Source organism: Plecotus auritus (assembly GCF_963455305.1).
Source record: "Plecotus auritus genome assembly, chromosome: 9".
Taxonomy (NCBI): domain Eukaryota; kingdom Metazoa; phylum Chordata; class Mammalia; order Chiroptera; family Vespertilionidae; genus Plecotus; species Plecotus auritus.
This window is the reverse complement of record NC_137783.1, coordinates 120,813,798-121,390,513: the sequence shown is the minus strand read 5'-3', so window position 1 is coordinate 121,390,513 and position 576,716 is coordinate 120,813,798. Positions and strand designations below refer to the sequence as shown.

Below are 576,716 nucleotides of genomic sequence, written 5' to 3'. Positions count from 1 at the left end.
CATTAGAAATAAAAAGGGGTCATAACTGTTATAGCAGATATTAAAAAGATATACAAGCAATAAATATTTTCTCATGTAATTTTTTTAAAAAGATATTCTTTACAAAAGCAACTCAATTTTATGTATCTAGAGGTAAATCTCACAAAAAGTGTGGGCTTGGTCTTTATCAAGAAAATTGTAAAACTTTAATGAAAAACATAAAATAAAACCTAAACAAATGAAAAGACGTAGCATGGGTAGGAAGAAGACACAAGTATAAAAGTATCTCCCAAATTGTTCTAGAAATGTATGCAATCCCAATCTACATACTAGCTGTGCGTGCACGTGAGTGGATTTTTTTTCTAGCTGATTCCAAAATGTATTTGGAAGAGCAAAGAGGGCTGCTATTTTATATAAGGTGGTCAAGAAAGACCTTCCTGAGATTAGACTCTGAGGACTGAAGCATTCCAGGTAGGCTGAGCCCAGGTTCTGAGCAACAGCTGGTTTGGAATGTCTGAGGAATATGAGGAGGTCAGTGTGGCAGGAGCAGACTGAATAAGTGGCAGAAATGAGGTCACAGAATTACCCAGGGGCCAGATTAGATGGGCTTTGAAGACTATGATAAGAGCTCTGGATCATCTCTGGGTGGAAAGCATGATCCAATCTGATGTACACATTCTTAAAGATTTTGCAAGAGTTGGAAATATTAAGGAAACATGTTTCCAGGTGGTATGGAAATGCAGTAAAAACTGCAAAGGGAGTATAGGAATGATTGCAATTTTGGAAATTCTGCCTTCAGGAACTCCTTGGGTCAGAGATGTGATTTGAATTCTGCTCAGCCCAACAGACTGGGGAAGGAATCTATGCTCTCCGAGCCAACACTGACAAACATGCAGGATGGCCAGGCCCTGACCAAGACTTTCTCCTGCTCCTTTGGCTCAGGGATGATGTCCCAGGGAATCTCTTCCATGGCTAGGCCTCCAATTATAGCCTTCCAGAGAGCGGGTCCAAAAGGCAGCAACTCTGTCCGGCTCCTGAAAAACATCACTGCCTTCCAGACTAATGAAGTTTAAAGAAGGCTGAAGGTGAAAGAGACTCCAGAGAGAGTCATAAAAGAATAAATGATAATGCAACTAGCATGTCCCTGAGGGAACTCATGTCTTCCCTAAAAAGCTGTTCCTTCTCTGGCATTCTCCAGTCAACACCATTTTTTATTCAGTCAATAAATACTAGTTAAGCGTGTGCTGTCAGCATTGGAGTCACAGTGATGAGCAAGACAGACATAGCTTCTGCCCTCATGGAACTTATAGTCTAATGTGGGGAGAAAGACAATAAAAATGCAGAAATCAAAATGCTTAGTATTGTGAAAGGACAAATAGGATGATGTGGTAGATTAGGGGTACAATAGATGTGGCCTACTGCCTTTTCTTTGTAAATCAAGTTTTATTGGAACACAGCCATGGTCATTTGTTTATGCATTACCTAGGCTTGCTCTCATGCTTTCAAAGTCTCTGGATCTGTCTAATCCTTTCCAGGAAAAGTTTGCCTGCCATTGTGATAGAAAATGATAGAGGAGCCAGTGTCCTCTCAATGCCTGATAGAACTTTCTGCAGGGATGGGAATGTTCAATGCTGTGCTGTCCAATATGGTAGCCACCCACCACACGTGGCTATTGAATACTTGAAATGTGGTTAGTAACTTACATTTCACCTTATTTAATTTTAATTATTTTATATTTAAATAGCCACATGTGGCTAGTGCCGCCGTGGGCAAACTACACGGCCCACGGGCCGGATCCGGCCCGTTCGGCTGTTCTATCCGGCCTGTGGAGTTGAAAGAGCGGAGGGTTCTCTTGCTCTCCCCTCCGCTCCTTTACTTTGAATTTATATTAGTTCACACAAACACTCCATCCATGCTTTTGTTCTGGCCCTCCGGTCCAGTTTAAGAACCCATTGTGGCCCTCGAGTCAAAAAGTTTGCCCACCCCTGGGCTAGTGGCTACCATGTTGGAAAGCATAGTTCTATGCATTGACTTAGGTCTTCCCTGAATCCTCATTTCTTCCTCACACATCTGAATATCTCTTAAAGTCCCAATAAGTCAATCAAAGCCAAAATCAAAATATGTGTTCACTATAATTTCAGTTGTATACAAATGTGTACAAGGATACACAGAAGTATGTATCTAATACTTGGAAGCTACTACAATTATCATTAGTTATTTTTATTAAGTGGGAAAGCATGGTGGATGATTTTATCTTGCTCTTTCAACATTGTCATTGGTACTATTGAATCATTTGTTGATTAAAAATCTGACATTAGGTTGTGCTTTGTTCTTTTGGTTCTCAGGAACAAATAGTCATTCAATTTACCTCAAGTAATATATATGTGAGAGAGATAAGGATGAAAAAAGTGATAAAACGGGTCAATGGGGGAAAAGGGGGAACATATGTAATATTTTCAACAATAAAGATTTAAAAAGAAAAAAGAGATAAACTTCTCATTGAAGCTAATGAGAGGACCCTTATGGTAGTGTGGCTGGGACCACAAGGTTGCTCCATATCTAAAGAAGCTCAAGGAACCTTAACAACAGGGTTTTCATAGCCCTTGGCCACACTGGTCTATTATTGTGACTCAGTTACTCTGCACATCTATATGTCTGCTCTATTTTCTCAATACTATCTCCACTCATAGTTTCTGATTCCTCATAATTTCTGTGTCCTTACAGCTTTTGTCTGCTCATCATGGTTGCCTCTGGTTCTCTCTAAATCATAACCCTTCAACGTCTACTCCTGCTGCTAAGTGCCTCCTTCTCTCCATATTTCTCTGTTTAAATTCCCAAATAAGAAAATACGGTTATCCCAGTTCCTCTTTCTGTGCCATTCCGTAGAGAAGGTCATTGGCCAGCCTGTGGGTTTGTTACACTTGGGTTCAGGTTCTACTTCCACCTGCCCAGTCAGTTGTAGCCAAAGGGAAGTGGGGTCACATGATAAAAGCAGGGCTATCCTTGGCTGCAGGGACGATGAGTGGAAGGACTGTGGATATAAAGTTGAGTTCATTGACATGATGAATACCATCCTTTATGCTTGTACTAGCTGTGATCATCTCTAAGTGCCCAAATCGGTGACACTGTGACTCTTTATGAGGCTTTGGCCCCTGAAGAGCTGGGTCTGTGACACAAGTTGACTCTCTTTACAGCTAGAAGTTCCCAAATGGTTGGTTGTTTGGTGGGAGCAAACTTATCCCTCTCTCTCCTTCTCCCAATTTGGAATTCCCCTATCCCTTCCCCAATTAAGAACTCCTTCAGCAGGAGAGGGAAAGACAGCACTTCCCACATGTGGGTCTCAGAGATACAGAGAAACACTGCTGTCCCTTGGGAGGAAGTCTGCTGAAGAGGCTACTGGGGAATTTCGGATTTTCTGCTTTGGGCCTTAGTAATTCAGGGATGATGTGTTCATCAGAGCCTAAAGGGGTACATTTACAATCTCACCCCTAACAGCATTGGCTTGGGCTCTGAAGCTTTGGCCACCGCTGACTCAGAGCTGAGTTAAGGGATTAAGTCTGCTGCCTCCCAAATTTGGCAAGGATGGCAATGGGTGGTGGCCACAGGGCCCCTGGGAATCTCCTGGGCTGGCAGAGTGGGCTTCACTTGGCCATATGGGGGGAGGGGGAAGAGGGTCTGGGAATTCTCCATTCCCAGCACACCTTCCCCAGCTGCTCTGAATGCCTAAAATAAGCCAGCAGACACTTTCCTTTACCTGGCAGCTTTGGTCCCAATTAAAACGCAATTCCCTTTACTGCCAAGGCCATCCTGAGAGTTGACTCCAGTCCCATGGGCTCTATGGAAGACTGAGTTTCATATCCTTTCCACTGCTCTGGTTTGGAGAGGAATATAGCGGAGCAGTGGGAGCTGGAGGGTGTGTGTGTGTGTGTGTGTGTGTGTGTGTGTGTTGGAGGTTGATGTGGGAGGTGGAATTGAAAGAAAACACATGTTCAGAATTGGGGCTTGGGCCCTACTAAATGCAGATTACAACAGAGCTGTAGCTCTATTAGAGACTTGGTTTAATCTTGACTGTGCGAACAACTCTATAGGTCCTTAAGCAAGTTGCTTAACCTCTCTGGGCCTCAGTTTCCTCTTCCGTGAAATGAAGAGGTCGGATGAGGCAGTTCCTTGGGGCTTTTCCAGTTTTGAATCATTGGGCCTGAAACAAATGCTTTCTGGAGGAGAGCCAGTGAGAGGAGGAAGTGTCCACTGGAATCCCTTCTGTTAGGCTTACTAACAGAAATAGTAAGAGCAGCAGCAGTGGCTCACCCCAGAAAGCTGGACAGTAAGGAAGGTCTTACAGCTAAATTCAGCCGCTCCCGCTCCCAACCCAAATTCCAGCCCCTGCCAATTTCACCTCCATCCAATTAGAAAAATGTGTCCCTCTTCAAGAGACAACACTTTACCTCTGTCTTCCAGAAACTTATTTGTGTGACACTGAATAATGTCTGTGTGTTTCATCATATTGGGAGGCCAATGAGGGCAGGGCAGCATCTGTTTTGCTCACTAATGTATCCCTAGCACTTAGCAATGTGCCTATTGCATAGCATATGCTCAATAAATATTATAAAAGGAAGGAAGGGATTGTCCACTCTGTGGCAGGCCCTTGCTTAGCCCTCCTCCTAAGTCCTTGTGTAAATAGGCAGATTACATAGAAACAAATCATTTGGCTTAGACATTAAGGGTAATACTCCAAGAACCTATTTCCAAAAAATATTGAATGGATGTTAGGAAAAAAGCTAAGCTGCTATAACAAAGGTGCCCAAAATACAACGACTTAAAGAAAGTAGAAGTTTATTTTTCTCTCACAAAACAATCCCACGCTAAAGAAGCCAGTGTAACTGGACCCTTTTGGTCCACACAGTTATTAAGGGTCCCAAGTTTCTTCCATTGTATTATCTTACCACCCTCAATGCCATTATCTTCATCTGCACAATCAAAGATGGGTCATGCATGACCCATACGTGTGTCAGTCTATTAGAAGGGGATAGAGTAAAAATCCCGGGCTAGTGATTTTTTTTAAAAAAACAAATGAGGCAAATTTACACCCTTCACTTCCATTCACAGTCCATTGGTGATAACTCAGTCATGATACACCGATACACTGAGCTACATACTGGCCAGAAAATGGGTAGCCATTTGCCTAGATTACCCTCTATTTCTACAAAAGAATGGGAGAATGGATTTGGGGAGATACCTGACAGTCTTTTGTTTGTTTGTTTGTTTGTTTTTGTTTCCTGGAAGTCTTTATCATGATAAATAACCATTACTCAGGAGATATAATTTTAACCCAAATTACAGGCTCAAGCCACTAAATCCCACCAATAAGTTACCAGAAAAACATTTTCTTTATGGATTCTCCCAGGTATTTCTGAGAATTTTCAGGGTGTTCCATTGTGTTAAAAAATAGATCCCCCCTCAATTTGGCAATATACATCAAAATTATAAATACTTATACCCTTTTATACAACAAGTTCACTTCCAAGAATTTCTCCAATAGATATATTTACACACATGGGAAATAAATATGAACTATTGGTGAAAGGAAAAGATTAATTAAAATATTATGTTCCCATACAATGGAATATCATCTAGCTAATTTTTTTTTAATGAGGAAGCTCGTTTTGCACTGCTATGTAACGATATCCAAGGTATACTGTTAAATGAATAAAAAATGTGCAGAATAGTGAGTAGAGTATCCTAATCTTTATAGATGAGAGTAAAAAGGAATATGTGTATTGTACATATTTATATTTGCTTTTGTAGTCATACGTTATCCCTGGAAGAATTAAAAAGAAACTAGTAACAAGGGTGGGAGGGGATTGGTTGACTGAATGTCTGGGGCATGTACTTTTCGTACTTTTGATTTAGGACCATGTGAATATATTGCCTTTTTTTTTTTTTTAAGGAAATGGAAGGAAAGGAAAGGGAAAGAGGAGAGAAGGAGAAACAGAAAGAGGAAAGTAGAAGAGAGGAAGGAGAGAAAGAAAGGGAATAAGGAAGAAAAGGCACGCTGCTGACCCTAAGGTTGCTGCCCCACAGGCCTAGCTGTCCTCTGTGGACAATATTTGGGCTTCACATAAGGCACTGCTCTCCTCTGGGCTTCTTTGGCCCATGTCCCAGCAAAGACCAGCCTATGTTTAAAGAAAAGTGACTGATGATTCCAGAATAAAGTAAGGGAAGAATAACAAACAACTTCCTATAACTACACAAACTCAGATCCTTCCTCAGGAATGCCCTATTGGTTCATCTTCCTGCTGCATTCCAAGCCTGGCCTCACTATGCAGGGGTCACTGTTCACCACCACCAATTCTCTAGGAATGTCCCCACTTCAGAGACCAAGCCAAACTAGCCCAAGGCCCCAGAAAGAGAAGGAAGTTTTCCCCCTACACCAGTTCATGAGGTGGCTTCCCAGACCGTATTTTCAGCCAAAGGATTGAACTCTTTCCAGGATGATTAACAATGGCAATATCCATTTCCTTCAGGAAGTATCTCCTGCAGGCCCACAATGGTATTGTTTGGCTTTATGGTTCTCAAAGACAATCATAAGACTCTGACTTGAATACATTTCCAATATTTCCTCAGTGGAAATATCAAATTAAAATCAAATTAAGATATGTAGTCTAGAATTTCAATTGCTGACCCAGGGGGAAATCTGCCAAACTTAGTTTGTTTTAATTTGCTTCTCCCCTCAGGGCTCAAAAATTGTGGGGCTTAGACTTTCCCAAAATTAACTTATTACATAAAGAAACAACAGCAACTACCCAATCTTAGACACAATATTAGAAAAAGGGGAAACAGAATGGCATAAAGAGCCTGGGATGAGATCATTATGGCTATTGAGCCCTACACATAGCTCTAAGTTTCACTGCTGTAAGAAAGAATGACTATGGATTGTGTCATTGTCCTTGTTTGGTGAGAGGGTATTTGTCCATAGACACAAACGTGTAATTCATTACAGATTCTTATATAAAGGATAGTGAACAAGAACATAAAGTGTCTTCCATGGGAGCTCAGAAAAACCTTAAGGGAAATGCAAGCTGTGCCTGAGGCTGATTCCAGAACTCAAGTGTGGAGGTGGTTAGCAAGACAGGCAAATAATGTTTTGGGGAGGAGTCTACCTTAGAAGGGAGGGTAGTGAAGACAGCTGATATCTCTTACAGAGATTGTTAGCTGGTCTCAGCGAGCAGATTTGAATTGCAGTATGCTCTGCAGAGAGTTAGATGCTGTGTGAACCCACCGTGAACACTCCAGCTTCCATTTTAATAGAACCATTGTTTTGTTCTGCTACCCACTCCTCCCTCATGCAGCCTTATGCATCAGGGGAAGTGGACCTTGCTCCAAGCTCCAAGTGATAGGTCTGACTGACTGGAATAAAGGCAATCTTATCCCCTTGCTCATGATTAGTCTAGGACAGTGGTCGGCAAACTGCAGCTCGCGAGCCACATACGGCTCTTTGGCCCCTTGAGTGTGGCTCTTCCACAAAATACCACGGCCTGGGCGAATCTATTTTGAAGAAGTGGCGTTAGAAGAAGTTTAAGTTTAAAAAATTTGGCTCTCAAAAGAAATTTCAATCGTTGTACTGTTGATATTTGGCTCTGTTGACTAATGAGTTTGCCGACCGCTGGATTATGCATATGACCCAGTTCCAGCCAATGAGAGCTGAGAAGTCTGCTGAAGGATTCTGGGAAAAGTTTATTTGTTTCAAAGAAAGAGCCATAGAGATGTTCTCTCTTCTGGATTTTGTGTGATGCCTGGAGCTCTTACAGTTATCTTGCAGTTTGAGGTTGAAGTAAAAAAATGACATACAGAGCCCTGGCCAGTGTGGCTCAGTTGGTTGGAGCATCATCCGGTACACCAAAAGTGGTGGGTTCAATTCCCAGTCAAGGCACATACCCAGGTTATGGGTTCCATCCCCAGTCAGGGTGCATACAGAAGCCAATTGATTGAGGTTTCTCTCACACATCGATGTTTCTTTCTCTCTATTTCCCTCCCTCTCTTAAAATCAATAATAATAATATAAAAAGATGACATATAGAGAGCTAGAAAGGAGCAGGATTTTTAATGGAATCATTGAATTTCCAACCTGGGAAGCTATCCTAACTCTATCTTCTTACGTATGGTAACATATTTTCTTCTTTTAAAGCAAATTTCAGTTGGGGGTTTAGTCACCGCAACTAAAGCATGTATTCCACAAATATTTATTGGAATCTAACTACTTATTAGGTTCTGAGGAAGCAGTTTTAACTGATAACACATCTCAACTCCAGTAGAGCTTATTTTACAGAGCAGAAGGCCAGATATTAGATAATTCATTGTGCAATTGATGACTTAATCATGATAGTGTAAAGTGCTTTTAAAGAGGATCTGATCTTGTCTGAGGGAAGCTCATTTCTTTCTCCAGAAGTCCCTCCCTTCAATGGGCTTTTTATTTTTATTTTATTGTTTTTAATATATTTTTATTGATTTCAGAGAGGAAGGAAGAGGGAGAGAGAGAGAGAGAAATGAGAGAATCATTAATTGGCTGTCTACTGCATGCCCCACACTGGGGATTGAGCCTGCAACCGGGGCATGTGGCCTGACTGGGAATCGAACCTGCGACCTCCTGGTTCATAGGTCGATGTTCAACTACTGAGCCACTCCGGCTGGGCTCAACTGGACTTTTTAAATCTCAACTGTGCTTCTTATGAGAAGGTAGTTTGCACTCAGTTCTAAGTTTTGCTTCTTTTATTAAAAAAAAAATAATTCTTTATTGTTGAAAGTATTACGTATGTCCCCTTTTTTCTGCATTGACACCATCTGGCTCTCCTCCACCCTCTCCACCCCAGGCCTTCAGCACCCTATTGTTTGTGTCCATGGGTTATGCTAAGTTTGGCTTCTTGGCAAGGGTTTGTGACATCCATTTGATGACCAAAGGGATATCCATAGAGTTTAAATATAAGACCAACAGGACCAAAGCTGACATGCTTCTGTGAAAATTGTGGAGCCTAAATTACATTCCTTCTTGGATGGAAGGAATCCAACCTGTGATTTGCTGAGGATGAGCAAATCCCACTCACTAGCCAACAATGCCAAAGAAATCCTGGGAAATGAGATAACCAGAAGGGCTGGGGACAGCACTTGGGAATCACTTACAGCAGTGCAAGTATTGAATAAATTACAAACAAATGTTATGTTAGTCATCAATTAGTGAACTTTTGGTTACAAATGAGCAAAATCAGGTCTTTTTTTTCTCTCCTTCTTTATTCAGAATAAGCCCACATAAACAATGAGACCAATAAAAACTCCAAATTTGATGATATGATCTGAACTAGAGAAAGCAGGTGGGGAAAATGTCTTGAGAAAGTATTGTGATAACTGTGTATGGATACTATGGGCCAGGTGGGTACTTGAAGGAGTGGGAGGGACCATTCTGTAGAGTACATAATTTTCTAACCACTTTGCCGTACATCTTAAACCAATACAGAGTAATATTGAATGTAAACTATAACTGAAAAATTAATAGAAGAAAGTGGAGGAAGATAAAGCTGCTACAGCAGGTACCTGGGGTGCCTCACTCACATGTCCTCAACCCACCTCTCATTTCAGCCCAGCTCAGCCTCGCCTGTGCTGATAGCATTGTGCCTCAAGCATGTGACTCCCATCTTTTCTCTTTTTGCCTTGGAGGTTCTCTGATATTGTGAAAACTACTTGACTCACATACAAGTAAAAGTGTGTTTTGGGGGAGAGTACATTTAATGCTACTGGGGCAGTCCTCAGCCAAAGAGGGATCAGAGGGAGAGTGGATGAGTGCTCCAGTATCCAGCGCTTCAGGCAGACAATTCCGAGAGGCTGTACACTTCCCCAGGCCCTATTGCCCACAGTCACAACCTCAATAACACACCTTTATAGTGGCTTTTCCTTCCTCCCTTGATTTGCTTTTCCCTATGTCCTTATTCCTGCTTTTTGGGATCGTCTCCTAGATAAACTACTTGCACCCAAGTTCTTGTTTAAGGCTCTACTTTTGGAAGAAACCAAACTAAGACAGACAGTACTTGCAGGGAAGGACTCTGACAAAAAACAAATCAATTTTCTTCTTCAGCACCTTAGAAAGGCTCAGGAACTGGAGGGGTACCAAATGTTCTGGAAAGTGATGAGATCCTCCAATGAAAAAGGAGCTCTCTGCCTATGGGAAAGCTACAGGGAAGCTCTCTAGACAACAATTTCTGCCCATAGACAGATTCCAATTCACATTTTAGTGCCCCACTATCTTCTTCCTTTAGAAGAATATGTTTTTAAAACAATCTCAAATCTGCAGAAAGGTTGCCAGTATAACACCTACAGAGGTATTGGTGGAAACTGATGAATTCAATATGTGTGGAATAACTTTTATCCCCTCAAACTACTTGAGAATAAGGACTGACATGATGATTCATCTCTGAGTACTTTAGTGTGTATTTCCTAAAAACAGGGACATTCTCAAAAACAACAACAACAACAATAAAAAACAAGGACATTCTCCTACTTAACCACAACACAACTATCAAAATCAAGAAATCAACACTGACACATTACCACAATCTAATCTTCAGACTCCATCAAGTTTCACCAGTTATTCCAATTAAATCTTTTACAGAAAAGTGAGCCAGTTCAGAATCACATGTTTCATTTTGTTGTCATATTTCTTTAGTCTCCTTTAATCTGATGCAGTTCTTTGGTCTTTCCTTGACATTCATGACCTTGACACATTTGAAGATTACAGCCCATTATTTTGTAGGATGTTCATCAGTTTAGGTTTGCCTTACATTTCCTCAAGATGAGATTCAGGTTCTGAATCTTCGGCAGGGATAATACAGGAACGATGTTGTGTGGAATTGTTTCAAGTTGTCCCATTACTAATGATGTTCACTTGGATCATTTGATTAAGGTGGTGTCTTCAAGTCTTCTTCATTGAAAAATTACTCTTTCCTTTTGTAACAAATAAGTATTGTTTTCATAGTGGTAAAAAACACACAACATAAAATATACTATCTTAGCCATTTTTACGTATACTGTAGTGTTCACTATATGCATATTGTTGTGCAACAGATCACTACAACTTATCCATCTTGCAAAACTAAAACTATATTCATTGAGCAACAAGTCTCCATTTATAACTGAGTATTTTGTGGGACTGTGTTTTGAAACTACGGACGTATACTGTTCTTCTTCAAGTTCTTAGTTTATTCATTTATTTATAAGAGTATGCATTCATGGTTTCCTAATTTATGTAGTGAATTATAATCCCTTATTATCATTATTTCTTTTGATGTGCAAATTATTCTAGATTTGGCCAGTGGGGATCCCCTCAAGCTTGTTTCTATGTCCTTTTGACCCAATTGATTTTTTAACATTTCCTTACTTTCTGGCACCAAGAGATGCTCCAGATTCATCTTGTACTTTCCCTGACTGCGCCCTGGAATCAACCATTTCTTCAAAAGTTTTGTTACTTTTTAGTGGAGAATGGATTTTAGAAACCACAACCTAAGTGCTAGGTCTACCCAATGTGTTTGCTTCCAGACCCTAAGAATGGGCAGCTAGCAAATACATCTATGTGTATCCACGTTGTGTGTGTATGTGTGTGTATTCTCATATTAACATTTATATTTATATTTATTTCTACATCTATCCATACATATTGAAATTTATCAGTTTTTACCAATACCTCAATTTCTAATTCAACACTGCATTCTGGTTTTCTCCCTTTCTATATTTTTAACTTCATACTTTGACAGATGTCAAGGATATTCTGTTGAGTGAAAAAAGGAAGTCACAAAACAGTATGTATACTATGAGGTCCTCTTTTTAAAGTTAATCAAGTTAATATTCATTGCAAAAAAAGACTATAAGAATATGTATCAAACTGCTAACGCTGTTCTTTTTTTCAGAGAAGTGGGATAATGAGAACTTTGTACTTTCAATATTACATCTCTGTTTATGCTATTTAAAAATATCTTTGCCAAGAGCAGGAACTATTGTTTAATAGGATGTTGGAGGCTCTTTTTTCTCTTGCCCTGCAGTCACATCAAAGCCTATGGCTGAAAACAAACACAAGCAAACAAACCAAACACCTGTATACCTCACCTTCTAACCCAGTGGTCGGCAAACTCATTAGTCAACAGAGCCAAATATCAACAGTACAACGATTGAAATTACTTTTGAGAGCCAAATTTTTTAAACTTAAACTTCTTCTAACGCCACTTCTTCAAAACAGACTCGCCCAGGCCATGGTATTTTGTGGAAGAGCCACACTCAAGGGGTCAAAGAGCCGCATGTGGCTCGCGAGCCACGGTTTGCCGACCACTGTTCTAAAGAGAACAACATACATTTGGGGGTTTACCCCTCTACCCTTCAATCTTCTCCCGGGCTTACAAACAGAGTGCACGATTTGTCCTGCTGTCATCATCCACCTCCTCTCCCCAACTATACCCCATTTCCAAAATATATTAAAAGATAGAGTAGGGAAGACAGGGCAAATTTCTTGAGGGTGCCAACATGTGGAGGGGGAAACTCTAAGAGAATGGTTTGTAGCAATTAGAGTTGCCTGCAAGACAAAGAGAGCAGATTCTATTCCCCAGTTGGACATCTGCTTAGGCAGTAGATTACTGAACTATCTCTAGTGTCCAACAGAGCAAGCAAGCAAGCAAAAAAAAAAAAAAAAAAAAATATGGAGGGTGATAGATGGCAGGCCAGAGAGAGGAAGTGGGGGCAGTGGAATAGTCTACACACCCACTACTTGGAACTGAAAGTTTTGATGTGCTCCCCAAAGGTCAAGTGGGGATCACTGACAGTAGGAAAGTTTGAGCCTTCTTAGTTCATTGTTGTTCTAGCCAAGAAGGCTACCTGCCAGGCAGGAGACTCCAACATTAATAAACTGTAAAGTGTGCTCTGGGTTGACACTCAAAATAAATATTGAACAGCTGGACAGCATGGATACTGCTTAATCAGAATGCGCACTAGTCATAAACAACCTTGGCAGCAGGACTGCTGAATATCACGCTGATAGTGGTTGCTGAGGGGTGTGGAAGAGCGGAGCCAGAGCCCTGTCTCTTACAGCAGATGTGCAGGGCTTTATCCACTTGCCCCGCCAACTCCATTCTCTACCCTACCCTGCCCTGCTCTGTGCCCTGGGATGTTTACTCTTAGGGGCCTCATCACCGGGCTCCCTCCCTCTCCAGGCTTCCAACTGGGCCTGGGCAATAGGAGACACCAACAGGAGATCAGAGGATGGGAGGAAAGAAAGACATTTATTATCCTCCAACCCACCATCCTCAATCCCTCCCTGCTAGGCCATAGTTTTACAATAGCTTTACTCATCTTTCTACGACCACAGCTTTCCGGTGGCTCCTCTCCCATGGTTAACCATTTTTTCCCCAAACTCCTTCCAGCCCAGTAATAGCGCCACTGACTATCCCTGGGCGCTTTAGCCATCTTAGTTGGTTCCCCTAACCTTGTCTACTCCTCTGTCAACATTCCAACATTAGAGTCTCTTCAGTTATTCTTTTGAATGTGGAGTCTGTTTCCTGCCTGGACTCTGACTGATCGTGAGACAACTCTGTAGTGGGGAAGGAGGTACCTGCAATTCCCTCCCAAAGAACTCCCACATGCTCTCCACGAGAGAGCCTACTTTTGGAAATCTGCCTCAGAGAGGTCATCAGTGGTCACTCACTGACAGCCAAAGAAGCAACAATAACCAACAGAAGGATTCCAATCAGAGCCAGTCAAATTAAGACACTTGTCCCATTCCTTCTTGCCCACTCCAATATGCTAGAGGCTAAAAGAAGGATAAGAGTATCAGAGTCTCTGATATTACCCAATCAGAGTATTTCTCTCACTGCCTGATTCTAAACAAATTGAGAGGAGGAACCAAGATGGCGGCATAGGTAAACACCTAAACTGCTGCCTCGCACAACAATTTCAAAACTACAACTAAAAGACAAAACATCTATCACCCAGAACCACAGGAAAGCTGGCTAAGTGCAAGTTCTACAACTAGAAGGAAAGAGAAAAGAACATTGAGACATGCACAAGCACTGAAAAGCTGAGGTACGGAGGCGAGTGAATCAGGCTTGGCGGGCGACTGGGTGCTCAGCTTTTTTCAACCCGAAGGGAGACAAGCTCCTGATTACTCTGAACTCCAGTCTTTGGGGACACGCTGGGGACCCAAACTCCTATGGGGAGAAGCTGGACTGTCTGCCATCAGGTCGGAAAGTGAGGGTGGCTTTCTTGCAGAGGTGCGCACAGCAATCATTGTTTACTGCGCTGGGGCGCAGGGCGCGGGGACTTGGAAATGCGGAGATGCAGAGAGATGGCTGACTGGCAGCCATCGCTGTTTGCCACGCCCTAGCCTAGTGACTCCCTGAGACCCCACCCGCACAATCTATAAACCCACCCAAGCTCCACGCAGCGGCTTTTGCATATAAATGGCCTGCCCTATCGCAGCTTAACCTAACAAACTGAAGCTCTGGTCAGACAGCTCCAAAACCTCCAAACCCCAAGCAAAGAGGAGAAAACTGTAGTTCTTGCTGTAGCTCCTGCTGGGTGGCCTCAGACAGTAGCTGACTTGCACCCCATTGGAGATCCAGAAGCTAGTGTATCTAGTGGTCAGTGTGAGATGACACCAGATTTCAACTCCTCACATCCATAAGTGACACATTCAAGAGGCAGACTCAGTGAGCACCAAAGCCCCACTGAAGCAAGTCCTGCCCCATAAGTGTGTCTCCAGCACAGCAGTTCTTCCATTATAGACCAGCAGGTCCTCATAGCCAATTGGCCTGGAGGTCAGTTCCTCCCAGTGTACCAACAGCAATCAAGGCTTAACTACACCAAGACTTTGCACTCAGCCCACAAAGGGGTGCACCAAGAGTGTCCACCTCAGGTGATAGGCTGAACCACTGGTCACCTACCACAGAAAACCACTCCATCAACACAGGGAAGCAACAAAATGCGGAGACAAAGAAACATGTCACGAATGAAAGAAATGGAGGAAAGCAAACTACTGGATGACAGAGAGTTCAGAACCACATTTATAAGGTTACTTAAGAATCTTCTAAAAACTGCCGAGAAACTTGATGAGACCTCTGAGGAGCTTAGTGAGACCTTCAAGGACCTTAATGAGAATGCCAAAAAAATGGAAAAGGACCAGTCAGAAATTAAGCATACACTGTCTGAAATAAAGAATATACAGAAATTCAACTGTAGATCAAAGGACCCCGAGAATCAAACCAAAGATCTGAAATATGAGGAAACAAAAAACACCCAACCAGATAAACAAAAAGAAAAAAGAATCCAAAAATATGAAGATAGTGTAAGGACCCCCTGGGACAACTTTAAGCATACCAACATCTGAATTATTGGGGTGCCAGAAGAAGAGAGAGAGCAAAATATTGAAAACCTATTAGAAGAAATAATGACAGAAAACTTTCCCTACCTGGTGAAAGAAATAGACTTACAAGTCTAGGAAGCGCAGAGAACCCCAAACAAGAGGAATCCAAAGAGGACCACACCAAGACACATCATAATTAAAATGCCAAGGACAAAAGACAAAGAGAGAATCTTGAAAGCAGCAAGAGAAAAACAGTTAGTTACCTACAAGGGAGTACCCATACGATTGTCAGCTGATTTCTCAACAGAAACTATGCAGGCCAGAAAGGAGTGGCAAGAAATATTCAAAGTGATGAACAGCTAGAACCTACAACCAAGATTACTCTACCCAGCAAAGTTATCATTCAGAATTGAAGAACAGATAAAGAGCTTCACAGACAAGAAAAAGCTAAAGGAGTTCATCACCACCAAACCAGGATTATATGAAATGCTGAGGGGTATTCTTTAAGAATAGGAGGAAGAAGAAAAAGGTAAAGATAAAAATTATGAACAACAAAATGACAACAAATACATACCTACCAACAAGTGAATCTAAAAATCAAGTGAATAAAAAATCTGATGAACAGAATGGACTGATGAATATAATAGAATCAGGGACATAGAAAGGGAGTGGACTGACAATTCTCAGAGGGAAGGGGGTGCGAGGGGTGCGGGAAGAGATTGGACAAAAATCTTACACCTATGGCCGAAACCGGTGTGGCTCAGTGGATAGAGCGTCGGCCTGCGGACTGAAGGGTCCCGGGTTCGATTCCGGTCAAGGGCATGTACCTTGGTTGAGGGCACGTCCCCAGAAGGGGGCGTGCAGGAGGCAGATGATCGATGTTTCTCTCTCATCGATGTTTCTAACTGTCTATCCGTCTCCCTTCCTCTCTGTAAAATATCAATAAAATATATTTTTAAAAAAAAATCTTACACCTATGGATGAAGACAGTGGTGGGGGGTAAGGGCATGGGGTGGGGAATCAGGTGGAGGGGAGCTATGGGGGAAAAAAGAGGAACACCTGTAATAATCTGAACAATAAAGATTTATTTAAAATTTAATAAACAAATTGGGAAATTATACAAAGAATAAGGTTGATGGATGGTGGCCAATATATAACCTTTTTTTTTTTGGTGATAAAGGCTAAGTTGGGGCATAGAGGTCACAGCAAGAGCCAATAATGAACTGAACTCCAGAATTAGGCAGACCCATCATGAAGAGAAGGTAGTACCAGACCCCAGCAGCCTGCAGACAGGGGGTCCTGGCCAAGTAAGACTTAAAACGAGGAGCAGAGGGGAACTCCTGCTTCCTATAGGCAGTTGCTCTCCTAAGAAAAGTAAGAAGAGGAAAAATAATCACTAAGTCAAACATATCCAGCTTATTCCCAAATTTACAAATCAAATAATTTACTTTCAGTGGACAGAGTAAATAAATGGAGACTGTCATAGTAATTGAGCTCTCTCATTTTGAAACAAAATGTGGATGGTGGAAAAGCTTCCCCCCTAGCAAGGAAGAGAGCTATTTTTGTGCTAGATTTCACCCCCTACTTCCACTCTAAGTAATCAAGTTTTCAACATAAGCCTGGAGTGAGGGAGGGAGGAGATGAAATTTATACTGAATTTAAGATTACACTTTTTAAACTGCAAATAGATCGTAGACCTAAATGTAAGAGCTAAAACTATAAAACTTTTAGAGGTAAACAGGAATAAATCTTCATGACCGTGGGTTAGGTAAACTCTTCTTAGATGCGACATCAATAGCATAAGAAACCAAAAGAAAAAAATAGATAAATTAGACTTCAGCAAAATGTAAAACTTTTGTGCTTCAAAGAACATCAATAAGAGAGTAGAAAGACAACCCACAGAATGGGAGAAAATATTTGCAAATAATATATCTGATAAGAGACTGTATTCAGATTATATAAAGAACAGTTACAGATCAATAATTAAAAGACAACCCAATTAATATAATGATAAAAGACTTCAACAGACATTTCTTCAAAGAAGATATACACATGACCAATAAGCACATGAAAAATGCTCAACATCACTAATCAACAGGGAAATGCAAATCAAAACCACAATAAGATGCCACTTCATATCTGCTAGGATGACTATAATAAAAAAGACAAATAATTAGTGTTGCCAAGAATATGGAGAAACTGGAATGCTCATACACTGCTGATGGAAATGTAACATGGTAAGCTGCTTTGGAAAACAGTTCTACTGTTCATCAAAAGGTTAAACATAGAGGCACCACATGACCCAGCATTTCTAAGAGGCATGGAAATGTACATCTACTCAAAAACTTGTACATAAATTTTCACAGCAACATTATTTATAATAGTCAAAAAGTAGAAACAAACAAAATGTCCATCAACTGGGAAATGGATAAATAAAATATGATATATTATTTGGCAAGGAAAAGGAATGAATCTCAAATGCATTAGGATATCTATCTATCTAACCATCTATCAAAGGAGAGGCCGATATAGCAGGTGAACAAGAAAATATTTACAATACAGAGTGCAAAGTTCTACCTCAGAGGTAAGCTCTGAATGGTGCAGAACAGACCAGAGGTGGAGCATCAGTGAAGGCTTCATGGAGTTGATATTTTGGGTGAGCTTGGAAGGATGAGTAGGTAATAGCTAAATGATGAGGAAGGAGAAAGAGCCTTTCTGGTAAAGCAAACAGCATGTGGTGAATGAAAAGGTAAAAAAGGGATTTGAGAAATATTTACCAAGTGCCTGCTTTGTACTAGATACAGTGGAAGTACTGGGATTCTGCAGTACAAAAGATTATGGAAAAAGCTCTTAGGCTTAATGTCCACACTGGCCCAATTAGCCAATGATGAGGATGAGAAATAGGGTAGTGAAGCAGTAACATGACTCTTGAGAGTAAACTCCTGGGGTTAGGCAGGTGAATTCTCTAGGGAAGCCAAAACCTTACTATGTGTCCCACTGGGGCTGTGAGGGTAATAGTTTCATGTCCCAGGTTCTGTTGGGAACTGCGTAGTCTTGACAGCTTTTCCTGGATCTCTTTCAGGTCACATACTCCTAACCTTACCAAGCTGCATCCCTAATCTTTGCTCAGAGTCCAGATGGAGCCACCAAGGAATGGACAGTGAGATGCTGGCCAGGGCGAAGGTCGTTCACAATCTGAAGGAAGCAGGGAGTCTGAGAGTGCAGTCCCCAGAGTTTGGCTTAAAGACAACTGGGCTGGCCCCAAAGGAGGGAAAGAAGATATACTAGCAGAAGACAAATGCCTGGTATAAAAGGCTCCCTGCTAGGCAGCTTAACTCCGCCTGAGTCATTTCTATGAAATTATCAGCCTAAGGCTCTAATAAGGTGATCTGGGAGACAGCTGGTATTTTGCATAATTCCTAGTAAGCTTGTAGTAATTCGAGATCATAATTGATTTCCTTGAATCTTCCAAGAACAATAAAGATATGGATGAATGTCATCAAAGGAGCAGAAGCTGAAGGACACCTGGAGGCCCCCTGTGAAGGAGCCATCCCTAGGGGCCCTCTGGAATGGCCCTGGGGGAGGAGAGACTCTAGCTTTCCCGGAGTTTGCTCCAAAATTGGCCTATATCTGGGAAAGGCAGGTTGACGATAGCATCTCCCTGGCTCCTTCCTTTACCCTACGGACATGCTCAAGCTTCATTCCACATTTATGAAGTCCTCCTTCACCCCTCACCTACCTCTGATGTCACATTTATCTCTTTACTCCCTTTCACAGTCAGACTTCTAGAAAGTTTGCTGTGACCACATTCGTTCACTGTTCTCATCAAAGTCATTCAAGCTGAAACCAATCCCTTATATTCCTAGATCTTCTGTAGGATTTAACACTCTCTTTTGAAATCCTCTTCCCTTGGCCTCTGTAACACCACCCACCCTTGGTTCTTTTTCTATAGCTCTGGTTTCTCTGAATCCATCTTTTCCACTGAATTCTCAGCCATGGCCCATTCCTTAAGTGCCTCTCACCCAGAGTTTTGTCCTTGGCACACTTCCCTTTTGCTCTGGGTGAGCTCATCCATTCCTTTGGTTTTCGCCAATCCCGCCCATGCTGATGACTCCCGGCTCCTTGCTGTTACTGAGCTTCCTAGCCTCTACATTGCCCTGCTACCTGGATATACCATGGTCCCTCAACTCAATATTTACATAATTGAGCTAACCATCAGTTCCTTTAAATTTGCTCCTGTGATGTTCTTCAGCTCAGGTGGTATCAAAACCCTTTTATTCATATATAAAAATAAGAAATCTAAGTAGCGCTCTAGCCAATCCATCTGTGTGTTTAACGTCAATGACAATTTAACATCTCCAATTCCCTTTATATACCTCCTTAACTCCCACACCAATCCCTATCATCACTAACTTAGTTCAGACTTCATCATCTCTTCTATGGATTTTGCAATAGTTTGCTAACAGGTCTCTATGCTTTCTCTTCCTCTATTTAGTAAAATAAAGGCTTCTATGACCTTCCTATGACCCTTTTGGGAAAAATTAGATCTGTATCTTTATTTTGTTCCTATACTAATAGACTGTCCTCTATTGTGGCATTTTTCATTTTGGATTTAGATTTCTTTTAGCTCATGACAGCTAAAGCAGTTATTCCTGCAATGGATAGCCAAATGCATTCTTAAATCCAGTCTCTTACTTATGTAAACAGAAACTTGCCCACCCCTAAGAGTCATGTCTAGTCTACTTTAGCCCTTAGGTCAATGCAAAAAATATAACAATAGCTAGTCAGCTACATCCTGTGGAGAGCTGGGCGTCACAGCTCATCCCTGCTGAAACATCTAGTTATGTTGGACTGGTTGTCATGGAAACATAGCTGATGATGTGAGCATATGGCCTAGAGCCTCTGTCTCTTATATTCTCAGTGAGGGAGGGGAACTGGTACTTGAGAACAATGTGACAATGTCCTATATTATCTGTCATGCTTGTTAATGAAGGGGGAGAAGAGATTGCTGTAGAGAGGGCTGAATTGGGGGTGCTGTGAGGAATTAGAGAGCTCTGATTCTTCTGTGAACAGACCAATGTCTGAGCACCTAAAATGAGTGCAGATGGACCTGTGGAGGGTGGAGGAGTGATGAGGAGGATGTAGGGGAAAAATGTAATGAATAATCACTGTGTGCCAGACACTTTATGTTGGACAATAGCAATACCTAGCATTTTTTGAGCACATGATAAGTGCAAGATACTTTACATCATTATTTCATTTAATCCATATAACAATCATATGAGGATGATTCTATTATTTTCCCAATTTTTCAGAAAAGGGAGCTTTAAATAATTGCCCAAAGTTATGCAGCTAGAAAGTGTTAAGCCCAGGCTTGAACCCAGGGTTGTCTATGTGTAAAAATGTATTCTATACTATCTCTCTGCTATGACGAGTGCTTTGGATATATTCTTTGGTTCAAATAAATTGTATTGGGCCCTAACCGGTTAGGCCTGCGGACTGAAGGGTCCCAGGTTTGATTCTGGTCAAGGGCATGTACCTTGTTGGCGGGCACATCCCCAGTAGGGGGTATGCAGGAGGCAGCTGACCTATGTTTCTAACTCTCTATCCCTCTCCCTTCCTCTCTGTAAAAAATCAATAAAATATATTAAAAAAATAAATTGTATTGGTATTAAACTTCACACCAAGCCTGTAAGATATAATAACACGTGCTTGTCTGAAATATGCTCATATACAGTAGATGAGAGACTTTTGAACTTGAAATTGTACTGTAGCATAAATCTCATGATAATTTGGAGAGGTAGGTAAAATCTTTTCCATTTTTAAAATGAGGAGTCTTATGCTCAGGGAGATAAAGAAATTTGCCCAAGGTCACATGGCTGGTGGTAAAGAGGGAAGAGAAACCAGTAGGTGTCATTCAAAGCCTGTGCTCAATCTACTATCTACTCTCTTTAGGGCCTGGCAAGCTACCGCTCCCTGTCCACTGTGGCTTCAGTTGCCACATTGCGTTGACTCCAAAGCCCACTCCTCAATTTGACCGAGAGGCTCATGTATCCAACCAACTGTTTTCTCAAAGTCACAAGCAAATGTAGTCTGCCCAGACCAAAACAACCACCCCCACAACTAGAAAACCCAAAATGGTCAAAGTCAAAATAAGATATTTTCCTCCAAAAGCTACTCTTCCTCTCATACTCACTCTCAGTAAATGGCACCATTATTCAGCCTATTGCTCATTCCAGGAGCACAGAGGTCAGCCTTAACATTGTCCTCTCCCTTCCCTCTTTCACATCTAACCCATCACCGAGTCCTGGTAGTTCTGCCCCATTGGTCTAATCTTACATTACCCTGACCCATGCCATTGCCATCATTAACAGGCCTTCGTGCTTTTTTGCTCTTATGTCTTCCAATCCAGTTTTTACTGCAGCAAACTCTTACTATTACTCTTTTTGCTTAATGGAGAAAGTCCAAAATCTTTAACATGGCTTATATGTTGTGTTATGATCTGTTGTGCAGTCTCATAACCTCCTCTACTTTTCCTTCACAACATCTGTCACTTTTATGATTAACCATTGCATTAATTATTTGTGCAGTTATTGATTTGATATGTCTCTATGTTAGAGTCCAGTCCCTGCATTCTAGTCCTCACTCTGCCACTCACTGTCTGTGCTGGCTTGAGCAAGAAGCAAGATTATTGCTTTTGTGCCAGTCTCTATTGTATATCTTTGTTTGTGTGTCTGTGTCCTCCACTGAACTCTGAGTTCCTTTGGGAAGAACTTGACTATAAACCAAGTCTGTCTGACCTCAGAACCTAAATTTCCCAATTCTTGCAGCAGGACAAAAATGAGGAAAATAATTGCGTAGATGGAGAAACTGAAGCCCAGAGTAGCAAGGTGATTTGCCCAATATCACACAGAGCCAGAGCAAGAACTATAGCCTTCTGGCTCTTAATCCAGGACTTGTTCCTTCAGCCCACAGCCTCTCAAGCAGCAGCACCTGACAGAGGCTATGGGAGACAAAAAGGCATTTCCCTTTTCTCCCTTGAGGGTTGGAAGCATGACTACTAGACTTTGTGGGGTCTCTGCACCCCTCTTCCCAACTCAAATCTGTGTTAGAGCTTTGCTTTGAATGAGTCCTGCAGGTTGTCCTTACTAGTCCAAGCAGCTCTATTCATGGCTCAGCAGGGGCCCTGCAGGGGTGGAGTTCTGGGTGAAGGAAATACATCTCTACCTGGCCCAAAGGGACCACTTGAGTTTCAGGTTATCACTTTGAAGTCCTTGATATAACTTTCTTTGGGGCCCATAATGAGGCCCTGCTACCACATATACCAACTTAGGGTATACTACAAGCAGGTTTCCCTTCAAGTGGACAAATTGTGAAAGGGAGCTGTTCTAGGAGCCCATTTAAATAGCTTCCCCTCTTCTGCTGGCTCAGCCTCAGCTGGGGACCCTGGGCAACCTCCTCTGCAGGGTCCCTGCCTTCAGGGCACAAACTGCCCCACCAGAAGCTGCAGCCTGCCAGTAGTTCTTTCCCTCCTCTGGCCACTTCTCATTATCCTGTGCAATTTGTCCAAAGCTTATTTACCACCTAACTACTTGTTACGGTGAGGTCTAGAAGACTCCACCTCTATACCTGTGGTCCCACACCAACCTCCTAAATCACAGCTCTTTCCATCTGGAGTTCATAATCTAGGGAAAGAGAAAGGGAGAAAAATCTGAGGTGGTTCTGGGGAGTCACCCAAATTGCATCAATTCCGCTCCTCATAGAACCAGTCATGGGCAAATTAATGTATTACTGCAAGAGCCTCCTAATAGGCCTTCATGCCTCTACTCTGTGTCCTTCCACTCCAATGGTCACTGTAGCAAACGCTTGCTATCACTCTTTTTGCTTAAATGATTTCTTATGACTCTTTAGAGAATGTCCAAAATCTTCAACAGGAGTCAACCAGGATGATGGGGAAGGGGTCCCAAGGAGAGACAGCGGGTAAAGGGGAGCCTGTGGTACTGTATTCAAGGTCAGGAGGCCTTAGCCTGTTCCTTCCCTGATGTGTGATCTTGGACAGATCTTGTCCCTTTGTGGTGCCTCACTCTCCTTGGAGGTGGTCCAGGAAGTTGGCCCCAGTGATAACTAGGATCTCAGTCAATGTGGACCTGCCATGATGGGCTCTATAGGGTGTGCATTAAACAAGGAGAGTTGTTTCTCCAGTGTGGTACACACAGCTCACAGGTACTGGGCACATGTACATCTTAGGTGGCCTCTTAGATGATCTTAGGTGGTTAGAGGAGGAATACTTTCAACTTTAGTGGTTATGTATTTTTAAATAGAGTATAACCCAGCCAGCATGGCTCAATGGTTGGGCGTCAACCTATGAACCAGGAAGTAACGGTTTGATTCCTGGTCAGGGCACATGCCCGGGTTGTGGGCTCGATCCATTCTCCCTCATCATTGACTTTTCGATCTCTCTTCCTTTCTCTCCCTGAAATCAATAAAAATATATTTAAAAAATAAAATACAGTATATTAGGGGAAATATATTTTATGTAGGAAATAATTTTTCTTAGGCTTTTAAAAAAAGTATTCATTAACCAAAGTACATGTGGCCTAGAGATACAGCAAAACACACATGAGGTTGTTATGGAAACGGCCAATACTTGGGCAATGTGGATTTAGAGAACATTCTATTTTCTCTGAAGACACTTAACCTGCTTAACCTTCTCCTCTGTACTAATCTTCTTTTCCAATAATGAAAACAACATATTTCATCATGACTCCTTTTATAGCTTTTCTGTTGTGAAATTCAGAACATTTTATTGATCTTTATATTGGCAGGTACGTGTTCTCCTTTGCTTTGGATCTCATTTCCTTCTTACGTCTAAATGATCATTTCTCTGTGTAGTCTTCCATTGTGAGCTGTGGGAAGTGGAAAGTGGTGAGTTACCCTTAAATACAAATAACACTCAAAATGATGATGAAACGGGAGTGATGTTAGCTTAGTCCTGCATAATTGATGAAGCAGTTTTGACATATCCTTTCTTATATCATTTTTGTTTTCCTTAATAGGATTCATAGCTACCTATTGGGGAAAATACTGTAATTATCCCAAGTCACAGATGGGAAAACTGAGGCATGAAGCAGAAAGAGGACCTGCTCATGGTCACGACAGTTGCGAGTCAACTCTAAGTCCTCTGACTCCTATTTACATATTTTTCTGTGTCACTGTAATTTCTTCGTTTTTGTCTTTTTAAAATAAGATCCACAGCCCTCTGGATGGAAATGGGGGGAGAACTAAAGCAGGTGAGGAAGGCCTGGGCTCCTGGGCTTGAAGCACTGGCTGTGAGCCCGGCCTGCCCCATGACTGTTTCTCTCTGGCCAGTGGTTCTGGCTGCTGGCGGCCTGGCCAGAGCCCCACTTCGTTTATGGCTCCCAGTGCTCAGGCAGCTTTCAGCAGGCCCAGGCCGGGCCCGTGGCTTGCAGAGCCGCTTCCGCCTAGTTGGCTTGGCTTTTCACAGGCTTAAAGCTTCATACCTCTGTGAGCACAGCCTGTTAGCACCCTTGTCAGCAGGGCCCATGGCACCGGGGTGGCGGCTCCCTGCCCCCACGCGCGCCCCAGCTCAGGGCCCTTCCAGAGTCACGAGTCTCCGGGCCAGCCTGGCAGGGGTGGGGGCGATTGTTCTGCAAACGGAGGCTAGCTGCTGGCCCCATGCTGCCCGCCGGCCCCATGCTGCCCGCTGTCCTGGGCTTCTTCAGATCTCCCCAACCCCTGCTCCTGTCCTCTGGTGTTACTGTTACCTGCGCACTGGGCTCTGAGAGCGAAAGTCTTTGATTTAGTCAGTTGTCTAGGTTTCCCCAAGCTCGGGGGCTGTGGGAGATGTTGGGAATTGTGGCCATGGATGGCTCCCTAGGCACAGACACTCAGCAGATTTCTCTTTAAAAAAGCGGGGGAGGGGAAAGCCTCCCCTCGCCTTCTTAATTACATAAATAAGGTAGCCAACACAGAAAAACATGAAAAAAGGAGAAGAGCATAAAGGAAAAGTACAAAAACATATTCTAATCATCCCAGCCTCCCAATCCAAGGACAACCACTGTTAACACGTTAGTGCCTGTCCTTTCCTCGTAGTATTTTTTTTAAAAATATATTTTATTGATATTTTACAGAGAGGAAGGGAGAGGGATAGAGAGCTAGAAACATCGATGAGAGAGAAACATCGATCAGCTGCCTCCTGCACACCTCCCACTGGAGATGTGCCCGCAACCAAGGTACATGCCCTTGACCGGAATCGAACCCGGGACCCTTCAGTCCGCAGGCCGACGCTCTATCCACTGAGCCAAACCGGTTTTGGCCCTCGTAGTATTTGTTAGGCCTATAATAGCATTTATTGTGTTCTCTACCCAGAAAAGGCACCAAAAATAGTTACTATTTTGCAGGGTTTTTTGTTTGTTTGTTTGGTTGGTTGGTTGGATTTTATTTTTCTTCTTAGCAGTAAATCATAAACATTTTCTGTGCCTAACAGCTTTCTTCCACAATGTGATTTTTAATGGTTCTACAGCATCCCATTGTGGATATATTGTCATTTACTTAACCGATAATCTTGTTTGGCATTTTACTAGTAGTGACTTCCATTTTTTTTTTCTACTATGACAATATTGCGATGAGTATTCAAGAATTTACATGGTCCTGCCCTAGCTGGTTTGGCTCAGTGGATAGAGCATCGGCCTGCAGACTGAAGGGTCCTGGGTTTGATTCTGGTCAAGGGCATATGCTCGGGTTGCAGGCTTGATCCCCAGTGTGCGGCGTGCAGGAGGCAGCCGATCACTGATTCTCTCTCATCATTGGTGTTTCTCTCTCTCTCTCTCCCTCTCCTTCCTCTCTGAAATCAATAAAAATACATTTAAAAAAAGAATTTACATGTTCTAGCATTACCTCTAATATAGAATATCTTAAATTCTTGAAAGTAGTATTATAGAGTCAAATAGTATGCACACACTTAAAGCTTTCCTCCAGCAGTTCTATAGTGGTTTTAAAACATAATTTTATTTAATGTAAAAACAACATTAGAGTAATAATAATGAATTCCTGAAAAGATAAAGCACCCATAAACTCCCTTCCCTAACAAAAACAGTTGTTTTTATTTGCTCATATTCCTGTCCATATGTAAAGAGAATTTTTCATGATTGCATTTAGACACTTGCTAGGCTGTTATAATTCCCAGGAATGCATACTCATATAGGCCACAGAGTCTAGCTAAAAGGGAAAAGTGTCACACCGAAACTCAGCAAAAGGGGCCGCAGTTCAGCAAGGCCTATTGTACTGGAGCTGGACAATTGTTCTGGCTTTAAGGTAGTTTTCCAGACTCAGTGGATTACTTGATCTTCACTGTAACACTCTGCCATTTATCTAAGTCAGCTACTCTTTGTGCTTTTGCTTCTTCACCGTGTCTACCTCTTTTCTCTCCATTTACCTGGCTGACTTCCTCACACTCTACTCTGCATCTTTTCTCAGCCAAATATTTTCCGGTTCCTGATAACACATGTGTTCATAGCCTCTCATTCCTGTCCTTGACGTCATGGTCTAAGTATCTTTTAAGCTTCAGCCCCCGATGTCCTGATGTGGTTTGCCTGGGTCTCTTGGTATTTGCCAGTTCCGATTGCAAAGAATGAAAAACCTAATGGCCCAGTTCATCCTCTTTGAGCAGAGTTTTGTAGCAAAGCATCTCAAAAGATGTTGGCTAGTATGGATCAGTTGTTCATCCCAGAGCCAATCAACTGTGTGGAGAGGAGGGTCAAAGAACGTGGTTGTTTAGGGCTACTCTGCTCAAGTAGGTGCTTGGTGTTAGGGTCGCCGAAGGAGGAATTCATGAGACCAAAAGTGGTAAGGACTTATAAATTTACTAGGTCATCTGGAGACCAGATGGGCTGAGTCCCAAAATGGCTCCAGCACCCAGGGATGGGAAGTCAGAGGTTTTAAAGGACTCTAGGAGGGCTTTCTCAGTGGGGAACTCTCTGGGCAGATCCAGATCCTGGGAAAGTCTGGAGGGGAAAGATAATGGTATCAGCAAGTGGAATGTGGTCTTAGCAAGTGGAATGTTGGTTGTGAAGTGACCTAACACTTTGGTGATTCAGTTTCTTAAAAAGGGATAGTGGCTATTGTAAGGTAACTGGGCTGTTATATTCTATATAATAAAAGGCTAATATGCAAATAGACTGAATGGCGGAACAACCAGTTGCTATGAAGTGTGCTGACAACCAGGGGGCAGGTGCGGAACATGGTGGGTGTCAGCTGTGGCGGGATGGTGGAGCAGTGAATGGGGGCGCCAGACCAAGGCGAGGCACCAGTCACTGTCATCGGGGCGAGCCTCTGGTGGTTACTGAAAATTCTTTGCTCCTGCACACCATGGTCCCTCCCAGCACTTGCACCTGCTGCCGGCACTGATCCCACTCACACCCGCTGCAGGAGCCACTACTCGCACCCACTGCTGGCGCCCAGTGCTGGCCCCAATCACCCCTAAGAGCTTCTTCACCTCCCCCTGCTCCTGAGGGGTGATTGGGGCAGCAGCCGCCGCTCACACCCACTGATGGCGCTGGCCCCCCTCTCACCCGCTGCTGATGCTGGCCCCAATCGCTCCGCGCTGTCAGTGGGTGCGAGTGGGGCCGGCGCCGTCAGCGTGTGGGAGCAGTGGCGGCGGGAGGAGGGCTGCTGGCAGACAAGGGACCAGGGTCTGCAGCAGGAGGGGCCAGGCGGGAGCACGGAGGATGGGCTGAGACCTGCCCCTGTGCCCACTGCAGCCTTGCATCCCACAGTTCCTTTCAAGGTGCACGAATTCATGCACTGGGCCCCTAGTATAGTAATAATAACATTGATAAAATTATGTATTCCAGTGTTTGAATTATTGTTATGTCATATGCATATAAAGACTTCATACTTACCCAGTTTCATATAGGCATAACAGTTCATCCAGGGGATAGACTGTAATTTATTTAAGTAATCTCCTATAGTTAGACATTGAAAATATTTAATTAGTTTGTTTGTTTTTACCAAATTGGAAAATTCTGTAATAAACAACATATCAATACACATTTATACTTTTAAAAAGTTTTTCTCTTAGGGGATTATCAATTAGTAATGTTTTTAGCTGCAAGGAACAGAAAGCTTCTCATATAACAAGTCATTCTGAAGTGGGTGACTGCTGGCTTTGGTTCCCATGGCCTTTTTCTCATGTTCATGTTCGCAAAATGGCTGCAGAATCTCTCTCTGGTCATAACATCAGCATTCAAGGAAGAAAAGATGAAGAGATAACACCAGTCTGGTCTGCCTTTTTGTGTTTATCATCCCAGAATCATCCCTCGCAGGCATAAACTTCTGTCTCTTTGGCTAGAATTGTGTTACGCGGCCACCCCCTCCCGTAAGGGAGACTACACAAGCAAATGTCCTCCCAACCTCTTTATTTGGAGGCAGCAAGGAAAAAGAGAACTGCTAATGTGTATTAAACTAGCCTTCCTGCTGCTGTCACAGGGCTTCTCAGATGTGTTGGAGCTGCAGAAAATTTCCTTCAAATAAAATATTGCCTGGGAGCCTATTTGGAAAAGCTGAGGAAGGTGAAGTGCTTTGGTTGAGGTGAGGAGCTTAGAGCTTTATGTGGTCAGCACCTTTTCACCCAGCAGAAGATATTTCCTGCTTTCCAGCTGTTTAGCACCCATGTCATCTTGCAATTAGTTCTCTAAGGCTTCCATTTTGGGGGACTCCCCATATGTGTGTAGACTTGGGAGATAATTCCCATGTCCCATTAAGAAGTCAAACCCCCAGATTTCTTTACCCTCCCCTCTCCTGCTTCCTTGCAAAATCTGAGGCATATGATTTAGGTCCAGTCAATCAGGCATTCTCTCCTAGGTTTTTGAATCCTGAGTATGTGACTGTGTCAGGTAATCAGGGGTCATTTTCCTCTCAGCAGCAGTGCCATATGCACCTGATTGTTCTGGCTCTGTGACCTGTGGTGTGGTTCCAGCTGCTTAGTCCTCTGGAATTCTCTTGTTTCCTGCCAGTTTTCAGAACCTGGTTGTACGGCTAATTCTGTGAGCCTCTGAATTTTTTGTTTTGTTTTTTCCAGTGCATTGACTTTTTGCTTATAATAGGGTTAATTTCTCTTGCTCATAGCCACAAACCCTGACTAATGCGTATCCTTCCTAGCAGTCCTACAGACAATTCTGCAGAACTTGTGAGGTTGCAAGTAGCATAGTTTAAAATCTGCTGCCTTAGGACAAATCCCTTGGAATGGAATTAAGGGACAAAGGTACAAATAGTTTAAAGTTTCTTGATAATTATTGCCAAAGAGTGTTCCAAAGTATTGTGTAAATTTACTTAACCACAAGCACTGGGTATTATCATTGTTTTAATTTTTGCTAGTATAATGACCGGAAAATGGTTTCTTTTAGTATTTTAATGTGTATGTACTTGAGAATATTAAACTAAGCATTTTTCCTTATGTTGATTTATGGTTATATTTCTATTTATGGGAGATGGCTGTTTATTCAAGCTTTAATTTTTCTTTTTATGAAATGAACTTTATATAATTTAGTAATTTTTTGAATGTTATTGCAAACGTTTTTCTTCATCTTTTTTTTTCTTTTTTGTCTTTTTATTTTTTGTACAGAAGCTTCACATTTTTATGTAGTAAAATCTGTTCATCTTTTCCTTTGTGATTTCTTCTTTTGCTTACTGCTTTAAAAGTTACAGATCCCTCCAAAGATCTGATAGTCAATTCAATTTCCTGCCAGTTTTTCTGTGATTTGGCTTTTGTATGTTTAACTCTTTAATCTTGTGAGATATATTTTTGGGTATTGTATAAAAGTATGAATCTAAATGATTACACTGGCTTTTAGATCAATATGCTTTTGTTAATAAGCCAAGCTTTTGGGTTTTTGTTTTGCTTTGTTTTGGATTCCAGTAATGCAAGCAATATTGGGGCTTGTTATTGAGAGAAATGTGAGTAAAATGAAGAAAGAACATGAGACAATTGACAGAGAAGCAGAGACAGGGAACGATTGAAATGGAGACAAAAAAGCTGAAATAGAGACTGAAATAGAAACAAAGAGAAGACTCAAAGATCAAGAAGCCAAGGGAGAGAACAAAGACCCCGTTAGAGGAGGGGCTTTGGAGGTCTCAGGCCTGCAGCCTGAATCAGTGACCACTGAGGCTGTGGGAGTGACTGACAGAGGCTGAGATGATGTCAGGGGCTGCAATTGGAGATCTCCCTCCACATGGCCATCCCATCCAACTTTAGCCTATCCCATGCATCTGGTGAGGCCTCCCATTCCATTTGGGGACCCCAGTTTGCCCATGATTCTCCATTTGGCTCTAGGTTTGGAGGATCTCAGGGGCATAAAGAAAAATCTATCATCTTTCCTGCCCATAGTCTTCCTTCTCTCTGGTCTGACTTTAGACAAGGGTTCACAAAAGGACGAGATTCTGAAGACCAAGAATCCAAAATGTCCCCCAGTGGAGGCTGTAGAGTGCAAATATCTCAGTCTGGTTCTGGAGCCCCAGCATTATCCTCATCAGAGGGGTTAAGTAACTGTGCTCATCGAGAGGTAGATATGGGATTCAAACCTGGTTCTATCCAATTTCAAATCCTGTAGTTCTCTCACGTGCCTCAAGATATTGGGCTTGCCCTGGCTGGTAGGCTAAGTGGTTAGAATGTAGGCCCAAGCACCAAAGGGTCTCAGGTTCAGTTCCCAGTCAGGGCATGTACTTTAATTGCAGGTTCAAACTCCCCGCCCCCCGCCAATCAGAGCATGTGGGAGGTAAGCAGTTGATGTGTCTCTCTCACATTGATGTTTCTCTCTCTCTCTCTCTTTCTCTCCCCCCTGCCCACCCCCCCCCCTGCCCCACCATCCCTCTTTTCCATTTTCTCTGAAAAGCAATGGGAAAAAATATCCTCAGGTGAGAATTAACAACAACAAAAATATATTGGGCTTATTCTATATCTCCACTAGAAACTCTCTTCCCCAGAATGCCTTTTATTTCTGCTTTTCCATATGTCATCTTTCCATCACTTCAGCCTACGGGCTATTTCTCACCTCTGATTTTCTGTAGCTCAGGCTTCATTTGGCACTGAGGCCTTACTTATAGTCCTGGCTTCTCCTCTTAGCTAAACATTGTGGTATTTTTGTCTTGTTTTCTCAAGTGAGTTATAACTTGGGACTGTATTTTACCCCTTTGGACTTCCAGCATTACTTCAAACTATGCTGCCCAATCACTAGTTCATTCATTCTCTCAGTAAATATTTTCTGAGAACTTCAATGTACCAGGCACTGAGTAAGCAACTGCAAAGGCAAAACTAAATGTTTGTCAAAAAATATTTTCCAAATCAGTTTTAATACATTCCTGCCCTGCAGCATGGCCAGGTGCTGGCATGCTCCAGTCACAGAAAGATATGAATGATGAACTCCATTGCCGGTCCCTGTGCTTTGCCTCTGGCATGAAAATCTGTGCAGAGAGGCCAAAGAGGAAATGGCTTTCCCTCCTGCTCACTAGTGTACTTTCAGGCATGGACCTTGGTGATTGTGACTCTAAAATGTGATCACTTTTTTCAAAGCTCTAATCAAGGTCTGCATCTTTAATAGGTAGCACTGAGGGGATGTTGGCATATATTTTGCCTTGGGTTCAAGCAGACCTGGGATGAGATTCAGGTTCTACTTTAGCTCTTCTCTTCAGCTTCCCAAGCCTTAGTCTTCTTACCTGTGAAATTGGGATGATAGCTGCAGGGCACACACGAGAATGTACATATAAAGCTCCCACCTTTATAGGGAGATTTCACAGGACAGGAGAGAGTCCCCAAGTGTGACTTCGGGTTCTTCAACAACCTTCCCTGTCTTTTGTTTTTTTCTATTTCCCAGGCTAATTACTGCATTGTCTATACTTTTTAAAGCTCTAGTTGGCCGCCAAGCTGGCATGGCTCAGTCATTGAGCATTGATCTATGAACCAGGAGATCACAGTTCAATTCCCAGTCAGGGCACATGCCTGGGTTGCAGGCTAGATCCCCAGTGGGAGACGTGCAGGAGGCAGCTGATCAATGATTCTTTCTCATCATTGATGTTTCTCTCTCTCTCTCTCCCTTCTTCTCTGAAATCAATAAAAATATATTAAAAAAAGAAAAGAAAGATAACTCTTGGTGGCCATTAATATACATTTTTTGGACATGTTGCAATTTGTAGCTTTGTAGTTTGTAGTGTTTGTAGTTACTCATAATGATAGCTAATGTTATAAAAATAAAAGTGTTTCTGAAAAGACTAACTCTTAAATAACTTACTGAGTGTAAAAATACTTTTTTTTCACATTCATATTAAAGTTTTTAATTAATTAATTTGTTTTTCTGAATAGATAATACATTTTTTTAAACAAGAAGTTTATTTAAACAAGACACTTGACTTGAAGGGAAAACTATCTAGGATTCATTTTTTTTAGAGTAATTTACTCAAAGACAGATTGCCCTACATGTAACAGCTGCGTACAAAAAAGTTATAAAATTGTCCTTGGTTTTACAATGATAAATGAAAAACATTAAAATTCTCCAATCAAACAAGGTATGCAAGAATTTTTATGTTGTTCTATTTTTGTTAAACAGTGAGAGCAAAATAACTTACTGGAATATAAAGATAAGAGCTGAATGAGCATGCCACTAATGGAGAAAGGGGGTGTTTTCACAGAATCAGTATTTTTTTTCCATCCCTTCTCTATTTGATGTAGATCAAAACATACCATTGACCATTTAGTTAAAAAAATGCAAATGCTTATGCACATACATCAGTTACTTTATGTACAATAAAGGAATGGGGATGGGGGAAATGAAAGAATAGAGAAAACTATACTGTAGCAGTCAGATGTGTTGAAACCAAATTGCAGTTTTCTAACTGAGAATGTCTTCTTGGTCTGGAGGAACAGGGTTCTGGAGTCAAGTAGCAGGTTCCCTTCTTAGTAGACACCTCCTGTCTGCTGCTGGAACACATCAATTGTATCTTCATCCTCCATTTCCAACTGTGCAGGTGTGTCTGTTTCATTGATTGGCTGCCCATCAAATCGGAATCTGATCTGCCTCATGACAAACCCTTGGGCTTTTTGTGGACCATGGCGAGCGCCACTTCACAAAAGAGGTACCAGGTCCGCACCACACGAGCATACACGCAGCACCAGGAGCGGCAGAGGAAGCAATAGATAATACATTTGTATGGTTCAAAATTCAAAAGGCGCCAGAGTGTATACAAGAATAGTCTCCCAGTTTTTTGTTTATCTTTTTTTAAAATATATTTTTATTGATTTCAGACAGGAAGGGAGAGGGAGAGAGAGCTAGAAACATTAATGATGAGAGAGAATCATTGATCGGCTGCCTCTTGCACGCCCCCTACTGGGGACCGAGTCCACAACCCGGGCATGTGCCCTTGTCCGGAATCGAACTCAGGACCCTTGAGTCCACAGGCTGACGCTCTATCCACTGAGCCAAGGCAGCTAGGGCAGTCTTTTGTTTATCTTCTAGAAATAATATATTTATTACAATCAAATACACATTTATATGCTTGCCCTTTTACACAAATGGTAGTATTTTATACATTCTTGTTGGTATCTTGTTTTTCTTATTTAAATAAATCTTGAAGATTGTTCCAAGTTAGTAGGAATTCCTCTTTTAAAAAATGTTTGTGCTGCAGAGTGTCTCATTCTCTGAATGTACTTTGATTTATTTGACCATTCCCAAATTAATAACATTTAAATTGTGTCAATCTCTTGTTCTCACAAATAGTGCTTCAGTAAATAGTCCCATAATATATGTTATTTGGCACATATGTGAATATACCTGTTAAATAAATTATTAGAATCAGATTTGCTAGGTTAAGGGCATATAAATTTGTAATTTTGCTAGATAGTACCCACTCCCAAAGATGTTTATATCTTGGCTGGGGTTCCCCCATAAAAGCATATCTCTGTGACAACGATTCTAGTGCAAGTAGTATAATTGGTAGGTGCATGGAACACCAGGAAGCTGAGGAGTGGGGGAATGATACAAGGAAGGGAAGGCACCCTGGAAAGGATGTGTTATGAAGCCAGCTACTACGTGGGTGACCGGAGCTTAATCCCACTAGGAAATTATGAGCAAAGGTGCAGAATAATCACTTCTGGACTCTGCTTTTTCTTTAAAAAAATATATATTTTTATTAATTTCAGAGAGGAAGGGAGAGAGAGATAGAAACTTCAATGTTGAGAGAGAATCATTGATTGGCTGCCTCATGCATGCCCCACACTGGGGATCAAGCCTACAACCCCCGGGCATGTGCCCTGACTGGGAATCAAACCTTGACCTCCTGGTTCATAGGTCAATGCTCAACCATTGAGCCACGCTGGCCAGGCACTTCTGGACTTTTCTAAACAAGGCGAGGAAGCTGCATTTCCCAAGAGTCATTAGCTGAAGCCTGCTCTGGGAGCATGGAGTGTGAAATGGGAGTAGGGGCAGTAGGTGTTAACTCTCTGGCCTGGCCTAGCCTGCTGGTGGCCAGAATGGACTTCCACAGTTCAGAAAAATCTCTCCGGCAAAGAGATGAATTTCTCGGGGTACTGGGTCCCTGAATACATTGATAGGGCCTAGGATATGGGCTGCACCCCACTGGCAATGAACCAAGGTATTTGTTTCCCTGGATTTTTGTTTCATAGTGTTCTCACATATTTGATCTTGCCAATTGTCTAGGTGAAAAATAGTACTCGTAAAATAAAAAAATAGTAACTGTATAGTTTTAATTTTATGTATATAATAATTCACATTGACTTTTAAAATAATTTAAAGCTCCCATCTATTTAATTCTTCTCTAACCCTACCATGTTCCAGTAAGTCCTCACAGCCTCATCCCACCCTGAGAGTAGGTGCTGCAGTGATTCTCATTTTAAAACACTAAAGGGAGGAGCAAAGAGGTTTAGTGATCTGCCCTAAACCACTCAGTTTGCCGCTGGTGGGAATGGGATTTGACCTCAGATTCTCTTTAAAACCGATGCTCTTTCTATTGTGTCAACATGCCCTTTGGAAACATTTTTATCTTGTAAATGGTATAAAACAGACCAGCCACTCAATTCTTCAGTTCCTTGATCTACAAAAGTAAGAATAGTGAACATCTGTTGTTTGTGTCTTCCCAGCATCCATTCTTCACTCTTTTGCTATCACCTGGGAATTTGTTAGAATTCTCAATTCTTGAGTTTTACCCCAAACCTACTGAATCAGAAACTCCTGGGTTGAGGCCCAGCAGTCTGTGTTTTAACAAACCCTCTCTGTGATTCTGATTCATCCTGAAGTTTGAGAAATACTGGGTTAGGGGAAAGAATGTAAGTGGAGCTATCTTGCCAACAAAAACCAGGGGAAACCCAGGTTAAGACTAAAGTCATATAGAACAAACACATCTGAGAGATACAGAGAGTGAAAGAGTTCTGAAGATACCATCTGAGTCTCGTCCTGCTTGAAGTTAGACCAACAGCGGTATCATTTAGTTACATGAACCAATACATTCTTTTCATTTCAGTTTGAGTTGAATTTCTGCCACTGGCAACCAAGCTATTCCTTACTGTCAAGGAGAACATTTATTCCTCCTTATGTTTCCAAGGGAAGAGATTCTTTTTGACCATTAGTTCTCAAAGTGTGGTCCCAGGATAACATCAGCAGCAACATCAACATCACTAGAGAATTTGTTAAAAATCACAATTTATCAGACTGCAGTCCATACCTACTGAATCAGGATTCTGGAGTGGAAACCAACAATCTGTGTTGCAATAAGCCTTCCAGGTGATTCATGTCCTTTCATTTCACTAAAATGTGAAAATCACTAGCATAAGACTCCTAGCCTCTCTCCCAACTCCTTATTCATTCTTCTCTATGGAGAATGTATGAGTTATCTAATTAATGAGTATGGAAGGATGATCTGGGCAGGCTCAGTTTAGCTCCCCGCTCTGTGTGTTTTTTTGGGTGTGTGTGTGTGTGGAGAGGTAGGAGGGGGAGCCCGTGTGACCCAAAGGGGCAGTTATTTTGTGTTCCACTATGTGCTATAAGTTTTATGGAGACAGATCCCCATAAGATGAGGCCTGCAGTTTTTCCAGCCCTGCCTGTAACTCAGTGGTAAATGTATTCTGGGAACAGTGTAAGCAAGACCATTTGACCTCAGATCTAAGTCATATCCTCCAGACTAGCTCTTATCAGTAACATAGCTGACATTTTGATCTGCATCTGCTGGTTTTCTATGTCTGATTTCTCAGTTGGTTCAGACTTGGGTGAGGAAGAGGGCTATCTATGGAATCCCCTAATGCCCCAACATTGACTAATTTAGGGGGGTGGGGAGGAAGGTTTCTCAGGCCCCTTCGCCATCTAACATTTAGGACACCATGTCTCAAACTTTCTCTGCAGGGCTCCCAGTGGCCGGTGAAGAAAACCTTGTTTGTTCTCACCAGACCACTGATGTTGCACCTGCGAGAGAAAGAGGTATCCCGTGCCCCTTGGGGCACAGGAGGGAAGACTGTAATCACAGAGCATTTCCTTTCAGTTCTTTCCTGAAACAGTGCAATTCTGTGGGGGCAGGAATGGGACCTAGAAACCACGACATTCTAAAAGCTTCCATGCCTTATTATCGGGTTCTACCAGCTGTCTACCCTAAATCCATATGGCTGCGTTTGAAGTTCCCTTCTGTTTTGTAGGCTTATCATTTGAAAGAAAAAAAAAAGGACTTCTCTCTTCTCTATTCCACTCTTTTGGTCTTTTCTGAGTTATTCACAGCCAGACGGGTTTGAAGCTCTGCAAACCAGGCCCGGGTGCGACAGGAAGCTCAACGTTCAGGGCTTAGTCCCTTTAGAGCAGCAGGCGTGCCTCTTTCTGGAAAGCTGCCGCAGGGAAGAAAGAGACAAAGCAGCCGTTACTAAGTTCAACCTGAGTGACAGAGGACAGCATAGTTATTCTCTCTGTATTGACCTGTTTCTCAGTCTTCCTGGAATGCTTAATCCTCCCAGATTGTCTAACTACCACTTATTTTTACATAGATCATATGTGTACAACTGCTTTATATAGCTACAACATATATGTATAGTTTTGGCTTCTGTTATACCCATATCATTAAAAATTGTTCATAAACATAATTTTTTATTTTTCCGATATAAAATAAATAAAAATTGGACTTCATTAAAATTAAAACTTTGTGCCCTAACCGGTTTGGCTCAGTGGATGGAGCGTCGGCCTGCGGACTCAAGGGTCCCAGGTTCGATTCTGGTCAAGGGCATGTACCTTGGTTGCAGGCACATACCCAGTGGGGAGTGTGCAGGAGGTAGCTGATCAATGTTTCTCTCTCATCGATGTTTCTGACTCTCTATCCCTCTCCCTTCTTCTCTGTAAAAAATCAATAAAATATATTTTTTAAAAAAATTAAAACTTTGTGCATCAAAGAACACTATCAAGAGAGTGAAGCAGAATGGGAGAATATATTTGCAAATCATATATCTGATAAGGGCTTAATATCCAAAATATATGCAGAACTCCTACAACTCAACAACAAAAAGATAAGCAACCCAAACAAAAACATAGCCAAAGGACTTGAATAGACATTTCTCCAAAGAAGATATATGAATTGAAAATAAGCATATAAAAATATGCTCTACATTATTAGTCATTAGGAAAATGCAAATCAAAACAATAATGACACACCACTTCACACCTAGGATAACTATAATAAAAAAAGGAAAATTACAAGTGTTTATGAAGATGTGGAGAAATTAGAACTCTTGTACATTGTGATGGGAATATAAAATGGTGTAGCTGTTATGACAAACAGTTTGGTAGTTCCTCAAAATGTTAAACATAGAATTATCATTTGACCCAGCAATTCTACTCCTAGGCATTTAACCAAAAGATTTGAAAACAGGAACTCGGGTACTTGTACACAAATATTCATAACAGCATTATTCACAATAGCCAAAGGGTGGAGATAAGCCAAATTATCATCAATAGATGAATGGGTAAATAAATCATAGTATATCCTTACAATGGAATACAATTCCATGTGAATATGTGCAACAACATCGAGGAACCTTAAAACATTATGCTAAGTGAAATAAACCAGACATGAAAGGACAAATATTGTATGATTCCACTTATATAAAATGTCCAGAATGGGAAAGTACATAGAGATAGAAAGTAGATTAGAGATTATCAGGGATTGGAGGTAGGAGAAAATGGAGATTAAAAAAAAAAAAAAGTAAGATGGAGGAATATGTACAGAAAAACTGAAAAAACTCTCACCTGTAATCTCACGACCTAGGATACCTAAATATCCTGCCAGTCATTTTTATTTTTAATGTATACAAGGTGGTCAAGTACAAAACCTTAGACCTTCTGGATTCAAATAGGCACTCTGCCATTAACTAGCTATGACATCTCTGTGCTGCAGTGTTTTTGTAAAATACAAATCATAACAGAACCCACTTCAGATGGTTGATTTGCGGATTAAATTGGATAATATGTTTTAAGTGATTATCACAGTGCCAGGCTCATGGTAAATGCTCATGTGTTGTATCCCACTCTTCTCGTTTTCTGGTAGAAATAAACATCATTTTTAATGGCCACATATTTTTCACATCATGGCTATAGCATCATTTACTTAATCAAGTCCCTATTATTGAGCGTTTAGGTAGTTTTAAAATTTTCATTATTTTACAAAACGCTCTCTGGTGGACATCCTTGCTTGAGTCTTCTTGGCAGACATGCCTGAGAAGGGTTGTGTAGCTTTGGCCCTGCTCAGCCTTCTGGGCTCTTGGGCTTCCAAGACAGTGCACCATGTTGAGGCCCAAGCTAGGAGATAGGATCTGAGTTCCAGTCATTCTTCTGCTCTATCTCTAGGCCATGCTGGGACTGCTCTTGTCTATCTGGGCCTTTGCTTCCTCATCAGTAAAATGAGCGTTATAGTGGCAAAGATCTTAGGGAGGTTCTTCTGCTCTGTGACTCTCAGATGATCCTCTGCTAAGCTGTGGATTTCTCCAGCCCTTCAGTGGCCTTCCTCAGGGGGGTGTGTGCACACGCTTGAGTGTGTGTTTCAATTTCTATTCTTAGCAGCATGATCTTTAAACAAGGAATAGATTTGTGCGTCTATCTCATCTCAGATGCATGCAGCTCCTGCTAGGCTCTTTCATTCTCCACCAGCCATTCATTCACATTAGAAACAGTGGCCCTTTAAGGAAATAAGCAGATGGTGCTCTTCCATCAACCATGATAAGGATCGAATGCTCTCTGATTTGGGGGTTTGGCCCTTTTTTGTCACCAGGCCTGGGCTCTGTCTGACTCAGCTAAAGATGAGGTCAGGGGAATCTTGGTTTCAGCACCTCCCTTCCCATTCCACTCCCAGATCCTTTCTCTGGGATGGGCCAAGGATGGTATTTGGGCAATGGTGATTTTTAGAGATGATGAGTAACCAACATTCCAAAAGAGAAGGTCATTGTTTGTCCTGAAAGAAAGAGTGGGCATGAATAAGTCTACTCTTCTCCACGAATTCTGGATTGTGGAGGTGTCTCAGAGTAACTTCAGATATTTAAATATACAAATTCAAAAAAAAAATAAATATACAAATTCAGATTTTTTGTCTGCAACCTCAAAGATTCTTATTTATGAACTGTGGGATGGAGCTCAGGTCCTTCATTTTAGGACACTACAGGGAATTTAGACGGGCATCCTAGGTGGAAAACATTGGCATATAGTAATAGAATTTGCAAATTCTTAAAGCTCACAAAAGCCAGGCAGGCAACGTCAAATGGATGGGGTGTGATGCAAGAGTGCTGGTGACTCTGAAGAATAGGAGCATCTACACCTTTTTTCAAGGGCACCCTGTACTTACCTTCAGCCAGTTATCATAGATAATGCTGGACCAGTGTTGCTAGATGTTTCACTTAATTTTTTTTTTTTTTTTTTAGGAAGAGTAAGAAATCCAGATTTGTTTATAAAATATCCCACTTTTTTTTGTTGCTGTTGTTAATCCTCTCTGGAGGATATTTTTTCCATTGATTTTTAAAGAGAGTATAAGGGAAGGAGGGAGGAGTAGAAAGAGAGGGAGACACATTGATGTGAGACACATTGGTTGGTACCTCCCGCAGGCGCCCAGACTGGGCTGGGGATCCAACCTACAACCCAGGTATATGCCCTTAACTGATTATTGGATCTGTGAACCTTCAGTCCACAGGCTGATGCTCTAACCACTGAGCACACCGGCCAGGGCAAAATATCCTACTTTTAAATATTGGCAACCAATTCCATTTTTTTTTTTTTTTTACAAATTGAATTGTGGGCCAAAACATATCTGTTGGTCAAATCTGGCCCTAAATCTGCCTGTTGAAATCTCTTGACAACTCCTTAGCCAGACAATTGTTCAACTTAAGTAAAAATGATGCATTCAACAGCCTCTTGATTGACAGCATTGCACTGTCTCTGTGCTGTGATTCTCTGAGGGGTTCTGGACAATACCTGGCTTGGTATGAGGAAAAGTGCTCATAGCAGGCAGTCAGAAGACCTATATCCTGCTAACAACCTGTTAGGTAACATTGGGAAAGAAATGCCTTCCCTAGTCACAGTATTTCTTTTGGTAAAGTAAGGGGGATGGTCTCTATTGTTCTTTCCAAGTTTCTAGGTCATTCTTCTCATGAAGATTTATGTACTCACCTATTATCCCTCTACTTGAGAATGAAACTTTTCAGATTAAGATAAAAGTTAATCTTTAATGGTCTTGAATGACAACTAGTTGTTTCTCTCCCATATTCTTCTATGTCTTTGTGATTCATTTTTGCAGGGGAATTTCTTTTTGCTATAGGCTTTTGGGCTATTTTATAAGGAGAAGACAGCATTTTGGAATAGCATGCTTAGGTGGAATTGAGCATATGGGCAATTTGCTTGCTGAACAGTTGACTTTGAGTAAAAAAAAAAACCAACAACAATAAAGAAATAGAATTGATATGAGGGACATCTTGAAGTAAAAAGACATTTTTGTGATAGCTCAAATAAAACCTTGCAATTGAATATTTTCTCCTCATAGCTTTATTGAGATTTAATTCCTATACCATAGAATTCACTTTAAAAGCGTATAAGTCAATGCAATTAGATAGTTGCAACCATCATAACTATCTAATTTCAGAACATTTTCATATCTCCAAAAAGAAACCCCATACCTGTTATCAGTTACTCAGCATTTCCCCCTTAGCCCTGGCAACCACTAATCTATTTTCTGTCTCTATAGATTTTCTTACCCTAGACCTTTTATATAAATAAAATCACACAATATTTGGTCTTTTGTGACTGGCTTTTTCATTTAGCTTATTTTTAAGGTTCACCCATATTGTAGTATGTATCATACTTCTATATCGTACTTCTTCCCTTTTTATTGCCAAATAATATTCAATTATATGAATATGCCACATTTTGTTTATCCATTCATCAGTTCATAAATAATTGATTTCCCCCCTTTTTGGCTATTATGAATAATGCTGTTATAAGTTTGCATGTACATTTTTATTTGGACATATATTTTCATTTATCTTGAGTATATACCTAGGGGTAAAATTTCTGGGTTGTATGGTAACTCTATGTTTAACTTTTGAGGAAATCCCAGACTGTTTCCCAAAGCAGCAGCAACATTTATATTTCTGTCAACAGTGTATGAGGGTTCCAGTTTCTCCACATCCTCTTTAACACTTGTTATTATCTATCTGACTTTTTTATTATAGTCATCCTAGTGGGTGTGAAGTGGTATTTCATTGTAGTTGATTCTGCAGTTGAATCTGCTCTGATTGACCTGACTTAGTCACATGCCCATTCTTTAGCTAATTACTCTGGCTAGTGGAGACTGGTAATCTTAAATGAATCTGAGTGAACTCCTGGAGCTAGGGGTGGGTGTCATTCACTCCCAAACTACAGAGGAGAAATTGGAGATACCATTTGAAAGCAAGGAGAAATGGATTCCTGGGAGTGAACAAAGGCATGTTTTCTACAGGATGGGTTTATTTGCTTGGTTTTAGTGTTGGAATTGTCCTGTATACAAGGATCGCAGTGGTGCAGAGTAGGAAGGAAAGAACATCTTGGTGAGGACTCAGGCAGAGAAGGAACCCTGGAAATAGGTTACTGAAATAGAGTCTACTTAAAATAGGTTTCTCCCTGAAAACTCTAGTCATCAACACATAGTGCTTGCCAGCTTGTATTTATTACTGTACTAGAGGCCCGGTGCACGGATTTGTGCACTCGTTTGGTCTCTCGGCCTGGCCTGCACCCTCTCGCAATCTGGGACCTCTTGGGGGATGTTGGACTGCCGGTTTTGGCCTGATCCCTGCAGGCCAGGCCGAGGGACCCCACTGATGCACGATTCCGTGCATTGAGCGTCTGCCCCCTGCTGGTCAGTGCGCATCATAGCTACCAGTTGAACGATCACTTAGGCCAGTGGTCAGCAAACCGCGACTGGCGAGCCATATCGGTTTGCTGCTCTGTTGACTAATGAGTTTGCTGACCACTGACACATACTACCCTTTACTTCTTTGCACACAATATGCCACAATTGCCTAATCCTCACAGCTTCCAACTACACGGTAACATTTAGTCTAGTCCAGTGGTCGGCAAACTCATTAGTCAACAGAGCGGCAAACCGTGGCTCACGAGCCGCATGTGGCTCGCGAGCCGTGGTTTGCCGACCACTGGCTTAGGCTTTTATATATATAGATGCTCCTCATTTTCTTTTCCTGGTCAAACTATCATCAGGCTCAGTACCCCTAAGTGCTCCTCTGCCACATGCTGAGTCACAGAATGCTGAGGACCTCATTACAATTGTTTTATCTCCTATGCTTGATTCCCCCAGTCTAAATAGCTGTGCTACTATCGCTATTTCCCAACCCCCTTCAGGGAATAACTTTCTTTTGGATATTTTTGAGATTTGGTAAGCTTTTCTGATTACCATAGCTTTTTGAAAGGAGACAAAGATTTTGATTGTACTTTAGAAGGGAAGGAGTGTAAGGACAACTCTTTGGTTATCTTCTTGGTCCTGAAAAATAATGGGGAATTTCAGGCCTAGGAAGACACTAAGAGGCATTTGTGGGAAGCATAACTGGGCCTTTCTCAGCTCTTCTTTGACATGGGTTCCTCTTTCTTTTCTTTCTCCCTTTCCTCCTTTTCACATTGATAGTAATATCTGTCATTGACGTTTTTCTGGCTACAGCTGCTGTGTAACAAATATCCTCCCACTTCTTCAAAAAATAGATCTTAAAACAACCATTTTGTGCCACACTTAAAAAAGCTAAAGAAATTTGACAACTGGGAGAAACCAAGATGGCAGCATAGGAAAACACCTAAACTGCTGCCTCGCACAACAATTTCAAAACTACAACTAAAGGACAAAACGGACATCATCCAGAACCACAGGAAGGCTGGCTGAGTAGAAATTCTACAACTAGAAGGAAAGAGAAAAGCACACTGAGACTCACAGGAGCTGCGGAAGGCAGAGGTACAGAGGCGCGCACGCGGAGAGGGCTGGCAACTGAGTATGTGGCTGGCTTTCTCGATTGGGAGGGAGACAAAAGCTCCCGACTGCTCTGAACTCCAGTTCCGGGCGAGAGTCTGGGGACCCAGACTCATACGGGGAGAAACTGGATTGTCTGGCAGCGGGTGAAACTTAAGGGCGGCTTTCTCTCAGAGGTGCTTGCAGCGATTACCCTGGGACACTGAGACCCAGGGGCCTCTTAGGGCAGGGCTGACGGGAAGCCATTGCTGTATGCTCTGCCCTGAGATCCCACCCTATGAAGCCATAGCTGTTTGCTCCGCCCTGAGACTCCGCCCCGAGACTCCGCCCCATCCAAGCTGAGTGCAGAGGCTTTGCATATGAATGGCCTGGTCCTTTGAATTCTAAACTTACCTAACAAACTGCAACTGAGTCAGTGAGACCCAGAACATCCAAAAGAAGGCCCAAGGCCCTGCAGCAGCTTGCATTGCTTCTCAGCTGGGCCTCATCTGGGCACCTCCAAAACCCAAACAAAGAAGAGAAATCTGCAGATCTCTCCATAGCTCCTGCTGGGTGGCCTCGGGCAGAGGCTAAATTAGCACCTCCTTGGAGATCCAAGAGCCAGTGTACCCAGGGGTCAGAGTGGGACCATCCAGATTACAACTCCTCAGATCCATAACTCAGGGGGCAGACTCAGTGAGCACCAAAGCCCCACTGAAGCAAATCTTGCCTCATAAGGGTGTCTCTAGCACAGAACTTCTCCCAGCGTAGACACAACTGATCTTCACAGCCAATTGGCCTGGAGGTCAATTCCTCCCAGTGATACCAACAACAATCAAGGCTTGACTAAAACAAGACTGTGCACACAGCCCACAAAGGGGTGCACCAAGAGTGTCCACCTCAGGTAACTGGGGAGGCTGAGCCACTGGGCCCTATAGGACACCTTGCACACAAAGCCACTCTATCAACTCAGAGAAGCAGCCAAAATGTGGAGACAAAGAAACAGGTCACAAATGAAAGAAATGGAGGAAAGCAAACGACTAGATATAGAGTTCAAAACCACAGTTATAAGGTTTTTCAATAATTTTCTAGAAACTGCTGATAAATTTAGCGAGACCCTCGAGGATGTGAAAATGGACCAACTAGAAATTAAGCATACACTGACTAAAATAAAAAATAATATACAAAGATCCAACAGCAGACTAGAGGATTGCAAGAATCAAGTCAAAGATTTGAAATACAAAGAAGCAAAAAACACCCAATCGGAAAAGCAAAAAGAAAAAAGAATCCAAAAATATGAAAATAGGGTAAGGAGCCTCTGGGACAACTTCAAGCGTACCAACATCCGTATTATGGGGGTGCCAGAAGAAGAGAGAGAGCAAGATACTGAAAACCTATTTGAAGAAATAATGACTGAAAACTTCCCCCACCTGGTGAAAGAAATAGACTTACAAGTCCAGGAAGTGCAGAGAACCCCAAACAAAAGGAATCCAAAGAGAACCACACCAAGATACATTATAATTAAAATGCCAAGAGCAAAAGACAAAGAGAGAATATTAAAAGCAGCAAGAAAAAAACAGTTACCTACAAGGGAGCACCCATACAATTGTCAGCTGATTTCTCAACAGAAATTATGCAGGCCAAATGGGAGTGGCAAGAAATATTCAAAGTGATGAATAGCAAGAACATACAACCAAGATTACTCTACCCAGCAAAGCTATCATTCAGAATTGAAGGTCAGATAAAGAGCTTCACAGATAAGAAAAAGCTAAAGGAGTTCATCACTGCTAAACCAGTATTATATGAAATGCTGAAAGGTTTCTTTAAGAAGAGGAAGAAGAAGGAAAAGGTAAAGATAAAAATTATGAACAACAAATACATATCTATCAACAAGTGAATCTAAAAATCAAGTGAATAAAAAATCTGATGAACAGAATAAACTGGTGAATATAACAGAATCAGGGGCATAGAATGGGAGTGGACTCACAATTCTCGGCGGGGCGAGGTGGGGGGTGCGAGAAGAGACTGGACCAAAATCATACACCTATGGATGAGGACAGTGTGTGTGTGGGGGTAAGGGCAGAGGGTGGGGTGGGGACCGGGTGGAGGGGAGCTATGAGGGGAAAAAAGAGGAACAACTGTAATAATCTGAACAATATTTATTAAAAAAGAAAAAAAAGAAAAAAAAAGAATAATAAAAAAAAGAAATTTGACAACCAATGCAAGGTCTGATTCTAGACTGGATCCTGTTCTAAAGCATGTTATTGAGTCAACTGACAAAATTGGAATATAAGGGTTAGATTATACAAATGTTTTCATATGAATGTTAAATGTATTAAAGTTGATAAATGTACTGTGGTTGTGTGAAATAATATCCCTATTCTTTGGATATACGCACTGAAGCACTTAGGGGTAAAGGGCCATAATGTCTGTAACTTACCCTTAAGTAGCTACAAAATTCATTTTATGAGTTATACATATCTATAAAGAGAGGGAGAAAAAGAGAAAAATCGATAGAGGGGGAGAATAATAGAGGTAAAATGCTCACAATAGTTGAATTTAGGTAAAGGTGTATGGGTGTTCTTCATTCTTTATATATAGAAATTATTCCACAGTAAAAAGTTTTAAAAAGTACAACAGTTTACTATTTTATTTTGCTCATGATTTTGTAGGTCAGGAATGAATAGCCTGGGTGGCTCTTGCTTGGAATCTGTCATGCAGTTGCAGTCAGTCAAATGCCAGCAGGGGCTGCAGTCAAAAGGTTGGGCAGAGCTGGGTGTCCAAGATGTCTCACATGGCTGGCAGTTGATGCTGGCCATCAGCTAGGAGCTCAGCTGGCCCTTTGACTGACATGTTTACATGTGGCGTCTCTAGCATGGCAGTCTCAGGGTAGCCAAACTTCTGACTGTGTTTCTCCTAGAGCAAGAATTCCAAGGGAACAGGTGGAAGCTGCATGGCCTCTTTTGACCTAGTCTTGGAAGTGATAACAGCATCTCTTCTGCTGCATTCTACTGGTTCCAAGAGAGTCACTAGGTTATGTCCAATGAACTTGCAGTCATGTTCCAAAACTGCCATAAATGCCAAAATGTCAGACGCTGTTGTATTAACTCATTTGATTTTTATTAAAAAAAAAAAACAACACAAAAAAACAACACCTCAAGGTAGGTAGTCTTAGCCTTCTTATTTACACAGGTTAAATAAGTTCCCAGTATCACACCATTATTGAAAGAGCTAGGATTCGAATCCAGTCTGGCCCCAGAACCCATCTCTACTAACTTACACCACCTCTACATAGAGCTGTGATTCCTGCTACATTCTGATAAGCTGCCATACACATAGATAATCCCTTTTCATTCACAATCAGTGGTATGCAAACTCCCAATACATTTACAATCATGTGACACAATTCTTACCTTCCGAGCTCTGACTTTTGCATATGTGGTTTCCTTTCCCTGGAATACTTTTATTCCAATTATCTGTTTGCCTATATGCCCTATATCATTTAGTATTCAGGTCTTTCAGGGCGCTTTCCCTGATTACCCAGCGCTGGGGTGAGTGCTTTTCCTATGGGTGCACATGCCACCAGGGCAGTTACTTTGCCTGTTGTCCTGGCTGTCTCTCCCATTGGACTCTAAGTTCCCCGAGGGCAGGGACATTGTTTTATTCACGAAAAGGATCTCCAACACAGTGCCTGGTATGTAGTGTGCAAATAAGTACACACTATCTCTCACACCCATACTCCTCAGCTACATTACTATACATTTCCCACACATAAACACAGACACTAAGACACTCTCCTGACACACACAAAATCTGTCATATTCACTCTTGCCCAAGCACGCTCAATCACTGTGACTTATTATCCCCCATGCTCAGTCTCGGTCACAGTCCTCACCCACTGTCACCACCACAAGTTCATCACACACAATTACTGCGACACAGCTCTGATCCTCAATCACTGACACATACTGTTCTTCAATCATGTCACCGTCTGTACTCTTAAAAAGGCTATTTACTCTCCTGCAAATTGAGTTAAGATCACAACAGCTCTATTTTTCACACATGCCTTCACATACTGTATTTTTTTTCATCCATATAACCCCTGACATACGGAATTATGGTCACATACTATCTATTGTCTTCTTCCCATTCCCACTTGACACCCTCTCTCACTCACACTCACGCGCGCACGCACACACTCAACAAGGGCAGCCCTGGAGGTCTCAGCTCTGGGGCAGCTCCGGAATCTCGCGCGGCGCCGCCCCGCCCCCTCATGCATATGCAGCACCAGCCCAGCAGCCCGGCCCCCAGACGGCCATTTGTAGCGGCGCTGGAGGCTGGTTCGGCAGGCGCTGCGGAGACGTGTGGACTCGCGCGCCCCTCGGTCGCTGGTGCCCCTAGCCTCTGCGGTCACCCCGCTTCTCCGCGCCTCGGGCGGGACTCGGCCAGCCGGGGCGCCGCGCTGCCGCCCGCACCGGCCTTCCCAGCAGCTCCGGGCGTCCGGGACCCCCGCCCGCCCGCTCGCCCGCAGCCCGCCGGCCGCACACGTCTCCGGAGCCGGGCCTAGGGCGGGCGGCGGCTCGGCGTGGCCGGGCTGGGCTCGGCGGTGTCCCCATGGCCGCGGCCGGCTGGCGGGACGGCTCCGGCCAGGAGAAGTACCGGCTCGTAGTGGTCGGCGGGGGCGGCGTGGGCAAGTCGGCGCTCACCATCCAGTTCATCCAGGTGCCTGGAGCGGGCCCGCCGGGGGCGGCCGGGGGGCGGCGGGCAGGGGCTCTCGTACCTGTGGCGGGGCGGCCGCCGCGACCCCGCCCCGGAGGCGCCGCGCGGGCGGGGGACGCGGGGCCGGTCCCGTCCTCCTACCCTGCGGCCGCCGCGCTGCGCTCCTGTTTGCCCGGCGCCCTGCTCGCGTCCCGGGAGTCGTGCTTCTCAGGAATGTGGCCGGGAGGGCGGAGCTGGGAGGGTAGGAAGCGCCGATCCACCTTATCGCTCCGGCAGGGGCCCGAGCCCTGCGGGGAGGCAGCGCCGCCACGCCGGGCTTCCTGCCCGGAGAACCGGGGCGTCGGGCGCGCGGCTGGATGGAGCCCGGCCCGTTGCGTTTCCAGCTGCCCGGCCGTCTCCTGCCCCGTCGGTGCGATCGCAGTGGCAACTTGGCCGCGGTTCCGCGTGGTCTCCGGGCTTCTCTGCGCCCGCCGAGCCGGAGCTGCCCGCTTCAAGCAGTGTGCTTCTCTTTGTGTGTGCGTGTGCTTTCCTTTTTAAGTATTCTGGTAGGTAATATGCCCGGGTGGGAGTGTGGGATAATGCCCCAGGGAAATGGTGGCTTCGAGGAAGTTAAGAATGTTCTTCGATACGGGTGAGACCATTTCCTAGGAATTCCTGATGCCTTCCTCCTCCTGGCCGTGCCAAGGTGAAGTTTGGGATGGGCCAGACTAGGAGGTGACCGACCGAGTGGAGCGGAGCGTTCTGTGTCTGTTCAACCACCGTCTCCCCCACCCCCAACCCTCTGGTAGCTGAAGGCGGAGAGTAAGGGATGGAAAAGAAAAGGGAGGTGGAATTCTTCATTCTTGAGATTTGCTCTGGTGAGAGGTTCGACTGATCTTTTTTGGGATTTAAAAAAGAGAGAGAGAAATCCAGTTATCTCTCTGCTTTTGTCAACCTAAAAGGTGTGGCTTAAGCTGGGAGAGAACGAAGGTACCCCGTTATAACAAGTAACAAAGATATTGGTATATCAATGAGTACTCTTAAGATTCTTTGGTGAAATATTTTTTTCTGGCTTACGTTTCACCCGTTTGTTATCAATAGTGGCATTAGAATACAGAGTACTGAAACATAAATGAGATTATTACCTTTCACCTTGACTAAATGAGCAGTAATTGACGTTATGCTACTTCAAGGTATTAAAGACTGCTGCTTAAACCTTTGTATCCAGGAAGAGAAGATGTTTATGTAATGAGCATTTGCAGTATGCTCATTAGTGGGTTAAAAAATTACACTTACGAGGTGAGATTGGTTTAAGTTTTAGCAGGCTGCAGAATCAGGGACGCCGTCATGTTGCTGTTTCCCTAGGCGCAGTGGTCGGCAAACTCATTAGTCAACAGAGCCAAATATCAACAGTACAACGATTGAAATTTCTTTTGAGAGCCAAATTTTTTAAACTTAAACGTCTTCTAACGCCACTTCTTCAAAATAGACTCGCCCAGGCCGTGGTATTTTGTGGAAGAGCCACACTCAAGGGGCCAAAGAGCCGCATGTGGCTCGCGAGCCGCAGTTTGCCGACCATGGCCCTAGGGCTAAGAGAGACTTGCAGTAACTGGTGGCAAAGCAGAACAATTTATAGCTAACCCTTTCTTTGGGGGCTGCAGTTAATGGGGCAGGAGGGGAGTTGTCCTGGAGTGAGAGTAATCTTGGGTTCTGAATGTATTTGAATCTGAATGTAAGTGAATTATTTAATTAAGGAATTGGACCTTTTGTTTTTGGAAATAATATTAGAAGCCATTAGGAAAGTGGAATTGCTGGCTTTCTAATGATTTTCTAGAATTCATTTGTTAAAGAAATGTCTCCTTTATGAATAGGAATATACCTAGGTGCTCTAGATGATATAGAAGAAATAGAGGAGCCATGTATGCTTGAGGAAGACATGCATTTATACATAGAGAAATAGTGTGAGCTTTGAGTCATAGACTTGAATGCCTGGTCTTGCTATGTTACTTATTCACTGTGAGAACATGGCCAAAATATGTATATAGCTTCTCCTAGCCTCAGTTTTATCTTCAGTAAAACGGGTCTGATCACATTCTTTAAGTTATGGGAACCTTCTTAGCATTGTCTTGTGTGAGTATGGGAAGTCATGCTAGCTTTGAGTGAGGAGGCAGTCAGGGAGGGTAGTGTGATAGGTGACATGGGGCCAGTGAAAGGGAGAAACATGGGTTCTGATTTTGAGGAGACTTTCTGGAGAGTCAGGAGCCAAACCACCTGGATAGAGTGTTTCATTTTGACTTGCGTATGTGCCTTACCAGAATTAAACCTGTCACCTTTTGGTATACAGGATGATGCTCTAACCAACTCCAGCCAGGGCCACCTGGATAGAGTGTTAGCTCTGTGTAATCTTAGGCAAATTTTACTTAACCTGTCTGTATCTCAGTTTCCCCATCTGTAAACTGGGGAAATAGGAAGTATGAAGTACCACTCTTACGAAAATTAAATGAATTACTATATGTCAAGAGACGAGAACACTGTCTAGTACACAGTAAAGCTACAGGCATAAGATTATTGATAGATTATGGAGCTAACATGACTATCATCTTTACTTAATAGAGCTACTATTTATTGTCTGACTCCTGGGAAATTAAAATTCTGCTGTGATTGTCTAGCAGTAGTAATTGGAGGGAGAAGAGACGGCTGAAGGATAATAATCTTAACAAGTTGAAGTCAGTTCTCTTTGGAGGAGATCAGGATGGCATAAATTGGTTTTATTTATTTTTTAAGACTCCTGAGATTAAAAAACTGTTTTTTATAAGGTTCAATATATATTTTTTTCTTTTATAATCTTGAGCAGAAAAAATATAATAAATTTGGGAGTGGAGAAGTTAAAAACAACTTTGCCTTTAGCCCTGACTTTAACTTTAGATTTACTTGTTGCCTTATAGGCATATGAAGAGGTGCAAAATTAGGAAATTAAAGCAATAATTACTTAATTGAGGTGCATTTGAAAATGAATATAAATGTGGTAAAAATGTAAAATTTTATGTTAAGAATATATGTGTTTATGTGACCTTTCTGTTGTTCATAGTTGTGTGTGTTTTTTTAAAATATATTCTTATTGATTTCAGAGAGGAAGGGAAAGGGAGGGAGAGAGAATCATTGACCTGATGCCTCCTGCACGCCCTCTACTGGGGATGGAGCCTGCAACCCCAGCATGTGCCTTGACCAGAATCAACCTGGTATTCTTCAGTCCTCGGGCCAACTCTCTATCCACTGACCCAAACCAGCTAGGGCTGCTGTTTATAGTTTTTTGGAAAAAGTTTTAGGTTCTGTTGGTCAATAGAATACCCAAATGGTTAGTAAACTCCAGCCAAAAAATGATCTTAACATTGTACAAAGTGAAGTAGAGAGAGCATTTAATATCTGGGTTCTAAGCCTCCCTACTCAGGTAGAACTGGGGGATATCTTAATCTCCCTAATCTTTTCAAGCTTCAGTTTCTTCATTAAATATCGAGTTTGGTCGAACAAATCTCTGCATCTTTCAAATTCAAGGTCCTTTCTTACTCAGTTAACTAGCTGTGTGTTTTGGGTCAAGATCCTTAGGTTCTCCAAGCCTGATTCTCTATATGAAAAGGGAACTAGTAGTAGTACCTGTAGGACTTCTGGGAGAAAATGATATAAAGCATGCAAATCATTTAGCACAGTGCCATCTACAGAGTAAGTAAATAATTGTTACCTGGTTTCATTTGCTGTTACTTCTGTATCTTGTTCCTCCAAAACAAAATTTGTAATTTGTTCATTTTTCCTTAACACATGATCTGGTTTTTTAAGTCTTCAACCCTCTCCTCCCCCTTCCCACCCAACCTCCTAATTCCCTCCTCACTTTTTGTGGTTATTTAGGTGATAAATGTTGATCCCATTTTGAGTTGGGGAAATTCTTTTTATTACTTGGGGGTTAATTTTGGGAAGTAATGGAGGAATCATTGGGGTTTTGAGTTAATGCTAATCTAGCAACTTTGAGAAGAGACCAAACATTTTTTACAGAATTAGAGAGGAATTTCCCAGTTTCTGGTCTTCGTTTAGCAACCTTTTATTCAGCAGTTTGTCAGATTTTGAGCTATGTTGGGGGTAGCTGATTTCTCACATACTGAGTTTTAGTCTTACAATCTGTTAGTCTGGACCTGACTCAGACATTGCTTTTTCCTCAAGTTTGTCTTTTACTGAGTGCTTTTTCATGGCTCTTTCCTGGGACAGATCCTGAAAGAGACTTCAAGACTCATGTGTTTGTGTTCTCAATTAATTGATCCATGTGTGAAGGTGTAGATTCCCAAATTGCTGTTTCCTTGCTACATCTTGAAGACATCCTGCAATTATAAATCACTTAAAGTTATTTTTATCTGAATTTGAAACCATACTGTAGACTTATTTTTAGAGTGCAATTACTGTTTTACATTTTCAGAGTAATTTACAAACGAATTCTTAGCATTGAAAAATAAGACATCTCTCCCCATGGTGGTGGATACTAGAGATTTCCTTATTTTGGTAACAGTTGAAGTGATTCTGCTGACAATTACTAGATACAAATGCTAGGTACTCAAGGAAGAACACTGTCTTCTTCCTTTTTTTTTTTTTTTTTTTAAAAAAAAACAATGTTTTTATTGATTTTAGGGAAAGCAAGGGAGAGGAGAGAGAAACATCAATTGGCAGCCTTCTCTCCCCTCCCTCAACACACACACACACACACACACACACACACACACACACACACACGAGTTTGCAACCCTTGTGCCCTGACCTGGAATCAAATTGGCAACCTCAAACAGGCAACCTCTCTGGGCACACCAAGTGAGCTACACCGGCCAGGGCAACACTGTCGTCTTATTATTATTTTTTTTAACAACTTAGTTTTTGTTTTTTTTTTTAAAAAATGTATTTTATTGATTTTTTATAGAGAGGAAGGGAGAGGGATAGAGAGTTAGAAACATCGATGAGAGAGAAACATCGATCAGCTGCCTCCTGCACACTCCCCACTGGGTATGTGCCCGCAACCAAGGTACATGCCCTTGACCGGAATCGAACCTGGGACCCTTGAGTCTGCAGGCCGACACTATCCACTGAGCCAAACCGGTTAGGGTGCAACACTGTCTTCTTAATAGAGGTTGACTACTTTTGTCAGAGGAGAAACAAGGAAATTCTAACCTACGATTTTTCTTATTCTCATCTCTGTTTTTTTTTGTGTGTGTGTGTCCTCCTGTGATGGAGAAGTTGCAGGAGTGTAGTGGGGACATGTCTGCTGAGTAGTTCAAGAACCTGCTTTTGACAGGCAGCTAACTACTGGGAAGGTGTTTTTAATCCATCTGTGTTGTTGAAGTGTCCTGGGTCTTTCCCAAGTTTTGAAATGAAAGTAGTCTGTTTAATTCACCTAGGAAAATACATGCTAACTTTAAAAGTGGGGAAGGGTAGAGAAAGACTTTTTTAAAACCAGTACTGTTTTCTTTTTAATTTATTAAAGGTTCCTTTTTCAAAATAAAATTGATCTCTTAAAATTGAAACAGACTTTGTGATGATGCTACATTTCTTTCTTTTTTTTTTGTATGGAAAAATAGAAGTACCTGTACGGTATTCTACTGTGCCCTCCTTACTGAAAAGTGCTAAAGAGTAAAGGACTTTCTCTCTATTCGTAGACAGTGTGGAGTTAATAGTCATTGAATCTTCTTGAAAGGCCTTGATCTTGAATTACTTTGGGTAGAGCCACTGAGTCTGTGTTTGGGATTGAATTTTAGTTTAAAGTAATGTCCTTGGTAGGCCTCTGATTTCTGTTTTGCAAAGAGAAATGTCTCTCAGGCTTTTATGAGAAAGACAAAGATTTATATATTTATTCACATATTTTTGGTATGGTTCTGAAAGAAGCAAAGAAATATAAGTTGTTAAATTGTGCTAATGGGGATATAATTAGACTGAGTTTCTTGTTACCTTGTAAATTTTGTTTTATTTTTAGTGATTTATGAAAGCAATGTGATTGTTTATTGGTTACATAGCAGTAAATAGCATTGTCTTACTTTAATTAAAACTTTTATAGTCACAGAATTTGTTGTTTGTATATATTAGCTTAATATTGCAAACCAACTTATCTTGTCTCCTCATATGGTGATTTTTTTTCCCCTAGGTAGAGCTTTGTTTACAAGTAACAAATGTTCAGTACTAGAAATAGGTATACAACTGTCAAAATCACACCCAGTGTTGCTTAAAAAAACACAAAAAACTTTACCTAGATTTTCTCAAAGCTAACATTTTACCATATCTGTTTCATCCTTCCCTCCCTATATATACACAGCTTTTATTATGAATTAGTAGAGTGTAAGTTGAAGACATGCCGTTATTTTTAAATACCTCCATGCAGATTTCCTAAAAATAGGGACATTTACTTATGTAAACATAGTATATAACCAAAATCAGAAACTAGATTATATATTGCTAATCAAATATGCAGAACTTTTTTCAAATTTTGCAAAATGTCCCCCAAATGACCTTCATAGCAAAAGAAAATCTCAGATTATACGGTACATTGTTTCCATGTCTTTAAATTTGGAACAGTTCTTTAGTCTTCGTGTTTTATAACAATGACATTTTTGAAGAATACAGGTTAGTTGTTTGCAGAGTTCCCTCAGTTTGAGGTTGCTTCTTTATGGTTCGATTCAGGTTATGCATTTTGGAGGCACGAATAACACAGAAATGATGGTTTCTACTCAGTGCATTGTATCAGGAGACATAAGGTACATTTTGACTACATGTGTGGTTACCTTTTGACTCAATTATCCCAAATTTAGGAATTTCATGAAGATACACTTCCAACAGTATTAAAATACACATGCATGAGGTCACAGTGTTGTTTGTATTAAAAAATAATTATAAGCAACCTACAGGATAGGAGAGGGGCTGAATAAGATATGATACATTCACCCAGTGGAACATTATATGCTGCTATATAAAGAATTGGAAAGGTCTCTATGAACTGATGTGGAGTACTTTCCAGGATATATTGTTCATTGAAAAAAAGGATCTACTGTATGTATAGTATAATACCTTTTGTGTAAAAAAGAGGGGAAATAAAATACATATATATTTGTTTATTGGGACAAAAACAGTGTAGGAAGGAGAAATTACTGAGATTGGTTACCCATAGGGGGTAGGTGGGAATGGGAGTGGCAGCCCTCCTGAGGATACCTTTCTGACTTTTGGAACCATGTTTACATATTCAGTATGTAAGTAGCAAACACCAATAAAATCAAGTGATGAAGAAAAACACACCCTAAGGTAGACTACATACAGAAACAAGTGAACCAAACCTTTTTTCAAAGAACAACATAACCACACTGAAGTGTGTGTGTCAGGGGGACAACTCAGTAACTTTGAACCTGGATTTGGACTATGTCCTTAGGATGAGGACCAAAAAAAAAAAAAAAAAACCAACAACAACAAAAAAAAAAACAAAAAGAAAAAAACCCTAAAAACCCTCCTTCAAACAAACATTGAACCCTATCTAGTTAAAGGCTTTTCTTTTTTTGGTCACAGAAGCATGGGTTTGCAATTTTGAAACAGTTTTCTGTACTTGGATTAAGCAAATAAATAAATATAATTCTGGAAAACGGAAGCCACATTTTTTCACTGTTGGAGAAAGATAAATGTGGGAAGGGGGAGGCCTAGAATGAACTCTGATGTTTGATTGGAATTGAAGATGTTAGCATGAACTCATGGCTGAAAATGTATATGGATAGATAGATATAGAAATAGATGTGTGTGGATATACATACACACATCTATATATCTTTTTGCCAACTCTGTCTGCTGAGAGGGCTTAGAAACAATGGGCACTCCATTAGCAGGGAAAACAGATAGAGCCAGACCTTGGTTTCTGAGTACCAATCTTTACTAAGAGGAAACTTGGTGAAATGACTGATCCCAGGGCTGAGGCAGGGAAAAACAGAAGATGAGCTTGGAGCATCTTGTAGTGCCATAAAGTAAGTGCTTAAAAAAGGAAATGATGGTGGAATGTCAAAGACATACAGCCAATCTGTAAGAACTCCCATTGGTTAACTCTGGGACAATATATCAGCATCAAAATAAATAATGATAGTAATTGATTATTGCCCATAAATAAAGTAAGGATCTATGACTCCATAGTGATAAATAAATGAAGGAGGAAGGGAATTTAAGGTAGAATTCTGACTAGTGAGCATAGAGGAAATGGAATTAGAAAGTCATTTGGCAATCATAACAGTATGCATCATATATGGACGTTAAAACTAGTGGCGGAGACTAGTTGGCCTGGCTCGGTGGTTGAGCGTAGACCTATGAACCAGGAGGTCATGGTTTGATTCCCTGTCAGGGCATATGCCCAGGTTGTGGGCTCGATCCCCAGGAGGGTGCAGGAGGCAGCGGATCAATGATTATCTCTCATCATTGATGTTTCTATTTCTCCCTTCCTCTCTGAAATCAATAAAAATGTATGAAAAAACAAAAACCCTAGTGGCTGAAAGTTTGAGTAGCTAGAGTATCTATCTGCCCATAAAATATTACTAGTTACTAAGGGGAAATCATAACCACAGGAGAGAAACCTGGCTGATATCACCTTGAATGAGTGATCAAAGATCTCTGATGCTGCTTTGAGTAATAGTAGTAATAAGCAGGGTTTGTTTTACTCAGTTATGCTAATAAGATCTGGTCTTCATAAATTATTAAAACTATTCATAGTCTTAAACACTTAATTAGAAAATCAGAATAATAGTGTTTCCAGCTACAGAAAATGAGGAATTTAGCAGTTATGTTTGCTCTTTCATAAATTTTGTGTCCTTATTTAAAGTAACCAAAAGTGTGTGATTGAATTATTTTTAAAAGATTGCTTTTTTTGTCTTTTGTAGTTTATTTTGTTATTATAATAGTAAAAAAAAACCAAAACACAACAACTCAGTGGTATGAATCCCTTCCTCATTTAGGGTTATTGCTTTTGCCAATTCTATCATTCTAACTGGTTTCATGCTTTCAAGCAGTCCTCATCAACAGCTAGTTTTTATAATGAATTGTGATTCAGAGAACACTTTCAAGTATGTTTTACTGAGAAGATTTCTAAGACTATATTTACTTTTACATGCTAACTAATTATTTGGCTGGATATGAAATTATTGGGTCCCAACATTATTGTATTAAAACAGTGGAGGTACTACTTTATGTACCTTTCGTGGCTTTACCTTTATCTGGCTGGTCTCAAGTTTCTATTCTGCAGGAATAACTGGTTTTCTACTTGTATACTTATAACCTTCTCTTATCATTGGAAATGGAAACATTAATAAGGAACGAGAAGTTTTTCTCTGTTCACTAACTTTCCCTGGGAAACAATGAAACACTCTCAGGGAAAGTTTTCCTCTCCATTTCTGTATTCATTTTCTTAATTATCTTGTGAAATACCTGTTACTTGTGCATTGATTCTCTGAAGTATTTATACCATACTAGAGGCCCGGTGCACAAATTTGTGCACAGGTGGGGTCCCTCTGGGTGGCCTGCAGGATTGGGCTGAAACTGGCTTTCTGACATCCCCCGAGTGGTCCCAGATTGTGAGAGGGTGCAGGCCAGGCTGAGGGACCCCACTGGTACACAGTCAGGCCTGGGAGAGACTGCAGGAGGGCTCCAGGGCGTGTCTGGCCCCTCTCTCTCAGTCCCAATCAGCTGGACCCCAACAGTAAGCTAACCTACCGGTCGGAGCATCTGCCCCCTGGTGGTCAGTGCATGTCATAATTACTGGTCAACCAGTCGACTGTCTGCCCTCTGGTGGTCAGTGCACGTCATCGTGAGCAGTTGAGAGGCCTTAGCATAGCATATTATGCTTTGATTGGTTGAATAGTCAACCAGTCACCTGATGACTGGACACTTAGCATATTAGGCTTTTATTATATAGGATTGGCTTAAACTAACTAATGAAAAAGACAGTATCCATTTTAGGAGAATTTGTCAAATTTGCTTTCTGTATTATTGATCTTTTTTTTCTTGTGTGTCAGAATATGTTTTTTTAATTTAGCTGTTCCTTTTTTAAAATATATTTTTATTGGTTTCAGAGAGGAAAGGAGAGGGAGGGAGAGAGAAACATCAATGATGAAAGAGAATCATTGATCAGCTTTCTCCTGCATGCCCTCTACTGGGGATCGAGCCTGCAACCTGGGCATGTGCCCTGACCAGGAATCAAACTGTGACCTCCTGGTTCATAGATCAGTGCTCAACCACTGAGCCACACTGGCCGGTAATCTTAGTTGTTCTTGGTGTTGAAAGTAAAGAACTGGTCATCCCTTAGAATTATTGCAGGCCACTGAGATTTCTATTCTTTTTGATGCCAAACGGCAAGTTGATATAGGAAGCTTCAATTTTTGGAGTAGCAGGATTTCAGCAGATGTAAAATTCTGTTAAATCTGCTAAGACATTCAGCCACATTTGGGTTTTTGGCTGAGAGATATAAATTTGAGATGGTTAAAAGGGATAGTTTTCGAGTTTATTAATCCTTCAAGTCTAAGCTTTCTGCACTGAGACAAGTGGGAGAGTCATGGGCGAGAGGAGATCGAGATCGAGATAGAGAATGTTAAGCTGTAAAATGCAGATCAAGGCAAAGGCTTTTCTTGCTGTAGGTGTAAAAATTGGAATGGTCTAGAAGCAAAAGGAATCCTTCAGAGTGTGTGTGTGTGTATAAGTGTAATTTAAGTATGGTTATTTTATATTGCATAGTGTGTGGAAGTATTTCATGATTTCTATATAAACTTTTATTGTTGCTTTCTCCTTTTCTAAAAAAATGAGATTGATTGCCATCTATCTCTTACTGTAGTGCTATAGATATATGCTATAATTTATATTTTTAAATATATTTTAAAGGAATTGTAGAGAGGACAGAATGTTTTTATTCTTTTACCATCATCACAAAGTCTGGTATCCTTCATGACTTTCAGAAAGGCATGGCAAAACTGATTTTGCATTGTATTCTTTGATAAGAAGTCTTGTGCTTTTTATCAATTTTTAGATAATTTTAATTTGAGTTTGAATATTTTCTTAATTTGAGTAATTTAAACTTGGTGAAGGATTGAATTGATTCTTTTAAAGATTTCTGGCTTTACACAAAAGAATATGACCTGTAAATTTTCTATGTTTTGGATAATTAAGAATTTTTAATTGATTTTTGTAAATATTCCAAGAACATGAGAGAAGAATGAATATTTATTTATGTCATATAAGGTGCAAAGTTTGACAGAAATCTATTGAAATGGAAGTTGTTGATTGTATTATTCAAATATTTTATTATTATTTTTAAATGTATACATATATTTTTTATTGATTTCAGATAGGAAGGGAGAGAGAGAGAGAAACATCAGTGATGAGAATCATTGATCGGCTGTCTCCTGCACACCCCCTACTGGGGATCGAGCCCGTAACCTGGGCATGTGTCCCTGACAGGGAATTGAACTGTGACCTCCTGGTTCATAGGCTGATGCTCAACCACTGAGCCACGCCAGCCCGGCAAGTGTTAGGTCTTGAACAAGACATAGTAAATAAAAAAAGAAAAAAAAAAAGAAAAGGAAATAAAAAAAGGTCTTCGGAATGAGGAGTTGTATTTGTTATGGTTCCATAGCAGCTAGTTACTAAAGAGGACAAAGAACTGGATTTTATAGTTTCTCTGTAATTAAAAGGTTATGTGTATGTGGCATGTGCACATTTGAATGTTGAGTTTTCAAAGTTTTAGCAGTTGGATCCATAGCATTCAGTTTTATTTAAAATAGTCTTTAGAGAAGATAGTCCCATTTTAATCTCTCTCTGAAAATCCTGATTTAGGAAATGTAAAACAGCCTAAAATAGTAAGGTCTAATGATAATATTACTTTTGTTTTATTTCCTAGTGGGTTCTCTCTTAATGTCTTGTTTTTTGTTAAATGATGACATGTGGTTGATCACAACAGTAATTTGTTAGCTGAAAGGGAAAGAGCAGTAAGCAAGTAATGGAGTCAAACTGCAAAGGAAGATTTGTGATAAATGCAACATTAAGTTTCAGAATTCTTGTAAAAAAGATATGTGACTTAAATTTGTAATTGGGTCCCTTTTGCCTATGGAGATGTGTCAATTAAAGTAAGGTAGGGAAATTCACCTTATGCAGGTACTTTAAACTGAGGAAGGAGTGAACTTAAGGTTAGAAAGGACTTGTGGGTTTGGGGAATAAAGAAATGGAAATAAAAATGTAAAATAAAGGTGTAGATCTGATAATTTAATGATATGTAGACATTTACATGAATGGTCATAGTAGTTTAATTGAGTACTATATGAATTTATTATTTTCAGATATTAGCATGGAATTTCCATGCCAACCACTTGGTTTGAATTAGTTACTTTTAAATGATCAAGTTACTTAATGTTAAAATTTTCTTAACCACTGCAGTATTTTATGGTAAAGTGCTTTTCATTCAGTTGAAAGTTAAGAATGGAGTAGGAATTGGTGAAGTTGCAAATTAATAATTCAGACTTCATCAAATGTTGGGTTTGGGGGTTATTTCTTTAGTTCCATGGTCATAATTTTAGCAAGTGTTAAAATGGTGTGGAAAACTTTTACTTCTGTTATAGACTTGTGATTCTCAGTTTTAATTTTACATTTAAAGACACAGGCGTGTATTGTTTAGTTTTCCTCCTTTTTCATATCATTGCAAATTATGTAGTTGGTTAGATTTCTTTGTAGCAGTTTCAGGAAGGAGCCATTCACTCTGCTGGTTAGTCAAATGAAGTTGTCTGACATGGGTTACTTTAGTTTGTGGTTTTAGACAAACAGTACATAGTACACAGCTGTTGCCCCAACAGCTTTGTTCCAGCTGTCTTAGTGGCCTGTCACAAAATACCCCACATTCCTTTTTTTTTTTTCTTTAATGGAAACCCTTGTAATATTCTATTAAAGTGGATCCTAGTAATTACTTTAATGATTTTACTTTTATCCCCATCAATAGCTATTTATTCAGAATGATGCTAAAATGGATTATGTTAATAGATTTAAACTTTGTAATATTTATACTTTTTTGTTGTTGTGAATTAAAGTTGTTGCAGTTTTGAAATATTTATACAAGTTAACATTGAAAAAGGCACCAAACTTAATATCCCCAGGTAACTAGTTGGTATCTGGGTAGAAACTGGCATATTCTAATTTCTTATTTAACCTAGAGTTTGTATTAATTGATTTCAATAGAATTGTAAGGTGAAAAGCTATAATAGTGTGATTATAGAGCTTGTATAGGTAGACTTTAGTTTGTGCTTTTTAAAAATCCGCCCCTGATAATATGTTTTTATTGATTTTTAGGGAGGGAGAGAGGGAGGGAGGATAGGGAGGATAGGACTATGCTCCAACCAACTGAGCCACCTGGCCAGGGCTTTAGTTTGTGTTTTGATAAGGTGGTTGGACTTCAATTCATTTTCCTATCATTCATTCATATATATATATATATATATATATATATATATATATATATACACACACATATATATATATATATCCTATCTAATAAAAGAATAATATGCAAATTAACCATCATTCTGCTACACCCACAAGCCACACCCGCCAGCCAATCAGGAGCGAATATGCAAATAAACCCAACCAAGATGGCTACGGCCACAGAGAGCAGGAGGGAGGCTTGGGTTTCCCCGGCAATGGAGGAAGCCAAGCTTTCCGCCTGCCCTTGCCGGCCTAGGCCTCCACTCAAGGCTACAAAGTTTCAATGATAGAAGATACATAAATCCAAACAGAAATGGCAGCAGCCACAGAACTGGAAAGAGCAGGAGGCTAGGGTTGCCCGCGGCGATGGAGGAAGCCAAGCTTTCCGCACACCCTGGCCTGCCCAGGCCTCCGCTTAAGGCTACAAAGTTTCAATTATAGAAGATAAATAAATCCCAACAGAAATGGCTGCCGCCACGGAGCGAGCAGGAGGCTTGGCTCCGCTCCAGGCTACAAAGTTTCAATTGTAGAAGATAAATAAACCCCAGATACCAGGGCCTCCACTTGGGTCGCCAGGGGGCGTGGCCGGCCTGCAAACCACTACAGGCCCCTCGCCCAGGCCGCCCCACACCCCAAGGGAACCCCCACCCTGATCCGGGACACCCTTCAGGGCAAACCAGCTGGCCCCCACCCGTGCACCAGGCCTCTATCCTATCTAATAAAAGTAATATGCAGATTGACCATCACTCCAACACACAAGATGGCTGTTCCCATGTGGTCAAAGATCCTGCCCCCATGTGGACACAAGATGGCCACCACAAGATGGCCAGCAATGGAGGGCAGTTGGGAGGAACCAGGCCTGCAAGGGAGGGCAGTTGTGGGCGATCAGGCCAGCAGGGGAGGGCAGTTGGGAGGGCCCAGGCCTGTAGGGGAGAGCAGTTGGGGGTGACCAGGCCTGCAAGGGAGGGCAGTTAGGGGTGACCAGGCCTGCAGGTGAGGGCAGTTAGGGGCAAACAGGCTGGCAGGGGAGCAGTTAGGCATCAATCAGGCTGGCAGAGGAGTGGTTAGGGGGTGATCAGGCTGGCAGGCAGAAGCGGTTAGGGGCAATCAGGAAGGCAGGCAGGCGAGCAGTTGGGAGCCAGCAGTCCTGGATTGTGAGAGGGATGTCCGAGTGCCCGTTTAGGCCCAATCCTGGTTGGACATCCCTCGAGGGGTCCCAAATTGGAGAGGGTGCAGGCTGGGCTGAGGGACACCCCCCTCCCCATATATATATATATATATATATATATATATATATATATACTAGAGGCCCGGTGCATGAAATTCGTGCACTTCAGGGGGGGTGTCCCTCAGCCCATCCTGTGCCCTCTCGCAGTCTGGAGCCCTCAGGGGATGTCTGAGTGATGGTGTGGGGAGCGGGCCTAAGCCGTGAGTTGGACATCCTTGGTGCTGCTGCGGAGGTGCGAGATGCTCCTGCCACCACCGCTGCACTCGCCAGCCATGAGCCTGGCTTCTGGCTGAGCAGCACTCCCCCTATGGGAGCACACTGACCACCAGGGGGCAGCTCCTGCATTGAGCATCTGCTTCCTGGTGGTCATTGTGCGTCATAGCGAGCGATCGTTCAGCCTTTGGTCAATTTGCATATTAGCCTTTTATTATACAAGATATATACTGAATTATAATACTAAGAGTTTCAAGTTCTGTTATTTTACTAAGGAACATAGACCTCTGAAGAATATTTTGAATCAGTAATGACTAATGTATATTGAGCATTTTCTTAGACACCATGGTAAAATCTTTATGAGCATTGCCTTATTTAATCTTTACAATTATATCTTTTTTACAGATAGGGAGAGTGAGGCTGAGAGTTTAAATAAATTGCTCAAGATCCCACAATATGACTCAGATGGGACTTGAGTCCCTATTTTCTGATTATAAAATGCCAGAGAAATATATTACCGTGCCCCCCCAAACATATTTTATTTTGAAAACTTATTAATATATTTATCTACCTACCTTAATAATGAAGTCTTTGCCTAAATTTTTCTTTTGAAAGCATTTAAAAAAAATTGATTTTAGAGAGAGAGAGGCAGGGAGAAAGAGAGAGAAACATCGTTTTGTTGTTCCACTTGTTTACACATTTATGGGTTGATTTTTGTATGTGCCCTGACCCTGCAACCTTGGCATAGCAGGAAGGTGACACTCTAACCACTGGACATCTGGCCAGGGCCACGTTTTTCTTTCTTTTTAAAAAATGGTTAGGTTCATGGAACATTTTCCAATTAATTGAAAAATTAGGAGAGCTGGAATTGAAGAGGGAATGAAGTTTCCTTGAAAGTGTCCCTTTGCCTCCCTTTTTCCTCCCTCCTGCCTCCCTGTGACCCATTTCTCAGCACTCCTGTTGTGATGGCTGCTTCTCTTCCCCCATCTGGCAGCCCCCAGAATCCTGCCCCATACCTATTAGTAATTCTGTCTCTCACGCAGTGTACTGGAGAAAGGCAGTGTGATCACACTTAGTCACAGTCTGTGTGAAATACACACTGGTGACTCTTCTGAAGCTGTGTCATCCTTTAGCCAGTACGCCCTTTTAGCTGACTAATTCTTACTCTTCTTTCTAGATGTAAATAAGGCTTTTTATTTCCAACAAGCCTTTCTGAGGGAATATCCAGATTGGACTAGGTGCCCCTCCCATGTGCTTCCATAGTATGCTATGCATGTTTTTCCCTGAACCTTTTGAGAGTAAGCTGTGGAAGTGATGCTGCTTTAGTGTTTAATTCTTAAAGATCAAAAAAGAGTTTTTTATATAACCTTAGTACATTTTTCAACTATTATCTAACTTAATCCAAACTTTACCAATTCTTACAATAATGTCCTTTGTAACAAAAGAAAAAAATATTTTTGGTCCAGAATCCATTCCACAATTGCGTGTTGCAATAATTTTTTTGTCTTTTTAGTCTTAAAGTTATTTGTAAAAATATCCCACAACTTGGGTTGTCTGAATTTTGTTGTTGTTGTTAATCCTCACTGGAGGACATTCTTTTCGTTGATTTTTAGAGAATGGAAGAAGGGGGGTGAGAGGTGGGGAGAGAAAGAGACAGAGACAGAGACAGAGACGTGGACATGGATTAGTTGCTTCCTGCATGCGCCCCAACTGGGCTGGGAACGAACCTACTACCCAGGTATATGCCCTTGACCAGGAAGCGGGCTGACACTCTAGCCACTGAGCCACAGTGGCCAGGCCACCTGATGTTTTCTTTCCATTTGAATCAAATTGTGTAGTTTTGGCAAAAATAGCACAAAAGAAAAGTCTCCAGTACATCATGTTACGGAGGGGCATGTACATTTTTCCTATTGCTGATAATGTAAAATCTGATAACTTAGTTAACCACTGAACAATTAGTAATTGTTCCCTTTGTAATTAATATATATCTTGTGGGTAGAGATACTAAAACCAGATTAATAACTAGTTATTTTCCAGCCTTTGGGGTTGGATATCTTTCTCTTCCTTTAACTCCTCTCTATTCTCCCTTCCTTGTTTCTTAGTTTCCTTCTTTATTGTTACATTTGCTGTCTCCAGTTAACATTGTCCAAAGTGTTTTTTAATGCCCTCAAAGAATGCTTGCATCATACTAATATTTTCTTTAGGGGCAAAAGCCCCCAGTTACTACATTTTCTCTATTTAGTAAAGGGTCTATGTTTTCTTGACTTTGGTTTCTTCATCTATAAAATGAAGGGGCTGAAATAGATTTTATCTAAGGTCCTTTCAGATTCTAAAGTCCTATGGCAAATGAGTTTGTGTTTTAAAAAATGATTTAGATTGTTATATTTTATTTAACCTTTTTTTCATAAGGTTTTTAAAAGGCTGTCTTTATACTTGGTTTTGTACAACATATAAATGTTTCATTGCTTTGGCTTGTAAGAGAACTATCCTTACTTTGACTTGGGCCAAGATATTTTTCACATCTAGATAAGCCTCTTCTCAAGCTGGAAGACAAAGTGGTATTCTTCCCTTTTGATGGGGTAGGGCTGGGAGTGGGGCACTCATCCCCTCAACAGTCTTTAAATAAATCCTGTAATTCCTTAGAGTTTTCTAAATTGTTTAAAACAAAGAAGAGAAGAAAAAAACAATTCAGTCCAATAGTGTTTATTACCTTGAATAACATGATTTATGTATATTTTCTTTTGGAGGGTTTTTCAGAGTTTCTAAAGTGAGAATCTTGAATCAGTGTAGAATTTAGAGCACATTATTTAATTGTAGAATTTTTTCATTATAAACAGACAGAGTAAAGTGTTATTTCAACATTGTTAATAATTTTAAGTTTTGTAGTAGAAGCATTAGGTTAAAATGAATTATAAAAAATTAATTTGGGCACATTTTAACTTTTAAAAAGTATTTTTATAATAACTAGCATTTACTTCTATGATTTACATTTGTCTATACTTTAGTTTTCAGGGACCTTTTGTGTACATGATTTCCTTCCGTACCAGCAACGACCCTTTATGATTGAAAGGCAGTATGACATTGTCATGGTCATCGTTATTTCCATTCTATACATGAGGAAATGGAGGCTTGGAAAGAAGGGATTTACCCAAGGTCCTATGGCAAGTAAACAGTGAAGTAGGATTTATGTTGGTTTTCTGACTCTTAAAATAGAGTTTCTTTTTACTACAGAATTATGAATGTTAGAATGGGACAAAAATGTCAACACTTAAGTAGAGGGAGACTGAAAAAGAGATACATACTCATTTAATGAATAAAATTCTGGAGCACTGAATAGGGGAGAGGGGAAGAGAGGGAAGAGTAAAGGAGGTTTCATCAGAAACACTTGCTGACCTGATATGTTTCTATGAAAATAGTTAATTATGGTGATTGATGAAGATTAGTATGGGGCCAAAGATTAATAATGGCATCTTTCTCTCTAAAATGTACCTAAGAAGACTGAAGTATCCATTCTACAAATATCACTTTTATATAAATGCCTGAGAATGACAAACACCAAATTTAGGTATTGATTACCTCTTGGGGTGGGGAGGTGGAATATATGGTTGAGGGACATATAAGGGCCAATCATATTGTTAATGTTTTATTTCCTAAATTGGGAGGGAGGTATACATACTCTTAATTTTTTTCTTCATAACATTTCCTGAGATATAGTTAACAAGAATGTACTCTGAATTGACTGGAAACTTTTAGCTCTCATTTAGTGTTCAAGGTGTCTTGACTTAGCTGATGCGATACAAGTGTATTCTTTAGGGGTTTTCCTCCAGGGTGGGAAACTGTTTTTTTTCTCGGTGTATTCAAACAACAAATAAAACTTGAGTACAATACTTATTACAGTAATAAGTTCATATTTGAGTTTGTGAGTAAAACTGTCTTGTGTGAATGTGTGTATATAAGTGTGTGCATTGTGATTTGCTTTAAAATCACTATACAGTTTCTAAAGATTTCTCCAGAGCACAGTATCTGATTTCATCTTGGTGGTTACAGGAACTGATGATTAATTTTGCCTTACATTTCCTGTATGAAGAAGTGATACCTTTAACTTTTCCCAGCACAAAATTCTTAATACTATTTGTAGGCATACAAAATGAATGCTCACATAATGTGGTTTTAGGTAGGTATGAGTAAGGATTAAAAGAAAATCTGGAATATCATATATCAGACCCATGATCTGTGCTATACTGTTGACATTTTTTTGGTCATAAAATTTACTCATTTGTAATGTAAATTTGGACTGAGAACATTTTCATCAAGAGTTGATTTGTGTGTGGGGGGGAGGGTGGGGTTAGGATTATTTAGTTATTTAAAAATGTGCTACCTTTTTGGTTGCCTTATGAATGAAAGGAATTTTATTTACAAGTTTGGATGGTCAGAGTATTAGAAAAAATGTTGTTTATCTCAAAGCTTTGCCTTTATTTGGGTACTTCTGATTTTTGGAGAGGTTAGATGGGAAAGCGAAAAGGAATTCTGTGTTCCTTAATGTGAATGTACACTTAGATGTTGCTAATTTCCCCAGTAAAGAAATTTATTGAAAACATGGTTTATACTTTTAAAAAACTTTTTTTGTATACAGGACTCTTTTTGGCAGTTCGGTGAAGCCTATGGATTTTAGAATGCTGCCTTTTAAGTGTATAAAATAAAATAAAATACATAGGATTATAAAAGTAGACCAATTACTTTAAATACAGTTACCAAAATTCTAAAAACGACAGTCTTCCTATTTAACTTGTGTTGAGTGTAAATACCATTTTGAATTATCTGCAACCACTGTTACATGAAGTATCTGTGATTTCTATTGGAAACAGTCCCAGGTATTGCTACAGTGGTTTATTGAAGAAAATGCTAAATTTCAGTTAGAGGTTAGTCAGAAAATATTTTTCTCTGTCCACATTTTTGAAGTTTTAATTCCAAAAACCACTTTTTAAATGCAGTAAAAAACAAACAGGGTTTGGAGCCAGATGACTATGGGGTTGAGTCTCATATTCACTACTTACTATTATATTTTTGCAACTCTGAGCCTTAATTTCCTCACCAGTATAGTTTCCTACCAAACTGTGAAGGTAGATAGAGATGGCAATAGTACTTGTGGGTTTTTAGCATATTATACCTAGAGCACCCACAAAAAAAGCTAGAATCTCACAAGTACTATACCATCTCTATCTACCATCACAGTTTACTGGTATTGTCATTTTACTAGTTTGAGTGAAGTATGAATTTGTTACCTCCTGTTACGCTCCTTTACTCTCCGTTTATAATAGAATTATTTTAAGTATTTCCTCTACAGAAATATAGAACCACATCAGACGTTATTATAATTTTTGCTCCAATTGTCAAGCATACTTTAGACCAGTGGTCAGCAAACTCATTAGTCAACAGAGCGGCAAACCACAGCTCGCAAGTCGCAATTTGCCGACCACTACTTTAGACAATTGGAAAAAAGGAAAGCCCGTCATATTTATCCATATTTTTGCTGTCTTCCTTCCTTCCTTCACAGGGTTTCTTCTTTTATTATTTTCTTTCTGTTTGGAGAACTTCTTTAGCCATTCTTCTACAGTATATTCACTGGTGACAAATTCTCTTATATTTCCTTTATCTTCATTTCTGAAGGCTATTTTTTGGGGTGGGGTGGGGTATAGGATTCTAGGTTGATAGTTCTTTTTGCTCAGCACCTGAAAAATTATGCCACTTCTGGTCTCCATGGCTTCTAATAAGAAATCTGCTGTCATTCTCATTGCTTTTCCTCTAGAAGTAAGGTGTTTTTCTCTGTCTGCCTTCAAGATTTTTTTCTTTGTCTTTAATTTTTAGAAGTTTAATTATGATGTGTCTTGGTGTGGATTTCTTTGTTTTTTTTTTCCTTGTTAGTTTTGTTCAGCTTCTTGAATGTGTAGGCTTCTGTCTTGCCAACTCTGGGAAATTTTTTAGCTATTATGTCTTCAAGTACTTTTTCAGCCCCACTGTACTCTGATATTATGAATGTTAGATCTTCTGTTAGAGTCCCACAGGGCCTTGCATCTCTGTTCATTTTTTTACAGTCTGTTTCTGTTTTTACAGATTGGGTAGTTTTTGTTGTTTTATATTGCAGTCCATTGATTATTTCTTCTTCCCTTCCATTCTGCTATTGAGATCATTTTCTGAGCTTTTTGTTTCGCTTATTCTGTTTTTCAGTTTTTTAAAAAGAATAGTTTATTGGTTTTTAGAGAGAGAGGAAGGGAGAAGAGAGAAACATAGATTAGAAGCATAACATCAATCAGCTGCCTCTGGCACTCCCCCCACTGGGGTTCAAGCCTGTAACCTGAGCATGTGCCCTGATTGGGAATCAAACCAGCAACCCTGGGTGCATAGGACAATGCCCAACCAACTGAGCCACACCAGCCAGGGCTCTTATTTTTTGGTTTTAAGTTTCAGTTTGCTTCTTTATAAGCATATTTGTTTGTTGAAACTTTGATATTTTTGCTGAGTTTTTCCTGCCATTTATTTCAAGTGTGCATGTAAATTGCTGAAACATTTTACAAGACTGCTTTAATGTCTTCATCAGATGATTCTGACATCTCTGTCATCTCTATGTTGGTGTCTGTGCATCATGGTTTTTGTTGTTGTTGTTTTGTCATTTGGTTTGAGATCTTCCTGGTTCTTGGATTTTCTATTGGAACTTGCATGTTTTCGTATTTTATTCTGAGGCTCTGGACCTTACTCAAACCATCTGTTTTAACTGACTCTTTGGTAATGCTCTGGCAAGAGAAGGGAGGTAGAGGTGCTGCCTCATTACTGCCAGGGGAGGTTTATGTCCAGATTCCCCACTCGGCCTTCATTGAAATCTGAGGTGGGAGGACACTCCTTATAACTATTGGGTTGGGAGCAGAAGTCCAGGCTCCCTTCATGATCTGCATTGATGCTGTTGGGAGAGAGAGGTTCATTACTGGCTGGTGGGGGTTAAAGTCCTTGGGTTTTTCTGACACCATCCCAATGGGGTATTGGGGGTGCCTCTTTATAGCCTTGAGTGTGGAATTCTCTAGGCTTCCTGGGCCTTTGCTGGTGGAGGTGGAGGTGGTTATTGTCTACGTTTTCCGTCTTTCTGGGCTGCCCTTTTCCTGGTCCCTTGGCCAGAGAGAGCACACTTTGGCTGGAGTTCTTTTTGTTTGTGCCTGTTAGCATTTCCAGGTCGCAGGCGTTTTTAGCTCCAATTATGGGATTTAAAAAATATATATACGTATATTATTGATTTCAGAGAGGAAGGGACAGGGAGAGAGAGAGAGAGAAACATCAATGAGAGAGAATCATTGATTGGCTGCCTCCTGCACGCCCTTTACTTGGGATGGAGCCTGCAACCTGGGCATGTGCTGTTGACTGGAATCGAACCCGGGACCCTTCAGTCCACAGGCCAACGCTCTACCCACTGAGCCAAACCAGCTAGGGCCAATTCGGGGATTTTTAAGGTAAAAAGAAAACCTGGGGAACTTACCAGGGTATTGTTCCTTGAGTTCCAGAGCATTAGCCTGACTGCATTCTCTCCAACACTCAGATTCTTCTTATGTTTGTTTTACATGCCGTTGACCCTTGAACAACATAGGGGTTGTGGCACCAACAACCATGCAGTAGAAATTCTGCATATAACTTTTGATTCTTCAAAAACTTAACTACTAATAATCTACTGTTGACTGGAAGCCTCATTGATAACCTAAACCAGTGGTCGGCAAACTCAACAGAGCCGCGGTTTGCCGACCACTGACCTAAACAGTCGATTGACACATATTTTGTATGTTATATATATTATATACTGTATTCTTACAATAAAGTAAGCTAGAGAAATGTTATTAACAATGATAAGGAAGAGAAACTACATTTACAATAATACACATATTTATTGAAAAACTCCATGTATAAGTGGATCTGTGCAATTTAATCCTGTGTTGTTCAAGGGTCAACTGTATAATGAGTATCAAGGAGGTTTTTGCTTAGCAGGAGGAATAGGGAAAGTGTGTATACTCCATCTTCCCAGAAGGAAAAGTCCTTTTGAAGTTTTCTTTTTTGGTTATATTAAATAATGTTGTAATTAATATTTTTTCTCTAAAGTTTTTTTGTTTTCTTGTTTCTCTTGACTTTAGATTATTAGCTAAAAAATGAATTCATATTTTTATGCTTCTTGATTCACATTGCCAGTCATAATGTCATTGAACTTAATGAGTTTAGTTCTGTACCTATTGAGTTTGAGCTGCTTCAGGGGCAGCTATGTGAAGGCAGGTATTATCTCTATTTGTAACTAGAAGAGTAGAGTAGGAAAGAAATCATGGTGGAGAGATAGATTTGGGAGTCTAAAGTAATACTAGATTCTTGAAGATTGTTTGCGTAGATGAGGCTTACCCATTTGACTCGGGATGTAACTTGGAAAGGCTGCCATTGAAAAGAAAGAGGGAAGAAGAAAAGGATCAAGATGACTGAAGAGAAGCCACTGGAGAACTGGAGATGAAAACCATGTTAGCTATTGCAGAAACCAAGAGAAGAGAGTTTTGATAATGGTTGAGGGTGTTCAGCAGGACACATGTCTCAGATGGGTATGTAATTTAAGGGTGAAAAGTTAAGATTGGATTAGGCAATGGATAGATTACAGAGAGCAGTGTCAGTAGAATGGTGTGAAAAGAAGCCAGATTACACTGAATGGGAGGGCAAGAAAAATATTGATGGGTGAGAAAGAAGGAAGGCAAAAGCTTGAGGGTGCATGTGAATGTTTTCAAATTTAAAAAAGGAAGTTTCTTGTTTATATGCTGAGGATAAAGATCTGGCACAATAGGAAAAATACTAGAGAAGGGACCTTTAATAGCAGGGACCTTTGAGAAGATGGGAGGAAATTGAATCTAGAGCACAACTGAAGGATTAAAAAAAAGCTGGGTAGGTATAATACCTCCCCTTCCCTCCCCCCCCCACCCTCCTTACAGTGGTAGAAAGGATATTTATATGCATATGATTATGGATGTAGGAGACTTTTTTAGAAACAAGTAAGAACTTGATGGGAATCTCAGCTAGAAATAGGAGGCAAAATAATCTAAATGTACATAGATGCTTTTAAAAAAAGTTTTACCGAAGCCCTGGGCAGGTGGCTCAGTTGGTTAGAGTGTTGGTCAAGGTTGAGGGTTAGATCCCCAGTCATGGCACATATAAAAAGCAACCAATGAATGCATAAATAAGTGGAATAGCAAATCGATGTTTCTTTCTGTCTCTCTTTTCCTAAAATCGGTTTAAAAAAAGTTTTACCCATTAGTAATTTCATAGATTACATTACAGGCTTATGAGAATTGCATATATTTTTTAAAATTTGCTGATACAAGCAATTCTTATATCTTAAAAGAAAAATGGAAACAGGGTGAGCAGACAGTTAAAACACAAAATACTATAAATATTTTAAATTGTTACCCCTCACTGAGTAGCAAAAAATAAAAAATAAAAAGCAAAATAAAACAAAAAACCATAAAAAATTATCAATTGACAAAGGTTGTAAAGGTATGGAGATATGGGTACACTCACACTGCTACTGAAATTGTAAACCAACAAGCTGAATTAAGCCTTACATTTCATATTCTCAGACCCAGTAGTTATTTTTCAAGGAATTTTTTCTGATGAAGTAATTTGCTATATGTGCAAAGATTTACATATAAAGATTTGTGACAGTTTTACTTACAATACAATTTTGGAAATAGCCTATATGGTCAATAATAAAAAACAAGTAATAGTCCATTTCATTAAAATTAATCTTAAGAGACTATTGGGTAAGAAGGAAATGCTCATTAAGTGGTATGGGAGAAAGCAGATTATAAAACTGAATATATAATACAGATTTACTTATATGTGCATGGGGGAAAAGGTAAGAGTAAACATCTGTGGATGGTTTTAATTAATTTTGTCTCTGGATTTGTCAGTGAACGTGTAATATATTCTAAAAGCAATTTAATGTGCCAGTGCTGCCAAGATCACTCTTAAAATTTTTTAAAATATATGTTTTTATTGCTTTCAGAGAAGAAGGAAGAGGGAGAGAAAGATAGAAACATCAATGATGAGAGAGATTCTGATTGGCTGCCTCCTGTACTCCCCATGTGCTCCAACCCTGAATCCAACCCTGGTGACAATGGATCATGGGTTGACGCTCAACCACTGAGGCACACCGGCCGGGCTGAGGTCACTCTTAAGGAAATACAACTGATACAGCTTTTTACAGTACAGTTTTGTATTTATCAATGGCGTAGCTTTATCCTTGGACTTCATAAGTACACCTCCAGGGATTTTACTAAGGAAATGAGTAAGAACCATAAAGCTCTTTACATGAAGATATTTGTCATGGCATGATTTATAATAGTGACATGCTCTAATTGTGCTAGAGGCCAGTGATTAAAATATAGGTCATTGTTCTAGTGGACTTAACAGAGATCGATGCAGTCTATAAAAAATGATTTTAGAAATATATTAGAGTCCCAGTGCATGAATTCATGCACGGGTGGGGTCCTTCAGCCTGGCCGGTGATCTGGGCTGAATGGGGGAGGAGGGCCGCGGCTGGCTGGGGGGAGGGACCGAGGTAGGTTGGTGACAGGGGGAGGGGCTGTGGGAAGTTGGCTGGTGGGGGGAGGGACCACGGGAGGTTGGCTGTGGGAGCACACTGACCACCAGGGGACAGCTCCTGCATTGAGCGCCTGCCCCGTGATGGTCCGTGTGCATTATAACAACCGGTCCTTCGGTCACTTAGGCTTTTATGTATATAGATAAATTTTCTACAATGGCCATTGTTTTATAATTAGAAAACAGTTGTAAATAAATTTGTTAGTTGATATAAAATACTCCATAAAGTTGTTTGGTTTGCATTGTTATGATATACAGGGAAGTTTGAGTTCTTATTTTTCTTGTTGCAATTTTTCTTGTATGATTTATTTGTGTTTTTGTCCATTTACCTATTAGCCTCTTTTTAAAAAAGTCTCTATATGTCTTTTATATTTACTTCAGTTAGTTTCTCTATTTTGTGGTGAAACACATTATACACTACAAAGTAATATTTATTCTATCACTTAAAGCTTAGAAAAAGATGTTTTCTCTTAAGATCTGATTTGGAGTTCTTTTATTTCCTATGATCAGAATTTTTACATTGTTAATTTCTTTGAATACTATTAATTTAATTGAATACTATTAGCAATGTAATTTTATCAGATGCCATTGCATTATTGTGTGTGTGATTTCTTTTTTAATTGATTGAAACACTGAGTGAAATATGTGAACATTTCATTAAAAGTACAAAATTTTTACCTTATGTGCAAAGATAAAAGCAATGCAAAATTATAAAATGAAAAGTAAAATTTTCCCACTCTGCCTCTGTTTTATTCCTGTTTAGGTTCTTGTTCTCTAGTAGTAACCAGATACAATAAAATTTATTTTACGTGTATTGTTAGATGAGTTTAGATAAATGTATATGTGAAAACTATGTAACCATTACCAAAAGCAAGATATAGAACATTTCCATCACCTGAAGAAGGTTCCTTGTGCCCTTCCCATTCAGTAATCTCCAGAGGTAAACACTATATTGATTTTGGTCACCATAGTGTAGTTTTGCCTGATTCAGACTTTATATCTTGGAATAATACAGGTATATATTTTTTGTCTGGGATGTTTTTGCCCAGCATAATGTTCTTGGTGGGGATTCATCCATGATATTCCTTGTTTCTCAGACTGATGATGTTGAATATCTTTCTGCATGCATATCAGATATTTGTATACTTTCTTTAGTGTTTGTTCAAATGTTTTGTCTGTTTTAAAAATTGGGGTGTTTGTGTTACTGAAGGGTAAGGGTTCTTATATTTGGAACACAAGTTCTTTGTCACCTATGTGCATTGTTAATATTTACTCTTTGCCTTTTTGTTTGTTTCTTATTTATTTGTTTGTATATTTATATTGAGGTATAATTGACATATAACATTGTATTAGTTTCAGGTGTACAACATAACAATTTGATACTTGTATATATTGTGAAATGATCACAGTAATCCAGTTAACATGTGTCATCATACACGTTTCTTCCCTTTTAATATTTATATCCTATTTTTATAGTTGTATTGCTTTGCCAAAACTTTGGAACTTTTAAAATAACAAGAGTTAAATCAAAACGAACACAGTAGATATTTTGCTACTGATTTTTTCCATATAACGTAAAATACTTGAAAGTTTTATGGATAACTTAGGTAAAATAAGTATCCTTTAGTATTTAATTGAATACTATTAGCAATGTAATTTTATCAGATGCCATTTGGCATCTATAGAAATGGATCCTGTTATTTTTATTAAACAAGTAGAGGCCGGGTGCACGAAATTCGTGTACTGGGGGGGTGGTGTCTTCAGCTGGGCCTGTACCCTCTCACAGTCTGGGAACCCTCAGGGGATGTCCGACTGACGGCATGGGGAGCAGGCCTAAGCTGTCAGTCGGACATTTTTAACACTGCCGCAGAGGCGGGAGAGGCTCCTGCCACCACTGCTGCATTCGCCAGCTGTGAGCCTGCTTCTGGCTGAGCGACGCTACCCCTGTGGGAGCGCACTGACCACCAAGGGGCAGCTCCTGTGTTGAATGGTCTTTCCACCATTCTGCATATTAGCCTTTTATTATATAGGATTTTTATAGTATTTCTTAATGCTGAATTCTTCTTCCGCACCTAGGACATGAATATGCTAACACTTTACCTGATAACTTTCTTTTTTGTTTTATTAAGTTGTATTGTATGGGTGTTGTGCTTCTTGTTCCCATTTTCTGGGTATATAAAACCTGTGATCAAAACTATATTTGTCTTGTAGGTAATGTGTTTGTTCATCTTTACATTCTTGAAGAATTTTCAATTTTATATTATTTAAAAATCAGAATTTACTATTGTTGTCATTAATTCAGATACGAATGTTGATAGTTTTTAGACAATTTTGTCCATTTTATCTTCTGTTGATTTAGTTTTCTATTTCTTGAGATTTCAGCTTTGTGTATAATCATACGTTTTTCCTTTATAAATTTTAGTGTAAAAACATTGCTTCTATTAAACTTCCCAACTTAACTATATAGCTGTGTATGATTATCTTATTTTTGTTATAGACTTTTCCCTTTGGATAAATAACTAAATATCATCTGAACATCTTTTTGAGTGTTACTACATGTCAATAGCATACTTTTCAAGGAATCTAAGATGATCAAAGCCTCCCTCTCCCCGGTGTGTGTTACTCACTTAGATTTTCTAGAAGGCCCTGCCACCCACTCCCAGTACAGTACCAGCTCTTAAATTGTGAATGCTGCTACCAGTTAGTATGTTCTGTTTTCCTTTAGATTTAATAGTTTTCCAAAATTTTATAATTTATTGCTTTGTTTTTCTCTTTTGATGAGCACAAAGTTATGATTTCACCTGTGAATATTGCACTACTCATTTTGATATTTGTTAAATTCCTGTTTTAATTTTCTATATAAAAGATTTTTTCTCATTGGAGTGGTTTAGTATAATATATATTTGAAATTTAACTGTTGATTTCTGCTTTTTTGTTTTGTTTTTGGCATTATAGCCAGAGATCTGGAATTTTTAGACATTAGGAAGATACATTTGTTGTCTTCAGTGCATGGACATATCCAAGTGTTAAGGGGACCTAGCGTTTATGTAATATTGGGGACCCTCTTTAAAAAAAAAGAAAACAGAATTATGTACACAGATGAATGTTTAGAATGAGAAAAGAAGGCATCTATGTAAATGAAGGCTCTCAAAGTCCAATCTTTATTTTTTTTAAATAGCTTTTTTATTAGTTTTTTTTTTTTTTTTTTTTTTTTTTTAAGACATAGAGGGAGAGTGATAGAAACATGATGAGGGAGAAACATCATTTGGCTGCCTCCTGTGCGCCACCTACTGGGAGTCAACCCCACAACCTGGGCATGTGTACTAACTGGAATCAAACCAGTGACTTCTTGGTTCATGGGCCGATACTCAACCTCTGAGCCACACTGGCCAGACCCAGAAATCTTCATTTTGTTGTGAATCTGCCTCAGTTGAAACATAAAATTTGATATGTGAACTTTGAATCTTGATTAATTTTATTTATAGCCTTTCTATGGTATATTTTTTACTACCTGCATGTTTTACTTACAATATTTCTAATAGTTTTTGCATTGATTTATCCTTTTGTTGCCTAAATAATGTTTCCATTTATTGCATAATGGCATTTTAAATGATCACTATAGCTCTTGCCAAGTAAACTTTACCATATTTGGTAATGATGTTTTCATACTTGCTTTTCTTTGTTGACTAAATTTGATGCATTTTTTGGCTCACCCTCATATTGTTAGCTGTGTTTTTTAAGCACCACATTGTTGGATTTTACTTAAAAAGAAATCTTGTTGAGCCTTTTTTCTAATGAAGCTACTAAATTTTTAGCATGATTATTTTGTTTTAGTTTATTTTACAATGAGTTTTAAGAAGCTACATCTATTTTTTCATTATCTGTAGTGTGTGGGAGAGTAAATAAAGTTTTCATCTATGAAATTTTTTCTCTGATGAGTTGTGGTTGTGGGTAAGAAGCATATCTAAATATATGAAGAGTTGATTGGAAGAGATTAAAATTATATACTGCACATTTTCTTTTTCCCTATAGCATTTAGAAACTTGTTAAGTAGAAAGGAATTTATGTTGTGTGGGTTATGTTGTATGAATTTGTATTGTCAAAATTCTAGCAGCAATTTTACTGATAACTTGACTTTCAAATGAAATCAAGTGAGAATTAATAAGATAACCAGTTATTCTCCTGGAGTGAAATTTTAATTCCTTTAAATTCCCACATCCTTCTGGGGTCTTTTAGATCAGCGGTTGCCAACCGTTCAGACCACTGGTTGACGACCACTGCTTTAGATTGTGTGTGTGTGTGTGTGTGTGTGTGTGTGTGTGTGTGTGTGTGTGTATGTATACACATTTGTATACTGAAGCAATGCAAACTTAGTTTGCTTAGTTCAGTGGTCGGCAAACCGCGGCTCGCGAGCCACATGCGGCTCTTTGTTCCCTTGAGTGTGGCTCTTCCACAAAATACCACATGCGGGCGCGCACATACAGTGCGATTGAAACTTCGTGGCCCATGCGCAGAAGTCGGTTTTCGGCTCTCAAAAGAAATTTCAATCATTGTACTGTTGATGTTTGGCTCTGTTGACTAATGAGTTTACCGACCACTGGCTTAGTTGATTAGTGCAAATTAAAAGGCAGTTTTGCTAGTACAAATAAACATGCTTCTGAAGCTAACGTAACACTACTTGCCTTTTTTACTGTTAGTAATGACACATTGTATTTGTTCTTTAAACACTTAGGAAGGCAGTAGCAGTGATTTTCAACCGGTGTGCCACAAGAATTTTTAAAGCATGCAATACCTTTTTCCCTTAGATTATATAAAAAAAAGACAATGGCCAACACAACAACAGGTGATCGGTGTGAATGCCCGTCTTGAACCATAAATATGTAGATTATATAATATAGTTGTATCTTACTTGTCACATTGCATATAAGGTTGTGTCTGATTGGTAAATTCTTTATACAGAAAATCTTATATACAAGTATAGGCACCTGATTTTTTAAAAAGTCACATTGGAGCAAAAAGAGTAGGTAAATACTATGACTCTTTTGTAAATCAAATTATACCTATTTATTTTGTCAGATCAGCGAAATATTTTTTGGTGTGTCTATGAATTTCAGTAATTAGTTTATGTGTGACATGAGATGAAAAAGGTTGAAAATTGCTGGACCCTGGAACTGATTCCCACCTCAGGGACTTCCCACCTAGTAGATAGAATGAAACTTTTTTTTCCCTCTTCACTCTGAAGACAACTTCCTTTATTTTGCATTTTTGGTGGTGATTATAGCACTTGTTTTGAGGTTTCACCACCCTCTACTCAGCTATTTTATTTTTACATGTCACTTTGAGTATACTCAGTGGTATTTTAACTATAATATCTTCTGTAATGAAATTTGTTAAAAAGATGTTAGCATAAAAAATAAATTTGTGCATGTGTATTATGTCTTAAAACACCCCTGTTGTTTTGACTTAATTTGGTTTAATTAGTTTATGCTCTTTCTGTTTCATTTGAGTTGTTTTTTAACAAGTGAATGCCTACTTAAACAGCAGTACCGAATAGCAAAATCATACCCTTAATAGACTTGCAATGTTTGTCTTTTTTCTGTTTAACGTGTAAATGATTTAAGAAATGGCATGAGTTTCATCTGCTTGGCTGCTTGAAGTGTCTTCATCTTCTCACCACTAACATTCCAATAGAGGGTGTTTTGCTCTTACTGGAAACTATGTCCTAAATTGAATTGGACTTCTGATAGTGTCATGTCAGTTAAAATAAAGGTATAGGAGAACTTTTATCCATTATTATTAACTAGAGGCCCGATGCACGAAGATTTGTGAAAGAATGGGCCTTCCTTCCCCTGGCTGTCGGCACTGCCTTTGCTCCAGCCCGGAGCCGCCTTTCCGCCTTCCCACGCTGCCCAGAGGCCCAGAGTGGCTGGGGTGGTGTGGAATGCCTGCGTCATTGCCATGGCGATGACACAAGTGTCCCGCCCGTGACTGACTGGCGCCTGCATGTGCAAATTCACCCGCCATCTTTGTTGGGTTAATTTGCATACTCACTCCTGATTGGCTGGTGAGTGTCATGAAGGTACGGTTAATTAGCATGTTACTCTTTTATTAGGTAGATTTTTTTTTTAATCATTGGTAAGCTTTAAAAATGTCAGAATCAGTGAAACTTCATAATTTCATGTTGAATATATATATATATATATATATACACATACATACATACATACACAAGCTTTTCCAAAATTTTATTAGCAATGGAAAGCATATGTTCCCTGAAATAGTTTTAATATCACAACAATTGGTGTGGTTGAATTTAATCTAATATGTGCTGTAACTTTTTATTTAAAAGAAAACTTAATCATCATGTAAAATAGTTAACAATATCATACTGGCACAGTCATTTAATATATGGAATGTTAGAAATTATATAGTAGCAGCAGCATTTTAGAAGCTACATAACATTTTAGTGAATGTAGTTTTAAGCTGTCATTTATTTCTGTTTTTATGAAAAATATTCAGATTTTCAGATAGGTACATATTCTGTTGAAGCCTTCACTACTTTTTTTGGGTTTATGCCATGGGAGAATGAGGTCATTGTTAGTGCTATTCAAGGAAAGAAAATTGTTTCTCTACTAATATGTCATTGTTTTGCTGAATGCTTTTCTATAATATTCCCAGACAGAAAGTCTTAAATTTGAGGAAGTAGATGAGAGAAGCCTAGTGAGATTCTAAACTTAATCTTCCCTCAAAATGGGATCAATTGTTGCTCCTTCCCCAACTCCCACTCCATTCTGTAATTGGACATTTAACATTTATTAAAAAGTATTTTATGCAAAAATTAGCATTTTATAAACCAAATAGAAGATACAGTGGAAGAAGAGACCCCTTGTACAAACAGCACAGGAAACCTAAAAATGCTATCATGTTTCACAGCATATTTTAAATAAACAGAAAAGCATACTATATAGTCTTGAAGATTCAAGTTCTTAACTCAAAAAATTAATCTACAAACTTAATGGCATTATAAAACAAAACTAAAAGGATTAAAAACCCCCACCAGACAATTACTCTGTTGAGGCAGTAAGTCTTAGTGTAGGCTCATTTTGTAGGTGAGTAAAGTGAAGCTCAGAGAAGTCAAGTAACCTCTCTAAGGTCACAGGGTTAGGAAGTGGTTGAAACAAGGCTTCCCAACAAGGTGAGTTTGACAGTTCACATGTAATAATAGCTAATATTTAGTAAGTATTTGTATTATTAAGCATTGCTGTTCCATGAAGGTACTATATATTGTCTCAATTAGAATAGCATCTAAATATTAAGAAAATCAAAATTTGTCAGACTTCTCTAGGGAGGTTTTAGAGATAATGAATTCTGTATTTATAGATTTATATAGGTCCTTTATAATTCCCTCCTCCCAATTTCACATTTTCCTACATGCATAAGCAGTTGTTCCAGCATCATTTATTGACGAGTCTATTCTTCCCCTATTCTGCTTCTTTGTATATCAGATTTCATATATGTGGACCAGAGGCCCGGTGCACAAAATTCGTGCACGGGGGGCGGGGGAGGTGTGTCCCTCAGCCCAGCCTGCACCCTCTCCAATCTGGGACCCCTCAAGGGATGTCTGACTGCCCGTTTAGGCCTGATCCCGGTAGGATTGGGTCTAAACAGGCAGTCGGACATCCCTCTCACAATCCAGGACTGTTGGCTCCCAAATGCTCACTTGCCTGCCTTCCTTATTGCCCCTAACCGCTTTTGCCTGTCAGCCTGACCACCCCCTAACCACTCCCCTGCCAGCCTGTTTGCCCCTAACTGCCCTCCCCTGCAGGCCTGATCACCCCCAACTGCTCTCCCCTGCAGGCTTGGGTCCCCTCCAACTGCTCTTCCCTGCAGGCCTGGTCACCTCCAACTTACCTCCTCTGCCGGCCTGGTCACCCATAACTGCCCTTCCCTGCAGGCTTGATCGTCCCCAACTGCCCTCCTTTGCAGGCCTGGTCCCTCCCAACTGCTCTTCCCTGCTGGCCATCTTGTGGCGACCATCTTGTGTCCACATGGGGGCAGCCATCTTGTGTGTTGGAGTGATGGTCAATTTGCATATTACTCTTTTATTAGATAGGATTTGTTTTTCTAGGCTTTCTGTTCCCATTAATCTTGTTGCCTATTTCTGTGTCAGTTCCACTCTATTAATTTAATAAATAGTTAGGATAGCTTTACTGATACATTCAACAAAAATTTTATTAAATAAATATTTATTTTATAACTACTATTATATGCCAGGACCTGTGTAGGTGCTAGGAAAATAGCACTGAACGATATAAAAAATTCTCATGGGGCTTACTCTTGTAAAGAATTTCTTGGGTATTTATCTTGCTCATAAATTTTAGAATCAGCTTGTCAAATTCTGTGAAAAACCCAATAGCTTTTTTATTTTAAGTTGTATCAAATAAGGGGAAATGACATTTTGTTAGTGTTATCCATGAACATTGAATGCTTTTTCATAAATATATATCTCTCCCCCTTTTCCCTTTGGCCTTTGTTTACAGTCTTATAGTTTCTTTCCATATAGGTATAAAATATATTTTATTAGATATGTTCCTAGTTACCATATATTTGCTGTTGCTGTTGTAAATGGTATCTTCTATTTGATACCATTTGACTTAATTTTTTTAATGGCTTTTTTTTTGGGCGGGGGGGAGTTATGTAGATTTTTTTTTTATCCAGACACCTTGCAAAACTCCCCCAGTAATTTATTCTGTATATTCAGTAGGGCTTTCTGTATAGATAACTATATCATCAAATAATTTATTTTCAGTTCTTATATAATTTTGTTTTCTCATCTTATTGCATTGGTTAGGATCTCCATTACAATGTTGAATAAACATAGTAATAAAGGCTGTTCTTTCTGTTCTTTATTTTATTTTATTAATCCTCACTCAAGGATATTTTTTCCCTTTGATCTTTTTTAGAGAGTGAGTAGAAGGGAAGGAGGTGGGAGGGAGGGAGGAAGGGAAGGGGGGAGAGAGAGAAAGAGAAAGAGAGAGAGACATCAGTGTGAGAGAGACATATTGACTGGGTTACCTCCTGCATGTGCCCAGTCTAGGGCTGGGGATTGAAACTGCAAGCGAGGTAGGTGCCCTTGACTGGGAATCGAACCAGAGACCCTTTGGTCTGCAGGCTGACACACTAACCACTTAGCAAACTGGCCAGAGCTCTTGTTTGCTATTTTAAAGAGTTTCACTGTTAAAAAAATGTTGTTTGCTATAGGTTTTTGGTTCCCTTTTAGTCCCACTGCTATTAATTTTTGAAGTAAATGTGATTTTCTCATGTTTTTCCTGTATCTTGGGATCATATTGTTTTCCCTTTAATCTGTTCATATGGTGAGTTATATTTAATTTTTCAAAAAGATTTATGTATCTTTGTATTTCTGAATTCCTGGAATACACTGGTCAAAATGTATATTCTTGTTTATGTATTGTTGAATTCTGTTTGATAATATTTATTTATGGACTTTTGATTTTTTTTGCATCTATGTTATTTAAGTTGGCCTATGATTTTCATTTTTCATAATGTTCTTGTTTAGTTTTGGTATCTAGGTTATACTGGTTCTGAGTTCAGGGGTATTTCCTCCTTTTCTGTTCTTTGCAAGAATTTGTGTAATAGTGGAACTACCTGCCCCTGAAACTGTAGTAGAACTGGTTTTTACAGCTCTGGACCTGGTTTTTATGTATGTGTGACAAGGTTCTTTTGTTTCTTAATTTTTCCTCTTTTATTGGTCCTAGGACTATGCAGGCTTTCTAATTATTCTATCCCTAAATAAGGGTGAACTCAAATGAGACTAGGGAGTTACTTATACATAAGAAAATACAGAAAAGGCAGAAGTTCAGGAATGAGTCAGAATTTCAATTTGAGACTGAACTTTGGGCCAGCAGCAAACTGAGGGGTTGTTGGTGGAAAGGGAGCTAAATCTGAGACTTTCCTCATTAAGAAGGATCCCTCCAAACAGGCTGAAGTGGTCGCAGGTGGGTTAATGTAGTCTTAGTGGAGAGAGAGTCCCTTGCTTGCCCTACTCCCACTCACTCTTGAATGATCAAACAAATGTGCACGTAAGACAGGGCGGAAATAACACACAACAGATTGTGGCTCCACCCCACCGTGTGCAGGTTTTTCAGCTATTCTGACACTTTTTGATCATTTTAAAGAGTAAACAAGAATGAGGGACTTTAATGCCATCCTTGTAGAATTCCCTGCACCATCCTGCCACCCTTCCATGAAGGGAAATTTATTTAGAAAACCTAAAATTTGCTGCCAACAGGCAGGCTAATAGAAGGAGAAATAGTATGGACATTCTCAAAGGTTTTAAAAGATTGACTCATTTACAGTCCATTTATCTTTTATCATTATGTTGCTTACGTTACTATGAAGGTTAATTCCCATTTCCAAAGTTTTCCCATCTGTTACATCATACTTCTTTTTACAACTGGTTGTCAGGGTCTTGAAAAATGAATTTTAAAATACATTTAAATTATTTGGTATTTTTATTATTGCCAATTTATTTTATTTTATATAAACTGACAGTATTTTTAATACCTTTCATAAAAGTTCCTTCCCTGTGCTTTTTTATCTTAAGCCATAGCTAATGTTTTTACATACCTTTCTGAAAGCAGCAAAAAATTGATTAAGGGGAGTCTCTGGGCCAACCTGAGGTTTAACTGTGAAATACTCATGAGTTGCTATAGGAAAAACTTCCTACTGCTTTTATTTTGTTTATAGATTAAAATTAGCTAAATGATGGAGTAGTAAATGGGAGTTGCTTAAAGAAGTCTACTTAACATTTTTGACTTGATTAATTTACAGTCTCAGTGTCAACTGACCTTTTACTTTTTGGTAGAGAGCATGTGACTCTAGAGCACTGGTTCTCAACCTTTCTAATGCCGCGACCCTTTAATACAGTTCCTCATGTTGTGGTGACCCCCAACCATAAAATTATTTTCATTGCTACTTCATAACTGTAATTTTACTACTGTTATGAATCGTAATGTAAATATCTGTGTTTTCCGATGGTCTTAGGCTCTACAGCAGCGGTTCTGAATTGTTTTGTACTTAGAACCGCTAGCAGGGTCGCCTAAGACTATCGGAAAACACAGATATTTACATTACGATTCATAACAGTAGCAAAATTAGTTATGAAGTAGCAACGAAAATAATTTTATGGTTGGGGGTCACCACAACATGAGGAACTGTATTAATGGGTCACGGCATTAGAAAGGTTGAGAACCACTGCTCTAGACAAACATGCAGTCACTCTAGGTGTATTGCTGCTTAAGAAAACTGCTGTAAAATAATCTGTTAGGACATGGGAAAAAAGATCTTGTTCTCATGTGGTTTTCAGGGTCCCAGAGGTTTGGTTGCTTGTGTTTCACTCAATTGCTTTCTGTCCAATGAATAGGATCATACCATGCATCACAACTTTGCAGACTCACTGCAAAGGAAATAGCAAGAGGTAAAATGACCTCAAATGAATGTGGCTCTTTGTGGGTGGGCAGTGTTACAACTAAATAAACAAATTGTGTAGGAAGATCTTTAATGAACTCATCTTTATATTCTTCTCACACTGACTTTTTTGGTGAACCACTCCTTATTCTTTAAACATTTTTATAGTGATTAAGTTCATTGTAAATAAGTAGCATATTTAGAATTAGTTATTTAGTTTTTTTGTAACCTTATTTTATCATTTTTCTGATAAGTTCTGTTTTTCTTTTAGGCTGAAAGTTTACTTGTGAGTACCTTTATAAGAGAGATCTGTGGGAAGAATGGCATTAACCCCCTTTTATCTTGTCATGTTAAATTCTTTTACATCTGCTTTTGCTAGTTTATCATGCAAGTTTCTGTTGTTTTGATCACACAATTGTTTTGTACTCAGAAAAATAAAAGTAATATTTATATCTCTCTACCATAAATCTTTTGAGTGGGTAGAATCATGGCCTTTTTTTCAGTTGAGCATTGAGTATGAGATATTATGATGATACTTTAAAGAAGTCCTTCATTATGTGTGGTAATCTTGAAGTTATCTGTAATCTTAGAAGACAGTAGGGAGTCTGGATAGTTTTTGTCTATGTTCATTGTAATACAGGCCATATTCACATACCTAGGAAACCACCTGCTTGCCAGCATATAGTCAGTGTCCGGATTGACTGAGTGGGGAGAGGATTTGAGGTCTGGACATTTTAGAGACAATACATTTATTTTGTTTTCTGAAGGTAACTCACAGTGTAATGATTTAGTGGTTTGGGACACAGAATCTAACCAGACTGCTTGGAATCAGTCTCCATTCCACCCCTGATTGCCGTGTAGCTTTGGGCAAATTACTTAACCTGCGATGTCTCCATTCCCTCAACTATGAAATGGAGACAATAATAAAAGTATCTGCCTACTTCATGGACTAATTGAGAAGTTTCAATGAATTGATATGTGTAAAGCACTTATTGCCTGGCACAAAAACTATGGAGATATTGTTGTCAAGTCAATAAGCGTGACTCAAGTTGGGCCGATACATGTTTCTCTGAAGGCGTTTTGAAAGAATAAATAAAATGTCTGTGTTTGGGTGATCTTCACTGTATACTGTCTGTCTTCCTTGGGAAACATTTCTTCTGTCTTGGCTGCTCCACGGCCCAGCTAAGCTGGGCTTCCTGCTGGAGTGACCACAGCAGGAAAGCTTGTCCTAGGAGAGACCACATGAGCACCCCACCTGACTGGGTACAGGAGTTCTGCTGTAAAAGAAGGGTTTTGCGCCCTAGCTGGTTTGGCTCAGTGGATAGAGCGTTGGCCTGTGGACTAAAGGGTCCCAGGTTCAATTCCGGTTAAGGGCACATGCCCAGCTTGCAGTCTCAACCACTAGGAGGGTGCATGCAGGAGGCAGCCGATCAATGATTCTCTCTCATTGTTGATGTTTCTATCTTTCTCTTCCTCTCCCTTCCTTTCCGAAATCAATAAAAATATATTAAAAAGCCCTAACCGGTTTGGCTCGGTGGAAGAGCATCAGCCTGTGGACTAAAAGGTCCCAGGTTCGATTCCGGTCAAGGGCATGTACCTTGTTGCAGGCACATCCCCAGTAAGGAGTGTGCAGGAGGCGGCTGAATTGATGTTTCTCTCATTGATGTTTCTAACTCTCTTTCCCTCTCCCTCTCTGTAAAAAATCAATAAAATATATTTAAATATATATATATATATATTTTAAAAAAGAAGGGTTTTGCTTTTAAGGGCACCTAATCGAACAGGTGCCACCTCATCCTTGGGTACTCTAGTGTTAAAAGAAGTGAATGTCCAAATAAAATTTGTTGGGGTAGTGATTCATTCGTTTAACAAATCATTCTCTAAGTTTTATGTGTGTGGCCTTAAGTTTGCAAAGACAAGGCTTTCCTGTGCTAAAAGTAGAGCTTTCATACTAACCGAAGGGAAAAAACATGAAAATGATTGCTTTGTTCTTCCTGCTATCTCTGAAAATGACGTAAATGTAGTTTATTTTATGATTGTCCCTTTTGTACACTTAAAAGTTTTGCTCTGATTTGTTTTGTAGAGGAAGATCAAGAGGAAAAACTGATAAGTCCTCTAATCTTCTAAGTTTCTTGTTGATTAAAAGCTACATTTCTTAGAAGTAAAGAAATTACCTGTGAATTTTGTTTCCCAAAGGAGTTAGTGAAATGCCACTATGAATTTATGTTGGCTTAAAATTTTTTTTATTAATAAAGATATTCCACATCTTACAGATCTGTCTTACATTTTGTAAATAAATTTGTTCCTGGCAAGATATGTAAATTTTGAATTTTATTTCTGATTGATGTAAAGGATTAAGAACCTGTGGAATTGCTTCGCCCTCTTACCCCCTTAAATACACCTATTGAGAGAGCAAAGTCAAACAGTAGAACCTTCACATCTGTGCTCCCATAGTCACTTATGCTAAACCTACTCTAGTACTTAGCCACTTGGTAACTGTAGTATCTTATCTAATCTAAGACATCTTGAAAATTTTTTTCTTATTTTAATATTTTTGTAATTAGAATCATCTTCCAATTGATGACATCCTAGAGTCAACAGAAGATGGTATTCCTTTTTTTCTCTGGCCTCCTACATGACAGTGAGTAGACTCCTTGAGAGCAAGAACTGATACTCATTTATTTTTGTTATCTCCAGGGTAACAAAAATAAATGAATATTTATTTAGAGCCCTGCTTTTGCTGAATTACAGTGTAACAGTTTTTAGGATCATCTCAGTAAGTATAAGTTGAAATGAGAGTTTCATCAAGACACTTTTGCAGGATTAGGCATAGAAAAACAGGGCTTGGTAAATGCTGATAGGTAGTTAAATGCTACTTCTACTTCCCCTTCTTTGTACCCTTTCTTTCTTTCTTTCTTTCTTTCTCTTTTGATTGATTCTCTTACTCTTTTGATTGATGCATCCCTCACAGACAAAGCATTACTTTACCTGAATTTGTTGCATTTAGCAGATGCCATAGAAGTGAAAGGGAGGAATGCTGTATTCTCATTTATGATATGCTATTATGTTTTGAGCATCCTTTGTTGTTTTTTTTTTTTTAATATATTTTATTGATTTTTTACAGAGAGAGGAAGCAAGAGGGATAGAGAGTTAGAAACATCGATGAGAGAGAAACATCAATCAGCTGCCTCCTGCACACCTCCTACTGGGGATGTGCCCGCAACCAAGGTACATGCCCTTGACCGGAATCGAACCTGGGACCCTTCAGTCCACAGGCCGACGCTCTATCCACTGAGCCAAACAGGTTTTGGCTTGAGCATCCTTTGGATATTGCACTGTACCATAGTCACTTACATTATGTAAATGAGGAACAGGTGTAAATGTGTTTAGGGACATAGTGTTTAGTCTATAGTGATGGAAGAAAGGCCAGACTTCCTGCTCAAGGCTTCTGCTTTATAAGAATTTTCTTCTGAATTACTATTTGTTGTTATTTTTATTAGTTTAAAATTATAAATTTTATTTATAAACTAGTGGCCTGGTGCATGAATTCGTGCACATTGAAAGGAAATTAGAAGAAGTATTTTAATATCGCTATTCACCCTTTCTCTGTAATAAAAGTGTCAACCAAATTCATAATCGACAATGACAGATCGAAATACACGTATGCAATTGGTGCCACGAGAGATTTATGTGTATTGTGCACGTGTGAGTCAACTTAGCCTTTTATATATTTAGAATAAACTTGCTTAATTAGAGCTGCTTTCTGATTTAGCTAAACTTTTTCCAGCCCAGTGAAACACCTCAACTTCTCTTTCAGGTAATTGTCAGCAACATAGCAGTAAATATCAACACGAAGCAGATTATTATTGTAGATCACGAAGGGAGAACAAAGGGTAAAATATTTCACTGCAGTAGTGTTTGACTATACTCTGCGCAGTGAGAAAACCTGAAATCATTTTCAAGGTCCACCATTTCTTACTTCTTTTCAGTCAGGTAAAGTTTCTAAGCTTTCTAAATCTCCGTTTTCCGGCTAACAAAAAGAAAATAGGATGCCACCAAGCCTTCTCCAGGACTTCTGTGAGGATCAAATGAGATGAGGCATGGGAAAATTCTTCACAGACATTTGGTTAAAGTGTAAAATGTTTCCAGCTGGCTATAAAGCAAATTGTGTTTGTGAGCGGAAGAAACTTCAAGGAGGCTAGTCGCTAGGGAGAGGAAGCCAGGCATTGCTACGTGACGTCATTAGCCAGATGGACAGTTAGCATATTAGCCTTTTATATATATACACAGACTAGAGGTCGATGCATGAAATTCGTGCAAGGGTAGGCCTTTGTAGCCCCAGCTGCCTCCCAGCCCTGGCTCTGGGGCCCTTGTGGCCCCAGCTGCCTTGCAGCCCTGCAGCCCCATGGCCCCGCCCCCTGCCTGCACCCACCTTGCCCTGGTGCTGCCCGTGTCCATCACCACACAACCTTGGTTCACCGGTTCCGTGGTGCCCCCTGACTGATTGGTGGCCTGGGCCTCCCTCTGCGGGGCGATTGTGGGGTGATGGCAGGTCCCCCCACCAATCGCATCGCAGCCGCCTTGGCTGGCCTGGAGCCAATGTGTGTCATAGCGTGGTCGTCCAGATGGTCATTCTGCGCTTTGGCCGTTCGGTCAATTTGCATATTACACTTTTATTGTTATAGATAGCTCTGTGATTATGAGACTTGGGGTTTGCACAACCTTATCACAATAAGTCAAATGTTTGCTTGAAAAGGTGGAGTAGATCTAGTCTCCCTTTATCTTGCTCCTGCGTACCATAATTATCATTCTTGTGAATCTAGATGTAATCTTAGTGCTAGAAGAAACTGCTTAGTGGCTGTAGTTGTTTTCCTTAAGTTATAGGTGGGTGGTTAGAAAAGTCTTATCTAAGACACCTTAATTAGAAATGACTGCCATGTAAGTTGCTTTTGTTTGTTTAATCCTCACCTGAGGATATGTTTTTATTGATTTTTTTAAAGAGAGGAAGAGAGGGAGAGAGAGAGAGAGGAGAGAGAGGAGAGAGGGAGAGAAACATTGATGTAAGAGAGAAAAATTGATCAGGAGTACATGCTCTGACCGGGGATCGAACCTGCAACCTAGGTATGTGTCCTGACCGGGAATTGAATCCACAATCTTCTTGATGTACAAGACGATGCTCCAACCATCTGAGTCACCCTGCCGGGTCATGTAAATTGTTTTAATACACTTTATGTTGTGAGTTTTAGATATATAGATAAAACAGTTTCCATATACTTGGTACCCAGTTTCCTTATTAACATGTGACATTGTATGGTACATTTGTTCTAATTAATGAACCATTAACTATAATATTGGTGCATTATTATTTACTAAAGTCCGTACTTATTCAGGTTTCCATAATTTTTACCTAGTATTCTTTTGTTCTGGGATCTCATCATGATACCACATTATGTTTAGTTGTCTTGTCTCCGTAGGCTCCTCTTGGCTGACTTTCTTGTTTTTGGTGGCCCTGACCATTTTAAGGAATACTTGTCAGGTATTCGTAGAATGCCCCTCTATTGGACTTGGTCTGTTTTTCTCATGACTGGACTGGGATTATGGATTTTAGGAGGAAGACCACAGAGGTCAAGTGCCATTTTCATCACATCACATCAAGAGCACAAAACTATCGTGATATGACTGTGGATGTTGACCTTGATCATCTGAGTGAGGTAGTGTTTGGTTTCTCCACTGTGAAGTTACTACTTTCTTTGCCGCCTCCTCCCCATATGGTATTCTTTGAAAGGAAGTCATTATGTGCAGTAGAGATGCTATGTAATTTTGAATAAATATTTAAATGGCAGAACAATTTAAATATGTACCCAGAGTTAGTGAAATATTTGCTTTTAACAAACTATCACTGTTTAAAACGTTAAGAAATGTGCCTACATTTAGAGATTTGTTTTGGCAAAATTTTTCAAGTTTTTAAAATTTCTTAGTGCTTCAACCTTTTTTATTATGGGGCAGCTGTTAGCTGTTAGATGTTCCTCTTTACCTTATTCTTGTTCTGTCTATTTGATACTTATTTTTTGAGAACATAAAATGAAAGGGAAATGTAGGAGATCATTAGTCTAAAACTTGAATAATTTAAAAAAATATTTTGATCATCATCTGTTGCTTTTCTGCACTTAAAAATATTTTTAAAAGTGAGGGCTTAGTTGATATGTAAATTATGATTAGAGACCAGAACAGTTTAGGACCCAGAATGATCAAGGGAAAGCACCTTGTTGGAAACCCCCATGACAATAAACCTCTCCTTGTAGTTCCCATTTGTGTGTTTCAATTATAAGGCTTATGTTAAAATTAGATCATAATTTCCATTGTAGACTCTCAATTTTATGGTTGTGTAACTGCCATATATAAACTTGATTGTAAACAGAGGACTTTAATGATGGGCTTTATTCAAGCAATTTAAGAAAGGGTTATTCAGCTCCAAGGGTAGAAAATACATGCGTAATTTTACATTTTAAGTTAAATTGTGAAGAGAGGCTTTGATTTTAAAGGTGAGCTTGAGCCTGGCTGATGTGGCTTAGTGGTTGAGTGGAGACCTATGAACCAGGAGGTCACAGTTCGATTCTCGGTCAGGGCACATGCCTGGGTTGTGGGCTCGAGCCCCTGTAGGGGGTGTGCAGGAGGCAGCCCATCAACGATTCTCTCTCATCATTGATGTTTCTAACTTTCTCCCTCTCCCTTCCTCTCTGAAATCAATAAAAAAAATATTTTTAAAGGTGGGCTTGAAAATATTTTTCTTACAATTTTCTATTTTCTGTGATGAGTAGTATTATTTTATGATAAGAAAAAAAAACTAAAAAATAAAATTAACTTGTTAAAGCCTTGAGACTTGTTATATTTTAAAACAAATAATGATTTTGACTTCTTTCCAAAAACTACTAGAATCTTAGAACCAATTTAAATCCATTTACCCTTTTTCACTTTTTGTTTTGTTGACTAACTGAATCTCTCTAGTCCAAAGAATGAAACTCATTTCATGTATCTATGAATTACCTTTGCAATAAATTGTAGTGCTGGTATTGTGAAGACTGGTCAGTATTTGAGTTCCAATAGCTTGTGAGAAGAACAAAAATTCTGTTTTGTCATACACTCTTTTTGGGCTTAACTGCAGAAAATAATTATAAGAATGAGAAGTTTAAATTTTATAGGTGAGCGTATTCATTTCCTAGGTCTGCTGTAACAAATTACCACAAACTTCAGAGCTTTAAACAACAGCATTTTTTTCTCCCACAATTCTGGAGGCCAGAACCCCAGAATCGAGTTGTTGAGAGGGTTGGTTCTCTCTGGAGGCTCTGAGGGAGAATCGGTTCCATGTGTCTCTCAGTTTCTGATGATTGTTGGCAGCCCATGCATTCATTGATTTGTTGGCTTTCACTCCCATCCCTGCCTCCGGCTTCATATGGCCTCCCCCCCACCCCCCCAGTCTTCTCTATCTGTGTCTCAAATCTCCCACTCTTTTCTCATATAACATAGTCATTGGATTTAAGTCCAGGCCAGGATGATCTCATCTGGAGATCCTTAAATTAACTGCATTCACAAGGATCCTCTTTTTAAATAAGGTCACGTTCGTGGGTAGCAGCGGTTAAGGGTTAGACATATCTTTTTGGGTGCCATAGTTCAACCCACTAAAGTTAGTAAACTGCTTTCTGAATTTGCTAATAAGCACTGTAAAAGTACTTTTACTAAACGGAATAATAGTTATAGACTCTGACAATATGCATATAAATGTGATTCAGAATTTAGTTGCATGTTTACTTTCTCTTCATGTGGTTTGCAATTGATGTGGCATTCTTTTACTGTGAAATTAGTCTGTACTCATATAGACAAGCTATAATTTGTGACTTTAAATGGTGTGAGCAACGTCTTAAACTCTATGAATATATGCCACTTAGTTCTTGAATTTTTAAACCTACATACATGGGTATTTTTCTAAGATGAATATTTATATGGTTCCCTTTGATATGAATCATGTTTGTCTCTACTTGAAAGAGTTTAAATTTCAGACTGTCAAACTACAGCGGGAAGGCAGAGGAGGTTTTGGAGTGGGGGAGCTGTAAGAGATCAACTGAAGGACTTGTACGCATGCATATAAGCATAACCAATGGATAAAAGACACTGGGGGGGGCAGGTAAAGGCATGTACTGGGGGGAAGGGGAGGCTGAGGGGAGGTCAATGGGGGGGGAAAAAGAGACATATGTACTACTATTTGTAATACTTCAAACAATTAAAAAAATAAAGAAAGAAAGAAAGAAAAAAAAAGAAAGAGTTTAAATTTATCCAGTGATCTAGTGTCTGATTTTCATTTATATGCCACAAGGAGAGATTTTATGGGAACCACTGAGAATTGCTGGGTAGATAAATGAAGTTAAATAATTAGAAGAAAGAAGGTTGGACCTTGGTGTGAATAGACAGAGCCACTTTCTGAGAAGTTCCAGCCTGGCCTTCTGGCATGTGGTTGGGAGAGAAGCTCTGGTGAGAGCATTTCTCTCCTTTTCTCCAATTTTGAGATGAAGGTCAGGAGGAATTTAGTTCTTATTATTACTAGGATAAAATAACATTGATATAGGCTAAGTAAAATTGGATTGTTTTTTAAAATTTAGTTGTGCTTTAGACCCATAACTATAATTTGGGTCTAAATAATATAATTTTCTAAATAATGTAATTTTCTAAAACAAGAAGCCCCTTACCTCTACTCATTCTCCACCCACACTAGTCTGTTTTGGGTTTTTGGTAGTGCTTATTTCAAACATTATCATCTTTATTCTGCTTGTGTAGGTATTGTCTCCTCTGCTAAAATATAAGTTCCAGAAGTGCTAGAACTATTTCAGTTTTATTCTCATTCAGGACTATATTCCAGCTCCTAAGTAGTAAGCACTTAAAATATATTTGTTGAATGAATGAGCTTAATATAGGGTGAGGCAAAAGTAGGTTTATAGTTGTATGTGAAACAGTTTATTCTTGTATTATTATTTAGTAACTAGTAGCCCTGCGCACATAGCTCTCGTGCGCCAGTAGCTCTCTGCGGGGCCTGGCTGCTCCCCGCCCACTGCCCAGAGGCTCTCCACGGCCCAGAGGCCTGTCCACGGCCGAGTGCGGAACGCTTGCCTCGTTGCTGGGGCGACGACGCAAGCGTTCCCCCCCCACCTCCACATCCGCTCAGTGCCTGCTGCCCAGAGGCCCTCCACGGCCGGGGTGGAATGCTTGCCTTGTTGCCGCAGTGACGAAGCAAGCATTCCGCCAGGCCGCTCACGCTGCCCGCTCTCAGCGGCCGTCCCCCCAGGACTGGGAGACTCCAGCGGGGCTGAGAAGACTGGGTGCCGCCGTATTGTGGCTATGGGCACCACCATATTTGTGATGGAGTGATGGTTAAGTTGCATATTACCTGTTTCTTAGATAGGATTATTGTATTTTCCATACGAACAACTGTACACCTACTTTTGCCCCACCCTGTATGTCACAGATACTCTTGAAATCCATACATAGAAACTTATTTCATCTCTTCAATGGTTGTTTACTAATCTTTTATGCATATAGCATATTCATTTAATCATTATCTGTTACGGACATTTAGGTTATTAATAGTTTTTCACAGTAACGAACAAAGCTGCCTGAACAGCTTGATGTGTGTGTGTACATATGTGTATATTAACTTTGGTAGTTAACAATGTTAATTTCCTTAATTTATAGTTACATTCTTACAAAACAAGCACATTTCAAAATGTATTATTGAAATAATTTTAAGTATAATTAACCTACATTTTCCTAAGTACAGTTTAAAATACTTTAATTTTTTTCCTCCTTGAATCAATGGAAATCTCTTGCCACAATATCTTAAGGGGGATTGAAAGCAGTGGTGAGCAATGTGTATTTATACATTGCTTCGATTGCCTCTGTGGGAAGGATCTTGGCTAATCTCTTTGAAAGGAAGTATCAGAACCCTTTCTGTCCATCGCATGGCAAGACTGGGAAAGGAAAGCAACAGCCTATGTAGAAGGTTAGAATATTAAACTCCAGTGGTTTTCATTTCATGTTATCCGAAGTCCTTCCATGGCCTAGAAGGCACTCTGCCTGCCTCCCTGATAACATGTTACTGCTCGTTCTGCCTCCTTGCCGTTCCTCAGTGTGTCACCCACACTCTAGCCTTGCTGTCTTTAACTTCATGTTCACTTTGCCCAGAATGATCTTCCTTTACATAACAACATGGCTCACTCCCTCAGTTGACCTTGGATTCTCTCCTCAAATGCCACATTGTCAGTGGAGCCTTCTGTGGCCATTGTTCGCCTATCTTCCCCTCTAGCTCCTGTGCTGACAATCTCCTTTATTTTTCTTCAGAATTCGCATCACCTCTGATATATTATGTTTATTTGTTGGTGGTCAATCCTCCAAAAAGCCGCAAGCCCAGTGAGAGGTGGGATTCCATCCTCAGCTCCTGACTGAACATAACATAGGTGCTCAGTTGCATTTATAGGTTGAGTGCGTGAGTGAGTGAACCTAAGGAAGGAGATTCATGTGGAAGAATGTGGGCTATTTCCTTCACTTCTAGTTTTGCTTCTACGGACCATCTTTGCTCTAGAAGAGGTGAGAAGTGAAAATGGGGTTTAGGATATTCATAGGTAGCGGTGTATAGAGGGAAAGAAAACGAAAAAGGGAGTATCCAGGCTTGGGGGAGCAAAAATTACAGCTGGAAGTGAGTTGGTCAGCTACCTGCTTATGGGGCAGCCTTTGTTTCTAAGTTTGGAAAGGATGGGAACCAATTTGCAAATGCCCATTTTGAGCTAAACAGTGTACTGGGTACTTTACAATGTCACTTAATCTTCACAATAGTCTTTAAATAAGAATCATTATGGCCATCTTATAGGTCAGGAAATTGATATTTAAGAGGTTAAATAATCTTCCTAAGATCACATAGCAATTAAGTGAGATATCTAGGTTTGACTGACTCCAAAATCCATGCTTTTTCTTACACTTCATAATACTTGAAGGGGAATCTACGTATATTAATAATTTACATTTTATATGATGGTGTAAAAATTTCAGAAAATTTTCATGTATCTTATTTGCTCCCTGTGACAAACTTGTGAAAGTGGCTACCAACTCTATTTTACAGGTAATAGAACTTGCTATCAGTGATGTGATTTGCTGCAAATTCTATAGCTAGGAAGTAGGAACTAGGGCTTTCATCAACCCTTCCTGTCTTAAAATCTGATATTCTTTTCTTTATACCACAAACTTAAAGAAATTCTTGAGAGTGCCTATACATTATGTTTGACACACTGTAGGAGCTAAATATGTCACAATAAAATTAGAGAGCTAGAATCTTTTAAGAGATCTTAAAGATGGTAGTTGGCACCAATTCAAATGCCATTAGGAGCTGGCTTATAGCAACAGAAGTCCCGCCCCTGGTCCCTGATTGGTCAGCTTAGAGCCACTCTGATTGGTCAGAGCTGTGCAGAAAACTTCAGTCCTATTGGTTGTAATAGGACTCCTGGAACTCCTTTATAAGGGCTAGCTCAGGTGGCAGAAACACAGTGCAGACAGGCAGTTCAGCAGCATTGAGCCAGGTAGCCTAGCAGTCCAAAGGCAGGCAGTTCAGCACAGAGGCATCCTCTGTGAAGTGCAGTTTGTGTTAGAGGCCACTGTGCAGAAGTGGCTGCTAGGCTCTGCTTTTTAAAAAAATTATTTGAGTCCAGATGGCCACCAAGAGCCCCTTTTTAGTCCTTGAGTATCATTTTTTTCCTCTCAGGGTTCATAGGAGAAAATTCCTCTGTACAGCCAAAGCCAAGAAAGAGGGTGACTCACCCAGGAGCACTCATTTAGTTGTAGAGCTGGGACTAACCTACATTTCCTCGTGCTGTTCTCTGCTTTTATTACTGAAGAGTTTATATTTAATCTGTGTAGGTCTTTCCCCTCGGTTCCCTCTTTCATTCACATGTTTCAGCTTTCAAAACCTACAAAAATATTTTCCTCCCACTCAGGTCTCCCAGCAACCAGTTCTTTCCACAGGTAATTGAGGTTAGTTTCTTGTATGTCTTTCCAGAGATATTTTATACACATAAAGGAAATACGCAAACTGTGTGTATTTATTTAACAACGTATCTTGTAGATTACTCTGTATTAGTACAGGAAGTCTTTTTTTTTTTTAATGGCTTCATTCATATTGAATGAATGTTTCATAATTTAACCACTCATTTACTGAAGGATAGTTAACATTGTTTCCAGTCTTTTAAATTAAAAACAGTTGCATAATGAATTACACATATCATTTCTTATAGGCACAGATGTATTGGTAGGATAAATTTCTAGAAATAATTGTTAGGTTAAAGAGAATATTTCTGTACATATTTTCATATTTTTTATAATGCCATGCTTAGACCTTTATTTATTTATTTATTTTCTCCTTTCCACTTACTTTCTGAATGGAAGTCAGAGGGAGAGGCAGAGGCAGAGAGAAGGAGAGAGAGAGAGAGAGAGAAACATCAACACGAGAGTGAAACATTGATCAGCTTCCTCTTGCATGCTCCCCACTAGGGATTGAGCCCGCACCCCGGCATGTGCCTGGACTGAAATTGAACTGAAACACTGGCCAGGGTAGACCTTTATTCACAATGTAGAAATGGAGTGTTTTCACTTGGAATGAAATTGCTTTTGTCTTTTTATTTGGCAGTGGCAGTTAATAATTTTAAAAATAACTTACTTTAAGAGTAACAGGATTTCTCTTTTAAACTGGTGTATACTATATGCTTTTATGTTAATACTAGTGGCCCGGTGCATGAAATTCTTGCACATTAAAAGGGAATTAGAGGAAATAATTTAATATTGCTATTTGCCCTTTCTCTATAATAGAAGTGTCAGAGATGAAAGAAAATTAGTAAAATGTATATGAAAATCTTCCTCCTGTCAGAGTCTGGGGCACACCGCGGGACCCAGAGTCAAGTCCCCGCCCACACATGCACGCCTCAAAATTGCGCGAGACCCAGACCCGGCTGGCGCCACCCTCATTGGGCGAGATCCAGCCCCGGCCAGCCCCATCCCCATCAAACCCTGCTGGGCGGGGGGGGGGGGGCGGGGTGGGCGCGCAGCCTCATGTCCCCCAGCCCGGTGCCAGGGCGGGGGGCATGGCCTGAGGTCCCCTGTCTAGCCCTGCTGGGCGGGGGGGGTGGGTGCGGCCTGAGGTCACCCAGCCTGGTGCTGGGGTGGGGGACGCACCTTTTTTTTTTTTTTTTAAATATATTTTATTGATTTTTTACAGAGAGGAAGGGAGAGGGATAGAGAGCTAGAAACATCGATGAGAGAGAAACATCGATCAGCTGCCTCCTGCACACCCCCCACCGGGGATGTGCCCGCAACCAAGGCACATGCCCTTGACTGGAATCGAACCCGGGACACTTCAGTTCGCAGGCCGACGCTCTATCCACTGAGCCAAACCAGCCAGGGCAGGGGGACGCACCTTGAGGTCCCTTGTCAAACCCTGCCGGGCGGGGGGCACGACCTGAGGTCTTCCGTCAAGCCCCGCTGGGCGGGGTGCGTGGTCTCAGGTTCCCCAGCCTAGTGCCGGGTACAGCCTCAGGTCCCTGCTGATCGCTCGTTACGGCTCGTTACGGGAACCCTGCCTCCGCTGTGGGCGCAGCCATCTTGTGACGGTGTTATGGCATGAGGGTTAATTTGTATATTACCTCTTTGTTATATAGGATGGAAGCTTAAAGAAAGTATAATGGAAGCAGTGTTGCTTTGGAGTCAGACCTGAATTTGGATTCCAGTTCCACCAACCTACTGACTTTTGACCTTTGGTAGGTCATTTAAACACTGAGCTTCAATAATCTCATTGTAAAATAGGAATAGTAATACCAACCTGACAAAGTGAGTTGTTTGGAACTACTGTATGTCATTGCTTCTAAGAAACACATTTCCCCCCCTACATTTTAGTATCTCTGACATTGAAATGCTTCATAATTGAAGACAAGTCCTAATTGTTTTGGCGTTTTTTCTTTCTTGGCACATAAAATAATAATGGTCTGACAATTGATGGCATTTTTTAGATTTGATGAAGTAGGGTGATTCCAGATACTGGCACAAGTGAACTGTGCTAGGGCATGATATGGGTGGAGGAGTGAAGTGTGATGGGGAAAGTTCAGGGTTGAGGTAGGGGTGGATGGGTGTTACAGGAGTGGGTGTAGCAGTGGTGTTTTGTTTTAGGCAAGTGGTCAGAATAGCAGATCCACCACATGGTGGGTGGATAGCACAACTGCTTGGTGAAGTACAGGAACAAACGTTACCCACAGATTTGGGTCTGTGGAAGTTGGAATTATGGCAGATTGTTTGTGGGCAACAGGACTTTGGCTCAGGGCTGAGATTTAGGAACTGTGTACTAATTTGTGTCGGGAAGGCTTTAAAATAATGACTGTGGAGAAGATACTTGCAAGTCCTGTATCTGAAGGGATTTGTATATAGGATGTATGAAGAACTTTCACACTCAACAATAAAAAGACAACCCAACTTAAAAGTGGGCAAAGATTTGAACAGACATTTCTCCAAAGAAGATGTAAAATGGCCAATAAGCATGTGAAAAGATGACCAACAACCCATTAGGGAAATGCCAATCAAAACTGCAAAGAGATATTACTTTACACACAGTAGGATGGCTAGGGTAAAAAAGACAGATATTAGTAACAAGTTTTGGTGAGGATATTGAGAAATCCTCAAACACTGCTGATGGGGATGTAAAATGGTACAGCCCCTTTGGAAAACTCTGGAAGTCCCCCAGAAAGTTAAACATGGTCTTACCATGTGATCCAGCAATTCCACTTCTAGGTATATACCCAAAGAATATGAAAACATGTTTACACAAAGGGGTGTACATGAATCTTCATAACAGCACTGTTAATAGCCAAAATGAAAAATAAATAAAACCACCCTCAAATGTCCATCACCCAGTGAATGGATAAATATAGTATAGTATATCCATATGGTAGCATCTCATAGAAAGGAATGAGAATTGAAATATTGATACATGTTACAACATGAATGAGCATACAAACAAAAACAATGAGGCCCTGGTTCTAGGAATGACATGTTTGTAGATTATCAGCATAAGGGTTCAGAGTCAAAGAAGCCAAATTATGAGCTGGAACACATGTTGATTGGAAAAATCCTTGAGAAGAGGGAGGAGAAGTGGTGATATTGAGGTTTGGGAATAAAATAGAAGCAGTTATCAGCATTGCCAAGGTCAGATGAAAAACAAAGCTAACAATGGTGAGGCTCTGAATGTTGGCTTGTAATGATTGAAATTGCTTCCTGCCTGAAGTAGGTATTGGCCCTGAGGTCTGTGTGGTTGAGCTGAGCCTGCAGAGAGGACCTAGGGGACTCCAGTGTGGAAGCACCCTGATATGGAGAGGAAGGATACACAGATAGGACCCAGGTTAAGCCTGGACATTGTGTACCCATAGAGGTCAGGGTCTATGTTTTCATCTAAAGGGTCCCACAGAGGCCAGTATTATATTGTTGAAGCATTTGTGGCCCACGTGAGGTGGAGGTAAGGAAGGTTAACTTAACTAAGGTAATGGAACTGAATGGGAAGGATGGGTTGGATATGGAAATTCCCTAGGAGTGCAAAGTTCAAGTCAAGGCAAGAGCTGAAAGACACAAAACAAAAAAGAATTGTGCCTTGGTGTGAAAAAAGGAATGTTATGGGATTTACTCAAATTTCCCATGGGAACGCCATGAGATGTTTATTGAATGTCTACATATCAAACGTAGACTCTGTCTGTTTATATATTACTCTGTGCCAGTTATCATTATGCTTTGAAAAAATTCTTTTCTTATCCTTAAAACAAATAGGCTTTGTGTTACATGTAATAAGACTAATAATTGGGAGATGAAAGCAAACTAATAACTATTGAGGTCAAGCAAGGAAAATAAACTTCATGCTGCATGATGGAGGCCACTGGCTTATTGTTGCTTAATGGTTTCTAAATACCACCTCGGAAGGATGAATATGCAGTGATGTATTTTCTTACCTACAAATGGCTTGTATATAGGAATAGTGGCTGCAGTCATGGCAGGTTCTGTTTCCTATGTTGACAGTTTTCAAAATCACTCTGCTGGTATTATGAACTAAACATTTTTGTAGTATTGTGGAGGGAGGGGAAAGAGGAAAACCTTTCTTTTCTTCTTTTCTTTTGAAAGAACAAAAGCTTTGAAGAATAAGCTGAAGCTCCCTTTGGGGAGCTGACATGAAATGGTGGTTGAGTCCTCTGAATAATTTTCCCTTCACAGTCTGAAGTGTTTCTTTCATTTCTTACCTGTGCTGAAAATGTTACTAAAGATTCATTTTGGTTTTGAATGTTGCTTTTTAGAATAACAAGTGTCGCATGGAGGGCTGGGTGAGCTTTCTCAGACTGCAGCGCGCTCTAATTTGGACTGATAATTTTCCACCTTGTGTCTCTGGTGAGATGAGCTCTCTTGAGGGAACTGTTAGTTTTAATTTCAGAGTGGAACAGTAAGGAGAAAGGTAAGTGGTTTCGTACCTAGAATGTTTTCAGAATAGGCTAATGGTCGAGTAAGAGTGTAGTGGACAGTGGGACATATGAGGAAGCTGGGGTGCACAAGGGATGCCCCAAAGACAAGCTTTTCATCCTTATCAGTGTAGCTTAGGGCTGGCTCTGTACTCTGGGAAAGGAGATGAAATCCTCTTCCCATTTCTTTTTAGGGCCAAATGACGCTGCTTCAGAGGTTTGGACTCAGGGTTAATACTGGCTCAGCACCATATTTCAGTGGTAGTTATTGTGGTCTGACTTATGGACCTAAACACAGATGATTCTCTGGGGAAATGAGTACGAAATAACTGACTTAGAAACAAACTTTTGTACCAGGACTAGTTTGTAAGTTGATTTTGTACTGTACTTTTGCTTGCTGCATACCAGACCCATTGATTTGCAACCAAATACTTTCTACATGAGGTGTACATATCATTGAGGTTGCCCAGAAGTTACACGAAGGCCTGAGTTTTGCTAAAAAGAAACTAAAAGGGTTACTGGGCTTAGTGTAGCTTTTATTATTCTGCATTTGAGTTCTGGAGGATACATTATGGAGATCTCTATACATTTTAGATTAAATGAAATACTAATTTCAGTCAGGAAAAAAAGTATTTGAGTGAAGGAATATTAAGCACATTGGAAACATTTGACATAAAAATAAGAGAGGGTATTGCAGGGAACAAAGGTTCTCTGTGACTTGACAGCTGCTGTTAGAAGTGACACCAGGAAGAGCCGGGCTCTGGCTCCCAGCTGCCTGAGGTTGCTGCAGTCTTCTCGAGTGTTACCAGAGGAATTTGTGCTGCTCTTGTTTTAGCAAATAGAGGCCACTGATGGCTAACCAGGTCCTTCCTGTGCTCTGGGAAATTAATCCTTAACTCCCTGTTGCGAGCTTTATAATACTGGGTTTTCCAACAGTCAGTATTCTGAGGGTCTGGGTACAAGGTACATTGCTTAACTCCCTTGCAAGGAAGTTCCAAGAAGTATGAGATAGCCCTAACCGGTTTGGCTCAGTGGATAGAGTATCGGCCTATGGATTGAAGGGTCCCAGGTTCGATTCTGGTCAAGGGCATGTACCTTGGTTGCAGGCACATACCCAGTAGGGAGTTTGCAGGAGGCAGCTGATCGATGTTTCTAACTCTCTATCCGTCTCCCTTCCTCTCTGTAAAAAATCAATAAAATATATTAAAAAAAAGAAGAAGTATGAGATAGACCTTGGATACATCAAATCTACTTGGACGTATATAACTGGATTTTCACTAGAACTCTAACCTTTTTCAGTTTCTCTTGAAGCCCCAAAGGCTGAGAATAAAGTAATAGTTGCCAAGTCACCCTCATATTCCAAGGACATGTGTGGAATATGACCTTAAATTGGTTTTACACATTTAGCCCATACCTTATCTCAAGGAAATAAAAGTGTGGAGAGCTAAGGGGTCTGAGATGAAGATTTTAGGAAAGAGCTGTTAGTATGTGGTGTGCTTTTTGTCCTTTCCCACCATCGCACATAGTGGAGAGGAGATGATGCTTTTCTTATATCCTCTTCATTGAAGCCAGATGATGGGGAAGGCACTCACAGAATTATTCTGAGAACTTGACATGTATCCCCTTGTTTGGGTAGAATAAGTATTCAAATGTGAATCAATAGCAGAGCAGAGAGAAAAAAAGAGGTTTGTGCAGGGTGGGGCAAGAGTAGGTTTACAGTTGTGAACACATAAAAATTTATTCTTGTATTATTATTTATTAACTAGAGGCCTGGTGCACGGATTTGTGCACCAGTGCGGTCCCTCGGCCTGGCCTGCACCCTCTCTCAATCTGGGACCCCTCTGGGGATCTCAGACTGCTGGTTTTGGCCCGATTCCCCCAGGCCAGGCCAAGGAATATAAGATCTTTGGTTAATCTCTTCCCGTCCTCCCCCTCCCTCTTCCCTCTGAGATTCATCAGTCTATTCCATGTTTCCATGCCTGTGCGTTCAGTGTCTGCCCCCTGGTGGTCGGTGTGCATCATAGTTACTGGTCGAACGGTCGCTTAGGCTTTTATATATAGATTATTGCAGGAGAAAGTGGGTTGTCCCTCTTGCCCACTGAATGCAGAAGTATCATTCTTATTCCTTCCCTTTCTTCTTCTTTTCTTCCCTAAGGCAGAATGGGAAGATAGAGTTGGCCAAGCAATCTAGTGGCATATAATCGAATATTCCTGCCATCGCATTAACACTTAGGGCTGCCCCAGATTTTATCAGGGGAAATAGATCTCCCTGTCTGAATGGGCTAGCTTCCCTAATCCTCACTTTGCTCCACACCTCCTAACATCCTTAAAGAGACTTAGATCCATTTGCCCTTCTTACTACCTGGAAGGCATCCTGCCCTTTCTTTCTGGCTAGGACCCTTCTCCATGCATCCTTTCCTGTGATACCAAGAAAACACATATTTCCTCCCTCCCCCCTCCTTTCTTCCCCATTCACTGTGTTCTTCTGAACTCTTTAGTCCAGTTCTTTCCTGACCTTGCCTGAACCTCTACTGACTTTCACAGTGCAATACCATACTTGGGTTTTCCTTGCTTTCTGCTACAGAATATCCTTTCTGGACTGTGGTAGGTAACATTTCAACTTCAGTAGACAGACTGTTTTCTTTTCTGGCAAATTGCAGGGGCTCTGTGTTTATAGGTGAATGTATACATACTTCCTGTGCATTAGGCACTGGAGTATTAACCCCTTACATTTTGTTGCCTTCTGAACAAGCATGGTATTGGCATTTCATGCTGTTTCTGTTCTTTGGCCAATACATTTAACACTCCTTATTCTCCTCTTCTCTAATCACAGCACAATTACTGTATCTTGTGCAAAAAGCAGTGGGCTCTGAAAGTAGGGACTTTGTCCCTGTGATGCTCCATAAATAATTGTTGCACAAATGAATGAGAGCAAGAGCAATTGGCTGAAGGATTTCAAGTAGTGAAAAATAAGTCAATGGTGAACAGCACAGATCAAACTAGAAGGCTTTGCATGCTGTGTAAACAAAGTACTGAATCATATAAGCAACAAAGGCACCATTTAATCCAACCATTAATTTATGTAATTTAGAAAGGTATAATTTGTATCGTGCAAAAAAGTACACATACCTTAAATGTACAGCTTGATGAATATTTACATAAGTATATATTTGCACAGTTACAGCTCAGATCCAGAAGATATTTCCAGAATCCCAGATGGGGTGGGGGTAGCTTTTATTTTTGATTTACAACATTTTGAATACCAAGTCCTATGGTTGGTCTGTGGTATAACTAGGATTGGAATTATTACAGCTGTTCTTAAGATTAGCAAGTCTTTAGACTGGAATAAAAACAGTAGTTCATACCATCTAACCATGTGACAAAAATAATACAATGATTATTATGGTTAATGTTTATAAACCATCAGCATTCCTTGGCACTTTATATGCATTATTTCATTTTACCTGTTCCACCAGGTTTTGTTGCTGTCCTATTTTATAGATGCTAAAGGTTAGAAAGCAAAGTCATTTGCCTCAGGTTCCACAGCTAGCAAATAGAGTTAGACTTCAATCCAGGACTGGCCCTCACCAGAGCCTGATTTCTTGTTGGTGATCAAATATCTGGTACCCACGTTTAAACAACAAAAATGTTATGTCTTTATGGTAGGAGGTAATGATTATGTTTGCTACCTGCACATGATGAATGCCCATTTTAGGCATATTCTGAGCTGTGGCTTATTAGAATTATGAAAGGGAAAGAGGGTCTTTGATTTTGTGACAGCCATGTCCAGAGTGATGTTGTTACTGAACTCAAGGGGCTCGCACTTGGGGTGTTCTATTCAAGAATGAGGCATAGTTGTCACAAGGTAGTTTGATTTACTTGCAGCAAGGAAAGGAAACAGGATTTATATCCAAAGCTCTGTCTTGCCCAGATCTTGAGACCTTGACCTAACAGTGTTCCTTAGGGTGGATCTCTATGAGGCAAGAAGATGCTTTTCAGTAAGGATGACTCTTTAAAATCTACATATAGTAAGAAGATGATGGGCTCTACAGACAACTTTTGTTTTTTTTGTTTTTTTTGTTTTTTTCAAATTTTTATTAAGGTATTATATGTGTACATATCTTACCATTGCCCCCCACCCCCACCCCACTCCCATACATGCCCTCACCCCCCAATGTTTTGCATCCGTTGGTTACTCTTATATACATGCATATAAGTCCTTCAGTTGATCTCTTATTTCCCCCACCTCTCCCTAACCTTACCACTGTAATTTGACAGTCTGTTTGATGCTTTACTGCCTCTGTAACTATCTTTTTGTTCATCAGTTTATAATGTTTTTCATTATCCCCAAATGAGTGGGATCATGTGGTATTTTTCTTTCATTGACTGGCTTATTTCACTTAGCATAATGTTCTCTAATTCCATCCAAGTGCCTACAAATGGTAGTAATTCCTTCTTTTTTACGGCAGCATAGTATTCCATTGTGTAGATGTACCATAGTTTTCTGATCCAGTCATCTGCTGATGGGCACCTAGGCTGTTTCCAAATCTTAGCTATTGTAAATTGTGCTGCTATGAACATAGGGGTGCATATATCCTTTCTGATTGGTGTTTCTGGTTTCTTAGGATATATTCCTAGGAGTGGGATTACTGGGTCAAATGGGAGTTCCATTTTCAGTTTTTTGAGGAAACTCCATACTGTTCTCCACAGTGGCTGCACCAGTCTGCATTCCCACCAGCAGTGCACAAGGGTTCCTTTTTCTCCGCATCCTCGCCAACACTTGTCGTTTGTTGATTTGTTGATGATAGCCATTCTGACAGGTGTGAGATGGTATCGCATTGTTGTTTTGATTTGCATCTCTCGGATAATTAGTGACTTTGAGCATGTTTTCATGTGTCTCTTGGCCTTCCTTCTGTCTTCTTTCGAAAAGCTTCTATTTAGGTCCGTTGCCCATTTTTTTATTGGATCATTTATCTTCCTTTTATTAAGTTGTATAAGCTGCCTGTAGATGTTGGAAATTAAACCTTTATCAGTGATACCATTTGCAAATATGTTCTCCCATACAGTGGGGTTTCTTGTTGTTTTGTTGATGGTTTCTTTTGCTGTGCAAAAGCTTTTTATTTTGATGTAGTCCCATTTGTTTATTTTCTGTTTGGCTTCCATTGCCCTAGGGGCAGTATCACTGAAAAAGTTCTTTTGGCAAATGTCTGAGATTTTGCTGCCTGTGGATTCCTCTAGGATTTTTATGGTTTCCCGTCTTATATTTAAGTCCTGTACCCATTTTGAGTTTATTTTTGTGTATGGTGTAAGTTGGTGATCTAGTTTCATTTTTTTGCATGTATCTGTCCAATTTTCCCAACACCATTTATTAAAGAGACTGTCTTGACTCCATTGTATGCTCATGCCTCCTTTGTCAAATATTAAATGCGCATATTGGTTTGGGTCGATATCTGGATTCTCTATTCTGTTCCATTGATCTATATGTCTGTTCTTGTGCCAGTACCAGGCTGTTTTGATGACAGTGGCTTTGTAATACAGCTTGAAATCTGGTATTGAGATCCCTCCTACTTTATTCTTCTTTCTCAGGATTGCTGTGGCTATTCGGGGTCTTTTTTTATTCCAGATGAATTTTTGGAGAGTTCTTTCTAGGTCTGTGAAATACGCCGTTGGTATTTTAATGGGGAGTGCATTGAATCTATAGATTGCTTTGGGTAGTATGGACATTTTAATGATGTTGATTCTACCAATCCATGAACATGGTATGTTCTTCCATCTGTTTACATCTTCCTCTATCTCTTTTTTCAGTGTCCTGTAGTTTTCCGCATATAGGTCTTTTACCTCCTTGGTTAGGTTTATTCCTAAGTATCTTAATTTTTTTGGTGCGATGGAAAATGGGATTGCTTTTTTAGTCTCTCTTTCTGTAAGTTCATTGTTGGTGTATAGAAATGCCATAGATTTCTTGGTGTTAATTTTGTATCCTGCTACATTGCCGAATTCATTTATTAAGTCTGTTAGTTTTTTGATGGAGTCTTTCGGGTTTTTTATGTACAATATCATGTCATCTGCAAATAAGGACAGCTTTACTTCTTCTTTTCCAATTTGGATGCCTTTTATTTCTTCTTCTTGTCTAATTGCAGTGGCTAATACTTCCAGTACTATGTCAAACAGGAGTGGTGAGAGTGGGCATCCCTGTCTTGTTCCTGTTCTTAGAGGAAATGGTTTTAGTTTTTGCCCATTGAGTATGATGTTAGCTGTGGGTTTATCATATATAGCTTTTATGATGTTGAGGTATGATCCTTCTATTCCCACCTTGTTGAGAGTTTTTATCAAGAAAGGGTGTTGGATTTTGTCAAATGCTTTTTCTGCATCAATTGATATGACTATGTGATTTTTATCTCTCAATTTGTTTATGTGATGTATCACATTTATTGATTTGCGGATATTGAACCATCCTTGCATTCCTGGGATAAACCCTACTTGGTCATGGTGTATGATCTTTCTGATGTACTGCTGTATCCGATTTGCTAGAATTTTGTTGAGGATTTTGGCATCTACATTCATGAGGGATATTGGCCTGTAATTCTCTTTCATTGTGTTGTCTTTATCTGGTTTTGGTATTAGGGTGATGCTGGCTTCATAGAAGGAGGTTGGAAGTGTTCCTTCCTCTTGAATTTTTTGGAATAGTCTGAGGAGGATAGGTTTTAGTTCTTCCTTGAATGTTTGGTAGAACTCTCCTGTGAAGCCATCTGGCCCCGGGCTTTTGTTTGCCGGAAGCTCTTTGATGACTGCTTCAATTTCTTCCATAGTTACTGGCATGTTGAGCTGTTTAGATTCTTCCTGATTGAGTTTTGGAAGGTTATATTTTTCTAGGAATATGTCCATTTCCTCCAGGTTGTCCAGTTTGTTGGAATAGAGTTGTTCGTAGTATTTTTTAACAATCCTTTGTATTTCGGCGGGATCTGTTGTTATTTCACCTCTTTCATTTCTGATCTTGTTTATTTGGGTCCTCTCCCTTTGCTTCTTGGTGAGCCTGGCTAGAGGTTCATCAATCTTGTTTATCCTTTCAAAGAACCAGCTCTTGGTTTTGTTGATCTTTTGTATTGTTTCTTTGGTCTCTATGTCGTTTATCTGTGCTCTGATCTTTATTATTTCCTTCCTTCTGCTTACACTGGGCTTTTCTTGTTGCTCTTTTTCTAACTCTTTGAGTTGTTGGGTTAGGTAATTTATTACCCCTGTTTCTTGTTTTTTGCAGTAGGCTTGTAGAGCTATGAACTTCCCTCTCAAGACTGCTTTCGCTGTGTCCCATAGATTTTGGATTGTAGTGTTTTCATTGTCATTTGTTGTCATGATGTTTTTTATTTCTTCTTTGATCTCTCTGGTAACCCAGTCATGGTTTAATAGCATGCTGTTTAGTCTCCATGTGTTTGATTTCTTTGGGTTGTTTTTATTGTAGTTGATTTCCAGTTTTATGCCACTGTGGTCTGAGAAGATGCTTGATATGATTTCTATCTTCTTGAATTTGAAGAGACTTTGCCTATGTCCCAACATATGGTCTATCTTTGAAAATGACCCATGTGCGCTTGAGAAGAATGTATATTCTGTGGCTTTGGGGTGAAATGTTCTGAAGATGTCAATTAATTCCATCTGGTCTAGTGAGTCATTTAGGATTGATGTTTCTTTGCTGATGTTTTGTTTAGAGGATTTGTCCAATGGTGATAGTGGGGTATTAAAGTCTCCTACTATGATTGTATTGCTGTCAATGTCTCCCTTGATATCCTCCAGGAGTTTTTTTATGTATTTGGGTGCTCCTGTATTGGGTGCATATATGTTTACCAGAGTTATTTCTTCTTGTTGGATTGCTCCCTTTAGTATTATGAAGTGGCCTTCCTTATCTCTTGTTATGTCCTTCAGTTTGAGATCTAATTTGTCAGAAATAAGTATTGCTACCCCAGCTTTTTTTTCAGTTCCATTTGCCTGGAAAACCTTTTTCCATCCCTTCACCCTCAGTCTGTGTGCGTCTTTTTTTCTGAGGTGGGTTTCTTGTAGACAGCAGATATATGGGTCATGTTTTCTTATCCAATCTGTTACCCTATGTCTTTTGATTGGGGCATTTAATCCATTTACATTTAAAGTTATTATTGATAGGTACTTATTTGTCGCCATTCCTATTCTTTACCCCTGTGTTACTTCTTCGCTTCCTGTTTCTTTCTTTCTTTCTTTCTTTTTTTTTTTTTTACAGTAGACCCTTTAGCATTTCTTGCATTGCTGGTTTGGTGGTAATAAATTCCCTTAGTCCTTTTTTGTCTGTGAAGCTCCTGATTTCACCTTCAATTTTGATTGACAGCCTTGCTGGGTACAGTATTCTTGGATTCAGCCCCTTCCTTTGCATGACTTTGTATATTTCATTCCATTCCCTTCTGGCCTGATGAGTTTCTGTTGAGAAATCAGTTGCTAGTCTGATGGGGGTTCCTTTGTATGTAACTTTCTGTCTCTCTCTTGCTGCTTTTAAGATTCTTACTTTGTCGTTGGTGTTTGCCAATTTAATTATAATGTGCCTTGGCGTCGGTCTTTTGGGGTTCATTTTGCTTGGGACTCTGTGAGCTTCTTGGATTTGTGTGGGTTTTTTCTTCCCTATATCTGGGAAATTTTCTGTCATTATTTCTTCAAAGAGGTTTTCTATTCCTTGCTCAGCTTCCTTTCCTTCTGGAACCCCTATTATGCGGATGTTGTTTTGTTTCGTGTTGTCCCAAAGTTCCCTTAGACTCTCCTCCTGCCTTTTAATTTTTTTTTCTAGAAGTTGCTTTTCTTGGGTATTTTTTTCCATCTTGTCTTCTAGCTCACTGATGCGGTCCTCTGCTTCTTCTAGTCTACTCTTGATGCTTTCTATTGAGTTCTTTACAGCAGCGATGTCATTTTTCATTTCTTCTTGGTTCTTCTTCATTTCCTCTTGGTTCTTGCTCATATTGTCGAATTTGTCTTCCATTCTTTTCAGCCACCTTATGACCATTTCTCTGAATTCTTTTTCTGGAAGGTTGCTTGCCTCCATTTCGTTTACTTCCTTTTCTGGTGATGCCTGCTTTTCTTTCATATGCGGGCTGTGTCTTTGTCTCCCCATGGTCTCTCTTCTCTGGGTGTCTGGTTATGTAGTTCTCTCTCTCCTGGGTTGATTTAAAGGCACAAAATACAGCACTACCAGGTACAACTCACAAGGCACTGAACAGGAATGTATTCACGATATTAATAACCTCCGATAAAGGTGACCACCAGAGAAAGGCAAATTAGGTGATAGGAGAGAAAGAAGAAGAGGAAAAAAGAAAGAAAGAAAGAAAAAAAAGAAAAAAGGAGTGTGAAAATGAAATTGGGAAAAGGGAAAGTAAAGAGAAAAAAAAAAGTAAGAGACAAGAAATTGACTAAGAGAGAAAGGGGAACAGACTATATATATTGGGGATAAAACTCCAATAGAACAATCACTAATCCCAGCAAATGCCAGCAACAAGTGCCTGGGGATTAGTACAAACTACAACACCAACTAATATGGAGTGAGGCAAGGGAAAGCTGAAGCACAAAACAAACAAAAGAATAAACAAAAGAAGAATAAGCAAAACAATCTCACAAAAAAAGCATAAAAATTGGATATAATCTACATTCAAGCAAACAACAACAAAAGGACAGAGATAAGGACAAGTTTATGGATAACTCAGACAGCGAAGGGAGAGGTGTATGTGGACTTGGAGCAGGGGATTGGAGATTAGATATGTAAGTAGGGTGAAATGTTAACAAGGGGTAAACAGAAAGAATAGGGAAAATCTAAAGCAGTAAAAGGGTAAGACAAACAGGACACTGAAAAGGGGGAGGTTAGGAAGAGAGTGATGGCCTAAAGGTAGAGTTGAGATAGAGTAAAACGATGCTAAAGGAAAGATAAAAAATAGAATGTAGAACCCTAATCCCAAAATAAAATGAAGAGAAAATAAAATGACACTTTAAAAAAAAAAAAAAAAGATAAAATAGCAGTAGTAATAATACGGATTGAAAATAAAAATGTAATCATTAAAAAGGCAAAATCAAGTGATGAAAAAAGAAAAAAAAAGTTTCTTGATTAAAAGATGCAAAAAATGAAAATTAAAAAAAAAATAAAAAAATAAAAAAAAAAAAGGTAAAAATAAAATGTGGAGTAGTGAAGGTCATTCACTTCCTCTGTTTTTCTGTTTGGCACGCCTGTTTCTCAGTCCAGACAGTATTGCAGTTCCCTGCGGTCCACTGCTCTTCGGTGTTGTAAGCCAGTCCTGATTTTAAGCAGGCGGTGTGTCTTAATTTCTCGTATTCCTTTATTTTTGATTACACAAGAGTCAATTTGTGATTCAGCCCCTGGGTGGCAGTGTTTCTGGATTGACTTCCGGGTCTATCTATGGCCTCTCTAGGGAGTGTTAGAGCCTTCTTTCCCTGTGGCACTCGGGCCTGTGGGAGTGGTCTGCCTCAGAGCTGACTCTCTGATGGTCACTCCCCGCTCCGATCCCCAGGTTCCAGAAAAACAACCTTCCCCTGCAGTCTCCCAGGGTGTCCCCAACTGGGTGATCCTATGTATTGGGCTTAGTAATCAGAAGCAAGGATTTGAAGAGGAAAAAGCCCAAGTGTGCGAACTCTGGGACTGCGAGTAAGCCCAGGCACCCAGGGAGCGCACGGGCTGCGCGTAAGTCTGGACTGCCTGAAATTCTTAGGGTGTCCCTGCACTTCAGATCAAAATGGGTTGCTTTTTAGAGTGCCCTTCTCTTAGCAGCTCTGAGGACCCCTTTCCACAGTCACAGATCACGCCAGCCCCTACAGCCACGGATTTTTCTAGGCACAGACTTCCCTGGTCCTCCAGCTCCCGCAAAACGCGCGTTCCTCTCTCCCGCCGGGACCAGAGACCTCACCTTATCCCAGGCGAAATCTGACCTTTCCGTGGTGGAGTGTAGAGCTTCTCTGAACCCGTGTGCTTGCGCCAGTTGGGGAGCGTTGTTCTGGGGCTCGCAGCTGTTCCTGGGGTGCCGCAGTTGTGGATTCTCAGGCTTCAGATAAGCTCCACTTTCCGGATCAAGATGGCGCAGACTCCGCGTCCAACCCCGCAGCTCCGGGAGGGGACCCAGCCGCAGTTCTTGCTGCCAGGTCAGGGGAACCCCGTTCAGCAGTCCCCCACCTCCTTCTGGAATTCAGCTGTCTCCCAACCAGCCAACAAACACTCCTTGTGCGACCCTCAGCTGTTCTTTCTTTCTGCTCCGGGACAAGGCTCGGAACACGTCTGTCTATTCCACCGCCATTATCTGCTCCCCTACAGACAACTTTTGAAAACAGAACACAATGTAGATGAAATGTGGACCTAAATATCCAGAAATTCCAAAATTAATTTGTCTTAAAAATTAATATGAATGGAATAAGTGCTTGCCAGTGTTAGTAAAGTGGCAAACTTTTTACAACATTAAGATTGTTACAAGAACTAAGACATCCAAAGAAAACATGAAACTTCCACAGCCACTAAATTTATTTTAATGGCCCTCAAAGTTGCTTAAACTACAAGTCTTCTAAAAGTGTTAATGTTTTAATTTGGTTTCACAATGCAAAAAGAACCCATCGCATTGAAAGAACTCTAGCTATTATGCATGACCTGGACATTTGAAAAGTATCCTATATAATAAAAGGCTAATATGCAAATAGACTGAACAGTGGAACGACCAGTCGCTATGATGTGCACTGACCACCAGGGGGCAGACGCTTAACGCAGGAGCTGCCCCCTGGTGGTCAGTGCGCTCCCACAGGGAAAGTGCTGCTCAGCCAGAAGCCGGGCTCATGACTGACCAGCACAGTGGCAGTGGCGGGAACCTCTCCCGTCTCTGCAGCAGTGCTAAGGACCCCTGGGGGGATGTCCACCTGCCGGCTTAGGCCCGTTCAGCGTCTGCCTCCTGGTGGTCAGTGTGCATCATAGTGACCGGTCGTTCCACTGCTGGCAGGCGGGCATCCCCAGAGGGGTCTCAAACTGTGAGAAGGTGCAGGCTAGGCTGAGGGACCACCCCCCCAAGTGTACGAATGTCGTGTACCGGGCCTCTAGTAGTTACTATTTGTCCATTATGTTTTCAGACAAAGTGGGGAGGACAGTGGGCACATTTTAGCACATTTAGGCATAAACTGGGAATACTCAATGAAATTCAGGTTTATGAGATGAAAGCAAGGCAAGAGGTATCAGATTGCTGTGGAGAAACATGTTTTAGGAAACTAATCTTAAAAATATATAAACAGCGTGCTTTATCCAACTTGCTTGGCGAAAGACTGCACTTTTAAGTTGTTTAGAGTAGTCGGTACAAAGAAGATTGTTGCCAGTTGTATTTACTTTCTGAAGAGGTGTGGGTGCCAAGAAGTGAGTTCAGGATTGTTTTTGATATCTGTTTATTTTTAAATGGGGAATGGGGTAGTGATGGAAATGGCTTTCTACTCCAAGCTGCTCCTGTTGGTAAATGTTTCTTTTACAGACTTTGTTTAATAAATTATGCATTTAAGTGAAACCATCAGATGGGGAGTAGGGTTATGGATACTGAATTCTGTGATTAAAGTTAATCCTAAAATATAACTCTGGAAAATATCCCTCAAAAATGAAATAAATACGTGAAGTCATGGTAGCAAGCAGATCATTGTTCTCACCCTTTCTACCCCGCCCTCCTCTAACCAGGGTTTCTTTATTGTCCTGTGCAGAGTGCCTGTGTCTGCGTAGCTTTTTGGAGTTTGCATAGGTCACCATGCCCAGGGCTGTCACTTAAGAACGTGGTGTCCCTGGAGCCAAGCAGGTCGGGCTGCCAAGAACCTTTGCCTGAACAATGGCTGAACACCACTGGCATTGGTTCTTAGCATTAAACTGCCTTCCTCCAAGTCATTCCCTCAGATTTTGTAATGAGCCAGTGGGAGGGGAGTGAAGGAGATAGCAGAACAGGGTGATGTCAGTGTCCTAGTTAGTGCTCTTCTGTAAGAATGGGGAACTAAGTCTCTCTCAGATTCTTGTGGTTGCTGTTGTTTCCTTGTTAAAAACATTTTTTTAAAAAACTGTGAAATATAATACACAGACACTTAATTGGTTCACTAAGATGCTTCCCTTCTGAATGCTAACTGTGCTTTCTGCTGGTGATGATTTCAGAGGATAACAATTGGGAGGCTTTGCTAATGGAAGAGGGAAGTTGAAATTAAGATAACAACAAGAATATCGGTAAAAGAATAAGTTGAGATCCCTATAAATGAAAGAATCCTGAAGTCATGTTTCTTATGATAATACTAGTGGCCCGGTGCATGAAATTCATGCATGGAGGGGGGTTCCCTCAGCCCAGCCTGCACCCTCTCCAATTGGGGATCCCTTGGGGGGATGTCCGACTGCCGGGGATCGGGCCTAAACCATCAGTTGGACATCCCTCTCGCAATCTGGGACCGCTCGCTCCTAACTGCTCACCTGCCTGCCTGCTTGCCTGATTGCCACTAACTGCCTCTGCCTCCCTGCCTGATTGCCCCTAATCCCTCTGTCTGCCTGCCTGATCGCCCCTAACCTCTCTGCCTGCCTGATCACCCCTAACTGCTTCTGCCTGCCTGCTTGATCACCCCTAACTGCCCTCTCCTGCTGGCCTGATCTCACCCCCAACACCCTCCCTGCCGGCCTGATCTCGCCCCCAACTGCCCTCCCCTGCTGGCCTGGTTGCCCCCAACTGCCTTCCCCTGCCAGCCTGATCTCGCCCCCAACGGCTCTCCCCTGCTGGCCTGATCTCGCCCCCAACTGCCTCTGCCTGCCTGATCATCCCTAACTGCCCTCCCCTGCTGGCCTGATCTTGCCCCCAACTGCCCTCCCCTGCTGGCCTGATCTCGCCCCCAACGGCTCTCCCCTGCCGGCCTGATCTCGCCCCCAACTGCCCTCCCCTCCTGGCCTGGTTGCCCCCAACTGCCTTCCCCTGCCAGCCTGATATCGCCCCCAACGGCTCTCCCCTGCTGGCCTGATCTTGCCCCCAACTGCCTCTGCCTGCCTGATCATCCCTAACTGCCCTCCCCTGCTGGCCTGATCTTGCCCCCATCTGCCCTCCCCTGCAGGCCTGGTCTTGCCCCCAACGCTCCTCCTCTGCTGGCCAATTTGGTTCTGATTGGTCGGATTCCATGCCAGTCAGCATCAAAAGCTCTGCCTCGCCTTGACCCGTTTGGCTCAGTGAATAGAGCATCGGCCTGCGGACTGAAGGCTCCCAGGTTCGATTCCAGTCAAGGGCATGTACCTTGGTTTTGGGCACATCCCTAGTAGGGGGTGAGCAGGAGGCAGCTGATTGATGTTTCTAACTCTCTATCCCTCTCCCTTCCTCTTTGTAAAAAATGAATAAAATATATATTTAAAAAAAAACACCTCTGCCTCTGAGGCAGCCATTGGCTCCTCACAGCAACCAGATTTGGTTCTGATTGGTCAGTTTCTATGCCAGTCCGCATCAAAAACTCCGCCTCCTAGATAGCCATTGGTTCTTCACAGCACCCACATTTGGTTCTGATTGATTGGTTCCTATGCTAGTCAATGTCAAAAGCTCCGCCTCCTAGGCAGCCATTGGTTCTTCACAGCACCCACATTTGGTTCTGATTGGTCAGTTCCTATGCCAGTCAGTGTCAGAAACTCTGCCTCCTAGAAAGCCATTGGTTCTTCACAGCACTCACATTTGGTTCTGATTGGTCGGTTCCTATGTCAATCAATGTCAAAATCCCTGCCTCCTAGGCAGCCATTCGCTCCTCATAGCACCCAGATTCTGTTCTGGTTGGTCAGTTCCTATGCCAGTCAGCATCTCTGGGCCTATCTACAGGGCCTGATCAGAAAGGCGGGGCTGATCAGCAGCCCGGGTGGAGGCCTGGAGAGAAATGGAGGCCTGACTGCTGGCCGGACTGGGAGAGAAAGAGAGAGGCAAGCGCTGATCAAAAGCTACCACAGAGGCAACAGATCAGTCCCTGCTTCTCTCTTCAGGCCTCTCTCTGGTCCTGATTCGCAGCCCCCTCAGCAGTCAGTGCTGGAGCACTGCGCCTGCAGCGGAAGCAATTGCAACCCAGGGTTTTTATATATTAGGATACAAGGCTGGTGAAAAGACAAAGACAAGGCATGAGAAAAGAAGCGGGACATGCAATCTTCCAGGCCTCTCTCTTTGTTGTTGCCGTTTGTGTCAAACTACTTTGTTCTTAGGACTGATGCTTACCATCGGGTTGCAAATAGACCTGAATTTTAATTTATTGTGTTTTCTTAGTTTTTCTTGATAGCTAGATTCTTAGGTGTATATAAGTTAATTATGAAAACAGCTTGCAGATGTTTTATAGTCTTCTTGCATATTTCAGATATGAAAATTCAGATACTTAATTTTTTTTCTCCATTTGAAAGCTGCTTCGTTTAATGGGGAATTGACGTAGTAGAGATAAGCCTTAATACAATGAAAATATTTTGATTAATTCTGGATATGTGGGATTTGATAAAGTTACGTTGGAACTTGCTTAGGCAGACATGAATTTTAAAACAAGGTAATTTTTCTTACAGTCCTATTTTGTGACGGATTATGATCCAACCATCGAGGATTCCTACACAAAGCAGTGTGTGATAGATGACAGAGCGGCCCGGCTAGATAGTAAGTAATCTTCCTTTATTTGATAGTTCACATATCCTATTTTTAAAAACTAAGCTCTGATGTTTTTCTAGGTTAAATACAATAGGAATATTAGATAATCTTACACATAAGCCTGTCTTTTTAAAGTTTTACTTGATAAATCTGCACATTGGGTAATTTAAATATTCCTCAGTAAATGTAAGGTAAAACAGCACCTGGATTTATCTTGTTCTGGGGAAACTAGTCCTATAGCATTGTAACTTGAAGTTGTGTTTATTGGGCTATTTGGGAAAAACATGTGAGGTTTCAGCTCTTCCTAGTTTTAGTAAAAAAATTTTAGCTTCCATGGCCTAAAAAGGCTTTATTAGGCCATTGCTAGAAGAGAAGAAAAAAAAAAAAAAAAAGGCCAGTCTTGGGGCTTGGAGCCTACGCTACCAACAGCATGGCTGTGGGGGAAAGATAGCACGTCATCCGGAGTTTTGCAGGCGGTTAATACGTTAAGTGTGGGGGAAAAGGATGTAAGTCATTCTGAAAAGGATTTCCATTACCTATAGACCAAGGGAATGGGAGAAAGTGAAGCGGGCTAGTTCTGGGATAGGCCCAAAGAGTCCAAGGAACAGGCGTCGGCTCCCGTGGATTAGCGGTGGAAAGCAGATTCGAAAATTCATGTGTAAATAAGAAGTGGGGGCTCCTGGCGTTCTGTGGCGCACAGCTATTCTCTCTTTTGGATAATCGTGGAAATAGCCACCTGGAAATTAACCCTATATCCCAGCAGATACACGGGAATATGAGCAGTCTTCTGTCAGTCCTGGTCCACAGCTATTAGCAGATGTCTGTCTCTCTCACTCGCTGGCTGCTATAATTTTAATTTAGAACATCCAAGGATTTTCTTTTTCTTGTATTACCTTTTGGTGAAGCTTAAACTAGGTGAAGTAAATAAAGAAGAGCTTTAGTAATTGTTAACTTGCTTAGAATTTACAGCACAAAGGCTTTAGCAAATACTGTTTTTTTGCTTGGCTAACACTTCACCTCTGCACAAAAGAAAGCCCTGTCCCTTTGACTAGTACAGTCCTTTCACAGAGCTGAAGAAAAGCATTAGCACCTGCACTTGAAGTATGGTATTTGGGGTGTAAAACAGAGTTTCCTTTTGAATTTATAGGTATCTTTCCCAGTTCTTTCCATGGAGGAGATAAACATTCAAATGAATTCAGAGGTTATCTGACTCCAAATGCCTAGATGTATTTGATATTTTTAACCTTGTATAATTGGTATGCTAATATATTCTAACTACAAAATCAACCTGTGCTGATGAAGGTAATTCTGAAACTGGCTGCCGTTAGAATATATTTGTCTTTCGTATTGAGAATAAAGTACGAAGAGGAGAAGAGTTCCCTTTCTTTATCACACTAAGTATGACGTGCTCTGAAGGACTCATATTAATTGGAGCTGCCTTTGTGGGAGGCAATTAATACATTGAAAACATGGACACAGTTACAGTTGTTGCTTTTTCTTTAGTTCTAGATACAGCAGGACAAGAAGAGTTTGGAGCTATGAGAGAACAGTATATGCGAACTGGCGAGGGTTTCCTGTTGGTCTTTTCAGTCACAGATAGAGGCAGGTTTGTACCAATATTAAAATGGAGATCTCTCTTCAGTCTAGAACAGCGGTCGCCAACCGGTGGTTTGCGGACCACTGGTGGGTGGTCCGTGAGGTCCAAAAGGTTGGCGACCGCTGGTCTAGACCACTGTTTTATTGGATTTGGATTTTCTGGTTTTTAGAAAGAAAAAGAAATAGAGTGTTAAATGGGACATGGGACATATGCTGCTCCTTGGCCAAATTGATTAATTGTTTTTCTTTTTTTAGTTTTGAAGAAATCTATAAGTTTCAAAGACAGATTCTCAGAGTAAAGGATCGTGATGAGTTTCCAATGATTTTAATCGGTAACAAAGCAGATCTGGATCATCAGAGACAGGTGAGAAGGAATTTTGCATTTGGAAAACCAGTTGTTTCTATGTAAGTGAGTGGATGTATTTAATGTAAGTGCCATGATAAAAAAAACTGTGCTATTTGAAACAGCACACTGTTTATAGTAGTAGAAGTCACAATAGGTAAGAAATTAAAAGGTAGTAGATTTGGGGAAATTAAATTTCCACATTTTTTTGCACAGTACTTCCGTGGACTGTGTAAACCTGCAAGTATTTGTACCAGCTCCAGTTCACATGTTATAATTTCTTGGGTAACATCCAAAACTCTAATTTAGTTAGACAATCTTAAAGTTACCCCCAAAGGCCTAATTTACCCATTATTAGCGGTAAATTACTTTCATGTAGAGAATGGATTTGATTTAAATGACAAGATTTGATTTTTTTTCTAAGTCGCATTAATGACCGAATTTTCTGTTAATTTTTCACATTGGCTAGCTCCACCACCAGTAACCAGCAAGAAAAGAATATTTTCAGTATTTAGTTGAAGGCTGGTTTATACTAACTTAATTCTTTTTTTTTAAATTGTCTTTATTGATTAAGGTATTACATATGTGTTCTTATCCCCCCTTGGTCCCCCAAGTCCCCTCCATGCCCTCACCCCCCTGGTGTCTGTGTCCATTGGTTATGCTTATATGCATGCATACACGTCCTTTGGTTGATCTCTCCCCCTTACCCCCACCCTCCCATGCCTTCCCTCTGAGGTTTGATGGTCCGATTGATGCTTCTCTGTCTCTGGGTCTATTTTTGTTCATCAGTTTATGTTGTTAATTATATTCCACAAATGAGTGAGATCATGTGATATTTATCTTTCTCCAACCGACTTATTTCACTTAGCATAATGCTCTCCAGGTCCATCCATACTGTTGCAAATGGTAGGAGTTCCTTCCTTTTTTACAGCAGCGTAGTATTCCACTGTGTAGACATATCAGTTTTTTAATCCACTCATCTGCTGATGGGCACTTAGGCGGTCTCTAAATCTTAGCTATGGTAAATTGTGCTGCTATGAACATAGGGGTGCATATATCCTTTCTGATTGGTGTTTCTAGTTTCTTGGGATATATTCCTAGAAGTGGGATCACTGGGTCAAATGGGAGTTTCATTTTTAGTTTTTTGAGGAAACATACTGTTCTCCACAGTGGCTGCACCAGTCTACATCCCCACCAGCAATGCACGAAGGTTTCCTTTTTTCTGCATCCTCTCCAGCACTTGTCATTTGTTGATTTGTTGATGATAGCCATTCTGACAGGTGTGAGATGGTACCTCATTGTTGTTTTGATTTGCATTTCTCAGATGATTAGTGACTTTGAGCATGTTTTCATATATCTCTTGGCCTTCTCTATGTCCTCTTTAAAAAGTATCTATTTAGACCCCTAGCTGGTTTGGCTCAGTGGATAGAGCGTCGGCCTGCGGACTGAAGGGTCCAGGTTCGATTCTGGCCAAAGGCACATGCCTGGGGTTGCGGGCTCGATCCTCAGTAGGGGGTGTGCAGGAGGCAGCCAATCAATGATTCTCTCTCATCATTGATGTTTCTAACTCTCTCTCCCTCTCCCTTTCTCTCTAAAATCAATAAAAATATATTTTTCAAAAAAAGTATCTATTTAGGTCCGTTGTCTATTTTTTGATTGGATTGTTTATCTTCCTTTTGTTAAGTTGTATGAGTTCTCTATAAATGTTAGAGATTAAACCCTTATCGGAGATACCATTGGCAAATATGTTCTCCCATGTAGTGAGCTTTTTTGTTGTTTTGTTGATCATTTCTTTTGCTGTGCAAAAGCTTTTTATTTTGATGTAGTCCCATTTGATTATTTTCTCATTAGTTTCCATTGCCCTAGGAGCTATATTGGTAAAGATATTGCTTCGGCATATGTCTGAGATTTTGCTGCCTGTGGATTCCTCTTAAGATTTTTATGGTTTCCTGTCTTACGTTTAAGTCCTTGATCCATTTTGAGTTTATTTTTGTGTATGGTGTAAGTTGGTGGTCTAGTTTCATTTTTTTGCATGTATCTGTCCAATTTTCCCAACACCATTTATTGAAGAGACTGTTTTGACTCCATTGTATACTCTTGCCTCCATTGTCAAATATTAATTGAGCATAATGGCTTGGGTCGATTTCTGGGTTCTCTGTTCTGTTCCATTGGTCTATATGTCTGTTCTTGTGCCAGTACCAGGCAGTTTTGAGAATCGTGGCTTGGTAATATAGTTTGATATCTACTTCCTCATTCTTAACAACACTTTCTTCCCCTTCCTGTCAGTTTGTATGAGTGATATTTTTCTGTTTCACTGAGAAGTTTCTACATGTTCTGCCCTCCACATGAACTAACCTCGGTGCACATGTATCCCATCAATTCTCCCTTCCCCCACTTACATGGATAAACTCTTCACCTCTGTATGACCAGCCCCTTCCGTAGCACTGGGTCCCTTTCCTTCTCACCAGCTCATGAGCACCGCTCCAGTAATTGTTTCATTCGAGTTGCCCCATTTCTCTCCTACGTGGTCATTCCCATTAGCATACAGCATGCTACAATCTTTAAAACAAAAAGGAATTATAGCAAATACTTGTTCGTAATCTGACATTTTTCTCCAAGTACTTGTTTGCTTCTCCCTCAATAGCAAAACTCCTTAAAAGCATTGTACACTTGCTCCCTCTGCTTTCTTTCCTGCCATTCTTGCTGGCGCTGACTTCTGGCATGCAGTCCTCCCGTCAAGGTCACCATTTGCATAGATGTCAGTGACATTTGACCCAATTGCTCACATTCTCCTTTTTGAAACACTGTTTACTTAGCTCTGGGACACCATTCCCTCCCCTTCCCCTCTCCTCTGCAGTGGCCTTTGTTGGCTCCTGCCCATCTTACCTTTCTAGGGTGTCTTAGGACCCAGGATGTGCAAGGACAAACATGCCTCCCAGCCTTGAGGGCCATACTCAACTATATTTGAAATTGAAATGTTATATTTTTAAAGTCTCTTCACAATTAAAGGTGATGTTCTGTAATGTCTTGGCAACCTTAATTGCTCTACCAACTGAGCCTGGACAGGCCCTAGAAAATGCTCCCACCCCACCCCCCGTTTAGAAATGCTTACATTTTGGTCATCTCCAGGTTCTTAGTCAGTAACCAGTCAGACTTGCTCATAGTTGTTGACCTAGCTCATTCATTTTTGCCTTTGTCTTAGACACGATCCTTTGGACTTTCTCTAGCTTCTAGCCTATATTCTCTTTGATAGCAAATGCCAGTTCCCCATGTTCTCTGAGTGTGTGCTCAGCTTTGGGCTTCCTGCCACTGGCCCCTGAGCTAAACCCATCAGGGAGGGGAGATTAGCTAGAAGAAGCTTCGCCTGCTTCCTTTGGCTTCTGTATCTTCGTAGACTTGTTCTTTCATCTATTCAAAATTTATTGAACTCTTTTTCCAGACACTGACAACAGAGCAGTAGGAAAAAAACAAAATCACTGAAGTTTATAAAAAGAGATTTATAGAATTTGAATGGTTATTTAGCATTACCACATACCTGGTCCCTTAGAGATTCATTGATCATTTTGTTTATCTTGTCAAAAGTGCAGGGAGAACACATAGGTAACTGATTGGCTTGCTCTTGCTAAAATGTAAGAGTAGGTAAATATGACAGCACATTGATCCTGAAACTTAATACAGCAGTATGTGGTCTCGGGCTGTGGACTTTATGAACCTACGATTTCAAGTTCCTTGTTCTTCAAGACAGCTCTGTCTAGGATGCACTGTTGTGAGCCCCTTTTTTCCTCCCTGACTTGCCTTATCTTGTCCCTTTCCTTGCCACTTTGTTAAGTGTTTAATTGCTAATGGCCTACATCAATTCCCAATGAGGGGCATGCAGGAGGCTGCTGATAATTTCTCTCTCTCCCCCTCACCCTTCCTCTCTCTAAAAAAGTAAATAAATAACAAAATTTTTAAAATATTTATAAAAACACACACAAAGGAACTCATTACACTTATAATGATAGATACCTAAATGTGCTGACTCCTCCTATTTGTCAGTACCCGGCCACCTCCCAGGAAAAAGAACCCATTCCCCTCTAACAATAGAGCAAGGGTCTTCTACCTTACCTGTTTGTGCCTTGACTGCATCTCAAAGGTTTGTCAACTATTGACTTGAAGTACGTGCATTGAGGGCCTCTCAATTTCCACCTGTTGGTTTTGTTCATGCTTTATCCTTAGCACATAGAACAAAGATGCACTCAGTAAATATTTGCTGAATGAATGAATCAGCATCAACGAATCAAGATGTGGTATTAATGTAATGACTCTTTCTACATAATAGGCTTGAAAAACAAGTTTTGCTTCTGTAAACTTAGGTTATTCATTAACTACACACATCCCTAAATAAGTATTACAAGTGCTATGGTCTGTTCCATTTAAACCCAGTTTGTTTTAATGAAGTTGCTCTCATCATTCCCATTTTACTCTTCTCTATTTGGAAATATACAATATTACATAAGTTCATATTATTGTGGATTTCTGCTACTATACATTGTGCCTTGGAATAATCTCCCTGAAGGTTGCATCAGATTCACTTCAGTTGTTTAGAACAAAACATTTCTAGATAGAGCTCAGACCTACAAATTCAGAATATCCAGGGGATAAGGCTGGGTATTTGGCATCTTTATAAAACTCTCTGAGGAACCTCTAAGAAAGCCTTGTTTGTGAGCCTTCAAGCTTCTGTCGATTTCTGGCTTCACAGTGCTGTGGCTTCGCTTTGTTTCATGTGATGTTCATTTTCTTTGTGTTGGTGGTAGCAATGCCGTTTCCACTTAGTTAAAATTAGGCTACACCAGTGACCTTGACAGCAACTTTATATGTGGTTAGAGCGTTCTTGACCAGAAATGTGGTTGTACAAACTTAGCTGACCTTAATTCCTGGAAGATAGTGTTGTGAGACCATGCTTTAAAAATAAACAAATTAAGCACATACAAGTCTTAGCAGTAGGATTGTTTTGTCATCTAGACCATTAATTTGTTAATTTTCTTACTGTCTATAAAGACAGGTCATTTGCTGTTCCCCTCTAGCTGAATTACATTATGCAGGGGGGATAGGGCAAACTACCTTTTTGAAGAATAATTGAGCAGAAAGACAAATAAAAAATTCTTAAGGACATATATTTTCCTTCCCCAGTCAAATTTATATTAATAAAGTAAGTTGTTGAGATGAACTTGTCTCATATATTTATTTTTATTTTTCTCCCTATACCATCCTGTCTTTTATTTCCAGGTGTACTTACTTGATTGGTCATATTCATTAACATATGTGTATTTAGTTAACTACTTTGCACTCTTCTAGCCTCTAGATTTACAAAGACAAGTATTCCTTATTCCCTAGCTACAGAGAACACAATGTCAGGAGAGGAGATAATGGCAGGAGAACAACAAACCTAAACCAAAAATTATAGTGTAGTGTAGTGTGTTAACACTTATCACAGCCACGGCAGGGTGTGATGGGAGTTCTGGCAGGCTATTCTAAAACAACATCAACACTAAGGAGAAATTGCTGATTGCTTCAGTCTTAAAGTATTAGTAAGAAACAAATTAAGGGTATAGAGTTGGGAGGTCTCTCCCAGAGAGAAGGAACAGAATTTGTGACAACATGGGGGTATTTTTATAGGAAGGAATTTACCATGTCAGTTTTTTTCTTAAAGGACATTTAAAAAAAGATTCTTTCTAAATTCTTGGCTTCATAAAACTTTCTTACTTGGTTTCCTTACTTGTTAATTGATTGCTTGATTTGATTGGTTTATATTTCAAAACCATATGTCTTATGGTACATATGCTATTTTGAAGAGAGGAAGGGTAAATTTAAGAATTACATAAACTTGAAACCAGCCTGCTACCCTTTTGGAACACAGCAGGGTATAAAGTGTTATGAAGTACTTGTTAGATGTATATGCATTAATGTAATAACCTAATGGTATTTCATTAAGGTTGCTGAATTTTGGGAATGGAATTTATTAAATTGGGAGAACAAACTACCTGACAAGATTAGAGAGAACAATACCTTGAGCTCAGATAGGGTCAGAAATAATTCATAATGTGATCGGCCCGAGTGGAAAACCTTATAATTCTTGGAATATTGAATGGTGTTTTGTTTCACTTGTGGGGCAGAATTAGCCGTAGACTAAATGCTGTTCTGGCACTGTATAACAAAAAGGATCAAACTTCCCAAATAACTGAATCTCAAAAGAAGGCTCAAAACATTTGTAGGAATACAGACTATCCAGAACTTAGTAGGTCAAAGTCCAATACCCAACCATTCACTCAAAAATTACTAGGCATGTAAAGAAGCAGGAAAATATGACTCATAATAGGAAAAAAAAAATAGTGTATAGAAACAGATCCAAAAATGACACAGAATTAGTGAACACAGATATTAAAACATATTCCTATGTTAAAGAAGCTAGAGAAAAGACTGAATATGTTAACAACTATAGAAATGGAAGATGTATAAAGATCAAAATAGAACTTTGAGAAATTAGATCTACAATGTCTGTGATTAACAGTAGAAATAAAGGATGAAAAATTTCTAAATTGGATGAAAACCATAAACTTGTATATCAAAGAAGCTCAGCAAACGGTGAGCACAAGAAGTGTGAAGAAAATGACAACAAGGCATATTATCATGAAATTGTTTAAAACTCGTGATAAAGAGAGAATCTGAAAAATGACAAGAGGAGTAAAGATAAAGATGTGACCAGTCGTCATAGTTTCTCCTGGGAAACAATGCAAACCAGACTGGAGTGGCCCAACATCTTTGAAGTACTAAAAGAAAAAACCATTGCCTAGAATTCAATACCCATTAAACCTTCATTTCAAAAATTAAGGTGAAAAAAAGACTTTGCCCAGGTATACAAAAGGTGAAAGAATTCATTACCAGCAGACCTGCATTATAAGAAATGTAAAAGGAGAAATTATACCAAATGGAAATCTGGATCTATACAAAGAAATGAAGAGTACCAAAAATGGTAATTATGTGGGCAAATGTAAATTACTTTTATTGTTATTTAAATCTCTTTAAAACATAATTGGATGTTTAAAGCAAGAATAATAACAATGTATTGTGAAGTAAAAAATAATAAAAAAAGGCAGAAGGGAGAAACATATTCATTTTGTAATACGGTTCTTAAAACTACACATGAAGTGGTATAATGTCATTTGAATTAGATTGCGATGAGTGAAAGAAAATGTGTATTATAGACTCTAAAACAATCATTAAAATACCATAATAAGTATACAGTTCATTAATCAACATAGGAAATAATATGGAATCACTAAAGAAATATAGTTATACCACAACAAGGCAGAAAAAGGAAAAGTAGGACAAAGAACAGATAGGATGGACAGGAAACAAATTTCAAGGTGACTCAACTATATCAACAGTAACATTAAATGTAACTAGTGTGAACACCTCAATTGAAAGGCAGATATTGTCAGATTGGATAAACAAAGCAAGACACTACCAGAAATCTACTTTAAATGTGAAGACACAAATAGGTTGACAATAAAAGGTTGGGCTACAATACACCATGGTAGCACTAAGGAAAAAACAGGTGGCCCTGGTCTGTGTGGCTCAGTTGGTTGAGCATCATCCTGTGCACCAAAAAGTCGCCAGTTCAATTCCTGGTCAGGGCATACGTACGAGTTGCAGGTTCGTTCCTCGATTGGGGTGCCTGTAGGAAGTAGCTGATCGATGTTTCTTTCTCACATTGATGTTTCTCTCTCTCTCTCTCTTTCTCTGTCACTCTCTCCCTCTCCCTTCTTTCTAAAAAATCAATAAAAACATTCAAAAAAAATTAGTTGAAATGGCTCTATAAATATCAAAGTAGATTTCATAGCAAAGAATATTACCAGGAATAAAGAGGATTGTGTCATAATGATAAAGAGGTTAATCATCAAGAGAACATAACAATCCTAAATATTCATGTACCTAATAGCAGCTTCAAAATTCTTGAAGCAAAAATTGAAAGAACTACAAAGAGAAGTGGACATATTTATACTAATAGTCAGAAATTTCAGCACCCCTCTCTCAATAATTGACCGAGGATGCAGAAAGAAAATCAATAGTGATATATATAGATGGCTTGAACACCACTATCAAACAACTTATCCTAATTGACATTTAATGAACACTTCACCTAACAGTAGCAGAATGCACATTTTTTTGAAATGAGAGTGGATCATAGAACAAATCTCAATAAATTTAAAGGGTTTCTAATGAGACAACATATGTTTTGTTTTAATTCCATAGTGAAATTAAATTGGAAATCAATAAAAAAGAAATCTATGTAATATCTAAATATGGGGAAACTACATACTTCTAATCCTTGATACAAAAAAAAAAACAACAAAAAAAACACCCAAAGGGAAATTACAAAGCATTATAAACTGTAGGAAAATTAAAACAACATATCAAAATTTGTGGGAGCTACTGAAGAAGTATATAAAGAAGTTTATAGGACTAAATGCTTTTATCAGGAAAGAAAGGTCTCAATGCAATGACTTCTACCTTAAAAACTAAAAGAAAAAGAGTAAGTTAATGCCATACTAATCAGAAGAATGGAAACAATAAAACTAAGAATGGAAAGCAATGAAATAAAAAATAGAAAACACAGGAAGACAACAAACCCCAAACTGATTTTTAGAAGGTCAGTGACAAATCTGGCTAGAATGGTGAAAAGGAGAGAAGACACAAATTATCAACATCAGTAATGGGAAAGATACCATCACTTCAGATCTTATAAATATATAAATATTTAAGAAATAATGAAGAAATACTATAAATAATTTTATACTAATAAACTAATAGCTTTATACATGTTAGATAAAATAGACATATTCCTTGGAAGGCACAAATTACCAAAGCTCACTCAAGAAAAAATAATCTGAACAGTACTGTATTGATAAAATAAATTTAATTTGTTGTAAGAACCTTCCCTCAAACAAAACAACAAACCTAGATGGGATCTTTAGTGAATTATATAGAACCAATTTTGCTGAAACTGTTCCAGAAAATTGAAGAAGAGAGAATTCTGTCCCACTCATCATATAAAGTAGCATTGTTCTGATACTAAAACCAGACAAAGATGTAAGAAAACTACAATCCAACATCTTTCATGAACATAGATGTAAAATGGAGATTTTTAACAAATAGAATTCAACAATATATGGAAAGGACAATGCATCATCCCTTAGGTGGGGGATGCAGTATTGGTTTGACATGTGGAAATGAATTAATATAATTTACCGTATCAACAAATTAAAAAAGAAAAAAATCGTATGATCTCAATAGACACAGAAAAAAACATTTGACAAAATCCAACATCCATTCCTGATGAAAACACTTTGCAAATGGAATTAGTGAGGACCTTGGTTAGCCTGATGACAAGGACATCTCATGTCAGTTAGCATAAGGTGTTTTGATAGTGTGGTTCAGGCCATCTATGTCACTACTGATTTTCTTTCTCCTTGCTCAATCAGTTATTGAGAGAGGGATGCTGAAATCTCTGCTGTTATCTATACTAATAAAAGCCTGGGTGGCCCTCGCGCGATGCCCTCACATCATTAGAAGATGGCCGCCCCCCACATTGTCACAAGATGGCCGGCATGGGAGGGCAGTTGGGGGCAAACAGGCCAACAGGGGAGGGCAGTTGGGGATGACTGGGCTGGCAGGGGAGGGCAGTTGGGGGCCATCAGGCTGGCAGGGGAGGGCAGTTGGGGGCGACCAGGCTGGCAGGGGAGGGCAGTTGGGGGCAATCGGGCCGGCAGGGGAGCAGTTGGGCGTTAATCAGGCTGGCAGGGGAGTGGTTAGGGGGTGATCAGGCTGTCAGGCAGAAGCAGTTAAGGGCAATCAGGCAGGCAGGTGAGTGGTTAGGAGCCAGCAGTCCCGGATTGTGAGAGGGATGTCCCAAATTGGAGAGGGTCCAGACTGGGCTGAGGAACACCCTCCTAGTACACGAGTTCCATGCACCAGGCCTCTAGTAGGTACATAAAACCTTACCTGCAACAAACAGCACACGTAATGGTGAAAGACCAAATGCTTTGTCACTATGATCAGAAACAAGTCAGAAGTACCCCTCACACCACTGATGTCATTGTACTGGCGGTTCTAGGCAGTGAGCTAAGGCCAGAAAAAAAAAAAAGGCATCCACGTCAGAAAGGAAGCAATAAAACTTTTTATTAGCAAATGACATAAACTGTTTATGTAGAAAGGCTATTACCAAAGAACACCTGGATAAATGAGGTTAGCGTGTTTCCAGGGTGTAACACAAATACATAGAAGTTATGATCTTATTTTTGTAGAGAAAAAGGTATATCATTGAAAAACGAGAAGAATGTGGTTCTCTATGGGTGACAGGCTCCTAATCTTTCTTTTCTTTTTTCCCATATCTTTTTTCTAACTTTTCTACAAGTATTTACTTTTGTGATAGTGACAGCAATAAAGTCTTCTTTCAGAAACATACCTTTTCAGCCCCACTATTTAAATGTAAATGTAAGATGGTTTAATAATTTTAGGCAAATATCACTAGTCTGACCTTTGACATTTAAAATATATAAGGTATTTACTTAGTTCAGTCAATGTTTTCTTATTCTGGCCTACTGTTTTCTGTCATCAGCTCTGGCACCCTTCCTTGCCTGCCTTCCTTTGCCTCCTACTGCAAGAAAGGCATTGTAAAGGCTCGTGGTCCTATTCATTGTTCATTTTTCCACATATTTGTGGAGCATCTCCCATGGACCGGTACCGGGAAGTGCAGAAGTGAGGCTTGTCCTCCTCCCCGTCACTCACCCCTTGTCGTTTTCTTTCTTGGTTTGCTGTATCCAGCCATTCTGGGCTTCTTTCAGTTCCTGGAACTTGGAAAGCACATTCCCCACTGTGGCCCTTGCTCAAGGGTGCTCTTTCCTTTGTCAGGGATGCCTCCTCACCCCACCTCCAGCTAGCTCCGTATTTTTTATTTAGTTCTTAAATATCACTTCCTCAGGGAAGCTTTCCCTGACCAGCCGGGCAGGGTTACAGATTCTCATAGCATCTTGGCCTTTACCTTCCCAGATGTATCACTGTTGTGTTTAATACTTTTTGAGTAACTAGACTGAAGTCATGCTCCTCCTGAGTTCTGCAGAGCTGGGCTTCAGTGTGTGCTGAGCTGTTAAGTCCTTTTGTGACAGACCAGCTTGGCCTCTGGGTGGATTAGCAAAGCAGCCGTGACTGAAGGTTAGATGGAGCGGATCTCACTGTTAATACAGTACTTCATACACTACTCTTGGAATTTCAGGTAACACAGGAAGAAGGACAGCAGTTAGCACGACAGCTGAAGGTTACTTATATGGAGGCATCTGCAAAGATTAGGATGAATGTAGATCAAGCTTTCCATGAACTTGTCCGGGTTATAAGGTAAGCAAGATACATTCTAGAAATTTGTTTTAATTTATTGAATTTGATAGGTAATCACACCGTGCTTTTCAAAACCATTAATGGGGGACCATTAAATGTCTTTTAGTAAGAAAGGAAATTGTATGTAGAAATGATTCTGATTTGGGGATTAATACACATGTGCTAAAAATTATAATTAAATCCATTTTATATTCTAGGTACTTCCTACATATAAACCCTAATTTAATTAAATTGAAGTAGAGAGTCCACATAGGAATTTTGAAAAGAATCTCTGCAATTTCCCAAGGTGGTGGTGTGAGGATAGCGATGACGGCAGCTGACATTTAAGGGTAGTGTCTGGTAGATGCTGGGTTAAGTGCTTTACGTGTATTATTACATTTAATCCTTACCACAACCCAGTAAGTCAAATACTTTTATTTATCCCCACTTTCAGATGGGGAGACAGGTAGAGAGAGGTTAACTAACTTGTTCAAAGCTTGGGCATATTAAATGGCAGAACTGGGACTTGAATCCACAGCTCTGAGTGCAGACTGTGCTCTTAGCTTTGCTTCTTACCCAGCTCCTCCCAGCAAAGAGTAATAAGCAAGTGATAGATATGGAATGTCCCCATGGGTCACGGAGTGTAATCCAGACTACAAAAAGTCTTTTCTGTTAGCGGGCCTAGGAGGCCCCTGTGGTTCAGAAAGTGTTAATGGGTTCCAGGAAGCTTGAGGTGATGGGTGAAGTCCACTGGAGTTTCTGTATATGTTTGTGTGTGAGAAGAGATTGAGGTGCTTTCTTGAGCAGGGTTTGATTTGGTTATTTTGAGTCTATGGCTGGCCCCTACCACACCCCCTGCTCTCTAGATCTACAGGGTTCTCTGCTAATTAGATAGTTTGACAGGTCTGTGGAGTGGGCTCATGTTAATTGTGTATCTACTAGTAAGCTGACTTGATATCTGAACTTCCTGTAATTTTTAGCCCTTGCCTGAGCGTTCTCTGTGTAGGGCAGGCGGTGAGGTAAAGATTTTATTTTTTTTACTAGTTTGTTAAAAATCTGAGGCCTGTTATTTTTTTAATGAATACAGAGTCTAGATTTGCGAGAGGAAAGAGTTCTGGAGATGGATGGTGGTGATGGTTATATAACATGAATATTTTTAAATGCCATTGAACTGGGCACTTAAAAATGGATAAGATGGTAAATTTTATGTCATGTGTATTGTAACATACACAGAGATGAACTAGTCCTTAAAATCATTTTTACTGCCTTTTTGAAATATTTTGTCTTTGGATTAGATCCTCAGAATCTGTCTATATCCATCCATCCCTCAGGAGTGAGGAGAGGGTAGGGCAGGCTTTCTAATGCTAGGTACTGTTAGGCATATAAACACTACACAGCCCTAACTGGTTTTGCTCAGTGGTTAGAGTGTCAGCCCTCGGACTGAAAGGTCTTGGGTTCAATTCTGGTCAAGGACACATACTTCAGTTGCAGGCTCAATCCGTGGCCCCAGTTGGGGTGCATGCAGGAGGCAGCCAATCGATGTATCGATCTCACATTGATGTCTCTCTCTCTCTCTTCCCCACCCTTCCACTCATTAAAAATCAATAAAAAAATATCCTCGGTGAGGAGTAAAACAGTAAGTAAGCATAACACGATCTTCTTTAATCCTCATAGCAACTGTAAAAGGTGGGTTTTTATTATTCCCTTCTAAAACATGGAGGTTCAGAGAGGTCAACTAACTTGTCTAATACTGGCTTGTAGCTAGTAGGTGGTAGGACATGGATAAGAACATGGATAAATACCTCATAAAGGTACTTTTATATTGTGCTGTAGTGATGCATGCTTATTTTTAAGTATACCTTAGGGTCATGGAACTTTAATTTGGGAAGAGAATTTAGAGGCACTGAGTTCAGCATCTCACCCATTAATGAAGAAGCTTAGACAGCCTGTTATGCTGGTGCTAAAGCATTTGTGGGCACTCCAAGTTTCGCTTTGCTTCCCTAGGTGAAATTTAGCATTGAAAAGCATATGCACATATGCTAGATTTATCCAAAAATAACCTGCATTTGTAATAATATATTACCAAGAAGGCATATGTAGATTTTGTAGATTTATATGCAGATTTTTCTGTCTTACAGGAAATTTCAAGAGCAGGAATGTCCTCCTTCACCAGAACCAACGCGGAAAGAAAAAGACAAGAAAGGCTGCCATTGTGTCATTTTCTAAGAATCCCTTGAGTTATAGCTACCAACTGCCAGGAAAGCCCTCACCTTCTCCTTACGGTGACGTCACGGTGGTACCTTTCTAGCCTTAGACAAGTGGTCAAGGTGGTGGCCTCTGACCAAGAAGCTGGCTGACTACTTCTGTGAGGCTGACCCCATGGTCGTTTCAAGACAGATGGAAAGGAAACACTAAGGCTGCTTCAAAAGTTTTCTGATTATTTCAAAAGATATAACTGTGTAAACAGACACATTCTTTTTTAAGGGCTTACATTTTAATAGGGATGAATCAGATTTGGAACCTGAGCTGTTTGCCAAGCTGAAATCATAGGTTTTGAAATAACTTTTAACGTCTGGAATCATATTGCCTACTGTTAATCTAAATAGACACATAGGGAGTTTGGTTTTTTTTTAATGTGAATTTTTGCCTATCTCTAAAACTTTTTATGTCACCTTTAGTTACCTTAAATACACTGAATCGAATCCTCAAAAGTGAGACATCTCAGACCTTTACTGATGCTACAGCCTTTGTTTTCCAGTGGCCAAAATACCAAAATGCCTGTTATATTTATAAATTAAAAACTGTTTTAAAAGCCTTTATTATTACTCCTGCTCTTAAAGATGATAATATTCTGTGTGGCCAAATATTTGGACTCATTCTGGACTTAGGCATTTCAATGGTCTTGGTTTTCTAATTTCACTCTTTTCACAGCCATGTTCAGAGTAAAAATAAAGAATTTATGTGTGTCTTCCTTTGTAAGTATTTCTGGATAAGGGGGTTCAAAAAAAACTAAAACTGTTTTTGTTGTAATATAAAATAAGGAATTGATCTTTCCAGGGTCAGAGGTGATTAATGTTTTTGCTATATACTTTTATACATTATTTTCTTATCAAACTAGTTAACAAGTATTTTTATATGTTTGTAAGCAACTGTGCTTTCACAGCATACCTTGTGTATATGTAAAGATAAGTATTTAATTCTCACTGTTCACTTTTAACTGACAAAGAAAAAAAGTGAAAACTACAGCAACTGTGGTGGAACTCGACTTGCTCTTCTGGTCCTGGTTGTGGCAATCTTTGGCCCGTCACGTAGCTACCCAGGAAACCTGCCCAGCAGAGTACAGCAGGAGGAGGATCTGAAATCCCCCTCACCGCCCGCTAGATATTGACTGTGTGTCCGGTAGTACCTGTAAACCTTTAAGTGGACAATTACTGTGACTGTGGGTGGCTTCTGATTTCGTTTTTAATTCTGTGGATTGTGTTTAAACAATTCAAAAGTCTGTTCCTGATTTTGAGATACTAAGTGGTATTGCACAGTTGTCACTTTATTGAATGTGTACAACAGTCCCAGGAGGTTTATAAAGCGTACCCTTGTATAGATTCAGGTGCTGGAATTAAAATTGATCTGTTATCACAAGATGCCTCTTGATGACTTGTTATTTCAGTGGTTTCTTGAAGTGAATGTTGGAGGAAACTTACTTTAGTAGCTCGAAGCCTTTTCCCAACAGTGCCTTTAGGGTTTGAATCTAAAAGTCAATATTGGTCATTTAGTAGGTGAACTTGAAGTGAAATGGCTTGTTCTTAGGATTTCTTGAGTAGTTCCTTAAGTCGGTGTTTTTTAAACTTTTTCTGTGATGTGCCCCTGACAGGGACCTCAACTGTACGGGAGAGAGGATTACATCTGAGGATGAAGCTTCAAACATTGAAGCGAAAGCACATGCATTTATTTGAATGTTAATTAAAATTATTGCCCAGTAAGATACCAATATTTTTACTCTTGTCAGCACTTTCAGTTGGGAAAGTTTTTTTACTTATCATGGGTAACTTCAGATAGCAAGGGACTGTTTACGTAATATGCAGACTTAATGGAAATCCTTGCATTTTATTCTGAATAGATGATTTGTAGCAAAGCAGCCTGGAAATTAAGTTTTGTTATCTCAGTTTACTACTTTTTTCCTTTGTGTTTCACTTGGGATAAATTTTATTGCTACATCTTGAAGTTCCCTAACCCTTTCTTCTGCAAATGTTTAGTCTGCTATTAATCCCATCCCATGAATTTTTCATTTTATTCTTTTTTTTCTTATCTAGAAGTTCTGTTTGGTGCTTTAAAAAAAATGTATATTTTTATTGATTTCAGAGAGGAAGGGAGAGGGAGAGACAGAAACATCAATGATGAGAGAGAATCATTGATTGTCTGCCTCCTGCATGCCCCCTACTGGGGATCGAGCCCGAAACCCCAGGTATGTGCCCTGACCAGGGATTGAATCATGACCTCCTGGTTCATAGTTCAGATGCTTAACCACTGAGCAACACTTGCCAGGCTTTTTTTTAAAAGAGTAGATTATTGATTTTTTAATAGAGGGAGGGAGATATATATATCTCCCTCCCTCTATTAAAGCTTATAAAAACCATCTGTACAATATATATATTGATGCAAGAGCACAACATTAATCGGCTGCCTCCTGCACACCCCCTACCAGGTCCAAGTCTGCAATCCGGGCATGTGTCTTTTACTGGAATCAAACCACAGCAACCTCTGGTGCATGGGGTGATGCCCAACCCATTGAGCCATACCAGCCAGGGCTGTTTGGTTCTTTTTTCTATCTTCTGTTTCTTTCCTCCTTATGTTTATGTATTTCTCTTACCCACCTCTCTCAATTTGGTTCCCAGAATTGAGTCTAATGCCTTAACTGTTGCATGTAATACATTCACTTCTGTGCATCTAGAATGGTACTAGCTGTGTATCCTCCTTGAAAGATATGAGAAAACAGTCACTAAAATAACTTTCTCTTGCTGCTTTGAATATTTGAACATAGTTATAAATAGCTGATCCTATCTATCATCTCTATAATTTTTGCATCTGTTCTATTGACTGATTTTTCTCTAGTTATGGGTCACATTTCTGTGCTTTTTTGCATGTCTCCTGTTTTGATTGAATACTGGACATTGTGTATTTTATGTTGTTGGATGCCTAGATTTTGTTGGGTCTTTTTTTCTGGCAATCGGTTAATTGACTTGCAGTTTAGTTTGATTCTTTTAAGGCTTGTTTTTAAGCTTCAAGCTGTCTCAAGTAGCTTTTTCCCAGGATAGTTTAGTTCCACTAATAGGTGTGGCCCATTTGGGATCTCTACTGAATGCACTGAGTAATTAGTGTGGACTCTCCAATATGGCCAGTGGGAACTGAAACAATTTTCAGCCCCAAGTGAACTGAGGACCATTCTATTCACAGTTCCTGGGCCATTCTTAGTCCAGCTAACTGGAGTTTCACTCTATACTAGTACATGTATATCTTAATATTCAGTGAAGACTCATTGACTCTATGAATTTCTGTGTAGCTCTCTCCTTTCCAGAACTTGGTCCTGCAACTTTCAGCTTCCTCAAACTCCCTGATCTCCAGTGCCTGTCCTTTCAGCTCAGGGACACATTTGTGCCCTGCTTAGAATTCCCATCCCTCTGTAGTCTGGAGTGTGCCTTTAGGCAGAGTCAGGGCAATTATAAGGCTTATCTATTTGTTGCTCTTCCATCAGGGATTGTAGTCCTTTGCTGCTTGGTATGTAATGCCTGAAAACAATTGTTTCACATTTTTTACACCAGCTTTCTGATTGTCTAAGGTAGGAGGGTAAAGCCTGTTCCTGATTATTCTGTAGTTGGAAGCTGAAGTCTCTGCTATTTGATTTCCCTCATATAGTCAGAGGTACCTTGCAGCTCTCTTACTCTGACTTGAAATCTTTTCTCTATAGCTGAGGGGTTGGCAAACTTTTTTGGTAAAGGGCCAGATAGTAAATATCATCTTGGGCATTGTGGGCCATATAGTCTCTACCATTGTATCACTCAGGCAGCCATAAACAATAAATGAATGAATGTGGCGACGTTCCAATAAAACTTTATTTGTGAACACTGAAATTCGTATTTCCATATTCATGAAGTATTAATCTTTTGAATTTTTAAAATTCATTTAAGCTTATAAAAACCATCTGTACAAAAAGCAGGTGGCAGACTGGATTTGGTCTGCAGGCCATGGTTTGCCAAACCTGCTCCCTTGAGCACACTTAGCATTTGAGGTTACATTTCTAACTTTAGAATCTTTTATGTTTCTTTATATATTTGTAAATTCTTTCAAACAGGATTTCCTGAATTGACAGTCATGAATTTCTGTCTTAGGAATTTGCTCCCTATATTGTTTAAGGATTTACAATATTTTAGAGTTGGACATTATGCCTTATTGACATACATCTTCAATGGATGATTCTTTAAATTTGGGGCTTTCAAGTTTTATAATATAAATTCGTTCATTTATCATTTGACTTTTAAAATTTGATGTGACAAGTTTGTATATACTAAAGTCTTGCTTGTTCCTCTTCTAACTTAGATTACCACTTTACTTCTTTTTCCATTCCTATCCATAATGTTCCCATTGAACAGGTGACTGTCAGGTAAATAGGAGTTGAAGGTAAAGTATTCGCTCTCAATATCACTTCACCACTTATGAATATTTAACCAGTGACTGTTTATAAAGTTTCAAAGTACTTTTTAGAAAAAGGGTATTTCAGTGTAAACAGATTTCTTTATACAAGACTTTACTAGGTGTTTTTAGGGAAATGGATGCATTGGAGCTTTTTCTTCTTACAAACTATTCAATATCTAGTGGAGAAGATTAAGAGGGACAAAAATAGAAAAGAAAAAAAAAGTAGTTGGTCCCTAACCGGTTTGGCTCAGTGAATAAAGCATTGGCCTGCGGACTGAAGGGTCCTAGGTTCGATTTCAGTCAAGGGCATGTACCTTGGTTGTGGGCACATCCCCAGTAGGGGTCTGCAGGAGGCAGCTGATTGATGTTTCTCTCTCATTGATGTTTCTAACTCTCTCTCCCTCTCCCATCCTCTCTGTAAAAAAATCAATAAAATATATTTTAAAAAGGGTGGGTGCTGTAGAGATAAGACAGATTATAAGAAGAGTGCAAAAAGTTGTCAAGTTCAGAAGTGATGCTTCCTGGAAAATCTGGGGGAGCTTCTTAATTAGAAGTGGTGTTTTAGCTGGAGCTTTGTGGACTGGTAGGATTTGAGGTGGGGAAAGGAGGTGGAAAGACTGGGGGCAAGCCTGGGCCAAGGCACAGAGTTGGCAGAATGGCAAGGTGTATTCTGGGATTGGAACCTTAACCTAAAAGGATTTTAAGTGTAGTGAGAAAACGTAATGATAAAGTAGACTCAGCGTGGGTTGTGGAGGACTTCAAATAGGATGGTCCTTCTGTCTGTAATGGAAAATAGCCAAGGGTTCTGAACAAGGGGTGCCTAGATCTAATCTGGTGGAGGTGTGAACAACAGAGAAGTGTGGACTGAAGGAAGGGTTGCCAGGTAAAGCTATTGGAATCATGGAATCTGTCCTCTTTCATTTGTTCTGCCACTTTTGTCTAAGCCCCTTATCTCACAGCCAGGTTACTACAATGGACTCTGAAGTAGTTTATTTCCGTTTTGTCATCATCTCAATGCTCTTGGCCTAATATCTAAATTTCTTACCATAGGCTTCAAGGAACTGTCATCTTCCTGCTTCTCACTTATATTCAGGTTGATTAACTTTGTTGCCCTCTGGAACACATCGTGTATTGTCCAAATTATTTGCTTCACTCAACCACTTCAATGAGCTGTTTTTATCCTTTTGCTTTTGGCTTAGATGCCACATCCTCAAAGAGCCCTCTTGACCACCTGTTCTAGTTCTAGTATCACACTGCCTTGTGTTTACTTAATGATACCATCTGTGGTTATTTTGTGTGTCTTGCCTGACCTGCACCATAGGGTCACAAGCTCTGTGAGGGCAGAACCATGTCTACTGTGTTTACTGCTATGTTCAGGTTTCCTGGTCTTAGGCGACGCTGCTAGCGGTTCTCAATCTGTGGGTTGCGACCCACAGGTTGAGAACCGCTGCTGTAGAGCCTAAGACCATCGGAAAACACAGATATTTACATTACAATTCATAACAGTAGCAAAATTACAGTTATGAAGTAGCAACGAAAATAATTTTATGGTTGGGGGTCACCACAACATGAGGAACTGTATTAAAGGGTCGCGGCATTAGAAAGGTTGAGAACCACTGCTCTAGTGATAGGAATATATGGTGATTGTGCCCATTACACACAAGGTTAGTCCAGGAGGCATTTGAGAATGGGGAGTGGAACTCAAAAGAAGAGGCTAGTACTAGAAGTGCAGATTTGGAATTTATCTAGTATAAACTAATGATCGAAGAGGTGGGAGTTGGAAATAGAGTTTGTCTGAGGGAAGTTCCAAGGGTAGAAATTTTGTGGAGAAATGAACATTGGGAGTAGAAGATTAAGAGGCAACCAAAAGCCATGAGGAAGCATCAGACCTGGAGAAATAGCCAGGAGACATATTTTTGAAGATGACAAGGGGGTGGTGAAAGGTGTTCAAGGACCAGCGAGGAAGAGGCAGCGGTGAGCGTCAGAGGTTGCTGAGGACTTTGAGAGATTTGTTTCCGTCACTGGTTGTGGGAACCAGGTTACAGAAGGATGAGGTGTGATTGGAGGACAAGGAAGTGGAGGAAGTAAGTGTGAGTTCCTCTTCTCAGAAATTCTGTGGGCAATGGGGCAGGTATCTTGCTCCATAGGGTAGGATGTTAGAAGAGTAAGAAACAGAGCCGGTGCAGCATGCTTAACTATAGGTAATGTAGGCATACAAGCCTGCAGGTGGATATCACTGTGTAGATGCTTAAGCATTTGAAAGATTGAAAAGCCCAGGGTTTGCATCCTGGCGTCCTCTTCCGACTGGCGAGTGAGGATGGCATTGCGCAGCCCTTTCCTGACTGTCTGCGGCAAAGAGCCAGTTTTTGAAATTTTTAATTTTTACTCCTGTGGACTGATACTTTTGCTAAATGTAATAAAATGAATTACTATAAAATAATCATCTCTTGGAAATCGTGCAATGTCAAATTGTTATAAAACCTAAGTGCTTGCTTTCAGTTTCTGCATCTCATAGGATGCTAGTGAACAGCTGTGGGTGTCCTCAGGCTGCAGATCTCGCTGTGAGCAGCACTGACGTGGTAGGTAAGGGAGCTGGAGAGTCAGGTGTTTTTCACAAGTGGCCCTCTGGCTTCCCAGACAGGCTAGTAAATTCCAGGTTAGGATTGCGCAGTGGGCGTGACATGCCAATACTAGGAAAAAATAGGGACGCTACTATGATAACAGAGTCAGTAGTCTTGAATATGTTTGCCCTTTCCCTTCTGCTAATACTTAAAGTTATCCTATCTAATAAAAGAGTAATATGCAAATTGACCATCACTCCAACACATAAGATGGCTGCCCCCATGTGGACACAAGATGGCCAGCAGGGGAGGGCAGTTGGGAGGGACCAGGCCTGCAAGGGAGGGCAGTTGGGAGCAAACAGGCTGGCAGGGGAGCAGTTAGGCATCAATCAGGCTGTCAAGGGAGTGGTTAGGGGTGATCAGGCTGGCAGGCAGAAGTGGTTAGGGGCAATCAGGAAGGCAGGCAGGCGAGCAGTTGGGAGCCAGCAGTCCTGGATTGTGAGAAGGATATCTGACTGCAGTCGGACATCCCTCGAGGGGTCCCAGATTGGAGAGGGTGCAGGTTGGGCCGAGGGACACCCCCCCCGCCCCCCGTGCATAAATTTCGTGCACCAGGCCTCTAGTTTGAAATAAAAGAGAACTCTTTAAACATACACAACTGCTTAAAATAAAACTTACCAATCAATTCTAAAGCCAGGAAGTAGTTAAGAACATAATCTGAGTATTTAGAGTGCACTGAGTAAATGTTAATGAATGCTAGCTTACATTATGACATGAATGTTAAGTGGAAAGTCTGAAATTGCATTTCCCTCTGATGATAACCTGGGTCAAAGTATTGCGTGTGTACTTTATTTGTGAGGATATTTTCAGTTATAAGTGACAGGCATGGAACTCAAGCCAGCTTCAACACAAAGTGGGCATTTACTGGTTTATAAAGAAGTGAGGACTGGCGGGTAAAACTGGCTTTCCATGGCTCCTATGTCAGGATACCATCAGGACTTGCTCTCAAGATGAGAATTGGCTACATCATGGAGGTGGGATAGAATCCTTTAATGTAAGAAAGCTTGTATGAAAGCCTGAGACCAGAAAAGGTCAAATAACTAGCCCCACCTCTTGCGGCTTCTCAGGGGCACAGGGGTAATTGAACGCAGGTTGCTCTTGCTCAACCATCATGCGACTTCTGCCTCTCTGCCCTGCAGAGTGCATAAAACCTGAGCCGACAGGGTATCTAAAGCAGGATGTCATTATTTAAATCTGACATTTTAGTACAGATCTTGCGCTCACAGATTTTAAAAGATTTAAAATGAAGACTTAGTTTCATGCTCATTTGCATTCAGCTGCTATTTATAGTTTGTTAGAGCATCTCACTCATTTTCCAAAGGACTATTTTATTTTCATTCGTTCTCGACTTTGGGCAATGTAAAGAACAAAACACATCATTCTGTTATTAAAGTTAGTGGTACCAAATAATTAATAGTGGGATGTCTGTGTCTTCCTTGATTCTGTGTTGTAATTAGGGATTACATATGTATAGTCAGTCTTGTTTGGACAATGATACCCATTCCTTTAAGATATAACCATTTAACTCTGGGACAAAAGGAACTGACTGTATGTCCCAGTACACTTTATATTGAACTCCTTTAAACTTGCCTGAAAAGTGTGGACTATTTGTTAGGTCACAGGAACAGCTTGACATGGAGAATTTTGGTGTGTTGACATTTTGGCCACGGACTTGACCTGGTCTAAGTTTCATGTGAGAATGTGTAATGTGCCCTTACTTCCTGGAAGAAGTACACAGACTGGAGTATGCCTGAAACATGTTTAATACACAAAGTTCACATTAAAAACAGCACAAAATCTTTAATTTTTTTCAATGTTGGGTCTGAAGAAGCCCAGGCTTTTTTTTTCTCATTTGCTACAACAGTTTTCCTTCAGATAATGCATTGGCAAGGTGACAGGTGGGTGACCCAGTGTCTGGCTAGGGACTGACTATCTGAGCGTATTGTAATCTGAAAATGTGGGTGTAAGTTCGATTGCAGCTGGTTTGGCATTGATAAAACTACATATACAACAATTACAGCTTCTCTTTATATGGCAAGGTTTGCTGGATGTCTTATGACCTGTTTACTATCTCAAGTGCAAGTCCAAACAAATTTCATTTTTGTAGTAAAAAGTCTTTATTTCCAAAATGACTGATTAGCCAGAAAAACTATAAATCACCTAACAGGACTTTGGTAAAAAAGAGAGTTGGCGCTTCTTATAAATTTCCCCTTGTAAGCAAAAGAAAAAACACTTATGTAACAAGGAAGATGTTACCCATTCTCAGCCATTAACCAGGTACCTGGTTTTAATGCTCCAAAATTAGGATTAAAAGTGTACCCAATAGGGATGAAATAACATGAGATACTGGGGTGGCTTGTCCTTTGAGTTACTTAGGAATCACCACCTTAAGGAACTTTGACTTTCATGGGTTGAGAGTAAGCATGCCTCTATATAGCTAAGAGTAATAGTGCCAAAGTGAGCAGATGCTGTATCTACTTTTATTTTTGTTCAAATGAAAATTAAACCCCTTTCTCCCTCCTTCCTTCCTTCCTTCCTTCCTTCCTTCCTTCCTTCCTTCCTTCCTTCCTTCCTTCCTTCCTTCCCTCCCTCCTTCCTTCCTTCCTTCCCTCCCTCCCTCCCTCCCTCCCTCCCTCCCTCTCCTTCCTTCCCTCCCTCCCTCCCTCCCTCCCTCCCTCCCTCCCTCCCTCCCTCCCTCCCTCCCTCCCTCCCTCCCTCCCTCCCTCCCTCCCTCCCTTCCTTCCTTCCTTCCTTCCTTCCTTCCTTCCTTTCTTGTTAATCCTAAGGATATTTTTCCATTTTTAGAGATAGTGGAAGGGAGGGGGGGAGAGATAGAGAGAGAAACATCGATGTGAGAGACGCATCGATTGGTTGCCTCCTGCATGTGCCCCGACCAGGGCCAGGGATCGAGCCTGCAACTGAGGTATATGTCCTTGGGCAGAATTAAACCCAGACCCTTCAGTCAGTGGGCCGACACTCTATCTACTGAGCCAAACCAGCTAGGGCTAAGCCTCTTATTTATCTTACCTTCCTTTGTAGGGGGAGAAAGCAGTTCATTAAAGGGCTACAACAGTGATGTTGGAAACAAAGCTTCAGGAACTCAAAGATGGGACAATAATGGCGCCTCCAGAATGAGGTAACAAAATCGCATCCTCAGCTGAATAGGATTGAGGTGGATAACAACTGTAAACAGACCCAACCGAACACTTCATTAGTGTAAAAACACAAAAGACAGACCCAAATGAGTTTTTTTATTGAACAGTCCCTCTTGGGTTAAAGAAAATAATACAGACTCAGGGCAATAGCATATATATGTTGTGTTTGAAAATATCCTGATGTGTTTAATGTAAATTCTTAAAAAGTGTATTCAAAGCATTGTATGCATCTCATCCATGATACATATTTGGATAAAGCATAATGAAAAAGACCAACAGAAACGAAATGAATTTTAATAAATGAATAAGAACTGCCAATGGACTCAACAAAATGTCCTTTTACACTAATCCTTGGTAGTCAAGTCTCCCTGATTTTGGTGCTGATGAGTGCTGGGGAGGGGATGGAGAACCACGGCCTTCCCTACGGGTGTGTCTAGAACCAGAGTCCCAGGGTGGAGTGCTGATCTAGGCTTGACTTCCCAGCAGATTTTCTTGCCCAGCTTGATTCTGTCATATTCTCTTCTCCCTAGATTTCTATCTTCTAAATGTCTTAGCAACACCTTTTCTGTCTACAGAAGAAAGAAAAACTCTACATATAAAAATTTATGATTTAAAAAAACCCCTTTAAAATACAGAGATAGTATTTTTATTGAAGAATGGCGTGGTGGGTTGTGGGGAAACGTAGCAAAATGTTTTGCATAAGTAAAATATGTTAAAATTGGTTTGAAGACAAAGGTCTAGATGCATGTTGGGAGATTTTTTAAAACCCAGGTTTGGGAATGCTAGTGAGGCTTCTTTTGCTGCCTGGGCCTTGGTTCTGGTGAGGATTTAGTATTGGAAACGTCATAAGGCTGGCTTCCTAGGAGAATCATGGCAAAAACACAAAACAAGGCAAAAATTCTTTCTAGACTCAGTGACCCTGTGCATCAGGTATAAGAACCAGCAACCTTACATTCATATGAATCTGCCATCATTTCCTTTGTAGTATCAGGAACCAGTATTAGGAAAGAAAAATGTATTAAGAATTTCTCAGTGAAAGAAGAAAGCCATCCAACTTCAATGCTCCTCTTCCTGTCTACCGTCTCCGTCTCCCCCAAGAACTATTGATGACGGAGGAGACTCAACAAGGGACCTAACGCTCTACCAAGGGAGAAGAGATGAGCAAACCATAGCTTCTTGCAAGAGAGGGCGGGCCAGAGAGAATGAGGGGATCTGTTCTCTTTATCTGAGGGGTGTGTTTCCTGCTGCACCCTGGGACTGAGTCACAGAGTCATTTCCAGACACAGTTGCCTCTTCCTGGAGGCCAGGTCTCTGCCCTGCTCCCGGGTGGATGCTCCAGGGGGACACATTTCTGTTGGGTACAGGGTGGCCGACACATTCGTGCTGGAGGAGGACTGGCTGAGGGTGAGGGAGCCCTACTCAGCCTGTGCCCACCAAGTATACAGAAAGGATGTCCCTGGCATCCACAAGACCACTGGGCGAATGACACTGCGGAAATGACAACTAGCATACACGATTTAAATTGCCTTAAACAAACAAGCAAACAAACAATCCAGCCACCGGTGACTCTGGCATCTAGAGTGGGGGCCCTGGATACTTGGACCCTTGTTAACAAGGGTGAACGTTGCAGGCTCTGATCTCCTTCTTGTCTTTGCAGCTGGTAAACTGGGAGCTTTTGAACCTCTTCTTGACAGTCATGTAGCGTTCCTGAATCCCCCCTCCGCACAGTTTGGTGCATTCCGACCAGGCTGTCCACGGGCGCATCCTACAGCCTGAAAGCATGAGAAGCCTGGTTAGGCCCGCAGACATTGGGGCAGAACAGGGGTGCTGAATTCTAGCAAACAGCTGTCACCTCTAGTTGTCTGGACTTCTCCTCTGCTCTTGTATGTAATGCATTGTTGAATTAAATAATGGTTAGAGTCCCTATTAGGGATTGATAGTTCATAGGTGGTAGACTGCAAATACTTTGCAGCTCCTCCCATCACGGGGCTGTCTGCTTTTCCACCTCTTGAATCGGAGCTTGATTATATGACTTGCCAGTGGCTTGAAAAAAAGCTGCTGGGGACCCTTCCACTGCCACATAAGAAAGCCTGGTGAGACTGATGGAGAGATCGTGTGGAGAGGCCCCAGCCACCCTATCTGAGGCCCCAGAAATAGGGGCGAGGCCGGTGTAGACCTTCCAGCCCCAGCTGAGCCAGCCACTGACAGTAACCACATGAAGGAGCTGAAGCTGGACCACAGAAGGTGCACCCAGCTGAGCCAGCCCAAGTCTCTGAGCACAGAAACATGTTAATACATGACTTCGAAGTAGCTACTGTTTGGGGTGGCTTGTGAATGCAGCAACGATGCAGGTTGCAATTAATCACTTCTTTCTCTTATGCTTTGCTCCCCAAGTATTTAACCTCCTCCCCAAATATTAAGTAAACGCAAATGTAATTTATTATTCTTCCTACATAAATGTGCCTTTCCCAAAGAAAATTTCCCTGAACCCCGGGTATAAGGTTAGATCTTTTTTTTTTTTTTTTTTTTTTTTTTAAGTTCCCTTGGCTTTCTCCATATGACTGCTTTGTAGAACCAGTCACGTTTATGATCCTTCAACACTATGCTAAGTTTCATGGAGGAGAAGAACATGGCATAGTGTCTGCCTGGCACGTGGTCGGGTTTAAATGAGTGTTGACTAGCCAGCCGACTACCATGTGCAACAGACGGCATTTTGGTATGTAAACAGCTTCCTATCAGAAAGATCATGAACTGTCAGGTAGCTCCTTGTATGTGCATTTCTCATCGCCCTAGATGGAATGCCTTAAGGAAGAGAGAAGAAAAGGGTAATGTGAGCTGTGCTTTTAAAAACAGTGTAACGACATACCCTTAACTTCACGTTTATGCAGGCACCGTCCTCACTCTAGGGAATCCAAAGACCATCCATTGGCCTGTACCCAAGACTGAACCATGGATCTTCCCATCTCATTGTTTCATGAACTTACTGATGGTTTTGCAGTCTTGGCTGGGATCAGTTTATTCAGCAATATAGCCTCAGATGGGGAGATTTTTTAAGTCCTAAAACTCCCTCAAGTTATGCTGGAGGAGGGGGCACATGATCTCTCTCCCAGGCTACAAACGAAACTTAACAACCGGCCTTTGTGCCTCCTCCAAACCACTCAAGGTGTCTGTGAAAGTCACTCTGGCTTAAAACCTTCACCTACAGAACCAAGTCTCCAGTCCTCAGCGGGCCCCTAGACCTCTCCTGATCTGGTCCCCACCACTCCAGCCGGGTTTCTTGCCGCTCCCCTTGTACTCTGCTCCACCTGCATCCCGTTTTTTGCTTGAACATACCATGCTCTTTGGTATCTCTGTGCCTTTGCAGTTACTATTCCTGCTCTAACTGGCAAACGTCTACAAGCTCTTCAAGACCCCCTTGCATTTCCCCCGCTTCATCTCCCTGAACTCCAGCCTCACACGTGGGAGCAGTACCTGGGAACTGCTCCCCATCAGACTCTTCCCTCAGCTGCTCACTCCGCCGGCTCTCTCGGGCCTCTCTCCAGCGCAGCTTCTGGAAGGATGGATTTCGGCATTTCCGGAGGCGGCACTTTTTTCGCTGCACAGTCTCTGGGCAAGGTGCACCTCCAAACTGAGGTTCCATTTGGATCATCCGGGTTCGAATCATGTGGCCTTTCCCGCATGACTTGTTACATTCCGACCACTGGGACCACTCGGTGAGCTCACAATCAATGGCTGGCAAGACACAGAAGGGCATGAGTGCATCTCATGTCTGAAACAAGATACGGTCACTTATACCCTCCTTTGAACATCTCAAATCAAGCCTATAAGCCATGCAGAGCAGGTGCTGTTATCCCATTTCACAGAAGAGGAAACTGAGGCTCCAAGAGGCAGACTAACTTCATCCAGCCCATATGGTTGGTAAGCAGGAGGGCCAGGATTGGTGCCCAGGTCATAACCTACATTTTATGGCCTCTCTGTGACTCAAGAAGGCTTTGGGGGCGGGGGGAGGGTAGGGGGAAGACTTTGTAAATGTGTACAGAGCCTCTTGCCTTGCTCTGTGAGCTTCTGGCATAGATCTGAATCTGGGCAAGCAGCCTGAGTAATAAGGGAGCGGGAGCATAAAAGACGACTGCAAGTGCATTTCAGAGGAAGCCAAAAATCAGATCACAGCCAAGTGTGTCTGACTTTCCAACACCTAAAAGAGAAGCTCTCCTGGAAAAGTAGCCAGAAAAACAGGCTCTCTCTCCTCAGGATAGTCCCTGAGTAATGCATACAGCTGATCGCAGATTTGGGAGGAGATGGGGTGGGCACTGAGCTTTTGAGAGCTTGACTTGTTTTTCTTATCAAGGCTGCAAGGGTACAGGAGTCACTGACTCCATGTCCACCCTCTGGTCATGGACAAATAAATGGTCAGAGGGACGAGGAATAAAGTTAAAAAGCTTGACTATCCATTGGTTAGACAGCTGCTAATTAGGGATGGGGGTGGGGAGGGAAAGAACTAAGAAGTAAGGTTTACCGAGCCTTGTGCAAAGCGTTTTTCATCTGTGTCTCCCATTTAGACGGCACAGCAACTTGCAGTTTGTGTGCTTTGTAGATGGATGTGGGATCCTCATTACCAATAAGGAGACTGACTGAGAGTTTAACCAGTTAACTGCCACGCTTCCAAAACGGAAACCATCCTTGGGTCTATAGACGCTTATTTAAATTACTTTGCTAACACAGAGCCCTGGCCGGTTCGGCTCAGTGGATAGTGTTGGCCCACAAACTGAAGGGTCCAGGGTTCAATTCCAGTCAAGGGCATATACCTGGGTTGCAGGCTCCATCCCTGGCCTAGAGGAGGCAACTAATCGATGTGTTTCTCTCACTTCGATGTTTCTCTCTTTCTCCCTCTCCTTTCCACTCTAAAAATCAATGGAAAAATATCCTTGGGTTTAGGATTAACAACAAAAACCACTTTGCTAACACAGAGGTCCAAATCCAAGCTCTTTCTCTCTCCCCAGCAAACGGTTGGACATTTCGACCTAGCAGTGTGATCCGGCACAGGGCTGGTTAACGGCGGGCGTGCGGGAGCGCCAGGACTTACGGCATTCGGGCAGCATGCACTTCTCCACTTGCTCCAGCTCCTCATTACAGTCCCCGAGCTCGGCCAGAGACTTGAGCATCCGCTGGCGGGTCCGCATGCCCTTCCCACAGGTCACGCTGCAGTCGCTCCACTCGGACCATGGGGACAGCAAGCATGGGATGGTGTCTAGGCGGAGAGCCAGGTTTGCCTCTGAGAATAAGCCCCCTTTGCTTTCTTTGATCCCTGTGCCCCCCACTCCCTGTCCCCACTCTTGTCCATGAAATAAGGTGAAACTGACTGATAGATTCAGACACTCAAGTGAACCCCAGGGGCAAGAAGTGGCTCAGCAGATTCTTGCTGTTCTTGTCACTCTCCTGCAACTCCTCTGGCCCTGCTGGAGGCTGACATGACGTCACATGATAATGAGTAAACAAGTTATTTGAATATACAAGTCCCCACTTGAAACACCACTGAGGGTCTGAGTAGCGTTTTATTAGAGACAGAAACATCCCACACACCCCAGGATCCACACACTAAGAGTTAGATGCAAGGTTGCATTTTTAGACATGTGCTGAAACCCCTAGAATGTGTATGTACTCTGTGCATGTGTACATATGTGTGAGCCTCTGTGCATCTGTGCACAGAGCAGGGGTGTAGTGTTTTATGGGGCCAGGCAAATCCAATGCACAGGAGTGGGGAGGCCTAGGATGACCTGGGGAATGCACATGCCACCTGAATGTATAGTTACCCTCACAAAGGTACTCTGGGCCCCTATAAACATGCTGCAGGTGAATTCTATCCAAAAGTCACCAATTGGGGGGGTGAGGGCATGTATGGGAGTGGGGGGGGGGCAATGGTAAGATATGTACAATATAATACCTTAATAAAAAAATTTAAAAAAATTAAAAAAAAACATAAAAAAACAACAACAGAAGTCACCAATTGGCCACCCCAGCATTGCTCAGAGTGTCCCTCAAAGGAGGCCACTCTCTCTGGGTCTGGTTGATGTCCACACAACTATGGCCTTCATCTTGATCCTAGCAGTGCCCTGCAAGGACAGTGGAATGGAACCTACCCAACCTCCGACCTTGATGGAGGTGATAGTAGGGGGTGCTGTGGTCCCCCATCCTGTCCCTCTCTCCCTCCCCTGCCCCACCTCCCACGCCCACTCACGGCACTCGGGCATCATGCACTTCTCTGCCTGAGAGGTCTCGGCTTTGCACATGGAGCCGTCTGCTGGGCTCATCTTGACCATGCGGTGCCGCTTCTTCATGCCCATCCCGCAGGTGGCGCTGCACTCGTCCCACTCGCCCCACTCGGTCATCAGGCAGCTGCTGGAAGCTGGGGAGTCCAGTGGCCTCAGAGTCAGCAGTTGCCTCGGGAGCCGGGCCGCCGCCCCGCCCCGCCCGCCCAGTGTCCCTGCACTCACAGCACTCCTCGTTGACCGTGCACTTCTCGGTCTCTTCCGTGGGCAGCGTGCACACGGAGCCATCCTCCGGGAACTGCTTCACGTACCGCTCCCGGGACCGCACGCCCATGCCACAGGAGATGCTGCAGGGCGACCAGGTGATCCACTCGGACATGGTGCAGGTGGACCCATCTGCAACACACAGAGCAGACGCTGCAGCCCCAGAAATATCTCTAAGAGTAAATGAAATGCCCTTTTCCAGGGGCACTCAGTGAGGATTACTCCTTACTCCATGATAATGCATATGAAAGACACTTGGATGACAGAAGGATGACCATATATATATATATATATATATATAGAGAGAGAGAGAGAGAGAGAGAGAGAGAGATCCTATATAATAAAAGTCCAGCAACCAAAACAGCAGAATGACCAGAATGACCAGAGACCAGAACAACTGCTGCCTCTTGCCCTGGCCAGCCCCGCCCCCCCCAGCGGGGACCCCCACCCCGATCGTGGTCGAGGCTGGCCTGCAAACTACTCATGGCCCCTTGCCCTGGCTGTCCCCATCCCCCAGTGGGGACCCCCCCACCCCAATTGGGGGCATGGCCAGCCTGCAAACTGCCTGTGGCCCCTCGCCCCGGCCAGCCCCACCCCCCAATGGGGACCCCCACTCCAATCCGGGGCCCCCATCAGGGCAGGTGGGCCAGCCCCCACCCATGCACTGGGCCTCTATCTTATATAATAAAAGGGTAATATGCAAATTGACCCTAACGGCAGAATGACCAGAACACCGCTCAACCAGTCACTATGAGGCACACTGACTGCCTCTTGGTCCCTTTCCCCAACCGGCAGGTTCTGATTGCCCAATGGCAAACAGGGAACCGGGGATAGGAGGCGGGGGATACAGGTGGTTCCAGGCCAAGGTCCCTGACCCACCAGTTGCCCCACACACAGAGGGCAACCCGCAGCGGGGGCAGTGCCAGCAAGGGTGTGGAACAGCCGACCTCTTGGTTCCTCCCCCGGCCAGCTGACTCCACTCACCCGATGGCAAATGGGGAACTTGGGGTGGGTGGCAGTGGGGGTGAGCCAGCAGCGGGCAGCTGGGGAAGATGGCCCTGATCGCAAGCCAGGCCTAGGGACCATACCTGCATATGAATTTTGTGCGCTGGGCCTCTAGTGTGTGTGTGTGTATGTATATAATGCATGTGTGGTAAAATATAATTTAATCTACATGTAATTTAATGTAAGTCATAATCCACTTGTATGGTCCAGGATATATCATACATTTAAGACCATTAAATAAAAATTTTTAAAATATATGTTTTTATTGATTTCAGAGTGGAAGGGAGAGGGAGGGAGGGATAGAAACATTGATGATGAGAGAGAATAATCCATGTGCTGCCTTCTGCACATCCCCTACCGGGGTTCAAGCGTGTGCCTGGACTGTGACCTCCTGGTTCATGGGTCAACACTCAACCACTGAGCCACACTGGCCGGACAAGACCATTAAATAGAATTTAAAATTCACTTCCTCAGTCACTGACCACATTTTTAGTGCTGACTAGGCAGGCATGCCTAGTGGCTACCATATTGGATAGTGCAGATATAGAATATTTTCATTGTGACAGAAAGTTCCATTGGACAGCACTGTAAAGCAATTATATATACACTAGAGGCCCGGTGCACAAAATTCGTGCATGGGGGAGGTCCCCTTAGCCCAGCCTGCACCCTCTTCAATCCAGGACCCCTCGGGGGATGTCTAGACCGGCAGTCGGACATCCCTCTCACAATCCTGGACCACTGGCTCCTAATCGCTCACCTGCCTGGTTGCCCCTAACTGCCACCCCCGCCCCCGCTGGCCTAATCACCCCTCACTGCCCCCCCGCCAGCCTAATCACCCCCAACTGTCCCCACTGCTGGCCTGGTTGCTCCCAACTGCACCCCTCCCGCCAGCCTGGTCACTCCCAACTGCCCCCCCTTGACGTCCTGGTCACCCCCAACAGCCCCCCTGCTGGCATGGTCACCCCCAACTGCCCCCACCTGCCAGCCTGGACACCCCTCACGGCCCCCCTGATGGCCTGGTTGCCCATGCAGCCTGCTGTTCAGTCGTTTAGTGGTCTCTCAGGCTGGCTCTGGGTGGCTTGGCAGCCGCCATCCAAGGCTTGCCTGGGCCTTGGGCTGGCCCTGGGTGGCTGGGGGGCTGAGGGGACTGGAGGACTCTGGAGGCAGGTACGCAGAGCAGCCAGACCCACCTGGGGGCGGGTCCGGCTGTGCCGTGTGCCTGACGCCCTGGCCGGGCTGAGGGGACTGGGCACCGCCAACTTGTGGCTGTGGGCGCCACCATCTTTGAGGGTGTGGCAGTCAATTAGCATATTTCCTCCTTATTGGCTGTGGGCACTTCCATCTTTGTGAGGGCGTGATGGGCAATTAGCATATTCCTTCTTTATTAGATAGGATATTCTGAGATACTATGTAAGCTGTCAGTTCCCAGTCTAGAAAAACAGATGAGAGAATTTTGTTATTGAAGGAGTGAGCGTGACTGGCCTTGAGACATAGGACCTGAGGGCTGATTTGTACCCAAAGAGCAGATTATACTAAGTGACCACAGGCACCTCAAAGCCTCAGTTGAGGTTGGTAACAAAGAAGAGAAGACCTCAGCTACTAATGGGGAGCAAATGGCTGGGTGGGGAATTGAGAGAGAATATCTGTGTGTGTCAGGAGAGGGGGACACAGAGGAAGAATGAGGAAGGCAATGTAGCCAGCCTCGTTGATATCCTGGACTACATATAGCTTTGCTCCCAAGAATGGGTGTTAGCAAAGATCATGGTCCTGTAGGAGACACTCAGGATGTTGGTGAAAAAGATATCCAACCTCTCAGCATGGCTTGTGGTCCTGTTTCCAAGGTGGTGGTATGCTGCTCCAGTTGAAAACACAGGTGTGTGTGTGTGTGTGTGTGTGTATGTGTGCATGTGTGCTTATTTAAAAAAGGGGAAGATGAAGTCATCCCTCTATCATCTATCCGTTTATTCATGTCACTGAAGACACTGAATGATTAGGTGAATACTCTGAGGTTAAAAAGATGTGTAAGATATGGATCTCATTCTACTTGGGAGAGAGAAAAAAAGAGCGGGGGGGGGTGGGGGGAGAGAGAGAGAGAGAGAGAGAGAGAGAGAGAGAGAGAGAGAGAGAGAGAGAGAGAGACTAACAATAATTCCGGGCATTGAAAATATGATGACAGAGGTAAGCCCAGGGAATTGGGAGCATAAAAGAGGGGGAAAGTCACCCCTTCTGGGAGTTCTGGTCCCCTAGCTTGGTGCTGGGGCAGGGTGCCTTCACACAAGAGGGCACATCTGAGTGAACTTGGATGGGAAATGGATATTTGCATTTCAGGCACGGGGAAGAGCTAATGCAAACACCCTGCAGAGAGTGTATATGTGTGTGGTACTGGGAGATGAAGCTGGAAAGGAAGACTGAAGTCAGAGTGTGAAGCCAGCCTGCACATGGCCACAGGCTGCCACCTGCACATGTGTGGTGCCCACACATTGTCATTTAATCTTTGGACAGTGTAGCTACACGATACTGGTGGTGCAGCAAGAAATCATAGCTGGAACCCACGTTAGACCCAGGGACAAAGCTAACTAGGGGTGCATGTACAACCAAATAAGATCATTATGTTCCAGTGTGATATGGGTGGAGGTTCAGGGCTTGGCAAGCCCCAATTCAGGTTGCCCATAACCTGGCAAGACGTTACCCTGAGCAGGAAGAATACCCTCACCACCAACCCGAGCGTCTTGTGAGAAGAAGAGGTTGGAGTTGAGAGGCATCCCCCAGACGTCCTCGGGTGCCTTAACTAACGTGTTTTCAGTATTGCAGTACAATGTTCACTGCATTGGGTGAGTGTCTGAGTGCTCATTTTCACCAGGCCTCCACCTTGGTTCTGCAGAACTATTTTGCCAGTAAATTATGTGGAAGAGTTTGCACATTGGGCAATGAGGAGCCACAGAGTTTTCAGCTAAGGAGTGACATGACCAGATCTTTGGTTGCAAAGGACCCTTCTAGTGCTGCCTGGACGTGGCAGAGATGATAAGGCCTAGGATAAAGGGCTGGCTCAGATAATTAGGAAGAAACTCTAACTAAGACTATTTTATCGTGGTTGCACAATAAAATGTACACTCATGGGGTCATAAAATGACTCCCAAATGTCCAAAGGGGTCCTTGCTTCCTTCCTATTCTAAATGCTCCCTATATAACCAGTGCAGAGGGGAGCCTGATGTGGGCACAAGAGAACCTTATTTGACTTTGGGTCAAGTAGCCTCTGGGGAACATGGACCCCAGGTACAAAGAGCAGGCATACTTGCAGAAATAGAAAAGCATATCCTAAAATTCACTCCCCTCTGAAGAGTCTTATCATGGGCACAGTTAACAAGAAACCACCATGGAAGTGCAGCCAGGAGAGGTGCTTAAGACTGTCCCCCAGGAAGAGCCAGCTAGTGGGGTAAGCTTTCTTCAACCATCCTCAGCTTGGAAGTAGTTTTCTTCCTGCCATAAACCAGCTCAGTCTTATCCCTTCCCATTGCCTCACTGCCCCTCTGGGATGGTTAAAATCACAGAGCACCAAGTATAGATGTGCCCAGACAGAGAGAGGAATCGTATTCTGGAAAGGAGGCAGCTGACCTTTGCACAGCAATCAGTTTAGTGCCATCTGGAAGCCTGAGCCATCCTGGCATAGGGGGCGCAAGCTCATAGACCTTTGAGCAGTTAGAGAGAGAGAGAGAGAGAGAGAGAGAGAGAGAGAGAATTCCTGCAATCACCCCCCTCCCCTGCCCCCAGGCCCTGACATAAGGAAGCCAGTGCTCTGCCTCAGGCTCAGGCAGGACAGAGAGCCAGAGGGTCCTGACCCAGAATCAGGGCCATGGATCTAGATGCAATCTTGCCCAACCTGTTCATCTGCTTCTTTAAAATAGGCTGGAGTTAAGGCCCAGAGCAGGCTGCTTGTTATATGTAATTGGTCATGAGATATTTGCTAGCTCTTCAGTAACTTGTGTATATTTTCTTCAGTGGCTGGGGAAGGAGGCAGGTGGTCAGTCAATCTCAATAATTCATTTGATGTCATAAAACTTGTTCGGTGTTCAGAGGCCTGGAGACACTGTTGGAGATGGGGGACTGCCCTAGGTGGACCCCACTAACAACTGCAGCCAGGGTCCTGGTGCCCCACTATGGACCTGGCCTGAGCAGATATGAGGGGCCGGCATCACCAGGCATAATTGTTCCCTCCTGAGCTTCAGCCCGCTACCTGCTGGCCTGGGTTGCCTCCTCACCTTCATCACTGCAGCCTGGGCCCATGCAGGGCTGGAAGTCCTGGGTGTCGGGGCAGGGGACACTGAGGTCCAGCTGTGCCTTCAGCATGCGCTGCCGCATCCTCTTGCCTTTGTCGCAGGTGGAGGAGCTGCAGGCGGACCACGGGGACCAGTTGGAGTAGATGCAGGTTTCCGGGGTGTCATCTGGCAAGAGTAGGTGACAGGTTTTCCCTGGGAGCCTGTGGCTGCTGAGACTGTCTCTCTCCCCAGACAAGCTCATTGGGAGACAAGAAAATTCCTGCTGCCTGGCTGGCCTCTGTGAGCCTGGTACTCCTGGGATGGGAGCAAGTCAGTCCCTTCCCTTTAAAACCTTTATTGTAGCACTAGTGGCCTGGTGGACGAAATTTGTGCAGGGGGGGTCCCTCAGCCCAGCCTGCACCCTCTCCAATCAGGGACCCCTTGGGGGATGTCCGACATCCCTCTCACAATCTGGGACCGCTGGCTCCTAACCACTCACCTGCCTGCCTGCCTGATCACTCCTAACTGCCTCTGCCTGCCTGCCTGATTGCCCCTAACCCCTCTGCCTGCCTGCCTGATTGTCTCTAACCTCTCTGCCTGCCTGCCTGATCGTCCCTAACTGCCCTCCCCTGCTGGCCTGATTGCCCCTAACTGCCTCTGCCTTGGCCCCCACCACCATGGCTTTGTCTGGAAGCAAGTCGGACATCCAGAAGATGGCCGGTCGACCCGGTCTAATCAACATATTACCCTTTTATTAGTATCCTATCTAATAAAGAGGGAATATGCTAATTAACCATCACTCTGTCACAAAGATGGCTGCACCCACAGCTGAGGCCAAGTTCCCATAAGGAGCCTTAACAAGCAATCAGCAGGGACCTGAGGCTACGCCCTCCCCGCCCCAGTGCCAGGCCAGGGGACCTCAGGCTGCGCCCCCCACCAGGTGGGGCTTGACAGGGGACTTCAGGCCACACCCCCTACCCGGCAGGACTTGATGGGGGACCTCAAGGTGCACTTCCTGTCCTGGTGTTGGGCTAGGGGACCTCAGGCTGCTCCTCCTGCCCCAGTGCCAGGCTGGGGGACCTCAGGCCAGGCCCCCCACCAGGTGGGGCTTGACAGGGGACTTCAGGCTGCACCCCCAACCCCGGCACTGGGCTGGGGGACCTCAGGCCTCACTCCCTGCCCCAGCACCAAGCCAGGGGACCTGAGGCTGCACCCCCCTGCCTGGCGGGGCTTGACAGGGGATCTCAGGCCATGTCCCACACTTGGTGGGGCTTGACGGGGGACCTCAAGGCACGCCCCCCCCCACCCCAGTCTGGGCTGGGGGACCTCAGGCCATGCCCCCTGTCCTGGCACCGGGCCAGGGGACCTGAGGCTACATTCCCTGCCCGGCGGGGCTTGACAAGGGTGGGACTAGCCAGGTCTGGATCTATCCCAATGAGGGGGGGAGGCCAGCCAGGTCTGGGTCTCATGTGATTTTGAGGCGCATGTGGGTGGGCAGGGACTTGACTCTGGGTCCCGTGGTGTGCCCCAGACTCTGACAGGGGGAAGGTTTTCATATACATTTTACTAATTTTCTTTAATCTCTGACACTTCTATTATAGAGAAAGGGCAAATAGCAATATTAAATTATTTCCTCTAATTAATCCCCTTTTAATGTGCATGAATTTCGTGCACCGGGCCACTAGTAGATAGATAAAAGAATAGGATTGCTTAAATGGGAAGGAAAAGCCTTTTTCAGCAGGAGGAGATGCTCTTGGCAGACAAAAATACTATAATCCCTATATCTGGACTGATAGCCAGCCATATGCACTATACTGCCAAATCCGTCATTAAAAAATTGAACCTCCTTCTTACACCTTACACCAAACAGCTGTTGCCCTTAAAACCCCTCCTCAGCCCCTATCTTAGGTTCTGCCTCCACAGTTCAACCAGATTCGGTTCTGATTGGTTGGTTTCTATGCCAGTCAGCGTCAAAAGCTCTGTCTCCTAGGCAGTCATTGACGCCTCGCACTTCACCCAGATTTGGTTCTGATTGGTCAGTTTCTATGCCAGTCAGCATCAAAAGCTCCACCTCCTAGGAAGCCATTGGCTCCTCACAGTTCACCCAGATATGGTTCTGATTGGTTGGTTTCTATGCCAATCAGCATCTCTGGGCCTATCTCCAGGCCTGATCAGAGAGGTGGAGGCCCAGAGAGAAAGAGAGAGGCAAGGGCTGATCAACAGCTGCCATGGAGGCTATGGATCAGACCCTGCTTCTCTCTCCAGGCCTCTCTCTGGGCCTGATCCGCAGCCCCCTTGGCAGTCAGTGCTGGGTCACCGCGCCTGCAGCGGCAGCAGTCAGTGCTGGGTCTCCACGGCAACCCAGCACTGACTACAGGACTGACTTCCAGTTGGTCGAATCTTTGGTTGTTTTGGATGTTATGTATCCTGAGTTTTTAATATTAGGATTCCATGGGTAGCTAAATAACCTAATAACAAGTAAAGATTCTCCTACTATCCCTTCCCCTCAACAAATGAATGTCTTTTCATTTCCCTCACCATGGCAGACATTGTTTCCACATAGGTGTGGGCTTCTCACAGGCAATGTGGGAAAGCACAGGTTTTTTTGTGTTGCTTCATCTTCCCAGCGATCATGATACATACACGGGTGTCATGATAAGAATAAGAGCAGCCGATGTTCACTGAGCACTTATTATGAGCCAACGTCATTCTAAGAACCAAACATGTTTTATCCCATTGGAGACTTAACAACTCTCTCTGAGGCAGGTTCTGTTATTATCCCCATTTTACAGGTGAGGAAACCGTGGCAGAAAGGTGAGTGAGATCCCGTGAGAAAACTTGATCTGCGGCCCCGGCTCTGCCACTCCCTCCTGACTGTGGGAACTGGGCCTCACTCTTCTTGCTGGGGGAGTGGAATCACCCACATCTGCCTCACAGGCCAGTAGGAGAATCAAAGCAGAGAGTGACCTGAGTACTGTGAAGCCTATGCAAATGCCATTTACACGGTCATTTTAAAGGCCTGATGCTGTTGAGTGCATATTCCAGTATCACACCTTCACCAATTCGCTGAATCTTTGTGCCTAGTCTTGGCCTTGCTTTGGATTATATCTCTCAAGCAGAAATTCTCAAAGATGAGATGACCAAATCAAAGGATACAATTATTTGTGGCTTTTAAAGCATGTTAGCAAATTGCTTTCCCAAAAGATGGTGCCAGTTTATGTTGCCACTGGCAACAAAGGGAAACAACGTACCTTCATCTTTCTCTTCCGGAGCCAGGTCTGCTACTATATCATCCACGTTGTCCGGTACGATATTGCATTGTTCCCCCTGCAAGAGAGCTTTACTCAGAGGGCTCACATTAAAGAATGGAATGGGTGGCGTGAAGATGAAGGAGGATGTAAAATATAATGCCCACCCTGTGTATACAAGGCGGAGCTCTGGGCCAACATTTACAGTCTGACTGGAAAAAAAAATGGCAATAAAGTCACAGCTTCCAATTCCTGACCCGGGGCAGATATTACTAATTGATTGTGGGACTCATCATGAAACCTGAATAATTTGTATACTAGAAACTTTGGGAGGCCCAGGAATCCTACATCCCGGAATATGCCAGGGACCCCATGATTCTAGAGCAGAAAGGGCGACTGTCTACTAGAACCCTTGGTGGGAAAGGTCTATGCCAGGGTGAGCTCTAACCCAGTACCTTCCGGGCGATTCTCTCGATGACAACTCTGGCTACTTGAGTGATGGACCCGCCCTCTGGATCGTAAAAAGGACTCTGAGGATGGTCCAGACTGGTCAGGGGCCGGATTTTCTCCTGGGGAATTGTGGGCCTGTTGGGTGACTGCAACGGGGAAAACAACAACAACAACAACAACAACAACGAAAACAGATACAGAGTGGGATATAGAATTGGTTAAGTAACACAAAAGCAAATTTTTTTTTATTTGCTCGCAAAGCAATTTGATTGTAATATGATCAGAACAAAAACCTTGATAGGAATTTAACAAGTTTAACTACTATTTATATTATGGAATTCTATTCACGCCATGTGTCGTGCATGGAAATTTGTAGGTCTGTACTTTCAGATCCTCCCACGTACACAGTGGGATTATGCACAGATGAAGAAGCCAGATTTCAGAGAGGTCACCACAGTTCGGAAATGGCTGAGCTGGGCTGGCCTGAATCCAGAGCTCTTCCTACTAGCCCAAGCGTTGGCAAACCTTTGTCTGCAGAGGGTCAGATGGTAGATATTTTAGGCTTTGTGGGCCAAACCGTGTCTGTCGCAAGGACTGAACTCAGCTGTTATAGTGAGAAAACAGCCCCAGACAACATGTAACTGAATATGTGAGGCTAGGTGCAAATATTTTATTTTCAAATGAGGTGGTAGGCCGGATTTATCCTGTAAACCATAGTCACCATCACCTGTTCTCGATTGTTCTACCACTGGTTTTCTGATGGCTCCATTTTGATGTTGTTGGTGTATTAACCATATCTGAGAAATATTGGCATTCAGGGAGAGATTCCAAACTCCTTAGCCTGGCTGTCCAGAAACCTTTGGCATATGGTCCAGTCCCCACTTTCTTCCCTCTCTCCCCCCTCCCCCCTTCCTCCATGTAGTACCTTTCACCTGCTCTTCCCTTGCTCACCCATGAGCAGCTTTTTAGCAGATCTCCTCTCTGTGCCCTCCTGACCGGCTGCACGGGCACTGTCCAGAGTCCAAATTAGACTATGTGTGAGGATATGGTGATGAGACCACGCTGGCCTCCCTGCCACACTGTGAGTTTGTCTAGGACCCCGCCTAGGTTAGATTCACCTCTGTGTCCAGGACGCCGGGACAGAGGTGGGCAAGGTTTGTCACTCACCACTCCAGGCACACACCTACCTCATAGGTCACCCCGCTGTCAGTGCCCGCGTCCCAAGGAATCAGGTCCTGCACCACCTTCTGCACCCAGCCGCACTCCTTGGTGCACAGGTCCTCGGCAGACAGACCCACGTTCCAGTCAGGGCTGGGGCCCATCATGGTCAGGAAGGACATTAAGTGGCGTGTCCTGTCCACGGAAAATTCAGCCGAGGGTGCTGCTCTCCTGGAAAGCAAACACAGAGACCATTACATTAGGGGGGCCAGGGGTGCACACTCTGAGGGACATCTGGCCAGGCCATGTAAAGCAAGCGTGTCAAACTCCTGCATGTGGCCCACAGCGAATATTTTTGCGGCCCAGCCAGTATAATGGTATGTAAGAAACGTTTTAATAAAAATTTTGTAACTTAATTTTTACAATATCCTGTTATACATAATTATTAATAACAAACCTCAACATTCACTAATGACTGATTATTATAATCGGGTTGCATTCATTTCCCTTACATGCCTTATGTGCAGGCGCACCATTTCTCTCCACTAATACTAGCAGTGAATATTTTAGCAGCCGATTGCCACATCATTAGTCTTGTACTGACTTGTTTGGTGTGTGCAACAGGAAATATTTTGCTTTTGGAGGACAAGAAAAATAGGTTTATTTGCGTTATGCTTATTAATTTGTGCAGTTATTCAGTGTCTGATAAGTTAATGTTCAAGAAAAAATATTAATTTTTATTAAAATGTTTTATTCTTTTATGTTAATGATTACTCATTTATTTCAGCCCTTTGTATTTGGCATGTCTCTATGGAAATAAACCTACGTTTCTATGAAAATTGAAGCTTTTGTGTTTTTGTGGCCCACAAAAACTTAAACCTTGTTTATCTGGCCCGTGTTAGCCTTTGAGTTTGACATGCTCGGTGTAAAGGAGGAAGGCGGATTCTCGGTCTCCCGGTGCCTTTGGCCATGAGTGGTTTATACCCTTCTCTCTCCTGACTTTATCCTTTGGCCACACTTAGAGAGAACCATATGCTGCCATCTTATCTCCTTTTTTTTTTTTTTTAATCCTCACTCGAGGATATTTTTCCATTGATTTTTAGAGAGAGGGAAAGACAGAGAGAAATATTGATATGAGAGAAACACATCAATTGGTTGCCTCCTGCATGCGCCCTGGCCAGAGCCGGTGCCCTTGACCAGAATGGAACCTGGGACCCTTCCGTCCGCAGGCCAGTCCTCTATCCACTGAGCCGATCCAGCTAGGGCCTATCCACTTTTAGTGTGTACACAGCACTTACTATTTATTTATTTGTTTTGCTGTTTATTGACCGGGAAAGGAGGGCTTTTGTCTGCCTTCTTCATGGCCTTAATTCCAGTTCCTGTAAACAGTGCCTGGCACGGAGTAGATGCTCTGTAAATGTTTCTGAATAAACGAATGAATAAATACTTTGCGCTACATGTGAGCCCAGCTGTGTTGGATGTGAGATGAGCTTTACAAATAAAAACTGGCTAACAATGCCCGAAGCCCTTTCTTATACATTCTCATCGAATCCCCAGAACAGGATACCCGACTCCAATTTATGGACGTGGAAACCTAGGCTCAGAAGGGTTATGCAATTTGTCCAAGTGAAGTGGTAGAACGGAGACGGCAGCCCAAGTCCATACAAGGTAGGTATCCTTTTCATTATCCATTTCTGAACCCTCCACCCTGCGCCTTCCTCACTGTACGGAGATCTACATCAGATCCTGCTGCGGCCAAGGCCCCGCCCCGGGCACCGACTCGCAGCCGTGTTCTCCAGTCGGCCAGCCGGGACCCCCGGCTGCGGAGCCAGGGCCTCTGGCTGACAAGCCCTGAGCTGCAGGAGGCAGTTCTTCAACCCGTCTCCTCGTGCTCCAAGGAGCCTTAGGAGTGGCCAGGGCTGTAGAGATCAGGAGGCGGCCCGCCGAGGGGCCTGGCGGAGGATTGGAGTCAGTCGGCACACCCTGCGTGGCAGACCTGCGTTACTTTATTTCCCTACCCCCAGGACAATCCTGCGGGGTTAGAATGATTATATTGCTTTGTAGAGAAGAAAGCAAAGTGTATAGAGGTTCATGAACTTAGCGACAACAGCGGCCGAGGTTGGAAGGCAGCTCTGCCGCACCCCCAATGGGTCTGAGCAAGTGCTACGGGGAGCAGCGGGGAATCCTCCGCTGGGGACCGGCTCGCCTGTCCAGTCCAGCTGGCAGCTGGGCCACCTCAGCTGTTTGGGAGTCCCTGTGTCCCCCTGTTGGGACCAGCTGCTTCTGGCTGCCCTCACCTGTCCCCGGAAAGCATGGACTCCAGCCTGGTTAGGCGCCCTGGAACTGGACGCCTTGGGCCCTGGCAGGCCAGATGGGATCAAACAATGGGCATCGCAGAGAGGGAAGCCCGGGTGCATCCTGGCACGGCCTCTCATAGCTGCGTATCCTTGGACAAATTTCCAAACCTTTCTGTGCCTCAGTGTTCAAGTCTATAACATGGGGATCCCCACGTGGGTTACTACGAGTGTTCAGGGAGATAACGTGCTCACAGTACTCAGCCCAGGGGATGGCGCCGGAGCTGTTTTCACAATGCCATTTCCTTCCCCGTGCCCGCGTGTCCTGGCAGGCAGGTTAGTGGTTTTAGCAGCTTCCTTAAAGACCTGGTTTCTGGAAGACCTGCAGTCTGGGGAGCTGCAGCATTGCTCACCTAAGGACTAAGAGGACACAGTCTGGGGCCTGCCTTCCTTGAAGTGCCCGACAGAGAACACTGGCATCTTGTGGGGGGGTTCTGTACACCCCAGCCCTTCTTGGCCCTTGGCCCCTGGAGTCCAGCAGTGCCTTGGAGAGCAGCCTTCCTCTTCCATTGCCAGAGAGACCAACCTCTCCACCTATTACCTTCCCGTCTCCCTAAGCAGGTGGCTTTGGGTCAGGTTAGTGGCTCATGTCTCATACCCCACTGGTCACACTATTCGCCATGATAACCCTGATAACCCAAGGGGACAAAAGCAGCTCTACTGAGGAATCCAGAGCTGGAGAAACCAAACCAAACCAACCCCATCCAACACCCACTGGCTACACTTCCCAGTGATGGGTGCCACCCTCTGAGAACCTTGGGTTTTTATGCAAACTGTTCTCTGCAAATGTGTTTTGGCCAAATCTGCAATCTGAGTGAGGGATCCTATAATCCTTGGTATGCATTTCAGGAGGCAGGAAACGGGCAGCAACCAATCCCTGCACACACACCTGACCTAAGGTTGGGTAATATGGTACATTTGAATCTATAAGGGCCTAGGAGAGATTTTCTAATCTTTGCTTACGCCCTGCCTTTCTTGCACCCTTGACTGGGAAATTCACCCCCTGACCGACCGCTAGCTTACATAATGTGTCCTGCAGGAAGTGCTTCCTGACTTCCCCTCAATTGCTTAGGACCCCGTGCACCTTCTCAGAGCATGTTGAACTCAGTGTTTCCATGGAGTGTCTTGTTTAATTTCTACCTTCCCTCCTGGGCTCCTAGAGAGGAGGGGCCATTTTTGTCTTGGGCAATGCTATAGCCCAGTGCCTGGCTTGGGACTTGCCGTGCAGTGGATTCTCCTCAAATAGTTGTTGAAATAAATGGATTAATCTAAGAAATGAATGTGAAGCTCTTGTACTTCCTTTGACCTTCAAATTTAATTTAAAAATCACCTCAACATATTTGTTACTTCGATAATAAAAATGCTATTTAAAATAATGAAATGAATAAGAATATATGTAAATTTTCCTTAGGAAATGCTAGATATGATCGGAGTTCTTTAATTTGTCCAAACCATAATTAAAATTCTTACTCATGCTTTCTTATATGCCACATTTCCCCATATTGCTTTCAGTTTTCTATGTGGAATTTAAATTTTAATCAGCTTTCTAGCAAAGATGTGGTCATATCATATACTGAATATGTTCTAAAGCATGATAATTAAAATGATGTAATATTCAGGATAAGAAATAAATATAAATTAGTGGCACAGACTGGAGTTCCCATGAACTTTAGAGAAGATTTATTCAAAATTAGGGGACAAGAAAAGATTGCACAACAAGTGGGGTTCGGCTAACTTAATTGCAATTAAAAAATATCATAGTCACATCTAATATCACACACACACAAATATCCAGTGTTAAATAGAAAACAACCACAGCAAAGAAAAAAATGTCAAGTTTTCTGATCTGTTAGACTCTGTTAGAGAAAAGTTAATTTTTCAGCTTTGCAACAGTAAAAGCAATCACAGAGGTAACTAATTGAATTAGACACCAATTAAAAACATCTGTGTCATGAAAACAGCAGTATTGAATTAGAGATAAATAATTACATGTTGGCCAAAAGGTCTCCCCAGTGTGACTGACAAATGTTAATATCTATTGCATCTCCAGAGCTAATCCAAATCCGTAAGAAAATAGCAGAATCTCAAAAGATAAGAGGAAACATTTCTAAACAGAACTTCCAAAAACACCACAAAAGAGGCAATAAAGAATTTTATGGGATTCAGGTCACTGGTGACTCAGATCACTCATATGATGGGTTCTGTCTCCTCATCATGTATTTCAAATAATCCCCAATAAAGAGCTTTTGGTGTTGCAGAAACTCAATAATACCACTAGAGGGCGCTCTATCCATGCGCTAGGCTGAAATCCTGGGTGCGTGGAGGAAGGTTTCCTGACTTGGAAAACTGTATATAACCTGGAGGCATCCAGGGCTCCAGGTCCATCTGGCTGATTAGATCCTCTAGTTCAGTCTTCCTTTACAATCCTGAGGCCATCAATGGGTCTGAGCAAGTGCTACAGGGAGCAGGGAGGATGCTGTGCCTTCAGCCCTGGAGAAAGATGCCCCTGACCTTATGGCTTGGGTGACTATGGGGCACAGACCTCCAGAGGCGGGATTTCTGGTGAGGGTGACCGTGTCTCCAATACACTAGCCTCACCATCTGTCTTTAAAACACGGATGTTGTCTAATCAAATGTTAATTAAAACAGGGTGGCCGGAATAATTAAGGGGACTCATTATGTGAAAAGGAATATAAATTCTTTAAAATAAAATCTCCACTATTTTATTTTTTAAAGAACTAAAATTTCTTTTTAAAAGTTTCAGTAATTCCTAGCATCCAGACTAGACCAGAGGAACTGGGTGGTGGACACTCAGAATTGATTTGCAGGAACCTTGGGCATTTTCTATTCCGGTGCCAGAGGAACTAGTGACGGATGTGGGTTTCGTTGAGAATTTGTCTTTCCTGTCTCTACCTGCACTCTGGGCTGTGGGAGCCACAGCTTGATTTATTGAGCTAAACAAGTCAGCAGCTAATTTGTTCATTCGTGGCTGTCCTTTGAGAAGTGGTCCTGTGGATAAAGATGAAGATCATTGAAAAACAAGTCAGTTTCCACGGGCAGGACCTGGCAAAGTAGGTCACCCTGGCTTTCCACTGGCCCGAGGGAGGCTGGAATCCCATTAACCTCAATCGAGCGGGCTCAGTGAGAAGGGGCAGGGCTGTGTCTGCAAAACAAAACTTGGCTGCGTGGAGGCTTCTAATTTGACTTCCTAATGAGATTTGGAAGGGGGAAGGGGACCATGGGTATATGTTGGGTAATATCAAAGGAAAATAGCTGTCCCTTCACAAGCTGATAGCCCAGAGTGGAGAGGGTTTGGGTGTTTGGCAGATCTGAGTGTTTGCCATTAATTAATTCTGTTTCACTGCAGTCTTAGGACATCTGAGGGATGGGTAAAGGGTCCACAAATATTTTTTTCCAATTTTTCAGAAAGTCTCTCCAATCTTAAAAAAGAAAGAAAAGCAAAGAAGAAAAAAGGTCCATTGATTCTTTCATCCCCTTGGAGCTCTTGCCCAGCCTCTTCTTTCACAGCAAGCGTCACTGACTGTCTGTACTCACTGACTCCATAACCTCGTTTCCTGTGCACATTGCACCCTGTTCCCGGCTGTTTACCTCTCCCCTCTTCACTCTGCAGAAAGGAGTCTCAGTGAGGTCACCAATGGATCTTTATGTGGATAAATCCAATGGGCATTTTGCAGCTCTAATCTCACTTGATTTCTCATCTGCACTGGACACAGGCTGACTACCCTTTCCTCAAATGCTTTCTTCACATGGCTTCCCTGACACCAAGCTTCCTTCCCCAATTTCTTGCCTATTCCTTTCCTGTTTCCTTTGCAGGCGAGTCCTCCTCAGCATTAAATGTTGGAGCTCCTTGGGTCTCACTCTGAAGTCCTTGACTTAGTCTCAAGCTCTCTCTCATCCAAACCATGTTGCTGTCTCCCATTCCTTGTTGACTCAGTGTATAATTCTCCCCAGGACCTTCAGAGCTCCACAGTTAACTGGGTACGGATCGCCTCCAACTGGATATCTTGAAGCCATTTCCAACACATCCCATCCACAACCGAACTCATGATCTCCCCATTGAACGTCATCTGATGTTCCACATCTTATGAGAGGCCCCACCAACTCATTAATTATGCATCTTGACCTGTCTGCCTCTCTCATTCTCCTTACCTAACTGATCACCATGGCCTGTCAATCTCTCAGGTCTCTGCGTCTCTCCATCTCCACTACCATCACCCTAGTCAAAGTCACAATTCTCCCCAAACCTCTGCAACAGCCTCCTCACTGGTGTCCCCTCATCTACTCTTACCCTTTTCATATTGGAGCCAGAGTGTTGTTGCTGCTTTCACCTAAATCTGATCATGTCATTCTGCTCAAAACCCTTCAATGATTTCCCATTACTCATAATGTAAAAATCAAAATCCCTAATGTTGCGTGGGTTGGCCCCACACCAAACTCATCTTTGATTTCTAGATATAGTCACACCATACCCTGTTAGTACTTTATGCTCTGCTCCCTTCTCAGGGCTTTTGCACATAATGGTCTCTCTAGACCTTCTAGAATGTTCTCCCCTTGCTTTGCTTCTTTACCTAGTTAACTCCTATTGATTCCTGAACTCTTAGCTCAATTCTCATTTCCCTAAGGAAGATTCCTTTGACCCTCCCCTCCCCCCAGGCTGGGTTGAGGCTCCAATCACACACTCCGATGGCAGCTTATGTCTTTATTTCACAGACAGGTCACATCTGTCATCATTGGTGAATGTCTCTCCCCCATTAAACTGTAAGCTCCATGAGAACCTCTGCTCTGCTCACCCCTGGGTCCCTAAGGACCTTTCACAGTACTTTCCTTTGGAGACCCCTCCATAAAATGTTTGCTGAGGTAACTAAATGTTTCAGTCATCCTTTCCTTTTTAAGTTTTTTTTTTTTTTTAAATTGATTTCAGACAGAGGTAGAGAGAGATAGAAATATTGATGAGAGAGAAACATTGATCGGCTGCCTCCTGCATGCTTCCTACCGGGGATGGAGCCTGTGACCCGGCGTGTGCCCTGACCAGGAATTGAACTGAGACCTCCTGGCGCACGGGATGGTGCTCAACTGAGCTACACCTGCCAGGCTCAGTCATCTTTGATAGGACACAGGGTAAGTGTAAGTTCAGACTGCTTTTTGTTTGTTTTTGGTGCGAGTAAGACAGTTTGGTGGTCACACTGCTGTTTCATGCTGCTCAGAAGTCCAATTGACATATGTGCTTTGATTGATTAAGAAATGGATAATGAATGGTTACTTAATTGTAGTGAAGAGCATAGGCACTGGAGTCAGCTGGATACTGTTTGAATTCCAGTTCCTCCACTGATGGAGCTGGATGCTGAGATTGGACCTGTCATACCACCTCCGAGCCTCAGTCCCATCATCGTAAAGTGAGGGTCATAATCCTTATGGGGTTTATTATGGGGGTTAGTCCAAGGATTTTTTAAAAATATATTTTATTGGTTTTTTACAGAGAGGAAGGGAGAGGGATAAAGAGTTAGAAACATCGATGAGAGAGAAACATTGATCAGCTGCCTCCTGCACACCTCCTACTGGGGATGTGCCCGCAACCCAGGTACATGCCCTTGACCGGAATCGAACCTGAGACCTCTCAGTCCGCAGGCCAATGCTCTATTCACTGAGCCAAAACGGTAGGGCAGTGCAAGGATTAAGTAGGATAGGAAGGTAAGTGCCTCGTAGGGTATCTGGCAAATAGTAGGTGCTCAGGGTAAAAGGATTTCTCTCTGCTTCCTTTCTATTCTCCCTTCCACTTTCCTTCCTGAAGCATCTTGCTTTACAGTGTACGTCTTTCTAAACCCAGGCTCCTTAAGGGAAAATGGTGTAAGGTTTCCTACCTGGTGTAATTTGTCATCCACAAATTCTGTGGCCCAGATGTCCCCAACCCCTTCCTGGCTGTGAGCCCTGCCTGTTCAGAGAACCAGAGGTGAGGAACTCTTCACATCTAGGTTCTGGGAGCCTGGGGGCTGGGAGAAGCTGAGGAGAGAGCCTGAGCAAACCGGATTCAGAGTGGACATTTTTTCTGATTGATGTGACTTATGCAAAGAGGGCTGAGGGCTTTAGTGAATTCACATCAGTGTTGTTTGGTAGGACTAGCGTGAGACAGGCAAATAAATGCCTGCCCACTAGTAGAGAGCACTGGGCAGCAGCCACTGCAGCTATTGCTTCTTGACGGAAAGGCACTTCCAAGCCTGGGCAGGTTTTCAACTACAGTCGACCCTTGAACAACAAGTGCCCGGGTCCACTGAACAGAGTGGGGCAAAGTAGGTTTACCATTGTTCCTATGGGAAATAACACAATAATCAATAATAATACAGGAATAAACTTAGTTTTTCATGTACTCACCACTGTAAGCCGACTTTTACCCTGTAAATGGGGAATTTTTTTCAGTAAATACATACAGTCCTATACTATATGTATTTTCTCTTCCTGATGATTTTCTTCACAACAGTTTCTTTTTTCTAGCTTACTTTATTGTAAGAATACGGTGTATAATAAATAAAGCATGTTAACTATGTGGCAATCGACTGTTACGTTAATGGTAAGGCTTCTGGTCAACAGAAGGCTATTAGTAGGTAAGTTTTGGGGGAGTCAAAGTTATATGTGGACTATCAGCTGTGTGAGGGGTTGGCACTCCTAACCAGTGTTGTTTAAAGGGCTAGCTTACTCTGGTCTCAACTTCCTCAGAGGAGATCCAGAGCAAGGCTTGGAGGTCACAGCAAACTAGAAGAAGCCTCCACTGCAGCCAGCTGGGCTGCCCGTGGTTAGCTGGCTTCAGGCCCCACTCAGGGCCTCAGTCCCACCAGACCGGGGCCACTCCAGGGCAAGGAGCAGCCTTCCAGACTCAGCCCCGTGGTGCCTCCGGCACAAAGACTTCATGACCTCTCTCCGACCTGGGCTGGTATGTGCTCCTTTTCTGGGTTCCCAGAGCCACTCATATCCTCACCATGACACTTACCCCTGGAGCGCACAGGGCTACCACAGTGCCATTATAGTATTCATATTCTGTGTATATGGTGCCACTTGGACTTGCGCAGAGCAGACCTGGAATGGCAGAACTCTGTGTATTGTCTGTCTCCCTCTTGGCTGGCCATTCCAAAAGGTGGGGACTGTGTATAGGGCTGGCACATAGTAGGGGATGAGCCATGAGTTTCCTGAATGGTTAAACAGGTGGGCACAAGCGCCTGGCAACAGCTTCCCTGCCACCAGCTGGTCATGTGTGAGTGCTCCTCCTCCCTCTGCTCCTGCTGGAGTCTTTCTTGTACTTCCTTTCCTACCATTTTGTGTTTGCCTTTTCTCCCACTGAGTATCTCACACACTCCCCACCCCCCCACGTTGTTGCCGTCTTCATCAATGTCATCATCAGCGGAAGCAGACTGCCCCACAGAGGGGCTAGCCAAGCCATTCTCATAAACCATTTTCTGTTGCTTGACTGGGAACTTTGTCTGCTCCAGGCCTTGCACCCATAAAGGATAAATGAAATCAAGCTTTGTTCAAAGAATTTCATGGGATTCATGGGATTCAGAGTGGCCGCAGTGAGGTGCAGAGTAGGGAGCAATAAGATATGGGCCCCGAAAAAAAAAAAAAGGAGGCAGAGTCTGAAGCCTGTGATGCTCCCTGTGTCTCACAGATGAACTGAGGAGTGCAGACTTGATCCTGGAGGTCACGGAGGGATTCTAAGCCAGGAAATCAGATTTGAATTCTTCAAGATCACTCTGGTAACTGTGTGGATGAGGGATCAGATGGGGGAGGCCATAGAAGAGGGGAGAATTGGAGCAGATAGGTGAGAAACTAACGGTGGGAGAATGGCCGGGTAAGGACTGATTTGTGAGATACTCATAAGGAAGCATCAATAGGAATCAGTGATGGGTTCCATTTGTTTTTTTGTAAAAAATATTTTTATTGACTTCAGAAAGGAAGGTAGAGGGAGAGAGAGATAGAAACATCACTGATGAGAGAGAATCCTTGATCAGCTGCCTCCTGCACGCCCCCAACTAGAGATTGAGCCCATAACGCAGGCATGTGCTTTGACATCCTGATTCATAGGTCGATGCTCGACCACTGAGCCACACCGTCCAGGCTCACTTTTGGATATGATGAATTCAAGGTCCATGTGGGCCATCCACAGAGAAGTGTCCAAGAAATTGATGGATGGATTTAGCTTCCCACCTACATACCTACCTGGGGGAGTGGTAGTTTTGGGAGCCATCAGCACACCGGTAGTCACCAAATGCATGGGAGAATGAAATCTCCAAGAGACAGAATAGACAGAAAAGATGGAGACTGAGAGTGGAACCTGGGGTAAACCTGGCTTTCAATGAGGCAGATTTGCTTAGAGTGAGCACACGTATTTGCGGCTGAGAACATAAGTGAATACCTACTGGTTAACCCTTATTCTGAGTTGTGTCCTCTGTGGTGTTAGAGCCATTGTAGGAAACAGAGGCCAAGCCTGCATTCCTGAGAAGATAGGGGCACCTGTGATACTCCACCCATGGGCAGTGCACCTCACCTGCTTGTCCATCTAAGAGGTATTGCTGACTTTAATGACCCAGTTGGCATGGGGTGGCTGTTAGGTGGGTGGCTCCGAGGACAAGGCCAGGACAGGAGCAGGACAGAGCCAGGGTCTGTCTGTTACTTACACGTTGAGAGGCTGCCAGGCTGGCCACTGAGCTTTGGCTTTGATGACGGTGAGGACCTCATCGCTCTGCAAAAAAGGACCACAGACACTTAGTGAGGAGAGCTGGGCTCATGGGAACAAAGGGCTTTGACATGGTCACACTGCCTACTGCCCCTCACTTACCTGCTATTGAGGCTATACCTGCCCAGGTGTGGGAGCCATCCAGCCCCAGGGTGGGCAAGCCCTGGGGCCCCAGTAATCCCAGGAGGTGGGGCTGAGTGTCCAGTGTGCCTGGTGTGTCCTAGGCACCAATAGGTCCACTGAGCCACACCTTTGGTTTGCAGCTCAGCCCATCTCTTCCCCCCTGAAGCCAGGCTCTGACCTGGACTCCTCCTTGGATGGTCAGACTTCCATATTGTGTCTAGCCTGGAGGGAAGACTGTGTGCTCTGTTCAGATACTGACTGGGACCTGGACTGTAGCAGGAGCTGCAATGCAGCCAACAACCAGCCCCAATGATTGTCACACCCAAGGCCTTTCCTGCTGTTGAGACTCAGGCACCGGATTAGACTCCTTGGGTTGAGGCGGCCAGAATAAAGCTGGGGGCCCACACCCCTGTGCCACTCATGTTATTATGCCCCATTTTGCTTTGGACAGTGTGTAGAGCACCCTTAAAGTGTAGGAACCTAAAATATTTTTTGAGGAAGAACCTAACAGTTAACATTTTGAAGGCAAGCATTAAGTCATCATTGTGGGGGGGGGGGGGGGAAATCAGAACTTTGCTGATCTTGCTAAACTCTAAGGTTTATTTCAGTTTTTATTTTCAATTATACACTGGGAGTGAGGGTGTATCACACTCTTTTCAAGGCTTAATACTTCCATAGTCCAAATTTGGCTCTGGCTGGGGACGTTCCCCAGAATGGATTTAGCTGGTTCTGGATCTACCTCCCCTTCCTTTGGCCTGGGCTCAGCAGTGATTAGACACCACTGCCCATCACACACCGAAAAGCCCAGAATGTCATCAGCTGGGGAAGCAAGAGTTTTGTTGTTGACTGAACAGGTCCCTGAGCTTCAGGAGGGCAGAGACTTGCTTGGTTGGCTCACAGCTCTGCCCCAGTATTTTTTGTTGTTGTTGTTGCTAATATATTTTTATTGATTTCAGAGAGGAAGGAAGAGGGAGAGAGATAGAAACATCAATGATGAGAGGGAATCATTGATTGGCTGCCTCCTGCACACCTCCTACTGGGGATAGAGCCCACAACCTGGGCATGTGCCCTTACTGGGAATCAAACCATGACCTCCTGGTTCATAGGTTGACACTCAACCACTGAGCCACACCAGCTGGGCTGCCTAGAACATATTTGGAATGAGTTGGTGGATTTCTTCTTAGTTGGGTACCTTGCCCAGAAAATCCCACAGCCCTGAGGAAACTGGGAAGAGGTCAGAGGTGTCTCCAGGGTCAGGCCCAAAGATTAGAAAAGGCCTTTGGTCTGGAAGCCTTGCCTGCAGCCCAGGAAGGAGTAGATGGGTGGTGGGCCTGAGAGGAAGGAGATCAGCCAGATCCAGGTTGGCCTGGGTGCTACAGGGACAAGCCACAGAGGCACCCCACCCACGGCCACCCCGGGGAACCTTGCAGCCTCTCCTGAGTTCAGGCCTCCCTGGGGTTCCCTCTTTTAATCAGAGGAAAGATTCACTGGGTGCATAAACACCCCACATTCACACATCTTCAGGGAGAGCATGTCTAAATCCTGAGAGGTTTACACTTCTCATGAGAGACATTCTTATTTGTTGAGAATGTCTCCCTGATTCATTCCTAATAAATATCTGTTGAATAACCGAGAGAAACTGCTTATCATGAAGTCACTTGTGAGACCTAACCTATCTCCCGAATGCCATATCTCCCATGACCTGGGTTTCCTGTGGTCATCATATATTCCACGTCCCACACTGAACTCTTCATCTGACCCCGGAGCCCTGCATCTCCTCCAGCTGGCGCCATCTGGGCTAAAGGCACATCCACCCGCTGCCTGAACCAGACACCAGGCATTGCCAGCATTCTTCTGTCTCCCATCCCTTCACGGTGGTCAGGCCCCCAAACCCATGGTGTTTACCGCTTGTGAACCCCTCCACAGTCTCCTCACTGGTCTCTTAGTCTCCTGTACCTTCTTGCTTTCCCCCCAGCCCACCCTCCCCCAACCTATCCCTTCCTTGCCTAAACCCTGCAGCAGCTCCCCACAAATTCCATGATAATTTTTAAATTCCTGGTATAGGTTTTTGATTTTTAATTCCAGAATAATCCATGCTTATTGTAGACAAAATTAGCACCACAGAAGCACACAATGTAAATGTTGAGCTCTTTCCACTTTAGCATCTACCCTGCCTTCTGCCTCCTTCTCCAGAAAGTTACAGCTTGGTGTGTGTCATTCCAGGCCTTCTACTACGCATATGCAACTATGTGTGTGTGTGTGTGTGTGTGTGTGTGTGTGTGTGTGCATACATTAGATACAGCTTTCGTACTGGATATCTTATTCTGCACCATGATTTTTACATTTTCCCCTTAAATATTATATCATGGGAACCTTCTAAGAAGCTACAGCATCTTAGAAGATCTTCAAATTATGGTAAGCTTGGTCAAGACTAATAAGAAAGAAATCCAGGAGACGAGATACTGTCTGATAATGATCATTTTGCCCTCAAAGAAATGCTTTACTAAAAAGAAAAAAATAAATCAGTGTGGGTGGAGTTACAGTGGCTTTGCATTGCAATTCAATCTTGGTTTTTGAGTCCTAACTAATGACATATTGATTTTGTTTTTTTTTTTGCAGAATAACTCAACAAAAATTGTTTGGACCCATCATTAGTGTTTATTTATGGTGATGAAATTCTGTCTAGTTTTCAGAGCTATGGAGGCCCAAAGGATGATGGGTCCGCGCGCGTGTGGGCATTAGAACAGCTTGCTGCTGGAATTTGTTTCATCTGGTGGTGCCACACCATCTGCAGGATCAACTGCTTATTGTTCCATTTTTGCGATCATCCGTGTCACCCAATGAAACAAGAATGCATGAGCATTCTGCAACATTCACTTTAAAAGCGAAATATTTTTATTGCTGCATCAAAATTCTCTGGCAGCACCTAAGTCCTACAGGATTGGAGAGTGCCTGGCGTGTTCATGGCCATATCTAAATGCTATGGACGGGTGATGAGTAAATTTCTGAAAAAGCAAAGCCACATCATGTTTTTTATATATGTGCAGAATTCCATAGCATGGATGTTCTTGCATGTTTTTTAACCAACATTATTGGCAGATATTTAACTGTTGCCATAAATGATACTACGATGAACATTTGTGCATGTATTTCTGTATTTACAAATCCGAGGGTTCCTGTGTCATAGATTCCCAGGAATGATTACTAGTAAGAGATGAAGCACATGGAAAATTTTGGCAGAGTCTACCAATTTGTCCTCAAATGTCTGTATCATTTTATACTCCAGCAAGAATGTGTATGTGCCCATGTCGTCACAACCTTGGACACGCCAGATACTATAATTCTCGTTAGTATTGACTCATCCAGAAGGCAGGCATGTAGTATGGCTGAGAGCCCAAGCTCAGGAGTCATACCCAAGTTCAAATCCTGGTTTCACCATTTACTAGTTCTATGTCCTTTGACAAGTCTCTTGACCTCTCTTAGTTTTCTCATCTGTGAAATGGGGTTAATAAGAGTATCTACTGCATTGGATTGTTAGGGGGATTAAATAACACAGTTCATATAATGTGCTAATCCAGTGCCTCTATCAGCACAAATATTAGCTGCTGTTCTCATTCTTATTTACATTCTGGCCACGCTGGTATTAGAATTGATGTGCACTGCCTGAGCACAGAAAGTGGGGCATGTAGTTGCATCTCCAAACCAACAAAGCCTCAGGAGAACCAGGAAACTCAGGGAGCAAATGATGGGAGGTTTCCGTGACTTGGTGCGCCCTGGATGGGGCCACTGGGGCACTAGGCATTTTACATTTTAAAGAATGGAGGATTTAACATTCAGAGCAAGCAATCCAAACTTCAGATTTAAATGAAAAGCCATTTCACAAGTCTCTAAGGCACAGAAAGGATCTTTCAATGATCCTTAGAGCCCTCACACATCTCTCCTAGGACCCCTTTCAAACAAAGTGTTTCAAGGCATTCACATTTCATGCCTCATTTGCATGATGTTAGCAGTTTTCTAGAGATACGCCAATTAAAAAAAAAAAAACACCCCCAAACTACAGGTCACTCGTGTCCATCTTCACAGGGGCGAGTGCTTTCATTTTGCTTTTGATAAACATACCAGAGACCCGGTGCACGAAATTCATGCATGGGGGAGGGGTGTCCCTCAGCCCAGCCTGCACCCTCTCCAATTTGGGACCCCTCGAGGGATGTCTGACTGCCCGTTTAGGCCCAATCCCGGTAGGATTGGGCCTAAACGGGCAGTCGGATATCCTTCTCACAATCCAGGACTGCTGGCTCCCACTCACCTGCCTGCCTGCCTTCCTAATTGCCCCTAACTGCTTCTGCCTGCCAGCCTGATCACCCCCTAACCTCTCCCTTGACAGCCTGATTGATGCCTAACTGCTCCCCTGCCAGCCTGTTTGCCCCTAACTGCCCTCTCCTGCAGGCCTGTTTGCCCCCAACTTCCCTCCTCTGCTGGCCTGGTCACCTCTAACTGCCCTCCCCTGAAGGCTTGATCGTCCCCAACTGCCCTCACTTGCAGGCCTGGTCCCCCCCAACTGCCCTCCCCTGCTGGCCGGATCACCCACAACTGCCCTCCCTTGCAGGCCTGGTCACTCCCAACTACGCTCCCCTGCTGGCCATCTTGTGGTGGCCATCTTGTGTCCACATGGGGGCAGCCATCTTGTGTGTTGGAGTGATGGTCAATTTGCATATTACTCTTTTATTAGATAGGATAGAGGCCTGGTGCATAGGTGGGGGCCGGCTGGTTTGCCCTGAAGGGTGTCCCAGATCAGGGTGGGGGTTCCCTTGGGGCATGGGGCTGCCTGGGCGAGGGGCCTGTGGTGGTTTGCAGGCCAGCCATGCCCCCTGGCGACCCAAGTGGAGGCCCTGGTATCTGGGATTTATTTATCTTCTATAATTAAAACTTTGTAGCCTTGAGCAGAGCCAAGACTCCTGCTTGCTCTGTGGCTGCAGCCATTTTTGTTGGGATTTATTTATCTTCTATAATTGAAACTTTGTAGCCTTGAGTGGAGGCCTGGGCCTGCCAGAGTGTGTGGAAAGCTTGGCTTCCTCCATTGTCTGGGAAACCCAAGCCTCCTGCTCTCTCCGTGGTCGCATCCATCTTGGTTGGGTTAATTTGCATACTCGCACCTAATTGGCTGGTGGGCATGGCTTGTGGGTGTAGTGGAGTGATGTTTAATTTGCATATTACTCTTTTATTATATAGGATTGGGAAGATGTGACAGCTGTACTCAGACTTCTTAGTTACTGGGACCAAGTGGGAATTGCACAGCCCCACACAGGCCAGGGGCTGAGGTCAGATCCAGAGGAGGGAGGGTTTGTGTGGAGTGAAGACAGGCTGGGACTGGTTGGAGGCAGAAATCACATCGATATCAGGAGATGCCAAGACTGAGCAGAGCAGACAGCAAGAATGTGAGTCTAAGGGGGTCAGGGCAGGGGCTGGTGTTTGAACCAACCTTACCCCACAGAGACCCTCCCATGCTTTCCCTGCCTTGCTCCTCACCTCCTCCTCTGCAGGCATTGTCCTGGGTCCTGCCCTTCTGCCTTCACCTTCTAGTCCTGAACCACACCTGTTCCTAATCCAGGGCCCCTTTGCTCTGGGACGCACTGAGGCCAAGCTCTCCTCCCATTGCAGGTCCTGCCCCACACTTGCAGTCTGAGCTCCCCATCCAACCTGCCTCCTCCCCCCAGCAAGAGAAATGGATGCAATCCATAATTAGACAGGGAAAGCAATTGAAACAGGGAGAAGCAACAATAATAGTGATCTATTGTTTTTCTGTGCTAGGCACCTTGCTAATTACCTTCATATAGTATCTTATTTAATCTTTACAACACATTTCAAGGTAGGCATATACTTTTTAATGTTCAGAAACGCATTTATTTGGTCAAATTAGTTACACAGTCAGTGGCAGAGTTTAGACCTCAGCCGGGGTTCCCAGGGAGACCACATCCATGGCCCTGGGAACCCAGGCAGAGGGCAGCGAGGAGTGGGGAAGCTGCGGTGCAGGGTCCAGGTGAAAGGTCAGCCCAGCACTGGCCCATGCCTCTGCGCCTGTGAGAGCATATCTGAGAGCTGAACATTGCAGCCACACTCGGAGGCTTGTCAGTGTTCACAATACCGTCACAGTAGTGCTGCCTGCCCTGGGTTTGAAGAAGAGGGGGAGGCACAGGGGCCTTGAGTTGGGGAGAAACTGTCGGCTACCAAAGACGGGGAAACCCAATGACACCAAATGCACACGCAGTGATACCCGGCATGCGCACAGACAGCCCTGCCCCATCGTGCGTCTTTGTGCACTTATCAGCTTGTTTCCTATGAAAACCTTTGGGGAATAGCTATGATCCCATTTTGCAGATGAGGAAACTGAGGTTCAGAGAAGTCACATGACTTGTTGAAAATCATCGGGAATCAACTCATGCTCTTCCCACCTCCCCTGACTATTCTTCTCTATCTCCCTCTCATTCCTTCCCCATTTTGCTCGCTGTGTGTGTGTGTGTGTGTGTGTGTGTGTGTGTGTTTTCCCCAGCAAGAGTGTGGCTGCCCCAGCTGACAGTTTTCTTCCAGGAGGCGCAGGGTCACCAGGTTTCCTCTGGGAGGGCAGCGTCCATCATTCTGCGTGAAGACCCGAATGAGCAGTGTTTGGCCCCATTTTTTTTTTTTTTTTTTTTGCTTCTACCTTTTCCCAGAATCCCCACTTACCACCCATAACATTTATTCTGATGGCTTCCACCTCTGAAGGGAAGTGGAAAGTCATCCCTCTGTGAGTGTCCTGGGGATGAGCAGCAGGAAATGAGCCATTTTATGAGGTGATAATGGAGCTATAAGCATCTTTAAAGTCAATTGTGCCCAACGGTCCCTCCCATCATTTCAACAGCCTCTGGGTTTATGAGGTCATAAATACAAACAGACACCTCATATTTCTTGGTGCTTTATAGTTTGCCCCTGGTCTCATTGGTTTCCACTGTCACCCTCTGAGGTAAGCAGGCGAATGGTCCCATTTCTCAGATGAAGTAACTGAGACTCACTTCTCTCCTCTAAAACTGCTCTGGTCAAGGGCACCAATGAGGTCTCCACGGCCCAGCTCTTAGCTTCTATGATGCCTCTGTAGCACTTGACACAGCTGGCCACCCCCTCTGCCCGAAGCTCGGTCTGCCTGGCTCTGGCACTTGCTGTCTCCTCATTCGCCTCACTGGCCTTCCCTTCCCAGTCTCCTTTGCTGGCCCTTCTTTGCCTTCCTCCAAACACTGAAGTGCCCGGGGTACAAGCCTTTGGTCTTCTTCTCTTTTCTGTCCACACTGCCTTGGGGATGTCATCTTGTCCCATGCCCTGAAATACTAGCTAAATGTACACTGATGCCCACTGAAGTAAATCGTCTACCTCCGCCTGGCCTCTGAACTCCGGGCTTGTATCAACAGTCAAACATTTTCATCTGATGTCCAATTGGCATCTCAAATTCAATGTGTCTGAAATCGTAGTCCTGATCGTCCCCTCCCCAAACCTGGCCTCCCTCCTTCCCCTCCATGAAAAGGCAAAGCCATCCTTCCAGTTTCTCATCCTTGATGCTTCTTTCTCCCATGTTATACATCTGACCCGTCAGCACATCCTGTCAACTCCACTTCTAAAACGTCTTTATGAGCTAATGGCTTTTCGTCACCTGCTCTGCCACCATCCTGGTCTAACCTACCATCATCACTCACTGCAGCTGCCACCTGGCTGATCTCTCTGCCTCTTTACTCACCTTCCTCTGCGCTTCACAGTGGCCATGTCATTCCTCTGGTCAAAATCTTCCAATGGCTTCACATCTCACAGCAAGTGGGGGCCTTGCCGTGGCCCGCAGGGCCCTTCATGATCTCCCTGTTCCCTGTTACCTCACTAACCCCATCGCTTATGACTCTTCCCTTCGCTCACCCTGTTTCCAGCCATCCTGGATGTGTTGCTTTTCCTCAACATGCCAGGCAGTTCCCCGTGTCAGGAATGTGTCCTCCAGCTGTCAGAACACTCATTCCTCTGCCTCGTCCAGTTTGCTCACATGTCACCTCTCAGTGAAGTCTCTGCTGACCACACTATTCACAACAGCAATTCCCAGTCCCTCCTGACGCCCCAGCACGGCCCCCCGCCCCCATCACTTTACTGCCTTCTCTCTATAACACTTGTCACTGTCCTAGGTACTATGTATTTTGCTTATTTACTTTTTAAAAATATTTTTTGTTGGTTTCAGAGAGGAAAGGAGAGGGAGAGATAGAAACATCAATGATGAGAGAGAATCATTGATCTGCTGCCTCCTGCACACCCCACACTGGGTATCGAGCCCGCCACCGGGGCATGTGCCCTGACCAGGAATCGAACCTTGACCTCCTGGTTCATAGGTCGACGCTCAACCGCTGAGCCATGCCGGCCAGGCCACTTATTTACTTTTTGTCATCTGTCTCCCCTGCTGAATAAAGGCTCCATGAAGACAGGGTCTGTTTTGCTCACTGCTGTACTATCAGTTCAGAACCATGCTCTGAGCATGCTCAGTGAATGTGTGCTGAGTGAATGAGAGGCTGTGATGAGGAAGGGGCCGGTGTCCTCTGAGTCCCATTCCACCAGCACCCCCTCAGCCTAGGGTGGAGCTGGAGCTGTGTGAGGTGACACGGGAGACCTGGGTGTGGGGGTGATGGCACTGGACGAGCAGGAGGAGAGTGCCAGCCCGAACACTCTGCTGGGACTGCAGGTGGGAGAGGGAGGGATGAGGGACAGGACACAGAGGTCGCTTTAGGAGCCGTGGTTGGAGCTCCCAGGTCCTGAGTCGGCCCCCGGAAACCGGGGTTGGCTGTTTGGAAGTGCCCATAGCTCGCCTTGTCCCCTGGGAAGCGGCTGCCGTCACAAGCCGCTGTCTCATCAGCTGTTTCAAAGCCAGAGAAGGTATCTGAAACCCATTCACAGATCCACAAGAAGGTGATGCGGTTGCACAGAAGCATTTCAAATTCAATTTCTTTCCAAACACAGCCTGTAATTCTGATGGGAAAATTGCATAATGCTTGTAGATAACAATTCTCCCGAGAGACGGTTTTGTGAAAGCAGCTTGGCATTTCCGAAGCACGAGGGAAAGGGCCCATCAGAGCGCCCCACTGCCCTCCACCCGGCTGTCTGTCTGTGGCAGGAGGAGAGCTCTGAGCACGGGCATCACTCCATGACCTGAGCGAGTGGGCTGTCCTTCCATGCACCTCTATTAGCCACAGGCATCGATTTAGCTCAGCCTTCGGTGATCAAACTGCCAATCCCGGGCTTAACCTCATTTTCTGGATTTTCACTGTGTCCTTCCTAATGCTCACGGAAGCCCACCTCTTGTCTGAGTTACGCACGGAGCTGAACAGGTCAGTGGGGCATGTCCGTCTCTCCCGTCCTGCCAGCCCCTCAGGACTGACTTCCCAGGCCCTTCTCCCCACCTCCTTCTCTATGTCCAGCAATTAGAAAAGCATTAGTGCCAGGGCCAGGCAGAGAAGTAGGAAAGGGGCCAGGACAGGCGAGACTCTGCCATCACCCAGGAGAGAGCGGGCGAAGCGGGGCTGTCTGCTTTCAAACAGGCCTGGCTGCAAAGGAGCCCCCGGAGCCTGGAGGGGCTCTGGCTGAAGGTGCCTGAGGCAGCGCTCCAACCCCGCCTGTCTCTGGTGGTCTTAAAGGCACAGCCTTCCACACCCCTCACTCCTCTTCCTTGTCTCCCCTCCCCACCTTCCTCTGAGGACAGCTCCAGTCCAGTCCCGGAAGCCAGTGTTAGAGCAGGGCCTGGGCTGTGTCCTCCCTGTGCCCACAGCACTGGCCTGGCTTGGGGGAGGTATGCAGGGAATGATTAAGGGATGAATAATGGATTAGTTAATTAAAAAATTAATTAATGACAAGCTAGAGGAAGCCTCCGGCCTTGGCTGCCCTCCCAGGGGGCCTTAGTGGCACTTTTTCCGAGTGCTCTGGGATGGGGATGCTGCTGAAAGGTTGGTGAGCAGGAGTGCTGTGGCCTGACTCACGCGTTCAGCGGATTCTGCTGACTTCGGGGGAAAGTACGCTGTCACAGGGCAAGGGGGAGCAGGGAGGTCAGTCAGGTAGAGACTGGACCAGGAGAGAGCAATGGAGAGGGTGAGGTGATGTTGGGTACAAGACATTATTATTATTTCTTCCCCTCCCCCGAAGATATGTTTATTTATTTCAGTGACAGGGAGGGAGGAACGGAGGGAGGGATGAAGAGAGACAGAGAGAGAGATATCAGCTGGCTGCCTCCTGCATGTGCCCCAACTGGGGATTGAACCCACAACCTGGGCATGTGCCCTGACTGGGAATGGAACCTGAGATCTTCCAATATATTACCAGATGCCACTGTGACCAACTGAGCCACACTGGCCAGGGTCAAGACATTATTTTAAAGGGAGAGGCAACAAGATTGTTAATGGATTGGATGTGGGGTGTCAAACAAAACAGGGTCCAGGCTGACTCCAAGGGGAGGTATCATGTAAGCAGTTGGATATCTGAGGCTGGAGTTTGAGAGAGAGGTCAGGCTAGAGGTATGCATTTGAAAGTCATCAGCATATATGTGGTAGTTAAAGCCACAGGACCTGGGAGTGAGTGGAGACAGAGAAGAGAGTAGGGAAGGCTTTATTATCTTTAAAATAAAAGCAATTTCAAAAGGAAATGAGAACTTATTTGTACACTAAGATCTCCCTCTCCTTCTCTCTTAAGAAGCTTCTGGCCCAGGTATCATACTGTCAGCCTGTATTGCTGGGTCCTTAAATATAATATTTCACTTCATCATCTCCCTTCATCCACTGATTTTCAGAAAAAGCTTTCAAATTATTAAGTAATGAAGCTCTAAATGACCTGGATGGGGGAGAAATAAGCAGACCTTACGGTGTGCAGCACGGCAGCTTCAAAAAGGTTCCAGAAATGCTGCTTTCTTAAATGGTGCTATTTAAATGCAAAGGAACAACTTGATAAGCTTTAAAAGCTTAACCCTTCTCATTCCTGAGACCCCATATACTCAGATTATCATCAAGGTAATAGGAGAAACTGTGTTGCTGGCTGTCACTAAAGGGATGTCCCTACCAGGGATTTAAGATCACACAAACACGGCTGGCCTCTGCTGGGCTTCCCATGGTAACAGTAGGTTCCCTGATGTGAAAACCCCCTTCTAGTTATTATTGTGGCACCACGGAGCAGGAGTTAAAGAGCAGTGTGGTGGAGTAAGGCAGACTGAAGTTCAAATCTTGGCTCAGCCACTTATGTGCTATGTAAATTTGAGGAAGTCACTCATCCTCGCTGAAAGGATTCCTCATGTGTAAAACATTTTTATTGAGCTCCTTTTTTGGAGGGGTACAGTCAGAGACTGTACTGGGCATGGGGCATAGGGCAGTGGACAAGGTGACAGTCCCTGCTCTTGTGGGATATGTCCTCTGGTGGGTTAATAATAACACATGAAGATTGAATGAGATAATGTAATGTAAGGTGAACGCTAGTGAAAAGATAACTATGATCACTAAGATGTATTTATAACATTCCACTCTGCCTTCTCTCACTGTGATCTCCCACTTCTGTCGACCTACCTTTCAGCCCAAATCTCCTACATTACCTGTCATGTCTAGGTTGGCTCAAGGCTGTGAGTTCCTTTGCCTGGAATGTCCTTATCTCTTTCTTCTTAAGCAACTCCTCCTCTAAAAAGCTGGCTTCTTCTTCTTCTTCTTCTTCTTCTTCTTCTTCTTCTTCTTCTTCTTTTTAAATAAAAATTTATATATAGTTGTCCGTTATTTTCTGGGGATATGTTCCAAGACACCCAGTGGATGTCTGAAACCATGGATACTTTTGAACCCTATGTACACTATGTTTTTTCCTATACATATATACCTATGATAATGCTTAATTTATAAATGAGGCACAGTAAGAGGTTAGCTAATAATTAACAATAAAAAGAACAATTATAATAATATCTATACTAATAATACAGGAATATGCAAATTGTCCAGGACACCATCACAATAACAAATGAACCGCAGGCTGCGTGGGGCAACAAGGCTGGCAGCGGGGTTAATGAGGGATGACCAAATTACTGAATAGCAGACTGTGTGGGGCATCCAGGCAGGTGGGGGTGGGAGGGACAGTTGGGGGCCACCAGGATGGCAGGGGGGCAGTTAGGGGTGATTAGGCCGGCAGGTAGAGGCGGTTAGGGGTGATCAGGCTGGCAGGGGGGCAGTTAGGGGTGATCAGGCAGGCAGGTGAGCAGTTAGGAGCCAGCATTCCTGGATTGTGAGAGGGATGTCCGACTGCCGGTTTAGGCCCGATCCCTGGGATTGGGCCTAAACCAGCAGTCGGACATCCCCCGAGGGGTCCTGGATTGGAGAGGGTGCAGGCTGGGCTGAGGGGACCCCCACCCCCCATGCACAAATTTGTGCACCGGGTCTCTAGTACTATAATAAAAGTTATGTGAATGTGCTCTCTCTCAAAATATCTTATTGTATATACTCAACTTTTCACTTAAAGGAAGCACTTTACGGCGTCTCTTTGGCATAGCAGAACTGCCAACATCACTACTCTAGTAGTTTGGGGCCTGTATTAGGTAAAATAAGGGTTATTTGGACACAGTACTGAGATACCACAACAGTGGATCTGATAACCTATATGGTTACTAAGCGACTAGCTGGTGGGGAGTGTATAGAGTGGATATACTTGGCAATGAGATAATTCACATCTCAGGTGGGATGGAGTGGTATGGCACTAGATTTCATCATACTACTCAGAACTGCATGCAATAGAAAACTTATGAATTGTTTATTTCTGGAATTTTCTATTTAACATTTTTGGATGATAGTTGACATGGGTAATTGAAACTGTGGAAAGTGAAACAAGGATAAGGGGGGGACTACTATATTTAAGGTATACAACATGTTTTTTTTGATATACACACATATATAGTAAAATGATACGATAGCCAAGCTAATTAACGTATTGAGATCCCCACATAATTGATGTTTTTATGTGTGTGGTGAAATCTACTCTCCTAGCAAATTTCTCATATACAATCAGTATTATTAACTATACTCACCCATGCTGTACATCAGATCTCCAGACTTACTCATCCTGCATAACTGAAACTTTGTACCCTCTGTCCAATATCTTCCCATTTTCCCCACCTCCTGCATCTGGTAATACCTTCTTGATGCCCCCTACTCTCAAACCATCCTTTCCTATGACCTCAATCATGTTGCATTATTATTTGTTCACTTAACATTTCTTTCCTACCAGACTGTTTCATAGTAGGTGCTTGACCAAATATATTGAATGAATTTTCAATAAATGGAAGTTCTATTTCCAAATGTTACATGTGAATTAAGAGAGGATTTGGAAATTATTATTACTGTCATCCAAAAAAGCATTTGTAAAACTTTGCGATTTTCACACCATGGAGACATCACAGGATTTTTATAGTAATTCACAGAAGAGCTAACCAGATGCCTCCTAATGTTCTTCTTTCTCAGAGTAAGGTCTGAGGAACTCCAGGGGTCTGTGAATTCATGGTTAGTGTCTCTTAGTTCTCTTTGGAATTTAAACAGTTTATATTTTACTAGTGGCCTGGTGCATGGATTTGTGCACATTGAAAGGAATTAATTAGAAGGTGGTGGGCAGGGTGGGACTGGGTGAGATGGGCCAAACATGCCCTGGAGCCAACCTCCCACATCCCCTCCCTGGCCAGCTGCACCTGGGGCAGTGCCGTGGCTCGAAGGGCATCTGTGGAATGAGTGGGGTCACCCTGGCAGATGGGGTCCCTTGGCCTGGCCTATGGGGATTGGGCCGAAACTGGCTCTCCGACATCCCCCAAGGGGTCCCGGATTGTGAGAGGGCAGTTCTCAGGTGATGCACCCTGGAATCAGGCTACCTCCTCTCTGGTTCTGGGGTGCATCACCCGAGAACTGCCGCTGCCAAGTCACTGCAGCTCAGCAGCTCCTGCATTGAGCATCTGCCCTGTGATGGTCAGTATGCATCACACCTACCAGCCGGTTGAATGGTTGGATGGTTGCTTAGCCCAATGGTCGGCAAACTGCGGCTCGCGAGCTGCAGCTGTGGTTTGCCACTCTGTTGACTAATGAGTTTGCCGACCACTGGGATAGGGGCTTAATCACAAGGAACAACGACACCCTGTAATTATTGGAATCGAGAGTCTAGGTCAGTGGTCGGCAAACTCATTAGTCAACAGAGCCGCAGTTTGCCGACCACTGGTTTAGCCTTTTATATAGATGATAATTAAAAAATAAATCAATTAAAAGTATAATATGGATCATCTCAAAGATCATATAGGCAAGCACCACCAGGAAGTTTCAGCAGCCAGGATACATTTGTGTTTACATCCTATTGCTGCTCTGCACAATTTTATTGTGGGCTAGTGGAATGGATCCATTGGATAGGCAGAGACTTTCTTTGGGCCTGCAACCCAGCTCAACTTCTCCATCTGTCTGTTTCTGCTTCCACCCCACCTTTTCACAGGTGTGGTTCCCAAGAGCCTTCATTCCCTGATAGCTTCCCGCAGTTAATGTGGGCTCAGTCTGCTGCCCAGAGAACCCGGCTGCTACAGTGAGTGGAAGAAGAGAGGCAGAGTTAACAAATCAACGGCATTCTTACTACGCCAGGTAAAGCCTGAATGACATGTGTGATGTCCACGGCTGGGAGAGGAGTGGGAGAAGTGACTTGGGGACTCTGGGGTACAGGTGTGCCAAACTCCAAAGGACCTGGGTCCAGGCAGTCAGTGTTGCATGTAGGTTGTGAGCAGTCACTTATTTCAGTGACCCGGCATCACCCACCACATTAAAACAATGCTACTAGTGAGCATTTTAAAGGCTTTTAGTTTTGTTTGTGTTGTTATTATTGCTATTTTGCTTTTATAGTCATACTAGTGGCCCGGTGCATGAAATTCATGCACATTAAATATTTTAATATTGCTATTTGCCCTTTCTCTGTAATAGAAGTGTCCGGCCAGCTCCACCCCCATTTGGCGACACCAAGACCTGGCCGGCCCCACCCCCGTCAAGCTCCGCCAGGCTGCGGGGGGCGTGGGGGGGGGGGGAGCGCAGCCTCAGGTTCCCCGGCCATGGCCCGAGCCACACAGCCTCACCCAGACCCGCCCTGCCGTGAGACCCATCAATGCACCTCCTGGTGACCAGTCGTTTGGTTGTTATGGATGAAAATAAAGTCATGCACTTAAACATGCACATTCATTTTCAATGCCTGATTTGTCTACGTTCTCTAAATTGCAAAATAAATAAGATCTTCAGCCAGATAGCATCATAATGCCAAGTTCTTTATATAATGACACATACCATTCTCTCCACTCAGTATGCTCCATTTGAATGGATTAAATGTATGTGACTCATATGAAAGGCACTGCTGCTTGCTCTTAATAGAGGAAGCATTAGCTCATTACCTAACACCATAAAGTGGTTTAAATGGCATATACTGACTTGAAGAACAGAAGAAAAAATAACAAAAAAGAACAAAACAAAAAACAACGTTCAGTGCTGTGGACAGCAGAATCCTCTCCCTTTCCCTTTGTTTTTTTTCTGCTTTTCCCATGAACCTACTTGTGCTCTGCCTCAAAATCAACACAGAAGACAAAATCAGATGCTGTAATCTGCATTTTATAGTGCCATTTGAGTACAAAGAGGTGTGTTTTTCAATCTTTACCTTTTTTTTTTTTTAAATCAATGCAGCTCAAACTTGCTCCTAACGTTCCAGGAGCCAGGCCAACATGGCTGTGCGGACACACCTTGCTAGGTGCTGTCAGGCTTCAGGGCTGGGGCAGGGAACATGCCAGATGTTGCAGGAAACAAATCAGCTCTCCTCTCTACATAGCAGGAGTCTTTTCATTATAAAATGCAAAGCAGCAGAGGTTTTTCATTACCCCCATCCCCAGCCCTCCTCGCCCGGGGGCATAGGAAGGGGCTGGGAGGATATTTACTCTCGGCTCTTTGATTTCTCTTATTTAACTGAGCCCAGTGACAGCTGCTTCTCTGAGCGCAATGCCAGCCGGCTCAGGGCTAGCCATACCTGAAAGGCAAGCGGCAGAGCTGACCAGGGGCTTTGACCAAGCCTGGGGGGTGTCACTGCAACCTTGGCAGGTGGGCTGCTCCCGAAGACTCTAGGCCCCTCCCAGCTCCGAACCCCAGCTCCCTGCTCTCCCCCTTTCACCCACAGGCGCCACCGGTGTGGTGTGCCCCAAGGCTTGGTGTGCAGACACCAGGGTTGCAGGTTCAAGATGCTCCACCTCTTCCTGGCACTTTGAGCCATAAGCGCCGGCAGGGACCTTTCCACTCAGTCTTGGTCTTTGGTCACTGCTGAGGTTTTCTGGATTCTCTAGGCCAGGGACAGCCAGGACCTTTGTCTCTGACCAACGCTGTGCCTGCAGCCTGCCTGGGGTACCCCAAGCCTTGGGAAAGTGTGGGGGCGTGGCCAGCCTGGGAGAGGGGCTGTGGGGGGTGGGGGGTTGGCTAGCCACCCCACCCTCAATTGGGGTGGGAGAGGCTGATCAGGGGTGGGACCAGGGGAGGGGCAGGGCAGGGCAGCCATCTTGTGATAGCATTACGGCTTGAGGGTCAATTTGCATATTAACTCTTTATTATATAGGATGAGAGCTATAAGCATAAAGAGTTAATATCTGGTTATCTTTGCACATATTTGAATAATAATATGGTAAAAATACAACTCAACCCTGGGGGTTTGTGAGCTTCTACATGCCCTTTAAAAGAAGTCCATACCTTACTCAGGTCTGGGAATTATCCCGTGCAATAGCATAGTATTAAGAACTTGGGTTTGAGAGGCTCTGTGGCTTAATTGTGAAACCTTGGACATGTTACTTAACTCTGAACCTTGATGTTCTCATCAGTGAAGTGGGGATAATGATATCCATAGTACAGGCTTGTGGCAAAACGTAAACGAGCTATGAATGAATGTAGAATGCTTGAACAGTTGCTGACACATAGTAAGTGATCAATACATCGCCACAGGCAGGAGAGGCCTAACAGTAAAACATGCACCTCTCTGCATGCTCTTTCCTAACCTGGAAAAACTCTTCGGTCTGCCTCCATCACTGAAGACAGTAGAAGGATCAAGTTTTAGGTAAGTTACTTCCAACAGGAGTTACCAGTCAAATTGGCTTAAAAGCTAGCAGCAATAAAGCCTCAAGGCTCTCAAAAGTGAAAGGTTAAAAATAGAAAACTAGGAAGATCTGTGGCCTAAATTTAAATTCAGAGAATTTTACATTTAAGGACTACTCAATACATGAGATAAATATTCCTGTGGCAGGCTGAATAGCAGCCCACAAGTTATCCATATTCTAATTTCTGGAATCTGTGAATGGAACCTTTTATGTCCAAAAGGACTTTGCAGATGTGATAAGTTAAGGATCTTGAGATGGGGAGATTATCCTGGGTTATCTGGGTGGGCCTTAAATGTAGGTGTCTTTAGTATAGGGATGCACAGGGAGATTTGACTACAGAAGATAAGAAGGCAACTGAGGATGAAAGCAGAGATTGGAGTGATGTGGGCACAAGCCAAAGAATGCCAGCAGCCACATTCTGGAAGAGGCAGAAAGCATGCTGGAACTCCCTGAGGGATTCAGCCTGGCCAACATCTTGATTTTAGCCTGCAAAACTCATTTGGAAACGCTGACCTCCAGAACTGTGAGAAAATTAATTTGTGTTTCCTTAAGCCACTCAATTTGTGATAACAGTAACAGGAACTAATACAATTCCTATGGGCCCTATTTGCCCTTTCAATTAGTGTGTTTAGTGAAAATACAGAGTGGAGCAAAGGAGGGTTTCAGCTGTGAGTACGCAAAATGCAGTTTATTCTTGTATCATCTATTAATTATTGTATTATTTGCAATACAAACAACTGTAAACCTACTTTCGCCTCATCCTGTAAAATAACAAAGAACAATTGTGAGAAGGGAGAGTGAAAGATCTTGGTTGTTAGAGTTTGAAGAGCTGGTCTGAATCCTGATCTCTCCACTCTCCAGCTGTGTGATCTCAGGCCTGTCAGTCAGCTTTTCTGAGCCTCACTTTCTTCCTCTCTAAAATGGGACTAAAGTTCACTCATGGGGTTGTTGTGAGGATTAAATGTTGGAACATCTTATGAACCATAAAATTATGTGAACTATTCTCATCATTATTATTATTACTGTGTTTTGTTTTTTTTAAAATTAAAAATTTTAATCAAGATCCCACCTCATAGGAAAATGGCCTAATGAAGCATAAATGTGTATGTAATGAGAATTCAGAACGCTGGATTTGGGCATGCTGACTCAATGTTTTGGGGCATGGTACTGAAAAATCTCAGTTCTTAGACTCCTATCTAGTTCCTGTTGAACTTCACTAAACTGACCGCAGGGCTCTCCTGCAATTTCTTACTTTTACAACCCAGGCTGAGGGTGACGATGTTGTTGTCACTCGGGCTTCTCTCTGATGAGATATTTTATTTTCCTGAAGAAGAGAATATCAGCAATCCAATCATCTCTAACTATTGGGCAATTTTCCTGCACTTGAAGATTCCTGAAGTATAAATCATGGAAACAATCCATGCTTGAAGCTATAACAATAAAGACGACTATGATTTTTCAAACGCAAGGCTGTTCATATGTCTCCAGTCTGTCTTCGCTGGCACAGCACCATCTCCCAAAGCAAAAGGGAGAAATAAATAGCTTAGAAGTTTGAAGCTGGAGCCTATCAACAATTTTCCCCCCCAATTTTGTAATTCAATTGAGCATTTCCTTACTCTGGTAGTAAGAAAAGAATTGCTGTTTTGATTCAAACTACGTGTAGTTTTTTTTTTTTTTTACAAAACATTTTTGCAGTAGATTTTTCCTTATTACAAAAATGTGTTCACTGTAGAACATTCAGATAATAGAGATAGGCCAAAAAGAATAATATATCGACAACCTGTATATCACCCGCCGATAATCACTGTAACTTTTTACATTTTAAGCTGCAAAACACACCCTTCAGTGTGCCTGAGTGTGACATTTACGGAGTCACCAATGCAGCTTAATTCCAATGATAACAGGAGCCAGGATTCTCTCTATTCCTTTGTGTATGTAGGTGGGCCCTGCTGTGAGTGAGTGGCTTGGCCTAGGGAAAGTCACGACTGAAGTTGGAAAAATCATACGAATGGCTTCCAGCTTCCGACTTCTATCAGCTGCACTCTGGAGAGGCTGCCCCACCCTGCCTTCTGTGAGTGCAAGAAGCCGCCTAACTCCGTTCTTGCCTCCTCTATCACTCTCCCACTCCCCAGTCCAAACCTTCATGGGGATCTTTCTATAGCATGCATTTGTCAAGGCCACTCCACTTCTTAAAATTCTTCCTTTGGCTTTAGGGATAAAGTCCAAAGTTTTTAGCATGGAACATGAAGGATCCATCCTTTGGCCTCCATATCTGCCTCCATGTAGATGTACTCTTTATTCTAGTCACCACCATCCTGAACTTCCTCCTCCTCACCAAACCAGCTACCAAGTAGCTGGTATGGTCTATGTGCCAGGTACCTACAGTCCTATAAGGAGGAATTTATGGATGAGGAAATTGAGGCTCAGAGAAACCCAACTGTTCATTCCCCTCACTCATCTAAAAGCCCAAGTGTCAGAATCTGAGCCCAGGGTCCTTGATGTCCAAGCACAACCATTAAGGGGCCTGCCTTCCTGCTGAACTGCTTGCAGTTCTTGAGCCAGATATGCTTTCTTTAAGCTTCTGTACATTTGCATAAACCACCATCTCCCTGAGGTGCCTTTTAACAATTTCTCACCCAAATAATGCCCCCTGGTCCTTCAGAATGCAGCTCGAGCCTTCAGTTTAGTGTATCCCCTCCCCTGTGCTTCCATGGTACCCTGTGCTGACCTGAGTCATGAACGGCGGTTACATATCAAGTATCCCCTCCCTCCCCTCCCCCACTGTAAGTGCCTCAAGGTGGGCAACTATGTCATATTCATCTCTATATCCCTCCTCCCCACTGTTCAGCCCAGGATTTGGCACAAGAAAGATAATGAATAAATGTTTGCTTAATAACTGAATGAATGAGCAGCATTTCCTAGAGCCCTCAAATAGACTTCAACTAATCAAAACTTGATTTGCTTATAATGTTCTTGCCAGAAGTGGCTCAGAGAAATAAGGAAAATGAAACTCAGAATTCTTTTCCACCAGATTCCTTGCCAGGCTGGAGCCAGATGAAAGAGCCCATCATTTGTAACTAACTGTTGATCCTCAGTGGTGGACTCTCTGATTTTTTTTTAATTCGTTAGAGGATATGCTTTTATTGATTTCTAGAGAGGAGAGGAAGGGAGAGAGAGAGAGAGAGAGAGAGAGAGAGAGAGAGAGAGAGAGAGAGAGAGAGAGAGAACAGAGAAACAATGATTGGTTGCTCCCTGTATGTGCCCCCACTGGGGGTTGAACCCACAACCTAGGCATGTGCTCTGACTGGGAATCAAACCCAAAATCTTTTGGTGGATGGATGATGTTCCAACCGACTGAGCCACCCAGCCAGGGACCTGATTTTTTTTTAAACTTTAACTCTTGTTATTGGCTATTTTGTGATCCATAAAAGGTCCAGTGGCAGGTGAAGGGTAACAGAATATGCCACCCCAAAATATGCAAGTGAAGACTGGGAGTGACCAGAAGGTTGGTAGGTGGCAGAGACCAGGACAGAGACTGGTTTGGCTGGTGTGAGGAATCTCAAAGGAGCATGGTCCTTTCCATAAGAAGATGTGTGAGGACATAATAGAAATGAAGGGAACCTCATCCCATCTCTTGTCTTGACTTATGTGAAATGTGGGGGGAAAATTCAAGTGAAAATTCTCTTCACTTGAGAGATTGGGGGCATACAAACTGGGTTTTTGATAAGGAGGAGATGGAGACAACTGTGTTATGGGGTTAGGGGTGTAGAGATTTGGAGGACGCTTGAGGACCACCCAACCATTTCCAAATGCCCCCAAATGCCAATGAGTCCCCAGAGTGGGGATGTAGCTTCCCCAGTGTGGTTGTCCTGCTCCATATTACTGTATATCCTTTATCACACTGCATTATATTTTAAAAATGTGTTTATGTCCTGAGTCCAAATTCTAGATATAGTGCAAAAGCTTAGACCTTGAAATGAGACAAACCTAAATTTGAATTCTCATTCTTCTTTTTTTAAACCAGCTAAGAAGCCGGAGGCAAATCATTTCACCTGTCTGACCTTTAGTTTCTTCATGTTTCAAAAGGGTATAGTAACTCTACCTACCATATGGGTTGCAGTGACGAATAAACCAGATAATGACTGGAAGCTCCCACAATATTGTCTGAGAGATAGTAGGTTCTCAATAAGCCTTGCCTTTCCCTCTGTGACTAAATTACCTCTGTTTCTCCATGGTCTGACACCATTTATGATTTCATGAAGGTGTACAAAATATGTTGGTTGAATGAATAAATGAGTTGATGAAGGAATGAATGGGTAAGTGAATGAATGGATGAATGCTAATTTTCAGAAGGATATATTGTTGGGAAACCCAAAGCACTCTGCCATAACTGAAAGCACTTTCTTTGAAATTCTTTTAAGCATTTAGCCCAGGCTAGGTCAAGGTCGGGGCCATTCTTCTGTCCTGACCTTGGCATAATGAGGCATGAAAAGTTTGCATCTTTTTTTATATTTTAATCCTTCCATCCATTTAATGGGCTATATTTTCTCTGGAAATAGGGGGGTGAAATCACCAAGTTAATAGGTAATAACATTAACTACTGGCATTATCCAGATATTATTCAATTAAGATAATAACTCCTAATGCAGGATGAATTGCTTTTATCTTAGAACCCAATTCAGCCATCAGCTCACCATCATATTCAAATGACAGAAATTACCTTTAAGTCATAGATCTTTAATGTGATGTTGGAATGGATTTCTAATTATATTTTATGATGCGATGTTATAGACGTGTTTAAGGTTGGCGTGTATAGCTTGTATGTTTTCATTTTCTATCACTAGGCAATTTGAAATCCCTTTCAAATATATAATGAACAAAAATTAGAAAAATTTAGAATAAAATCACTTCAAAGGAGTGCTTCAAAAACCCCAACAATTTACCTTAGGTTAAGAATTAAAAAGAAAAAGACACTGAGATTGTTATGTAACACTGGCCCTCTGAAGACAGACATAGGGCAGATAAATCACCCTCCCGAAGCTGCATTCAAAAACTTTGTCATCTAGGATGTTGGCTGGACCAGTACAGTCCTCTCCTTTCCTGACCCAGCACCTGGTGGTGTGTACATACAGAGGGGGTCAACCAGAGGAACTGAGATGTGCTCACCAGTGAGAAATAGGAAAGTCAAGTGGATTTTACATAAATCCAGGAATGCTGGGCAGCACAGCCTACACATGTAGGAACATCTTTTTTAAAAATATATTTTTATTTATTTCAGAGAGGAAGGGAAAGAGAGAGAGAGAGATAGAACCATCAATGATGAGAGAGAATCATTGATCGGCTGCCTCCTGCACCCTGGCATGTGCCCTGACTGGGAATTGAACCATGACCTCCTGGTTCATAGGTTGACGCTCAACCATGAGCCATGCTAGCTGGGCAGGAAAATCTTTTTGAGAAGTCATAATATTGCATGGGAAGCACAGAGTTGAAGCCAAGGGGTATAGCTGAATAGTTTATCTTAGTCAAATGAATTTACTTCTATTATGGGGATAGACCTGCCTTATAGATTAAAACATCATGTCTGCTGGCCATGGTATCCTCTCTCTTGGACTGCACAGAAAACCTTCACAAACTCTTTCTCTCTGACCAGCCTCCCTCTTTCTAGAGGCCATGCTGACTACTCCATTCCATCTGCATTTCCTTCCTTCATCCAAAACAAATAGGTGGCAGTTTTACAACAAATAGGCTTCAGAGGGGACACCCTAGTTGGGTGATTGGAATTTAGCAATCATCACTTGTAACTAGAACTTGGGGTCACTTCTGTGCACAGTTTAACTCAGACCTGCACCAATTCTCCCTCCTTCGACGTCTAGAGGGTGCCTGCTCACCTCACTATGGGGGCCCCTCACCATCTCCCACTACATACTGACGACATTTGCATTTAGAGAGAGAGGCTAGTGGAACTAGAATAGATGTTCCCTCGTAGTCTAAATTTAACTGACAAAGTTTTCTAGCGAAGGATGATTTCCCTGCTGCTTCTCAACAAAGTTGAATGTGACCGCAGCAGGTAGGAGCACTGCAATGAGAAAGGAATAGGAAGGTTCCATAAATTGATGTTTTTGGAAGAAGAAATCTATATTTATTCTGGTTCTTTTAAGTGAGCTAGATGAATGACTTCCAGCATCAGTGGCAGTGGGTGGGGGCCAGGCTGGGGAGCAGGATGGCCTTCAGCTCCCATCCAGCATGAAAAGAGCTGACAGGCAGAAACGATTCAGGGGAAGCTCAAAGCAGGGCCAAATTCTTCCTTGGCTAAGACAGCGCCCAGTTCCCACCTGTCCCACTGAGCGCTTTGTTCATTATCCATGGCCCAGAGCAAAATTCACTCCTCCACTGCTCAGAATTCATGAAACAAAAAAGTTATTCTATCCAAATTGTCAACAGACAAAGCTCATTTCAGCTTTGCCTGTGACTGGGAAAACAGAGGAAAGAAATGGATGTTTTCAGTTTGCTTTTCTAGGCTGTTCCTAATGTGGTTCTGATCTGCCCTGAGACCCTCATACAGCTTTGCTTGTGGTACTGAACCCATCCAAGGATGGAGGAGGCGTGGCTCAGGTAACATTTCACAGTTTCCTAGGCAACCCTGTTGCCTACTTGTCACCAGGGCCAGATATATTGGCTGTGAGGGCACGCCTACCACCTGAATGTTCCTGGAACAAATGCTCCTCTGATTTAGGGTTGACACTTCACTCATTCACCACCCATTTATTAGGTGTCTACTACGGGTACCAGGCACTGGGAACACAGAGATGATTAAGACATGGTTCCTGCCCTCAAGGAGCTCGTATTTTATCCCGGGGCGGGGGGTGGGGGGGGGGGCGGCGGAGGGACAGATGGAACACATAATGACAGGTTGGGTAGATAGCGGCCCCAGGTGGTGAGGCTGCACTAAGGAGGAACTATTCTCACTTTTTGGCTGAGTTCTCAGTAGGCATTTCACAAAGTTTTGACATAGACAGAGTGCAGACCCTCTGCGGGGGTAGGAGAGGACCTGGGAGGGCGGAGGAGGTGAGATACTTGGTTTTCCCAGGTCTCCTACCTTCCATCTGCTTGTAAGAAACGGTTCTGGGAATCACAAATATCACAGGTGTGGCTAGGTCTGTAAGACTCTGTGGTTATCATCAAAGAAAACAGAAGAGGGCCTGTCTGCATTTTTCCCCCAGCACAGATTATTAGCTGTGGTGTAATGTGCATGTGAAAATCATATTTTCTATTTCTTAAACACCTAGGCTGATGGGTTTGCAGACTTTAGTGTGTATCGGAGTCACCAGGAGGGCTTGTTAAAACAGATTGCTTCACCCCCACCCCCAGAGTTTCTGATTCAGTGAGTCTGGGATGAGGCCTGAGGAGATTTTTTATTTTTAATAAGTTCCCAAGGGACAACCACTGGCCTAGACCAAATCTGTCACATAGTAAGGGATCAATAAATGATAGTTATTAATAGTATTAGGCACTATGCTTAGTGCTTTACATAAACTAGCTAACTTAACCCTCACCATGGCACTCTATTGTAGGAATGATCACTGTCATCCTTATTTTATACACGAGAAAGTGGAGACTCGATGATCTCAATATTTTCCCCAGGGTTACAGAGCTAATAAGTAGCAGAGATAGGATATTGAAACCTAAGTTTTTTGAGTAGAAAAATCCATGTGTTTTTTTTTTCCTGTCATCCTTTTCAGTAAAAGAGTGTACATGTATTTTCTTTCCTCTTCTTTTTAAACACAGAAGATAAAGAGATTTAACTATAAATAAATGAAGGCTAGAGTCACAATACCCTTATTCCATTTCAAATATGTCTCCGAATATATTACTAAAGTTATCCCCCACGAGCCAATTGAAAGACCATTTACTTCTTGAAAATAGTTGTGAAAATATATGAGAGCAAGAGTTGGCTGTGCCTTGAGCCCAAGGAGCCTCTTAAGCCAATAGACATCAATCCTTTTCTATTTTTTTAGTAACGAAGCACTTTTTGTTAAGTAAAAGTATAGCCAGACCCGGATATATAAAGCAGACATGATTAAGGTTATTGCTAGAGGTGAGAAACAAGTGTTGGTGCCTTTAAAGGACTGAACTGTGAACAGACAAAACTGTGTGCAGAAACTGGGAGCTCTCCCCATGGGAACATTAGCTCTGCTACAAGCAAGAGAACCTTCTGATCTGCTTTGGAGACGATGTAAAAGTGGATCTTTTAATTCTGGTTCTTTTAAGTGAGCTAGATGAATGACTTCCAGCATCGGTGGCAGTGGGTGAGTTCCTCAGAACTAGGAAGAAGGCAGAAGAAATCCTAGCGAACACCCATGACACATGCTACCTTCTCCCAGGAAGGGCTTCACCAACACCCTAGTGAAGTGGGATTGGTTGGTTAGCTCAGGCGAATGCTGTTGTTAGGCCTTCCTCATATAAATGGTTTTAACACAAATTAGATCTATGTTACATTTACAGTTGATAAACCATTTAGTAAACGGTTTAGCTTATTTTTTTTATTAGCTAATTCATAGTGGTCTTTGTGAAGGTCAGAGTAAGATACCACATCAATGCTGCTAAGGAAAGGACCCCACCAAGTGAACCCAACTGCTAATTATCATTCCTAATGAATGAGAGATTCAAGAATGCAACCACTCTTAATAAGGGGTATCTGCACATTATTTGCTTCTGTTTGGGTGAGTAGATCAATATTTACAAGTGTGTTTAGAATTCCAATGACTTGCTACCCAGCCCTAGGTGTGAAGACCCTCTCTCTGTACTTACAGGCTGATGCAGTTGAAGCTCATCCACCACCTATTTCTTTTTGGGCTGTCAAGAGAGACCAAGAAGATATTATCTCCCAATACCCGTTCTCCCTGTCTTTCATTAGTAATAGCCTGCAGACGGGTGATCAATATTTAGCCAATGTGATGCAAACAGAAAGGGTGTGTATAACTTTTTGATCACTTTGTATAAGAAAGCTATTTGCCCTCCATTTCCAATTCTCCCTTCCCACTGTTTGGGAAGGAGTAACAGCTAGAACACCCATCTTGGACACAAATATGGACGCCATGTGCAGAGTCTGGCAGAAACAGACCTCCAGCCTTGTGATGCTCCCCCTTGCAGTGTTGTATACGAGGGAAATAAATTCTGTCTGATTTAAATCACCATATTTTTGGTTTCTTAATTGCATCACCTTTGTTAATAACTTATGTGTGGGTCAAAGATGACCATACATTCTGATACTCCTCCCATTAAGAGGTGGCGGGGCGGGGGGGGGGTGGTCTACGGCCCTTTCTCTTGAATATGAGAAGGTTTGTGACTGCTCTGGCCAATTTCTGAGCCCAAGCCTTAAGAAACTGGCAGCTTATACTCTCTGTCTTTATGAATACTATATTTGAGAACCCTGAGCTGTCATGAAAGAAGTCTGACTCCTTGAGACCACCATGCAGAGAGGCTGTGTGTGGACACTCTAGTTGACAGTCCCAGCTTTCCAGATACCCCTTCAAGGTTCCAGATGTATGAATGATGCCATCTCAGACCCATTAGACCATCCCATTTGTCAGCTGGATATCACGAGTAACCTGGTCAGCAGTACTCTGAGCAGAAAAAATCACCCAGGTTGTCATATGGGGAGGCCAAGTATGGAATTGCTGTACTGATCTGATGGCTGTAAAGGAGTCACATTGAAAATGGTACAGTGGGAATGCAGACTGATGCAGCCATTGTGGAAAATAGTATGGAGTTTCTTAAAAAAATTAAAAATGAAACTTCCTTTTGACCCAGCAGTCCCACTTCTGGGCATATATTTTAAGAATCCTGAAACACCAAACAGAAAGACTATATGCACCCTTATGTTCGTAGCAGCATTATTTTCAATTGCTAAAATCTGAAAACAGCCCAAGTGCACATTAGTAGATGAAGGTATAAAAATATCTGTGGTACATTTATACAATGTAATACTATGGGCTACAAAAAAGAAGGACCTCTTACCTTTTGCAATAGCATGAATAGGCCTGGAGATTATTATGCTAAGCAAAATAAGCCAGTCAGAGAAAGACAAATGCCATGTGATCTCACTAATATGTGGAATCTAATGAACAAAATAAACTGATGAACAAAATAGAACCAAAGGCATGGATACATGAAACAAATGTCAGAGGCATGGGGAACTGGATAAAAGAAGGCGAAGAGATTAGCCAGATAATATATATACATAGCCCATGGACACAGACAACAGTGTGGTGAAGGCCAGAGGAAGTGGGGGTGAGGGCTGGGTACAGTAGGGCAAAGGAGGGGAAATGGAGGCCATCTGTAATAGTGTCAACAATAAAAAATAATAAATAAATAACAAACAAAAAAATATGGCAGAGTGGAAAGATGGAAGTGTCTTAGTCCCTGATTGCATCAATGAACCATGGTCCTAACCTTAGAATCAGCTGTCCCCAAACTTCTCATTTAGTGAGATAGAAAAATCTATATTATTTAAGCCACTCTTTTTTTTCTTTATTGATTAAGGTATTACATATGTGTCCTTATCCCCCCATTGCATCCCCTTCTTAAGCCACTTTTGATTAACTTTTCTGTTACTTGTGGCTGACTGTTATGGGGACCAGAGGATTTGGCTGGGCTTGAAATCAGACTCTGACTTATTTAATAACTAGAGGCCCGGTGCACGAAATTCGTGCACGGGGGGGGGGTTGTTCCTCAGCCCAGCCTGCACCCTCTCCAATCTGGGACCCCTCGAGGGATGTCCGACTGCCCGTTTAGGCCCGATCCCAGTGGGACATCCCTCTCACAATCCAGGACTGCTGGCTCCCAACTGCTCACCTGCTTGCCTTCCTGATTGCCCTTAACCGCTTTTGCTTGCCAGCCTGATCACCCCCTAACCACTCCCCTGCCAGCCTGATTGATGCCTAACTGCTCCCCTGCCAGCCTGCTTGCCCCTAACTGCCTTCCCCTGCAGGCCTGGTCACCCCTAACTGCCCTCCCCTGCAGGCCTGGTACCCCCCAACTGCTCTCCCCTGCAGGCCTGGGTCCCCCCAACTGCCCTTCTCTGCAGACCCAGTCACCCCCAACTTCTCTCCTCTGCTGGCCTGGTCACCCCTAACTGCCCTCCCTTGCAGGCCTGGTCCCTCCCCTGCTGGCCTGATGGCCCACAACTGCCCTCCCTTGAAGGACTGTTTCCTCTCAACTGCCCTCCCCTGCTGGCCATCTTGTGGTGGCCATCTTGTGTCCACATGGGGGCAGGATCATTGACCACATGGGGGCAGCCATCTTGTGTGTTGGAGTGATGGTCAATCTGCATATTACTCTTTTATTAGATAGGATAGAGGCCTGGTGAACGGGTGGGGGCCAGCTGGTTTGACCTGAAGGGTGTCCCGGATCAGGTTGGGGGTTCCCTTGGGGTGTGGGGCAGCCTGGGCGAGGGGCCTGTGGTGGTTTGCTGGCCGGCCACACCCCCCCGGCGACCCAAGCAGAGGCCCTGGTATCTGGGATTTATTTATCTTCTACAATTGAAACTTTGTAGCCTCGAGCAGAGCCAAGCCTCCTGCTCGCTCCGTGGCAGCAGCCATTTCTATTGGGATTTATGTATCTTCTATAATTGAAACTTTGTAGCCTTAAGCGGAGGCGAAAGCACACCAGGGCTGCAGAAGTTTGGCTTTCTCCATCACCCCGGGCAACCCTAGCCTCCTGCTCTCTCCAGCTCCGTGGCTGCTGCCATTTCTGTTGGGATTTATTTATCTTCTATAATTGAAACTTTGTAGCACTGAGTGGAGGCCTGGGCTGGCAAGGGCAGGCAGAAAGCTTGGCTTCCTCTATTGCCAGGGAAACCCAAGCCTCCCTTCTGCTCTCTGTTGCTACAGCCATCTTGGTTGGGTTTATTTGCATATTCCCTCCTGATTGGCTGGTGGGCATGACTAGTGGGTGTAGCGGAGGTATGGTCAATTTGCATATTACTCTTTTATTAGATAGGATTTTACCAGTTGGGAAAGGCTGATTTATCCTGAGGCAGCCCTCTGAGGTTCTCTTAGAAGTTGATGCATAACCTCCAGTTATTCTGGCCTGGTGGTGGACAATAGAGGTGGAATTCCATTGCACATCATCTCATCTGCCTTCCCTTCACCTTACCTAGGGACAGGGGCTAGAGGAGAACCTGATTACCTTCATGTCTCCTAGGTGGATAATGAAGGGAACTCTTCCAGCAGCTTCCTCAATACAGCCTGTCTGGTTGGGGATGAGGGCTCTATGGGCAGAGGAATGGATCCAAGAGTTTCTCCCCCAAGACAACACGGGGAAAGGCAGAACCAAAAACCACACAGAAAAGACTAGATCTAAGAAGCCAAACTTTGGAGGTCACCAAACTGAAGAGGGCCAAGGTCATCTGGGAGTGAGGATTTGGGGCTGGACAAGTGTGGTGAGGGATAGGACAACAAACACATGTGATTTAGGAATGTATTTGTGTGCTTGTGTGCACACATGGGGCTGGTGGAATAGCTCAAAATAGCTGCTGGTGTTTGTGGACATCTGGGGCATAGTGCACAGATGCTTTGGCTGGCTCGCCTAAAAGAATCTGAGAGAACACACACCCAGGAAGCCTATTTACGTTCCAAGATGCAACCTAAATGCAACTTGCTCATGAAGTCCTTACTGATCTATTCAATTGCTCTGTGGATCAACCAATTGACTTGTAGATCCAATTGATCTATAGGGTGTGGCTTATGACCTAATTATAGCATTTATTTCAATTTCTTCTGTGTTACAGCCAGCAATTGTTTAGCCATTTTCCCAACTGGATTAAATTACTTTTGAGGGTAGGAACTATTTCTTAACTCTTCCCTTATAGCATATACCACAGAGTTTTGTAGATAGAAAGTGCTCAATAAATATCTTTTGATTAATTACTATTGTCAACCTTTTGGCTTATTTTTCTGTTGACATTTAGAAACAGATTAGAAATGTTTTTAATAGTGCATTTTTTCCCTAAATGACAGAATAAACACAGAAATCCATCATCAAGTAGGCAAAATAAATCTTATGCAGAATAGGTAAACATATTTAAGAAAAAAAAAGTGGAATAGGGACACAAGAGAAGGATTTGAAGGCTGAATATTTCTCTGTCTTAGACCCCCCCTCCCAGGCAAATGAATGCTCTCTGAAAACTTCATCAACTCTTTTCTACACAAAGTACTTTCTGACCATTGCTCTAGAGTCTCCCCTATTTGGACACAGAGTTTCATTTATTAATCAAACATAATTGGGCCCCCTTTTAAAAGGATGAACAAAGCCCATTTTGTTGTCCCATTCAAAAGCTGGGCTTAGTCTGGGTCATGCTGTTTGTTAGCATCTGTTTCCAGGCTCTGAAGGGTTGGATATTAGAAAAGGACAATTGGGGGCCAGTTGGGCAATTTCCCACTCCTGGGGTCCTTGAAAGAGCCTCTTCCAAGGTCATGAGGCTGTGTTCTCTGACTATGAATGTGGAGTCTACTCCTCCACATCTTACTCAGCAAGAACAGTCTAGCTGGCCCTTTGTCAACTGGGTCATTTCTCACAGCATAAGCCCATCTTCTGATGATCTGTCCACAAACTCAGCTCACACTTGATTCCCAGAGCTGCTGTTCTTTCTTCAAAAAACTTTCAGTGGCTCCTCATTCTTATAGGTTGCTACTGAAAAGACTATGAAATATCGATAGTCCACACAAATACTGTACAATTAAGAACAAAAGAGGAGGAGACAAACAGTATTAGAAAAAGGGAATGCTGTAATATCTTCTATTTATTGAGGATAGGTACTGTGCTAAGAACTTCACATACATTCTCTGTGATCTTCACAGTAACCCTGGGATGTAAGTAACATGACCTCTATTTACAGAGAAAGTAGTGTCAGAAGTCAAGTTACTTGGTCTATGTCATACAAATAATTAGTGGTGGAAGTTGGGTGAGAATTCAGAACTAATTCCTTATGTTATATATATAAAGGAAACCAACTACTTACGTAGGAAAACTATAACTAATTACATGCTACTTGACTAACAGCCTCAATGAATGATATTTTTTAATAAAAATATAAAACACCCCAAAATGAAACAATGAAATCCTATTAAACTAGTAATGGAAAAAGACATTTAACAATTTTTCAGAATATTCCAAAAAGCAATACTCACAGACTTAATGAATTCCTCCAGACTCCCAAGCAATAGCTAATTTTCAAGCTGTGCTAACTGTATCAACACACAGACAAGGCAGGACTTCATCTAATTTATTCTATGTGACAAATTTGATTTTAATGAAGGCTACTCCAGGAATGCAGAAAAGAAATCAATAAAGGAAAATATGTGAACCTTGGATGATACAATGCATTTCAATATATATCAAAAGAGGAACTTTTTTTTGAGCAAAAGTATTACCTTAACTTGATAAAAATACCTATTTTAAATCATAAACTAATAATGGAACAACACTGAAAGCTTTTCTTTAAAAAAACTAGGCCCAAAACGAGAATGTCACTACCATTATAACTTAATATTGCTTTAGGCAAATCACAAAAGGTATGAAGAACAATAACTGTTGGAGAGAGGAAAATATTTACAAAGACTTTACACTTGAAACTAAATCAACAAGTTTAGAAAGAAGGCAGATTTGCTATTCAAATTCAAAGACCTGTAGCATGACTGTACACGATATATTACTATGTACTATATATACTGTATTATAAGCAGTAAACAGCTAGAACTCATATATGTATAATAATATAAAAACATGAGATGCATGCAATGACTTGAGAAATTCAGTATAAAGACTTGATTAATTCTAAATCAAAATCTTTTTATTCTTAGAATTTGACAAAATGATTCTAACATTTATTAGGCAAACAACATATTAACAGCATAAAAGGATATTTTGAAAAAGAAGACCTCTAGTTGAATAAGACTAGAATTGTAAATTGTATACATATTAAAAAGCAAGAATATTTAAAGCAATATAGTACTGGGTGAAAAACCAGACATATTGAACAGTAGAGGAGAATTAGAAGCACTGAGACAAACCTATTTATATATGATAATCTGACACATGATGAAATGTGATAAATAATGGGGAAAGGAGAAGTTATTAAACAAACAATGTTATCAATTTAAATATTTATATCTAAACATGTGCCAAATATATTCAAATGAATTAAACAGTTAAATATAGTTTTTTAAATCATAGAATAACCAAAAGAACAGAGAACCCAGATTGCATCAGATCTTGGGACCTATAAACAATGAATTTGAACAACTTGTAAAGGCTTGGAGTGATAGAAGAAATAATAATAGCAGAGATAAAATGATTCAACTAGTTAATACTTAACATAGTTTAATCTTATATATATAAAAGCCTAAGCGACTGTTCAACCGTTTGACTGGGAGCTATGATGCATACTGACCACCAGGGGGCAGATGCTCAATGCACAGACATGGAAACATGGAACAGATTGATGAATCTCAGAGGGAAAGGGGGAGAGGGGAGGGTGGGAAGAGATTAACCAAAGATCTTATATGAATACTAGAGGCCCAGCGCACAGATTCATGCACCAGCAGGGTCCCTCGGCCTGGCCTGCGGGGATAGGGCTGAAACCGGGTCTCTGACATCCCCCAAGGGGTCTCAGATTGTCAGAGGGTGCAGGCCAGGCTGAGGGACCCCACCGGTGCACGAATCCACAGTAAAAATATAAAAATGAAAAAAGGAAGTACTGAGAAATATTTGCTTCAAAATAGTATTATCCATAACATCTACAGAACTTTTTTCTTATCCTCAGCAAAAGATATGTTTATTGATTTTTTTTTAGAGAGGAAGGGGTGGGGGGAGGGAGAGAGAGTGGGAGAGAGGGAGAGAGAGAGAAGAGAGAGAGAGAGAGAGAGAGAGAGAGAGAGAGAGAGAGAGAGAAAGAGAGAGAAACATTGATGTGAGAGAAAAACATCAATCAGTTGCCTCCTGTACACACTCCGCCACGGATTGAGTCACAACTTAGGTATGTGCCATGACTGGGAATCAAACCCACACCTTTTGGTGTTCAGGACAATACTCTAAACAATTGAGCCACCTGGCCAGTGCTATATAAAGTGTTAAAATCAATAAGAACATGTTTACTTCTAGAAATTCACATGTATGGGGATATTCACCATAGCATTATTTCTAAGAGCATAAAATAAAAATATTATTCCTCTCTTTAGTTAAGTTTATTGGGGTGACACTGGTTAATAAAATTATATAGGTTTCAGATGTACAATTTTATACGCCTGGATAAGGGGGCATAAATGGTGATGGAAGGAGACTTGACCTGGGGCAGTGAGCACACAGTACAATATACAAATGACTCATTAGATTCATTAAATTCCACATATAAGTGAAATTATATGGTACTTGTCTTTCTCTGACTGGCTTATTTTACTAAGCATAAAGAAGAACAAAGTTGGAGGAATCATGCTACCTGTTATGAAACTGTATTACAAAGGTACAGTAATCAAAACAGCATGGTCCTGGCATAAAAACAGACACATAGATCAGTGGAACAGAACAGAAAGCCCAAAAATAAACCCATGCATTTATGGCCAATTAATATTTGACAAAAGAGGCATGAACATACAATGGGGTAAAGATAGTCTATTCAATAAATGGTGTTGGGGAAACTGGATAGATATGTGCAAAAAAATGAAACTATACCACCTTCTTACACCACAAGAATAAACTCAAAATGGATTAAATACTTAAATATTAGACTCAAAACCATAAAAATCCTAGAAGAAAATATATGTCGTAAAATCTCGGACATTTCTCCTAACAATATTTTTTTCTGATATATATCTCCTTGGGAAAGGGAAACAAAAGAAAAAAATAAACAAATGGGACTACATCAAACTAAAAAGCTTTTGCACAGCAAAGGAAACCATCAACAAAATGAGAAGACAACTCACTGAGTGAGAGAACATATTCATCAATGATATATCTGATAAGCTGTTAATACTCAAAATTTATAAAGAACTTATAAAACTGAACACCAAAATAACAAACAATCCAATTAAAAAATGGGCAAAGGGTCCTGGCCGGGTAGCTCAGTTGGTTAGAGCATCATCCTGATATGCCAAGATTGAGGTTCCATGTCTGGTCAGGGCACATATAAGAATCAACTAATGAATACATAAATCTCTCTCTCTCTCTCTCTCTCTCTCTCTCTCTCTCTCTCTCTCTCTCTCCCCCCCTCCCTCTCTCATCAATTTAAAAAAAAGGGGGCAAAGGACCTGAACTTTGGACTGGAAAAGGACTTCTCCAAAGAACATATAGATGGTCAATAGACAAATGAAAAGATGCTCAACACCACTATTTATCAGAGAAATGAAGATTAAAACCACAATGAGATATTGCCTCACACCTGTCAGAATAGCTATCATCAATAAATCAACAAACAACAAGTGTTGGTAAGAATGTGGAGAAAAGGGAACCCTTGTGCCTTGTTGGTGGAAACACAGATTGTTGCAGCCATGTGGAATGCAGTATGGAGTTACCTCAAACAATGTAAAATGGAACTGCCTTATGACCCAACGATTCCACTTCTGGGAATATATCTGAAGAAACCCGAAACACTAATCCAAAAGAATATGTGCACCCCTATGTTCACTGCAGCATTATTTACAATAGCCAAGATTTGGAATCAGCCCAAGTGACCTGGAAAGTAAAAAGCTGTTTTAACAGTAATGGAAGACCTAATAAATTAGAGCCAACCAACTTAAAAATTCATCATTGAAAAAGTAACCATGAAAGATGTGTCTCACGTAATGGAAAAATGTTTATGACACAGTGTTAAGTGAAGAAAGAAAACATAAAACGGTACGTGCAACATGACTACAACTTTATAAAAACCAGAAAGTGTGTGCTCTGGACCTGGACGGCAGTTCATAAAAATGAAAACAGCTGTTAGAGAGCTGGATTTGGAGTGAGTTTTGAGCTGTAAACTCATATGCTATCAGGGATCAGGCAGGTGAGGATGGATAGAAAAAAAAAGTGGTGAGGCCTAAGGTGAACTGGAGATTCAGGCTCAGACAAAGACATTCAAGTAAAAAAAAATAATAATAAAATTAAACACAAAACACTTAGGTTTTGTGGAACCCTCTTGGAGCAAAGGGCATGAGGCCAGAGCCACGTCCCTCCCAGTCAGATCTCCATGGAGACCTGACTCTGAGAGGTGTCCATGGAGCACCTGAAGTTCCTAGAAGAGTTAGAAAGCCATGGGCAGTAGGGAGCTGCGCATGGATTCTCAGTGGAGAAGCAATTCAATGAGATTAGCAGGGCCAAACTATGCCAGTTCAAGAGACTATTATTGTTCATGGCTTTCAGAGTGTGACCTCTGTACAACATTTCTTTTACTGCTGTTGTAATCATTACTTTTACAAAACTAAAATTCAGATCCAAACAGAACTAGTTAAAAGAATTTTATGCTCTTTGCTAACCCAGAGCTGCTTGAGTTGATTATGGGACTGTGGCCCTGTGTATTTGAATTCTTTCTAAATCAGGCTGTTTGGGAAAATGCCAACTTGCTATCTGATGATAAGTTAAATAGCCAAACATATCCATCCACCAAATATTTATTGAGTGCGCACCGCATGCCAGGCCTGGAGGAAGATGGCAGAGAAAAGAAATAAGACGTGGACTCTATCTTCTATGTATGTGCAGACTGGTCCAAGATTCAGACACATAAAACAATTCCATGTATGTGAACACAGGCACAGACGCTATGGGAATATGGCTAATTGCTGCTAAGGCAGGAAGAGTAGCCCTCAAAAGGTAAAATTTGAACCACATCTCAAAAAAGGATACAGATCTACCTGATAGAGAGGAAGAGAGAACATTCCAGGCAAAGGGAACAGAAGGAAGATTTGACCCATAAGAGAAACGAAAGCCATTACACGGTGTGCTGGGGGCTATCTGAGAGGCAGAGAGGATAAAGAACAGGCAGGACTTGTCTAGATTTTTATCCTTGTAGGCAGGTCATTTTCAAACTTTGTTTCTAAGTCACAAAACTCTTTGTTGGTAATCCTACTTGGAAGCCCAACTTTTAGAACAGACGAAAGGAGACCGTCTCTGAATGGAGCAGGGGGTTTGTGCTGAGAGCCACACCCCTTCCCTTCAGATCCCACAGAAGTCTTACCCTGAGGCCCCACAGAACAATTTTTTTTTTTTTGGTATTCATTGTTATTATATACTTTATTCAAACCAAAATATGATAATACAAAGCAAAGACCAGAGGTGGCAGCTGCCCAGAATCTTAGTGGGTTACAGATGCAAACTGGCTGGAGACCATTCCTTGGCCCCACACTATAGTAAAAGACAAGTCTATTACATAAATACAGAGAACATCAGACACAAGACGTTTCACATCTTTTGCATTGCATTTCCATTTTAATTTTTTTAAAATATGTTTTTATTGGTTTCAGAGAGGAAGGGAGAGGGAGAGAGAGAGAGAAATATCAATGACGAGAGAGAATTATTGATTGGCTGCCTCCTGCATGCCCCACACTGGGGATCAAGCTGGCAACTCGGGCATGTGCCCTGACTAGAAATCGAACCCTGACCTCTAGGTTCATAGGTCGATGCTCAATCACTGAGCCACACTGGCTGGGCTGCATTTCCCATTTTAAACATATATATGTTACAATTTTACATTTTAAATTACTACTCCACATATTTTGTGAGACCTCAAGATACTATACATTTAAAGCATCCTCAGTGTCTCATTTTTCCACTTCCCCTTTCTTCTTGCTCATATAACATAAAGAGCTTTGTATTAATCTGAATTTTTAGGATCTTTTGGATGTTATGTGTTAAGGGTTTGTTTGATATCTCACCGAAACATTACATGTTGCAGACCAAAGTCTGCTTATGTCAGGGGGATGGGATCATTGCATCCTTAGCCCTTGTCACAAAATATGTGGAGTAATAATTTTAAGTGTAAAATCGTAACCGCCCCCAGAACAATTCAAAAGCTACAGTTGGGGGCAGTGGGACACACACAAGGATTTTCAACAGGGAATGACTCAATCCGATTTGCAGGAGTCAAACCATGGGAAATATAAAAGATTGCTGTTATGCTGAAGATAGGCTCTTGGCAGTAATAGCACAACACCCTGGATTTCTGATTTTATTTTCTTTGTACCTGAGCTGCTAAGCATTATGGATTTACTCCCTGCTCCCACTGCTGGAATGATTGTTTCAATTTTTGAAATGTGGAGAGGAAAAGTTTTTTACGTTAATGTCTCCCGTGATGCCAGGGAACCAAAACTAATGTGTCAATCAACAGTGCTCACTCAATCCTTTATTTTAACTCAGTGCAGAAAACTCACTGGACTGAGGTCTTGTGTTCCGAAAGTATCTATTCATAGCCTTCTGGCCAAGAAGGGATCTGAATGTTATCTTCTTCCCCAGCCGTCTCTGAGGTGTGAAACTCTTCCTCCAGCCAGTGGGCGCTACTCAAAGTACCTGGGTATGTGTTGACCAGAAGCATGCAGACACTTAAAAGCTTATGAATTTGTTTTCTCTGAAAGCTCAAATTCTCCATCTGCCACCTCCATTCTGGGTGACTCTGTGATTGGGCGTCTGGTACCATGCTTGTTGGAAGGGACATCTTGATGTATGATAATCATCTCTTAAGGACATTTACATGGCACATTTCTCTTTCAGAGGATAAAGCGTGAAGCTGCCTTTCAATAAAGCAGGTGCTGCTTCCTCTTGCCAAATCCTGCCTTGGGTATTTAGAGCAGCCCACCTAACGACGAGACCCAGTCAGTGGCAGCCGCAATGTCTGCATGTGGGGCTGATGGAGCCAAAGCAAATATCTTGTTGGAGAGGTGATTAGGTGATATTAAATGTCAAGATCTCAATGAATTACTCTCAGAGGTTTCATAAAAGAGAAACATGGTCTTGTTTCTGTTGCTGCTGCGTCAAACAAAAACATTTTTTGTCTGCTTCTTTGCCGAGAAGTGTAACTATTGGCTTTTGAATTTGCAATACATTCTAAGGATGAATTAGAGGAGAGACCAACCTCCTAAATCAGGAATTCTTGGGCCCTGGCAGGGTGGATGAGATTTTCTGGGCCTCGAGGGCGGCCTTTAGTTTGTTTTCTGTCGCCTGGCATTTATCTTTTCGGCATGGTGAAGGGTAGATCGAGGTTGCTTATAGACAGGCACTATTAGCACAGACAGCGTGGAGATGGACAGCACCAGCACTTCCAGAGGATCTGTAAAGAGCAGTGCCAACAGCTCTGCTGGACTCTGCCCGGTGTAATCAGCACTATGCAGGAGCCCACAGTGAGACGGCCTTAAAACTTGGATTAAAGAAAAGATTACCCTCTGAGAGCTGAATGAGTCAAATAATTGATGACATTAGCCACCTGCAGAAATCGTGGGAAGGGATGGGATGTTTCCCTAAGTGTTGAGCAGGAAGAATGGGATCTGGCATGATTGAAAGTGAAAGAAACCGAAAGCTAATCAGTGAGTTTGGCTCAAAGGAAGTGTAGGTTAGCTGAGGGCATGGGGCAGGGGGGCTGAGTACACTTGGAAAACAGTCTGGGAGAGAGACTTTGGTCCAGTGTGACCTGGTCTGGGCAAGCAAGCACAGGCCCTTGCGGATATGAGAATCCTTACCATTGGAGGGTGTCCCCGCCCCTGCCCACCTTCCTTCCTTATGTGCATTCAACACATACTCATTGAGCATCAATCTGGGCCATATACTGTCCTAGGCATGGGGGTGGGATGCAGTGGATAAGACAGAAATGAAAGGTTCTTGTGTTCATGGAAGCTTCAGGATGCTAAAAAATAAAGGTGCAAGATCACTTCAGAAAGCAATAAGCACCATGAAGAAAATATTAGAGGATGGCTGGGAAGGGAGAGAAGGGATATGAGGCAAATACCTTTCCAAGTCTCACTGTAGTCTGGATGACAGAGCCTTGGGGAGTTCCTCCTTCCCTGTGCTGGGATCCATGCTGATCACAGAGGCTGCTGGGTAGGTCCCCAGATCCAGAGGAAAGGATGCTCCAAAGAGCAGATAAAAGTGCTCTGCTCACTAGCCAGAGGCTTCCCTCACTGAAAATGGATATTCAGCATCTGCTGTAGGCACGAGCCTTTGCTCAGGTTGGGTAGCCCGACCAGGGCTGCCTGATGCACAGCAAGCATTCCATCGATATCACTTCTTGTTGATGTTGTGAGATCCCTCCAACACATAGATGAATGTTTCCTCAGTGACTGACATTTGTAAAAGGGACGATGTCTTGGATTCATGCTTGTTCCCTGCAGTGTTCATTTAGAACTTTCAATTTAGGATATTAATCCATATTGAAAACTAATCTTGCTAGAAAATCATATTAAAGGGAAATTCATTCCATTTAAACTAGAATATCTTTTCAAACAAGTCAATACAATGAGGAATTTATTTGTAGGTGAAGGAAGAATCTTGTAGCTTAATTATAAGAAAACTAGAGGCCCGGTGCATGAAATTCGTGCACGGGGGTGTGTGTCCCTCAGCCCAGCTTGCACCCTCTCCAATCTGGGACCACTCAAGGGATGTCCGACTGCCCGTTTAAGCCCGATCCCAGTAGGATCGGGCCTAAATGGGCAGTCGGACATCCCTCTCACAATCCAGGACTGCTGGCTCCCAACTGCTTGCCTGCCTGCCTTCCTGATTGCCCCTAACCGCTTCTGCCTGCCAGCCTGATCACCCCCTAACCATTCCCCTGCCAACCTGATTGATGCCTAACTGCTCCCCTGTCAGCCTGTTTTCCCCTAACTGCCCTCCCCTGCAGTCCTGGTCACCCCTAACTGCCCTCCCCTGCAGGCCTGGTCCCCTCCAACTGCTCTCCCCTGCAGGCCTGGGTGACCCCCAACTGCCCTCCCCTGCAGGCCTGGTCACCTCTAACTGCCCTCCCCTGCAGGCCTGCCCCCCCCCCCCCAACTGCTATTCCCTTCAGGCCTGGGTTTCCCCCAACTGCCCTTCCCTGCAGGTCTGGTTGCCCCCAAGTTCCCTCCTCTGCCGGCTTGGTCATCACTAACTGCCCTCCCTGCAGGCTTGATTGCTCCCAACTGCCCTCCCCTGCAGGTTTGGTCGCCCACAACTGCCCTCCCTTGCTGGCCTGGTCCCTCCCAACTGCCCTCCCCTGCTGGCCATCTTGTGGTGGCCATCTTGTGTCCACATGGGGGCAGGATCTTTGACCACATGGGAACAGCCATCTTGTGTGTTGGAGTGATGGTCAATCTGCATATTACTCTTTTATTAGATAGGATAGAGGCTGATGCATGGGTGGGGGCCAGCTGGTTTGACCTGAAGGGTGTCCCGGATCAGGGTGGGGGTTCCCTTGGGGCGTGGGGCGGCCTGGGCGAGGGGCCTGTGGTGGTTTGCAGGCCGGCCTCACCCCCTGGCGACCCAAGTGGAGGCCCTGGTATCTGGGATTTATTTATCTTCTACAATTGAAACTTTGTAGCCTGGAGCGAGCCAAGCCTTCTGCTTGCTCTGTGGTGGCAGCCATTTCTATTGGGATTTATGTACCTTCTATAATTGAAACTTTGTAGCCTTAAGCGAGGCCTGGGCCGGCCAGGGTGTGCGGAAAGCTTGGCTTCCTCCATCGCCGGGGGCAACCCTAGCCTCCTGCTCTTTCCAGCTCTGTGGCTGCCGCCATTTCTGCTTGGATTTATGTATCTTCTATCATTGAAACTTTGTAGCCTTGAGTGGAGGCCTAGGCCAGCAAGGGCAGGCAGATAGCTTGGATTCCTCCATTGCCGGGGAAACCCAAGCCTCCCTCCTGCTCTCTGTGGCCGTAGCCATCTTGGTTGGGTTTATTTGCATATTTGCTCCTTATTGGCTGGTGGGCGTGGCTGGTGGGCGTGGCTGGTGGGTGTAGCAGAGTGATGGTTAATTTGCATATTACTCTTTTATTAGATAGGATGAGCTAGCTATATTAGAAAAAGATGGTTTCTCCATCATCTCATTATCTAAGTTCTAAGTGAATTTTTTTGTTTCTCCTTTATTAGAATCCACTAGTTAATAGTTATCTGCTAATGAAGCCATGACTTAAGAGTGGATATATTAGATTTTGTCCTTAGACATGGAGGGTGAGGAGTAGACAAAATGGCTGCAGAATAGACAGACGTGTCCCGAGCCTTCACGGGGAGCAGATAGAAAGAACAGCCGAGGGTCTCACGGGGAGTGTTTCTTGGTCAGTCGAGGGACAGCTATACTCCAGGAAACGGTGGGGGACTGCTGGACGGAGCTCCCCTGACCAGGCAGCCCCCACTGCTGCTGGGTTCCCTCCTAGAGCGACCGGATCGGACACGGAGAATGCACCATCTTGCAGGGGAAAGTGAATGTTATCTGACGCCTGAAAAGCCCAGGGACTCTACAACTATGGCACCCACCAAACAGCTGCGAACCCGAGAACATCAGTCCCCTAGTGGCGCAAGCATGCGGATTCAGAGGAGCTCTACACTCCCTCACGGAAAGGTCAGATTTCACCTGGGATAAGGTGAGGTCTCTGGTCCTGGCAGGAGAGAGAAACGCATACACTGAGGGAGCTGGAGACCTGGGGAAGTCTGCGCCTAGGAAAATCTGTGGCTGTTGGGGCTGGCATGATCCATGAATGTGGAAGAGGGTCTGCAGAGCTGCTAACAGAAGGGAACTCTAAAAAGCAACCCATTTTGATCTGGGCACAAAAGGACAGCCTAAACATTTTTAAAAGTGTCCTGGCTGCTTAGACCCAAGGGAAAAAAAGACTGCACAGACTTGCGCGCAGCCCTGGAGTTTGCACACTTACTCTGGCTCTTTTTTTTTTTCCTCGTTAAATCCTTCCTTCTGATTACTAAGCCCGATATGTAGGATCACCCAATTGGGGTCACTCTAAGAGACTTCAGGGGAAAGTTGTTTTTCTGGAACCTGGGGATCAGAGCGGGGAATAACCATCAGAGAACCAGCTCTGGGGCAACCCACTCCACCAAACCAGTATTAAGTGCCACAGAGAAAACAAAACCTAAACACTAGCTAGAGAGGACCTATACACCTGGAGGTCAATCCAGAAACACTACCACCCAGGGGTTGAATCACAAATTGACTCCTGTGTAAAAACAAATAAAGGAAAATAAGAAATAGAGACATATTTAGTGCCTGCTTAAAAATCAGGACTAGCTTACAACACTGAGGAGCAGCGGAATGCAGGGAACTTCCAAACTGTCCTGACTAGGAAACAGGCGTGCCAAACAGAACAGTAGAGGAAGTGAATGACCTTCACTACTGCACATTTTTATTTTTTTCATCTTTTACTTAAGAAACTAAATTTTTTTCTTTTTTTCTCACTTGATTTTACCTTTTTAATTATTACATTTTTATTTTCAATCAGTATTATTATTACTACTATTTTACCTTTTTTTTTTTTAAAAAAGTGTCATTTTATTTTTTTTTATTTTACTTTGGGATTAGTGTTCTACATTCTATTTTTATCTTCCCTTTAGCATCATTTTACTCTATCTCAGCTTTACCTTTATGCCAACACTCTCTTGCTCACTTTCCCCCTTTTGTTGTCCTGTTTCTTTTACCCTATTCCTGCTTTAGATTTTCCCTATTCCTTCTTTTTACCCCTTGTTAAAATTTCACCCTACTTGTATATCTAATTTCCAATCCCCTGCTCTAATCCATACACACCTCTCTCTTCTCTTTCTTCACTATCCAAAAATTTTTTTCTCTCTGTCCTTTTGTTGTTGTTTGCTTGATTGTTGATTATATTGATTTTTTATGCTTGTTTGCGAGATTGTTTTGCTTTTTCTTTTTGTTTTGTGTTTGTTTTTTGCTTCTGTTTTCCCTTGCCTTGCTTGATATTAGTTGTTGTTTGTAGTATGCATTCACCTCCAGGTACTTGTTGCTGTCATTTGTTGGGATTAGTGGCTGTTCTATTGGAGTTTTCTCCCCATATATATATAGTTTTTTTCCCCCTTCTTTCTTATTCTCTCTCTTACTTTTTTTCTTTTTCCCAATTTCATCTTTGCACTCCTTTTCTTTTCTTTTCTTTTCTTTTCTTTTCTTTTCTTTTCTTCTCTTCTCTTCTTCTTTCTATCCTCTCCTCTAATTTACCTTTCTCTGGTGGTCACCTTTATTTGGGGTTATTAATATCGTGAATACATTTGTGTTCAGTGCCTTGTGCATTGTACCTTGTTGTGTTGTATTTTGTGCCTTTAAATCAACACAGGAGAGAGAGAACTACATAACCAGACACCCGGAGAAGAGAGACCATGGGGAGACAAAGAAACAGCCCGCATATGAAAGAAAAGCAGGCATCATCAGAAAAGGAAGTAAATGAAATGGAGGCAAGCAACCTATCAGAGGAAGAATTCAGAGAAATGGACATAAGGTGGCTGAAAGAATGGAAAACAAATTTCACAATATGTGTAAGAATCAAGAGGAAATGAAGAAGAACCAAGAAGAAATGAAAAATGACATAGCTGCTGTAAAGAACTCAATAGAAAGCATCAAGAGTAGACTAGAAGAAGCAGAGGACCGCATTAGTGAGCTAGAAGACAAGGTAGGAAAAAATACCCAAATAGAACAGTTTCTAGGAAAAAAAATTAAAAAGCAGGAGGAGAGCCTAAGGGAACTTTGGGACAACACAAAACAAAACAACATCTGCATAATAGGGGTTCCTGAGGGAGAGGAAACTGAGCAAGAAATAGAAAACCTGTTTGAAGAAATAATGACAGAAAACTTTCCTGATATAGCGAAGAAAAAACCCACACAAATCCAAGAAGGTCACAGAGTCCAAAGCAAAATGAACCCCAAAAGACAGACGCCAAGGCACATTATAATTAAGTTGGCAAACACCAACGACAAAGTAAGAATTTTAAAGGTGGCCAGAGAGAGACAGAAAGTTACCTACAAAGGATTCCCCATCAGGCTAGCGACTGATTTCTCAACAGAAACACATCAGGCCAGAAGGGAATGGAATGAAATATACAAAGTCATGCAAAGGAAGGGTCTGAATCTAAGAATACTGTACCCAGCAAGGCTATCAATCAAAATTGAAGGTGAAATAAGGAGCTTCACAGACAAAAAAGGACTAAGGGAGTTTATTACCACCAAACCAGCAATGTAAGAAATGCTAAAGGATCTGCTGTAAAAAAAACAACAACACAGAAATAGGAAGCGAAGTAGGAACACAGGGGTAAAGAATAAAAATGGTGACAAATAAGTACCTATCAATAATAACTTTAAATGTAAATGGATTAAATGTCCCAATCAAAAGAAATAGGGTAGTGGTTGGCAAACTGTGGCTCACAAGCCACAGTTTGCTGCTCTGTTGACTAATGAGTTTGACGACCACTGTCATATACTACCTTTTACCACTCTGCACACAATATGCCACAATTGTCTAATCCTCACACCACAGTTTGCCGACCACTGACATAGGGTAACAGATTGGAAAAGAAAACATACCCATATATCTGCTGTCTACAAGAAACCCACCTCAGAAAAAAAGATGCACACAGACTGAGGGTGAAGGGATGGAAAAAGATTTTTCAGGCAAATGGAAATGAAAAAAAAGCTGGGGTAGCAATACTTCTATCTGACAAATTAGATCTCAAAGTGAAGGACATAAAAAGAGATAAAGAAGGCCACTTCATAATACTAAAGGGAGCAATCCAACAAGAAGAAATAACTCTGGTAAACATATACTCACCCAATACAGGAGCACCCAAATACATAAAAACCTCCTGGAAGATATCAAGGGAGAGATTGACAGCAATACAATCATAGTAGGAGACTTTAATACCTCACTATCACCAATGGACAAATCCTCTAAAAAAAAATCAGCAAAGAAACATCCATCTTAAATGACTCACTAGACCAGATGGAATTAATTGACATCTTCAAAACATTTCACCCCAATGCCACAGAATATACATTCTTCTCAAGTGCACATGGGTCATTTTCAAAGATAGACCATATATTCGGTCACATGCAAAGTCTCTTCAAATTCAAGAAGATAGAAATCATATCAAGCATCTTCTCAGACCACAGTGGCATAAAACTGGAAATCCACTACAGAAAAAACAATCCAAAAAAATCAAACACATGGAGACTAAATAGCATGCCATTAAACAATGACTGGGTTACCAGAGAGATCAAAGAAGAAATAAAAAAACATCATGGCAACAAATGACAATGAAAACACAACAATCCAAAATCTATGGGACACAGCAAAAGCAGTCTTGAGAGGAAAGTTCAAAGCTCTACAAGCCTACTGCAAAAAACAAGAAACAATGGTAATAAATTACCTAACCCCACAACTCAAAGAGTTAGAAAGAGAGCAACAAGAAAAGCCCAGTGTAAGCAAAAGGAAGGAAATAATAAAGATCAGAGCGGAGATAAACAACATAGAGACCAAAAAGACAATACAAAAGATCAACAAAACCAAGAGCTGTTTCTTTGAAATGATAAACAAGATTTATGAACCTCTAGCCAGGCTCACCAAGAAGCAAAGAGAGAGGACCCAAATAAAGAAAATCAGAAATGAAAGAGAAGAAATAACAACAGACCCCACAGAAATACAAAGGATTGTTAAAAAATACTATGAACAACTCTGTTCCAACAAACTGGACAACCTGGAGGAAATGGACATATTCCTAGAAATATACAACCTTCCAAAACTCAATCAGGAAGAATCTAAACACCTCAATAGGCCAAAAACTATGGAAGAAATTGAAGCAGTCATCAAAAAGCTTCCAGCAAACAAAAGCCTGGGACCAGACGGCTTCACATGGGAGTTTTACCAAACATTCAAGGAAGAATTAAAACTTATCCTCCTCAGACTATTCCAAACAATTCAAGAGGAAGGAACACTTCCATGCTCATTCTATGAAGCCAGCATCATCCTAATACCAAAACCAGATAAAAACAACACAATGAAAGAGAATTACAGGCCAATATCCCCCATGAACATAGATGCCAAAATCCTCAACAAAATTCTAGCAAATCAGATCCAGCAGTACCTCAGAAAGATCATATACCATGACCAAGTAGTATTTATCCCAGGGATGCAAGGATGGTACAATATCTGCAAATCAATAACCGTGATACATCACATAAACAAATTGAGACATAAAAATCACATAGTCATATCAATTGATGCAGAAAAAGCATTTGACAAAATCCAACACCCTTTTTTGATAAAAACTCTCAGCAAGGTGGGAATAGAAGGATCATACCTCAACATCATAAAAGCCATATATGATAAACCCACAGCCAACATCATACTCAATGGGCAAAAACTAAAATCATTTCCCCTAAGAATAGGAACAAGACAAGGATGCCCACTCTCACCACTCCTGTTCGACATAGTACTGGAAGTATTAGCCATTGCAATTAGACAAGAAGAAGAAATAAAAGGCATCCAAATTAGAAAAGAAGAAATAAAGCTCTCCTTATTTGCAGATGACATGATATTGTACATAAAAATCCTGAAAGACTCCATCAAAAAACTATTAGACTTAATAATAGCAGGATATAAAATTAACACCAAGAAATCTATGGCATTTCTATACACCAATAGTGAACTTACAGAAGGAGAGACTAAAAAAGCAATCCCATTTACCATCGCACCAAAAAAATTAAGATATTTAGGTATAAACTTAACTAAGGAGGTAAAAGACCTATATACGGAAAACTACAGGACACTGAAAAAAGAGAGAGAGGAAGACATAAACAGATGGAAGAACATACCATGTTCATGGATTGGTAGAATCAACATCATTAAAATGTCCATACTACCCAAAGCAATCTATAGATTCAATGCACTCCCCATTAAAATACCAATGGCATATTTCACAGACCTAGAACAAACTCTCCAAAAATTCATCTGGAATAAAAATGACCCCGAATAGCCACAGCAATCCTGAGAAAGAAGAACAAAGTAGGTGGGATCTCAATACCAGATTTCAAGCTGTGTTACAAAGCCACTGTTTTCAAAACAGCCTTGTACTGGCACAAGAACAGATATATAGACCAATGGAATAGAATAGAGAACCCAGATATCGACCCAAACCACTATGCGCAATTAATATTTGACAAAGGAGGCATGAACATACAATGGAGTCAAGACAGTCTCTTCAATAAATGGTGTTTGGAAAATTGGACAGATACATGCAAAAAAATTAAACTAGACCATCAACTTACACCATACACAAAAATAAACTCAAAATGGATAAAGGACTTAAACATAAGATGGGAAACCATAAAAATACTAGAGGAATCCACAGGCAGAGACATCTCAGACATATGCCGAAGCAATTTCTTCACCGATACCACTCCTAGGCAATGGAAACTAAAGAGAAAATAAACAAATGGGACTACACCAAAATAAAAAGCTTTTTCACAGCAAAAGAAACCATCAACAAAACAACAAGAAAGCCCACTGTATGGGGAACATATTTGCAAATGTTATCACTGATAAAGGTTTAATCTCCAACATCTGCAGGAAACTTATACAACTTAATAGAAGGAAGATAAATGATCCAATAAAAAAATGGGCAACGGACCTAAATGGAATCTTTTCAAAAGAAGACAGAAGGAAGACCAAGAGATATATGAAAACATGCTCAAAGTCACTAATTATCCGAGGGTTGCAAATCAAAACGACAATGTGGTACCATCTCACACCTGTCAGAATGGCAATCATCAACAAATCAACAAATGACAAGTGCTGGCGAGGATGCGGAGAAAAAGGAACCCTCGTGCACTGCTGGTGGGAATGCACACTGGTGCAGCCACTGTGGAGAACAGTATGGAGTTTCCTCAAAAACTAAAAATGGAACTCCCATTTGACCCAGTAATCCCACTTCTAGCATTATATCCCAAGAAACTAGAAACACCAATCAAAAAGGATATATGCACCCCTATGTTCATAGCAGCACAATTCACCATAGCTAAGATTTGGAAACAGCCTAAATGCCCATCAGCAGATGAGTGGATTAGAAAACTATGGTACATCTACACAATGGAATACTATGCTGCTATAAAAAAGAAGGAATTATTACCATTTGCAGCAGCATGATGGACCTGGAGAGCATTATGTTAAGTGAAATAAGCCAGGCAATGAAAGAAAAATACCACATGATCTCACTCATTTATGGAAAATAAAGAACATTTTAACCTGATGAATAAAAAGATAGATATGGAGGCAGTAAAGCACTGAACAGACTGTCAAATTACAGTGGGAAGGCTGGGGAGTGTTGGGGAGGAAGGGAAATAGATCAACCAAAGGACTTGTATGCATGCATGTAAGCACACCAAAGGACACAAGACACTGGGGGCGGGGGTGGGATGAGGGCATGGGACAGGGGGTAGGGGAGGCTGGGGAAAGGTTAATAGGGAAAAAATAAGGAGATATATGTACTACTATATGTAATACTTTAAACAATAAAAAATATTTAAAAACAAAAACCAAAAAATAGATTTTGTCCTTAAAATAATAACTGTTTATTGGCAGATGTATATCTACTCTATTGTATGTATTTTCCTACTTAAATTTCAAATTAATGCTATGGAGTTGGTAGTTTTATTATCCCCATTCTATAGCTAAGGAAATTGAGGTTCACAGACTGGAGATAACTGCCAAAGCCACACAGATGGTAAGTGGCCAAGCTTACCATCTTCAAACACTGGTCTGTTTCACTTCAGAACCCAAGGTCTCAGCCATCATCCTGTAGAGACCCTCTTGGAATCTGGGAGCATTGCAGGTTCCTATGAATCCTTCATATAACTTAGAAACAATCACCAAAAGTGGGAATAAAGAAATCATAAAGATCTTTTATATAAAGGCCGAAAATGCATGAAGTCAGCAATAAAACTTTATAGAAGTTAATTAAATGGATGTTTAAAATGTTTTATTTTCCATGGCTTTGATGCAAAGGAAATGATTATAGCTCCAATTTCCCACCTTTTCTTTCTTCTTCCCTTCCTTCCACAAATATCAAATATTCTCAAATTTCTAGCATGCAAAGCACTATGCAGGGCATTGAAGCCTTACAAATTAATAATGCAACATCCCTGATCTCAAGGAGTTTATACTCCAGTGCAGAAGACAAGCCACAAACTTGAGTTCTCTCTTAATTAGAGATACCATGGAGCCATGTATGAGCTTGGGGGAGGAACATGTAATGAAGAAACTAGGGGTGTGTATGGAACATGGAAGGCTTCCCCAGCCAGGGAAGAAGCAGATGAGAAAGAAGAAGTCATGGATTCAAGGAATATTTTAAAATTTAGAGTTATTGTCCCTTGGTGGTCAGCTGTTGTGGGGGTGAAGGAGAGGAGTGATTTGGGGGACTACCTGGTGTCTGGATTGAACACCTGGGTGGAAGGATATTTCTCTTTAGAGCAGTGTAACTATGAAGACACTGGAGGAATGGACTTAATTCTATGCTCCTGGAAGGTATATTGAAAGCTAGCACTTGTATATCTCCTTTAAGTATCTAGGGGACCAAATATTTCCAGACAATTGTGACCTTCAGGTCAAGGTGTGCACTGTTCATTTCTGGACCCCGCATGCCCAGCACAGGACTGTTACTTAGGTTCTCAGTAAATTCGTACCAAAAGGACCCTCTGTTTTTCCCCCCAAAGTAGATAGTGCTATGAGATTGCATACTGGGCAAGTTATTACTGATATCATTGAGTTATTGCATTAAGTATGAAGGCAGGAACAAGGTTCACTCAAGTCTTGAGACCAATTTTAGCTAGGTTCCTGGTTGCCTTTTGGAAATCTCTTCATTGCCTTACTTGAGTCAGTTTTAAAAATACAAACAAAACAGAAGCCCTTTTTCTCCTTTAAGTTCCAGCCTTTGAAAGAAATAAAAATGCAAATGTAGCAAAAAAAAGACTAAATAAATAATTTCATTCCCAAACAGCTGTTGTATATACAAAGTTAGACAAAGCAGCTGTAATGAAGAAATGTTTTTAAATGGAGACTTGGGACCACTCCATCTGGTCCAAGGAATACCACACCCAGCCTGAGATGCTGGGCCCAGGGCCCAGGGGCCTGAGAGTGATGTCTTAGAGTGGGAGCCACAGCAGAAACACCAGCTCAGAAGACACCATGTTTAAACACAGCAGTGTGCATGGGGACCCGATCAAATGAGAGTGAGATTTAAATCCAGCAGACATTTACAGAGCACCGGTTATGCCAGGTCCTGGTCCATTAGCTTTCATATGTCTCACCTTTTAAAATTCCATAACAACAAACAAATCTGTTAACATGTATTCAGCTTCTAAAGGCTTGGCATTAAAACAGGATGGAGTAAACACCCTAGGGGAGCACCCACCTCCTGTTCCAACTAGAGAACGGGAAAGAGGTTTGTTAAGTCCTGCCACTGCCAGTTACACTTCCCTACTGTCGACCTGGCTTAGTGGCCTTCAGACTTGAGTGCACACGAGAACTCAAGGTCGTGCACATAAGAACCCTACGTTCTATTGAACAGGCAACTTCAGGGACTTTAAGGACAATGATACGTAATTTTCACATTATGGAACGATTTTAGAGACCCACCCTCACCCAAGATGGGAAGCTCCCGTCACCATTCTAGTTACCTGCACGTTGATGGTGGGAGTTAATTCAATAATTGCTTGAACTCTACGCTTAAGAAGCATTAGAAGGTGAGGAGGCTCATAATGCTAACCTGCTTGTAACAATGGACATTTAAATACCAAAAGAAAATAAAATGCACCTAGAAGGAGCAGAGAAACGAACATGGCCAGAGGCTAAGGAAGCTCTACCTTCAGAGCCCGCCAGGCACAAGCTTCTCAGGTCTTATACTTAATTTGCATCCATAATTTTGTAGTCTTTTTTTTTTTTTCTCTTAAAAAACAACCCTCTCCCAAAGAGAGTAGCTTTAAGCCCCATGGATTCTGGCTTTGTCCCTAAATGTAGCAGTCATCATGCTTGAATCTAAATTGAGTCCTGTGCTTTCCAGCACTGAGGGCAAAATGGGACCCATGGCTACTCAGTATGTGCAGCAAGACATCAGGAGGGAAATCAGAATGTCCAAAATACCGAACTGAATAACTGTCAACCCAAGTTATAGAGCCTGAGCTGACAGCTGCAGAAAACGAAGCACCAATGTTAGAAAATAGTACTATGTCACTGCCTTGTTAGTTAATATTTAATTTACTCACTGTTCACCAGTAATTCAGTAAACAGACATTTATCAAGTTCCTATTTTGTAAGCAGCCCTGAGCTAGAGTCTCTGGGGAATATGAAAGGATGAAGAGCGGGTTCTTTTTTATTTTTTACTCATACGTTCTGAGAAGAGGCAGATGGGTGTGTACTGAAAAGAGGGAAACACCTTCCCAGAGGAAACCCTGAACCCTGGGATGAATTACAGACCTGCTCCACTTCTGTAAGTGGAGAAAGGGAACCGACCAAAGGGTTGGAAATCAAGGAACAGGGACGTTTGATTTCCTTTCCTCCCTTCTTCTTTCCACAGATGTTTACTAAGCACCTGTTCTTATTTTAAATAGCAGCTTTATGGAGATATATTTCACACACTATACAACCTACCTAATTAAAGTATGCGATTCAGTGGTTTTCAGGGTATTCACAGTGTTGGGCAACCATGACTACATCAATTTAGGATATTTTCATTGCCCCTCATGCAACCCCCATACCCATGAGCAGTCACTCCCCCTAGGCAACCACTAATATACTTCCTGTTCCTAAAGATTTGTCTGTGTTGGACATTTCCAAGGGCTTGTTATAGATCAGGTCTCAGGCTGGGAAGGGGGGCTATAGACACCAGTGTCTCCCCCACCCCACCAGCTCTGCTATTAGCTTGGAGGACTCATCACCTAACTGCCCCCAGACTTTAGTTTTTTTCCCTCCTACAAGTAAAAAGAATGGGTTTCAGGTTCCCTTCTACTTTAAAACGTGTTCCCGGAGAAAAGCATGGATCCAACGTGATTGGGTAGGAAATGGGAACTTTCAAGTGCTCGTGTTAGGAGCAGAGACTGTACAACCTTCCTAGAGACCCGTTTGATAAGATGCACTAGGATTACTAGAAATGTCTACACCCCTAAACCCAGAAATCCCACTCTCAGGGTTGTCCTAAGGCATTCATTAGGATGGGTTGCAAAGATATATGGTCAAGGATGATCATGACAGTATTGGACTTTACTAGCCATGAAAACCTGCAAGATATATTTATGCCCAATACAGTTCTCTGCTCTTGTCATTGTGCTGCTGTCCGGGGCCCACATGTGGGGCCTGACATTTACCCTCCCCCATAAAGCATTATGAGCATAGGACCTGATTTGACCTGCACTATAAAGACATCCATGATATCACAAGGGTTTTGATTGTGGGATTTTGCTTTATTATCTCTAATGATTCCAGCTTTTGTCCTTTGACTCCACTCGTTTTTGTCTTCACCATTAATATCCCACACTCATTCAACTCATAAATAACTTTCATCTTGTTAGAGAGCTTGAAAGCCTGACACTTTTATCACATGGAATCTTCAGACTTATTTGTGATCAAATAGAAATGACTTCATGAAGGACTCCGCAACATCAATTGATCAGAGACAGCCGTATTTTTGAACTTTGGCATCTAGTAGAAGTGTAATTTAGGACTTGAAAATAACTTTCTATATTTTCATAATTTTAAGAGGGCAGAGTACTCACTTTTGAAAAAGGCATTATTTCTAGCTACTTAGTAATGACATGTGGTGAGGCAGCTAAATCAGGTGATAATACCTTCAGCAAGCACCATTAATTTCCACACCACTTATTCACCACTGAAGACATTTCAATATCTCAGCGACCTCGGCTGACAAGGACCATCGTGTAAATATTTCACATAGGCTGTCCTCTCTCTTGTTGGCAAGAATTCAAACATGCTGTCTTTTATTTGTCATTCACTAAAGGTAGAATAAGTATTTAGGTATGCCTTTAAATGTAGGAGTTCCTTTTAAAATAATAAATACATTAGTAAAAGAAAGAAACTATTTCTCCATCTGGAATTATCATTCAAGCCAGCGTTTTACTCTAAATAATTTTTAGAAGAATGCCTTTGCTTTTAGTTTGATAACAACTAATTTATTCTTAGCTAATTACTTTGTAATTAGCTTACCAGAGCAGGAAAGAAGACAAATATCTTTGTGATTGGTGCTTTGTAATGAACTAGATGAGTGAGTAAACACACACATTTACTGTGTCAGCCAGGGCAGACCCTATTTTTTTGTGGAGTGGTTCTGGATTCTCAATTCTTTCCCATTGCTCTCTAGCATTCTTTCACTTGAGGTTTTGCTGTGGGTATTTCACTGCTGAAATCTACCCTTAAGCATTAAGCTGACCCAGTGGCTGACATTTGTCATTCTAGTCAGAGTCACTAATGAAGTTTCTTTTGCATTTATTGCTTAAGAAGCTGAAGGCTACTTAGGACTGTCATTATTCAATTACATGCCCAGAGGCATATACTTTACTAGAGCTTTTGCCAGATACCCTTGTGATTAAATCTCAGCCACCAGTGGGATGGTTTCATAGGAATATTCTGCCTCACCAGTGAGAAATGGGCGGGAAGACAAAAACTTGGGGGCGGTGAAGTTCATCCTTAACCAAAAGGGCTGGAACCACTGAGCTATGCTGGGCACTGGAAGAAGGGCCTCTGGGGTAGCTCCCAGTGCAAGTTGGTTTTCTAAAAACAATCTCAGTGGGCCTGAGGAAGTTTCTAAAGAAAGATGTTCCTTGGGCAACTGTGCAGCAACTCAGCTTCAATAGGGGCTCAACAGGGTCCTTTTCTAAATTGTGCCTTTATTTTATATATATATATATATATATATATATATATATATATATATATATATATTTAATTTCTTTATCGATTAAGGTATTACATATGTGTCCTTATTCCCCCATTACCCCCCACCTCCCATTCATGCCCCCACCCCCCTGTTGTCTGTGTCCATTGGTTAGGCTTATATGCATGCATATAAGTCCTTTGGTTGATCTCTCCCCCTTACCCCCACCCTCCCCTACCTTCCCTGAGGTTTGATGTTCTGATTGATGTTTCTCTGTCTCTGGATCTATTTTTTTTCACCAGTTTATGTTGTTCATTATATTCCACAAATGAGTGAGATCATGTGATATTTATCTTTCTCTGCCTGGCTTATTTCACTTAGCATAACGCTCTCCATCTCCATCCATGTTGTTGCAAATGGTAAGAACTCCTTTTTTACCGCAGCGTAGTATTCCATTGTGTAGATGTACCACAGGTTTTTAATCCACTCATCTGCTGATGGGCATTTAGGCTGTTTCCAAATCTTAGCTATGGTGAATTGTGCTGCTATGAACATAGGGGTGCATATATACTTTTTGATTGGTGTTTCTAGTTTCTTGGGATATAATGCTAGAAGTGGGATTACTGGGTCAAATGGGAGTTCCATTTTTAGTTTTTTGAGGAAACTCCATACTGTTCTCCACAGTGGCTGCACCAGTGTGCATTCCCACCAGCAGTGCACGAGGGTTCCTTTTTCTCCGCATCCTCGCCAGCACTTGTCATTTGTTGATTTGTTGATGATTGCCATTCTGACAGGTGTGAGATGGTACTGCATTGTTGTTTTGATTTGCATCTCTCTGAAGATTAGTGACTTTGAGCAGGTTTTCATATGTCTCTTTGCCTTTCTTCTGTCTTCTTTCGAAAAGTGTCTATTTAGATCAGTTGCCCATTTTTTTTTTGATTGGGTTGTTTATCTTCTTTTTGTTAAGCTGCATGAGTTCCCTGTAAATGTTGGAGATTAAACCCTTATCATTGATATCATTGGCAAATATGTTCTCCCATGCAGTGGGCTAAATTGTTGCCTTTAGAAGCACTGCTGAGTCTTACAGCCACCAAAGAGCTACACTGGTGAGCAGGAAACCCTGAAAGCTACTAATGGCCATTGCTGTCAAAAGACTTTGTGGCAATTCTCTTCAAGAGTCCCCTGCGGGCCTCCCTGGTTAGCAGAGGGGAGAGTACTAACCGATGGTATATTTCAATGTCTCCTCACCAGGAAGAGAGAATAACACTTTCCATCAGGACATGACTGTGGTTGGAAGCCCAGGTGGGGTTCGAGTTCAATACAGAATTATAACTCAGCTTGCAGATTTCCACTTGAGGGCATTGTCTGAGAAGCAAGCAACGGTGAGATTCTGGACATGTGTTCCCTCCTATTTACCTCCTTCCCATACAGACACTGACGAATATTCTGCCTCCAGTACTTACCCTTTTCTAGGATTTGAAATAACACATGACTTATTCTTAGAAAAAAAATTTGTACACTGTGACCTGATTAGTGGTCTTAGCTGGTCAGATCCCCTAGCCACCATTCCTTTGGGACTCCCAGGCAATACCTGTGCTGTGGGGACAGTGTCCCAGCTTTGTTTGTCTGAGGAAGACCAACGGGGGGAATGCAAAGCTAAGGCAGGCTTAGCAATGAAAAACCCGCCTCTCCAAGCATCACTATAGCAACTTTTTGAAGACAAGACACATTGAATGTGAATTCACTTAAAGTAAACCTTAAGGTCACATCAAGTGAAATGAATAACCACCTTGTTTATCTTTGGGATAAGCAGGGTTAGCATCCTCAAAAACCCTTGAACAGAATGATAAATATGCAGTATGTATATATGTATGTCTGCATACATGCATGTATTTTTACCACAATGCCTCCTGGGCCTTCAACATGTTCACAAGCCAACACAGATGAAGTTCAGAGTGTGATGTCTTTAAGATTGGGGTGGTGTGGCAATGGGGGTGAGGCTAGGGGCTAGGGCCTTCGAAGGAGGCTTTATCTTTGCAGAACCATCTGACTATCTCTTAGGTATTCCTGCCAACCCTTCTGTTTCCAATCTTGGAATCTCAGGCTCGCCCTGCTCTTACCTTGCTCTCGACCTCACCTATTGCTGAAACTGCTTTTCTTCTATGCTTGTGGCATTGGCACTACTGAAATACTTCTCCAGTGTCTGACCTCAACTGTGTCCAATTTTTGGCTTCACTATTTTATTCTTTGTTTTCGATTATTGGCTTTGATCTTGATTTTGAGTCTCCTTCTGGGCACAGCTTCCAGTCCTACATGCCCTCCAAACACTGCATCCTCTAATGAGAGACACCTCACTCCAAAGCTCCGCCTGTCTTTGGGACACATGAACTGGCAGGGTGTTTTGCCTGCCTTCGGTCAGGTGTGTGTGTGTGTGTGTGTGTGTGTGAATTGGAAGAAGGGGTGCAGTGCTATAGAAGAGCATTTGGACAACAGTCTTACAAAAAGGCCTTATTGTCACTCTTTCTACTCAAATTTGCTCTGTGCCCTTGTGAGACACTGATCCATCTTAAGGCACAGTAACAGAGCAGACTTAGGAATCCTTTCTTTCCTGCTTTTCCTATATTTAAGGGCAGGAAAACATACCTTTACTTTTGTGCACAATGAAGTCCTTAACAATGTTGCAACTGACCTATTTATGGACCATCTGTTAAGTGCCAGGAAGAACTGGGACATAATAGTGAATAAGAGAGACCCTGCCCTAGGGTAAGAGAAGGTTCTATTTTCAGTAAACTAAAAAAAAAAAAAGAAAAAAATTTTTTTTACACTCCCTAATGACACTTTGTCTTTTACCCACAATTTGCTACCAACATTTTCAACACATGTTCTTTAATTTCGTTGTTTTCCTTCAGAACTGAACACATGGTTGACTGGCTTAAGCCCAATTACTCTCTGAGGCTAATGCTATCCTGTTTTCAGCACGCCTCACAATTTCTTCTATTTTCTCAGATACATTGTGAGCTTGCTTACAGGACCTACGCTTCTTATCACTTTTATTCTTTTGGTTTACCACCCTTTTTACAAAGTCAATAAGGGCAAAACACAGTAAAATCTTCAAGTAGTTATACAAACACTGCTGTACAAGCTGTGCGGCTGGCTGGCATTCGGTGTTCACAGCAGCTGAGAGAGGTAGGTTCTTAATGTATGAAAGTGAAGGTTATTCAGAAGTTGAATGTACGAAAAAATACAGGACTGCTTGGATCTTGAACGCCTCTTCCTTATGGCTTTCGTAATCATCACAATTTTGGCAATAAGTAGATTTCCAGCTGTTTCAAGTCACAGATGTATTCTTTTCTGAGTTGTTCTAAAAATATGTACAGGCTGTTTTCTTAGGTTTTAAATCAGAATTCTCTTGATAGATTTTTGCTTTGATTTGGAATCTTTTGGCTCAGGACTGTTTGCTAGAGTGAACTGGATGCTAACTTGCCCTGGAAGAAAATTGCTGGAGCCAGAAAGTCACGCAGCCCTGGCTGTTTCTTCCCTTCCCTTTATTATTTCATAATGTGTGCCCAGTCCTGCAAGTTCACGGAGAACAAAATGTGCCCTACTTGTTTTAAGTGTGTGGGGAGGGAAGAAAGAAGTGACTCAACATTAAAGGAGTTCTACATCAGGGGAGGTTGGAGTGGGAAAGTCTGTGGGAGAATCAGAAAGCTCAAGCACAAGTTTATAAATTAAGGAGGAAATTTAAACTGTCAATGCACTGTTTATAACCTTAATTTATGCGCTCTTCCCAAACAGAGACTGGTCCTTATTCGTGTAAGTTCTGTTGATTCGGGGACCAGTTGGTACAGGTATTGGGTTCCCATCCCAAGACTATTGTGGGCCATCAAGGCAGATGAGAGATGAACAGAATAATCTATAGAAGAGAGTAAAGACGCAGAAATCTGGGAGAGCGTGCAAGAGGGCAGATTTATAAGAGGTGGCCTGGAATAGTGGAATGAACAAAAGCTTTGGAGCCAGCGGACCTGCGTTCAAATCCCAGCTATGCCTTTTGGACAAATAAGTTGCTTATCTGCCCTGAGTCTCACGTGTCTCTCACTTGTGAAATGGGGATAATAATATTATCTGTTTCATTCTGGAATTATAGAGTTAAACACAACAATGCACGTCAAGTGTTTAGGGAAGCTGGCTTCCTAGCTGGCATTCAATACATCAGAGTTAATAGTGACAACAATATTAAAGCACATGAAGGTGTGATTAAAAATTAAGTGTTAATGGCCAATAAACATACAAAAGTTTGACATATAACCGTTAGACAAGTCAGGGGAATATGAATTAAAACAGTAATAGCTTTGCCTACAAGATTTGCAAAAACTAAAATAAGGATTCTCCAGTGCTTGTGAGTGGCAGGAAAATGGGCACTGTCACATGTGGCTGGTTGGAGTACAAATGGGTGCAAAGTATTTGGAAAGCAAATTGGTAATAACTATTTTAGTTGAAAAAGACAAAGTTCTTTGAGTCACTAATACCACTTCTGGGAATCTATTGTAAATAAATAACCCACATTTGTATATATAATGTTCACTATACAATTGTTTATAATAGCAATAGCACAAAAATTAAAAACAATCTAAATATCCACCAATAAGGGAATGTTTAAATAAATTATGGACCATCCATATAATGAGATACTAATTAGCCATTAAAATAATTAGGTAAAATCCATACTATGCTGAGTAAAGTAATCAAGTTGTGGGAACTACTAAGGATAATGTCATTCTGTTTCTCCAAGAATGTCTGGGTAAGCAGATACATACATATATAGAACTTCATTTATATAAATTGAAGAAGTTGGGAAGGACATACACCAATCTGTTGAGGAGAGTTACCTCCTCTGGGGTTTAGAAGGTAGGATGGAAAAGGAGAGACATTTTTCCCCCTCACTTTATGTTCAAATGATGGGACTGTAAGTAATTTGTTTTCCTTTTTGTTTTTCAGTATTATCTAAACAATACCTAAGAATAGAAAAAAAAGGAAGAAAGAAAAGAAGGAAGGAAGGAAGGAAGGAAGGAAGGAAGAAAAGAAGGAAGGAGGGAGAGATAGAGGGAAGGAAGGGCCACAGTGGATCAACATAAGCTATCTTCACATTTCTAGTGATCAGCACAGGACTCCTGGAATGCAGTAGGTGCTGAGTGAATATGGAACTGAAATACTGGTTATTGTGCAACCAGCAAGCAACATTAAAAAAGATTATTTACTTTTTAAAAATGCCCATAACTTACACAGCAATTGTGGGCAGCCTGCACTGAGGCTCCTGGGAGTGAGGGAAGGACAGGGCCCTGTACAGCTTGTTCTGTGCTCTGCTGAGGAGGATCACAGGGGTTTCACCACAAGGTGAGCCTGGGCCACTCAGGGTCCAGATGTTCGAGTTCTCCAGAAAAGCCCAGTTATGAAATTGTCCTTAAAGTTGAAATCACTGAGGCCAAATGTTACCCAGTGTCTGCCAAAGCTACGAAATTACAAAATGCATATAATTATGCAAACTCAAGAGGAAGCAAATGCTTTTCCTCTTAAGTGTTATCAATAGAAATTCCAATAGGTCCAAGCTGTGTGGCTTGGATTTTTTTTAAACCTAAATGTCTGTGGTTCTAAGTTCATGGATTCCAGCTTTGAAATGAGGTGGTTGAATAAGATTTCAGTCTTCTTCTGAAGGATTTTGCAAAGCATTCAAGGCTCCAAGACTCAGAGTCTAAGTCTAAGAGTAAAAGTATAAATAACACTTAACACCCAAGTCAATCCTTTTTCTCCTTTACATTTAATCAGATGAAAAAATCTTGGGCACTTGAGAAAATACTGTCTATTGCTTAGAAGGACACAACAAACGGTGTTGAAATCAATGGTAAAGAAGTTGGAAGTGGGAAGACTGCAGGGATGTGAGGTGGGGGCAGGGCTGAGGAAGATGCACTGGTAAAGCAGCCTTGGAGACATAAAGAGAGCTGAGCCAAAGGGTACCCGTCTTGGAGAGAATTTTTTTCTCAGTGTCTGCAGAAGGGAGGTGGGGGAGGAGAGAGATGATGTTTGCCTCGGAGGGATGAGAAGCCTAAGGCTGTGCAGTGGGCTCTGGCATGAACCCAACATCTGTGCCCAGATGGCAGACAATGGGAAAAAGGGGACTGAATTGCTGGTCTGTGGGCCCTTTGGGGAATCCCTTCAGAGGACGGGGGTTGGTTAATGAATTGAAGAAAAGAATATGGATTGAAAAGATCCAGGATTGACTTTATCCATTTTAAAACATTGTTCTGAACTCTGTATTTAATACTGACTTAAGGCATTTTTAGAGCACCAACAGACTACACAAGGACTCCTCAATCATCTGCTCCTGGACGTTCAGTTTGCTTCTAATTTTTCACTCTTAGTCATCTGTGCAGTGAACCTCTGTGTACATTATGCTCTTCCTGTATTGAGGACAATTTCCTAAGAATAGATTCCGAGAAGTGGAACAACTGGGTCAAAGGATATGAAATGAACATTTTTATGTGTCTTAATACACAGTGGAAAGCATTTTGAAAGCCAAATTGCTTCCCAAAGGGTTGGTTGAACCCAATCACTTTTATTTCAAACAAGATTTTATGGGTGATTATGCAGGGATTTTAATGAGATGTTTGGCTAAGAAATGATAGTACAAAATGTGACATTTATACTGTGCTAATCATAGCCTTTCCATCCACTGTCTTATTTCATCCTCACCAACAACCATGTTAGACAGACATTTTATCCCCATTTGACAGATTAAATACTTTCCCATGGTCATATGCTTAGTTGAGTGGCCAAACCACTGCTTGAACCAGACCTGTCTGACTTCTGGGTATGAATCCCTTGTACACCTCCCCCACCCACTCCCGCCCCAAGCCATTTGCTTCCAGCATTTTCAAGAACACAATCCAAGGAAAAGCGATACACCTGAGATGCAGCTGAACTCCAGGAGCTATGAAGCTAGAAGCTGATTCTTTACAGATAACACTGTGCTGTTGGTGAGAAAGTTGATTTCATTAAAAATACATTTTATTTCACAGTGAAATGAGTGATTCTTTATTAGCATATTCTGTCTAGTTCCACCACCAGTACCTTAATTCAGACACTACTAACTTGCCTTGAACCACAAAATAGGCTAGACATTGTTGCCTCTTTCTGCAACCTCTCCACAATCCAGGGTGGAACAGTGCCAAACTGGGTATCCTGGTTCATCTTCTGAAAACACGGGTTTTGAGAATATTATTCTTCATGATTACAATCATTATGAAACCTTAATATAAATGTGGGTGTTGAAAGTTTTCTAGGATCCTAGACGAACTGCCCCACTAATGATTCCTATCTGTTTCATGTCCTTGGTACCCAGGAGTTTGCAATAGGATGGAAGCATGAGACAGCATCTAAGTTTCCAAGGGTTGACCAAGAGTAAGCCATCCTATCAAAGGGTGAACAGAGAGGAAAGGACCAATAGGGTAGGTTTAGGCAATTAGAGGCTTTATTATCTGTCTAGTGGTTTGGAATCATTCCATGGGGTCAGACAGCTGTGGTTCAAATCCTGACTCTACCATTTGTGGGTGATGTGACCTTGGACCTTAACATCTCAAGCATCAGCAAAAGCGGGCGGGGGGTGGGAGGGTAAAAACAGTATCATCTCACAGATTATTTTGAGAATAAAAGGAGAATTAAAGAAGCTAGCTAAGTGTTAGCTTCAATTATATAGGTTTGAGCTAGAATTGAGCAGTAAAATTCTGAGGTCAAACATTAAAATCAAATTCTCAGGGCCTGAGCAGGGTTATAAATAGAAATGTAGGCAAGTTATGAGTTTAGCTGAGCCGGATTGGCAAAGGATGGGCAGGGAGCAAGAAAGAGGGCGTGCTGGGCAAAAGACATAGCTAAGCTTGGAGCTTATTTTTCATTTGGTTAGAGCATATGGAATAGGTGTGTTTAAGTTGTTGAAAGGTATAGAATCAGAGCAAACATCATTCACAATTTCTCACTACATCCATGCCCTACTCTGCACACTGTCCCCCACCCCCAACTTTCCCCTGCACACCCCATTGCCTATCTGTTCCCCCATCTCTATATAACTTATCTTCCCTGGAATGCCTTCCCCTCACCAACCAAAATTTCCATCAGTTCTACAAGACCCGGAACAAATCTCTATTAGTCTATACAGCCTCTCCGGAGCCTCATTCTATCCCTCCCCCACCAGCTCCAGTGAGCCCTCCCTTGTTCATATTCCTCTGGCAATTATTCTTTTCACAATTCTGTTGGCAATTAATCACATACTGTCTTATGATGCATTTATTGTTGTTGGCTTAAACAGATAAAAATATCTTCTATGCCTGTTTAACTTGTCACATGTGTCTGGCTTGCCTTTCTGAAGGGGAGTCCAACAGGGCAAGCCAGGAATCATTAATAGGGAATAGCTCCTTTCAAAAAGAGATAATAACAACCAGGCCTGTGTGCTCTTCAGACTCATTTTGCATGTCTTATTTCATTTGTTCCTCATACAACCCAGGGAGGTGCCTATTATTAGGATTTACTCCTTAGCTTAACACTCTTTATTGACTCTAAGCGCTAATGCAAAATCTGGCATTGAAAGGCCCCCTAGTCATATTAGATCAGTTGGACCGCCATAAAAAAATAAGAACTCTTCACAGTGTGAGCATCAGCTCTGATGCATGGACGTGGCTGGTTTGATGAGAAAGTGTGCCGATCAGCCTGGATAGAGATGCAGGTCAGCAGAACCACCATAAGACAGAGGTGGATTGGGGAGGTCCAGGGCAGATCTACTCAGCGGGCCTTGGCCTAGGGCTTGCCCAATGCCATTTTGGAGAAACTGACTTTTAATTCAACTTCACTCTGTAATGATGTTTATATGCTATTTATGGGGGTTCTGTATATATTTTACTCTCTTTATTAAACAGTATAGAATTCATTCTGCCATGTAGGTTCAGGTTTCATTGAGTCTTGCTGGTGTTACCCTCTCTATTGTGAAGAATCTCTCCAGTTGAGAAAGAGTGTCAACTCCCTCACTGATGTCTGTGATGCGCAGGCCACAGAATACATCTCCTAACAGATGCATCTGTGCAGAACATGACTCCTGTTTATAGGGCCCACCACTGAACATACACAGACTTCACAGACAGTGTCCTAGGAAGGCAGCTCCCACTAGCCTGACACCATCTCAGTGAGAATTCCATTCAAGGAAGAATAAGTGGAATTCATGAAAACCAAAGTCTAAGTGCTATGGAAAGTTAAATTAAAAGCAGTGAAATGCTAGATTCAAACCCAGAGCTGAATCCGGGAACAAAGCCCCTGGTCTGTTTCCATCATTTTTTTTCAGGAAACAGTTATAAGATTCCATGGATGAGTTATGATATCAACCAAGTCTGACTGAGAAAGGCTCTTTAGGAGAAAAGTGTGGGAGGCACAGGAGTTGAACAACAGTCAGGGCCCATAGTAAAGGAAGGGAAAACAGTTCATATAGATCTTGGATGGTAAAGGGCGGGGTATATGCCATGGGCAAAACTGCCAACTAAACTGCAGCCAAAAGCCAGGGCCAATGACTACAAGATTGAAGAGAAAATAATTGGCTTTGCTGATGGTAGACCCTGTGATAAGGAGAATGTGTGATACTATATTTGCTTGATCAGAATAATTCAGAAAAAGCCACCTGCTTTGCATTGGCATTCCTCTGGTGTCTAAGCAGAAATGCCTCAGGGCTAAGAGAATTGCAGGAGAGATTTGTGTGACTACAAGGATTACTTCCCCACATAGGAGAGCTGGGTGTGAATGGGGATGGAGTGGAATGGGCTCACCCTGGTGTTCTGCTGACTTGAGTATCTGGAGTTTTTGTCTTCCAGGGACTCTGAGTGCTAGAGGATGAATCTCTCAAAGATGAGGTAACAAGATTGTAGCCACATGCTGCATTGATCAGATCTTGTAGGGACCCTGGAGGCTGGTAGGACCAACAATCCATTGTTATTTTATCTTGCCAGACTGACTCTCAGGAATTCCTGGGTGAAGAGTGGTCCTGGGGTGAGGGATATACCAGCAGCCCAGGGCTGGGTGTGTAATGTTGAGAGAATCATGGTAGTTTTGGGGAAAGCCAGGGGACACAAAGGACTGGGTTGGTGCAGCTGTGGTTTGTGCCATGACAGCCTTCACACATTTGGACTCTCAAGGTGACGTTCACATTCCTGGCTGGTGACATCTCTCATCTTTTTCATGAGAGGAAGAAGCATTCTTTTAGCCCAGCTCTCAACCTCCTCAACCATTTGATGCTTCAAAGGTAACAACAATTAATGATGATTGTAACAGTTATGAGTCATTAATCCATCAATTAATAAATTAATCTTTCCTCATTCCACAAAGAATCTGAGGCAGGAGTTATTAGTAACATTTATCATGAGAGAAAACGAAGATGGCATTGCAAGAAGTCTGGACAAATGGTAATTGCGATCATGATTGTACTAGCTGTAAGTTAGTAGATCGATGCCAAGTACAATGACTCTTTGGAGAAAGAATTTATGTTAATTGATCAATGAGGAAAGAGCCAATCTGTAAGTGAGCAGGGATGACATAGGTGGAAGTTTGCCAGGGACTAAGACGGGCTGAAATGATTGTGAAATGAGATTATTATTTTGTTGAGTGCTTCAGTTCTGGGCAATGTGCTGTTTGCTATAGTATATAACACCAGTTCATCTAATCCACAGATCAACCCCTATTTACAGATGGGGAAGCAGAGGCACCCCAAGAGTTGTAAATCCATCAAATCACCTTCGGAACTGTGAGCAAATCCTTCTCATGGTGCTATCTTCTTTTTCTTTTGGATCTGTCTTACCAAAGTCCCAAGTATGTGGTTTGACTGGTTCTCTCTCCTACTTTTTTGTAGACTTAAATGTGGGGTTTCAACCCCACAGAAAGAAGGCAGATTCCACCCAAGACCTCATGTGGCAACATCAAGGGATATACCTATCATATCTATAACTATACGACACTTCATCTTTTGCAAGAACCATCTACATTTATGACTGTATTTGATCCACACAATGAACTGTGAAGGGGTGAGTACTGCTATCATCCCCGTTTTATAGATCATAAGTGGACATTTATTAGGCACCTACCATCTCCTAAGTCCTGGATAAGAGGCTTACTGTCTATAACAGTCCTGTGAACTATGGCTTATTTCCACTTACAGATGGAGAAACTTTGCCTCAGAGAGGGTAAGTAAAGTACCAAAGGCACCCCATTGGCAAGTTGTGGTGTTGGGATTTAAACTGTCAGCCTTTCTTATCTAGAATTTAGGAGATAGTAAGTGCCCAATAAATGTTCATTCCTTTTTCCTGCTTTCTTTCCACTCTAATGCTAGAGGGCTGAGCAGGAACAAACACTAACTATGATACTAAGACTAACAGGAGAGAAAACTTACCAGTTCTAATTAGATCTTAAAAACATTTTAATAGTGGTGTCATATTAACCAGACGCTGTGTCTGCTAGCAATACTTACCCGGTTCAAGTGAGATTTTGTGCAGCAAAGGGTCTATACCTCTAATTGCTCAGAAAATTGTGTTCTACCAACATTACTAAGCAAAAGAGGGGGAAAAGGAGGTCTTCTTTGTCTTTTTCTTCAAGGAACACTGAGATGGTCTAATTAGCATGCCTGGTGTCTCCGAAATTGAATTCAACCTAAGAGTATGCTATTAAAGGCTCCCACATTAGACAGGAAAGTAATTTGAAATGACTTAGCTATCTGCACAAACACCTTAATGTTACTCTAATGGGCTCAGAGAAAGGATGACATCAAATACAGTTAAAAGGAATTTAAGTTTAATTGCTGCCTAATAAAATTATTAGTACATTTTCCTAACCATAAAGCCATTTCACAGTCATGGATAAGATTTGACAATTTTGATAAATGATCAAGCAGAGCTTGCTGCCACAGGTCCTATTTATTTTGTTAGAGTCTTTCCTCGAGAAAACGTTCACTGGGATGCCCACTAATTGCTGGTCTTTCCACATCTGGACTCATCTGGGGACTTGGTCTTTACCAAGAGGAGCCAAAGGAAGCGAAGCTTTGCTGCTTACTTGGTAGGTGAAATGACACATTCGTGATGGAGACAGAAGTCCCTTCCACTTTTTGGGGAGCAGAATCTCTCTTAAGAGCCCTGGAGTGTGCTGACCTGACAAGGTCACTGCTAGCCCATATGATGCCTTTGGAAAAACTAGAAAAAGTAGCCCCTGTGGATGGTCAAATTAGAAAAAGGCATCCCTTTAGGGTCACCCAGCTTGACAGTCGGGAAGGAAACTAGGTTTCAGCTCCCATTTGCCTCCTCAGCTGAGTGCTTTCATGCAGTGCACAAGGTGCACGACTGTGTATGGCCGTTGTGAAAAAGGAGGACCCTGTTACTGAAGGCACTCAAGCAGAGGCAGGGTGACTGTCTGCTGGGAATGTGATGGAGTGGTTTCTAGCTCTGGGTGAGAACTTGGACTAAGTGACAGGTGTTTGGAGATTTTACCTAATGGCTGATAGACAAAAGATTGGTCTTGCGCAAAGATGAAGTAGCCAGAATTAGAATTTAGCCTCGGACTCTGAAATCCTTGCTCATTGAATCTTGGTGGGCTGTCTTCTACAGATCCCTATGAAATCTTAGCTTGAAAGTGAGTAAGTTTCCTTCATACATGCCTATTGAATTGTAATTAGAAAAGATTAGAGAACTTGGAAGGTGAGTGAATAACTGTCAGAAACAATCTTGTATGTAAATAAGGACAGACACCAAGGGTATATAAGAGAGTTTAAGGCTGTTAGAGACTTACGAGCAGAAGTATGAGAGTTAAAGAAGAGCATAGATGTTTCCAGACCTTTCCAGAGATTCACAGTAACTTATAACCACCATTTTTTAGCTTTCGTGGTTGGCACATTGTTGTGGAGCACACAAGACTTGGTTGGAAAGTTTGTAAGGAGGACAGTCTGAGAAAAGGGAAGTGTGTGGAAGGCCACCTGCTCTGTTTATCGGAATTCTGATTGAGGGGAATGCCGAAGGCGGTTCCCCTAATTCTTTCTTGACCTTTCCAAACAAGTTTGTGCATGAGCAGACCCCCGGGTGTTTACTGGAATTCTTATGCTTAATCTTTTCAGTGTCCTTGCTTAAAAGACACTACAAACACATGTGTCCTCCTAATATTACTTACCCTACTAATTGTATCTAAAGATAAACTTTATCTCAAACAGCTGTTACAGTAAAAGCCTCATGAGACAGGCAATCGAGGCTGTCTGGTTCCTTTAGCCAGGCAGCCCCTTAGCCCTCTCTTTCACAACAAACAGTTGTGTCAGAGTAATCCATTCATCTGTTGCTCAGGGGCTGCTGGTCAGCCCCAGCAGCACATGGCTAGAATTATTGTATTTCCCAGACACCTCTTAACTGTTCTAATTTTTTCCTGTTCAACATACTATTTATTGTCCTTCTATTCAAAAGTGAGTGATTTAAAAAAACAACAACAAACCCATACATTTACATTTGATTTCATTGAAAACAGTCTCTATGAGAATCCTATATAATAAAGAGGTAATATGCAAATTGACCATCACACCCTCGCACAAGATGTCCGCCCCCATGTGGTCAAAGATGGCCACCCCCATGTGGTCACAAGATGGCCACCACAAGATGGCTGGCAGGGAAGGGCAGTTGTGGGTGATCAGGCCAGCAGGGGAGGGCAGTTAGGGGCAACCAGGTTGGCAGGGGAGAGCAGTTAGGGGCAGGATAGGGCCTAAACCGGCAGTCAGACATCCCCTGAGGGGTTCCAGATTGGAGAGGGTGCAGGCTGGTCTGAGGGACAGCCCCCTCCCCCCAAAGTGCATGAATTTTGTGCACCGGGCCTCTAGTTATCATTATAAAGAAACTTACAAATGAGGGGGAAAATATCCGTTCTCAGACCAAAAGTATAATTTTAGCAAATATAATAAGAGTCAAGAGTGGGAAGAGAGCTAACATGTACTGAACATGCCCTGTGCCAAGTGGGTTTTGTTATTCTTCTCATTGTAGAAATTAGAAAACAGAGGTCACCCAGCATGTGCACAGAAGGGCGAGGTCTTGATCCCAGGTTCATGTGACCTCAGGCCCTTGGTCCTCTCTGTTCTCTGCATTTACTTCTAAGAACAATCACTCATGTTCCAATCTGCTCTCATTTTCTTTATGCTGCCAAACCCCTTGAGGTCTTATTCCCTGCTAAGCTCTCTACTCAACTTGCCATTAAACTTTCAGAGGGGAAAAAGTTATCAATTACTGTCTGGGAAGGTGGTTGGAGGAAATGGATGGGACCTGACTACTGCCTGATTCCTGCCATCAGCAGTGGAATCTGCATTGTCAAAAGAGGCTCCCAGCTGTTTAATGCTGAGCTCCAAAAAGACTAAACCACTACAGAAGTGGAAATGACACATATTTCATCTCTTTGTAGTGGGAAATCCATCTGGTGTAGCTTTCTTCCCCATGTGCTCTTGGCCTTTACACTCAATTGTGTAGGGAGTCTAGTTGAGAATTTTCTCAGATATGAAATCAGCCTTTGAACAGAAACCCTTTTTCTTCTGGAGTTTGTGTCTATAGAAGAGGTCATGACCCCAGTGATTTACTGCTGAGACCTACCTTGGGGCAAGCATGGGGCCAGCATGGATACCATGTATGACAACTGATACCTTGCCCAGGGCATATGGCTAGGGGAAGGGGACAAACTGAAGGGAAGTTTATTTCACTATGAAAGTTCATCGTCTGGCTCATAACTAAAGAAACATTTCATTCATTCATTCATTCATTCATTCATAGATTGATTTTACATATTATTTGAACCCTGTTTGGTACCAGGTTGCTGGGGGAGAAAAAAAAATCAAATAATATCAAGACTTGTCCTTTCTGCCTTTGCAAAGTTCACACAGTCTGGGTGGGGAGGCAAATGTGAACAGCTCATTTGTTCCTTCAGCACTGAGCACTTACAATGTGACAGTGCCTGGAGTTACAAAGAGAGGACACAGTCCCTATTCTCAGGACCTCTCAGTCTGTTAGGGCATACAGACCATAGATGTCAGGTCCAAGCAAAACCAGGGTACTATGGGAACACAGTGGAGGAGCATTATATACGGCAGCTGCAATGGGGAGACCTCTTAGTCCAGATGATGTGTTAGGATCTGAAGGAGTTACCAGATGAAATGAGTAGGGGAATGGACAGTACAAGTAAGAAGAACTGCTGGGGAAAAGACAGAAAAGTGTTGGGAAAGAGTGTAAAACATCTGTTTTAAGATGTTTCAGTATTGCTGAAGCAAAGGGTGTGTGTGTTTGTGTGTTGAAGGAGGGTGTGGTGAAGATGAAGGTAGAGGGGAAGGTGGGACTGGATTACACTGATTAATGTGGTAAGTGTATTTTGGAATCTTTGTGAAGCCACTGAAAGATTTTAAGCAGGAAATGTAGGGTAAACAACTCCTCCTGGTTTGCCCAGGACAGTCCTGATTTTAAAACTCAAAGTCCCACATCCAGGGAACCTCTTCAGTCCTGGACAAACTGGGATGGTTAATTACCTTACAGGGAGAGACAGGAAAGCTCACTGTGGAAGCCTCATGGAGATGCAATGGAGGGGATCAGATGGAAGGCAGGCAGATCTGTAAAGAGACTATGGCATTAATTGAGGCGAGGGATGAAAAAACCATGTATTAATCAAGGCAGTAGTGAGGACCAAGAGGAGTGAATAGATCTAAAACAGGAGATAGCCCAACTGCTGTGGCTCAGTGTTTGAGCATTGACCTATGAATCAGGAGATCACAGTTTGATTCCCTGTCAGGGCACATGCCCAGGTTGAGTGCTTGATCCCCAATAGGGGGTATGCAGGAGGCAGCTGATGGATAATTCTCTCTCATCATTGATGTTTCTATCTCTTACTCCCTCTCCCTCCATCTCTGAAATCAATAAAAATACATTTTAAAAAATAAATAAAACAGGAGGTAGAGACAACTAAACTTGATCATGCTTTTTACTTGGGTAGGGGGAGGAGAAAAGAACAAAGAATAATTTGAATCCTTGTTTTCTGACTTGTTTATCAATTAGCATCATAAAGAAGATTTTAAAAAATGCTACTGTTGGAAGTGCCAAAAGACAAAGTAAATTATACCCACAATGCCCCTTCTATGAGCGGGCATCATCTCGAGTGCTTTATATAAAGTATCTCATTTACTATGCATAACAACTATTACCTAGGAGACTGCTAATTCTCTTCCCATGTACTAGTACACGTGAGGACGCTGGGCCTCAGAGACCAAAGTAACTTGCCCAAGGCCAACACAGCACTGGCATTTCCAGTCAGATATGTCTCATCTAAGGTCTTCTGCTCTTTCAACCCCTACCCCTACACCACCCTGACTGCAGGGCAGGGCAGAGGAAGCAGCAATTGAGGTGGGCTTTGCAGAAAGATGCTATTTATCCAAAAGGAAAAGGAGAGGGAAGGGAACAGCGTGTGCCAGCATCCAAGGGCACGAATGAATATGGAGTGTTCTGGAAACCCCCAAAAATGTCTTTGGCTCTGCCTCTGTGGGACAATAAATAAGTACATCTGCATGTCAGAGTTAATTATATTCTTGACCTTTTTATGCAAAACATCTGCAAATCTCATCTTAACCACTCAATGCATTTTAATTGTCCAAGTAAAATAAACAAAAATAAGCTGAATAATGCTTTCTTCATAGGTTCCAATCTGCTTGCAAATCCCAGTGGCTTTCCAGTATTTCCCAATATGGAGCTGACAGTTCCATATTGGGAAATACTGGAAAGCCACTGGGATTTGCAAGCAGATTGGAACCTGCAATAAACTGTGAAAAGGAGATCTGCACAAGTAGAGACCACCACACCCTGGATTTTATTTTCCTTTCAGGAGGTCTTTTCTTTCAGGACAATGAGCTGGAGTCAAAGTGTTGCCCTCTTGCAGATGTAATTAAAATGGAAGTGGCCCTCCTCTTCCACAGTGAATCAAATCATTGAAATTACTCATCATTGGGCCAGTCTAGCAGGCTGCCATGGTCTCTATAGGAAATGCATCTCAAGGTGTCTGCTGCAGCAGCTACAATTGAAATCTATTGAGTGGTGGGATAAAATGAACCAGACACTTGCCACAATAGTAGAGGCACTGGATAAAAGAGGGCTGTGTAATTCACTTAACTTAAAATGGGGCTGGGGCATCATGTGGATTGACACGTTAGTGCTTCTTTACAGGAATTATATGAATGGTTACCAACTCTAGCCGTGATTTATTTAGGCATTTATTGTATTTATTACTGAGTTCTTGTGTATGATGATACAGTCTTGGAAATATCAATTCTCATTTCCTTGAAGGGTATGTAACCATTGAATCCAAAGAATAATAAAAATAAAACAGGCTGATTTCATTTCTTTACCCACCAGTGGGGTGGAGGTAGGGATTGGTTGTAAGATCAGAGCAAGTTTGTGTAAGATTCTGTGTTGTTTCTGACTTCTAAATTCTCATTTAATTGAAGAAGTGCACGTAGAACGTAACCTATGAGAACAAATGACTCTTCCTCGGTCATTTGAGACCAAAATATGTGTGTTTTAAGACAGTATAGAAAAGAAAAAGACAGAGAATCCTTGAGGTAAATATACTTCACATGACAATGACCTTGAAAAGGAACAAGAAACAAGTCTTTCAGTTTCTGAAATATGGTTGAAATTCTTACCTATGTCCATTAGGAATAGGTATGTAACTTAGGATGTATGTTACACTGCATGTAACGTAGGATGTTGGAACCCTGTACTTTGCCAGGTTTGGGGGGTCAGGGAGAATTTGGAGAATGAGAGAGAGGAAAGGCATAAATTCCCAAAGAAAAGGAAAGTGGGCAGAGTTAATAGATGCTGACCAGAGGAAAAAAAAAAAAGAAAAAAGAAAAGGAAAAATGGCAACGTGGGGAGTAGACCCCAGTCTGAGAAACAGGAAGAACTCACCACCAACTTCCAAGTTCCATGACGAGGGATGCAGTTAAGTGTGTTGGTGAAAATGTGAGTTCTGAATTCTGATGACCTGGTCTTAAATTCTGAATCTACCATTACTCTCTATAAACCTTTGTGCAAATCATTCCACTCTTCAGAGTCTCAATTTCCTCAAGTATAAAACAAAGATAATAATAGTATTACTTCATAGGGTTCTAAAGATTCAATGAGATGATTCATGTAAAGTGTTTAGCAGTCTGGCACTTGGTAACACACACAAAAGTTCACTGTTATTATCAGTAAACTTAGGTAATATTACAGATTTGGGAAGGAGCTGTTTTCAGTCATTCTGAAATCATGCCAGTGAATGAATATAAAGGATAAGAGGAATGGTGGCAAGGAAGGTGACTTCAAATAGACAAGATTTAACCCAGCCTGAGCAAGATGTACTGTACTCATCAGTAGCACTGTAGAAGCATTCTTGACTATCTGCCACTTAACCTCCTTGCAGGTCTGACCAATGCTTGTCATTCCTCTCTAGTAAATGTTGACAGAGCCCACTCCATGCTGAATGCTCCAGCTGTGTGCCATTCTTGGCTACAGCAGCACATGAATGCTCTTACAGGAGAGTTGTGTGTTTGCTAAGAATTAGTTGTGTATGTCCCCAAATTTCTTGATGTCAGCAATTCTTATACTGTCTTTACGCAATTTAATTTTTTAAAAAATATGTTTTTACTAATTTTAGAGAGAGGAAGGGAGAGGGAGAGAGATAGAAACATCAGTGCTAAGAGAAAATCATTGATTGGCTGCCTCTTGCATGTCCCCTACTGGGGATCGAGCCCACAGCCCGGGCATGTGCCCTTGACCAGAATCGAACCTGGGACCCTTCAGTCTGCTGGTTGACACTCTATCCACTGAGCCAAACCGGCTAGGGCTAATTTTTTAAATGAATGAGTGATGAGTGAGAAAAAGGAGGTGACGGCTTTGAAAGGACCCAATAAGGACAAGCTGGTAAACGTATTGCATATAGGCAAGCACAGGATAACTGTCAAGGATTGGGGAAAGTTGTAAAAATCAGTGTTTCTGCACCCAGACTGCTTTGCAAGTATCTTGAAGTACTAGATCCACTTTCAAGAAGCCTAAAGTAGAAATCAGGGATGGTGAATTTTTGGAGTGTTTTATATTTGACATACGTATTACTTTTTATGATTCCCTGCTTTAACAATTCTGTTTTAGGTTACTGTGTTCAGTGCTGCTCCCAGTTGAGTTGGATTTGAGCTCATCTACCAGATTAAACAGTTCTATCTACACACTGATTCATGCTCAATATATAACCAATATAGTTCATTTCATATATTTAGCAAACTATTTACTATTTTAATTTAATTCATTTTCAAAGGCATCAAGAAATTCTTTTATAATCTCTGATTCATCTCTAATGCCTCAAACACTGAAAAAAAGTGGCACAATTTCATGATATCTTAGAATCAATCAGAGTCTTACTAGTTGACTACTGTTAATTCCTTATTTTTAATTAGTTAATTTTAATATTGTTTACTTTAAATCCATTGAGGTTAAAATTTTTTAAAGGGTTTGAGTATTTGGAAAAATCAAAACCCAATTTTATTAGCATTTATTATGACATATCCAGCAAATTTGTCATTCACATGCACTAGCCATTAATAAGTCAGAAAGCAAAGTTCCAATATAGGTTGAGTTCAAACTCAGGGGCAGGTGGTTCCTTTGCAGTGGGCTCATGTGAAGAAGCAGGACACAGAAAAAGAGTGCTTTGATTAGCAGGAGAGAGACTTCCATGCAGAGGAAAGCCTGCAAGGAAAAGTCCCAGAGCATTATAAGCCCCTTCTCCACTGCAGAATTTTGCCAAGGCACTCACATTGAAGAAAGTCACACCTGGTGTAATGCTGTATCTTCCCATATAAATTTGAAATGGAAACAAACAGCAAATATGAACACAACAAATATAACTTCAGGGGGAAGCTTTGAACAATTGCAGATAGAAAGACAGAGTTCTCCATATGATTAGTACTGATACCAGAAAATAGAGTTGGGTTTTAAGACAAAGGATCAGAATGATGTTGGAGACACAGCTGTATGTCGGGAGAAGAACCCAAATGCTTATGTAAGAGATCCTGGTTTCACCTCCAACAATGATGAACTAGCTTGTGTCAGACCAACAACCTACCAAGAACTGCTGTAAAAGATGGAAAAAACAAAAGAAAACAACTTGGTTCAAAGCATTGGAGAACTCTCAATGCAGCCAGAACTTGAAGGCCAAGATCCTGGAGAGATGGGAAATGCATAGAAGTGAGTCAGATATTCTGAGCTCCGTTCCCCTTTAGGCATTGGATTTTTCATCAGCCATACATAAGAAACTAGAAGCTGAGCATAGCTTTTGGCAGTCTCACAGGACTCGGGAGAGCAAATGACTTGGGCTAAGATCCTGAAGAGAAAGGAAGGACAGAGAAGTGAGTCCGACACTTGGCATTGCTTTTCCTCTTGAGGCAATTGCTGATTTGTAAGAGTCACAGGATAGAGAGTTCGCAAATTTGAGTAGAAATTAGTAGCTAAGAGGCCAAAGAGAGCTTTCAGCAGCCTCAAAGTTTGAGAAGATTAATTGGAAGTCAGAAACCATGAGGAGGGGAGACACTGGTAAGCTCCCCAGGCTTTCAGTTAGGACCCAGAATAGCTGCACCTTTGGTGTAAGGGTGAACCATAAATAAAACAGCTCTCACAAAGCCTGACATTCAGCTTCAAAACAGCCCAACCCAACATTTAATTAAAGTGATCTTCCCACCTCTCACTGCCTGCGAGAAGTAGATGCTCTGTGAACGAAGATAGGGTCATCCAGAGCTTTCACAATTTTTCATATCCAATGTCTGGCACTCAATACAAAATTATCAGACATACCAGAAAACTGGCCTAAGGGAAAAATATACTAGAAACACAACCCACAGATGGTCCAGATATAGGTCTCAAACCTGGACTTAAACAAAAACTGTGATTAATATGTTCAAAAAAATAGGATCAAAATGTAGACTTTTAGCAACCAACTGGAATTTGTAGAAAAAAATCAAATGGAAATTCTAGAACTGATAAATATAACTGGAATTAAGAACTAAGACCAGCAGAAGAGAGAATTAGGAAATATCCAGACTAAAGCCTAGAGGGGAAAATGATGAAAAATATAGAAAAGAAAGCATGAAAAACATGAGAAATGACGATAAAATTTATTATATGTGTAATTGGAGTCCCAGAAGGAGAGGAGAGAGAAAACTGAGGCAGAACCAATCTTTGAAGAAATAATGGCCCAAATTGTCCAAAATTGACAAAGGTATCAGGCTGTGCTACAAGCCCCACAGTGAATAAAGAAATAAAAACAAAACCACAGCTAAGCACGTAATGAAACTGCTAAAAACCAAAGACAAAGACTGAATCTTAAAAGCAGCTCTAGAAAAAGACATGTTATCTTCAAAAGAGCAAGTTAGGTTGACATGTGACTTCTCCAGAAAATGATGAAAGCCAGAGACAGAGGCATGATGAGGTCTGTAAAATACTGAGAGAAAATCATTGCCAGCTTATTTTTTAAAAAAATCCTTCAAGAGTGAAGGCAAAAATAAAGACATTTTCAGACAAATAAAGACAGTGAATTTTTGCCTGAAAATTCTCACTAGGAGCAATGCTAAAGGAGTTCTTCAGGTAGAAGGAGATGGTCCCTGAAGGAAAATAGAAATGAATAAGAAGGAAGAGCAACAGAAAGACTACATATATGGGTAACGCTAAAGGAATATTGCACAAAACGATACTAATAATGGCCTGTAGGCTAAAATTTGTAAAAGTTAATGATTTGGCAACAATAAGACTTAAGGTGTTAGTGAGGTGAGGAAAATTAAAGTGTTCTAAGGCCCGTGCATTGTCCTGATGTAGTAAAAGTATCTTAGATGTTAGTATATTAGACTCTAGTATGTCAGGATGCATGTTGAAAAAGAATGCATGTAGTGGAGACTATAAAACTTATAAGCCAATGGAGATTGAAATAATAAAATAAAGCCCTACCCCAGGCCAGACACCTCCCCTGCAACAAACACTGCTGTTGTCTTATGCCCTAACCTGGAGGGCTTCAGAGTAACCTTTGACTCCCTTCTTTGTGGTAGGTTTGGATATTATATGTACTTGGTATATATATTTGGGGTCACTAGTCTTAATGTAGATAATCCAGAAGGATGAGTTTTAAATGATCACCAAATCTATTTCAGAAAGAAAACATTTTGGGCATCAGTAGAGAGAAAAACCTCATATTAAAAGACCCAACCATGTTTGCAGTCATGACCCCAGTTCAGCAGCTAGATGAGTACACCTTCTATATTTGCACTGATTCTTGAATACATTCTGCAAGGAGTTCATTAAATGTTAAAGACTAAATTAATTTTGCTCCAGATAACACATACATACCTGTGAGTGCTTCTTGGTTAAATGCATGCATAAATCCTAGGAAATACTTGATACTGACAAGCAAATAGTCTCCCCGCAAAAAAAAAAAAATCCCAATAAGGATCTGACATGCTTCTATGCACTTAAAGGCTATTTCGAAAAAGATTCCAGTTCCCCCACTGATACCCTAGAGAACTGCTCTCAGGAACTGCAGCTATCAATGAACATGCTACCCTTAACACAGATGGATCAATGCCCTGGGAATACCATTGGCTTACCAGTTAATAGGCTTTTGATTTTCTTTACCCATTGATTAATGAAGCAGTCATTTTGCTTTTGAATGGGAAGATAAATTAAGAAATACTGTAACTGGAGCCTACTGGGAAACAGACTGTATTTTGGAGAAATGATGGTAGGTATGGTCACAAAGGAGGTGCAACAGTTGACTTGGCTAAAGCAGTCCTCTGTCAAGGAACTGAGGGCTAAAGTGTTCAACTGAACTCAACCGACACTTACCCACTGGGGAGAGGAAGGGATGGGTTCAGGGCACAGTCCGGCTCAGACTGACATGTTATGTGCTTTCTTCCAGAGGCAGATGCAGACATTCATAATACAGGGCGGGAAATGAGCCAATAGGGATACAAGATGCTCTTGAAGATCCAAGAAGGCAGAAACAGTATGCATTTGGAGAACCAGGAAAGGCATCATGACAGGGTGGGCTATGGGAGGCTGGGTGGAATTTGGATAGTTATAGACGTGGGGAGGAAAGCTCTTCTAGGGATGGAGAGCCAGCACGGAGGAAAAGTAAAGAGCCAAAGAAAAAGAAAGAACTCAAATTCCAGTGCTACTGAAATTATTAGCTGTGCGACCTTGGGCTAGTTACCTAACTTTTCTGGACTTTGGTTTTCTTGCCAGGTAAATGAAATCAATAATAACCACCTTTACAGGGTTGTTGTTAAGATTCTTTGTAACCTGTAAGTCTGCAAGGAATCTATCCTAGTGCCTGGAACAGGGCAGACAATAGTGGAAGCTATAAAAAGGATAGCAAGACTTTGAAAGAACTATTGGCCTTCCTTTCCTGAAGCAAAGGCATTTTACTGCTTTCTGGGTTTTCTGTCTACCTGAACTCTGGATAACTGAGCTCTTTCAAGGTAAGATCTGTCTTAATGCACCTTTATATGCCTTCTGGCTTATCTCAGGGCAAGGCCTATAATAGGAGCACAGGAAACACTGATGGGAAGAATGAGTGAATGAGTATGTCCTGCCCTACTCCATCTTCTAGCACTCTCCCACCCCTTACAGTTTCATGAGGGTATTTCCCACCTCCATGCCGGCCCCCCCCCCCCACCCCGGCATGCCTTTCCCTTTTGTCTACCTACAAACTCTCTTCATCCTTTAAAATTCAGCTCATGACTTGGTGAGGTCCTTCATTCAAGATAGTTAGACAGCACTGATACTCTCTCGTTAGTACTCCTGTGTAACCTTATACAAAACTCTATCATCATGCACAGCTCAGCAGCTTGAAATTTCTTGCTGTTCCATTTTCCTTAGTCCTCAAAGCCAGGCCTTCTAAGCTTTATTGCCCACATGGCATCAAGGGGAGATGTTATAACGTGGGGGCAGAACTTGAAAAGGCAGCAGAATCTCTCTCCATGAGGCGGGGTTCTTATTTCTTCGGTTTGTTTATATATTTCTATCCTAAAAAAAAATTGCTATGTTTACACAGTTATAGAACCATTGGAAGTGTGACTTATGGCTTTATAATTTCTGTAGCTAATTTCATATACTATGAAATTTCAGAGACAGTTTAATTTCTTTCCTCCTCTGAGACAAGAATTTTAAGTTGTTGCAGGGGAGTAAAGAGTGCATTATAATTTGGGGGGATGGCGTCATGTGTCTCCCACACTGGATCCTATTCAATACATGTCAATAATTATCTGTTGACTGAACCAATGCCCTGGTCTCTGGTCACTCCCCTGCTCAGGGCTGTCCTGTTCCTACCGGTCTATCTGTAATCTTTGCAGCCTGATATTCAAGGTCATTGATGAGATGACCCCAAACTCCCTTTACCCGTCCATCCTTTTCCCCCTTTATGCCGTGCATCTCTCACTGATGGCAAGCTGGACCACCGGTGGGTGGTTCTTGGCTCCATGGAGGGTATCTTCCATGGGCTGGAAGAACTTGTTTGCATGGGGAATGTCAGGGTTACCTTTAGGAGAGTTTCAGGATGAGACAGCTAAGGAACTGCATAGATAGGAGGGACATTCCAGAGACACTCTGACACAAGGTACGATATGAACAACCCATCCTCAAAATAGATCTGAAGACCAAATGTAGTGGTGCCGAGAGATACAGCTCTTGAGACAGATACCCCATGCAGCCAAAGCGCATGTACTGGCTGCAATCTAACATGCTCCGTTTGGGAGTCCATCCTCACATGAGGAAGGTGACAACAAAAACTGCTACCCTGGTCCTGATGGTCCAGCAAGACAAGAAAGGAGCTAATATTTTTTGAGCATCAAAATATTGAGTTTAATATGCAGCTCATGAAACCTCAGCTTCCCAAGGCAGGGGAAAGTTCTGTCTGTGCTCAGTCAGCCCTGTTGCACTTGACTCCCCTTGTCCAGGTTGCTCTGTGTTGTAATCACCTATTTCTATGACAAATTTTCCCAAGAAATCAATAGCCCCTTAAGGACAAGTGATTTCCCAAATGTGGTGTTTGACACATGAATGAATGAATGAATGAATGAATGAATGAATGAATGAAATCTATACTAGGTGCATACACCTTTTTACCACTAGATGGCAAATATTCATTGGAAAGTCTGGCTCTAACCGGTCTCAGAAACAGCCCAGTGAAAACTACGTAAGTTTTTCAGTAAACGAGGTAGTCCATACCGGGTGAGATTTTTCAGGGCTGCCTATCCCTCTTCTCTTTCAGCAGAGAGGAAACCAAGCGCTGGAAGTCAGGAGTTCAGGCTGCAGATCTGTGCTGCCATTAGCATTTGGGCAAGTCACATATATTTCCTGAGCCCCCATTTTCTCATATAAAACAAACAAACAAACAAACAAGCAAAACAACAGCAGACTGTGGTGACTTTAGATAAACACGTATTAATACCTATGGTACCTTAGACCCTGACTCAGGTACTTCTTAACTCTGAGGTGAAAGACCAGTGTGTTGCTGTCATTTAAAAATTATCTAATCTGTTGCAGACTGTATTTTGGTAAAATATAATTAAAGTGTAATAGTGAAAACAATAAACGAAAAAGTAAAATTCAGGTTCTGACATTTTTATTATTAGATTCAGGGACATTGTTAAATTGCCATTTCTAAGTGTCTATTCCTAACTTCTGGACTTGGCGCATTGCGGACTAGCTGCAAATGGCCTGTGGGCAGGCACCAGCCCACAGACCACACTCTGTGTAACACTCCCAAGGGCAGCTCGCACTAGAGTCCCGTGAATATGGGACAATCCACAGACGAGGTTCTCTCTTCTGCAGGGTATTAAACACTGAAAGCGTGTAGGTAGACACAATGTCTGGTCATTTTGAAGGTGGAGAGTGGTTGTGATCACTCCTGGGGCCTTTCTGGAGAACGTTCTGGCCAGTCCTTTCTGCTCCTTTAAGACAGTGGTTCTCAACCTTTCTAATGCTGCGACCCTTTAATACAGTTCCTCATGTTGTGGTGACCCCGACCATAAAATTATTTTCGTTGCTACTTCATAACTGTAATTTTGCTACTGTTAATGAATCATAATGTAAATACCTGTGTTTTCCGATGGTCTTAGGCGACCCTGCTAGTGGTTCTCAGGTCGCGAGCCACACGTTGAGAACCGCTGCTGTAGAGCCTAAGACCATCAGGTACCAACTTTACCTTTGCTTTCCTCCTTGGCCACAATTCATACACCTTCCCTGAGCAAACTGCTTTGGACCACCTGGATTATAAATCCCTACCTCTGACCAGCCTGGCCCCTGGGACCAGGTAGGTCCTAACTCGGGGTTTTCAGGCACACTGGCACCATGTTGGCCTGACTCCATGAGCAGAGTAGACAGCTTTGTTGGTCACTGGGATGAGAACATTCCACCAAGAACACGTAACGCATTTCATCATGTGGTGTCTTTTAAAGATTCCCAAGCTTGGGTGTTTAGCTTACTTCAACTATGAAATAATCAGTTTTTGAATAGATACTGCAAAAACATGGAACAACATTCGAAGGGCACCAAAGGCAATACAATGGAAGCCCTCCCCCCTCCCCCCACCCCCGCAATTCCTATTCCACAGTCTCTCAGTCACCTTCCCAGAGGCAACCCCCATTCGTATTCTTTTTTTTTCAGTTTTTAAATAAATCTTTATTCAGATTATTACAATTATTTCTCCTTTCCCCCCCCATAGCTCCCCTCCACCCATTTCCCACCCCACCTTCTGCCCTTACCTCCCCCCCACTGTCCTCATCCATAGGTGTATGATTTTTGTCCTGTCTCTTCATGAACCTCCCGTACCCCTTTCCCCCTGAGGATTATCAGTCCACTCCCTTTCTATGCCCCTGATCCTATTATATTCACCAGATTATTCTGTTCCTCAGGTTTTTAATTCACTTGATTTTTAGGTTCACTTGTTGATAGATATGTATTTGTTGTTCATAATGTTTATCTTTACTTTTTTCTTCTTCCTCTTCTTTAAGAATACCTTTCAGCATTTCATATAATACTGGTTTGGTGGTGATGAACTCCTTTAGCTTTTTCTTGTCTGTGAAACTCTTTATCTGCCCTTCAATTCTGAATGATAGCTTTGCTGGGTAGAGTAATCTTGGTTGTAGGTTCTTGCTATTCATCACATTGAAAATTTCTTGCCACTCTTGTCTGGCCTGCATAGTTTCTGTTGAGAAGTCAGCTGACAGTCGTATGGGTGCTCCCTTGTAGGTAACTAACTGTTTTTCTCTTGCTGCTTTTAATATTCTCTCTTTGTCTTTTGCTCTTGGCATTTTAATTATGATGTGTCTTGGTGTAGTCCTCTTTGGATTCCTTTTGTTTGGGGTTCTGTGGGCTTCCTGGACTTGTAAGTCTATTTCTTTCACCAGGTGGGGGAAGTTTTCGGTCATTATTTCTTCAAATAGGTTTTCAGTATCTTGCTCTCTCTCTTCTTCTGGCACCCCCATAATTCTGATGTTGGTACGCTTGAAGTTGTCCCAGAGTCTTCTTACATTATCTTCAACTTTTTGGATTTTTTTTTTTGCTTTTTGCTTTTTCGGTTGAGTGTTTTTTGCTTCTTTGTATTTCAATTCTTTGACTTGATTTTTGTGTTCCTCTTGTCTGTTTTTGGGTCTCTGTCTAATATTTTTTATTTCAGTCAGTGTATGTTTAATTTCTAGTTGGTCCTTTTTCATATCTTCGAGGGTCTCGTTATATTTATCGGCCTTTTCTAGGATATTCTTAAAAAGCCTTATAACCGTGGTTTTGAATTCTATATCCAGTCGTTTGTTTTCCTCCATTTCTTTCGTTTGTGATCTGATTCTTTGACGCCGCATTTTCACTGCTTCCCTGAGTTGGTAAGGTAGATTTGTGTGCTAGGTTTCCAATATGGCCCAGTGGGTCTGCCTCCCCAGTTAACCTGAGGTGGACACTCTTGGTGCACCCCTTTGTGGACTGTGTGTACAGCCTTGTTGTAATTAAGTCTTTATTGTTGTTGGTATCACTGGGAAGAATTGACTTCCAGGCCAGTTGGCTGTAAGGATCAGCTGTGTCTATGCTGGGAGAAGTTCGGTGCTGGAGACAGCCTTATAGTATTAGACTTGCCAAATTGCAATAGCCTCTGTGCTCAGCTTGGATGGGGTGGAGTCTCAGTCTTGGCTTCCCGTCAGCCTTGCCCTTGCGCGCATGTGCGTGCCTTCAGACCTCTGCCTTCCCAGCTCCCGAGTCTCCGCCCGAGAGTCCAGACTCCCCCCACAAGAGCGTGGGTCCCCAGGGGCTCGCCTGGAACTGGGGTTCAGTGCAGTCAGAACTGGGGCTCAGTGCAGGCAGGAGCCTCTGACTCTCTTCCACTAGGGAAAGCCTGTGGCAACCTCCGCAGCCTTTGTGCGCACTGGCGCGCGGCGCTTTCAGTCCTCCGCCTTCCCCGGCTCCCGAGTCTCCGCCCGAGAGTCCAGACTCCCCCCCCCCACCCCCCCCCCCGTAAGAGCGTGGGTCCCCAGGGGCTCGCCCGGAACTGGGGTTCAGTGCAGTCAGAACTGGGGTTCAGTGCAGTCGGGGGCTTCCTTCCCCCTTCCACCAGAGAAAGTCAGCCAGGCTCTCAGCCGCCCTTCCTCTCTGCATGCACAAAGACCCTTTGCTGTACCTCCAATTCTCTGTGAGCTTTTCTCTTTCCTTCTAGTTGTAGAATTTTCACTCAGCCAGCTTTCCTGTGGTTCTGGATGGTGTCCGTTCTGTCTTTTAGTTGTAGTTTTGAAATTGTTGTGCGAGGCAGCAGTTTAGGTGTTTACCTATGCCGCCATCTTGGTTTCTCCCCCCATTCGTATTCTTATGCACCCTTCAGGAGATGTATGCATACGTCTTCAAAAAGATAACACAAATGAAACACGCTATAAATACTCTGCTCACTTTCTTTTTCATTTTTAAAAATATGTTCTTATTGATTTCAGAGAGGAAGGGAGAGGGAGAGATAGAAATATCAAAGATGAGAGAATCATTGATTGGCTGCTCCTGTATGCCCCCTACTGGGGATCTAACAGGAAACCTGGGCATGTGGCCTGAGCAGGAATCGAACCATGATTCATGGGTCAACACTCAAAGACTGAATCAGAGAAATGTGCCATCCACAAAGTTGTATCCATCTGTGCTGCCACAATTGGCATACTGAAGTATCTGTTTTCCTACATCTGTCAACTGTAGCTCTGTGAATGAATTTGCATTTCTGTAATTGTAAATAAAGTTGAACATCTTTTAAGCCATCTAAAAGCCATCTAATTTTTTTGAGAACTTCCCATGTATTTTGATCATTTCTTTTCCTATTGGTTTATTGGTCTTTTAAAATTGACACCTAAGTGTTCTTTATATACAAAAGAACTTAGCCCTTTGGTGATTGTAAGAGCTACAAATATTTTCTCCCACTTTGTCTTTAAAAACTTTGAAGAATCTTTCCCACAATTAAAAACTGTTTTTAGTTTACTTTTATCAGTCTTTTCTTTTAGGGCCTCTGGATTGTGTAACATGCTTAGAAGGGACTTTGTTCTAGATTATAAAAATGATTCTCTCATGTTTTCTTCTAATGCTTTTACATCTTCATTTTCAAATATTTAAATCTTTTATATATTTGGAGTATATTTTGGTTTAAGAATTGAGGTATGAAGCAAACTGGTTTTCCCTTGGCTTCCAGTTGTGTCATTATAATTTATTAAAGAATCCATTTTCCCCCAACTAACTGAAATTATACTTTTTTCATCTACTTAATTTAATATGAATTTGGAGCTATTACTCTATTCATGTTCTAGTTTCACACAGTTTTATTGAATGTAGTTTTAAAATCTGGTTTAGGTAGTCTCTTCCCTACTCCCCCCAAATCATTATTCTCTTTAAGGCATTTTCTGACTATTCTTGACTATATAGCTCTTCCATAGAATTAGTCTATAATTAAAAACTTATTTGGTATTTTGGGGGATAGCACTTAAAGTTTACAAATTAAGTTTGGGGTATTGGTCTTTTTTGTTGTATTCCATTTCTTATCAAAGTTTTCTTTGTTTATTTAAATAACATTCTTGTACATGTACAAATAGTACAAAAAAGCAGATGGTGAAATGTGGACACACATTTCAGTTCTAACCCCTGGTCTAGAGACAATTTCATAGAAACATTCTCTGCATATAAAATTTTATGTGTGCACATAATCATTTGACTTTCACCCACCTACCTTTTTTCCTTCTACATGGCAGAAAGCTAGGGGCACTGTTTTGCTTTTCAGTATATAGAGATCTGCCTTATTTCTCTTAATAGTTGCATGGCATTTAACTATATAAAAGCAGCCAATCCACTATTGATAAAATTTCTTCTTTCCATCTCTTATTTTTATAAGCAATTCTATATAATAAAACCCTAATAAGCAAATTGACCAAACAGCGGAACCACTGGTCGCTATGATGTGCACTGACCACCAAGGGGCAGACGCTCAATGCAGGAGCTGCCCCCTTGTGGTCAGTACTCTCCCACAGGGGGAGCACTTCTTATCCAGAAGCCAGGTTCACGGCTGACAAGTGCAGCAGCGGTGGTGGGAGCCTCTCCTGCCTCCGCAGCAGCAGTTGGACATCCCCTGAGGGGTCCTGTACTGCGAGAGGGTGCAGGCTGGGCTGAGGGACATCTCTCCCCCCCGCACCCCCCCCCTACCGTGCACAAATGTTGTGCACCAGGCCTCTAGTGTTATAATAAATCTCCTTCCTCATACACCTTTGTGTGAGAATATTTCCAGAAGACAAATTCCTAAATAGAGAATTATTATGTTGAGGTATAAATAAAATGTACAAACAGTAATGTAAATATACTCAACACTACATAAATGTACACTTACAAACAATTACGATGATAAATATTGTGTTACATGTTTTGCTACAATAAAACAAGAAAATATACTATTTTGATAGATATTGCCAAACTGCCCTCTACATCTTAAGGCAATTTATTAATTATTCCCCATTTACATTTGCCTTCAGTTTGCAATATTTCGGCTCAGTTGCTATAAAAATAGATTTTTGTGTGAGTTAAGTAATCTATAAGTTTTGAATAAAATTGACCCACATTTCCCTCATACAGAGATTCTCAGAAAAATTCCCAGGACTTGGTGATGCTCCGGTGCAGAACTGGGGAGGCCAGAAACTGCTGGGAAGAGGCAGACCAGTTTTATGAAAGAACAGGCATCACTGAATCACTTTGGCTGCTTGTCCTACTGTGATTTTGATTTGTTTGAAGACTCAACTGAAAGCAAACAAGAGGTTTCATGTGACTCAAATCACACCTTTCAAATGATGTTCTAATTTCTGTATCATGTCTGTGACTGAGAATCTTTAACTCCTTTCCTACCCCACTCTTAGTATCATGTTGTTTCTGTCACTTATCCGCACTCCATGGAGTGAAACCTTGAATGAGATTGGGGAAGGACAAAGGAGGATGGACAATGATGTTAATGTAACACAGATAAAACTGGGCACTCCTGGGGGCTGTGTGCAGCAGGGTGACAATCCTAAAAAAAAATTATACCCAATCTGACTCCAAGAAGCCTTGGAAAGTATTGTAGGTTTTTTTTATTATTAATTTTTAAAAATTAATTCTAGAGAGGGAGGAAGGGGAGTGGGAAAAAGACAGAGAGAGAGAGAGAGAGAGAGAGAGAGAGAGAGAGATTGTTGTCTCCGCATGTGCCCTGACCAGGGATTGAACCCACAATCCAGGTATGTGCCCCAACTGGGAATCTAACCCACAACCTTCAGGTGCACAGGTGATGCTTAACCACTGAGCAATACTGGCCAGGCTGGAATTTTATTTTAATAAGTAAGAGCTGGTGTGTGTGTGTGTGTGTGTGTGTGTGTGTGTGTGTGTGACTTTCTCAACTAGACAGGGCAGCATGTTATAGTCCATGGAAAACATCAGAAATAAGGCAGTGGTTTTCATTAGAGAAAAGTGATCAAAAGTATGAACAGGATACAAGAAAGCTCTCCATCATTCACCGGGGAAGGTGTCAAGGAAGCTTGCTCTCTCTCCAGACCCTTGAGTAAAATTGACTTTCAGAAAATGGAAGGTCTAGTCCAGCTGTGGGCAAACTACGGCCCGCGGGCGGGATCTGGCTGTTCTATCCGGCCCGTGGAGCCGAAAGAGCAGAGGGTTCTCTTGCTCTCCCCTCCGCTCCTTTACTTTGAATTTATATTAGTTCACACAAACACTCCATCCATGCTTTTGTTCCGGCCCTCCGGTCCAGTTTAAGAACCCATTGTGGCCCTCGAGTCAAAAAGTTTGCCCACCCCTGGTCTAGTCTCTCCCATGTATGCATGCAGAATCCATATTTATACTGGCCATGCAGTAGGACATTCCCCACTGATAAATGAAATAAAAACTCAGGTGGACAAGACAAAGATACAATGTCACCCCAAGGAGACACAGAGGACTCCCACTGGAAAAAAAGAAAAACACCACTAGAAATGATCAAACAACCCAAAACCAAATGAGGAAACTAGTGATGGGCAGAGAGAGAGCAAGTTCGATTCAAAGGAACATTAGTCCTAAAGACCCCAAGATAACAGAATAATCCAAAGGAGGCAATTAGACATGTTTAAAATTGAAGAGGTAAAAGTAACCGTAATGAAACAGTAGGATGAGTATGAATAGAGGCAGTGAGGAAGGCCAACAGGTGCCTGCCTTCAGGGGACACCTAGCCTGCTTGGGAGAGGGGAGGAAACAGCAGTGCAGCCTGGGGGGTTCAGAAAATGGCACGTTCAAGAGCGTCCCAGTCCAGTGTCTGCAGTTCCCCATCCGATGCGGAGATGCCCCTCAAGAAACCATAATTTTTAATAGTTACTATGTATCTGCCTCTCCACTCAGTCTGTGAATATTTCATGCTGTGCCACACTCCCCGTCACTCCTCTTGCCACACCAGCCTTCGCTTAGTTCTTCAAGCACAATAAGCCCGTTTCTGCTGCAGGGCCTTTGCACATGCTGTTGTCACCATCTAGGGCAGTGGTTCTCAACCTTCCTAATGCCACGACCCTTTAATACAGTTCCTCATGTTGTGGTGACCCCCAACCATAAAATTATTTTCGTTGCTACTTCATAACTGTAATTTTGCTACTGTTATGAATCGTAATGTAAATATCTGTGTTTGCTGATGGTCTTAGGCGAACCACAGGTTGAGAACCGCTAGCAGGGTCGCCTAAGACCATCGGAAAACACAGGTATTTACATTACGATTCATTAACAGTAGCAAAATTACAGTTATGAAGTAGCAACAAAAATAATTTTATGGTTGGGGTCACCACAACCTGAGGAACTGTATTAAAGGGTCGTGGCATTAGGAAGGTTGAGGACCACTGCCCTAGAGGAATCTCTTCCTCCTGCTTTTCTTTGGGGTCTTAGCTTCATGGCTAATCCTCAGGAAGACCTCCCCTGACCACCTATCTAAAAAGGTCCCTCTCTACCACTGTCCTCTATGTTACCCCTTGTTCCTTTACACTTACAATTTACAATTACTTATTTTTTCCTTGGTCTCCCCTGTTAGAATGTAGATGCCATGAAGGCAGGAAATGAACTGTCACATCATCCCTAAAGACTGGCATTTAGCAGGTGTTCAATACATTTGTTGAATAAGTAAATTAATGCACTTAATTGGGGGTGTGGCAGGACCTGATTCATGTTTTATAAAGTGGCCTGGGGCCTGGAGATTTACCTCCAACAATATCTATTGTGATTAATATCTACTATTACAATTTTCTACTACTAATAGGATTATTAGTTTGTTCATTTGTTTGAAAGCCATCAGCATAAGATTTACTTCCAACTCTATCTACTATGAATAATAGGAAGAGGATTAGAGGCAGGGAGATAAGGAGGCTAGTGCAAGAATTTAGGCAAGAGATGAGGATGGCTTAGATGGGGCCGTGCTGATGAGGGAGTTGGCTGAATGAATTTAAGAGAGAAGGCAGAAGGTGGGGTAGGGGGAGAATCAAGAATGATGCTTAGGTTTCTAGTAAGGATAACATGGTGAGTAGGGCACCAGATTTGGGCCAGCAGCCAGCAGAAAACCAAACAGTCAGTCAGTACACATGCCATAAATGTACACTTGATGAGGTAGAAATAGTCTTCGTGTCACATCTTCGTTACCATGAGTACACATCAGCTCCTTTTCCGTTCCCGGGTCTGCCTACACATGTGATCTACCGTTTCCTACTGCCACCACCTGCCTTGCATTGCCCATTTGTGACCTGCCAGGCTAATGCACAGTGCCCACCAGGGCACATTTGCCTCCGTCTCCCTCTAAGAAGTGTGCCCTGCGCCCTTCCCCCACTCTCTCCAGCCACCAGTGTCATTATTGCCAATAATGCTGCTATAAGTTTTTATGAATTTTCTTGGTTTTTGTAGTTATTATTAACATTAAAATTTATACTCAATGATATTATCACAATTTTCCACTACTAATGGGATTATTGGTTTGTTCATTTGTTTGAAAGCCATTAGGATAAGATTTACCTCCAACAATATCTCCTGTGATGTGATTTTTAATGCCCTTAAAACTTGCAGTGAGCGCTAAGTCTATAATACGAGAAGGCTGGTAAGCATATAAATGTCTTTCTTGGGAGAAAAGGGCTTTTTATTTTCATCCTGGTTGGACTCGGGTTCTTTGATAGAGTGATTGGTAGGATATAAAGTATTAAAGGCTCAGAACACTGTGTTAGTTTGTAGATGTGTTCAAACAAGTTCCCGGTTATTCAGGGGACATGTTTATATTCTAGGAGGATTCCCACCTCTGCTCCTTTTTATGTTGCTTCTTACCTGACTTACATAAAATATAATAAATTGGGTGCTTGCAGGAACGATAGAACCAAGACGTGTTTGGAAGTGAAGCACTCTATCCAAATGACTTTCTAAGGAGCTGGGAGTTCGATGCATTGTTAGTGCAGCTCTGGAAACAGGCTTATGTCAGAGGCTGGCGAGACGAGTTTCTCTGTTGGGCTGTTGTTTGGGGCAGGGAAGGTGCATGGGCAGGGCCAGTGTCGTGGGTGTGAGACCCACAGATTCTCAGGCCCCAAGTTGTGAAATTCACAGCATTGTCATTGTAAAATCTTAACAAGTTTTGAACAAGGCAACTGACATTTTCACAAGGCCCTGCAGCTTTAATATCTGGTACTATGTACAGGGTTTGGAACCAGACAGACTTGAGTTCAAGTTCTGGTATTCTCTAGCTCTTGACTGCCTCAGTTTCTTTATCTGTAAAACTGACAATATGTTGTCTTCTCAAACTGGAAGTGAGAGCTAAAGGTACACGTTAGTACGCAGGGGGCATGAAAGGCAGTGATAGACCCTGAGATGTGCTCAGTGGGATTTTTATCGACATGTGCAGTATCGACAATTAAACTTATGACTATGACTTAATGTCAGAAACACTAGCCAGCTGGGACAAGCAGGCATCACCTGTGTGGTACAGAAGCCAACCCCAGGTGTGCTGGCTAAGAACACACAAAGCAAAGAATGTTTTCCTAAGGGGGGCATTCTAAGGCTGAGGGTCCTGTCCATCAGTTATCAACCTTTTTGCTGCTATGACACATGACAGATACGTTCACCAGCACAACACGGTCTCAGTGTCTCACAGTCATACATGCTTCCTTATTTTCCAGAAAACTCTCAAGATAGCGAACAAGTGAGACTGGCATTATTATGAAGATGCCCTTGCCTTGGATATAACTTATTTGCAAACTTCAGTATTTCAACCATTATTTGTAACACATGGTTTTCCCCATACCACACGACAGAACTTGACAAGCCAGTGTATCACAATTCCAACCTTGAGAACTAGAAATATGGATGGATCCTCAGGATCCCAAACAAGAGACTTCCCTCCCACCCCATGACAAGTGGAACAGACTGGGACCAATAGGAGCCTGCTATGACTTTGCCAATGTGCGTAGCTGTGCTATGGCCTGAATAAGTGATGCCAGTTACCAGGCAGGACAGCCAGAGTCAGAGGAACACTGAGCAGTTGGTCAGATAGACTTGTGATGAATACATGACAAGCAATCTTAAAATGTCTAGTTAAACATTTTCTCCCCCAAGAATGGAGAAAAGACTTTAAATTGAATTCATAAGAAACATAAGCTGATTCCTGGGCATTTGGGGACTTTGGTCCAAAAGGATTTCTCAGGGGATTAAAGTAGGAGTGAGGGTGACCTTTGTCGCATTCAATTTAGGGTGTGTGAGGGCCAGGAGTCCAGATGTGTGACTTCCAGGGGAAGCACCTCAGCGGCACTCAGCTTCCTTCGCTGCTCAGGCCTGTGGGCACATGCATATCGGGAGACATGGGCCCAGTGTCTCTGGGGTCTCCTGCATTTTCTCTCTCGCCCAGAGGGGTTTTGTGGGTAGTGATGGCCAAAGCTGGACCATCTCCTCTCCACAGGGCAGCCTCTGAATGGCCAGAGGAAAACACAGCTCTTCTTCCAAGATCGCTCATCAGAACAAGTTATTTCTCCTTTGTCTCTCAGTGGTAGGAGTGAGTACCTAGATAATGGTACAGCTCTTAGACCCACATAACATGGCACATGGTACCTGAAAGATGCTTCAGTCTCTAATGATTAGAACTAATGCCTGCCTAATTTATCAAACACCTCAAATGTTTATCTTTGGAAATGGCAGTTTTGGCTTAGACAACCTGGATGTTGCTCTTTGACCCTCTCAAGGATCATGGTAAGCAAATCATAAGCCACCACATGGATTCTCAGGAAACCAGAGACGGTGCTCCAATAATATGGTCACAGCAGCAGCTTTTAACACAAATGGAAGAAAACACAAACACAGTCAGAGAAGGACAACATGATGGGCATTGGTGCCTCTGTCCTCTGCCTAACCCAGACCTTCCAGACTCAGCAAATAGATTCTGCTTCCTGGGTACCAGTTTTTTTTAGCACATTGTACTATCAATTTTGAGATCCTGGGAAAGAAATCTAAAGAATGCTTTGATAGCATTTCTGGTTTGGGGTTATTCTGTGATTGTTTTTCTTACCTGTTGTCGAATTTCTTCCTCCATTTTTACTGGCGAACCCAATTCTGCAACTTGTTTGACGCCTTCGCTGGCATATCCTCCGTACTCCCACAGCACGTAGTTCTTGGAGTGGGATCCACCAATGATCGCAGACCAGTGATTGGCCCGACCTAGGAAAGCCAATCAAGATGCAGGTATCAGTGTGGCTGTGGCTCAAACTCAAGGCCCTTTAATGATGGGGAGGAAGAATAATTGGACAATGACTAAACCAGAGCTGGCTATGCACCTGGTCGGTGCTAGGCCCTGTGCTATGCAGTGATGAGTAAGACAGTCCCTATGAACAAGTAAGTCTTGGGAACATGCAGACAGGGCAACAGTAGATGACTGAATAAGACACAGAGGCAGCCCAGAATGATGACTTCCATTTGTAAGGGTTTCAGAGAAGGGAACAGCTGAGAGAATTTTAAAGGCTGATCAAATGTGTAAGATAGAATAGAGAGGCAATACTATTTCTGGCAGGCTAAGAAACATTAAATAACACTGTGTGTTTGGGGAACCATAAGTAATTTAGCATTGCTGTGTCACAAACTGTCAAGGGAAGAGGCAAGAAATAATGCCAGGGAGGTAGGAAGAAGCCTACTCATGGATGGCTTTGTTCTAAATACTTCAGGAGTCTGGATGTCATTTGAAAGGGTTTGAAATCACAGAAGGGTTCTGAGTAGGGGAATGATGTGATCACATTTGAATTTCAGATAAATCATCCAGGCAGCAGTGTAGAGAATGCATTAGAGGGAGCAAAATTGGAGTGCAGAGCTAGGGAGGTCAGCAAGGAGCAAAAAGTAAAGGGGTAGAGTGTGAAATAGGCTTACAATTCTGGGGAATAAGCATTGTTGCCTTTAGCTGGCTTTTCTGTACATCCCAGGATGGGGGTTGGGGAAGGCAGGCTAGCCATGCTGAAGGATGCAAAGGCAGTTGGCATATGAGGAAGTGATCAGTCCACTGTGGTTTGGTGAGGATCATGCAGGAGGATGATTATTGTGGGATGTAGGTGGGAATTAATAATTGACACAAGAGGAGAGAAGAATAAGGTCTAGATGGGACCAAGACAGATCTTAACCTGGAGATTTTTTAAAGTCCCAGAGAGAGGAGCAGAGTCAATACCAGTGTGACATTGGGTTTGCTTTGCATGTGATGAATGTAGACACATATATATGTCTTACTAAGTTACATACAATTCATCATAGGGTTGGCTTAGTTCTCTGCCATTCTTTGGTTGGGTTTAAAAAGTCTCCAGTTTAAGAACATTTTTAGGCATAGGGAAGAGGAAAATTTGCACTGGGTGGCATCAACTGACATTTGCAGTTCATCACCTTGTAGCCAGCGTGGGCAGAACTCTCCACTGCAACCCACCACTTAGGAAATGATTCCCAACAGGGCCGGATCCTGTTTATGTTTGCCACCTGCTACCCCATGGGACTTGCCCCCAGGGGCACATTAAAAGCATGGGCACAAAGCCAGCCTTCTGGCCTGCTGAGGGCAGCCTTGCCCCACCCCAGGCAGATGACAACACCGTGTGGGTCTGCCCAACTGCTTGTTCATTATTTCCCACACATCAGGGAGATGCAAACTTGTGTTTATCTGTCGTGTCCCTAGAGAAGACAGATGGAGACGCTGCCAGCTATTTCTCTCACTCACTTCCTGAGTGGGGAGAATGTCCTAGCTATCATCTCAGCCAAGAGCACTGCTTGTGTAAGAGCAAGAGCAGGAACTAGTGCTGGTCTTTGGTTCATGATGTGAACTCAGGAAAACCAATCAAAGCACCTCTTGATCCCCCTGTTCTGTGCCATCAAAATGCTCCTTTGTTCCAGACCTATCTTTCCTGCAACTTAAAAAAATATTTTTATTGATTTCAGAGAGGAAGGGAGAGATAGAAACATCAATGATGAGAGAATCATTGATCTGCTGCCTCCTGCATGGCCCACACTGGAGATCAAGTCTGCAATCTGGGCATGTGCCCTGACTGGGAATGGAACCGCGACCTCCTGGTTCATAGGTTGACGCTCAACCACTGAGCCACGCTGGCCTGGCATCCTACCTAGAATTTTTGTACCTCAGTGGCTTAGCCCATGCTGGTCCCTCTGTGCTTCTTTACTCTTGACTTGGCCAACTCATCCTTCCTTCGTGATACCCAGAAGCCTCCCAAAACTGACTGAAACCCTTGTCTTAGGCCTCCTCAAGCACAGATAATCACTTGTTACATGTCTGCTTTCCCACTAGACTTAAGCTCCCTGATAGAACTTGTCTTCAGCACTATATCCCCAATACCTGGCACTGTGCCTGATACAGTGTGAGCGCTCAGTACACATTTCCTAAAGCATTTCATCCAAATGATCCAATGGGAAGGTGGCAGTATCTGTGCTCGGAGCATTTGGGAGCAGGCTTGTACAGATTGGATTCCATGTGATTACATTAAAATCTCAGTTCAGCATAGTTCCTGACACCTACTGGGCTAATGCACTTAGCTATCCTGCATGCTATTAAGAAACAAACATCAACCAGCAACAGAAAAGAAACCATTGGTCTTAAAACCAACAGAGAGGGATCCAAATCCTGGCATTGTTACTTCCTAACTGTGTAAACTTGGTCAAATTCCAATTACTTTATCTCCCTGAGTATCTCCCTCTTTTATAATTCAAGAATGATAATGCCTACCTTATCAACCTATTATATGAATTAAATTAAATTATTGAAAAAGTGAGATAATATATGTGCAATTACTACTGGCAACACAATAGACACTCAATAATTACAATTTCCTCCTTCCCTGGTTGTTAGGGAGACTGTAAAAATGAGTAAAACATGAAACCTGCCTTAATTCAGTATAGAAGATAAGAAATAGATAATATGGAACAGGATAAGAGAATGGGAACAAGCACAATCATAGGGGGATTAGGAGATGGGCCCAGATGGGTCTTTCTGGTTTATTCATTCAACTTCCATTAAGTCTGTGCCAAGTGCAGTGGCTGGCCATGGACACTGACAGGAATTAGATATGGTGCTTGCTCTGGAGGGACTCACAGTCTAGGGGCGGAGAAACAGATGGATAAGCAGATTACTTACAATTAAGCATGGTCAGGGTTATTACAGAAACAAGAACACAGAGCACAGCGGATGGAACAGCTAACTCCAAATTCCCCTAACATCCAACGATTCAGTCTAAAGGCACATGCGCTGAGAAGCAAGGGCCTCAAGAGTGGGATGCCTTTGTGGTTTCTTACCCTTCAATAAATGTCATTATACCAGTTAGACCTTCTAGTCAAGACATTTGTAAGTTTTCTACAATGATCTTACAACATACCACATTAATTCATATTTCAACACATGAATAATATCAACCACATGACAGATACCTTTAGGTCCCTCAGTAGGCTAGGGTGAGGGACCAGACTACACCCTCCCTATTGGAACAAGCCAGGCATCCATTTTGAAAGGGCATGGTTTCAGGTGAGGGGCAGTCATTCAGGTGCAGAATGATACAGGGGAGAAAAGCATGATGACCACGAGCCAGCCATTCAATCTCTCAGAGCCTCAGCTTACCTTTTCAAAAAAATTTATTTTTCAACCACAGTTCACATTCAATACCATTTCATTCCAGTTTCAGATGTACGACAGCGAAGTGGTCAGAAAACCGTGCACTCTACAGAGTGGTCCCCCTGCTGCCCCAAGCACTCACATGGCCCCATACCCAGCTATCTCAACATTATCAACTATATCCCCCATTCTGCAATCTGCATCTCTGTGGCTATTCTGCAACTATCAATTTGCACTGGGGGAAAAAAAGAGAATAATTACTGGGCTTGACTATCTCTCTCAGAGTTGTGCTAAGTAATTGGGCTGGTTTCTGAAAGAACTATGAAAATTTTAAAGAACTGTATAAAACAAAGGTCTCTGAATGATTATAGACAGAAAACACTATGGAAATCCACAAGAGGAATTCAGAAGAAGTGGGGGGACCTAGAAAATTTTCTCATTTGAAGGAGGCTCCCATGGGAAGATTGGGCAGTAGGAAAGGATTCTATTAAAAAATAGATAAGAGGATTAAACATTTATTGAAGGGTATTAGGTGTTAGGTATAATGCTTTCCTAGATGTAACACTCAAAACAACCTCACTCTCATTGTCTAGATGAGGACACTGAGTCCCAGAGATGGAAAGGAACCTACCCAAGCTCACAGAGCTAGTGATGAGCAAAGCTTGGGTTCAAACTCGGGTCTGCCTGATCCCAGAAGACACACTCTTTTCTCTACACAGGAACCAGAGAAGACCATTTGGTGGGCTGAAGAGTTGAAAACAAAGAAATAAGATGAAAAAGAAAGTCAGGGCCAGGTTGTGGGAGGGTGCTGAGTGCCTGTCATGGTAAATGGCATTGATAAAAGGGGAAAACATGATGGGAGTTTCCTTCTGGGAAGAATGACAATAGCTACATATTGAGCTGATATTATGTGCCAGGCACTGTGCCAAGGACTTGACCAACATTATCACATTAAACACTCAAAAAATAAAACCATTTTGATACAGATGAAATTATAATTTTCATTTTTCACATGAGGAAATTTAGAGACATTGAGTTAATCCATGATCACAGAAACAGATGATTGAAGATGCTGGAATTGAGTTGCGTCGGTCTGGTGCCAGGGCCCAGCTCTTCTCCACCACATTGCACCACATCTGCAGCAGGATACACTAGAGAGGGCCCAAGGGTGAAGAGACCAAATAGGAGACCCACCGGCATTTCCTGCATGAGTTGTATAAGTTTTGCCTTAGGGCATTGGAGAGAAAATGGAGACTCTGGGTCAGAGGTATGAGCAATAAGAGGAAAGATGGGACAATCTTTGGGAGGTAGTTTGGAGAAATAGTTAAAACTCTGATTTTTGGATTAGACTAACATGTACTCTAGTCTCAGTTCTGAAACTTTCTAGCTTAAATAAGTAAATTAATCACTCTCAACCTCAGTTTCTTTTTCTGTAAAGTAAGAATATTGACATGACCAACCTCCTAGTGTTGTTTTGAGGCTGAAGTAATGACTAGTGGCTAGCACATAAAATAGGCTCGATGCTAATAAATGTTAATCAGTAAAATTAAATTGGAACAAGTCAGGGCAAACCCAGACAAGTTTCCGAAAGGCATGGGAACCAAAGAGAATCTGATTGGGTGATTGGGCAGCAGTTTGACTTAGGACTGGTGGGTAGAGATAGAAAGGTCAGATGCAAGAGCCTAAATATGAAAAAATGGTATATCCCTAACTGGCGTGGCTCAGTGGATAGAGCGTCGGCATGCGGACTGAAGGGTCCCGGGTTCGATTCCAGCCAAGGGCATGTACCTTGGTTGCGGGCCCATCCCCAGTAGGGAGTGTGCAGGAGGCAGTTGATCGACGTTTTTCTCTCATCGGTGTTTCTAACTCTCTATCCCTCACCCTTCCTCTCTGTAAATAATCAATAAAATATATTTTTTAGAAAAATGGTAGAGAGTTGTCTAAATGTAACACAGTGGTCTGGGGCCTGCAGAATAAGGTGGTTAAGCAGAATCCAGTAAACTGAGACACAGAGAAGTTTAGACTTGGGCCCCACCATCCTCCAGGAAATAAGAGAGGAGAGAGAGAAGCCCCATTATTAGAAGGTCTGGGGATAGGGGGCTAAGTAAATGCTTGAGGCCTTCTTAAAGGAATATTCCCACTGGTGTCCTTGGTGAAACACTGAGGCTTCAGTCTTGGGTGCAATGGCAGAGACACCAAGACCATCACCAACCCCTTTTGCTCTCAGGTATGGCCACAGCTATTTGGTTTAGCATACCTCATTCTCGTTCTGGCAGTGTCCAATTGGCCTATACATATCTGGGTTTAGATATTTACACCCAATAGCTTGGATGAGGCATAGATGGAACAGAGGCAGGTGGGAAGTGGCAGGAAGGAGTGATTATTCATGTGAGTTTGAGATACCGATAGCCAACCAGGTACATTTGTCTACAATGCCACTCCAGGGACATATATCCTGAATATATGTGCAGTAACCTTATTTCTGACACCTTTTCTGTTGTCATTGCTGGTGCTAAATTACCATTGTTCACAATGATGCCTAAAAGGCCATCACTGATAAAAGAAGAGCGGTGTCTGGCTTTTTGTCTGGTGTGGGAGGTGGCACGCTGCAGGGTAAATGGATTCCCTGAGATGTTCTGCATACGGCAGGTGTTCAGTGACAGCCCAGATTTCCTGGCCTGCTTTGGCAGTGGCTGTATTCCCCTGCCAATCCCAAGCCTGAACAAAGCCGCCCATTCATTTCCTTGACATTCATTTATAACACTTCATTGGAGAATGTTCTACAACTTGATGACTGGTTTACTACAGCATTCTGTTATCCAACCTCAGCCTCAGCAAATCTTTTTATTTTTTTTGAGGGGGGGGGACCCTGTAATTTGCTATAGTAGCAACACTAGAACTCCTCTGATCTCTAAGTCTTAGCCTCCTCCCGCCTTTTATCTTTTAGTAAATGACCTTATCACTTAACTCTTCTGAGAATACCAAGGTCAACCCACCCACAGACTCATCCATGCACCCTGTGGCCACTGACCAATAGAAAAATGCTGTGGACCTGCCAGCTCTATTCATAAAAGTCATCTTGGATCTCACTTTCCTCTTGCCCTTGTTATTCTCATCCTAGGCTCAGTTCCAGAATCTGCATGGTTTCTGGTACTTTGGAATTGGCTACAGAACTTGGCTCCTCTGGGTTTGCCCCTGGGTGCTGACCAAGACACAGTGTGTACTTGTTCTGTGGCTCTTCCTGCTCTTGGCTGCTTCAAAAATTCGCTCTAACCAAGCCATTCTGGTTTTCAGGATCTCATCCCAGTATGGCCTCCTGGAAAAAGCTCTGCATGGGGAAATATGTCAATTAGGCCAGAAATTCCTCACCTTTCTGTTGCTCAGCTAGCCTTTTTTCCTTCCTCAAGGTTTCAAGAAAAGTGTCATTTTTTCAATCCAGAACCAACTCTTGCACTTATTAAATTGGTTATATTCTTTTGTATTTCCTTGAGGCCTCCAACAATAATATTCTATTCTATTAAATTAGTTAATTGAATGAACATTTACTAGACATACAGGGTGTCCCCCCAAAATGTATACACACTTTTTTTCTGATAGCTCAATAGATGTTTCTTTCTTTTTAGATTTAACCCATTGGAATTAGTAATTATTCAAACTGTGTATACATTTTTGGGACACCCTATATACTATGTGCTAATTCAGGGATCAGCAAGCTATAGCCCACTGCCTGTTCTTGTTCCAATAAAGTGTTTTATTGTACATATTATTTTTTACTGTTTATGGCTGCTTTCATGCTGCAATGGCAGAGTCAAGTAGTTACAACAGAGTGTCTAGCTGCAAACCCCCCTAAAATATTTACTATCTGGCCATGTGTAGAAAAAGTTTGCTAAGACCTATGCTACTCCAAGGAGACTCTGAGAAGAATCAGACTGGACCCCTGTCCTTGAGATGTTCAATCTGCAGGGTAGGGTGGAGGGCATAAAGGACAGGTCATAATAGGCAATTGCAATCAACTATGTGCAATAGAGCTTTGATAAAGGCAAAAACAGAGTGATGTAAGAGCACAGATAAGGGAACATTAAACACTGACTGAACCAGAAAGAGCTTCCTGGAAGTTATGATAGTTGAACTACATTCTGAAGGATAAATAGGAGTTAGCAAGGCAATTACGGGATAGGGAGAAGAATATTTTTGCAGAAGGACCAGTATGTACAAAAGCAGAGTGTAATAAAATGTAGAGTTACATGGAAAACCACAAGTAGGTCAAGTAGTGTGTGTGTGTGTGTGTGTGTGTGTGTGTGTGTGTGTGTGTGTGTGTAAGAAAGGGATGATCAGTGATGAAGCCAGTCAGCCAGGCATATCATGAAGGGATATGAATGTCTTAACAGTAAGTTTTTATTTTATCTTGAAGGTAGTGTAGAGCAGAGAAGAGATAGATAGTCCTGTCTGCAGACAACTCCCAAATCTACAAATGCTCACACAACTTCTGCTTCTCATTCTTATGTAGTAAATGGCACTAGACTAGCCTCTGCACCTAATTGTAAAACTGGACGAAATATATGAAACACCAGTTTTCAGATGTTGGAAAACAGACAGCAAAGGACTATGATCCTTGACAGAAGGGACACATAAGAGGTGAGCCCTAGATTTGTCCTGGACATTTTCTGATTTGTGGTGCATCATTTACTAGCAGTGTGACCTTGAAAAAACTACCTACGTTTTCTAAGACTTTGTTTTCTTATCTGTGAAAAAGAAATAACAATGGTACCTACCGTTTAGGATTGTTATGGCTATTACAGAAGGAAATCCATATGAAAACAGTACAGTTTCTGTTATATAGCAAATATTTAATAAATGTTACTTTTAATATTAATACTCCATTTCTCCAAGGAATATAAGGATTGTGAACAAACTGGAGCATGCACAGGACCTATCTATTGGGATAAAGCAAAATCTTGGCAGATAGCTGAATTTTCCAGGTGGTGTGGTCAGCTTAATTGTGGTTCAGGTGGCAGTCAGCTCTGGGGAGGGGGATAGTAGAAGCCCATCAGGTGGGTGGAGCAAGAGGTGAGGGAATGGCAGCAGAATGTGTCATGTGTATGGACAGAAGCAGCCATTAGAGCCCCTGTCACAAGCTTGCAATGAGGGTTCGAATTCTCCCTTCTGGAGTCAGCGTGGGAGACTGAAAAGAGTCTTAGAAGGAAGCAGGGGCCAAAGCAGCATCTCTGTTCTTGAGTCTGGAGATAGTTTAGGAGCCCAGAGATGAACCCCACAGGACCCAGGACTTGGATCAGGGCTGAAGTGTCTTTAACAACTGTCTGTCTCACATAGGAGTTGCCCTAGAAACTGGGAAATAATAATAATTAAAACAGCTAGCGAGACTTTACTATGTGCTTTTTATATTGTTATTTATTTAATCCTTGGAACAAGGCCATTTGACAGGTTAGGAAATTAAAGCACAGAAAGTTTAAGTGACTTGCCTAGTTATCCAGCTAGTACGTGGTAGAGCCAGGATTTGGACCCATGCAGGCTCACTCTAGAGAAGTTCTGTTTAAATGAGTTTTTCTGAGAAGGTGGAGGTGTTCTATATTCCGCTGTCCAATATGGTTACCAGTTGCCATATGTGGCTATTGAGCACTTACAGTGACAAAAGGCCAGTGTGACTGAGAATCTCTATTTTAAATTTTATTTAATTTTAACCAGTTTAAATTTAAATAGCCATGTGTGTCTAGCGGCCATCAATTTGGACAGCACAGCTCTGGAATCTAGGATAGATCTGAGGACTGTTGCTAAGTTCAAGGACCAAGTGTGCAGGTAACCCCTCCTGGGAAGTGAAAGCAGAGAGGATAAACCCTACCGGGGACCGGGGTCTCTCACAGTGTGAATCACAGGTGGCAGGTAGGGAGCATGCAGGAAGAGCCAATGCACTTGAACTAAGATTTGGCCTACAGCAATTGTATTTGGTGCTTTGTATTATTCACCTCCATCGACCTCTCACTTAAGCCACAACAATGGTGGCAGGTATGGGCCACACTCGCACTGTCAGTGTGCATTTCAGATGTACTGTGCTTCCTTCCATTTACTGCCTCATGGCCTTCTTGGAAGCTCTGAGGCCTGGTTGGCCTACAAGCAAGTGCTAGGATGTTAGTGCTCCTGAAGACCATCCTCAACCCATAGAGGGGCAGGTGCTAGCTGACGAATCTGGGAGGTTGATAATTCTTGGTGGCGACTGTACACTTTTCAGAGATACAATGATGCCAATGACTTCAAAATGCACTCTTAGGTTGATTCCTCCTCCTCCCCTTTCCTTCTCCCCCAATGCCTTCTCTCCTGCTTCCTGGATCATCTTCTACATAAAGTGTCTGCACCAAAGTCCTTGCCTCAGGCTCTGCTTTTGGGGAAATTGAGACATGGCTCAATTCAAGTAAGATCATGTGTCTGGGCCCAGAGGCCCATAAAGTGACAGTCTGAAGATTAGACGAGAGGCAGCTACGGCTGCTCCTCCTCAGAGTCGTCTTACATAATACAGATAACCTTCGGCACCCATCTACCAAAGCTAGGGGGTTAAATAGAACTGTGCCTGTCCAGCCCCTGACAACATTGAAGGTATTGGCTCTTGACATCATCAATTTCAGCCTTCTTCAAACTCAGCCTTTCCAAGCCAATTTTTCTGAACTTCTGACAGTGATTTATTTAGACATCTCTTAGAGCCTCATCAACCACGTGATTCTCATCTTAGAGGCAAAGAACATAATCTTAGGGCACCCCCAGACTCTCCATTGCTACTGTGGAGGCTGGTTAAAAGTTTATTGTGCACTGACAAATAGCATAGGGGTTATATTTCTGGAAAAGGGAACTTTATTTAAAAGTGTCCTTCCAAGCTGACTTTTCCACATAAACGTTGTTATATATGGGAGAGCGGCTGTATTCCTGGAAACCTTCCAAATGTTTAATACACCATTAACATCTGAGTTTGAAACCCCAGGGAAGAAACTGTAGCACTTTGGATGATAAATTCTAGCAATGTTTATCTATTTTTAAAAATCTAAGAGCTTGTATTTAAAAACTTAGCAGGAACAATAAATAACTTTACTTTATTTTTTGGAATGTAACAAACAAACAAAAAAGAGAGAACTTCTCCCACCCCCATTAGTTCATTTTTCAGGTTTGCATCTTAACTGTCAGCTGTACTCTGTAAATAGTAAGCCATTGCTCTTCAGTGTTTAAAAAGTATTTGGGCAGCAGAGAGAAGAAATAGTAATTACTGAGCACATGCTTGTTCCGGCTGCTTCATATATAGCCTCAAATTTACTTTCAATCCCATTTCATTGGTGAGAAAACAGAGGCTTGAAGAGAATGCCATTGGGCACATTGCTTGTGAGTGGTTGAACCAGGATTTAAATCATGATTACCTTGTCTTTGGGAAGACTTTTTATTCTGCCAGTGAGAGAAGCTAGAGGCTCTGGGGAAAGTTTGTTAAGCAAATAATAGAAGCAAAGTCTATTGAACCAAGTCTATATATAGGATGAAAGAGGAGTCAAGCTGAGGTAAAAAAAAAAAATCCACCTCAAAATTGAAGGTAAAAGTGAAGATAGGAGCCCAATTTCTTTCATGACCATAGATGCAGAAACCTCACACAAAATATTGGCCTTATATCCAGTTATTTAGAAAAAGTATACCATATCACAATCGTATAGTGTTTATTCCAGAAATGTAATGGTGGTTTAACATTCAAGATTCCATCAATATAGTTCATCACATTAACAGAAAAATTATATGAATATCTTCACAGATACAGAAAAAGCATTTGATTATATTCAATATCTATTCATGATTTAAAAAATCTCAGCAAATTAAGAACAGAAGGGAACTTTCTGTACCTGATAAATAGCTACCAAAAAAGCTATAGCAAAAATCATACTTAATAATATATTAAAAGCTTTCCCTACAATTACTGCTAAAATAAAATGTATTTCCCACAAGATTGGAACAAGGCAAGAATGCCCACTATCACCACTTCTGATCATCATTATACTGGAAATTCTAGCCAGTGCAACAAGGCAAGAAAGAGAAATAGAAGGCATAAGGATCAGAAAGTAATTGTGGTAAGATATAATTGTGTTTGTAAGAAATTCCAAAATAATCTATATATAAGCAAATAGAATTAATAAGTGCATATAGCAAGGTCTCTGGATACTAGGTCAATATATAAGAATTAACTTAATTCCTAAATACAAGTGACAAACAAATCAAATTAATATTTTAAAAAGCTATTATATAGAATAGCATAAAATATGTATTTTAAAGGATAAGTATAGTGAAAAATGAACAAGACTTCTCCATAAAAAGCTATACGTTTACTTAGAGTAAATCTAAATAAATGGGCAATATAACATATATGTTGATTAGAAGAGTCAATAATCCAAAATTGCCAAATATCCCCTAATTTTCCCACAAATTCGACATACACCCAATAAAAATAATAGCAGGTTTTTAAAAAGTAAAAATTGAGATCATGATTCTAAAATTTATGCAGAAATTAAAAGAACCAAGAACAGCCAAAATAATCTTGAAGAAGAACAAAGTTGGAGGACTAACATTCCCAGGTATGAAGGACAGACAAATTGAACCAATGACACAGAATGACAGAACACAAAGTCCAGAAATAGACCACAGATATAATCAGCCACCAGATATATGACAAAGGTGATTCTAATGCAGAAAGGAAAGCACGGGCATTCCAATAAATAATTCTGGGGGAAAAAGAGTTTTGACCCCTATCTCAAATCATACAAAATTCAATTACAGATCAACTCAAGATCTAGATACAAAAGGTAAAGACAATGAAGCTTTTAGAAGAGACTATAGAGCAAAGCCGTCATGACTTGGAGGAAGGCAAAGATTTTCTTAAGTGAGACACAAAAAGTGCTAACTTCAAAGAAAAGAGATTATATGGGATAGATTAAAGTTAAAACCTTTTGTTCATCAAAGATTAGAAGAATAAAAAGACAAGCCACAGAATGGGAGAAGATATTTGGAATATATACATTTGACAAAGGACTCACATCTAGAATATATAAAGAACCCCTAAGGAGCAATAAGAAAAAGGTAGACAACTCAATAGAAAAAATGGTCAAAAGACAAAAACAGTCACTTTAGCCAAATGACCAATATCAATATAGTAATCAAAATAAAAGAAATTAAAATCACAATGCTACATCACTACATATAAATAATTTTGTTTTGCAAAATTATTTAACAGCATCTACTAAAACTAGGTTACATATGTTATGACCCAGAAATTCAACTCCTAGTATATAAACAGCAGAAATGCCTGCATAAACCAGTATTGACCAGAAGACATGCACATGAATGCTTGCTACACAACACTATTCATAATAGCACCAAAATGGAAACTGCCCAAATGTTCATCCATATTAGAATGGATAAATGAAATGTGGTACATTCACACAGTGGAGTATTATACAGCTATGAAAAGGAAAACACCAAAATTATATGCAACCATGTGGATGAATCTTACAAACTATAAAGGTAACAAAAGAAGCCAGACACTAAAGAGTACGTGCTATAAAATTCCATCTACAAAATGTTTAAAAACAAGTAAAATTACTCAATAATAGAATTCAGGAAGATGGCTGCCCTTTGCAAAACTGGAAGGGGACAAATGGAGGTTTCTGGAGTCTGAGTAATTTTCTGATTTTTGTGCTGGCAACATGAATGTGTTCAAATGAATGGCAAATGGTGAGCTGTACACTTAAAATTTACCAACTTTTCTATATGTGTGTTATGTTTCAATTAAAAGTTCACTTTAAACAAAGAAAAGATAAAAGTGAATACAGCATTACCTCCCTTTCCTTGTCTCTCAAGGCTCACTCTGGACTACCCCAGGCTTGAGCTGCATTGTATGGGAACCCGAAGTTTAATACTCATGTAATGGGGATGTGACAGGGAAAATGACTGAGATAAGCTGTGAGCTTGTAAGAGGCAAAAGTTACCTTAGCGCATTTTCAAGATCAGAGGTCAGGTGCTCTGGGCCAGGAGCTCAGCCTGCATGGAGCCATTAGCTGGGAATTGCAAAGCTGGGATCTTTATTCTGAGATTTGACCTCTCACGAAGGCAACTTGGTAGAGCAAGAGCTTGGTTTATCTTAATGTAACTCACTGGTCACATGTTGTATATACTCTACATCCTATGCAAGGTCTTGGGGATTCTGAGCCAAACTAGACAAGGGCCCGTCAGCATAAGAGGGAGGCTCAGACACGTGAATGGGCAGTTACAATGCAGCATGGACATTGTTCTGAGAAGAAAATCACAAGGCTCGAGCAGGAAAGAGGAGGGCTGCTAATCTAGATTAGGCTTTCTGAGAGTGGGTTTATGTTATGAATGAACAGGTGGCGTGCAATCAGCCAGGTGAAGGGGGTGTGGCAGGGCAGGTGCTGCAAGCACATGACAGGACACGTGTAAAGGCCTGGAGATCACAGCGAGCAGGGTGCTCTCGGGGAACATAGATGGCTATGGAGCCAAGAGTACAAATTGCAGAGGGGCACGAGATTAGACTGGTACTTGTCAGGTCCTGGTGGATTTAGCCCAGTTGAAGAATTTGTATTTTAGTCCAGGGTGATGCAATTAAATCTTGAATTTACCCCTTCTGGAGTCTGTGACCTTGACCAAGTTACTTCTGCGTTGGTAGTATCAGAACTGTATTCGTTTTGCCTTGAGTATTCAATTTACTTTGGCGTTCCCACCAATTGTTTTAAAAATATGTGAAGAGGTGACTTGTTTTCTCAAGGCCCGAACATAGTAGGTACATGCAGGAAAGTGGTTGATTGATGAATGCCCAAAGTTCTATGGCAAAGGAGAACAGTGTATTATTTAGAAACACAAAAGTTGGCTCAGACCCACGCCCACCACCATATGCTGGCAGCTGAGAACACTGCAAAAGCAGTAATCAGCATGGAAAATTCCTTTCAAGTTTCCAAACCTGCAGCCCAAGGTGGCAGCTGGTGGCCTATTATTCCCTGGAGCTCTGGCGAAATGGAGGAGTTCTGTTTGTGCAATTCTAGGCAGAAGTCTGTTTTCTCTTGATGAGGAGGGATAGTTTATGGTTAGAGGGATATTTCCTTCTTCTTTTAAAAAACCTTCTTAGAGATTAAATGATCATAGTAAGGACAGCACAAATTCCTGCGATAAGGTTCGGCTTCCTAGTTCTTCCTCAGAGGGAAATAAAGGGTTGAATAATTTATTCATTGCTTGAACAAACTTTAAGGGTGCTGTCAGAATCAAGACCAGACCAGGCTTAGAGATAAGACAGAGAAACTGGTAGTGGACCTCCCAGAATTAGGGGACACCAGGGACACCGGCATCAGGCAGTTCTGACAGCTCTAAGAGGCAGAATTCCAGGGCTTGAAACAATTGGTAGGAGCAAGGGAGAGACTTCATCCTTGGAGGGGCAAAGCTAGGCCCCTACATGGGTCTCGCTAACATTTCCATGCATCTGGTACTGAACTAAAAGGCAATATTAAGAGCAAGCCCAGCCAAAGAGTAGGCAGTCCCTAGATACCTATAGAATCAATAAGTGCCTGAAGATTGAGACCTAATTATGAAAAATTGGGTCTAAGGCAATAACTGGATCACAAAAAAATGAGATATAATAATAGCTAATCATTCTATAACACTATATGCCAGGCACTCTTCTAAACTCTTTACATATATTAAATCATTTCATCCTCACAATAGTCCTGTGAAGCCAGTATTGTTTTTATTCCCACTTTATAGAGGAGAAAACTGAGGCACAGAGAAGGTAATTAAGTGATTTGCCTATCATCTCAAAGATAGTAAATGTTAGAGGCAGGATTCAGTCTGGCTCCAGAGTCCACACACTTAACCATTAGAAGTGATGGCCTTTTTAGAATGGGGACAGCTCTTGCAAAAATTCTTCCAAACAAAGAAAATCACTGGTTCCACAACCCCAGGGGCTGGACTGAGTCTGAAGAAGGGGCTCAAGGTCCTCATCCCATTCACTTTTCAGGAGCACTTTTGCCTGGAAGCGCCGTTTGTTGTTATACTCCAAGCATGTCATCCTAGTAGCTGTGATTAGCAGATCTAAGCCACCTAGGTCTGCCAGCTTTTCCCTTTTCCTTTAATATGCAAGTTTTGGCCCAGTAGCCACCAGGATGGGGAGCTGATGTTTCTCTTTGGCTGATAGAAATATCTGACTGACAACCTCTCAGCGGGTGCCTCTGGCAGGGAAGTAGTGTGAACCATTTCCCAAGTGTTGTGTGTTCAGAACCCCAACTGGCATCACAATTCTATTAACTTGTTTCCATGCCCTTTGGTAGAAATCCATGCCACTTTGTCAACCAAAATAGGACTTTCAAAACAGAGTTAGGATGTTGCTCTAATCAGTGTAGCCTAAGTAAGTGCTAATGAAGAATTAGATGCATATAAATTGGGTTGAAGAGGCATTTTCCTGCTTTATTTCCAAAGCGAAACCCAAGAATCCTTGCAAATTGGGAGGACGTTTGGCAGGAATGCACCGGCTGGCACAAAACAGGCAGCAATTCTAGTCATGACCATGAATAGTCAGCCTTATTTGGCATAAACAATTCTTCAGGGTATATTTTCAATTCATTGTTTGGAAAACATAAGCACATACATGCTGTTAGCTTCAGAAGAGTTGTGTGTGTACAATTCTGAGTAACCTTACTAAGATTTTTAGAACACACCCATTCTTCCTTCCTATGATTTTTTTTAAGTAGATAGGATATTTTCTTAAAAATAGAGAAGACTTTTTTTTCAGCAAACCCATTGAATAACACATACTGAGCATGAACTCTATATAGGATACTGTGCCGGATGGAGCTGTGGATACATTGATGGTCCTAACCAACTCCAAAGCCTTCCTCCGGGGTCTGCCATAAAAATATTATAGAAGGTGGGGAAATAGCAAAGAGGACACAGGGACTAGAGGGTGACAAAAAGGATCATGAGGAATTTTGTCCAATATTATTTTTAATATGTAGAGTACCTTGAAGATGCTAATTATAATTGCATGCCCCAAGGTTGAAGGTAATATGAGAGATTTTTCCAGATTGTATAGATTAAAAAAAGCAGAATATATTTAAGGTAATCTTAGAGCTGGTTTAGATTCTATCCTATATGACATTTCCGTGATATCATTACAAGGGATGGAGTGGACCCAGGAGCCCACTTTATTCATCTGTCCTTTCATCCATCTCATACTCATAGTGTCTGCTCAGCTTTGCATCGGTGGCGAGAGGGTGATACAGCCATAAAGAAGACATGGCCCCTGCCCTCAGGGAACTTGTAGCCTAGTGTAGGGGATAGATTGATGAATACTTTTTTGCCCATTAGGATTTGTGCCATGATGTAGGTGTGGATAAAATGCTGATGGGGTCCAGAGGAATAGATAAGTCTTCTCTCTGTTTTTGAGGTGAAAGACATGACTGCCCTTCCTGTCCACAGAGAAAAGAACATTGTTCCTTTTTTTAGATTCTCAGAAGATGTCAGTTTCTGTCTTCCTCAGCCCCTCTCGGGTTTCTTAAGTATCTCCCGAGTGCCAGGCATCTTGCTGCGCACTCGCGTACTGCAATGAACAACAGTTAGCATGACAGCTCTTGGAAGTCACCCTTTAGGGAAGACAGCTAATCTGTGTGTGGGGGGGGGGGGGGAGGGGGTGGTTTAAACAAGGAAATTTATTCTCTCTCAGCTCTGGCCAGACATCTGAGATCACGGTGTGGGCAGGGCTGCGCTCCCTCTGAAGGCTCCAGGGGAAGACCTGTTCCAGGCTCCCCTCCCAGCTCTGGTGGCCTCAGGAGTCTCTTGGCTTGTAGTCGCCTTCCTCCTCCCTCCTCCCTGTCCTCACATGGTCGTCCCTCTGTCCTAATCTCCTCTTCTCAGAAGGATGTCAGTCCTATGGATAAGGACCGTCCCTAACAACCTCATCTTAACTTGATCATCTGCAAAGACCCTATTTCCTAATAAGATCACACACGCAGGTCCTGAGGGTTAGGACTGCAGCAAAGCCCCTCACTGGGGGTTTTGCCCATGTGCTGGATTAACCCTTTATCTTCATTCTCCTTGACCCATAACTCAGCCCCGTTTTGGCTCCTTGTTCTTTGTCCAGTGGTTATGCTGAGCTCATATCTACTTTATGGTGCAGCAAGGAGTTTGGACTCACCCACCCTCCCTGCTCACACCTGTCCTGGCCATCTGCCCCCCTGGGGAGCTCAGGTCTATGTTGCCCCTCCCACTTGTCCTGAGTGGTGGATGCAGGATGACTTCCCTGACTGTCCAGGGCTCAGGCTGCCTTTGGAACACATTTGCCAGTCCAGTTTCCCACCACTAGGCACCCCCTTCCCCTACCAGTGACATCCTGGAGGGGAGAAAGGAGGTGACTGTGGCAGTGGTAACCCTGTTGTGGGTGGGCCCTGTTTACTGCTGAAATTCATTTTTTTAAATGTATTTTTATTGATTTCAGAGAGGAAGGGAGAGATAGAAACATCAATGATGAGAGAGAATCATTGATTGGCTGCCTCCTGCACACCCCCCACTGGGGATCGAGCCTGCAACTTGGGATGTGCCCTTGACTGGAATCAAACCTGGGACCTTTCAGTCTGCAGGCTGACACTCTATCCACCGAGCCAAACCAGCTAGGGCTCAATTCATTTTTTTATAAGTATATTTTTATTGATTCCAGAGAGGAAGGGAGAGGAAGAGAAAGATAGAAACACCAATGATGAGAGAGAATCATTGATCGGCTGACTCCTATACATCCCTACTGGGGATCAAGCCGGCAACCGTGCCCTGACCAGGAATCACCTCCTGATTCATAGGTCAACACTCAACCACTGAGCCACACTGGCTGGGCCAGAGTAGCTTCATTTTATGTGGAGGTGAATCATAGGATATAGACATATACAAGGATATTGATACAGATATGTGAAAAGAGATATTAAAATATTAAAGTCCCTCTATGCACAAAATGTCAAGCAATGCAAATGACGCCTCCATCAAATTAAAAAGGATTGTCAAGAATCACAATTTCAAAGCTGGCAACTGAGTGAATTTTAAGCCATGCTTATGTTATTGGTGTACAGATGTACCACTTCATAGCTGGTTTGAAAAAGCAGTCCTAATCCTCTTTCAGGATTAATCATGAATTCTGTGAGTTTTATATTATACTAGAGGCCCGATGCATGAAATTCGTGCAAGGGGCTCAGCCCTCGAAGCCACAGTGGCTTGCCTTGGCCCTCGCAGCCCTGGCTTTGTCCAGAAGGTTGTCTGGAAGGACGTCCAGAAGGTCGTTCAGCTGTCCAGTCTAGCATATTATGCTTTTATTATTATAGAGTATTATATATAGATATCTTGAGGAGCATAACCTAGGGAAACCTGTAGCAGTCATAGTAAATAGTAAATGGTTCAGAAGGGACAATAGGTTATTGAGGGGCTTTGAGAACTGGATCCAGTCCAGGGTGGGGTGTCGGGGAAGACACCCCCTTGAAGAACTGATGGTTTAGGCTGCGTTAGGAAGGCTGAGCAAGGCCTGGCTTGGTGAAGGGGGAAGGGGGCTGCACACAGGACTAAGATCAATATTTTAGGTCCGTTTCATTTCTCACCCTAACTTTTAATCTTCTCCAGCTGGTTGTTGCTCAGGCCCTGGTGTACTTTTAGGCAAATCCCACCTAAGAATTGCTTTTGCGTGTGTTTTGAGGGAAAGGGGAAAAGAGGAGGAAAACCAAGTAAAACTGACCTTGGGCAACAGACATTGCAGAACACATAAATCCCACACTCTGTTTATTTCCCTTAGCTTATTTACAACAATACAAGTCAGTAAATACTAACTTGTAATTAACATTAGCTGACTAGCTCCATGTGTTTGGCTGGCTGATTGTGAAACGTACGCTGTATTTGTTATTAAATTCCTTCCCCACACGGGGGAGAGTCACAAATGCAAGCAAGCTCTAACTATTTCCTCATTGCTGGTGAGGCTTTCTGCAGTATGAGCCCTTTTGCAAAGTTTATTTTCATTTTAAATCTGGGGCCATTCAATCTCAGTGGTACTTGTAGAGTTAAGGATGATAAAATACACCTGGCACGCGGCCTCTCTCCATTTGGGATACGGAGGAAATTCAGGAGCTAGGTTGGAACATCAGCAAATTCTCACCGGATGACAGAAGCCAATCAGATGAGAGAATTTGTCCATGAGATCAATGTGAGATCAGAGCTAAAACCTTATTTAAAGACTGAGAAATTGGAGGGACATACTGATAAGGCTAGAAATAAGTGCATTATAGCCACAGCTGACACAGCACTTTCTGTGGATCTGGTACTGATCTCAAAAACCATTTATGCATTATTTCATTTTAAAATAACAATGACTAATGCTATGAGCTCCACTATATGCCAAGTCTGTTTTAAGGACGGTAAGAATATTAACTCATCTAACCCTACAATAACCCAATAATGTAGATTTGGTCTTTTTTGTGCAAAATCCAAGCTCAGAAAGGTCAGTTGGTATTTTTTTCCCCCAAGGTCCTACAGGCTAGTAAATGGAGGTGATAGGCTTTGAACCCAGACCATCTTCAAAACAGCTTTAGGAGGTAGATGCTCTGATTACCCCTGCTTTACAAATTAGTAACAGGGGCCATAGAGAGGAGCAGCAATTGTCCTAAAGCCCTATAAATCTCAGATAGAAGACTCCACTTTGGAGCTGATTTCCAAGTCCATGATAGTTCAGGTTGTCTGTAGCATATATTGCCTTTCAGCAGAGTGCAGACCACTGGCTACTCTTTCTTGGGGCAAGAGAAACCTGGATTCTAGTTTCTCTCATCTCAGGAAAGCTCTTGCAGCTCCCACATTGCTCTGATAGTTGGTGTTGAGATTCGTCACTAGGCAGAGAACCTGCTCTCTCCCACCTTCCTGCTTTAGTTTATTTTTCTGCTTTAAGCCTCCTCACTAAAAGCTAGACCGCTTTTGTTTTTCTTCTTTTTTTTTCTGATGATCTTGCCTTCAGAATACAGATCAAAGTTTAAGAGGGCGGCAGAATTAGCCCAGGTCTGCAGGCAAGAAATGTTTACCTAAAAATTTAATCAGTGGACCAGAGATGGAATCAGAAAGCTGAAAAGCAAAGCCAAATGGATCCATGTCTGTCACAGGAGGGACAGCAGACTGATGTACAGTTCTCTTCAAAGGTTGCTTAGGGACCCAATAAACCTGAAAAGACTGTGTCCTGAATCTCAATGTGGGGGGGGAGGAGGGACGGATAAAGAAACATTCTTCCTCTTCTTCCTCTTGGTTTTCCCAGAGTGTGTGCAACAAAGCCAGTGAATATTTGCATTCAATGACTGAAAGCCACTCACATCTGTAAACACGTCTCAGCCACCAAACCCTCCAGAAAGCCTCTTAGGCCATTTCGAGGAGCCAGTTGTAAAGAGAAAGCCTTCTGCTTTCTATTGCTCTTGCCACTTGAGCTGCAAGACCCTGTGAAGCTCCTATGTGGGGGAAACAGGGCACATTTCCCTCTTAAATTGAACCAAGCTTATTATGTCAGAGAGAGTTTAATTAAACTCTCGCTGGCAGTTGTGGAAAAGTTAGTTTCTGCCCAAGCCTTACGTCCTGGGGTCCCTGCAGGTAGTGCACACTTTCCCTTCCAACGGAAGGTCATTAGGATCATATGAATATGCACAGACTCTGAAAGGTTCCAAGGTGTTCTGGGGCATTTGGTTTGTAACTTTCAATTTAATCAATCAACTCGGTGGTAGAGTAAAGGGATTACAACTAACCTACTCCCTCATCAGAGGCAATTTGCTGCAGGGTCGCCCGCACTAATCCTTTTTATTAGACACAAGGCAGGGCTGCCTGGTCTGTGATTTCTATACCCTTTGTCCTTTTATATGTTTGTTCTCTCACTCTGAATTTAACTGAGGCTAGGAAAAAGCTGAAAGTATTTCTTTGTACTCATGCTTCTCTTCCAGCCCAAAACAGTAGAGTTCTTGCAAATTGGGAGGGATGTTTGCCAGGGCTGCAATGCCTGGCACAGACCTTTGCAGAAACTCCACTTGTGATTATAAATACTTGGCCTCTCTTGGCAGAAACAATTCTTGAGGGTATATTTTTCAACTTGTTGTTTGGAAAACTTAAGGACATAACTGCCATTAGCTTCAGCGGAGTTTTGTGTGCAAATTCCTGGGTAACCACACATAATGCTGTTGTTTAATGGACTTTTGTATATTCCCTCCCCTATGATTTCATAAAGCTTTTTGGAGTTTAGAATATTTTCATGCAAAGGGAAAATTAAGTCTTTGTTACCAAAGCATGCATTTCTTGGAATCACAGCATAAGAAGTGGCAAACAGGTTTGATGGAAATATTAAATGAAAAATGCACGGGTTGGTTTCATACTTAAATGTTAACCACATCCATTTTGCCAGGAAAACTGGTAGCATAGCATTAGAACTTACATAATATCTGATCCATGATGTGCCAATGAGTCCAATCTTTTTCCCTTCACAAATCAGTTCAAACATTTGAGCTGCATGAATGAAGTGCAGAAACCATGTCCTATTTAAACTGCCAACTAGCAAGGGTAAATGGCAAGTTATCAATGAAGCAACTTATGCCAATCAGTGGTAATGGGACTTTGCCTTGGAAGATATAAAGGAAGTATTGCTTTATATAATCCTAAGTGGTCACTCCAATAGAGGCATGTCTTATTTAAGAAAGGATATGCTCAAGAAATATAGTTTGGAGACTTCCAGGAGGAAGGCAGAGTGAGAGGCTGTGAACCTTGCAATTTCAAGTCCCATTTAAATGCCAATCAAATAGTCTGAAGCAAAGGTTTCAAAGTAGCCATCATAACCATTACAAGAAACTCCAGGAAAAATGAGTGTGGATGAAAAAAGGGATTCTACGGAAAGTAACCTCCCGGGATGATCTGATCATAAATTCCTAGCTGGGCAGGTCATAGTGGGTAGTTACTTTGTTAGTAAAAGGTTTATCTTTAAGTAAGTCCTGTCCATTGTTTGGGGGCATTTAGGTTAACACACCTTTGACATAAGCCCTAATGACCCTTAAGACAGCACATAATCTTGTCCTGTAATCCAATACTTGCCTTGCTTTCTCCCACCTCCATGGAATCTTCCTTACCTTTCCTCCTTAATTCCAAATGCTTAAAAGAAGCCACAAAATTGTTATTCTATGAGAGCATTTGATATCTTGCTCCCTGGCATATGTTATCAGTTTGGCTCAAGTAAACTGTTATAAAAATTCTCTACAGGTTTGCATGTTATGTCAACAGGAGTAAAATAGAAAAAAAAGTGATTTTGAATTATTAAAAATGCTGGGCTGTATGAAAGAAGATATATGAATTAAAAACCTGGTGGGAGTGGCGGTGGTATGAGTGGAATGAGTAAACCATGAAATGAAATGAGAATAAAAACAGAATTTAGAGAATAGTTGCAATCTATTTTTAATTGTGGAAGAAAGACATTATACTTATTTCAGAAGAGCTCATTATGGGAGGGAGGAGTGAGAAGGAATAAACAATGATAATATAGGTAAAATGTAGAATTGGATGCTATAGAAAATAAACAGAGAAAAAGAAAATGAATTAGGGAAAAATATTCAGAGCATGGAAAGAGATAGGAAAAGATGCAAAAGAAGATGGATCTGGATAATGGAGTATTCTGGGAAAGATAGGAGTTCCTAAAGAAAGAGAAGGAATAAACAGGAATTAACTGAGTACATTGCACACAATCAATGCTGTGAATAGATCTGTAGCATGAGAGAGCAAACAACAACAAAAAACAATCAAAGATTTTTTAAAAAGATGTACTAGAAGAAAAATGTCACCACTAATGAAATAGCTGAAAGTATAAATAAAGTCCTGCTTAACATTCCAATTAAAATAACTGAGATCAACATGGATCATCAAATATTTAATTTTAACTACAAGAGAGAAAGCATTCTGTAAGAGCTTGGTTACAGATGTCATGTAAAGGAATATAATTCATAAGTGAATAAGGACTGTTTTCTTTCACTGCAATAGAAAACCACACCTAAAGCCTAGTCAGAGTAGAAAGCTGTATAATTTAGGTTTTTATAAAAATAAAAAGACTTTCACAGATTTTCAGTCTTAAGAATCTTAATCACCCACTAATAAACAAGCATGGACTTCAAAAGTACTTTAAAAAGAAATCTGATCTTTAAAGACAGATCTGAAAAAAAATGCTATTAAAAATAGTAAGAAATCATGAATTTGTCAGTATCTATTGAAGAGATGTAAATAAGAACAATAACAGGGAAAATTGTTTGTGATAGGAGTTTGGGATTAGGAGAATGATTAAAATAAAAGTAGATTAAACTAAATAAATTTAGTAGCAAGTTAAATCAATTGAGAATAGAAATGAGAAAATATTTGAGAATAACAAAAAAAACAGCAAAGGTTTCCATAAAAGTGAGTTAAAAAATACTATTCAAATAAGGTATGAGTGTATTGATAAAACAGAAGTAATATCTCTGTTGTTTATTCTAAATTGATAGTTAAATTGAACTAAAAAGATTGTTGTCAAAGGGAATAAAATTAAGCAAAATAATAAAACAAAATTGCATTATTTATATAATACCAAAGAAAATCTAGAGAAAAGAAAACTAGCTAATAAACAAGCAATCAAAAATCTTTGATTGTTTTGTTGTTGTTTTGTTGTTTGCTCTATCATGCCACAAATCTATTCAGAGCATTGAAAGGTAAATAATTGAGAATGGCAGAACATAAAATGGGTAGGATTAAGGTTAAAATACTTGTAAATTTAAACAATCATGTGGGAAGCAAAACAAAAGAAGGAAAAAGAAAACAAGAAAAGCTTCCAATTGGATTAATGCAATAATTTATTGGGAAAAAATTTTAAAAGGCTTAGAAAGTATAAAGAAAACTTTAAAAAGATATATTAATTAAAGTGAAAGAAAAGGAAGGGCAGCCAAAACCGGTTTGGCTCAGTGGGTAGAGCGTTGGCCTGCGGACTGAAGGGTCTCGGGTTCGATTCCGGTCAAGGGCATGTACCTTGGTTGCGGGCACATCCCCAGTGGGAGGTGTGCAGGAGGCAGCTGATCGATGTTTCTCTCTCATCGATGTTTCTAACTCTCTATCCCTCTCTCTTCCTCTCTGTAAAAAAGCAATAAAATATAAAAAAAAAAAAAAGAAAAAAGAAAAAAAAGAAAAAAGAAAAGGAAGGGCAATGTCAGACATGGTTGAATTTAAGGCAAATGTTATTAAAGGAATTTAATTATGTTCATTATGTGATGATAAAAGTCAGAATTAATAATGAGAGCATAACAATATTGTGTCTATAGGGCTCAAAGAACATCGTGATAAATAGAAAGCAATTATTGTTAAAGAAATCAATGATAAATAAGTACACCATTTTAGATCATGTGTTAATATCCCATTATAAAATATGAAAAACCAAGCAGAAAAGAGTAAAGTAATAAAGAGTCTGAAAAACATAATTAAACTCACCATAATATAGCAGGAAGGATGGATATTGCCAAGAATTTTTTTTTAGTTGAACAGAAATAAAAAAATAAAAAAAACACCTTACAAATTTATTGTTGGAATCTGATGAGATGTTGAATTAGCACATCCTTCTCACTCTAAATTTAATATTGGAAAACACAAACCCATGGAGCTAACAGAGACATTAAAATAAAAGGGAGGTCAAAGGTTGTCTTGAGTGTGGGGGTGGGGTGGCAGGCACCTGAACCTGGAATAAGAGGATGGATGGAGGAAGACTGATGGTAGGAGGATGGGTTCGGAAGTTCTCTTATTTCCCTCTCTTATATTGCCAAGGGAGAGACAGTGCCTGTCGTGCAACCAAGATGTCTGCAGCAGCAGGCCAGCCCTATTCCTGTCTCTATCCAGAGTAATCTCAGGGCAGCAAAAAGCTCTCCTCAAGGGAAGAGGAGATAGAGGGAGCCCAGGCACCTTTGGGTGCACCCTTCTCCATCCCTTTCTACTCTCATTTTTATGTCTTACCTTAATACTGATATCATATAGTATTGCTATAGGGGTACAATTAATGTCATTTGAACAAGGTATGTAGATTAGATAGTAGTATTTTATCAGCGTTAATGATGTGTACTGTGATTCGTAAGAGAATGTCCTTGTTCTTAGAAAATACGTGACTGAAGTACTTAAGGGTAAAAGACCAGGCATGAAGTTTGCTACTTATTCTCTGAAGTTCAGAAAAGTTGGGTTGTGTAAAATAAGCAAAGACTGAAGAATAGAAAAAGAAAATATCCATAACAACCCAGAAATAAAATTCTAGGAAATAACCAATATAAAGTATGTATTTGGGTAGAGCGATGGTAGAGACCAAAGGAATCTGAGGGCATGCTAATATTCATGTTTTGTTAGAAGAAAACATAAATCTTACAATGTTTATGAAATCAATAGAGATAAATAACCATAAGCTCGTGTCTTAAATTAAAGGCAACCAAAAACAAACAAACAAACAAAAAAAAAAAACACACAAAAAAAGTAATTTAGGCATGGAAAGAAAAGAAACAGTATTAAAAAAAGTTATAATCAGAAAATATAAGATGGCAGAAAAATTGTAATATATAGTAATCACAATGTATATGGGGTAATGAAATGAAAGAAAAAAACAAACAAAGCCATAGGGGCCTTTGCATGGACCAATAATGCTCATGTGTTATGAAATAAGTAACATACTCCTCAACACCTGAGGTAGAATAAGAAAAAAGGGCTTTCTAAAGTAAACATATACAAGATTATTTAAAAAAAAACAACAACACTGTTAAAACAAAAAAATCGAGAGTTATTTACTACTCTCTTACCAAAACAAAATTTGGAACACAAATATAAACCCAAATCCCTGATTATTTGGAAATTTAAAAATACTCTGCTAATTAACAATTATGTCAAATAGAACAAGTACAAAAGTATTCTGTTAAAAAAACAACAACCATGAAAATGAGAACTACATATTAAAATCTCTAGGAGGAGCTCAGAGCTCTACTAAGAACATAAGTCACAGCTATAATTGCATTTATTATTAATATTTTAAAAAACCAAAAAAAGGGAAAATTAGCATATTAAGTAAGCAATATTAATTAAATAATATAAAAATTTAGCACAGGAACAAAAGGGTAATCTAAAAGAAATGAGGGAATAGTATATATAAACCAAATATATGTAAATTAGAAAAGGGATAAAAATAGCATTATTTACTAAGTTAACAAAACTTATTTGATAAAGCCAACAACACAGGTAGATTTAGTCATGAAAGGAAGGAGCATTATCTGTTGTACTCTATAGTGGTTTGTTATGGACTATGAAAATCTGAGTAAAGTAGATAATTTTTTTAATAGACTTCTTTTTTTTTTTTTTTTAAATATTTTATTGATTTTTTACAGAGAGGAAGGAAGAGGGATAGAGAGTTAGAAACATCGATGAGAGAGAAACATCGATCAGCTGCCTCTTGCACACCCCCTACTGGGGATGTGCCCGCAACCAAGTTACGTGCCCTTGACCGGAATCGAACCTGGGACCCCCCAGTCCACAGGCTGACGCTCTATCCACTGAGCCAAACCGGTTTTGGCAAAAGTAGATAATTTTTTAAGGAAAGGAATAAAATTCTAAAACTAACACAAAAGAAAGAGCATAAGTACAGCAATAACTGATGAAGAAATTGGAAGAGAAAGTGGAGGTAAGGATGGAGGAAATATTCTCAGTGTTTGTGGTTACCTCTTTCAAAGTATCAATAGTAACTAACCAATTTCCTTCTGAAAGTTAATTTGATCTTGAAACTAAAGTCAGAAAAAGATCAGATTTAAAAATCAGAAACTATAGACCTATTTCACTCTTGCATATACACTGAGTGGCCGAATTATTATGATCTCTGAACGCATAATAATCTGGCCACTCAGAGTATTTGTATCTCAAATGGGTGCCAAAAGTATTTTAGACTTTTGCTGGAGATCAACCACCTATTTGCCCTGAGCTTTCTATCAGCCAGTGCAAAGGGGAAAACTGACCAGGTACATGATTTATAGTATCTTTGATATCAAATAAATGAGGTACCCAAGAGAAGTACACTGAGTGGCCAGATTATTATGCATTCAGAGATCATAATAATCTGGCCACTCAGTGTAGTTGTGAAAAATTTAAAAACAATACTGATCATTAATTAGTATTTTAAAGGAGAGTCATAGCCAAAGGGCTTAGAGTCATATGGGCCTCATTCAAAACTGTAACAGCATTGACTCTATGAACTGCACCTAATTGCTAACCTTCCTGGGACTCAAATTCCTCTTCTTTAAATAGGAATCACCATATTCATCCTATGGGGCTAAGGCAGGTGTTATTGAGAAAATGTGTGGAAAAATAAAGACATCTTGCAAATAGTATATAGTAGTGGAAGAAGAATAATTACGCATGTGCACTGAAGGAAAAAACACACCATCATCAAGTTAGGTTCACCACAAAATGGAAGAGTAGTCTAGCAAATGAAAAACTATTAATTATAACATTCTACAAAAAGAGATTAAATAATAACAATTATATGTCCATATGAGCTAAAAATAAAAGTCCAATAACCATTTAAAAATTAAAAGTAGACATTTATATAAATATCTATTTAAGGTCAAAAGTCAACATTGTACTTAATAGATATTAAAGCAATAAAAAAGAAGGATCTCTTACTCTTTGAGACAGCATGGAGGAACCTGGAGAGTATTATGCTAAGCGAAATAAGCCAGTCAGAGAAAGACAAGTATCACATGATCTCACTCATATGTAGAATGTAATGAACAAAATAAACTGATGAACAAAATAGATCCAGAGACATAGAAGCATGGAACAGACTGTCCAATCTCAGAGAGAAGGTAGGGGTGGATAGGTGGGTGGGAAGAGATAAACCAAAGAACTGGTATGCATATATGCATAGCCCATAGACACAGACAATAAGTGGTGAAGGCCTGGGGCAGGGGCGGGGGCACGAGCATGGGTGGGGTTGGGCTAGAAGGTGTCAGTGGGGAAAAAGAGGGGACATATGTAATACTTTCAACAATAAAGATTTTAAAAAAGAGAGATCATAAATGCACTTTAAGTGTAAATAGAAGTCAAACAAAATTACCCACTTTTACCATTATTATTTGATTGTAGTGGTGATTCTTGTCAGTGAACAAGAGTACCATAGAAATCATAGGATAGTAATCAGAAGATAAAAAAAAGACAAAAAAAATGTTGCTCTTTGCAGGCAAATGATGAATGATTATTTATGTAATCCAAGAAATTGTGGATAAAACTATTAGTAATAAAAGCGTATAGTTGCAATAAAAGTGAATAAAAGATCAATAGCATTCTAGTATACTAAGTATAAACTGGCAGAAAATATGATGAAAACTGGAAATCAGATTCCTAATAACAAAAATATAAAATAATCCTGGAAAATTATAAAGGATATACAAGAAAGAAATTTCAAAGCTTTCATGAAGGAAAGGAAATCATTTAGGAAAAATTAAAATTTGTTCAAGTCTCAGTGTTTAGAGAAATTGCATATATGTTTATACCAGGAAACATGAGCTTTGAAAACGTACTCCTCATTACTAAAGGGTGTTCTCCTAGCTAAAATTCCAGAAACCACCTAACATATAAGCACTGAAGTGTCTACTTATAACATTGCTACTTTGAATATGCTTTGGGTGGAATGAGAGCCTAGTGCTTATAAAGGGAGGAGGGAATTGGAAGCCTAAGGAATGGGAATTGAATTGGCATCCAAGTTTACCCACAGGCCCAGAGGGAAGACAGTCCCATTTGTATGTCTCTAGGCCCTATGAGCAATGGGAGGGAAGCAGCATTTGAGAGGTGGGGGATTCTAACTCAAAGGTGGTGGGGATGTAGTCAAAATCCTATAGTGATGACTGACTTTACTGTATTTGTTAATTTTGCTTGTTATTGTACCAAGGTAATACATGTACAGAGTCTAAGAATCAATTTCTGAAAGTGTGGCCACAACAGTCAGGTCCCGCAGGAAATTGATGACATAAGCAATGAGGCAAGAGAGGAGAGTTTGATGAAAGAATAATTTATGTCAAGGTTAAATGGAAGCAGGAAGATTAGGGCCCTTGATGAAAAAACTTTCAATGAAAAAGTGATCCAGAAAAAAAGGTTCTCTGTGTCCACCTGGACTCTGGGCTGAACAGAAATGGTCTCCCTTGAGAATTTATAACCATAGGTTTGGAGTTTGACATTGTTCCATTGTCTTGCAGCTTTGTGTTGTTTGAAAGAGGTCTGATGCCACTTAATTCCTGATCTTTGTTTGTTACTAGTTTTTCTGGATGCTTGTAGGGTTGTTCCTATGCTCATTATTCTAAAACTAGAGGCCCAGTGCATGAAATTCATGCACTCAGGGAGATAGGGGGTCCCTCAGCCTGGCCTGTGCCCTCTCGCAGTCTGGGAGCCCTTGGGGGATGTCCAACTGACTGCTTAGGCCTGCTCCCCAAGGGTCTAAGCCAGTAGTTGGACATCCTTAGCACTGCTGCGGAGGTGGGAGAGGCTCCCACCACCGCCGCTGTGCTCACCAGCCAAGAGCCCAGCTTCTAGCTGAGCGGCACTCCCCCTGTGGGAGTGCACTGCCCTCTGGTGGTCAGTGTGCGTCATAGTGACCGGTCGTCCCACCATTTGGTTGATTTGTATATTAGCTTTTTATTATATAGGATGTCAAGATAATATGCCTTTTCATTCATTGTGCTGAGCCCTTGACCTTCTTTTAGTTCCCTAGGTTATTCCTGCATCCATACAATGAACTGGCTTGGTTCTTAGGCACTGCCCTCTCTGCAGGTTTTAGGATTCATCTTTCCATGCTCTGCTAAGACAGTTACCTTTTCTCTATATTTTTCATCCTCCAGATTTTGGTGTTATTGTAGCCTACTTTCATCTTTTCTTGTCTTTGTGGATTTATATCCTTTTTATTCATCTAATGTTATCTTTAAAGGAACTGAGGAAAGATCAGATTAATGTGTATTCATCTAATGTTATCTGTAAAGGAACTGAGGAAAGATCAGATTAATGTGTATGTTCGACCTGCTATGTTTAACTGGAAAACTGATTACTGACTTTCCTTTTCTATTCTATAAATAGTGAGTTGTTGCTATAAGACTTCCCAGAAAGGTGGAGGGAAGGAAGGAGAAAAAAGGGGAAGAAGCTATTTAATTCTTCCTCTTTTGCCCCTTCTTTCACTGAACCAGTGTATCATGACATAGGTGCTTGGTATCAAATTCTATTTCCTGGGGATGTGCTCTATTGTGACTCAGACTGGTGGTGGCACAGCTGGGAGGCTCTGATGGGCACAATTACTCAGCCTGGGGAAGAATTTCCCGGTGATGGCAGAAGCAGTGGGATTATTGTTTGTTGAATGTTTAATTTTATTTCTGAAATTAGGTCAAGAGAAGAGTCCTATGGTCCACGTATGAAGAAAATCACTGTCCTAGGCAACCCACTGTCCTAAGGAAACCCACAAATAATAGTCTTACTCATGAATGGGAAGAAACTGAGCAAGCTAAATATTAAAAAGCTAATAATTCTTCCCAAAATAATTTGGGGATTTAGTGCAATCTCACTTAAAATTCTGACAGGATCATTTATAGAACTTGATAAAATGATTTCACAATCATTTATAAAAATAGAAAGACAATAATATCGAGGAATATTTTAAGAAGGAAGCATACCTTCACTTCCAAGCCAGAAACCTGGCTTGTCAGCTTTAATGTTTCTCTCTCACTTCTCCACATCCAATCCATGACAGAATCTACCTCTAAAAGATCTCAAATCCATCCCTTCTCTCCTTCATCATGTTCACTGCCTTAATCCGAGGTATCACCATCACTGTGATATCTTCCTAACCCATCTTCCCATATACCACTAGCTCCATCCAATGTGTTCTGCATTCAGCAGCCATATAAGATCCTGTCTCTCTCCTGCCCTCACCTCTTCATGGCTTTTCACTGCTCATCTCCTTTCATTCCCTCCTTTGCTCATTTTGTAATTGCTATTTATCCATTCATTCATTCATTCAACACTACTTATTGAGAAGCTTTCAATGTGCCAGACAATGAGCTAGGCCTTGGGGAGATAATGAGCAAGTCAGATCTGATTCCTGCCAACACCTTACTGGTTTTAAAGGCAAAGGACAATGAACATTAAAAAAAAAAAGATTCAAGTGTGTTAGTAATTGAACCAATCCCAATTTAAAATCATAAGATTCATTTTTTTTATTACCATTGCCTGGCAAAACTCAAACACTGAACACTGAAGAGGGTGGGAGACACAGATACATTTATTCATTCTTGGTCACATGGTGAATCGATAGAAATGTTTTGGAGAAGAATGTGGCAAAAAAAATCTCAAGAGCCACAAACGTCCATCTCCTTTGATCCAGCAGTCATACTATTGGAAAATTATTTCAAAGAAATAATTCAAAGGAAGTAGGAAGGGTAGAGGAAGGTTTTATGTACAAAGTTCTGGTATTGCAGTGCTTTTTGTGTTTGCAAAGGCCCTGACATCACCTAAATGGTCAATAAAAGGACAGTTAGGTAAGCGGTAAGAACAAGCTGATGTAATAAATTGTGGCCATGGAAACAAAATCCAATGCAAAAAAAGTGTTCAAATGTGATATAGAAACTCTGTATACAGATGACTATACAAAGAAATGAAAGTCGTTGCCAAGTGTTAGAATGGTGGGCTTTCATGTGATTGGATTTAATAATGAATGATTTTTCAGATTAAGTGACCCAATGGAAAAAGTGGCTGAATTTCACTGTAAAATTAACTTCGATTCTGTATATTTCCCAGTGGCCATGTTTATATTTGAGGCAGTGTTCCCAAATGCAAAAAATAATTGGCTCCTGGAAAAGGTTTTCTTTTTGTCAATATTTATTTGTTAAACGGTGTTAAACCTATATCCAAAAATGGGGGGAGTCATGCATTTTACACTATCAAGGGAGATTACAGAGTCTCTCCGGAGTGGAAGCATTTGTCAAAAACCCAGGAGCTGTGCTCAGAACAAGAGAGCAAAGAGACTCAGCATGTGTTAGGCAACTCCCAGTCCCCTGACAAAGACTGGGCATGTCTCCAACTCCCGGGACACCCCTATGCAGTAACACTGCCCAGTCACTGTGTTTCTGTAAAGAACACTCGCTCCTGGACTGCAGCTGGGCACTACACTCAGTTCACTGCTGAGGACAGACACTGGGGTGGGGTGGGAATGCAGAGGGGTTGGGAGGAGGGCACACTTACACTTTTAATACCCTAGGGTTCTGGAACTCTGTTCAGGCTCAGAGAATGCAAACTTTCTCTCACTTCTAAAGATCTCCACAGAGTAGGTCTTTGTACAGTGGGCAAAGCTGTTCAGAGTTTGGTATCTGTTGAGGCCATGATGGTACAGCAGGGCCTTATTAAAAGGTGCTTTGTGTATAAGACATTCAATTTCACTGCAGAGGAGAGAAGCCTGCCTCACGACATCTCCCAGAGGAAGGCGGAAACGAATCAGGAGAGCTGAGCTTTGATTTTGGTTCTGACATTCTGGCTATGAGATCTGAGCCCTGAACTTCTTTGTGCTTTAGGTTTTTTCCACCTATGAAGTAAAACTTGCATGAACCGGCTTTAAAACTGATCTCTAAAAAAGTACTCAATTGGGAGTGTTTTAAAAGGATTTCACTATTTCCAGATGGCCAGCAGGGATTTATGGCATTACAATAGAGAGGAGATGTCAGAAGTCATTTAGGCCATCTTCCTTAGCTCCCCACACCTGGCCCCTCCAAGAGGAAGGGGTGCATTGGATGCAGACAGTGCTCTGGTGTCCAAGAGACAGAGCTCCAAAACCATCAGTGTTTGGAGCAAACCATTTTGTATACTGGCTGAGAAGAGCCACGGGCAGATGTGGCCCACACCACAGATGGCTGAAGGCATAAGGGTGTTGCCCAATCCCCCATCTGAATGCTCAAGGGCAATCAAAGAGAACAGAAGGACAGACAACCAAAGTTGCTATCTTATATTATTCAGAGGTTTTCAAAGTTGTGGTTTACTTTGAGGAGTGCCACAGAGACCTCTGGGCTCTCTGAGGCCTTTCCAGGGAGACTATGAGGTGACACTATTCTTATAATCAGGGGTCCTCAAACTTTTTAAACAGGGGGCCAGTTCACTGTCCCTCAGACCGTTGCAGGGCCGGACTATAGTTTAAAAAAACAAACTATGAACAAATTCCTATGCACACTGAGGGCCCGGGACGAGTCGGCTGCTAAGCAGGACAGGCAGCGGCACCCGGCGGGCCAGATAAATGTCCTCGGCGGGCCGCATGTGGCCCGCGGGCCGTAGTTTGAGGACGCCTGCTTATAATAGTACTAAGATATGATTAGCCTTTTGCAATGTGTTGACATTAACATTGCTGGTGGGGGGAAAAAACAACGCAAAATCCATTGATGGTGCAAAAACAAGGTGAGTAAAACTATTGAAACTTAGTGCCGATCAAGGCAGTGGCCTTGAGCTGTTTCAGTCGAGTGTATTCTTCACTGCCAGAAACGTGCAGCGCACAACAACCACGAAAGTCAGTTTCACCTGAGAATGTCCTTGATGAAACCATATAAATTATTAATTTTATCAAATCTCTGTACCTTTGAGTACACATCTTCCTATTGTACTGTGTGACTAATTGGGAAATATGCGTAAAGCACTTCAGCTGCAAACTGAAGTACCGTGATTGTCTTGCATAAAAGCACTTGTGTGATTATTTGAGGTGCAAGCTGGGCTGACAAATGATGGTTATTCAGACTTGAGAATCTGGCAGACATTTTCTCAACAATGAAGTGAGCCTGTCACTTCAAGGAATGAACACACCTGACAGCATTTGCGGCGAATGATAAAATTCAAGCTTTCAAGCAAAACTTAGAATTTTAGAAAACTTTTATCTGTCACTATGAATTTTATAGCTTTCTAATATTTAAACCCTTTTCTCATGAGACTGGAAGTGGTATAATGAATGTGATTTTTGACACTGTATAATGAAACGTCTCCACTTTTGGATCATCTGTATAACTCAGAACACCAATATTTTCCAAATGACCAATGTATGATGTTACAGAATCATTCATTTGTATCAGATCTACTCACAGTGCAAAGGAGAGCAATGCATTTTAATGCAATAAAATACGAGTTCATTAATATGGCTTTAATATTCTATGTTGTAATTATGCTTTAAGAAAGTAGAGTAGTCCCCTCTCCCTCCAGTCTGAGGTTTTGCTTTCCATGGCTTCAGTTTCCTGAGCTCAATCGTGGTCTGAAAATATTAAATGAAAAATTCCAGAAATAAGCAATTCATAATTTTTAAATTGCACACCAGTATGAGCAGTGTGATGAAATCTCCTGCTGTCTTGCCCTGGAAGTGAATTATCCCTTTGTCCAGTGTATCCACACTGTGTACATTACCTGTCCGTTAGTCACTTAGCAGCTGTCTTAGTTATCAGATAGACTGTCGCAGTAACACAGTGCTTCTGCTCAGGTAACCCTTATTTTACTTAATAATGCTAAGAATTATTAAGAACAGTAATGCTGGCAATTCAGATATGCCAAAGAGAAGGCATAAAGTGCTTCCTTTATGTGAAAAATTGAACGTTTTCAACTTAATAAGGGGGGAAATCACAATCGTATGCTGAGGTTGCTAAGATGTACCCTAAGAACTAATCTTCTACCAATGAAATTGTACAGAAGGAAAAATAAATTCACACTAGTTTTGCTGTCCCACCTCACATTACAAAAACAATGTCCACAGTGCATGATGAGTGCTTAGTTAAGATGGGAAAGGCATTAAACTTTATCATAGGTATGCATGTAGAGGAAGAAACATCCTATATAATAAAAGCCTAATATGCTAAGCGTCTAGTTGTCCAGTTGTCAGTTCAACCAATCAAAGCATAATATGCTAATGATATGCTAAGGTCACTCAACTGCTCGCTATGAGTGCACTGATCACCAGGGGGTAGATGCTCCCACTGGTAGGTTAGCTTATTGCTGGGGTCTTGCTGATCTGGACTGAGGGAGCTTAGCCGGACATGCCCTGGAGCCCTCCCGCAGTCCCACCCTGGCTGGCCAACCTCCCACATCCCTCCCTAGCCCCAATTGTGCACTGGTGGGGTCCCTCAGCCTGACCTGTGTCCTCTCACAATCCAGGACCCCTTGGGGGATGTTGGAGAGCTGGTTTCGGCCCAATCCCACAGGCCAGGCTGAGGGACCCCACTGGTGCATGAATTCGTGCACCGGGCCTCTAATAGTACATATAAGGTTCAGTACAATCTGCAGTTTCAGGCATCCACTGGGGGTCCTGGAACATATCCCCGGAGGAAGAGGGGGAAATACTGTACCATTTGCAAAGTTTTGGTGTAGTATCAAAGAAGATTATCTGTAATGATCTGAAAAGGTTATTAAAATATTCTTCCCTTTTCTAGTTACATACCTGTGCAACTAGGTATGTAAACCATGACAGGTTGAATGCAGAGGCAAATATGAGAATCCAGGGGTCTTCTATTAAATCAGAGGTTAAAGAGATTTGCAAAAACGTAGAACAATGATACCCTTTTCACTACATTTCTTTTGTTTTGGACAATACAGTTATTTTCATAAAATTTGGTAACATGTAATAAGTTTATTATTGCTAATTCATTGCATGTTCCTTTTTAAAAAGTAAGTAATATTTTTAAATTTCTGTTTTAATTTTTCCTATGGTGACTATTGAGAGACACAACCCACATAAACAAAAGACTGTGGGAGTTCCCAATAGCTTTTAAGTGTGTAAAAGGGACCTTGTCATTAAAAAACTTGAGGACGGCTGCTCCAAGATCCTTGCAGCAAAAGCAGCATTTTTGATGAGTAGTTAATAAGAAGAGAGGGACTCCGAATTTATCAGTTTGCACTATTGTTGGGAAGTAGCATCATGGCTTCATTGGGCTTAATGGCAAGCATTGGTTATCAAGACAAAATCATCCCTGGAGACACAAAAGGAAAGTCATCTGTGATTGAATATTGGTAGAAATCACTTTTGATAATATCACATTTTTAAAACCCTGATTAGACCTTCTCTGTAACTTTTCAATTAGCTCCAGTCTCCTGAGTATTCAAGTCCTTTTCCTCCAAGGAGGGTCCAGCCCACACTTCCAGCCCACACTCCCTGCTCAGTATTGGCCCTGGTGACTAGATGTGAACTAGAAATCTGCCTCCCAGGTCATAGCGAATGCCACTCTGAGTTCAGCAATCAGCACACGGCACTTGGGGAGGCACCAGGCACTTCCAGGCACTGAGAATAAAAAATGAGCATGTCCTGGAGAACTTTATCTGATGGGGAAAAAAACTCCTGAAGAATAATTACAGTATGATGTGATAAATGCTCTTCTGTTCATAGTGACCAGATTTTTCCCAACCAAAAATTAAGACACACTCGGACATCTGTCAATGGAAGCATCCTGAGGGATCTGGAATACATGTCCGCTATATTTATTAAGAAACTCCCAACAGCTCCACAGACATTCTGTACAGATTTGTCCTTGATTTATCCCAAAGATCCAGAAACAATGGTCTGTACCTTTCAAATTTATTTTTTAATTTTGAGAAATAACAGTGTCAGAATAGAAAAGAGCAAGAAGCTCATTAGGATTACAAAAGATGAGTAATGGACCCCTAACATTTTGCCTCTTGGTTGGTGGATGGGAGGCACTGGGGGAAATCTTTTCCTTCATACTCGGTCCAAGTGGTTTCCACCCCCAGGCAAAGAGCCCAAGTTTGTTCTCGAAGGTCTCCCACACCAGCTGAAGCAGATCAAGCTGAATACCAGAGTCAAGAAAATGAACTAGTAAGAGGCTCCTAAGAATCAAGCCTTAATTACATGTGGGTAAAATTAAACAATTGGGCTCTTGATCTGCCAAGCAATGTTGGAGTGCCGTCTGGGTGGGCTGTTGGGGGACCACGGAGGTTCTAGTCTGAACTGGGTCTTCTTAAGTTCTAACCATGTACCCTTTGCTCCCCCTTCCTTTGGGGGCTGACTCAAATCCTTCCCTTTAATCTCTTTCTCCCAGTCCCACTGTTCTTTCCTAGCTGTGGCAACTCCAAAGTGAAATGAACAAGAATCAAACAATAAACAGAAAAAGCGTGCTCAGTGCCACACAGGGACATCCTGCCACCCACAGTTAGAGAGAATGGGCAACACTGGCTCTTAAAGGCAACCCAAACGAAAGGCAGGGAAAGAGGCCTGAAAACCCCTTTTGGAATCTTGGATCCACTACTTACATTTGACTGTGGACAAATCATGCTATTTCTCTGATCTCCAGTGAGTTCATCCACAAAAGCTGGTTATTTTTGAGACTTAAATGACACAATGTGTAAATGGCACACAGTAAGTCTACTCTTCACCATCATAATTTTCACATCTTTTTGTGTGATTATTTGATTAGTGTCTGTCTCCCCACTAATCTCTGAGTTTTATGAGAACATGAGCTGTGTCTTTTTTTTTTTTTGTACATTCCATTGCTAGAGTTTTGCACAGTGGCTGGCACATGCTAGGCAGTTGTTGCAATAATTGTGTGAGAAAAGTGAGTTGTCAGAGTCCCACTTAAGGGTCTACTTCAAAATAGCAAGTTTGGGGTCTCCTGACAAGTCTCATGGATTGCTATTGACTACCTGGAGCATGGTGTCACAAAGGATTCTAAGGTGGTATCTGGAGTCAGTAAGGAAAGGGTGTGCTGGTAGACTACCAATGCCAGCTGTGGTTAAGGATGTTGCATATTTGTTGACCTTGGTCTGTGGAGTGAAGAGCAGGTCCCTTTTGCCAGCCATTTCAAGCACAAAGACGTCTATTGTATCGTTCGTGGATAGAGCCATTTGAGGAGGACTGTGGGTTACCGCATGTCTGACCTGAAGATAAGCTGCATGACCTAAGGAATATTTTTAAAATCACAAATAAGAAAACACTTAGAACAATGCCATGCAAAGAAGCTAGAAGCAGACCTCTGTCTTGATGAATTCACTTGCGGGGAATGTGCATTTCATGAATCATTTGGCAGGAACGAGCAGACCTAACATACTTCAGCTAGTGTATCCCACAACCAGACAGAACTCTGTAATGCACTTTTCCCAACCCGTAAAGCAGCTGCTCTACTCACGAGGATAATCCTTTGGGTGGGTCTTCTCAGACCAATTCCCATAAAAGGTGAGTCTGTATTTGGCAGTCCCACAGGCGCAGCAGTCTAGGATTGGTTTGTCCGTCACCCCGTCAAACATGGAATCTGAAACAGTCAGGAAAGAAAGGCACCAAGTTAGGAAGCAAATGTGGGTCTTGATCTCGTCCTTAATGCCTGGGGTAAAACATATGAGGTGCAGTTTTCATTGATTAATAACATAGAGAACCAGGTCAGGACTGGGGCTACAAAGGATTCTGTATAGGTCAGTGGTCAGCAAACTCATTAGTCAACAGAGCCAAATATCAACAGTACAAAGATTGAAATTTCTTTTGAGAGCCAAAGTTTTTAAACTTAAACTTCTAATGCCACTTCTTCAAAATAGACTTGCCCAGGCCGTGGTATTTTGTGGAAGAGCCACACTCAAGGGGCCAAAGAGCCGCATGTGTCTCGTGAGCCGCAGTTTGCCGAACACGGGCCAAACCAGTGGTCAGCAAACTCATTAGTCAACAGAGCCAAATATCAACTGTACAATGATTGAAATTTCTTTTGAAAGCCAAATTTTTAACCTTAAACTATATAGGTAGGTACATGTTATTAACTTAATTAGGGTACTCCTTCAATCGCACTGTATGTGCGCGCCCGCACGTGGTATTTTGTGGAAGAGCCACACGCAAAGGGACAAAGAGCCGCATGTGGCTCGCGAGTCGCGGTTTGCCGACCACTGGTATAGGTACCTTTCAGTATGGCAACTATATTCTGCAATAAATAAATAAATAAATAAAATAGAACTTTTGCTCTAATCAAGTGAGGAGACCTGTGGGATCAAGAAGGCAGAATATTTGGGATGGAGGTTGTATTGAGAAACCAGAGATAAAACTGACTAAGTTATCCATTCTGGGCCCCAGTCTCTTCCCCCACCCCTCTCACAACACAATTTTCCTACCAAATTTTAAGAAGAATATACAAGTATGTGTTTTCTCTAAGAAATATCTCCTGGGGCCAGATTGGCAGGACCAGAAGGAGTTGCTTTGAAGGAGCAGTGAGAACAGAAAGACAGAGACAGAGAGATAAAGGACTGCTGAAAATTATTTTTTTTAAAAAGATACTCATATATAATCACAACACTTCTTATCAAGCTTTCAGAGGCTTTACTGGGAGGGGTGGTGAGTGGGGAATATGTTCCTAAGTTCAGGTTTACTTCTGAGCACAGTGGCAGCCAGGAAAAACTGAAGATTCCCTTTCTGCCCCTACTTTTAGCTGTGAATAGCTGATAAATGGGGAAAGAGAGATTACATGAATAAATTCAGAATTCCGATTGTCAAGCCCACATCCCTAACTGTGCATTGTTGCCTGTCGTCTCTTCTGCTTCCTGCAAGATGAAAACAATGACTACAGCTGCAACTGGCTTCAAGTGCTTCAGTTTCTATAGCGGTATTAACATAAATGTTCTCTTTTTTCCAAGTTGGACATTTATTCTTAAATATTATATAAAGAGCAGTGACAAAGAGTACAAAAATCTTCTGAGTGTAAGAAAGAGCATTTTACAAGTGTTCCATATGGAATTCACTGGGTTCGTTTGGTTTGAATATGCAAAATCAGTGATGGGTGGAAGAAGTGCATTCTGGGCTCCAGGATGGAGAAAAAAGGATGGGTTATTGTAATAATAACTACACTGTATAGAGTACATAGAGTACTTGTATGTGCTGATTCTTTTCCATATATAGCTAGGGCTGTCCTAGCAATCCTAGAAGGTAAGTATTTTAATTAACCTCATTTTACAGATAAGAAAACTGTGGCATATTAGGTAACCAGCCGAAGGTCACAGGGTTAGTGAGTGGTGCAGGCAAAACTGGAGTTTAGGTCTTTTTGAGACTGGAGCCCATGCTCTTTATTTTATTTTTATTTTTATTTTTACTTTTATTGATTTCAGAGAGGAAGGGAGAGGGAGAGAAAGAAACATCAATGATGATAGAGAATCATTGATTGGCTGCCTCCTGCATGTGCCCCGACCAGGAATGGAATCGTGATCTCATCATTCATCAGTCAACACTCAACCTCTGAGCCACGTCAGCCAGGCTGGAGCCCATGCCCTTAATCTCTGCATGCTATCTATCCAGCCAAGAACTTTGGCTGGATAGATCTGCAGAAATACCAATGAGTGAAAAAAAAATTTTTTTAAAGGATAGTTTATTGATTTTTTTTTTTGAGAGAGAGAGCGAAACATTGATGTTAGAGGGAAACATCAATCGGCTGCCTCCTACACACCCCCTACCAGTGATCTAGCCCACAACCTGGGCATGTGCCCTTGACTGGAATCGAACCAGAACCTCCTGGTGTATCAGATGACGCCCAACCAACTGAGCCACACCAGCCAGGGAGAGTGAAAATTCTTCCATGTGTTTCTCTCTTTGCTTTTTCAAATGAAGAATGGTACATTAAAAAATTATATCCCTACACAGCTCCATGATTTCTAAACAGAGGTCTGAAACCATGCAAAACAGAAATCCCTTTGTGGCTACTCTTCGTTCACTTGGAAGAGACCAGAGCATTGTCTGTGCTGAGGAACAGGCTCCCGCTGCCTCATGCACAGGTAACCCACGTCTGATTCCTGGATGAGCCACTTTGATAGTGGAGGGACAAGCTCTGTTGAATATATTTCAGGAAAGGTAGGATAAATCAGTAATTCCTGAATATTTTTTGCTTTTTACATTTCCATTATGACCAACTATGTTGTGAAAAAACTAAATTAGTTTTGAAAAAGGGATTCAGAGCTAAGAGGTACATGCTGGGGTTTCGATGGTGACTACCAGGCATTGTCAAATGAGGCAGCAAAAATCTCTCAAGAAACCAAAATAAGGCAAATTTGGACCTTTACCTTATCCAAAGGGCTCTCAGGTCTATGGGTGGTAAACTTAACATGTATCTAGGAGTTCAAGGGAATACATTTTACAATAAATCTTTTGAACTTCCAACAGAAAATAAGCTTCCACTTAAAAAGAAAATTTCTAAGTTTGAAACTAGAAACAGACATATGGTTTCCTACTGAGGACAAGCCTATTGAAAATGAACCAGGCTTTCAAAGGGTAGTGATAACAAGTGTTAACTTTCCTCCTCCACTCTGCTAACCACAGCAGGGCCTGCAAAATACAGGTAACTTCAGGCCCTGCAGCGTCTCCTGAGCTGCCCTCTCTCCCCATTTCTACTCTCAATCCACCAGCTTCCTTTTCAGCATTCATCCTTTACTCTCCATTCCTCCAGCCTTTCTCTTCCTTTTCTCATTATCCCTTTTCTCCCGCAGTCTCCTCTCTTCCCTGCTTTTCCCTTTACCTTCCCTCTCCCTTAATTGTTTGTGACATGGATTTAAAGTGAGCCTGTGGATGCATATGCTTATTATGGGTCACCTTTTTGAATATTTTATGTGTTTCACTTAATTGTAAGTAGCTTAATGTTTTCTGTTTCTTTCTTAAAATAACGATTGCCATTGCTTTTTAGCTGTGCAGTTCTTAATTTTTCCCCTATGCATTAACATCTTCTACTGGGGAAAAAATAATAGATACTTGCATCTCTCTCCCCTTCCCTGACTGATTTGATTGGACTCACCAAAGGATGTAAAGACCTTAATGAAAGAGCTAGAGATAATTAAGTAGGCATACACATTTAAGAGAAATCCCTTTGCTCGATGCTGATGAATTAAAGACTTCCTTAACGTGATCTGCTTGCTAACTGATGAATTTCCTCTTGGGTCTGCTGTCTCTGGGGATCATCTATAACTGTATCTAAAGATCCTACAGCTCTACTCGTGTAATACTTTAAACAATAAAGAATTTAAAAAAAAAAAAAAGATCCTATAGCCCAGGTCCTGCTGGGCTCCCTACCTCCCCTCCCCCCAATAAAGTTGTCATTAGAAAGTGGTGGTTTAGCCCTAACTGGTTTGGCTTAATAGATAGAGCATTGGCCTGCAGACTGAAGGGTCCCAGGTTTGATTCCAGTCAACGGCATGTACCTTGGTTGCAGGCACATCTCCAGTAGGGGGTGTGCAAGAGGCAGAGATGTTTCTTTCTCACAGATGTTTCTAACTCTCTATCCCTCTCCCTTCCTTTCTGTAAAAAATCATTAAAAAATATATTTTTAAAAAAGAAAGTGGTGTTTTAAACAGGTGCGTGTTTAGTCATTATTTTTTCATTCAGTATTAATATTTAAAAATGTATTGTTGACACTATTACAGATGTCCCCCATTTCACTCCCACCTTTACCCACCTCCACCCAGCCCCCACCCCCTCCCTCTAACCATCACCGCACTGTTGTCTGTGCCTGTAGGCTATACATATGTGTTCTTTGGCTAAGCCCTTCACCTTCTTTCATCCAGTCCTCCCCCCACCCCCCAAGTCTTCTCCCCGCTGACCTCTTTCAGCCTGCTTCATGTATCCATGCCTAGAGGATCTCTGCTTCAGAAGTGATAACCAGTAGAGATTTGCAATGCCACTTTATTGACACTATATCGCAGAATTTTAGCATAGTCATAGCTTAGACAAGGATTGAGTTTTTGGGACGTGCACTTAGTTAAGGATTGCTATCAGTATGTAAGTGTCAGCCAAGGGCCTCCTTAGAACCCTCAAATCTGGGAGATAAGGTTGTCCTCGATAGTCAAACTAACAAAGCCATCCCCCAGTGGTTGTGATTAGCCATCTGTGAGTGTAAACCAAAACGTGGCCTGTAAATGTGTGATCCAGAAAACCCACAACTCCAACCCACGGGACATCAATGGCACCTCATGGAGTCAGGGTAGGAATGGGATTGCTCTTTAGAAATCGAGAGCCTCAATAGTTGAAATGTTCCCTTGTTTGGAGAAAAGCTGAGTGGACATGTGAACCATTAAATACAGGAAAGGAAAGCCCCAAAAGCCACGTATGGTGATGCCCACCTGGAAACTGACCAGGGTCCTGACCCACAGGTTCCATTCTCTGGCCCCTATCCTATGGCAGGTATGGCCCTAATGCAGGTATCTAACCTCTCCCCTTCTGCTCTTTCCATGCTTAGCATGCAACACCACTCCTCCCATATAGTATCTAACTTCTGTTCTAGCTCATCTACAGGGAAACATATGCTTCAGGATGCTTTGATCTACCAAAGGCAACAGTTCATGCTACTGAATTGGAAGGTAGTCCCTTTGACAGAAAGGAAATGGTTAAGGCCATTGGCTCTTAGATTCAACCCCTGCACTCTACTGCAAGCTGTATGATGCTGAGCAAGCCATTAAAATTTTCCCACCTCAGGCTTCTCATCTATAAAATGGGGATGATGTAATGTTTTTTACCATATAGGGTTGTGCAGATTACCTGCTTAAAGTCTGTGAAGTGCTTAGAATAGTGACTGACATGTAGCAAGCACTCAAAAAAAATTACCTATTCTTATAATTTTCCCAGAAGACCTTTATCAACCTTTCTTTTTCTTAATAGTTTACGATTTGCTAGAATTAAAGAGGATTATTTCTTCTCAAAATGCTAATGGCTTGAAATGCAAATAAACTTCTGCAAAAATGAATAGAAATGAGATAAAGATGTATAATTATAGAACATTTTCTATTTTTATTTAGTTCTTTAATGACTTCTAAACACATTCAGATGTTTAAGATCTTCATTTTTTCCAGCAGATTAATAAACAAGCTTTCAGATACAAATAACAATAACGAATACGTACAGGTAGCATTTACTATGTGCCCAGGAGGCATGATATGATTTCACATGTGTTAAGTCAGATGGCTAGGAAGGGCAGAGGCAGGCTTGAAACCCAGGTCAGGCCTGAATCCGGGCCTCTGCCCTGACCTTCCCTGTCTACTTAGTTTGCATGGCTTTGTTAGAATGCCTTCAACCCACGGAGAGGGCAATCATAAGCTTGCACATATAAGGACCAGATCCTTGAATGTGGTGAAATCACAAGGCCAGTGCCCCCATGGCAACCCCATCTCCCTCTGTGCTTTCCTGGAGAAGGTTCCTCCATTTTGTCCGGGTACTACCCAAGTTTCTGTTGGTGATTATTCTGGAAAACCATTAAAACTTCTTAAAGGTACACAATTGTGCATTCCTTAATTAAGTCCTGTGAATTATTCCAGGGAACCTCTTCAGAATAATCACTGTTTCGCAAAAATAAAAAAGACGACACCAATATAAGGTACATTATCTCCTACCCAGGGAACCAAGCTGGGTAATTAGAGCTTAAGGCGGATCCAATTATCCACAGCACACAGCCAGATTAAAAAGTGGAGCTACGTGAGGAAGCAGGACCCGGAGGAACTCAGAAAGCACATCATCTTAATTCCCGAGGCCAGGTGTTTGAACTGAATAAGCCACCTTCCATTTATTTGGCTCTCTTCCACTGCATGTTCTTACCTTGTTCACAAAGTTTCTTGGTCAGAGAGCCCTCATCTTGAAAATAAATGATGCGTTTCTGTACGATGCTGGCCCTGTGAGGAAAGAAGACACAGTGCAGTGATGAGGACGTCAGTTCCTTGCCTGGCCACTGATAGCTGTGAGGGCTTGGGTGAATCACCTCAATTCTCTGTACCTCAGTATCTCCATTGGAAAATTGACAATAATAATACCTATCTCATGGGATTTCTATGAGAATGAAATAAGAAATTATATGGTAAGAGCTTAGCACATAACCTAGAAACCTCTCAATAAATATTAGTAATTGTATTGGTGGTGCTGCTGCTAATATTAAAGGAAGAAAGTGAACTACCAGCATTTTCAATAACTTTTCTCAATGGTTCATTTTACTCTATATCAAACTATTGAGGCCATTGTAGATCAACCAAATTCAAATCAGATAAGCATTTCAAATCCACTTCCTGAAGGGGAAAAAGGAATTTAAAAATATATTTTGATCTGTTCTGAAAATGTCATTCTATATCTTTCCTGAAAGTTTAGACAAAACCGTCTCCTACATTCTGAACAAAGACAACTTCAGCTGTTATATCTCTCTCTTAAACATGTCAAACACAGACTCGTAGAATCTGGGAAGAATATTTTGAGGTTGAAAAATGACTTACTTTTGGCCAGCACATATTTTCTCTTTAATTAGACATGCTACTTCTCCTTTAACCCACCCGACTACTTATTTTGAGCTGGCTTCACAGAAGTTGACTCTCCAAACCCAGTGTTCCAGTAATTTGAAAGTCTACTATGTTTAACGCTGAGACAGTGCCAGTGGATCTCCAGCCATTTCTATTGATTTTCTTTAGCAGTGCTACTCAATCAAAAGGTAATTTTTACTTTGATTTATCCTATTAAGCAGGTAAAGGGAGCCCTTGACTCCATCCCAGCTGACCACACTGAACGAGTGACAGAGTCACACAATTTGCCCTGTGTCACATGATCTCACACCTAGGAATGGGGCCAAGTGTGCACAGATCTGCTGAGTACAGAGGCAGTTTTTTTGCTGGTCTGGGCCTGGGCCAAGATGACTTTCCAAAGAAACGTCTACTCTACACCCTGTCTTGCATAAAAGGCTAAAATTCAGACTAGTCTGCATATGTCTTTTATAGTCTTTCCCCACCCAGGGGAGACAAGATGTTGAAATAAATGAATGAAATATGCTTCCTGTCTACACAAAGCTACTTTGATCATTTATCCATTCTGTTGACCATCAAGCAGAAAGTTTCCTCAGGCAAAGAGAACACTCTTGAGAACACTTACTCTCACCCCAGAGCCAGATAACAAAGCCTTTTATTAGTCAGAATATCCCATAATACTTTTTAAAGTGTTTCCCACCGAGAAGGGCTTCAGGGACCCATGTGGAAGGCAAAGAGAAGGCCTAGTGGGAAATAGTCCAGGCCCCACATTCTTGCTTCAACCAAAGGCTCTATCCTCATTTCAACCAAAGCAGCATCCTCCCCCATCTGCCTTCTTGTTGAATTTACTGGTATATCTTCAACAAATAGTTGTTGGAGACCCACTTACTGGCCAGACACTGGCCAGGGACACTGTCGTGAACAAGACAGATGGGGCCACTTTTCATTCTGAAAGTTTACAGTATGGGGTGGGGGAGGGGGGAGGCAGCATCAAACAACTAAATCCTTACCTAATCATTTAACACAACTCTGATTAAGTGCTGAATGGAGAAGTCCACAGGCTTGGGAGAATATAACACAGGGAATCTAACCAAGCTGGGAAAGCTCTCCCCAGAAAAGATGGCTAAGCACAGATTTGAAAGAGAAGGAAGCTAACTAGGCAATTGGGAAGGAGAAGCAAGGGAGAAGGCCTCCTTTGTAAAATCCTTCAAGTGGGAGGGTCAGGACTCATTGGAGAATCTACAAATGGCAAACCAGAGAGGTGGTGTGAAACGAGCTGGAGAGTGGGCAGAACCACATCATACAGAGCCTTCAAGGAGATGGTGTTTTACTCCAAGCTCCAAGAGATATTTGAAGAGTGTGTCCTATGGAGTGAAATGATCAAATTTGCTCTTTTGAAAAAACTCTTGGGTCAGAGAGTAAAAATGGGTTGGTGTGTGGTTGCAGTATACAGAGCTCTCATGCCAATCAAATTTTGTCTCAAAATCCTCTTGTCAAAATAGTTTGAAAACCCCTGGTGTATAGGATAAATATAAACTTACTATGGTATTTAAGGCTTTTCATAAAGTTTCTCCCAAACATCCCTCTGGCTTCATTTATTGCCATTTGGTGCCATGCTCCCTGGGTTCCAGACATTGGAATGTTTATGCCACTTATCTGAACACTTTGTCCACTCCACCAGGTCCCTGTCTGTGCTGTTTTCTCTCCCAAAACCCACCTTTGCTAGTGTCTATAACAAATATTTTTCATTTTCTTCCTCCTGCTGTAAATATGAGAACAATGGCAAAGTCAATGACTTAAAAGCATGACCTCACTTTGAAAAATTAAATCATCCTCAAATTTTCCAAAAATGTGATTGCAAAAATTTGGGAGTCCAGAGACAGAAAATATTTATTTCCTATAAGAGGTTTCAGTTTCCCTCATCCTTTGTTTTCTAAAGTCTAAGGCGGCTCACTCTCTCCTTTTGAAAATAGAGGTAATTTCTGAGCTCCTGCACTGTGCCTGCTTGTCCCCGTGCCATGGAGGCCCTTTATGTACTTAACTCATACATCTTATGCTTTACATATATACAGGTCCTCAAATTCCTCACCCCAAACCCTTGGGCTAGATGTATTTTGTAATTCAATTTTTCAGATATTAGAAAGTTAAGATGGCAATATGCCATTAACATCCCCATAAGCAAACACATTAATATTCTGCTGCAAAATGTAAGAACATTTATACTAAGAGGGAAAATAAAACTATAAAGAGCTTCATGTCACTTTAGGTCAAGTTTGGCAAACTTATAAAAGTGCTCATTTTCAGAGGGATTACTATGAGGGCTTGTGGCTATTTTCACCCTATCTTCCAGGTGGGAATGGCAGAGGTTAAAGTAACATGCCTAAGGTGTTGAAGTTCTGTCTACCTCCAAACTCCACAGTTGGTCTCATGCTCAGAGTGGTTGTAAGAATTAAAGATTAGTTAGAAAAAGTACAATTGCCCTGTGAGGTATTATGAAATGCAACCCCCAATTAATTTTCCTTAGGTTGATTTTCCTTGGATCATCTCATAGAACACATTGTGGAGAAGTGAGATTTTGGTGGGCCTGCCTGGAGCCTGGGCTATGATCACCATGAAAAGCCTGAGCATACATCTCCATGCCTGTGCTTGGTCAGTGCTCTGTATCATGGATTTAAAACTCAGTTCAGATCAAATGTGGTATACATCAAATGTGGTTCTGATCTGGCCCTGGTGATTTGGCCTCATCTCGATCCAATCCTATCCAAGCCATGTTCTATATGTGTCTTCATGGTCTTATACCTCTGGGCCTCTGTCCATGGGATTTCTTCTGTCCTTCATCATTACTCTACAACCTCTCTCTCTCTCTCTCTCTCTCTCTCTCTCTCTCTCTCTCTCTCTCACACACACACACACACACACACACACACACACACACTTCAGTTACCTACCTCATACTGAACTATATCACTTCCCAGGTTGATTCCTTGACCGGGTGGTCTTCCTATGAGAACCACAGCCACAGCCTCTTTGGTTTTTCCCACCACAGCACTGATTAATCTATTATTATAATTGCCTGTTTACTTTTCTATCCCCTGTGCTAGATTATTATATTTTTGAGAGCAGAAACTGTATCTTATTTCTATAGACATCAGTAGCATTGCAGTATTGGGAGAAGAAACAAGATCGGGGAAAAGGAGAGAATTTGAGATTGAGCTGTCTATAGGATATGATGGTGGTCTGTCTAGTGGGGAGTTTGACATAACTCAGGGGAGATATGAAGGGGTAGGAAGTGTGGATATAGAAGTTACTGAGGCAAAAGTAAAAGTTGAAGCTTTGAGTGGCTGATGTCACCCAGGAAATGTGTACAGAGGAAGAAGCCAAGCTACACCCAGGACTTTGAAGAAGACCAATGCTCACCTACCGATATGCCAGGAGAGACCATGGATACACTTGGTTGCAGAAGATGCTTCTTTTATATTCCCAGGAAATGCATTTCACTTTAAGTCTGTTCGCATCGAAAGTATAAAACTCAGCTGAGATTTATAAATCATATTATCGTTCAGGAAAATAATAGCTTTACAAGATGAGAAAGCTGTTAGTAAGAATTCCCTTAGCATTTCAAAATGACAAATTTCTCCCATTCTGTGTTGCAATTTGGCCGTACTATTGCACAGCATTTCTATACTGATCTACTGAATGCTCTCTTATCATGAGAGAGTGTGTTAAGGAAATCTAAATTAAATTTCTCAGTGTGTTAGCTTCTCAAACTTTGGAAGATTGAGATTCTAAATAACTTAATCATTTTAAAAGTTTTCTTTTAAACCTAAATTGGAACATTTCCAGAAATGCCATTGGGAATCTCTTGGATGCTTGGCCCTTTTCTGTCTGAAGGGTTTATTTATTGACTGTTCTTTCTCCTCGGGGAATTTGCCTGTTGGAGTGAAGTTAGAGTTTGCTAAGTTGTGGATTTGTCTAGTGTTGAAAGGGCCTGAGATCCCTGCTCTTACTGAAAAGGGATAGGGAGACCTTATAAACTAAAGGATTTGGCTATGAAATGGCTTAAAACTACACATGGGTCATCAGTGGCTGGGCCATTGCCATGTACAGATCATTCATGCAAGGTCCTTACTACATGCATGTTGTGAATATTCAGTGTGTGGCAGCCATTATTGTTGCAATGGTTAAACCACCAGCCCTTAACAAAGCACCTGGCACACTAACATCCTATATAATAAAGAGGTAATATGCAAATTGACCGTCACTCCAACACACAAGATGGCCGCCCCCATGTGGACACAAGATGGCCGCCACAAGATCGCTGGCAAGGGAGGGCAGTTGGGAGGGACCAGGCCTGAAGGGGAGAGTAGTTGGGGGCAACCAAGCCTGCAGGGGAGGGCAGTTAGGGATGACCGGGCCTGCAGAGGAGGGCAGTTGGGGGTGACCAGGCCTGCAGAGGAGGGCAGTTGGGGATGACCAGGCTGGCAGGGGAGGGCAGTTAAGGGCGACCAGGCTGGCAAGGGAGGGCAGTTAGGGGTGACCAGGCCTGCAGGAGAGGACAGTTAGGGGCAACCAGGCCGAAATGGGAGGGCAGTTAGGGGTGACCAGGCTGGCAGGGGAGGGCAGTTAGGGGCAATCAGGCCAGCAGGAAAGCAGTTAGGCATTGATCAGGCTGGCAGGGGAGTCGTTAGGGGGTGATCAGGCTGACAGGCAGAAGTGGTTAGGGGCAATCAGGCAGGCAGGCAGGCGAGCGGTTGGGAGCCAGCAGTCCTGGATTGTGATAGGGATATCAGATTGGAGAGGGTGCCAGCTAGGCTGAGGGACACACACACCCCTGTGCACAAATTTTGTGCACTGGGCCTCTAGTATTTAATAAATAGTAGCTATTGTTATTATTGATGTCAGGTCTGTCACCTTCCATTGTGGAGAGAGGAGTGAGGGGCTACCCTGGTTATCTGCTCTAGGCGGAGATAATGAATGGCCAAAATGAAGCTCAGCTTTGTGGTTTCCAGGTTATTCTTGTCAATCCTCTTCCCAATTCCAGTAAAATTCCCATTACTGAATATTTCTTGGAATACATTACAAAATTTGTCTATGATCTCAGGGATGTTTTCCATAGAAGTGATCCAGTTTGTAATAGGTATCATCTACTTCCTTCTACCATGAAAGAACAACTCTGTGGGAAGACCCAGGAATAAAATATTAAAGTCATAATGATGGTAATATCATCAGGAACTGAGGCTATCCGCCTTATTTTATGTCACAAGGATGCCAACTGCTACCCTGACTATGGTCTTGTGTTAATTAACAAATATTTATAGACCCTTACACCAACATTTTACATGGCTTTAGGTGGATCTCAGGACAGGGAGCTCTGTCCAAGAGTTAACAGACATTCTGGCTGCCCATAATAATGTGCCCCTGGGAGAAAAAAAGTGAAAGCTTATTTGCAGGGTTCCGTCTAACACACACACACACACACACACACACACAAAGTCCATGTCTGCCCAATAGCAAGGCCACAGTCCTTGCGTGAGGTCACAAAACTATTGATTCAAAGACTAGTATAGCCATCTATCATTACTGCAAAGAAGCAATTTTAGTAGCTGCCTTGAGATTATTCCTGCTTAATTATCACTCATTCATAAACCATTTACTAAGCACTTCTTTTGTGATGGACATTTTGTTAGGAGCTGAAAATGTAAAGATAAATAGGAGATGTTGCCTTCTAGTAAGGAGTAGCTAGCCCAGTGAGGAAAAGAGAGAAACAGGAAAACGAAACAGGACCTCAAGGTTGAGCACAATAATGGAGGAGCCAAGGGAGGGAGAGGAGCAGAGATTAACTTCATCTTGGCAAAGCTCCAGGAGGAAGCACGATGGTGGCCCTGAAGGTCTGAACTTAGAGAGGGGCAGTGGAAATAGAGAATCCAAAAGGCATGTTGTAGGAAAGTGTATAAGGACTTAGGAACTTACTGGATCTGGGGCATAAGGAGGAGATTGAGTACAAGATATTTTATTTCTTTTTTGTTTATTTAACAATTAAGCATCTATTTAGCCATTAAAGATAGTGGTCAACTGTTAAAAACAAAACAAAACAAAACAAAACACAATTAAGCACTCTTCTAAGTCCTTCATGGATATTAACTCATTTCATACTCACAACAATGCCATGGAGTGGGCCCTGCTATTATCCCTGTTTTATAGATGAGAAAAGTGAGATAGTGGGAGGTAAGTAAACTGACTTCCCATATACAAACCCCAATGACTAGAGAGAGGAATAGAATGGTGATGCCAGTGAATGAAACAAAAGACAGAAGGGACAAGGAATAATTTTTGGGGGGGAAATTTTTATTGAGATACTTGTAGATTCACATATAGTTATAAGAAATACTATGGAGAGATTGTACATTTTTCCGTTTTTCCTAATGGTAACCTTTTGCAAAATCCAGTATAATACAGGGTAGGGCAAAAGTAGGTTTTCAATTGTGAGTGCAGGAAACACAGAGTTTATTCTTGGATTATTATTTATCAATTATTGTATTATTTATGTATTTGTATTATAACCGTAAACCTACTTTTGCCACACCCTGTATTACAACCAGGATATTGACATTGGTATAATCCCCCAGGCTTGAGTCTGGTTATAAATAGGCTAGACGAGGGCCAGATCATGCCATTCAACTTGCCTGTGAGCTGCCACACTCCAAGACAGAGCACTCCCGAATGACTCTCAGAGCACACAGTGTATGTTTGAGCCCCAATGGAGAATCATCCATAAGTGCTATGATGACTCAGAGGTAGAAGGCAATCCCTAACAGGGATAAGATAGAGGAAGAGGTGAAGTGGGGGAATTACTGGTAGGAGGGAGGTCAATCAGGATAAGATGGCACTGGGGGACCTGGAGTCCCAGATACTGAGTCTGTAACCAGGGACGGGCTCTTTGAAGCCATTAGAGCTGCACAACAAAGAGTCTCTTGGCGGCCACACCGTCCTTGGGCTTTGGTAGCAGCATCCTCTGCTCTGAGCAGACATCTCAGCCTGAATCCGGAGCATCAGCTTCACATGGTGCTCCACGTACACATGCAGCTTAGGTTGTGATCGAACCTGGCAAAGAGGTCACGCAGGTTCTTAAGACTACAGCCCATTCCCAACCTTGTATGGTCATTGGATTTCTTGAGCTCCTGATTCACGTCACCAAACAAAGTTACATCTACAAAGCCCCAGTTCTAATTTTAACAAAAAATGAGAAGAAAATTAGTTTTAGCACTCAATGTATTTCTTCTTAGAATCACCCGGAGGATGACAAGTTTATTGTGGTTCTATTTTCTCTTAGTATTGTCCAATTTCAGACCTCATCATTATCATATATCTTGTCAAAGCTATTATGCTAGAATTTAAAAATTTACCCCATCCCCTGCAAAATCCAATGGAAAATTAACAGTGAAGAATTGATTTTCATATTACAAGAGAGACATAAAAACAAAAGGGTAAAGTTGGATTATGGCTTAAAAGAACTAATTTAGATGTGAGAGGCATTAAAACCAAGAAGACATTCATTTACTCATGTTTTTGTTTAACAGAGTAGGTGCCACAAAGCTGTGTGAGGAACCAGAAGTACAAAGATGAATAAGAGTGGGTGTGACACCAAATAGTTGACAGCTTGATGTGAGAGAGAGATATGTGATCTGATGAATCAATATGTAATCTAGTGCATAGCAAGCACTAGAGTCTACCCAATATCCATTTCTTCCCTTTGCCATGCCTACAGAACCCTCATTTTGGGAGGCATGGTACAAGGTAAGCCAATCACAATATCCTGCTCTCACTTTCCCAGCCTTCCTTGCAGCTGGGGAACGGGAGTATATGACCCACATGTGGCCTCAGTAACATAGGACAGGTTTGCAGGATATAGGGGAGGCCTTCTGAGGAAGTTTTGCTTTCCAGATAAAAGAAATTGATGAGTCACCCTGGCCCATCCTTCTTTTTCCATCTTGATTACAGATATAATGTGTGAAACATGACAGCTATTTTGTGACCATGAGGAAATGGCCAAAAAAAATCACAGAGACACTGGCCCTAACATCTTTTAGGTGCTGAAACATACCAGCTGTCACCTACCCCTGGCCTTCTTGTTATATAAGAAAAATAAGCCTCTACTTGTTGAAGCTATTACTTTTAGTCAAGTTTTTAAATGAACACTGCTCTCAAAAGCATGCCAACTGATAGGAAGAAATATGAACCAAGCACTGTGGGAGTATAGAAGAGGGCAGCTCAAATAGACGGTAGGAAGTACTCCCAGTTGTGGGGCACATGTTGTTGGCCTTCTATACCAGGCCAACAGGATGCTCTGGGGAGCCCCTATAGGACTTAGGAGTGGGGGCAGGGACACTTTGGTCAGAAGAATTTTGGAATAGGACACTATGAACGAGGCCTTAACAAAGGGCTTGGATTTGGTGGGGAGGAGGTCATGTTGCCCCTTGCTGGGACTTTCCGTCAGGTGTGGAGGACAGGCACCTGTTTGTAGTGACTAGGAAGAGAGCAGGCATGCCTGTAAGCGCTCTCCACTGTGAAGAGGGACGTGGCTGTAAGGGGAAGGGGAGCGGGTGGGAGTTTGATAGGAAAACACAGGTGAGGGAAATATTTTTTCTCTGGAGGAGGATTTCACATGCCCGTGTACCGTGGCCGAGGAAACAGTGGAAACCCTTAGGGGCACCTGCTAGATCACGGGCTGGAAATTTGTCATCTGTTGGAAAAAAAAATCTTAAATAAACTCACAGGGTCAAAATAAATAGACTGCAGGAAGTAGTCCCAGTTGTGGAAGCCCTGACAGGTAGGCAATTCTGGGTAGTAAACAGGGCCATTTCTCATGTCCTATAATTGTTTTAAACCACTCGAGCTTTCCCCCAGCATCTTTGGACCCTTACTGGGTTCTTCTCTCTGGCTTACATTATCCATGGCATTTCTTAACCTTGCAAAGAGATATGAACCTGGAGGGAAGGCAGGATCTTACAATATATCTTTAGGCCAAAATATCTTTCTCCCTTAAGAATACAAAAACGTAAGGTTTTATGTCCCTGAAAAATTACTTAAAAAAAAAAAAAAAAAAAAAACAGCCTTAGCATGTTATTCAGCATATAGCAACATGATTAATGGTACCTGGGGTATGACTAATCAAAGGACGGCTGACGGCTAGGTTCACTGTTTCTGTAATATTGTTGAACCCATGATTCTTCTGTCTAATGTCTCATATAGTTAAGCTGCTGGTCAGCCCCTGCTCGCTTTCTCCTCCAACTTCTTCACACCTATAAACCCTCAGCAGACTGTGAGCCCCTCAAGCCCCAGGACCGTGTCTTATTCCTCATTGGGCACCTGGAAGCTAGCAGAGGATCTGGCCAAGGCTTATTGAACCCGGGGTTCATACTCTGGGGTCTGTGGCTGGTTTCAGGATGAAGGGATTTTGTGTGATGTGCACAAGTGCATATTTCTGGGTAAGCGTTCATAGCTTTCGTCTGCTTCTCCAAGAGGTTCCTGACCTTAAGAACCACTATTGGGTTTGAAATGAATGACAAGAAGTATGTGAAATGGTATGACTGTCATTTCATTTAATACAATTTTCAACCACGATCTATGCTTTACTAAAGATGAAGGTTAAATTTTTATTCCAGGCACCCAGGGCTTCAATTGCGTTCTCTCCAGACTGTACTCTGATCAGAAATAGAACCTGTCTGGGCTGGAAAACAAGAAATAGAAAGCGGAGCATTGCTCCTGGGTTTCTCGGGTGTTCCTTGCTGAGAGCTTGCTGCTCTGCGCAGGGTGTGGGTGTAATCAGTCACCCCACCCCCTCCTTAGAGAGGAAATGCTGCCTTCCCCGCTGCTTTCCAGTCATTGCTCCCTGCAGTTGGTCCCATTCCACTGTGCCCTCAGCTGATCCCCTGTCAGTGGGTTCCCTTAAGCCAGGGTTGGCAACATTGTCCCCTCGGGTGTCAGGAAACAGTCCAGGTGACAGAGCAATGTCCTTAAGCACAGGCCACTTGCTCTTCTTTCCATTCCTCAGAGAGCTTCCTTGACTGTCACCTGGGATTCTGCAGTGGAAATGGGAGTTTCTCAGACAGTAGCAGACCTGTGTGTAGGGAGAGGCAGATAGGGACTGGGGGGAGGGTGGTTATGGTTTTTAGCTAGGGATTCATGCTCCCTGAATGGGTTTCTGAGCATTCTTGAACTCCTGAAGAAAATGTACTCAAAATGGGAAGCACGCACATTGCTTTGAGGAGAGATTCCACAAGAACCAGTGCCCTACATTGGGAGTCATGATTTTCATGTCTCTTAGTATCTGCCCCAGTCCTATCCACCCCACCCTCAGGAAGGACATGCATGGAAGATTAAGTGAAGGACTCCCTGTACAATTATTGCAGTAACCTCCCAAGGAGTCTCCTCTCCTTGCCAACCCATCCGATTTACCTACACTCTGCTGGGGATTAATTGTCACCTCAAGCACATTATCACTTCATTTCACAGATTATTAGGCAGCAGTGGCACCCTAGTGCCCATCTCCCACCTCTGCCCCATCCCTGCCCACTCCAGCACAGAGTCTTGCACATAGCAGGTCTTTCCTCACTTATCGATTTCAGTCCAAACTCTTGTCTAAACATCTACAATTCTGAATACCCAGATATAAGCTGCCTTCAAGATTTGTCACCCCACTGGCACCCCCTGAATCTTCCCAAATACCTGAACACAGTCCCGCCTTATCACTGTGTGCAGATCATGTGTCCCATGGTCCCTCCTGGCTTCTGCTGATGCTACTCAATAAATTAGGAGTGTACTTCCGCCTCCTCTGTGCCTAATCACACCCCACTCACCCGTCACCACCTCACTGTCTCCTCAGTCTCATTGGGTTTCTAGGTTTCTACAGCACTGCTAGTCTTCACTTTCCATTTGGCATTTGGGCATTGCTTATTTGTGATCTTTGCTTGAATTTGAATATCTTGTATTACCACTTAATGTGTTTACATTATGTACTTCTGTCTGAGTTCTGAACTCTTTCAGGGAAGGGGCCTTGTTTGCCTCCCTGTAGCCCCTCTAACACTCAGCACAGTGTCCATCATGCAGGGGGTATTGAAGGTGTGCTGATATGATATATTTTCATACACTGACTTTACTCATAATTCAACTCTTTTATATTCAACCCACAGTGTTGAGTGTCTACCACAGGTCCTCGCTCTGGCAAGAAGCACAAGCTCTTCGGTATTAGCAGTGGCACCTGGAGAGCTGGTGAACAGCAAACAGTGACTGGTCTGAGTCACGCAACATTTCCTACTGCGCAAAGGCCAGTTAAGTCTGCTTTGCCTTGTTCAAGCGAGGCTGTGTGGCTGATAGCAACCATTATTCTCCAAAGGAACTATTCAGGCTGAATTCAAAATCCCTTCACAATGTTGGGAATGAGCAGGATGTTAATATGTCTGCCAGGAAGAGGTTAAACCAAGGAAGGAACTTTATGGAAAAGGGAGTTGCTGGTTTCACAATGTATTCCACTTTGCTTATCTCTTGAATTGACACTTACAAAAAAATACCCCAACAACACAAAAAAAGGCCTACATTTTTTACTCCAGATTTGCCCTATTTTCCTTCTTTACAACATCTGCACCCCTCTTATAGCATATGACCTCATCCTAATGTCACATAAACTTATCAGAGGTAAGCCATGATCATATGTGACTCCCAAGAGTTCTGGAGCAACGACTTGAGCCACATGTAAGCCACAAGGTCTGGGCATAATTTGCCCTGTTTTCTAGCCTTTCTCATAGAAAATACTTTCATAGATTAGAAAAAGAAGAAAGGAAAGGATGGGAGGGAGAAAAGGAGGCAGGGAGGAAAAGAAAGAAAGAAGGTCAAGAGGTCTAGTTTTCTGAGTAAAATATGTGGGCGAGAAATTAAAGGAACCTCATTGTGATGCAGAGTAGAATACAAGTGACTAATTCTTTTTTAAAATACCTAAATTAAAAAAAATGGCACTAATGCTTGAGATGGGGGACTTGGAAATGAATCTGGAGCCCTTTATCTATATTAAACAAGGTACTGCAAATCTTTTTTTTCTTCCATGTAGGCAAGGAATAAATGAAAATCCAACAAATCAATGACAGTGTCTATCCTAAAGGTGACAGAGTCACCACATTAACATGTCACATATCTCTGAGAGATGAAGCAGTGCATGTGTTCCCAGGGAAATGCTTAGAGCTGTCACAGAGTAGGGATGGAAGCTGAGGTGGAGAGGGAAGAGAGGGAAGGTGTGTGTGTGGGGGGGTAGGCTTCAATTGCCTCATTATGAGGGAACAAGAGTAAAAGCAGATGGTAACCACCTCCAGAGGGCAGCACAACAGACATCCTCAAAGCTGGACCCTCACAGTATGGTGGACTCAAAGACCAAACATTTTCCAGTGTCTGTGCCCTGGTAGTGCTTTGTTTTGTGTTTGCAAATGGATGAGTTTGTGTCATCAGATTGGGGTGTGTGTTTCTCTAGTTTTTGGGTGGCTCCATGTCAAGGATGTTTTGATACAAAGTAAATTAGCTAGCAGAATCCTTATATTAGCAAGATATTTGGTAATGATCTATAGGTAATGACACTTTGCTTAGTGTTTCTTTGGGATGACATAGCTGGTCTTGGAAATCAATAATTCAACTTCCTGTTAACTTGGATTCTTCTCTGTTTAAGATGCCCTAGAGATGACCAGGAGACCCTCAAGGCGAGGGGTCTAATGTCACTGACTGACCCAGTTTGCGATGCTGTTATACTGCACTGTTGGTAGAAAAGGCTAATAAATTCTAGCCTCACATGTGCTGGTAACTTCCTTAGGAAAATCAAACCTGTTCTTTGACCTATAAATTGTTATGCTTTGTGCAACATATTTTGGTGAAACCAATTAGCTGCAACTGATTGACTGGGGTTCAATACGTGAGCCAAAGGCAACCACAAGATGGGTTAGATAGGAGAGACACTGGCTACTTCTGGATTCCTTTCCTGAAAACGCTTCCCTGTAGGGTTATGCATATTAAATAATGCAAACTGGCTTCTTGAAGTCTCTCTTTTGGGGGGGGGGGAGTCAGACAAATTAAGGGAAGGTGGATTGCTTACACATGCCTAGGTCCAGAGCTATGGACAATTGTCCAGAGTACGTTTCTGCCCCTCTCTGGAGCCTGTGGTATAATCCCATCGTGACCCGGTAGGACTGTGGCTGATGTAATGATGTCACCTGCTATACTATCCCATATACCCCACGTGTTTGTACGATAAACTTCTGGCACTGAAGGTCAGCGGTGCATGAGAAACACCACATGCAAGCCTGCAGCTGGCAACATTTCCATTTGGATCGTATTGGGTTCTTTTGGTTGTTTGTTGTCAGGGCTCACAAGTATTGAAATGAAGTTGTTTTGATTTGCTACTGTCTCTCTGCTATCAGACAACTGTTATTAGGAAAATCACATTAATTAGCAACAGCTGAGGGAGGACCAGCTCTTTCAGAGCTGCAGCTGCAAGTCTCTTTGCAATCTGACTGCTGCCTGAATTTTAACAATTAACAGAATAAATAGTCTCTGAGCATATTTAATCACGTTAATTTTGTTTTCCTCTATTTCTATTACTGTTTAGGACTGGTAGTTAATCTGCATTAAGAACTCCGATACTATTAGCATACCTTAAAGCATAACCTCAGCATTCCTATTCCTCTGTGATTTATTGGAAGTGATATATTTTTTAGCTAATTTTTTTTTTAGTTCATGCAGGAAAATGAAGAATTAATTAACATTTACCCAACAGATTGGCCTATTAACCAAAATATTTGATTAAACTGAAAATCTTATTTTAGAGCCATCTTGTGTAACATAATTAAATGGATGGATGAACAGAAGGAAGGAAAGAAGAATAAATGAATAGAATGATAGACACATAGAATAACATATACATACATATACATATGTAAATAAGGACTGAGATTGAAACCTATTAATTTCTAAGGCCAACTAGTTCATTACTTTGGTTTATGATCACCAGGAAACCAGCATGTAAAGACAGGGTGTAATAGACCTCCAGTCAGGCAGATCTTGAGCTACCTCTTCAGAGTGGAGAAGGTGAATTACAGTTTTCTTCCCTACAAATTGGGGTTAATACCAACTTTGTGAGACTCTTGTGAGCATTAATGAGCTAAGCTGATCTGCAAAGAGCCTAGCACAAAGGAGGTGCCAGAAAATATGTTATCATCCTTTCCTCCTTCTACTTTAAACCTTGTGTTGCTATTTAACTTCCCATTTATGTCTTTTCTATCCAACTAGGGAGCTAATTAAAGTCTTATGAAGTAGAGACTCTCTCTTGCTCATCTCTGTACCCACAGTGCACTGCACAGCAGCTGAAGCCCATTGGGTGTTCGTACCAATTCACCATTGTTAGCCCACATGCCTTACTTTATCCGTGGGTACAATAATAGTTAACATCTACTGGGTGCTTACTATGTTCCAGGCACTCTGTAGTGAGTGTTTTACATACTTCGAGGGTTCTCAGCCCTGGCTGCTCATTAGGATTATTTGGGGGAGCTTTTAAAAAGCATTGACACCCCGATTCCATCCCAGACCAAGGAGATCAGAATTTCCAGAGGTGGGGCCAGACATTGGTAACTTTTAAAAGCTGCTCAGGTGATTCTAATATGTGGCCAAGAATCACTGACTCAAATTACTTTATTTAGTTCCACCTATGAGGTAGGTACTATTATCCCTGTTTGCAGATGAAAAAAGCTGAGGCACAGAGGGACCAAGCATCTTGCCCAAGTTTATATAACTCTCAGGAGGCGGAGTCAGCATTAGGAATCCAGTGGCTTTTCTCCACAACCCATCACTTTCTCCCCTGTGCTCTCCCAACTCTCAGGTGACAAGGAAATCCCAAGCTAAAACTACTGGGAAAAAGTAGAACATGCAGCTGTCCCCAGTGTTATCCAGTGACTCTGATCATCATTTAAAAAAAAAAAAATATGCCAAAGCACAGCGAATCCTTCCTATTTCAAAAGTGGAGACAAAGTTTCTATCTTGACTTTTATACTCATGGTCTCTGTGATGTAGTTCAAATCACATTATCTCTCTGAGCCTCAATTTCACCTGAATAGTATAATGTCAACCTTGCAAGAGGATTGGGAAGGCACTCTGTAGACCCTAAATGTCTTAAAAAATGTATAGGGGGCGCTTCCCAAGCCTTAGTGCCTCACCCCCATTTTATAGGGGAGAAATCTGGCTCAGCATGGGTAAAGCCAGGACTCCACCCTTGGCCTGTCTGACACCGGAGCTTGTCTGCAAGGGGCAAACTGTCTAGTGCAGTGTTTGCAATCAGTCAAGAATCATCTCAAAAAATATGAGTAGCCGTGTAATCTATTGTGATGGCCAGAGAGGTGTAGAAGGGAGCCTTTTCCTGTTGTGAGGAATAATGACATAATTAGGCTTTTCTGTAAAGAGCTGTTTTAGGGGTGGTCTGATGATGGGGGAAACGTGCTCTCCTTCCCTCCCACACTCCCGCTCCCACCAAACTTCTGTCACTTCCTGGCTTTGTTCCAGGGGCTAAAGTGAAAATGGAAATGCACCCTTGTTCCAAAGAGAGCTTGGCATTTCAGGTTCTCAGATGAATATTCATGTGCTAGTCCCTCAGCTTTGTTCTCTCATCTTCTCCCCAGACCTAGCACAAGCCTGGCACATAGCAGGTGCTCACTAAATGTTTGTCAAATAAACAGTAGAGTCCTATGGGGAAGTGGTGAAAGATACATTGATGTTCCCTCTGACTGAGGCCAAGTGCCACCTGTAGCACCACATACAAATATGCTTTTGCCTTATTCACAGTTTCCATCCTAAACTGCCCAGCTTAACCCAACTTTGTGCCCCATTTCTTCCCTTGTGATGGCCTTCCCCACTGAGGCCACTATGGACCTGATTCTTAGCCTTTCTTCTTTAGCTTGATCCTTTGTTGCCCTCCTCCAATATGAGCTGCTCTGCTTCTGCAGCCACCCAGGGAATAACCATCACCCGGTCCAGCTCCGGCTCCAAGTTTACCTGGCCCCATGGCAGGGCGCACACGATTGCTGACAGTGCAGGCATGGGAAGGCAGTGAGTGGGATAAGAGGAGAGATGACTTGAGTGAATAAGCATCTCCCCCATTCACCCCTAGAGAACTATGGAGGCTCACAAAAGACAACCCTCTCAAGAATTCAGCCTCATTAAAGATCTGAACTGTGGCAGAACTAAAGCTTGCGCTGTGGAGTTAGTCTGTCTGGGGTTTAAATCCCAGCTCTATTACTTATGCTGTTGGGCAGGCTGTGCCTCAATTTCCTCTCTGTAAAATGGGAGAATAGTATCTTCATTATAGGGTTATTGGCAGATTGTTTTTGCTATTATTTTACTGTTATTAAAATTTTAGAGCAATACTCAGCTGAATGCTCAAGGAAGGAATGTTTTGGCAAAGGAAAGGATCAAGAAAGGAAGGAAAGAAAAAAATAGTCACCTCTTATTGAGAGTCACCTCTGCCCCAAACACACTCTTTCTTGGTCCACCATGAGGATCCAAATGCAGGTCCTCAAAAGTCCCTTTCCTCTGGGCTAAGGACACTTCTGCACACTGATTCCTCTGCTTTTTCTCTCTAATTGCCTTTTCTCTGCTCACAAGTCGTGCTCTGTGGCCCTTCTGCACCACCCTAGACTAGGTTGGGTGCCTGCCCATCCCAGCCCTGTGCTCTTCCCAGGGTGGCCTCTTTCACACCACCTATTTACTGCCCGTTGTCTGTATCCCACTATTCTGTGCGTTCCTGGGAGGCTGTGCCCTGCTCAGCTCTGCATCCTCAATCTCCAGCATGGTGCCTGGTATGGAACAGTGATGCGAGGTGAAAGAATAAAAGAACAAATGAACTCCGCCCAGCCTCTCGGGCCTGGTGAGTCTTTGCCTGTCTTCTCCATTGAACCCAATGTCTTCTCATCCACATCTCAGCCCAAGCAGATGAGAGGAAGAAGCCAGGAAGAAATGGGAAAAAGAAGAAAAGAGAGAAAGATGCAAATGCAACTCTTAGAGCTGAGTCTTAAATTTGAAACCATTTCCACCTTAAAGAAAATTTAGAACAGCGCAAAGTTTTCCCCTGTGAAGCATTTGGGAGCAAGCGGTTGACATGATATCCAATCACCTTGAGTATTTTATTGTGCACTTCCTACAAACAAGGACATTCTCCTAGGAACCACGATAGGAAATGAACATGAATGCATCTAATCCTCAAACCCTATTGAAATTTTGCCAATTGTTCCTTTCTAGCCAAAATGTGTAGTTTGGAATTGCAGCATTACTCTTAGATTTTATGCCCCTTTAGTCTCATTCTGTCTAAAACAGCTTCTCAGTCTTTCCTTGACTTTTATGACTTTGACGCTTTGGAAGATTACATGTCAGCAACTCTGTAAAATATTTCAGCTTATCTGATGGTTCCTCAGGATTAGATTTAGGTTATGTGTGTTTAGTAGGAATATCATAGAAGTGATGCTGTGTTTTTCTCATTGCATCTTATCAGGTGGCACATGATGTAAATTTAGATTTGTCCCATTACTGGTGTCTGCCAGACTTTTCCATTCTAAACTTCCTGTTTTTTTTCTTTGTGGTTATTAAATATTTTGAGATTACACATTCTGTTCTCTATCAAACTTTCCTACATGTATTCATTCATTCACTCCTTTAATTGGCATATGTAATTATTTATATCAGATGACCTCTAGCTTTCCATCTTATTTAATGGGTCATAATCTGTTACTCTTACAACTCTGTGGAAACTTAGAGCCCACGTACATTTGTGCTTGGTCTCCTTCTTGTCTTGATGTTATATTTTAATTTTTATTTTCCCTAGTTTTGATTTTTTAAAAGTTTAACATGACTATTTTATTTCATATTTTTCTTATGTGAACTGGCAAGGAGCAAGCAAGCAAAAGAAAATGAGACCTGTGAGACTGAAATTTAATAGTTTCTTTTTAAAATATATATTTTTATTGATTTTAGAGAGAGAGAAAGAGAGAAACTGATGTGTGAGAAAAACATGGATTGGTTGCCTCTCTTGAACACCCTCACCAGGGATTGAACCCAAAACCTGGGCACGTGCCTTGACCAGAATCAAATCGGTGACCTTTTAGTTCACGGGGCAATGCTCAACCAACTGAGCCACACTGGCCAGGGCTGAAATTTAATAGTTTCTGAAGCTCAGAAAACCACCTTTAAAATGTACAGCCTGGCCCAAGCCGGTTTGGCTCAGTGGATAGAGCATTGGCCTGCGGACTGAAGGGTCCTAGGTTCGATTTCAATCAAGGGCACATGCCGGGGTTTCAGGCTCAATCCCCAGTAGGGGGCATGCAGGAGGCAGCCAATCAATGATACTCTCTCATCACTGAAGTTTCTATCTCTCTACCTTTCAATTCCTCTCTAAAATCAATAAAAAAAAAATATTTTTTTATAAAGTACAGTTTTTGTCCTAAGTGCCAGAAACTGGACTTCGCTTCTTTTGTCTTAGGTAACATCTACATGAAAATCTTCATTTTATTGCAAATGTAAAGCAACAACAACAACCAAAAAAAACCAATAATAATAAGTAAGCATAGAGCTTATTCTGTGTCAGACACTGTTCTAAACACATTGTATACATATATTAACTCATTTAATCCTCACAGCAACCCCATGCGGTAGGTACTAATCCCCACTTTACAGGGAAGCATCTGAGGGTTCCCTGAATCTACCTTCATAACTATAATGCTAAGCAAACTAGTCTAGCGCGGAGTTGGGTCTCAAATTTGGGGCAACTGAGACTTGTACAGGGGCATTCTGTTTGGGAGAAGTAAACTGGCTCCTGGGGTTAGGCGGGGAGCCTGATGCTCACAAGTGTGAGAGGAGGGAACCCCCAGAGCTTAGGATTCTGGGCTCTGAGAACAGTCAAACCTATAAGCCAGTTATGTACGTTCTCTGTGCTGAAATTCCCATCTAATTAGCCATTGTTGCTTGACCCTCGCCAGGATGTGGGATAGTAAAGGATGGGCTCCCAGCACGGAGCAGAGGTAGGGGAGCAATTTCCTGAGGGACAGACACATTGTCTAGATCCAGGTAGATGGCCGGGGTGGCAAGCAACAACCAGGAGTTTTTGATATGTGCAAGGATTCCCTAAAGATTCCCCCAAATTCATGGGTGATCGACCTGGCAGAAGCCTGGTCTTTCTGTCATTAAACAAGAAGTAGTTTCTGGTTAATAATCTGAAAATAATACTTTCCATTTAAAAAGATTGGGGGGCCACCCTTTGAGGATTCAGACTTGGTCCTTGGAGTTAACATCTCTGATTCTATTTAGAGCCCTGTTATTCCTAGCCCTAGTTAGATTGGGCTGTGGATTATTCCTCTGTCAAATCATGACTTAACACTGGAATCAACGCTATCTGCCCAATTTTTTATGGGAGTGGATTCTTCTTGAGCACAGCATGTATCATAGTTGTTGACTGAGGGAAAAGGCAAGGTGAGTCTTTCATCTCAATGTACAAAGAAACAAGTACAAAGACACACAATAGTGTGTTACTGCGTTCCCCCTACAGAGGCATCGTCAAAGAGGTACTGAAGGCCAGCATCACACACAAGATAGATGGTAAAAAGTAAAAGCCAAGGGAGACCACTGAAAGCCAAACACAAAAAGGCGAGGGTAGGGAAATCAGATCTGGGAAGTGGGTTTACCTAGCAACACAGCTGGTGTGAAGGAAGATTCCCTCCAAGCAACGTGGACTGGAACAGCAAGGCCTGTTCAAGTACATTCTGACTCATCGGATTTCTACGAGGAGCCACAGATGTGTTTAATTTTATACACGGAGACCGATTCATACACTGTGAGCATGCACGAACCCAGCTGCCTAAGCCACATAAGCATGGCGGATGCGTAAGAGGGAGTGGTGACCCTGGCTGCCAGTCTGGGCGCTGATTCCTCAGCCACAAGACAAGACTCGGTCCTGGGACTTTCATCTGGGGTTGGGACCCAGCCACCCATCATTCACCACCCTTGGATTTTTCCTGTACTCTGGAAGGCTTTTCTGGTTAGCTGGGACTGTTGTTCAGGGTCTGGGTGTAATTATCACAAAACAGCCTCTGACTCTAGAAAAAAAAAAAAAAGGAGTTTGGACCAAGTAAGGAGATGATAGCTAACCAGTCCTGCACCCAAAACTGCAATTAGAGCAATTCTGATGTCATCGTTAATCATGCCGATTTATGTTTTGAAAGGAAATCAAATGATGAATATAATGATTATTTCTGTTTCTGCTTCCCCCTCTCATTCGCCTCAAAAATTGGCAACAGCACTAAAGTCAAATTAAACATCTGTTTGAAAAATAAGCTGGAGTGCTGATGACAGCTGCCCTAAACTTACAAATGCGCCACAGCTGTCAAACTCTAAATTAACAATGATTTTCATTTATGAACAGCGTAGAACTAATATATAAAGGAGCTTTTTCTCCTCTGTTTTCCCAGCGTTCAGGGGCTATTATATGTGAAATCTTAGGGAAATGCCCAAGGAAAAATGTAGCTGAAATCAACCTGCAATAATGAATCATGAAAGGCGTGGGGGACATTCTTCTTAAGTAATACCACTTATTCATTGGCTTTAGGCTGGGTGTTCTGTGCTGAGCAGGCCTGCAGGCAGTTGTATACTTCAGGGACAATTCTTTGATTGCTGGTTGAAAGTGAATGGTGATGGAGCCGTGAGCGTCTGTGGAGGAGCCCCTTCTACAGCACTGAGGACCCTCTGCTCATCTCTCCAGCACGGTTTGCATCTTCAGTGGGCTTCATTCAGTCCATGCTTCTTCCAGATGAAGGTATATGCTTTTGTGACCCTGTGCTCACATACTGGGTGAAAACAATTTAATCAAGCCATTTGGGTGACAGGACAAAATATGCTCACTTGCTTCACACTTACTTCATGACCCTGAAAGACAGAGTAGGTGTGAAACCATTTCTTTGTCCTTTTCTACCCTTGTCCCAGGATCATCACCATCCTTTTTGGGGCTGGGAGAAGGCTTGGGAGAGGAACAACATGCCTATTGTATGGTCTATTCCCTGATTTTAAAAAAATACATGGACTGAAAGGTTAATGCAGGTATGATACCACCTGGTACTTTTTCTCTGCTGCCCAAATGTTTCCATTTTTATCCTTTGACCATTCCATGTAAAAAATGCTCACAGAAATAAATAAATGGTGGTATATACATGTACTGGAGTATTACTCAGATCTATAAAGAATGAAGTACCATACGTGCTACAACATGGATGAATCTCTAAAACATTACTCAAGTGAAAAAAGCCAGATGCAAGCGATCACACACTGTATGATTCTATTTATATGAAATATCAGTAATAGATAAACCCATCGAGACAGAATGAGGACTGGTGGTTGCCAAGGGCTGGGGGGAGAGGAGGATGGGGAGAAACTGCTTAATGAGAAAAGAGTTTTATGTTGAAGCAATGGAAGTGTTTTGGAACTAGATAGAGGTGGTAGTGGCACAACATTGTGAATGTACAAAATGCTACTGAATTGATGACTTTAAATGGTGAATTTTATGTCATGTGAATTTTATCTCAATTTTTAAAAAATGTCCACAGGGTCAACACACACTGTGTTTTGATCCCACTGTGAGGAGGACAGGGACTATATGGGCAACTGCTGTTCCATCAGTGGGAGAGGACTGGGACTGGTCTCGCTGCTAGGGCCCTGGGCTCAGGTGCACAATTGGGGTGGGCTTCAGTGGGTTCCAGCCAATGAGCTTGCATGCATGGCCTTACAGCCAATGGGCTTACTCATGCATGCCCACCAAATTATAGTCAGCATCTGACCCCTTGCAGTGTTAGCACTGTCCATGGAGCAGGGCTTCAGTGATCCAACCTGAGTTTCAGTTTACTGCTGTGGCATCTCTGCAGTTTGTACTTCCTGTTTAAGTCTTGATGGCTTCCTCCCCTGGGGGCTGCACCCTGCACCTGGGACTCTAGCTGCTGAGAGAAACTCTGCTGCCATTGGACAGCTCCCCTGGACCGGTGCCCCCGCCAGCCTTTCAGAAACCCCTGGCATCTGGATTCCACCTGTTGGATCATAGGTCTTAGGGTTCGAAGTCTTCCTGAACCAAGCACATGTTGCCCCTTTAGCCATGACCTCGGTCTTTCCAATGCTCTTCCAAGAACCAGCTACTTTAGCTGGTTGGAGATTTTCACCCCTTTTCTGCAGGCTCCTTGCTCCCCCTTCCCCCCTTCCTCCCGCTTAGCATTGCTGAGGTTCTAGACAACCTCAAGGGAAAGTGGCCCTGACTTATGACAGAGGAGCCTGTGGTTCTTCTCAATACCTAATGCCAGGAAAATTGTGGGGTAAGCTGCACCCCAGCCACATCAGATCCTGCTCACCCTGCCAGCATGCTCTAAATCACACACAGTCATCTTGTGTGGGTTGTCTGTGTTATTTCCTTCCAAGATAAAAAGAGTTGGTGAGCTCTATGAAGCTACAAAGTATTATGAGTGCTAGCTAATTCCTCAGGACTCATCCTCTCTTCCCACTAAGAAGCCTTTCCCTTGCCAGATCCCTGGGTTTGTTTTCTATTTTTTAGAAGACATTTAGCTTCCTCACTTGGGGAACAACATCTCCTCCCACAAGGCAGTCTTCTACCCCTTGGTTTATAGGAGGGGGCTATGCCCTCACAGGCCAATTGAGGCAGAATGTGAGAGTGGAATTGGTCAAGCTCAGCCATTGTAGTTTAGTGGTGACTAGTTAACAACAAGAATTTTGAAGTCAGACAGAAGTGGGTTTAAGACTCGTTTCTACCACTTAACTGCTTTATTACCCTGAATATAAGCTCTGTAAACCTCAGTGTTATCAACAAAATGGGAATGACATAGAGAAGACCTATAAGTAAGCTTTAATGAGGATCAAGTGAGAAAAGCATGCAATACACCTAGTATAGTGCTTAGCAATACATCTAAGTTACCTACACTGCTATTCACTCTAACCGATGCATTGGGCACCTCTCTATGCCTCTTCACATCCTCTTATTCAATTCTGACTCCAAACACTGTTATGCTGTGACCAGCTCTGCCCCCCTGTAACTGGGTGATGCACACCTTGCGTGCATGGTGTACTTCTTGTTTCTGATACCAGAGTTTCTCCAATACTGTAGTAGGAGTTCAGAATCTGAGGAGTGTTCACATGTGTGCAACCCAGAAGCACAGGGGAGTTAATGCTTATGGGCCCCCACTTGATTAATGGAGGATGGAAGCTAATGGATAATAGCTCCCTCCTGTATCTCTGAACATAGTATTCTGAGACACGTGTCATAAGCCTTTTCAAAAGGTCCCGGCAGGATCAAGCACCACTTGCCTATAGTGACAACCAAGTCGATAACACTTGACTGAATCACATTCACACACTCCTCACACCTCCCCTTCCCTACCCCTCACTTCCTGCTCCCTGAGATCACTTCCCAAATAAACCACCTGCATATAAACCTTTGTCTCATCTGGACTTTTGGGAGAACCTGGGCCATAAATCAGCAGTTACTGAGTTCCTAGCACTGGGGGATTCATAAGAGCAAGGGTCACTATGCTTTTTCTATGAAGTGCTAGAGAAGAAATATTTTATGCTTTATAGGCCATAAAGTCTCTGTTGCAACTTCTCAATTGTGATGCTTTAGCGTGAAGGTGGCCCTAAACAATACATGGAACATGGCTGTGTTCCAATAAAACTTTATTTACAAAAACAACCAGTGGGCCAGATTTGGCCTATAGGGTGTGGTTTGCCAACCCCTGCATTAGGGCCACAAGAGGAACAAAATTGATCCCTTTCTCTGTGAAGCTCATAGTCTCCTGTTGGGTGGAGAAGTGCCTGGAAATGAGGCTCTAAGGCAGCTCAAACCAGTCACAAACGACCTTGGATACCATGCTAAGATATCTGACATTATTCTTTGGCAATGGGGAGCATTAATAAGTTCTCAGATCTCATAGCTACTGCAGCTGGGGATAGGTTATTTCACTGGCAAGAAGTGAATTGCTTCTTTTTAACATTTATGTGAAACCCAGTCCTGCCAGAGGGCTGCCTCCTCTGCACGCCTCCAGCACTTTGAGTGACATCCAACTCCCCTCACCCACCCCACCGTATCAACAGGGCAGAGGTCCTTAACCTGATAAGCCTTGAGACCAAATGTGCTTCAGAATTCAGAATGTTTTTGGATTTCAGAAAGATAATACTGTGAAAATTCCATATATTTTGTATTATCCCCATTAGGGCCTGGGGCAGCATCAAACACATTAATATTTACACTAAAAGACTATAAATACTTTTTTAAGTGCTCACCCAAGGATATGTTTATTGACTTTTAGAGAGAGAGGAAGGGAAGGAGGGGGAGAAAGAGAGAGAGGAGCATCAATTGGTTGCCTCCTGTACTTGCCCTGACCCTCACTAGGGATCAAACCTGCAACCTAGGTATATGCCCTGACTGGGAATCGAACCCACAACCTTTTGGTGTATGGGATGATGCTCCAACCAAATGAGGCACCAGGCCAGGGCAAGACTATAAATAATTTCAAATCAGTTCAGGGCAGGTTTGAACCCTAAGTGAGTTAAGAAAAATATTTTGGATTTTAGAGATTTTTGAATTTCAGAATTGCAGACTGTGGACCTGATTTGTTTTGTTGTGTTTCACCTTTAGGCTGTGATTTCATCAAAGACAGTCTCTGAGTTCTCAGTACCCACAAACGTTCCCAAGAGAATAAGCAAACAAGAATGGTGGAGAACATAGTTCAAGGAGGGATTCAGGGGAAGAAGAGGCTGATCAGGGGCTCTGGTAAAGGCCCTGGGAATACTTTAATGCTCTGATTAGGATTCTGAACTTAATCTTGAAGATGATGGAAGCTCTGGCTCAAGTTGTTAGGTAAGTGGAGTGACTCAGCTGCATATGAGGGCAGCAAGTCTTGTGCCAGTGGAGGAAGGTGCTCGGGTAAGTAATTAGGCGGTTCTTGCAATAGTGAGGCAAGAGGTATCTGTGACTAAGACGTAAATGCAAAGCAAGTGACAGACAGAAATGACAGCTCTGGCAACTAATGATGTTGGGGGAGCGGGAGAAGTCGGCGTTGAACCTGACCTAGTGGCACCAGTTGGAGATAGCAGAGTGCAGTATTAAGATTACAGACTCCGGAGCCCAGATGTTTCTGTCACTTACCCTGTGACCTTGGGCAAGTTACTTAACCACTCTGTGCCTCTGCTTCCTCTTTTTTCCCCCTAAATATACTTTTATTGATTTCAGAGAGGAAGGGAGAGGGAAAGACAGAAACATCAACGATGAGAGAGAATCATCAATCAGCTCCCTCCTGTGCAGCCCACAACCTGGGCATGTGCCCTGACCAGGAATCGAACCCGGAATCGAACCGTGACCACTTGATTCATAGGTTGATGATCAACCACTGAGCAACACTGGCCAGGCCTCTGTTTCCTCTTTAGTATTCACTTCCTAGGATTGCTGTGAAAATTAAATACGTATTTGTAATGCACCTAGAAGAGGACTTGGCTCTTGGCTATTACTATTACCTGTAACCAACCATTGTTTCATAAGGTTGAATTCCCCAAACGATTCACCAAGTGACTGACTCCTCAGGATAGGATGGCACCTCAGACCTTCCCGTGAAGTGACAAATGAGTGTCAGAAATCTAGTAATAAAAGTATGCAATAAGGCAATAAGTGTATGGAAAGAGGATCACTTCAGGGGACAGGATCTATCCCGTTCACGAGGACTTTTTCTTTCAAGGAGGTGCGCCTTTGCTATAGTGCTTTTCAGCATCAGCATTGCAGCATGCCAGGGAAACTTTAAGTGCTGGATCATTTATTTGGAGGGAGAAGGCTATAAGGAGGGCTGCCTGGAAAGCTTGTAATTTAGAAATGTTCAAATCTTTGCATCCAAATGGAAATGGTGTCAGGTTTGTGCCAAAAGGAAAGTCGTAATTGCTCTGTGCTTCCCTTCGCAGCCCTCCTGGGCAAAGCAACACAACCAAGCAGGCTTCAGAGCTGTCGTCTACAGACATTTAGCAGACTCTGCAGCTTATTCTACCAGGCTGTCATCTCCCAGGAACATTACCCAAACACTGCAACACAAATGCTCCTTTTTGCAAGCGAGGGCTCTGCAGCAAAGCTGGCATCTCCCCTTTTCATCTGTCCCGAACCTTGCTGCCAGATTTCAGTGTCCTTACTAACTTTTTAACGAGCCTTCCTCCCAGCATATCAGTTCACTGTTTAATAACCATTGATGGCTCCCTTGGTCCTCTTGAGTCAAGTTCCATCTCTTCATCTTGACATTGGAGGACCTCCATGATTGAGCAATGGATTTTGGCCCCCAAAGACCTACTAATCTTGCTAACTCTGTCTAGTGTCTCCCAAGGCTGCCATTTTTCCTCTCACATCTAAGCTCTCACTTCAATTTTCACTCTGTCCACCCCCTTCACCTGGAATAACCTCTTCCCTTCTATCCATTCATCCAAATTCTACTTCAGCCTTTAAGATATAAACTAACCTTTCCAAGAAGCTCTGGTGCTCCCATGGGTCCGATCCCCACTCATCTCCTTTCTGACTAACTATGCTTAATTTCTCCCCTGTTCTGTATTGGGCTTGCTGACTTTTGCATACATATTTTTATTTATTACAGCTAGACTAAAAGTGTCTTGGAAGTCAGGATCAGTGCCCTGGGCACATGGTAGGTGCACCTGGAATACTGATTGCTTGGTTGGTTTCCCAACCACCCTCCACATGAAAAAGAGATTTTCTCAGCTAGATAAAGAGTCTTTCTCATCTTGATTGCAGACACAATTTGAAACGTGTACTACTCCATGTTATAGTTAAAAGTGAAATATAATAGCATTCCCATTAAAATCAGGAATAATCATGACTACCACTATTTAATATTCTAGTAGAGGTGATAGGTAAGAAACGAATGCATGAAAAAGAAATAAAAGGTATACTTATTCATTATCTCCCCCAAAGAATGAAAGAACAAGTCACCAGAAATATCAAGAGAGTTTGGCAATGTCCAGATTCAAATTCAAGGTACAACAATCAATAGGTTTCCTAAACACAAGCAATCATAGATTAGAAAATATAACAGAAAAAAAAAAAAGAGCCCATTCTAAAAAGCAACAAAACCATAAAACACCTATGAGGGGAAAAGCCTCATAAAAATGTACAATCTAAATGAAGAAAAATTACATTACTTTGCAGGACATAAAACACCCGAATAAATAGGGGATATTCATGTTTCTGACTTGGAAAACATATTGTAGGGATGCTGACTTTTCTCACATTCAGTGAAACACCATTAAAAAATCATACTGTAAGTTTTGTTGAACACAACAAGCTTATTCTATGATTTACCTAGAATTATGAATCTGCTTGAATGGCCACGGACATTTTGAACCATAGATTAATGAGCGATAACTTGCTATCAAAACATAAAATAAAATTATGGTACTAAAAGGTGTGGGTTTCATGCAGGGATAAAGAGATCAGCAGAACAGAACAGACCTGTATAAAAAATTTATATTAGATAAAGTAGCATGTCAAATAATCAGGGAAAGAACAAACTTTTTGATAAATGGATGTGGGACAACGAACTAGCCATTTTGAGAAAAGCAGGTAGATTTTGATTTCCCATCTGTGCTGATGTCTCGGGCTTGCTTCTCCAGATATGTCCCCATCCTTTGGCACCCTGGTCTCTGCCTGAGAGGGGAATCAATATAAACTATATTAACGTCAGTGTACTCCATTGTCCTGAGAATTGGAGCCAAGCCAAAGGGGAGGACTGGCAGGAAATCAGAGGAAGGGAGTTGGGATCCCTATAACCTCAGGCCAGTTGCTTCCCTTCACCAGAAGTCTCAGCTCCTGAGAGCTAATGGTCTTCTCGGCTCTGTCCTCTCTTTCCCCTCCTCGTGCTTCTTCTGTTCTGGGCGGTGAGAGTTCCTCCCACTGTTTTTGTGGTTCCACCATTGTAAATAGACCCTTTATTAAACTGACCCTACGGTGCCTCAATTTGAGCTTGCCCTCTATTTTCTATTGAAACTTATTTGTAGCATATCATTCACAAAATTAAATTCCAGGAAGATTAAAGACCTAAATTTATTATAAAATTTATAAAAATATTGAAACTATGAGAATATATTTATAATCTTGGATGTAGGAAGGTTCTTTTTTAAATAGACACAAATCAAAATTCATAAGGGAAAGGATGGATACATGAGATTAAAATCAAAATTTTAATTTTCTGGATGAGTAGATACCCATAAGCAATGTTTAAAAAAAAGGCAGAAAAAATATTTGAAATTTATAACAAAGCATTATTATCTGGAATATATAAAGATCAATTTTAAATATAAGTATATTTAAGTATATAAAATTATATATGTAAATGTTTTTACATAAAAATATTTTTACATAATTATATATAAAATACTTTAAAATCAATTTTTAAAAGCTACATCATTAGAAAAATAGGCAAGAATATGAACAGGCCCTTCATAGAAGAGGAAACAGAAATGGAATATATATGAAAAGATTCTTAATATTACTAGTAATCAGGAAAATGCAAATTAATATAATATACCATTTTTTTAAACTATCAGATGGGCGGAACTTTAAAGATTGATAATATCAAGAATTGTTGAGTTAATAAGGAAGCAGGCTCTCTAGTTCATAGTCAGAGAAGATGTTTAAGTTGTCAAACTTTATAGAGGAAAATCTGGCAATGTCTGTTAAAATTATAAATGTGTATCCCTTATGATCCCATATCTTGGCATCTACCAAGGATAAAAACTTGCATATTTGCTCAAAGAAGCATGTACAAAGGATGCTCATCATAATATTATTTACAATAGTAAAAAACTGGAAACAATCTAAAAGTCCATCAACTATGGAATAACTAACACCTTCCCACTATAGAAGGTTTGCAACAGTTTTAAAAAGAGGTAGAGCTATATTTTCTGACCTGGATATCTCTCCAACACATTTTATTTAGTGAAAACCCATTCAAAATCAGCACATCACATAGACCATGAAACCATTTGTGTAAATTTAAATTTCCACAAAAATGAAACTATGTTCTTTTATACTTACTTATCTGTATATAAGCATAAGATAAATCTAAACAATAAACACCAAATTGATATTTTTGCTACCATTTGGTAGGAAACGCTAAGATTCATTAGGGGCAATGTCAGGGTTTTTTTTTTTTTTTCACTTTTTCTGAATTCTGTATTTCACTATTTTCTGTATTATTTGAAATGTTACAATGTAAATGTATGTACAACTTATCTAAAGAACTATTATTTCTTCAGTGAATAGTTTTAGCTTGTATTAATCCCTTCAGAAGAAACAAAGAAAAGGAAGAACATGGGATTTTAGAGTTATATGGATGTGTGACTTCAAGAAACTTGTCTAGCCCTGGCCAGGTAGCTCAGTTGGTTAGAGTGTCATTCTGATAAGCCAAGATTGTGGGTTCAGTCCCTGGTCAGGGCACATACAAGAATCAACCAGTGAATGCATAAAGAAGTGGAACAACGAATCGATGTTCTCTCTCTCTCTCTCTCTCTCTCTCTCTCTCTCTCTCTCTCTCTCTCTTTCTCTCTCTCTCTTTCTCTCTCCCTCCCTCCCTCACTTCATCTCTCTCTAAAATCAATGAATAAAAATTAAAAAAAGAAATTTGTCTAATTCCCTGAAACTTGACTCTTCATTTGTAAAATGGGGGAGTTGAGGTGAAGATTAATTTAGATAAAGCCTGTGAGATGTGCAGCTATGTTCCTGGTAGAGAAAATATTGGTTGACCTTTGCTCTCTCCTGCATTTGGCCCATGAGAACCTCAAGGGCCAAGAACATACATCAGTTGCCTATACCTATCATGCCTATCCAGATAGAAGCTCAGTTACATTTGCTGAAAGAATGAGTGAATGCACAAGCCACATTGCTTAATTGTTAATAAACAAATGTATGTCCACATATGTTCATTATTAATGGGTAAACGAGAGATGCCTTTCTGGCTTCCACCAGGGAGATCAAATGCTCTGGTTAGTGAAAACAAGAAATCATAGAAAACCAGAGATCTAGGTGAGAGAAATTAAGTTTTTTAGAGTGGGAAGACTCATCACACAGATCTGATATTTTCCAACTTTCTTCTTCAGAGCCCCAGGCCCTGCAGAGGGATAGGGCCACCATGGGCAGGGGTGTGGGAGCTAGAAAGCCAAACTGAGACCCCGTGTTCAGGCTGAGATTGGACATACTAATGGACAATAGGCAGACCATAGATGACAATCACAATAGAAATCTGACTCCAGCCTTTGCAGCAACTGGCCTGGGAAGCCAAACCACAACCTCTGAAGCGATCAGCCCAGAACGTTTAGGACTTGGTCAATGACTGCCATCTTCTTAACCCCTGCCCGCTCCCCACCCCCCACACTGCCTCCTCTATTTTTAAGTCATGACTAACCAAAGAAAGCCAAATGCACTCTCCAAACCAATTGCATAAGAGGCTTCATTTCTAGCTATCCCACTTCTAGCTAGCTATCCCCCTTCCAGCTTCCCCATGCCAACAACCTCCGACCAGAACATACCTAGTCTTCCCTCTTTTTACTGTAAAGCTTTTCCACTCCTCTGCTGCCTTTGAGTCTCTGCCGAATGCTAGTGATGATGGTGGCTGACTCCCTTGATATACAGCAAGCTCTGAATAAACAGATTCTGCGTGTTTTCATTTCAGTGGTCTCTTTATTTCCACAAGGTCTTCTCCCACGTTTCTACTAGATACTAGATATATGTTATATATTAAGTTTATATATAATATTTCATTTTAAAAGTTCTAGTTGCTATTTTTTAAAACAAATCTCCAATGTAAATTCACACCAAGAGCTAAAGTTCTACTGCTAATTTTTTTTTTTTTCCAAATCACCAGTTAATGCCAAGAGCCAAACTTCTCAAGGAATCTCAGGAAGGATGCTCAGCTTGCATTAAACTAAAAAAGAAACAAATGATGCCCAGACAGGGCAGCAAAAAAGAGGGCTGAGTCTGGACAGGGGACAGAGGTATCCAGAGATCTCTGTGGTTTTTTTTTCCCATAAGTCAGGCCCAGCTGAGTCTGGAAACTGCAGGGATTGGAGTGGGTAGGTGAAAGGCTTCCTTATCAGCCTCTCCTGGGGGCTGGCCTGGAGTTAACTACAATTGTAATTCTGTTGAAATGTCCACATGCCAGAGATGCAGACAAATAAACCAAATACATGAATAAGGCCTTGGGTAGTTTAAAGAAGAGGAAGATAGTTGGGAAGGTCCCAGCCCCTACCTCCCTGGGAAAGACTTCTCAGATATTGGAACTGGAGCCTTTCTCATCTAACCATGACTATTGTATATCTGAATTCCTAAAATTCTCACCATCACTCTATATATTCTGTAAATCTATTTAAGATAAGTCATTCCTAGTTTCCAAAACTGGTGAATGTCAGTAGGTGTCTCAGTAGAAAAGGAGCTTTGTGTCAATTAAGTTTGGGGAATGCTGGATGAAACCAAGTTAAACAGATTTCGTTTTAGCAGGATTTTGTAAAACCTTCAATATGATAACATATGCTGTGAATCTGCAAGAAGAAGATACAAAACACAGCATTTTTCAAACTTGTTTAACCACAGAAGTTGATTTCTTGCCCACCTATTTACATCTCCCTGAACACCATTCCATGGCATACAATTTTAGAGACACCGTTTTGAGATAATGCTACCTTTCAGGGGAAAACTATTAGCTGGTTAACACTTCTTATCATTTATTATAACTTACCAAAAGGAAAACCAGGAGGTCCCCTAGGAAGTGGCACAAGAGGGCAATTTTGATGGAAGGAGGTAAAACATTGGATCATAAAGCAGAGCTGGAGGCTAATGATCATAAAGCAGAGCTGGAGGCTAAATTACTATCAGTTGGGTCTCAGGTCAGCCTGGCCCAGATTAAGGTTACTAGATATCAAATTCCAGATGGAGAAAGTCAAAGATTATCCTCACCTGGTTTGTAATTTTTCTTGACCAGCCATAGTAGAATTATCTCTAGGAAGATAGAGAGTGGCCAGGAGAATCACTGTATTAGATGAAAATCAAGATTTCGGCAAATGATTCTTTTACAGCACTTTACCAATGATGGCCTACAGTCCCATTTTTGAGTGGAGATAACTGAGGGCAGAGAAATGATGCAATAGCCCAATAGCCCAGCAAAGCCACTTTTCTTTCTGCAACTACACCATGAAGTCTTTGTTGGACCGCAGGGGAGGGGAGTGAAGTGTTAGAGAATTCCATGCTCACTTACTTTAGAATGACACAGCCCGTTCCTGCTGGCGGTGCTATCCAGAACACCTGGATCCGTGTCCTCCTCCGTGGGGTGCTTTCCGTGACCGCGACAGGGCAGTTACTCATAAACTGTGTTTCTTCTTCATCTATGATCTATGGAAAGCCAGCGGAAAATAAACACATTAAAATGTTCTTCGTTTTGGGAAGGCTCTTAGGTTTCTGAGTTGACACTTCCTTAATTTTATTTTTAAACCTGTCATTTTGTGTTAGCAGCTCTCGATCTCCAGACACCAGAGTAGTGCCTGGCGTAGAGTCCCAGTCACTGCTTGTTGAATTAACAAGAGGGCAAGGATTTGGCATATGTTCTATGCTCTCCAGGACCAAGATCTTGGGTCAGCACTTTGAGGATCAGGCCACTAGGGGATGATCTTGCTCATTTCACTAAGATAAGCTGTGTCCCCCTTCAGGGAAGGAAAAGGAGTATGGGGAAGAGAAAATCCAAAGCAAACACTCTCTATAGGGCTAGTTGTAACACAACTACAATTTTATAACTTGAAATTAAAGTGTTATAAGAAAACACCCCTTTGGAGAAGTATCACAAATTACATAAAGTTCCCCAGCTTCACAGCACTGTTTTCCTGTGGAGTCTCTATTTTGTTTCTTTTTTTAAAATTGACTTTAGAGAGAAAGGAAGGGGGAAGGGAGAGAGAGAGAATCTGGTGTGAGAAACATCTATCCCTGACCAAGGATCAAACCTGCAAATTTTTGGTGTATGGGAGGACACTCCAACCAACTGAGCCACCAGGCCAGGGCTCTCTACTTTCTTAACTTGTACATTAGACTAGTATGGTCCCAAGTTAACCACCAAGGTTTCCCATGGCACTGCGAAAAAAGCTGGTAGCTATTCCATTCCCCAAGGCTGCTTTCAGCATTTCTCCTGCTTGCTTCTGGGTCTGCTGCCAGTACTTGCCTATTCATTTTAGTAGAACCATTGTCTATGGATCTTTTGGGGAATCATCGAAATCCATTTGGTCTTAAGTGCCAACTCCAGTTGGCTGGTATGTCCTGAGGAGTGTTAATAACATTAATAGACAACATTTATTGAGTGTTGAGTACATGCCAGGCACTAAACTAAGTGCTTATCTGAATTACTCATTTAATCTTCAAATATAATCTAATAAAATTATTAAACCCATATTGTACTTGTTCTATATTTTTTTAAAAATCCTCTTCTTTTTAGCACAACAGGTAAAAAAAAAAAAAAAAGGGCACTCAAACTCCTTAATTCATCATATATTTTCTTCACTTTCCAAAGCCAAAGCAGTTGTCTATTACATTTGTTTATCTCTGCATTCTTTATCCTGCTCCCATTTCCCTCTTCTATTTAACACTTACTCCTAAATATTTAATATATGTCCTTCTCTGTGTGTGTGTGTGTGTGTGTGTGTGTGTGTGTGTGTTACTTACTTGAAGTTACAAAGAATTGTTTTGTATTTTAAGGGTGTTTTTTTTTTTTTTCACTTAACATTATGCTATTGGGATATGTCTGTGTTACTATATTTGAATGTAATTCATTGATTCTGTTGCCTAGTATGCCATTACATGCATAGACCACATTTTATCTATCCACTCTCCCAGGGAGGAGCACTTAGCTGACTTCCAGCTCTTTACCTCCATAAACATTGCTGCAATGGGTCCTCATGCTGCTCTACTTGTGAACGCACATAGGAGTGTCTCAGCAATATAAACCATGTGGTGGGATTGCTGGGCTATTGGGTTGAGATATAATATTAATTTCACTAAGTTCTGCCAGATTGTTCTGCAGAATGACTATGCCTACCTTTCTTCTATTAGCTATACATTAGTTTCCCATTTCCCCACATCCTTACCAGTATGTGATTGTTGGACTTTCTAATAATTTCTAATTTAATAGATGTAAATTAGTATCTTGTTTTAATTTAAGACTAGCACATTTGAGCATCTCCACAATTTTATCGGGTGTCTTCTGTGAACTGTCTATTTAAAATCGCTGTCAGTGGATTTTCCTATCTTTTTTTTTTTTTTTTTTTTTGCTTATTTGTAGGACTTTCTAGATACGAATCCTTCATCATTTACAAATATCTTTCTGTCACTCAGAGGTTCATCTTATCTTTAAATTCTTCATTTAACAGAACTCAATTAATTTTAATCTAGCCAAATTCATCAATTTCTCTTCCATGGCTTGTACTTTTTTGGTTTTGTCTAAAAATTGAGATCACAAAGATATCCTTCAATATTTTCTTTCATTAAATTTATAATTTTCCTTTCACATTTAAGTCTTCAATCTATTTGGAATTTATTTTTTTTTTAATATGATGGAGTAGGGATCCAACTTCATTTCTCTATACTGTGAGCTACTTAAAAAAATGTAATAAACTTTTTGAAGAGCAGTTTTAAGTTTACTGCAAATTTGAGCAGAAATTACAAGAGTTTCTGGATACTTCCCGTGCCCACACATGCACAACTTCCTCCATTTTCAACATGTAGCACCAGAGTGGTTCATTTTTTATATTAGATGAACCTACATTGACACATCATTACCATTCAAAGTCCATAGTTTATATTAGGGTTCACTCTTGGTGTTGTACATGCTAATGGTTTTGAGAAATGTATAATGACATGTATCTACTAATGGCATTGTACATTGTAGTATTGTACTGAATAGTTTCATTTCCTCTGTGCCCTACCTATTCATCCCCCCCAACCCTCCAAAAAAACTTGGCAACCATCAATCTTTTAATACAATCACTTATTAATTCCAGAAGTTTTTTATCTTTTTTTTTCCAGATTTCCCTACATATTATCATGTCACTTATGAACAAAGACTTTTATTTCTTCCTTTCCAATCTATATACCTTTTATTTCCTTCTCTTGTTTTAGTGGATTATCTAGGACTTCCAGTATCATGTTGAAAAGTAGTGGTGAGAGGGGATCTTAACAGGAAAGTTTCAAGTTTCTTACCAGTAAATATGAGATTAGCTATAGGTTGTTTTTTGTAGATGTTCTTTATCAAGTTGAGGACATTCCTCTCTATTCCTAGCTTGCTGAGTTTTTAATATGAATATATATTGGATTTTGTCAAATGCTTTTTCTTTATCTATTAACTAGAGGCCCGGTGCACGAAATTCATGCACGGGTGTGGTCCCTAGGCCTGGCCGGCGGTTGAAGCGTGAGGACAGTGGAAGGGTAGGTCCCAGCTGACCTCTGGGCCCTGGGAAGCACCTGGGCCCCCAGGCCCCTGTGCGCTCCCCTCCGCCTGAGTCACGGCACCAGAGTCCCCCGTGGAGATGCAGTGAACGCGGCCTGACACTGCAGGCTGGGGTGCAGCATTGTCCTCTGGGCCGCCCAGTGGTGCCACACAGAAGCCAGTGGGCAGCATGCTCTCTCCAGCTGGCCTTGCAGACCGGCTCTTGCACTAACCCATGGGGAGATGACTGGCCCCTGTGGTCCCTGCGGCTGCAGCCCAACTCACCCAGAAGAGGCCGTATGGGTGCAGGGCAGGTTCCTTGTGGGCACCTGGCACCTGAGTAACCACTGCCGGCGCCACATTGCAGATGCCCAACATGTTCCATGCCGCCCCCTGGTGGTCAGAGCATATCATAGCGAGTGGTCAAACTCCCGGTCGAACGACCACCCAAGGGGATAATTTGCATATTAGGCTTTTATTATATAGGATATGATTATGTGATTTTTCCTCTTTATCCTGATCATGTGATAGATTACATTTATTGTTTTTTAAATGTTGAAACAACTTTGCATACTGGGATAAATCCCACTTGGTTGGGTGTACAATTCTTCTTATATATTGTTGGATTTAATTAGCTAATATTTTCTTGAGAATTTTTGCATCTATGTTCATGAGAGATATGGATCTTAGTTTTCTTGCAATGTCTTTTAGTTTTAGTATTAGTGTGATGCTGGCTTCATAAAACGAGTTATGAAGTAGAGAATAGGTATAATTTCTTCCTTAAATGTTTGATGGAATTCACTAGTGAACCCATCTGGGCCTGGTACTGTTTTGTAAGGTTATTAATTATTGATTTAATTTCTTTATTATAAATAGGCCTATTCAGATTGTTTATTTCTTCTTGTGTGAGTTTTGGCAGATTGTGTCTTTCAAGGAATTAGACAGTTTCATCTAGGTTATCGAATGTGTGGGCATAGAGTTATTCATAATATCCCTTTTTTTATTTAAAATTTTTATGTGTCCTTATCCTCCCCATTACCCCCCATCTCCCTCACTCATGCCCTCACCCCCCTGTTGTCTGTGTCCATTGGTTAGGCTTATATGCATGCATACAAGTCCTTTGGTTGATCTCTCCTCCTTACCCCCACCCTCCCCTACCTTCCCTCTAAGGTTTGATGGTCTGATCGATGTTTCTCTGTCTCTGGATCTGTTTTTGTTCATCAGTTTATGTTGTTCATTATATTCCATAAATGAGTGAGATCATGTGATATTTCTTTGTTATTTTTTTAATGGACATAGAATTTGTAGTAATGTCCCTTCTTTCATTTTTGATATTAGTAATATGTGTTATCTCTCTTTTTTTCTTAGTTAGCCTGACAAGAGGCTTATGGGTTTTATTTATCTTTTCAAAGAGCCAGCTTTTGGTTTTGTTGATTTTCTCTATTAATATCCTAGTTTCAATTTCATAGACTTCTACTCTAATTTTTATTATTTATTTTCTTCTGCTTACAACGAATGTAATTTGATTTTCTTTTTCTTGTTTCCTAAGGTGGAAGTTTATAATTTTTAGACCTTTATTCTATCCTGATATATACATTCAATAGTATAAATTTTCCTCTAAGGATTGCTTTTACTGCATCCCATGAATTTTGATAAGATGTATTTTCATTTTCATTTAGTTCAATAGATTTTAAAACTTAGCTTGAAGTTTCTTCATTGACCTGTGCGTTAGTTAGAAGCATGTTGCTTAATCTCCAAGTATTTGAAGATTTGTTATTGATTTCTAGTTTAATATCAGGATGGTCTGAGAGCAGTCATTGTATGCATCCCATTCTTTTAAACTTAAGTTGTGTTTTATGGACCAGAATGTGGTCTATGTTGGTGAATGTTCCATATGAGCTTTAGAAGAATGTGTAATGTATTATTTTTGGATGAAGTAGTCTATAGATGTCTATTATATCCAGTTGATTGATGGTATGGTTGAGTTCAAGTATCTCTTTATGGATATTCTGCCAGCTGGATCTGTCCATTTCTGATAGGGATGTTGAAGTCTCCAACTATAATAGTGGATTCATTTATTTCTCCTTGCATTTCTACCAGTTTGCACCTCATGTATTTTGATACCGGTTGTTAGGCACATACATATTAAGGAATGTTATGTCTTCTTCAAGTATTGACCCCCCTTATCATTATGTAATTCTCTTTTTATCCCTAGCAAATGTCCTTGCCCTGAAGTGTGCTCTGTCTGAAATTAATATAGCTATTCCTGTTTTCTTTTGATTAGTGTTAGCATAGTATATCTTTCTTCATCATTCTACTTTTAATCTATATGTGTCATTTATTTATTTATTTATTTACTTATTTATTATTTTTTAATCCTCACCCAAGGATATTTTTCCCATTGATTTCTAGAGAGAGTGAGAGAGAGGAGCAGGAGAAAGAGAGAGAGAAACATCGATGTGAACAAGACATATAGATTGGTTGCTTCCCACATGAGCCGCTACCGGGGCTGGGGAACCTGTAACTGAGGTACATGTCTTTGACTGGGAATCAAACCCGTGACCTTTCAGTCCTCAAACCGACACTCTAATCATCGATCCAAACTGGCCAGGGCACATGTCTTTATAGTTAAAGTGAGTTTCTTGTAAACAACACGCAGTTGGGTTTTGTTTTTTTATTCACTCTGAAAATGTGTCTTTTAATTGGTGTATTTAGACCATTGACATTTGAGGTAATTGTTGATAATAGTTGGATTAATATTTGCCATATTTGTTATTATTTTCTATTTGTTGCCCTGGTTCTTTGTTCCTATTTTTGTCTCCCACACATTATCTGCCTTCTGTGGTTTTAACTGAGCATTTTATATTTTTCTCTCTTTTCTAAGCATATCGATCATACTTTTTCTTTTGCCCTTTTTAGTGGTTGTCCTAGAATTTGCCTTATAGCATAAATTTACAACCAACCCAAGTTACTTTCAAATGATACTATATTGCTTCACAGATAGTGCAAACCCCTTATAATATAAAATATTCTTAATTTCTCCAGCTTGTTCATTGTGTTGTTGTCATTTATTTCACTTATACACAAGTATGCATAAGTATATTTATAGCTATAAGTATATGAAACTGAATACATTGTTGTTGTTTTGAACAACCTGTTATCTGTTCGATCAATTAAGAATAAGAAAAAAATAAAACTTTTCATTTTACCTTCACTTATTCCTTCTTTGATGCTCTTCTTTTCTTTGTGAAGATCCGAGTTTCTGACCTATATTATTTTCCTTCTCACTAAAGAACTTTTTAAACATTTCTTGCAAGGCAGGTCTCCTGCTGGCAGATTCCCTCTATTTCTCTTTGGCTGAGAAAGTATTTCTTCTTCACTTTTGAAGAATAATTTTGCAGGATTCAGAATTCTAAGGTAGTGGTTCTTTTTTTCTCAACACTTTAAATATTCCACTCAAATCTTCTTTGTTTGTTTGTTTGCATAGTTTCTGAAGAAAAGTTTGTTATAATTCTTATCTTTGTTCCTTTATAGATAAGGTGTTTTATTCCCCCTCTGGCTTCTTTTAGGATTTTTTCTTATCTCTGATTTTCTGTAGAATAAAAGTGATATGCCTAGATGTAGTGTTTGTGACACTTCTCTTTCTTGATGTTTCTGAGCTTCTTGGATCTGTGGTTTGTTGTCTGATATTAAGTTGTGGAAATTCTCAGTTGTTATTGTTTCAAATACTTCTTCCGTTCTATTCTTCTTTCTTCTCCTGGTATTCATATTACGTGTATGTTATACCTTTTGTAGGTGTCCAACAATCCTTGGATATTCTGATCTGTGTTTGTTTGTTTTTCAGTCTTTGTTCTCTTTGCTTTACAGTTTTTGAGGTGTCTGTTGATATATCCTCAAGCCCAGAGATTCTTTAGCTGTGTCCAGTCTGCTAATAAGCCCATCAAAGTCATTCTTCATTTCTGTTCCAAGGTTTTTTATCTCTAGCATTTCTTTTTGTTGTTGTTGTTTTCCCTTAGGGTTTCCATCTCTGTGCTTACATCACCCATCTGTTCTTGCATGCAGTCTACTTTATCCACTAGCGCCCTTGGCATATGAATCATGGCTGTTTTAAATTCCTAGTCAGATAACTCCAACACCCTGCTATGTCTGGTGCTGATACTTGCTCTGTCTCTTCAAACTGTGTTTTTTGCCTTGGGGTAGACCTTTTAGTTGTTTGTTGAAAGCTGGACATGATGTGCTGGGTAAAGGAACTGAGATAAATAGACCTTTAGTATTGTGGTGGTGAGGTGTGTGTGAGGGGTGAGGGAAGACTTCTATGGTCCTATTTTTAGGTCTCAGTCTTTTGGTGACTTGAGCTCCTGCACTGTGAACATCACAGGTGCTTCTCAGTTTCCCCCTACTCCTTAGATGAGACAGGGTGGCTGGAGGGCTGGGATTGTGTGTTTCCTCCCCTGCCCCTCCTGTAGGTTAGGCCCTGATAAAATAGTCCTTATACATAAGCATGCATAAGCATATCTATAGCTATAAGTATATGAAACAGAATACATTGTTGTTGTTTTGAACAAACTGCTATCTGTTTGATCAATTAAGGGCAGGCCTTGTTGAGAACAGAAGGCTCTGGCATATTAAAAATGATTCATTTTTCTCCTCCCCCTGCCAGAAGTGCAAGGGAATTTTTCTCTGATATTCACTGTGAGGACAGACGTGATGGAGCTCCTGGAGGTAAAACTCACAAAAGTTTTGTTCCCTTCCCCAAATTCACCAGCTGGGTGCCCCTGGAGATTTTAGCTCTCAGAATTGTCCATGCTGAGCCTTTAGTAATCTATCAGTTACAGTTTAGGCTTCCTGCCCTGGTCTGTGGAGGTTTCTGGTCTGATAAATTGTGATTCTCTGTACCTTCCTATCTGTCTCTCCCTCTGATAGATGTTAAAGAGTTGATTTTTCCAATCTGTTTGGCTTTATACTTGTTAAGATGGAGGGACAACTTCCAAGCTCCTTACACAGGATGGGACCCCAAAAGCCCATACTTTTAATACTAGTTTCAACCCATCTTTCCCCCACCTTTTTGTGATGCCACCTCTTTCTTATATAGAGTGATGATACGATTTATTGTCAAACAAGAATGGAAAAGGCTCTTATTTTCACTAGAGGCCCAGTGCATGAAATTCGTGCACTGCGGGGGTGGGGAGTCCCTCAGCCCAGCCTGCCCCCTCTCATAGGCCAGGATCCCTCAGGGGATGTCCTTCTGATGGCTTAGGCTTTCTCCCCTTTGGGAGCGGACCTAAGCTGTAGTCTGGCTTCCCTCTGTGGGAGGCGACCGGGCTGATCAGGGGAAGGCACCACCCCCATCACCCCACTGCTGCTGCCACTGCCAGCTGCCACAGTCGCCAAGGTGATTTCATTAACACAGACTCCAGTTCCTTCACCACAAAAAAATGACAACTTTCTTTAGGCATTTTCAAGATGTCTCTTTCATAGGATATGACCTTTCTTTCTTTCTTTTTATCCTCACCTGAGGATATTTTTCCATTGATTTTTAGAGAGCGGAAGAGAGAGGGAAAGACAGAAACATCAATGTGAGAGGGACACTTTGATTGGTTGCCTCCTGCATGAGCCCTGACCTGGGCCCCGGCCATGGAGGAGCCTGCAACCTAGGTACATGCCCTTGACCAGAATCAAACCCGGACCCCGCAGTCCGCAGGTCGAGGCTCTATCCACTGAGCCAAACCAGCTAGGGCAGGATATGACGTTTCTTAGCCCCTCTAGCAGCAGCTCTTCGTTTTTTCCTCCAGGAGTGAGGTGGGAAAACCCTAGATCACCTTCTTGAATTCTTATTACCCAAGTTACCAAGAACACTGCGAGTGGCAAATAGGGAGCTTAGCCAATGAGCGGTCAGAAAAGGTGTTTCCTCTGCAGCTCACATGCAGAGGCAGGACTGTTGGCATGACTCAGCTGGCAGACCCCACTGTGTGTGTCTGCTCTGGGCCTACTCCAGCCGTGTTGCAGCAGCTTGGGCAGGCCTCTCTGTCTCCGGGCCTGCGCCACTTGTGGCTTGCCTCACTGCGCACGCAGTCCCCTCCCACCCATCTGCGCACGCAGCTTCCTCCTAAGCAGGTCGTGACTATTACGGCGTCCCAGCTAATTTGTATATTACCTCTTTATATAGAGAGATTTTTCTGGGACAACAGGCAAAACAGACTTTCCCAGGCAAATGGAACATACAGTGTGTTCAATGTAATCGTGTACCAAGTTCCTAAACACTCATGTTGTTCCTGGGAGTGTAATATATTTTAATACCTGGAAGGGGAAGTCCCTCTTCCTTGCTCTTCTTTATCAACATTGTGTTATCTGTTTGTGGCTCTTTATTTTTAGAAGCTCCCTTACCTCTCTGTCATTTTATCTTCTGACAAAATCCCAATCCTAGATGACCTTCTCACACTTGTGCAGCACAGGGCTGCTGGACAAAGCCCATGATAAGGTCAATTATCTCCTATATTAATTGACTCCTAGCCTTAAGTCTGCCCTGTCACTTTCCCACTCTTGACCATGATGATTTCAAATCTTCCCACACCTCTCATTGTATTATTTTGCCTCTTACTTTACAGGAAACAAACAAAACCAGAGGTTATCAGACATAAAGTCCTTCATTTTCCAATCTGCATCCACCTGACCTTCTTTATTCCTGTTATAACAGAGGGGCCATACTTTTTTTTACATCTCTCTGCTTTGGTTCCATCCCTTCTTCCTGACTCTAACAATTACTCCTTTTCTCCCCTCCAGATTCAACTTTTGCCCCAACTAAATTATTCCCATTAGTCTTTTAAGCACATTTGAGCCTCTCCACTTAAAAATTGAGAGACACTCAGTTAACCCTCATCCCCTTCTGATTATGGTGTTATCTCTCTTCTCTCCATCATAATGAAATTACTTGAAGGAATTGGCTATATTTACTGTCTTCATGTCACCTCCAATTCATTTTCAATCCAATCCCAAGGTTTGCAGATACATCACACTATCCAAACAGCTCTAGCTAAGGTGACCCCTGGCTTTTTTAATATATATATTTTTTCATTGATTTCAGAGAGAGGAAGGCAGAGGGAGAGAGAGATAAAAACATCAATGAAGAGAGAGGATCACTGATCAGCTGCCTCCTGCATACCCCCTACTGGGGAACAAGGCCAGGCGTGTGCCCCAACTGGGAATTGAACCACGACCTCCAGGTCCATACATAGATTGACACTCAACCACTGAGCCACACTGGCCAGGAGCTGACCCGTGGCTTTTGCAATGTTTAACCCATTAGGTACTATGTAATCCTTGTTCCTGAAACACTCTTCTCCCTTGGTTTCTGTGCCATGGCTCCTTGCTGCTCTTCTCCCCACTTCAACTTTCTTGTTCACTCTTTCTCCACTTTCTTTGACTGCTCATCCTACTCTACTGGCTTTTAAATTGGAAATTTCTAAAGTCTCAGTCCTGAACCCTCTCTTGTTCTGACTTTATTCTTTTTTTAAAAATATATTTGTATTGATTTCAGAGAGAAAGGGAGAGGGAGAGAAAGATAGAAACATCAATGATGAAAGAGAATCATTGATTGGCTGCCTCCTGCTCACCCCCTACTGGGGATCGAGCCCACAACCTGGGCATGTGCCCTTGACTGGAATTGAACCTGGGACCCTTCAATCCGCAGGCTGAAGCTCTATCCACTGAGCCAAACCAGCCAGGGCCTGATTTTATTCTTTCTCTATAGGTGAACTCATTTGGCTCATGCTTTAATTACTACCTCTGTGTAGATAATTCACAAATTTATATTTCTAGTCTTGGCTGCTTCTCTGAGCTCCAGGCATGTATCTCCAACCTTCTATATTCTACTTGCATTTCCTCTCGGATCAAAACATCTCAAATCCACCTTGTCAACAACTAACAACGATCTTCCCTCTAACCTGGTCCTATTCCAATTGTACAAGTCAGAAATGTTGGACATCATCCTTGGCTCATCCCTCTATTTCCAAATGCTTCCATTTTACCTTCCAAATAGCTCTTGAATTTCTACTACCATCCCTACTACAACCCTAGATGAAGCTACATCATTTTAAATCTCAAACAATATGAAATTATCCTAACTAGTCTCTGTACATCCTCTCTTGCCTTTCTTCAGTTTGTTCTCTACACTGCAAGCCAAAGCAATCTTTTGAAAACACAAATATAACTAGAATATCTCCCTTTTTAGAACGATTCCACCGCCTTTTATTGTTTCCAGAATCAAGACTGAATCCATACCAGAGCTGAGTCCCTGCCTTTCTGCCTCTGTAGTCTCATTGTGCCATCTCCCTCCTTGTTTTCTGCTCTTGGCTACGCCGGTCTTGCTTTCTTCTGAAGCTTAGTCAGTTCCATTTCCTTCTTCCCTCCCTTCCTTCCACCTCCCTCCTTTCCTTTTTCTCTTCATTCCTTTCCTCCACCTCACTTTTCATTGAAAAGCCTTCCCTGTCTCCTTTCACTGTGGCAATTCCCCTTCCTTCTATGTTCTCATATACTCATTCCTCTCCATTTAGACTTGATATCACACTTCTCATTTTACACGTATTTGTTTAATTCCTTGATTAACATCTACTTCTCTAATCATCTGTAAGCTACACGAGGATAGGTACTGTCTCTTGGTGTGTTTCCCCCCCTATTGTTTCTTCAGCACTAACACCGTGCCTGGCACATAATAGGTGTGCACTGAATAACTAGGTGTACTGCCTCTTCCCTTTGGTTGCAAGATTCCTGGCTCTGTGCCTTGGTCGCACTCTCTGCCCAGTTCCCTTCATTAGACAACTCCCTGGACTTCCTTCTGACTTTAGACTTTGTTTTCCTAAATGATTACTAATAAATGGCTAGCATTTTTGAGCAGTATCTATTAGCCAAAGACTTTACATATATTATTTTCATTCCCCTCAAACCTTATTAAGTCTATCCTTGAAGAAACTACTGTGATGCAGATGGGTTCAATAACCTGTCCAAGTCCCATGGTGGTAGAGCTAGGCATTAACGTCGGCCCTCCATGGCTCTAATGCCTGTGCTTTTTTTCCTACACCATAGTCCCTCCTAACAGTGTCATCTCCCTTATGTTAGGTAAGAATTTTCTCTCTAGCCAGGCTTAGTCCCATAGAACCACACACAATGGCCCAGCCCACAACAACAAAACATCCCGCTCCAACACACACATAGGTAGTTGGTAAATGTAAATAGTAGTACTTTTGCTTCATACTTTCTTGAAGAGTACTTAGATTCCCTTCTGCAGCTTTGTTGGGGTGAGGGTGGATTTCCAAACAATGGGATTTTCTTGGACTTGTACAGTGGCCTCCAATGAGGACTCCCTTTACATAAAGGTTGTCAAAGAGAACTCTCTCAGGGGCCACTAATCCTAAATCTTTTATTATTATTATTATCTTTATTGTTGTAAGTATTACATAGGTCCTCCTTTTTCCCCCATTAACCTATTCTAGCCCGCAATCTTTAAAATCTTTGGGAGGGTTCTGGGAGAGTACATTGGGAAAACTAAAGGGAATTAGAATTTAATCAACACCTACTATGTGCCAGGTACTTAACAAGGTCACATCATTGAACTCCTGATGGGAATAATTATTACCATTTAACAGGTAAGAGAATGAAGCTGAAGTGATCTGCCCTGAATTCTGACCCCAGGCTATCTGAAGCTAAAGCAAGTGCTCTTTCCAGCTGCCTCTGGCAAAAATTCCAGTGGGCGATAACACTAAGGCCCTTGGCCCAGAACTGAAACCAAGAAGAATGTTTTCCAAACCATTAAAGCCTAGTCAGGTAAATACTGGTAGAGTTGTTTATCCACAACCTCAGTTGCCAGATGGTGATTAAGTAATGAACAGAAGGGGTTGTTTCCTCCAATTCAGAGAATGCTTCCAAAGTTGTTTGTTTTTCAGAAAATATCAGCTTCTTTCCATAAACTCTGCTTCTATCAGAACCTGCTCTTGTGCCTTTCCCCAACCCCCAAACGTCTCCACATGTTAGCCGCCAACTAAATAAAGTTCCTTTAAAAAGCCTTTACCAATCATTTCATTTATTTATTTTTATTTTTAAAATCGACTTCAGAGAGAGGAAGGGAGAGGGAGAGATAGAAACATCAATGATGAGAATCATTAATTGGCTGCCTGCTGCACACACCCCACTGATATTGAGTCCACAACCTGGGCATGTGCCCTGATGGGTAATTGAAGCCAGGTTCATAGGTCAACACACAACCACCGAGCAACACCAGCTGGGCCCTTTACCAATCATTTCAATCTGTGGTTTATTTTCTGAGGATCTGAGACAATTAAAACATATTACAATAGGGGGTTGTGTCTGGTAGCAGCATTATGGGTGATTTTTATTTCCTTTCTATGCTTATTGTCTTTTCTAAATTTTTTACAATAATGACTAATTACTTTAAATGAAAAAGTTTCTGATTTTTTTAAAGGACTTCATCACAGCAGTCCATGGGTAACATTTCCATGTTTTTACTGTATGCTAAAATAGACCTTCTCAGGTTAAGTTTAAGTTTAAAGTCGCTTGGGAGAGATTTGCTGGTCAAGCCAGCTGCTTGACTCCCAGCAAGCAAGAGAGTTTAAGGACCTGCAACTAACTGGTCCCCATCCGGCCAGATGAGATAGCCAAGACCCAGGTTTAGACAGGTGGACAAGGTTTTATTTCCAGAATTCTTGGCAACCTACAGTTAAAACAACTAGTGTGGCATCTGGTCATAAATAACCTTTTCAAATATTAGAGACGTTCTAAGCTACCTCATCAGTATGACTTTAAAGACTTCCAAAACTTTTCATTGATCACAATCTTAGTCATGAATCACATACCAAACTATTTGAAAGCTGCATCATGACCTACATTTACCCTGGTATTTTACTCTTCCCTCATCCCATTTATGGCCTCACATTCTTTAGACTTGAGTACACAATACTTATTTCCTAATCTAATCTTGCTTCCCCTTTTCAACTCTGATCTGGATTGTCTCTCCTAATAAGTTGTCTCACCCTCTCTGGTCCAACAGACATAAGCCTCAGGAGATGAGCCTAAACAGCGTTAAAGTACCAGATGAAGTTCCAAGCGTTCCCAAAAATGTGTGGACTGTGAGAGTCAGACATCAAAGAGAATACTATCCACAAATCCATGTAGGTGGCCTCTTGGACATATGTCTTCAGGAAAGAGAGCCTGACATAGAAATCAGGGCTAGTGGTTAGGGTCAGGGCTCCAGCTCCCACATGAGAAGTGAGGATAAGTCATATAATTGTAACAGGAACTTGAACAGCAGCCACAACAGAAAACGAACTGGCCCCATGAGCTTGAGCTTGCAGCAGAGTTGGCAGGAGAGGGTAGGTTTGGCAGCTTGGGCCTTGGGAGAAGAAGGGATGTCTGCTAAGGGGATGTGCGGTGTGAGTGACAAAACAACTCAGGAGCCCAGGGGTCAGTGCAGGGCACCACAACCAAGGATGCCTAGGAGGGGGGCCACAGTTTTGCCATGCAAAATATGCCTTATGGGATATTGATTTTAAGATTTTTTTTTAAAGTAACAAAAGAATCAGGAAAACCTTTGACCTTCCCTCTGACTGCCTAAGAGGAATTTAGATGGAGAACCTGCTCCAGGAAAGGAGGTATCATCGTAGATAGCTATGGTTTATTTTAATCTAGTGTGTGAATGACAGAGAGGAACCTAGCAAGGTTCGTTTGTTCAAAGTCCTCTCTGTGGCCCAGTGCTAAAGATGGCCCTTCAAACATTCATTTACCAAACATTTGCTTTTCCATCTCCATGTGAATTGCCTTCTTGACCCTTGAAGTTCCAAACCACCCTCCTCCCCTCCCCCTTTCTCCTTAGCTCCAGAATGGCATCTAAACCTCAACTGCACAATGCCTCTTTGGGTCTCATATTTGTATGGCACACCCAAATGGACATCTGTAATGACTTTGGATATTTTCTCCTGTTAATCTATCTCATGTTAATTTGATTATTAGCCTGCCCAGAAAATTATTTTTCATGTCCCCACACCTATCAGGTATAGTGATATGATAACTCTCAACTGGGGTCAGTGGCCGCTTAAGTCTTTATTGATCTTAATAGCAGGTGGGCTGAGTCTGAAGGAGAGGGCATCAGTGCATCTAAATAAAGATTGTTGAGTGAGAGAGGGTACGGATGTTGATAGGGACTGGGGTGGAAAATGTGGGAAGATATGTCCTACGGCATCATCTTTGTACATATTTCTTCTCTAAGGTTTGTGAGTAGTGGTAGAGTAGAAAGTGCATGAATGTTTGAGTCAGGTAGGTTTAACTAAATCTTGGCTGATATTTTCCAGTTTTATGACTTTGGCCAAGTCACCTGACCTGTCTGAGTTTGTTTTCCCATCGGCAAAATGAAGATAATAATACCCTTATTGTTCTGTCAACAAAAGAAATACATGAGATTGTATTTACAAAGCATATAATGGGTCCTCAGTATATTATAGTTAGAGGAAAGTGGTCCCCCAACACCTTAGTCTAATTGTATTAACACAGGAGAAAGGCACCCTAAAGAGAAGAAGCAGGAATACTGTCTCAATGGAGGAAAATTAGAAAACAGTGAAGCAAAAATTATGAAACAAACATTGCTCATAATTATACTACCCCCAAGTTAGTTATTAACATTTTGATATATATCTTTTCAGATTATGCATATACCAGTACATACACATATCTGCAATTCTAAAATATACGATTGTACTATACTGTCTTGGAATCTGCTTTGCACTCAATAACACATCACGAATATTTTTCTTTTCTACTTAATATCTCAATAAAATATTTTATGGCTGTGTAATAGCCACAGTATGGATTACCCACATTTTACCTAACAAACCCTCAGTATGTTGGACATTTTGTTGTTTATAATTTAGAGCTATTATGATCATTCCTTATGGCTACATTTCATATCTTTAATTTTATGGGAGTAAAGTTAATTCAGGTTATTATTGCTGGATTTGTCCAGGAAGGGATTTTGAACAACTTCAATAAAATCTGAGAGAAAACCCAAAGAAAACAATCCCAGCAATTAAACTACCTCTTTCTAGTTTCCCGTTGTGTATTTTCTCAGTCTGAAAATCATGGGAGGAAAGACAGCTGCTTTGTCTTTTATGAAAGAGCTTTCAATATCGATTTTTAAAAATTAAATAAGGATTTTCTTCTTTATTGCTCTAAAGAGTAAGTGCATTATAGAAAACTTTACAAAGACAGAAAGGTAAAGGGGAAGAAATCTTCCACTGTTTCAATCATTTTGGTTTGTGTGTTTCCTTCTAGCCTTTTCTCTATTTATACTTCGAAATTTGTGAACAGTTGTGTTCATATTGTGTGCATAACTTTATGTCTTGTTTTTCATACTTGGAGCCTCCCGGTTTTTCCAGGTTTTTCTAATCTTATCAGAAACATCCTTTGAATGTCTGCATTAGCTGCATTTTCCAGTTTAGCTTTTGACAGTGGTCCCTCTTGTAGGCTGTGAAGATTTAGGCCCAAAACTTGTCCTCTTTCCCACAAAGTCCTACAAAGACTCTCACCTCCCAACCTCATATCCCCTCACCAAAGTTTGTAGCATCCCTTTCTGCACTAGCATCTCTTCCAACAGGTTATTTTCATCTTTGTTACCCCTTCTGCTTTATATTCTCTCTCCCAGGTGTGTGCCCCCCAACTCCCTGAAAGCCTGCAAAGGTGGTCATGAGCGTTGTAGGTGGCCCCTCTGACACCTCGCCCTGGGCACATGGCCTCTGATCCACAGAGGTTGAGTCCCAAGAGCTAATGGATTGTGTCCTCCCTCAACAGCAGAGAAATTCTCCAAGTTAAATGGGTTGTTTCCCATAGTGAGAGCAAACACAGCAGGCCAGCCTTGGGAACAGGGCTGGAGCAGGACTCATGGGTGCTCTGAGAGGCTAATAATGGTCCCCTTTCAAAATGATATTCTCTAAATATATGCCCAACATTCATTTGGAGGAGAGGCTGAGTGCTGTGTGTGGGAAGGAGGCAGGGAAGACTGCTGGCTCAGCGCTCACTCACTCTTTATTGCCCTGAGCAGGTCAGCTCCCAGCCATGAACTTGCACACCTCACCCAGCATCTCAGGGGCCTGGAAGGCAGGCTAGACACCATCTCTTGACTCTTAAGTGCTTTCAGAGATTTTTCCCCCCTAACAAGAGGCAGGTGAACATCCTGGGAGAGCCTACCAGCTTATTTACTAGTGAATGACTGGCAAACTCCTTAACCTTTATGGAAGGAGTCTTCTTCCCTGTAAAATGGGGGATAATAACAGTATCTAGTATCTACACCTCCATGGGCAGGAAGGTTTGAATGAGTTAATATATGGAAAGCAGTTAGAGAACTTTTTGGCACAAAGCTACCACTGTGTGTATTATAATCACTGTGGGTCCCTTATAATAGTAAATATTAGCATCATTCTCTTGTCATGTTCGCTCTCAGTAATTCTGGTAAAGATGGTTTTCCCCAACTCATTACATTTTCAGCGATGTTTTAATGCTCCTTACAAATTGGTGTCCTGGAACCAGCCCAGCTGGCCTGCACCTAAATCCAGCTTGGCTTGGGAGCCTCAAGTACAATGGACAGGTTCCAGTGTCAGTGTGTGTGTGTGTGTGTGTGTGTGTGTGTGTGTGTGTGTGTGTGTAGGGGCCATTGCCCAAATACTCTATCCACAGTGTAGCCCTTATTTAAAAAGAGAGCCTCATCTTCCAGGTGATGATTGGGGGATTCTAAAAGGTAGAGACGAACTTTGGGGGAATTGGTCATTTACCAGGGGTAGGTAATCCTCAGTAAGAAAAGAGATATCTCACCCTAGCTGGTTTGGCTCAGTGGATAGAGCCTCGGCCTGCAGACTGAAGGGTCCCAGGATCCATTCAGGTCAAGGGCACATGCTGGGTTTCGGGCTCAATCCCCACTAGGGGGCGAGCAGGAGGCAGCCAATCAATAATTCTCTCTCATCATTGATATTTCTATCTCTCCCTCTCCCTTCCTCTCTGAAATAAGTAAAAATATATTTAAAAAAGAAAGAAAGAAAGAGAAAGAGATATCTCCTTTAAAGGAATCAAGAAGAAAAGGAAGAATTCTCCTTCAAACCAGGTGAAATATGCCTCCTGGGGTAGTGAAGGGAGTAGGGTGTGTGGGCTTAGGAGCCTAGCAGACCTGGGTCCGATTTCTATCTTATTCACTGAATGAGCTTGAATGAAGTAACTAACCTCTCTGTGCGTCAGTGTTCTTATCTGTAAAATGGATATGTCATGCTGACAAAAGAAGATGCTCTGTGTACAGTGTCTAGCAGAGTAGCTGGAATCGTTGGGTGACTTCCTTTGAGTTCTTAAAGTGACAACCAGAAAATAGACAATGCACAATCATAGCAATGACACTACCATTTACCGGTACAAATCCATACGCTGTGTTCTTGCTAGCACTTCATCTACATTATTTCACATAATCATCGTAATAATCCTGTGAAGTAGGAATTACCCCCATTTTACAGATCCAGAAACTAGGACTAGGAAGCGGGGAGCCTGGGCTCATGTCCCCGATGAGTAATCACTGGACCTCTCATTGCCCCCTTGTCTTCCACCTGGGGAGATGATGTCTGTTCTGACTCAATGCTAGAAAATCACTCTGATAAACAGGTTTTAAAAAAATAAAACCATATAACTGGGGAATGCTATACTAGGTAACCTAATGCCTAGGATATAAATCAGCCTTTTAAGTTTTATATTGCAATACAGTTGAAATGTTTAATAATTATTGCCAGGGAATGGTATAATGGAGTACTAAAAATGAGTAATTGAAAAGCCCATCAAGGCAGATGAGGCATCTTCTCACTGAATTGCTTTTGAATACTTTACATAATTATTTCATTCAGATTTATGATCAGCTCAGCAAAATGTGTGCCTGAAGTTGTTATTTTGTGCTAATAATACATTTTGGGATGGACGGATGAAAGTCTCTTGTACATGAAGGGGGCTTGCAAGGGTTTGCTTTCATTTAGCAAAGGACAAAATCAGGAGAGAAAATTCAGTTTGCTGAGACCCCTCCATGTCCTAGTCACTGTGCTGAGGTTTGTATATATTAACTATGTCGGTGCATTTTAAGTCCATTACAGTCCTGAGGGAGGACTATGTTTTCCATCACACCAAAGAAACCAAGGCTCCAAGAGATGGTGACATTTAACCAGATTCACCAGGCTCATAGTGAACTCATACCTGGCAGTCTGGCTCCAAACAAGGGGCCTTCCCACCATATCTCCAGCCTCTGGAAAGACCCTGTGGGCCCAGAGAAGGCTTAGGTTTTTGGGAAGAGGATTCCAGTAAAGTCAGGTGCAGAATAAAACCACGCCAAGCCAGGTTTTATTTGCAGCCCTGGCTCCTCAAATGAGTTGATCCTTCACCCCCACTCCTCTTTCCTCATTCCTTCATTCTTATAATGTCAGCACCTCCAGGTGGAGAGGGATCCAGACCCGTCTCCAGGAGAGACGCAGTTTCCCATGGACTCAGCCTCCCCACCCTGCTCAGATCATCTGAGGCTGTGAGCTTTATCAAAGGCACAAGCTTATCAGCTCGCCTCTCCAGAGAGCCCGCAGAGTGGGAGTTCTTGGCAAACTGAGTTCACTGGTAAGTGTGGACAGATGGCTGCTTGGATGAAGCTGCAACCTTTGTTTCTGGTCGGGCCCATATGTCAAAGTGGCCCAACATGAGGAAAGTGGGGAGGGAGGAGGAAAGGGTGGGGCCATCTAACAGGCAGGAAAAATAATACACTCCTTTTACATTTAGGAGATTGTAGATAGAATAAGTGCACTCTCCAGATCTCTCCACCCTGGCCTAGGACAATGACGTTTCCAGCAGAAGATGGATTTTTCTCCTCAATTCCCAGTCTCCTTCTGACCCTGATGCTTGGCTGTACTCTAAGTCAGCAGACATCAGCACAGAGTCAGAATGGGGCCCCCTTCTCCCACACCCCTGGCCTTGAGAATGAGCTAAGGTTCTGCTGAGGGTTAAACAGGTCCTTGAATATCTTCATTCTCCAGGATATAAAAGCATGTTCGAGTTCTCTCTCATTTTAGCATGAAATTGGCAGACTTAAATCTTACTGAATATGGTACATATCTGTGAATTTCTCCACCCCACCCCACTCCTGAAAAGCCAAATTTCAATTATATTTTAACAGTTAGAATCTCTCTTAAAAAGTGGATTGATGGGAACTCTCAGTGGCTATTTGTCAAACACATCCAATGTGGTTACCAGCCGGAGGGTGGTAGGGGGGGAAGCACTGAGTGCAAAGGAAATCAAATACCTGAGAAGAATGTGTTTTGTCCTTGTGAGCCTGAAGGTGGAGAGTTGGGGAAACACACTGATGGAGTCATGCAGAGAAGGATGCTGGGGTTCCCCTCTCCCATAGTGGGCGTGTGAGCTGGGTGCAGTGGGAGGGAGCCCAGAGCCCGGCGCATGCCTGGCTGAGGAGCAGGAGATATGAGTGGTCCACCAGCTGATGGATAACAGGAGGAAGTGCTTCCGGATAATTACTAGGAGCTGGAGAATCAGCTGTTGTTCTGTCAACACAATGTATTGTAGGAGGAAGAACAGTAATGGGAAGGGAGTGGGGCTGGCAAGAACAAAGAAAGAGAGAGAAACAGCAAAGGAACTCTGACGGAGCGCTCATCATTGGCCTTGGACTGTGGTAAATGTGTCTATGTGTTACTCACCGATGCTCTGAGGTCCTCACACCTTCCCAGACACTGTTCCCACTTCTTGTTGCAGGACTAGCCTCTGTTAGTGGTCTCACTTTACATGTCACTTCCTCTGGGGAACCTTCCAAAAGCCCAAGGCCTGAGCCATATGTGCTGTCACCTTCCTCATCAGCCAGTATCCTTTATCCTTGCCTCTACCAGTGCTTCTTCGTATCTCCCCCCGACCCCCAACCCGAACATTAGAACCACCTGGGAACTCTGTGAAAACAGTGAAGCCTGGGCTGCACCCAGACCAGCTGAATTAGAAGCTCTGGGAGTGGGGCCAGGGTATCACTGAAAGGAATTTTTAGGGGTAAAATAGGCAGGTTTAGGGAGTTTTCAGAATCAGGGGCTCCATGGGGGAGGAAGACATAGTTGGTTGGGGGCTTGGAGCTGCCAAAAGGCATACATTCACAGAGAACAAAAGGTGCCACAGGATAAGGGGAAAGGAAGCCATCCATTCACAGAAAATAGGGGAAAGCCACAGGGTATGGGGAGAAAGAGGAAACAAACTTTCACAGAGGACAGAGAAATGCTGACAAATGGGAGAAAGAGGAAAACAGATTTTCAAAGGAGATAGAGAATTCTACCACTGAAATGGGAGAAAAAGGTGGGGCCGTGCGGGGGGTGGGGGGAGAGCACGTGGGGTTTGAGCTTTGAGGCTGCTATAGTGACCTATCAGAAGGGAATACCAAAAAACAAAGAACTGCAGCCTTTAGAAACCTTAGAAAAAAGGGGCTTAATGGGCTCCCCCTTTGGGACTCCCACCCCACGTAGGAGTCTGTATTTGTTTCCAATAAATTTCCACCTTTTCAAATACCACCTTTTGTCTGTGGCTTCATTCTTCAAATCCACCTGGACAAGAACCCAGGAAAGAAATCACCCTTGCATCCTGCTCAGAAAAAAAACCCACTCGACTCAGTACTGGATTTTTAAAAGGCCCTGGGGGTTTAGATGGACACTTAGGATGACATCACCTTGAATACTATCTGAAAGCAGGGGCTTACTTTGGTGTTCCTAGCACCTAGCACTGTGCCTGGCACGCTACACACACTTAATTAATCTTTGCAGAATGAATCAATTAATCAATTAAAATTAAAGAGGTATTACTACTACCTTTTTAGAGAACAGGACATTGGATTCATGGAGGCAAAATAGCTGGCCCATGGTGGCACAGTTGCTGTAAGAGGAGGAACTAGAGTGCCAGCCCCCTGGGACAGGGACCTTGTCTGCTGTATTGCGCTCTGCTGTATTTCCAGTGCCTGGAGTTGGGTCTCAGACAGAACAGGAGCTCAGCACATGTTCATTGACGAAAGACTGCACCTTATTTCTTTAACTTTAAAAATCAATCTCTTTCCACTATATCGCGCTCGCTACCAGCTCTGCCTCTGCCATTACCTATGTGGCTTTGCACAAGTCACTTCTCTGGATCTCAGTTTCCTAAAATCAGGACATTCGATGAAATGGCCTCTACAAGATTCCTTCCAGTTCTAATCACAGCAGACTGCCCTTGTTACCTCTGCATTGTCACTTTAAGGGTGCATACTAGTATGCAGCTATTATGCCAGCACCTTCTGCACACAGCACCATCTTATTTGTTAGGAGGTCCCTCAATAGCACCTTCCAGTCATCTTTCCACACTTCTCTTCCCTTCTTCCCTGCTTCCTGCCCCTCTTCCCTTTCTCCCTCCTTTGGCAAGTATTTCTGGTAGGCAGGTGGTGGTCAGCACGAGCTGGCCTTCATCTCCTGGTCAGCCCTCGCTCCAAAGAGCAAATCCATAGCTGAGAAAATGTGGTTATTAATTTCTCATCCCTCTAAATCCAATTCCAGAGAAAAGCAACACTTTGTTGATGTAGTTGTAGCCCAAAAGAGGAAGGGAACTTGCATTTGTTAAGTGTCTGCTGTTACACACTTGGATCTTCATCCTGTTGTCTTATTGAAGCCGCACCTCTGATTGCCTGGCAGCTGTTCCCCTACAATATTTCTCTCCAGTGCCCCAGGGCACCTGAACTCCATAGAACATGGCAGCAATGCCCCAACTAATCTCTCTGCTTACACACTGAATTCCTACAACCCAATCGTCCCGCAACAGCCAGAGTGCATCAAATCGTGCCACTTCCTGTTTAAAGACTTCCAATGGCTTTCCACTGCACTTAAAATTGCAACTTCATTTAATAGTGACCCCTTACATGTGGTTTCTCTTTCCATAGTTTTAGTTACCTGTAGTCAACTGCAGTCCAAACATATTAAATGAAAAATTCCAGAAATAAACAATTCATACGTTTTAAATTGCCTGCTGTTCTAAGTAGCATAATTAAAGCTTGTGCCATCCCAATCCATCCCACCTGGGATGGGAATTATCCCTTTGTCCAGCATATCAACACTGTGTACACTACCCACCCATAGTCACTCAGCAGCCATCTCAGTTATCAGATCAGTTGTCCTGGTATTGCCATGTTGTATATACCCTTATTTTATTTAATAATGGCCCCATAGCCATTCACATAACTTTTTTTTACATAACTTTTATTACAGAATATTGTTATATTGTTCTGTTAGTACTAGTTATTGTTAATCTCTTGCTGTGCCTAGTTTATAAATTAAATTTTATAATAGGTATATGTATAAATATATCCTATATAATAAAAGCCTAATATGCTAAGTGTCTGACCGATCATTCCACCGTTCGACCAGTTGCTATGATGCACACTGACCACCAGGGGGCAGATGCTCTGACTGATAAGTTAGCTTGCTGCTGGGGTCTGGCCAGTCGGGACTGGGCAAGACGGGCCAGACACACCCTAGAAGAATCCGCATATGGGGAATTTAGGCCCGATCCCTGCAGGCCAGGCTGAGGGACCCCACCAGGTGCACAGATTCATGCACCGGTGGGGGCCCTCAGCCTGGCCTGCAGGGATTGGGCCAAAACTGGCTCTCTGACATCCCCTGAGGGGTACCGGATTGCAAGAGGGTGGTTCTTGGGTGAGCACCCCAGAATCAGGCTCCCTCCTCTCTGGTTCTGGTGTGTCACCCGAGAACTGCAGCTGCCAAGTTACTGCAGCTCGGCAGCTCCCGCATTGAGCGTCTGCCCCCCGGTAGTCAGTGCGCATCATAGCTACCAGTAGGACAGCCGAACGGTCAGCCGGTCGGCCAGTCACTTAGGCTTTTCTATATATATAGATATATATTCAGTACTATCCTTGGTTTCTGGCATCCACTGGGGGTCTTGGGGACAGATCCCTGGGGGTAAGTTCCCCACCTGATCTAGTCCTTGCCAACTCCTTGGACAGCATCTCCTGCCACTCTTAGTCTCACCCACCACACTCCAGTCTCTTAAACATAGCTCTGCTCCAGAGCCTCTGATAGTTGCTTTTGGTTGTCTCCACTCTACATGATCCTACCCATAGATCTTAAAGAGCCAGGAAGGAAAAGAGTGGGAACAAATTTAGATATGCATGAGACTTCGTGGCAGCTGGTTTTCAGGTGAACCAACATGAACCTGCTCTTAGCTTTGCTCCTCAGTGTGCTGCTGCAGGAAAGGTAGAGGAAACAACTCGATAAATTCTATGGCTAAAGTCAAAGGCATATGCAAAATGTGGTAAAGAACCAATACCTGCCTTCTCTTCACCTTTTGAGAGATTTCAGTAATTCATACCTTGATTTTTTTAGATGGTCAGAAATAGAAGTTTTAGCTTTGGGAGAGGGAAGCTAGAATTTACTGAACCATGTGCCAGGACTTTTAAACATGATTTTATCGAATCAGCAGAAATCAGTATTATGATTCTATGTGGCAGAGGAGGAAACTGAGGTTCAGCGGAGTAAAGGATTTCCTGAGGAACACACAGCTTTCTTAATGGACAGAGCCAATATCCTACCCAGCTATATGTGATCCCAAATCTCAGCCTCTCTCCCCTGCCACCCCATCTTTCTTCCTTAAGCACATCCTTTCTTCCCAACAAAATCAGCCTCAGAGTAAACAGCAATATATGAGTAAGCAATGATTAAGATATAAAAGTGAGAAAAGGCTGTTTTCCAAGAGCACATTTGAAGCCTCCATTTACCTGTGTTAATTGTAATATCTTAACAACAAGCTGTTCTTAAATATTCATTAATTAAATTGGATCCCCTAAGGGCCTGTACTTGAGAGCTCAGTTGGCCAGTATTCGGAATTCCTGAATGTACTTGAAAATAACCAAATGGCTTTTTCTCCCAAAGCATTCTCTAGTTTAGATTGGTAACCAATTCAAAATGACTCTGTTCAATTAGTGCTTTTTCCCGTTATTCTTCTGACCCATAAAGTCAAACTTCAACAGTGTCATAGGCTGAGCCTCCCACTGGGCCCTCTTTCTAGTTGTGTTGCCAAAAGAACAATCCTGCTTTCAATAATAGAAACAACAATCAATGCTTGCACAAAAGACTTAGGGCTTCCATCAAGATGGCAGTGTAGGCAAATGTGGTACTCACATCCTCCCACATCAAAAATACAACTAAACTACAGAACAACCCTCATTCAAACTGCCTGAAATCTAGCTGAACAAAAGTCCTACAGCTGAGGATATAAAGAAGAAACCACATTGCCACTGGTAGGATGGGCAGAGATGAAGCTGGGCTGGCCCCACACTGATATGTGGCGGGTAAAAATCAGGAGGGATATCTCGGCTGTGGAGGTCCCCCCTAAGGATCAAGGGATCCCAGCCCCACGCCAGCCCTCCCAGCCCAGAGTTCCAGTGCTTGGAAGAGAAGTCCCCATAACTACTAATTGTAAAAAACAGTGGGGATTGTGGCTGAGGGAGATGGAGGGCTGCTGGAATCCCAAAAGTTCCTCTTAAAGGGCCCGTGCATGGATTTACTCAGACTCACTCCCTCTGAGTTCCAGCACTGGGGCACCAGCTCTAAAGGCACCAGGAACATACAGGGAGGAACTGAAGTGTCTGGCATCTGGGTATGAGATTTATCAGCATGATCACTTAGTAAGTTATATAATGTTTAATTACTGGGGTATATACCTGAAACTAAAATAATATTGTATGTCAACTATAATTAAAAAATAAAATGATTTCAAAAAAGACTTAGGACAATGGGAGATGTGGATGAGTTCATTATACCCCTAGTCCCTTTGTTCTTTACAACTCAAGGGCATACTGGTCAGTGAACTGTAGAAAAGCAAGTCATGCTACACAAGAGAAATGAGTTTCGTAGAGACCCAAATGAGTGTCCTCTCACAACACTTTCATTTACATCAGAAATATCCACATCGTTCAATTGCTGGAGGAAGAAACCAACACCAGCACAGGAATTGGGAAACATAGGTCCTAAGGAAACATGGGAAACTCGACCAGTCTGGGCATTCATTTGTTCATGTAAATGATTCAATGTCACCCAAATCCCCTGCAGTTCTAAAATATATGGTTGTGCTCTCAGATCCAGCCAGTTTGGGAAGGGCCGAACAGAAGCAGGGATTGGATTCTAGTGCTTCCGGGCCTGCTTTCCTCGAATGCTGTCCCCATCCTAGAAAACTGCAACACCCATGTGACGACTGACAGAGAGCCCCCAGCTCAAGTTCCTCCTCCCTGGGGTCATCCTGGGCCTGGTGGGTACAGCACTGTTACGTCTTTGAAATCTTGTTCTATGTAACTTCCTCCTGAACATGACTTCCTACTTTTCATTCATTCATTCATTCATTCATTCATTGAACAAATATTTATCACCTGTCTGCAATGTGCCAGATACTGTGATATACAGTCGTGAACAAAACAAAATTGGTACTTGCCCTTATGTGGTTTATCATCAGCCAGGTGAATCAGACATTAAAATGCATTTGTTTGAAAGGTAAGAAATACATAAATGTATAAAGTAGAAAATGAATTATTTCCATGATTCCACCTCCCAGAAACTAAAGTACTGTTTAACTGTAGGGTCATATTATCTTGCTATTTTGTAACTTTACTTTTTTCCTCCTAGCATCTCATAAACAGCTATTTCCATACCCATAGATCTACCTTATATTTTTAATGCTGCATAATAATGTATGCCAGTCATATTCTATGTATTTCATTTGTATAGATTTCCTTAATTGTCACCATAGCTCTATGAGTTGGTCCTAGAATTTTCCATTTTATGGCCAAGGACACTGAGCCCCAGAAAGCTGAAGTCAAGCAGATGGTAAATGGCAGAATCAGAATTCAAGTCCTGACCATCGGATTCCAGAACTTCAGCTCTTAGCTCCTGTGTCTAGTATTCCATTGCCAAGATGTACCCTCATTTGTTTTAATTAATCCTGCATGATGAACATTTAGATCAATTACCCCTGTTCTTTTGCTATCATAAACAAGGCTGCAAGCAACACCCTTGTACCTACTATATCAGCCTACATTTGTCTAATTCTTCCTATTGGATTAATTCCTAGAAGTGAAATTTCAAAGCGAAGGGGTATGAGCATTTTACACTTTGATACACATTGCAAAATTGATATAAATGTGGAATTAATTTGCATCCCCAACAACTGACTATGGTAGAGATGCCATTCTATTCTCAACCCTTGGCACCACTGAATTTGCTCTGGCAGTAGCCACTGTCATCTCTCATCGCTTCCAAATCTGACAGCTCTTTACAACCTCATCTTGCTCAAAGCTCTACCACACGAACCGCTGCAGACATGCCCTCCTGGAAAGTCTTCCTGGGCTTTTCTTGGTGCTCTCTTCTGGCTCTCCTCTTCTATTTCTCTGGGACGTGAAAAGTCTTCATCGCCCCTCTTCCCTATATGAATGCCATGTGTCCATGGAGTCCTGGGTTCTCCCCTTTTCTTCTTGCTCTAAAAGCCTACACTCCCTAGTGTGGCAGGCAGGCCCCATAGCCATTCCCTCCTATTTCTTTGTTAAAAGGACCCCAATTTTGTTCAAGGCTTAAAGTGTTCAGCCCCAAAGGATGAATCATGAAATCATGGCTGTCCTGTTCCCCTCCTGTGAGCTAGGTGCCCATGTGACCCGATTCTGAACAATGAAACACAAGGGGAACTTTGCCCAGGAGCTTCTGATATTTTCTTGTACAATAAAAACATAGAGATCTGTGAAGGGAGCATTTTTCCCCCATAAGCCTCATTCTCTCCTTTTGGAACACTGTTATTGAGCACTGTTATTTGAGTTTGAGCAACTGTTTTATGGTCCAGGAGAGAAAGGCCAAGTGAATCACTGGGCCACCTGTCCAGGGGCCTGACATCAGTGAGCTGCGGAAAGAACGCTGAAACCACTCATTTCCAAACTCTTTGCTAAACAATAAAATAACCTATGAGAAGAGCCTTAAATGGGTTTTCTGTTTCTTACAACCAAATAGTTCCTAACAGATAGATACTAGCACATAATGCTCAACTTAGCCTAATACTCTACCTTTATGGTGCCAACCCACTCAGAACTATGTACAATGATAACAATAATAATTAATAATAATAATAATAATAACAAATATTCATTAAGTACCTGTTATGAGCTAAGACCTGTTCTAATCTATAATAATAAAAGCATAACATGTTAATTAGACAGGATGACCTTCCATGCGAAGCTGGGGCTGCGAGGGAAGCCCAGGTACCTGGTGCCAGAGGGAAGCCGGTGCCAGCAGCCAGGGGAAAGAAGGCCTACGCTTGCACGAATTTCATGCATCGGGCCTCTAGTCTATATATAAAATTAAACATCACTGTAACTCTATAAGGTTAATGTTAAAGAGCTATTAATATCCTCATTTTGTTAATAAGGAAACGTAGGCACAGAGGGATTAAGTAACTTGCCTAAGGTCATAAATCTCCTAAGGCAGAAATTGCCAAGCTAGGAATCAAGCTAGGACAGTATGGTTTCAGGGTTCCTATGCCCAAATATGATGTCATCCTGCTTCTCAGCTGCCTGGATGACTAAAGAGACCTTGAATATAACATGTCCCCAAGGGGACCCAACTTCTTCCTCCCTAATAAATGGGCTCCTCCTTCATACTCCCTGACTTGATCATAGCTCCTTGGACTTGTGCTTCTCTCTTCTCCCCCACATGCTGACAGTTCTGCCTTGTGAACATATCCCGAACTATTCCACTGCCCTAGCTCCCAGTAAATGCTTAATGGATGCTGGCTGCTATTACCAGGCTCCTTATGATTGAGCTGCTCCTGCTGTCTTGGCTTTCACCATCCCAAACCTTCCAGCCCACGGACTCGCCCAACCTACTGCAAGCAGAGTTTTGGTGAAGGTCTTCTGAAGCGAAGAAGAGTTTGACACTCCAAAATATGCCTTTTGAGATACTGATTTTAAGTTGGTTATTTTCAAGTAACAAAAGACTCAGGAGAAACCTTTGAGCTTCCACCTTAACTGCCTAAAAGGAATTTAGATAGAGGATCTGTTCCAGGAAGGGAGATATCATCATAGATAACTATAGTTTATTACAAACTAGTGGGTGATAGGGAGGAACCTAGCAAGGTTCATTTGTCCCAAATCCTCTCTATGCCCCATTGTTAAAGATGGCCCAGCAAACATTTATTTACCAAACATTTGCTTTTCCATCTCCATGTGAATTGCCTTCCTGCCCTTTAAAGTCCAAAACTACAACCCTCACCCACTGTCTTCTTTCTCTAGAATGGTACCTAAACCTCAACTGCCCAATGCCTCCTTGGGTCTCATGTTGTTATGGAACCCCTGAAGGTACATCTGTAATAAATTGTGGACATTTTCTCCTGTTCATCTGTCTCACGCTAATTTGATTATTAGCCCAGCCAGAAGAACTTAGAAAGGTGGGAGGAAAATTGTTTCTTGTGCCCCCACATTTCCATTCGAGTGTGTAATTTTGTAAATATTTGGAAAGGCAGAATGGCCCCATGAGATATGCTTGGCCCTGACACTTCTTGGCTTGGTATCTTAGGAAAGTTGCTCAACCTTAGATTCTTTACCTGTAAAATCTGGATAAGAACCCCGTTCTGTCTCCATCACAAGGCTGTCATGGAGCTAAAATGAGAGCAAATATGAACATGGGTTAAACATGCTAAGTTCTCTAGAAATGTGAGATGTGTTTTGCAAAAGGATCAGTCCATATTCAATCCAGGGGAAAAAGGAGAGAGGTTTTATTCACAGGTCACTAAACAAAACTAGTGCAAATTGACACTGATTTTTAAAATCATTTTATTGCATTATTTACTAAATAAGTGAGATTAGTTGTTGTTGTCATTGAGTTTTACTATTTTTATTTGTGACCTCATTGGTGTTCATCTCACTGAAAATGTTTTAAAGAAACAATGTCATTATTTCGAGGCTTTGGATCCAGTTATACTTGGCTTGTCAGTCTCAACTTGAAAAGTGGTTTGTAATATTTTCATTAATAATTAATACTTCTGGAGAGTAAAATTGAATTTCTCATCTGAGCATAGGAAAATGCAACATGTTCCAGGAGGGCCACTGCCAATGAAAATGGGCCTGACACCAGCACCAAAACCTACAAAAATCTCCCTCAACACCAGCGATCCCTGGAAACCTGTGAAGGAGGCCTGGAGGTTGCTTTGCAAAGTTGCAATGCCCTGTGTCGATTTTGGGAGCAAAAGTCTGCTGACCTGTTGTCAGCTGCTGCACAATGCACATGGGTCTTACTGGCTAAAGGCAGCGCCTGGCGCTTAGTGAGTGATCATTCTTGATCACACAAGTGTTGCCTGAATTTAAGTGAAAAAACTACACACAAACACAGCACATGACCTTCTATGGAGATTAAAGCAATTGTTTGAGTCAATACCAAGCTTCCTTTCTTTCCCAATGTAACTCCCCAAAGCACTACTAAAATGATCATTTAAAAATTCTGTTTAAAAAAGATTAATTTTTTATTAAACCAGAAATGAGCTATCTTAAATTCTTTTTGAACAAGATTGGGTATATATTTCTCTTTTAATGTGAATATAAAAATATAACAGAAAAAAACACACGTTACTCTGAGAACTTACTTTAAAGCACCAATCAATATGTGAACAGTATGTTCGTTCGACTACTAATCAAATTTAGAGAAAATATGACCAATGTCATAATTACATGGGCCCTTTTCCAAATAAATGAGTGAATAAGTTGACTTATTTTTACATAAGCAACAGACAGGAAGAATAGTGTCTGAACTGCTATCAGAGCCCCTCCCCTTCGTTTCTTTCTCCTTCCTTGCAAAGAAATGTAAAAAGAATCAGTCCCAAGATTTTATGACTCCAGGGGCTAACTCATCAACTGCCCAGCCCTCTGTGGCCATCTGTACTTGACCCTTGAGAAGAGAGACAATGGCCTGACACTTGAGATCCCTCCTGGAGACCTGGCAGTGTGGAGACTTCCCCAGCCTGCTATGGACAATTGCTTAAGGCAAGTGAAATCAATGGTGACCCAGGGCCTGCATATTTCCCGAGAGGTGTCCCTACGACCTTGCAGCCCAGATTCACTGCACCTGGGCAGCATGACTTGCTCCACTCCTAGCAAGAGCTGTTGCTAAGCCAGCATGGATACACAGTGGGATAGTTCCAATATTCTTTTGTTCGTTGGCTGTAGAGACACAAAGCCTTTATTACTGAGCTTAAATGTATCCATAGTTATGTGTCCATCAACCAAGTCTAAGAAACATCAATTCACAAATTATAAAAAAACTTTAAGCATATTCACACCCCTTACTTTACTAATTCCATTTCTGGGAAACCATTTTAATGAATTAATCTAAAATGTAAGAAAAGCTTTTCTGGTCAAAAAATTTTCCCCTAGAAATTATAATAGTGAAATAATCTTTGAGCTACACCTCAATAGGGAAAGGTGAAGTGGACTTTTTTTTTTTTTTTTTTTTTTTTTTACCTATTAAATATGATGTACAAGAGAATTCTGCTTCTTTTTAAAATTTACTCTATGGATATACAAGTGAATATGTGTGTGTACACACATATACATGTAAACATGCATTTTGATTTGTAATAGAAAAAAGATAAAAACAGTGTATATGGCAATTAATAGTAACATTCACAAAATTAAAAATGTAAATTTCAAGTACTTATATATCTTTGCTTTACAACAAGCATATGCTATTTTTATAATTAAATTAATACTTTTAAAAGCTTTTTAAAAAGCCCAAAGTCACAAATCTATGTGAGTGGAGGAAGGACTCTAACCTGGTCCCTAGGAAATGTTCCCTAGGTTTTGTGTCCCTCAGTTTACAATTAAAGACATGGCAGGTGTTCCTTCTTTTACTCCCAAAGACAAGGCATGAACTTGCAAATGTCTGGCACTGGGGATTCCCACCATCGCCCATGTGCCTTGTCGCCCAGCTTATCCTTCTTCCTCACTGCGACAGGACACAGCATCTGACCCCTCTCCTCCCAAACTCCAGATGGTCTCCAGCAATTGGTCAGAACCAACATACAAGACAAAACCTGCCATAGTTTCTTGAATCTTAGATGCCATTGAGTGTAAGAGGCAGAGATGATATAGTAACAGTTTCTCTGGGGAGAAGGAATCTTACATTTCACGTGTACAGCAGTTGTAAGGGGCATTCTGATTTCTGACTACAGTGTTCAACATGGGCATTTTAGAATCTGTGGAACGCAGCTGTGGCAGCCTGTGTTTCTTTTCCCACCCGTGGCATTCTGTGCTGGCTGACATCTCACTTACTATTAAGAAGTCATAGCACAGACATAAGTCACCGGGCTGGGCCCACTCAGTCCGCTTAGCATGAGCCTTCTGGGACTGCCTGGATCTGCTTCCCAGCCTGCAAGTTATTCTGCAGAACAAGCAAGAACCTCGGTTCAGGCTGGAGCAAACTGATTTAGTAACATGTGTGAAATTCCATTTGGAGGATGGGGTTGCTGTTAGAAACAGACCAGAGGGAAAAGATGTAAGAAATACCAGACTAACAGTCATTGGAGACCATTCTGTGCAGGGACAAGCCTCACCACTCCAAAAAGGCAGAACGTGTAACTAGACATATTGAATATTTAATAACTAAGGAAGGGGACATCAAATATAGCCATCCTTTTGTTCAACAAACACTTATTAATTAACTACCATGAGCTACAATTTGTGCTGGGCCCTGGAGATTCCAAGATGATTAAAACATTGCCCAGCTAGTGTGGCTCAGGGATTGAGGATTGACGAATGAACCAGAAGATCACGGTTTGATTCCAGGTCAGGGTACATCCCTGGGTTGCTGGCTTGATCCCCAGTAGGGGGCACGCAGGAGGCAGCCAGTCAATGATTCTCATCATCGATGTTTCTATCTCTCTCTCCCTCCTCCTTCCTCTCTGAAATATATATATCTCACATGCTTTGTCTTCAAGGGGCCTGTGGTCTAGAAGATTGAGGTAAAGAGGTGCTGATAAAAGGGAAATTCAGCTGAACCAAGGACACTGGAAGCCTAAGGAGGGTGTGGCTTCTACTGGGGGCTGGGGTGGTGGAGGGGGAATGGGAGAGGCTTCACAGAGGAAGTGACCTTGAACTGAGTCTCAAAGAGGAGTAAGCCTTTGCCAGACCAACCTAAGAATGGGTTCCTTGTATCTGCTTAGAAGACTGCAGCATGTGGAGGATGCTCTTATGGAAAAAGCCTCTTTCCCTTGCACACAGGATAAATGTGGCCTGCATGTCTCCACAGTGAGACAATGCTTGGCACTGCTAAGTTGCTCTATGAGGGAGCAGGTGTCAGCTCACCAGGGTGAAGAGCTGACCCACATGTGAGGTCGCAGGAAACATTGCTGTGGCATGCCATCAATCTCACCTGGGTCCGGTGGCCCAGGGTGAAATGCCAGGGTGGGTGTTGGAGTTGAAGGTGCCTGTCAGCAGGCTGGGTCTTCCTGGACTGCAATCATGGTTGGCATGAGGAGGTTTTGCAGCAACGTGTGATCAAGGTAAAGGAGTTGGGAGCACTGAGTGTTGGGCCTCTGGATGACTGTTCAGCAAGTCCTGAGCCTGATTCAGTAAGTTGAGAATTTGACTCAAAGTCAAATCTGGCTCAAGGTAAAGAAGGGAAGAAGCTCCCACCTGTGGCCTATTAGGCCTCCATGACCTGACCCTCAACCACTAAGGCAGTTGGAGATACCTCACCATCCTACATTCATCTACTGTTCACTGGCCAGACTCTGCTGAGCACTTTCCAGGCATTACATTGCTGCCTCACACCTCACACCCTCAATAGAGTTAAGTGCTCTTTCTTTGGAGCATCTTTATTTTTATTTTTTGATATTTCAATGACACTTTATTGATAGGCATTTAAATTTGAATTTTATGTAATTTTCATGTCCTGAAAACTTTTTTTAAAGCATTAAAAAACGTAAAAACCATTCTTAGCTCTTAAGTCCTACCAAAACAGGTGATGGGCCAGATTTTGCTCGTTGGCACTAATTTGACCTAGAAGATGGGCTTTAAGAAAGGTAGTTGAATTCAAACCCTTACAAAGGAGATCTGTCCCTGGGGCTGCATGTGCTGCTCACATTCAGCTGCCCTGAATCTATGCATAATATTGGTCCTAGTGTGTCCTAATCACCCATACGAATTAGAGAATGTAATTCATTCTTAAGGGCTCCCAATTAAAGAAAGAAAATGGGTTGTTATAAGGAACATCAGGATTTCTTAAGGTTGAGATCCTATTAAAATGCCATTTATAAAGGATGTTCTATTTCTCTGGCTGGAGGTTAGTTGCATTTGCAATTTACTGAAATTCTGAAAGATGATAGTAACAAATTCTCAAACCCAGACAGGTAGGTGAGAGCAGGGTGAGACAGTGTGGTTTAGAGGAAAAAGCATAGGCAAAGGACATGAATCCAACTTAATACTGCATCTAGAAGAGAAAGATCTCACACCTGACTTACCTGCCTCAGGAGATTGGGTAGCGGTGAACAGATGCACAGCAATCTATTGAGAAACAGGTTCACATTGAGAACAGTGTGATCATGTTTCCCCACACACATGTTCATGTACACACACACACGTGTGCATGCACACACACACACACACACACAAACACATTATGCAAACATAGGTTACCTGCTTGGCCTATGTCAATAGGAGCCTTTTTCCCCCTTTAAGTCTAAACCGTCTCTCTTCTCCCCAGCCCGTCTTTCCTCTTTATCTGGTCTCACCTTTTGCTTCAGATGCCCCTCAAACTCTTTCTTCTTGCCCATCTCCACCCTTACCTCTATCCTCAGCCATCTTTCACATAAGTGTCTCTTCCTTTCTAAAATGAGCTCCCAGTCTGCTCTTAATCCATTCCCCTCTCATCTCCAGATGTTAATCCTCTTGTATCACCAATGTTTCCTGTCTACCATGGTTTCACCAACCATCAAAGTCTAAATAACCAGCCTTAACTCTATCTTGAGCTCTCGATCTAAATTTCCAACTAGATAATCTGCTGAGCTTTCTAATATTTCAAAACTGAGTTTTGCACCAAACTCTCTCCTCTTCCTGTCTCTGATCTAAGCCCTAATGTTATTCCATTATCCATTTATTCCTGCAATACTTATTTATTAAGCATTTCTGTCAGACAACATGCTAAGCACTTAGGAATAGAATGGCTCCCATTTCCATCTGGTGGGAAAGATGGCCTTTATCAAACAGTCATCAAATGAGAACACAATTATAGCTGGGGAATTTTCTACAGAGGAAATATATGTGTGCAATGAGAGCATATAAGAGCAAATAAGGAAAACTTTTCCAAGGAAGCAACTTGCAACAAAGATGCTAAGATCTGAAGACTGAGTCAACTTAGATAGGAAAAGATGGGCTGAATGTTTCAAACAATGAAAAACCATTGATATACAAAGGTCCTGGGGCAGGAGGGACTTGGAATATTCACAGAAGACCAGTGTGTATAGAGCCCAGGAAGCAAGGGGGTGATGATATGAGAAGAGAGATAAGTGGGGATCAGACCTTTAAGCTTTTTAAGGAATTTTGTCTTCTTCGAAATTAATAATAAATTGATTACCTTCAACAAACATTTCATGAGCACCAGACACTTATCTAGATGCTAGGGACACAGGGAATACAGCAGAGAATGAAACAAAATCCTGATCCCATGGAGCTGATGTACTGGTCATACAGTCCATTGAAGGGTGCTCAGCAGAACCACTGTGATGTGGCAAAAGTGGGTGCAGGCAGGTGACTGTGATGGTCCAGGGGTACATGACAATAGACTGGGCTAAAACTAGTCTGACAAGGAAAAAAGCTGAAGATCCTCAGAAGGCACAATCAACAGGACTTGGTGATGGATTGTTCAGGAAATGGAATTTCTGTTTATTGTGGGATTTTGTTGTTGTCATTTTAAGACAGATTCATGAAGGAAGAGTTATAAAACTTGAACTGAAGGGAAGGATGTAATGGAGAGGAAAAGACTGACTCTATGAAAAGGAATGGGTTAGTGGCCATTGAACTTACTGAGAAGGTAGGATAGGGCAGTATCCAGAGCACAAGTATAGGATTTGGCCTTCGGAGGAGAGATTACTCATATTCCATTATTTTCATAGGAGGGATGGTGAGAAAAGATGCAGGTAGTTTAATAACTTGATACCAACACGTTTGGTTAGATCTGGTCCAGGAATTTCCTTTTTTTTATTTTCCCATAGAGAAAGAGACACGGTCAGTTGATGAGAGAGATGTGGAAAGAAGCAGAGAAAGGTGAGAAATTAGAGAAAATCAGGGTTAAGAAAGAGGGATGGAGAACCTTCCATAGTAATTTAGTCAGATTGCCAGGCAGGTTGAGGGCCCTCCAAGATCAGGGATTCTAAATGTTTGGTAAGCAGAAAATGTCCCCCAAAATATATTCACTTCATAATCCTCAGAACCTGTGAATATAACTTTATATAGCAAAGTATATGACTAATTTAAGGATCTTGAGAAGAGAAATTTATCCTGGATTATTTGGAGGGGAGGGATTAAATGCAATCACATGTATCCTTAAAAGAGAGATTTAGAGGTAGTTTTGAGAGAGAGAGACAGAGGAGAAGGCAATGTGAAGATGGAAGAGACTGGAGTTATGTGGCTACAAGCCCAAGACATCTGGCAGCCACCAAACTGGAAGAGGCGAGGAATAAATTCTCCCCTAGAGCCCCTGGAGGGAGTGTGGTCCTGTTGACAGCTTGATTTTGGCTCAGTGAAACTGATTTTAGACTTCTGGACTTCAGAACTGTGAGAAAATAAGTTTCCATTGTTTTAAGCCACCAAGTTTGTGGTAACTTGTTACAGCAGCTCTAGGGAACTAAAGAGAATGTCTGTCTACCAATCTGCACTGCTGTATGACTTTCTCCAAGTATAGAGCTCAGGTACAAGCACAAAATGGTTATGCTGCCACTAAAATGAAAACATGAAATTAATATTCGGACAAAATCCTACACGAGGATCCAGAAAGACATCTGTACAAGTACTGGTTGCTCTGGAAAGAGGCCAAGAGATGTGTGTGAGCATGTGTGTGTCCTCATATGGGTACATGCAAAGAAGCCCTGGATGTCAGCTGACTTCGAGAAGGCAAGGGACTGAGAGTGGGGCCTTGTCTATAACAGAGAGTCATTGTCATTTGACTCTCAAAAAGAACAACTTTGGTCCTAGCCAGTTTGGCTCAGTGTATAGGAGCTGGCCTGCAGACTGAAGGGTTCCAGGTTTGATTTCGGTCAAGGATACATACCTCGGTTTTTAGCTTCTCCCTGGCCCAGGGCCTGGTCGGGGCTCATGCAGGAGGCAACCAATCAATGTGTTTCTCTCTGTCTTTCTCTCTCTCTTTCAGTCTCTCTAAAAATCAACGGAAAAATATCCTCAGGTGAGGATTAAAATTTAAAAAAAGAACAACTTGTTTTAGGGCTGAATTCAAAAAGGCATGCCTAAGAAACTGAAAGCTATTTATTAAATGCCTACTATGTGCAGGCATTGTGAAAGTGCTGAACAAAGTAATGTTCCTACTCTTGTGGAGTTGACATTGCAGTGAGGGGAAATGATATATAGGCCAGCAAGCATAGACCAGGTGAGGTGGTGATAAGTCAAATGAAGAAAACTAAAGCAAGATAAATGGGATTAAGAGTGATGGGGGAATTGTTTTCTAAAAGATGGTCAGAAATGGACTATTTGACAAAAGTTATGTTTGAGCAGAAACCTGAAAGAAGTGAGGGAGTGAGACTTATGGATGCCTGGAGGAAAAGCATCTGGGTAAAGGGAAGGGAAACACAAAGTCCTTGAAGCAAGCATCAGTGGCTCAGCTGAGGATACAGGCTCCTTCCATCTGCAGATGACATCAGGCTGTGAGGACAGTGATTAACTATGTTGGATAAAAGATGCCAAATCTAGAAGAATCTTGAAATACTAGAGAGATGGGCCATGCTGAATAATCAATTGATCAAGGCAACAATCTAAGGTCTTGAACTTTATTCCAAGAAGGTAATTGCACAAGAATGAAATATACAAGCTGTGGTTTAGTTACCATATGGTAGATGGATTCCTTCCTACCAACACTCTGACCTCCCCCGAAACAAAGGACTACAGGACATCAGGTATCAGCAGGGGTCAACTGGAGGGACAATTTTGTGTGCAGTGGAGAAAGCAAGACAACATAACATGGCAAAGGTTATACATTCTCTCTAAAAGTAAACTCTGAGTCAGGCTCCTACTCAAACCCCTACTTGCTCAGGTGCAATGGAAAATCTTATCTAATAAAGAGGGAATATGCTAATTGACCCTCACACCATCACAAAGATGGAGGCGCCCACAGCCAATAAGGAGGGAATATGCTAATTGACTGCCATGCCCTCAAAGATGGCGGCACCCACAGCCACAAGATGGTGGTGCCCAGTCCCTTCAGCCCCGCTGGGGCAGCAGGCAGGCAGCATGGCTGGGCCTGCCCCCTGGCTGGTCTGGCCGCTCTGTGCACCTGCCTCCGGAGTCCCCTAGTCCCCTCAGTCCCCCCAGTCTCCCAGCTGCCCAGGGCAGGCCTGAGGCACAGGCAAGCCTCAGATGGCAGCTGCCCAGCTGCCCAGCTGCCCAGCTGCCCAGGGCTGCCTGAGGCTCAGGTAACCAGGGCTGGCTGAGGCTTGTGCTGTCGGCAGTGGCAGCAGCAGAGTTGTGATGGGGCGTTGCCTTCCCCTGATTGCTGGGTCGCCCCCCACCCCTGACGGCTCCTGGACTGTGAGAGGGGGCAGGCCGGGCTGAGGGATCCCCCCTCCAGTGCATGAATTTTCATGCACCAGGCCTCTAGTGATATAATAATATACATCAAGGGCCTAAAAACTATTTGATCCAGAAATTTAAGTCTCTATATCATAAAAATGATCCAAAATATAGAAACACAATATCCATAAGGGCAGAGATTTTTGTCTTGTCACAGCTATATTCTCAGTCTAGAACATGTCTTGCACATAGTAGGCTTAATAAATATTTATTGAATCAATACATAAGTGGATAAAAAGTTCTCTTTATAAAATTGTACTTTGCTAAATTTTTTATAATATTTAAAAATTTACCTAAATATCCTACAATAGGCTTGTATAAGTAAACTATGATCCACCCACTCTTTGGATTTAACTCCATTTTCAAAAGCAAACATGGTGGCTTCCGTATAAAAGCAGAATTAAGATCTATTTCATAAAATAGTTAGATATGGAATGGAGGCTCACTGTGTTCATTTTAAAGATGAGGGATTGCAAGGCCACACACTGACTTAATGGCATTTTAAGGCTACTTAATACATACGTGGTAGTTCTTTTGGGCAGTAAAAATTATAAATCGTCTGCTAAGCAATTCTATCATGTATTTGAAAATGATTCCCAGACCTTTAGAAAAGTAGATGTGGAAACAATGCTAGTTCCCATGCAAGAAAGCATGAGGTCAAATAATGCCAGCGAACAAGTGGGTAGGGCCAGAAATTCCAGCAACAGTCATCCATCAATTTGGAAAATATTTATCAACTGGCCAGTGTGCCAAGCCCTGGTGAGACTGTGGGAATACAGAGATGTCTGCGGCCCAGATTTTTGCCTCTTTGCAGAATCTTGTAGGTTGATAGGGATTTAACATATCAGGGTCACACAGTAAGTGAAAAACTAGGGCAAAGAGATGTGTCTGTGTTTGAGAGCTCAGAGATGGGGCAGGGGGCTCTGATTCTGAATCGAATGAAAGTAAGACATGAGTGTCAGGAAGCCCATAGGAGATGGCATGTAAGGGGCTGAGACCTGGAGGATGAAGGATCTGTGAGAAGACAAATCTGGTGTGATCCTGGGAATGACTCAGAAAGGATTTCAGGGCACCAAGAAGTTGACGTCTGTCTGTCTCTCCCACACATCTCCCCCTGCAGCTACAAAAAAATGCTCAATAGAGAAAATGGTGCAGATTTTTAGAGAGAGAAGAAGGGAGAGGGAGAGAGAGAGAGAGAGAAATATGGATGTGAGAATGAAACATTGATTGGCTACCTCCTGCATGCCCCCAATGGCTGATCGAGCCCACAACCCAGGCATGTGCCCTGACTGGGAATCATACCACAACCTTTCGGTGCATGGAATAACATACAACCAACTGAGCCACACCGGCCAGGGCCATTAGTCACATTTTTAATTTGCTCTGTGTTACCTGGCCTGTAAAGAGGGGATAACAATAGTGCCTGAGATGGGTCTGAAACTGATGGGAGATTGATTGATTGGTTTGGCAAATACTGAGCATCTACTAGTATTGAGTGTCAGGCACTGCACCCAGCACTGGATGTAGTGAAAGAAGCAGACAGTCCCTGTTTCCTGGAACTTACAGCCAAGAGGGAGAGAATTAAAGTAAATGAAGCAAGTGGACTCGTTAGTACCTGGAGGTGGCAGTTGTTGTTTCCTCCACCTGCTCATTCCCAGGTGTGAAGCCTTTGTCAAGGCATCATTTAAACTCCATTTTCCGTGAAGCTGCTGCGTGGGAATAGGTCACAAAGCCAGTAATTGAGTCCAGCCAAACAGATAGCATCCACATTGAACAGAGTTCTGTTTTTATTTACTGGGTATCATGTACTCAGCAGCACTGAAATGTTTTATTTTACTTTACAGCTCTCCCAATCATGTTACAGTGAAGAGATAAGCCTGTATTTCCCCTGCCCTGATAGAGTCCTCCAGGCAGCTGGTCAGTTATACCTAAGCTGAGAAAGCTGCCCCTGTCCACCGAGGGATGAAGTGTGTGAGTCGGAGGACACAGAGGCGTGGAAAGGGCACGCTAGGCAGCTGGCTCAGAAGGAAGAGGCATTGACTGACGGTTCATCATGTCCAGGCACTGTGTTGGGCATTTTACATAAATTATCTAATCTGATACTCAAAATTAAGCCACTTCATCATCTAGCTGGCTGAGGCAGAATTTGAGCCCAGGTTTGCTGATTCCAAAATCTACATTCCTTTTAAATAGAAAAGCTAAGCTAGAACTGGAAGAGTAATGAGATACATGGTCCCTTTTGAGGATGAAGATCAGCCTGAAAATAAGGATATTTTCTCCTGTCACAATAACCTGTGTGCCCACCACTGACACTGTCGATTCCAAATGGCCACCTCTAGAAATAGAGGAGCTAATGTATAATACAGGGGTGGGCAAAAGTAGGGTTACAGTTGCATTGTGACATTCTCTTGAGTTAATAAAGCTATTGTAATAATCATAACCTGCATGTGTTTTTCCATATGAAGAACTGTAAAGTAACTTTTCCTCACATGTGTGTACATGCATGAGGGTGAGGGGTAGGGGGGAAGAGAGAAAGAGAGAAACATCAATGTGAGAGAGAAACATTGATCAGTTGCCTCCTATACATGCCCTACTGGGGATTGAACCCACAACCCAGGTATGTGCCCTGACTGGGAATCAAATCCACAACCTTTTGGTGCACAAGATGGCACTCCAATCAACTGAGCCACTTGGTCAGGGCAGGGCAAGCTTTAAAATAGAGGTGTGTGGAAAGAGTGGAGTGGTCATTACCCATACCCTTCATCTTTACCCCTTGTCCACTTGCAAACTTCAATAACCCAAAGTTATCATCTCAATGAGTGTCCTTTGTATTCTTCCAAATCAGCACTCACTCCTCACTTCCTTCAGATTTTCTTATTTGCACACTTGCAACAATTTTAGCACTTAGTATGCTGCAATATAGTTCTTGCATACCAGTCTCTTTACTCTATGTCGCATGTAGGAAGTGATAGAATTTCCCTAGAGTAAACAGATGAGACCACCCCAATATTTAAGGAAATAAATATCTAGGCTCCCCTATAACCCATTTGTAATCCACCAGTGTATGTATCATACCAGGATTGAGAAGTTCTGTTGTAGATCATGACCTTCAAATTCCAGGGACCATGCCTTAATTATGCATCTCCACATGTTCAGAGCCTAGTACATTGCCTTTCATGAAGCTGGTAATTAGTGCTTTCATTAATTCATTTAGGCCAATATTTATTGAGTGTCCACCATGAGCCATGTATTAGTTGTAAGAAATACACTTGCGAACAAAATAGATTTGGCTTTGCCCTACAGTGTGGTGAGGCAGAGTAATACTTAACAAATAATCCTATAAACATACACACAATTATAAATTGTAATATCCACTCTGAAGGAAAAGTGCAGGGTTCTATAAATGCTGTGAAAATATTGAATGAACAAATGAATGAATAAAAGAAAACAACTACATACTTTAGACTGCAATATCTGTTTAGTAGAAAGCTGTATTCTATAAGGGAAGAAAAAGAATATTGTGGGCTCTCTCAGGCTGGATTAAGAATCCCATAAAATGCCCGGCCAGTGTGGCTCAGTGGTTGAGTGTCGACCCATGAATTGATTCCTGGTCAGGGCACATTCCCGAGCTCCATCCCCAGTAGGGGGCATGCAGGAGGCAGCTGATCAATGGTTCTCATTATTGATGTTTCTATCTCTCTGTCCCTCTCCTTGCCTCTCTCTGAAAGCAATAAAAACATTTTTTTAAAAGAATTTCATAAAACAATCTGACTCCTATGTCCATGCTTCTATGATGCATCCTAAGACCTCATCAGTTTCCGTGGTGCTGTCTCATGGATGATGCATTCAGGCAACTTAAAATGCTGGTATTGTTAGTTTAATATTTGGCCACAAATCTTAATCTCTCTTCTTGTATTATTTATCACCTCTCGGAGAGGCCATCCTGGTAATCCTATCTGAAATTTGGATCTAGGTAGGTGACTTTCTTGGCTCCCCCATTGGCTTTCATCTTCCTAGACTTGGTCCATCAAATTCAGCTGTCCAAATCCTGTGATACCCAGTCCTGATATGGAAATATATGTTCCCCTTCACATCAGTGGGTGTGGCTACCATAATGGAAGGCTCCTATTCAAATTGTTGAAAAGAGTGCTGAGTAAAAATTTTTTTGGAGGGATAGGGTGTAGAAATCACCTTTACAATACACATCAACAACATAAAAATGTCCAGATCCTTTTCATTTTTAATTACACTTCTGGGAATGTATTCTAGCAAATAATACCAATGAAAGAAAAAAAGGTTTTATACAAGAACTGTTTTCACTCCACTATCTATAATAGTGAAAGGCAGATACAAAATACTAATATCTTATAAGGTGTATGATTAAGCTTAGGTAATTGTAACAAGAACAGTTTTCTTATAAACTAAGAATTCTTAAGAATAGGCTTGCAATAATAGCATTTTAGTTTTTGAAAAGTGTGTCAAAAACTTTTAGCTTATCACATGGCTCAGAATCCATTAAATGCTAATAAGTATTTATTGTTAATGAAGAGATAATGAAAATAGTTCAAAAACAGGTGATTAAGAATATTAAATATTTAGCTATTAAAAATACTTGTTTGTATGGTACTGATAAGGGATCTTCTCAGGCTAACAGCCCTTTATAATGAGTCTTTCTTCCTTTGATTGTCAGACTGCAACCTAAACTAGTTGATGCATATATGACTTCAATTAAAACTAAATAAAGCAACAGTACTATATAATAGCAGCTTAAAATTCTGTCCATAAATATTTGAGTGTCTATTCTGTGCGAGGCACAGTTGGAGCAGCAAACAGGACAGATAAAAATCCCTGCTTCATGGAGCTTATAACGTAGGGGAAGGGGGCAGGAAATACTCAAGTCAACCCGTAGAATAGATAGCATGTCAGCTGACAATAAAGGCAATGGAAAAAAATTTAAGTGGGGAAGAAGGATAGGGAGTGTAGCTCAGGGGTAGAATGGAGGAGGGATGATGTTTCAAATTGGGTGCTCAGGATGGCCTCCCTGGGAAAGGGACATCTGAGCAGAGACCTGAAGGACACAAGGACAGTGAGCCAGGCAGTTGGCTGGGCTGTGAGCATTCCAGGGAGCAATTCCCTTTCAGCAATAGAATATTAAAGGATGGGTGGGTTACTTTTGTACAGGCAGCCCAGCCTTGCATTCCTTGTCACTTTTAATTAACCATGAGTATACCCAACCAGCTCATCAAAGAGAGATTCCTATGTCTCTCCCGTCTGGCAGCCAGAGACAGATCCCCTAGCCGGTGCCAACACTGGCACGCTGTACCCTGTGCACTAAGCAGAGAAGGCAGCCCTACCTCTTCTCGTGGGCCCTCTGCCCGGTGGTGGGAGTTGCAACCCTTACCTTCCTGTGCCCAGCAGCTCCAGTCCCCTACTGAGTGTAAAGGGGCATTAACATTCACTTTTGTTATTTCTGTACTAGGTGAGTCTGGATTCTCTGTGTAAGGGCTTACTCATTTAGAAGCAAAATCACCCATTCTCAGAGTCACTTTTAAAATTAAGAATGTAAACTTTAACCAAATTTAAAGAGTATTAGAATTTTGTCATTGATGTTAAGTCTTCAAAGCTGTCAAATTCAGAGTGAGGATGTTAACAAAGAAGGGTATCTAAATATTTATGAATGTATACATATTTAAAACTACAAAGGCATTTGTCACTTCTGATTATCTACTCATGTCCCAACTGATGACTTGCTGTCTTTTTACCATACCTGTTGGTCACAGTGGTCATTTCAGGTCCAGTGACAAGGAGGACACTGTATGCTCCACGAAGGCAACTACGTCTGTTTTTCTCAGCATCATATCCCCAGTGCCAACCTCAGTGCCTGACATGTAGGAGACAATCAATGCTGATGAATAAATGAATGACTTCAGATGACAGCTCTGGCACAGAGAGAAGATACTTCTATGCTAGAGTGGGAGGGCCAACCACAGAGACCAGCATGTCTGAAGCAGGAGTGGTAGGATGGAGGCATGAGCTATGATGCCTCACCCTCTAACGTCTGAGATGATGGGAACCCAAGTGGAGTATGTGTTCAATACACAGGGTAAGGCAGGAGTGGGGAGGTGAAGTGAGAGAAAATTACTGGCACAGTGTTGGCTCCCTTCTCCCCTTAGAAACTCAGTTTCATCACCTGGAAAATGGGGATAACAATACTAGCCTCACATTGCTGCAAGAATTAAGTAGGAAAATATATATAAAGCCCTTGGCACAGAAACTACCTCCATAAAAAGTCATAGTATATCCTTGTTTTTTCACCCAACAAGTGCACATTGAGAGGCTGTGTACACTGTGGTTGGAAACAGGGACCTGGACTGACTAGGTTTGAATCCCAGCCTTGTCACTTCGAGCTGAATTGGTCTTAATTCCTCTGCGCCACAATTCCCTCATTGGTGAAAAGAAGGACAATAATGCTTATCTCATAGTGTGGCTCTGAGAATTAAATCAATTAATAAATGTAAAACACTTAGACCCACATCTGGCACACAAGCATTATTATTGTATGCTGAACATTTTTCATAGTTGTTTCCCACTTTGATCTCTTTAGGGCTGGTGGAAACAATGAGAGGATAGATAGGAGCAGACAGATATGTTGATATGATGATGGAGGAGTTCATGTTGGATGGGCTGGATCTTTGTCTCTTTTCAACACTGATTCTCAAACTCTAGCACATTGGTTTCCCCCTGAGGGCTTGTTAAAACACAGGCTGTGGGGGCCCTACCCTCAGAGCTTCTGATTCAGTAGCCTGGGTGGGGTTTGAGATTCTGTATTTCTAACAAGTTCTCAGATGCTGCTGCTATTGCTAGTCCAGAAACCACACTCTGAGAACCACTGAAATGTAATAAGAAAGGATGTCAGAAGTCCCAAGAGAAGGAAAAAGAAGGTGTGCATAAAGAGATAGGAGTTCTGAAACAATTCCAAGTAGGACTGAATTACGGACACTGATAGAAAAAAATCTGTTCATTTAGTCAGTCACCAAACATTTACTCACTGCCCACTGTGAGCAGGGTCCTGATTCACCAGTCAGTTTCAAGGACCAAGATTTACCTGAGCAGAAACAACAGTGAGTTGGAGAGAAATATCAATCTATTGAATTAAAACAGAAGAGCCTTAAAGAAAGAAAAGTCATGCTTCCACAGGCCTAACTCTACATCATGTCCCCATCTGGCCTAACTCAAGCATTATTTTTTTAAAAATATGTTTAGAGAGAGGGGTAGGAAGTGGGAAAGAGAGACAGAAACATCGATGAGAGAGACACATTGATTGGTTGCCTCCTGCACATTCCCTACTGGGGATTGAGCCCACAACCAGGCATGTGCCCCCATCTGGAATCAAACTGGGGACCTCTTGGTTCATGGATTGACACTCAACCACTGAGCAACACCGGCCAGGCTTAGGCATCATTTTTTAAATTGTGGTAGAATACACATAACCTAAAACTTACCATTTTAAGTGTATAGTTCAGTGGCATTAAGTACAGTCCTATTGTTGTGCAACCATACCACCATTTATCTCCAGAACTTTTTTTCATCTTCTCACACTGAAAATCCATACCTGTTCATCAATAAACCCCTTTTTCTCCCTCTTCCACATATCCTGGCAACCATCATTCTACTTTCTTGTCTCTATGAATTGACTATTATAGGTACCTTATATAAGTGAAATCATACATTTTTGTCTTTTTGTGGCTGGCTTCTTTCACTTAACATAATGTCTTCAAGGTTCATCCATGTTATAGCGTGTGTCAGAATTTCCTTCTTTTTTAGGAATGAATGATATTCCACTGTATGTATATACATTTTGTTTATCCATTCATCAATCAATGGACATTTGGCAATTGTGAATAATGCTGCAATGAACATGGGTGTACAAATACCTGTTTGAGTCCTGCTTCCAACCCTTTTGGGTATATAACTCTAAGCATTATTTTAAAGCAGATAGAATTTGTTTGCAGGAAGATTGAGATCACATGCCTCCATCCCACCCCCCACCTTTTCTTTTCTTAGAACTTTACCACTCCCAACACTCAGGTACTCAGATCTCTCAGCTGCCTGAATCTGATAAATCATCCACCTCCAGGTAAATTAGCACAACAAGAACAAGGGGAATATATTTGAATGTATTATGGGCTGAATGCATGCCCAAACTTTCCTTTTCCTGTAATGGAAAACTTACTAACACACTGTCCCAGCACACCTGTGCCAGGAATTTAGTCAATACTCTATGCCTGGCCAGCATGGCTCAGTGGTTGAGCATCAGCCTATGAACCAGGAGGTCACAGTTCAGTTCCAGTCAGGGCACATGCCCAGGTTGCAGGCTTGATCCTTAGTGTGGGGTGTGCAGGAGGCAGCTGATCAATGATTCTTTCTCATCATAGATATTTCTATTTCTTTCTCCCTTTTTCTTCCTCTCTGAAATCAATAAAAAATGTATTTTAAAAATACTCTAAATTATTTAGTTTCTGGAATAAGACACCTGATAGAGGAACCTGGTCTTACTATTTACTAGCCATTGAGACAAATGATTTAATCACCCTAGTTTAAATTTCCTGATCTATAAACTAGGAATAAAACTAATATAAGGCAGGCTAATTAAATTAAGATAAACCAAGATAAGATAAAGCACTTAACCTAGTGCCTGGATTATGGTAAGTACCCAAGTACATACATATGTACATATATTAGAATCCCAGTGCATGAAATTCATACACAGGTAGGGTCCCTAGGCCTGGCTGGCGATCAGGGCCAATCTGTGGGGTGACCAGTGGGGCAATTGGGCCCCCCGCTCTGCTGGCATATGCCTTGGCTAGCCTGGCACTGCCCACTTGCCAGCCTCGCCCCCCACCGCCACTGGTAGCCTCCCTCTGCAGGCGACCAGCAGGGCAATGGCAGGGGGCACTGGCACCTCCCTTGGCTGGTCTGGGGCCTGCAGGCTGGGGGCAGTTCCTGCATTGAGCGTCTGCCCCCTGGTGGTCAGTGTGCATCATAGCAACTGGTTGTTCCACCAGTTATTCCAACGTTCGGTCAACTTGCATATTAGGCTTTTATACATATATATATATGTATGTGTGTATATATATATATATGTGTGTGTGTGTGTGTGTGTGTGTGTATATATGTGTATATATATATATATATATATGTATATATATATGCTGTTGTTAGTATTATTGTGGAGTAACTCCTTCAGATACATGCCAAGAAAGTTCCTGCCATCTAGGTATACAGAAGGACATTACAACAAACATAGAGTTAACAGATCTACTAGGTCAGAAACCCAGAATCCTAAAAAATGGACATTTTTTAAAATCACAGGATTCAAAATTACAACCTGACCACAAGAGATTAAAACGTATCTCTGAATGGGGGAAATATTTTTGGGGCAGGGTCCTCTGTGAAGCCCATGTATTGTACCAGTATCCCCAGCGGCCAGCTATGAGTCTGAGGAATCTTCTGAGTTTGCAAATGCCAGTTAGAAATGGATTCCAGAACAATGGAAATTTGAGAGGAGTAATGGTTACCGCAAATTTGGCCAGACCCCCTCCTAGGATCGCCCAGTCCTTCTGGGACATGTTCTGACAACTTGCCGGCCTTTTTTGAAGCCTCTGAAAAGGAATGATGTTCCTGCCACTTCCGTTAGCAGAATATTCCGCGGTGAAATATGACTCATTGTCAGGGCCTTCGCCTTTGCGATCCCCTTTCTTCTCCTGACCCACTTTCGTCGTGCTGTGCCCTTTTGTACAAAGTCAGATGAAGCCTCTCCGGGAGGAGCTTGCTTTGTGAGGACTGACATTTAAAGACCATTTCCACCTCTTAAACTCACTCCTGTTCATTTAGCCAAGCAAAGCATGTTTAATTCTTTTAATCTTCCCCCATAAATCAATCCCGTCATTCCCTTAATAGTCCTTCTCCTGTGCTTTGAACTCCCTCCAGTCTGGCCATCCTAAGCTCTTGTTCCGTTTACACTTGAGAATTGCCAGTCAATCATGAAATGGCTGCGCAGGAAAAACAGCCAGGCCTGCCCGGGTTCCTAGCGCTCTCACCGAGCTGTCTGCTGCCGAGAGGTACTGTGAGCCCAGAGAAAAAGCCCTGCCTAGTGGCCAAACCCTTAAGGTAGAGTTGAGGCATTTGCTGCCTACTCCAAGATGGGTCTTTCAAGTAGACCTGGCCCACCTCGCCAATGGTCAAGGGAATTGCATGAGAAGGCACCGCAGATATCTACACCCCTCCTTTTACTCAGGCTTCTCAGTTTGTCCACCTATCACGTGGCTTCTATCTACCAGGACCATGGATAATCTCAGAAAGGATCTTACCTGGAAGGTGCCAGCATGGTCTTCTTCCTTATCACCTTCTCTGTGTTCTTTGAGGGCAATTAGTGTAAACCCTCTGAAGTAGGAGGGAGTAGCAGCTGAAAGTGTCACTGTGGAGAGAGAAGAAAGCAGATTATAAGCACAGGAATCAACTGCCTATTTGTGAAATGGATAGAGGTGAGCTCTCTATCAGCCTTCCAGACCTGTGGATTAGAGGGGCAGTGGACAGTAGGAAAGACTTGTCCAGTTGAGTAGTGAACTCTCACTCTCTCCACCCAGTTCCCTCTTGCATTTCAAAACTTGCTAAATGCCTGAATTGCTCTCTCACTTAGGAATTATTGAACCAACCAAGGCTGTGGTGAGCTCTCTCTCAGTAACCATGATTTGATAAAGATAGTCCCTGGTGCGCAACTCTAATCTTGACAGTTATCTAATGATATGCTTCCATTAGATTAACCCAAGGGAAATCTAGCTGCTCACAGCACAAATTGACAGAGACTGTCTTGTGTTCTCCAAAACACATTTATTTCCTTTCTCTTGTGGGCACTCAACTACACCACATTGTCAGCCTCCCTTGCAATTAGGTGGAAAGCATGGGCAGACATGATGCATGCTACCTCCAACCTGGCCCATATACATTTTCCATTTGTTCCTCCACTCTTCTCTCCTGCCTCTGCCTGCCAAATGCAGGGGATCTGGCAGAGGACTGGTGTTCCAGGAGAAGGAGAAGGAGCCACAAGATGGAAAGAACCTGGGATTCTGAATAACCACAAAGAATCACTCACTGACCAAAGACAACCACATTGTATTTTGCATAAACTGGAAATAAACTTATATTTATGGGGTTTTGTGATAGCAACTGGGGTTATGAATTTAGATTATACTCTTCCTCTTCACATTTACCTAGAGAACTATGTTTTCATTAAAATCCAGTTCAAGTGCCTTCTCAGCAATGATAGTCAGCCCTCCCTTTGTACACCTAATCTCCTGAGATGAAAATCTTTACAATAATTTTTGTACTGAATTGAAATTCCCTTTTTACCTGCCTTCTCCACTGCACTGTCCATTAATGCTGGAGAGGGACTGGATTTTAATTATCTTTATATACCCAGCACTTAGCATAGAGCCTGGCATCTAATAGACACTCAATTCAAGTTTCTTGAAATTTATATAAATCGAGGCTTAAATTACTTTACTGCCTGATCAAAGTGCTAAGATTCTGGTCTTTAAACATGGAATTATAGACTATTAGAGCCTCAAGCTACCCCAAGAATCATCCATTCCAGCCTTCCAACTTTACAGATAGGAACCAAAGACACAGAGAGGTCAACAACTCCCCCAAGGTAGTAAGACCACCTAGAGTTGCACATACTGAGTATAGTCATAGTATGGGTATCCCACAAGTGTTGATGACATAAAAAATTATGAGAAATTCATTTAAAATATAATATTTATGCAATTCTGATAAGCAACCCCCTGTTGGGGAGGGGCATTTATTATTCCTCAAACTAGTTTCAGTCCTGAAAATGAATCATCCTAGAACTCCCAAAACTAAAACCACCATCTTGGATAATATTCAGTGATCCATGAGCCACCAACACAGTGACATTTCAGAGAACTTTGAGACACAAAGATTGCAAATCTCATGGTGTGATTGGTCAGTTCATCCTGCAAAAGTAAAGGAGCATTCTTATTGGCTACTGATGTCTATAAAAAGTCAGATAGAAAGTAAGAAAGAAAGCATGAGGGGGAGAGCACTATAAAGTACAGTGAGAACACTGTGGTGCTCAGCAGTGGCAAGCAGCCACTGGATGGTGGTTATGATGTCAGGAGAAAGAGCTGAGATCTCTGAGGAACAGACGGAATGCCCCAAAGCAATCTGAGGCTATCTGCAGGGGAGTGGTGTGGTCTTTAAGGTCACAATTCTGGAGGAAGGGGAGCAGACAATAAAGGTGCACTGCCTAGATCCCCTCAAATTCCTTTTTACCGTTTTAAAGTGCCCTTGACGCTGATGTGTCTTTGCTTCTATTAGCCAGCACCTGTGACCCTCAGGTCACTGGAGCCTGCTCTGCCTAATATGAAAGTCCCAGAATCCTGCATCAGGAGAGACAACTCTGAGGGGTACCTGCCACCTCAAAATGGCCCTCCAGGATCAGACTGAAACTCTCCTTAAGGACCTCCCCTGGGGTCACATCCTGTCAGGGATTCTTCCCCCTCCATCTTGCTTCCCCACTCCCTTATTAGTTTTCCCTGGGAGCACTTCCTTAATAAGTCACCTATACCTAAATCCCCACCTGATTAAATTGTATTCTCCAAAAATATATGTTGCAATCCGACCCCCCTCCCAAACTTCCCCCACTCCCATGCCTGGAAATGAGACCTTATTTGGAAATAGCATCTTTGCAGGTGTAATTAGTTTAGAGGAGATCATACTGGATTAGCTCTAAATCCAATATGCCTGGTGTCCTTAGAAGAGACCTGAAGACACACGGGAAAACGCCAGGTGACGACAGAAGCAGAGACTGGAGTGATGCATCTACAAGCTAAGGAACGACAAGGATTGTCTCCAGAAGCCAGGAGAACCAAGGAGGAAATGCTCCCTCCGAGCCTCAAGAAGGAACCAACTCTGCTGACACCCTGGTTTCAGCGCTTTAGCCTCCGGAAATGTGAGAGAACACATTTCTGTTGTTTTAAGCCTCTGGTTTGTGGTATCATGAGTGGCAGCCCTAGGAAATGAATACAGTACGCTTCTGGGGAAGCCAACCTGAGACAAATAGTCAACCCTTGCTTCACATCCACTGGCTTCTGCATAAAGCTCACACTCCATAGACTAGCAGGCCCTTGGCCTCTGCCACTCCAGCTTCACCAACCACATTCCCATCCCTCCTCCCCACCAACCCCAACACTACATTCCAGTCATGGGACTCACTCACTGGCAGTTTCCTGGAAAGGCTTATCACTTCACCCTGCAGTATTTTTTCTCCACAAGCTCCTCCTATGCCTGGAATGTTCCACTTCCTCCATTCATAACAAACTTCTTCAAAAATCAGCTAAATTTTCACCTTTTGTGTGATGTGTCCTCTGATTTCCTCATCACTACCTGGGTGCTCTTTTTTCCTAGACCCTGTTAAGATTAAAAATACCTATACAATGGGCATAATAACGACACTTACTTCAAAGTATCAGTGTGAAGCATAAATGAATCAATATGTATAAATTCCTTAAAATCATGTTTGGCAAATAATAGGCACTTAATAAATATTAGCTCTTATTATTATCATCAGTGGTGAGATTATCCCATTAATTATATTTTGTGTGTGTGTTTTTAACCTATTTTGTAAATCTTTCAAAGATGAGAACCACATCTAAACTCAGCACCGTAATTGACAGAGCTGATGTGCAATTAAACCTATTGAATTGCCTTCATGGATTGGTAGACTCAGTGTTATGAAGATGTCAGATCTTCTCAAATTGATTTATAGATTTAGTATAATCTAATTAAAATCCAAGCGTGTTTTTATGATATTGAGAAGCCAATTCTAAAATTTATATGCAAATGCAAAGAGCCAAGTATATCTAAGGCGATTGAGAAAGAGGTAAAAAGTTGGAGGGCTTATATTGCCAGATATTGATGTACACATCTATAGAGATTAAACCAGTTTACTAAAGCAAGGGAAACAATAGGCCAGATGAACAGTTTGGAGTCCAGAAAAGGTTTCACAAATAAACTTGATTTATGATAAAGGATGTACCTCAGAGCAGTGGGAAAAAGAAAATATGTTCAATATATGGTACAGGACAACTGAATAACCATTACTGAATGCCTTATAGTAATGAAAATGAACAAATTGCTGCTACATACAGCATGGATAAATCTCACAAATATAATCTTGAGTGAAAGAAGACAAAGAATATAAAAGATATGATTACACTTACATATCCTATATAATAAAAGCCTAATATGCTAAGTGTCCGGTTGTCCCATCATCCATTCAACCAATCAAAGCATAATATGCTAATGTATGCTAAGGCTGCTCAACCGCTTGCTATGATGTGCACTGACCACCAGGGAGCAGATGCTTTGACCTGTAGGTTAGCTTGCTGCTGGGGTCTGGCCAATCGGGACTGAGCAAGATAGGCTGGACACACCCTGGACATGTGCAGTTCCTCCCCAGCTGGCCAACCTCCCGCATCCCTCCGCAGCCCCGATTGTTCACTGGTGGGGTCCCTCGGCCTGGCCTGTTCCCTCTCGCAATCCAGGACCCCTGGGGGATGTCAGAGAGCTGGTTTTGGCCCGATCCCACAGGCCAGGCCAAGGGATCCCACTGGTGCACCAATTCGTGCACCAGGTCTCTAGTGTTTATATAAAGTTCAAAAATAGGCAAAGTAATCTATGATGTAGAGGTCTGGACAGCAGTTACATATGTGGGAAAGGAGAGTGAGTACTGATTTGAAGGGAGCACAGGGATGCTTCTGGAGTGCTAGGCTTGTTCTATTTCTTGATCTGGGTGTATTCAATGTCATAATTCATTAAGCGACATGATTAGTGAACTTTTCTATATGTAAATTACATTTTTATTAAATGTTTCTGAATGATAAATGTTTATCTTACTGTATATCTGTGCAGCACCCTTAAAGGACTAATCATAAACTCAGCTTCCCAGAATGCTGCATTCCTGTAGGTGCTAGAAAACTAAGGTTTGACTCTACCTTATAGAATACAACCCACAAGAGGCTGAGCTCAGTGTGGTGTTTCAATCCATAATTATCACAGGTAATGATGGTATGACACAGTATATAATTTGAAGGAAAACAGGAGACCCCCATCTCTCAGAGGACCCCATTATATGACTCTCCTGAAAGGAACAAATATGCAGTGTATTCTGAGTTCCAGTAATGATAAAATATGGCAATAAATAATAGAATTTTCTCTCTAATAACTTCTTCCAAGTGCCTCCCAAGAGAGGCCATTAAGAGACCCAAGAAATTCAAGAAAAAATGCTTACGAATGATTTAAAAAAAAAAAAAAGTCCATTAAAATAAAAAAGAGCCATCCTGTGATCACATGCAGGAAACTGGTTAAGAACAAAGATTTTGGATTAGAATCTTAGAGCTATCACTTATTAATTATGTGACCCCTGGCAAGTTACTTAACCTCTACATTTCCTCATTTTTAAAAAGAGTATGATATTGCCTTTCTCATAGGAGTGTGGAAAGGATTAAATAAACATTTATCACAGTGCCTGGAACATATAAAGCATTCAAGAATTATAAAGGATGATGATGGTGGAGGAGGTGGTGATGGTGATGTTGGGGATGACGAAGAAGATATGAACATGATGATTATGATGATGAAGATCATGATGCCCAGTAGGCTGATTAACTAACAATAATTTTCAAAAAGTTGGTTCTCAGAGACAATGATTGACTCTCCAAAGAAAAACTCTAGTGGGTGCTAATGAAGGACCACTGAGAGGATTGCAATAGAGATAACTGTGATGGGAATGACTTTTGCAGAGTCAGGTTGTGGGGGGATTTGAGTAAGTCAGAATAAACTGAGTCTTCTTGCAGCTCACCACACCCAAGACAGAGTGCTATGTGAGATCCTCTCAGCCTTTCACATCCAAACAATATACCCTGTCAACACCCCTTCCCTTTTCTTGAATACCTCTCACGCAATTTTAATTATTTGTGAATTATTAAATGATAGTCTCCCTTACTAATTTGTAAACTCCACGAGAACAGAAACCAAGCCTGTCTTGAACTGCACTGTATCTTTAGCATATAGCACACCTCTTAACATAAAGAAAATCCTCCATAAATACTTGTTGAATGAATGAATGACAAAGAGTTCATTTGTCTTTAGTGTATAGTTGGGGAATGTCATATTCAGATTTATGTTTTAGGAATATCAAACTAAAAGTTATATATTTATTGGATTACATCCCTACGCTAAAAACCAGCTCAGTGGCCAGGACCTTTCTGTATTGTTGATATGAGAACTGATAATTCACACTATAGGCTAGCCTCAAATCTCCAACCAAGGTTGGGTTTTCCCCACCTTTGCCATGTGTATTCAGTTCCACCTAATTCCCAAATAGCTTTCTGGGTCCATGAAATATTGCTGTGTCAACCATCCAATATAAACTCTGACGGACTGTTACTCAATTCATTGACTATGCCCATTGCCCTTATTGGATCTTGTCCAGTGTCATCACCCTTACCACTCTGCCTCTGGGTTTCAGACCCCCAGCCCCAATTTCAACCAGAAGGTCCTGAAGGAGATCCCAGCTCCATCACACAGCCAGTCCCTGCCATCCACCTGCTATGGTGTTACTGAGATGTACCAGCCTTTATGCCCAGACATCAACTACAAGGAACTCAGCTTCTGCCTTAAATTGTAACATGATGCTGTGGTCCACTACCTACCTCTGCACAACTTCCAAAGCTCTGGGGAGCTGCAACTCACGTGCTTCACTTAGAAACTGGCACAACAATTTAGCCCACTCCTCCAGGATCAGGCAGAAAAAAATGCTGGTGATGGACTGGCAGATAGGAAGACAGAGCTAAAAGTCCAAGGGTGAGCAAGTGTGTATAGTGGGGTTGGATTATGCTGTTCCCCTGGATAATCTTCAACAGTGGATGCTCCCAGAATTCCCTGGCAGAGATGAAACATCTCACATTCCAAATTAAAGATCATGCATATTTAAAATTGCAAGGGTTGTCTTTTTATACTGGATGTAGCTAACAGACCTGCCTTCAAACTCCCCTCTGTTCACTTTGTGTAACCTTAGGCAAGTTATATAACCTCTCAATGTCTCAGCTTCCAATCACCTATAAAATTGCAGTAACAGTACTTATGTCATGTTGTTATTATGATAATTAATCTATAATAATAAAAGGGTAATATGCTAATTAAACCAAATGTCCTTCCAGGCGTCATTCCAAGACATCCACCTGGATGAAGCCAGGGCCCAGCAAAGGCTGGGACCGGGTGCCTGCCGGCAGCAGCCAGAGTGAAGCAGCCTGGGTCCCGGGTGCTAGAGGGAAGCCGGTGCTGGCAGCCGGGGAAAGGAAGGCCTACTCTTTTACAAATTTTCATGCATCGGGCCTCTAGCAAATTAATATTTTTAATAGTATATATAAATGTTTGCTAAATTAATAAAATATATTAAGCCCTGGCTTAATATTAAGCTCAGTTGGTTGGAGTGTCGTCTCATATGCCAAAATGTTGTGGGTTCGATTCCCAGTCAGGGCACATACCTAGGTTGCGGGTTTGATGCCTGGTTGGAGCATATATGGGAGGCAACCAATCGATGTTTCTCTCTCACATCAATGTCTCTGTCTCTGTCTCTCTCTCTCTCTCTCTCTCTCTACCTCTTTATCTCACTCTAAGATCAGTGAAAATATATCCTCAGGTGAGGATTAAAAATAAATAAATAAATATATAAAATAAGTCAATCTCCTGTATAAAATAGGGATCATCATTATCCTCTCAAGTCATAAGGATTAAAGAAGATAATGAATATGAAATACATTACAACAGCTCAATATAAGTTCGTTCATTCTCCCATGTGCTACCTCATCATGGGAGCCAGATGAATGGGTCCTGAGCTGAACAACATGTGGATAGGAAGAGGAAGGAAAGGAAAGGGTGCTCCTGGGGAACTGGGGATAGGTCAGCCAAGAGAATGTAGCTGAAAATATGGATGAGGGCAGGAAGCACTACAGAATATGTGCTATTTAGAACCACACTTCTTCCTCTACTGTGACCATGTGACCTTCAGAAATACCTATCACGGCCCCTCTCTCCTTCTTAAGATATAAAGTCACAAAAATGACTGTGATCCAGAGTCAGCCTCTGTCTATACTCCATTCCCCTGGGTATGTAACCCAAACTGGACCAATCAGAATCCTTCCCTGGGATTTTTCATTTTGGAGTTAAAATGAAAGGGATTTTCTTTTAGTTACCAAACTAACTGAAAGGTTTTTCACTGAAGGTCCTTGGCAGCTATCTTTCCTGTCATTTGGAGAAAGTTTATCTCTAGTAAGTAAAATGAGGGTAACACATAGAATCCAGACAGAGATAAAGGATGGAAGGAGCAAGACAGAGTAGGTGGAAGGGGAGGATAGAAAAGGAGAAAGAGAGGAAGATGAGAGAGAGAAAAAGAGAGAGAGAGAGAGGGAGGGAGGGAGAGAGAGAGAGAGAGAGAGAGCACACCCATTTGAGGCCCTAGATCCATTTATACGTGAAACCAGAACCACCCCTGGACTGTCTAAATATGGGACTCAATAAACTCTCTTTTTTGCTTTAGTTTAACTTTATTCCTGTCACTTTCAGTGGAAAGAGTTCTGACTAATCTTGAAGCAAAGAAAGAAAATAACTCTGCATAGATTATAGAAACAGTATTCATGACTAAACTGGGGAGGCTGACCAGGAGGGTGGCAGTTGGTATTTAAATATCATTGAAATGATAGCAGATCAGTTGACTTCAAAACTATTTAACTAGATGTCATCTTTAGGAAAGGACTCTAAGGGATATCAGAAGGCTCTGTCCAGAGACCCTATCTGCTCCACATTCTTATCAACTTCTTTGATAAAGGCTTCTAAGGCAGGCTTATTAAAATTGTGGATAATCCAAAATTAGGTCATGAGGATTAGTGACTCAATGACAGAATCCAGATTCATAAATGGTTGACAGCTTCAGGGGTGGACCCAAACATGCTGGATTGGTAGAATGGGGAATCATGTCAAATGTTATGTTCAAGGACCAGTTACACCAGTGCAGTGTGAGGAGGGCAGCAGGCCTTCCAGAAAATCACAGGAATTTTGGCTGGCTCTAAGCTTGGTGTGATCCCAGAGTACAGCTGCCAAAATTGCAAACACAAGACCTGGCAAGATTCACACAAACACAGTGTCCAGGACAAGGGAGATAATCATTTGGCCTTGTTCCATCCTGATCAGACCACATCTGGAGTACAAGGTGCAAGGAAACAAGAAGCAGCATCCTGTGGAGAATGGCTAAAGAAAGGGTCAGAAGTCATAGTAGCTATTTCTGCACAAACACCTCAAGGGCTGATATATGGCCAAAGGGAAACCTTATATGTTTGACTCCCAAGGACAGAACCTGACGATGAGTGAAAGTTACATGTAAGGCAGATGTTGGCAGCAGAGTAGTAAAACCAAGTCAGCCCTAGCTCAGACTCCACCAGTCTGTGAGTGTGGTCATCTGAAGGAAGCTCAGGTTCTTCTCTCCTCGGCACTCCACTGCCAAGGCAGGGGACGCTGCTATTGTGCTGCTTTGAGGACATTCCACTGGCTGCTGTACTGTGTCCCATTGAGACAAGATAGAACAGTGAGGTGACCAGGAGCTAAAGTACATGGGGCATGGGAGTCCAAGGGGGAGGCTGGGACCGATGGTAATGGGGGAAAATGCTCATAGAAAAGTGACCATCTTTTGGCCATCTTCTCTTTATGCCTCACCATCTTATTTCAAAAGAAAAAGAAATAAACTGCATAGAATATAGCCCTGGAATCCAGCCCTTTGTTGCGGTGGGGCCAGCAAAACTATATATAATTTTTTAATCTTTCCAAGGGACTCTGATGCATAGCTAGGTTTGGGAACAGCACAAATGACCCTACAAAGTGCTGATTCCAGGGAAAGTCACTTATTAAACTGGTTTCTAGATTTGGTGGATCAACAGGCCCCTCTGCTTTATTCTTCATATAATCAGAGTCAGTGTCTGAAGCTGGCAGCCCCTTTCCTTTGCTCTTTTGCTTTCTGTCCTCTGCTTTTCACCTCTGAACCATTAATGACCCAGCTTTCACTATGCATATGACTGCTGACCTCTTCCCTCCCTGGACCCAGGCCCTCTGCCTGCCCTCAACCTCCTGGAGCTCCTTGCCGTTTGTCCCCATCCCTTGGTCTCACCTCTATCTCTGGCAGAGAGAAAAACATTTTTCTTTCCTTCCATCCAGCGCTCTTAGAGGGAGATCTCACACCTGGGTTCTTGGGGTTTAAATGATACTTTTTTTTTTTTCAACAAATAAGGTTCTAGTGCCTGGTATAGCCATTCGCTGTTCAAAGTGCTAGAAATAGAATGGCAATAAGAAAAACACAGTCCTTAAATCTCATAAAGCTTGTATGCTAGCTCGAGGAAGCAGATGATAAGATCATTTCAGAGAGTTGTTAAGGTATATGAAGAAATAAAATCAGGCAAAAGTAATGGGAAACAGAAATTGATGGTCAGAGGGGCCTCTTTAAAGAGATAATATCTGAGCTAAAACTTAAAAAACAAGGAGTGAGTCATAAAAAGAGCAATCTAGACACGGAAAAGAGCATGTACGAAAGCCCTGGGGTGGGAATGAGCCTGCTGTGTTTAGAAAATTCAAAGGGCAGTATTGCTGTTCTGAGGAGGAGAAGAAAGAAGTAAAAAAATGAAGGATGAGGATAAAGGAAGAGGGAAGAAAGAAGAAGAGCATCAGAACAGCTTCCTGTAGCACCTAGAATCAATATTTAGTTTTTATGGTCTGCTTCTGAGTTTGCCCACCTACCTATACTCCTATCCCCCACACACAGTGGTTTGTGCTTGGAACCCTTCCTCTCTCTCATATTTGAGACATACAGTATTTGCAAATCCCTGAACCACAAATGTAAACTGGATTCAAGTTATTTCCCTCGGATCTCCAGTGCCTCAGCAAATCAGCAGATGTGAGTAGGCCCCTGTTTAAGTTTCCCCAAACTTTTCATAGCAGTTATTATTATTCTGTGAAAGTTAGAGGCTTTGTCTATGCAGAGCTTGCAAAGGACTTCTAGTGATATCATCTAACCCTAGACCCTTCCTATCTTAGCCTCAATTCTAGCCTAGTCAAGACACCTGGTAAAAATTTCATACTAGCAAGAGCTGGCCAGCCACATAGAAAGCTATATGTGATGTAGTGAGTTCCCTGATATATATTCAAACACACTGCACACTGTTTGGGGTTGGGGAGAAAGAGAGGAAATAACACTTTAGATAATTTGGGTCACTTGCTACTCCATTATGTGCTTGAATGAATATGGTTTCCTCAATCCTTCATATAGTGAGGATTTCAGATTTGTCATGTCAATGTTTCAAGACAAATGAAACACACACACAATCCAGTATCCAACTTAAGAAATATTGATCTCTTCCAGTGCTGAGGGAAAAACCAGGAGTGCTGGCCTTACTGAGAAATGTCCATTTGTTTCTATTCCCCACTAAAAAATCATCTAGAGGGGAACATAAATAAGGCTAGATTGAATCTAGTATCCATGCTATATTTAATGTACAAATTCAAGGGATTTTTAAGGAATAATTTTGATTTATGAAATTTTGGCTTTCCACAATGCCTCTTGAATCTAAGATTCAACTCCACTATACTCAAATTATTTCGTTTGTCTTCATTCTGAATGTATATCCCAGTGTTGTTGTTGTTTCTCCTTCTTCTTCTTCTTCTTCTTCTTCTTCTTCTTCTTCTTCTTCTTCTTCTTCTTCTTCTTCTTCTTCCTCCTCCTTTCTCTCTCTCTCTCTCTCTCTCTCTCTCTCTCTCTCTCTCTCTCTCTCTCTCATATACACACACAAAAACACGTGTACACTTTTAAAAATATTTTTTATTGATTTCAGAGAGGAGGGGAAAGGGATTGAGAAACATTAATGATGAAAGAGAATCATCGATTAGCTGACTCCTGCATGGCCCCCACGGGGGATCGATCCTGACCGGGAATCAAACCTGTAACCTCTTGGTTCCTGGGTCAGTGCTCAACTGCTGAGCCACACCCAGTTGGGCCATTTTCTTGCTTTATCCAATTGTACCTTCACTTCTTTCTTTCCTTGCAGCTTCCTCCTTTATTGAGGGAGAAGGAGGGACAGAACAGGCAACTCCGACATATTGGCCCCTTTCTGTCTTTTCAGTATGAAACATAACACACACACACACACACACACACACACACACTTCTTCACCTACTGGTTTAGTCAGCAGTTATATCAATTTCACACGCTGTTGAAAAGATCCATCTAGATGACCTGTCAGTGCAAGAACATGAAATATTGTGTTTTTATATGACTGTGCATTAAAACATGTGGCAGAGACCTCCAATTGTCTCCCTAATTCCATTTCCTTTTTAAAAATATATATTTTATTGATTTTTACAGACAGGAAGGGAGAGGGAAGAGAGTTAGAAACATCGATGAGAAACATCAATCAGCTGCCTCCTGCACACCCCTACTGGGGATGTGCCTGCAACCAAGGTACATGCCCTTGACCGGAATCCAACCTGGGACCCTTCAGTCAACATTCTATCTACTGAGCCAAACCAGTTAGGGCCCTAACTCCATTTTCATCTTCATCCTTATGAAAAAATAAATTCTTCCTCCAAGTTTTAGCTGGGCATGTGCCTGTCCAGCTAAATGCTAGATTTTCTAGGCTCCCTTGCAGTGAGGTGTGACCACGTGACTAAATTCTTACCAACGGAGTGTGTTTCAAAGTTCTGGGTGCAATTTCTTGGTCACATCATTAAAAGAAAGCTCTACTTTCTTTCCTTGCCTGTATGATGAGTGGAGCTCAGAAGAGTGGTAACTGAGCTGGCTATATCTATGCTGATATGAACATCCTAAAACAGTACTGTCCAAGAGAAATAAGCCTAAGCCATGCGAAATTAATTTTCTTTATTAACAGGTATCCAGTAGGAATAAATGTAAAACAAATAACTTTAACTTTAACAACATATTTTATTTAACCTAATACATCTAATTTTCACTTCCATATGTAATCAATATAAAATTATTACTGAGAAGTTTATTTTTTATTCATACTAATTATTCAACAAGTGTGCATTTTACACTTACAGCATATCTCAATTCGGATTAGCCCCATTTCAGTGCTGTGACTCATGGCTACATATTAGACAAAGGGTGCTAGATGATGGTGAAACAACAAGATAGAAGGAATAACAATATAACTATGTATAGAGAAGTACTCAAGTTTTAAACCTTGAAAAATTATAATTTGATATGCTTTCATTTTTTGCACGTTTTTCCTTTTTGCATTTCATGAAACTGAAAATAATAAACAGTCTCCACAACCATAAAGCACTTAAATATGTATGCATCTTTTAATTTTTACTATCAATTTGAATTAAATACTTATTAAAAGGGGACAAAGGTTAAAAATAAATTTAAATAATAAAAAAGAGGAAAATGAAAACACTAATTTGAAAAGATATCTGGACATCCATGTTCACTGCAACATTATTTACAACAGCCAAGCCATAGAAACAACCTCATTTAATTGTCCACTGATGGCCCTAGCTGGTTTGGTTCAGTGGATAGAGCATCGGCCTGTATCACCAAAGGATCCTGGGTTCAATTCCAGGCAAGGGCATGTACCTCGGTTGCAGACTCCTCTCTGGCCCGGGCCCTAGTGGGGGATCGTGTGGGAAGCAACCAGTCGATGTGTTTCTCTCACATCAATGTTTCTCTCTGTCTTCCCCTCTCTCTTTTCCACTCTCCCTAAAAATCAATGGAAAAATATCCTTGGAGTGAGGATTAATAAAAAAAAAAATTAAGAAAGTATCCACTGATGGATATGGATAAAGAAAATGTGGTATATACAAAGTGGGGCAAAAGTAGGTTTACAGTTGTGAGTGTGCAAAACACAGAGTTTGTTCTTGTATTATTATTTAATAAGTATTGTTTTTTTTTCCATACAAACAAACTTTTGCTAACCTACTGTTGCTAACCCCTGTATAATGGAATACTACTCAGCCATGAAAAATAATGGAATCTTGCTATTTATGACAACATGAATGGACCTTGAGCACATTATGCTAAGTGAAATAAGTCAGACAGAGAAAGACAAATACTGTATGATCTCACATATGTAGACTCTAAAAAAAAAGCAATAACAACAAAACCAGGCTCATAGATACAGACAACAAATTGGTGGGTGCCAGAGTGGGCAGAAGGGTGGAAGAGGGTGTTGATGAAATGGGTTAAGTGGTCAAAAGGTACAAACTTCTGGTTATAAAATAAATAAACCCTGAGATTGTAATGTACATCATGGCGACTATAGTTAATCATACTGTATTGTATATTTAAAAGTTGCAAAGAGAGTAACTCTTTTTAAAAATATATATATATTCATTTAAAATATATATATATATATATATATATATATATATATATTGATGTCAGAGAGGAAGGGAGAGGGATAGAGAGAGATAGCAACATCAATAATGAAAATCATTGAATGGCTGCCTCCCACACAACCCCTACTGGGGATCAAGCTCACAACCTGGGCATGTGCCCTTGACCAGAATCGAACCTGGGACCCTTTGGTCCACAGGCTGACGCTATATCCACTGAGCCAAACCAGCTAGGGTAAAATAACTCTTAAAAGATCTCATCAAGAGAAAATAATTTGTAATTATGTATGGTAACGAATGGTAACTATTGAGTTATTGTGGTAATCATTTTGTAGTGTATACAAATATTAAATCATTTATACCTCAACATTTTTCTTTAAAAAGGAAAAGGGTAATGTACAAGAAAAGAGGAGAGGTGGGAGGAGTGTCTTACAATTAATTACAATATCATCAGTAGTACCTAATTTTAAAGTAAAACTAAGTAAGAGTTCATTTAAAAGACCCCATCCTGCTTAAATTTCTCAGATTATACCTATGTACTTTTCAAACATATGATTTTACAGGCATGATCATATAACATCTTCATGTAAAAATAAAACAATAGTCAAATTAGTTTCTTTTTTCCTATCCAATTTGTTTCTGTTTCCCCACAAACAAAAGGAATTGGCTAAAGATTGACACGGTTCTTCATGTTTCTAAATTAATCCTCTGGTTTATGGGAAAATGCAAAACTAAAGTCTATAACAAGAAAAAAAAGCAAATGTAAATAAGGACCTATTACTTCATACTTTGTGTCCCAAGATATGTCAGTTATTATCTTGGTTTGCTGCTGCTGTTTTCCTTCAATGAGGACTGCATCCAGAAGGCTGAGGGTAGCCGAGAGAATTTATTCTACTCTCAATTCATTTCATTGAATCTGTGTAGAATACTGGTTCAGAGCACAGATTTAGGAGCCAGACATCCCTGAATTTTTTTAAAGAATAGTTTATTGATTTTTTAGAGAGAGGAGAAGGGAGAGGGGCAAGAGGGAGAGGGGGTGAGGAAAGGGAGGGGGGGAGAGAGAGAGAGAGAGAGAGAGAGAGAGAGAGAGAGAGAGAGAGAGAAGAGAGAGAGAGAGAGGTCGGCTGCCTCCTGTACTCCCCTTACCAGGGACTGAGCTGCAACCTGAACATGTGCCCTTGATGGGAAATCCACCAGCAACCTCCTGGTGTACCCTACAATGCCCAGTCAACTGAGCCACACGAGCTAGGGCAGTCATCCCTGGATTTTTATCTTGACTCTGCTGATTATTAGCTGTGTGACTATGGCAACTTACTAAACTCTTTAAGACTTAGTGTTCTCATATGTAAAAATAAGAATAATAATAAACCACCGCAAAGTACTACAAGAAATAAGATGTGAGATGAGTAGGAAGCACTTAACACAATGCCTGGTGCAATACTCACTGCCAAGTATTTTTCTATTTCTAAAATAATCATCTCATAACATATATTTATTTTATCACCTACTGTGTGACAATTTTCTTTTGACAATGATTATTTCTAATTCTCACAGCAACACAGGGGATGGGGTGTGGGAACTCACTTTCATTTTACAGTTGGAGAAATTGTGGGTCAGAGAGGTAAAGTGGCCTGCCTGAGGTCACCAAGACTGAGCAGGAGTTGAAACAGACTCAGCCAATAGCAAAGCCTGTGCTCTTTCTACCAGGCTGAGGTAGTGTGTGCCCCAGAGTAGGACAAAGAAAGACAAGGCAAAACAGCTTTGGAGGTCTCCAAACCTCCCAGTTTAGAATAAATCCCCCAATTATGTTTAAAGTTGGAGAAGCTTTTCAAATTTCAACTGGACATTCTTTTCCCACCAAGTTCCTTGAAATTTCCCTTTAAAGAGCATCAAGGAAAAGCCACTCTCATTAGCCAGGGTCTGGCTTTATTTTCCTAATAAACAGACCTAATAAATCAGACAAAGGAGGCTCTTTTATTTTCAATCAATTCTTGAACATTGCAGCTGATTTTCTTCTCCTTGGCTTGAAATTGTGATCTGGGAATGGCTGGTCCTGCAAATTGTCCTCCCAGAAGCAATGCCCCCTTGAGGATCCTCCACTTGTTATTTTTAATCACTGTAATCTCCTTTTCAAAAGAGGCCCTGGTCAGAAACAGAGCAGGCCTTTCAGGGGCTTTCTAAAGCACAATTATTGCAGAGGGACCCGGATGGGGAGGAGGGAGGGAGAGAAGTGGTGGGAGAGAGAGGGAAGTCAATATAGTACTAACAACTTGGAAAAGCTGAATAATAATCTCAATTGGATTCTGACAATTGAGAAGAAACCCCGTGTTTCAATACATTTACAATAAACAGTGGCCATTTCATTCTAGTGTGGAAAGCCTGAAGGATATACTGGGGAGGGGAGCATGGAGAGCAGAAGCTATTTGGGGGTGAACTGGAATACTGGGGACAAAGATTTGAGGCAGGAAAACAAGCCAAGGATTGATTCCAAGGATTGTGAGGGGCCCTAATTCAGGAAAAGGTTTTTTAAAAAAGCAAATAGAACACCAGGGGAATGTTAATTTCCACAGCCCTGAGTCAATACTCCACGAAGAATGCATTAGACTTACTTTTCACACAATTATTCTAAGAAAGTAAAAGCCAACATTAAAATGTCAAACTAGGTCAGCACCCCTTTCTTCCTAACGGTGGTGAGTGGCGGAATCGGGTTTGCTAATCACAGAAGGCCTCAGTGTGGTTTCTGCAAGGTCTTTCTTTCAAGATCTCTTAGCCACCAGAAAGGAGAAGGATGGTCGCCCATCTCATAGCCTGAGTGGGGGCTTCACAGTCCAAAAGGCTAACTAACATTTCAGGCTGGAATAACTGTAGGGTGAAAGTCTAGTGCTCCCCTCTCCCCCAGCCCCAGTTCCCACCTCCAGGCCATGACACCTGGGCAATCAGGGAACCCCGTGGTCCATGGGAATACCTGAGGCACCTCTTCCAGTTCTGGGGCCCTGGCTACTGCCAGTGCTCAGCCAAACTGGGAGGATTCTTGTGGGAAGAGATGCCACATAGGGCACTTGGCCTAGGCCCCATACTGGTCTAAACCACCGAACAAATCCTCCTGGGCTTAAATTAGGAACAAATTTAAGCAAGGCTTCTACCATGGAGAAATCAATCATTCATTTATTCAATTAATTCTTGAAGACCAGAAAACTGCTATTCACGGTAGACTGGACAGGTGGAGTACTGAGAAAACCTACTTTAAACACACACACACACACACACACACACACACACACACACACTAAAAACAAAACAAAACTGAGTTATTAAACTAATAAAGGCTGTCTAACTCAAACTAGCATGTATGGAAGACCTCAGGCACACTCATCTTTGTAAACTCACTCCGGACAAGCACTCAAAGGGGTTGGATAAACAGCTATTTTCACAGCTGGAGAACGGACCCAGAAAAATTAAGGACTTGCACAAGGTCGTACAGCTACTAAATCCAAGTCCATCTGACTCCAGAGCCACATCTTTCCCTGCCACGGGGATCTGGGGCCATTTCCCAAGAGCACACAGATTCTCCATTTGGGGGAGGGCTAAAGAGACCAATGGGGTTATTCCCGCTTCCCTCTGGTCCACCGAGGGCATTGGCTGTTTCCCAGCTGTAGGCCTAGCTCCTTCAGCCGTGAGCCAACCCAGCCCGGTCCCTCCAGCGCTGGGTCGCTGAGTCGCATGTCCTCCACCCAACCTCCTTCTCCTCTCAGTGAAGTCCAGAGGATCCCGCCAACCCGCGCGCCCAGGGTCCTGCCGGCTGCTTGTCAAGCGCTGAGCGCCTCTACTTGCCAAGGGCGCACGGCAGCCGGCTCTGGGTAGCTCCCGGTGGAGAAAGTCGGGGATCCCCTGAGAAACGAGAGAAGCGTTCGGAAAAGGGTGGCCCCTGGTTCCGGTCGCCTGTGTGGTCCGGGCGCCCGCTGACACCGCCCCAAACTTTCTCCAGTGTTGCTCCCACCGCCTCCTCCCTCAAAGCTCCAGGAACCTGGACGGCGGGTGTGGAAGGGCGGGCGGCGGCTGTGAACCCATTTGCCCCACTGGATGCCCCCAACAACCCACTTCCCCCTGCTTGGTGCCAGAGTTGACTTAAGACAGGGTGGGAGTGGAGAGACATGCTCCCTGTCACTCCCCGCCTGCCGGAGGGGGGGAGGGGGCAGGTGAAACCAGGTAGGCTTCCTTCCCGGCCTCTGGTCAGGTATGTGCCGTGGAGTTGCGCTCAGCTGCTAGGACATCCCCTCCCTGCGCTCCTGAATGCCTGTCTGCTCTAGGCTGGGGAGCTTGGGCGCCACATCACTGGGGCACGGATCCTCTGGAGCCACGGTCTCCCGACTTCCAGGGAGCAGACCTCGGGAATTTGGGCGTCCCTTTCCATCTTCACCGGGTTCTCCTTTCCTTTTCGAGGCTACACTGAAGGCCCGTTCCACTGGGGGGTGGGGGGGGTGTCTGTCCTAGAAATCCAGGGTCATCTCCCTTGCCTGGAAAATAATTGGGAGTTCTTTCCTGGGATCCTCCCGAAAAGCTTCAGGCTCTTCCCTCCTTCCCATGCCCAGTTAAAGGGGAAGCTTGAAGTCCCTTTTCTTGAAGGGATCTGTCGGGGGAAGCTGGAGTGAGGGTTCTGCTGGGTTGTCAGTCAGAAAGAAGCGGATGTCTTCTCCAGGAATGGAAGCGGGGAAAGCCGGAATTCACCACCTTGCTTGGGATGCAACTGGGAGAAACCAGGTCCCCTCCACTCCAGAGACGGATCTGGAGAGAGGCGGGTCTCCACTGTTCTCCCGGACCCAGCCGCTTCCCTCCCAGCCAGACTGGTGTGACGCGTTGCTTTGCTATAGCCCACACCCGGGAACCGCGCATCGGAAATGGGGGTTACCTCCCCTGGCAGAGGGCCCCACGACGGTCAGGAACTGGCTTGGGAATTGGCTCACAGCTAAAAAGGGCTGAGGATAGCCAGGACAGAAGGGTCCTTGCCGGGCTGCGCAGACACCGTGCGCCCGGGGACTGTGCGCCCTCCTCCGGTACCGCGCGATCGCCGCCCTCCGGGGGCCGGGTCCCTCGCCCCCAACGCCACGCCGGGCCACTTACCGCGGTAGCTGGTTCCCGGCTTATAGAAGTCGGGGTCGCCCTCCACTCGGAGGCTGAACTCGGTGTAGCCCTCGCGGCGCGTGCCTTGAGCGCGCAGGATGCGGCTGCAGTAGCCCTCCGACTTGGGCACTTTGTCCAGGGTCTCGTCGGAGAAGGCCAGCACTACGGCCAGGGGCAGCGCCAGGGCCAGCAGCGCTGGACTCCGGCTCAGCCTCAGGGGCGCCGGGGATAGCTTCATCCTCGCGGGCCCCCAACTTTGTGCTACTGCCGCAGGCCCTCACCACGCAACTCCTGCCCGAAGGGGTCCCCGCGGAGACCTGGCAGAGCCTGGGCGGGAACGGGAGCTCGGAGCCCGGAGACCGTGCCTGCCTTGGCTTGGCAGCTGCGCTGCGTGGAACTGAGCTGAGCCGAGCTGAGCTGAGCGAGCGGAGCAGCGCGAGGAAGGAGGGCGGCGGCAAAGGAGGAGGGAGGGCTGATTTTGCCCAGATCCCCGAGTGCAGCGCTGTTTTGTTTCGGAGCTGGCGATTAGCTGCGCTTCTGTGTTTATTTTGAGATGCTGATTCCCAGGGTCTGGCGAGGAAATCATAGGATACCGGGACACTGCGGGCTCTGTCCCACCACCAAGGAGGCTGCGTCCCCAACCCCCGCTACACTCTGGACCCTTTGGAGGAGGGTATTTGAAGGAGGGAAAGACACTAACTTTTGTTGCACACCTACTCTGTGCCTAGCTATATGCTGGGAGGTTTACTTATGCTATCTGCTCACCTTCTCCACCCTGACTGCACACAATAAACATGACATTACTTTCACTCATAGTATAGATGAGAAAACTGTGGCTTCAGCCAAACAGTTAAGGCAGGATCAGATGCCATGACTATCTGACTACTGCTCTTCTCATAGCGGCTATTGGAACAAGTCAGACTGGAGGATAAGAAATGGACAAAATAACTCAACCATTGGGCCCAGTAGGCACAGTGCCTTGGAAAGGAGTTTCGAAAGGCTCAAAGAAAAGTCTGTGTTTCCTTGGCTTAGATTTTAATTCAGGTTCTCAGACCCCAGAGAGATGATTGGAGAGGAGCTGAGCCTCGGGGCTCCCTGGGCAGAGCCTCAGGCATCAACCCAAGGCCAGGCAGCAGAAGGCCCAGATGCAGAAATTTCTCCCAGGGTTTGCCTAAGGACAGGCCTGAATCAAATCTTAGTCCTGCCACTCACCTACTGTGAGACTTGGGAGAATAATTTAACCTCTCCAAGCTTCCTTTCAATGCTCTGGAGAAGGTATTTGTGAGTGCCTGTGGGCCAATACACTCTTCCTCTAGGGGGTGCTAGGATCAAATGAATTGAGCCATATAAAACTTGAGCTGGTCTTTTGTGTCCTCCACCCCTCCATCCCTTCAGTGGGTGGGTTTGGGCTGACCTGGAGAACCACAGCAATGAAGACCAAACCTACCTCGGAGATGCCTAGGCCTCTGCCTCCCCTCAGTGTGCACATTCCTAACTAGGTGCTCTCGGAAACTTCAATTACCCAGCTCCCCCTTCCCCTGGGCAGTCAACACACCTTAAGAGTCTCCATTTAAAAAGCAATCTCACGATGTGAATGTGCTTAATGCCACTGAGTAAAGTGGTTACAATGTAAGTTTTATGTGTATTTTGTCACAATTAAAAATTTTTTTAATTAAAATATGTTTATAAAAAATAAAAATAAAAAAAAATAAAAAGCAATCTCACCCTAGCTGGTTTGGTTCAGTGGATAGAGCGTTGGACTTCTGGGTTCAATTCTGGTCAAGAGCACATAACTCGGTTGCAGGTTGCAGGCTCCTCCCTGGCTTGGGCCCTGGTCTGGGTGGGTGCAGGAGGCAACCAATCAATGTGTTTCTCTCTGTCTTTCCCTCTTTCTTCCATTCTCTCTAAAAATCAATGGAAAAATATCCTCAGGTGAGGATTAAAAATAAATAAGTAAATAAATAGCAATCACCTTTGCTTTCCAGGTCAGGTTTTTCTCTTTAACATCACTAACAAACAGCCCGGATGAGCCATCTGCATTGGAGGTCCCCATTGCTCTTCATCTGCCCACTTACTCCTCCGTTCTTTTGCTGGGACTCTCGCTGCCACTATTAACTGGACACCTTTTTTCAGAGGTCACCCAAGAGTGCCCCTTGCTGAAGCCAATTACTGGATGCTCTTTTCTCAGCCCCGATTCTCCTTGACACTCAACAGCACCTGATCCAGCTGACCAGCCTTCCTTTGTAAAAGTGACACACAAATTCACATCTGCGTCCTGAGTGAATTATCTCCAGTGTCACTATATTGGCTTGGAGCTCATGCTAGACTCCATGGTGCATAATTCTAGTCATACAGTTAGTTTGCATTGAATGTAGATTTAGGGGTCAACTCTGGGCTGAGCAGTGGGCACCAGAGAGAACAAAAAATTCATTCGTTTATTCATTCATGTTGAAGGCTCTCCATGTGCTCAGCTCTGGGACACAAGACATATATTGCCTCTGTAGATCTTACAATCCTGTGGGAAAGGCAAATACTAAATACAGTTCCACAAATCTTTTCAAATTATAATTGTGATACATGCTACAAACTAAGTGGTTCATGAGAGTATACCCAATTTTTATCTCAGAGGACCGGAAACTACAGAGATGCATATTATGTGGCTTCTGTTTCACAAAGCTCATGATAAGCAAAGAAGCCCAAATAAGTGCTCTTGAATGTCTTTTCATCTAAATCAACACATCCAAATCTAATATGGAGGTAGGTGATGTGGAGCAGGCTGGGATGAAATAGTTAATTTTTTATGGATCATTGACAGGAAAACCATGTGAGATAGGAGCACCCCTCCCCGCCGTGGCCTCCCCCCCCCCCCCGCCAGAGTTCTATTTTCCAGATTAGGAACCTATAAAATTACCTGTCTAGGTGCCACAGCTAATAAGGGGAAAAGAACCAGCATTCAAAGCAGGCCTCACCAACAATAGAATAGGGTTCTTTCCACTATACAGTGATGACCTCATCATCTGGGCAACAACAGAGGCTCTAAGCAGCCCATCATGCTTCAATGCCACTACCCAAGCTAGATTTTCCCTAGCTAGCTAGCTGTCACAGCAGACCTCTGCTCCCCTCACACATCTAATCCATCACCAAGTCATTAGCTTCACCTTCCAACTACCTCTTGAATCTGTCCACTTCTCTCCATCTCCTCTGCCACCACACCAGTCTGAGCTGTCATCATCTCTCAGCCTCCTAATTGGACCGCCCGCATCCACTTTTGCTCCCCTCCAATCTGTCTTCTGCACTGAAGCCCAAATGCTCCTTTTTACAATGAAGAGTTGGATGTCAATCCCAAGGTTTAAATCCTTTTTCAGTGGCTTTTTAGGGCTCTCAGAACAAAGACAGGATCTTTAATGTAGCCTCCAAGGCTCTGCTGGATAGCAGCTCAGGCCACGCACCCTTTCTCTCATGGGCTCCAGCCACCATGGTTTTTCTGCTTTGTGAACTTCTGCCTGTGTGGTTCTCTCTGCCTGGAATCCAATACTCTTTAGTTTCTCCCACCATCACCCTGTCCCAGCCAACTCCTATGTATCCTTTAGATCTCAGTGCAAAACTAATTCCAAAGAGAAGTCCTTCCTGATTTCCTAGAACAGATCCTGCCCCTCTTTATATGCACCCTGAAACCTGATGCCTTTCCTTTTAATGTTCTCAAGATTTACAATTACTTATTCATTTGTATGTTTGATTTGTTTTTGTATCTGTTCGGTGTCTGTCTCCATCACTAGATTCTGAGCTCTGTAAGGGCAGGGGCTGTCCCTGGAGCTCACCATTGTATCCTCCATGCACATCACAGAGCCTGTCTCCTTAAGTATTTGTTCTATAAATAAAAAGTCCTGGTCTCCCTATGACTCAACTCAGTTTCTTCAGGTGACCTCAAGACCCTCCACGATGTGGTCATAAATTGCAGACAACTCCCAGTGCCACCCAGCTGGATTCCCTTGTCCCCCACTTTCAGACTTGACTTGGCACATTTGCTTATACCTTTGCTTGTCACCTAGTATGCCCTTCCTTCTCCTGCCCATTTAAATTCTCCTCTTCTCCATGGAATGAGATCCCTCATTCTCTCCTCCAGACTTCAGTAGTATCTATGAGAAGTTTCTTATTTTGACTATTGCATTCTGATGGATTGTCATGAACTATTGTGTCTGTGTCTCATCTCCTAGCAATGAATCCAGTTTACTTTCTGTTTAATTTCCTGTTCAGATGTTTTGTTCTGTGTAAAATACACTGGACTTCAAGAAATCTCTTTCCAGTTTCACAGCCTAAGGCAGAGCTGATGCTAGTTGCTAGGATGTTGCTAGGGAAAGTCATTTAGCCAGGGTAGATAATTAATTTTATCAGTGTGTGTGGGTAAGTCATAGAAGACAAGAGCTGGGGGCTTCACTGTTCCAAAAAGAAAAATACACCTTTGATTGAAAAAGGTGAGATCAGCTTCCCCCCTAATCCCTCTCTTTAAGAGAGAAGGAGAGAAAACGGAGTTTCTAGATTCGTGTCTTTCTGCATATGGTCATTGAAATACAAGCATCAGATGTTTTCCTCAAATGCTAATTCCAAAACCCCATCCCAGACCTATTGAATCTGCACTTTGAACAAATTCAAACTGAAGTTCAGGGAACCACTATCCCAGAGCTTTTAACTCGTACTTGAGGTGCAGCCATCCTCTAACTTCCACTGCTCCGATGAGCTTAGCTCCCTCCACACCAGCTGCCTCTCCACACAGAAACACCCTCAGGTTGGAAATCTTGACTCTCAACAGCCCTCTCTCATCCCACCTCCAACTTTCCCATTTCCTCACCCCCTTACAGTGACTCTTCATCAGTGAAACCTATAACTGCATAATCACTTCTGCTCTACCCACCTATCTTGTCAATTCCTTCCTCACTCAGTCTGAACACCATGCTTAAACATTTTAACCACATCCTCACCAACACTCTTCCTTCGGTCACCTCTTCTATTTCTCTAACTAACCCCCTTCCCTAGATCAGCTAAGCAGAACAACGGAACTATTCCAGACTTCTGAGTTCTGCTGTATAAAACCTGGCAGCCCCACCAGCAGCCTTACTACAAACTCGTGAATTCTACCATACATCTTAAATTTATCCCTAATCAATTTCCTTTCCCATTCTTCATAGCGTCTTCTCTCTTACTTCTAGTCCTTATCATTTTTATCAAGGTTGCTATATCACTCTTGTTATTCTCATTCTTTGGCCTCTTATTTCACCCTAAAATAAAGTACATTAGACATGAACTTCCTCAGATCTCTGTCTCCTCTATCCTCATAGCAAACTTTAGCAAATCCCAACTTCATCTCTTGCCTCAAAGGAAGAAGAGTTTTGATTCTTCAGTTCTTCCCAAGGCTAATCCCCTCTTGTGTCCTTGTCCTCATCCCCTCCTGCTGAACACTGAACAGGCTGTGATCCTCTCTCCTTCTCATGTTTGTTTCTGTTTCATTCCTGTCCTTGTCCTCAGCCTGTAGACTCAGCTATGTCTCCCCCATCCTGGGACGGTAGCAGCCGGGGGGGTGGGGGGGGGTCTGGGGGAGGGGATGAGGCATGACACTGGACCTTTCACCAATTTTCTCTCCCTCTCTGGCTGTTCTCTTACTGTGTTTCAAATCAAACTTGCTGAAAGAGTTGCCCTTCCTTGCAATCTCCACTCCCCCATTTCCATTCATTTTTCCATGCAGTGCAGTTTGGGATCAGCTCATATCTCTTTATTGAAACTGCTCCAAGAGAGGTCACCCAAGATCTCCTGATTGCCATAGTTATGGTCTGAATTAAAATAGGCAAAAGCTGTCAGCAAGGGCCCTGTCATTACACAGCTGAATGGAAGCTCACCATTGGAAGAAGTTAAAGGGAAGTGCACAGCAGGAGGTCTGCTAAGGAGTAGACCTGGTCCCAACCTGGAGACCTCTCCATCTCTCTGCTTTGGGTTTATGGATTAGAGAGAACATTGTGTCTGAATGCAAAACAGCATGTCAGGTGCAGCTGTGGCTGCTCCCAAGAGCAAGCCCCTTGCAAGTCCAGCCATGTACAGAATCTAATGGCAGCCCACATTCCCCCTGTGGTTCTCTTGCTATTAATCTAGCAGCCCCCAACCAGCTTGTGAAGTTTTGGAACTTCATGGCTTGGACCACATGACCATGGCACACTCCTGCCACCTGGTGACAGCATACTGAATGTGCAGCAATGTTAAGGAAGGAACTTGGAAGGCACTCCTAAGGTCACCTCCTTGGGCCAATTTTAGACTGGATTGTTTGCTCTGTGGTTATATTAGGGTCATTGAGTTTTCCACTGCGTTTAGAATATTGTGTCTGCATGCACTAGCTATTCAATGAATTTTTGTGCAATTTAAACCTTTCATTCAACAAACATTTATTGATGAACTAGGATGGTGATACAAAGGGAAGACGTAATTCCTGCCTACAAGAAGCTGCAGAGGCAGATAAAACAGATGTTTGTAAAATGAAGATTCATGTACTAAATATCAATGAGATGACAGAGAAAGGAATGACTAATTCTGTCTGGGGTGAGGGTCCAGGAAAAGGAGCATTTGAAAAGGCACTCAACACCTTCTTGCTAGATAGGTAAGAACTTGCTAATTAGAAAAACGAACAGGTACTCTAGGCAAAGGATATATAGTACAAAGACAGAGAGGTATGAAAAGGCAGGCTGTGTCCTTGGGATGATCGAATAACCTTTGCAATGGCACTGTGTAAAGATGGATTGCTAGGGAGACTCTGGGGCAAGGACATATGCTAAAAGGCTTTCATAGTAATCTGGAGGAGGGTCATGGGCTTAAGGCTAGAGAGGGAGGGATGACATCGAGGGTTGTTTAGAAAGTGGGGTGAAGAGGATGCTGTGCATGGTGATGTGTAGGAGGGGAGAAAGGAGTCAGGAATGGCTCTGAGGGTTTTCACATGAACCACGGGGCAGGGAGGGGAGTGTCAGTGGTAATATAATTACCTGAGATAACGAATTTAAGAAGAGAAACTATGGTATGTATTTGGGAATGAGGAGATAGGGTGAGATTATATACATTCAATTATGGATGTGTCCTATTTAAGGGGTCTTTCAAAGGGGGATGTACCATGGACTGCGTCAAAGATAATAGGTCTCCAGCTCAGACGATAGGTGGGTGCTGGGGACAGACCTAGAATTGGTAAGATATTGGGCCCCAGCACCACTGGGATCTCAAAATCCTATGTTGCTTCCTCTCAGTCTTGTGCTCTGATTTTCAAACCAACAGACCAATCTGATAAATATACTCTTGCTTAGCAGGCTAGTGGAAAAAAGAATAATCTCTTTTTCCTGGCTCACCAGGTGACATGTAGCTATTCACAGTGTATCCTAAGGTGAACCGGAGAAGTAGGGTCTTTCAGGGTTTGTTAGCTGACAGTTCCTCTGCTTACGCATGAGACTAGAACCGGAGGGAGGCACTGAGAGAGGAAAATAGAGGAGAAAATGGACCCACATTCTCTCAGCCTGATGACATGAAGAAGAGACAAAAGAGAAGCAAGGAGACCCAGCAACTGGAGGTGAGGGAAGAAGACAGAAATGGTCAGCAAATAGTAACAAAGAAAGGGCAGAGGAAAGGATGCTTCCCTCCACCTCCTCCCATGATTAAATGTCCATGTGCTCAAAATAAGAAAGGTCTTCTTTGCCTTCCAATTATCTGTGCCTCAAGTTTTGCACCTCTTCCAACCTGAAAAATATAATTGCTGAAGTGTCAAGTTTACCGATTGCATTGTGGCTTTAAATAAGCTGTATCCAACTGTTATTTCAAATACACAGCCCAGAGAGCTAGGACCTGGGGGGGGAAAAAGTCCCCAGAACATCATCAGCCCTGGACTTGCTTTTCTTAGAAAATTGGAACCAAGTGTGTCAGTCTGGGCATTAAAAGGAAGTAACAATAAGACACATTTTATTCATTCATTAGATAGTGGTCACATTGACACTGCTGAGCTTTTTATTGAGTCGCTGAAGGACAGAAGGGCATGTCTCCTGTCTGCAAAGGGGTTGCAATAATTAAGGCTACCAGTTACATCATGCCTACTAAAGCCTGGCAGAGGTAGTCTAAACACTTCATGTTTATAAACTCATCTAATCCTCACAACAATCAAACTAAAGGTACTTTTATTACTCCCTTTTTGCAAATGAGTAAACTGAGGCATGGAGAGGTTAGGCGACTTGCTTGCCCAAAGTCACAGTTTATTTGAGAGCCCATGCAGATCTACAAGAGACATTTCCATGTCAAGGAAGAACCAAGACAAATGGTCTCAGTGTCCTTGAAGAATCCCCAGAGGGAGAAATCTCTACAGGCTGGAGGGGTCCAAAGGTTTCAGGGAAGCAGTAAGACTTGATGGAAGGGTAGAATTCTGGGGAAAGGCACCTTGAGTAGCACAGACTATAAGGGCACAAAACAGTGGCGGAGTAGTTAGGGGGCCGCTGGTCTACAGCAGAAAGCTTGTGGCAGGGAATCACAGGGAAAGCTGCTGTGACAGAAGCAAAGTTGTGATGAGACTGTGGTACTGGAATTTCTTTCGAGAAGTTTTAAATGTGAAATGAGCTTTTAGTTCCTGGTTCAATGCACCTTAATGTAGTGCACAGGAGCCAGTATTCTGAGTTCATTCCCTCATCAGGCTCCATTAACTCATTAAACTTAACATTTCACTTTTGTTCTTCTTAACAAGTCCTGGCATCTCAGATGCTGACCTTTTAAAAACATTTTCTTAGGTTGATTGTCAGTGCCCTTCCTTGTCCTTGAAGATACAGCTCACAGCACCTCCAGGAGGCTTTCACTAATGCCCAGCCAGGGTTGTCACTCCTCTGTGCATCAGGCTCCATGCACATAACACCTGTATCACACAGAATCATCATCTATGCACACATCTGGTTCACTTTCACAAGACCCCAGGTTCTTCAAAAGGTGGAAATGTTTACTTTGCACAGTGCCTGGCACATAGTAGACCCTAGTAAGTGTCTGCTGAATGGATGGATGAAGGAATAGATGAGTGACCACTATGACATTGAAAGAATCTAAAGGATTCTCTTGTCTAAACCTTTTTTTTATGAACTCTGTATACAACCAAAGCAGCTCCTTAACCCTTAGTTGACATTACACTGGCCTCTTTATTTATTGCCTTCACAACACTCACCACAACCTATAATTATTTGATGTCCCTGTTCACTCTCTTAGGATCATCAACTCCATGAGTGCAGGTGCCACATCTGTCTTGCTCACCGTTGCATCCACAGCTCCTTACACCGTGCATGGTTAGTAGTGAACGCTCTGCACACATTAGTTGAATAAAAGAATGAATATCACATCTCCAGTCAACGGTTCAGATTCTTTTTGGATCCCTCAAGTGAAGGGCAACTCGTTCTTTTAGACAACTCTAATTTTCAGGAAAATTTTATGTCTATTAAAATAAAAACTACTTTTTTAAGATCCCTACAGAACAAACCTAACTCTCTTTCTAAGAGGCAGACTTTGGTGATTTTTAAATGTCTACAGATTCTTTGAGACTCCTCCCTTCAAAAGATAGAGCTTACTAGTAATACTCCTTGCTTTGATGGTGAGCAGGACTCGGTGGCGAGCTTCTAATGGCTAGAAAAATAGAGAAGTTACGGTGTGTGGCTTCATGGATGGGGTCATGAAAGGATGAAAGGCACTGTGGCTCCTTCCTTTCTTAGATAGCTTGCTCTGGGGGATGTTAGCTGCCATGGCATGAGGACATTCATGCCACCCAAAGGAAAAAACTTTGTAAAAGGACTGCAGACCCTACTGACATTCTGCTGTCACCTCATGAGAGACCCCAAGATAGAACCACCCAGCTCAGCCACTTCTGAATTTCTGTCCTACAGAAACTATATATAAATAATAAGTGATGTTTTAAGCCAGTAAGTTTTCATTTAATTTGTTACACAGCGATAGATAACTAATGCATAGCCCTTTCAGTTCTAGCTGAGAATTACCGTGTTGCTCTATTTTCTTCTCTTTTCCAGCTTAGATATGGTTTCTGAATCCCTCATCCTTCTATTCTATCTCTCCATGGCATGTTGCACCTTGTCATCAACCCTGAAAAAAGCTGGCACCCAGAACTGAAAACAGAATTTAAGGTATGGCTGTGTTATCCCAGAAGAGAGAAGCCCTATCTGAACATGGCCACACCATGCTGTCAATTGACATTAACTTCTTTCCTAATTTTATTATGAACATTTCAAACACAGAAAAGTTGAAATAATTTTACAATTAGCACCCAAATATCCCCTACCCTGATTTCACAAAGAACATTTTACTAGCCTTTCTTTATCACAAACCTACCTACCTCTCTACCATTCCATTAGTCCTTCTTTTTTGTTTAGTGCATTTTAAAATAAGTTAGAATCATCCCCATTGACCTTTCTGCCAAAATCATCAAGTCCTTTTCTTATTTGCTCCCTCCCCCAACCTATTTTTTCCACATACCATGCTTTGGTCCCAAAATACAGGGCTTATTTACCTTTATTACCATGGAAAATCAGAATGGCATGAGAGGAATAGAAAAGGTTTTGAAGATAAAGAGAACTGGGTAGGATCTAGTTCTTTCACTTCCAGCTATGTGATACTAGGCAAGTGACTCAACCTCTTGGAATCTTGGGTTTTTAAAAATCTGTAAAATGAGGATGATAAGAAGACCTACAATGCAGAGCTATTTAGAGGGCAAGGGATTATGCATGGAAAGCATTGAGCATACCATCTGGCATGTAGTGGATGTTCAATAGATGATAGTTATTATTATTTGCTTCACCATTCCAGCCCATCTAGATAATTTTGGATTTTGAATCTGTCATTCCAGATTTACATCATTTTCAAGGTCTGCTAGATACTCATCCCAGAAACTGAAGTGGAGCTTGACTGAGACAAGGACTGAATTTCCTGTCAGTTATAAATATTGTTATTGTTCAAGTCTGACATTAATTAAAATAATACAATGTAATACTAATACTTTTTGCTTATAGAGCTGACATGAACTATTCATCAACAGTCTTTTGAGTCCTTTAACCATTGATAAATCTACCTTATTCTGCTGTCATATCGTCTACATTTCTCCATCTTATCTATAAGGACATTACAAGTGGCTTTGTTAATTGCCTTGCTGATGATAAACGCACTTACTACATCTTCCATATTTTCTTTTTCTGACAGCCTAATAACATTTTCATTAAAGAATAGTGGGTTTATCTGCTGGAAAGTTTCTTTGAAAATTCATGGAATTCCTAGTGATCAACTCTCTTTTAAAAAAAATTACACATGCTTATAAGCTGTTTCTTAGAAAATCTGTTGTTAGAGAGACTGCTAGGTGTGTAACCAGCACCCATTCTCTCCTTCTTTACTAATAAATCCCTGGTCTTATTGAGGGAGGAGAGCAATGTGCCCAGCTAAAAAACTATATTCCCCACTATATTTCAGACACTAGTGGACCATCTGACACATTCTGACCAATGAGATATATGAAGAAGTTGTTCAGTGAATCAAATAATTTCTTTTAAGTCTTTTTTTTCCTCTCCTCCTCAACACATACTCAGGTTTTATATTACTCTTCTTTCTGAGTAGGCTAGGGTAAAAAATCAGGAGTGATAGCAAATAGAACCACAAATTTTCTATATTCCTGAAAGACAATATCAGGTCATTAGAAAATGTTCACCTCTTTACTGTTGAAAATCTTCCCTGAGAAGCCTTCTGTTACTGCCTGGAATTAGGATTCAGCCTGGGTCTCCTGGCATACATGCCGGAGAGAGAAGGGGCCAGTCTCAGCTGTCCAAACAGAGGGGAATTGAATGCTTTTGTCTCATATGAGACCACTAAGCTCCATGGTGATTTTCAATTGTCACCCAGGGGTGTTACAAAGGCTCTCTCCATTCCCTTTTCTTCCCTTCAACTCTTCCTTTTGTTTTGGGAGAATAAGGGGTCTGTGGTAGGTAGGCTACAGGTTTAGGACTGGATCTTAAAGAAAGGAAGGGGACTTAACTATTATGCATGCTGGGTCCCACCCTCATAGCAAGTGCTACCGTGTACTATCAGAGTTCGGGCACATTACTAAAACACCAATTGAACTTGGTGAAAAAGCAGGAGCTTTAACACAATCTTTTGGCCTGAGTTACCTCTAATAAATCTCACTTCACAAGATCAAACGAAATATAGGTTCCTGGATGAAAATGCATATTTCTGTCAGGTCATTGGCTAATTCATTTGTATTGAGCTCTCCTGATGGGAGCTCTGTTTCCCATGCCTCAGAGATATTTTCCCCTATGTTGCTGATCTTTTGCTGTGTGTATAACAAACCATCGCATAATATGGCAGTCTGCAACAACCATTTCAATTACTCATGCTTCTATGGAAAAGCAAATTAGTAAAGATGACTCCTGCAGCTAAAGTCATCTGGCAGCAACATTCTGTGACCGATGGTCTGAAATGGCTTCACTCACATGGTGCTGGCTGTGGGCTGGGCCACGTGTCTCCAGAAGGCCCTCCTGAGCTTCTTCACTTGGTTCCAAAAGCAGCAGGAGAGAAGACAAGTGCCAACGTGCGTGTGAGCTCACACCTCCACTGGCCTCATGTTTGTTAAGGCCTCTTGGTATAAGCAAGTCCTGCAGAGGCAGTGGGGAGGGTGTAAAGTGAGGGGGGAGGCAGGGAAGCATGATTCCCTGGGGCCGCTCCTGTCATGATCTACCTGTCCCTTCCTCCTGGACACCTATCTTTCACTTTTCACTGAGTCTCCCAGAAGGAGACTATGGTTCAATGGATACAAACCTCAGTTACAAAACTCAGTTTGGCTGAAGCCAGTGCAATTTCTATTGAAAGCCCCCCCACACCAATTGTGCTGGATGGTAGAAATTCAAATTTAAATTTTAGTTGCCTCCCCTTTCCTGCTTCCTGGAATTTCTATCCAAGTTCCCAGGTCAGCAAGCACTATCTGCTCTGGGTTATCTTCCATGAGAGTCTTTGTGGGATGTGCTGGCTCTCCAAGGCAAGTGGGAAGGGGTGTGGTGCTTCAATGCTCCCCAGACAGGCCACTCCCAGCACCTCCCCGTGTTCACCAACCCAGAAGCTCTCTGAACCCAGTCCTCTTGGGTTTTTATGAAGTCTTCATTACATAAGCATGACTGATTAAATTATTAACCATTGGCAGCTCAACTCAATCTCCAGCCCCTCTCTCCTTCCTGGAGGTCAGTGGTGAAAGTTCAAAGCCTCTAGTCACAGCCTTGGTTCCACTGACAACCAGTTCCCCATCTTTAGGTGCTTTCCAAAGTCACTCCCTTAACATAACAATACAACTTTATCACTCCCAATACTTGGGGAATTCTAAGGATTTGGGGAGCTGTGAGCCAGGACATGTGGCCAAAGACCCAAATATGCAGTGTGGGGGCAAAATTAGGTTTATAGTTGTGAGTATGTGAAACATAGAGTTTATTCTTATATTATTATTTACTTAATTATTGTATTATTTTCCATACAAACAACTGTAAACCTACCTTTGCCCCACCCTGTATATAAGAAATATATTTTGGCCCCTAACCGGTTTGGCTCAGTGAATAGAGCGTCGGCCTGTGGATTGAAGGATCCCAGGTTGGATTCTGGTCAAGGGCATATACCTTGGTTGCAGGCACATCCCCAGTAAGGGGTGTGCAGGAGGCAGCTGATCCATGTTTCTCTCTCATCGATGTTTCTATATATTTATTATAAATCACAATATTGCAGAATGCTATCCAAGAAGGGACAGAAACTTTGAGTTACGTTGATTTGTGGGACGCCCTGCCAAGTAAGTGCTCAGCCTCGCCTGGGGACGTGGAAGCAGCACAGCAGCTCCAGCGGGAGTCGTGCTCCTTGCTGGGGAGAAGAATTAGCCCATGGTGCTCCTCTCATCTCTGGGAACATCAGCAGCCACACCCGTGATGGTGCAGATCTCACTCTAAACCCATCCTCCACTCAGAATCCACACCAGCACCAGCAGCTCCCACAGAGCCACCCCTTCCCTCTTTGTTAAGAAGCACTAACAGCGTTTCCATTCCACACATATTTCTTTTCGAAAGTGTCCTGACAGCTTTACTACTGTGGCTGCTTTATGGGGCAGTGGAAGAGTGAGGGCGGGAAAAATCAATAGCAGGCAATGGAGGGTGCAGGAGAATACTTAGTGCCCATGCTCCCTGACCCCCTACATGATCCCTGCCCTGGCACCACTCAGAGCTAACAGTCCTCAGATTTAAAACTGTGCTGCCCAGGACCCGGAAGGCACCAAGAGTGGAGATGACCAGACCCAGGGAGGCTACTGGGAAAGGTCATGACCACAGATTCATTTGCTTAGGACCTCCAGCTGCTGGGAAGGAGGTGGGATCCAGCTGGGGTGATGAAGAGTCTTTGGAATTAAATGGTTGACAGAGTGCTGTGGCCCCTCCTTTCAGATCAACACGGAGAATGGAGTAGGACATTAAGGAGAAACCTGGAGGCAGGAGCGATGGGGCAACAGGTCAGCAAGAGGAGATGAAGGAATATGAATTGTTGACATAAAAAACATCTAAATCTGTAAGAATATTTATGAGTTTATTTGAGCCAAACTGATGGCAATTACCGGGAAGCAAAATCTCAGCAGAGTGAGAGGAAAAGCACCGGAGAATGGCAGTTTTGCTTCTTACTTTATACATTCGAATCAAAGGAGAAAGAAAAGCGGAGAAATCTCTGAGATTGGATTGTGGATGAAATATTGCACCCACCTAAGTAAAAGAAGTATGTGTCTATCGTTTTACTTTTTATCCAACTCCAGAGGTTTCCCTGTTTCACTTTTTCCCACCTCCCTAACCTATCATCAATGGATTTCATATAACCCACTTATGTCTCCTTTTTCTTTATTGTAATGTATAAAACAAGGTACAAAATTATCATTCCCCGGAGCATTATCTCAATCTGTTGAGATTCTGCTTCCCAGCAATTGTTGACAGTTTGGCTCAAATAAACTCACAAAAATTCTTCACAGGTTTGAATGTTTCCTACGTTGACATTACAAAAAGTAAAATGAAGAGATAAATACTTCTTTTACATAAGTGGGTAAAAATAGCTAACAATTATTTACAGCATATAAGGGTGGTCTGGGAGAGAACACCTGCTTTGGTGGGAGATTGTGCCCTGAGGTGTCTGGAAAGGGGGATTACTCTGACATTCTAAATGTATGTTATCTGTTATCCTAGATTCAAAAAGATAACAGACAGGCTCATTTAAGGTAAAGATTGACCTTTGTCAAGGAAGATACAGGCCTAGGACATGACCACTTGCCATGACTCAATGTTAATTAGGAAGTTTTCATTCCAGGCCATCTTATGTGGTTACTTGAGGCCTCTGAGTTTGTAAGGCCCACCAGGCAGACCTCCCCTGAGCTTGTCAGGTTTAGCATGTGGCCCCTTTTCATCCACAGAATCATTATGACAAAATCAGGATGTTCAACCGCAGAGAGCTACGAGGTCCATTAATAAGGAAGCCAGTCGTCATCACTTTGCAATATATAAGTCTATCAAATCGACACAGTGAACACCTTAAATGTACACAGTTATGTCTATTATACCTCAGTGAAGTTGAAAAATATAATCTTTAAAAAATAGAGCTCAATTTTAAAAAATGAGGAAGCTGGAGTTTCTTCATGCTGTCTGCCCACACCAGGAAGGGACTACTTTTCACCTAAGCAGCATCCTTGTGGACAAACAAGCCTGTGGCTCCTCCTGAGCTCCCAGACACAGAGTGCTGGGGGCTGAGGGAATGCTATGAGCCTGAAGCAGAGCTGTTCTCTCCCAGCTAGCCCCAGGGAATCAGAGCCAACTGACAGCTGGTCGGGGAAGAATAAATAGCAACATGCAATCCCTTCTTAAGTGGAATTCCCATGGGAAGAAAGTAATTTCCATCATGGCGCTATGATAAATTCCCAAGCCGCCCTACATGTCACTGTGTGTTAAATGAGTAAATGACTGTTAATAGAACTGCCCCTTTGGGCCATTACCACCTAGAGCAAACTCCTGCCAAATGGGTGGTGCCAACTGACACTGTCACTGTAAATGGAACCTGCTTCCCTGGGGACTTGGGTTTTCTCATTTAAAAATTTTTGCCTAATTTAATGGCATTTGCATTTCTTTGATTACTAGAGGAGTTACATGCTCTTTTTCCAGATTTGTGCTCTCTTTTGTGTGACTATAACCTGATTATGAAAATGGGGGAGAACTGATCTCAAGACACTAATTAGAAGAATGGAGAGAAAGAAGGGTGAGAAAGAGACAAAAATGAGAGAAAAAGATGGAAAAACTCCTCTCCTAACTTTAAATAAGCTGGAGTGTTATATGGAACTAAAATGAGCCCCACCACCTCACCGCTTTCTCTGGTTTGAAACATAACTCTACACCTTAATAGTTATGCAACCCTGGGCAGTCACTGAATTTCATCTGTTAGATGGAGATGTTAATAGTTCCTGATTCATAGGACTATTATATAGATTAAATGAACAAATGTATGAAAAGTACCTATTTTAGTGCTTGACATACAACTATTATAATAAAAATAATAACTATTATAAATACATAATATTGCTACCAGTATGATGTATAATTATATATTATATGATAATGTATTTAGAATTGCTCTTGTTATAATTACTATTACTTTTGTTTGTTTGTTTGTTAATCCTCATCCAAGGATATTTTTCCATTGATTTCTAGGGAGAGTGGGAAAGACAGAGAGAAACATCGATGTTCGAGAAACACACCCATTGATTGCCTCCTGCATGCCCCAACCAGGGCCCAGGCTAGGGAGGAGCCCGCAACCAAGGTACGTGCCCTTGACCGGAATCAAACCTGGGACCTTTAGTCTGTAGGCCGACGCTCTATCCACTGGGCCAAACCGGCTAGAGCTATTACCCAAGCACTAACCTAGGCAGTTTCCAAAGGTATCTATTATATATGTTTAGAATAATAAAGCAGCAGAATAGTGAATAGAGAGTCTGAAACTAGACGTGCCTGGAGATGAGTCCTAGATCTGCTATATACTACCCATGTTATTTAAACACTCAGAGATTCAGTGTTCTCGTTTATTTAATAGTCAGGATTAAAAATAACTGGCTAGCAGAATGCATGTAAAATTCAATAGCAAAGACAAAAGCTCTTAGCACAGTGCCTGGCAAGTAGGAGCTGAAATAGTAGCAGCTGTAATAGCAACTAATATTCAGTGAGTGTTCCTCTGCCAGGCTGTGTGCTAAACATTTCGAATAGATCTCATTTTCATCAGTACAAAATCTTGTGAAGTAGGTGTTATACCCATTTTATAGATGAGGCAACTGAAGCTTAGATAGGACTACGTGACTTACACTAGGTCACATCCCTTGCAAATGACCATTAGAATTTGAACTCCAAACTCTTCAACTGTTAGCACATACTAACTTTCAGTAAACTGCAATGCTCTATTTCATTTTTACTTTTCCCACTTGTCACATCGAATGACTGTTGGCTATGTCTGTCTGTCTTCCACTCTAGACCGAAATCCTGGAGCTTATTCTTTTTCTCTCTTCTCATAGTACTCTCCCACATTCCCTGGCACACTGTCCCCAGTGCTCACCCCCAAGCCGCGGTACAACTTGTTGACTGCACATGCCTTTCCCAGCCCACCGCATACCCACAACCAATCCCATCTGCAGTAGTACTTAGTCAGGTTGCAGCCCCAGGTTCTGAGTCTCAGCATCAACCTTCCATGGCTGCTCCTTGTACTCTGAGGTGTCCCCTAGGCTCTGCTAACAATGTCTGCCTCCATCCCCATCTTCTGCTTGCCTTTCTGATGCTTTCTCTGCATATCCTCTGCCTGCTTCCAGGATAGAGGGGAAGAGATGGCTTTAATGCTCTAATACATTACTTTCACCCCTCTGGCTCTTGACGCTCCATCCTGTGCCTATAGCCAGAGCTGCAATCCTACACCCAAGAATATGCTAGTTAAAATGATTTATCCAAGACTTGCATATCAAGCCCATGAAGTGAATACCCTACAAATACTTCAGAGGTAGCCTGATGCAGAAATGGGAAGCAAGCTAGGATGGAGGCATTCATTTTTACTCTAATTCTATTTATTGACATCTTGTATTTCAGACTCAATGGTTACATAGCCTTTGTACTTCAAATGGAATTCATCTCAGCAGCACTTATTGGGTACCAGCTTTGTGCCTGGTCTGTGCAGGGCACTAGGACAATAGTGATTAAAAAGAGCCAGTCCCTGATCTTAGGGAGCGCTCATCCATCTGGTCCATATTCAGATTGATTGAAGTTCACTGTGGTGTTAATCTTCCTCTTATACATAATTATATTTTGCATATAGGTTTTTATTTTTTAAAATCCACCTGAGAGCCATGCCATCTGTGTGGATTACCCTTCACAGCACTAAGCTCAGTGCTATGGGCCCGAAGGCAATTAATGGAAGCTCTTTGATGATATTGCACTTCCTGGAAGCTTCAGAAATTTTCTTTCAATCATCGTAGTTAGTGTCTTAATATGATAATAGGGTGATTGATTTTTATGTTAGTCCTAATCACCCATCAGATGTTCAACTTGAATTTCAATTCCAGCTCCAATCACCATATGACCTTGGGCAGGTTGCTTAAACTTCCTGAACTCAGTTTCCTCATCTGTTAAAGTAGAAATAATAAAACCTACCACACAGGCTTGAGGTGATAATTAAATTAAGTAGAATTCCAAACAAAAGGTTCTATACACCCTTAACATTCTATTCAGTTAGAATTTTTCCCATTTTTTTCAGCAGGTACTATGGTCCGATTCTGTGCTATGTCACCTTGGGAATACTAAGAAAATGACACATGGTCCCTGTTAACCTGCAAATCAACAAGCTGGTGGGGAGAGACAGATGTACTAGTAAGCAAGTAGTTACGATACATACAGTTCTCTAAGAGAAGCTCTTTAGGGGCAGTAGGGAGAGAGGCGATAAATATTTATTAAGTGTCAACTATGAGGGACCCACAGGAGAGTCACTAGCCTGTGTATTTGTATGTGTGCATCCATAAACTCATACTCATTTCGGACTTTGCCTTCTCCATGGTTGGGTTCCCTGGATGTCTGATTTTTCTGTAACAAGTAAGTACAAGGAAGCTAATCTTGATTCTCCTTCACTCCAGAGCAACCACATCTCCAAGAACAGCCAGGAATGCTGATGACCACTTAAGACATTCTGAAACCATCAGTCAAATCTGGGCTGGATAAATATGCAAAGAAGTGCTCCCTGTTTGACCATTCCCCTGAATGCCTTCCCAGCTCTGCTGTCTCCTGCTGCCCAGTAACCCGTTGCCATGGGAGACAAGTGTACTTAGTGTGACAAGTCACACTGCACCCTCAGCCTCCCCAATCCCATGTCAGACTGACCCAAAGGCAATAGCAACCCCCCCCCCCAAATTATCGAGGACAGAATACATCTATGTTTAAATGCATCACACATTTCTATGGGATCTTCCCTTGCATAACCATTTTGCCTTTTCCCCTCCCTGCAGGAGGCTGCGGAGGAATGGATAGATCTTGCCTGGCTGACACCTCTGTGGTTGCCTGGATTGAATCCTTTGCCGCTTCCCCCATCTCTTGGGTGTCAGGTTCCAAACCCACCTCAAGTCTTGGATGGGCCCCTTTCTTGTTGAGACAAGAGACACTTAAGGAATACAATCGTCATCCTGCATTAGGCTCCCCAGCAGTGCTGAAGATGGAAGGAGAAGAGATCAGCAGAAGCCAGCTTTTAAGACGTCAGTTGTTAATATCAATGAATTAGAATTCGGGTAAAAGGAGAAACCTGGGCACAGCTTCTCTGCAGTTCAGCCCGACGTTTTCCCTTTTCCAGCAGAGACAAATTGCAGCACTTGACAGCCTTTATACATCACATACCCTCGTAATGTTTTGCCTGTAGAGTTTATAATAGGTAATAATAACAGCAAATATTTACTGAGCACTAACTACAAGTCAAGCACCTGATATATGTTTACTGCATTTAATGCTTCTAGCAACGCTATGATGTAGGTACTTGGATCAATCCCTCTTTACCGATTAGGCATTGGAGGCATAGAAAGTGTGGTTCTTTTGCCCAACGTCATGTAGTGAGTGCAGGAGGCAGCACCCAAACCCAGGATGTCTAACTGGATGACACACTCTTAACTCTTGTGCTATTCTGTTGCTAGAGAAGCAGCCTGGGAGAGTGATAAAGTGTAAAAATCATCCAGCTTTGCCACTTAGCAGCTCCATGACTTTGGGCAGGTCACTTAGGTCTAAAATGAGGACAAAAATAGTACCTACCTCATAGGGTGACAGTAGTAGACAAGGATTTAGCCTACATAAGACATTTAGTACCATCCTTGGTGCAGAATAAGGATTCAATACACGTTACTTATATTTATAAACAGTAAGTCCCTCTAAGTTAAGGGCCTTATCTTAGTTCTCTTTGAATTTTCACCCCCAGTACATAACACAGTGTAAAGCACATAATAGAAATTGATTCATTATTACTGGAACAAATTAAGAGATTAAGTATTCTAGAAGATAGTTATAATTAAGCCTTATTTTTATAAGTGCTTTATTATTTACTAAGTGCTGTCATTTAATTTAATTTGGTATGTTTATATTTGAGTTGACCCAGCAACTCAACTCCTAGGTATGTGCTCAAGAGAAATGAAAACACACACAAACTTAAATGTGATCATTCATAGCAGCATTACTCATAATAGCCAAAAAGTAGAAACATCCCAACTGTCCACCAATGGATAAATGAATAAACAAAATGTGGTATATCCATACAATGGAATATCATTTAGCCATAAAAAGGAATGAAGTACTGATACATGCTACAGCATGGATGAACCCTGAAAACATTATGCTCAGTGAAAGAAGCCATATACAAAAGACCACATATTATATGATTCCACTTATATGAAATGGCTAGACTAGGCAAATTTATAGAGACAGAAAGTAGATTCATCGTTGCCTAGGGCTAGAAGGACGAGGGTGTTGGAGTGGTGGTGATAACTGAAAGGTGCAGGGTTTCTTTAGGTGATAATAAAAATGTTCTAAAATTGATTATGGTGATGGTTGCACAATTCTAAATATACTAAAAATCATTGAATTGTATGGGTGAATTGTATAGCATGTGAATTCTATGTCAATAAGCAAAGCTGTTACCCCCTTTCCCCGCCCCAAAGTCAGTAAATTAATAAATCTCCAAATCAGAAGCTCAGCATCAGTGAATTTGGTGACTTCACCAGATTCCCCATTCTGCCCCCCTCAGTGATTCAGGGATCCTCAGCCACCTTCACCACACACATCCTCACCAGCGGTGACCCAGGGGGGTGAGTAGCCTGTCACTGTTGGAGGTGAGATGGGAAAAACTTAATTAATGATTGCTCTCATATTCCAGTCAGGCTGCCCCTCAAATGTTTCTTTGTAACCTTGCCTCCTGTCCAAGTCTGGGTGAGATGAAAGCTGGTGGGCCCGTCAATCCTGTGCAGAAATGTGAACTGGAAAAGGAAACTTGCAGCAACAGCCTAATCTCTCTCAGAATTAAAAGCAAGTTCCAAAGCTGGAAATCAAAGCTAGGAAAGTCTAAATATCAAGTCTATTAATCATTTGCAAGTCACTTCTCTCCTCATGCTCCTGTCTGAGAAACAAATAAAAGCCCAATGTTCTGGCAGTCTCACTGCATCCTTTGTTTTAATGATGTCTTTCGAAACTTAAGCAAATTGCTGATGGAGAGGGGAGAAGTCAGATTCTAATTAAGCTGCCCCAGTTTGAAAAGGTGTAGAAGATTGCCAAAAGGATTCCAAAATCAATAGGTATTTAAAAGCAAAAACAGGGGAGCAATGATGCTTGGAATTCATGAGAGTAGCTATAAAGGGATGTAATTATGACAGGAATGAAAATATGATTGTATCACTTGGAAATCTTTGTTGCTCTACTTTTCACCAATGATGTTATATATAGACACACGAGGAAAATTCCTTAGGCAGAAGGCAAAGAAGAAAAATTATCCTGTTCCTGATAACTGTTGGTCCTGTTCATTCAAGCTCAAATATTTATTCAGGTAGTGACAGTGAGAAGATTCACAGATGATTTGTTGGTTTCACTAAATGATGAGTGCTGACCTTTACTGAGAGCTCTCAGCTCCTCACGTATTTTCATTTAATCCCTGCAGTTACCCTATACAGGCGTCCTCAAACTATGGCCCGCGGGCCACATGTGGCCCGCCGAGGACATTTATCCGGCCCGCCGGGTGCCGCTGCCTGTCCTGCTTAGCAGCCGACTCATCCCGGGCCCACAGTGCACATAGGAATTTGTTCATAGTTTTTTTTTTAAACTATAGTCCGGCCCTCCAACGGTCTGAGGGACAGTGAACTGGCCCCCTGTTTAAAAAGTTTGAGGACCCCTGCGAGGTGAGTACTACTACTTATTATTATTGTTGTTGTTGTTGTTATATTTTGCAGATGAAGAAAGTAAAGCGCAGTGAAGTTAAATAGCTTGCCCAGGGTGCCACACCTAGTATAAATGATAAAGCTGAAATTTAAACCCTGTCTGATTCATGTTGTCAATCATTATCATATTCTGCCTCTCTAGCAAATTGGCAGTTCTTAATTTTTCTCTTGATGCTTCTACCATCAAGAGTTGAACATGTTAGAATATGGGAAAGAAATATTATTATACACAATAATACAATTTTTATTTAATACATAGTATAATTTTCTTTACTTATTGCATGTATGTTGGGTACCGTCTGTATCTGAGGTGGTGTCCTTAGCCATCCCTGAGGTGATATGCCTCAGGGACTTTGCACATGTTGTTCCTTTGCCTGGCATGCCCTGCCCTCCTCCTCCTCCACACTATCTAGCTAACACCTCATCAACCTCCAGATAGCAACTCAAAATGCCATTTTCCCAGACAAGCTTGACTTGACCTCCCCTTACTTCACCCTGCTGTTATAGATTCTCTTATCCTCCTACACTTTTCCTTTATTGCACTTTCTGAAATGGTAATCGAATGTATAATTAGTTGTTAAATGTCTGTCTTAGCAAAATACAAGTTCCAAGAGAACAGAATTGGTGCCTCTCATGTTCACTACTGTTTCTCCTGCGCTTAGCAGAGAATCTGCTGTGCTTAGTGTCTGAGTAGCAAATGAAGAAGTGAACAAATGGGACACCAACGGCGCCCCGTGTTGCTTACATTTTAGTAGTGTCATATACAACACTTACCTACAAGGAGGAAGACTGGGGTTTAGTAGGAAAAGAAACCTGTCAGAAAAGAGACTTATCAAGGCCATAACATTTGAGCTGGCCCTTGGAGGATGGGCCGACGTTTCAGATGGGAAAAAAACAAAAGCAAAACACTGAGCCAGGCAAACACAGCCCACGGAGTAAATTGCTGTGGTGCGGTATACTTATTTAGAAAATGAAGTAAGAAAAGAGTACAACAACAAATGTTGTTTTCCTTTCACTTGAAAGCGTTTTGGTGTAGACTGTCTTTGGGGGCTTAAAGACAAATGGAATTGCTTAGCTTAAAGACAGCTGTCTTCACGTATTGATAGAAATTATAAAAACCAAGACATAAAATATAACTTGTACCTTTGACCCACATACCATTCCTCTAGCAGAAGGAAAGGGAAGGAGCCACAAATTTCTCAGAATAGATGGGGGAAATGTCTCCTTTGTTTCTCTGCCTCACTCTATTTTCCTGTTCCCAGCGAGGAGAATGAGTTTGCGGAATTTCTCAGCCAAGTCCTGAAGAGTCTCTTAAAAACCAGTCAGTCACTTTTTAAGTTCAAAATCAATAAAAGAAACCACACAAAGATCAATAAACTTGACTCCATAAAAATTAACGCCTACTCAATGTCAAAAACCCACACAACCTAAATCAAAGGCAAACAATACACCGAGAAAAACATTCACCACTACTGTGATGGCAAAATCCAGTTCAGTTCAGTTCAACACACACCAACTGTAGAATCTTGTGTAACTAGAACTGTCGGGTACAGGTGCTCCAGAGCTCTGCTGAGAGGGCAGGACATATAAACTGGCCAATTCCATGTGGTAAGAGCACAAGTAGCTCTGAGAAAAGAGGAAGGGAGGGTGCCTAACACAGCCTGAGCTTCAGAGAGGCCTTGGACTAATAACAATTGAGGAGAACTTATCCAAGGTACCAAGCGGGAGAGGAGGGGGGTATTTAAAACATGAGACAAATGAATGAAGGCAAGGAGATGTGAATGTGCTTACATGTTCTTCCGGGTTCTGGAAGAAAGCTCAATGTTGAGAGTGATGGAGATGAGGCTGGACAGGTGAAACAGGTTTACTTTATCAAAGCTTTTACTTTATCCTATAGCTGACAGGGAGCCACTGAAGCATGTAACAGGGTCCTGGTGAGGGTGACTTTGCAAAGCAGGGAAGGAGTGAGGACTGGGCAGGGTTTATGGCACAATAGCTTTAGACTGGTGAGTGCTGTGAGGTTAGGATTTCCAAGTGAGTTTTGATGAGCAAACTCAGAGTGTTGATCATTTAACTGTTTAGCTGATTGACAGCCTCACCTTGCAGGAATTGTTATTTCCTGAAGCGAGCAACTAAGTTATGTTTGCTTGACCCCAGTATGGATTCTGATGGACACAAGAATGTGTGCCTGGTCCTAGAATTTCCTGGGGCAGGAAATTATGTTGGTTTCAGTACCCAAGAAACATATCCAAGACTGTGTTGCTACAGCACCTTACTCTCAGCCAACCCTGCCCTCTTTATGATGTTTATGGCTGAAAAAATCAGATTTTTTAAAATGCATTTGGGAAATGATCCTGAGCTGCTTCACTGGGTGGAATAAATGGATTCTAGAGTTAGGTCAACAGCTATGGACCTGGTGGGGGAGGGGTACAGTTTTACATGCAGGGAGTTGAAGAAGAAGAGGGGTAACTGGAAGTTCAGGGAGGAGTGCTGACCCCAACATGAAGAGAGTAACCTGGAACCGTAGGGAGGCATAGTGGGATCCTCTGGGAATGGATTCACCATCTGAGCCACTTTGGGTATACTATCAAACATTTTCTTCTCCTTTACTGAGATAATTTTTGTACATCCCAGAGTGGAGCTCTGAGAGCAAGGTACTGGGAATTAGACTGTTTAATTGTCTGAAATACAGTCTTTACAACACGATCTATCCACTGAGGCCAGTGTGGTTAGTGGCATCACAGAGAGGAAGGAAGGGCCCTGAAGCAGCAACAGAGATGGGAGAGGCAGGACGGGTGCACCTGGTCCAAAGAGCTCACACATGGAGGCCAAGAACAAGCTATGCTCTCCCCTCAGTTATGTTAGAGGAAGGCTGCCCTGGAAGAAGGTAAGCTGACACTTGGGTTGCCTTTGTATCACTGGAAAAATCGCCAACTTGAAAACCAAAAGAGACCTTAAAAAATGAGTTATTCTAATTCTTCATATATTTTATGCAGGGAGGCAGAAAGAACTAGATTAAAATGAGCAAGAATAGCCTACAAGATTTTTAATTGATAAGGGAAGAAGAATTCATTTAATTGGTGGCTGTGTTGAATAATATGCTTTGGAAACTGTATAATCGAAAGTAACGCACAGAGTAAGAAAAATAACCAATAAGTAGTCAAGAAAAGTTCCATAAATTAAATGATAGTTGGAAAGGATAGAGTCATGTTAACTCATTACCATATTTTAATTTCATAGTAATTAAAATTATAATGTAGCATGTATTACCTCTTAATTGATCTGCCAACATCAAGTATTTGCAAGTTTCCTTTTGTTCTCCGAAGTCATAAACTATTCTTCACTGCATAATTTTGGAGGTAATTTTAAACCATAAATATTTCACTTTATTAAAATTCTCAGGAAATTAGAGCCTCAATAGCTACTTATTTATATCTGCTTTGGCAAGCAGCCAGAAAATTCCTTTTTTTATATTTTGAATCCTGCAAAATTAAAGGGCTAAAGAATATTATCTGTTCATCTTCACACTTCCTTTTATGACAGTTTTACAGTTTAATAGCGATATCCGAGGGTGATTAGCTAAGGCAGTGGTCGGCAAGCCACAGTTTGCCGCTCTGTTGACTAATGAGTTTGCCGACCACTGAGCTAAGGCATGTCCCTTAAAAATTGGGTACTTTTTTTTGATAGGAAGCCTCCCCTTGTTGAGGATGAACACCCATCCCACTGTCAACCTTGTACCTTTACAGCACCTGGCCAGCCAGCCCAGGACAGAGTTGTCCCCTATTGATGCCAATCTCCAGAGACCTGGCAATATTCAGGGACTTCACTCCATTTAGGTACCCCTACCTCATCTGCACCAGTTGGATGAGATGACGTCCTTGTGCTGACCCTTTGCTGTAGTCTGTCCTGACCCCTCAGAATGCAGTCACCTCTAGCCTGATTTAGCTCATCCCTCATCGTTGCATCTGTGCCAAGCCACCGTGGTTCTGATGGAGTAAATAGGACACATATGTCACTGTGGAGCCTCATTAGTCTCTGTAGATAAAAATAAATTTGGAAAATTGCAAAACCTCCCAGAGATAATACTTTCCTAATGATTCTTGCCTCCTTTGACACCCCATTGAACTGATTAATGGTCATTCAAATTGACCACCTGGCATAGATCACTGTCAAAATCAAAGAGGACACACTTTCAAGTTAAGTGTTATCTTTTGTGTTGTGGAATCCTGATGTGTGTGCATGTGTGTGCATGTGTGTGTACATGCAGACTTACGACAAGTACAAACAGATGCACTATCTGAATTCTAAAATTTATTGGTGGCCCCTACTCGACATTTATGTTCTCCAGTACATCATCCTCAGGACTTGTAACATTAGTCATGACCATTAGTTCTTATAGTCAGCAAAATGGTTAGACTAAAGTTGGCCAAATATTTAAGCCAACTATAAATGGAGACATATCAAATAGAGAACTTTGACAGGAACTACAGGGAGGATTAAAAATAAAAATAGGCGCGGCAACAGAAACAGCTTGTTTTACAACCTCATTATAAGCTATAAACAAACAAATCTACTTCCAATGCTGAGTCTCAGTAGGAATTTGATCACTCCCTAACATTTTAAAAAATCTGGCTTTGATAGGGTTTATAAGTAAGCACACACATAAAACTCAGACATGAGAACACCATCCATGGTCATATAGCACAGTCATCAAATATTTGATCACAAGAAACAGATATCTATTGAAAATGACACAGATCCAAAAGGAGAGCTTATTGGAAGCAAACAAGGGCTAGCTTTCAGGTCCTGAGGGCAGAAAATGTATCCAGAGGGTCAATATAAATAAAAGTCAGGACCCGAGTTTAAGGGCTGCACAATCCCTCAACTCTTCCTTGTGTACTCCAGTTCTGGTGGGCCCATGAGCAGAGCCTAAGCTCCTACTCCACCTGACTTCCAAGTTCCAGCATCTCAGACAGACTAACACATTCTCCAGGAGTCTCTCAGTTTAAGTTCAAGTTAGGAAGAAAAGGAGAATTGAATTGGTCACTGGCCAGCCAATGGACTGAAAGTCCAAATGTCTCAGAACTTTGGATGGGACAATTTATGTAGAGTAGCATCTCAGCAACATTGATCAATGCCTCTGTAACATGCAAGACCTCTGGTCAAAGGGCTCTAGGTGACATCCCACTTTTGGTACTTAATGGGGAAAGAGTACTGGGGGCTATATGAAGAGGTTCAGCTATTTCACAGAGGGCCACTGGGAGGCATATTTCATGAGAAGACATGGGAGAGTATGTGGTGGTCCTGGGATTAGAAAATCTGAAGACTGTAGGGAGCAATTTTAGCTTTGGGATGAGGGTACATTTCTAAGTGCAAGGACTGATGTGGCAGGGGTCCTCAAACTATGGCCCGTGGGCCACATACGGCCTGCCGAGGACATTTATCCCGCCCGCCGGGTGCCGCTGCCTGTCCTGCTTAGCAGCCGACTCGTCCCGGGCCCGCAGTGCGCATAGGAATTTGTTCATAGTTTTTTGTTTTTTTTTAAACTATTGTCCGGCCCTCCAACGGTCTTAGGGACAGTGAACTGGCCCCCTGTTTAAAAAGTTTGAGGACCCCTGGATGTGAGACTCTGAAAAATGGCAAGTGACCAGGGTAAATTCACAGGTAGGAGGACAGACATTGGGAGAGGAATAAGGGATAATTTAAAGGGTTGACTATATCATCTCAGCAAGAGACACACATCCTCTCATTTAATCTTTACAATAAAACTCGCATGCAGTTGGAGGTGGCACAGTGTGATGATTGTACACAAACCTCCGGAGTTCAAATGCCTGGGCTCAAATTCCAGCCCTGTCACTGGAGTCTTGGAATAGTTATTTTTGTTATCATGCTTAAATTCCTCATCTGCAAAATCCCAGCAAAAGATTATCTCCAGCTCAACTGCCCACTCTGTGGTTAAACAATATTGCGAAAGGAAGGAAGAGGAGGTGAAAGAAAACCAACTAACTTTTGTTGAGTAGTCTAGAAGGAGCCAAAGCTTATACATGTTTTCACATGTTGGTAAATTCTCAGACCTTCAGATAAACTATGAGAGGTTAGCTGGGTCTCTCTACCTCCACTCCCTGCCCAATGCTTATCACCAGTGTTTACTCTGTAGCCCATGTGAATATTCTAGTAACATAGATCTGATCATGCCTCTGCTTGGTAGGTTTGATGGATCCTCATCATCTACAAGATCAAATCCTCACATTTTGGTTAGGCACACATGGTCCTTCCCAGCAGCCCCAGCCTGCATTTCTAGCCCTATATTATGCTCCTTCCCCCTCCACCCTATATCTCTACCAGCCATTCCAATGTGTTTTTCTCAATGACATTGCTTTCATATCTCTATTTTTACACATACAATTTTCTTTGCCTTAATTGTCTCCTGTCTCTCTGTCTCCTTCTGCTTTTCTCTTTTGTCAAAAGATTACCAGTTATGCAAAATCTATGTCATATATCCATGAATTCTTCAGGCTGTTAATTGCTCCCTCCTAAAACATCGAATATATCTCTATTGTAACACATATAATAGTATTATAATTCATTATATTCATTCTTTAACTTGGCTATCTCTGACCAGAATATGATGATCTAGAGGGTAGGCCTTGAGTCTTCTTCATCACTATTTCTTCAGGACCTAGCACAGTTCCTGGTCTAGAGTAGACTTCTAATAAACATTTGTTGAATATGACAATGAAGCTTTCACACTCCATTGGTCTTCACTGGCATTTTGCAAGGGTTTTATTCCACCCCCTCTAGTAGAATCTTGTTTATGTTTAAACACAGAAAAAGAAAATATGGAATATTGTTGCTGTGGAAACAAACTTGGAAAAATGACTTTCTTTTCTCCTTTATATGAATGTAGGAGTCATATCTCATGGCTAAGCTGAATATGAATACTTGCACAATGGCATTGAAAGTGTCGAGCTTGTTCCCCAAGGCACTTTGTGGCAGTCAGCTATGCAGATCGTGCAAGGTACTCCATGTGCCATTCTAGCATATAATCTTTCTCACTCTGATGCACAGTCACTGGGTTAAATATTATATTCAGTGCATCCTACAATGAAATTATTGCATTTCAGTTTGGGGATTTAAAATGTTTTAAAATCACACAGTATAACAATTTTTCAAGAGGAAAAATAAACACCCATTATTTTTAAAAGTTCCTTTCAAAAGCATCTATTCTTTTACATATTTGGGATCAGCCCACATGGAAAGGTTCTCTTAAGACTCTATAGAAATATTTTTCCTTCCCTCTCATGAACTCCTAAAAAGAGGTACTAAAAAGTAATAACAAAATACTTTGTATTTGATGATATTTCTCCTGTGGAATGATTGTCTAACCATCTTTTCTCCTGACAAATTACTTTACTGGAAGGAACATGTGGAAATTGTATTACTTTTTTCACCTTAACAAACTAAAAGACCATTTTTGTGTATTAAAACCTCCATGATCTATCCACTGAGCCAAACCAACTAGGGCGCTGTTATCCATCTTTTGCCATTGCCTGGCTAAGGCCACCGAACTCACTTGGGCTCCTGTAGCAGATTCTTGGTGGATGAAGACGTCCTACCTTCAGTCTTGCCCTCCATTTAGTCTTCACTACAGAATTCTGTGTCTAAAATACACACCATATTATCCTTAAACCCTTTCTTAGGCCTCCTAGTCCCTTCTGAATAAAGTCTAAGCTCCTTATGATCCTTTCCATCCTGTCTCTGGTTACTGCTCCAGTCTCTTCTTTTTCCATTTCCCCCTCACATCCCACACTCCAGCTATACTGAGCATCTATTAGTTCCTCAAACAACACACTGTTCCTCTTGCCTTCAGGTCTTCGCACTTGCTCAGATGTTGTTCACAGGTTCAGGCTTGGAGGCTATTAAAATACAAATAGAGAAAGTCCTAGAATTTCTCCTCCGAATTCCTTTTTTATAATGAAACACTTTTATTCACCTCTCCCTTGAACTCCAGAACCTTATTTCCAACTGTCCTCCAGTTCATCCTTCATTTGGTTGTTTAACAGACATTTCAAAATTAACCATGCCCCAAACCGATCTCTTCTGTCAATGTATCCCACTAATCTTTTTAACATGTATGACCACTTCCACACTAGATATTTTACTTATTTATTATTGTGTATTATCTGTCTTCCCCACTGGAAGGTAAGCTCCAACAGATAGAATAACTTTTTCTTTTTCACTCAATGATGAATTCCCAGAATCTAGTATGGTTCCTGACTGTTATGGACTGAATGCCTGTGTCCACCCCCTAATGTTGAAACCCTACCCCCACAATGTGAGGTTATTAGGAGGCAGGGACTTTGGGATGTAATTAGGATTAGATGAGGTCACAAGGGTGGAGTTCTCATGAATGGGATCAGTACCATTGTAAGAGTCACAGGAGAGCTTTTATCCTCTGCTCTGTTTTCTGTCATGTGAGGACACAGAGATACTGTTCTGCCACCCTGATCTCACTGCTAGCCTCCAGAACGATGATAAATAAACTCCTGTTGTTTATCAGCCACAAAGTTATAGCAGTATCTTGTTATAGCAGCAGGAACACACTAAGACACTGACACATAATGAACATTTGAGAAGTGTTTGTTGAATGAAAAATGACCCTAGCAGGGGTGGGCAAACTTTTTGACTCGAGGGCCACAATGGGTTCTTAAACTGGACTGGAGGGCCGGAACAAAAGCATGGATGGAGTGTTTGTGTGAACTAATATAAATTCAAAGTAAAGGAGCGGAGGGGAGAGCAAGAGAACCCTCCACTCTTTTGGCTCCGCGGGCCGGATAGAACAGCCGAACGGGCCGGATCCGGCCCGCGGGCCGTAGTTTGCCCACGGCTGCCCTAGAGCCACAAAATGAAGATAGACTGAAATTTACCCAGTATTTCCCAGATCTGGTCAGTCATGGTGCAGTAGAAAGACCATAGGTTTTGTCAGGCATATCTGTATAGTTGTGTGACCTAGGGTAACTCATTTAATCTCTTTGAGACACTTTTCTCATTTGGTATAATGGAGATGAGATTGTTGTGAGCTATTTGATATAATTGGCTGTAACCACACCATGGTTGTTCCTCAATAAATATTATTCTTTTTTTCCCAACTCCTGGCTTGACGAAGACTACTGGAAGCCCTAAAGACTTGGCATGGTTAGCAAGCCTTATCCAAAGCAGATCTCAGATGAAGCAACTCAGGAATTAATCAAACTGTGTTCTATGGGGAGCTTATTTTATTAAAAGTGCTATAGCTCTTACTGGGAGGAACAGAGTTTAATGTGAGGGTCAACTGAAAAGCATATTCTTGTAAATAGTTGCTCAAGGCATGGTCTCCTTGAGAGGAATTGGGGGCTTGCCACCTTATTTCTCCCAACTCACTGTGAAGTGTTTATTTGAGGCCCTGTTTATTGCATTTCCCTCTTGCATAATGCCTAATAGCTGTGCATTTATTTATAAAATTATTTTTGCTGCAGTGTGGCCAACAGTCTATCAAGGAGGTTAGAAAAGGAAGGGAGTTGACACCAAAGAACTGGGCCATGTTAGGGAAAGGTTTAAAGTTTCTGGAGAAATGAAAGGGAAGTGCCCAGTGCTGATTATGATTGTCAGGGCAAAATAACATACAGTCCTGTTCTGATGTGAACCTGCTAAGGTGCATTTGTGGGATGATGTTTGCAGACACAGCAGGGCACTGATGTTTGTTGACATCATAGCAACTCACAGGAACCGAGCATATTGAACATGGAAGGAACTGACACATCACATAAGAATCTCAGACTAAGACAGCTAAATGAAACCTTAGGAATCTTTTGTTTATTTTTTAAATATATTTTTATTGATTTCAGAGAGGAAGGGAGAGGGAGAGAGAGATAGAAACATCAATGATGAGAGAGAATCATTGATCGGCTGCCTCCTGCATGCCTGACTCTGGGGATGGAGCCTACAACCTGGACATGTGCCCTGACCGGAATCAAACCGTGACCTCCTGGTTCATAGGTCGATGCTCAGCTACTGAGCCATGCCAGCTGGGCAGGAATCCTTTATTTTGAAGACCAGGAAAATGAAGCACAGAAAGACCAAGTGACCGGATGAGGGTCACATTGATGATAAGGAGCAGAAAGACAACTGAAATCCTGGCCTTGGGCATCTAGGTCCTCGGGCCTTTCTACCTCAGTGTGCTTAGAGCTAGGAAGGAGAAGTCTAAAGAAGCAAAGTGATGTTAGTTTCCAATGAAATTTTTAAGATTTTCTTCATGGTGAAACTAAAATGACCCAAAACAGGTCAGCATTTAATAAATGAGAGAATGCATTAAAAAGTGCATTGTAAATTATAAAGTACTGCCTAACTATTAGGTGAATTGTTGATCAAATCTGTGAGATTAATAAATGACATGGTCCAACCGGATGAATATGATCGTATAGTATTATTACACGTCACATTTTAACGGCCACCGAACACATCAAAGTGATTTCACCTGCTTTGTCAGCTGTTCCATCGGCTCTGCTGCTGACTCCAGAGAAGGTAACACATCAATAACAATCTGTACAAGGAAAATGTGCAGGACAATTAATTTGTACATGATTTTTTTTCCAGAAGAATGCATAAATGTGTTATTGTAGGAGACTGAGAAAATACAGCAAAATGTAAAAGAAACAATGCAAATCTACCCCTGGAAACAAATGTTATTCAAATTTTGGTGTATTTTTTCTAAAAGACTAATATCCTATAAATACATACTGTATATGCAGTCTAAAATTCATTACCTTCAAACAACATTATTCAGTGACTTTTTAAAAGTATTTGTTAAGAATAGTATAGTATTGTTTAAGAATACTGTAAAAAGCCTGGCTGGTGTGGCTCAGTGGTTGAGCATTGACTCAGGAACCAAGAAGTCACTGGTTCAATTTCTGGTCAGGTCACATGCCTGGGGTTGTAGGCTCAATCCCCAGTAAGGGGGGTGTACAAGAGGCAGCCAACTGATGATGTTTCCCTCTCATTGATGTTTCTATCTCTCTATCCCTCTCTCTTCCTCTCTCTAAAAATCAATAAATGGAAAAAAGGTTACTGTAATGGATTGTAGATTATTTTTTCATCTAGAACTATCATAATTTATTTATCCATCTATTGTTGAACTTTTACCTTGTTACCAAATTGGTACTATTACAAATATTTCTAAAATGAAAACAATACCTCTTTGGCCACACTTCTATTCTTCCTAGAATAGATTCCTGGAAGGTGGATTAGTAGATCAAAGACTATGACAATTTTCAGTGTTCCTCACAAGGGCCCCTCAGTTGCTTTTCAGAGAGTGTGACCTAGCACTTTGGGTGAATATACTTCTCACCACATCCTTGTCAGCATTGTCATATAAAATAGTTGACAATGGGTGAACATTTGATGAGAAACAGGATGGTTACATGGACTCAAAATAAATTCCCACAATTCAACTGCAAAGAGAAAAATAATCACTTTACAGAAGAGAAAGTGCAGATACCATGTTAACAGAGATCAAAGTCAGCATCATCAATAGTAGGACAAAGTGACGTAATGTTCCTCATAAGAGGATGCATACAGAAGGATCCAATATCACTTCTCAGATATTCCTGCGAAAAATGAATAACTTGAATCTAATCATGGGGAAACTTCAGACAAACGCAAATTGAGAGACATTTAATGAAGTAAATAATCTGTATTCTTTAAAAAAATGTTAATGTCATGGGGCTCTCAATGTTCCCTGGTTTCTGTCATGATTGTTTTCCATTCACTATGACACCATTATACAATTACCAGAGGCCCGGTGCACAAATTTGTGCACGGGTGGGGTCCCGCTAGCCCGACCCAATGGGGAGGGGGGCTACCAGGGATGGAGCTGGCTGGGGGGAGGGGCTGCGGGTGGTTGGCCAGCTGGCCCCGCCCCCTGGTCAAACTCCCAGTAGAACTCCTGGTCCAGGGGGCAATTTGCATATTAGCCTTTTATTATATAGGATCTGTGTGGCACTGGTGGCTTAGGGGAAAGCTACTGGATTTTGTACATTTTTCTTGTATGCTACCATTTTACTTACTATGAATTAATGTTAAGAGCTTTCAGCTGATTCTCTTGCAGTTTTTAAATATATCTAATCGTATTGTCTGCAAATAACAGTAATTTTGACTCTTCCTTTTCAATAATTTGACCTTTTATTTCTGCCTGATGTCTTATTCCATCAGATATAATTTACAGAAGAGTGCTACATAACAATGGGGACATCCAACATCTCTGCCTTTTCCTAATTTAATGGGAATATTTCTGGTATTTTAACAATAAGAATGATACAGGCTGTCAACATGTTATTTATATGTTAAAGGGAGTATCAAAAAATTACCTTTCCTTTTATCCTCACCCAAGGATATGTTTATTGATTTTAGAGAGAGGAAAGGGGAGAGAGAGAGAGAGAGAGAGAGAGAGAGAGTCATCAATGTGAGAGAGAAACATTGTTTGGTTGCCTCCCATATGTGCCATGACTGGGAATCGAACCTGTAACCTTCGGTGTACGGGACCATTTTCCATGCAACTGAGCCACCTGGCCAGGATGAAAAATCCTTTTTAATCAGGCAAAAATGTTGCATTTTATCTGAATATTTTTTGTCATCTATTTTGTCATCTATTGAGATTTTCATAGTTTTTCTTGTTGAGATTGTTGAGTTGATGTCATTACATTAATAGATTTTTCTAACATGAAGCTATCTTTGCTTCCCTGGAGTAAACCTGATTTAGTTGTGTAGATAATTCTCTTAGTACTTCATTTTGCTCTTGTTATATTTTGTCCTTTTGCAACCCTGATGTGCATTGCATCAACTCAGCTTAGCTGGGACTGCTTCCAGAATGCCCTTCCCTGCATAGTGCTGGGTTAGTCAGGTCACGGGAGACAATAGTGTGAGATTGGGAAGGCGGAGGTGAAACAGAGCCAGGTTCTAGTTGCACTCACAAGTCAGTGCAGGGTATAAGAAGCTGATGTCACTGCTCTGCTAGCAAGCCTGGCTGTGGGGTGACAGCAGCTGGGCCCATACCTCCAGCTTCACTGAGTCCAGGACTGGACTGGATATATTTCAGTGCCATGAGAAGACTACAATTTCTCCTGCAGATCCTATCCTATCATCAAAATTGGAGACTTGGGTGCAGAGTGAGACCAATGTAGATTCTAGTCTGCCTTTGCAGGCTCCAGTTCTTGCTGCCCCTACTTCCCGTTTATCTCTGTCCTCACTGCCTGCTTTGCTGACTTCAGGCTCCAGCCCCAGATGCAGAAGCAGCAACTATATAGAAACTTTAAGTAGTTCGCACAATTGTATGCGGTCCAATCCATATGCTACATCTTTTGTTATATATCTTCCATGGTTCTTCTCCAACCAAATTCTGATCAAAACACTGCTCGTAGGGTTGATGGAAATGTGTTCTAATTATTCTTTGTTGATTTTTCTGACCCGCTCGGCTCTGCTCTGTGCCCCAGGTCTCATCTTTGCAGACAGGCTCACTTGCCCTCTGGTTTCTGTTGGTCTTGGTTAGTGTATGCACTGGCAGAAGGTTGAAGGCAGGGGGGCAGGAGGAAGCGAGGGATGAAGAGTGTAGAGGGCTTCTAGCTGCCACCTGAGCCCAGTGGTTCTGGCAAAGGCCACATCCGCTGTGTCTACAGTTCATGCCCAGAAGCCCCTCCTCCATAATTCAAACTTTCACCATTTCTAGGGACATTATTTTCTCCATGTATTAGTTCTCTATTGCAATTCAATTAATTATCCCCAAATTTAACAACAAACATTTATTGTCTCGCACAGTTCCTGAAGGTGGGGAATCTAGGAGTGGCTTAGCTGGGTGGCTCTGGCTCAGGGTCTCTCATGAGGTCGTAGCCAAGATGTCAGCAGGGGCTTTGGTCATGTGAAGGCTCCCTTGGGACTGGAGGATTGATTCCAAGCTCTTGCTCATGGCAGAGGGCCACTCCAAATGGTTTCTTGAGTGTCCTACAGCTGTCCTGGCAGCTGGTTTCCCTCAAAACAATTGATCTAAAACAGAAAACAAGGAGTAAGCCATATCACACACCATCACTTCCACCACATTCTGGTTTGAAGGAAGTCACTAAGTCCAGCCCACACCCAAGTGGACGGGAATTAAGCTCTACCTCTTCAAGAGAGGAATACCAAAAAAACTAAGGACATATGTTAAAATTTCCACACCACCTTTGCCCCTTTCAGGGCTAACATGATAATGGCTTCCCATTGTTGCTAGTCTTGAATACCTCAATATACATGAACTTCCTAGACCCTCTCCCACACCTCTATAAATAATCCCTCCATTAAATTATTTGTAGTTAAACCCATTTGAATGTAACTCTCCTTCCAGGATTTAAATACAATATATTTTGGGGGAAGGGTATATACACTATTATATAGCATGAGGTTTTCATGGGATATATATCAATGTAATTATTTATATATAATTATTATATTTTATATAATTATTATATAAGTATATATAACACAATTTTACATATAATTATATAATTTATATATTATATATAATTATATATGTTATAGGGACACAGAGACAGATAATATGTTTTTTTTATTCTTTCCTAAATATGAAATATTCAAAAATAAAATAAATAAATGTGCCAGGACGGCTGCTGGTATTTAGTACCATTTGTCTCTTGCCACCCCTTCTACCTTGTTTCTACATTACAAGGGCTGGAAGCCTAAGAACTACATTTCCCCAAATCCTTTGTGGGCAGGTTTCTCACTGTAGTCCATTATGAGAAGCACTCACTCACTGTGAGTTTGAAAGGCAGAAGGACACATAACTGTTATTTCTCCTTTGCAGTGCAGTAGCCTCAGGGCCTTTCCTCCCATACACCCATCTTAGTCCTGCAAGCAAATGTGACCGTTAGCAGTGGTTGGTTGCTTTTAGTTGCAGACTGGGGAGCCAGTAGTAACTTCCAATTTTTGAGAACTAGCAGGAAGCTGAGCGCTGTCGGTCATCTTCCCTGACCTTTGCTTCCCTGCCTCTTTCAGTGTTTTTGTGTGTGTCTGTTTTTTCCCAATGGTTTTTTAAGCATATGACTCCCTTTCCTACAGCATGTTCTATCTAAACTACCCAGAGTACTTTATTTTCCTGACCAACTCTATCTAATACAATCATTAGAAGGAAATAAAAAGCCTAAATATACAAGGATTATTTTAATTTTTTTCAATAGCAAAAGATCCATTTGAGACTACCAATTTTATTATTATAACATTCTTTAAAAATCTAAAAATGCTCTGTGTATTTATGATATACTGGCCTAAATCTTAATTTTGTATATCTGCTTTTTCACTCTTTTTAAAAATTAGTTTTGTCAGGGGTTTTGTTTTTATTTTCAGGATCAGTTCTTTGATTTGTATACCATGTAAGTTAGAAGCAATTACATGCATCAGAAAATGAAACTGACAGTGGCTTCAACAAATAGGCATTGATTTTTCTAGCATAACACAGCTACTCAAGAGTGCCTTCAGATCCAGAGTCACTCTGTCCTTCAGATTCCCTATCCCAGCCCACTGGCTTTCCTCCTCATGTTTGTGGCTTATTGGATGTTGTGACATCAGATATCAGAGGTACATTCAAGGTAGAAAATGTGGCCGGGGAAGGGGAAGAGGGAAAGCACTGAACCAGCTCTGTGCTCTATGATGTCATTAAAGCAAGGGTAGTCCAAGAAACCCCCTCAATCATCTTCCATTGATATCTCAGAGATAAGATTTATTTCACATGGCCACTTCTAATTCCAAAGGGTCCTGAGAAGTTTATTATTTCACTTTTCTCCATCCATAGAAGCAGATAAGAGAAAATGAAGTTTGTCTTGGAAACATTAAGAAAATCACCATACAGTCTTCACTACATCTATCAGTTCCAAGGTGTTTGTTTCTGCCTCTAATTTACCTTGCTACTCAGTTTCTAAACTAATAAGTCAAATAAAGTTTATTTTGTTGTTAAGTAACAAGATCACTTTATGCTATAAATTTGCTTTTGGGTAGCTTTGACAATATTCCATGAATTTTGATGTAATGTATTCTCATTGCAATTTTCTAAATATTCTACACTCGCAGCATTGATTTCCTCTCTTAGTGACAGTTTCTCATTGAATTTATTGGGGTGACATTGGTTAATAAAATTATATAGGCTTCAAATGTATACACTTCTATAATACATCATCTGTATATTGTATTGTGTGTTCACCACCCCAAGTCAACTCTCCTTCCATCACATTTACACCCCCTTTACCCTCTTCTACCACTTGCCACCCCCTTCCCCTCTGGTGCTCACTATGCTGTGTGGTTGTTGTTGTTTTTAAATATATTTGTATTGATTTCAGAGAGGAAGGGAGAAGGAGCGCAAGATAGAAACATCAATGATGAGAGAGAAATCATTGATTGGCTTCCTCCTGCACATCCCAGACCAGGGATCTAGCCCACAACTTGGGCATGTGCCCTGATCAGGAATCAAACTGTGATGTCCTGGTTCATAGGTCAACGCTCAACCACTGAGCCATGCCAGCTGGGCTCACCATGCTGTTTTAATGACAGTTTTTTAAGGACAGAGTTCATTTCCATGAGGTTGAGGGCTTTATCCTTCTTAAAAAAAAAAAAGCCTTTATTCTTGACTTCTAGATTTACTGCATTTTAGGCAGAGAATGTAGTCAGTGCGGCCATTATCAAAAGGAACTTAGGTTCTTTTTTTGAGATTCAAGTTTTCATGCGGTCTAGTATATGATTTATTTTTATAAACGTTTCTTAAACTCTTTAATAAAAGGTATATTTTGTGTATAATGTTATTATAATATTTGTGTATTGATCAAGTTCTCTATAACATTAGTTTTGGGGGGTCTAATTTTTCTGCAGAAGTCACCCAAATAATTTATAAGTATCAATTTTTTCTTATGTTTGTAATCATTTTTCTTCTTTATTTGGTTTGATGCGTCGTAATTTAGCACTTACATTTTAGGACAATACACTTTGTTATCGCTAGACATTGTAGAGTTGTGGCTGCATGGATTTCTGACAGGAAAACCTTGTATTTCTGAACAGGGCACACAATGAAAGAAGGACTAGATAAAGTATGTAAATTTTAATCTTGGCTTTATTACTAATTAGCTTTGTGGCCCAGAATGAGAAACTTAGTATCTCTGTGCCTCAGTTTCTTCATCTGTGTAATGGGTGAAATAATGGTACCTACTTCATAGAGTTGTTGGGAGGGTTAAATGATTTATTTCACGCAAAATGCCTCAGACATAGTCAGCACTAAGTAAGTGTTGTTAAAGTAATCAAAGAAGAAGGCCATTAGACTGAGGTGATCCTAATGCCTTGGTAGTCGAGGTAAGAAAACTGAAACTTAAGCTGGAGTCAATTCCTGTAAATGCCTCAACGGTAAGAACAACAAGTCACAAACAACTGAGTCTTTCCCAAATAATGCTACTGCTTGAGCTCTAGTCAATCAAATGATTTCCTTGTTTTGCTTCTGCATCTTCTCAATAAAACCCTTGCCACTATCTTCCATTGGTGGATCACTCCTAACCACTACTGGTTTGGCACTGCCCAATTCCAATCAAGTTTTACCCGAATAAGTTCGTAAGATGTTTAATATGCTTCAGTTCATCTTGTAACAGTGTTAACTATTTTTATTACTATTATTGTCTTCAATCTAGTAGACTTACTCTGTTTCTAATGTCAGAGCAAGAGTGGAAAAGAATCTGCATTTGAAGGCCAATTCTATTGGCATTAAAATTGGTGTTAATTAGTCCCAGATTCTAGCAGCCCTAGTCTGCAGTTTTTTAAATGCATTTTTGACATCTTCTTTGTCGTTATAGACTTTTACTGGGAGGTTGGAAGAGGTTGTGTCAAGGGGTTACTTGCCAGCCACCTTTTAAGCCAGAACACTTGTATCTAATTTTTAAAATAACCTGCTTCAATGTGATTCAAGTTAGGTGGAGATGGATGCTATAATTCAACTGCCATAAAGAAATAACCATTAATGCACTTTTCAGTCCTGGCTGGACACGTTTTTAATGGCCTCAAAAGACTTTGTTGAAATACTAGTATTTCAGAGAATTTTTGTGTTCTTATCAGGAGTTCATTTGAGAACGTAGGTTCCTTTTTTTCACACGTCATGAATTTCAACACTATTTTTCTGAATCATATCTGATCTACTCTGTAAAATCAATCAGAATTGTCTCTAAAATAGCATCCCTCCTCCAGTGAGAGTTCCCTTTTAAAAACAATAAGCCTGACAGGCATCCTGCGTTTAAATTGGATATAGACTGCAAAGCAGTCCTCATCCATTAGCCCAGATGACCTTTGAATAACCCATACCTGAAAAGAATAGGCCATAAATCGAAGAAGACTCGGATCCTGGCTGGCATTTGTTGATCCTGTCAGCCCAGGAGTGAAGACTGCAATCATATATAATGTGGGAATTGTTCTCACGTAAAAGTCAACTTCTAATAATAGAAAGAGCACTTGAGTGGGAGACGGAAGTGCACTCCCAATTTCTAAATGCATAGATTATGTCATTTAACTTTCCAGAGTCTCCATTCTCTTTTTTATAAAATGAGGATAATACCCCAGGAAGCTAGTAGAGGGGCAGTAGGACAAAGGAGCAGAATGGGGGAACTTTAGAGGTTTGGGATTTGAACGCCAGCTCCACCCACTCATTAACTGTGTACTAGTAACTTTGAGCAAATGATTTGTGTTCTTGGTGCCTCATTTTTCTATCTGTAAAATGGGAGGTGATAATAGTACCTATGTGATAGGGTATTTTGAGGATTAAATGAAATAATATACATCAAGCTCTTAGCTCAGTTCCTACGCACTCAATAAAATGTCTACACCTCAAATGTGAGTGGTTCTCTCTGAGCAGCCTTAGTAGTTTGCTCCTGATATTCTCCATCCTTCCCCAAAAAATCCAGCTCCAAAAGATAGACAAGTAATATTGATGTTAATGAAGATTTCATGGCGATTCAGGAGAAGGGGTAAAATAACAATAATAATAACAACTCAATTGTTTGATTCTTAATATATTTTAGATATGGTGCAGAATACTTCCCGTGGATGATCTAATTTCATTCCATACAATACAGCAACTCTTAAGCCAACTTTCTCTTGGGTATTTTGATTTTTTTTTTCTGTAGAGCCTCTTCCCTTTAGAGAAAGAACTACTTTCTGAGAAGTCTCTTTCTTCTGTCCTCTTTTAGCCAAGACACCAGCAATTCCTTCTATTGTCCCAAGCAATTCAGTTTACCATCAAGCTGCACGTTCCATTTAGTAAAACCAAGGAGAGACAGCCAGACTGACTGCTATTCTCCCTTAATTTATGCTGCCCAGGAACCTCTGGTCCATCCACCTGACCTGCTAGGAGGGGTCAAGGAGGAGTGGTCCTCATCACCCATGTGGTCAGAAAGAATGTCTAGATTTCGGTCTTGCTCCCTATTTTCTCTCCTGTGCTTGATGTAGTGCCTGGCACATAGAAGGTTACTTGTAAATATTTATGGAATGAACAAATGTCTGATTAAATTAACATAACAGGTCAGAATGAACCAGTGCAGTGGCACTGTGCTGTGGGATATTGACTGAAAGGGAAAATTTCATGGGGAAGACTGGATTTTTTTAAAATATATTTTTATTGATTTCAGAGAGGGAGGGAGAGGGAGAGAGATAGAAACATCAGTGATGAGAAAGAATTATTGATTGGCTGCCTCCTGCATGCCCTGCTGGGGATGGAGCAGCAACCTGAACATGTGCCCTGACTGAGAATCAAATCGTGACCTCCTCGTTCATAGGTCAACGCTCAACCACTGAGCCATGCCAGGCAGGAGAGAAGACAGGATTTGACCTTGAAGGCTGAGTAGGATTTTAATAAGGCAGGAACTAGGAATAATAACATTTCAAGTAAAGGGAGTTGTGTAATAAGCACAGAAACAAAAGAGTATATGGTTTGCTTGGTGGAGAGAAGTCGTTTGAACAGTCAGCATTATGGAGGTTCGGAGCCTACACCTCAGAGGTGGCTGAACCTTTAGGGAGGCCAGAAATTGGGCTGAGAAGCTTGTAGAAGCCAGATCAAAGGAAGAACTTAAACACCTCGTTCAAGAGTTTGACTTTATCTGTAAGTTGCAGGGGAAATCTACCACTGAGCGTTTCTGAGGAGGAAACCGGCTTATTCAGATGTGTCCTTTATAAAGATGACTGATAATGATAGGATTAGGGAGGTGGGCAGAGACCAGAGAGACGGACAGTGGGCAGGAGACAAGGATGACAGAGCACACAGGTGAGCACCCCCATTCCACAAGTCTTGGAGGCCACCCCTCAAGGAAAGGTTGTCTCAAGTGGCACTTCTGCTCCCAGTAGATCTGGGAATATTTGTCATATAAAATAGGGTTGTGTCTTTCCTGTTCTTGTAAGGACTTTTTATACAGGTCATAGAGAGGACATTAGTAAACATAGAAAACATATCATAGATATTAAGTCTTCTAATCAAGGCTTATAATTCTCTTCTTATTAGGGTGAGTGGGGTGAGCATATTCATCAGTCCAAAGTCTGAGAAAACAAAAGGGAAAAGAAGAGTACTTTTAGATCCTGGAGCCTCTCCATTGCTATTATTAATTCTACTAGAGGCCCAGTGCATGAAATTTGTGCAGGGTACGGTCCCTAGGCCTGGCCTGAGATCAGGGCCATCTTCCCTGGCTGCCGGCAGTTGGCCCCATCCCCCACTGCCACCCACCCTTGGTTCCCCATTCACCATCAGGCAATCGGAGCCTACTGGCTGGGAGAGGGGACCAAAAGGTTGGCCAGCAGGCCCCATCGGGCAATCGGAGTCTGAGGTCTGGGGGCAGCTCCTGCATTGAGCATCTGCCCCCTGGTGGTCAGTGCATGTCATAGTGACCAGTCGTTCCATCGTTCAGTCTATTTGCATATTACCCTTTTATTATATAGGACGACCGTCTCTAATACGTTCCCAGAATATGCAGAATTCCAGACAATAAAGTATCTCCGTTACTATGTGGTACCACCCTCTCCTTCTGAAGTATTTGGCCACCATCCTGTTGTCTGCTCAATGCTGCCATCTTGTTTTCCTCCATAATTACTTTCTACTTACCATTACTCTGAACAAATTTAAATTTCTGGTTAGTTTTGGTATCATGTCATTACCAGGCAATTTCTTTCTCCCACTCCCACTGCAATTTTAAAAATTATTTCCTGCTCATTTGAATGTATGTTACAAAAGCATCCAGAGTGGAGGATAGGAGGGGATTGACATTAAGACACAAAATAGCAATGGTGCCTAGAGCAATTAGGGAGATAACAGATCAGGAAGCAGTCAAAAATGATTTATATTTCCTAGCTTGGGTCCTGGAAGGATGGTGATATTATTTGTTAGAAAGTGTACGGCATACCTTGTTTTATTGTGTTTTGCTACATTGAGTTTTGCAGATACTGCATTTTCATCAACATCAAAGCAAGACCCTCCAACAGCAAAAAGATGAGGACTCACTGAAGAGTCAGATGACGGTTAGCACTTTTTAGCAATAAAGTATTTTTAACTAAGGTATGTACATTTTTTAGACAGAATGCTATTGCACACTTAATAGATTACAGTATAGTATAAACATAACTTTTATATGCACTGGGAAAACAAAAAAAAATTGCATCATACACTTTATTGAATATTCACTTTATTGCAGTGATCTGGAACTGAACCTGCAATATCACTGAGGTATGCCTGTGCTGGGATTTGAGGTGCTATTATTTAGTATTTAGCCAGAAAACCAGAGTCTTCCACATCCCTTCCCAAAGCATAGCCACCCACCATGAAGTTATCAAGAAGGAAGACACGTACATGCATGGCAAATAAAAGAACAGGCTGAAGCAGGTAAACAAGTCTGTCCAATTTTGCTGCTCCTCTTCCCTCAAAGGCCAAAGTCAAATTTCAATTCTTACCACGCTGATCAAATAGGTGGAAAAAGCTTAAAAGAGATAGAATACCACATAGCCAAGCTGATCACTGGTCCTGATTTAGGCATGTAGAAAGAAGAGACAGATGGTCGGATCTACCTAATTAGAGAAGGTCCTGGGTTAGCAAATTACTCCTGTCACATGGAGAAAGAAAAATAGAGAAAGTCCCTTTAAAGTAAAGGTTGGCAAACTACAGCTGCATGGGCCAACTCTGGTGCAATTGCTTGTTTTCTTCATATGACCCACAAGCTAAGAATGATTTTTAAATAATTGGAAAAAATTTTTGAAATAATTCTATTTCATGGCAAATGATTATTATAGAAAATTTGAATTTCAATGTCCATACTTAAAATTATATTGGAACACAGCCGGGACCATCATTTATCTATTGTTGATGCCTGCTTTAAGTTTCAACAAAGAAGGTATAGCCCACAAAACCTAAAATAGTTACTATTTGGCCTTTTACAGAAAATGTTTTCCAGCCCTTATTCTAAAGCATAATGACATCACCCAAATAAATAGGAAGTAAGTAGGACCTGATTCAATTTTTCAAACCTGGCACATTCGTATCAATTTCTCCTCTCCAGGAGAAGCAAGGACAAGCTTGGAAAGAGGAGCCAGGGGCTTGGTACTCCTGCCTCTAAAGGCAACTGTGTGTTGGGTTAGGGACACAGGAGGAGCAGCAGGTTTCGAGGAGATGGCACATTTAATTTGAGGTGTTTGGGGGATATCCAAGAGGTGACTGGACTTCTTAGCACGAGTCTCAGGAAACAGAGCTGGAGATATAGATTTTGAGACATGTCCACAGCGGGAATAGTGAAGCCATGGGTAAGCTTTCCCAGGGAGAATATAGATGGATAAGAAAAGAGTTGGCTGGGATTGCGAGAAAAAATATTTATTTGCTAAATCCGGCAACTCAGTTGGGGACAGAACTTTGCAATCTGAAGTTTGAATAGAAAAGAAGAGCCAACAAAGGACACACAAAAGAGAAAGTCAGAGAGCAGGAGGAGAATCCTAAAAGTAGGAGCCATTTGTAACCTTGGGGAGGGCAGTTTGATTGGGATGGTGGGAGCAGGAGCCAGAAGATTAAAAAGAAAGAGAAATGATGAATATAAGTTTTCCTTCCAGAAATATATTTGTGCTGCAAAGGACCCTATGATGGCAGGTTGAGGGGGAAATACTGGGTTAAAGGCTGAGTTTGGGGTAATGGAGGCCACGTGAGCCTGTCTATTGGTGAAGGTGGAGAAGACAGTGGGAAGTGGTTGAAGATGTGATGAATTAATATTTTTGCTGTTGTTACTTTAGGCTAGATTACTACTACACAAGTGTATTCTCTCCTCCTTCATGACCCCTACCATGCCCACTACCAGAGTGGACAATAGTAGTTACAATGCTGGCATAAAAGAAAGCTCTGAAGCTGAACTATCTTAGAAATTATATATCATCAGAGCTTATAATGTCCTGTGAAATGACTTCGTTAAATGTTTTTTAATTCCTCACAATTAGACCTAACTGGCTTATTGGGCATATGTCACTTTGGTAGTCACCTTAGGCAACCCTTGGTAGAAATTTTACCCAGGTGGATAACAATAATAATAATAATAATAATAATAACGATAATAATAATGAGGAGGAGGAGGAGGAAGAGGAGGATAATAGCACTTAGTGGCCACACTATTCTAAGTAGTGGAAGTTTATAGCCTAACCCATATGTGAAAATAGCTAACTGGCATCTTCTTGGTGATAATAATAGTAGTAGTAGTAGCCAATATGAGTTGAATTCTTATGTCACACACGATGCAAAACTGTATATTTGCATGATGATTGAATGATAATTGATGAAGCTAGAGATAGGAGGGAATTAAAAACATAGGTGGGAAAAAAGAACCAGGGGTGAAGAGAATGAGTTCTGCATAGGAGTCGGGACACCTGTTCTTCTGTGAGAAGGAAGAATGGGCAGACCCACCATGGTATGTCCACAGAAAGGGGCACAGACAGTGTCAAGTTTAGTGGCTTCATTTCTCAGGGAATAAAGGTTTTCTCACCTACTGTGCATGAGGGAGCATTAGATAAACAACATAGTGATCGGCACAGGTACTCACATTAGTCTAATGCTAATATAGTCTAAGGCAGAAGTACTGAATAAAGCTGATATGTTTTGCTCCTATAGACTTTAGTCATGAATATCACATAGTCTAAAGGCAGGAATCTCTGGTTTTCAGTAACGTTTTACAAAGCCAGGCTGCCACCATCCCTGCACTCAGAGTTCACACCCAGCTCCTCACTGCTGCATTCAGTGTCCTCTCCATGGACAATGCCTGCACCCTCAGGCCTGAAGGTGGGACCCACTGAGCCTTGGAGTGGAGCAACACGAGAATGTGACCACAGACCCATGTTGGGTACCTGAAAGCTCTGATCTCTCTGCCATGTGCATCATGAAGTTGTCTAGTATGAGACATCAGTATTTAGTGGCAAAATGGCCCAGGGAGCAGCAGGCCCAGCCTCCCCTTAGGAACAAACAGATGCCGCTGAAACCCATCTTTACATCATGCTGTTTTGTAGGGAGCCATGCTAGTGAGAGACAGCATGATGAATAACTGTTTATTTACAACAGAGGCATATTTCATGCACTGGCAACATAATGGGGTCAGGAACACAGCAAGCTGTCACCGTGTTTTCTATATCATTTAACCTCCTGGCAGGGTTCTACATGGGAAACAGAAATCTCCTTATGATAGATAACATCATATCCTTGGTCTTGCTCAGAAGCCATATTTTGGAAGCAAGGTTTGTAAGTGTCTTAATATCATCTGCCAAAGAGTACCTGTCAGCCTTGTCTTGTTTCTGCCCCACCTTCAGACTCTGCCCTGACCCAGGTCCCAGCCCAGCCCAGTTGTGAAGCAAGTGGTCAATAATCAACCTTAGCCCTCTGTCTGATGGGTCTCCAAGAAGGTAGGCAATAGGGTTATAATGGTTGGGTACACACGCTGTTCACTGCAGAACACATCCAGGACCTAAGATCAATCCCTTCCATGCTCAGAGGTTTTGAAAAAAACTGAGACCATTATATAGAACAAAGGCATATAAATAATGAATTTAAAGTTTGGACCAGAAAATATAGAAACTACCATAAGATTAATAGCTAACATTTACTGATTGTTTACTATGTGCCTGCTATTGATCTAAACACTTTCCATAGATTACTCAATGGATCCTTGCAAAAGCTTATGAGGTAGATGTTTTCATTATCTGTTTTGTAGATGAGGAAGTTATGGAACTTGCCCCAAAGTCATTCAACCAGTAAGTGGTTGAGCCAGAATTCAAACTCAAGGATGTAAGCTCTTTATCAGGAGGCGTGTTCCTCCTTGTAGTGATGCTGTGGTGCAGCTGGAACCTACATGTCCAGGACTGAAATGCTCACTTCCCCAGCAGAGGGGGTGTCATGCCTCACCAGAGGTATATCACCCATCCAGTGCCCGGTCCATGTGGGAGTATACAGGAGTATAAAGGCCCAGCCACTTGCCCCAATTCAAGACAACTCTGAAGGGCCATCCAAGCTTCAGAGCTCTCCAAGCATCGGCTGAGACCTCTTCCTGTGACTACATTGTAGTTCACCCAGTCCCGCTTCTTTCCCTCCCCCGCAAGTCTCACTACCAAAGGTACACCCCAATACATTTCCTGCCTCAGAGTTTGCTTTCTCAGAGAACCTGGTCTGCAACACTCTCTTAGATATGACTCAGCAGAAAAATTAAAACACAGATGTCCAAGCCACAGGACGGCTACAGGATTATTAAGGGAAACTGCCAATTTACCTCTGACCTTTCAACAGCCAAAGAAAAGATGAACATATGATGGGAATTGGACCAAGGACACTGGGATGATCTTATGTGCACAGAGGGTACCTGGGAAATGTAGAGGATGGAAAGACAAAGAGGCTGACCACTTGCCTCCCTGGTGGACCCAGGGGAGGCTGCTGCCTTTAGATCTCTTGCACTTGCAGAGACTGTCCGGACAAGGAACCCATGTGGGCTACACTCAAGAAGGGCAGCCTGAGGTCCTAATATCTGACTGGGAGGTAGGGAGTTTACCACCCCTAAAAAAGATGCAGGTGCTTGGGTGAAGAGAAATTCAGGCTAGAGGGGCCTAATGGGAAACTCCAGAGAGTGAGAGAGAGCAACCCAGGGGAGAGAGAGTCAGCTCAAGTATCTACCAGAAAGCATGGTGTCAGATGAGCTCACACCTGTCCGAAAGGCCTTTTCTACCCGCACCAACTCCACCTGTCCGCCCTCCCCCGTCCCCACCCCACTCCGCCCCCTGGGAAACTGGACAGTGGGGGAACCCGAGGGGGAGAAATGGGGACACCAGCCACACCACCACTCTGTGTCCCATTGCAGTCTCCCATCCTAAAGTCGGCCCAAGCTGGGGGAGAGGGAGGAGAAGACTGAAAGCTAAATCATGTTTAGAGTTTGGGACTGAGCATTCTAATTATTAAATTAGAATGTGTTTGCAATTTAAAGTGACCTGGGAATGTCTATTACCTGAGAGTGAGCAGAATAATTGCGAGCCTGCTGGAGGTTTCATGCAGGACGGAGGGAGATTTACCCCTACTGAATGAATTGCAGAAGAGTTGTGGGAGACAGAAATAAAATTGTAATTTGATTATAATGCACGTGGAGCTTGTTCAATATCCAGTTACATTGTATACATGACCTCACCTGAGCTGGCTTCACACAGAAGCATGGAGGGACACTTGCATAATTCCTGGGGAACTGGGTAAGTGCAGTGCGGGAGGCCAAGTGAGCAAAACTGAGGAATAGTGTCCCTGAGGAGAGGAGCCAGAGGGGCCAGGAATCCAGCTTTTCTGCAGTGAAGGGCCAGTTGAGGAATGGTGCTGCCTTCTCCCTGCTCTGGCAATAAGAGCCAGCCTGGATCACAGAAGCATCTGAAGACACCAGGGGTTAGATCACACCTGCCAGCCCTGCATTGAGAGCTTGGGTGCACTCACTTTTGGTAGGGGATGGAAGAAAAAGCACAGTGGGAGCTGAGTTACCACACTCCCTCCCATCTACATATTCTCATTCTCTCTCTCTCTCTCTCTCTCTCTCTCTCTCTTCTCTCTCTCTCTCTCTCTCTCTCTCTCTCTCCAGCCATATAACCCTTAGCCCTCCTGCCTCTTAACATCTGCCTCCACCTTGCCTTCTATAACTAATGGCTTTCAGAAGAACTGAAATGTATAAATAAAAAAAGTGTGTGTGTGTGTGTGTGTTTCATGTGCTGTGTACATACAGCTCCCTTTGCCTGAGACACCTGCTGAACCAGTCAGGGTCCTGACAGGAAACAGATGGCCACTCTCAGCAGTGTATTTCAGGGGGAGTCTATGAACAGAGGCCTTTGCACAGGTGTGGATATGGAGGAAGCACAGGAGATTTTGTGGTAGCCTGGGGCACCCCCTCCCTCCCCCCACACCCAGGGCACAGGAATGAGAATGGGTAGTTACTGGAATGCAGGCTCAACTCCCACATTTGTGGTCCCAGGACAAGAAAATAATTGGAGAACTCCCAAACCACGTGTCTAAATACTTGAAAGTTGTAACTTAAACTAACAAACTGCTCAGTGAAATATATTTTATCTGTTGTCCTTGGCACATGTACCTTTATAACAATCTGGAAGACAAAATTTAAATATAGAAGTTTCCAAATGCTCTGAGTTCTGTGCAGAAACATGGCAGAGAAAAATGTCTGGGCCCTGGTCCTTGTCATAGCCCACCCCTTCTCTTCCCACCCCTACCTGTTCTTGAAATTGCAAGTGACCTCACTCATACAGGTGGACACCCCAGCTCCCACGCCCATGCTATGCCCAGAACCCACCACACATACGCTGTATACCCTCTGGCCAACTCTCAGACCTGGGGCTAAGAACTTCGCTGGCATAGTCCTCACTCTGAAAGAGAGATGGGGTGTGGGCACACAATGGAGGGGCGGGCATAGGTGTAAGGGCAGGACCTCTTACACATGGGCAGTGATGTGGCTGGAAGAGGACCAGAGTTCCAAAACATGGTGTCCAAGGCAGTGGCCCTCTCTCATGGGTCAAAGGGCAGTGCTAGGAGAGAGAGGGTGCAGGATGTTAAAGGACCCAGCCAACCAAAGGCTACTCCACAGGGAAGACATGACTTGACCTCATGCTCCTCCCTCCTTTTGATTCCCTAGGCAGCTAGGGCTCCCCAACAGGAAGCCAGAGAGGGCAGGGGAGCTGGTGATGTACTGCCAGGTGGTTGGCCTCCAGAGGCAGAGAACCGGATGGAAGACGGAGAGTGGGCCTGGAAGACGTCCAGCTCTCCGTCCTCCCCATTTTCTCTAGTTGATTTTCATTGAAGCTTTAAATACCATCTCAAGTGTAACTCTCCGAAGAAAACCCTACCCGACCTCCAGATCTAGAGCAGGTGGTGTTCATTAGGTGGTCCATGGCAACCCGTCCTGCCCTTCACAGCATTCCTGAAATCTCTGTGATCTGTGTGGTTATTTTCTTAATGGCAGTATCCCCACCAGATCACAAGCTCCATGAGGGCAGGGACTGGGCTTATTTGCATCAATGCTGTGTGTATTGCTTGCCACGGGCCTGGCATGTGGGGTGTCCTTGCTGTTCTGTTTGAGGTCCTCCCCACTTTGCTGGGGGTCAAGGAGAGCTACATTCAAGATATACATGACAGTAACACACACACACACACACACACACAGGACTTGGAAGTAAGTGACAAAATCTGATATAATTGGTCAAAACCCCCAGCTTAAAGAAGTCAAAATGATTCCCAAACCTGGATTAGAATCTGAAAAAGTGTGGCCACATGTAAAGAATGCGCGCATGAGCCAAAGGACTGGTCAGCTGTGGAAGCCCAGAGAAAAGAAGTACTGTCCAAATAGTGCCCAGAGGAGAGAGTGCCCAGCTAGGCTGGGTAAGTGTCCAAGCCCTGGACAGGCCCATCCTTATGGGAAACATCCATTTTTCAAGGCCCAATGGCATTATATTTGAAATTCTCTAACTCCTTTATTCTGCTTCCATACCCACCAAGCACCGGCCTGATAACTTGGCTCTGTGGAGCTGGCTGGTCAGGTTCAGCAGTGACAGATTTGCCTGTCAGGTGTACTGCTCATTAGAAACGAATGAGATGATGCTCTGATTTCATTCCCACTTATTAGAGATTTTGTTAGCATGGGTGGGCAGCCCTACGTGTGATCTTCCGGAAAGCTGATGCGTGTAGGTTCCTAAGTCTGCAAGGTTGAGGGTCTGATGGAGGCGGCACTGAACTCACAGGATAATACAACAGAGAGCCCTCTCCCCTCCCCACAAGTCTAGCCATGAAAGTTTTTTCTTTTGTGAAACTGAAATAATGGCATTCTAAAAAGGTCTCACATTTATCAGGGGAAAGAGAGAGGCATACTGAGTTGTGTACAAATAGAAATGGCTTTGATTTTTCATTTTTCCTTTGACTCCTCTAAACCTAAATTGTCTTTTCAGCCAGAATACATAGTAGCAGAGAAATGCATGATGATTGGGTTCAGATCACATATTGAGGGTCTGGGATGATGGTGCCCCAAGGAAGCAGCACAGGATGAGGGGGTGCTAGGAGTAGAGCGGGAGAACAGAAAGGGTCATTACCCAAGGCCCCTGAGGCAGTACAGTGCATGTGGAGAATAAAGTCATTACTAACAGGAGTTCTAGGGTCATAGTGTGCATAATCTGAGGGGCAAGGAGAGAACTCAGAAGGAATTGAAAATACCAGGGAAGTTGGGAGTGAGGCAGAGTGAGGTGTAAGGCATGACTTCTGAGCAGCTCAAATCAATGGCTCAGTGTTATGATCTTTCACTGCAATTTCATTTTTGTAAAACATGTGAAGGCTAAATGCAAAGTGACATCCTGGACAGGATACTGAGACATTAACAGAACATTAGTGAAAAACCTAGTGATTTTTTAAAGTTAATTATCATGTACAAATGCTAATTTTTTAGTTTTGACAAATTTTATGGAAGATGTTAACATTAGGGGACACTGTGTAAAGGGCATACAGCAACTCTGTGTTTGCAACTTTTCTATAAATATAAAATTATTCAAGATAAAAACTTTATTTAAAAATTATAAAGGCCTGTTTGTTTTTGTTTGTTTGTTTTTTAATCCTCACCCAAGGATATGCTCTCACTGGCTTTAGAGAGAGAAGACGGGAGAAAGAGAGAGAGAGAAACATTGATATGAGAGAAAAACATCCATCGGTTGCCTCCCATTTGTGCCCTGACTGCAGTCTTTTCAGTACAAACAACTGAGTCACTGGGCCTGGGCAGGATCCATTTGTTTTTAAGCCCAGGAAAGTTTTTTCTTCAATGTGTCTTTGATTATTGTTTCTGTTCTCATTGTTTTTTAATTAAAAAAATCTATAGTTCTTATATTGGATCTCTTTTCCCAGCTTTTCATGGCTATCATATTTTCTCTTTCTCTGAATTCTGGGAGATGTTCTGCAATTCATTCTCCACATCACTAATCTGATTTTCAGCAATGCTGCTTCTGCTTGTAAGTCCTTCAGTGTAAATATTAATTCTGCTACTGCACTTTTGGTTTCTTTGTAATTTATTCTTATCTCAGTCATCACTGTTTACCACGGTTCCAGCTGTATTTTAATCATAGACGATCTTCTACTGTCACTTTATACTGTTGTTTCACAGAAGCCGTGGCTACTTATGTTCTGGCAAGCACCCCGTGTGACTTTGTGAGGCAGAGTGAGTACTGTCTCTCATTACCCTTCAAGACCAGTCCTTTGCTATCTGGGCTTACGGAGCACATGAAAACACACTCAGAGTCTGAACACATACAGAGCTCATCATGTCTCCAGAGCTGCCTGGGATATTTGCTTGTGGAAACTGCATTACTGGGAGTCTGGAATTCCTGATCAAATTCCCTGAAAACTTGTATATTCTAATTAAAGCATAAATCACAAAGAAGGGACCCACCACCATCTAGCTAAAGGATGACACTATGATGTTGTAACAAGGCCTATCGGTGATGGGATTTTATTACTTAAAGGTACTTTCTAGAAAATGAGAGTGTGATTATACATCACCAAGAATAGAATCAGGAAAATAGAAGTCTTTGCTATGCTCATGATACCACTATTTAAAAAATAATATTTCTGTTACCCTGTGTCTAATAGAGGGAGAATTGTTTAGCATTCCAGATATTATTCCATTGGAATCTACAGGGACAAAGCCTACCTTTGTGAGAGGATACAGGATTCTCATCTGAGGAGTAAGTTTCTTTGGTTTGCTCACCAGCTTGGAGAGAGCAATCCCGGCCCTCAGACCACATATGAAATGAAAGGGAATGGTGGGGAGGAAGCAGCCATATTCCCTGAAGGGTCAAGAATGCCTCAGAGACAAGCTGGGCGTGGGGGAGGGAGACAGTCTGACACATGCAAAGGGGGAAGACATACAGGGCATGTGACATGAAACAACCCTTTGGAGCCAGAAGCCACTTGGGATAGAATAAAAGAAACCAACCATCATTTTCAAAGTCTATCTTTATGCTGCTTGTACTTTCCATCATTTCCCCCTTTTTGTTCTCATTACTTAGGCAAGTTTCTTTGGGAAGTCAGACGGTCTTAAAAGATATGTCCATTTCTGCAAGGCCAGTCTCCAAAGGCGGTGAGTGGCATCCCCAGGAGATTAGAGAGTGGGAGCCCCTCGAAAGGAAACCAGATTTGGGAATGATGGGAGAGGCCCTCCCTCACCAGAAGCCTTCACTGCCCTTCCTGGGAGGAGCTGTGCTTTGACAAGGGGCCAGTCCTGAGGTGATTGCCATGTAGACTTGTCGTTCCCTGACATACTTTACATGTACTCTCACCTGCTGTTTCTGCCCTTTCCAGAACATCAGAGGAACCCACATGCCTGCCAAGAAATCGTCCTTTTGCTTCCTGAGCCATCCATTGTGGAAATCACTGAGGACACCTGAAACTCATGAACCTTACTGCCTTTTGCTGGATAAAATATATGCTTAATTAAGAAAAGAGTTCAATACATTCTAGAACCTGCTTTGAATTTTTAAAGCACTTAACCTACCACATGCATTCTGTTTTAGCAAAGTTGAACCTTAGTCTTTTATTTTGTTTAAGTGGATTGACAGGACACTACACCCTCAGAATAAGAAGTTCAGCCACAGGCTGGGAAATTTTCTTCAACTAGTCACAGTTCCTAGGCTTCGGTATTTTTCTTCAACACAGTTGACTTTCTACAGTTCAGATTTGGGATTTGGTGCCCACCCCCGTCCCCAGAGTAAAATTCCAGGAGGTATTGGTAGTATTTATAGAGCAGTTGCTATTTGCCAGACATTATTTTAAGTACTTTGTGTGCAACAATGAACAAGGAAGAGCAGGTGTTAAAATGAAGAGGAAAACAAGAGATAAAACTTTGGAGTTCAATACACCTTGTTCAAATCCCCACTCTGCCAATTTCTTAACTATGTTATGTCTTAGTTTCCTTCTCTCTATATAGGAACTAATAGTAATACCTACCTTCCAGGATGCTTTGTGAAAATGAAGAGAAATAACACGTGGAAAGACCGCTTGGCATATAACCTTTACTTAGTAAAGGTCCTTCCCTTTACTCCTTCTGATGGAAGCATAAGTGTAGCACAATGTGCGCAGTTTGACCCACCAACACTACAAATGCAGTGTATAGTTTTCTACCTTCCAATAAATGGTCTCATTAATTTTATGGCAAAGAGGGAAGAGAAAAGCTGGAAGCTTGCCAGGGCTAATGGAGTCGTTTTGTAGGACTCTGTCTTTTGTTGTAGATGAATGAAACTATTAGCCACCATTACTCGTCAGGGCAGCACAATCCAAATTAGGTGCAATAATGAGAGTCCAGCACCCAAGGGTGTGGGAAATGCTGTCCCAGACCAGTGGTCCTCAAGCCAGACTGCACATTAGAAACCCCCGGGGAGCTTTGAAATGAACAGATGCCCGGGCTGCACCCCTAGACATTCTGATTGAACTTGTTTGGAGTGAGGCCTGGGTGACAGTATTTTTTATAATGGTGCTGGCAATCAGACTCTGAGGTCACAGGTCTGGTTCTGCAAACATTGCCTCCAGATGTGGTTATCAGCTGCTGTAGGAGTCGCCTTTCTGTCCTGTTGCTGCCACTGCCCCTAATGACATCATGTTGTTGCTAGATCCCATATGCCTCCTCATGGCCAGAGATGGGTCATGTCCACCAGCAAACTTCCCTTAGACCTCCCTCAGTGTCTGGGCTCAGCTGCTCCTGGCTGGTACCATTGTGGGAGGAAAGGGAGATGTTCCTCTCTCCACTAGTCCGAACACTCACCTGATGGAAATTTCCCAAGGTGATGATTGTCTACTGGGACTAGAGGCCTGATGCACGAAGATTCGTGCAAGAATGGGCCTTCCTTCCCCTGGCTGCCAGCACCGCCTTTGCTCCGGCCTGGAGCTTCCCAGAGGCCCAGAGCTGCTGGGTGGTGCGGAACACCTGCGTCATGCCCCACCCCCGGCTGCTCAGCACCTGTGTATGCAAATTAACCCACCGTCTTTGTTGGGTTAATTTGCATACTCACTCCTGATTGGCTGGTGGGTGTCACAAAGGTATGGTCAATTTGCATCTTTATCTTTTATTAGTGTAGATAGTTAGCTCTTCAGAGAAAAATCCCATCTGCCCACTAGGTTGTCCCCTCAAGATACTCACAGGAAAGCCACATGTAATGCATTTTCCACAGTCACATTCAGTCTCTCCCAAGATCACCTTGAGCCCACACTCTGCAATGAGAACCACATGCAGTTGACTATGATTGTATCGGCCAGTCTCTAAGGACCCACAGTCTCCAGGTCATGTTCACTGAGGAGCTGGTAATTAGGGTATCCACTGTGACTAAGGAAATAATTCTGGTCTGACTGGGGTCTTCCTCTTGTGCTATATTCATCTGCCAAACTGAGGTGTTTCAGACTTCCTTTTAAATCTCAGGCTCTGATTATGCACTTGCTTAAAACTAAGTCTTTAGTATTGCTTTTTACAAAAAGTTTATCTTTTCCTTAGGGCATTGCCATTTTATTATTTCATGCATCATGCAAGCTATTTCAAAAATGATTTGCAAATATTATTACTGTAATGTAAGTTCTATAAAATATTCAAGGAAGACAAAAGTGAATACAGTACTTTCTCTTGCCCTACCCTTACAAGTGCCACTCTCTGGTATTAACTAACTTCAATTTGGTATACCTTGGAAATATTGCAGATTTGGTTCCAGACCACAGCAATAAAATTAGTATCACAATTAAGTGAGTCATAATCATTTTGCTAGTGGAGGGTCTTGCTTTCAATCTGTAAAGAATAAAATATCTGTGAAGCACAGTAAAGGGAAGCACAATAAAATGAGAGGTATTCCTGTATATCCCTCCAGACCTTTTTCTAAGGGCTAGATTTTAATACTCATAATTAAAGAGTACACATGCTTTATTACATAAAACATTTCATTATAATTTTCCAGTCTCCTTGAACACTGTTTTAAACATTTGCATAATATTTTAATAAGTGGAAATACCATAATTAGCCACTTACCAAGTGCCAGTGAATTGTCATTTTCAATTTTTCATATTTATAAATAATGTTGTGATAAACATCTTCAATGATTTTTTTTCATTGACAATAACTTATTTTAGTTCAATTCCCATAAATGAAATTACTTAATGAAAGAGTATAACAAGCTAAAGAAGCACTTAATAATTTAATGATAGGTAAATAAGACATATAGCTAAGCAGTATATTTGGTTAAATAAATGATAGTTTATCTGTATAATTGAATGCTTTGAAGTCATTAAAAATAATGTTGCAGAAGAATATTTAATATCATGGAAAGATTTCCACTATATATTAAGTCATTTAAAAAACAAGTTATAAAACTTTCTATGTAATTTGCATAAGAACATTTCTATAATCAAAATATATCTGAACAGAATTTATATGAGAATACCAAGGCCCAGGAATAGCCAAGATAATCTTGAAGAACAAAAATCAAGATTGATTGTAAAGCTACCAAGACAGTATAGTGTTAGTGCAAGAATTTTTTTTAAAAGGTGAAAGGGAGCCAAAACCTGTTTGGCTCAGTGGATAGAGCGTCAGCCTGCGGACTGAAGGGTCCCAGGTTCGATTCCGGTCAAGGGCATGTAACTTGGTTGTGGGCACATCCCCAGTAGGAGGTGTGCAGGAGGCAGCTGATCGATGTTTCTCTCTCATCGATGTTTCTGACTATCTATCCCTCTTCCTTCCTCTCTGTAAAAAATCAATAAAAAATATATTAAAAAAAAAAAAAGGTGAAGGGGGTGGCTAAGTGGTTGAGCATTGACCTATGAACCAGTAGGTCACGGTTCAATTCTTGGTCAGGGTACATGCCCGAGTTGCAGGCTCCATCCCCAGTAGGGAGTGTGCAGGAGTAGCCAATCAATGATTCTCTCTCATCATTGATGTTTTTCTCTATCCCTCTCTCTTCCTCTCCGAAATAAAAAAATATATACATTTTTTAAAAAGAGGGGGACAGAACACAGGAGTCGGACATTTTTTCTGAAAAGATCCAGATGGTAAAAACTATTTAGGCTTTGCATGGTCTGTCACAACTCAACCCTGCTGTTGTAACATGAAAGCAACCAAGACAATGCACAAACAAATGGGCATGGTTGTGTTACAGTACAACTTCATTTACAAAAACAGGCAGCTGGTTTGTTTCCCTATCTCTGGAACAGATAATTCAGATTGTGTGTGTGTGTGTGTGTGTGTGTGTGTGTGTGTGTGACTTGTGATAAAGGTGGTACTGAAACGAAATGGGAAAGGATGGTTTCTTAAATAAATGATACAGATCCAATTGGATCCCATATTGAGAAAGTGAGATTTGATTCCTACCTCACATCATTATAAAAACAAATTCCATTTCAATTATAAACATAAATGAGAAAAATCAAATGATAAAGCTTCTAGAAAATATGATAGGAGAATATATTCATGACCTTATGGTAGAGAAAGATTCCTTAGATAAGACACAAAAGCACTAGCCATAAAGGAAAGGACTAGCATAGGGACTGTGTTAAAATTATGAACTTTTTCTTTATCAAAAGGTGTTGGAAAGGTACAGTCTGAGAGAAGAGATTTGCAACACATATAAATAAAAGGGTGCTTATATCCATAAAATATTAAAAATAACTATAAATCAGTGTTTTCAAAAAGAGGAAATCCAGTAATAAAATAGGCAAGACATTTAACGAAAAGAGCATATCCAAATAATCAATAGCTATCTGAAAAGATGTTAGACTTCATCAGTTATCAGGGAAATGTAAATTTGAAACATAATAATTTAATTGTTAGAATATGAAGACTTAGTGAAGATGTGGGGCACCTGCTGATACTCTCAAAGACTGATTGCTGTAAACTGGTATAATCCCTTTAAGACAATCTACTAAAGCTGAGGGTATTCATACCTATGACCAGAAATTCCTCTACTAGGAATGTATTTGCCTGCATACCAAAAGGTATGTGCAAGAATGTTCACAGTTACATTATTCATAATAGCTTCAAACTGCAAACAACTCAAATGTCTCTAAATAGTAGAATGGATAAATAAATGGTAATATAGTCATACAATGCAAACTATGCAGAAATACTACTCCAACGAATAAATTCTCCTTCACAGAATAGAGATGAATCTCATATTCATAATTTGTATAAAAGAAGCCAGATACTAAAGACTGACAAAAACAACTCATGGTGATAGAAGAGGGGATATTGAGAGAGTAGTTAGTAACTGGGGGTGAGCATGAGAAGGAATTTGGATTCCTTGTAATATTCTCTTTATTGCTCTGGGGGGCAGTAAGATGGATTATTTACTTTGTGATAAGTCACTAAGATTTATGTTTATGACAGATATGCTTTTCTGTATGTATGCTCTATTTTAATTTTTCTAAAAGTTTATATCTTAATAGAAACAGCATTAAGGCAATTGATACTGCCTAAAACTGATCAATAAATAAAGGTAAAAACATAATTTTATCTTGATTAGCACTGTCCAATAAAGGCTTCTGTGATGATGGAAATGTCTTCCATCTGCTCTTTCCAATATGGTAGCTTCTAGCCACATGTGGCTATTGAGTATCTGAATGTGGCTGGGGAGACTGAGAAACTGAATTTTTATTTTTATTGAATTTTAGTTCATTTTAATTAGAAGAGCCACATGTGGCTAGTGACCAGCATATTAGATAACACAGACATGAGCTCTGGAGGCAACCACCATGGGAAGCAGAATCCACTAAAATATGTTCTCTCTGGGAAGTGGGACAGTACGAGGATGTTGAGATGGAGCCAACCTACTTTTATCATAAACTTTTCTGTACCAATTGATGTTTAACTTTCTGTGTGTGTTACTTGGATAGAAATTAAAATTCAATTTTAAGAAAAAAGAAAGCTTGAAGCAGATACTTAGCATTGGTGTGATCTATGGTGTCTTCTTCCTTTAAAAAATTATTTATTTTCTAAAATGTTTACATAATGTTTTTTGTGAAAAAAAAAAAGAACAAATTAATAAATCAAGAACTAAAAGTAGGTACTGATGACAAATCAGAAAATTCTCTAGGGGCCTATCTGTAATTGTACTATTAAAGCAATAATGTGTGTAATGAGAATTTATGGCAGGTCATATTTTTCTTTTCAACATTTAATATCTAAAGGTGCTGGCTAAGCAGAGATTTCACATAAAGCATGCCAGATTGCTGCTGCTCTCTGTTTCCTCATAGGTTGCATGGGTGATTGAATTTGAGTTGAATGAACAATGTGGAATTTGGTGTGGCGCACCTTCAGGATGGTTTGTCTTTGGGGAAATGGTTTCACTTTCCTGCTGCACTGTCTTACAGCTCATCATCAAGGTCTTCCAAGAGCTACATTTTTGGTGAACTTCATTAAAAGTTTGTCATGAAGATTATTATAGGTTCCAAATTGTGTATCTTACTACCTACAGGACCTTTCACATTAAGATGTTCTCTAGGCCCCTCAAGCTCAGCATGCCCAAACCAGCACATCTGTCTTCCCTCCTGAAGTTATACCTCTTGTAGAGGCACAATCTCATTGTATTTCCAATGTGCATCCACCCAAGTAGCCAACCTAGAAACCTGGAAGTCTTCTTTCACCTATACCCGTGGTTGGCAAACTGTGGCTAGCGAGCCACATGCGGCTCTTTGGCCCCTTGAGTGTGGCTCTTCTACAAAATACCACGGCCTGGGCAAGTCTATTTTGAAGAAGTGGCGTTAGAAGAAGTTTAAGTTTCAAAAATTTGGCTCTCAAAATAAATTTCAATCGTTGTATTGTTGATATTTGGCTCTGCTGACTAATGAGTTTGCCGACTACTGACCTATACCATCCTGCCTTCCCATCTAGGACCCTGTGCTCCAGGCTTTCTAAACCACACACTGTTCTCTGCTCATTCCTGCTTTGTGCACCTTTGCATTGGCACATGATGTTCCTTGATTGAACTGTCTGTCTTCCCTTTTGTTCTGCCTGGTGAATACTAAGCTGTCCTTCATGACCCATATCAAATATCATCTCCTCTTAGAACCTTTCTGTATTAAACATGTCAACCACAGTGCTGAAGGTCCACAGTGCTAAGTGAAACTGCTCCACCTTCAGCAGCTGCTCAAGGGACAGGCATATGACCTGTCCTCTGGTCACAGCTATTGGACCTGAGGTGGGTACGTGACATAAGGATGAGTACCAACCCAGGGCAACTCATTCATAAACTAGCTCATACTCTGTTGCAAAATTTAAATTAGGAAATGGATGGATTTTGCAGCATGTAAATTATACCTAAATAAAAATATTTTTCAAAATTAAAGCAGGAATTTTGAAATACTGAGGCATCTGCTGGTGAGCATTGAAGTTAAAAGCCTGGAGGTAGCTTGGGGCCCTGAGAAATCATGTTGACCATGCACAGGTCAAAGTTCTAATGAAGTAGAATCTGTGACTAGGCAGAGGGAGGCAGCCAGTAGTGAGAAGAGAATGAATCAGACAAGGAGAGAGGAGGGGAGATGCCGAGAGACCACAAGACTCTGGGAGATGGAGAGAGCAGCAGAGAGGGGCCTCAGTTCCCAACAGTCTTCCAACCACAAATCTCAGTCCACAGGTTTTCCTTACAGTAACTCCCCTCATTATATAAAGAAGTAATTTGACTTGAAACTTAATGAAGGTGATGATAACAATTTTGCTGATTACCCAAAGCAGAGTTGATCTCTGTCTCCATTGTGCTCTCACAGCCTATTGCTGTTGCAATTTGTGTAAGTGTTTACGGAAAATGTGTTTCCAGTAGAAAGAGCCTAGCTCTGGAGACAGACATGGGTTTTAACCTGGACCTATGAACTCTGAAACCTTAGGCACATGATTCTCTTTGGGCCTTAATTCTCTCACTTGTAAAATGGGAATTACCCCAATTGTGAGGATTTACTAAGATAACATATGAAACATTGATGACTGGGCCCAGATCCTAACAGGTGCTCAGTAAATGTCAACTTAATTCCTTTCCCCTTCCTCCTTCACTGGCTTATGGATTGGTGGCAGAAACGGTGTCTTATTCTCTTGGGATCCAGCACTTTGCCTGGCAAATAGAAAGTATACGCTGAAGCCCAGCCAGGTAGTTCAATGGTTGAGTGTTGACCTATGAACCAGTAGGTCACGGTTCGATTCCCGGTCAGGGCACATGCTCAGGTTGCAGGCTCAATCCCCAGTGTGGGGCCTGCAGGAGGCAGCTGATCAATGGTTCTCTCTCATCATTGATGTTTCGATCTCTCTCCCCCGCTCCCTTTCTCTCTGAAATCAATTTAAAAAAATCTATTTTTTAAAAAAAGAAAGTATACACTGAATAATTTTTAATTTAATAATTAAATCCATAGAATCGTGTGTTCCATTTTGGTAAGATTGCCAGATTTAGGGAATAAAAATACAGGATGTCCAGTTATGTTTGAATTTCAACAAATAACTGCCTACTTATACTGAAAATTATTTATTGCTTATCTGAAATTTACACTTAACTAAACTTCCTGTATTTTCTCTGGCAATACTACATCCTGCCCACTACCTTCTAATCTATTGACACATTCTGTTTATGGGCATCAGGCATTTGTTTCTCCAGAACCCACCTTTTCTCAGAAGAAAAAGGCTTTAGGTGAGTGCCTTTTCTAACTATGTGATGCCCATGAATGAATCCTAAGGAAAGCCAATGTTTATTTGAAGAAATGACTATGTGTGGACCTGAAGAGTCCTGATTTGCCCTGCTGTTCTGGGCAAGTATATAATATGTAATATTTCTTCCCTTCACTCTCAGAAGTGACCCAGTTGGTGATATGGCCTCCTGTGTGCCAGGCACAGCATCTGAACATCAACCCATGTTGTCTGAAACCGGGCAGTAGATGCTGCAACTTCATAAGGCATTGACTGCACAAAGGCCTCTCCCAGCCACCCTTCCCCACGTTTTACCCCTAAGGAAACTGAGGCGCAGGGAGCTGACACACCTCACTCGCAGTGATTGTCCCTGTCCAGTGCTCCAGTGTGGCCCCCCATGTGGTACAGAGCTGCCACCCACCCTCCCTTTAATGCCTGTTTGCCTCTCTTTTCCTTCACTCTCTCCTGGTCTGTCATTTTCTCTGCACTCTTTTGCTTGCGTGTTTCTCATTTTTGCTTTCTGGATCCCCTGACATTCTCCCTGTGCGTTTGTCTTCAGTTTTCTCTTAAGTCCAACCCTTCCACGTCTTTGTTAGCCCCCATTCCTGACACCACTGTGCTCCCCTCTCAAACACCCTTATACCAGGACCTGCCATTTATTGGGTGTTCACTATGCTAAAATCCAAGAAAAACACTTCTTATGCATCACTTCCTTTAATCTCCATAAGAGCCTGCTCCCCACTGCCCAGGGTCAAGTTCAGACCCAAACCTGAGCTCTTACCCTCAGTGTGCAGCATGGTCCTACATTTCTAATGAGGTGGGTGCCCCTGGGTCTGTGCTGTTGTTTCGTGCAAATATGAATTCTTTGGTGACCTGTGAGTGCACTTGGAAAGTATGGAAGTTGCAGGACAGAGGGATCAGAGTGAGTAACAATAACTGTCCACTGTGCTGGGACTCCAGCTCTCATTGGGGACCTCACTTAATTCTCTCAGCCACCCCATGAGATAAGTAGCATCTGGATGCCCCTTTTATGAATGAGAAGACAAGAATTCAGAGTGAGGAACATCCCAGGTCTTCTGTCACTAAAGCCTATGTACTTCCTAACGCATGGCATGTGACTCTCCAAATTACATTGTTTTTGGAGCATGCTCCCTGGGCAAGGAGGAAAGATCCCCGCCAGGTGAAAATAAAAAGGTCCTGATAAGGACACTTAAAAGTTCCTTCAAGGCCCCTCTAGGCCTAGAAAGACCTCAGGGAGGGGTGTATATGTAGACATGTGCTTACATTTACCTGGAGGATTGCTCCCCAACCTAAGACTATCACAGATTGTCCACTTGCTCACTTAGCTTATTTTCCAGCTTTGTAAATATTCAGAACAGGTGGACCTAAATAAGGACAAATGCCATTTAATTTGAACCTGAACTCCTGCCTCACAGCCCACTGCTTCAGTCAATCCATGAGGAAAAACAGTATTACACTCCAACTAGCACAGACACTGGAGTATGAAATAGCATCGGTGGCACAATAGTTTATTGGCAAAGAGATGGGAGACTTGAAAAAAATCAATTTTTTAAAAAATAAACTATAATTCTACCTTCTTGACGAGAAACATTTCCAAGGCAAATGAAAATGACATGGCATTTTAGTTTTTAGAAACTATTGCAGAATCATCTTTACAACACGTTGCCTAATACCAAATGTCTTGGCGTGGCACTCAAGTCACCCTGCAATCTGCCCCTGCCAATCCTTCCTCCCTCACTACCTGCCCCTTCCCTGCATGAACCTTGGCTCCAGTAGTGATGAGCCACTTCCTGTGGTACACTTTCCTGATCATTCTTCTAAGATTTGGAGCAGCCACCACCATCCCCATGAGCTCTTCCAAATATTCCTACTCCAAGGCCCCCATAGAACCTGGTACAACATTCCATCAATACTGTGTGCACCACATTAATCAAACGGTTTTGCTTCTCTGGACTGTCTTAGTCTGTTCAAGCCACTATAACAAAAAATAGCATAAACTGGGTGGCTTATAACAGCAAACATTTAGTTCTCACATTTCTGGAGGCTGGGAAGCCCAAGATTGTGGCACCAGCAGACTGGGTGTCTGGTGAGGACCCACTTCCTCATAGATGGCTATCTTTTTGTTACAATTGCACCCGGCAGAAGGACCAAGGGAGCCTTCCCGGGCCTCTCATAAGGGCACTAATTCTACTCATGATGGCTCTGCCCTCATAACCTAACCCTCTCCCTCCCCCCGGCCCCAGCCAAAGATCCCACCTCCTAATACCATCAGGTTGGGCATTGGGTTTGCAACAGACTAAATTTGAGGGGACACACACATTCAGACCATAGCGCAACTAGCATTTATGCAGCATTGGCAGTGTGCCCAGGCTGTTCCTAAGAGCATTTGCATGTATCATAATGGGCTTTATAATACTCTCATGAAGTAGACATAATTTTTATATTCCCATTTTACAAATAAGGAAATTAAGGCACAAAGAAGAAAAGCAAGTCTTTCAAGGTTAACAGCTTGTAAGTGATGGGGCCAAGACTTAAACCCAAGCAATCTGACTCTACACGTCTACCACCACCCTATATTTTCCCGTCTCTTTTATGAAGCAATGGGACCCAGAGCCTGATGCATCAAACGTGCTTAATAAATGCACACTGAATGGCCCCGGGCTGCTGATGTGTAACATCTGCTTTTCTAACGTGGCCACCACCATCCCAAGCCCTCAGGCTGGAGGCGGAGCTTAGCCGGCTCCCCAGCTCCATCCCCCCCGTGGATTGCGGCTGGGCAGCTCAGGGGTTGGAACAGATGACCTGATCTTTAAAAGACCACCCGCTTCCTCTGAAACTGGTAAATTGCTTCAGGGAATGACAGGCCACTCCTCTTTCTCTGAAGATAGAAACTGTTCCTTTAGCCCAGAGTGATTTCGTTGGAAAAAACTGATTTCACGCTTTGCTGAGTGTGATTGTCCTTGAACACCAGAGCGCATTATCTGCCGCCTGCGCACCTCCGAGCACGGCTGCTGTGGCTGCGGTTCAGGGGTGCAGCAGGGCCCTCCATGGGGAAGATCTTAGATCTCCAGCCTTTGCTGGTCCCCCGGGAGCTTGGGAAGGGCAAAGCCATCAGGTAATCAGCTTTTCTGTCTAAAACACTATTTTCTTGCCCTGTAGTCCCACTACCCCCCCACCTCACCTCCCACCCCGCCCCCACTTTTCCTGTTCTCCCGCTGGGGCGGCAAACCCACTTAGGGCCCCTCACCCTTGGTTGTTCCACAGGCTCCTCAGCATTCACATGCCTGAAGGGGAATTTCCCTCCCCAAATCTGTTTAGCTGTGTTCCCATTCATGTCACCTTCAGCAAGCCAGTCCCTAAGCCAAGCATCCCCTAGATTCTGCCCTCCTGTTAGGGATGTCCAGGTCGTCCCTGGTCCCCTCTCATGCTGACATTCTAATCTTAGACGGTGGCCCAGGGTCCCTGCCTCCAGCCCCACTGCACAGGATGGCATAGGACTCCTCACTGCCCGGGACCTTTCATAGAACTGTCAGGGGTCTCCTCCAGACAAGTGTGTGACACAGGGCCCAGGGGTCGAGGGCAGTGAGGCAAGAAATGAAATCAGATCTAGGCAGCCTCGTGGTCAAGCCAGGGGTCAAGTGGAGTATAGAAATCCAGCTAAGGTCAGGAGAAGGAAGCCAGGGACCAGATGGAGCAGGAAACACAAACAAGTGCAATAGCCACGGAGTGGGTGGGGGATGGTGGCACTCTGACAAAGGAGGAGGTCTTTCTAATGCATTTGACATGTTAAAGGGAAAACTGCTATTTCAGTGCTTCTTGGGGTGCCTTTGGATGAAGTTCATGAAAAGGTGGCCAAGTTCAGGAGAGCCCCTGAGTGGCTTTTGGATGTGCAAAGGGGGTACCAGGTTTGGGGGCTGAGGGTGGAGAGCTACAGAGCTCTGGGAATGGAACTAATAGAAATCTGGTGGCTCAGGCAGGGAGCTGGCAGGAGAGGGGAGGAGAAGGTTTCCAAGGCTGAGCACAGAGAAGCTGACAGCAAGGCCTAATGAGAAAGCGGCCGGTGAAAGAGTTTCCAGCACAGGAAGCCATCATTAGTCATCTAGACACCAACAAGGAAGGTATGATCTCCAGTGTGATGTGCTCACATCTACCTGTTACCCCAAAGCAGGCTGTGATCTCCAGTGTGATGTGCGCAAATCTACCTGTTACCCCAAAACAGGCTGTGATCTCCAGTGTGATGTGCACAAATCTATCTGTTACCCCAAGTCTACTCAGGAAAATCTACTCTGTAAGAGGCCTCATGTTAGAAGTAACCTAGGGAGAAATGAAGAAAATTGGGAGGATGCATAAAATGGAGCAAGGAAGTATCAGAGGAAGTAAGTTACAGAGGGGGGATCGAGGATCCAGGAAAGGTAAAATAGTGGGGTGCTATGCTCTCTCGTATATAAAATAGGGTGGGAGTCATTTGTCCATGTCCATTAAAGGATGGAAATGGCCCAACAAATTGGAGGACGGGAGACAGCCAGGTGGCTGACATCTGCATTAGGTTACTGACCAGAATATGAAGGTTTGAAGCAGAGTGCACCAGAGGGAAGTTAAGCCTGGAGGAGAATTTTTAAAATTAGGCATCAGTGGCTGCAGGAGGGACTGGGGCTGGAGCTGTTGCCGGCATTAACTTGAACAGCCTTAGGCAAAAAAGAGAAGAAAGGAGGTTCCCAGAGAACCCAGCCAATGCTGAGGTTATGGACATGCATCAGAGACAAGTGAAGGAGGACAGCTCTGTGTCTGGGTTAAGAAAGTGGGATAAAGAGGGTTCATCTGGGACGAGTGTGCCCGAGGTGCCGAAGGAGGGCAGGTGGACAGAGACGTGGTGGGAATGTACATCCAGCTTCTCTGTATCTGTCCTGGGGGCTGAAGCAGCCTGCATCTCACTTGTCCCATCCAGCCATGGAACAAATAGCCAGTGTACCCTACCCGGCTGTGTTCCGTGTCGCTGGGACCCCCAGGTTCTGGCAGAGTCCAATTCCCAGAAAGATTGCTGCTGGTGGAAGCACAGGTAACGATGCCCCTCACCCCCTGCCCTCAGTAGCTGCTGAGTTCTGCAAATTCTACTTCCCAAGCTCATTTCCTGCTTTTCCTTTAATGCTCCTTTCTGTGCTTGTTCCTCGTGGGCCTGTTGTCACGGGGCCTGGTCTGCTGTCCTTTCATTAGGTTAGTTCTCAGACTTCCCTTCAAGGGCTGGGTACATACCAGCAGGTGCTCTATGGATGCTTATTAAGTGAATGATTTCCTGTCAAAAGCCAACCCCTTGAACCCACACCCCCCACTACACACTTGCACATGCGCACATGCACACATACATGCACATGTGCACACACACACTCTGATTACTAGGACCATTCCTTTTCTTTAAAAACACCATATCCCAGGCAAGTGTACCACCATATCCATTTAAGTGTACAAGTACAATTTTCCAACATGGGAGAACTGTGGGATCTTGCAGTGTGTTGTGGAAATCTGACATGTGCTATTTGCTTACTCTCTAGATTTGCATGGATTGGGGAGCAAGAAAACCATCCTGCTCCACCACAGTGCTTGATATAGCTGTCTTTAAAGTTATGAGCTGTTCCTTCCAGGGCTGCTTAGAAGTAGTCCCCCCTTTTGCCTTCTCTTCCCATCATCTTCCTCTCTTCCTACCTCTCCCCCCATCAATTCACCATTTATTTATATTTGCTATAATGTCAGGTACTATAGTAGGCTCTATAAATAACTTAATTAATCCTCACCACCACCCTCTGATATGAGTACCAGTATTCCCATCTATATATATAAAAGGCTAATATACAATGTGTCCCCTCAGGAGTTCAACCAGGAGACCAGGAGTTCAATGGGGAGACCAGGAATTCAACCGCTCACTATGATGTGCGCTGACCACCAGGGGGCAGCATGGAAAAAAGGAAGGCCTTGGCCGGCAGCCCAGATCAGCCCTGATCGCCAGCCAGGCCTAGGGACCCTACCCATGCACAAATTTCTGCACTGGGCCTCTAGTTTTATATAAGTTAAGTTCAAAGCCCCAGGAGTAGGGAGCAGTGGTTGTCTTTGTTTCCAAAGCCTCTGTTCTTCTTGCTCTCCTGGGCTGCCTCTCACTTGGGTCAAGTTCATCTGACCTGTCTCCTATCTTTATTCCCTTTAGCATCTCCATAAAGCCCTGCTCACTGGCTGCCTGTGTTGGTCCTCTTCCTTAATTCAGAATATGTTAGATCAAGTTCTTTTCATATTTTTGGTGTTGCTTATGGAAAACCCTGATCACTTTCTACAAGAATATGTTGTGTGGTCCTTAATAAATATGTTACTTAGATTTGAAGTCATTTCAATGTCTTACGCTGTTTAACAAATTTCACTTTGATTCTATGGCAGCCTCCACTGCTGCACTGTTAGCTAGGAGAACAGGGACCAAATCCAGTGCGATTGTGTAACCTTCCAAAGACTTTATCCAATGGAAGGAAACTTGACTTGGGGTGGTGAATACACAATACAATCTACGGATGACATATTATAAAACTGTAGCCCTAAAACATACATATATAGAGAAGGCTTTATCCAGAGACTGGGGCACTAGGGATAGTCAGCTGATACTTTTGAGTAAAGGGCAACAGCAAAGTATAGAGTATGGGCTCCACAGTCAAATAGTTCCAGATCTGATTCTATTCCATCATGTCCAACCCATGACCTTGAGCAAGAAGCTCAATTTTCTGAACCTTAACTTTCAAAATGGAGAGAATAATAGCATCCACTCAATATTATATGAGAAATGCACATAAAAGAATTAGCATATTGCTAAACAGAGGATGTGCTAAATAGATGATAGCCATTATAATAATAACTAGAGGCCTGGTGCACGATATTCGTGCACTGTGGGGGGGTGGGTTCAGCCCGGCCTGCACCCTCTCACAGTCCAGGATGGCTTGGGGGATGTCTGACTGCTGGCTTAGGCCTGATGAGCCTAAGCCAGCAGTCAGACATCCCTCTCACAGTCTGGGACCCCTTGCTCCTTACTGCCCACCTGCAGCGGAGGCAAGAGAGGCTCCCGCCACTGCCACTGTGCTCGCGAGCCATGAGCCCAGCTTCTGGCTGAGCTGCGCTCACCCTGTGAGGGAGCACACTGACCACCAGGGGGCAGCTCCTACATTGAGCACCTGCCACCTGGTGGTCAGTGCACATCACAGCAACCGTTGGTTGATTTGCATATTAGGGTTTTATTATATAGGATGGTGATGAGTTACTGTATCCTTCCTGTCTCTGACCCTTCAGGACCAGCCAACATATCTACCCAACCTCCCAGGCCTGTTCATGGCAATTCTCTTGGACCTTTCCGATTGTTACCACCCTGCTCTCACCCTGACCCCACTCCCCAACTGTAATCTCTGGTCTCTGCATCCAGCCTTCTGATTCCAATCCTGTCCCATCCTTGGCACATGATTTTTGCATTTGGTTTCTAGTGTTTGACTTGTGGATGCTCCCTCATGGTCTTGGGCTTAGATGGGTCCTTGGTTCTTCCCAGAGCCAGGGGTCTGACCCTGCCCTTGCTCTAACCAAAGGCCACCCAATATGCCTTAACTCTTCCCATTTCCTATTCAAATGCCTCCTAGCAAAAAAGAGAAGGAAGGAAGGAGTAAGAACAGGTGGGAAGAAAACAAGGAAGAAGAAAGGGCTTCCGTGAGGCTCTCCCGACTCTTCCCTGGGCTTTTTTCCTAATGCCTGAACTGGTATTGCTGTTTCTAACCTTATTTCCATTCAGTTCACCATCCATGTAATCACTGGAATAACAGCAACAACAATTGCGAGCATGTATTAATCATGCATTACGCATGTGACAGGTACAATTCAAAGCACTTCACGAACATTAATTCCTTTCCCCCTCACTACCGACATATTAAGTAAGCAATAACAGTAGCTTCATTTTAAAGACTGAGAAGCTGACATGCCCTTGCTCACTCCCTTGAGCACCTTGCCCAGGGCTGCACATCCAGTGAAGCAGCAGAGCTGAGATTCCCATCAGAACAGTCACCCAGGATGAACGTGATTGCTGTCTTACATTAGACTATGAGCACATTCTTCAAGCCAGGTGGAGGTAGCTTTTGAATCAACCTATTCAGGTTTGGCTACTACTTGGGGTTGAACTTCAGAGAGAATTAATATTTATGCAATGATTTTCCCTACTCCGCTGCACAAAATTTCCCCTAAAAGGCAGCCAAAATTTAGGAATCCTTTGAGACTAGAGACAGAGTCAAATACCCTACTATCTTCCCCATCCTGATACACATATGTAACAGTAGGTTCCCACAGGTCAAGAACTGTCACCCATCTTTCTTACTTCCCTTACACTCTTCCCCAGCACAGTGCCCTACCCAACACATGCTTTGAACACTTTTGTATGCATCTCTCCAGGTTGTACTGAGCATTTCATGAAATCCTATATAATAAAAGCCTAATATGCAAATTGACTGAGTGGACAAACAACCGGTGGAATGACCAGTCACTATGACATGCACTGACCACCAGGGGACAGACACTCAATGCAGGAGCTGTCCCCAGCCTGCAGGCCCCAGGCCAGCCAAGGCAGGTGCCAGCGGGGGGCCCCCCTGATCACCCCACTGGTCGCCCCACAGATGGGCCCTGATCACCGGCCAGGCCTAGGGACCCTACCTGTGCACAAATTTCATGTACCGGACTTCTAGTAATACTTATAAAAGTGTCTAGGTGCTTTCCAAATAAAGTTCATCATTATTGTTACTGTTATTGCTATCTCAAAATTATTTCTACTATTTGAGGAGCTGTTAAAGAATTCTCATGCCATTGGAAAAGCTAAGGGGGAGGAAAGCTGTCTGCATCCTCTATCTTGCTAGATAGAGGTAGAGCCATGCAGAGTTGCTCTTGAAGGAGTTGGATTGTGGCTTGAAGACATCTCTAATAGTATAGTCTAAATTCTGCTTTTCTTGCTCAGACTCTATAGAGAAAGAGCAGCCTGTGGGTCGCACCTTTGCCCTCCCCACCTGTGTGTGGCAGAGCCATCTGGAGCCCACCACCTTGTGGAGCGGGCACTCATTCCTTGACTTTGGTCGATAAACAAACTCGGAGACTGAGTAGCCAGTCCGGGTGTTTGCATAGAGTAGTTGAGGGAACATTCCCAGCACAGAGGACACAGCTGGGGAGGCTGTCAGAACAATCTGGGCCTCTGGGAAAAGGCAAGGCTTAGTCCCGCAAACATGGCCCCGGCCTGGGCTCGACCTCTGGATGCCACGTGTCACCTTCGGTGGGAAAATCAATAGACCCCTTGTCTGGAATGTGCACCCCTTCTCTTATGAAACATGGGAAACAGCCAGCAATTGTGTGAAAGGAAAAGCCTGTCTGTGAGCTCTCCGCGGAGCATGCGGACAAGGCCTGCCTCCCGCCAGCAGGTCAATACTGCTATTGTCTCCCTTCCCAGGCGGTGATCGTCACTCAGCCTCCCAACATTCAGGCTCTAGGTTTCCGGATGAGCCAGGGCTGCTGTCCACACAGCTCTTTAAAGGAAGAAGGACAAAGGGGCACTTCAGTTTGGTTAGGGGAAGCTTGGTGCTTCTTAGCTTGCATGAAGACTGGACAGAAGAGAGCCCAGGTCAGGGTGATGCAATGCCCCCCTTTAGATCTTGGCTGCTCAGACCTGTTACCCAGAGCCCTCAGAGATGCAGAGACAAGGCAGAGTCTCAAGATGGGAGTGAGGAAGCTGGCCTGGGTGCGGTGAGTTTGCTAAGCAGGCCCTAAGCCAGGGGCACCGAGTTCTTACCCAGAAGCTGTGCTCCTAAACCTCTGGGATTATAAGAGGAAGCAAACAGCTTTAATCCTCAGAACTAAATTCAATTAACTGATAATGACTTCTAGAAACCATTATGTCGAAAATGTTCTGATGCTGGGTTCCAGCTCAGTGGGAAAGAGTGGCACAATGGATCAGGTCCAATTGTGCCGAGTTGGGACTGTCAGAACGTATGCCCCTCTCTGCCATCCCTGCCCTGGCCTCCCTTCTACATATGTTCTAATGGCTGTCAGAGTTACTCCCTCCCATAGACCCCTCCCAGGCTGTCTACTGTCCACCTTCATCCTCCTCTATCCCCACCAGTGAATGTACACCAGGGCTCAAGCCAGAAACCTAGATTTTATCACGAAAGACTCCTTTTCCTTTCCATCCAGATATGGGTAATCTACAAATCTTGCCAGTTCTACTGTCTCAAGATCTTTAAAAAAAAACACACACACACACAACACAAAACCTTTTTAATCCATCCTCCTTCCTTTCCCATCCACAAAGCCTTTGTCTTAGCTCATCTCTCATCTCGATGAGATCGCCCTTCCAACAGGTGTATCTGACTTTGATGTCTTCCCATCTGGGTCAGCATCTGCCCATCACACCCATCACAAAAGTGAGCCTAGGAAAGTTTATGTCAAGAATTAGAGGCTACAAGACTTCAACACAGAGAGGAGGAAGTCTTCAAAAGGTGAAATGCCCATCTGAGATAGCACCCAGCAAGTTGTAACTCCCTGGACTCCCAGTGGCTAAAGTTCAGCATAGCTCTCTTGTTTCCTTGCTTCTTGCACTGTCCTCTCCCTGTCCCCTTCCCTTCTCCCTCCCCCATCCCCTCCCCCTCCCCCCTTTGCCTCTCTTTCTCATTTGCCTTATTACTGATCTCCTAAATGCCTTCAAAAGCATCCTTAGTTGAGTATGTGAATAACAAATTCAAAAATATTTATTCTTTGAGCTTCAAAGTCTGAAAGAGCTAATAATTTTACCTTGTTCTTCCAGAAACCTCATTATCTGTTTACTCCTGTCTCCAGAGGAGTCAGGTGTCCAGAGGAAAGCTTGAGGCAAAGTATGGGTGACTGCTGTCCGATGAGTGGGAAGCAAGACATGGCAGCTCCTGGGGCTCAGGGAATTCCTTTCTTGGAGAGCCAGCCCTCGGCAGAGGGTCTGCCTGGCTAGCAGAGAGCAGTTTAATTTGTTTCCACCAGCTACAAGGGGATGATTTATTCCCTGGAGCAGTAGAATGGGCTTTATAGGCTTGTAAGAGAAAGACAGCATTTTGTAATAAAGCTAGCAGATGCCCTTGATAGGGAGGCAGGAAAGTTCATGACTCGGACATTAAGCTGTCAGAGTATGGCTGGACAGGTCAAATGCAGATAACCCTTGCACAGAGCCTGGTCCCAGATTCTGGGGAAGGCTTGAGCCACCTACTGGTGACAGATAAATAAGACAGTTTCCAGAGAACCTAGTGGGGAGAGAGCCAAGGAGCCAATAAATCGCTTTTAATTACAAAATCCAAGGTGTTCATTTTTATTTTAATTGGAAAGTATGAAACAGTGTGCCTGTGTATTGTACATGGAAGGAAAGGTAACACTTATTCTCAGGATTTCCAAGGGACTTATTACCTGTTTTGATCATTTTGATGGTATCTCCAGCAGCATCCTAAGTCATGGGGAAGAGACAGAAAATATAGACAACACAAGATACCTAAGAAGGGTAATATGCCCAGGAGGGTGTTGAGATCAGAAATATTGAGATCCATTAGAAGGCAATCTTCAGTGCTTTTTCTAGGTCAAAGTTGAGTGGATTTTTAAGATAACTAAAAGTTAACATTTAAACTGCAGAAATACTTCACACACACACACACACACACACACACACACACACCCTTTAAAAAAAATAGGCAGTTCTAGATGGACCTGGAGAGCATTATGCTGAGTGAAATAAGCCAGTCAGAGAAAGACAAGTACCATATGATTTCACTAATATGTGGAATCTAATTAACAAACTGAACTAACAAGGAAAATAGAGATAGAATCATAGATAAAGAGAAGGCTGACAGCTGTCAGGGGTGGGGGAAGCTGGGTGGGGGTGGAGAGATTGAGCAAGAAAGAAAGAAAAAAGAGAGAAAACTCATGGACATGGACAACCGTGTGGGGACTGCCAGAGCATGAGGGGGGCGGAGAGGTAGAGGAGGCTTTAGGGGGGATAAATGGTGACGGAAGGAGACTTGACTTGGGGTGGGAAACACACAATGCAGTGTACAGATGAGGTGAGATGTTGTGGAACTGTACACCTGGAACCTGTATAATTTTGTTAACCAGTGTCACCCCAATAAATTTAATAAAAAGGAATAAATTTAAAGGAAACTCTTAATATTCTTCAGGGAAGTCTTCTCTTTCCCCAGAGACTAGATTATATCATCTTATTATGCAAAGTCCTTGCCTCCTGTACTTTTCCTTCCAAGTACTTCTCATAATTTTCAACAGTACAGCTATATGTTCCCCCATGTCTTTAATATCTATCCTCCCACTAGACTATAAATTCTGGGTATCCAGAGCCAGGTTGTCTTTTCTTCCCTGCTCTATCCCCTAACACTTTCCTGGGACATAATCTAAACTCAAAGGGACTGATGATAATGATGGACTGTAAGATAGACAGGGAGGAAGATGCGGACATGAGGGAGTGATAAAGAGTAAAAAATGGTGGAGTGTATAGATTGAAGGTTCAAATGAGGATGAAAAATTATTACAGTGTAGGATCTAGGTTGTTGGCAGGAGAGTATGAGAGGCATGGAATTGCAATTTTTAAGAGGAGATGTAGCTATTAGTGATGACAAGACCTGGACTAGGGTATCACATAGGAGTTGGTAGCTGAAGTGGGGTGAGGAAATTCATCATGAGAGGTGAGGAGCTGAATGTGTGAGACAAGTAATTGGCTGTGTCTTCTCCACAGATGTTGGCATTAACAAAATGATGGCTAATGTCAGGAGTGGTATAAAGAACTGAAGCCTTCAGTGAGTGATGGGAGACAGGGAAATCAGTGGCTGACAACAACAAGGAGAGGTGCCAGGTGGCATTGTCTGATGGCATATGTTTCCTCCATCCATTTTTAAACAAATATTTACAAAGTGTATACTATATATGAAGCCAAATTCATGCTATGAGTGATACAAATAAGAGTAAAATATTGTCCCTTCTTCAAGGAACTTACAATTTACTGCCTATAAATGTAAATAATATTGAAAAGCATTTATTGAATTCAAACATTATCGATGGTCTTAGTCTGCGCCACGCATAATGATAGGCCTTTAAGTATAAAAAGACTCAGCCGGCCAGCGTGGCTCAGTGGTTGAGCATCAGCCTATGAACTAGGAGGTCACGGTTCAGTTCTCTGTCAAGGCACATGCTAGGTTGAGGGCTTGATCCCCAGTGTCAGGTGTGCAAGAGGCAGCCGATCAATGATTCTCTCTTATCACTGATGTGCCTATCTCTCGCTCCCTCTCCTTTCCTCTCTAATATCAATAAAAATGTTTTTTTTAAAAATAGAAAGATTAGAGATCTTGCCTTTGAGATGTTTTTCATATAGGAGGAGAGACAAACAACAACATAAAAAATCATAATTCAACTGAACAAATGCTAATAGTGAGAATTACACGTGTTATCCAAGGGGTATGAGGAGGTTTCCTAATCTAAACTAACAAAAGGAAATCAAAGAAGTTTCCTGGAAGAGAATATGACTGATTTCAATTCTGAAGAAAAAATAAGAGGAAGTAGTGAGAAGAATAGAGATCATTCTAGAGAGAGGCAATTGTGAGTGCCATGCATGATGGTGAATGGAAGGGTGACAAATTCCAAGACTTGGAAGCTCTGAGTGACAGGAGCCCAAGAGGAGATATGAGGGGGTGGCAGAAAGGTAAGCATAGAGATTTTTAAAGAGATTCGTAAATCATAGACATTTTTATGACAGGCTAGGGACTTTGAATTTCATCCTGAAGAACACTGGGAAACCGTGAAGTAGAAGAATGGCATGAGTCTAGATTATTAGTAACAAACACTGAAAATAAAAAAAACTCAAACAAGCTACGCAAAAACAAACAAACAAACAAACAAACAAACAAACGGATTTATTGGTCACATTACTAAAAAGTGCAAGGGTTAAAGGAGGCTTCAATCAAATCTTGATATAGGGCTTAAATTATGTTATGAGGTACTTTTTCATCTTAGGGCTCTGCTCTCTTAAATGTTGGTTTCATTCTCCACCTCTTTGAAGTGACAGTTTGGGGTCTATGAATACAACTTTTCTTCTTGGTACTTCTCACTTAAGTCCCAGTACTCTTTCTGATGAGAACAGTTTGGTCACATGCCCTCTCTGAACCAATCACTGTGCCAGGGGCTGTGTGCTGATTGACTAGTCTGCTCTTATGCTCCACCCCTAGATCCAGGATCAGTGCCCTATTAAAACTCCCTAGGGGGAGAAAGGGGTAAGTGGTTCCTCCTCAGAAGTATGCTATCAGCAGAATCAGGGTAAATGGATACTGAGCAGGTAACAACAAGTGTGTGCTCCAGTTTTAATAAAGATCACTTTGGGTAACTCTATGGAAAATTGATTTGACAGGGAAGCTTGGAAGTAAGGATATTTGCTAGTCAGTTAGTACCAGTCAGATAAGAGGTGATGAAGGCCTGAACTAAAACAATAGAATATGAGAAAATTTTAAGTAAAAGCAATCGAATTTGTTGAATGGCTGGGAGACAGGGGGAAGTAAGGAGTCAGGTGACTTTCAGGTTTCTAGAGTAGACAATAGAGCCATTCAACACAGAGAGAAACTATTGGAAGAGGAACGATTTGGGTGGTGGTTGAGATTGATAAATGTAAAGTTTAGCATAGTTTTGACATATTAAGTTTAAAGTGCCTGTGGCATACTCAAGTGGAGGTTTCCAGGGAGGCAACTAGATTTAAGAGTCTGGGACTCAAGAAAGAAGTCTGAACTGGAAACATGGATTTGAGAGTTTTCAGGTTATAGATGAAGACTGAGTCTATCAGGGGAAATTAGATAACCCAGAAGAAGTGCGTAAAGTAGGAAGGCAAAAGGGATCTAGGAAAGAGTCCCAAGCACCCCCTAAAACTTAAAGGGGCAGGCAGAAGAAAAGGAACTAATGAAAATGACTTGGAAGAAACTATCAGAAAGATACTTGTAAACCAGAATAGAGAATCCTCAAGCAGTGTGAGCAAGCAGCTGTGTGGAGAAAAGAGGATGCCCACCTTCCACCTCATGCCCTTAGCAGGACACACTGGTGATGCTCAGAAGAAATGCAGCTAAGCAGCACTTTCAAGGTCTGTCTTGTCTTTCACTTAAGACAAGTAGGTGAAGGAAATAAATATGGGGATGTTGAGAAGAAAGAGGGGGGCGTTGTTTACTCTGCAGTGGGCATTCTTGGAGACAAAGTAGAACTATTTTGAGGGAAAGGAGTGGAGTATGGGGAGATAAAGTCCCAGAGGAGGGATAGTGACTGCAGGAGCTTGAACCTGGAGGCTCAGCCAAGGTTGACAGGGATGTGGGTGTGGTGATCAGTGATCTCAAGGTTCTAAATAAAAATCTGCCTAAAGTTGTTTCATCCTGGTACCAGACTGGATCCTACCACTCCCCTGACACAACCTTTTGATGACCTCCCATTGTCCCTGGAATAAATTGCAGCTCTTTACACTAGTCTTCAAGACCCCACCTGGCCTGGCCCCTGACTGCCTCTCTAGTTTCATACCTCCCCTTATTCCCCAAACAAGCATACAAACATCCTTTCTGTACCTGGAAAATCCCAAGCTTGCCCCATCTCAAGGCCTTTACACCTGCTGTTCCTTCTTCCTATAATCTTCTTCCCTTACTCCAGGCTGGCTCCTTCAATGTATTTGGATTTCAGTTCAAGCATTACCTCCTCAGAGAGGCCTCTATTCTCCTACCCCACGAGTCACCTTCTTTCTCTTTCATGTTTTATTTCCCTTAGAGCATTTCTTATTCTCTGAGATGCTCTCGTTTATTTCTTTCCTATTCCTTTCCACCAGAGTGTAAGATCCAAGAGATCATGGACCTCTTCTATCTTTGGTCACCCATTATCTCCAAGCATCAGGAACAGAGTCTGACACAAAGTAGGTGTTCCATAAGTATTTACTGCCTGAATAAATATTCACTGCCTGAATAAATGAATATTTAAAGTTGCAGCCTCCTCTATAGGCTCTGGTTAAAGCCGTGGCCATATTCCTTTGAGTTTTTAGGAATAGACAGGCTGACATATTTCGAAGGGAGAAGTCACTCAAAGTTCTTCTAACAAGACATTCTTCTCTAATGTAAATCATTCTGAATATCATATAACATCCTCAAAACACCAAAGATGGCTGATGAAAGATAGCATATTGAAAGGCAGTTCCCCAAACAAAACTCTATTTAAATAAAATGTGGCAAACAATGGTCCACCTACAAATAGATTTCCATAAGGAACTATTGCACAAAACAGAAAGCCACCTACTCTTACCTAAAATACATTGGGAGTTTTCATTTTAAATGGAAATTATACAGTGCCACATTCTCAGACACTAATAAGGCTTAATGAGATTACTGAACTTGGCAGAGACTGTCAAAGTCCGTATCCTGACTATATTTTTGTTATAAACCGGTATTGCCTAAAATAGAATTTCTTAGAGTAGAATAGTTGGGTGAGATCTGAGTAAGTCTTCCCAGAAAACTGAGACTGTGAGAAGGGCTAGAGCCATAAGGGTGGTATTCTGCCAAAATAAATCTGCTCAAAATAATCCTGTCAAAATAAATATGTAAGTATTAAAACAATTCAAACAGGCTGCTTTACTGCACGACTCATACATTTGGAGATGTTCCTAAACTTCGAGGTGATACATCATACTCATTTCTTTGGCCTCAACACTACCTAAGAAACAACCACTAACATGGGTCATAATATCAATGGTGGTTGTATAATGATTTCATGATAAACTTGGCTTTGACATATTGGAGCATCAGGACTGAGTGGTGATTTGAGAAAGTGATAAAAGATGGATCAATATAACATAGAAGAAGGAAGGTGAACAGTAAAGACATGGCTTTGATGATCTGCTACCTTGAAGAGCGCAGGCTGCAATAGTTGAGGTGGCAATGTGGGAAGTGCTGGGATTCTAAGCAGATTTCATTCTAACTGAGCCAACCCAGCTCAGAGAGGCTTTCGAGCCTTTCTCTCCACCCTTATATTCATTTAGCTAAAAGCCAGCTCTGAGACAGCATTTCCTTATCTAAGGTCTGGAGTCATCATTTGCATTCTATTTTGGTTTGAAACTTATTACTGTTTCTCCTTCGATTAGCATAAATTTAGGTACAAAAGATCCTTTCCCTTTCTTTCTATGTAATTCTAAAACAAACATGTTCAGAGAGGCAGGGTTAAGCACCAGTTTGGTGTTAGAAAATATAAGTTACAGCCAGTCTGGTGTGGCTCAGTGGTTGAGGATCAATCTATGAAACAGGCGTCATGGTTCAATTTCTGGACAGGGGACATGCCCCAGATGTGGTTGCAGGCTCAATCCCCAGTGGGAGATGTGTAGGAGGCAGCTGATCACTGATTCTCTCTCATTATTGATGTTTTTATCTCTCTCTCCCCCTCCCTTCCTCTCTGAAATCAATAAATATATATTAAAAATAAAATATGTTACAAATATAGATAGATAGATAGATAGATAGATCTATCAATCGATAGATAGATGATAGATAGATAGATAGATAGATAGATAGATAGAAAATATGCATATCTTGTTTTATTATTGTCACACTAAAACATTTCCTAAAATTGTTTTGAATGACCCATTGTTCTTCTGTGTGTTGACTGGAGTTGCAGTGGGCTGGAAGTATACCGATTAATAAGCCATAGCAGCTCTGGAAGAATGTGTGGATGTGGCTCATGTGACTTAAATGTTGCTGTGTCTGGGAAGAAAGACCTGTAATGTTGTTGGTACTTCTGACAAGTGCTCTTTAAAGGGTCTATAAAACCATGGACACCGATGTCATGGAATGCTGCTCTTATACCCCCCTATAAACTATGGGGGGAAATAAGGCAATTGGGTAATGTAAGAAAGAATATAAAAGAGGACCAAAATGTATACTGAGTGGCCAGATTATTATGACCACCCCATCAGTTCTTCGTTGGGCCACCTTTTGCCTTCAATACTGCGGCGATTCTTCCTGGCATTGACTCCACGAGATGTTGAAAGGTGATGTGAGGAATCTGACACCATACTGGATGAATAGCACTGTCCAGTTCTGTGTGATTGATGGTTGTGGAACCAGCTGCCTGATGGCTCTTTTAACTTCGTCCCACAAATGCTCAATTGGATTGAGATCCAGTGATTGTGGGGGCCACCTAAGCAAGGTAAAGTCTCCCTCATGTTCTTGAAACCACTCCTGCACAATACGAGCACCGTGGCATGGCACATTGTCTTGTTGGAAGAAGCCATCTCCATTGGGATACGCCATCAACATGATAGGATGAACTTGATCAGCAAGGATACTTAGGTATGTTGTGCTATTCAGACCTTGTTCCACACAAATTAAAGGGCCCAAATCATGCCAGGAAAATATGCCCCAAACAATAACACTGCCCCCATCAGCTTGAAGGGTTGTACTCATGCATGTGGGGTGCATGCTTTCATGCTGTTTCCATGAAATTCTCACTCTGCCATCTGCATGATGCAACTGGAAACGTGATTCATCGGACCACTTGACTTTTTTCCAATGCTCAACTGTCCAATCCTTGTGTTTCTGTGCAAATTGGAGGTGTTTTATCTTGGTAACTGCGGACAGCAAAGGTGTTCGAACAGGCCTTTGGCTTCCGTATCCCATATGATGCAGTGTACGGCTAATCTGCCTACAAACGTCAGGTGGTCATAATGATCTGGCCACTCAATGTATGTGATTGTAAAGAAGAAAGAAATAACAAGTGATTGGGCAAATCGTGCGATCGACTTTAAGGGCCCTAAGGATGGAAAATTCACTCCTGAGGTCAAAGAGAGGTGTAGAAAGAGCACTGGGTCTGAGGGTTCCTGTGTCAGGACACTAGGTGGGGCATCCTAATCAAGACAAATTAGGATAAAGGGGCAGCAAAGTATAGAATTTATCAGTGATGGAATTCTACTTTGGAGAGTTCCAAGGACCCATTCATTCTTCATTGAATTGCAGAGATAGACAACCACAACTGAAGATTTCCTCTTTGACCTCATGGATTTCTGAAGCAGTCAAGTCTGTGTTTGAAATCTTGCTGTCTATGTGACTTCAAACAAATTATATAACTTCTTTTTTGTTTGTCTGTTAATCCTTATCCAAGGATATTTTTTCCATGGATTTTCAGAGAGAGTGGAAGGTTGGGGGAGAGACAGAGAGAGAGAAACATCAATGTGAGAAAGACACATTGATTAGTTGCCTCCTGCCCACACCCTGACCAGGGCTGGGGATCCAGCCTGCAGCCAGGTACATGCCCTTGATGGGAATTAAACTCGAGACCTTTTAGTCCAAGGGCCGATACTCTAACCACTTAGCCAAACTGGTGAGGGCAAATTACATAACTTCTTGACCTTCCATGTCTTCAGCTATAGAAAGAGTATAATAATACCTTTCAGGGTCATTGTAAAACATAAATGAAATGGTGCTTAGAAGGTATCAGCCCAATGCCTGGCACACAGTAGGTGCACAGTGGTTCACTTCTACTCTGGAAGCAAGGGCACAGTAAAGTGGTTCATAGAAATCAGATGTCAAGATCCTGTTTGTCATCTTGGGTGGTGTCCCACACACACACACCAGAAGGGGTTTTCAGCTACTGCTCAGCTGTGAGAGCACTTATTTAAGCTATACATCTTGGATATAGGAAAGAGCTTTTTGATGCACCTCGTTTAACTCTCTTTACTTAATAAAACCAATTTAATTTCTAGTCATTCTGTGGGAAAGAAGTCTACAGTAGCCAAATAAGAAATGCATGCAAGGGTTTTTATATGACTCAAATGACATTGCCAGTCTTAAAAGAAATAAAGAGGTCCCAGAAGTCAAAAGCATGATTTGTGAAAAATCAATTTATCATGTGATGATAAGCATAGCTGCAATTGACCAACAATAATTCAGGAAAAAAATTGAACTCAACATTCTAAAAAAGCTTAGACTCAAGACTAGATGTTATTACTATAAAAAAAGAAAGTAATACATAATTATACAATGATGAGTAGAAATTAAAAATGTGTAGTGTTTGTAGAAATTTTAAAATGTAGTCTTTGGATATAAAGATGGCGACCAGCAGGAAGGTAGGGAGGGAGTGTGAGAGAGTGAGAAAGTGATAGAGATGTGTGTGGAAGTGTGTGGGTGTGTGTGTGAGTGAAATAGGGATAGTTAAACCCTACAGTTCTTCCAGGGGGCTACCAATCTGGGCAGTCTTAGACGGCAAAACCCCGCTGCCGCTGCAAATACTTTGGGGAGGACACCGGCAGCACAGAGACCACACCATCTTGAAGAACAGAACTGCTTGAGACTAGAAGCTTAGCCTCGCCAACACCCAGTCTGGTCTCAGAAGCACACCAGGACCCTACAGCCACTCTGGTAAAAGACCTGCGATCACTACTGCAGACCCAGGGACACTAAGACTCCAGGCACCACAGCCGCAGATTTCTGTGAGTCACAAAGCCAATCCCCTTCCCCTGCTGCCCCTGCGGCAGTGACATAGAAACTACCAGACCCCAGCCGCACAATAAGGCTTTCTGCACACACAAAGCAGTGGTGACTCTGCCTGACTTTGAGCCTTGGTGTCAGACACGCCAAGTTTGTTTCCCGCGACTCGTCTCCGCGCCCAGGCAGGGCAGGGAGACAACGCTGAACTTGAGCCCGGACTTGCAAACTCTGGGAATTTGTTTCCCACGACTCGTTTCCGTGTTCAGGCAGGGAGACTGAGCTGAATTTGAGCCTAGCTGCTCATCCCTAGGGAGGTAGTTTTCTGTGACCAGATCCTGCGCCTGCGCAGGGCAGGGAGACAGAGCTGAACTTGAGCCCGGACTTGCAAACTCAGAATTTGTTATCCGTGACTCTGCACCCAGGCAGGAAGGCAGTCCTGAATTTGAGCATAGGTGCATGACATTGGGGAGACTGTTTTCTGAGACCAGACCCTGTGCCCACACAGGGAGGCAGCGCTGAATTTGAGCCTGGGTGCATGGACACGGGGAGTTTGTTTTCCACTGTGCATACCTGCGTGATCAGACCCCACACCCGCACTAAGTGGCAGTGCCACCTGACTTTGATTCAGGGCAAGCACACGCAGAAGGCTGTTTACCGCAGGGCAGAAGTGGACCTTCTGCCAACACAGTGAGACTGAGCAACCCGGTCTCCCAAGCAGATCGGGGACCCTGAATCTCCATGCAAGAGGCAGCAATGAACACCAGTGACTAGACTCTGTTCCTAATTGTGATTGTGTGCGCCTGGGATCCCTGATTCCCAGTACATTCACACTAAGAGCCAGTGACTCCAATTCTTGGTGCATGTGCACACAGGGCCCCTGATTCTCAGTGTGAGGTAGCACCAAGCAACAGAGACTCTGATACTCGATTCACAGCATGGACACAGGGAGCCTCTGACTCCTGACATGCAGAAGGGGACTTGGATTTTTGGCACACGCCAGTGGATCCTCTGTTTCAACGTGGCACAGGCCACACTAAGTCCCTGATTCTAGTTGCACACACGAGGTCACACTAAGCACCTGTGACTCTGACCCAGGGTGAGCTTGGCTCCCACCAACCCACAGCAACCACACGTCTTGGTGTTAGAGCTCTACAGTGACACTTGGGGGGTGCAAAACTCCCACTGCACATGGCCCAGGCCCCACAACTCGACATTTGAACCTTCTGGTGATAGTCAGAATGGGGAGACAACAAAGCAATCCCCAGAGGAAAGAAAAGGAGGAATTGCCAAGAAAGGAAATAAGTGAAACGGAAGCATGCAACATGACAGAAAAAGAATTCAGAGTAATGGTCATACACTTCGTACACCGGATGGATGAAAAAAACAACAAGCTATGCAAAAATCAGGAAGAAATGAAAAATGATATAGCTACAATCAAAAACACCATGGAAAGCTTCAACAGTAGACTAGAAGAAGCAGAGGACTGAATTAGTGAGTTAGAAGATCAGGTACAGAAACAAGCCCAATCTGAACAGCAACTAGAGAAAAAAATTAAAAAGCAGGAGGAGAGCCTAAGGGAGCTTTGGGACAATGCAAAACAAAATAACATACGTATAATAGGGCTGCCAGAAGGACAAGAAGAGCAGCAAGGATTAGAAAATTTATTTGAAGAAATAATGACAGAAAACTTCCCTGATATGGGGAAGAAAAAAGTTACTCAAGTATAGAGAGTCCCAAGCAAGATGAATCCCAAAAGACCTACACCAAGACACACCATAATTACAATGACAAATGTTATTGACAAAGAGACAACCTTAAAGGCTGCAAGAGAGAGACAGAAAGTTACCTACAAAGGATCCCCCATCAGATTATCAAATGATTTCTCAACAGAAACACATCAAGCTAGAAGGGAATGGAAGGATATATACAAAGTGATGCAAAGCAAGGGAATAAATCGAAGAATACTCTATTCAGCAAGACTATCAATCAAAATTGAAGGGGAAATCAGGAGCTTCGCAGACAAAAAAAGGCTAAGGGAGTTTATCACTACCAAGACAGCAATGCAAGAAATGCTAAAGGGAATGTTGTAAAAAGAAGAAATAAAAAGGTAAGAAGGAACACAGCCTCAAAAAATAAAAATGGCTACAAACAAGTAACTTTCAATAATAACTTTAAACGTAAATAGACTAAATGCTCCAATCAAATGACATCAAGTGGCTGAATGGATAAAAAAACATGACCCATATATATGTTGTCTACAAGAGACCCACCTCAGAACAAGGGACTCACACAGACTAAAAGTGAAGGGATGGAAAAATATCTTTCAGGCAAATGGAAATGAAAAAAAAAAGCTGGGGTAGCAACTCTTATATCTGACAAAATAGACCTCAAAGTGAAGGACATAACAAGAGATAAGGAAGGCCACTTCACAATACTAAAGGGATCAATACAACAAGAGGATGTAACCCTGATAAACATATATGCACCCAGCCAAAACCGGTTTGGCTCAGTGGATAGAGCATCAGCCTGCAGGCTGAAAGGTCCCAGGTTCGATTCCGGTCAAGGGCATGTACCTTGGTTGTGGGCACATCCCCAGTAGGAGGTGTGCAGAAGGCAGCTGATCAATGTTTCTAACTCTCTATCCATCTCCCTTCCTCTCTAAAAAATCAATAAAATATGTTAAAAAAAAAAAAAAAAACATATATGCACCCGATGCAGGAGCACCCAAATACATAAAAAATCTCCTGGAAGATATCAAGAGAGAGATCAACAACAATACAATCACAGTAGAGGACTTTAATATACCACTGACATCACCGGATAAATCCTCTAGACAAAAAATCAGCAAAGAAACAACCCTAAATGACTCACTAGATCAGATGGACTTAATTGACATCTTCAGAACATTTCACCCCAAAGCTGTGGAATATATGATCTTCTCAAGTGCACATGGGACATTTTCAAAAATAGACCACATACTGGGTCACAAGCAAATTCTCCTGAAATTCAAGACAATTGAAATCATACCAAGCATATTTTCAGACCACAATGGCATAATGTTAGAAATAAACTGCAATAAAAACAATCCAAAACACTCAAACACTTGGAAGCTGAATAACATGGTATTAAATATTGATTAGGTTACCAATGAGATCAAAGAATAAATTAAAAACATTCTGGAAAGTAATGACAATAAAAAAACAACAATCCAAAACCTATGGAACACAATGAAAGCAGTCCTGAGAGGGAAGTTTATAGCTCTACAGGCCTACCTCAATAAGCAAGAAAAAATGGTAGTAAATCATCTAATGCTACAACTCAAAGAATTAGAAAGAGAGCAATAAGAAAAGCCCTGAGTGAGCAGAAGGAAGGAGATAATAAAGATCAGAGCAGAAATAAATGACATAGAGACCAAAAAAATAATACAAAAGATCAATGAAAACAAGAACTGATCCTTTGAAAGGATAAACAAGATTGATGAATCTCTAGACAGGCTCACCAAGAAGCAAAGAGAGAGGACTCCAATGAACAAAATCAGAAATGATAGAGGTGAAATAACAACAGACTCCACAGAAATACAAAGTATTGTTAAAAAATATTATGAACAACTCTATTCCAACAAACTAGACAACCTGGAGGAAATGGACATATTCCTAGAAAAATACAACCTTCCAAAACTCAATCAGGAAGAATCTAAACATCTCAATAGGCCAAGAACTATGGAAGAAATTGAAGCAGTCATCAAAAAGCTTCCAGCAAACAAAAGCCCAGGGCCAAATGACTTCACAGGGGAGTTATACCAAACATTCAAGGAAGTACTAAAACCTATCCTCCTCAGACTATTCCAACAAATTCAAGAGGAAGGAACACTTCCAAGCTCATTCTATGAAGCCACCGACACCCTAATACCAAAACCAGATAAAGACAACACAATGAAAGAGAATTACAGGCCAATATCCCTCATGAACATAGATGCCAAAATCCTCAACAAAATTCTAGCAAATCGGATCCAACAGTACATCAGAAAGATCATACACCATGACCAAGGAGGATTTATCCCAGGGATGCAAGGATGGTACAATATCCACATATCAATAAACATGATACATAACATAAACAAATTGAGGAAGAAAAATCACATAGTCATATCAATTGATGCAGAAAAAGCATTTGACAAAATCCAACACCCTTTCTTTTTTTAAAATATTTTTTATTGTTTAAAATATTACATATATTAGTACATATATCTCCTTTTTTTCCCCACTGACCTTCCCCTAGCCTCCCCTACCCCCAGTCGCATGCCCTCATCCCACCCCCCCTCCCAGTGTCTTGTGTCCATTGGTGTGCTTATATGCATGCATACAAGTCCTTCGGTTGATCTATTTCCCTCCCTCCCCAACACTCCCCACCCTTCTCGCTGTAATTTGACAGTCTGTTTGGTGCTTTACTGCCTCTGTATCTACCTTTTTATTCATCAGGTTTTAATGTTCTTTATTTTCCATAAATGAGTGAGATCATATGGTATTTTTCTTTCATTGCCTGGCTTATTTCACTTAACATAATGTTCTCCAGGTCCATCCATGCTGCTGCAAATGGTAAGAATTCCTTCTTTTTTATAGCAGCATAGTATTCCATTGTGTAGATGTACCATAGTTTTCTAATCCACTCATCCGCTGATGGGCATTTAGGCTGTTTCCAAATCTTAGCAATGGTGAATTATGCTGCGATGAATATAGGGGTGCATATATCCTTTCTGATTGGTGTTTCTAGTTTCTTGGGACATAATGCTAGAAGTGGGATTACTGGGTCAAATGGGAGTTCCATTTTTAGTTTTTTGAGGAAACTCCATGCTGTTCTCCACAGTGGCTGCGCCAGTCTGCATTCCCACAAGCAGTGCATGAGGGTTCCTTTTTCTCTACATCCTCGCCAGCACTTGTCATTTGTTGATTTGTTGATGGTTGCCATTCTGACAGGTGTGAGATGGTACTGCATTGTCGTTTTGATTTGCATCTCTTGGATAATTAGTGACTTTGAGCATGTTTTCATATGTCTCTTGGCCTTCCTTCTGTTTTCTTTTGAAAAGTTTCTGTTTAGGCCCGTTGCCCATTTTTTCACTGGATCATTTATCTTCTTTTTATTAAGTTGTATAAGTCCCCTGTAGATGTTGAAGATTAAACGTTTATCAGTGATAACATTTGCAAATATGTTCTCCCATACAGTGGGCTTTCTTGTTGTTTAGTTGATGGTTTTCTTTTGCTGTGCACAAGCTTTTTATTTTGATGTAGTCCCATTTGTTTATTTTCTCTTTAGCTTCCATTACCCTAGGAGCGGTATCAGTGAAGAAATTGCTTCAGCATATGTCTGAGATTTCTCTGCCTGTAGATTCCTCTAGTATTTTTATGGTTTCCCATCTTATGTTTAAGTCCTTTATCCATTTTGAGTTTATTTTTGTGTATGGTGTAAGTTGGTGGTCTAGGTTCATTTCTTTTGCATATATCTGTCCAATTTTTCCAACACCATTTATTGAGAGACTGTCTTGACTCCATTGTATGTTCATGCCTCCTTTGTCAAATATTAATTTGGCATAGTGGGTCGATTTCTGGGTTCTCTATTCTATTCCATTCATCTATATGTCTGTTCTTGTGCCAGTACCAGGCTGTTTTGAGAACAGTGGCTTGGTAATACAGCTTGAAATCTGGTATTGAGATCCCACCTACTTTGTTCTTCTTTCTCAGGATTGCTGCAGCTATTCGGGGTCTTTTTTTATTCCAGATGAATTTTTGGAGAGTTCTTTCTAGGTCTGTGAAATATGCCATTGGTATTATTAATGGAGAGTGCATTGAATCTATAGATTGCTTTGGGTAGTATGGACATTTTAATGATGTTGATTCTACCAATCCATGAACGTGGTATGTTCTTCCATCTGTTTACGTCTTCCTCTATCTATTTTTTCAGTGTCCTGTAGTTTTACGCATATAGGTCTTTTACCTCTTTAGTTAAGTTTATTCCTAGGTATCTTAATTTTTTTGGTGTGATGGTAAATGGGATTGCTTTTTTAGTCTCCCTTTCTGTAAGTTTACTATTGGTGTATAGAAATGCCATAGATTTCTTGGTGTTAATTTAGTATGCTGCTACACTGCCGAATTCATTTATTAAGTCTATTAGTTTTTTGATGGAGTCTTTTGGGTTTTTTATGCACAGTATCATGTCATCTGCAAATAAGGACAGGTTTACTTTTCTTTTCCAATTTGGATGCCTTTTATTTCTCCTTCTTGTCTAAGTGCAATGGCTAATACTTCCAGTACTATGTCGAACAGGAGTGGTGAGAGTGGGCATCCCTGTCTTGTTCCTGTTCTTAGGGGAAATGGTTTTAGTAGTTGCCCATTGAGTATGATGTAAGCTGTGGGTTTATCATATATGGCCTTTATTATGTTGAGGTATGACCTTTCTATTCCCACCTTGCTGAGACTTTTTATCAAGAAAGGGTGTTGGATTTTGTCAAATGATTTTTCTGCATCAATTGATATGACTATGTGACTTTTATCTCTCAATTTGTTTAGGTGATGTGTCACGTTTATTGGTTTGCGGATATTGTACCATCCTTGCATCCCTGGGATAAATACTACTTGGTCATGGTGCATGATCTTTCTGATATACTGCTGGATCCGATTTGTTAGAATTTTGTTGAGGATTTTGGCATCTATGTTCATGAGGGATATTGGCCTGTAATTCTCTTTCATTGTGTTGTCTTTATCTGGTTTTGGTATTAGGGTGATGCTGGCTACATAGGAGAGCTTGGAAGTATTCCTTCCTCTTGAATTTGTTGGAATAGTCTGAGGAGGATAGGTTTTAGTTCTTCCTTGAATGTTTGGAAAAATTCCCCTGTTAAGCCGACTGGCCCCGGGCTGTTCTTTGTTGGAAGCTTTTTGATGATTGCTTCAATTTCTTCCTTAGTTATTGGCCTATTGAGATGTTTAGATTCTTCCTGATTGAGTTTTGGAAGGTTGTATTTTTCTAGGAATATGTCCATTTCCTCTAGGTTGTCTAGTTTGTTGGAATAGAGTTGTTCATAGTATTTTTTAACAATCCTTTGTATTTCGGTGGTGTCTGTTGTTATTTCACCTCTTTCATTTCTGATTTTGTTTATTTGGGTCCTCTCTCTTTGCTTCTTGGTGAGCCTGTCTAGAGGTTCATCAATCTTGTTTATCCTTTCAATGAACCAGCTCTTGGTTTTGTTGATCTTTTGTATTGTTTGTTTGTTTTTTTGTCTCATTGTCGTTTATCTTCACTCTGATCTTTATTATCTCCTTCCTTCTGCTTATACTGGGCTTTTTTGTTGTTGTCTTTCTCACTCTTTGAGTTGTAGGGTTAGGTAATTTATTACCATTGTTTCTTGTTTTTTGCAGTAGGCTTGTAGAGCTATGAACTTCCCTCTCAAGACTGCTTTCGCTGTGTCCTATAGGTTTTGGATTGTTTTGTTTTCATTGTCATTTGTTGCCATGATGTTTTTTATTTCTTCTTTGATCTCTCTCGTAACCTAGTCATTGTTTAATAGCATGCTGTTTAGTCTCCATGTGTTTGATTTTTTTGGATTGTTTTTATTGTAGTTGATTTCCAGTTTTATGCCACTATGATCTGAGAAGATGCTTGATATATCTATCTTCTTGAATTTGAAGAGACTTTGCATATGACCCAACATATAGTCTATCTTTGAAAATGACCCATGTGCACTTGAGAAGAATGTATATTATGTGGCTTTGGGGTGAAATGTTCTGAAGATGTCAATTAATTCCATCTGGTCTAGTGAGTCATTTAGGATTGATGTTTCTTTGCTGATTTTTTGTTTAGAGGATTTGTCCAATGGTGATAGTGGGGTGTTAAAGTCTCCTACTATGATTGTATTGCTGTCAATCTCTCCCATGATATCCTTCAGGAATTTTTTTATGTATTTGGGTGCTCCTGTATTGGGTGCATATATGTTTACCAGAGTTATTTCTTCTTGTTGGATTGTTCCCTTTAGTATTATGAAGTGGCCTTCCTTATCTCTTGTTATGTCTTTCGCTTTGAGATCTAATTTGTCAGATATAAGTATTGCTATCCCAGCTTTTTTTTTTTTCATTTCCATTCGCCTGAAAAACCTTTTTCCATCCCTTCACCCTCATTCTGTGTGCGTCTTTTTTTCTGAGGTGGGTTTCTTGTAGACAGCAGATATATGGGTCATGTTTTCTTATCCATTCCATTACCCTCTGTCTTTTGATTGGGGCATTTAACCCATTTACATTGAAAGTTATTATTGATAGGTGCTTATTTGTCGCCATTTTTATCCTTTACCCCTGTGTTCCTTCTTTGCTTCCTATTTCTTTTTTTTTTTTTTTTTACAGCAGACCCTTTAGCATTTCTTGCATTGCTGGTTTGGTGGTAATAATTTCCCTGAGTCCTTTTTAGTCTGTGACATTCCTGATTTCACCTTCCATTTTGATTGATAGCCTTGCTCGGTACAGTATTCTTGGATTCAGACCCTTTCTTTGCATGACTTTGTGTATTTCATTCCATTCCCTTCTGGCCTGATGAGTTTCTGTAGAGAAATCAGTTGCTAGTCTGATGGGGGTTCCTTTGTAGGTAACTTTCTGTCTCTCTCTGGCCACTTTTAAGATTCTTACTTTGTCGTTGGTGTTTGCCAATTTAATTATAATGTGCCTTGGTGTCAGTGTGTTGGGGTTCATTTTGCTTGGGACTCTGTGAGCTTCTTGGATTTGTGTGGGTTTTTTCTTCCCTATATCCGGAAAGTTTTCTGTCATTATTTCTTCAAACAGGTTTTCTATTCCTTCCTCAGTTTCCTCTCTTTCTGGCACCACTATTATGTGGATGTTGTTTTGTTTCGTGTTGTCCCAAAGTTTCCTTAGACTCTCCTCCTGCTTTTTAATTTTTTTCTAGAAGCTGCTCTTCTTGGTTATTTTTTCCTACCTTGTCTTCTAGCTCACTGATGTAGTCCTCTGCTTCTTCTAGTCTACCCTTGATGCTTTCTATTGAGTTCTTTACAGGAGCGATGTCATTTTTCATTTCTTCTTGGTTCTTCTTCATTTCCTCTTGGTTCTTACACATATTGTGAATTTGTCTTCCATTCTTTTCAGCCACCTTATGACCATTTCTCTGAATTCTTTCTCTGGCAGGTTGCTTGCCTCCATTTCAATTACTTCCCTTTCTGGTGATGCCTGCTTTTCTTTCAGATGCGGGCTGTTTCTTTGTCTCCCCATGGTCTCTCTTCTCCGGATGTCTGGTTATGTAGTTCTCTCTCTCCTGCGTTGATTTAAAGGCACAAAATACAACACAACCAGGTACAATGCACAAGGCACTGAACAAAAATGTATTCACGGTATCAATAACCCCAAATAAAGGTGACCACCAAAGAAAGGCAAATTAGAGGATAGGAAAGAAAGAGGAAGAGAAAAAAAAGAAAGGAGTGCAAAAATGAAATTGGGAAAAGGAAAAAAAAAAGTAAGAGAGAAAAGAAAGAGAATACAAAAGAAGAGGGGAACAAACTGTATATATGGGGAGAAAACTCCAATAGAACAGCCTCTAATCCCAACAAATGCCAGCAACAAGTACCTGGAGTTGAATACAAACTACAAAGAACAACTAATATCAAGCGAGATGAGGGAAAACAAGCAAAAAACCAACAAAAAGAAAACAAACAAACCAAAGAATAAGCAAAACAATCTCACAAAGAAGCATAAAAAATCGATATAATCAACAATCAAGCTAACAACAACAAAAGGACAGAGAGAAAAACAATTTTTGGATAGTGAAGACAGAGAAGAGAGAGGTGTGCATGGACTTGGAGCAGGGGATTGGAAATTAGATATATAAGTAGGGTGAAATTTTAACAGGGGGCAAAAAGAAAGAATAGGGAAAATCTAAAGCAGGAAAAGGGTAAGAGAAACAGGACAACAAAAGGGGAAAAGTTAGGAAGAGAGTGATGGCATAAAGGTAAAGTTGAGATGAGTAAAATGATGCTAAAGGGAAGATGAAAATAGTATGTAGAACACTAATCCCAAAGTAAAATAAAGAGAAAATAAAATGATACTTTAAAAAAAAAAAAGGTAAAATAGTAGTAGTAATAATACTGGTTGAAAATAAAAATGTAATAATTAAAAAGGTAAAATCAAGTGAGGAAAAAAGAAAAAAAATTAGTTTCTTAAGTAAAAGATGAAAAAAATAAAAATAAAATTGTGCAGTAGTGAAGGTCATTCACTTCCTCTATTGTTCTGTTTGGCACGCCTGTTTCCCAGTCAGGACAGTATTGTAGTTCCCTGTGTTCCACTGCTCCTCAGTGTTGTAAGCCAGTCCTGATTTTTAAGCAGGCAGTGTGTCTTAATTTCTAGTATTCCTTTATTTGTGTTTACACAAGAGTCAATTTGTGATTCAACCCCTGGGTGGCAGTGTTTCTGGATTGACCTCCAGGTCTATAGGTCCTCTCTAGCCAGTGCTTAAATCCTGCTTTCCCTGTGGCATTCAATACCAGTTTGTGGGAGTGAGTTGCCCCAGAGCTGGTTCTCTGATGGTTATTCCCTGCTCTGATCCCCAGGTTCCAGAAAAACAACTTTCCCCTGCAGTCTCTTAGGGTGTCCCCAATTGGGTGATCCTATGTATTGGGCTTAGTAATCAGAAGCAAGGATTTAAAGAGGATAACGAAAAAAAAAAAAAAAAAAAAGAGCCAGTGTAAGTGTGCAAACTCCAGGGCTGCACGCAAGTCTGGGTTTTTTTCCCCCCTTGGGTCTAAGCAGCCAGCACACTTTTAAAATCTTTAGGCTGTCCTTTTGTGTCAGATCAAAATAGGTTGCTTTTTAGAGTTCCTTTCTGTTAGCAGCTCTGAGGACCCGCTTCCACAGTCACGGATCATGCCAGCCCCAACAGCCACGGATTTTTCTAGGTGCAGACTTCCCCTGGCCCTCCAGCTCCTGCAGTGCCCGTGTTTCTCTCTCCTGCTGGGACCAGAGACTTCACCTTATCCCAGGAGAAATCTGACCTTTGCGTGGTGGAGTGTAGAGCTCCTCTGAATCTGAGTGTTTGTCCCAACTGGGGACCAGTGTTCTGGGGTTCATGCTGTTAGGTGGGTGCCGTAGTTGTAGATTTTCAGACTTCCAATAACATCCACATTCCCCTTCAAGATGGCACAGTCTCCGCATCCAAGGCGGTTGCTCAGGGAGGGAATCCAGGGCAGTGGGGGCTGCCTGGTCAGGGAAGCCCCGTCCAGCAGTTCCCTACAGTCTCCTGGAGTATAGCTGTTCCTCAACTCACCAACAAACACTCCCCATGCGACCCTCAGCTGTTCTTTCTATCTGCTCCAGGACAAGGCTCGGGACACATCTGTCTATTCCGCCACCATTTTTTCTTTTTCCCCAACACCCTTTCTTGATAAAAACTCTCAGCAAGGTGAGAATAGAAGGATCATACCTCAACATCATAAAAGCCATATATGACAAACCCAGAGCCAGCATCACACTCAATGGACAAAAACTAAAACCATTTCCCCTAAAAACAGGAATAAGACAGGGATGCCCTCTCTCACTACTCCTGTTCGACATAGTACTGGAAGTACTAGCCATTGCTATCAGACAAGAAGAAGAAATAAAAGGCATCCAAATGGGAAAAGAAGAAGTAAAACTGTCCTTATTCGCAGACGACATGATACTGTACATAGAAAACCCTAAATACTCCATCAAAAAATTACTAGACTTAATAAATGAATTCGGCAATGTAGCAGGATACAAAATTAACACCAAGAAATCTATGGCATTTCAACACACCAATAGTGAACTTACAGAAAGAGAGACTAAAAAAGCAATCCCATTTACCATCACACCAAAAAAATTAAGATACCTAGGAAAAACTTAACCAAGGAGGTAAAAGACCTATATGCAAAAAACTAAAGGACACTGAAAAAAGAGATAGAGGAAGCTATAAACAGATGGAAGAACATACCATGTTCATGGATTGGTAGAATCAACATCATCAAAATGTTCATACTATCCAAAGCAATCTATAGATTCAATGCAATCCACATTAAAATACCAACGGCGTATTTCACAGACCTAGAACGAACTCTCCAAAAATTCTTCTGGAATATAAAAAGACCCCGAATAGATGCAGCAATCCTGAGAAAGAAGAACAAAGTAGGTGGGATCTCAGTACCAGATATCAAGCTGTATTACAAAGCCACTGTTCTCAAAACAGCCTGGTACTGGCACAAGAACAGACATATAGATGAATGGAATAGAATAAAGAACCCAGAAATCGACCCAAACCACTATGCCAAATTAATATTTGACAAAGGAGGCATGAACATACAATGGAGTCAAGACAGTCTCTTCAATAAATGGTGCTGGAAAAATTGGACAGATACATGCAAAAAAATGAACCTAGACCACCAACTTACACCATACACAAAAATAAATTCAAAATGGATAAAGGACTTAAACATAAGATGGGAAACCATAAAAATACTAGAGGAATCCACAGGCAGCAAAATCTCAGACATATGCTGAAGGAACTTCTTCACTGATACTGCTCCTAGGGCAATGGAAAATAAAGAGAAAATAAACAAATGGGACTACATCAAAATAAAAAGCTTGTGCACAGCAAAAGAAACCATCACCAAAACAACAAGAAAGACCACTTCATGGGAGAACATATTTGCCAATGTTATCACTGATAAAGGTTTAATCTCCAACATCTACAGGGAACTCATACAACTCAACAAAAGGAAGATAAACAATCCAATCAAGAAATGGGCAAGGGACCTAAATAGAAACTTTTCGAAAGAAGACAGAAGGAAGGCCAAGAGACATATGAAAACATGCTCAAAGTCACTAATTATCCGAGAGATGCAAATCAAAATGACAATGTGGTACCATCTCACACTTGTCAGAATGGCTATCATCAACAAATCAATAAACGACAAATGTTGGAAAGGATGTGGAGAAAAAGGAACCCTGGTGTAGTGCTGGTGGGAATGCAGATTGGTGCAGCCACTGTGGAAAACAGTATGGAGTTTCCTAAAAAAACTAAAAATGGAACTCCCATTTGACCCAGTAATGCCACTTCTAGGAATATATCCCAAGAAGCTAGAAACATCAATCAGATAGGATATATGCACCCCTATGTTCATAGCAGCACAATTTACCATAGCTAAGATTTGGAAACAGCCTAAGTGCCCATCAGCAAATGAGTGGATTAAAAAACTGTGGTACATCTATACAATGGAATACTACGCTGCACTAAAAAAGAAGGAATTCCTACCATTTGCAACAACATGGATGGACCTGGAGAGCATTATGTTAAGTGAAATAAGCCAGTCAGAGAAAGATAAATATCACATGATCTCACTCATCTATGGGAAATAATGAACAACATAAACTAATGATCAAAAACATCCAGAGAGAGTGAAGCATCAATCAGACTGTCAAACCTCAGAGGGAAGGTAGGGGAGGGTGGGGGTAAAGGGGAGAGATCAACCAACAGACTTGTATGCATGCATGTAAGCCTAACCAGTGGACACAGACAACAGGGAGGTGAGGGCATGAGTGCGGGGGGGGGGGGGGGGGGGGCGGTTGGGAAGGTAATGGGGGGATGAGGACAAATATGTAATACCTTAACCAATAAAGAAATTAAAATGCAAAAAAATGTAGTGTTTGTTTTCCCTGAATTGTGTGTAAATTAATGGCATTTTATAATTCAAGGTGTCATAGAATCTGGGAAATCTGATCTTTTCTGGGGTATGTTCAGATCCCTTTGCCATTCCTGCCTCTGTCATGTTCCCTGACCCCATGCTGATCTACACCTGTTTACATGACTCCAGTCACACCCAGTATCAGAGTCAATTCTCTCTCTCTCACTCCTCTCTTTTCTTTTTCTCTCATTACTCAAAGTTTAGTTTTCAGTCCAACCAGTGTGGCTTGGTCCCTGAGCATGGACCCATGAACCAGAAGGTCACGATTCACTTCCCAGTCAGGGCACATGCCCAGGTTGCAGGCTCAATGCCCAGTAAGGGGTGTGCAGGGGGGAGCCAATCAATTATTCTCTCTCATCATTGATGTTTCTCTCTCTCTCTCCCTCTCCCTTCCTCTCTCTGGAGTCAATAAAAATATATGTTTTAAAAAGTTTAGCTGTCAAAGAATGAAGTTGCCACTGACTGCATCATTGAATTCTAGCTTTTGAGGTACCTCTTGGCTATTTTACGCATCTGTATATACTGTGTGACTAGACTATATAAAAACATTTACTATAAAATGTTTTTTCCTCCCACAGTACTATCACTATTGGCTTCAGTGTTGATTGGATTGTGGAGGGAAAATAATCATTTCTGTGTTGATTATAGCTAGGATGAGATTTTCCCCAGTGCTTAGGAGTCCATTTTTTTGTTTATATTTACATTCTATGTCCTGCTTTCAAATGTCTCTTAATGGAACATGGGGTTAAAATATCCTTTATATTTACCCCACAAAGGAACAAAAGTATGGTTTGCTCAGATGTTTTCTCAGAAGTTTCCATATATAAAATGAATTTCCTGTTTTAATGAGAAGAAAAAAAAAGGAGTTTGTTTTTAAGGCTTTTACATTCATCTGTGCTCATGTGGTTTTCTTTATATTTACAATGAAACTATCCTATCTAATAAAAGAGTAATATGCAAATTGACCGTACCTCTGCTACACCCACAAGCCATGCCCACCAGCCACGCCCACCAGCCAATCAGGAGCAAATATGCAAATAAACCCAACCAAGATGGCTGTGGCCACAGAGAGCAGGAGGGAGGCTTGGGTTTCCCCGGCAATGGAGGAAGCCAAGCTTTCCTTACACCCTGGTGGGCCCAGGCCTCCACTCCAGGCTACAAAGTTTCAATTGTAGAAGATAAATAAATCTCAGATACCAGGGCCTCTGCTTGGGTCGCCAGGGGTTCTGGCTGGCCTGCAAACCACCACAGGCCCCTCACCCAGGCTGCCCCACACCCCAAGGGAACCCCCACCCTGATCTGGGATACCCTTAAGGGCAAACCAGCTGGCCCCCACCCATGCACCAGACCTCTAACCTATCTAATAAAATAGTAATATGCAGATTGACCATCACTCCAACACAAGATGGCTGCCCCCATGTGGTCAAAGATCCTACCCCCATGTGGACACAAGATGGCCACCACAAGATGGCCAGCAGGGGAGGGCAGTTGGAAGGTACCAGGTCTGCAAGAGAGGGCAGTTGTGGGTGATAAGGCCAGCAGGGGAGGGCAGTTAGGGGTGACCAGGCTGGCAGAGGAGGGAAGTTGGGGGTGACCAGGCCTGCAGGGAAGGGCAGTTGGGGGGGACCCAGGCCTGCAGGGGAGAGTAGTTGGGTGGTACCAGGCCTGCAGGGGAAGGCAGTTAGGGGTGACCAGGCCTGCAGGGGAGGGCAGTTAGGGGTGACCAGGACTGCAGGGGAGGGCAGTTAGGGGCAAACAGGGTGGCAGGGGAGCAGTTAGGCATCAATCAGGCTGGCAGGGGAGTGGTTAGGGGGTGATCAGGCTGGCAGGCAGAAGCGGTTAGGGGCAATCAGGAAGGCAGGCAGGCAAGCAGTTGGGAGCCAGCAGTCCTGGATTGTGAGAGGGATGTCCGACTGCCCGGGATCAGGCCTAAACAGGCAGTCAGACATCCCTCGATAGGTCCCAGATTGGAGAGGGTGCAGGCTAGGCTGAGGGACACCACCCCCCGTGCACGAATTTCATGCACCGGGCCTCGTGTGTGTGTGTGTGTGTGTGTGTGTGTGTGTGTGTGTGTGTGTGTTGTGTGTATACATATATCAAATATATACAGAACTATACATTGTTTGTGAATCTGTAGCTACCTGTCTTATGAACTGAACACCCTTTATAAAAAGGGCCATATCTTATTCATTCTGTACCTCCAGCACCTAGTAGAATGTTCTTATAATGAGGCGCTTAGTAAATATTTGCTTATTATGGCTGAAAAGAAACAAATTTATTTCCAATTCTGTATATAAGGTGTGTTTTTTTGTTAAAAGGCTACACTCAGCATAAGTCTAAGATCCTACAGGAGGCTTTTTAGAAGATGCCAATTTAGGAACTCAGGTTGTTCCAAAGAAGTACTGTTCTTACACCAGTTTGAGTCACATTTAGGACATTTAATATGCCTCTTGGGAGCATGCTTCACGCTGCCTCACTGTGTCAGAGTCCATGGGGATAACTGATACAGTTTCATGGGCATCATCAAGCCAAGGAGCCCAGGGGATAATCACTCCCTTTTAGACTGGGAGTTTGATTGGGAAGTCACAGGGTTCCTCCTACTTCCAGAACCATCCCAATTCGACAGTTTAATTTTTCTTTCCTGCCATGTAGGAAAAACAACCCAGGAAACCATAGAAAGGCAAACCCACGCATTCCAGTGTATAGGTCTAAGCCAGGCGTCCTCAAACTACGGCCCGCGGGCCACATGCGGCCCACCGAGGACATTTATCCGGTCCACCGGGTGCCGCTGCCTGTCCTGCTTAGCAGCCAACTCGTCCCGGGCCCGCAGTGCACATAGGAATTTGTTCATAGTTGTTTTTTTTTTAAACTACAGTCCAGCCCTCCAACGGTCTGAGGGACAGTGAACTGGCCCCCTGTTTAAAAAATTTGAGGACCCCTGGAAGCACACCTGGTGAATAGTTACACCCAGTTCAGAAAAAGGAAAGACCTACAGGGTTTTGATGCAGTGAAATTAGAATGCCGGGTAAGTGTGGCAAAAGGAGAAGGTACTTGGAGTATAAGAGGTGATTTTGTTTTTCAGAAGCTGACACAAGTACTGACCCATAGAGACGCGTTGTGTTCACATCACTTGTTTCAATGAAATTTCTGTTTCTATAAAATAAGTGGAAAATTGCACTGGCAATCGAAATATGAGATAAAGCACATGCCTTGCAGTTCAAGTCCAAGAAACCTATTTCCAACCAGGAGCCGGAGGTCTAAATTACGGGAAAAGTTTTCTAGGCAGAAGGTAAAGAGGAAGAACAGAGAACAGCCTTTGAAATATTTAATTAGCAAGCTAATTACAGCGTCATGGAAAGCATCAAAGTACCAATGGACATATTTCCACAGGGGCATAAGCCAATGTGCTATAAGTAACTTCATTTAAATACCCAACAAAATTAAGTTCATAGCATCATTCTGTTGACTTACTTCTACCCCCATCGGCACCACCCTCTGGCTGTCCATGACGTCCTTTTCTTCTGGTGAACTCTGCACATCTTCGAAGCCCTAGCACAAATGGCCCCTCTGTTTTATACATGCCCCTGAAATACCACGTATCATGCGCGTTACGGTTATGAATGTATGTGTGTTCATCGCCTCTTAGATTGGAGGCTCCTTGAGGGAAGTCAAGATCTCTCTTTTGCCCCTGAGCTCTCAGAACTCAGGCTGAGGCTTGGTACAGTATGGTTGCTCAATAAGTATTTGCCGACTTGAACTGAATTCTGGGAAAGACAGAGGAGGAAGGAATTATTAAAATCAAGTCTCTAGAGCTACATGATAGTAAGAAGATATATGAATTCATACTTTCTTTCAGTAAGTATTTATTGAGTACCTTTTATGTGAAAAACTCTTCTAGCCATAAGTCAACAAACAAAATGGAAATCTTCACCTCAGAGGAGCTTACATTCTAGTTGCATGAGACAGACAATAAACTATCTATCTATATCTATATCTATCTATCTATCTATCTATCTATCTATCTATCTATCTATCTAATCTATCTATCTATCTATCGCCAGCTACCAGAACACCACAGCCCCTCGCCCAGGCTGCCCCGGTCCCCAGGGAGCAGTTAGGGGCGCCCCTAGGCAACCCGATAGGGTGCGAGTTTGAGTCGAAGAAACAGAGGGAAGGTCTTAAGGGTCTGCGTGGTTGGGGTGGTCGCCCGGAGTAGGTTTGGAGTGTGCTGGGGAAGGAAGAGGAAGATCTGATTGGAAAATGGCTCAGCACAGTACCTTTCTCATTGCGAACCAGGACCGAGCCAGCTGTGAACTGAATGGGCGGTTGTTTCATGCGTGTGCTTGGGACCGACATGTTCATGGCAGCAGCAGTACTTCTGAAACTTCACTGATTCCAAATAATAAACAGCTACCAACGTCAAGAACAGAAAAATCCTCTCCAACTAGAGGCCCTGGACTTGCAACTGGACTGAAGGAAACACCCCTTAAGGAGGAGCTAGAAAAACCGGAAGTAGGTGACCAGAGGATTGTGGGATTGTGGAGGACGCCTGGGTGCCTAGGGCTGGAAGTGAGCCTGTTATTGCACATGTACATAGTCAACCCTGTAGTCCTCAGTCTTTCAGTATTTGGACGTGACTTCTGGCGGGAAAGTATTTCTATTGAGGTTTGCTGTTCCCTTGCAGCAAGGAAGATCAGAATTAAAGGTTTCGTTTGTTCCGTGACCAGCTCTAGGAAGAGTACACACGCACCTCCCAGGAACTACAGATGAAGCGCACCGCCATGGAAGCCTTCAGTGAAACCATCAAGATCTTCAAAGAGCGGGGCCAGACTCAAGAGAAGTGCCGCAAGGAGTATCTGGAGCGCTTCCGGCGTGAGGGCAATGGAAAAGAGATGCAGAGGATCCTGCTGAACTCAGAACAGCTCAAGTCTCCCATCGCCGAGACCCATGAGAGCCACACGAAGCTGGAACAGGAGCTGCGGACACAGGCCTGGGACAACTGAGATTGGTAAGCGCCTGAACAGCCTGAAGCCAGACCTCATGCAGCTGCGCAAGATCCGAGATCAGTGCCTGGTATGGCTCACCCAGAAAGGCGCTTGGCAGAAGAAAATCAACGAGTGGTTGGGAATCAAAATGGAGACGGAGACCAGTATGCACTGATGGAGGATGAGGATGACCTCCCCCACCATGAGGAACGCACCTGGTATGTGGGCAAGATCACCGCACGCAGGCTGAGGAAATGCTGAACGACAAGCGGGATGATACCTTCCTCATCCGTGAGAGCAGCCAGCTGCTGCTGTGCCTGCTCTGTGGTGGTGGACGGAGATACCAAGCACTGTGTCATCTACCGCACGGCCACTGGCTTGGGTTTAGCGGAGCCCTACAACCTGGACGGGTCTCTGAAGGAGCTGGTGCCGCATTACCAGCACACCTCCCTCGTGCAACACAGCGATGCACTTACCATCATGCTGGCACATCCCATCCGAGCCCCGGGCCCCGGGTGCCCCCCACAGCCTGCCAACTCATACAGAGCAGGACTCTATCTTTCTGTCTGTCTCTCTTCTTTGTGAATCTTTCTCTGTCTCAATCTCTCTCTTGCTTTCACTGAGTCTTTTCTCTTCCTGTCACTCTTTCTATCCCCATTTCTGTCCTCTCTGTCTCTCTCAGTCTCTGTACCTCTAAGTCTCTGTTAGAGGAGCATACCTCTGTTAGAGGAGCGTACCTCCTCCATCCCATGCCCTCTTTCCCCAAGGGCACTGCCCTCCCCAGGCTCTGGCTGCCCCCACCAGTTCCCCCAAGTCCCCCCTGCCTGTACCTGCCATGTTTACAAAGGCCCCTGGGGTACTCAGCCCCAGCCTGATGCCCTGATTTTTAAGCCATAGACCTGGGGTCAGGGCAGGAAGAAGGCAGGAAGTAACTTTGCTGGGTCACTTCCAAGAACCTCAGCTGTCACGGGTCCTGCCCCACAGACCCAACTTCCCCTCCAAACCCTAAAGTGAAACCTGCACCGGTTACCCCCACATGGAGCTCCTGCCCAGAAGCCCTCCTCCCCCAAAAGCAAATTATTAAAAATAACTTCAAGAGCTGGGCCCTATCTGACCCCAGGCTTCCCAGGAACCGAGGCTGCTGCAGGTACTGCTGAGCCAGCCGAGATGCACCGCTGCCCACAGCACCTCCGCTCGATGCAGTTTCAAGGCTTCTCCTTGATCATGTTGGGTTCTGATTTTGTTTCCTTGTCTGTAAACCCATTTTCTCCTCTTTTGGGACAAGAACCCCCGTTTTCCATGCTGCCATGGACCCCCCTCCTGCCTGCCCAGCTAGGCTGGCAGGTGGGTTCTGTATGGTACGTTGATACTGATGTGGATATAAAATATTGAACTCATAAAAGGAGGGGGGGGATGGGATAGTGACGAATAAGACACTTTGGAGACAGTGAAGGGCAGTTTGTCCAGACTGTTGAAAGCTAAGAACTAGAGTTTAATTGGGATAGAAATCCTGCTAATAGCACCTGATGCCTGAAATCTGAGCACTCTATTTTTAGGTTTTCCAGTTCAAGTTTTTGGAGACTGCCTATTAAAACATTCCTGGTTGGAAAGTGTTTGTATAGAAGCCCATAAGTATTAAGTATTTGCTGTGTTTACCATGCTTAGCTCTCTGTAAGGTATATGGAATAATGTTAAATGCCTCATGTTCTCAAGAAGCTTGACTTTTAAAATAAAAAATAAAGAAGAAATATAAATATTAAAAATAAAAAAAGAAGAAGTTTGAGTTTTAGGGGTGAAATCAGGCAGCCAGGCAAGCGGTTAGGGGCGATCAGGCAGGCAGGCAGAGTGGTTATGGACGATAAGACAGGCAGGCAGGAAGAGTGGTTAGGGGCGATCAGGCAGGCAAGGCGAGCCGTTAGGAGCCAGCAGTCCCGGATTGCGAGAAGGTGCAGGCTGGGCTGAGGGACCACCCCCCACCCATGCACAAATTTCATGCACCGGGCCTCTAGTAAGTAAATAATTGTGTAGTATTTTGAAGGTGATGCATGATTTGGAAAAAGAAAACAGGGTGCCAGGGAGCTCCTTTGCCCCTCGGAAGCCGAGACGGCCTGACAGTGCAGACCCCATGGAAGTCCAGAAAGGTTGTGTGGGGAGACTTGGTGTGGCTGTGCTCTGCTACACCCTATAAAGCTGGCCCTTTACCCTCTGACCTCACCTCTCCCTGGAGCCCTGCCTACTCCCATCGTGCCACCTTTCACTTTGTGCCTGCTTCTCTCATTTCTTCATTTAAATTTTGAACAGGTCATAGACTTGTGTCATGTGACCAAACCCAGCTATATTTCATTGACTAGCCCAGTGTTTTAAAACTTGGATGTTTCAAATAAAAAGATTTCCTGCTATTCTTTAAAAATGGGAAGATTTGACAATACTCAGCCTGCATTTTTCATGGCCACAACCCACTGGATCTGAGGAGAGTCATCATCCTGCAGACAGAGGCACTTGGCTTTCAGTTTGACACTGCCCCACCACTCCCTGTTGACTCACATCCCACCCTCTGTCCTCATTTAAGGTATCAGCCGGACCTTTACAGGCATTGAACCTTACTTACTCTATTGTATGACCTTACTCTATTGGCCTAACAATGCCCACCCTACCCCACCCCCGTTCTGACAGCTCCTTGACTTCCATTTTCTCCCTGGATAGTTTATTTCTTCCATTGACCCTGGCATGCCCTAGCCCTACCTGCCTCAACCTGAGCTAACTCCTGGCTTCCAGCCATCCTAGGCTTTGCCATCAGACACAGTTTTGCTGGCTCCGTCCTGTTGAGACTCTCTGTTTCCAAGTACAATCATGTGTCACTTAGTGATAGGGATGCATTCTAAGAAATGCATCATTAGAGATTTTCTCATTTTTCAAATAGTACTATACTTACACAAACCTAGATGGTGTAGCCTACTATACAACCAGGCTGCATCGCACAGTCTATTGCCCCTAGGCGACAAATCTGTAGAGCATGTTACTGTACAAAGTCACACAAGATTAAATCAAACACAAGAAGAAATGATGCAATCAAGAGACATGGTAAATATGAGATGTACTAGAGGCCCGGTGCACAAAATTTGTGCATAGGTGGGGTCCCTAGGCCTGGCGGACGATCAGGGCCAATCAGGTTCCCTGCCTCCCTGCCCCCCCCACCTCCTCCTTCCCTCACCACCTGTGTGTCGCCACCGCGCAGTTCCCCACCTGCCCGCCTCCCCCCTCCTCCTTCCCTCATCCCCATCTGCCACCACCCATCCCCGGTTCACCATCCCAGCCCAGGGCCCAGCCCAAATTGGATAATTGGGACCTGCTGTCTGGGGGCAGCTCCTACATTGAGCGTCTGCCCCCTGCATGCGCATCATAGCAACCGGTCATTCCGGTCGTTCCGTCCTAACGGTCACTTAGGCTTTTGTATATATAGATGAGGCTGCTGCCAATGTAACACTGCATCCTGTTTTACAGCAAACTTTTTTATAAGTAGAAAAAGTGCACTCTAATGATAATAAGTATAGTATAGGAAATGCATTAGCCTGAGGTAGTCATTTATGATCCTTATTAAGTAGTATGTCCTGTACATCATTGTATGTGCTATGCTTTCATATGACTGGCAGCACAGTAGGCTTGTTCACACCAGCATCACCACAAACCTGTGAGTAATGCATGTGCTACATTGTCACTGGGTGATAGGGCTTTTTCAGCTCCAATAGGATCTTATGGGTTGACCACTGTATATGTGGTCAGGTGTTATGCAGGACCCTACTGTCCCTGGGCTGGAAGGCCTCTGGGAAGTCTGCCAGCTGAGAGCACCCAGATCTCCTGTTTGAGCACAAAAACAACAGTGGGGAAGACGGGAGTTCAGCTTTCCTCTAACAGAAGCACTTTTCATTCCCCTGTCTTCTAAGTCAGCACGGGGATGAAAGGCTGCTACACCCTGCTCCCGTTTAACGCTCCCAGGGTTCTACACAGGGCTTCTTCGTTGTTCCAAAAGGAAACATTGCAGAAAAGCCAGGTTTTCTATTTCTTTCTTCATAGTTCAAGGGTCCTTTTGCCAATTGTAAATCTTTGAGAACAGAAAAACTAATCAAAGCAAGGTTGTTTCTGAAACGGTGTGGAAGCCCTTGGCTCTTTCATTTATTTTACTCGTAGCTACTTAGACTTTATAAAGGAAGTGGAAGGAATGAAAAAGGGAAGAAGGGAGGAAGGAAGGAAGGGGGGAGGAAAGAGGAAGAGAAAGGAGGGAGGGAGAAAAGAAGGGAGGGAGGGAGGGAGGGAGGGAGGGAGGGAGGGAAGGAAGGAGTAGATGGCCAATCCCTCTGCCTCTGCCCCCACCCGTGTGCTGTACTCATCCTCAGTGACCCTCCCAGGTGCGTCATAAACAAACCTCAGGTGCGGGCATGAGGACATGGTAATAGCCTCTGCACCCCCTTTCCACTCCCCCTCCTCCTCACCCTTTATGGTGCTTCTGTCGGACAGGAGTCTGGGGATGCCTCCTGCATAAGGTCCTTAGAACTGACAGGTGTCCTGCAAGGCCCACGGAGGAGCAGGAGTTGGCTGCATGAGTCTAAAGCTGCTCGAGGCTCCACGGGGGTGTGAATGGAGACTTACAGCACAGGGAAAGGGCAGGAAAGCAGGGGTGGCAGTGAGGGGGGCATTTCAGGCTGATTCCAAGTCAGGACTAAAGAGTGAGAATTTGGTTCTGTGCCCGCTAGACTGGACTTCCCAATACCTCAGAGGGTAAAAGGTGAGGGGAGGAGAGGACATCCTAACACCAGGATATCCTAATGATTCCAGTTCCTGGATGGGCGGTGAGTGAATAACGGACTAATCCTCTAGTGGCCCTTCAGTAGCTAAAAGACAATCCAGGAGGCTTTATCTGTGATGCTCTTTTAAAAATTGCTTTAATTAACAAGCCATTAGAAAGCCCATAATGCTGACTGGATCTCCCTGATGGGAGAGAACTGGCCTTCTTCAAAGAAGCAAAGACAAAGAAAAAAAACGTTTTCTCTTTCGATTTGTGAGCCCCAGGTTGCTCCAAAGCTTCTCTTCAAAGATTGTTTTTCCCATTTCATGCCCGTCGTTTTTATTTTCTGATACCTGCTTAGAAATAACCTTGTCTTTCAGGTACTTAGTTATAGCACATAAATCCTTTTGCCATTGCTAAGAAACCCCAGAACTGCTCTGACGGCCCCTTCCGGGAGCCTGGCCGCCGCACCACATGGCACAGCACTGCCACCTAGCCTGGCTTCGTGGGAAAAAATTTAATGAGCTTTCTCCTGTTGAGGAGTCAGATGGCATTTGTAAAACGGGATTTAATTGGGGCTGAATAAACTTCACTTTAAAATTCCTCACACAGCGGCCTCTGCTCATGGGTGACAACAGTCTGCATTTGCTCTGATTTGTCACAGAATCCAGGTCCCGCAGCACTGTGCCCAAAATAGAAAGCAGCAATGGGAACCCCGCATGCCTTCCGGAGCTGTCAGTCATCAGCCGCTCAGCTCCACGCCCCTGGGAGAAGCTCCAAGCAGTGAGCTCTCTCTCCCAACAATGGAAGCTAGAAACTACCAAGAAAGCTCAGACGGAACTTCTGGGCAGAATCATAAGCTTTCATTTAATGAAAAGCTGTCCTCGTTAATGGCTGCACAAAGCCCATTGACTTCGTGCTGCCTTAATGCAACCTTAGAGAATGGGGGGCTACTACCATATGTGGAAGGAGGAAGCAAAATGAGACACTGATTGGTGAGAGTCCAAGAGAGCTCAGTGGGAAAGCCTGCCTTCTTCTACCCAGGGGTTTGCCATTGCCTAGGGCCTCTGAGAAAGCCATAGATATTTGCAGTTTTTAGAGTGGATGAGGGTTCATCCTTTAGAGCAAGATTGGGGGGATTGGAAGGGGTGGGGCACGTGACTAATCCAGAGGGTTATTTGTATACAGATCTCTGGAGCAAGGAAGGGAGGGGAGGGCACAGCATGGATTGGGATGACCTGGATGACAGGATCTTTCTCTCTCCAATACAGAAATAGGGGGCATGCCTAGATTCAAGTCAGCAAACAGATTTCATCTCATGTGACAATTCGGTGCTTTGGTAATGGTTGCCTGGAAGGTACTGAAAAAGAATATCAGTTCTCTGTCTAGGCCCCAGGGAGGAAAAGGTACTGTGATTTATTATCAGTCCAATAGCATGATTCAGTTTAGAGAAGAAACTTTGCCCCATCCATGAATGGTGAGTTAGAAAATTTGGGGGTGATACCCAATGAGATAGTATAATGACTTAACCTGCCACATAAAACCCTTCATGATATGGTCCTAGTAGCTTTTCCCGCATCGTGTCCCACCTTAGCCCCATCTCTCACTTTAGCATGGTTCTCTGAACAGTCTTGGGCAGACAGCACACCAGTGGCAGGGACCCTTGGTGCTCTGCCCCTTCAGAGACCAGGGCGGAGGCCCCGGGGATACCCTGAAGATACTGGAGGCCCAGGTGTTTGAAGCTGCCCATCCCAGGGGCAAGCAGCAGCAGCAGCAGGGAGAGGACTGGTGATGGTAGCCCGAGGCAGTAATTCACCAGGAGTCGTGTTGGATCAGGACCCAGCAAAGCCTTTGGACCTGAAAGAACATCAGGAGAGAAGGCTACTGGGCAATGAGGATGCCCAGCTCCAATTGTGAGAAAAGCCACCTGTCAGGAGGGATGTGGCTAAATTGAGTTTCCTTGGTGAAGGAATGGAGGAAACCAGGCATTTCCCTGAGCAATGCCCCTGATAGAGGGGAATGGGGTTCCTAGACTTGTTACAGAAGACATGACCCCGCCCATCATGGTAACCAGCCAAAAGATGAGGGTGGGCAAAGCTCTGCAGTTGCATCTTAGCTGTGTGAGTCACAAGCACATCATTTAAGTTCAAATGGATCTGAGTTTCCGTTTCCTCATCTGGAAAATGGGAACAATAAGATCAAAGCCACCGGATTACTGTCCACTTGTTTATTCGCATATGGCTCATTTCTTATATGTTGGCCAAGTGCCAGGCTCTAAGATAGTTTCTGAATGAACAAGAAACAGTTCCAGCCCTCTAGCCAGGAATTAGGCACAAAAACAAAAAGTCATAAAGCAGAGGAAATGCGTGTCTGTTGTGTGTTTTTTCCATTTGAAGTGTCTATTTTCTAACACACAATTACATGATTATAAAGGAGACTAACACTGAGCCTGGAACTTAATAGGCATTAGAGAAATAGTGCCTGAATCTGAATCTGACAAGGGCAGCTGGAGAGACTTCGCCCATGCTGCCTTCGGGTAAAAGGCTTTGGGGCCCCACACTTGTCTATGTGCCCCACATTGGCTTGTAAGCAGTTTCCCTGCCCCACCAGCTGTCTCCCTGAGACCTCAGCAGTTCAGGTATCTGCGGCCACCACCCTAGGTGACATATACTATGGTTATTTCTCATCTCATACATGAGCTGCCTCCAGGTCACCCACGAAAGGAACAGCTCAGGTCTTGCTTACACCCCAAATTTTCCAGTTTGTATCCATTTTGCTCTTCCTTCTCCTTCATACAGCAGTTCCCCCTTATCCATGGGGGATACATGCCAAGACCCCCAGTGGATGCCTCAAATGGTGGATAGTACCAAACCCTATAAATACTACATTTTCTCTTATACATGTTACCTATGATAGTTTAATTTCTAACTTAGACACAATAAGAGATGAACAATGATAACCAATAATCAAATAGAAAAAATATAACAATTTACTATAATAAAGGTTATAAAGTATGCGGCCTGATTAAGTAAAATGAAGGTTACTTGAACACAACACTGTGATACTGAGACAGTTGATCTGATAACCGAGACAGCTTCCAGGTGGCTAATGGGCAGGTAGCGTGTAGATACGCTGGGCAGCGGGATGTTTCCCATTCTGAGGGCACGAAGAAGGATGGGGAGAGATTTCATCATGCTATTCAGAATGGCGTGCAATTTAAAACTTATGAATTTTTTGTTTCTGGAATTATCCATTTAATATTTTGGACCACGATTAACTGAGGGTAACGGCCATGGAAAGCAAACTTGTGGCTAAGGGGGGACTACTGTATTCTCTACGTAGATTCCTCCTAGGGGTGTGCTCAGGTGTGATGGCTCTAAAGCTGAGCCGAACCTACAAATGGTAAATTCCTCTTCCAATCACTGCTCGGCTGCTGTTGTTATTAACCCAAGACCCAAAATAACCCAATGACATGGAAATAAAAGGGAAAGTGTTCAAATTAACCACCCAGACAGGAATGATAATTTAATTTTTTCACTAGCATAAGGAACAATACTCAGCATCTCTAACGCCTACTACATGTTCATGAAACCATGTTGCCAATAGGTGGATAATCAAATTGTTCTGCATAATCTAATCTAGTGTTTTCCTGCTTCTTCTTCATGCTAATTTATGCTGGCATGGCTTTCCAATAATGAAAATCTGTTCTTATGGAATCCATTTCATCGAGATTTTCCATATTAAAATAGAGATGGGAGTGTCATGGAGAATTAGATTACTTGCCCTCATTCCCGCTCCTGGCACTGGTTGGGAGGGGCCTTTGTCTCACAGTGGATAAGCAGATGGCATTAATTGAAGAGAGGAGTAAGTGTACCTTTCATAGCAGGCTGGGTGATTGTTTTTAAAGTGTGGTTTCCATCTAATCAAAGCCTCTTGCCTGCACAGACTTAATTTGTTCCTTTCCTCATGAAATTTGTTCATTTTCAAAGCATTTTGAGTCCTAATCATTACCACCAGGGTGAAACACTAGTTTAAATAAACGCCCCAGTGACTAGAACATGTGTTGGTGTCTCATACCCAAGAAATAATTTCCGGGCAAACCAAATCCTTAGCATCAGAAACAAAAGGACAGACTGATAAATAAACACTCCTTTGGGGAGCACCTCCTGAGCACAGGTCCTGTGCTGGGGCTGGGGGTGGGGTACAGCAGTGAACAAGGTGCAATCCCCTTCCACCAGGAGCCAGGTCTCGTGTGGGGCTCTCCGACTTCAGTGTGTGGAGAATCACCCGGGGGACATGTTAAAGGTGTGGGTTTCTGAGGCCTGTTCACAGGGATTCTGAATCCACTGGTGCTCAACAGATGTGAGTTGCCAAAGACAGCACATATGTATCACGTTCTTCATAAATGTCCTCCTTCATTCATAGAATAGTGTCCGGTTGGCACCAGCCCCTTTTCTTAAGCACTCCTGGAAAGATCTTACTAGTAGATACAGGCCAGGCACTCTTTCCAGCAGTTATGTGAACAATGCATAATTCTCATCAAATACTGTTTGTTTGGTTATTGCTGTAGAGAGTGGGCATCTCCATGGCCCTAAAGTTCTGATCTTATTCATTTCATCTGTTGTAATATTAGTTCTCATTGATTCCTCAGCACCATTTCCTAAACTCTTTTATAGGGTCATACTAATTTAGCTCTCCTAGAATGAATTCCTAAATAATAATATTAATAACAATAATACATAGTTACTGGCAACTTACTGCATGGCAGTAAGCACCTTGCATGCTCTTTCTCATTGAATTCTCACAACCACCCTAGGTGACATATGCTATGGTTATTCCTCATCTCATACATGAGCTGCCTCATTGATGTGGGTTTCTCCAGATGCATGTGGGGGTGAGGGAGTTAGCCAGTCCCTTTGGGATTTCTGGGGATCTCCTACCATCCCAGTTTGTCCAGGAATGAAGGGACTTTCCATTTTTAAGTTAGGTAAATCGAGATGAGTTGGTCCCCTTCCTCCTTCCTATACGAGGTTTGGAGGGGGACACCAAAATCCAAAGAAAGATGGATTCAAATTCTCTATGCAGAAAGCTGAGTTCTGTGAGCTAGGAAATCTAAATGGTTCATCTCATCCTAAGAGAGAAGAAGCAGCCGAAAGTCATGGCACCGAGGTCAGGCGCTGTAATACTTGGCTGGGGTCTGGGACAGTTACTTAAAACAAGTGGACTTGACTTGCCAGCTACAGGGTGAAGCCTGGTAAGCCAGCCAGTTTAAAGGGACATCTCTGTTCTCCTGTCCTCTTCACCTAGGTCAGCGGTCGGCAAACTCATTAGTCAACAGAGTGGCGAACCGCGGCTCGTGAGCCGCATGTGGCTCATGAGCCACAGTTTGCTGACCACTGACCTAGATGGGTGGCCCTCAGGCGTCTCCAGAAATGCCTGTGGTACATTGTGTTCCCACCTCTTCACCTCAACACTTGGAATCTCGTAGGAAAAGCAGTGGAGGAGTGGCAGCTTAATTCCTGTTGCCTAGGAGCATGTGGAAAACAGCTTCATCCTCATCTCCCCAATGGAATGACTAACGTTGTCTGATAGCCCCTTGGTTTGTTCCTCTGCAATGCACACACCAAGTGTCAGGCGTACAGAGAAACACACAGCCCAGCCCCAGGTGACAGGAGGCCTCAGGAATCATGGGCTCCCCTCCAAAATGTCTGAATTCTTTACTCCTGGCTAGAGAATTTCCCCCAAGAAGCAGCCTAAAGCTACTGGGTATGCAGATAACAAGGAGCAAACCGTTTAGAATAGATTGTAGAGTCCAAAAATCTAAGGAAGAGACTTTTAGAAGTTTCCAGAACCAAATGAACCAGAAGTGGCCAAGAACAAAGAGTAACTATGAAATCTGAATGCTAAGGAATCAAAAACTGAAATTTGAGGTCCAAAGCAGCCAGGAGTAGTCAAGGACAATTGTCAGATCAGTTATCATTGTCTGCAGCTGGCTTTTGTGGCCAAGGACTGCCTGGTGTGTATGTGTGAGCAGCTGTGGTTAAAGAGTCAGAAAAATATTGTAGAAGACACATGATTTCACAAGGGGGAAGAGATGAGTTTTCTTTCATTGGTGGTTGGCACTGTGTCTCTCCTACTGCTGGGGTTCTTGTTCTGGCATTAAGAAGGGGTTCAACAATCTGGAGAAAGGCTGTGTGTAACTGAAGTAAGAATCCAGAGATGAAAGATAATTTTGAAAGGCATTGGGGTTCAGAGGAGCTTTAGCTAAAGGAGCTAAGTTCTCCTTGTCTCAGGACCCCTTGCTTTTTATTAACACAAATTGTCTTAAGGCAAGGTGGAAATACACTTCAAAGGGTAGGATTTCCTTACAGAAGCATTGGCAGAATGGGGAATAGCCTACAGCTGTTCAGGTGTTTGGCCAGTAGGAGGCAATAACATTTAGATTAAGATGCCCTGAGCTGGAGAGGAAAAAATGGTGGCGGAATAGACAGATGTGTACCGAGCCTTGTCCTGGAGCAGATAGAAAGAACAGCTGAGGGTCTCACGGGGAGTGTTTGTTGGTGAGTTGAGGGACAGCTATACTCCAGGAAATGGTGGGGGACTGCTGGATGGGGCTCCCCTGACCAGGCAGCCCCCACTGCTGCTGGGTTCCCTCCAGGAGCCACCGGCTTGAATGCGGAGACCACGCCATCTTGAAGGGGAAAGTGGATGTTATCAGAAGCCTGAAAATCTGCAACTATGGCAACCACCTAACAGCTGTGAACCCCAGAGCACTGGTCTCCAATTGGCGCAAACACGCAGATTCAGAGAAGCTTTACACTCCACCATGAAAAGGTCATATTTCGCCTGGGATAAGGTGAGGTCTCTGCTCCCGGCAAGAGAGAGAAACGCGTGCACTGCGGAAGCTGGAGGACCAGGGGAAATCTGCGCCTAGAAAAATTCATGGCTGTTGGGGCTGGCATGATCCGTGAATGTGGAAGGGGGTGCTCAGAGCTGCTAACAGAAAGGAACTCTAAAAAGCAACCTATTTTGATCTGATGCAAAAGGACAGCCTAAAAATTTTAAAAGGGTGCCAGCTGCTTAGACCCAAGGGGGGATAAAAACAGACTTGCACGAAGCCCCAGAGTTTGCACACTTACACTGGCTCTTTTTTTTTTTTTTCCTTTATCCTCTTTAAATCCTTGCTTCTGATTACAAAGCCCAATACATAGGATCACCCAAGTGGGGACATCCTAAGAGACTGCAGGGGAAATTTGTTTTTCTGGAACCTGGGGATCAGAGCAGGGAATAACCATCAGAGAACCAGCTCTGGGGCAACCCACTCCCACAAACTGGTATTGAATGCCACAGGGAAAGCAGGATTGAAACACTGGCTAGAGAGGAACTATAGACCTGGAGGTCAATCCAGAAACACTGCCACCCAGGGGTTGAATCACAAATTGACTCTTGTGTAAACACAAATAAAGGAATACTAGAAATTAAGACACACTGCCTGCTTAAAAATCAGGACTGGCTTACAACCCCAAATAAAGGTGTTGGGATTAGTGGCTGTTCTATTGGAGTTTTCTCCCCATATATATAGTGTGTTCCCCTCTTCTTTCGTAATCTCTTTCTTTCCTCTTACTTTTTTTTCCTTTTCCCAATTTTATTTTTGCACTCCTTTCTTTTTTTTCCTCTTCTTTTTTCTCTCCAATCTTCTAATTTGCCTTTCTCTGGAGGTCACCTTTATTTGGGGTTATTTGAGGAGCAGTGCAACACAGGGAACTGCAATACTGTCCTGACTAGGAAACAGGCATGCCAAACAGAACAGTAGAGGAAGTGAATGACCTTCACTACTGCACATTTTTTTTTTCATCTTTTACTTAAGAAACTAATTTTTTTCTTTTTTCCTCACATGATTTTACCTTTTTAATTATTACATTTTTATTTTCAATCAGTATTATTACTACTACAATTTTACCTTTTTTTAAAAAAAAAGTATTTTATTTTCTCTTTATTTTACTTTGGGATTAGTGTTCTACATTCTATTTTCATCTTCCCTTTAGCATCATTTTACTCTATCTCAACTTTACCTTTATGCCATCACTCTCTTCCTAACTTTTCCCCTATTGTTGTCCTATTTCTCTTACCCTTTTCCTGCTTTAGATTTTCCCTATTCTTTCTTTTTCCCCCCTGTTAAAATTTCACCCTACTTATATATCTAATTTCCAATCCCCTGCTCCAAGTCCATACACACCTCTCTCTTCTCTGTCTTCACTATCCAAAAAATTGTTTTTCTCTCTGTCCTTTTGTTGTTGTTTTCTTAATTGTTGATTATATCGATTTTTTTATGCTTCTTTGTGAGATTGTTTTGCTTATTCTTTTTTGTTTGTTTTCTTTTTGTTTGTTTTTTGCTTGTTTTCTCTTGCCTCACTTGATATGAGTTGTTCTTTGTAGTTTGTATTCATCTCCAGGTACTTGTTGCTGGCATTTGTTGGGATTAGTGGCTGTTCTATTGGAGTTTTCTCCCAATATATGTAGTTTGTTCCCCTCTTCTTTCGTAGTCTCTTTCTTTTCTTTCTTACTTTTTTTTTCCTTTTCCCAATTTCATTTTTGCACTCCTTTCTTTTTTTTTTCTCTTCTTCTTTCTCTCCTATCCTCTAATTTGCCTTTCTCTGGTGGTCACCTTTATTTGGGGTTATTGATATCGTGAGTACATTTCTGTTCAGTGCCTTGTGCATTGTACCTGGTTGTGTTGTATTTTGTGCCTTTAAATCAATGCAGGTGAGAGAGAACTACATAACCAGACACCCGGAGAAGAGAGACCATGGGGAAATAAAGAAAAAACCCGCATTTGAAAGAAAAGCAGGCATCACCAGAAAAGGAAGTAAACGAAATGAAGGCAAGCAACCTGCCAGAGAAAGAATTCAGAGAAATGGTCATAAGTTGGCTGAAAAGAATGGAAGACAAATTCAACAATATGTGTAAGAACCAAGAGGAAATAAAGAAGAACCAAGAAGAAATGAAAAACGACATCGCTGCTGTCAAGAACTCAATAGAAAATGTCAAGAGTAGACTAGACGAAGCAGAGGACTGCATCAGTGAGCTAGTAGACAGGGTAGGAAAAAATACCCAAGTTGAGCAGCTTCTAGAAAAAAAAATTAAAAAGCAGGAGGAGAGCCTAAGGGAACTTTGGGACAACACAAAACAAAACAACATCCACATAATAGGGGTTCCAGAAGGAGAGGAAACTGAGCAAGGAATAGAAAACCTGTTTGAAGAAATAATGACAGAAAACTTCCCAGATATAGGGAAGAAAAAACCCACACAAATCCAAGAAACTCACAGAGTCCTAAGCAAAATGAACCCCAAAAGACCGACGCCAAGGCACATTATAATTAAATTGGCAAACACCAACGACAAAGTAAGAATCTTAAAAGCGGCCAGAAAGAGACAGAAAGTTACCTACAAAGAAACCCCCATCAGACTAGCGACTGATTTCTCCACAGAAACTCATCAGGCCAGAAGGGAATGGAATGAAATATACAAAGTCATGCAAAGGAATGGTCTGAATCCAAGAATACTGTACCCAGCAAGGCTATCAATCAAAATGGAAGGTGAAATCAGGAGCTTCACAGACAAAAAAGGACAAAGGAAATTTATTATCACCAAACCAGCAATGCAAGAAATGCTAAAGGGTCTGTTTTTTTTTTAAAAAAAAGAAAAAGAAAAGAAAAGAAAGAAAGAAATAGGAAGCAAAGAAGGAACACAGGGGTAAAGAATAAAAATGGCAACAAATAAGCACCTATCAATAATAACTTTAAATGTAAATGGATTAAATGCTCCAATCAAAAGACAGAGGGTAACGGATTGGATGAGAAAACACAACCCATATATCTGCTGTCTACAGGAAACTCACCTCAGAAAAAAGACACACACAGAATGAGGGTGAAGGGATGGAAAAAGGTTTTTCAGGCGAATGGAAATGAAAAAAAAAAACCTGGGGTAGCAATACTTATATCTGACAAATTAGATCTCAAAGTAAAGGACATAACAAGAGATAAGGAAGACCACTTCATAATACTAAAGGGAGCAATCCAACAAGAAGAAATAACTCTGGTAAACATATATGCACCCAATACAGGAGCACCCAAATACATAAAAAAAACTCCTGGAGGATATCAAGGGAGAGATTGACAGCAATACAATCATAGTAGGAGACTTTAACACCCCACTATCACCACTGGACAAATCCTCTAAACAAAAAATCAGCAAAGAAACATCAATCCTAAATAACTCACTAGACCAGATGGAATTAATTGACATCTTCAGAACATTTCACCCCAAAGCCACAGAATATACATTCTTCTCAAGTGCACATGGGTCATTTTCAAAGATAGACCATATGTTGGGTCATAGGCAAAGTCTCTTCAAATTCAAGAAGATAGAAATCATATCAAGCATCTTCTCAGACCACAGTGGTATAAAACTGGAAATCAACTACAATAAAAACAACCCAAAGAAATCAAACACATGGAGACTAAACAGCATGCTATTAAACAATGACTAGGTTACGAGAGAGATCAAGGAAGAAATAAAAAACATCATGGCAACAAATGACAATGAAAACACAATAATCCAAAATCTATGGGACACAGCAAAAGCAGTCTTGAGAGGGAAGTTCATAGCTCTACAAGCATACTACAAAAAAACAAGAAACAATGGTAATAAATTACCCAACCCTACAACTTGAAAGAGTTAGAAAAAGAGCAACAAAAAAAGCCCAGTGTAAGCAGAAGGAAGGAAATAATAAAGATCAGAGCAGAGATAAAGAACATAGAGACCAAAGAAACAATACAAAAGATCAACAAAACCAAGAGCTGGTTCTTTGAAAGGATAAACAAGATTGATGAACCTCTAGCCAGGCTCACCAAGAAGCAAAGAGAGAGGCCCCAATAAACAAAATCAGAAATGAAAGAGGTGAAATAACAACAGATCCCGCCGACATACAAAGGATTGTTAAAAAATACTACGAACAACTCTATTCCAACAAACTGGACAACCTGGAGGAAATGGACATATTCCTAGAAAAATACAACCTTCCAAAACTCAATCAGGAAGAATATAAACAGCTCAATATGCCAGTAACTATGGAAGAAATTGAAGCAGTCATCAAAAAGCTTCTGGCAAACATAAGCCCAGGGCCAGACGGCTTCATAGGAGAGTTTTTACCAAACATTCAAGGAAGAACTAAAACCTATCCTCCTCAGACTATTCCAAACAATTCAAGAGGCAGGAACACTTCCAAGCTCCTTCTATGAAGCCAGCATCACCCTAATACCAAAACCAGATAAAGACAACACAATGAAAGAGAATTACAGGCCAATATCCCTCATGAACATAGATGCCAAAATCCTCAACAAAATTTTAGCAAATCGGATCCAGCACTACATCAGAAAGATCATACCCCATGACCAAGTAAGATTTATCCCAGGAATTCAAGGATGGTACAATATCCGCAAATCAATAAAAGTGATACATCACATAAACAAATTGAGAGATAAAATTTACATAGTCATATCAATTGATGCAGAGAAAGCATTTGACAAAATCCAACACCCTTTCTTGATAAAAACTCTCAACAAGGTGGGAATAGAAGGATCATACTTCAATATAATAAAAGATATATATGATAAACCCACAGCTAACATCATACTCAATGGGCAAAAACTAAAACCATTTCCCCTAAGAACAGGAACAAGACAGGGATGCCCACTCTCACCACTCCTGTTCGACATAGTACTGGAAGTATTAGCCATTGCAATCAGACAAGAAGAAGAAATAAAAGGCATCTAAATTGGAAAAGAAGAAGTAAAACTGTCCTTATTTGCAGATGACATGATATTGTACATAAAAAAAACCCAAAAGACTCCATCAAAAAACTAACAGACTTAATAAATGAATTAGTCAATGTAGCAGGATACAAAATTAATGCCAAGAAATCTATGGCATTTCTATACACCAATAGTGAACTTACAGAAATAGAGACTAAAAAAGCAATCCCATTTACCATCACACCAAAAAAATTAAGATACCTAGGAATAAAATTAACTAAGGAGGTAAAAGACCTATAAGCGGAAAACTACAGGACACTGAAAAAAGAGAGAGAGGAAGACATAAACAGATGGAAGAACTTAGCATGTTCATGGATTGGTAGAATCAACACCATTAAAATGTCCATACTACCCAAAGCAATCTGTAGATTCAATGCACTCCCCATTAATATACCAACGGCATATTTCACAGACCTAGAAAGAACTCTCCAAAAATTCATCTGGAATAAAAAAGACCCTGAATAGCCACAGCAATCCTGAGAAAGAAGAACAAAGTAGGTGGGATCTCAATACCAGATTTCAAGCTGTGTTACCAAGCCACTGTTCTCAAAACAGCCTGGTACTGGCACAAGAACAGACATATAGACCAATGGAATAGAATAGAGAATCCAGATATCGACCCAAACCACTATGCTCAATTAATATTTGGCAAAGGAGGCATGAACATACAATGGAGTCAAGACAGTCTCTCAATAAATGGTGTTGGGAAAATTGGACAGGTACATGCAAAAAAATGAAACTTGACCACCAACTTACACCATACACAAAAATTAATTCAAAATGGATACAGGACTTAAACATAAGATGGAAACCATAAAAATACTAGAGGAATCCACAGGCAGAGAAATCTCAGACATATGCCAAACCAATTTCCTCACCGATACCGCTTCTAGGGCAATGGAAGCTAAAGAGAAAATAAACAAATGGGACTACATCAAAATAAAAAGCTTTTGCACAGCAAAAGAAACCATCAATAAAACAACAAGAAAGCCCACTGTATGGGAGAACATATTTGCAAATGTTATCACTGATAAAGGTTTAATCTCCAACATCTACAGGGAACTTATACAACTTAATAAAAGGAAGATAAATGATCCAATAAAAAAAAATGGGCAACAGACCTAAATAGAATCTTTTCAAAAGAAGACAGAAGGAAGGCCAAGAGACATACAAAAACATGCTCAAAGTCACTAATTATCCGAGAGATGCAAATCAAAATGACAATGCGGTACCATCTCACACCTGTGAGAATGGTAATCATCAACAAATCAACGACAAGTTCTGGCTATGATGCAGAGAAAAAGGAACTCTTGTGCACTGCTGGTGGGAATGCAGACTGGTGCAGCCACTATGGAGAAAAGTATGGAGTTTCCTTAAAAAACTAAAAATGGAGCTCCCATTTGACCCAGTAATCCCACTTCTAGCATTATGTCCCAAGAAACTAGAAATACCAATCAAAAAGGATATATGCACCCCTATGTTCATAGCAGCACAATTTACAATAGCTAAGATTTGGAAACAGCCTAAATGCCCATCAGCGGATGAGTGGATTAGAAAACTATGGTACATCTACACAATGGAATACTATGCTGCTATAAAAAAGAAGGAATTCTTACCATTTGCAGCAGCATGGATGGACCTGGAGAGCATTATGTTAAGTGAAATAAGCCAGGCAATGAAACAAAAATACCACATGATCTCACTCATTTATGGAAAATAAAGAACATTATAACCTGATGAACAAAAAGATAGATACAGAGGCAGTAAAGCACCAAAGAGACTGTCAAATTACAGCGAGAAGGGTGGGGAGTGTTGGAGAGGGAGGGAAATAGATCAACCGAAGGACTTGTATGCATGAATATAAGCACACCAATGGACACAAGACACTGCGGGGGTGGGATTGAAGGCATGCGACAGGGGGTAGGGGAGGCTGGGGGAAGGTCAATGGGAGAAAAAAAGGAGATATATGTACTAATATATGTAATATCTTAAACAATAAAAAAAAATTCCTGTACTAATTAAAAAAAAAAAAAAAAAAAAAAAAAAAAGATGCCCTGAACTGTCTGGCAGCAAATGATCATCTTATTCAGGTTTGGGGGAAATGCCTTCAGCCATTCCCAACAGGTGATAACATATGTGACTTAGCCCTTGTTGAGTCCCCAAATTTCATCAACCTTTTGATGAAATTCTTGCAATTATGACATGCTGAAATTGGCTTCCGGCACCTACCTCTTCCTGCTTTCATGTTTCCATCAGCCAGACTCATTCCTTACTTCTGGCCTCCAGTGCAGTTTTCTCCTCAGCCAACGTGCAGACACCGTTGCCTACCTTCATTCTATATTTATTATCTGCTTACTAATTCAGTTATTTATTGCCAGAAGAAATCCATCCCCAAACTTAACAGTTTAAGACAACTATTTTATTTGTTCATGATTCAGTGGTCAGCCAGGCAATTCTTCTGTCTGTTTCTTTGCAGGGGAGGGGTCTCTGCAGACAGCTGGTGGCACAGCTGGGACTGGACAGTGTAACGTGGCCTCATCCACATTCCAGGAGTGGGCAGGCTGGCTGAGGTCTAGAGGACCTTTGCTGGGACAGTCCATCTGTGCTCCCTTGGGTCTGTCAGCCTCCGGGAAACTAGCCTGGGATTTTCACATGATGATAGATGTATTTTCAGCACAGGCGAAGTTAAGCCTCAGTGCTCCCATTTTAAAGCCTTATGTGCTAATGAGGGCAAATCAAGTCATGCAGTCAAGCTCAGTCAAGGGAGAAGAAATAGACAAGAGGAGCTACACAGAACTTGTGCCTATTTTTGCAATTTAGCACACCTTCTCTATGCCAGGCACTGTCCATGGTAACATGATGTCACCATCTAAAAGACTGACACAGGTCCCTGGGGATGTGAATGTGATCAGGAATCACTTGGAGCTGACTGTTGATTGCTTAGCTGTGTTGAGAGCCCTGCTAAAGCTTGAAGTGTGATGGTTTGAAAAGTGGTGCCATTGGCCTGGTGATATGACTATCCTCCAGTAAGACCTAGCTGCTGATGGGCAAAAGGGAAACTGATTGGCAAGGTGGGTGCAATCAACACACAACAGGCTGAGGACTTAGGAGATGTTAGGCAGGCCATACAGTAGGCTTGTGAGTCCAAAAGTGGGCAGTGGATGGAGATAAGAATGTCATTCATATTATACTTTCTATAGAAGCTGTCATAGGGTATAATGAGATGGGGACCTGCTGTTCTGTGGGGGTAGCACCCTAGCTTCTCTGTAATGAGCCAGGAAATCAATGTGGGTTGTTTATGAAGACAGCATCTTAATTGTGTAAAAGGTTTGCAATTTTTTGTTGTTGTTACCCAACGATATTTTCCACTGATTTTAGGGAGAGTGGGAGAGGGAAAGAAAGAGAGAAACATCGATGTGAGAGAAACATATCCATTGGTTGCCTCCTGCATGAGCCCCGACCAGGACCCAGGTGGGGGAGAAGCTTGAAACCAAGGTACATGCCCTTGACTGGAATCAAACCCGGGACCCTTGGGTCCGCAGGCTGACACTCTATCCACTGACCCAAACCGGCTAAGGCAGGCTTGCAATTTGTCTCTGCCATAAAACACAGATATAACTCAGGCTGCTGCTCAAACAGCCTTGGACTCAGGACACCTACAGGGAGGAATTGCTCTCTGGTTTCTCCCCATGCGCAGTAATCAGTGGCGAGGGTCTGAGCAGAGAGCCAGAAAGAGCCAGCAAAACCGCAGTGCCCTATGATCAGTTGCCAACCAAGGAGACAGCAACTTGACGTTCTGCAAAGGGTAGAGAGAAGGAGTTTCTGCTTGAAAGGCAATGACTCTGACTTTTATAGCTATTAACCATTTGGAGGTAAGGGAGCGGGGAGCGACTGCCAGATGCCTAGTGAACAAGTATGTCATCCAGGCAGGAATGAATTACTTCAGAACGTGTCAAGGTGGAGCCTTCCTTACCTTCCTGAGGGCTGTGTGGGGGCACATGGCATGACTCACTTGTGGCACCTTCCCACCCATAGCTGAGACGATCACAAAGAACTGTTAACGTCAAAAAACCATTCAAACCTATAAATAATTTTTGTGAGTTTATTTGAGCCAAACTGTCGACATATGCCGGGAAGCAGAACCTCAATGAATTGAGATAATGCTCCGGAGAATGGCGGGTTACATCTGTATTTATACATTGTGGGTTACATGAAATCCACTGGTGATAGACTAGAGAGGTGGGAGAAAGCAAAGCGGGGGAAACCCCTGGGATTGGATAAAAAGTAAAATTATAGACAACATACTTAGGTGAGTGCAGGAACAATTAACATGATAATGAAGGAATTTGTGGTATCTGTCCTGGCACCCAGCACATTAGGTTGTGCCCCAAGGGGTCCAGAAAAAGGGAAGTTACAAGTTACCCAGACATTTCAAAGGGTATGTTATTACAGAAGCAAAAAGACAGATAGGCTCAGTTAAGGTAAAGGTTGACATTGTCAGTGAAGATACCGGCCTAGGATGTAACTACCCACCACAATTGCTTTTAGTTAAAGTTTAATTTCAGACTATCCTTTGTGGTTCCTTTAGGTCTCTGCGTTTGCAAGACTGCCATGCAGGCCTCCCCTGAGCTTGTCAGGTTAGCATGGGGCCCCTTTCGTCCACAGAACGAACAGCTGATGAGACTTCTGGGCAAACTGTGAGCAGCATGAAGGCGCTGTCTGTAAGAACTGGTGATCTGCAGAGCTCTTCATCCTCCACGCTGCACACACTTGAAAGGCTCTGGTTGCTTGGGGCATCCTTTTCTTGCTTTCTTTGACTGCTTTTTGAGGAGTGTCTTGGAGGAATCTGAGAAGTGTTTGGAGTAAGACAGCTGCATTCAGACCTGGCTCATACTTGTAGCAAGGCCAGTTTGGCAGAGTTTCCTGGGCTCTCTGAGCTTTCTATTCCTCCACTGGAAAGTGGAGATAACAGAGACCTCTCAGAATTTCTGAGGGTGTCGAGTGCCCACAGGAGGCTCACAGTAAGTGCTGATTCCCTCTGTCTTTGGGGGGTTTCTGGAGCGCCTACCTCTTTAAGGAAGAAGCAGCATGATTTCCCACACCCCAGGCACAGACAAGAATAGTGTTAATCAACAAGGCAAACAGAAGGAGGGGATTGATTTGTTCCCCTTCTCACACAAAGCTGAGCGCACGGCAGGTTATGGGTTTGCATATTAATGCCTTTGAAGTGAGAAGAACCACTTATAACAGAAACTGTCTTGCTTGCGAAGATTTATTCCCCATGTAGTTTTTCATGGCTCATAAAAGGTGATGGATGAACGTAATTTTTAGTTTAATTTCTTGCCGTGCAGTTCAGTAATTTTTGAGATAAACTCAAATTACTAAGGATCTGAAACTGTTCAAAGCAATGAGGAGCCATGCACATCAGGTGGTACACGGAAGAAGGGGCTCTTCGGAATCCCAGCACACATGTAAACCATGTTACCTTTAAAGTTCACTTTTGGCCCAACCAGCGTGGCTCAGTGGTTGAGCGACGACCTATGAACCAGGAGGTCACGGTTTGATTCCCTGTCAGGGCACATGCCTGGGTTGCAGGCTCAATCCCCAGTGGAGGGTGTGCAGGAGGCAGCCAATCAATGATTCTCTCTCATCATTGAGGTTTCTCCCTCTCCTTTCCTCTCTGAAATAATTTAAAAAATATTTTTTAAAATGTATAAAGTTCGCCGAAACCGGTTTGGCTCAGTGGATAGAGCGTCGGCCTGCGGACTGAAAGGTCCCGGGTTCGATTCCGGTCAAGGGCATGTACCTTGGTTGCGGGCACATCCCCAGTGGGAGGTGTGCAGGAGGCAGCTGATCGATGTTTCTCTCTCATCGATGTTTCTAGCTCTCTATCTCTCTCCCTTCCTCTCTGTGAAATATCAATAAAATATATATATTTTTAAAAATGTATAAAGTTCACTTCTGCTGTCTCCAAATTCAGACCAAACCTCTGTTTAAGAAAATTTTTGTTGGCTCTTTGTGGGGAAAGGGCAGAGGCATGGATAGAAAGGAGAGACGCACAACATTTTTCCCCTTAGATATTTTGTATCTTTTTATCAAATGATACAACCCATAAGGGATTAATTTCCAAAATATATGAAGAATTTATACAACTCAACACCAGGAAGACAAAGAATCGAATTTAAAAAATGGGTGAAGGACCTGAATAGACACTTCTCCAAAGAGGACATACAGATGGCCAATAGACATATGAAAAAAATGCTCAAGGTCACAAATTATCTGAGAGATGCAAATAAAAACTACAATGAGGTATCACCTCACACCTGACAGAATGGTTACTAAATCAATAAACAACAAGTGCTGGTGAGGATGTGGAGAAAAGGGAACCCTTGTGCACTGCTAGTGGGAATGCAGACTGGTGCAGCCACTGTGGAGAACAGTATGGAGTTTCCTCAAAAAGTTAAAAAATGGAACTGCCTTTTGACCCAGTGATCTCAGTGGCACAATTTACAATAGTCAAGGTCTGGAAACAGCGCAAGGGCCCATCAGCAGATGAGTGGATAAAGAAACTAGTACATTTACACAATGGAATACTATGCGACTTTAAAAAATAAGGAAGTCTTACCATTTGCGACATCATGGATGGACCTGGAGAGTATTATGCTAAGTGAAATACGACAGTCAGAGAAAGACAAATACCATATGATCTCACTAATATGTGGAACAACATAAACTAACAAACAAAACGGAACCAGAAACATGGATACATGGACGGTGCCCAAGGGGAGGGGAGTCACTTGATAAAAAAAGGTGAAGAAAATAGATAAAGAATATATATGCATAACCCATGGACATGGGCAATAATTTGGTAAAGGCCAAGGAGGTGGGGGACGGGGAGCAGGGGAGGGTGGAGATAGGCAAAGGAGGGGGAGGGGGACTCCTGCAATAATGTCAACATTAAAACAAAAATTTTTTTAATGAGAAAGTAGTACTTAAGATTATGAGAAAATCTGTTTGTGTTTTAAATTTTATTTTGCTTTGATTTTTCCTACAGATTTTAAATGGTCCTAAGGCAGTTTAAAGCATGGGTCCTTTAAGAAATTAGCAATGTGGACTAGTGGGGGAAATCTGAGTTTTAGGATTAATCAGAGCTAAGAACACACAGGGCTAGGTGATCGATGGATGCAAACTGGCGCCTGAAGTGAAAAGCTGATTGCTAGAGGCTTTAATGGGCCAAAGGCAAATCTTTACAGACCAGATTTATCTGCAAGGAGTAAATAAATAGATAAAAAAATTAAATAAAAGTAAGACTGTGGTTAAGTAATAACCGAAGGCCATTAACATTGCGACAGAAGTTAAATTTTTAGAAAAGATTTATGTTTATTTCTTTAAAAACAAATCTTATTCTATGTTATATCCTGCCTTAAATGTGTTCTTATTTATTAACCAGTGTTGGGTTAAATAAAATATGGTACTATCCTCACGAAGATCTTTTCATTCTTACAATCTTCCTGAAAACAAAAGAGAAAAAGATAGATGTTCCAACAAGCACATGTTTCACCCTCTGCCACTGACAATAACCTACACTGAATTCTTCTGTATCAGCAATTTAACTGTGGTGACACCGTACACACCCAGAATTACAATTTCAGTCGGGATGAGAGAAGGAAAAAGAAATCTCAGTACTGTGATCATTCTGGTCCTGTGGCTAGAACAGCCTTCAGAGGTCAGAAAGTGATGCCTACAAGTTAAATGAGAAAGACAGAAGGTAACACTTTAGTAGAGACGATTGTGACTGTTAAAGTATCTGTGAATCCCAAGGATAGCCATCATTTCGGGCTATGGTGGATGCTCTCTAAAACTCCCGTTGATAGGGGAAAGCTTCAGACTGCAAACTTGCCAAAGGCTGAGATAAACAAGAGGATAAGACAAAATAAAATGAGCTATTTTACCAATTTCTGTTTACTTATTTATCACTCACATACATACTACTGGCTTAGGAAAAGAATTAACAGTAGTTTTTAATGAATGATTCAAAGGCATTTTTTTATCCTAAAATAAAAGAGCAAAGCCAAAAGGCCAAGTAACACAGGGAAAGATATTTGGTCTATCGTGGGTACTTGAATCTCTCAGGCTTGCCCTTATACTGTGCAGCAGAACCACCTAAAAACATGCCTTCAACACCATCAAGGTCTTTGCCGGAAGCCCCAGCCCTGACCTGCTTCTGATTCTCCAGGCTTCCAACCTCCCTGTCCTTCTCATTCACTTTGCACTCCTCTCGCCTCAGCCCCTTCTGTTCGGCACCACTTCTTGGGTTTGACCTTCAGTTTCTCTCTCAGATTATCCCTCTGGTTTATTATGCAGGAGGAGATTGATCCAAGATCAAGGAGAGATTTAATATAAATTGCTACTGACATAGTTACCAATTGAAACATTTATTGACTCTTACAAACTATGTGCAGCCGAGCCAGTGCACAGGCATCTAAACCGCCCCCTCTTGTCTGCATGCCCGCCTCCAGCTCACTGGAAAGTCAGTGGGACTACCCCTGCCTTTGCTCTCTAAGGCATCCTTTCCTCAGCAATGTCTAGTTTTCGCCCGTCTTTCGGTATCACCCACTTTAGGTCTCTCCATGGTGCTGGTCTGTCCAATCCTCAGAATAAATTCCTGCTCCCATAGGCTCTGGACCAGTGGTTTTCAAATTGTTTTGATCCAGAACCTTCAGTAAGAAATACATTATTGATCACAACCCAGGATACACACACACACACACACACACACACACACACACACACACACACACACCAGAAACAAAAGTCTCATTTTAAAAATCCCACAACCTTACCTTTACTACATGGGATGCATGCTAATGTTTTCTATCCTGTTTTCAATATAAACTCAGTTTCACAATCCACTAAAAGCATGTGACCTGCAGTTCCTAAGGCTCTGATCTTATGTGATGGTAAACAGTTCTGGTCTTACCTGCTGGGAACAAGGCCCTTACGGACATTGTTTCCCTCTTTAGACTATCCAACTGTCACTGAACGATTCTCAAGATATTGTTGCATTTTGCTAGTTATGTGATTCCTGGTTTAGGGCCATCCTTTTTCAAACAGACAAACACACATACCCAAATTCCCTCCCTCTTGGCTCCTCGATGCTCCCATCGCGTTTCTGATGGGTCTTCTCCAGTTATAAAATATCCCAAGTTGTCTTCGACATAATCAGCAACAGAGCCTTTGCTGCCTCGGCCACCCTGGGTTGTCTGAGTCCTATAGATTGGCCAACACGACCCCATGCCTGACCCCCTGCTGCATGAGCTAGAGCCGAAGAGGAGAAAGCTGTACCAAACCGTCTAGTGAAAGAAAAATCTCTTAACCCCTAGCAATCAAGAAAAGAAGAGAACAGGAAATGGGGGGTTTCTAGGAATGTAGACATAATTCTCATTAACTAATAAAAGGAAAGGTCTTTCACCGGCAGAAACATTTTTTTTTTCCTAGAAGTAAACACAGAGGAATTTATTGTGTGATATTCTTGTATATCCAGTACACACGGAGATACATAAAAGCTCCTGGAATCTTTATCTATAAAGAATTCTACAATATGTGTCTTGGTTTTGTCATTATTTATGCAGTTAATGTTTCTAGGGTTATTTTTAAAGTGTTCTAGAATTATTCCTAGATTTTCCCAAGGAGTGTTTATTTAACTAATTGGCAGAACTGGGTTCTGAAAGCCCCTAAGCAAACTTGAAGAAATTCAACACTTGCTACTTACACTTCCTCACTGCACACACCCTCTTTAACCCCCTCTTTAATCTGATTACTCTTTACCCTCTTGAGGTCAGACTTCAGTATCTCTCAACTGAACCTCTTTTCTAGGTGACTGTATCAGTCAGGATGGGCTACATGGTGCTACAGTAACAAATAACCGTATAACCTCAGAGGCTTAAAACAAGGTTTATAGCTCCCTTGTGCTACATGCGTCCACCCGCATTGGCTGGGAGGTAAGGGGACTCTGCCATGTGTCACCGGAAATCTGGCTTATAGAGTCTTCATACCTGGAATGTTACTTTTCACTATGCTAGGGAGAAAGAGACATGGCAAATGAGGACCATCTCTTACAAGTCTTCTACCTCATAGTGGCACCTGTCACTTCTGCACTCGTTTCACTCACTAGAACAGACACATGACCATGCCTAACATCAAAGGAATGGAAAAGCACCATCTTACCTTGTGCCCAGCAGAGGCATAAGCAATTCGTGAATAGCCCTCCTCCCCATCAACCAAAGGAATCTCCTCTGACTCTCTGCAGAGTTAACGCTGCCAACCACCCCTTTTTCTTTAAGATCTCTTCGCCTTTGGCACTGATCATTTTTTTCTCTGACTCCCTCTATTACAGCCTTTTCTTTCTCAAAATATATGTGTCCCTCATCTTCTGACCTAAAATTTCATCCAGAATGGAACAAGATGCGGCCTAAAAGAAGCCAACTTCAAACTTTTATCTTTGGTTCTACAAAGAACGATCATCTCAGAAAACTAGGGCAAAAGTAAATATGCATGAATTTGCAAAAAAAGAAAAATACCTTTTTTATCCAAGTCCTTTCTTTTTTAATAAACAATTCAACCAACTGTCTAGAAATCCCACTTTGAAAAGTCTATCTAACAGAAATAAAACTCCAGTTTATAAGGATGTATATACTAGAATGTTTATCATATTGTTGTTTATAGAAGCAAAAATCTGGAAAGGTCTTAAATATCCCAGAATAAGTGATGTTCTTGACACAATTCTGATATACCCATGCCATGAACTATTATGCAACTATTAAAAAGATTGAAATAGATCTATCTATTATTGTCTGTGGTATGTTGTTAAATAGAAAAAGTAATTTACAGTTACATTTATACTATGATTCTATTTCTATGAAAACAAACACCAACAACAACTCCAAAAGTCCTAAATATATGTGTTTATGTTTGAGCATAAAGGAAATTATGGAAAGATATACATCAGGTTGTTAATATTGATAATCTCAGAAGGATTAGAGTAGGGGACAGTGGGAAGAGATTTTTAACCTAAGAGATTTTTAGGATGGTTTCATAGATTATAATCCTTAATACTACAGTTTAATAAAGGAAAAGCTAATACAAAAACAAAACTAAAAGAAATTTTAATTAATAAAAACAAGAACAAAAATGAATCCTGTCATTTCCACACTTCCACCCTACCACATGGCTCTCCACCTGCCAGATTTATTTCATAATGGCAGTCCTAATACATACAGTTTTTCACTTCACATCTTAAATGCTTTTCATTCTCTCTCATTCCTTACAAAGATTTTTCCTTCATCCTCACCACCCTCCAAAGGGCCAATAAACTACAATTTATCAAACCACTATTTCAAATTGAATAGCATTATGATTGTTGCAATACTAGGTCTGTCATCCTAGTTTATGTATTAAACATTACTTTCCCTTGAGGTCCCATTTTAATATGGATTTTTGATGTGAAAACAACATTCGTTTCTTTTTTATTCTAGTACTAGAGGCCCGGTACACAAAATTTGTGCACTGGGGGGGTGGGGGGGTGGGGAGGGATCCCTCAGCCCCGCCTGCGGCCTCTTCCAGTCCCAGAGCCGGTGATCAATTGCCCCTGCAGAGGGAGGCCCCGCCCACCGCCCACCTGCCGCAGTACTGTCACCAGGTAGCCTGGGCCTCCCTCTGTGGGGCGATCATGGGGCGATGGTGGGGCCCCTGACCAATCGCATCGCACCCACCTTGGCTGGCCTGGTGCCATTGGGTGTCATAGCATGGTCGTCAGGAGGGTCGTTCGGCTGTTCCGCCATTCCGTCGATTTGCATATTATGTTTTTATTATTATAGATGACTTAGAAGGTAAATACTCTTACCTTTACTCATCAACTTCAGACCTTCCATAAATATCTGTGTATTATAACCAGCATTTATATCTTTTTATTCCAGCATAAGCTTAGACCTTCTTTTATGGCAGATAAGGAACTATGTCCTGTTTGGATACTCTGGCTTCCTTCATGCTTTCTCACTAATCATTAGCTTACTCTGAGAGCTAATATACCTCCTTTTGTGTCTTCTGTACCCTGCTTTTACTCCAACCAAGTTAAAATCATTATCTTCATTCCTTCCTCTCCTACGTGTTTTGTAAAGAGAGAAAATAGAATATGTTTATTGTTGGTGCATAAAAAACATTCATCAATGGTAATATCTATTAGCTAGATGTAGTAATAGTCATTTCCTGTGGTGAGGTGGTGGTGGAAACCAGTGGATGAGGGAAAGAATTGGTTTTGTTAGAAACCACCTTTCCACCTATGAGGATAATTTCACATTTCTCTACTACAACGTATAGTGCCAGAAGACAATGTATTCTATTTTCAGAATTTTTCAAAAAAAGGAGAGGGATACAAGATAGCAATGGCCATTCATCCTATTATTTTTTCATGAAAGAAATTCTAAGACCTGAAGTTTTTCAGAAGCCTATACAGTACAACTCAACTAGTTATTCTGCTGAAATCAATGAAGGGTCTTATCTAGAACAATGAGTATAAAAGGAAATTTTGGGGCTACAGAAATGCATAAATAATGAGCAATAAAACCAATTATTCCACATACAAAATATAACTATTATTTTAACAACCTAGTTTGAAGATAAGTAAAAATAACATAGGTGGAAAAGTGGTTTCTAACAGAACCAAGAGTAAATGATAAAGGAGCAGATGGGGAAGATGTGGCTGAATACTGTTGGTGTAATTTCTTGTTTACAGAGTGTCCATCAGGCCATGGTGGAAAGTAGAATGCATCCTGATATCTCCTTATGCACTTTGTTGTTGGGAGCTATGGATAATCAGATTGTATGTACCCTGTACCCATTATAATATTCTTGAGTACCCATTTTACCTTTTTGAAAATCGATTTGAGAGAGAGAGGAAGAGAGAACCTGTGAATGTTACCTTACCTGACAAAAGCAATTTTTTCCTGTGTGCGTAAGGATCTTGAGATGGGAGTTCATCCTGGATTGTAATCACAAGAGTCCTTACAAGAGAAAAAAAGCAGGAGAGTCAGTGTCAGAAGTGGGAGACACTCAGCTGGCCATTGCTGGCTTTGAAGGTGGAAGGAGACATCAAGCCAAGGAATGAAAGCTGGCGGCCTCTAGACACTGGAAAAGGTACACACACACACACATACACACACACACACACACACACACATTCTATCCTAAAGCCTCCACAAAGAATACATCCCTGCTGATACCTTAATCTTAGCCCAGTGAGACCCATTTCAGACCTCTTGCCCCTAGAACTGGAAGGTAATCAATTTATGCTGTTTTAAGCTACCAAGTTTGTGGCAATTTGATATAGCAGCCATAGGAAACTAATACATCATTTTAGGGCAAGATGAAATTTTTGTTTGGGAAGGAGAAACACTTCAAGACAGTGATTTGATTTGGCAAAGGTAACACCTCTTCCACCGTTTTTGAATGTTGACACATGGAGGCACCACTGTTTATATAATAACAGCTGTCTCTATGGGGAGAGGGGACATGGATGAGGACAGGGAGGAAATGGAAAGAAGGCAGGTGCAGGCTTCCCCATGCACCCTCCTGGTGGGGCCCGAAGGATGTCAGAGGCCTGAACATGGACAGAAGGGATGGCCGTAGGCATGTCTGTGTACGTGGGATGATAGCCTGTGAGGCCTGCAGCAGGCGGCAGCAGGAAGCCAAGGAGAGGTCGGCCTCTGCAGAGGAGCCATGTTTTCTGGTGGTTAGGGGTTAAACGCCTGTGATCCCGTTTAAGATTTATTTTCCATATGTTGAAGCTGTCACCACTAAACCTTTAATTAAGTCTTGTTGAAATTTATGACTTGAGTTTAGCTGTGTCCTAGACAAAGAGGAAAGGACTTGTGCAGAGGCAGCAGAACAAGAATCTGAAAAACCTGTAGGAAGGTTATAAAGTGGCAAAGGGTGACCCAGAGACCAGGGGTAGCCTTTTGGAGCAAGATGGCTGGCTGAGGTGACAAGCAATAGTCACACCCATTTCTGACTCACACAAACATTCTTAGGGAAACTCAAAAATACTTCTTGAGAAAACCCCACGGAAAACAGGAATTCTCTAACCATCAAAGAAGGAATCTTGAACCATTCTGGCTCAATATCTTTTTAAAAAAGGGGACTGTAGAGTAGAGAGCTTAGGGAAACCTGGGAGACACACACAGAGATATGTATGTGTGTGTGTATGTGTGTGTGTGTGTGTGTGTATTTGTTATTTAATAACTTAATGTATATTACTTAAATATAAAGGGTGGGGCAAAAGTAGATTTACAGTTATGAGTATGCAAAACATAGAGTTTATTCTTGTATTATTATTTATTAATTATTGTATTATTTTTCCATACAAACAACTGTTTTAAAATCTTGTTTTTAAAAACAAGCATGAGTGAAAAGAATTTTCATGTGGATAGCTTGGTATCTCAGTTAAATTGTACTAGAAGAGCTCCTAGGTCAGACACGCATGTATTTATTTATTCATTCAGAACATTTATTGAATATTATAAAGAATTAAAACAGCCCTAGCTAGTTTGGCTCAATGAATAGAGCGTGGGCCTGCAGCCTGAAGAGTCCCGGGTTCAATTCTGGTCAAGGGCACATACCCAGGTTGTGGGTTCGATCCCCAGTAGGGGGTGTGCGGGAGGCAGCCGATCAATGATTCTCTGTCATCATTCATGTTTCTATCTCTCTCTCCCTCTCTCTTCCTCTCTGAAATCAATAGAAAAATAAATAAAATAAATAAATAAAAAGAATTAAAACAGACATGATGAGGCCCCCAAGTTTCCTTACTTGAACCACGGTTCTCTTTTTTCCCCTTTTTCCTCTTTTTCCCTCTTTCGTTTCTCCCCTCCCCCCCCCCCCCCCCCCCCCGCTTTGGTTACCTCCTCCTCCCTGAACCTAGCAGACAAGCTGCAAAGTTAAAAAAAAAACAGCTCTTGAAAAAACTGTTCCAGGGTTGCACCAGTGGTCCTGAACAAGAGGCGCAGTTCCAAGCCCAAGTTTCATGGCAATTAGTGATGATCATAACTACCTAAACCAAACACAAGGACACATACTCCTTTCTTCTTTTCACCCCATAAAACTACAATCCTGCCTTGACTAAAAGTCCCCTGGCCTTCAATTGCTCCCTGATGCACGCCAGCTGAATAAAGCCTTTAACCTCTATTGAGTCACTTAAACTATTTTGTCCTTGACCATATCTTGTGTGGTTAGGTACTTCATTAGGTGCTTTATATATACTATTTTGTTTAACCTTCGCAAAAAACCCTTAAGTAGAAATAGTATTCCTGGCTTACAGGTGTCAAGACTAAGACTTGGGTAGATTGGATAACCTGTCTAAAGTCAGTACATGATACAGTCATGGTTTAAAACCTGACCCCAGTCACAGGAGCAGATAGAGATATGGAACCCAGCAGACAGTGGACAGTGATGTCAGGAAGCTGAGAGAGAAGGAGGGAAGGAAGGAGTGACTGCCCCCTATGTACCAGGCCTGTCTCATTTAACCCTTACAAGCCAGTGGGGAGGGCACTGTGATATACAGTTTATAAATAAAGACAGGGAGGTTCAAAAGGGTGAGTAACTTGTCTGAGTTCATACAACCAGGCCGTACTCTTAAATCCTTCCCCATCCACTCCCTGGGGACCATGTCCCACCAACTGCCCTTCCCGCACACACTTTCAGTCACTCCTTCTCAACTTGTGGGCAGCGTCTACTCTGCCCTGGAACTCATAAATTCTCAAAGGAAATGCTCTCTAAAACGTATGCCCCTCAAAGAGGGAAGGGAGGAGTGAGTGCCCCTATGTACCAGGCCCAATACTATCAAATTGCTTCCTTATATCCATTCTAGACAGAATACCACCTTCACTTCCTCCCCTCTCATCAACTCATTTCAGCCTGGCTTCTGTCCCCACCACACCCCTGTAACTAACTGAAGGTCATGTATCAGTCAACATTCTAGAATTAGGAGGACTGAGGGCCCAGCTTAGCAGTTAGGCAGAGACCAAACCCACCTCTCCTCTCCCCTTTGTTCTATTCAGGCCCTCCACAGGTGGGTGATGTCCACCCACACTGGGAAGGTCAATGTGCTTCACTCAGTCTACAAATCCAAATGCTCATCTCATCCAAAACCTTCTCATGGACATACATCCAGAATAACATCTAATCAAATATTTGGGCACTCGGTGGCGTGGTCAAGTTGGGCTCGGGATGGAAAGGAAGGTGGGTAGGTCAAGGGAGACTGATGGACAAAGGAAGAAGAGATTTTGGGGGCTGACACCACCACAAACTTGGTACCAGAAACCAAGTTAAAAAATACCTTTAGGCAGAATGAACAAAAAGTATTCGGATTTTCCCTCCACCCCAAACCACTTCAAGAAAGAAAACATACCAGAGCAGTGGTCGGCAAACTCGTTAGTCAACAGAGCCAAATATCAACAGTACGATTGAAATTTCTTTTGAGAGCCAAATTTTTTAAACTTAAACTTCTTCTAACGCCATTCTTCAAAATAGACTCGCCCAGGCCGTGGTATTTTGTTGGAGAGCCACACTCAAGGGGGCAAAGAGCCGTAGTTTGCCGACCACTGTACCAGAGTAACTTGCAGTGCTCTGGGCTATGAACTCTTCAAGGGCAAGGACCGGGTCATAGACTTTTCTGTGTCCCCACCAAACCCAGCCCTGAAGTGAATTCTTAGGGGAAGCTCCATAAACACTTGATGGGTGGCATAAAATTAAAATCCACCCACACATCATGTGCATTTTCCTTCCTCTATGAAAGCATACTTATCTTTGAGCCCACAGCTCCTCATGGGTCCAAGGAGCAGGTAGTGGTGATACTTATATATTTACTAGAGGTCCGGTACATAAAAATTCATGCACTGGAGGGGGGGGTCCCTCAGCCCGGCCTGCCCCCTCTCACAGTCCAGGAGCCCTCAGGGGCAGGAGGTGACCCGGAGATCAGGGGGAAGGCGATGCCCCATCACATCGCTGCTGCTGCCTCTGCCAGCAGCGCAAGCCTTGGCCGGCCCTGGTTACCTGAGCCTCGGGTGGCCCTGGGTGGCTGGGCAGCTGCCATTCAAGGCTGGCCTGCGCCTTGGGCCAGCCCTGGGCAGCTTGGGGGCTGAGGAGACTGGGGGACTCCGGAGGCAGGCGTGCAGAGCCTGTCAAGCCCGCCTGGGGGTGGGCCTGGCCTTGCAGCCCTGATGGGGCTGAGGGGACTGGGCGCTGCCATCTGTGGCTGTGGGCATGGCCATCTTTGAGGGTGTGGCAGTCAATTAGCATATTCCCTTCTTATTGGCTGTGGGCACTGCCATCTTTGAGGGTGTGGCAGTCAATTAGAATATTCCCTCCTTATTGGCTGTGGGCGGCGCCATCTTTGCAACAGGGTGAAGGTCAATTAGCATATTCCCTCTTTATTAGATAGGATATTAGCCATTCCCAGCCAGTTGCCATGGATATATGGTACCTTGCCATGGATATGCAAAGGTACCAGCATAGAGTGATAAGCGAGGGAGGCACTTTCTCTCCATTTGACAAAATTTTTGACAATGCTATCAATTTCCGGTCATATTAGCACAACACCCTTTTTTTCACTTCCCTTTTGTTATGTAGATCTATAGGAGATTTTAATTCTATTGTCCTTGTCTTTATTAAACCCATACCCTCTACTGGATTAAATTGGGTCATAAAAATCGTATCACATTATTTTATGTAGCATAAATATAATGTCGAGTGCTCAGTGTACTGTCAAGTCTTGGTGGTAATGAATAACCGACTTTCATTGCCCGCTGAGAATGCTGACTTTCCCTCCCACTTCACAGCTGTGACTGATACTAGACTATTTTCAAGCTACACCATCTCTGCTATCCCCTAAAAATCACCTGGTGAGACAATCACCTATTCTGTTCCAATCTTATTGTATCATCTCTCCACTGAAATAAAAAAGAAAGGAAATAAAACCACAGCAGTTCCCCTCTTCGTGCTTGACTCAGATTCCCTTAGGGAAATTGTTCTTAGGCTATAAGAAATTGAAAGCTTTAAATTTTGAGAAAATATGTGATCTCCTGGTGAGTGACATGGCTGATGGGACTTCTCTAATCTTCGGTGTCCTGTGAGGCCTTCTGAGACCAGTGTCCTAATAATCAGCCGGCATCTTCCTGGCATCAAGGGATCCAGGCCAAGTCAAAATGAGACAGCGCCCCCAGAGGACATGTTGGGAATGGCAGAAGTCAGGAAATGAAGTGATTCAGTCTGGAAGGCTCCAGAGAGGCAAAATGCCCAGGTGAGGCAAGAAATCTCTAATACCAAACCAGGCTAGAGTCTTTTCCCTAGAGAGAAGCACGCCCATTTTCATCCTTAAGCTGGGGGACAGTGGGAAGATAAGAAAGCCAGTGAGTTCTACTTTCTGAAATAAAAATGAACGTTTGATACTCACCAAGGCAGGGGTCCTCAAACTTTTTAAACAGGGGGCCAGTTCACTGTCCCTCAGACCGTTGGAGGGCCGGACTATAGTTTAAAAAAAAAAAACTATGAACAAATTCCTGTGCGCACTGCGGGCCTGGGACGAGTCGGCTGCTAAGCAGGACAGGCAGTGGCACCCGGCGGGCCGGATAAATGTCCTCGGCGGGCCGCATGTGGCCTGCGGGCTGTAGTTTGAGGATGCCTGCGCCAAGGTTTTCCTTATCCATCTCACCAGAGGTGAAACACCATAGACGGGAGATGACTCTGCAGAGGTCTTATTTCTGTCACTCCCTCTCTGTGTCCCTGCAGAAACCTGCAGTGAAATTCTTAAAACACAAAGGTTTATGTGCTTGTCTTGAGCAGGGAGGAAGCAGGTAACTGGATAATATGCAGCCCATTGTGCATCTACTATTGTGGGCAAAAGACTGGGGGAGGGAGTGATGGAAGCTCCAGAGGTTAAAAACTGTGGCAGCCCGGCCTAGAGTACGCTGGATGTTCAAGGCCACTCTGAGCATGGGAATCCTAATCAGTGTGTTCAAGGCTAAGTTGCTATAGGCAAGTGCAAGAAGCAAGGACACAGCTATCTTACTGTATGTACACTGCACACGCATGCCCTTTTATAACCCAAAATAGTGATGTCACTATTTGGCAAGAAGCCTCTTTTGTCCGAGTTAGTATTAAAGTATGTTACTGACCAGCAGACAGCTCACTGGGATGTGGCTGCTTAGTGAGGCTGTAGCTCTAAGGATGGCTTCTGTATAGCTCCTATGTTGCTACTTTGTAGGAAAGATGTTACCTAGCCAGTGTACGGCCACTATATGGGACTTTACTTTGAAGAACTGCTTTGTCTAATAGCTCCTGTCATAGCAATGGCTACTTAGATTACAATAAAGACTCTCTTATATACCCACAGCTTCTCATGGCTTCTCTGTCGAATACCTGGTGTCCTTGGGGTCCAGTCCCTGGCAAAGGGGCTTGGACCCAACAAAAATAAATAAAAATAAGTAAGTCAAGTCACTGGGTTTGCATTAGGAGAGAGTGGGGAGCTGACCAGACCTGAGAAAGCACCCTGGGCTGAGCAGCTGAAATGCCAGCCTAGACTCCTCATAGCTCTTTCATGGCTGGCAGACTCCTCATCAGAGAGGGAGGCCATCTAGGGCCAAAGAGTCCTGGATTCAAATCTGCCACTGTTGGCTATGTAAACAGGGACCAGTGCCTGCATCTCCCATGCCTTTGTAAAATAGGCATGATGGTAATTTCAACCCCTTAAAGTATGGTGATTCTTTATCTCCATTTCCGCCCTGGCTTTTGATACCAAAATTTCTCAGAAATGTTTAGTTCTCAAAACACCTTGGGAGGAATATAAACACACACACACACAAAAAAAAAACATTTGGAGCTCCTAGATATGAAGAGTCATCTTGGTCCTGCCTCCTCTCTGAACAGACTATTCCAAAAGCATCAGTGACATCCTGCCAAGTTTGGACCCCTGACAGGGAGGGGTCTTTGGGGGCTCACAGTTCATGCTGTCAATTTCCAAATTAACCTCTGTTTCACTAAAGGCAACAGCAATGTATCATTTGTCCTTAGACTGGATGCGGTGGCATCTGGATTCTGAAGTTGCCATGTGTTCCCAGACACGCCCCCCTCTGACTTAGGAGGGACTGTTTTCGATGGTGATAATGAAAGAAGGCAGCTCCCAGGCAGAGGTGTCAGTGCCCTGAAAAAGTGCAGGGATCTGGCAGGACGGGAAAACAAGCTGCTGTGCAAACAAAGCAGAAACTGAGCCACCTTGGCCCCGGCAGGGTGTGTGTGTGTGTGTGTGTGTGTGTGTGTGTGTGTGTGTGTGTGAGGTGGAGGGTGGGCATGCACAGAGATGCCTGGCCATTCCTTTCCAATGCACTAGCTTACTTCAGGACCTCCATCTCTCCCCACTTCCCCCGGACTTTGGCAACAGGCTCCCGTAATGAAATGAAAGTAAAATGCAGAGCCTCCCAAGTGTGAGAAGAAGAGGGGAAGACTCTGCCAAGTAAAGGAGGCTGGCCAAGGACCCCTCACCAAAGTCTCATATTTCCCATGTGGAACACTCCCCCTGCCCTTCTTGCTGTTGCCTCCATACAGACCCCGAAAACCGGGTGGAAGAGAGGAGCATAGCTACCACTTTATGGTTCTGACCCAAGTATGGACTTAAACCTCTACCCTTAGCTACACTCCGCACAGCTGAGAAAGAAAGGAATTCCAAGGAAACCACTAACTACAGAAAGAGAACAGTAAAGAAATAATTCCCCCACATGCAAATAACATAGAAATAGCACCATTTCCAGAGTTTCGAGGCTACTGAAATGAGCTGCTAGTCCCCTAGGAAGAGAGATAGACAGATTTCTGGAGTCCATGTCCCCATAAAAGCAGCAGGAAGCTCCTGGCCCCAGAGAACTGGCAGGCCTCACCAGCCATGCCACATCACTTCCTGCCCCCCTCCCAGCCTGGCTCCTTCAACAAGTACCATTTTGTTTTCTCTCATATAAATTGGGTTCTTAATACATCCTGTATTCTCTCCAGATCCTCTCCAGGTGATTTCAAAATAGACCAGGTGTTCATCATTCCTTGTGAGCCCCTAGGAACCCTTCCCTCAGTGTGTTCCTGAGGGACATAACTCTTTCCCAGGTATTGACGAGTTTGGTATTGACTGGGATATGTCACAATGGGAGAAAAAAAGGAAATGCCAGAAACATGGAGAGACAAATTGTGGGTCAGGCTAATCAAAAGATTAGTATTGACAATAGACTATTACATCTCCAATAGCTACTCTGCATGTCTTATCCACATGCCGGAAGTGAACCATGCTTGGTTCTCTGGGCGATGCGGTGGGAAATGGTAAGAATTGGTGGGGGTGGGAAGTCTTCATTCATAGAGGCCAGAAGAATAAGTGGTGATCTATGCTTGAACAACTTTTTCTTGGCCAATTCTTTACAATGCTTTACCTGACCTTTGCTCCATTGTCATCTCCAAAACTGGCTACCATACATGCTTTCCATCCATGCCCCTTCATGGCACTCCATTTATCAAGAAGTGAGTTCTTTGTCTCTTCCCTATGAGTTGATTCTGGTCTAGTGACCTATTTTGACAACAGAATGTGGTGATCATGACATTGTAGGATTTTAAAGCCCAACCTGAAGACAACTAGCAGCTTCTGTGTCTTCCCTCTTGGAAACTATCTGCCAAAAAAGGCCAGCTGCCCTGAGGCAGCCATATTATGAGGAAGTCCAAGCAAGCCAGGTGGAAATGACACATAGAGGGTGAGAGATGCCTCTTTCACCACTTCCTGTTAACCCTGAGTCATCATCATAGCCCGCTTCTATTACTGCCTCCAACCCTGTTTCCCTTCCTTCCAAAAAGCCAATTTTTTAAAATATATTTTATTGATTTTTTACAGAGAGGAAGGGAGAGGGAGAGAGAGTTAGAAACATTGATGAGAGAGAAACATCAACCAACTGCCTCCTGCACACTCCCCACTGGGGATGTGCCCGCAACCAAGGTACATGCCCTTGACCGGAATCGAACCTGGGACCCTTGAGTCCGCAGACCGACGCTCTATCCACTGAGCCAAACCGGTCAGGGCCAAAAAGCCAATTTTTAACACAGTAAACAGAAAATCTTCCTATGCTCATGAGGATTTTCTGTCTACTGTGTTGTTCCCCAAGTAAAACCTAAATCCTTGCAGCAACCTACTAGGTCTTACACAATCCTCTGACACCCATATCCCAACCCCATCCCCAGATCTTCTTTTTTACTCTGTTCTGGATACCCTGGCCTCCTTTACCCTCTAACATGCCAGGAAACTTTCCACGTTGGGGCCTTCACACTGTGCTCCTTCTGCCAGCAAAGGTCTCCTAGTCGCCCACTTAGGTAATTCCTTTAAGTCAAAGGTGGGGAGCCTTTTTTCTGCCAGGGGCCATTTGGATGTTTTATAACATCATTCGTGGGCCGTGCGAAATTATCAACTTAAAAATTAGCCTGCTATATTTGGTCAAACATTTAATTAACTCACCCCTAATGCCTTTACAGGGCCAGATCAAATGATTTCAAGGGCCTTTTATGGCCTGAGGCCTGGACATTTCCCACCCCTGCTTTAAGTCTTGGCTTCAATTTCACCTTCTCAATAAGGCCTACTTACACAGCCCTATTTAATAGTGAGAATTGTAGAGCCCCTTCCTGCCCCCCAAGTCCCTCTTGCCTATTGTGTTTTCATTCTTTTTTAGCACTTCTCATCTTCTATGTAATTTACTTATTAATTATGCTTATTGTTTACCATCATCCCCAATGCCATGTACGTCCCACAAAAGCAGGGATCTTTGTGTGTCTTTTTCACTCCGTCTCCCAAGCACCTAGAACAGTCCTAACGATGTGGAACACAGAGTGGGTGCTCAGTAAATACTTGCTGAGTAAATGAATGGCTTGCTGATAGGCACACCAGTGCCCTGACATGAAGCCTCCTTTGCCCCTGTTTGTGGAGTAGTTCAAGAACTTACTGTGTCTCACAGGACTAGAGGGTTAGGAGCTGGGATTAAGCCCAGCCCACATTTTCCCCCACAGGAAAAGTCTATAATTAGGCCCCTTTTCCCTTAGCCATAACTTGGAGCTTAATTATGAAGATCTTGTTTTTTTAATCAGGGCATATTTCATTAAATTAAAGAAAATGTGAAAATTATGAAGATAGCCGGAGGCTAGGGATGTTATCACTGAAATGAGGCTCTTATGTGATTTGACATTTGGGAAATATACTTAGTAATCACTTTGTCTTGAGATATGTAACAGTGTCCTAAGAAAACGTCTTCCTCCTGATTGCTTTCATCTTCGTGCGCGCGCGCACACACACACAGTAAAAAGAAACTGATGAATCCCTGTATATGTATATATGTGTGTGTGTGTGTATATATATTTGTGCTTAATGTTTCTGATCTTGCTCCTTCATTGAATAATTAATGACAATAAGTGTTTCTCTTTTATCAGCAGAGGCACAGGAACTTATGTCACTCTGAGAAGAACCTCACCCACTAGAGAAAGACCAATGAGTCTGAAATTTGACAGCAATGAAATGTACCCAGGATCAGTCAAGGCCCACCTTCCTACCCTACCAGCCACTTATTCCCTCCAGGATTGCTCAAGACTGGGTTTGGCCCAGCCAGTGTTGCTCAGTGGTTGGGTATCGACCTATAAACCAGGAAGTCTTGATTCGATTCCCGGTAGGGGCACATGTTCAGGTTGTGGGCTCGATCCCCAGTGTGGGCCATGCAGGAGGCAGCCAATCGATGATTCTCTCTCATCATTGATGTTTCTATCTCTCTCTCCCTCTCCCTTCTTATCTGAAATCAATAAAAATATTTTTTAAAAAAGACTGGTTTGTCCCACTCATATGATTCACCACTGGGGATAATCTGTAAATGAATGACTGGCAAAAATATAGAACCTATTCAAGTTTATCCAGAGTGAGTGGAGTTTAGATTTAGGTCTAGCATTTAACTGGAAGAAAAAAAAAAACTCAGCAACTTGATTTCTGGTAATTCAAATGACATTAGGTGGCCCTGCTATGAACTGTAATGAACTCTAATAACTCCCATAACACAGCATTTAACTCACTTTGGATGTATAGCTTGTTTCCTTGGCTCTATCTTCCACTACAATAAAGTCTTGGAGATTGGGACTTTATCTGATTCACTTACCAATTTGATTATAACCCTGTGCCTGACACATAGTAAGCATTCTGTAGTTAGTTTAAGGCTTGCTGGGTCGAATAAAAGAATTAATTAACTAATTATGTAATAAAGGAACATTGATAAATAATGCATATAGGAAAAGAAATTGATTAGTAACACTGCACCAGGGTTGAATCAGCTGTTTTTATAAGAGAGAATGAATTCTGGTCACCAGAGAGAGAGACGTCCTGTGGCATATAACTGGTAGCCACTGATCTTATTAAACTGATTACAAAGTCTTGGCAGGAATGCTGCTAAAGAAGCTGTAGGGATTTCAGTTCAATGAACCTTAACATTCTATTCATTGAAAAAGACCAAAATGGAATGTCCTGACTCTGGGCTGGTAAATGCTGTGTCACTTTGAAGTCGAATGCCATTTTCCGAAGGGCCTCTGCATCGGGTAGGGAATTAGACTAAAAATGCTATAAGGTCCCTTTAATCTGTCACTCTATCAAGATGACCTTGAGAGGACTACACTTTAACTGGGAAGCGTAATGCAGGGCTGCTGCAGGGCTGTGCACCTGGAGCAAGCCTAGCCGCAGAAGCCGAGAGCTGCTCAAGTGGCTTTCCCAGGGCAGTCACCCATATCCCAGGGAGTTGCTCCTGCTGCCATTGCCAGGAGAGACCTAGGCAACACTGGGTGATTCCTTCGCGTGGCTGGTGAAGAAAAATGAAATAACTAATTTTCTTTTATTTTTAGTATTTTAGTGCCAATACCTCAACTTTGCCCGGGCTGGTATGACTAAGAGAAAATACCTGTTACACTTGCTCTCCTCCCCCAGTGCTGGCTCTTACTTCAAATTAATGCTGAAAACTCATCATATCCTTTCTTCACCCACCTGTACCACCAATAAAGTTTCTTTACCTCCTTCTTTCCTTCCTTTCCCCTTTCAATAATTGCTTACCCTGTGTCCTATGCAGTCTGGATCTTTAAATTATTACACCTAGAAAACTGTAATTTTTAGGATCTGTAAGAAATGTCCTCATTCTGGAATTTGCTCTTAGGGCAGACTTTCCCTTTTTTTAAAATATATTTTTATTTCAGAGAGGAAGGGAGAGGAAGAGAGACATAGAAACATCAATGATGAAAGAATCATTGACTGGCTGCTTCCTGCACACACACTGCCCCCCGCCCCCCTCTATGGGGACTGAGCCCACAATTCCGGCATGTGCCCTGACCAAGAATTGAATTGTGACCTCCTGATTCATAGGTTGATGCTCAACCACTGAGCCACACTAGTTGGTCTTGTTATATTTTAATTGTGTAGAAGTCTGGCTGGTATCTACCCAAAAAGTCATACTAATGCAGATGATTTAGACTTTGAAAGTTAAGTGTTCAGTTTAGAAAAGGAAATTCGTTCATTCATTTGTTCATTCATTCAACAAATATTTAAGTGCCTGTATATCAGGCTGGTGTTGAGGGTTTGTTACGACTTTTGAGGCTGCTAAGGCAGTCTTCACAGGGCTGTGTTTGTGCCAATGTTGAAAACCTTCACATTTGCAAGACTGCCCTCTTGCTCCCTCTACACCTCCATCTTTGGAGTCAAAACAGCCCCACAGGATCAGTGGACAATGGACTCTCTGAGGCCTCCAGCCTCCAAGGGGAGTTTCTGGAAGAAGCACCAGAGCTCAGAATCCTCCTTAACAAGATCCCCACCTCTCTTCCCCCTCAACACCTACAACTTCACCACAACCATCCATCATATGTCCTTTGTCTTCATTTTTATCAGTCATTGCAAGAAGCCCAGGGCCCCCAGTTCAACCCTCATCCCCAAGAACTAATACCCCAAATGTACTATATGTTCTGAACCCATCTCATAACCCTCTCCAACTTCTAAAACCATTGACTCTCTGGAATTCTTGACCATAATATGTAATGTCCCCTAAACCCTCAGGCTGGTCTCTATAGGCTGCCTTCACCTCTGGTTCTTCAGGGACCCTGCTCCTCCTGCAGTAGCTATTAAATCTCCAGTGTCCATTCTGTCACTGCAACTGGTCAGGGAGAGGTCCTTCCTGTTCCTTACTGTTGCTTCTCAGACATTTTCCTCTCATCTCCCTAAAAAGCCTCTCTGACTCTCATGTCATCAGACTTCATTACCCACTATCCCTCATTGTTGCCACCATGTATGAACCCTTGGTAATTCACATCTATATCTATATCTATATCTATCTATCTATCTATCTATCTATCTATCTATCTATCTATCTATCTATGTATTGATTTCAGAGATGAAAGGAGAGGAAGAGAGAGATAGAAACATCAATGATGAAAGAGAATCATTGACCTGCTGCCTCCTGCATGCCCCCCATGGGGGACTGAGCTCACAACTTGGGCATCTGCTCTGAATGGGAATCAAACTGTGACCTCCTGGTTCATGGGTCAACCCTCAACCACTGAGCCACGCCTGCTGGGCAATGCTTGGTAATTCTTACTTGTTTCTTCAATATTTGGGACCCTTTCTCAAATGACCCATGCCCATCAATGTCCATTCCTCCAACTCTCCTCCTAGGCAGGAAAGTTAGCATAGGGAACAGAGGTCCCAGGCTCTACCCCATATTTCCCCTTTTAAGTGACAATACTGTGGATGGTACTTGTGGCTAGAGACACTTGTCCCTTTACCCTCCTCCCAATTTCCTAGAGTAAAAAAAAGTTAAGACACACAAAACCAGTCTGAGCCAGAGTTGGCAGCCATGTTGACCTACATCACAGTTTTGAAGCCTCTCTGCCCTCCAGATCACCATGAGGGTTCTGAGAAAACCAAAAAGTGAGCAGCCATCTGGAGAGGAGGGCTGAGATGAGCAATGCAAACAACCACCCCCACCCCAGCATCACAGACCACAGACCACCCCCATTCCCTCCCTTGCCCATAGTCAATAAGAAACCTCCACCCAGCCAGGCTGGTATGGCTCAGTGGTTGAGTGTCAGCCTATGAACCAGGAGGTCAGGGTTCAATTCCTGGTCAGGGCACATGCCCAGGTTGTGGGCTCAATCCCCAGTGTGGGGTGTGCAGGAGGCAGCTAATCAATGACTCTCAACACTAATGTTTCTATCTCTCTCTCCCTCTCTCTCTTCCTCTCTGAAATCAATAAAATAAAACCTTGGAATTTCCTAATTAGAGTGATAAAAACATCTCTTGTTATGTTGATGAGGTGAATTTGGAAAACCCCTAAGGAGGAGGACTGGTTGTCAGGAGAATCAACCAAGTGATTAGAGGGTTAGGACTTTTCAGTCCCCTGACTTTGAATTGATCACCATTGGTCAAAGATTTAATCAAACATGTCTTTGCAATTAAGCTTCCATTAAAAACCCCAGGATTTAAAAACCTTCCAGCTTGGCGAACTAGAATGCATCTATGTGCCAGCCTCAAATTTCTTGGGGACAGAAGCTTTGCAATAGGGACCAAGCTCTATGTATTTATTCATTTGGCTATTCATTTATATCCTTTAATATCCTTTATAATTAACATGTTCTGTGAGCCACTCTAGCTTGTGAGTACTGTCCATTTATAGATAGTTGATCAGGTAGATAGTGTCAAAACTGAGTTAAATTTGTAGGACACTTGATCAGTGTCATTGGAGAATGGAATTAATTGCTTGGTGGTGTGGAAAAAAACACACATATTAGAATATATCACTCATAAATTTATTTCTCCAACTTGAACCTCTACTGTAAACTCCAAATTTGTATATCTAACTTTCTTTAACTTTATGGACATCAGTTGGTTTCTCAATCTCAATATGCGCAAATCTGAAGGATCGGAGTGAATCTCTAACTGGACAACCAAGGGGTCTGGGCTGCACTGTCACTATTTGAGCCAATTAAGCAGAGACAAGGCTGAATCATATATGAGCATTTATTCCAGTGATGCTGGCAGTATGGGAGAGCAGCAGATCATCCACAAAAAATCTGCTCTACCTCTCCCCATAAGCCAGCTGCTTATATTGGGTAGAAGGGCAAAGATTACCCTTTGGGAAAGTAAGAATTACAGGCATGGGAAAGTAGACAAGGTATAATGGTTACAGGCAATGGGGGTTGCAAAGGGTGGGCACCTCTGGAACTAGATTGTTTCAGCCACGAAGCTATAAATCTTTCCATAATGATAGACAGTTCTCAGGAAAGGGGGATGGACTGCATTCCCATGTTAGCTCTCAGGTCCCAGGGCATACAACTCTCAGCCAGGTTAGAATGTGCTTTCTCTAATCAGAATAGAACCATCATGGTTAACAGAGCATGATTCATATTTCTTATAATAGTAGCTAGTCCCCAGTATTCTAGTTCTGCCCCTAACAAATCCAAGTTTGGGGGGCCTAAAATTTATACAACTTGAAGGTCTCTCTTTTTCAAAAAAAAAATGCATTAAAAGTAGGCATAAAGTAAATGTCTATTTAGAATGTTAATAAACTGAGGCAAATGAAAAACTTTAAAAGTTTATTTGAGCAAAAAAATCGATTGGAATTGGTCAGTGCCAAACTGAAGTGGTTAGAAGCCCTGTACTAACAGAAACTAGGGGGAAATCTTATGTAGAGAAGAGGTTCTAGCAAAGAAAGAAAAATATTTGATTAACAGTAGCTTAAAGCCTAGTTGACTGTGATTAGTTGTTCTTAAGTTTCAACCTTGAGGCATTTACAGGTTTAGATTTTGGTTTGCTTACTTAGGATACCAAGGCATTAGAACCACCTTAGTCTAATGGCCTTCTTGTTTAATTAATTTAATAAGAATGAGAAAAAAAATTGTAACTAGATCCATATTTTTAAAAGCCCCCCCCCCAAAATCAACACAAATATTACAAACAACAGTAATATAATATTTTAATTAATTAACTACCTGATACACCCCTTTTCTACTGTTTTTGGGGCAAATATTCGTTGATCAACTCTTTGCTTTCTGTACCAAGAATAAAAGCAGAGAATTGGGTCTTTCTTCTAGCATGGCTGGTGAAAAGTAGATTTTTAGTAGTGACATTTTAGAAAAGTTTCTGTCAGCTTCACAACCTGTTATTGGTAATGTCATGGAAGTTTTTAGGATTGTTTTCAAAGTTGGAAAACTGTCTTTGTTTCATATGTAAGTTGTAAGATTTCAGAATATTCTAAGCTCTTCTGTTCAGTGATTAAACATAAATACTTTTGGAACTGAGAATACTCTAACCAGTTTTTGTTGATATCTTGTTGTGTTGGCATATTTTGAACCTCATATTATCTTCATTAATGTCAATTTTTTTCAAATTAGCAATGTGTTTATTAAATCACTTCTGTTCATTAATTGGATTATCAAATTTATTGGATTATCAAGCTTATAGCTTCTATTTTAAATTTATCTGTTTCTCTTAATGAATTATTGCTTTTAGTATAATCTGAAAAATATGTTACAGTTAATTTCTCAGTATCATAATAATTTTTATCGATTTCATTGTTCATATTTATTGTTTTTGGTTCATATTCCATTGATTTTTATCTAAATCTTCTCTCAGTTCTTTAAAAAATACATTTAAAGATGATAAATGGTACACTTCAAAAATATTTGAAACTGTCATCTGTAATTTCTCACCCATTTTATTTAAACTCCAAGGCATCTTTCAAAATTGCAGTTATAGTATATATTCATGTGTTACCAAATATATTTTTTATCAAAAAAGAAGAAAATATCTATTGTGTAATTATAGTTCTATCTTGATAGGCATCAGTGACCACTGAATCCTCTGCTTACAATTGTGTGTCTGATGACTACAATTTTTCATAGACTAGCTCTCACTCCATATCTTTCTGCTCTTGATCTTTATGTCTATTTCCAACAAAGTGATCCTGTTAAAAAGTAAGTCAGATGACATCAGTCCGTTATTCAAAATTTTCCAATAGATTCTTACCTCTCTATTAATAAAAACCAATGACTTGTGAGGACCTGCATAGACCAGTTACCTCTCTGACCGCATCTCTCTTGTTGTTCCCTTTTCACCTTGCTATAGCTATGGGGGCTCTGTGCTTTTCCTTGAATTCCCCCAGGATTCTCTGCCTCAGGGCCATTGCACATGTTATTCTCTGCCTAAAATACTATTCTGTCAGATATACCCATGGCTCATTCCCTCACCCCCTTTAGATCTTTACTCCAACATCACCTCAGTGAGACCTTCCTTGATTACTCTATTTATAATTTTTCCCCAATACTTCCTACCACTTGTCTTTATTTTTCCCTAGCTCTTCTCATCAAAGGTACTATACAGATGCTCCTTGACTTACAGTGGGGTTGCATCTGGAAAAATTCATCATAAGTTGAAAATATCATAAGTTGAAACTGCATCATAGCTTAGCCTGGCCTACCTTAAATGTGCTCAGAACACTTACATTAGGCTACAGTTGGGCAAAATCATCTAACACAATGAATACACTCAGTTGTTTACCCAAGAAAGTATCCTACCGCGTATCTCTAGCCTGGGAAAAGATCAAAATTCAAAGTATGGTTTCCACCATTATAAAGTCTAAGAATCATAAATTGGGGACCACCTGCCTATTCCTAAGGTCTACATAGGAGTTCAATAAAAATTAGTTGATTGAATGAAAGTCCTAAAGTCAGGGGCTATTTTTTTTTTTTTTAATTTTTGGTTTAAGTACAACTTTAGATGGAACCATTCCAGAATAGCATTGCTTATTCAAGGGAAATGTGTGCTTTGCCGAGTATTTGCTCATTCCTTTTTTTGAACCACAAATCAACTGTATTTGGTGCTTACTGTATGCGTAACACTGTACTAGGTACTGAAAACCATTGGTAAGGGAACAAAATGGTCCTGAAATTCATAGTTTCTCAAAAGAAAGAAAGGCTATGAAGACAAGTTGATTGGTATCTTAGCACAGAGTGCCTGAATGTGGATTTACTTATATCTGGCCAAGCCAGACTCCTAGAAATTTACTTTTGGCATATTTGACAGATGCATTAGTCCCAGACACACATTTAAAACAGAAACCTCTTATGCAATGATTTTCAAGCCAGGAAGATAATAAAAGAAAAATTTAAGAAATAATAAATGTCTTCTTAAGTTTCTTTTTAGTCTCACGTGCTATGCTTACAACTGTCATTATTGAAATTTGTTGACATCTACATTCCTAAAGAAAGAAGGGCACAGCAGAACTGGCATGTTGGGTTTTTGGATAGCTTTCAAGATTCTAAGATGTAGAATCTATCAAGACTTAAATATTCAGAGAACATATACAGCAACTCCCCAACTCAAGCTGCCACAGATTTTCAACAGCCTTTCTCACCCTGCTCTCAGCTGGCCGTGGTATTTTTTCTTAATATGTGCATCCTGTCTGCTTTAATACAGAGTATTTTGCAAGTTTTAATCATTCCAGTTCAAGTGTAGGCAAAGGTGGGGATGGTGTGAGGAAAGAGATTCTCAGCATGCAGAAACTTTTTACATATATGTACATTTAAATATGTTTTTATTAATTTTAGAGAAAGAGGAAGGGGGACGGAGAGAGAAATAGAGACATCGATGAGCAACATAGTTCAGCTGCCTCCTGCACACTCCCCACTGGGGATCAAGCCCAAAACCCAGACCAGGAATCAAATGGGTGACCTCTTGGTGCATGAGTCAATGCTCAACCCCTGGGTTACAGCCTGGCAGGGCCAGAAATTTAACATTAGTAGCTATTCAAACCAAAATTGTCTATATTTCCTCAGAACTCCATAAAAAGACATCTCAGTCAGGAAAAGCACATCACAGTGTCCGGCACATTGTGGTTCTCCAAACCATACTATTGAATAGATTAACATTTTCAAACTGTTTTAGATTTGCAGGCAGGGCCACAACCTTTCAGGTTAGTAAACACAATTGAGAAGAGTATGTTATTCCTAATCAACTTAATTATAGTTGCTTTGCTTTGGCTCATTTGCTTGTAAATGTAACCCAGATGGCCTCAAATCCACTAACCTTCTGGATTTGCTCTTTTCTTTGTCTTAAAAAAAATGTGTGTGTACACACACAAGAGATAAACACACATTTAGAAAAGTAAACGAAATAGGGGTATATTACTGAATAATTTATCACAAACACTTTGTAACCAGCATCCAGGTCAAGAAATAGAATCTTGCCAATGCCCAGTAGCCCCTTCATGAAAATATAATTAAAGCACACGTAATGAGTAAAGGTCTCCTAATAGGAATACCTATCAGCTTTCTTTTGGTAAGCATTTGCCAAAAAGATATGTCTCTTTTCAATCCTTTCCTTTTTTCTGTATTTTTATATTTTATGTACATCTCATCTAAAGCATGGGTTATGTTTTTAATCAAGTCTAGTAATCTTTGATTTTTAAACAGCGTGTTTAGTCTATTTGTTTTTATTACAATTACCTGTATTGGGGGGTTTTAATTTACCATTTTAGTATTTGTTTTCTCTTTGCCCTACATATTCCACTTCTTTTTTCCTCTTTGCCTACTTTCTCTTGAAAATTTTTTAATTGCTCAATTTTTCTTTTCTATTAGCTGGGAAGCCAAATGTTGCTTTATAATTCTTTTAGTGGTTACCCTGGAGATTACAGCATGGTTTATCAATTTATGAAATCCAATATTAATGGTATTTTTGCCTTGTTCTTAAACAACCTAAAGGATCTTACAATATTTCGACTCTATTTACCTCCTTCTGATTTATGTGTGCTTTGTCATATAATTTATTTATAAATGTAGTTTAAACAGTGCTATACAATAAATATTTTAAATGGTTTTATAGAGTAAATATTTTAAACAGTTTTATATAGTAAATATTATTTATATTTACTATCTTTATTGCTCTTTATTCCTTCCTACATTACCAACTGTACTGTATAATTTAGTATTTCCTCCAGTTCAGGTTTATTATGAATTTCCTCCATTTAGATTAATCTGTAAATGCTTTTATTTCATATCTTCTCTTGAAGGATGTTTTTAATAGGTATAGAATTCTAAGGTTCCATTATTTTTTTTAGCACTTTGAGGTTCTTATTCCACTAAGTGTTGTGCCTTTGAATCTTTGTTCTGTTGTTGATTTTAAGATTATTTCCTTTTCTTTAGTTTTTAGCATCTGTATTATAGTGTGCTTACATGTGGAATATTTCTACTGATCCTGCAAGATGTTTGTAAGGAATCTTAAAACACTAGATTCATATCTCTCATCAGTTTTGAAAATTCTCAGCCACTATCTCTTCAAATATTGCTTCTTCCCTCTGTCTCTCTGTGTCTGCCCCTGTTTTTCTTTCTCTCCCTCCCTTCCTACCACCCTCCTCTTACTACTGAAATGTCAATAAATTGAGGTTTAGAACCTCATAGAATATCACTCCCTTTTGTCTCTTATCTTCTATTCTGTGCTTTTTCTACTTCTGCCTGTGTTTCAGCCTAGGTGCTGTCTTTCCATCTGCCTTCTAATGTATCAATTCTCTCATTATTCACTGACTCCTTAATTTGGTTTTGATACCTAGGTATTCATTTTTTTTATAATAGCTTTCAGCTCTCTGTTAAAATTCTAGACACTGTATTTTATCTCCTTAAATACTGTAATGACCATTATTTTGAAGTCCATATCTGATCATTCCAATAATGAAATACTATTGGTTTTGCCTCTGATAGTTTTCATTGTTATTGTTTAGTCTACTTGTGTTCCTGAGTAGTTTTTATCCAGTCCAGGATGCTGTCTTCACTAAATTGCATGTGGAAATAATTTATGACATACATAATCGTATCTTATTCCTGAGAGGATTGACATTTGCTATTGACAGGTGTTTGGTACTGTGGCTTCACCTTAATTTTGAAGTCTTGAAATAAAGCAAAGATGAGTTATGATAGCTTTTTAAATGCCATTTCACACTTATTCTTAAAGTACAAAGTTTGGAAACCTAAACCTAAAGCAAGTAGAGTTCATGCCCAGCAAGTGAGCTGGTTATTAAATTACTAGAGGCCCAGTGCACAAAATTCCTGCATAGGTAGGGTCCCTAGGCCTGGCTGGCAATCAGAGCCAATCAAGTTCCTTGCCTCCCTGACTCCCTGCCTCCTCCTTCCCTCGCTCCCTCAGTGCCCCACTGGCACCGCCACTGCTGGTCGCCCACCATGTTCTGCACCGCCCCTGGTGGTCAGCACACGTCATAGCGAGCAATCAAACTCCCATTCTCCCGGTTGAACTCCTGAAGGGACACTTTGCATATTAGCCTTTTATACAGAAAGATTGTTACTCAGCCTCAAACCCACCCTTTTGTACCCTGCTTCATGGTGCTAGGGCTCGAGTTCTGCAAACCACATTGCAAAATGAATAAAACTGTTATTCTGTTATTATTATTTTTGTCTGTTAACATAGCCTAAATCTGGTGTAATCACTGTGCTAATAAACAATGTAAATGTATATTTAATATCTTTACTTGACAAAATAAAAATTGGCAACCCTATGTTTCTCCCTATTGATTATTTTTTATTTTACTGGATCAAAAATGTAGTAGACATTGTGAGTCTGGATTTCTGTTGGGGGTTGGCAAGCTTTTCATGACACGCTCATGGCCAAATGGATTCAGGAATTGGATGCAGAGCCTGCGGAGGCAGGGTGTCCTGATGGCAGTGTTTTATAACATGTCACCCTGACAACGAAGCCTCACACAGTCTGTGCTCCTTGTGATAACACTCCAAGTCCCTCCTCATGCGGTTCCCAATCTCCCAAACCTCATCTTCTATCCCACCATCCTCTGACCTATGGCTTCGTTTCCCATTTACAATCTTGCATCTGCTTTTCTTCTTATTCTTTTTATAGTGTTTACATTTGAAAACGTGAATGAGCTATGTATTCAATTTACAAGATTAGAACAAAACAAAGTACACTGAAAGAAATATGAGGGAATTAATAAAGATAAAATGCTGAAAAATAATGAATCACAAAACAAAATGCCAGCAAAAATGATAGAAAAGCCCAGTACTCTATCAAGTTTGATTATGAGAAAATGCAGGGCAAATATATATTAGGAACAAGAAAAAAGATAAAAACATTGTTGTGAAAAATAGTCAAAATAATTATAAAATATCATGTAAAATGTTATCAATATATTTTCAAAACTAGATGAAATAGATGATTTTTCTAGCACAACATAAGTTACCAAAATTGATTTAAGAAAAAGTAGACTATCTGAACACATTAACCACCACACAATACACAGGCAAGTTTTTTATAGATCCACTGCTTTAAAAAGTAAAAAATGAAAAACAGCATTAGACTCTGGTTGTTTTTTGTTTTGCTTTGTTTTGTTTTAATACTCACATGAGGAGTGAGGATATTTTTTCCATTGATTTTTAGAAGGGAGATTTTTAGAGTGGAAGGGTGGGGGGTGGGGGAGAGAGAGAAAAGCATCAATGTGAAAGAAACACATCAATTGGTTGCCTCCCACATTCACACCGACAGGGGATGGGGATTGAAACTGCAACCCAGGTACATGCCCTTGACCAAGAATTGAACCAGTGACCCTCAGGTTTGAAGGCCCATGCTCTAACCACTGAGCCATGGTGGCCAGGGCAAGACCCTGGTTGTTTTAAAGGCAAGATCTAATTAGACTACCCATCAAGGAATATATAATCCTACCTAAATTATTCCAACTGTTCCAGTATATATGAGTGAAAAGTTCTCCAAATCATTTTATAAGTCTAGCATAAGCTTAATAACAAAACTGAATAAACAGCATCCAAAAGAAAATAAACCAATCTTATGACTACCTATGCAAAAATTCTAACATAAATATATGCAGCTGGTATATTAAAACAATAGTGCACATGATCAATGAGAATATATACCTCAATGAAGCATTATAGTATTGTTAGCAATATTATATATATGATATCCTATTATCCTATCTAATAAAAGAGTAATATGCAAATTAACCACCACTCTGCTACACCCACAAGACACGCCCACAAGACACGCCCACCAGCCAATCAGGAGTGCGTATGCAAATTAACCCAACCAAGATGGCTGCAGCCATGGAAGGGAGGCTTGGGTTTCCCTGGCGATGGAAGAAGCCAAGCTTTCCACACACCCTGGTGGGCCCAGGCCTCCACTCAAGGCTACAAAGTTTCAATTATAGAAGATAAATAAATCCCAACAAAAATAGCATCAGCCATGGAGCTGGAGAGAGCAGGAGGCTAGGGTTGCCCCGGGCGATGGAGGAAGCCAAGCTTCTGTAGCCCTGGCCTGTCTTGGCCTCCACTTAAGGCTACAAAGTTTCAATTATAGAAGATAAATAAATCCCAACAGAAATGGCTGCTGCCACAGAGCGTGCAGGAGGCTTGGCTCCACTCCAGGCTACAAAGTTTCAATTGTAGAAGATAAATAAATCCCAGATACCAGGGCCTCCGTTTGGGTCGCCGGGGGGCATGGCCGGCCTGCAAACCACCATAGGCCCCTTGCCCAGGCCGCCCCATACCCCAAGGGAACCCCCACCCTGATCTGGGACACCCTTCAGGGCAAACCAGCTGGCCCCCACCCATGCACCAGGCCTCTATCCTATCTAATAAAAGAGTAATATGCAGATTGACCATCACTCCAACACACAAGATGGCTGCCCCCATGTGGTCAAATATCCTGCCCCCATGTGGACACAAGATGGCCACCACAAGATGGCCAGCAGGGGAGGGCAGTTGGAAGGGACCAGGCCTGCAAGGGAGGGCAGTTGTGGTCTATCAGGCCAGCAGGAGAGGGCAGTTGGGAGGGACCAGGCCTGCAAGGGAGGGCAGTTGTGGGCAATCAGGCCAGCAGGGAAGGGCAGATAGGGGTGACCAGGCCGGCCAAGGAGGGAAGTTCGGAGTGACTGGGCCTGCAGGGAAGGGCAGTTGAGGGGAACCCAGGCCTGCAGGGGAGAGCAGCTGGGGGGGACCAGGCCTGCAGGGGAAGGCAGTTAGGGGTGACCAGGTCTGCAGGGGAGGGCAGTTAGGGGCACACAGGCTGGCAGGGGAGCAGTTAGGCATCAATCAGGCTGGCAGGGGAGTGGTTAGGGGGTGATCAGGCTGGCAGGCAGAAGTGGTTAGGGGCAATCAGGAAGGCAGGCAGGCAAGCAGTTGGGAGCCAGCAGTCCTGGATTGTGAGAGGGATGTCCGACTGCCCGTTTAGGCCCGATCCTGGTGGGATTGGACCTAAATGGGCAGTCGGACATCCCTCGAGGTGTCCCAGATTGGAGAGGGTGCAGGCTGGGCTGAGGGATACCCCCCCATGCATGAATTTCGTGCATCGAGCCTCTAGTATATAATAATGTATAATATATATATATATATATATATATATATATATATATATATATACTGTCTAAGATGTAGAATCTTTCAAGACTTAAATATTCTGAGAACGTCTACAGCAACTCCCCAACTCAAGCTGCCACAGATTTTCACCTAAAAAACTAGTGGGGAGGGGGGAGAACAAATCCAAAGAAAGAACAAATACACACACACACACACACACTCACACTCACACACTCACACACATTTCTCTACTGGCCCTGCTTTTCCCCACCAAGTTGAAATGTTTGTAGAACCAAGGAGATGTGTATACTGGAGTCTTGTCCTTACCCTTTATAGATGACAATCTGGGTGTTTAGGACCCTGGAATTATCAGCCAAATGTCCTTGAAACATCCTACCTGGCCTGCACAAGCCTACCCCCTGCCCATTCTCCCAAGGGTGGATTGTGCTGTTAGGATGTCCATGCCTAGGCCCACAGTGTGGCCAAGGATGACCTTTTTCCATGGGTATAAATGGGGCTTGAGTGCAGGAGCCACAATGTGCACCATTCAGGGGTGGGAAGATAAGAGAACAGGCTATGGGCCAGGGGCTAGCTTTTCCTACTTCTAATACAGAACTCTGAGGGATACAAAAGTTCCAAATTTGAAACTTATCTTCCAGGTTTTATCCTATATAATAAAAGCCTAATATGCTAAGTGTCCAGTCGCCAGTCAGCCGTTCAACCAATCAAAGCATAATATGCTAATGATATGCTAAGGCCTCTCAACCACTCGCTATGATGTGCACTGACCACCAGGGGCAGACAGTCGACTGGTCAACCAGTTGCTATGACGTGCACTGACCACCAGGGAGCAGATGCTCCGACCAGTAGGTTAGCTTGTTGCTGGGGTCCAGCTGATCAGACACACCCTGAAGCCCTCCCACGGTCCCTTCCCAGCTGGCCAACCTCCCACCTTCCTCCCTGGCCCTGATCGTGCACTGGTGGGGTCCCTCGGCCTGGCCTGTGCCCTCTCGCAATCCAGGACACCTTGGGGGATGTCAGAGAGCTGGTTTCGGCCCAACGGTGGAATGACCATTTGCTATGATGCACACTGACCACGAGGGGACAGACACTTAACACAGGAGCTGCCCCCTGGTGGTCAGTGCACTCCCACAGGGGGAGTGCTGCTCATCCAGAAGCCAGGCTCACGGCTGGCGAGTGCAGTGGTGGTGGCAGGAGCCTCTTCTGCCGCTGCAGCAGCGCTAAGGATGTCCAACTGATGGCTTAGGCCCACTCCCTGGGCCTAAGCCATCAGTCAGACATCCCCCGAGGGCTCCCAGACTATGAGAGGGTGCAGGCCAGGCTGAGGAACCCCCCAAGTGCACGAATTTTGTGCACCAGGTCTCTAGCGAAGATATAGTCATCAAGATAAGAGGATAGGACATAGGTTGTTGGTTTTTTTTAACAGATTATTAACTTGACTTATAGCTTTTAAATATTTAATCATATGGTAAGTAAGCCTTTATTTTTACTCTTGCCTCAGGCCCCACAAAGCTTAAAGTGAGCCAGCCTACCTCTTCCATATTTGGCATAGGTAAAAATAAATAAATAAATAAATAAATAAATAAATAAATAAATAAATAAATAAATAAATAAAACACAATATCAGGCTAATAAATGCAGCATGAATAAATATTAGTGGGTTGTAGTATTATGTGTACTTATAACTGTGTGCATCATGTATGCATATATATCTATCTATTGCGAGACAGAGAGAATGTGCATGTATACTGATGTGTGCACATAAACACAAATATTTACACATTACATACACATATACATCAGCATAAACACAGGAAAAGTGGAAACATTCAGTTCCAGGCAAAATGGAAAATTAAAAAGTGCTGCTGTGCCCCTTCCTCCCTACCAAACTGGAAATGCCAGAAAATATATAAGGAGACTGACCAAATGCAGAGCCAGTCCCAGAAGTCTCAGTCTTGGCAGATTGGAGGTACTCAAGTTTAACACGGGAAGGGAATGACATCCTGAAGTTAATGGAGTCCAAAAGCATGGGTGAATGGTGGGGGCCAGTATAAAGGTGCTGCACACTGGTGGAGGTCTCTAAATTGCACACTCTACTCCATATTGACCTGGGCAACCCTCACAGAAAACTGAGACTGGTCAGGTTCTGCCCCACCACCCCTGGTTTGCTGCCTGTCCTTCAACACATATGCAGTCTCTGGCCAGATGTGGTACCAGATGCCTAAAGTTTTGTATGCGGATTGTGTCAGGACAACTCCATGAGCTCACTTATCTGATGCCCTAATTGATGTCCACTGCCATTGTGGCAGGGGAAGAAAAGTAATGGTAGCAGCTGGAAGTGAGGGGACAGAGGCCAGGTAGCACTTCAGCCCAAAAGATTAGGGAAGCCTATTGGGATGAGTACAGACCAGGCCGTGAGCATCCATTCAATCACCTTTCGCCGTGAGCATCCATTCAATCACCTTTCGCCGAGAGTAGCTGTGTCTCTTAGTTTGTGTGGTTTAACAAATTATTCAAGACTCTCCGAGGCTTAAAACAATAATGACACTTTTTTTTTTCATAGATCTGGAGGTTGACTAGACTTTAGCTGATTAAGACTAAGCTCTACTTGTGTTTCTCATCTGCCCTCTATTCCTTGGGTTTCTCATCTGCCTCCTGAGCCAGCAGTCTCTGAAATCTTACAGAGTATGGTCTCTGGCCACAACAAACAACAAAACTGAACAGAAATCAGTAACAATAAAATATCCCCCCAAATATTTGGAAATCAAATAACACTTCTAAATAATCCATGGGTCACAGAAGAAATCACAAGAGAAATTGGAAAGTGTTTCAAATGAATGATAATAAAAACACAACACATTAAAATGTGTGAAATACAGCAAAAATGGTGCTTGGAGCGAACTTTATAGTTTTAATAACTGAAGTAGAAAAGAAAAAAAGGCTTAAAATCAAATATCAGAATTTTCACCTAAGAAATTGGGGCGGGGGGGGGGGCGCGGAAAGAACAAATCCAAAGGAAGAAGAAGAAAAGAAATAATAAGGATAAAAGCAGAAATAAATTTTGAAGCTAAAAGTTGATTCTTTGAAATATTAAATCTCTGGTAAGAGTAAAAGGAAAAGAGAAAGAGAAAAAATTCAAATTGCCAATATGAAAAATGAAATGGGGATATCAGTAGAGCTCCTACAAACATTTAAAATATAATAAGGAAATATTATGATCATATTTATGACAATAAATTTAGTAGTGTAGATGAGATGGACAAATTACTTATAAAACACAACATACTAAAAATGATTCCAGAAGAAATAAAAAATTTGGATGGCCATATATCTTTTAAGGAAATAGAATTTATAATTTAAAATCTTCTAACAAAGAAAATTCTAAGCCCAGAGGTTTCGCTGGGGAATTCCATCAAAAATTTAAGGAAGATGTAGTATCAATCTTACACAAATTCTTCCTGAAAATAGAAGAAAATACTTCTGAACTCACTTTATGAGGACAGTATTGTTCTGATAACAAAATCAAAAAAGATATTGTAAGAAAAGAAAAATAACAATATAATCCATAAACATAGATACAAACTCTTCAACTAACTATTGGTAAATTTTATTCAGGAATGTATAAAAGGATAATACTGTATGACTAAGTGGAGTTTGTCCCAGGAATTCAAGGTTGATTCAACATTTGAAAATCAATTAATGTAATCCACCACATTAACCAAGTATATGGGAGAAATTATGATGACCTTAGAAGGTGCAGAAAATTATTGAAAAGCTCCAACACTTTGGTAGACTGAACATTTGATATGATGTGATAAGTATAGCATTTTATCCGTATGATCTTCCTCTCCAAAACCCATAAGCCTAGTATAATGATGAGAAAAACATCAATCACATCCAACAGAGGTACATTCCACCAAATATCTGACCACTTCTCAAAACTGTCAAAGTTATAAAAAACAAGGTTAAGTCTCAGAAATTGTCATAGCCAAGAGGAGTCTAAGGAGACATGATGACTTAATGTATATAGTATCCTGGAACAGTAAAAGTACACCAGGCACAAATGAAGGAAATCTGAATAAAGTAGGGACTTTAGTTGATAATAAGGTGTTAGTATTGGTTCCTTAATTGGGACAAATGCATGATACTAATATGAGATAGAGGAATATATCTCATATTAATAATAGAGGGAACTGAATGTGTGATACATAGGAACTCTCTGTATTATCTGTGCAATTTTTCTGCATATCTAAAACTCTTGTCAAATAAAAAGTGTATTTTAAAAAGAGCTGACCTGGCTAATGTGGCTCAGTGGTTAACTGTCAACCCACGAACCAAGAGGTTCCTGGTTTGATTCCAGGTCAGGACACATGCCCAGGTTGCGGGCTCAGTCCCCAGTGGGGGCATGCAGGAGGCAGTTGATCAATGATTCTCTCTCATCATTGATGCCTCTATCTCTCTCTCTCTATCTCTTTTTTTCTCTCTCTCTCCCATTTCCTCTTAGAAATCAATAAAAATATATTTAATTTTTAAAAAAGAAGTCTCCAGAACCTTCTCACAGGAGAGAACACACTGAATGTCAAGGAGGACCATTCTCTCAGTTTCTGTTTTCCTCTCCAATCCTCTGGTGTCAACCCATGGACGGGAGTACAAAATAAGGTCTCTTCTCAGACCCGCCTCATCACCACCAGCAACAATGAACTTGTTTCCTTCCTGGGTCACTTCCCCAATGCTCTAGCCGACACTTTTAGCTCCCCTGTGTGGAACAGAAGCAAACTTACTCTATAAGTATTTTTCCAAACTTATTATTGAAGTGCAAACTCAGCTTTAAAGCTCTAATGCCAAAAACAAAACAGATTTATTTTTATTCTTTTTGCATTTCTGCTGCAACAACACAACAGTGAGAGTTGGGAATATGGAGGTCTAATTTAAGATAAGTTAGGAAATAAAGAGGGATGAGACTTCAGGAGGGAAAACACGTCAGTTATTATTTTAAAATATTAACCCACCCATTTACTTCTTGGGATGAAATGCTTCTTTTAACAAGAGTTTACAAAACAAATGTTCTATGTTAGAAAGGAAATGAATCTTTCTTAATGCTTTCCATTTTATGGCCAGCCGTCAGTGGCAGATCCCTGGTTAGCATGTTTGGGTCCCTTTACGATGTTGTCAGCACTTTCCATTAGCTGCATTTGCTTCTCTTCTCCCCAAGAAACGCTATGGCTCTGGAAACATTCTCAATGGGCAGCCTCATGGTAATAGAAAGAGACAACAATGAGGGGTTGTTAATTGCTTCCTGTAAACATCCCGCTGACCCCCAATATGTCAGACTTCTTAGGCATTGTAAGCTGTAAGCCCCTGATGGGAAAGAAAGGTGATGATATTTCAAATAGTTCTCATTAAAAATATGGAAATTATTCTAGAACCCAAACAATCCAACACCTGAAACTAATTTTCTTGACATTCGTGGACTTTAATGACAGCTTCATTAATTGAATGGAGTCACATGGGGGCAAAATCATGTTTTCCTTAATGACCTGCCAGATGATGGATCTTTGGGGGGTTACTTACTTTACTCTGAAAAATTTCAGAGGGGGGAAAAAAGGACTAGTTCTGAGTGTCATTTCACAACTGAGTTTGGCCAGGAGGCCTCCTGGGGTCTTGATGGTGAGCAGCGTGAAAAGGATGAGGTGGGCCTGGCAGGATAGGGAAGCAGTATGACATCATCATAAAAAGCCTTGCTACTCAAAGTGAGGTTCACCGACCAGTAGCATCACCATCCCCAAAGCTTATTAGAAATGCAGCATCTCAGGCCCCACCCCAGTTCTCCTGAATAAGAATCAGCATTAAACAGGATCCCTGGGTGATTCTCAGGCACATTAGAGTTTCAGAAGCACTTGCTGGGAGCATAAGATTTGGAGTCCCATGGACTTAGGTGGGGATTCTAACTCCACTTACTGCTGGCTGTGAATAGGGCATAATATATAGCCTGTTTCACCCTCAACTTTTCATCTATAAAATGGATTCAATGGTATCAACCTCATAAAATTGTGAGGATTAAAGAAAATAAGCAATTAGCATATTTCCAGGTATCTAATATATAAAAGGCCAGGGTTGTAACGACCGATCACAATCGAAGGTTGACCAACCTGGAAGTCCTTCAGTCAGCACTGGGTAGCCGGGCAACCCAGCACTGACTGCCCAGCTGCAGCCTGGCAATCCAGCACTGACTGCCCAGGGGGCTGAGACCCAGAGAGAGAGGCAGGGTCTGATCCGCAGCCTCAGTGGCAGCTGTTGATCAGTATTTGCCTCTCTCTTTCTCTCCCTCTTTCGCTCTGAGCTTCACCAGCAGTCGGGCTTTTCTTTCTCTCCCAGCCTCCCCGGGAACTGCTGCCCCGCCTATTTGATCAGGCCCAGAGATAGGCCCAGAGTTGCTGACTGGCATAGGAACCGACCAATCAGAACCAAATGTGGGTGCTGTGAAGAACCAATGGCTGTCTACAAGGAGGAGCTTTTGATGCTGACTGGCATAGGAACCGACCCATCAGAACCAAACCTGGGTGCTGTGGGGAGCCAATGGCTGCCTAGGAGGCGGAGCTTTTGCACTCACTGGCATAGAAACTGACCAATCAGAATCAAATTGGCCAACAGAGGAGGGCAGTTGGGGGTGATATCAGGCTTGCAGGGGAGGGCCGTTGGGGGTGAGATCAGGCCAGCAGGGGAGGGCAGTTAGGAGTGATCAGGCTGGCAGGGGAGGGCAGATAAGGGTGATCAGGCTGGTAGGCAGAGGCAGTTAGGGGCAATCAGTCAGGCAGGCAGGTGAGAAGTTAAGAGCCAGCGGTCCCAGATTGCAAGAGGGATGTCTAACTGCTGGTTTAGGCCTGATCCCTGTGGGCCTAAACTGGCAGTCAGACACCCCCCGAGGGGTCCCCAATTGGAGAAGGTGCAGGCTGAGCTGAGGGAACCCCCCCCTCCGTGCACAAATTTGTGCACGGGGCCTCTAGTACAGCGGTCAGCAAACCGCGGCTCGCGAGCCACATGCAGCTCTTTGGCCCCTTGAGTGTGGCTCTTCCACAAAATACCACGGCCTGGGCAAGTCTATTTTGAAGAAGTGGCATTAGAAGAAGTTTTAAGTTTTAAAAATTTGGCTCTCAAAAGAAATTTCAATCGTTGTACTGTTGATATTTGACTCTGTTGACTAATGAGTTTGCCGACCACTGCTCTAGTATAATATATGTTGAATAAATGATAGGCAATAGTACTATTGTGGCTGTTTCTGTCCATTCCATTTTGGAGAAGAAGTATGTTTGGGATCACAACTGAGTTGGAGTCCAAGTTTTACAACTTAATAGCTATGGGATCTTGGTCATGTTAACTAACTTTCTCAGCCTCAAATTCTCTGTCTATAAAATGGGTATAATTTAAATGGAGCCTCCCAAGTCTTAAGATATGGATCAATTACACAGCATAGAGAAGTCATAAAACTTCTCGAGATTTCTGCTACCAAAGGGCTCCCCTTCTCTTACACTTGTGCTGCATCTACAGATGCTGTCCTTGTTCCTCTTCAAGTGTCTCTTGGAGCAAAGTTCAGACTCTTTAATTGTCTCCAAAAGAAATCCACTTACTCCATATGTTTTATGAGTTGGGTGGAATTTTCTAAAGATTTGGAGTGTGGCTCACAGTGAAGAATCATATTATATATAGCATAGCCTTATGCCACCTCCTGGCTCTTGCCTTTCTTCCCTCTCCTCTCCCCTCATCACTGCCTCCCCTCTGGAATAAGAAAAGACCTCCCCAGTCACCCAGAAGAATGCTTAGCTTCAGTAGCCATGGGGAAACAGCAGTGAGCATGAAGTGAGGGGATGTCTTCTTATCCCAGCGCCTCGGTTACTTTTTACTCTCTCAGAGCCTCCATTTCCTCATCCATAAAACGGGTCAAGAATTCCTCAGTCACATGAGTGGCATGAGAACAAAAGGAGGTATCATATTTGAAAATGCTTACAAAGTGTTGGTTACTTGGCCATTGTTCCTCAGCTCCAATTTTTCTCTCCTCCCCACTCTACTTTCTGATGCTGGGGCTGAGCCTCTGCAAATGGCAATTTTCTTTTGCCAGCTGGCTCCTTGTCAGGCTTTGAAGTCAGGTATGCCACAGGGAGCTTGAAAGTTGAAGGAGGGGAGGGAGATGTTCTCTTTTGTTTGCTTCCTGTTCCTATCAGCGTTGCCCCAGCAACATTCTTCACCTTGGCAGCTGCTGGTTCCAGCAGTGCAGGTGGTTCTAGTTTGCTGTCTTTCCAACTTGTAGAACCAACGGCATTGAGCCCTCCAGACTCAGAGCTCCTCCCCAGAGCTGAGTCTCAGCTCCCAAGAGCCTCGCCTCCAGGCTCCAGGCTCCAAGCTCTGAGCACAGGTTCCATTTGAGCAGTTCCTCCTCCTTAGAGCGCTGAGTCCCAGCTCTGCAGGGCTTTCTCCAAGCTTCTACATGTCAGTAATCCTGACATCTTCCCTCTGTTCCCCATCCCTAGTGGAGGCAGCCGCTTCTTGCAGCTACTGCCTTTGTGATGTCTCGGCATCCCTTTGTTGCTTGTTCAGTCCTACTTGGGAAATGGTTCTCTTTCTATTAAATTCTCTCTGCTTAAGTCATGGCATGGTTTCTAGCTCCTGTCAGGATCCTGTCTGATACGAAAAGTATGTAAAAAATACTGGTTTCCTTCCAAAACAAAAAAATAACATCTACCTTCTCAATAACAAGTTTTGCCACCAATAAGGAGATTCAAAAGAACATGCCAATGGCTTTGAAAACAATTTCCAAGGAAACATTTCCAAACTATTCTGGGCTCTGACAGCCTTGTTGGAATAGAACAATAACCCTGAGCATTTGGAACAAAGAATCAAATCATGTTTCTAGGGAAAGATGTGTAGTTACACATAACTCGTGGTAGAGCTGATGCACAGTGCCACCTCTGTAGACACCTGTGTAGGCAAGGAAAGGGGGGAGGAGATGGGAGGCAGGGAAGCACCCCTGTGAACCAGGTGCAGGATGTCACCTTTCCAGAGGTCAAAGAGGTCTTGAACCTAAGTTGCAATGAATGGGATTTTAAAGAACTTGGAAAGAGCAGTTTAGTTAATGGTGCTCAAAAGATCTGAGTTTAGTTAGTGGTGCTTTAAGACATATGAGTTGACCATGCTTTAATAAGAATTTGTACTTTGAAGGTGCTGGCTATGACTTAAATAAAAATTCAAATGGAACTAAAAATAGTATTTTATGTAATTAGTAAAGATAAATTGAAAGTCATAGCCCTCAGTGTAGGTGATCTTACTCCCAAATAAGCACCTACAGACAATGTATAGAAAGTAAGACAATAATAGTTTGAAAGAGTCATAGTGATGTTTATCTCCTTTGACCCAGTCATCCCATTACTTAAAATTAATCCTAAGGAAGTAAAAAAAGACTTTTAAAAATATATATCTTTACGAAGATATTTATTCAAGTGTTCTATACAAGAGTGAAAAATAACACCATATATTAATAAATAAAAAGAGATTAAAATGTATTTATATTCTCTTGTCAAAATATTGTTATAGCAAATATGAAGATCATGTTTAAAAAAATGAAAGATTTTTGTGGTGTGTTAGTAACTTGAACAAAATCAGAATATATTATGTAGAGGAGACTCTAGAAAAGCACACAAGCAAGAGGGCTCAGTAATGCTACTTTTGTTAGCATTATATTATGAGCATATGGAGCACTCTGAGAGTCTTAGACCAAGGCACTACATCACTGAAAGGTGGTTAGGGCAAGTTAGACAGGATGGAAAGTCCCCCATGAGCCTTCACCACCCTGTGGATTCTGGACTGGAATATATAGCTTGATCCTAAAATGAAGAACCATTTGATAATCTTCAGGATTTTATGTGTTTGATTAAAGATTTAGACAATTTTGTCACAGATTGGAATCCCTCCCTTCTATAATGAAACAACAGAGTTTTAAGATCAATACTGAAGGTAGTTTTGCTCCAGAAGAAGGAAGAAGGAGAGAGAATGAAAGGTAGAATCTGAGCCAGGCAGAGAAGGCACCTGTGAAAGAGTCAGGAGATCTCCAGTAGGGAAGGAAGAGATAGAGCATTGAGTTAAACAAACAGCTGGCCAGTGAGGAAAAGCTGTAATAGTGGCCAACCAATTAGTTCAAGAGACAATTGACTGCAGCTGGTGTGTTAAGAGCCAAGTCTAGCCTCTGACCAAAGGGATTTTGCCAGGACTTGGCATTTGACCCTCCAGGGGCCTTGGCTTGCTATAGGAAAGCTTGGAGGAATGACATTCTGTGAGCCTTAGAGACCCCCAGAGTTGTGAAAGCCATGTGAAGCTGGGCTGCCATGTAAAACATAGGAGTTATTGCAGATAGATGAAGGGCTGAAGTGATGGTTTCCAAGTATAGAGAGAAGTGCAGTTTTCCTGATGATATTTGCTATTACTACAGAAAATCTGTGAGAGTCAATTTGTTCATTGAGATTATCCATAAGCCTTTATAGATGAAGAATGACCAGGGTTGGAGGTCCCCATAGGAACAGGCTCGCTTTCTTGGTTGCTGAGGGATGAAGAAGAGGAAGGGACCCA

At 42.1% G+C, this 576,716-nt stretch overlaps 2 protein-coding genes across 5 annotated transcripts; one reads left to right on the top strand and one right to left on the bottom strand.

Moving 5' to 3' along the window:
• The first annotated feature begins 48,178 nt into the window (after positions 1-48,178).
• RRAS2 (RAS related 2) lies at positions 48,179-134,817 on the top strand. Of its 3 annotated transcripts, none has more exons than XM_080643055.1 (6): positions 48,179-48,592; positions 117,753-117,840; positions 119,335-119,437; positions 119,683-119,791; positions 131,085-131,203; positions 133,321-134,817. In XM_080643055.1, exons 1-6 carry the CDS (start codon positions 48,485-48,487, stop codon positions 133,406-133,408), a joined length of 615 nt encoding a protein of 204 aa, XP_080499181.1. In that variant the 5' UTR covers positions 48,179-48,484; the 3' UTR covers positions 133,409-134,817. The 3 variants fall into 3 exon arrangements, with proteins under 3 accessions (XP_080499181.1, XP_080499180.1, XP_080499179.1); XM_080643054.1 differs by lacking the exon at positions 48,179-48,592 and adding an exon at positions 48,704-49,104; XM_080643053.1 differs by lacking the exon at positions 48,179-48,592 and adding an exon at positions 48,870-49,134.
• An 8,900-nt stretch (positions 134,818-143,717) lies between these two features.
• SPON1 (spondin 1) lies at positions 143,718-410,573 on the bottom strand. 2 transcript variants are annotated; one of them, XM_080687617.1, is made up of 16 exons: positions 409,852-410,573; positions 390,569-390,675; positions 341,048-341,181; positions 307,975-308,048; positions 301,571-301,693; positions 262,743-262,891; positions 171,322-171,386; positions 160,316-160,517; positions 159,134-159,274; positions 158,682-158,757; positions 155,434-155,616; positions 150,134-150,304; positions 149,878-150,045; positions 148,726-148,890; positions 147,114-147,374; positions 143,718-145,414 (listed from the first exon to the last, which is right to left on the bottom strand). In XM_080687617.1, exons 1-16 carry the CDS (start codon positions 410,087-410,089, stop codon positions 145,251-145,253), a joined length of 2,421 nt encoding a protein of 806 aa, XP_080543743.1. In that variant the 5' UTR covers positions 410,090-410,573; the 3' UTR covers positions 143,718-145,250. The 2 variants fall into 2 exon arrangements, with proteins under 2 accessions (XP_080543743.1, XP_080543744.1); XM_080687618.1 differs by lacking the exons at positions 390,569-390,675; positions 409,852-410,573 and adding an exon at positions 347,464-348,308.
• Between the last annotated feature and the right edge of the window lie 166,143 nt (positions 410,574-576,716).

What these genes read in the sequence shown, in the direction of transcription:
- SPON1 (XM_080687617.1), bottom strand. Translation starts at nt 410,089, where the DNA reads ATGAAGCTATCCCCGGCGCCCCTGAGGCTGAGCCGGAGTCCAGCGCTG. An exon ending in TCGAGAGAATCGCCCGGAAG is followed by an intron (nt 158,758 to 159,133) that starts GTACTGGGTTAG and finishes GCTCTCTTGCAG; the next exon opens with GGGGAACAATGCAATATCGT. An exon ending in GTGCATGCTGCCCGAATGCC is followed by an intron (nt 147,375 to 148,725) that starts GTAAGTCCTGGC and finishes GTGTCTTGCCAG; the next exon opens with CCATTGATTGTGAGCTCACC.
- RRAS2 (XM_080643053.1), top strand. Translation starts at nt 48,946, where the DNA reads ATGGAGCCCGGCCCGTTGCGTTTCCAGCTGCCCGGCCGTCTCCTGCCC. An exon ending in TCAGTCACAGATAGAGGCAG is followed by an intron (nt 119,438 to 119,682) that starts GTTTGTACCAAT and finishes TTCTTTTTTTAG; the next exon opens with TTTTGAAGAAATCTATAAGT. An exon ending in GAACTTGTCCGGGTTATAAG is followed by an intron (nt 131,204 to 133,320) that starts GTAAGCAAGATA and finishes TCTGTCTTACAG; the next exon opens with GAAATTTCAAGAGCAGGAAT.